Here is a 576716-nt window from a genome sequence, read left to right on the forward strand (position 1 = left end):
CAGCCTGTCCCCAAGCAGCTATCAGTCCCTTCTGGGTGACTTCCCCCAGTTGATATACTGGGCATGACATGCCATGGTATGGAATACCCCTTTGGCTAGTTTGGGACAGGTATTCTGTCTCTGCTCCACCCCAGCTTCTTGTGCCCCTCCTCACTGGTAGAGCATGAGAGGCTGAAAAGTCCTTGAATAGGGTAAGCACTACTTAGTAACAACTAAAATTTTGGTGTGTTATCAACATTATTCTCACCCTAAATCCAAAACATAGCACTGTACCATCCGCTAAGAAGAAAATTATCTCAGCTGAAACCAGGACACCTTGATGTTCTTTTCATGGCTATTTTGGGGTTGAAATTTGACATTTTGTTTATGTAATTTGGTAGCACAGAAGAATTCAGCAGATGTGGACTTGTCTAATTCCTTCCACCACACTCATATACTGCCACTCTGATTGTGAGCAAAGTCTTACCCATCTGGCCTGGGTCACCTTTAAAGGTCTCTTCCAATCCAAACTATTCTATGATTATATGTTTATCCTGGATAGTTGTAAACAATTAGATAAGGTGAAGTAAAGAGTTAAGTAATTTAACTTCTTTCTTCCTAGCTTGTTTCAGATATAAAAAGCATATAATCTTTATGCTGTGGGGAAAACATACTGGTTTAGAAGACTGGGAAGGAAATAAAGTACTTTTCGCTGTTTGGGCTTGTGTGTGAATCTGCTGCATTTTGTAATTTGCAGCTAAAAAGTACTACTATTCAGTGGCTCCTAATGAAGAAAGAGCTGCCAATTTCATTCTTGCACATAGTAAACAAGCATCCACTTCAAAACCTGAAGTTTCCATCTGAAGGAGAATATCGAAATGATTGTTTTTAAAGCTGATGCTACTCTCTAATTACAGAGCAAGCTGCTGATACCAAAACAGATTCTCATCCTGGGATCCCATGGACCACTCTCAGCAGGCTGCATCTACCAGAGCTCTTTCTCACGACACCTCTTTTCTGGTCAGCAAGTTCTGCACGTATACCAGATACTCTGAACTCTTTTGTCACAGACATTTAACAATATTTTTTTCCACTGGAACTCTGTACACATTTAAAGCTTTTATTCCCAATCCTTCTCAAAGTCCCTTCACCCCTTTTTTCTTTTCTTGTTTGAACTTGATTAATTGTCGTAGAAAAGGAGGGAATTGTTGCCATTTGTTTTGGGTATCTGGCTTTGCCTCTCTCTGTGAGAAGTATACGCATTGTTTAGTAAGATCTCTCCAGTTCACAGATAGAGTGTTTTCTTAGCCAGTCTTTAGCCCTCTCTTTGTATTTTGTATATATAGACAATCTAGTCCTTCATTTGAGAGGTACAACTTTGTATTTGTCAAAGCCATCCACTACTCCAAAATTGAAAATAATGTTTGGCTCTCAAATTCTGTGCTTTGAAGTAGCGTGCAGGCAGAACCACTGTTTTGGGGAATGATAGGGTTAAAATGCCATCCTAGGAGAGGAATGCTACAACAGAAATTAACAGGTATGCTGAGGAGCCTGAAACCGGGTAAAGCAGCTCACTAGAGCTGCTACTAACAGATCTACAAGGAAAGATAATCAAGTGGCAGAAAAGAGAAGGGACTGATAGATTAATCTTTGGTTAGATGTGGCAAAATCTTCACATTCATCTAAGAAGACCATGAAAAGACGAGCGCTACTTTTGGGGGGAGCTTTTGTCACATAAATGCTGTTATATGATGAGAGTTCAAACTTTGAAGTGGTAAGTAAACACTGACCTTTTTCCAACCAGTGACTTCTATTTTTCAGCTGTGCAGCTGGTCTCACATTTTGACAGTATGCTTTTAGTACTCTCTGTGACCAAGGCATTTTTCTTGATACAGCTAGAAGCTGTTCTGCAGACAGAACGAGATAGCCTTTATACCAAATAATCTCATAGTGTTTTAGTCACAGTAGATACACATCTTCCTTCTTTGCTAACAATGCAAAATGTATGATTTAATATAAAATGGCATGTATGTAACTTTTGTTTGACTTCTGGCTTCTGAATCTTCAGAGGAGTCATGTTTTGTAAGTTTTCTCCAAAATCCACATGACTAGAAACCACCTGTTTAAGTGGTGTTTGTTTAAGAAAACAAACCCTGGGTTTCCAACATGATCACCTCTCTGTAGGAATTGATGCTTTCAATAGATAATCCAGATTCTGAAGAACTGCAAGTTTCTGATCTTCATTTTTCCAAAAGGTTTATTTAAATCTGAAATAAAGCTATGGGCTATATTCCCTACTCCCACCCTTCAGCAAAAAGAGATAAGCTGGAAACAGAATTTTATTTTGAACTGTCCACACCTATAATGTCTGGCTGAATTCTGGCCATCCTGTATTTTATGGTTACTACTTCCTTTTTAAACTCAAGTCTGCTTCATGAGCCCAGTAATGTTAGAATTTTTTATGGATTCAACAATTAACATTGAATTATTATTATTGGATTCAACAATTAATGTTTACAGTAAAATCAGAGCAGACAGGTGAACACTAGCACTTCTATGTGTTCTGCAAACATTTCTAGACGACAGACAGCTTTTAACGGAAAAGTTTGTAAAAATAAGACATTTTTAAGATGCATGTTTTACATTGTAGAGAACCTAGAAGTCCCACAGAGATAATCTTTTGCCATTTTCAATCTTCTTTCTATGCTCCATGGAAGTTTGCTTAAATATAAATGTTAGTTTGATTCACAGTTCAACACATTTCAAAAATCACATAATAGTGAAGAAGAACAAGCAGTAAGTAGCTGTAGCAACTGGAGTAGTTTGTTTAATAAACCATGTGCCTGAGCCAAGAGACCATTTCACCCTGCTACAGCACTGAATCATCTCTCATCTGCAAGATGAAATCACTTTGGTTTTGGTTATAAAACATTTGTTTTATAAAACAGGTCATCCTGTGATCATGACATAGAAGTAAAAGTCAGGGGCCAAAAGTTTTATTTCTGGCTTAGAAGCAGACTTGCTGCCTTTATTAATACAGTTATGCTTCAAGACCAGGACCAAGTTACGAACTGCTCTGCTTATTTGGGAGAAAAAAAAACCAAAACAAAAAAACCCCATAAGAGTAGATAAAATGATGGATGAAAAAAGAGAATAATCAAAAGTATGGGGCCTGTACCTACTGGACAAAGCAGTCTTGATCTTTATCAATCTTTATTCTCTGCGCTATAGCCTAAGCACTCTTTAGCACAAACACATTTATAAGCAACATGTCCTTACAAAATCTTTAGGCTCCTTAACTTTAAGCTTTGTAGTTCCCCTCATACTAATGAGGAATGAAAGCAGAGAAGGACTAAAAGACTTGCTGAAAGTCACATAGGAAATCTGTAGCAGAAATAGTGAGGAACACAGACCTAAATTTCACCTCACTTAAGATAACTTTTCTCCTTTCTCTGTACCTTGCAATTCTTTGGCTCTAAAAGGGGATTATGCATTTCTTTCTGCCTTAAATGTTTGTAGGGAGGGAAATACCAGCAAAATAAGAACACTTGTTATTTTATGTAGAGATAGCCTTGAAAGGAAAAATATTCTATATTTCAGTAACACTTTTCCATTGGAAAGTTTCGTAAGTTTTCCTAGTCTCTTTGAAAATGTTTTATAGCTTAGTTTCCACCAACAACTAAACTTTTCCTTATTATTTGCAAGATGTTTTGTTGTCATTCTCTTGACTAAGATCCCATACTCACAATCACTTTGGGTTTTTAATTGCAGTCCAAGTGTTGCCAATTTTAGAAATATCTACACCGTGTCTGAACAGCTACTAAGGAATATACTTCTTTTTAATCTCTATCAGATTAAAGATTATCAGATTAAACCCCTATCATTTCAAAATATTAAGTGACTAATGAGAAAGCTAATGTATTTCCTTATGAAAACAATGGGAGTAGTATCATACAATGAAAGCGAAAAAAGAACCATATCTTAAAGGTCATTTTTCAAGATAAACTCCATGAAGATCAATAAATCTTATACTTGAATTTTTTTATTTCTTCAACAAGAAATACATGCTAATCATTCATAATTATGAACTATTTGTACCCAGTCATGTTGTCACCTTACTTGTGGTTGTATATTAAATATGGTGCATGAGGCAGCGTGGGCTTCATCACACCTAAAATGTAAATATCTCCACATACAGCCTAAGCACTGTAAACTCCTTTTCCAGTCCATAGAGATCAGGTCAATATAATGAATGGCAGCTAGACCTTAATTTATTGTTAATAAGGAGTCAGAGGTGACCAGTTCAGATAGAGACACTTACGCAGCAGGCAACTACATCTAGCCTATGGGTGATGAATGCCACCCATACAGTAACAGTTCTATGCCACTGTGTGTGTCCATCCTGTTTTACTTAGAGATCTCTTCACTTCTGAGTTTTAATCTAAACTTTTGATACAGGATTTTATGAAGGATTTCAGTATTGTTGCCTGAAGGTCCTTTTTAAAATAACTTTTCCAAGACTTTTCCAAGTTAGGTTTCCAGAAAGTGGTAGTAGATTGTTTCATAGCAACAAGAAGAGAAAACAGAGACTAGCACAAGAGAGGTATGTAACATAATACAGTAGAGATCTCCTGTATCAATGAGATGAATCACCAAGTCACCCATTTGATTTCTCCAAGAAATGCCCATGTATGTACACTAAACTGCATTCATGAACTTTTCATCAAATTACATTTATAGAGAACTAGATGTTTAGATGTAACAAAATAGATAAGTTAATGTTACAACACATTACTCCTTTCTCCATTTGCAAAACTCCTGCAGCACTGTTCTAACGTATTCTTAAAATTTTGCCTTTGGCAATGACTTCATTCTCAAGAATATCAACATATTCTATTGGTCAAATAAGGATTTCTAATACAGTTTACAAACAATTAGGTATCCTTGCTGCATTACGAAAATAACCCTCAAGTTTAGGTTGAGCTTCAAGAACACTATCTCCCTCTACTGGTAAATTAGAATGAAATGTTTTGACAAGAGGTTAGAAAAAGTGTGCATTTTTACTCTTACTAAGGGTAGGGGATATAACACCAAATTATTTTTCACAGTTAGGGCTGACAACAATCGTCAAATATCAGCAGAATGTAACAGAAACACACACACACATACACCATCCTTATATCCAAATGTCTTGTACATAACATTTACACAAATCTCTTCTACAGGGAAGTTTTTCTGGAACGTAAGTTTAGTTGCACAGAGAGAGTCTAGTAACATGGGAATTCAAAAAGCAATTGTACTGGTTATATTTTGAAAAAAAAAAAGATATTTAGAGCATATTTTTACAAAGCTGGCCCAATGATACATTGGTTTAATTAATTGACCAGAGAAAAATCTAGCATTTGTTAGTATATTTGTATAATCTTATTAATATTTTTTAATTATTTACAACAGAATCTTGAACATCTACAGAACTTCCATCACATTACAGCCTATAACATGCAAACAGCAACTTTCAGTGTGAAGAACTATTCTCAATTATACTATAAGCAAGTCATACACGCTGAAGAAGAACCTTAGATTAGATATTTGATGCCGTTCTAACAGAATTAGTCTAGCAGTATAGCTCTTCAATCTCTTATCTTGCAGCCAAGCAGCAATATTTCCTGGCTGACAATCAGAATAAATTCCCCAAAGAAGAGGAAATTACTTCAGGTATCACAATCCTCTGTTACAAAAGTCAGCTGCATTGCTACTTTGGTCCACAGGCTTAAGCTTATTTTGGAGTCAATGATAGATACTCAAATAATAGATAACATCAGAAAGCATCCCATTCCTTTCATACCAGGAGCTATCCTCTGGAATGCAGTTGGCGGATTAAAGCCCATGAGCTTAATTACTGCACCTCATGCCTTGGAATGAACTCTTTCATTTTTAATTTCTCGGGAGGAGTTAGTTAGGGTACAGTATTGTATTAATACTTCATGACAGAAAGGCCTAGATCTTTCTGGCAGAAGTGCCCTAGAGCTGTATTCTAACAAAGCAGTAGTAAGAGAGATCTAGACTTCCTTGATCATAAATCATGAAATAAAACTACTCCCTTAAACAACAAATGCATTCAGGTGTTTGTGCCATTCACATAACAAAGAAGAAAATAGGAAAACAAATGTTTACTTCTCCAGAATATATGCTTTGCTTCTTTTAAGCCTGACAGATATTCATTTTGTTTTAAAAAAAAGCAAGTCCGAATTCCTGGCATCTGTCTATACAAGCTAAGGCTATGATGAAAACTACATGGCACTTCTCCCACTACCTATCCTCATTACCCCATGAAAGTGTTACAAGAATTAACTCACAGTTCCAATCTCAATTTTTTTTTTTTTTTTTTTTTTTTGGTAGACTTGGCTGATTTAAATATTTCTCATGTTATTAAATATCCTCCTATAAATTTCTTCAGCAAGACAGCATTAAATATCTTCAGGCACATGAAGTGTGTTTTCCTGGCATTTGAAGAAACCAGGGTCACCCAATTTAGATGATGATCATTTCTGAGTGATTTTTTTATAGTCTGCAATTTCAGTTTTTACATGTAAGGCCAGAAAGACAAAAGCATCCTTTTAAATCCTGCCAGGCTGTAAGTTAGCACCTCACTGGTAGCTACCAAGTATAACTTCCCAAGAACTCTAGGTAGTGGAGAGCTAGTTTTACTACCAAAATGGATTATATTCTCCACAGTCACACTCTTTTTGGCATAATGGAGGTGTTCTTAAAACTTCAAAGTTTTCACTTGGTTTTTTTCATTATTGTCTGATGCTCCTTTTACGGGGAAACAGGAGACTTCTGCCAGGCATACAATTTTCTAGGATTAAAGGTATGAGTTAAATAAGAATGGACTTGAGCTTTTTTTCATAATAAGGATAAAAAGATTTTCATAGGGAAGGAGGATAAAAAAGGCTTCCCCTTACAACATGCAGTTGTTATATGCATGCACACATTACATACAAACATGGCCAGGCTAATTCATTGTTTGTCATCAAGTTACCTGGCAGTTTCCATTACAACCCTGTTTTCAGGCCTCCGCTTTTTTTTGTTAGAGTCATGATCTGGTCTGAAATTTTCCAGGTAAAATGCTTGCTTTGAGGTAATTTTGTTGTTGTTCAACCAGAACAACGAAGGTGTTTCCAAGAGCGCTCACTGCCCCAGATAGGACCATCTGTACCCTTTCCTGAATGGATTTTAAAAGTAGACTTCTGCAGAGCACAATGTGGGGAGCCAAATGGTGCCTGAAGTCTGAATTACCAGTACCAGGACCTCTGCATCCAAGATGGAAAGAATACAGACTTCTGAGTCAGCACAAGTGGATTGATACCACTCTGATCATGTCTGCTGTTTGGTTGCAGGGTAGCCCCAGACAAGAACCCAACCCATGCTCCAGAATAGGACTCAGATCAGTGCTGGGTGAGGTGCTCAGCCTGGAGCTAACACCATCATCCAGAATATAGCAGTACATCTGGGCACACAGCCCTTGATCCTGACCTTCTTGAATCAGCTGAGAAGTCTTAGCAAGTCTTAGTCAGGTCCCTGTTATTAGGAACTGGGATTTCACTTTGTTGAAAATTGAATTGCTTTAGTCAGACTAAAAACTTTAAATTTTATATGTCCTACAATGCTCTGTATTCGCTATCAGTCAAGCACTTCAGTCCCTCCCCCTGGACAGACACAAAAACATGTCTTACCACTCAGAATTGTGGCTCAGATTTTCTTTTATTTGGGCTCTATGAGAAGCAGGAGAAATGTCTGCTTCAACAAAAAAAGCCAGAGTGACATCCAGTCCTCCAGCTATAAAAGCTGGAGACCATGAGCCACAGGTCTTCCTGCATACAACACTTTCTGGCATGCATCATTTCATACTCTTGATACCTCCTGTGCAACAAATACCACACAGCATCTTTACTGCGGTGCTATGATGCATATGAACAACTATCCTTATCAGATCAATGCTATTTCAGCATTCAAGTATCCTTTAAAGCATATATTTTGATGAATTAAGGATCAGATTGTATTATTTAGTAGTCACCTACTAGTCTACCACTCTGGAGAGAAACTTTTTCCTCCATACACAACTGTAGAAGAATTTAGTGTTCATGACACATAGCTGTTTAAACAGGGAAGGATAGAAAAAAAAAGGAATGATATCATGTACTGTGTTTAGTGACTAAATTTGTAATTGTAAAAGCTGTTAATACGAGAAAGGCTTTTTTGTTGTTGTTGTTGGTTTGGTTTTTCTTATGATTCCAGAGATAAGGATGCTCAGACTGTGAGTCTATTAGTTGATTAGAGTGACTATAGAAAGTACTCAGGGAGGAAGGATGTGATATTTCCTGAGTAAAAGCTAAACCAATGGACCTGGTTTGCCATACGAAGCTCTAGATGAATGAAAAAGAGTTACTTGTCAAATTCCACATTTGGTTTATACCCATACCTACTCATTAAGATGCTGTGACATGTAGAAGCCAGACTTCTCTGTGCAGCTCAGAGCTGTCAGGCAGCTCTTCCTTCCATTCCTCCTGCTCTCTGCATGCTTCTCAGCTCCTGCATCTCATCAGAACTGAACTCCAGTCCTGGTACCCTTAAAAAGCTCTGTTCATATAAAATTTCCAGACTAACTAAAAACAGGAGTTATCTGAGAAGTTATAAATCAATTTATGTTGGCAATATTTCAAGTTCATTTTCTAAGACTCAAGAAAACCGAATTGTTTGCATAAATGCCCACAGCTGCAGCTGGTCTACACAGCCCTTGCAGGCTTTTCAGCTTTACCTTACAAAATACATACTGAAGCCAACAAACTTGTCTGCAACTTTAGTGAGTGTAAAATGAGGTCCGATATGGCCCTCATGAGGTTGATGCAGCATGGCAAAAACCTCCATGTACGAGCAATGTAGTGGTTAAAGCCAGATATAAGCAGCAACAGTAATTTTCCTGTGGTCACTGAATCCCTGGGCCGCTGTCAAAACACAGCAGTGGTTGCTGTCACTAGTTCAAGATCTCAGTTTAAAATGAGATTTGCCAGTGCCGTGTCACAGGCCAAACATCTCTTAGAAAATCTAACTTGCAAGAAAGAAACTTGGTTTAAAGCCAAACCACAGTGGCATGTGAGACAAGCAAGCTCAGTAGAGCATCAAGTGACGCTTTGGTCATTGCCTGTGGTTTGTCTCTGGTCCAAAAGAGTTAGCTACATATTTTCCTTTCCTTACTTTGCATAACTTGATGACAAGCCCCTTGTGAAGAACCCCAGCAGATCTTTATAAGTTTACATCTTGAATAACTAACATTAGCTGGGCCAGGAGAACTAATTGTTCCTGCAATTACATCTGCTGGCCTATACACAAAAAAAGAGTTTCTGAGTTTCTGCAAGAAAACTATCGTGGCTATGCTTAAGACGACAAATTCCTATTTAAATGTTCCAGTCTTGCCGTGTGGTTATCTGCTCCAGTTAGATTTACCTCCTGTGTTCAAGTTCTTGCATCTAAGAGTCTAAAAGCAAAAGGCTGTTATGTAGAAAGGCATCAGAAATAATGTTGATTACAGTTAAATATGAACTGTAACTCATACTGGCTCGAACTGAAGCTCACTAAGATTGATGGGCTTTTTCATTTTCAGCCAACTTTGGATCAGACCATTGTTTTTCATACAGGCAATGTGATCTTACCCAGAACAAGCTGCTACTTCAGTATGAGAGACTGCATGAGAGGCTACACAACAGACTTGAAGTAGTCTCATAAACTTCCTCATTTCTCATCTTTATGCATTTAATATTCATTATGAGATTTTATGAATCCACTGATTAGGATGCTACGTATGTTTTCATGTATAATTCAGAAGATGTGGGGACTAGATTAGTAGGACTGCTGCTTAAGTCTGTAGGTACACTGTCAAAGCTCTGTCTGACTTTCAGCCTCTGTTCGCGCCCACTAATAAACATGATCATTTTCATGAGTTTTAGAATCCAGTCAGTAAAATATATAGATACCTCCCTTTTCCAAAACTGGAAAACTAGTAAAAGTTGAGGGAAAGTCCTGCTGAGGGAAGATACGCTGGGAAAATATGCTAAGATACATGGAAAATAAGGGAGTGATTGGTGACAGCCAACATGGCTTCTCTAAGGGCAAATTGTGCCTGACAAATTTGGTGGCTGTCTATGATGGGGCTATGGTGTTGGTGAGTAACGGAAGAGTGATTGACATCATCTACCTGGACTTGTGCAAGGCATTTGGCACTGTCCTGCATGACATCCTTGTCTCTAAATTGGAGACGCATGGATTTGACAAATGGATCACTTGGTGGATAAGGAATTGGCAGGATGGTAGCACTCCAAGAGTTGTGGTCAGCAACATGATGTCTAAGTGGAGACCAGTGACAAGTGACATTCCTCAGGGATGCGATATTAGGAGCGATGCTGTTCGACATCTTTGTCAGTGACATGGACAGTGAGATTAAGCGTGCCCTCAGCAAGTTTTCTGGCAACACGAAGCTATGTGGTGTGTTCAACATGCTGGAGGGAAAGGATGCCACACAGAGAGACCTTGACAAGCTTGAGAGCTGGACCCATGCAAATCTCATGAAAATCAACAAGGCCAAGTGCAAGAGTCCTGCACCTGGGTTGGGGCAATCCCAAGCACAAATACAGGCTGGGCAGAGAATGGATTGAGAGCAGCCATCAGGAGCAGGATTTGGGGGTGTCGGCCGATGAGAAACTCAACATGAGCTGGCAGTGTGAGCTTGCAGCCCAGAAAGCCAACTGGGTGCTGGGCTGCATTGAAAGGAGCATGTCCAGCAGGTCAAGGGAGGTGATTCTCCCTCTCTACTCTCTCTACATGAGACCTCACCTGGAGTACTGCATTCAGCTCTGTAGACCCAACACAGGAGGGACGTGGACCCATTGTAGTGAGTCCAGAGGAGGGCCACGAAGATGCTCTAAGGGCTGGATCACCTCTCCTACAAATACAGGCTGAGAGAGTTGGGCTTGTTCAACCTGGAGAAGAGAAGGCTCCAGGGAGACCTTAGAGCAGCCTTCCAGTATGTAAAGGGTGCCTATAAGAAAGCTGGAGAGGAACTTATATGATCAAGCAGTGATAGGACAAGGGGTAATAGCTTTGAACTGAAAGAGGATAGATTTAGATTAGATACTAGGAAGAAGTTCTTCACTGTGAGGGTGATGAGGCACTGGAAGATGTCCAGCGAAGTTGTGGCTGCCCCATCTCTGGAAGCGTTCAAGGCCAGTTAGATGGGGCTTTGAGCAACCTGGTCTAGTGGAATATGTCCCTGTCTGTGGCAGGCGGGTTGGAACTACATGATCTTTAAGGTCTTTTCCAACCCAAACCAGTCTATAATTTTATGACTCTATGAAAATGTCCTTTAAACATCTGTCAGCTACATTTTGTTTAAATGAAAGTGAATTTTAACAGTTACAAAAAGGATTTTACTTCAGAAGAAAAGTCACTACTGCTACTAAAATTTCTCTTTTATTTTCCGTCTTTTTGTGTTCTTCTTTTTCAATCTAGGGAACAAAACTTAATTGCTGACCACATTTCAAGTGTCTGTAAAACACACACATTCTATTTGCCCAGCCCTCCTGAGCTGTTGCGAAGACTTGTAAGATCTTCACACTTTAATAACTTCAAAAATAAACTTAAGTGTGTGTACAATAAATTTATTAATGGGAGTGTAATGCAGCAGATTTTTTCTGCTATGCTTATCGAATGCCAAGATAAAATTTCTTCCTACTTAATAACACTGGTAGTAGTGCAGGGATTGTGAATTTCCTTGTGATCAGAGCTTCTCTGCAGCCTTTTTGGGATGCCTACTTCAGTCATTTAAATTACTATTTCTTGCAGTTACAGAGTTTTCATTACTGCATCTTTCGTTCTTGCTAAAGTGTTCATAAATCTACTCATCAGACCCACAATAAAAGCATGATTGCAGAGAAATATTACCTTTGGGAGTGTCTTCTGATTGCATGTGTGCCCTTCAAGAAAGACCTCTGTTCAGAGAAGGATCTGGACACAAAAGAGGGGCAAAAATACACCCCGTCACCTTGTGTTTCTTAATCTTTCTTTCAGTATAACTGCACTAATTCTATTTGATTTTCAGCTTGAAAGACACCTCACTTTTTCATTGCTGTTGTCCTGGGTTCAGCTATAGCAGTCATTTTTCTCCTGCTTAGTAGCTGGTGCAGTGCCGTGTATTTTAACTTTCAGCCTGGGAACAACGGTCATAACACCGATGTTTTTACTTGTTGCTAAGTGATGTTTACTCCGACCAAGGACTTTCTCAGTCTCATGCTTTGCCAGGGAGGAGGGGAAGCCGGGAGGAAGCAGAGACAGGACACCTGACCCAAACTAGCCAAAGGGGTATTCCATACCACAGCACGTCATGGCCAGTATATAAACTGGGGGGAGTTACTCAGAAGGCGAGATCAGTGCTCGGGTCGGGCTGGGTATCAGTCGGCGCATGGTGAGCAATTGTATCCTCTCCCCTTGTTATTTCCCTTATCGTTATTATCATTGGTGGTAGCAGTAGTGGTTTTGTATTATACCTTAGTTACTGGACTGTTCTTATCTCAACCCGGGGGAGTTACATTCTTCCGATTCTCCTCCCCACCCCTCCAGGAGCAGGGGGAGGAAGAAGGGGGGGAGTGAGCGAGCGGCTGCATGGTTCTGAGTTAGCAGCTGGGCTCAAACCACAACAGCTCTTTGTGGCACCCAACGTGGGGCACAAAGGGTTGAGATAACGACAGATCTGACCAGAGTGTGTCTAATCATATTTGTGATAAGCACTCATTGTTACTACTCGTCACAATGGTGATTATTTGGCTCTCAGACTTGTTGCGCTTGATCTCAGAGTTTCAGCATGTTGTACCTTACTTACAGCCAGTATTTGCTGTTTTAGCGTTTATCGGCTGGGGGGCCTGGGCTAAGGTTCTTGTTTCACTGTACTTCATGGTAATGACTTGTAATACAATAGACTCATTGATCATGAAACTGGTCCGGTTTGTGCTTCCAGTGTGGCCATCACCTCTATACATTGGGAGCTATATAATGAAATATTTTAGCAATTGCATATCTTTTTTTTTCTCCTCAGGGGGTCAACTTACGAAGGAGGCATTCCCTTTCACCCCCCATTCCCCCACCAGCCTATTTGCAACAGCAGTTGAGAGTTCTGAAGGTTTTGGATGGCCTTTGAATACCCTTGAGACCTGCCTGCTGATTGTTCTGGGGATCAGCATGTTGGCAAACATATGGAGTGTGTTTTACCCACGGCCATCCCACCCTGGGAACACCCTATTTCGTCTGATCTCAAAAGTTAAGCAGTATTGGGTTCAAATCTGGTCTAGGGTTAGACGACGATATAGGAGGACCACCAAGAGATTTTCCCTGAGGCTGGACAGTCATGAATGGCAGGGTGTGGAGGATAGTATGGGCAAGTATCTAGTCCAGTGGCCCTCTCCAGTGCTTTGGAACTTCACCATTGAACAAGTGCAACATCCGGAAAAACTAGTAAAACACTTAAATGATGTGTGCTGTCGTTCTGTTTACACCAGAGAGGGACAAATCATGGCAACGTGCTGGGGCTTGGCCTACGCCTACAGTGCCCTGCTCAACACTATCCAGCACCTTCAAAGGGAAAAAAAAGTCTCTGGATCTGATGGCAAAGCAGCAGACGATGCAGCTATGCCAACTACAAGCATAGCAGCTACTCAAATCCTGACCCCAACAGACAACGCAGCTACTCCACATACAGCGGCTACATCAACCCCAGTGACAAGCACAACAGCTACCCAAATCCTGACCACAACAGACAACGCAACTACTCCAACTTCAAATACAGCAGCTACACCAACCCCAGTGACAGGCACAGTAGCTACTCAAACCCCGACAGCAACAGACAATGCAGCTGTTGGTGTTACTCAACTCCCAAGCACAACAGCTGCACCAACCCCGGCAACAGACGCCGCAGCCACTCCAACCCTAGTGGCAGACGCTGCAGCCACTCCAACCACAGTGACAAACACTGCAGCTAAACCAAATGACCAATTTGTGACAATGTCTGTTGCCCCTGTAAGCAAAAGCAAACGAGAGGCACAAAGAGCAACCCGTGAAGTGAAGAAAGATGAAGACCCAATGCCATTACTACACAGAACAGGATCTGAACAAGAGTTACTACTACGTGGATCAGAGGAAGAGGAAGAAGAAGAAGAGGTGACTTCTCAACCCCCGACCATTTTTAACTATTTAACTAACAAAACAGCTTTCAGAAATAGCCAGGCAGAAATCGTCAGAGCAAGACATCAGATATAAACTGTGCATCGGCACCGCTAAAAATTTTTATTTGGTGATTAGAGCTGTTTTCTCTATATATCGAATGGAATTTGGGTGTACTGAGCTCTCAAGTAAGACAATTAACCTCCTAACAAAGTCATGTTATTTCTCCAACATGGCTTTGCTTTCACGTTTGGGCTTTAAAGTTCCTTGTTACCTTACATCTAGATTTTGAATTCATACAGCTGTAATGACTAATAGCTGTCTAAATTATCAAGTTACACTTTTATGAAACAATCAGAAGCTGCTGCACCAAATATTGCTTACATAGCACCTTTACAACTCTGCTTTCTATGAAAAGAGTGTCTCCTGGGCCAGGATATAACAACAAAGGTATAGATTAGATGTGCTACCTAATGCGAAGACATTTCCTGCATCTTGTGGTCTAGAACAAGGTAACATTTGCATAAACCAAAAGGCACAACAACTCAATTATTAAGATACTGGAACTTATATGCCTCAGAGAATCGAAACAGGAACAGTGGGTAAAGAATGTGGTGTGGCCATTTTCAATCCAGTGCAATTTTAACAGACAGTTGACGTCTGGGAAGATAAAGGGGGTTATCTGTACAAAAATGAAAATTAGATAGATTTCTATGTTGTTATATTCTCACTGGATTTATGCAGAAATGTAATACTGGAACAAATATTATGACCTGCTGAAGGTTTAGATGAATGAAATCAAGAAGTGACATACTGATTATTTTTAAGTAGTATCAATAATTATAGAATTTAGATTTGTCACATTCTTTTAAAATTAACTTGGCAAAGAAAGAGGATCTATTTGCTTTTTATGTAGCTAAATCTAGTTAGAGTCTTGATGAACTTGTGGGTTTTTTTCTTTTAGAGAGCAAGAAAATACATACGAGTTGAGAATATTCAGTGATCAGGATACCTTGGGACTTCCAAAGATCAATTTTATTTTATTTTTTAAACAAAGCTCTCTTTTCAGAATATATCCAAAGACCTTATTAAGTAGGAAGCTAGAATTAATACAAATCTCAGCAGAATACCAACTTTCACAATCAAATACAACTGTTTAAAACACAGCTGTATAAAGCCCTATACTGAGAATCAGCTCATATTTCTTTGGGGACGGGGGCCAGAGATGGAGGAGGTGAGAATGAAAGAACAAGTTCTGCTTAAAAGGGGTGGCCTAATGCGCCACAGTCGTGTTTGTCTCTCTCTGAAACAGCACATTTGGGACACAGCATAGCTGCTTCAGCCAGCCAGGCTGATAAGGATTGGGAGAGGAAGAGATTCAATCATCCTCTGGCTCAGGCTGCTCTCACTGTCACATGAGATGGCCCTAATCTTGCTTAAAATACTGGAGAGAAGACTGCTTTGAAGTCGAAGAGTAGTACATGTTTTCTGAAAGCATTTAGAACTTTATTTACAGTTACGACTTTTCTTGATCTTATATATTGCCCTAATAATTACATGGTATGACAACTGGAATAATGAATAGTTATCTAATACTACCACAGTTTCTACTGTCCTTTCATGAGGTATTATAACCAGACACAAGTATAAACTGGGAGAGGAGTGACTGGAGAACAGAAAGGGATCTGGGGCTGCTGGTCAGGAGCAGGCTCAATAGGAGTCAGCAGAGTGCCCTGTTAGCCCAGAGGACAAACTGCATGCTGGGGTGCATTAGACCCAGCATGACAAGCCAGGCTGGAAGGCATGTCCTGTGAGGAGCAGCTGAAGACTTTGGGTTTGTTTAGTTTGGAGAAAAGGAGGCTGAGGGATGACCTAATTGTTCTCTACAGCTTCCTGAGGAGGGGAAGTGGAAGCTGAGGTGCTGATCTCTTCTCCCTGGGATCCAGTGATAGGGCACAAGGGAATGGCTCAAAGCTGTGCCAGGGGAAGTTCACACTGGACATTAGGGAGCAATTCTTTACCGAGAGGGTAGTCAAACACTGGAACAGGCTTCCTAGAGAGATGGTCAATGCTCCATGCCTCTCAGTGTTTAAGAGGCATTTGGACAATGCCCTTAACATGCTTAAACTTTTGCTCAGCCCTGAACTGTAGGTCCCTTCTGACAGAAATATTCTAGTCTAGTCTAATCTAGTCTAGATTAGTCTAACTTCTAAACTTGGTCAACCATATCTAGTCAAAAGGTTTCTACAAGCAGTTCCCAACGTCATCTCTTAGCCAACAACCGTATAAAAAATCCATCCTATTATCTTAGCTCTTTTCTGCCATCTGAAGTATTTTCCTCCAGTACTCCTCAGCGGCTTTTCCCTTTGCCCCACCATAACATCTTCTTTTCTGCAGTTGGTGATTTACAGTCCTAATCTGCATTTATGAGATGCCTAATTAGGTACAGATTGAGGATCATGCAGCACATCAGCATGTCCAGTCCAGACCGATGTCTCCACAGGTCTGCTAAAGGTTAAGTAAAGTGTGCAAAACAATGCAAAGGAATGCAGACATCCTCCTCTTCTTTTAAATCTCCTTCAGAAGCATGACAGGGAACCGACAGGTGTGCCCATTGTGACTGGAGACTCCAAATGTCGAAATATCTCAGTGACATTATTTTTGGCAAAAAGTTCAGTGGAGCTTCCAGTCTGTGGCATTTCACCATGTGCTTTGACAACCCACTGCTTGTAAACAGCACTGTGTTGTTCATTAAGCAGAAGCAACACAGTAGCTTCTTTCTATTCTTAAGTGGGCAACCAACATTGTGGTGCATCATTTAGCTCTCAGCAGGAATACCACAGAAAAGATTGATGTGAAATGATGCTGTACTTTTGAAGACAGTTGCTCTCTCTTAAAGCCACTGTCTTTTTTTCCCTTTACCCTGTGGAAGACTGGCAAAATTTTTTACAAGGTCATCTCTAGCAAAACCCTATCAACACGAATGAAGTATTCCATATGACACACACTAATTCATGACAAAATCTTAGGTCTATTTAAAACTATAGTCTTTTATAGCATTCACCATCAGCATTTAGTGGCAAAATAGAACCAAAGTGTTATAATAATGGCTTCTAAAACCTGCTAGTGGTGAAGCCAGGACAGTAACCTACATGGACGATTAGAAAGCCAAAAGGAGATTGCCTCATGTTATGTGGTGGATGTTTCTATTTTCTTATTCATGAGGGTGGATGACTTGCCTGCCTGGTTTGTATAGCCACCTGGCTTGTCATTAAGTAGATAAGTATCGTTCTAACTGAATTCGTTCTTATCCCGATCTCTAAAGAAAAAAGCACATGATGACAGATTTAATCATGAATACAAGACTGTTTGGATACACCATACTCTAAGAGCAGCTCTACACACAACATCCTGGAAATAACTCTTCTGTTTCAGTATTCTCGTGGCATGAGCCTAGATCTCAGTATTCACCAGCAGGAACCAAACATGGGCTTGCTCTAAACCCACAAAGTACTAATTTGAATTAGACTTAGCTATTTCAGTGACAATTTCTGTGCAGATGGTTTCTCCTTTTCTGCAAATTTTTTCGTTCAGGATCCACTCAAAAAAGTGACTGTATCAATAGCATTATTCACAGCTTGTGTATTGACCCTTACTAGATTCCAAATATGCTCACAGACAACTTTTCCACTTGTCAGCTTTATAACTTGATCTCAGGATCTTTTCTTTTGGCAAATCATCCTAGAAATAACAGCTTGCAGTTCTCATTACATTTCCATTACTCTCTACTGTTTTAGGGTAATCAGCAGGTGTGAAACTAATTGGTTGTGCAAATGGAGCACAGTCTGAAAATTTGGTTTTGCTGCACAGCGTGGTGCAAATCTGTAGCATGTCTCATCTCCCTTATGCTGGACACCATCATTTTGTCACTCAGATGAATCTTAGGGCTGAGTCATAGAAAGCGCGGGAGACCACCGCTTTAAAGCCATCTTTCACATTACTGTATGCTTTTAAGGATTCGCAGAAGGCTGTTTAGGAAAGAAAACAATTGCGAAGTGTAGAGGTTGATTTTAAGTTTTGAATTAAATTATTTCAATGGTGCTTACAGTTCAAAGACCTGCACCTTTTACAGCAGCAGCCACAAGGTGGAGACCTTTACAACAGATTAGTCCAAACAGTAATGGCTGCTGTGAATATGCACACCTGCTAATCAAAGGTTGGGATTGCTAGCACCTGTGCATACAAACTATTTCTCCTGAAATACTGGTGTTAGAGATTAGCATAGGGAAATGCTGTATCAGGTGCTGTTTTCTCCAGTTGAAAGTCACACACAGCACACAAAGCATGCAAGAACGGTACTTCACTGCCAAGTAATTGCCAGCTTGAAAGGGACATTCAGTGCCATGAAGAGTAATCTGAGTTGTAAAGGAGAAGAATTTCATTTGTGTCTGTGTTTCTGGAATCTTTTTTCTGTTTTTCACAGAGGTGTCTTGGGGCTTAAAGATACGCTCTTGAAAATATCCATTTATATTATCTTATAGGTTCTTATTCCTGTTCTTTTGCCTTACCTAACAAAAAAGGTGGGGGCAGGAAAATATGAATATAAAAGAGAATTGTTAGCTAGAAACTACTGCTTCCAAATTAGACTAATTCTTTGGCTTTGAAAAAATAACTTAAACCTGTATTTCTCCAGCAGTAAATTAGCTATGATACTATACTTTGTTATGTTACAGATTATTTTGAACAATTTTTCCTTCAAGGGTTAGAAATGTTGATGATTAATATTGCTATTTCCTTTACCTACTCTTAAATAGAAACAATAGGACATACTGCAAGATGTCACCTCTGTCCAAACCTCTTTCTTCTGCCTCCCTTGAACTCTCTAAGGGAGATAGGTGGTGATAAACCAAGGAATACCTGACTATGGGCAGAACAAGTTTTGTGTAAGGTTGTTATTGTTCATAACCCAAAATTGGCAAAAATAGCTGGTACAGCAACAAGGTTATTCAAATTCTTTTTTGTCTTGTATAGAGAAACCTAAAAGGAACACCAACATGACCAAATGTGAAAACAGTATTAGTAACATTGTATGGAAAAAAATAAATAAGATGCTTATGGAAGATGACAGACTGGCATGTCCCTGTTCGTTCCACAATAGGCATTAACAGAGATCCTTCAGGTCTGAACAAGTACCAGCAGTTCATGTCAGCGATACCTGACCACTTGGGTTTGGAAGAAGAGCTGTGACTGATGAAGCACCAGATTTTCATTTTGAGTTGTTGTCATCATTGAGGGCCTCACTAGAATTTGAGGAAACCCTACCTGGGTCTTTGCTCAAGATAGGAACTGTAGAGATACTTTCAGACTTTGAGAATGTCAGAAGGAGACTGCAGAATGCAGAAAAGAAATGTGATCCCAAGGGACATTGCCTTTCTCACTGTCTTGGTAGTAATTGAACACTCGCAGTAAGGCAGGTTTTAGTTCATCTAATATTCAGCCTCTTTATCCTGCTCAGTGCAGTTTTTCCCTTTCACAATGCCATATGACATTAAGCAAACCAATCCCACCATTCTGCCAAAAAAGGGCATTATGTTTCTTATATCAAGACCTACCTTCCATGAAACTGATTGGCTGGCATTAACTATATTTTTAGCCTCAAATTCTTCACTGATACAGTCTTGAATTAGCTGTCCTATGACTTTTATCAGAACTGACACCAAGCAAACAGCCCAGTAGTTTTCTGGGTCACCTTTTTACCATTTTTAAATACTTTAAGTATACAGTAAACCTCCAAACCATTAATATTTTCCCCATTTTCTTCAGGCTTTGTCAACAGTTAACACTAGCATTTCTGAGGAATTTCAGAAGGTAATTGGTTAAATTGAAAACATCTGAGCTAGACTGACTTGTTTCAACTTCCCCCACTTTTTTAACAGCATTTTGAATTACATTGTATTTTTGTCTTAGCAGAAGAACTTTACATGAAGAGCAGAAAATTAAATTTAATACATTTGTGTTTGATTTTTTGCTTTGACATTGAATCAGCTGTAATTTCATTAGCTGGGATTATAAATAGGCTATACATAGGAAGTAGGAGGACGTGAACATAATTGCAGACTCTAGAATTAAGTATGTTAATGTAGTGGGAAACAATATTTTTTCACAGCATTTGGGAAAAAATACAGGGCTAAAGATCTTTGTGCCATAATCTGATTAAACACAGAAAGTGTCCCCTTCAGGAGGAATAATGTCCTTCAATGTAAGTGGTCTACAAATTGGCAAGCAAAAGAGGCAACTACTATGAGCTGACTGTAAAGTGCTATGAAATATATAGTACTTTATATACATAGCAATATATACAAAATACAGGCACAAGGTGTATTATTTATGCTAAAAACACCTCAAAAGAACAAAAAACCCAACAAACTAGAAATCATACTGTGAATTCTTCAGTATCATCACATTCATAAAGGCAATACCCCCTCCATGTCCCATTCTTTCAAGAGCAACCTATTGTTCTTTATGGATAAACCTCACCACCATCTGGTGCTATTTAAAACACCTGGCAATAGCTGATCAAACACTCACAGAGTTACCAAGTCTCATTACATTTTGTAACCAGCCCCAGATCTCAGATCTAGCTGATCACATAAGAAACAAAACTTTCATAAACAAAAAAGGAGTCAAAACTGTGAAGACGACCCACCTTGGGAGCATCTATATGGTTACACAAAAAGCCAGTCCTACAAAAAATGCCCTTCCCCACCCAGCTAAGAAAAAAATTCAAAAAAAACCATCACAAGATTTACAACAATTTAAATATTTGTGTCTCTTATTTGTTTCTTACGTACTTACAATTGATAAATCATAAGATGCAAACGCAGCCACTCCCTCGCTGAGATACTGTCCTTCCAGATCACCTTGAAGGCACCTACAACACAAAGCAATAGAGAATGTTCATTTCCATTCATTCAGTTGTCTTATATTTCCCTAACAGATAAATCAAAGGCTGTAATGTCAATTTTTTTAATCAAGCCAAATGTGCTCATTTAAAGATAATCTTAAAACTACTGTTTAAGATTAAAATCTTGCACTACAGCTATAGTAATACACATGTAATTAACAGAAAATCTCTTGTGTCCTTCAAAGGCACAAACCTTTCTCTAATGCTGAATATTATGATAAGAAGAACTGCAAGAAACAGATACTCATCTCCTTACGGAAGCTATTTTGGATTTATGTCTTCTGTTTACCTAGGTTAATTGTTTTTCAATACAAAATGTTAATTCTTATAGATTAGCTTTGCATTCATTTACCTTCAATAAAATGCATCTGCAGACCTAGAGAGAGATAGGAAAGCAATATTTCCACTTCAAAGATACTACAAAAATATGTCATCTATAGGAAAAGCAAGTCCTAGCCAGCTTTTTTACATTAACTTCTCTAATTAACTTTTCTACATTGCTACATGATCATAATAACTGCAAAGTATCAGACTCTTAACAGAAGTTGTATTAGATCTATATTCATAAATGCTCAAGTCCTCACCTAGTTGCTATAGAAAGCAAAGACTATCATCTCACGACTGTTTCCCTAGCAAGCAGAAAAGGAATCCATAAACTCAGCTACAGAGGAGCATGTTTTGCATCAAAACCTAAATGTTGTATAAAGCTTATGCTGCGGCGTGGCCTTCATAAAGTATTCAATTACTGGTTGGTCTGGAATATCTCAACTTTGTGGATGTCTCTACAGAATCATCTTGAAAGACATTAAACCTAAGACAGAGTGAGCCAATGTGCAATCCGTTTGTGTATATGTTGTCAAGACTCAAAACACCCCATACAGAAAGACATTCAATTTCTAGTGCTGCCTTTTGACATTATACAAAACAAGATGACATGTTGATGCTGTGTAATTTTTGGATTCTTGAGCTTTCCCCATGTACAAAGTCTTCTTATGTAAATGCAAACAAAAATTAACAGGAAAACAGTTAGTAAGGAAATAATGGGTGGCCATATACAAAGCTGCTTGTGTAGTTAGGCAGGTGGTCTTCTGTCTAGGTAAAGTACTATTTTCTTGAATGATGAGTGTATAGATTTAATAAACCAAAGGCAAACCTTATTCCACAAAGCCTGCCTTGCAAGAGCAGGAAGTCACATATTTCTACACAACTAATTCACCTCTCTTTACAATAGTTTTATGTACAACATACTTCTGTATTCTAAACATACAGTTTATCTTTTTCAATGTCTGTTTTCATACATGCACCACATATTGAAGCTCCTGATAAGGTCAGGAGCTTTAATATCTGCAAGTCTTAGGGTTTATTTTAATCAAAGAAGCAAAGGATTGCGTAATATTAGATGGGAGCATAAAAGAAAGGAACGGGGACAATAAACACGTCTTGGAGGCCTGATGTATGGTATATTGCAAGTTGCTTATGTGAGGCTGAGTTAGACCTTGCAAATGAAATGAGAATGAAAGATGTAAAATAAAAGTTTTAAAATTAAAAGCTATAAAAATAAATACATGAAAACATTGGTTAAAGCAAATACAGACCTATTACTGCTTCGCAACCTGTGGTCCGTTAGCGTTCCCCAGCATATTAGCAAGTAGTCTCAAAATGGCAACACAGGAAAACAAACTCATATACACATTCCCACACTTGTAAGCAAGCAAACAAGTAAAGCAGAGGAAAACAGAGGAACAAATGAAACTGTTTAGATTAATTTTTAGCTGGTTGTAAATGCAAAAATACAGCATGAACTGCATTCATATATTTTGTTTTTTCCCCAGAAAGGCTAATTCCTTTTAAAAGATTGAGAATCTCTTTTTACTCTTCAACAAGGATGGAATTGGAGTTAAATGTGACATAGATATAACCCCTAAAAGTAAATGAAAATATTGCCTCAGTTAGCAATAGAGTGATGACATAGACGGGGCTAAAATGCAGTAAATTTCTAGGTCTGGGGAGAATCACAATATTTTTTAGCAAGAACTGGATGGCTTAGGATATTATAATAGAAAGGAAACTACATTTCACAATACAAAAAGTCATGCACACACACTTGAGAAACAGTTACAAAGCTTCTAGCTGTAATTTTCCAGCTGGTAATAATAAACATATAAATAAATGTATTGGAATGTATTCATCTGAAAGCAATATGTCTATAAACTACTAATGCAGTGCAATTAAAAAAAAGAAAAAAGCAAATCCAAATGCTGGCATGTTAGAAGCAGCTTTCCATTAAAACCAAAGAAGTACTAATACCATTGTACTGACACTGTGAGACTTCGTTTTGGTCATATAAACTTACAAAAAATGTTCCAAACGAAAGCAAGTACAGAGGAAGTCTTCAAGCAAGCTCACAAAAGAAGGCAGCTTATTTATATAGGAAAAATTAGTAAAAAAAAGAAAAAACAAACCCAAGCCAAGTACGCAGGAAGCCAACCAGCTGGTCCCAGTTAAGTTCAGTTGGTACTAAACTAAATTCTGAGCTGGTCATTCAGTGGACAAATGGACATTTTAGGTCTTCAGGTAGTTTCTGGAATATTTTTTTTTATAGTTTATGTCCAAACTTGTAAGCAACAGATGAAACTGAATGGCAAAAAAATCCAGATTGCTCTTGCATACTGCTGGATGCAGAACTACTGGACTGAAGGAAAGAAATCCTTCTTTAAGGTAGAGGCTACTAAGAATACTGACAGGTCATGAAGGGAGTCACAAAAGATCCATTTAAAAGAGAGATTTGGTATGAAGGTAGATATGTTTATGCCTAAAACAGAAAGGGACATTTGATTTCTTTCTGACACACCAACTATGAATATTAGCACAATATCCAAGCTTCAGATTCATCCCTTGTGAAGTTCCTTTCAAAACAAATCTAGACAGCTTGACAAGACAAGTGTCACGTATCATGGACATCTGGACTAGTAGGCAAGGCATGAACACACAACTCAAGCCTGTAGACTTCAACCATTTCAGCAAAAGGAGAATTTCTATAGCATAGTTTTTACGCAGTATCCATACGAGAGACCAGGAGGAGCTACGTCTGACTCAGAAACAATGTCAGGAGACTACGTTCAGGTGAGAGAGTTACAGACACTGTAACACTGAGCAACAAAAAAAAAAAAAAAACAGCAAAAAGAAGTTGAAATGTTTTGTTCTCAGTTCTCCATTTCTAGGTTTTGCCCATAAGCATATTTCAGACATTTTCAACTTTAATGCAAGAACCATGAATTCTTGTATGTCTCACTATGAATTTATCAATTTATCAGGTTAAACACAATGGGCACTGAGTAAAACAGCATTCTGTTTTCTGAAGAAAGGCTATCTTTTATTCTCAAAGACATTTCAGGAGATTTTTTTTTTTTCCAGGAACTACTTCAAAGAATTCCACTGAAAGAGTTAAACAACCTGGCAAGAGCAGCAGCCTGACATATGACTTAATCATCACTGGGATTAGATATTAAGTACGAATAATTACAACCATACAACTTTTCTCTTAATTACTCAGATATCTCCCTTATGCAACACAAATCTAAATAAATCCGAAAACAGTGACTCATACCCATCTACTGTGCACTAAACCCAGTGGTATGTAAGCCCATTGTTCAAATTTTCATAATTCCATTCAGAGCTATCTTTTGTCCCTCTGCTTTGTCAGTCAACCCACTTTAATACCCTGTTAAATCTACAAAGCCTCTGATTTTCATGTGGCTTATCTTGTTACAAAAGCTTATTACACAACATAGCAGTTCTTTTCATGGTACACACTGATCAAGAACGGATACATTGCTGCTTTGTCAAAGTCAGAGCACCTAGCTGCTCCTACCAAAAGATAGTTAACAAAGTATGTGTTCGCTGGCCACAGCTGGTACCCAGGCATTTCACTAAAGTCAGCCTCTGTGTTTCATGTACTTTTGCAGCTTTGATTGCTTAAGTAAGATTATTTTCTTTGCAAAGCCTTAGCACGTGTTTTACTGATAATGTTATCAATCTACATAGCCATCTTTTTGGTAAAGACAGACCTAAAAACTGATCCAGCAATGTAAAAACAAGTGACCACTTCTACTGAAAACTTCTTTTGTGAAGCATTTCCTAGGACAGACTACAGGACAAGCTACTGAAATTCAAGATTTCTGTATACCGGTTTCAGCCTTGGACCTTTGGCAATAAACACAGACTTTCGCTGGAAGTGCAGAGTGTTATGGCAAAAGGCAACAAACACAAGCTGGAATATGGGAAATTCCAGTCACATACAAGCAAAGCCTTTTTCACAATAGTGGTCAAAAAAGTCTAAAGTATGCAAAATCCCTGTTACTGGAGATAATCAGACCTAGACTGGAGAAGGCCTGGAGTAAGCAGACCGAACTGGACCTTCTTTGAGCAGAAGGTGACAACTAAATGGCCTCTAGAGGTCCCTTCCAGTGGAAATTATTCTGTGATTCAATGACAATTATTCCTTTATTCTTGGATGAATATTCCAGGAACCAAAAGAGCAGGAAAAGGTAGTTTGTGCCAACATACCACCTTTCTCCTGTCCCTAGGCCTTTTTCCTGTACTTTTGCCAAATGCCAAACTCAATCTTCTCCAGGAACACCTCCAAGGTAAATTCAACTTCTGTACTTTAACAGTGATTAATTCATTACCTGTTGAATAGCATAGTTCATTTTCCTACTTCACATCATCAAGTAGTATTCTGAATATAAAATTAAGTGGAAATCCAGACATTTTGCAAGCAGCCAGAGGCCCAAGGATGCTCATACTCTGATGATTTCCAAATACAGTACTAAATTTTGTGATCTGGGACATTTTGTGTTCTTATACTGGTATTATCTAGTTTCTGTCAAGAAGTGCCAACTCACCCAATTTTACTGTATGTGTTTCAGGTGTTATTTACCTGTAGAGTTGTTTCAATTACCTTTCAAAGCTAGTTAAACAATAATGAAAATAATAATAAAAAAGATCCACTTCATTAAACAGTAAACAGACTTGCTCATTTGCTTGAATTAAGGTGCAGTGTTCATTTTATTTCCTAACAGTTTCACTGCTCTGAGATGATACATTTACATTAAAATAGTCTCCATTGTCTCTTTCTTTCCAGAACTTTTATCTGTTATGTAACTTGTTTCATTTAGAGATCTCAAAGGACATTTTATTCATGAAGATACTGAACAAAAAAACCCCCCAACAGTCAAAGAGCTCACCAGAGTCACAATTTGCAGTTCATTGTTAAAACAGAACTCAATACATCCAATTCCCTGCTACTCAGCCCACTCCTCCTCTTATACAAGTACCTGCCGTAACTTTTGGATGGCTATTGATTTGGAATGCTAGTGGAATAGAGCGAATATGGTCAGTTAGCAAGTGGTCATGCAGCTTTCCAGACTACAGTCTCAGAAAATGTTGCTCCATTAGTGGAGTAGCTTTGTTCCTGCTTTGAAGAACACAAGAAGTGTTCTTGTCATCTCTTTTCACCTGTAGAAAGAATGTTTCCCAAAACTATCCCTGTGGACATAACCTTTCACAGCCTGCCTACGCTACTCTAACTGCTAATGTCAAAAATTAGTTTTTATCTCTTTATGATGTAAAGTGTGCTATACACTGAAAAATGCTGCACATCTAGAAATGTCATAATGTAGCAAATAGTTCTTGCTGAAAGAAATGGAAGAGAAACTCAGTGAATTCAAATTATTGTGGAGACAAAGAGCCCATCACCAGCAGCTGATAAAGACAGATGATCTGCACTTCTACATTCAAAGCAGAGTCACACTTTTATATCCAAAGAGCATTATTAGTATTAAGGAAGAGAAAGAACTGGGGATATTCCCAAAAGTTCACTAAATCCTTTTCATTCCAAAATGAGATAAATGTCTCATGAATATCTGCATCATAAGCTCTGTACACAGAAAGGACACAACTCTGCTTTCCATGATCATCAACATGCCTAGCATATTTTTCTTCCCATTTGCACCAAGTCATTAAAATGTGAGACAACAGTCACTGAGGGCAAACATGGGGGTGGCTTAGCAGAGACATTTCCTCTCACCAGTTTCTGTTTGTGCTTCCCCATCCTTTCAAACTCATTCTACTGTTAGAGTTATTTTGCCTGAGGTTAGGTGATATTTGAATCATTTAGCTTAGTTTATAGGAAGATTGGCTCACAATTCAGTGACATAGTTTTATTTTTCCCCCCTCTCCTTTAATTACTTCAGACCTCCCATTAAAAGCTACTAGCTTGATAGTTCCAGATGAAAAAGTTGTCCCATTGACACAGCAGGGCAAAGCGAAATGCAGACTTTTTCCACACTAATGCTACTTTACATCCTCTCTGAGATGAATGGACCAACCACGCATGGGTTTAACAAAGGAGAATGAGAAATGGAGGGACAAAGGAGGTGGAAAAGGGACCTTTCAGTAAAACTGTCCTTCTCATCACAAAGAGGTTCTGCTGTCTTTCTCTATCCAGGGATTTTTATCGGACGTCCATGATGAACGTCATGGTGAACACCCACAGCACTGTCCTGAGCAAATGCGTTACCTCCAGTGCATGCAGGAGGCACCCACACTTCTAATCAGGAATCTCACTGGAAGGAAAACATGATCCATACCACAGCATAGATGGAATTCCTTGGTCACATATAATCCCTAGCTCTCCCCATTTGAAGTGGGATTGTGTCCTTCTCTAGAGCCATACTCCCCCTTTCACCAAAGTGAAAAGATTAATGCTGAAATGGCTCATCATATACCCCACATGCTGTGAATACTAACAAGGATTCCAGACGTTGGTAACTGCTGAGGTAGAGTCACCATGAGAAATCTTTCTACAGGGTTGCTGATCCTTAGGCACTGCTGACTCCAGCAAGACCAATGTAATGATGAAAAGTCTCTTTCCAATAACCTCTTACCTACCTCTTGGGAGGGGCCTCTTCCCACAACCTTCACAGATTTAACTAACCATGTTGTTCTTTCAAAGCCCTCAAAATTTCTTTTTCTGTTTAATTTTTCAAACTCAATAGCCTCAATAGCTATGTAGCCACATACAGCAGGCAGCAGAATTGCTCTTATACACGAAGCACCAGCTTGCTTAAAAACCTGGCTGACCACTGTTTTGTTAGCAGATACATTGAGGTTCAACATATTATAGAATCATAGAATCATAGAATAGTTAGAATTGGAAAGGACCTTAAGATCATCTAGTTCCAACCCCCCTGCCATGGGCAGGGACACCTCGCACTAAACGTCGTTGCCCAAGGCTCTGTCCAACCTGGCCTTGAACACTGCCAGGGATGGAGCATTCACAACTTTCTTGGGCAACCCATTCCAGTGCCTCACCATCCTCACTGTAAAGAACTTCTTCCTGATATCTAATCTAAACTTCCCCTGTTTAAGTTTCAAGCCATTACCCCTTGTCCTATCACTATAGTCCCTAATGAAGAGTCCCTCTCCAGCATCCTTGTAGGCCCCCTTCAGATACTGGAAGGCTGCCTATGAGGTCTCCAAGCAGCCTTCTCTTCTCCAGACTGAACAGCCCCTACTTTCTCAGACTGTCTTCGTATGGGAAGTGCTCCAGCCCCCTTATTGATCTCAAGGCCCTCCTCGGGACTTGCTCCAACAGCTCCATGTCCTTATGTTGAGGACACCAGAACTATAGACAATACTCCCAGTGAGGTCTCACGAGAGCAGAGTAGAGGGGCAGGGTCACCTCCTTCGACCTGCTGGTCATGCTTCTTTTGATGCAGCCCAGCACATGGTTGGCTTTCTGGGCTGCAAGCACACGCTGCTGGCTCATGTTAAGCTTCTCATCAACCAACACCCTCAAGTCCTTCTCCACAGGGCTGCTCTGAATCTCTTCTCTGCCCAACCTGTAGCTGTGCCTGGCATTGCCCTGACCTGGGTGTAGGACCTTGCGCTTGGCTTGATTAAACTTCATCAGGTTGGCATTGGCCCACCTCACAAGCGTGCCAAGGTCCCTCTGGATGGCATCCCTTCCCTCCAGTGCATCAACCGAACCACACAGCTTGGTGTCATCAGCAAACTTGCTGAGATCGCATTCAATCCCACTGTCCATGTCACCGCCAGAGATGTCGAACAGGATTGGTCCCAACACCGACCCCTGAGGGACACCACTCGTTACTGTTTTCAAACTGGACATTGGGCTGTTGACCACAAGTCTTTGTGTGCGGCCGTCAAGCCAGTTCTTTATCCACCGGGTGGTCCATCTATCAAATTGATGTCTCTCCAGTTTAGAGACAAGGATGTTGTGCGGGACAGTGTTGAACGCTTTGCACAAGTCCAGGTAGATGACGTCAACTGCTCTGCCCCTGTCCATCAGTTCTGTAGCCCCATCATAGAAGGCCACCAAATTGATCAGGCAGGATTTCCCCTTAGTGAAACCATGTTGGCTGTCACCAACCACCTCATTGTTTTTCATGTGCCTTAGCATGCTTTCCAGGAGAATCTGCTCCAAGATTTTGCCAGGCACAGAGGTGAGACTGACTGGTCTTACCTGAGTCTGACTGGTTCTTTTTTTCCTCCTCTATCCACACTTCTAGAAAAGTTATATGAGATTTTTAAAATCTTCTTGAACAGTGATCAAATAGACATAGAAAGAATCAAGGACTAAACTCTATTATGAAGGATAGAAAGACAAAGCCTTTCTCCTGCTGGTTGGAAGGTAACATCAACACTGAGCTGAACCCAAGATCCAGCTCCTAGGAACTTCGGAAGAGCAAGACAACTGGAGACAATGAAAAGGTTTCATTCTTCACTATTCCCAAGACGCGCAAGAAACTTTAGGGGATTATCTAGTCTTGTATTTTACTTTATTATTTTTCTCATTTAGCAGTAGGTATTTGTCCTCTAAGCAGAAGGTCTGTGGCATGGGAAGCTCTCAAAGAAGTGGGTATGTTCACATTCCACAAGCTCTTTAGCATAGACACATTAGTGGAAATGCAACAGAGACACCAGGATTCTACAAGAGCTGATCTACATCCCAAAGTTTCTGAAGAAACTTGTGCTATTGACAGAGGGAAAACAAGTACATCAAACCTAACAAAAGTTGACCAGACCACGTTATCTGTGAAAATTCAACTTTTAATGGCTCAAAGAGAGAATGACAATTAGTTGTCACAATTCTGAATTTAACTTTAAACTTTTGTATTGAACAAAGAGAACACTGTTCTATGAAAAGCTACACGTACATTACTGGGAGGAAACCAGAGCGGTATCTGGCTGTTGTGGCTCCAGTTCTTCCTCAGGTGAGAAGGTGTTAACAAAAGGGAACACAGTCTGTCAAAACATGGAAATAAGTCAGCCCTCAATCCGATTAGAAAGTCTATACGTTTTAGTAGCCAATACTAGTAGCAAAGTCCTACCGTTCCCCCCATAATCCCCATGCCCAGTGATGAATTTGTCCAGTTAAATGAGTAAGAAATATCTTCCTGACTCCACCTAGGGATAAGGTTTGAAGCAGCAGAATTTAGATCTCTTCATTTCTTCCCAGCTAACTGCAAAGTAAGCTTAGCAATCATTTCCTGCCATGTAGAAAACAATATTCTGGCAGCATGTATGCCTATGTGTGTTAGTGTACTGTACAAAGATCTATTGTTTTGCCTGTCAGTATGGTTGTGTACATAAATATTAATGAAACAGAGGCCAAACAGGAACTGAACTCTCTCTGGGAACTGCTCCATCATGGCATACTCAGGGAAGCAGGGAATGAAACATTCAGCAATTGTGCAAAAATTGCTGAAAACCAAGCACCACTATCTTCTATTGTGTCTACCTTTTGTATAAAAAAATCCAAGTGTGTTTATGATGCTCTCAAGTGGGATTTCTTGCAGTTGTTTTGGGGTTTTTTTTGTTTTGTTTTAAACTCTAACTTGATTTAAATAACAAGAACAATCCAAAAGTTATTCTCCTTAAGAAACTTACAAAGGAAATTTGCCTTTCAATACCCAGGAAATTGACTGGTACAATTAAGGCTCTATCAGCAAGTATTTAGGAAATATTTTACAAAGTAACTCTATAAGCTTTTTATATTGCAGAAGAAACCTAGTCTTCTCACAATTTTCTTAAGGAGAAGCAACTATATATCAACAGGCAATATTTAGAAGGGAAAACTGTTTTTCTTCTGCTGTGCAATGAAACTGTATTTGTTTTGCTGTGTAATGGCCTTTTTAAGGTCACATTAAATTTTTTGTAATTTGCGTTGAATAATTGTTGGAGCTCCAAAGTGACCGGGTTTCACATGCTGCACAGACCAATTTTGCCAAACTCCTCTACTTTGATGTTACATCTTTTACTTCTGTTTCTCATCCCTGGCCTATATGTGTGCTGCAAAGTGTTGTGCACTGTTGCATGTGTAGACATATCTGATCTGTATTTAGGCATCCATTGGTAATAATGGCTGAGAAACCACAGGAGCACATATTTAGCCCTGGATGTCTAGGGCTGACCTAGGCACCAGGTCCTTTCTCAAAAATAGAGCTGTTGCCTTTACATCAAAATATTAAATACACAGATGATGTTATTATTTAGAAGGGACTCTATTTCCCATACCTCAGACAGGAAAAATGTGCTATCTAGGGATTAAAAGAAGTCATTTATAAAAAACCTTTCTAAAGGGGAAGTGGGTTTTGTGGTTATTGTTTTTTTCCTAGAAGGATTATCAAAATTATTACATACCAGGGCACTGATTTTGAGAGAATGGCCAACTTGATGAATGTGAGGCGCTTTCTGTGTTTTCTGGAAGAGGCCACCTTTAAAAATACTTCTTTAATTCTTGCTGTGACTAGAAATTTCATAACTATGACAGCACTGTGCCATCTGTATAAGAGAATCCTGTTATAGTATCCATCTGGTAAATAAAGAATTACTTCATCAAATTTTACAGTTTAAAATCCATGCAAGTGGGAAATGTGTTTACCCTGAGAGGTTTGAATGGAAGACAGAAGAAGAGTTGGAAACTTCCTCACCCAAATGGACAGACTATCAACATACACTAAGGTTTTGAGATGGTTAAATGGTTAAAAATGAACCATTACTTCATCTTTTGTTACGTTACACCTCCCTCCTGTTTGAACCTCCTGCTGGAGAGACCCATGTCTGCCTACAGCTTAATACAAAGCTGTGGTTTCAAAGAGCCAATAGGCAATACCTAAAGTAACAATAAAGCAGATGCAGGAAAATGTTGTGCTTTAAATATTGTGTTACTAACTGTTTTGTATGAAATACAGAAACCTGAATCCTGGCTTTGTCATTTTTTCTATTGCCATTTATTGCTTGAAAGATTAGGCTAATACTTACACAGATGATTCATTAGTGAATTTCACAAGTGGATGAAAACACCCAGAACAAATAAACCATTTATTTGAAAAGAAAGTCATAGGGGAAGGAAGAGAAGCAGAGAGAGAGGAAGAGCAAGACAGTCTTAAAGAGAAGCAATCCATCCAGTGACTTTTTGTATTACTTCTGTGGAATTAAATTTAATTTTCAATGTTTTGCAAAGAAAAATGACATGGGCTCTATCCAAACAGCAGGAAGGCTTAAATCTGCCTCATACTTGACTATTAGTTCATCTCTAGCAGGAGAGAAAAAGAGTGAACATCCATGAGAGAACAATAGACAAGTAAGTCAAGAGAAAGTGTTCAAAACCCCTCAAAAACCTTTCAGAAAACATAGTCTAGTCACTGCACTAAACCAACACCAGCATTTCGAGAGGCTTATATACAAACCAGGATCAGCAAACAGTACTCTTTGGGGGCACACAGAATCGAGAAAGGTTAAAAGAGTCCGATGACAAAGTGGAGTTGATTTGGTAGATTTGGAGGGTTTCCAAGCTAATTGCGTTAACACCTTCATTTCTAATTAATCTGAAAAGTCAAGTCTAAGTGAACTTCAGAATTCAACAGGTTGATTCTACTTCAAATGCATAGGTTGAAAAAACCCCCAAACATTTCTACTAGCCAACCTACTTCGAGTCATAATCCTATCAGGTGGTACACACCACACTGTATTCCCATTTTTCACTGAAATTATTAAAAATGTTTTTCATCAAGACGCAATATCATAAATCTCTATTTTAACAAGAAGAAAAGAAGTTTAGTTTCATCCTTAATTAAACACATATTTGGTATAGCCTGCCTCAAAAATATTTTTGTTTCCCAAAATTTTATAAAGAGGACATCTTCCATGTAGGAGTACTTCCCCCATCTGCTATTCTTTATAAAGTGAAGGAGAGGAATTAAAAAATTGCTTGACCTGTGACTACCTTTGGGTAAAGCTTTCTGGCACAAAAATCCTGGTGCCTAAAGGCATGTTTTTCGCTGTTCTCTTGTTTAGGAGCTGACGAGTTAGTGACGAGCAGACATGATGTAGCATTACTTCTAAGGCAGACCTAGTACTCTATTCATAAACCAATTCTGCAATCAAGATACATTCTTTTCACAGTTTTCATGCAAAAAATGTTAAATGGAATGGCATACCTATTCTTCAGTCTTAAAAAGAAAATAAATACACACTTCTCAAAGTTTGCTGGTAGTTGCTTTCAGTTTTGTGGGATACAGCAGTTGCAGTGATAACTAGAAATAATGTATCTATCATCTGTGCCATTATGTTGGCTTCCCCGTTTTTTATTCTGAAAAGAAATATTGCTCTCCATTTGGGACAACGGGTTGAGTACACTTCCTCTCTTGGCTACCTCTTCTTGTTTTCTCCAGCTGCGTATCATGAAACTTTACATAATTGGTCATACTCCTGCCATTCAGTGAAGAGAATATATAGGTCTACTTCCTCTCAACTCAAATCCTGATTAAAAAAGGCATCAAGAAGGTGGCTTACTTAGCATTAATTAGCAGTCTTTTATATGCAGTCTTTTATATGTATTAAGATGTTTAATCTATCACACATGCACCCACAAGGAACTTCGATCTCTGAGTTGCTTGCACCTTGCCTTCTCCCCTAACATCCCTTCCTTGTTCATCCTGCTGGCCATGCCAAACCTGAAGAGATGTATTTGTACATGATTTTAGAAGGAAGGCAGTGATAAGAGAAGGAGATCAATTATCAGACAAGGAGATAAACTTTGTTTACGTTCTTGTTCCCTGGAAAGATCATGAGTTTATTTAGGTTATGTCTGGATAGTGCTTTGAACGTTTAGAAGAGCCATATAATGCTAAGCATTATTATGAATAGTCTCCCCTTTCTTTTTAATACTCCAATTTTCAAATACGTACAAGCAGCCAAAATACAGAGTTGAGTATGTCAGCAATGCTGGTGTAAATCCCTGGCATTACACATCAGTATGCTCTTTCATGTGAAATTAAACCTCCTCTTTGAGCATTAGTAGAAACAAAAGATGGGCACTGGGACAGTCAAAGAAAAAAGAGAAAATGAGAAGAGAGGTGATTGGAAAAGATTAGTCTGAGTTAACCTGTCTGCTCAACTCTAACCAAAGGGCAGATGAAGAAAAACATTTTCTGCTCGGCTGCTATCATGTTAGCCACAAAATATCCCATGAAGCTTACCAGCAAGCCCTGACCAATTGCATATTAAGTTTGATGCTCATCATTCATTGCATGCAGTTTCTATAGGATGTCTTCCACGTAAAAATCCAGTGTTAGAAGATTCTGTGGCTTGCCCTTGTATAGCTCTCCTAGAGCAACCTCAGAGAAATAACCCTTTTTCTGAATTCCCCATACACAAAACCAGATAAAATACATTTTATATACTGAGTTTTGCAATATTTAAGTCAGTATTGATGGTAAAGCAGCTTGAAATTTCGAACTAAGAAGTCTTAGAGAAACATTGCCAATATTGAAGTGAAATACTCAATTTGTTATTGGTTTTAATGAAATGTTGTTCTGAATTCTACATCCATTAACATGTAAACTGCTTCGACTAGAATGAAGAGCTGTTTCCAATTACAACTAGCTGATTTATCCAGTACGTAGGCTAGGGTCATGGCAACACTTTCACTTGGCTTAACAACCCACCCATTTTGCAAAGTCAATAAAGTGCTGATAGTCCTCAATTGTAGTCTAGTTCTAGGATTGAAATGGACCTCCCTGTTCATCCAATTTTGCCACAAACAGTATTTCTAAATAATTATCATATAGTCCCTTTCTTAATCCCTCACTCCTACTAGGAAATCTTCTAAGAACTTCATTACTCTCTAGAAGCTGCCATCCAACTTCCAGCTTATGCTTGGATAACTCGTATCCTTTTGTTCTTATATCAACATCTGCCTTCAGCTTTATAGCTTTTCCCCTGCTGGTACGTACCCCACCCCAGCTCTATCTGTAGAGGGGAATGATCCCATGTACTCCCTGTAAGTCCCTGGGAAAGCACCAAAGGGTTGCTCAGCTTGTTCGAACAGAAAGAACCACAAAATAAACCTAGCAACTCTAGGGATTACAACAGACTAAAGCAGGAAAAACACAGTAACTACGTTTTGCTGCATGGGCACCTGGGGTCTGCTGGTGCCACAGGCCGCGAAAGACAGTTCACTGAGCAGGGTTTCTCTGACCCTGGTCTGCCTCATTTATATTGAATCCCTAAAGTACTTTTCTCCCTTTTATGCCAGGCATAAAGAAACCCCTTCCTGCTGCTGCTGTCTGTGCTTGGGAAGTGGAATCTGCAAGGCAGACAATGCTGCTGGCACTCCAGCAGACCTTCACCAGAACCGTGATGGATTGCTGTCTGCAACATTAATTATGTCCTCAGAATAGTATGCCATGTCCTAGCTGCATCTTGATAACCTTCTGGCAGCCTCTTGTGCCCAAACGTGGAAAAAAGATGAACATAGTCAGGACAAATAGCAATGTAATTTTGTGCTGAGGGGGTAGGGGGAAGGTAATTTCCCACATGTTTGAAGAAAATAATCCCAGGGGAATTAAAAAAAATTCACAACTTTTTTTTTGCCTTCATAAAATCCACAATAAAAACAGACCTTATTAAGCAGAAATGAGCCTACCAGAACTTATGAATAACTTGCATTCTTCCACTGGAGCCCAGCCAGTTACCCTTGGAAAAAATTCCTGTTTACTTTGTAGTGAATGTGAGAGACACACAGTCTGCCAGAAGCTGTTACGACAGTAAAAACACAGCCAGAGGCTGTCACAGATAGAGAAATCACAGAGAAAGTTAATTTGTTAACTTGAAGGACAAAGTTTAAAATAATACCTATTTGGTAAAAAGTTATTTGCTTTATCACATAGAAGACTTGAGTTTACATGAAAGCTATCCTAGCAAATTTCAAATACTTCTTCAATAGTTAGCTTGTTTTAGAAATTTTATTAGATTTACAAAGAGAACTTCTTTCCTTGTTGTTCTCAGTTTGGCTGAGATTAGCATTTTGCCCTACAACTGCATCTTTCTTCCACAAAGCCTCAGCCAGGATGGTTGCATTAGGAGTTCACATGCCAATGTCCTTGCTCAAGGCACTTCCTAAAATCTTGGGGGATGATTAGACATGCTTGCTCTTCTGGCTCTTTAGCAATTTGATTCTAGGTAAGTCCTACATAAATTATGTCCTAAACTGTAATTTTCGAAATCCCAGAAAACATATTATCAGTAACCACAAGCCTGAATTCTGAGGCCCGATTAAGATTACAAACTCATTTGAGAGAAGAGGGTAATATGTAGCCTTACAGCTCATGCACTTCTGTACTGTAAGTTTAGATTTAATTCTTTCTGAAATCCAACAAAGGTGAATGCAGTTTTTAACAATTTTCTATACTTTTGTTTACAGTATTTGTATTCCTCCTTTCTTGGTAAAGTTTAATGAAAACCATAAGTTGAACATAAATGCACTTTCTCATGTTCATTTATATTCTTAATTAATCTTTCCATTTAACTGATCTTTTATAAGCAACTTTCACCTTCTCCCACAAACTAATCAAAGGCTCACGATCTGCAGATGTCTGCTGTCTCAAATCAGTCACATGCACCCCAGCTGTCATAACTTCTTTCTGTCTCTGATATATTTTTCTATTGTCTTATTCCTTCACTCCTTTAAATCGCATTTTCTAGTCTTTGTTGTTTTGCTTTATACTTAAGACCAAGAATGTGTTCAAGTCTTTTCCTGAACCTGAATCCAAGAATGGTGACCTGATAACCTTGTAAGGATAGTAAAAACAGGAGACTATCACCTCAAAGAGACACTTAAGCAAATCTGGCCTTGTCAGAAACAGGAAATACCAGGACCCTTATGTAAAAGATTTCTAACCTAAATTTGCAGACCCAAGGGATTGGAATTGCTTAAGTATTGTTCAGATAAACATCCAAACTTTGTGATGATTATCCAAACTCTTTGAGAATCTGGAAGTTTAGAGGTTCACTCATCAGCACTACCTTGAATGCATCCCAAAAACAGCTTGCACTTTGAAGGAGTTCTAGATCTCACCAATATTAATTGACCAAAAGAAAGGAGGCCTTGCATTTAAGTGGTCTTTCTCCATCTGTTTCATAACATTTTAACTTTGAAATCTGTTCACCATAGTGCATCAAAGAAACCTTTCAGGCTGCAATGGGCAAACCCCTTTTGGTTTTGGTAAAATTACTCAAAATTATCAAAAGGGAAGGTATTTTCAGATCTGGTTAGTAAACATACCTTATTGAAGGTCCTCTGCAGCCAGCCTGAGGATTCAGGGGAGAATGGAAGTTGGGAGTACATATAAATGCACGAACTGTGTTCTGTAATAAGAGGGTGAAGGAAAATGCACTGTCTCCAGCTTCTTACTAAAAAAAACCAAAGTAGCCTGAATTTCCATTTTGTCTCAACAACCCATTCACATAGATTGTTTTTTTATCTTTAGAGGACTAAAATCTAGACACATACCAACTCATGTCTACCTCAGGTTAACTCTATTAGCAAGGGATTCACACATTTTCTCTGAGAACCTGCTCTTTCAGCTTGCCAGTAATAGTACTCATAAACCTCATGAGCTACCACCAAACCATAGATATACCAACTGATCTATTTATTCCCACATATTTCTTGGGCCTCAGATAAGGCTTTTTTCATTTTCTAAGCACTGTTTACAGGCCCAAACTGTCAAACCCGAATCAAAATTGCTTAACTCTGGAGCACCTCTTGCCTGCTAATGCTTCTAATGAGCTAAAAGCAATCAGCAGCTCTGCCTCATCAAAACCTCAAGAACTGCATGTCTGACCAAACCTTTGTCTGTTTTTCTCCAATCACAGTAATTGGTCTCCTAGAGAATATTGACTCTACCTTCACACCTTACTTGCCTTTTCTTGAAGTCATGACAGCACTGCTACTAAATCACGAACACAGTGGTTGCAAAATGGTACTCTCCTCCTGCTGTGATTTCTTTCCCACAATGGACTTTCATAATGTCATTCAAAACATGCAAACTGGACATCATGACACATTACTTCTCACATCTCACAGATCAGTGGCAACCCCTAAATTACCCTAATTAGTTATGCCACTTTCTAATATCTCTTTAGAAAGAAACAGCATTTATAATTTTCAGAAGTCAGGATTTTGTACACCAGCCCTAATGGATTTAATATTTTCTCAAAAATGCTTGAGGAAAACAACACACACTACTTATAGAAAAACTCTTACAGGCTTTTAGCAGGCTTTCATGCAAAGCCATTATTTTGCTTTCTTATTTGTTGTCCCTATGGAACTATAACACCCTACTGTAAATTGTTTATTCATATCTATTCATATGGAGCAATGAATTTCAAGACACCACAGGCTGGCTGCTAGTGCCAAAATGCTGTAAGGACATTTACTGCCATTAGAAATATTTTTACTTCAAAGGAAAGAATTAATGAAGATTATGGAAATGATCTTTAATCTGCATTTCCACTGACCTGTTTTTCCCCCACGTACCACACAGTGATTTATTAAACTATGTGTTAGATGTATAATAGAAAAAAATTTGTAATGCAATGCAGAGTGGGACATAAAATCTTCCAGATGTATGTACTGCTTACGACACAAAAACTCTTTAAAGTGCCAAACACCTTTGGCACTCAGACCTACTGCATTGGTGTAGCACCATTTGAGGTAATTGTGTAGCACTGCATTGGTGCAGTGCTGCATTGGTGTAGCACCATTTGAGGTAATATAAGCTCCCCCAGTCTTTCCCCATTCCCAATAAGGGTATACCAACTCCAACACAAAGCAAACTGCTACCACTACATCTGTACTAATTGAGCAAAACATTGCTTGCATGGACTTTAATCACTTCTGACCCCTCTCTGAGCTGCAGATTCACCATGAATCCACTATGTTAGTGGCTTTATATAAACATGGAGATTGTAGGAAATTAATACAGAAAACAAGAAGTGCTCTATGATAGTGCATCTAAACACATGAAAGACAAATTAGTCTATCAGATCAGCAATTATAATATCAGCAATATTCAAACTTATAATATTATCTCACTTCTTAAGAGTACCTTGAAGTTTTGTGCCACATTATTCATACCGATGCTACCTATTCTACCTATCCATATTGACCCCACCTTGACCTATATTACCGAACCTTTTATTTAAAGACATGAAATATGTGTCAAATCCCAATTGCTTGCAGAGTTTTGTCATGCTTGAGAGCAGGCAAAAAAGTCAACTGGTGAGGCTGAGGGAGTCTCCATGTTTGGAAATACTAAGAACCCAACTGAGCCTTACCTAAGCTCACTTTGCTTTGACCAAATGACCTCCAGAGATCCTTCCAATTTGAAATTTTCATAGGATCATTCAGGTTAGAAGGGACCTTGCAATGTCTCTGGTCCAAGCTCCTATTCAAAGCAGGGTCAGCTCTGAGGTCAGACCAGAGTGTTCACGGCTTTGAAAATGTTGAAGAATGGAGATTGCACAACCTCCAAGGTTTGACTATTCTCATGGTGGAAAAGTTACTCCTTATATCCAGTCTGAACCTCTCATATTTAAGTTATGCTCCGCTCACCCTGTGCTTTAGTGAAGAACTCCAGCTTCTCACTAACCTTGTCATAGGTACTGAAGACTGCTGTGACATCTCCTCCAAAACTGTCTCTTCTCCAGGCTGAGCAACCTCTATTTCCTCAGCTCCTCCTCACACGGCAAGTGCTCTAGCCCTGAGCATCTTGGTGGTCTTCCACTGAACTCACTTCAGCTTACAGTCTTTCCTGTACTAGAAACCCTAAACTGGACACAGTATCTGGATGTGATACACTGAGTGCTGAGAAGAGAGGGGATAATCCCCACCTTTATCTGCTGACCATGCCTCTGTTCATGATGCTGCCCTCAGTGCTGCCAGGGCACTATGGGCTCCCTCTGCTTGATGCCCCCAGGCTCCAGCACCTTTCCTGTAGAGCTGCCCAGCCAGACAGGCTCAGACTGGATCGCTGCCAAAGACTGCTTTCCCAGGGGCAGGGCTTTGTGCTGAACTGAATTCCATAAGGTTCTTTTCAGCCCATCCCTCCATGCTGTCTATCTTGCTCTGACTGGCAGCCCTGCTCTCAGGCTGTCACCTGGTACCTCCAGTTTGATGCCATTTGCAAACTTGGTAAGACCTGCTTTCCATAGCTTTCTGCAGGACATTGATCAAGCTCTGTCCAGGACAGATCCAATGACACATATCTGTGGTACTCCACTTTTTATCAGCCTTTGGGTAAAGAACCATCTATTCACTATATCCCTGTGAATCTGATTATCTAGCTAGTCTTTCAGATGGATGGACAACCAGTTGGATAGATTGTAACTCCTGTGTTTCAATGAACAATTTACTTTTTCATGTAGCATAAAAAAGTTTAACTTTCTTTTTCAGTGTATTCTGAAAGATGCCAGACAAAGGATGTTGGAATCCTTCAGATGTGCAAATGCCCTCAGTATGCCCATTCAGTGAAGTAAAAATTCTCAGTACTGATTTCAACAGAAAAATCTTAGTACTGGTTTTGGCAGTATTTAATACAGTTAATGCAGCTGATTTTATCGCTGTGGTGATACGGAAGAGTTCAAGATATTATGATGAAAAATCATTTGCTTGAGAAAACGATACATACCTAGGTTTTTTTTGCGGAGTGTCTGGGGGCGTTTGTTTGTTTAATCAGTTGGGGTTTTTTTTGAGATCAGCTGTAAACAGAGCAAGCAGTGCTAGAACAATTGATGGAAACCTAAAGAAAAAGGTTGTGGAAAAGTCTGTGTCACGACTGCCATATACCCACATAATTTGGTTTATAACCAGTCCCTCAGATATGTAAAGCTGTGAAGGAAAAAAGTAGAAAATGTTTCATCGGTCCCCATTTCCCCGAAGACCTGTTTATTTTCATCAGAATATCAAACTTGAAAAAAGAGATTGTTTGGCTTACCCAGTCAGGTAGCAGACTGTGGTGATGTACCATGGAAAGGGAAATCCCCCTTTCCCTTGCTTTCTTACTAATACATTTGATTAGACAAACACCATAGGACTTATTCCAATCTATTTGATAAACATAACACATTGTACAGAAACACCTCTCTTTCAAGTGAGCAGAATGAGGGTGTTGTGCATGTTCATGGCACACTATTTGAAAAGCTACTTACCTTCCTTAAATAAATAAATGTTTCTTAGATATCTACATTTTGGTACAAGTCACCTCATCTTTAAAGCAGAAGTTTTCTTAGTGAACGAGGTTAGAGACTTTGCTGGGGTAATGCTTTGGCTCTATTTTGTTTAAAGGTAGATGTATTTGCACTTCAAAACAACTCATTAAGTCTTATATCATTTTGCCACAACTGCAAATACAGCAGATAATTTTAAAAAGAATTTTATGTGTTGACATCTATTTTAGAGGGATTTGCAATGGCACATGAGTTTCATCTCAATGGAAGATGAGCGTCAAATGCCAGACAGAGTGTCCGTATTTGGTGTTTCTCCGTTCATCTACCTGGTTTCAAATCATACTTTTACCAGGATATGTATGCAGCACCTTACTGTTTCCTATCCTTGTTGATAGGAACATTTACAAATACACTCTTGCTGCCAGAGGAAAAAGAAATCTGGTGGAGTATCTTAATAGCCTCCTGTATAGCTAGGGGACACAACTGGGTATGTGCATAACTATCACAAGGTAAAGATTTCATCTGTTGCAGAGGCAGCTACATTATATAGAACTTTGTAAAAGTGCTCTACACCAGCCAGGGGGACTCAGAGCTTGACAATGACCCATAGATGTGTGATCGCAAACTTGGTACACAAAGGCAAGTTGGCTTTTAATTTCTGGTACACAAGAAATTGAATGAGCAACTTTTTTTGCCCCTGCCAATTGAAACTTGTGGGCCCTGCAACTGTGATTGACAACAGATAGAAAATTGCTGTGACCAAAACCCAGAAGCTGCTGTTTTTCTACTTTTGAATTAGTAGTTTAGTGGATTAAGGTAAAACACTTGCCTAATGCTGGATCACTGGGTTAGGGAACAACACAGTGAGTAGCTAAGCAAACATAAAATCTGGAACTAAACCTTGTTTCTCAGGTATAAAGAGATTAAAGAGACTCAAACTAAACTCCTACACCCACAAATGAGCTTCTCTGTGTTTTGCTAGAAGTACCATGTAAGAGTATGCAAAAAAAATGTGCTTGTGAACCTTTTGCACTTGCAAATCCAGCCCAGCTGAAGAGCTGACTTTTGATCTTAAGTAGCAGAGCTCTTATGCAGTGCACATGTCTACATCCCTCCAGGTCTTGGAGCCACACTACCAGATTTGCCTTTGTTCCTGTTGGGAGTTCTTTGTGCTTTGGGCCCTTTGTCCAGCCTTTGCTAAAAGCCTTCTTTCCACTCCAGAACAATAGTAAGAATTGGTTTTTTGTATTCAAATGCTGAACGTTTCTACCATAAGATGTGGAGAGGGAGATGGTATGGAAAACCATAAAGAAATACTTAAGAGTTGGACTACTGGTCCTGCTGCTAGGAATAGATACAAAAGTGGAGGAAGATCCTGCCCTACACACCCCACTCCCTTCCTTCCAGTGCAGCAGCCTTCCTGCAAATAAACCAGCAAGGCCAGAGCAGTCGTGCTGCTTATAGTCAGCTGCTGCCCCAAACGATGAAATACTTTTCCAGTGATACAGCTTTCTGTGGGGAAACAAAAGCCACATACTTCTTAGGAACGTGTTATGTTTCTTGCTCTTTGGTTTGACATCTCCTTCAGCCTACAGTAAGAAGGTATCCAATTGAAAGCCCAATTCAGAGTCCTTCCTCAACATGGTGGCAGTCATTACATGTCATAGACAACAGATATCCTGAATTCCCTTGCACCAGTATTAGGAGAAAGCACAGTTCAGAAGACACTTCTCTGTTTGCACTTTAACTCTATTTCCTTCCAATAAGCTAAAGCTGTCAATACTCCAATTAACATTTTCTCTGCCCACTGTTTACTGCAGTCTGTTCGGGCAGAACGGAGATTCATGGCCATTTGTTACTTACGACAAGTAGACTTACAAGAAAAGTTGCAATGAGCTACAGCATTTGAGAGCAGGACTGATTAGCAGAAGTGTATCTCCTGCCCGGCAGCCTCCAGAACAGAGGGAAAGAGGAAACATTTTAGGTCAGGTCAGAGAGAGAACAACAGAGGCAACAGGAGCAAGAGGAAAAGGCAACAAAGTAATATAGGCAATAGAAGTCTAGAAATACAAGTTCAGGGGCTTTCTAAATTCATATCATCATGACTTCTTTTGTCTTACATGACTCTTAGCTAGATTTACTTCCAAGAGTGAAGTGTTGGGGAAAAAAAAACCCTAGATACAAATAACTGAAAAGAAAAGCAACAGGACTTTTCAAAGCTTTGATGATTCAGCAAGAAGGTATGAAATTCCTTTCTTTTGTTTTTTAAACACTTACTAAAAGTAGAACTAATAAGAGCTAAAAGTAAGAATATTAGGGCAACTAGGATATGCTGACAGCCGTCGTTGATCTAATAATACTCTCATTTAGTCTTTAGAAAGTGTAGGAACAGGAATGTGCAAACTATAAATTGCAAAGCCAGCATCTGCAAACCTTCATTCAAAGTTCCTAATTGTTCTGTGATTCAGCCAGACATAAGGCTCTTTTTATTTACCATTTGTGCGTATTCAGGCAAACTGACTAGTATTAGCACATGTTTGGAGGATGGCCGTTTTTCAGTGAGATGTTGGCATATTTCTGTTTTGCGAGAGATCAGTGGTTTGGGACCAGACTGAAACATATCAAAGCCAGCACAAACATTTCTTCCTTTTTTTTTCTTTTTTTTTTCTTTTTTCTTTTTTTTTTTTTTTTCCTTTCTTTTTTTTTCAAATTATCCTCAGGGAAAAATAACAGTCTTGGCCATGGTACAATTTTAAGAGTTATAGCCTTACTTCTGCCAGCACTTTCATCCATGACTTACACTAACAACGGTAAAATTCCACAACCCTCAAGGTGCAGTTCACCACTTCAAAATGATCAGAGGTTTCTTTATAGCTTCAACACCAAAAGCAGGCAGTGTTTCAGAGCATGTACGTGTAATACAAAGAGGACAATTAGTGCTAGAGAAATAGTCTTCAGAGCCTGTAGATTCATTTTAAAGAGTACAGCAAGGCTCCATAATGCTCTAGGTCATTAATTTTATTGACAAATATGTGCTGCGTTTTAACTGCACAATCCATGACAAGTACCTAACCAACACCCCCTAGGAGGACACTGCAAACACAAAGACAAAAGCAGATGAACCATGTTTTAGCTCTCTCCTAAAACAAAGTGATATGCATTATTATTAGAAGATGCACTAAATAGCCTAGATCTGCTGAAAATACATATTCAGGTATGTCTCTATTTCATCTCAAGAAAATGATACCCTAAAACCATGAAAAATTGAACTGCATTGTGACTGCACCTGAAAGAAGGTATTTTCCTATGGTCATTGTTCTCTTTAAAAAAGGGAACGTTAGGAGGTGTGACATTAATAAGTGAGGTGATAACAGGTGTGCTATTTACCCATGGCTTAAGCCAATTTAATTTCTGCACTGCAAACAAGTCATGTACCCATCTTTCCCGAGTCATGCCCTCAGAGCTGGTCTATGTGTGCTAATTAACAGAGAAAAAACTACATATAAATTGCTTTCCAGTCAGAACTCCCTCATCTGGCTGGCAATGAAGTCACATGATAGTGCTACTGGCTCAACGAGAGGCATGAGTAGCAATTTCAGACAGAGCAAGCTTTTATTAAGGTAAGTGTAAGAATGTGTGTTCAGTGCATCGCAGAGACGGTGACTTATTTTGCTTGAACTTTGCTTGAAGAGTCCAGAAAGAATCCCTTGGTCTCCTTCTCCTGAAGAGGAACCCAGAAAAAGAGGATATACATTGCTGAAGACCAGCATTAATGCTTGAAGTATTCTACATGCCATTTGGAGACACAGAGCCAAGGAGTTTCTGGAAATAAGAAACATGAGTGACATGAACTAGACAGCGAAGTGGGAGGAGAGGCCTTTGACCATAGGCATGAAAGAGCTATAAACAGAGTATGCCAGGAGAGAAAAATGTCTGAAGCTGGGCCCAGCAAAGATAGAGCATGCTGGATAGAAAAGTACTGTCCATGTTAAGGGTGTACCCCATTCCTCCCACACAGCCTAATTGATTTACTCACTGCTTGAGAACAGCTAATTCAATTTGAAACTGGCTTTTACCTGTCATGGACTGAAATTATCCACTCAAGCAACCAAAACATATTTTATATTCTGTACAATTCTATTCCTTTTGTATTCTATAACAGGTCTTAGGACCTCTTATAGAAGCCCAGATTTGAGAACAATACAATCACAGCCCAGTATCCCTTGAAAATAAGTTTACAACATTTCCCAGCATATTCAGTGAATATTATTGCCAGCACTGTGAAGTCTGATTTCTGAAATTTGGGGGGGGGGGAGGAAATCAGGCATGATGCAAAATAGGAAGAAACAAAGGAAACCATTACCACACATAAACAGCCTGAACTTCCTCCTCCTTCCTTAGCACAAGGCTTTGTTTTTCCTCTCACAACTGCTTAGATGTTATGAGAGGTCAGGAAGTGAGCTATTAATCACCTGAGTTCTCAGGCTGCTGAAGGTGAAGTAACTCACTGCTCTTCTCTGCATTAGGAAGCAGTAAACACACTTTTTTTCAAGCTGAGTTTCGTGAACTGCAAGAAATCAGATGCTGAGATCCTGAAGAGGTATAGATACAGTCCTACTGGTGTCAGTAGCTAAACCTTCAACTGGTATCACTGGAGAAGGACTGTATTCAAAATACAGTTTTTTATTTGCCCCAGCCTTTCCTCACATAAGTAATGGTTAGACTCAGCCAAAGCATCCTTTCACAACAGATACCTGTCACACCCCAACCTCTGTCTATTCATGCCATTAGCTTAACGAGTCCTCAGCTGTATTGGTTATATCTGTAGGACATGAAGCATTTCAAACACCAATATAGTTTCACTTGAAATGGGTAGAAAGAGTTGGTTGATTCTTTGGAGCCTTCTGTTTTAACTGCTTGTAGAGCAATAATGCTGAAAATATTGAGCAATTCACCTATTTGTATAGAAAAACTTATTAGAGGTAAATAAATGCAGCAGGCAGATAAATAAAAGTTTGATTTCATCAACATAACCCTCACCAGATTACTGAGCTCTTTAGCTTAGAAATCATACAGGTTTAGCTGGGCCTGATACCCAACTGCAGCTGGGTAGATATATACCTTGATAAAAGCAAGTCCATGTGTTAGGTCACTCAGTCATTTTTTTAGGATGCATAGAAATCTTTCATAGAATCATAGAATAGCTAGGGTTGGAAAGGACCTTAAGATCATATAGTTCCAATCCCCCTGCCATGGGCAGGGTACCGTCACACTAGATCATGTCACCCAAAGCTCTGTCCAACCTGGCCTTGAACACTGCCAGGGATGGAGCATTCACAACTTTCTTGGGCAACCCATTCCAGTGCCTCACCATCCTCACTGTAAAGAACTTCTTCCTGATATCTAACTTGAACTTCCCCTGTTTTAGTTTAAACCCATTGCCCCTTGTCCTATCACTCCAGTCCCTGATGAAGAGTCCCTCTCCAGCATCCTTGTAGGCCCCCTTCAGATACTGGAAGGCTGCTATGAGGTCTCCAAGCAGCCTTCTCTTCTCCAGACTGAACAGCCCCTACTTTCTCAGACTGTCTTCGTATGGGAAGTGCTCCAGCCCCCTTATTGATCTCGACGCCCTCCTCGGGACTTGCTCCAACAGCTCCATGTCCTTATGTTGAGGACACCAGAACTATAGACAATACTCCCAGTGAGGTCTCACGAGAGCAGAGTAGAGGGGCAGGGTCACCTCCTTCGACCTGCTGGTCATGCTTCTTTTGATGCAGCCCAGCACATGGTTGGCTTTCTGGGCTGCAAGTGCACACTGAAGCTGGCTCATGTTAAGCTTCTCATCAACCAACACCCTCAAGTCCTTCTCCACAGGGCTGCTCTGAATCTCTTCTCTGCCCAGCCTGTAGCTGTGCCTGGCATTGCCCTGACCTGGGTGTAGGACCTTGCGCTTGGCTTGATTAAACTTCATCAGGTTGGCATTGGCCCACCTCACAAGCGTGCCAAGGTCCCTCTGGATGGCATCCCTTCCCTCCAGTGCATCAACCGAACCACACAGCTTGGTGTCGTCAGCAAACTTGCTGAGGGCGCACTCAATCCCACTGTCCATGTCACCGCCAGAGATGTCGAACAGGATTGGTCCCAACACTGACTCCTGAAGGACACCACTTACCGGTCTCCAGTTGGACACTGAGCCGTTGACTACTACTCTTTGAGTGCAGCCATCCAGCCAATGCTTTATTCACTGAGTGGTCCATCCATCAAATTTATGTCTCTTCAGTTTAGAGACAAGGATGTCATGCAGGACAGTGTCGAATGCTTTACACAAGTCTAAGTAGACATCATCAACTGCTTTGCCCCTATCCATCAGTTCTGTTGCCCCATTATAGAAGGCCACCAAATTGATCAGGCAGGATTCACCCTTTAGTGAAACCATGTTGGTTGTCACCAACCACCTTGTTATTTTTCATGCGTTACAGGAGAAATGCTCCAAGATTTTTCCAGGCAGAGAGATGAGACTGACTGGTCTGTAGTTTCCTAGATCTTTCATTTTCCTCTTCTTGAAAATGGGAGTTATCTTTCTCTTTTCCAGCTGTCAAATAACATATTTCAACATATTATGAACCAATATTTCTAATTTTGCATCAGAACAATGGGAGACCAAATTTGCCTACAGCAACTGATTATCCACAGAGATTCTTCTTTATGCAGTGCATGTTCTTGCGCTGTCTAAACACAGTGAGAAAACAGTCTAATGTGATTTCAGACTCCTTCCCCTTTCATCGCTAACCTAGAGCTGTTTGTGTATCAAAAGGAAGAACACACAACGTGCACTCAACCAGACAGAGCTGAACTGCCTGCAGCCAAAATACAAAAGATTGGATACGTAATTTTTTTTTAGTATAATCATTCTGTCATGTATAATGGATGCACAGGCATAGTTTGGGCTTTTGAAAACCTAAAGCAAAGCTTTACTTTATTCCTGTAAATCTCATGGGCTTCAAATTGAAGCATTCCCTTCTGCCAGCAGCATAATGCTTAACAATGAAATTCCGTGGCCCAAATAATAGGACTTTGAGGCCTTAATTACACTTTGAAAATAGATTGTTAGTAGTGATTTTGTTATTCTGGGGGCATATGAGATACAAGAGCTTTAACAGATCTGTAATCCCATAAGGGGTGTGGGAAGGAAGAAACCGAACAACAGATTACCCCAAAATTCTATTTTCTTCAGATGCAGACTAAAAATTTCTGGAGATCTGAGAGTGAAGGAGGCAAAAAGTGTTGGGGGGTGTGTCGAAGGGTACAAAATATCTGGATGTGGAAGAAATAGGTTGGTATATACTGCAGCCCTAAGGAATTAATCAGGCAATCCTTATCAGTGTACTTCAAGTGGAGAAGCGGTGAAAGTGATGGAGAGTTGGTCTTCTTGCTTAGTTGTGAAGCTTGTGAGGGGGGAGGGGGAGATGACACACAGAGCTTACAAGAAGAGATACTGTGAAGTTCCTCCCTAACCATAGTGAACAGTCAGCTCAAAACAAATGGAAGTAGTGGATTAAAATATTTCACATGAAAATTTTTGTTTCTCTGCCTGACAAGACAGTTTACAGCTCATATATCAAATTACCTCAAGTATGTGACTTCATTTTCCTCACAGGATAACCAGAAATGTGGTCAGCCTTGTTTTACAGAAAGGGAATTATGGCAAAAAGAGACCAGGCAACATGCCCAGAGTCAAACAGTTAGTCTGGGGCAGAGATGGGAGAGGTTCAGAGTGCTATCTTTTTAATGACACAACTGAAAGATCACAGTTGTTTTCCTGAATGAAAATCATGTTTCACAGTGATGAATCTGAGTTGCAGCGCGCAAATTGTGATCAAAGGATTGGATGCCTGGTATTTAGGGCATTAAAAATATAATTTCAGTGTGATTCATTACAAAAGAAGAGGCCAGTCACCACACTCTGGTCAAGATTTTAATTTTTTTTACTGTATCTGCCCAAAATTGACCAGGACCCCTTTGTGGTACCATTACCTTCAAGAGATACAAACCCTCCAAAAAAATGATAACAACCCATAGGTACGCTTGTGACCTGGTTATAAGACCTCCTAGAGGTCATAAGGCCTAGGAGCTCATTGACCACCTATTGCTTGCTGTGCTTGCTTGCTCCTCTTGTGCTTGCTCCTGCTTGTTATTGCTCCTGTAACAGCATGTATGCAGCCATAATTTCAGCCCTAACGAGTTTTTAGGCTCAGCAGAGTAAGAAGGAAATTCTATCAGCACAGCCGCTACAGGATTATCCAGAAGAGGGAGTGCATAGCATACATACACATAAATCACTATTTTGCTACACGATGTCCTCACTGCAGAGCAAGGAGGCTCTACAAAAGTCCAGACTGATTTTAGACTCTGCTACATGCCAAGCGTTGCATACTGTTCAGTGAAATACCTACTATACAGCTCATCCAACAATATATCACTCCTCTTTGCTGTGTGGTTGTGATTTTTCTTTGATGTTTCTTAAAAAATAAAAAAAAAAAAAAAAGCTTTTTGGTAAGCTTGTTTTAGATATCGGCTTGCTAGTCAAAATTAATTTCTCAAGCTACAATTTAGGTAAGTTTGGCTCCAAGTCCCCTACAATTGTTCTTGCTCCCTGATTTGATAAGTAACTAGTAAAAAATGTTGCAGAATGCAAATTCATTGCTCAGACTTATTCAAGAGTGAAGTTTATAAACTCACTTTCTGTGAACAGTGGAGTTCTTCCAAGTAGAACTTCCACTTATGTTTATCTGGTTTTGTAACAACAGACCAAAACAGTACCTAGACAGTGTTGTAGGTGCCCTTGACAATTAAAAATGCGGTCAACCACAAGAACAAAGCCACAGGCAATCACCATGTACAATAATAAACCAGTTAGACCTCGATTATGAAAAGGAAACAAGAAATGGGCAGGCATATTAGAAGAAATTTATAAGGAAAACAATTCTGATAATGTTTTCATGTTTTTCTAATTTCTACATTGACACATGTCCTCTTCCTTCCCCTCAACACACGCTGCTCAATTTCCTATGGAATTACATTCTTTTTATCCTGGACTAGATCTCTGACCTTGGTTTGACTTTTTTTGATGTTGCTTGTGTCCTTCTCCCTAGTTAAGAAAATATACCACAAGACTTCATTTTGAAAGAAGGATTGAAAGGCCATGTAAAATTTTCTGGTTTTTTTTAATCTCCCAATAATCATACGCATAGTCATAACAAGATTCTTTAAATGATTATTACCTGGTTTTATGTGCCTTCCTTACCTAACCTTTCTCTCTTTTTTTTTTATGTCTTTTACAGTTTATCAAGAGATAGTATTCTGTTGACTTTCGTTATTCATTAAAAATTAAGTTCAAGGTCAATGTAGCCACAACTGATAAATACATGTTGTTGTTATGGTTTTGAAAATAAATAACAACCATTGTAGCATAGTCAGTAAGATTTTGAAAAGAAAAAAAAATGAAAAAGACTTCCTCCCCGTGCTGCATTATTAAGCAATTCTATATAAGTGGGTTAAAAAGAAACTGCTGCAGTTTAAATTATCAGTACAATATACTGCTTTATCTTGCTCAACTTGCACATTCTTTCTACAGAGGAACCAAAATAGCAAGTTCAAGTAACAACCTCTGTTTATCTTCAGCAAGGTAAATAACTGAGAAAGTAATCACTATTAAAATTCAATTTATTAACATTGTTCCAGTTCTGTTATCAAGCCCTGAAAAGTTTAAGGCCCAGGTCCAGACCTGATCTCTGACTTCATGAGGAGCAGAAGAAGCCTGAGGAAAGCACAGACTGACGTGCTGCGCAGCAGCAAAGCAGAGGTGTCTCTTGTAATGGTTCTCACTGCAGAAAGTATTTTTTCTTTAGGAGACTGGGAGAAGAGGCAGCAATGGCTTCTCCTTTCACTTACTTCTAACGCACTGGGCAGTTTGTTAGCTGTACACGTAAGCGGACCTGAACTGCAATTCCTGGTCAAGTGTCAGAGGGCAGGGAGGTGCCTGGTGGCTTGGAACCTCAAGGTCTTCTGACTCCCAGGGGCTGCACAGGGCAATGATAGCATCCAGGCTGGTGCTGAGCACACAAGTGAGTTCTAAGTGATAAGGGACAAAACACCATGCAAGTGTTATTTAACAGCTCAGGCTCTCCTGTCTGACGCAAGAACTAGCAGAGTATCTATAGACATCTGGAGAGCAGGAGATAAATGACACTCTGTCTGTATGTCTTTTCCCTTTTAAGAGGCCTAAGTCAGTAGCATTGAAAGAAGAGACCTTCCAAGATGCTTTTAGGGGAGAGGCAGTAGATTTTGCTTGCTGATGCAAAGTAATTCTGAGTTGTTTCCATGAAACTCCAAAGGATAAGGATGACTGGGCACACACAACTGGCACCACAATGCTTGGCAAAAATACTAGCTTTTGTTTAGTAGTGTCCAAAGGACTAAAAAACCACCTAATTATTTGCATTCAAACATACAGTAAAGTCATCTACAATAGCATTCAGCATATCAGCTTTGGCAATTGACTCAACCTTTCACTGCAGTTGCTATGAATGGGAAGGAAATTCAAAGGCTTTCCGCTAGCAAAGGCTGGAAAAAAGTAATCCTCCTTTGTTTATATGTATCAGTAATTCAAGCAAAAGAAGGGGATAGCAGTACATGACGCCAGTTAAATAACTAGTATCAAAAAGAACAATTATGGAAAGTGGAAAATGATGACAAAACTAGAACCCAGTGTCACAGAGCACTGGAAGCCTCGTATAGAGCAACGAATTACCCTCACCTGACTTTGATTTCCTCAGATGCTAAGGGTATGTTGTTCCTTTAACTACCTGCTCCAAGGATTAGTTTGTTAATGTTCTAGAAGCTGAACCTGTTTCCAAAAGGAAACAGTAGTTATTTTCATTTTACTTAGTGCCTCAGCTAAGGTTCAGATAAAAGAAAAAAAAACCAAGCAAACCAAACAAAAAAAAAACCCAAAACAAAATGAAAAAAAAAACTCCACAAAAAAACCAAACCAAACCACACAAAAAAACTCCCAAAAAACAACAACAACAAAAACCAAAGCAAAACAAAACAATAAACAAACCCAAACATAAAATCTAAACCATGGTGGAATCCAATTCAATTTATTCTGGTCGGAGTCTGTTTCCCACAAGTCATAAGAAAGTATGAGGTCTTGTTCTGCGCTTTCTCCCACCCATGAGTACTGTTATCACCTAGAGAAATATTCAAACCAGCTCCCATTCTTGCTACTGAAAGCATGCATCTGAATGATTACTAGCACAGCATTAGACAGCTGCTCACAGGGATAACAAATTGCTGGAAACAAGTCCATTCAACAGTTGTATTGCAAACATCAAAGTAGTTAGATGGAACCCAAATCTGATGTAGGCTTTTATAAATCAGACTCTTGCGCAACAGGGATTGATTACACTTTATCAAGTCTTTCCCTGTTGCCTGGTTTAATATTCATACAAAATTTGGTCCATGAAGATAGATCCATTTATAATTTTCTTCTCCTTATTAATAGATCTTAGATATCAATATGAGAACACTCTCATTTATTATATCTAGTTATATGTGAGTTCTCTCGATTTTATATGGATGAACCGCAATTAGTTCAGCAAAAGATCAGTGTTGCTACATCAGGATGTTGAGAGAACCTGGGTCCCTTTACAGTCATCCCTGCAACTGTGTGTAAATGTTTTTAATAGCTGTTATAATTACACAGAAATAAAACACACCATAAATTTGTGTGTGACTATGTATTTCATCTGCTATTTTGAACAAAATGGGTGTGAAAAGAAATATACTGGAGAAGTTACTCCTGACATTTGGAAGGGGGAGGAAGCTAATTAAAGTAAAGGTACAAACCCTTAGTCATGTGAGTAATCCTTTCCCCTGCAAATTATTTTATTGACGTCAGGTGACACTCCTTGTGTGAGGCAGGATTATTTATGTGACCAAGGCCTTGCAAGATTAGGTCCAAACATTATTCCAGAAAGAGTCCTAATAGTTCTCCAAGATTATCTTAATTATACTGCCCTTTGTAAAGCATTCTCTCAACTGAAATTCCCTCTGATATATTCAATTTCTTCTCTAGATTTCCTATTACCTTTCTACTGTTTTTTAGTTATTTTCTTGCAGTCATAGTGATTGGAACAGTGATCTAATGTTTAATTCAGCAGTATAAGGTAATGTTGTTGCAACAGTATCTTACACTAAACTCCTGATATAAGTCTGGGTTTAGTTCATCATTATGAAGGATCAGAATTTATAAACTGTCTCTCACTGAATTCAAGCAATGCCAATATATTGCTATTTCCTTTTAACTGCTTGATATAAGATCCCAGTGCCAAATTATTACATCATAAATGCAGAAATCCGGCTTGTACAAAGCTTTAAAGCTTTTAATATATAAATGATAAAAACTGAAAGGCTTCTTTTCTAGTATAATTTCAATCATATTATGCCTCTATAGTAAAAAAAATGGTCTGTATTGTAACAGCAGTTAATACGTCTCAGTAATGTATCATCATAATAAAGTCACATATCATATTCACCTTTTTTCCTAACTTTTTAGCTTTGCTCCAATCTTGCATTATTTTATTATGAATATCACTACCACAATCTTAACTCAATAGTATGTATGATTTTTATTTTGCAGAATGGAAAAGAAACAACAGGTTTTTTAGTTTAGAAACTATTTTCTTTGACACTTGTAATAGTGTTGGCCCTTAAAATTGAGTGTATTAAATTATTCATCTATCAGAACACCGTAACAGAGTGAACAATATCGAATTGTTTGCACTGTGGCACCTTGAACCCTTTCTCTTAAGCAATAAAAGGGAGATAGACATGTTTTTGTGTTCTCATCTGGACCTGGACATGGGACCCATGGATGTGCACATGTTCATGTGCCTCTGCACTGCATACTCAAGTGCGCAAGTTTCCCCAGAAATGGGGCAGTTTTTAGGTTTTTTATCTCCTGCTGTAGCCCCAGAACTCAACTCAGTTCCCTGCTGCCAGGTTTGAGATGATGGAGGGAAATTGAGAGCTCATGCTACTGTGAAAGAGTGGAAGTGTTCCCAGATCCAGTTTTAAAGCAGGGAAACAAGAACTTCTGCTCTGATGGATCTTGCAGAATACACCTTACATGGCCTCAAAATGGATAAAGCAGCAGAAGATGACCTCTTAAGGGCCATTTTATTTTCATCTTAATACAAAAAAAAAAGTATGCACTGGCATCTCTTACCAATTAAGTCATTATCTGACATCCGTTATTCCCCATGGCTACACAAAGTCCAAGATCTAGCTCAGGATAGACACAACTTCTACTGCTTTCCAGAATAGCACTGACTATAGGACAGATAAAATTTAGGCTTGCAACAGAGAAAGTTACATCAATCTATGGAATAGATTTGAACCCCAGTTTGCAGTAAGAAGTAACTTCAGTTATTATTCCTTACCTAACACTGTTTCTAGATTTAACCTGTATGCACACACTGAGTTTCAGGAAAATTCTACTGTTGTGTATTAAACTGAAGAGGACTCAGATTCCAGATTTTTGGAGCATCCATTTTGAAGGGATTGCATTTGTTCTCCAGTTTTGGCTAATCAATCATTTCCACCACTATCCAAAAAGCAGTAGATACTACACAATCATAACAAAGCCAGGAAGGGATGAGCAACAAGGCATTTAACCGCATTTATTGAGAAATTTGTACCTAGAAGGAACTCAGCTGGCACAAACCCTCATCAGTACTAAAATGAGCTTCTAAATCATAGATTTTCACTGTTGCAATACTGGACCAAGCCTCAGCACAAGCAGGAGGAAAACCATTCTCGGCTTAGAGCCCATTTTCATATCAGCTGGATTACCTGTGCAGTTTCAGGTTTACTTGTCCTTAAACTAGATGCATATAGGGTAATTTTTTGACCTGCGGGAGTGACTTCTGATATACCATTGGTATGTAGAAGTAAATAACATATATGTTGGCTAACATCATAGGAATAAAATGCAGCAACACTTCATCCTTGCACCTGCAACCAAACACACCAACTTCTCCGTTAAATATACAGATGAGCAGAATGGAGTATTCAGCACATAGGCTTCTGTGCCAGGTGACTTAACATATTTCACATGATAACAAAGCTTCTTAAAACTAACCCTAACCAGTTACAGGGAGGTTGCACTGTAACAGCTCAAGAAAATAAAAGGCGTCTAATTGTGAAATTAGGATCCACAGCTAGATGCAAAAGCTAGTTGCCATTGTGTTCAGTGATGATCAGATCCTGACTTTTTGGGTTTTGTTTTTTTTGTAAAAAAAGTCACTTGCTAAACACAGGTTAAACCCTAACTCAGTGTTTCATGTACCTACAACCTATCCATTAAAGACTGGTGAACAGTGAAACATTGAGTTTAGTAGTAAAACTAAGACTTAGGTATACACCTGTCAGAGTGAGGAAGATGTGCCTGAAAATGCAGGGCTGTTAGATGGGTTTAGAGCAGGAAAAGAAAGTCCATCTTGCACAGAATAGATCATCAAGGATCTTAAAACACTTTATGGACAGATGATGGGCAGTAGATGCAGAACTCCTGCAAAACAAGCACCTCTGCTGCGACTCAGAGTCTTCATTCTTTACGATGTAGTTCTCCTAAGAATACTACAGCACTAATACTGCCATCTTCCTCCAGCGCTTTTCATTACAGAAACAGGTTGAAAGTGAAAGCTGAAGTCCTTCTAACGAAGCATGCCAGATATGCCTACTTCCCAGGAAATTATATTTTCTCTTGAATTCCTGTCACTTCCATCTTCTCCAAAGATGGATTTTAGTGATAAGAAATCACTTACATGTCATTGCTTATATTGCTTAGAAGTCATGGCTTATATTTACACAAACCAGTGTGAACCCTAAAATGAACACAGTTTTTTAGGCATATTGATAGGTGTCACAGAATAAACTTGCAAAAAAGTCAAGAACAAGTATTCAGGAGTCTCACTTCCAATCTACTCAGCATTTGATTTAATTTTTTTTAATACTGGGTTTTGGGTGTTCAGGCGTGTTCTGGGGTTTTCTTAAGCATTGAAAGCTGTAATTCTGCCCCAGATGGCAATACTCTACATGTAAATGAGAGGGTGGGCTGGGGAGAAACACTGAAGATGATAAATGTGGAAAAAATTTCATAACACAAGTGGCAAAGTCAAGGTTAATGAGCAATACTGAGTTGTTATGGTTTAAAACAATACTATTGCTGGTATCTTTGAAACTCTAGAAGCACCTCAGCAAGTACACCACAGGTTTAGAGATACTCACATACATACAGTAATACTGCTTGAGCAGTTGGCCAAATGTTTGCAGTGAGCTATTGCATTTTTACATGAGTCATGTGTTTATTGTCAGCTTTACCAGATGAATCAATGACCTTGTGTATCAAAGTCTCTAGTGCTGATTTGGTTTGTTTTCTTTCTAGAATGCTAAACTGAATCATTTATTCCATTCATCAGGTAATCTTGTAAATTATTAACACTGCTATCCATAATAAAATAAATCATCAACAGCAAAACAGAAAGGTCTTACCAGGACAAAACTGAACATTTAATAAAAACCCAAGCATTAGACACTAAATTCTTTCTTTCTAATTTGATTTGTTTGCATTTCTAGTTAGGAAAATGTGATCTCCCAAATGAAAAGCTTTCCCACAAAAGATCATCAGTATCTCACTGTTTAGCCTGTGCCTTTACAAGCTTGAGTTTCTCTAAAAATTTCAAACAGTCTTACTGCAGGAAGAGGGGAGAAGAGCAGGACAACAAATCTCCCAAAAACTGTGATGTTTATAGCTTTTCAGCTCAATGTAGTTGATGGAAAACTGATCACAATGTTCTTTCCCTTCCTCCTTCAATAACATGTTTAAATTCAGCTAACATCAGTTCAAAGAAACTATTCATAGACTATTTTTTTGGACTTGTGTTTCAACTCAACTAATAATTTCTTCCTAAAGACAGCATTGCTTATCGGCAGAGTAACCCCATGAGATATTTCAATGCACTATTCTAATAGAAAGCATCGGACTCTGAAAATATTTTCCTTCTGGGACAAACACAGTCATTTATATCAATATTATATAAGAAAACATTTGCTGTGAGAAAAGCCTTCACTGTATTATGAACATAATAAATTATGGCTGGTTGTTTGGCATTCTAATTTCATTTAGTCCACTAAAATAAATCTGCAAACATTTAATTCATCTAAACAATAACTATTTGTTCTTTCTCTGCATAAAGACCTGAAGTCTGTTTCTTTCTGTTTACCTTTTAAAACAGAAAAGGGTCTGATTGGGAATACCCATGCAGGGTTTTTGGTGCTGGCCTTGCTCACTATACTAAGCTCTTTAGGGACAGTCAGAATTTCTAAAAAGATAAGGCTCCAAACAGGATTTAAGTCAGTGGTGGTTTTGATATTGAGATCTACATCCAAGTCTCTTTCTCCCTTTTAACATAAGCACAGGCTTTTTGGTGAGGCTTTCAACTGCCTCTACTCAAAGCAGATGTACAAATGCCACAAAGTAGTACCATTCAGGAGTACTACTTCCAGGTTTAGACTTCATTTTCAGGCTCAGGGAATGCACATCAGTCACTTCCGTTTTGCAAGAAATACTCTTCCAGTGTGGCCACTTCCCCACCAGTCAGCAGCCTACTATCCATTATCAGCATCTCTGTAGGCTTAGAGCCAGCAAATGTGAAATGGTAGGTACAGAGAATGAATAGGAGTTTTGGCAGCCAGACACAAGCCTTTCAGGACATCCTACCTTACAAACAGTGAGGAAAGGGACACCAAGGCTGGCTGTTTGTGTTTTTTTCTGGAGCCATTGGCTATAAGGAAGCACCCACTGCCATGTTTTTGAACTCTGATGCCAAACTTTGTCAAAGAAGGGAAAACAGTGAAAAATACTTTTCAAAATGTGATGTTAACATTGATTTACTTCCTGATGTATTTGCATAACTGCTAAAAGAAGCAGCATGTTAGAGGTTTCATCTGCAAATTAAGGTATTTCCTCTGTAATCCTCAATTTGCTTCAGATTTTTACTTGTGTAATAAAAGGAATATCTTTATATAACTAATTAAATTTACATTCTTGCAACAGTTCACTTCCCCTCATAAAAAAGAAGAAAAATCAGAGTTATTTTTCTTTAACACAACAAATATAGATATATTTCCTAAGACTGAAAGCCTCATATATTTTGTCTTTCTGCCTTATCTGACTTGAACACGTGGCCTGTATAATGTGTCATGCCTTTTACAAAAGTAAATTTTTAATCAACTGCAGTCTTAGTGACCTTCTTTGGAGCATTCAAAGTACAATCCAGGTGTGGTTTACATATTGATAGGTCACTCCAGAAAAAGACCAGTGAGCCATGGAAGTGTTTCCATATGAAACTGAGCCAATAGCATATGCTGCCAACAGTTGATGATATTGAAAAACATCCTAAGCATGCATAGTAACTACCTTTTCTTGCTGAGCCTGGTCCAGACCCCCTTCAGACAGTCATCACTCTGTTTCAGGTAAAGCTAGCTGTGCCTCACACAATTTTCTCTGGATCCAGGCTGAATCCAGTCACTGTTTCTCCTCAGAGATCTTTCAGGCATGTCTGAACACAGCCCTGTTACCCAAGGGCTTTCTATAGACATATGTGCCTACAGTCAACTTTGGTTCCCAAAAAACAGGGATTCAAACACTATAGAGCTATACACACAAAAATACTACTTAGCTCTTCAGGTACCTGGCAGCACACTGTATCTTTGATACCAGTGGGAACTACTTTGTCTATCATAGTAGATGATTAACAGATGTACGTATGATACATGTAAAACTTGGTGAAGAGTCAGCCTCACTTCCTACCATCCTGAGATGTAGGAAATACTAAGGGAAGGCAGTTAGGTGGTAGCACTGAAGGAAAGGAAGCAAGGCAGAAGACATATGAGGCAGCAGTGATACACAGCACTTCCTCCCAGGCCAGGAGCAGCAGGTGGTTTCCACGATATTTGGAAATTGCTTCTTTTTGGCAGCCTGGAAGCCAGAACTGGGCAGCCCTAATGACACCCCACACACCTCGGGGAGGAATGGCTGCTTGGTTTATTCTTAGGTGGTTGTACTCCAGGGAGAAATGGAGAAGCTGCCAGGCATACAAAAAGAAATATAATAAAAGCCATTAAAACACATACATATTATAGCTAGAACTGTTATTAAAACAAGTGACACAAGCATAAATAGATGGATGTACACAAAAGCGAGGGAAGATACAAGCACAGACTCCTCACAAGAAATCAGAAGTTTGCTCTTTCTGCAGCTATCATAGATTATCCCATAGCTGTTTCTGGACACCGGTGTAATATTTCTGCCTTGAATGTAGACTAAGCAGAAATACTGTTTCTTCTTTTTATTGGAAGAATTTCCCCAAAAAACTAACAGGTTCAGTGTCCTGACCACCTGATGAATGGCAAAAATCCGGAGTACTAGATAAAATTGGATCTACTTCAATGCTAACTGAACTGTGCTACCTACCACAACTTGTTTTGTATACAATAGATAAATAGTACAAATAGATTTGTGGAGTTACTATGGGAATAGTCTATTTCTGTTACCCTTCTCAAGGCTGCACAGAGTGTTCCCTCAGCTTCACACTTAACCTACTCCTTGTGCTAACATTGTGTTGATGTTTTTAATCACCTGAAAGATATTTGTTTTAATGACCCATATCCTGATGTCAACCTGGCCACAAATTAAGCAAGTTCATAAAAACCTGCTGGGAAATAGAACGTAGGAGTTCAAAGACAGGAATTTCTTTTTTTGCCTGGTTTAAGGCTGTGCAGGCAGGCTTCCAGGGAGCAATGGTCGCATCTTGTTGACACAAAGCTGAGCAGACAACCCCCTCCTGCCATACACATTTGAAAGCCTGCTATCAAGTGGGCTAGCTGCCTGGGGAAGCAAGGCAGGCAGAGGCTTGTCCTCTGGAAAGGTCATTTTTCCTATAATCAGGAGGACAGATAAAAACTGCCCCTCCTCCACTTGTTTTGTTTTCAGTTTGAATCAAGGTGCCAGATCTACTCCCGGAATTGTAAACGCTCATATTTCCTTTTAAATATTTACAGCAGAACAGAACACAGCACAGGTTTTGGTCACTTTGCCCCAAAAGTGTGTACAACCAGTGTACTGTTACAACATTCATGCAATTTTGGATGCACCTCACACCCATCTGGGACATAGCACCATGAAGTGCTTTTTAAGAGCTGAGCTAAACTGTTCCCTTATTTTACACGGATCACTAAATGAGGCCTGTCCAATAAAGTACAATATGTGTTGTGTACTTTCAGAGATGTGGACTGTTTACCTAAGCTTGCTAAAACAGGATTTGATCCACAGCCCGTTGAGCAAATACACCACTGTCTTTAAAAAAAGGGTAAAGGGGAATCTGAGGTAATGTATCTCTCAGCCAACCTTTAATCCCTTAAAACTCATGCACAAAAAAATATGAAACAAGAAGAGAGGTTAATTTTAAAAAGGCAACAAATCATGTCAAGGTAATGTACTCATTTTCTTGGATGGGGCAAGTGGTCCAGTGGCAGAAGGGGAAGCCATGGAGGTTTCTTCCTCTCACTTGGTAAAGCACATTCTCACAACATTCTCGTGAGGAACTATTGTTGATTAGTACTTGGTTTGTGAGTCTCTCTATCAGCCACAATTTCTGTGTTGCGGAACAGCTTCCTTGGTTCATGTGGTCAAACTAAACCTCTTGTAATCAAAATAAATGTTGAGGCTCTAAATTCAGAAGTCCACATGTTTTTTTCTTCCAGGGGAAAATGACACAGATAGATAGTTGTAAGTTTGTTTGGTGGTATAATTGTAACGTTTTACAGCATTGGCAAATATTGTTGCTTTTTGAGTACCAAAGAAAGTTTGCTGTTTTACACAAGTGGATTCATCCCTGCACATGGAGTTAATTTGACAAAATGAAGACAATGCAAAAACAGCATGATGCATACTCCTAGAACCTTCCTTGTGTGTGATATCTCCTTCAATCACCTGCATAAACCTGACTAATCCTGATCTTTTTTGAATCAAAGTGACACCCTGCTTACCAAGGAACTTGATTCAATCAGCACATGCCATCTCACTTCAGTCAACAACCTCTCCCCTCCGGTCTTTCAGGAAGACCTTTGTACAGCTAGTGGCTCCTTTGATCCCTAAGCTATCAGCTTTGGCAAAACAGCTACATAACCCAGGTCAAGTAAGGTAATCTGAATCTTTAGATCTTTTACCTTGCTGTTGTTTTGAAGAGCATTGTTTGGGAGGCTCCTTATTAAACATTACACTGCGTTGGCTAAGACATTTCCTCTCTTTGCCCAGGCCTTGAGCATGCAAGGGAATGCACAAGATTTCCGCCCCTTATCCCCTTGGTCTTCCTGTCCTGTATTTCCACTCTTTTTTCTTTTTTTTCTCTCTATTCTTCTCTTTCACTCTCTCTTCCTCTTCCTCTCTTCCTTCCTCTCTTTCCTTCCTCTCTCTCTCTCTTCCATCCTATAAATGCACACACCCAGCCCATACCCACCATATATCCTACCAGCTACAGCTAATAAAAATAAGCCCAGTACATTAAAGGCTCAACTGTTCAGACTTACCTTCCATGAGCCACAGCAAGCAAACATCCTATTTCCCATTTTCAGTGACGTCAGAAATTCAATGTTTTAAAAGCCCACAGGCATTCTTGGCAAATACTATAATCCTATTACAGATGGGATTTCTATTCAATTAGAAATATGCAAAATAGCTCAAGACTCCCATTCCTACCCCCATAGTCACAATGTCACCCATCACTATTCCTGCTTAAAATCTATATACATTACTAAAGATGTTTTGCAAATGTGTGCACACAAGACTCCAGTCCTATGCGTATCTATCTTATTTATAGAAGGGTGGTGTATATAAAAGTAAGAATTTCTACAACTGTTGTTATTGACCAACCTTCTACAGGTAAAAGAGTCATTCAACTGCTGTCAGCTTGAGATGACTAATTTGTCTGTGAGAGCAGTAAAGGGAGTGCTAACACTGAAGCAGAGGGAAGGCTGGAATAAGGTCAGCCTTCCAGTAATCCATCATTGAGCTCCACTGGACTGACATCTGTAAGTCACACTAAGTCACTGATGACTTAGAAGATGGAAAATCATGCGAAAGTATCCACGTGAATTTGTAGTCTATCCAGTTGCCAAAGTGAAGAAAAAATACACAATGTAAACCACAAAAAGAGCTTCTGAAGGTTCCTCAGCTGAACGCTTTCAAACAGAAAAGCAGAGTTTCAGACATTTCAAATAAGGTTAATCAAATAAGATTTTAGCAAAAACTGAAAGATATTCAAATTTCTATTTTAATCTTTTCTTGCCCTCAAATATAATGAAAATGTCAGTTTGCCACTTCTTCACCTCCCTCTCTTTTCCCAAAAAACCTTTTTCCAAATATGTTTTCAAATCTGTAAAAGTAATGATGTTAAAAGGAAAACATGCACAGGAAAACATGTAAAAGACCTAAACATCATCTTGTGTGCCTCATCCCAGATTTTTTTATATTGTTTATTTCAGTCAGATCCTAAGATACTGTGAACCTGTCAAAAGACAAATACTTTTGGTAGGCATTTTAATTGTTAACTATTATATTCAAACAGCAAAACTAGTATAAGTTTTATACAGTGTAAGTTTTATATAGCATATATAAAGTATATATAAGTACATGTAAGTTTTATATAGTATATATAAGTTTTATATAGTATAAGATATAAGTGCATCTAAATTCCCATGAGGACACAGTCCTCATTTATTGTAAATACAAGACATCTTCCTCTGTGCTAGAAGTAAACTACTTAAGACACGATTAAGAGTGTCCACATGGTAAACTATTTGGCTTACTTCAGAGTAATTTTCCTGCCTGGGCAAGTCCTAGGTTTCACTATGTTTTCTTCTTCATGTGGGTAATTGCAGTGGAGTTTAAAAAAATAACTGATATCTCTTTTGCTAGACATTTTTTTTTTTTCACTAGAGAATCTTTTTGATTTTGCTAGAGCAATTTTAATTATGATGAACTCATGTTCTAAGCATGGCAGTTCTATGGTTCTGTGATTATTCCAAGTAAAGATTTGTCTACATTGACCATTTGTGATGTAACAACTGATAATTCAGTAGGAAATTACAGTGATGTAGATAGCTATGTGTTGGCTTCTTGCACTTCAGTCTTACATCTTAAGAGCATTTAAGCAGAGACTCTGAGTGAAGCAAGGCAACTTGGAGGTCGCTTAACCTGTCACTAGGAAATACTGTAGTCTATATTTATAAATAAATAAAAAGTTGAAAACAAATGTGAGTTTATTAAATGGAATCAAATGATTGGGTGATTTTGAAAACATATATAAAATCCCATAGTGTGATATCCATTTAATTGTAACTGGTACTTAACTGTAATGGCACACAGGCTAAAAGTGCCACATTTCAGGTAAATAGGACTTTAATCATCCAAACAAGTTTTTTATGAATGTTATTAGGTACTTTGTGAAACAATCTTACTACAGGATGATGTTCATACAGTAAACACAGCACGTTAGTGTACATGCCTTGCTCATTGTACCACCTCCCAGTATAGTTACTGACATGACAATATCTCCAAGTCCTATAATGTCCCAGGAAATAGAGAAAAAGAAAATACCAGTGTGTTTTATTGAGTTAGAGACAACAGCGGCAAACCAGCACTGACAGTTGAAGATGAATGTAACCTACATCTGGCAAAGGACACATTGGAAAAAATGAGAGAAGTAGGGCAACAAAACCCCATCTCAATTAGCTTGTGTTGACTCTGTTGCATAAACAGACCAAATAGTAACATTAGCGTAGAGCTCTAGATGCATTTTTGTCTTTGTCTTCCAGATTGTCCAATGAAGCAGAGGTACCAAGACTATTACATCCTAGCTACATGTGCAACACACCACAGAGCCAACCTTAACATGCTTAGAATACAGAACGAGCCTAGAGAGTAGCTGAATAATAGTCTGGACACAGGATTGAGCAACTTCTGGGGAACAAATAACAAATACATATTAAAAAATTAATCTCAGAAGAAAAGCTTTCATCAGCTTCCACAGAATTTTCAAATGCAGACTCTATTTTTACCATGTGCTCCCTTATTACCCTTACCAAAGCTAGAGTCCATCACCAATTTTTCTTGTCAACAAAAATGGCATTTCTAAGCAGTTCTGTGTGGTATAAGAGCTATTTCTAGCTCTTTTAGTAGAAAAAAAAAAAAAAAGCTTTAAAGAAGTGCTGAGTTTTCAAATGGGTAATTGGATAAGAAGGAGCTACCAATCCTGATAAAAAATGGCACAACAGGAGATGCAAACACAGACAAGCAGTCTGATCTAGTTCAAGATGTCCCTGCTCATTGCAGCATGGTCTGACTAGATGACTTTTGAAGGTTAGACTAATCATTATCTGCAGAGCAAGCGTTGTGACCAGTGCAGAGAGACTACACATTTGTCTACCAAGGGAATGCTCACTGATCAAAAATTGCGCCAAACTGCCATTAAAACACCAATATGGCCAGAAAATAGTGAAAAGCCAAGAGCAGAAGTGGTGATAATATTTACTGTTCTAGATACAACAGACAACTCCAGCAAGCAGCGTTTGGAAGAGTCACTGCCACTACTTAAGGGGAACAAATCCTGACAAGCTGTAGCCAGTGTGTTGCTGAAAGATGTTTGAAAATGGGCACTGAAGGTGTGACATACAACAGTGCTGAGTATTATCCCCTGTTGGTAACGAAACTAGCAAGAACACAGGAGTTGCCATACAATTTATTTGGCCAACCAGGCAAACCAGTTTACACTTGATGTAAACACAGAAGAGGTGCTCACCACGCAGCTGCAGCGGGAAGGGGACGCACAGAGGCTGGGTTTTGCTCATGCAAACAGCAACGAAGTTTTTAATCTAAGCAAAAATTTGAACTGCAACAAACTTTCTGAAGCTGATACAGAAATTACCTTGTTTTCTGTGCACTTGGGTATATGCTGTCTCAATTTGTTAGAGACACAAAGGTCTCAGGCAAGAGAAGTGCTTTTCAGTTCTATGTCTGGGTACAGGTGTGCTTTTCACCTTGTCCAGAAGTTCTTTGAGGAAGCTGAATATTACCTTTTTTAAGGCATTCTTTTAATGACTTTCATAATTTCCCAATGTTTTCACCCTCCTGGTGGGAGGTGCATTTCAACTGACATCCATTCTCATTCATCCATCCACGAATCTTGCAGCACTGGCCACGTTTCACCTCAAACATGTCAAGTGTCTGTGATACATCAAGTGTGCCACAGCCTTTTGTCATGAAGAAACTGCATGGGATGAAGCATTTCTAACACAGGAAGGAAGGAAGAACTGTTAATTTCTTCCACTGTTTTGAGGTGTGTTAAACACGCCAACTTGCCTTTCTTTGAAGCTACTGCAGCTGCAGCCACTGTCAGAACTTTGTCTCAAACAAAAGCTGGCAAATTCTATTTCCTTAATCCTCTTACTGAGATACTTTAAGCATAAAGCACTGATTTATTGGCACTATGAGCATTTTCAAGAAATTACAGTAATCGTCATTTGGAAATCCAGTATAGAATCACACTCTGTAGAAAGCAATCCTAGAGCCCAGTTCTGATATTGTACTAATAAAAATTACTCTGGTAATAGCTCTTTAATGATACTGACTGCTGGATAAGTGTAAATGACACACAAAGCACAAGATCAGAATCAGGAATTTAAATCAATGTTATGACCACCCAGCAGAGTATCATTTGTATGTAACAGGTAGGCAATGTTTCGGCTCTTCTTCTAGGAATTATTATTGCAATAATCCTGTAAATGGTAAGGACCATTACTCATCGTATATTACAAATGTGGAAAACAAATGCAGCAGTAAGAACTAAAGTTTATCCTCACAGAAGCACTATAGACAAGTCACAGTTCAGTCCCATCCATTTTAACTATGCCTTCAGTGGACAATTTCATCAAGCTTAGGCCAGCAGGAGGATGGAAACTCACCAAATTTGTGGGTTTGTTCCTATTTTATATCCTATTATGAGGACACAAAACCATACAATTGTTTCCCCTGAATGTCTGGTGCTGGTTCTTGTACAGAAAGAAAGGTAAAATCTCAAAAAGCAACAATGGGAAGGGAAAAGGGAATCCAGTATTTGATATTTGTGATCATTTAATACTGGAGGACACAGCTCATTCAAATAAGGGCAATTAAAGAAACTGAAAAGATTCAGAAACAGAATGGTGAAATTAGGAAGCCTTCCTGCCCACAGTGCTAATGAACTTGCTAGACAACTTTTCAACAGACCTAAATCAGCCAATTTTCTCATCCATGCTAACAGAAGGAAGCTCTTTGCATGCAAGCCCAAGCAGCCAACACAATGAGAAGCATGAGATTATTTGCTTGCTATACCTCCTTTTTTTCTTACAGCAGGCATCTGTACAGTAAAAAGGCCATCAGCATTCATGTTGTAGGATCATGCCTGGCCCACCAGCATGGCTCATCTTACTGTGTTGCTGCACCTTTTGGGACTTGAGACAAATTCTGCCAACTTCCGTCCCTGCTGAAACACCCAAGTAAAGGACCATTCCTCCACCTGCAAGTCCTGCATCAGCTGCCATTCCTGCTCACAGGTTCTGCCACTGCAAGACTTCCCTTCAGACTAGGTTTGTTTTATGTCACCATCTCACTGGCCCAGTATGTTCTTGCACACACGCTTTAAATAATTGTGAACTGACCCCTTCTTAGGGACTTCCCAAAATTTTTTAAGGCTTCCTTACATGTGTAGCACACATGGCTATCTACTGCTGCTTTAATGTCTTACAAAGTGACCAATAGTCCTTGCTTGTCCTTGCTGTGAGTCATAAGAGCAGCAAGGACATATTATAACCTCCCATCAAGCTGTGGCATTTTCCACTTTTAATAATTCATTCTACCATTTCCTCAGCTGCACCAAAATTTTTGCCTGTCAAACTCCAGAGTTTTTTGTATTTTCTTTAATTCTTCTTTCTGGAATGAAAAAAGGCTGCTCAAGAAAGGGTCTCAAATCCTATGTTCTGTGGCATTCCTCTGCCAGCATTCAACATATAACTCAGGCAGGTACACTGGCCAACAGATAAAATCAAAAGAGAAGCTGTTGCATATTTTTCTTTTAATATTCTTGTGTTCTTTAGTCCCAAAGAATTCTACGGGGTGCCTGTGGCTATAAATGCTGGAAGTAATTAGAACCCAACTCTAAAACTCCAAAAAGTTGTTACCCCTCTGGTCTTGAGCAACGATGTGAAAGTGAACATGCTAAAAATGCAAAACCCATAGCCCTAAAAGTAAGCAACAAAAAAAAAAAAAAAAAAAAAATCAGGTTCCTTACAAGTACTTGTTTGTAAGCAGGCAGTATGTTGTCATTGTGCATCCACTTACACTTCTAGAAAAGTCTCCCTGGCTACACCACCTGCACAAATTTCAGAAGCATCTCATCTGAACAATTAATATGAGAGCTGGATCAAGGAAGAACTTTGTGGAACTTACATGGACTTCTACAGGATTTTCCTTTTTTTTTTTAGTATGCATGTCAGAGCAGGTTAAAATTTGTGCATATATTTTTACATTCATCACAGCACGACATCAAATTAGCGTGTGCAGAAGTCTTTGCATTATTACAGCCTAACAGAAAGTGATACTGACCGCCATACATTTTCTGGCATGTCTATCTGCTGTAGAGTTAGATGGGTTCATTAAAGAGGTCATTTGAAAGCACATCACATTCCATCTGATCATCACAAAAGTTGCAATTGTTTCATTCTTTTTACATTCTTGAGAACTTGTTTATGAGAGTATTTTAATGAAGGCTGACAAACTGTGCAGATTTCATAGATATTCTAAGAATCATATTACTTACATCCATAAGAACGCTGTGCTCGAGGCAGTGAAATTAATCTGAGCTGGCTGGCCTAACTTTTTTCCAACTTCCCAAGAGACTTTGCTATTCAGTTTAACAACATCAAGCTGGTAAAGAACCAAGTACTACAAGATTTGTAGAGCAATCTGCAAATTGCATAAAGAGTAAAAGTTCAGGGAATTAGATCCATTTGAAATAAAGGAATTAGAATGCAAAGACTAAAGTGAAAAAAAAATCAAACCAAAACCCTGTCAAAAATAGTGATGTTCTTATCAGACAGCAAGTCCAGATATGTAACTGGGGTTTTTTTTCTCTAAAATGTCTGTATAAAACTATTATTTGACTACTTTTGCAAGCTATAAGTAGGGTTGGGAAGAATATAAGAAGGTACACTCTTATACTCAAAATCAGATCAACTTCTTTTAGCACTGATATTGAAAGTCTACAGAAGCATGCCATAATATCAGGTACATTTTAAAACTGTCCCTTCCTCACAAAGAAGAGCATATCAAAGCTCTTTTCCAGTGACTTGCTCCACCTGCTCCACCTGGAGCAGCAGCAGCCTTGGAGCCATCGTATTCCTTCAGGCACTATGAACGGGCACCCAGGTCTTCAAACTGCAAGAAACTCCTCACAATCAGCTTATTCCTTGCCTTTCACATAAGCAAGACACAACAGTTCAATAGTAGCAAAGGACTCCCCTAAGCGGCAAGGACTGAGGGACTGCACACATTCCTGTTGAGTGAAAGGGTGAACAGGGTCTTATTGGTCTTATTTCTGGGAGAGGCAAGAATTCTTCACTCCTAGGCGCTGCTGAGATTGTAACTATATTCCTCGCACTTCAGGTGCTCACTGGCCTCGTAACGGGAATAACAGACCTTTGTTTCAAGACCTTTGTAGCGGAGACATGGCAGTTTCCCAGAAAATCTGCTGCAAACTCATTTTTTTCTTGATATTATGTATCACAGATATCATGGACATGGAAAACAGAGTAGAACCTTTGCCTTTACGGCAGCTGTTTAGCCTTTGAAAGCTTATGTTCTTCTACAGTCTCCTTTCCTTTATGTAAAACAATCCTCATGCTTTCAGACTGCCTCATACACTTTATTTTCCAAATCCCTGACAACTCGCGCCACTTGCATCTGGACTGTTTGCTTTGGTCCACTTCATTCTTAAAATGCATACTTTAAACACTGAAAACTGAACATCTCTTTTGACTTAAGGCCTTGCCAAAGATAAAAGCTTTTCCCCTGAGACCACTAAGCAAGTTTTTGCTACATGAAAAAGAGACCCAGATCTTGGGTGCATTAGACCGAAGGAAAAGTTATGATCAATCCTGTAGTAATGAAATGACAAAAATAGAGAAATGCTGAATTGCTTTTCAGTTTCAGATTTTCTTGATTAATCCTAAGAGTATAAACATATTTTCAATTACTTGAAGGTATCTCATTAATTATCCATTAAAAAGAATGTGTAATTGCAGATGTCATTACTCTGTTTCACATATTCTGTGTTACACAGCTATGACTATAGTGATCCCAAACTGCCACAGCAAGATATTTAGCTCATTTGAGGCCAAATGTAAAAAAAGACATTAAGATGCCTAAAGATACAGATTGAAATCACTCATATTCTTAAAGCTAATTAAATTCAGCATGCATATACAAGTATAAACTTGTAAATAGCAGTAATGAAATATATTATTTATTAGTTCTGGGATTATTAAATCAATATTTTGAATACATGAAAACAGGCACAGCAGTAACTAGGGTTTAGATGAAGAGTTTCATAAAATCAATTCAATGGTTGGCAGTTGTCAAAAAAGATAGCAAAGTCTCAGGAGTTATTACGAAAGCAATACAGCATGAAACAGAAAATAATGCTATGCCATTATATACATCCATGGTTCTTCCACACAGAGTACTTTGCAAAGCTCTGGTGAAACATAAAACATTGAAAGTGGAAAACATTCCTGAGAGAGCAATGAGGATGATCAAATGTATGAAACAACTTCCATATGAGGAATAATGGAGTGCAAACTATACAGCACAGAAAATTTTTTATTTAAAAGGGATATTTCAGGTGCTTATGTATTAATAGCCTGGAAGAGGTGAATAAAAACCAACTGTTCATCTCATGCATTGGTTCTTGCACTGGAAGAGGAAGTGAAGCTAGCAGAAATCAGGTTCAGAGCAAACCAAGGTTGTCGGTTCTTTCCAAAGCACTTATTCATCTCTCTTTCAAAGTAATGTAAATTCTGTGCATCTACAGTATGCTTTGGTGAAGAGTTGTATAGGCCTACCACAAGCTGTGTAACAAATTGTCTCCTTTTGTGTTTTGGTGGTGGAGTTCTACTCAATCAAATCTCACACATATGTTGTTCTGTACCTTTTTGCCCTCTCCATTTGTTGCCCTTTCCATTTCTAATAAGCAAAAAGCTTACATGAGATCATAGAGCAAGTGGACAAATGCTTACTAAAGAGCTGCAGTTGGGATTACAAAATTGACAAATCCCATCAACCTTGCCTGGAAGTGGCTGGGGTGTGGGAAAGCAGACGGGAGCAGGCAGACGAAAAGAGGGAGAGGTAAAGGTATGATATGCACTCACTCCATTTTTACTTTTTTCTTGGCATCCATACGCTTCTGGCCAATATAGGAGTCAAAGTAGTGAGCCACACAATAACTTCGTCCAAATTCACATGTCCATTCTTCTGATGGCTAAGAGTGAAATTAAAAAAAAAAAATATATAGACTTTTATCCAAAAAATTGAATAGCATTTATTGTTCTGTCTTGAGTTAAGATGCTTTGAGCACCATGCTTAGTGGTAGCTAGTAGTTAATAATTAGTAATCGGTAAACAATATTGATAGTATTGGGAATCTTGCTGAACAGTTTATGATTTAGAAAGATGTTTTGTGAAGATGCATTCTCATGACTCAGTTTTCCAGGACAATTTTTTCCTTCAGGACTCCTTAAGTTTGTTGTGATGACTCATTCCTGTTTACTTATTCTTCATGCTAAGGGCAAAACTGTTTTTGTGAGAACAATTGACCAGACTGACAGATTGTCATCAAGATCAAAACAAAAGGGGATGGATGGCTTCAACCTTTCGCACAGTTTTAATGTTATTAGACAAACTGCCCATAAAATTATCTAAAAGACACAAACCAAGTCACTCCAGATTTCGGGGTATGTCCAATATTCTGACAAACAGATGTTAAGAGACATCTTACTCCCTACCTTTGATAAGGCATAGGGCAGAAATGTGTGACTTTGTGTTGTAAAAAAGCTGATAAGCACACACAGATGCTTCCTGCTTGATATTGCCAGGGTTTGAAAGAGCCCTCAGTATCAGCAGTAAGACCTGACACTGGCAAACAAACTTTTAGCTTTGATGATATTTCGACTCCTTTGATGCTTTTATTTCAAATCTGGATCCAAAAATTCCCAATTTATCTTTATTTTAGGCTCCACTGAGAGAAAACAATCTTTTAAAACCCATGAAACTTCTGAGCAGCGATGAAATATTATATTCTGAAAATAGTTTTTCAAATCCAGAGTATTCAGAGGGCAAGGTTGGACTCAATAACAGGACTACTGCCCATGCCAGCATTTTTAAAGAAAATGAGGTTCCCACTGCAGCAATATAAGCTCAAAGCATGTTGACCTTTTTGCCTCTAGCTCTGCACAGAACATGTTCATTTCAAGTACCAGACAAACCTTACAGATCTTAGGACTCTCCTGGTCAGATTTACTCTGCCAGTTCACACCAAGAATTTCCACATTCAGAAGGGTAGTGTGAACCAGTGCTTCAGTGTTTTTCTATCAGTTAATCCAACACTTTTGCTCACTTCTTGTATTTGCAAAACCATTTGTTACATTAGATTACATGCCAGTCTGATGCATTCATAAATTCTTTCACATAGCAATATTTGGGAAGTAGAAGAATGAAAACTTCCCATAGACAAACAAGCTCTCTATAATCAGGAAGTTAGTAAAACCTTGCCATGGAACAATAACATAAGCCGCATTAAACACTTTTTCATTTGAAGACTGTGATAAACAAATGAGAATTTCTTCATTTAAAAAGGGAACAACTAACAGATCAAAGTGAATGAAAAATATATTTACTGAATGCCCTTTGGAAACTTCCTTCCTGTAAACCTGCACATGGACTCACAAACAGTCATTCACAGTGAGCCAATTGCCATTATGTACAAGTCAATGGTAGCAGCATGCACCTCATAAAACAGAGGTTGTAAGTTAAATTCTTGCAAGGTCTCATCAGATTCCATAAATATATAAGGAGACTAAAACAAGTGAACCAAGCTTAAACCCATTAGAAGCAAGACCTTATTTCAAGTATAAACATCGGTGAGTGACATCGCAGAGGAGAGACTTCATCACAAATCCAATTAACATTGTCTGATCTTCTCCAGAGACAAACACCCTTAATTCCTGGAGAGGTAACCTCAAAGCAGTTTCCAAGGAAGATCACCTTGTCTTTGCAGGCCAGCCTATCTTTACTAGCCTCAAGAGTTGTGATACTAACCTTATCTGTAAATTTGGGTCACTTGTAATTTGCCTTTGTGGTTACACACACTTCATTTATTCCACTTCATGGGTAAGCGAAGTGTGAGAGACCAACAGCACCTCTCTCAAAGGAGGGAAGTAGGAAAGGGCTGCTGAAAACAGTGAGGGAAAAGAGAGATTTACTTATAAAGATCATTCAGTAATGACACTATAATGTAGATCGGCAACAGAACAGATGTTAGCAGGGAAATAGATTGTATGGTATATTTTTTCACAGAATGCGTGATTTTTACATAGTCTTTTTATGCAAGTAGAGTGCACTACATTTAAGCAAATTTAAAAGCTTAAAATCTAATATTTTTATGAGCTGCAAACACAGTATTTTGCCACACTGTTTATTGAAACTACTGTAATCAAAACTGTTGCTTTCTGTGGCCAGACACTTTGGAAATACAGCAGTTCCCAAAAGTCTGTGGAAAGGTTTATTTTTCCTTTGACTACTCAGACAGTATTTCCTTTTAGCCCTGTCATACTGCTATTTCCACCAGATGGTTTGCTAGTTCCTATTCTAGCTAAGAAGGATTTAACCAGCTTGAATTAATCCTTACAGTTGTCATCAACTAAGTGTTAATGCTCTGACACTGATCTAATCCTTTGGGATTTCTTTCCTCTCTGCCCCAGCCATGCCTTTTGGAAAGGGAGATAGGAGAACACTTGTGGTCTTGAGCTGACCAAGAACAACACAACACTGTGCTCCATTTCAGCAACAAGGTTACTGGGTACCCACCAGGCACTGCCTGTCGAGGTACATTCATATGGTAGATACGAATGACTGGGAAAGAGCTTTTTTTATCATAGGAAAACTCACTAATTCAACTGATCATATGTAAGCCAATACATATGTAAAATTTGGTTTGTCACTTTTTAGATTACTCAGGCTATTTTGTCTTTCAAACTACCCAAGTTTTAAAATTTTCATCTTCTAATACATTCCCTTCTCATTTTTCAAAACTACTATCTCTTTTAAATAATTTTAACTCTGTTTTCCTTCCTTCTAGAGTCCGTATTTCCTACTGTACTCCTGAGATTATGAATCCAATACACCTGCATGCCCTCTATCTGCATTAAGAACAACTCGTGGAATTTGGGTCATTAGCATATCACTAATCTCTGGAAACTAATTATAAAGCACATGCCCAATTTACACTGACCTTTTCACCATGAGACTTAGAATCCAACTGAACAACTGACAGGCTCTTACTTTTCACTTCCCACTGTCTCTTGGGGAACGAAGGATAACTGAGTGTTTCCAGTAGCTGCAGGTATCATCTGGTGGGCATTTAGCATTCTGTAAGAGATGGTAAGGTTTGTCACTTGTTCATCAAGAGAAACTAATATTCAGGAAAAAAAAAAAATAGAATCAGCCTCTTTGCTGCTGATGGAGCCACTCTATGGTAAACCTTGCCTCCAGAAAACGTTTTAGCTCTTTCTGCAGACTGCATCATTTCTTCTACAGATTGCAATCTGGGAAGCATCTATATATAACCAGGATGATAATTCAGGGGCAACATTCCTGCTGTCCTTGCAGGAAAGCTACACATAACAGAGAAATTATTTTGACAATTATGTTTATATCAGAAGCCATTTTCTGAAGCAGTGATTTAAAACCATGCAGCACTAGACCTGTTTAATCGTGGCAATAGCTTTTCAGCAGAAATGGACAGTCTGCCATCCCCAGATTTGAAAGCAGTTATATTTGAAATTTTTTGCAAATGCTTTGATTGATAGTCTTATAATCTTCCCTAGGTAAATTGTCTCAACAAAATCAGACAACCCTAGACATGTTCACTTTAGTAAACTAAATATGACGTAATTTAGCAGAATTTAGACTGTGATCTCATATCCGCTGAATTTAATAACCATTCACCAGTGTGAAAGTAATAGCTTTACGTGTTTGCAGGATGAAGTTTTTAAATAAACATTTCCAGGTACTGAATGAGCAATTTCGAAAGAAAATATAAGCCTTCTCTGGTTATGGCTGGGATCCTGAAAGAGTCATTCATATTTCCAATTTTATCTTCTCTGTAAGTTGTTTTTTCACTTCTTGCATTAGCATTTTAAGGAGCACAACCAAATATTTTTACAATAGGTGAAGTGTATATTTATTCTACTTTCCTGTAATGCTTTCAAGAACCGTCAATGGAATTTTTGCTCAAATTTTCTAATACTAGCCTTCAAGCACCAACAGGTCATGCAGGACTTCCACCCAAAAATGAAGCAGACGAAAACATGTTGGTATAATGGAAACTTCAGCAAGACTGCAGCTTTTATGATGAGTTTCCAGTATTAGGGTTCAGGGTATATTTATACTTCTATATGTATGTGATTTCCAAGTCCTCTCCTATCCCTCCACATGTTTATACACATTCTATATTCCCTTTTTGTTTTATGCCATACTTCAACTGGACCACTTTTCTTCCTCACTGCAATGCCTGGGCTCTGCCCTTTCATTCCTTCCACAAAGAAGACAACCAACCACAACTTTTCAATCCACTGCTGTGAATTATGGTTCTCAAATTTACATAGCACAGTTGATTTTAAGCATGCTCTTGAACAGGGATATTAGAAGATAAAAAGGTAATGCAATTACAAATGGGGTGAAGGTTTAGTGTGCTAGGACAGCTTTTATCCATTTTCTCATTACACAGAATTTTCACGTGTACTTTTAGCTCAGCATGACTTTTTTCTTTTTTCCCTCCTGCTACTCTATTCCAAATAATACTTAAAGATGTAAAGATCCTTGTTGAACTGGGGGTAGGAGGAGACCAATTTTGGTGGGCTTTTGTCCTGAGTTCAGCTCAAACCACGACAGCTTTAGATCAGGCTGGAACTGTTAAGACTGAACATTTTTATGTCTGAGATCCAGTTTTCCTCCCTCACATAATAGAAAGTTTGCTTAAAGTCAGGAATTGGCTCTCCCATCTCAGTTTTTGTGTTCAAGGGGCTTTTGTTATTGAGCAGAAGCTCAGGCAGTGTTTGCAAGGGTTCCAGCTCTGTTATGGGTATGTCTGTGGTGTCTGCATTAGATGTACATATGCTTGAGTTGCAAACACCACCCTTCCTCTCATGTTACTGATCTGTTTTTCCTAGTTGAAAGTATAAATTGAAAGAGTAAAAGGAAAATCGGGGTTTTGCTCTGCCTTCCGATTATCATACCACTGTATTGGAGACATCAATGGCCATTGCATTCTCTCTCACACCTGCAGCGAGAAACGTGGTTTGACTTGAGGTTTTTTATGAGCTCTCATAAAAAAGCCCAGTGACAATGATTAATTTACCCAAAATTTAATGACAGGCAGTTCTTGCTTGGGACGCTGCCAGAAATCCCAGCTCCAGTGTGCTCCCGGGCACCACAGTCCCCATACAGCAGTTAAAGCCACCTCCAGCCCCCTGCCCACTGTGCTTTTGCATTTCTATCATCATTGCCCACTGAACTGCTGATTTGTCCACATTTGTCTTGCCTTGGCCACCTGGGCGTATGGCTGTCCCTCCATTACCTACCTTCTTCCCTCAGGCATCTGTTTCTGCCACAGCTGGCCTCCAGCCAGCCAAAGTGGCTCTGGCCAGGCTGTCCCCTGAGGTGGGGACAAGCTGGGGCTGAGGACAACATGGACACCACAGGGGCTTTGGGGAAATAGTCCTGAGCAAAGAAGAGGGATGGCGCCGTGATGCAGGCAGTGCTGTGGGAGGAAGACGCTCTGCCATTGTCCAGACTCTGAAGAGGGCTAAAATGGATGAGAAAAAAAGTATTCTAGGCCAGAAAGGATGGGAGTGACTGTTGATGAAAGGCCATTCAGTACTGTGTGGGAAGCAGCCAGAGACTGAGGTCTGAAGGAAGGTGGAAAGACTTTATGTTTTAAAATGGCACCTTTCAGGTGGCTTTTCCAACCCAAATCTCCTCCCAGTCTGAGGAGGAAAAATTCCTTTGGGGGGCACTCCCTTGCCAGTGCCATGAGGGTGCCCAGCATTGCCCCCTCCCCTCAGTAGGGCTTGCTGCCTGGGGCAGGGGCAACGGGTGGCCATGGTGCCACAGGAGCTCTACCTTGGCATCACACCTTGGAGAGCAAGCTCCTCCAGATAAGGGAAAAATGTACGTAGCATCAAGGCAGCTAGGCAAAGAATACACACTCCAGATAAGTTTAAAAACACTGGCAGTTTGCTCAGATGCAGATTCCTTGTGGGAAGGTGAGTTTCACAGAAAAGCAGACGAGTTTCATGCTGTCCTGTCTGCTGAGTTTTTATTAATGATGCCTTTGTTCTACATTTCCATGCAAGTGATGTGCTGATCAAGTGCTGTCATGGCAGTTCCTGGGAGGCACAGCTTCCATACATACACAGCAGAGCAATTTATGGAAAAGGCTGCTTTGCTCCTCTAGGTGTCTGTGCTGTGCCCCTAAACTCTACCACCACGAATGCCTATATGCAGACAGTGTGCCTGCTGCTGACTGATGGGTGCTGATACCAACCTGTCCTAAAACAAGTGCTTTTCCCCCTTTATTCCAGTGAGTAATAGAGTAGATGCTGTCAATGTCGATGTCAACAGTAGGGACAGTTCTACCTAATCTATAATTAAAAACATTTCTAGTTCTTAACAGTTGTTCAACAGATATAACTTGACTACTACTTCTAGTTCAATAATCCATACTATCAATTGCTGTCAACCTATTTTATTCATGTGAATATGCTTATGTAGATATTCACTATACCTCCTGCCACTGAATTCCCCCTGTGTTCGTTAAGTACTCTAAGCCTATAAATAAAAACTGAACAGTAGTAAATAATCGCATTGCAAATAATTGTTAGAATTGGAGCTCCACCATTTATTTTGTCCAGTGCTGCAGCAAGCCTGGGCCAAAGAGCTCAAGTCTGCATGGTAAGAGCTTTGTCTGATGAAATGGTGTTGACCTCCTGATTGATGTATGGTGATCTAATATTTATGGTTTCTCCAATGCAGTAATGGAAATAGCATTTCCCTTAGGAGGAATACTTTTTTATGGTAATGCCCCATCTCCTTAGATTGAGTTCCTAACACTTGTTTTTCTCTGCTTTGCTCCACAGGTGGAGCAGATTTACTTTGGTTATGTACAGTGCATTTACTTGAAAATGCTTTCAAAGTCACATTCATGATCCAAAGTCACATCCTTGAAGACTGTTAATTAAAAAAATTTACTCATTAACATCGCAGTATTACTTTACATGATGTCAGTGATTACCTCTGCTATTACTCAGGACAACATCTTGTGTGAACCTGTTTCCCACAATTAATAAGATAGTAACTCCTGGTCAAGAAAGAGAGCCAACAATTATTTTACTCACATTCTTCACTGAATTTAAGCCCTGACATGTATACCTGCTCATGTTAAATACCTCTATAGTTATGGTCTTTTATTCAAAGTAAGTATAAACACACATTATTTTAACCAAACACAGCAGTCTGGCTAGAACATGTAGTAACTAAGATTCTTGGTTTTGTTGTAACCTGTAACAAACACCAACAGTCTGGCTTATTGTTTGCTTTTATGAATATTTTCCCTTCTGCTCACTAGTTAAAATAGAGAGAGAGTTCACCCATACTAGTGGGTGCATGTTGATCTACACAAAAGGAGCACACATGCAGGATTGTACAGAAAAGAAAAAAGCACACATACATGGAAAAAGATATATCCTCATGCTGCAACCTCCCACCTCAAGCATCCTCTGACAGAAAGCAGAAGAAAAAACTTTATGGAGCAGTTCACTGCGGGGGGATAAAGATACAGCAAAAAGCAGCAGTGGAGCTATTTCTGCATTGATCAGAGTTAAAGCCTGTTCCTCTCAAGTGTCCCTCATGGGAGGAAGTTCTGGAGAAAATAACAACAGATATCTTCTCCACTAAAACTGCCAACCTGATCTTTACATATTGATTAATGTACTCCAGCATAAAGGAAACAGAAATTCTGCACTCTATATCATAATCCCTCTGTCTGAAAAGTCCCTGTGCCTGGAATAGCTGGCAGAGCTCCAGCCCAGCACAGCCCAACATACTCTTCTGCTTAAAAAAATCCAGTGGACTCAACAAATATTGTTTGATTTAAACACTTTCCCAGACCTCTGTCCTTTCTCATCCCATTAAGGCTTGAAATAGTCTCACAACCTCAGAGTCAGTTTGGGCTGGTAAGTCCTATGTGGCTCTGAACTAATTAGCTACCCACACGACCAGAGCTACCTAAAGCCTTTTTTAGAGGTCCTCTGCCAAAAAAAAGCACAAGTAAATTAAAATATATCGTTATTCTATATCCCACTGCAGGTACTAATAGGAAATATTAAGTTTATTCTGGTGAAATGTGCTGTAACTTAATCATGCCAGATGTCTTCTTTTGTCAAGTTAACAACAGGCTTTTACATCCATGGCTTTATTACAGGAATCTAGAGCTCTGCTTTCAAAGGAAATAGCTTTAGGCTGCACCACATGCTATACCTCCATATGGCAAACAGTTATAAAACCCTTTTCTCACACATATCCAGGAAAACTCAGCATTGCTGTCAAGGCTAACATAACAGTCTGCTTTATCTCCTTAGTGGATGAACAGACTAAAATAGCCTTTTTCTCACAGAATGCTAACACAGTTCTGTTTCTGTATATAAGCCCATGGATTTATTGCAAATCTACTGATAAAACTGGCACTACAATAAATTCTGCAGACTAGTGATTTTTTTTTTCCCTTCAGAACATTTGAGCATTCTCCTAGAACTCCTCGTTTTAAATATTTTAAAAAGTTACTTTCGGAAAACAACTGTTTTTCAGTGCACGCCAACATTTTCCAATTTGACAAACGTCAGAAAACAGACATGAACTGAACAATGCTAATTCGTGTATTTGGGCTGAATCTGTAAAGTAGAGAAGTGAAATTAAAGTTATATGTATGCCTTAACCTCTCAAATGTCCATCTAATAATATCATGCCCAAACCAATTGCCAGCTTTTTTAGCAGTGGTAATGTCTAACCCTGCCTGGCCAGAATTTAACCTGGCAACCAGCTTGCAGAAGACTGCATACCACTGCCAGTCACATGAGCTATGCCGGCTCCCAAACACTTTCCTATCCTTATGACTTTGCCTGAGGCATTAGTAAATCTTCCTTTCAGACACATACTCTGCATACTGTTAATAGCTGATGCTATGCCAGCACCCTTCTCCTCATCTATTTCCAGTTCTCCAAACAAACCGTTTTTAGAAACCTGAAAATTATCTTAAGGGTCTTTTCCAACCTAAATGATTCCATGAAAAAAAGAAAAAGGGGGGTTATTTATGGTAAGTTTTCAGCAGGTTTTCTTCTAATTTCTTCTTCAAAATTTCCTCTTTCTCTCTGCTGTAGTTACTGGCAGGTTCTAACTGCTTCCTCACTGTGGATGCAAGTTCGAGATCTGATGTAATTCTGACAACAATAGACCACACCTTTCTGTGGAAAGTTTCTAAGGTGTGGTAACAATTACTGTGTCTTGCTCTTGGAGGGATGGGTAAATACGTAAAATGCAGCTGGGTAGGTAAGTGCTAGTATATAATGAACCCAGCTTGAGCTCCAATTATCTAGCAATGCTTTTTGGGTTTTGTTGTTTTCTTGAGGTTCTTCTGAGTAAGTTTGGTTTGGTTTGTGGTTGGTTTTTTTTTTTTTTGGTTTTTTGTTTTTTGGGGGGTTTTTTTGTTTGTTTGTGGGTTTTTGTTTTTGTTTTTGTTTTTTCCCTGAAGCACATTGTAACAACATAGGTTTTAAACATGAGAATCTTCCTTTAACGCTATTCAGCAACTGTTTTCCATTTTCTGGTCATTAGTAAATCCTGGCCTAGATTTGCCAGAGCTAGAGCAGAACAAAAGCAGAAGAAGCCTTTGATAAAGCTAGAAGGAAGGGGTATTTTGTCTTGTTTTCCATCTCAATAGCTTACTTATGGTACTGTTTTCTTTTTTTATTTGCACATGTGTTCTAGGGGTTGTGGGTTTTTTTAAAAATTACTTAATTTTCCCTGAATACAGAAGCTCACACAATGATATCACATTCACAGGCAGTTGTGCTGACCACCACCTCTACATGCTTACACCAGATGAAAGTCTGCACAGAAAAACCTTGGCTAGCTAGACATCTGAAGCAGATTGAAATTTAGGAGGAGGTGGGGTGGATGTTGCGTGTCAGATCTGGTACAGTGACATTTGCGTTCTCCTTTATTACTCATGTACTGACTACCTAGAAATCACTTTTAATTCAGATAATTATAACACTGTTCAGCTCTGATATTCTGCTTTTAAATCCTCCTGTATCTTACCTCCATTTACTGAGGTGATATTGTTTTTTAGGCAGGGCAGTTTGAAAACTGTCACAGAAACCGAAGCCAAGCCATCCAGGAAAGTCAAGATGTTCCATTCCCTAAAAACAGCAAGCAGAATAAATATGAAGAATAGATCTGGCAGGCACAGTTTGCATTTCCCAGTATTATTTGCTCTGTCAGCATGTTGGAGATAGCAAGAGAAAATAAGCTGCTCAGGAATCTCTTTTCATTGCTCCAGAATAGTCTAGTTTTTCCATATATCCAAACCTCTCATTATTCAGACAGACACTCCTACTATTTCACCTCCTTTCTTTGTTTATCCATGATAGCATGATTGAGTATATTTCTCCTTTACCATTCAAGTAGGTGTTTTGATTTATGCTTTGCTTTCTTAAATAACTTCCTTTGATAGACTCCTTCTTCTTCAAAACAGAATCTCCACTGCACTTTTATTTTCTCACAGGCATCAGGTTAGGTACAATTCACATAGTCATTTCTTTAACCCCAGAAGAGAGGCAGCCTGGGTAGAACTGAGCAGTACTTACTCCACACTTACTGAGAGCTGTCTGTCAGCCACAACCATGATGTAAGAAGCTGATTGAGGAGCCATGGAGAGAAAGGAAGAGTTCAGTCTTCAAATCTCTTCAATCCTTGTCCTTTTTACTGAAATACTTGGGAACAGAAATACTTGTCCTTCTGGAACAGAACAGAAATCACATTTCTACCTGGTCAGCACAAATTGTACATTTTTTACCTCACACCAACTTGAGTGTGAACTGACACTTTTATAGATTAAAGTAATAAAATCTCATCCTTCGAACCAATGATTCTTTACCACTAAGCATTAGATTTGCAACTACCGAGTAAAATTAAATAATTGTGCTTTGCATATGTCTGCCCATGGCAATTTCAGGTTGTAAGTAATATTGCTGATCTGTGACTTTGCTGTTTTACAAGTCAAAACAACTGAAATCTTCCATGATACGGTACAAGAATTTCCAAACCAGCTAAAAAATATCTACCTTTGTAGATTAAAAGATGTATTACATCAGACAAAAAAAACTTACTTCACAGCTGCTGCTGAAATAAAGCAGAGTAAATACAGGGGGACTAGAACACTGTACTTACTATTGGATACACACTTCTTGATTAGATCTGCTATTTTCCAAGTACATGGATAGTATTTACATTACAGATTAATTATACTTGGAGTGAAAACTTTCTGAAAACTTTATCACTAGGTAAATATCTTAAGCTAAATGTTTAAGTTACATTTCAAACTCTTCTGTCTGGTTATTTCATCACATCCCACTGGGCAATGTTTTTCTATTAAACATCTTTCTGAATTGGTTTTACTCTGCTTCATTATTTTTAAGCAATCTCTAGAGGAAGTTCACAGGAAATGGATTTATCGTGTCTTTCCAAATAAAAATGCCTCTCCTAAACTCTGCTGTCATAACAGTCACAAGGACTCCCAGCCCAGTTAGTGTGCATGTTGTAAAAACAAGAAAAATACTGTACTTAAAAGCTTATGAACTTATAAACACAAAGAGACAAAGCAAATCGTAGGCTTTCTTAATTCAAATACCCCACATAGCTTGCCTAAAAAAAGATATGCACTGCCATAAGTAAGTGCAGAGACCTATGTGGGAAGCAGATATTGAGATAAAGTACTTTTATTTCCCTGCTCTTCATCTTCAGGTGAAGCCACCTGACCGTCTTTGTAGGAGACCACTTTTTATTCTTGTGTATAAAATATGGAAGACTCAAATTTACTCTGAGTTTGTCATATACAGAGCCTGTTTTGCAACACAACCTCATCAAAACTCTGTATCTGAGGAATGAAAAAGTTGTAGTAGTAAGGCAGATTTTTTTTTTTTTTCCTGGTAGAAAAACCTAGCAAGTTCATATTGCTTCATCAGTATGAGACAGCTTCTACTTAACTAAAACTTTTGTAACCCAAGCTACACTCATGTTTTTGTTTTCCCTGAAATCTGGAGCCTTTAGCCTATCACAGATCTGTTATTTTCAACATATAATGCCATTAATAGTTAGACATCTCAGTTCTCTGACCAAGACAACTAAATTATATATACTACATAACATCCTGTTTGCTTCAAAAATCTAAGAGCTCTTCATCTCTTTTGCAGTTGTATTTTCATCACTGTCATTATAAAAATGGATATGTATTTCAAAATGGGTCATGTAAAAAAAAAGAAGACATACCAGAAATTATGCCCCAAGGTATAATCAGAACCTTAAATATCTGTATTTCAATGGGTTCAGTGGAGCTATAATGACTTAAGTAATTCTTTTTATGGTAGTCAACGATTAGAAAATACTTCTGCATATTCAGTAATGCTTCATCGCTCACTCCTTACACACTGTAATATTTTATTTTTCAATTTATACTTATGAGTTTGGTCTCAGGGGGCTAGTGGCATTTTCACATATTCATATAAGCTCTTAGTTTCATAAATATAATGTCGTGAATTCATGAATAATTGTCGCCACCCAAGAGGGATGTGAAGCCTACCAAGTTCTTTTTTAAAAAATTGAATCAACTTTATCTCACGCCAGGGATTTCTTGGTTTTAAGTGTCTCCAATTAATTACTGTTACCTAGAAGATTCATAAGCTATCCAATATTTCCTGAGACGCAGAGGCAGAATTCTTTCAGACAAGCACAACCAGAAAATAACATTTGCTAGCTACAGTTAATGTTTCTCACTGATTGTGTTAACAGCTAATGCTTCTTACATCTTGAACAATTAGAGTCTTGAAAATACTTACAACGTTTTTTTTTTTATCTATCTTCCCTTTTTTACCTCCTCTTCCATGGTGTCGTATGAGATCTGACTATGTATCACTGACTTTTCCAAATGTCCTGGATATAATTTGGAGCCAGGCTGTTTTCACATGAAATCATTTTAATGGATTTCGAGTAAGAGGCTCTTACTCCATCTACTAAATATGGTTTATGTTAGCTTCACCTTTCAAACTGCCTGAATGCATGAAGTCTCCTGCAAATTTACAGTGTATATACTATGAGGTGATACCTAATTTAGTTCATGCTATGAAAGTCTGATCCAGTTCCCATAGAAATAAATTAAAAATATTGTGCTGCCTTAATGAAAATTAATCCCTAAAAGGGTAGGACTCTGCTTTTATAAACAGAATGGAGAATACAGTATTTCTTTCAGTGTTTAAGGTGAGAATGAAAATTCAGGAATCTCCTGTTAGAAGGAGAAAAATAAAGACATAATACCAATAAGGTCAGCAGAGATAAACTGATATAAATGCTTTCAGATTAATTGTATCATTCTGACAAATGATGCAAAACCATAGTAGCTGTTACAGCCCCAGGTTAAAATCAAGACACAAAATAAAGATGTTTTGCATGATAGAGACTCTACTGCATTTATGAGCATAATATATATTCAGCTCAGCATTTTCATCTTTTTCATTTTATACCTGCATTTATGATCTCGGTTTCCCACCCTTGCTTTCTTAGCAGTCATAAACCTGCTATACTATGTGCTTAGGGACTTTGTGAGCTATTACAGATTCTGCTTGGAGAGTATATGTTTCAATATCTATGGCAAACTGCATCAGTGCTATAAAATGGCTTTTTTTTTTTTTCTAACTCATATGCTACAGATTTCATATAGTACTTCATGTAGGGATAAAGAGTTTCCGGAAAAAAAAACAACCTTGGCCACCTCAGTAGGGGTCCAGAGGTCTTCCCGTGCTCTGCATACAGTGTATTGGAGAAAATAGTCTTCTTGAAGTTTCTGTCATGCTTTTGCTCCCTTGGATCTTCCAGAGGGAAGTATAGCACCTGGAAAAGTTGCATTATTCTCTGCCGTTGAGACTGTGACTGGGCATTTTGTGCTACCTGTGTTTAGCTATGGAACCCTTTCTGATGGCTTCCACATAGCATGGACCGTACTGAAGCTGTTACCACTCAGTGGGTGTGAAATGAAGTGGCACTCATTTGTTTCCTCCTCATCTAAAACTCTTCGCAGCATTAATTAATAGGATAACCAGTGTGTATCCAGATCAACCCTGTAACAAAGCTGGTCCTTAGAATGTGAATAATCATCACTGATGAAATGCTGAAGGAGAATCTATTAAAGCTTCAAATACTTTTATATTCACAAAAGACAGTGCAGAAAACTTATCCAGAATCTGGATTTTTGGAAGATCATGCTTAAAGACTAATAGCCACCATTAGAGAAAATAAAGTTGCTGAGCCTACAGGAATATAAATATTAATTTTAGAAGAAAGGCAAATGAGGCACTATTAATAAAGACAGTGAATAAGGAAACATAGCTGAGATGGATTTGATTAATACATTAGTGAATAACAAAACAACCCAAGTAATGTTGAGTTTCCCAGTATTAAGTAGTCTTAATTATATTCTACTTCTCTAATACAAATATACATGCTTACCACACGGCAGCTGTGGTGAACTGTGGATAGTGAATAAACATATCCACTATGTTGAACAGTGAATTTATTTATATAATTCTTGGTATTAGCAGTCTATTTTAAAAAGAAAAGTTAAGGTAATGTAATGTTTTGTATTTAGGGTCTGTCCTATAGTCCACTGGAGTCAGATGTAGCCTCCCACTGAATCCACAGCACTAAACTGAGCCTTATTAATGTTGTGAGATGTTTCGTAATGGGGAGTGTAATGGCTCTCAGGGCTGCCTACCATCCACTGAAATAGTGCATTTACCATTTTCCTGCAGATGAGAAAGCGAGTACCAAAATTTTGACTCAAGCTCTCTAAACAGGTTTTACAGCTCTATGTTGCCGGAAGGTTGTGGAGAGCAGCAGTGACCAGGAAAGATTTGCTGCTGCCCAATCCTCAGCAGCCCAATCTCAGCAAAATCAGAGGAAGGGCAAATTGCTTTGAATTCTCCCACTTGCACAAGGCAGGTAATGAATTTTATGCCCATGCATATTGCGTGTGATGGAGCCAGGGACCTCATTGGTGCTTCCCAGCTGTGCTGTGTCTTTTCATCCTCCAAAGGGAGAAGGGTAGCCAGCCTGATATTGCCAGTTGTGCAGCTCCAAGCATCTGCTATCTATCTTTAGCAATGGCATGCTGCCAGTTACTGAAGACCCAAAACCCAAATGAACTGTTAAAGGATAAAGAGGGACAAGGTAAGAGCTGACATGAAACATTTGAAACCATATTCTATTTGCAAATTCTCCATATATTTTGCTCAACAAAAATGATTTTTGAAGGGAAAGAGTTAAAAGTTGTTTATAAAAGTGCAGTATTTGTTATCTCTGTGAAATAAGAGCAAATCCTGGAAAAAGTAAAATTACTTAAGTTATGAGAGAGGAAGTTGAACCCCACAGTGGTGACATTTAAAACTGTAAATATGGGAATGAAGCAAACAAGTGAATAATGCCTTTCCACAAAACACTGCTCATGATAACTGACATTTTCAGTCCCAATTTTAATGCCTTATTATATGTTTAATACTATTGCCACATTAAAATACAAATTTCAAATTCGAAATGTTACAGAAATAATTCCTCACTATCTGGAGGAAAGATGTCAATTTCAAACAAAATTAACTCACCAGCAAAAACCAGCTTGTCTTCTGTTATGGATGGACTGCAAAGAAGTAAAGAAGACATTTTTACAGAGGTAAACAGATTTGGAGTAGGGGGTTATAGCACCTTTCTGGAGGAATCTGCATGTATTATCATTATACATTATATTTTTTCTGAGTTGCATTGAGCCTATCAACTGTGCATCCAGTTTTGGGCTGCAAACATCTGAGTTTTATTAATAAGAAGTACTTTGAATATTTGCTCTGCTACAACCAAAGCCAGTTTTGCATTTCAAAGGGAATCATTGTATTTATTCCCTCATTAAACAACCTATTTTTCAGCTGGAGACATGTTTCATATTTTAAAGTGTTAATATTTAAAACTTGTGTTGAAGATATTACCTACTGATTAAAACACGGACCCACCTCAACTGCTCAACTTACTTCACGTCTCTTTGAGATGTCAGCAATCGTAAGACGAGATTGATAATACCTGCCTCCTTCATGCAAGGATGGGGCCAGGTTTATTAGATCTTTGTAAAGTGTAAATGAAGAATATTAATGGTGCAATGTGAGGAAGACCTTGCTCTTCCTCCTAACCTAGCACAAAGTTCACATTTTGCAGTCTAAATCTGGGGTGCTTGAGCTTTAGCCTATTGACCCACTAACTCACTCAGACATTCAGGTAAAATAAGCAGCACATAGCTGAGTATTTGAACATCAAAACCTCTACTGTAAAGAGTATATTGATGCCGGATTAAGTAGCCCCCATGAAGTTCACTTTCACACTGAATAATGCACCTCACATGTGAGGCAGACGAGCTCTTTCTGAGTTTTGCTGTTCAGGATGACTTTCCTCAGTCTGTCAGCATCCTGAAGGGGAAGGTCCTGCTGCTGTGACGTTCTTAGAGCTTAACAGATTTTTTTAATTATTATTATTTTTATATTCATTCTCAGGAAAGACTTTCACAAGACTTTACAAGCATGTTGTTTTCAGCAAAGGAGGTGTGTTTGTTTATTCTCATATTGCTTTTGGACTTACAGACCTTTTCCAGCTCAACAGTTACATCTGAATTACATTCCTGATTCCAAGCTTAAGCAGAACAAGCTAATTGCTAAGAGACTTCATGAACACAGAGCTATTAATTGCAATTAGAGTATAATACACAAGAAGGCTGACACATTAAATTTTGTAATCTGGCCTCAATCAACTCACATGGACTGGGGTTGTAAACTTTATGTCCCATCACATGACTTCTCTGGATATTCCTTGGTGGTCAGTCTTGAAAGACACCAGTTATAATCTACAAGCCCAATTAAATTTTCATAACTATTAAACTTTGGTGATTTGCTGAGTGCCCTGTGCTTGATGTTCTCTTTCACCCTGGAGTAATTTCCCTTGATAAACATTGATGAAAATGCAAACAATGTTAATTGACACAATTTCCCTTTTTCATTCTGGGTGTACTTGCTCTCAGTTTCACTCTGCACATGCAGAAGGGTCAGTTGTCTTAGAGATGGACTTATTTTGCTTGAAAGAGAAGGCTCCCTGTTAACCACAACATCTTTCAGCGTGCATTTCCATGACAATCTCCTCCAGTCATCCAGAAGTCTTTTGTCAGCCATTTCATACTCAAGGACAGCATTAATCTTGTGGTGGAAAACCTTATAAAAATGAAAGCTCTTATCACTGTTAGCAGTCAAGAAGCTCTCCTTCCCTTTCATGCAACCTGTAACTTCCCCCTGAAAAGAGGCTTCCCGGAAAACATATATTTCTAACTCTGTTTTAACCAGAAATATTTAAGAGTAATTTTGAAAGGTACTTTTTAGAGGTTTAGTTTATCTCTAAGAGATGTGGTATCAGGAGCACCATAATGAAATCTGGCAGTGTTTCCTTCCTAAACAGAATTGATAGCACTGATCTGTCTCTAATCAAAGCCCACCCAATGTTTAGTAATGATACCAGCTTCATTTGCTTTAAAATAACAACACCAATTGCTACATTCCTGAAGAGTTTTACAACATTTCGTGTTGAGACTTCAAAATAGGAAGATAACTGGAAAATAGAAATGTATTTTTGTAATGTTTAACTTTGTTTATGATAGCATTATGTACACAGAATGTGTTCTGCTGACATGCCTCCAGCTTATGTATTATTTCCTTGCTCAAAGCCCTCCAAAGATTAGTGAGTATGTCAACATTGATTTATATGAAAGCAGCCTCCAGGGCCAAAACATGATGCTTGTAAGGTTGGAAATTCTACAGTAAAAACATCTTGAGTGTATTACTTTATTCTTAGTGTAAGTTAAAAAGCTTCATCGTCAGTTAAGAATTTCTAATGTTTCCCTTCTGTTTTTCAGGAAACTTATTACCATGCTCCTAAAGATTCCTGGGTTTCAGCAATTTTTAAAAGCTTCTATGCAAAAAATTCCAATTTTGTTCCCTTTCAATTGCCAGGCACTTATTCCTGTTTTCCTTTTTTGCTGTAGCTGAAGGAGTCAGCCTGGTTGTCTTTATTTTGCATGAGCAAAATCACACAGGTAATCAGACACATTAACTTGCTAGGGAATGGACAGAGCCAAAGAGCATCAAGAAAATTTAAGCATTCAGTTCTCTCTGATCCTATCTGTCAGTTCACTGACCACTGCAAGACCAACTCCACTGAGTTCCTTCTGCTATGGGAATTAAGATGTCTGGGCACCTTGCAACGTTGGGCTCATTGTTTGTAAGCTAAGGGAAATTAGCACTGAGGAATTTTTGAGGGAAAAGAAGTACAATTTCTAAATTGTAAAAATACAGTAAATTGTATAGCAAAGTACTCCATTCCCTATTGATTTGATCTTCAAAGTAAGGCCACAATTTTAGCATCCGTAGTTGTTTTTCTTTAACATTTAATCCTTAATACCCAGTGTTTGGAAGTATTTAAGCCTTGAAGAAAAGGAAAAGCTTTACATACTTTTGAAAATATAAGCAGGCCTCTGTATTTTTCCTGTGTTAACCAACAGCCTTTTTTGTTGGAAAAGGCACAGGGGTCAGGCTCTCTGCCTCAAAGTTTCTAGATCAGGACATAAAGAAAACAGTGGGGCTTGCCTATCTTGTTCCTCATTTGGAGGAATTCTCCCTCATTTTGGGAAAATTTATGCTTCTTGAGACAGGTATTGGGCCATGACTAGATGTATTGCAGTTTAAAAATAGAGATGCATACAGAGATGCACACAGAGTTCAGTCCATAGGGATTTGCTCTACAGCTAAGACAGGGAAGTGAAATGCCAAAGGAGCATTTGTATGTTTTCTGCAGACTGTAGTAAAACTTCCACATTACAAAGCACAGAGAAAGAAGTAGGAACCATGTCTTGGGTAGCACATATTCAGAGGTGAGCAGATCAGTGCCAGGGATTCTCTACATCCATGGGATGACACAGCAGTGGGCAAATGAATGGAAATGGCAAAATAGTTGTGTAACTGGGAGATGATCTGTTCCAGACCAGGGTGTGCAGGCATCACCCTCAGGAAAGATCTGTTCCCTTCAGCCTCTCCATACCATTGTTTCCAGATCACAAACCAAGAGGACCAGCCACTTGTAACCACTTGCATTCAAGGACTGCTATTTCTATATCATATAAACTAATTTAGAGTAAGAAATTACCTGATCAGGTACCCTGCTGCTCTCTCCAGTCTGAGCTGGTACTTGAGGGTGGGTGTCCTTCCATGCAGCAACTACAGGATTTTCTGTTCAGAAATAGAAACTTGGCACAGTATAACAATGTAACTGGTAAAGTATAATAGCCTGATTCAAAACCTCCTGAAGTTAGTAGAGCAACTCCCATAGATTTCAAGGGGATTTTGCTCAACCTCAGATTTTTCAAACATATTTAGATGCTGAATGGGATTTTCAAAAGTACCTTAAAACATTAAGCATCTAGTTGTGTTGAGAGTTAGGCATCTAATTTTCTTTTCATTAGATTTTCTTTGGAAAACATGATGTCTGGGTGCCAGCTGCATTTCTAGCAATACAAAGATCTCCGAAAATTGGACTCAGCAATTTTCCAGAGAGCATGTGGCATGTCAGGAAGCAAACTGAAGAGCACCAGCACTGTAGTCTGCTGGCTGTGGCTCTCTGTTTGAAGCTCATCCAATCAGCCTTAGGTTTTAATGAAATTTCAGTGCATGAGTACATCTTCCTGACATGATTAAAAATAACTGCAAATAAATATATCAAAAGTAACTCATTGTCCTCTCCATTCCACGTTACTTTTTATGGAAGAAATAACACATATTTTTAATTATTATTTGTGGAGAGAAAAATATGAAAAATTTAAATCCACTTTAAATTTTGGCTTCACAAGACCAAATTAATTTATTTTTATCTCCTCTGGAGGTCTTTTTTCAGTTTCCATAGTAGCTGAAGATGTCCTGTGCACCATATTTATTTCCTATTTATTTATTTTTTAATAAATGCATATGCCAGATCACTTCATCTTGGGATCACAGCAGGACTACACATGGACACACACTTAGATAACTGTTTTCAGATCATTGTGCTCTCTCTTTCCTCCACCACCACCTGCATCTTTGTGGCAAATCACATAGTCACTAGTATTAAATGACAGGGAGGTGAGCATTTTCAAGTGTAACTACAATGTCTGACAAGGAACAGATAACTTCTAAAACAAGCTTCTGCTGCACCGTCTTTCCCTGTTATTTTTACAATAAGATACTAAGTGAATGGCCGAGAGGACTGCAGCTTCTTTATACCACTGGAGAAGTTTTGGGCATCTGTATTGGGTCTGGCTGAGACGGAGTTAGTTTTCCATATATATTACTTCGTCAGTATCCTGTATCATTGAGTCAATATTAGAATTTAAAACAACTTTGCAACACAACCTTCCTAGCATATGAAAACTTCATGTTTTGCCCAAACCTCTGGTTCTTGGGAAAACTTTATGCTGTTTCTCTTTGGTGGTGAAAAGTAAAATTGATTTAAAGTGTATTTTTAAAAAGCCAGTGGGAAGTTAAAAAGAGAAGTCATACACATGACTCACGGTCCTGGAAACAGCTGTACTGCTTTTGGTGACAAAGGGCTGGGTTTATGCCTTATGTAACTTCAGGAAAATCAATATGCAGCAAATGTACTGAGTCAGAAAGGAATCTGACCCAAAAATTTAAAAATAATGCAAGCTGCCTCATCTTCTATCTAAATGGGGGTTCTTTGTCTCTCCAAGTATCTTACTTTCTGTCATGTCCTCAGAAAAGGATGAGTGATGCACTTGCAGCAGATTGGGTTGCTTGGGAACAATGTGTATCAGAACAGGTTCAAAGTTAATCACTGCTATATCGTGATGGTTTAACAACATAAAGACACTGTTGGTCAATAAAAAAATGCCAAAACTCCAAGTTGCACCCAGCCTAACTGCAGGCATAAAGGCATAAATAAAAAACATCTGTACAGCAACTATCTTCCTCTGGAATTCAATCTCCAGAGGTCTCTAAGTACTCTCAAAACTGCTCATTTCTACACCTCCAAAGTACTAAGGAAACTGGAGCAGGAATGCTGGTTGTCCCTCTTAGGCACAAATTCTATTTGATACCAAAAATGTTGGACCATGGAGTAACCTCTTCTTCAGTACATATTTGAAATAGTTCATTTTGTGCCTGGCCGTAGTTTTTTTCCCAATACCCCTAAACAGTGTTTTATCTTGTGTTTATTGTTACAGTGTTCTGTTCACATACTATATTCGGTACTGTACTGCTCAAAACTAAAGCAAATCCACGTATCTGAGATATATATTTAGCAACCCCAGACCTATTTATATAGCAGGTATAAGAAATGTCCTTAGGCCAATGGTTCATCTTGCCCAGTTTTCTTCCTCCAACAGAAAATGCTGTTTTGGGAAAGCCCATGAGCCTGACCACTTTCTGTGGTTTCTCCTACTACCCAACACCTACAGCTGTGTTCAGGATGTTAGAAGATACAACTCTGCCTATTACCTGTAGTAGTTATTTATGTACCTGGCATCCATGAATTTGTCTAAGTCCATTTTAAATTGGCCTCTATCACCTCTTGTGGATACAAAACCTAGAATTTTATTACATACCATTTAAAGACTTTCTTCAATTAAAGTTTTCAACCTACTTCTTAGTTGTTTGAACATATGCTCCCTATTACTGAAGAATTTAGTGAATAACAATTCATCACGTACCCAGTGCCTTCATTACTTTGTATGATTTTTTGCCTTACTGATAATGAAAGAACTACAAGTAGGGACTTCATATGGCACTGCTTGTGCCTTCTCCTGGTGTTCTTAAATAACAAGCCAGTCTTATCGAGGGATACAGTGTACATAGTACTGCTATCCTGACACTGCAGCCCATTGTACAGTGGCTGTAGTGGCAAAAGTAGGTGTAAGTCTTGCCAGCCAGTTAATTGCCCATTCCCAAGCCAACTCAATCTGTTGAAACATTCAGGTTGAAACACAGAAGAAAGTCCTCAGAAAAAGAAAAAAAAAAAAAGAAAAATAATTGTTCTTATCTCAGGCAATTTTATTCTCCTGCATTACAGCATGTCCCAGCAAGTAATTGCATTGGTGTGATGGGAGGAGGGATGAAAAACAATGGTGAGGCCATAAAGGTTGCTCTTCCCAATCACTTGTTTCTTCAGCTGGATTTGCAGAACTGCAGCAACAGTAGTAATGTATAATGAAGGGAAACATGCTTGCCATATTTCTTTCTTGCTATCCAGATCATAATGAAAAAAACTCTCTCCATTCTTCATTATGAATGGAAGTACAGATGATTGTAGAACATGTCTCCTTAGCTCCTTTTTTTAACCCTAATTTGCAGAACCCCACAACTCTGTGCCTAACAGAAGTATGTGCTGAAGAGCTTGTCCTATCAAACCTCCCACAGTTACTGCAGTTTTTGGATTTGCTCCTGTAAAAATAAAAGATATTCCAAGTGATCCAACAAGCTGTGCAAGAAACTATTGTAGATTATCTCTGTTGTAGTGCAGTAGAATCCTGCATAGCAGCAAGAAAGTAATCCCTTCTTGTGACAGCTGATATTGTCATCCTTTCCTGTTCTCCTGAAGGGAAAGGTAGGACAGCTGCAGCTTGTATCTCTTCCTCTTTAGCTCATTCTCTGTATTTCACCCATTTGAATCATGCATCCACCACTGAAATTATAATGCCCAGAGAGGGAAGCACACCACCTATCCAAAATCACGCAGCAATGCCATGCTAGACCCTGAAACCTGCAGTGTATCTGATTCTCACCCAGTACTCCCAGTACTACAGCATAAAGAGGAGGCAGAAGGTGAAGGATGCAGGATTATTCTGCAGAGCTGACTTTCTTCAAACACACAGATTCAGGACACCTGTTGTCCGTGTCTAGGAATAGTTTTCTTGCACACTATGTCCAGTTCCTCTAGATATGGCAGCAGTTGCATGCACAGCACAGGTGGTCTGAGATAGGAGAGCAAGTGTTTCTGCACCTGTCAGTGAGTTTGTGGAGGAATAACATCCAACTTTAGCGGCTGCTTCTCTAACCTAAACTCTAAGTAAGGGAGGGAGGCAGCAAGGAGCTTGGGAGCATGCAGAATATTCAGAAGGGAGTGATGTTGAGAGGTTTGGTAATAAATGAAGGGTTTTCAGGCAGTGGAGCTAGAGATGTGCCTGGGCATATGCATGGAGGCTGGAAAAAATGACTGCATAACAGTGAGCTAAGCAAGTCCTAAGTTAAGGAGGAGTCAGAACCAGCAAAGTTGAATTCATCATGAGAGTTTGTGGGTGAAGGTGAATTGAGTCTGTAGGTGGAGAAGGGCAAAGGAAAATTGTGAGAGGGTTACAGCTGAAAGGGAAGATGCCACAGTGTCAAACAACAGCTCCTTCACTCTCCTGTTTTGGTTTGGTTTGGTTTTTTAATTCTGAAATTTAGAAATCCTGGAAAGCTTAAAAGTGCTCCCTTCTTTTATTTCCTTCACCAGACTGTTCATTATGGCCGTGCCATGACCCATTCTTTCACCAAATATACAGTTTCCCAGTTCTGACATTGAATTTTTCAAAGAGGTACCTATGAATTATAAGAAGATACTACAGGAATACCTACAGCTGGCCAGTTATTTGGCCATCGGCTTTCACTGTTGACTTAAAAATTCTCAAGTTTTTAATCTTCTACAAATGATAATACATCTGTCTGGATATTTTCTGCTTAAAACCATGCTGAGTTATAAATATTCATAAAGTGGTCCTCTTCTAAATGGCTATATAAAAAAGAAATAGACATGGATGAGTCATATTATTCTTTGCATCACAATAGAACAATAGCCTTAGGCCGAAAGTGTTGATATAGGACTTGGGTGGTCCAAATTTAACCCACAATTTTGCTACATTCTTCCTTTGTAACTTGAACCAATGACTTCTTAGCCTTTTTGAGCCTCAGTTTCTTAAGCTGTAAAATGAGGTCTATAAATCATTATCAAATTTGGTGATGGGATCAGATATTACAGAGGGGAAAACTTCAAGAAAAGTAACTATAGTAGAATTCCAAATAGCAACAGGGCTCAATCCTGATTCACTCGTGAAAAGGGAATGACTACAAAACCAAAAGGAATCTGGCTTCACTTGGAGATTTTAAACTTGTTTTCCTTCTCAACATTGTGGCTGCAACTTTATAAATGGTTATGCCACTTCCTCTTTCCCACAAATACATTTCAGATATCATTCCTTTATAAGTGAAAGGAAAAGATAAGGCATCCCATAAAATTACCACAAGAGTAAAGCCACTGGTAATTGTTCTCTCTAATGAACAGTCTGTAATTGATCACCTTGGGTTTTGCCGAGTGACATAAAAGCAGACAATGAATATTACTGAAGAAAGGACATACAAAAGTCAGACCATAAATGAACACAAGAAAACAAGAGAGATGAACAAAAGGCAAAAACTAAGAGATGAAGACAGATTATCAGTCAACTTCTTTTGGGGAAAAGCAAGACAACATTTTCAATTTCTTTTCAGAACTTCAGGCCTCAGCAATGCAAAGTGAAGATGTTTCTTTGGACAGATATAAAATGAACATTTGCTTTCTTTGCTCCAGTAACAACTAGAATTCACAGAAGTTGAATATACACTATATATTTTGGAGTGGCTGTGTGGGTTTTTTTTTGGTCTGTGTGTATTATTTAAACATTGCTTGTAGAAAATCACTAATATATTTTTCTTTTTTTCCTAAACATATATAATTTTTAATGTTAGATACTTGCATGATAATTAAAAATGAAAAACTGTAAGTAAACCATGCTACAATTACCTGAGTAATTTGGTTCAAATCAACTCACAGGGCTGATCAGATAACTGAAGTAAATGTTACTAAAACATATTATTTCATACAGCTACCCAAGGGGCCAGTTCTTGTTCCCACAGAGTTCAAAGATAAACATGCTTTTAACTATAATAGGAGTAGGAACTTGATGTTGACTTGTAGGGATGACTGAAGAGCTTTGAAGCTGGAACAAAATACACATGGCTATCACACATCAGTAATTATCTTGGCACCATAAACATTTATATATCAGCATGTTACAAAATCTTCATCTTATGTATGATAACAAAGTAACTGAGATCTTCACGTGAGGGCCAAAATACAGTATTTCATCTTAATAAAAATTGAGTTTATTGAAATAACTTCCTCTCCTGAGTGTCCTAGCATGTTAATATATAAGAAAGGCACATAAGAAAGGCACTACGAAATGCACATATACATATATATGCTTAAAGAAATAAGCTGTTTATTTTACTACAGTGTTTGGCCAGATAACAACACTATTAATACTCCAGTGTAACACAAGGCAGGCTGTAACAGTTATCATTCTCTGTACTAAAAGGATGGAGCCAAAAAGTGAGATGTATGACCTTATAATGGAATTTGCAGTCCTCGGGAGAGCAGATATATTTGACACTGAGTGTACGTTACATACTCTTGTTGCATGTAGTTCATTCCCATCAGCACCAATCATGCTGGAATTTGAAATCTCTGCAGTCTTTTTGTCTCCTCTCAAGATTGTTGAAGGGACACTGGTGCTGCAGGAAAAGTATTTCTTGCTTTAAACATGCTCTTTTACAATTTCCCCCATGCCGCTCTATCTTCCACAAACCTTTCAGTGCTCGTCCTATTTACACTTGTGTGCATGTCTTCAAAGTGCATGGTTATTTTGACTATGCAGATTTTCTGTGACCGCATTACAAGGTGTTTGCAACCTAAGGTTGCTTCTGTGCATGAACTGGCTCCTGATTAAATCAATATGTGGGCTGACTAGCTCTAAAATAAGACCACTTTGTTCCTGTTTACTTGTATTTAAATTGAATATTCTCATTAAGGAAAAACTTGCAGTTACTTGTGTCCTTTTATTTTAATGGTGACGATTTCCCTAAGTATAAACAGGTCACACTACAGATATTAAATATGAACATCTCCTATTTAAATTGTCAGAGATTTGCTTGTATTAGCGTTGCAATCAGAAGCTACCAGTCAAATATGAAAAAAGAAAAAAAAAAAAAGCTGGAAATAATGACCTGCTCAGTTTTCAAAGGAACCATGCAAGCAGAGGGGCCTCAGCTGCCTCAGTCATAATTTTGGCCCAACCATTAAAGTGAATCCCACTGCAGTAAGGAGTGTTATATAGACCTTCTAGCCCCAGGCTACTGTAGCATTCCTTACGCAGCCCCTATCCATTATATCCTTTCCAGCGAGCCCTAGCCACCTCAAGGCTGCAAGGAGCCAAGAGAGCCACTCAAGACAAAGATAGTTACCGTCCCTGCAGAACGGAGGAGCTCTAGGCAGCAAAGATCCAGCCCCCATGCAGATCTCAGGAGGGAGCGTTTGGGTTGATACACTAGAATTGCCAATGCTACAGTTGGGGCTGCACTGGAAGCAGCTCAGCATGGCTCAGCACAACCAGCTGTTAAAATCATGGGCAGTTCTCCAACCTGCTCTTAAATATCATTCCTATCATTTGCTTTCTGCTACAGCTCCCTCTCGTTATACCCTCCCAGGTATTTCATCCCTAGAACAGTGTGCAGTGTGCCATGCATTGGACACACACCATACACACTTGCAGAAAACCAACAAAAATTCTGATGAGTGCAGATTGCCCTGATTTTCATTTTAATGTATCCTCTCTAGATTCAAGAGTTGGGAAACTTAGTTTCTGTCAGTGTCGCCAGTTTTCGCACTTTTGTGATCTCAGACAAATCAGACAGTTGTCTTCATGCAGTCCACTCATCTGTGAAAACAAACAAGTACAAAAAAGCAAAGCACAAATATAAAATAGTTATCTCCTCCTACACATTTCTATGCTGCTGAATTAATTTACATACATCTAAACCTACAGTCTATGGAAAGCTGTTGTAGGACTTTTCAATGTTTTTGGAAAGAAATCCTACCAATAAAAGAGACATGTCCCAGATGTTAAACAAAAAAGCCCCATGTTGAATGAACTTACTGACACTGACGAAATCAAAGAGGATCTGTGTATAAGAGGGTTATTTTTTCAGACACGGTAAAGCTGCAGCATAATAGAGGGTGAGGACAGTTATCAATTTCTGTGGGTTTTTTAAATAAATGATTAGTTTTTAAGATTAATTTGTTGCTCTTGATTAAGAGCCAATATAGCTCATCTTTGTCTTGTTCCTGTGCACATCTGAAAAACAACCCTAGAAGAGGCTTTCTCATTAACCTTCTGCCTTCCTGCTAGCAGGGATATACAATGGGAATAGCTTTCCTTTCACAGGATATAAAGGCTTTTCTACATTTTTCTTCGTCTTTTTTTAAATTAAGTTAGTCATTACATTATTGTGCCTAAAACATAGGAGCAGAGTTAAAGTGCCTTTAGAAATAATGCTACTCTTCTGCTTGTGCAGAGATCACGAATGCATAGTCCAACTCTTAAATCAATTTTCTCATTAGTTTTAGATGTTAGCATTAACTAAAAAAAAAATATAAAAAAAAATTGAAGGGCACTGGGTTCTTCTGCAAACGTTGAAAAAAGAGCTTTGCTTGAAAAAAGAAAAGCACTGAAACAGGAGCTTTGGAACTACTAGTGTAAAACCTTGGCCATTGCCTGGACCATTTTCTGAGCTCATGCTAGAACGGAGCGTTTCTCTTTCATTTTCCCAGAAAAGCAGATAAGTCACTACCTGGTCATTTCCGCACTCACAGACCTCATGTTATTTTAAAAGCCGACCTGTCTTTGAGATGGAGATGACAGATAGTATTCCTCACAGCCCCAGGAATGAAAGCCGTCTGTCCTGGAGAGCAGACGTGATCTCCCAATCTGTTAGGATGGCGCTGCGCCTGCAACCAGTGTTGTATTCTAGTGTTTCTAACTACAGTCATCACTTAATGACCAAATTAGGGATACAAAAGTCTGCAGAACCGTAAGTGACAAACCACTATCAAGAAGCAGCCTTTCCCAGTTGCAGTGGCATAACAGGAGTCACTGACTCTTTGGCACAAGGGATTTACATATCTCCCTTTCTTTCACCTGCATGACCCCACACTAACAAAGATTTTTTTTTTTTATTAGAAGCAATTCGGTGTTTGTTTGTTTGTTTTCCAGAGATTTCCCAGCAATATCATTCTTAATATTTGAAAAAATATTATTATAACTGAAAATGTCTAAATTTTTTTTTTTTTTTACATTCTAATTTTTCATTAGGACCAGCGTGAAAGCAATGATGTAGTTTCAGGGGGATGGAAAAAAAAAGGAAGGAAAAGCAAATTGAGAGCTACTGGACTGTGGAACAGTCAAGAAACATATTTTGTGAATGCAACATCAAGGACAAATAGTACAAAGCTCTTACTTGCATGTGCAGTCAGAATCTGGCAGAAAGCTTAAGAGTCACAAAGGCAAACAATTTAAGAGCAAATTGTTTTACAGCCTTTTATCGTAACACTCTGAACAGGATGTTTCAGCCAAAGAAACTATTGTCCTTACGGAAGCAAGAAAGACATACAGGTGTATGGAACAAGTCAATGTTTTTACAAGGAACAAGCAGAATATATTTGCAAATATCACCAGCCAGCAACCATAAATTAATACAGCTGGAAAGCATGGGAGCATTTATTTAATCTTAACTAGGCTCCAGTCCTAAAGAACCAATAACAAAATTTCAAGCTCTACAGGAAAGCCATGAACTTGAGACTTTTTTAAAGATTGATTCCTGATCAGAAGCCCTTGAGCACACATAGTCCAAAGGATCAGACTTTAAGGAAGTCTCCTTATAGTGTCTTACCTTTTGATTTGTTTGCTCAGAGAATGATGACAGGACAGATACTGCTTTGTGAACACGATTATGCAGTTTACAGACACACATCCATACTTTCAAATTGGTGTTACATCTGGGCTAAATGCTGTTACAACAGTCCCAGCCCAAGTAAAAAAAACTTGTAACATAAATAAACATAGTATGTCCATGCACAAAATAGATCTGCTGGCAGCTGCCCGATGAGAATTGTCTTGAAAGCATTATAAAAGCTATAATTTTTCAAAAATTGTAGCTATTTTCTCTATGCAAGTTGCATTTGCAGCTGGGAGCTCCCATGAGGCTTTATCCTAAAAGCTGTATCTTTGAGATCGCAGGATTGATCCTTCAAGGACAGGTAGTCAGGAAAAGGGGCTTTTTTCAAGATGTTAACTAGCGGCTCTGTCAGAATCCTCTGTACGTTTCCTATGGACTTAATCCAATTGAATTAATTAAAAAGACTTCTGTTTGCTTAATGGAAATGAAACAAGACATAATTTAAAACCTTGGTGTGGAAGACAGCCTCTGGCTTTCTGTCCAACACAAAACTATTTGAAATCAAGAAAAGTCACTGCAGTGGAAGAGTGGTGTCTCCTGAAATGAAGAAGGAAAGTTGTTTACATTGTTTAAGATGTTCAAGATGAACAGAGACTTGAGAGAGAACCTGCCTTTGAAATTCAAGACCACAGCTATTAAATTGCGTCTTTTAATACTCTTTCATACTACATCTGAATTTCCTACAATCTTTGCTCCCAAGCAAAGAATTCATCCAGATTATCATTGCTTTGCCCAAGAATAGGGGAAGGGAAGGAGATGAACTTCCCTCCTCAGAGCAGCTCTTACCAGACAGCCAGATGGCAAGCGATGTGCCAGAATTTACAGGAAAGAGTCCAACAAAGATCATTAATTTCAACACAGCCTCTAACCCCCAAACACCATTAAAATATCACTCTAAGGGCTCTGAGAACCGAGGCACCAAGAAAAGATATTCTACAGAAAGATTTCTGTAATCTTAATGAATTATTGAAAACCCTTCCAAAATGCAGTGAGGAAAGATTATGGAATGAGCAGATCTGTATATGTGATAATTATAGAGAACACAAGCAACTTTCAACTGCAATATATAGTTATATATCTATATATGCAATACCTATATATATCATAAATAATAAATGATATTTCTCTAAATTGTATTTGGTTTCACAAAACATTTTATTCATTCAGAAAAAATAATTTTCTTTTTAGAAGAAAACCATGGACTAAATCCTTGACTGGTAATGTCCCTCGCTCATTCACTGAGTGTGTACTTAACTGAGCTATACTAATCTGTGTCCAAAGAGAAATGTTATATGATGCTAGATTTAAAGAAATTGTGGAGTGGCTTAGGTGAAAAAAGGTCTTGTTCTCACTTCTAGCGCTAACATATTTCTTCTACATTTTCTCCATTTTTAGTGCAGCAATCCAAGCCACATATTTTGCTCTCACCAAATATAATATTTTCCCCTCTCAGGTAGTCTTCATGCCTAAGCTTTGGTGGAGGCAGTGTTTGATGTTATGACCTTAAGCCCTTGCAATATGCAGAGTTAACAAATTCAGCCTTTTCTTTAGACCTTAGAGCTTTAGATGAGACATGGGAAGTCCATTATAACGAGACAGGGACCAGCAGAAAAGCCACATCAGAGTCAGGGTCACCTACAAAATGCCTGACATAGGAGTAACACGCTATTTGGAAGACAAGCAAGAGGGCTTTCCAGGAGAGGGCTTTCCATTCACTAATTAGGGAGACTGTATCTTCTGTAGTGGGAGAAAAAAGGTCTGCAGAACATCCTGAGCCTTCACAAGCATAACTCTTTTTTGTTTTTTCTTTTTTCTTTTTTTTAAATACAGTGTTGCTAGAGAAGTGGTTTTGTTAAAGAAAGAAGCATTCTTGACATTTTACAAACACTTTTACAAGGAAGAACAGTTGTCAAACCAGGAGATCTAAAACCCTAATGAGCATCATTGCTCTGGTGGCTGCACATGTTCTAACTAGTTTTTCTGGTTCAGCTCCCAGTAATTTAATTGTGTAGTATCAACCCAATCCCACTGTTTCCTTTCAATAAAGTGTTCTTCAGAAATAAATTAAGATTTACAATTAAGTTTCATTGGGAAGTATTGTGAAATATCTAGCAAATTGAAATTCAGGTATTTGCATGTTACGGAAGTCTTTTCCATCATCACAGGAAATACAGTCACATCTCAGCTGGAACAATGGTGTTTGAATGACGTAAACTAATTTCATGTTGATTGCAAAGCAAGAAGCAGAGAAAAAAAACCCCTTCTTTTTAAAGTGGGAAGTGAGTTTGGGTGATGAGAATGCAACCGGCTCTAATGAGACTCTGCCTGAGCTCCCAGCCTTGCCATGGTTCACAAAATCCAAAATGTGTTCCCTGTCACAGGGATCTATGTGAAAGAACTGGAAACACCCATCTGTTAACTATGTGCTGTCAGGAAGATGCTACGCTTGCTCTCTGATATTCCTTGGAGTGGCTGATAATGAAAATTGATGGTGATTCATGCAGACATCTCCTTTCCTAAGAATACTGGAACAGCAGCTTGTGTAATCCTGAGATTTACTTAATTAAGGAACATCCCCAGCACTGTTTTATTTGGTCATAGTTCCTGTCTCTTGCCTTCACCTCCCTCTCAGCTTTACCACAATGCCTTCCATTTAATGCTTTTCATTAGCACGGCCCTAGTAAGAAGCTTAGTTCAAAAAGAAAGCAGAGAGTGGGAAGGCACTGAGGTGTGGCTGGTGATTTAAAAACTGAAAGGAGAAGGGAGTGGAAATGTATCAAAGAGAGGTGGGACGTTGAGGCAGTCCTATTTACTGCTGGCAAAAAGAGAAGCTGAAGCCAGGGCCCAGCTGCAGCATGGGCACTGTGCTAACATACATGTCTCCAGAGACAGGTGAGGAATATACCTAAAGCTTAATGCCTCTGCTCGCTTCTGGTGAGACAAGACCGTTATTTTAAGCATTTTGAAGCACTTTCTGCTTGAAACCTCAGTATCATCCAACTTCAGTGTTTTGAAATATACTTCTTCACTGAGATTCTTGAAGAATGTTAGAGAAATGGTGTATGACACATAGGATAATATTTACCATTAGACAGCTGAGATGATGAAGCCATATTTAACATAATCTCCTACAGGTCTCTCTGTTCCTGACCAAGGCAGCCTCTGAATCAGGACAAAGCACACAGGGAAACTTACCACTACCTTCCAGGTGACCTTGGCATTTTAAATCAGGAAGCAAGCAAGAAACCCCGGACTTCATCCAGCTCTAGCTTGTTTTATTTATTACGATATCGCAGCAGCACTCAGGGCCCCAGCCATGAATCAGAAACCCACTACACTATCTAGCATGCAAGCATATAACACGTAGACTTGAAACACCCCGTATTTATCAGCAGTGATGTTTTAAAACTACTTTGCCTGGCAAGATAGGATTTATTGCGAAGAAGGGGGAGGTGGAATTTTTCATCCAGAAATGCCTTCTCCAGAAGGCTTCAGGAGTGCTGTAGCCAGAGGCAGGATGGAGCACAGTCTAGCTGCCCGTGCACACAGGACAGGCTGTGCATTAAATATGGTAATTTTTGATTAGGCATATATGACGCCTTGAACCACAGTTCCGAGCAATGAGGAAACCACCGCTGAGGAGAAAAGGCAACACCAGTTTTGAAAAATAATTTTATTGAAATGGAGGGGCTTGTAGCCGAGAAGCAGGGGTAACGAGCGCGGTGGCGGTTACTCGCAGCAACGTGGCCCCGCGCGGCACGGGCGGGTCAGCCCCAGCGCCTCCCGAGCCAGCGCATTCCTCGCGTCGGCCGCCCCGAGCCCTTCCAGGCCCGGCCCGTTCTCCCGCCCCGCGGCCGCCACTAACGGCGCCGCCAACGGCCGCTCCCTCAGGCGGGCGGGCAGCGCGCGCAGCGCCCCCTCTCGCCCCGCCGCCGTCCCCCGACCCACTTCGGCAGCGGAGGGAGGGGCGCGGCCGGACTTGTTTCTCGGCGGAGCGATGCCGTCCGCCTGAGCCTGCCGCCCGCCCCGCCGGAGGCGGAGGGTTACGGGGCGCAGTGCCGCGTCAGCGCAGGCGGTGTGGCTTCTGCAGCTGTCGCGGCGGGTCCGTCGGCGTCGTGCCTGTGCTTGCCACCTCCGCCGCGGTCCGCTCCCGCCGGCCCCCGCCCCGGCAGCGCCGCGGTTCGCACCCGCCGCTGTCCCTGCGCCCTCCGCTACCGCTTCCCGGCGGGCTGGGGCTGCGTCTTCGCGTCGGCTTCCCCCTTAGCCTGGAGGCTCCCAATATGTACAGCATCGTCTGCGCTGAGAGGCACCAGGTACGGCGGGGCGGAGACGGCGGGACGTCCCGGGCGGTCGGCCCAGACGCGGCCCGCAGCGGCTATGAGGGGACGGGCGGCAGCATGGGGGGACAGCGGACACTGTGGGGCCGGGGGCAGCCGGGCGCTGCGCCGCCCCGGCCCCACTGCTCTTTGTTCCCCGCTCGGCGCTGGCGCAGGGGTGGCGGCGGCCCGAGGCTGCCGGCGGGTGGGGCGGGCCCCACGGTGGCGGCCGCAGCCCCACGGCGGTGGGCCTGGCTCGCCGCACCGTGCCCTCCCCGCGCCCTCGGCTGGAGGAACGCGAGTCGTGCTGGTTCCGCAGCTTTTTGTTGCTTATTTGGGCCCGTTTCTCAAGGGCTGGCCAAATCTCGAAGTTGCCATGCTCATCAAGGCGAAGTTGTGTGAATGGCTTGAATGGCGTGAGATGGATTCCCTCACAGCTTCCGGCCTTCGTCCCACGGGGGGTGCTGCGGGGAGGCGGGGGAAGTCGGCGTTGCTGCCGGGGCCCGGCATGGGCACCAGCAGCTGGTGGGAATGCCATGTAGCTCCCAGGACAGAAATTCAGATGTTCCCCATACGGGTGGGTATTGTTCCAAGGTCAGGCGTTGCCTGCGTGCCTTTACAAGCGCCACGCTGCAAGTCGCGTAGTGACACCTTCCTTAAATCCTGTATAGTAAGGGTAGGAGAGCGTGATGGGAGAAAATAGCAGAAATCCTGGACTTTGAAGAAAATAGTTGGTTTGGGCTGAAGAGCATGTGCTGACAGCTGTTTGCCAGTATCATGGCCCTCCCTGTCATCTATACCAGTTCTAGGAAATAGACGATAACACAGCAAAACCAGTGGGTGTCAGTCCACATTAGTGCTTCTGGAGAAAGGTGATGAGCATGAATGACCAGAAGAGGGTTTTGGGGGTGCAGAAGGAGGGGGCAGGAAGAGGTACAGTAATTTTTGCCTGCATACGCAAAGTTCAGCCATGTTTTTAGAATTTTTCAGAGGGGTTTCAAGGTAGAAAATATCTTTTCATTGGCAACTTTGCCGCTCCTTCAGCTGGGATTCCCATAGACATAAAAACCGAATCGGTTACAATTTTATTCAGGGTGGAAAAATGTTGATGAAGTGAGAGGTGGGGCATCTGAGTTACTTATAAAGGAGAAGGATAGCAAGACTGAGTGGTGATAGATTAGTGGAAATTCAGTATCATGTCACTTTCCTTATTTGTGGTGGTTTCTGAAGGGGAGGATTGATTGATTTATTTATTTATTTACAGTGATGGGTGTGTAGACACCACATTTATTCTCTTCTGTCAAGGATCTACAAAATAAGAAACCAGGCAGGATGTGGTGCTTTGATGGTGAGATTGGTTTAATTTTAGAAAGCAGATTTTGTAGCCACAAGCCTAACTCTTGGAGCAGAGGATGCAACAGTCAGGAAATACTTTCCAGTTAGGAAATGGTATTTCAGATCTATAAATAATTTTGTCTAACTTTGTTTTCTTCAGCTTAAGTTCTTAAGTAGCAGGAGATGGTAAGAAAGGCAAAACCTGCCCAGAATGGGCAGTGGGAGACAACAATGACACACAAACAAAAATCCACCAGTTTGCTGGTTTTGTGACAGAGGTTTGAAGAACTGCGGGAATACGTGTTAGTAGAAAAACAAAAAAAAACCCAAAAAGCAAAAGAAAACAAAAGCCCCGCCAAAAAAAGGGGGTGGGGAGAGAGAAAGACCTCGGATTTTAAGAGAGTGCATATGAAGCAGAAGGTAGAAAAAGAGGTGGAAATAAAGACTATGATAACAACAACAAAAAACAAGTACTATGTGGAAAAGGAGAAGAGGAAACAGAACCAGTATGGAAAGGTGGTGTAATGAGCGGTGGTAAGACTCGGTGAAACAGTGTATCGAAAGCGGGGCAGGTGGAGGGGGATAGTATTGGAAGCTGTACTAAATGGGCAGCTGGTGTGCTACACCTCAGAGTTGTAGTTGTAACAGCGGTAACATTCAAGCATGAAACCTGCTTCTCAATTTTTTTAAGTCTACATACACAAATGTGTGTTTGATAGAGCTTTCTAGACTTGCTTTCTATAGAGGACAGTCCAAGAATTACATCTTCTTGGACTGCATCTGGAAGATTTTGGAAAATGTGCATAAGTTCTTTTTCCTTTCCCTTCAATTCTTAACCAGTGATAGCAAATATTCTTTCCCTCTCCCCTCATGGTTGGGGTGGGAGAACAACTAAGCTTTGCAGTGAAATAGAACAGTTTTGTTTACAAGTCATAGTTATTAATGAGGCTAAATCTTTAGTGGAAAACAACTGAAAAGTGAATATGCAAAACAAAAGCTACATAAATTCTGTGAGTTGTTAAATCACTGGTGTAAAGAAGTTGAGCCTGTTCAGTGGTGTAAAGTATGTTGATATATGTCTTGGTCCATGGTCCATTTCATTTATCTGGAATGCAAACTCAGACATGAAAAGATCATGTGTTTTTACCCTAAATAAATGCTAATATATAAAAGAAAAATTTTGAGGATGTCTGCTTTTATCTTCTGATAGAAGTAATGGATTATGAGTAGTTGTAATCGTGACCTACATTTCTTCTGAATCAGGCCACAAAAAGCCAGAAAGTCCACAGTAACAAAAAGCACCAACTGTGGTAAAAGTATCTCCCCAAGTTGATCTATTACTTGTGAGTTGAAGAGCTACCAACCTTTATCTGACAAAAAAGTTTGGGCAGAATTGGTACAAAGCAAGGCTTTTGTTTACTTTTGTAATGAAATACTGCACATGGAAAGTACCAATGGACTATACTAAAGATGAGAGTTGTCAGATGGGATGAAAACCAAATACTACCTGTGGTGTTAGGTCATGGCCAAGGTGACTTTTGCCTTAGTATGTGGCTCTGGGACCTGTTGTCTTGGCACCTCACCTGAAACCACAACTCATGTCCCCTGAAAGTGGCTCTGCAGTGGAGAGTCCTAGGGCAGGTTTTAGGTCTCGGAAAAATTCACCAGTAATCATCTTGTGGCAGGTTTCTTAAATGTTGGAATGTTTTCTGCAGTGAACAAGTGTTCCAAAAAAATTGCAATGAACACATCCTAAATTTTAAACACATTAATTAATAATTAATATGTTTAAACACAAAAATTAACAGTTTAAAGTGTATTATGACATTTATTTGCTCTTGTAACAGAGCTAATCATATTTCAATAGTATTTGCATTTGCAAGATATGTATAAGAGGATAGCATAGTGAACAATGAGAAGACTTAGTATCATTGTTATTTAGGTGAGTCTTCTTAAATGCACCTCTAAATGTATATACAGTGAAATGTAAAGATGAGCTTAAAGGGAGAAAAATGATCTTCTGGCAGTCAGTTATGTGTAGTGCGTTATGAGCCATGACTCTTTCGTGGTCCAGAGGTACATACATATAGCAAGTAAAAATATCAGTCTGTGCAGAACAGTAAGTGTTTAGGAAAGGTATGTTTAAATCAAGCAACTGGCCAGACATTTGAGTACTGCATTTCTTTAGTTGAGTACAGCTGTATCAGTGAAACGCACCACATGAATGCTTCATGGCTTCTGGCCTGTCTCAGTCCTCTGCATTGTTAACACCTAGCATTATTTTACACCTTGCATTCTTTACAATGAGGGTGGTAAAATACTGGCACAGGTTGTCCAGAGAGGTGGTCGATGCACCATTCTTGGAGACATTCAAGGCTAGGCTGGATGTGGTGCTGGGCAACCTGATCTAGTTGAAGATGTCCATGCTCATGGCAGGGGGGTTGGAGTAGATGACCTTTGAAGGTCTCTTCCGACCCAAACTATTCTATGATTCTATGATCCTATGATCAACTCTTGATTGAAGGTGGTGTCTCCAGGCTCAACAGGAGTATCAATCTTAAATATTAAAACTACAGTGTAAATCCAAAGTTTATATAACACGCTTATTTTTTGCTTCATTTTAAAAATAAGTACAGGAAATAGACCTGCTCTTAAGAATTTTCTGAAATGGAATGTGGTGTTCCCATTCTGGAATGCTAATTCTCTACCTTTAACATGTTTAAGTGCTTTTTGGTTGAGCTTGAAAAGTAATAATTTCAGAGGCATCAGACTTCATACTTTGCCTGTCTGGCAGTGATCTGTTAACATCACACTTGGCTTAAAAATGTAAAATCCAGGAAAATTATTAAAAAAGCGGCTGACCGTTCTTGATGTGGTGAGCTAGAAGGGATTATCAGCAAGGGGGGGGAAGGTAATGGCAAAATGAGTTAGACTTTTGAAATAATTTTAAGAAAGGACTTTGTTTGCCGTACCTGTTTATAACCTTTAATGCAGAAAAAATGCATCATTCTTAGGTTTTCATTGAATTTTGACTTATTGTCTGGCTCTCGTTTTGGCAGTATATACCAAACTAGAAGGAATGCAGAAAGTAATGAATATGCTTGTGCTATTTAAAGCCATTTTGAGTGGTAATATTAGCTGTGGGTCATGCACAGCAATATTGAAACTTTGTGACAATAATTAAGACGCTCAAACTCCTAGATATTCAGATTGGACAATATGATTAGGTGCATGAATGCAAAATGTGTGGGTTTAACCTCATGCACAAAGGAGGACTTTAAAAGACAAATCTTCCATTTCAATCCAGAATTATTTTGGATGTCCTTTTTAGGTCTTGAAGGTTGTAAGGAAGTACATCAGGCAAAGTTAAAACACTGCACTTGAAATAAAGTTCTTCTGTTACAGCAGAATGTTACAAAACATGCCCAGAAATGTAAACTGAGCAAGAATGATTCTGGAATTTAGTTGAAGTTGTTGGAATAATTGTCGTGTAACTCAGTGTTTCAGTTGAGGTGAATCTTTGGGGAAAGTGTGGACATGAGACTGTTTCTGGTTTTGAGAAGTGAATCTTTGCTTTAGAAACTGGAATGGTTATACCAGTTGTACCAACAAGAGAAATATTGACTTCCAAATGCTTAGTTAAATGTTTGGTAAACAGAGCTTGGTTTCAGTTTCATAACTTGCCTATGCATAAGAATATATATAAAAAGAATATACATTATAAAAAAGAATATACATTTAATCTATGAGATTATTTTTTTTTCCTAGCAAAGTATGCTGACATTAGAATAGATTTTAGAAAGTTGTAGTCCCCAGGGTACTGTTCCTATAGTCCTTCCTGCATTTCAGGGGTACTATAATGCAGACAGACACCACTGTTGCTCTGGAGCATTGTTTCCTTCTTTATACGTGTTGTGTCTGTTCTAGTAGCCAAACTTAATATTAGTTCTTTGTACAAGGTTATCTGTCTTCAGCATTGCAAGAAGCTGTTAAGGATGGAAGCAGTTTTCTGATGGAGCTGGTATATGGCGGGGTAATGCCCCCTGCCGCTGTTGACAGTCAGCCTCCTGCTTGAGCTGCTGATGTACTTACAGACCAAGAGTGGTGCAATTCCTGCCAAAATGCTCCCCTGTGTGATCGCTGGCCAGGCAGTAGGGTCCCGAGGCTCTCTTGCTACAACATGAGTGACTTTTAATTTTCAACTAGGAGAAAAGAGCTGCACCTATTCTTAGGAAACCTGATTCCCAGTGTGGCATTCATTCTTTAGATACAAATATAGGTTTGGAACTGCAGTGGGAAACTCAAGTGGATGAAGTGATTGATGTTTTCCTGAGGTGGCATCAGGGTCATGGAAAGTTCCAGAGTGAGTGTTTGTTGCCTGTTCCCTCCCCACTGCTGCTGCTCCTCCTCTTCTCTCCTCCCTCCCAAAAAACCAGCATATACAGCCCACCCACATGCAGAATCCCAACAAAGCTATTCCAGATGCAGAACTTGACCAGAACGTAACAGGTTCTGTTTGCAGGGTAGCAAAAAGACTTCTTTTATCAAAGAAAGTTATCATTGAAATAGTGATTTCTGACTTTATAAGTTGGGGTTTGGTTTTTTTTTTTTTTTTGGAAGTACTGGAGACTGGAGATATGCTTAGTCATTTCAGACATGTCCTTAGTCCATCTCCAGTCCATTTTAGGCATTCAGTAGGAGAAGGATATAAGTAGATGAGTACAGGAAAAGCAAAAGGTAGGAGGCATGTGGATTGGTTTCTTTTTTAAAATGTAGTAATTTTTGTTGTTACTTAAGAGTTATCTACTTCTGTAAGTAGCAATAATGATCTGGATATAGGAAGTGCTGAATTACCTAATTCCCAGTGTGGTAATGAATTACCTAAAAATGGAATTCAGCTGTTATAACCTTTTCTCTAAGCACAAATTTAGCCACTTTCCTGCCTCTGTGGGTACAAAATTGATGTGGTTGACCTCTCGTTAGGCAAGAGAATGTATTGGTGTCAATAGGGAATATTTCAGGCTTTTTTTTTTTTTTTTTGGGAGTGTGTGAGGAAAACCATGTTTGTTTGGACCAGGAACTTCTACTTAAAACACTATTAAAGTTTTGTCTGAAATACATGGTAGTACTGTCTACTGTCCTTTTTACTTTCTACCTTCTCCTTTATTGCAGGTTATGATGCATGATTATCACAGAAGAAATTCATGTCTATAGCTTTTAAGGACTTTATTACATCATCTTCAAGCCTGATAGTTTTGGAATCCATATTGCATCTGCAAAGACGCATCTGCTTTCACATTTCGACAAACATCTTCCCTGTTAAAAGATACCGAAATTCAACTGCTCTGTTTTAACACAGGGATTCCATTATATTAAGATCTCCCAGTTAAAAATTTACGGTCATACATTTGCTAGGTAAGTTGATACTGTTAGCTGTGTATACTATAGTTAATACTTTCTCTGAAATTCTGGACTTTAAAACCTTTCTAAACTAAAACACATCAAATGAAAGTGTATAGAAGTGGATAATGATCTTTGTAAGTAGGATTATTGTTGCCAGTTTAGGGTCAAATGCTTTCAGTAGTAAGTGAATTTAAAATAAATGGATTAACATTAGAATGGGGGGGGGGGTGTTGCCATTTTTACTACTGATTTTTGCTGTCCTCTTTTTCTGTTTTGGGGGTTTTCTTGTTTAGTCTGAATCTTCAGAATTTTCTTAAACTTCAGATGGAAATTGTTGCTGGTAACATTAGTAGTATCCTACATGTACTTTCCTTTAAAAATGTTGATGAAAGTATACTTTTGCGTATATTAACAGCTCAAACCTACAATTTATTAGGTGTTTTTAATTATTTCAAATTAATTAACTCATCTCAGGGTCAAAATTTAGTATTATTAATTAGCTTCCTATTGGGAAAGTGGACTTTTCCTACAAACGTTTAAGTAGAAAAAAAAAAAAGAATCAATATAAACAAGCTATAAACCAGGTTCCAAATTCAAAAGTTAGTTTCCTAAAGTTATTTTTCCAATCTTAGTCCAATTTACCTGAGGTGTTATGTTTGTATATGGCTAAGATTTTCAGGGGAAGTTGTTTTGGCTTTGTGATGACTTAAAATACATGGTCATCATTCAGAATGTATTTAATTCTGTTTCATCAGTGTTAATGTTCTTTCATGACTTCCAGCTACTCTAAAATATTGAAGACATTACTCATAAAATTAAAGAGAAACTTACAGCTATTCTACTTCACTAGCTATTTTGAATTCTCAGTTCTTACTTTTCAGTGTAGCTGGGTTTTGGGCCTGTGTGAAAAATGAAGCTGAGCAGTATGACAGGTGTCATGCACTGAGCAGAAAATAAAAACCTAAAATCTACCGAATCTGATCTTTATAGAGGGGAATGAAGCTTCTTGTGTAATCCAGTGATTTCCAGCTTGGTCCTATGGAGCTAGCACAGATTCAGCATGTAGTTTTGAAGTTAGAACCTACTGAAGTGATGTGGATACGCTGAAAGTTGTGGTTTCAATCTCTGAAAGCCATTAATCCAGCCCATCCAAAGGTGGTCAGCACGTGGTGATCAGCAGTAGGGCTTCTCTAGGCTTTTTTTGAGAGGATTTTTTTTTTTTTAATTCCCATGAATGTTTGTTTGCAAACAATGTGTTAATAGTACTTCGATGCTGAAGCAAATGTTGTATCTGTAAACTTTGTACGTCGTGTTTTCAGCCATACCAACACCAAAATGATTCCCAATGGATATTTGATGTTTGAAGATGAAAACTTCATCGAGTCATCTGTTGCCAAACTAAACGCTTTGCGGAAAAGTGGTCAGTTCTGTGATGTCCGTCTCCAGGTACTTTTTTTCTCCCGGAGTATGGTGATTGAATACATTGGGGTTTTTTGTTACATTGTGTGATGCTACGTGCCTCATTGACTGTGAGATTTTAGCATCTGATTTTCCTGAAAAATGCGTACTTTAAAAATCCCAGATACACTTTGAGAGAAGCAATGCTAATATTTTTTCAGGTGATGTAAATTGTAGACTGTATTGATTTGAAAAATTGATTTGAACTGTGACATTCACATTCCTATTATATATACTATATATAATAGTATATATAATATATATACTATTATAATACAAACATAGTTGAAGAAAATTCTTACCAGCTTGTGGGTTTCTTATTTGTGTTTCAAATAAAGGTCTGTGGACACGAGATGTTGGCGCACCGAGCCGTGCTAGCTTGCTGCAGTCCCTACCTGTTTGAAATCTTCAATAGCGATAGTGATTGTCATGGAATTTCCCACGTTAAATTTGATGATCTCAATCCAGAAGCTGTTGAAGTTCTGTTGAATTATGCCTATACTGCTCAGTAAGTAGTTTGCACAGAAACTAGACAGAGCAGACTTCCATTTAAAAAATCAAAATAATAAAGATTAATTTTTTTAATAGGTTAAAAGCTGATAAAGAACTAGTGAAAGATGTATACTCTGCAGCAAAGAAGTTGAAGATGGAGAGAGTTAAGCAGGTACAGTTCTCACGTCTTCCAGAAATCTATTCTTCTTTCTCAAGCTGACTGCATCATGCTTTTTGGTGTTAAGGAGACAAAAAATTATGTTTCTGTTTAAAATGTGCTCAGTGGATAAGCTTCTTTAGATGTTCATAAGAATTACGTTGTTTTCAGTGACATCACTATGTATTACTTCCACTTGTGTTATCTTTGTGCCAAAGGGTTCTCTGAAGTTGTGTATTTGTACACCTGTATAGTCTTAGCTGGTTACTTACCTTCAGGTTCGTGGAAGCAGTGGTGTGCTTGGTTGCATTGGGGGCATAATTAAACCTGTAAATCTGTGGCAGTGGTATGTGGAAAAAGAGTAATTCACACACTCATGAAGATAGCTTCGGTGGCTCTTGACTTTAGAAATACTTTCTCTTGCTGCAAATGGGGATACCTTTGACAAGGAAATAGGGATTCTTAACTTCACTTGGCTGCAGATAAGCAGCTTTGTCAATACAGAGGCAGGGAGGTCAATGTATATGTGAGAACTTTTAAAAGTGCATATTCCTATGGAAGGCAACATTTTTTTACAGCTCTAGCTCAGGGAGAGGATGACAACAATCAGTCACTATTCTGCAGTTAAAAAAGAGCTGTTGCTAAATGTTGGGATGGATAATTTGAACATATAACAATCTTGTCTATGTGTAAACTAAGATGCGGCCTTTTTTTGTAAAAGGTTTGTGGTGACTATTTGCTCTCCAAGATGGATGTTCAGAGCTGCATCTCTTACCGCAACTTTGCAAGTTGTATGGGAGACTCGCGTTTGTTGAACAAGATTGATGGCTACATTCAGGAACATCTTTTACAGATTTCAGAACAGGAGGAATTTCTCAAACTTCCGCGGTTAAAGGTTAGCTTAAGTTTGTAGATGTTCTTCTGGTACATGATTTCCAAAAAGCAACCCCAAGGAGCAACTCTTACAGCTTCCTTTTGGGGAGTAGGAAAACTTGGTGCACTGACTTTTACCAACAATGTGAAAATTCTGGATCTGTGAACCTTAACGCTAGAGAACACATACTATCATCCTTTCTAAGCATGAAAGGTAACTGCAGATGTACTTAAATGTGCTTCCTAGTTTCAGTGGCGTGGGCTGAAAGCTCCTTGTAGGTAGTGTTTTCTAGCTCTCTGGTAAAGCAAGAGTAATGTTCACTACCTAAAGTACAGTATGCTACAAATACAAGGGTAATACCTATAGAGTAAATCATCCTTCTCTCTTCTAATTCAAGCTTGAAGTAATGCTGGAAGACAATGTTGGCCTACCTAGCAATGGCAAACTGTACACAAAGGTAATCAACTGGGTACAGCGTAGCATCTGGGAGAATGGAGACAGCCTGGAAGATCTAATGGAAGAGGTTAGTCTTTAAGAAAATGGGACTAAACATTAAAAAAAAAAAAAAATCAATATGAAGGATGATCCCATGATCCCTTTTTTTTTCTTTTTTTTTTCTTCCACTTTTTTAACTATGACCCTAAAGAATTTAAATTTTACTGTAGGTACCCCTAAGCTGAGAAACTGGGGGGGTGTTCAGGTGAGCTGAATGAACTGTTCAGTCTGGTCTTCCGCTTTCCTTTTTTTGCTCACTATGTGCTGTATAGTAACCTCGAAGTGGTGTGTATCTTGCTTTAGAACTGGGGAGGTGGTACTGAAAGTTGCTGTAGATTCTTGATGTTTTCCTTTGCAGGTTTTGCTTGTAAAGGCAAAGTAGGTAAAAGCTTCTAATGGTTGTTCCTCCCCGTTGATTTATCTCCCCATAGGTTTATTAACAAAACTAGGATACCAAGGCTGAAGAACCAAGAAGAAACCTCAAGTGTATTGACACGTACAGAAGCAGCAGTCCTGCCCCAGTTCTCCTAAGAAAATCCGCTGTGGGCAGAGAACGATGATGATGATTTAATGGTGTTTACTTACTCCTTTACAGGATACATTATTTTGAAAATTGTGTGTTTATTAAATGGCTTTGCTCATGAATACTTATACTTGATATAGCCTGGGCAGTGTTTAATGGAAAACTTAGTGGGGAATCTAAATTTTTAATTGGCTAGAGGAAATGGACCTTACAAAAACCCCTGAAACATCGGTATTTTCCAAGTCTGTTACTACAGGCACAAATGATCTTCGGAAACCCTTGTATAGGCAAAAGTACATGTTGATACTGTTGTATATTATCAAGTGTATATTTCCTCTTGGAAAAACTAATTTTAAAAGCTTCGATCATGTTGAAATTCAGATGCGTTTCATTTGAAACAGTTGCATCTGATGTTTATTTGTAGCAACAGTTTCCTCAAGAACTTAAATTTGTGTTGTCTTCCCTCATTCCCATACCTTTCTTTTAGAGTCCACTCTTGGCTTCTCTTAACATCTTTTAATTGAGATAAATATGTGTATTTTTCAAAGCAGAAAACTTGTTTGCGGGGATAACGAAAATGCTTGCATGAGATTGTAAATTTGTATAATTCTGCAAATTAATGTGCCTTTTGCTTGTCTAATGTTTCTGTGCTGGAAAAACAGTAGAAGTCCTTGGAAAATGAAGATTTCTCTCAAGCTGAGAAAGTAAGGAACCTCATCCCATGTTTGAAGATTGCCACCATGACATCTGCTTCCTTTTAGTTTTGTCATTCTGCTAGATTGAGATGAGATGACGAGAAGTATGCTGGCGACTGCCTTTTGTAATCTGCCTGTAGCTAATAGCAGTGGAGACAGTAGCCACATGGGTATTCTGTTGTTGTTTTTGCAGGTTCAAACGCTGTACTACTCAGCTGATCACAAGCTGCTTGATGGAAATCTGCTAGATGGACAGGCTGAGGTGTATGGCAGTGATGATGACCACATTCAGTTTGTGCAGGTACAAATTGCAGACAGTCTCAGGTAACCCCAGATAGACTGGAGCAGGTTTACAGCACACCTGAAGTCTTGTGTACTGTTAGCAGAGAAAGCAGCAGTAGCTTTAATGAAGAAATAGGTGATGAGAACGTATCTTTTCTCGAAACTGCTGGAGGCAATTATTTAGTTTGTGCTTCCGTTTTTTCAGCAGACTGACTGCAAGTCTTTGCAAAACAGAGTGCTTGAGGTTTGACTTCAAAATAAATCTTGGGCTGTTAGAAGAAAGAAGAGGTAGAAGAGCAGTCGGCTGTAGCAAGTCAGCTGTGGCGTTGTAGACATATTCAAGAGGCTGTAAAGAATCACAGACTGCTTGGCTTGCAGTGGAGAATGCATCTCTTAAATTTTGGCACAGAAAAAGATCCCAGACACAAGTTCTAATCCTTCAGCTGCCAGCGTCCATTTCTTTTGTTCAGATGCACTTTCATGTGCAAGAGAGATTTTTAAAAGCAGCAGTTGGGTAACTTCTGATCTGGAGATAGCCAGTACTTTGACTGTGTACAAATCAGTCTTGTGCTGAGAGGTTTTTTGGTCTGTTTGTTGATTATATATATATATATATATTTTTTTTTTTATTGCTAGCCAGATATAAGCATTTTCAACTCTTGAAAAACACATGGCTTAGCACTACAGAGGCTGTTTAAGAAACAAAGAATAATAATGGGCTGATAGATGCAAATTGCCAGTTGCTTTATACAAATTAAGGTTGTTTAAATTCACTGAATTAGAAGCAAATATGTTGTAATATTTTAATGCATAAGAGTGGAATATGATGATGCAAAAGTAATTTCTGAAATTTTTAGCTAATGTTTATGTAAAACACTATACTGGAACATGGATTTTAGAAGTGAAAAGGGAGGAGAATGAAAAGGTAGTTAATTTTCCAGTTTCTTAATTGTCTTTAGTAAGCCTTCACAGCCTTCACCGCCTTTGGATACTACTCCTTGCAATACTTAGAAGCTGAGAGGTGAACACTCAAAAAGTTCATTTTCAGAAATAAGGCCAAGAGTTGTCAACATTTTTATAATCCTTAATGATAGTAAGAATTGCCAACTTCAGCCATTCTAAACAGTTGAGAAAACTAACGCCAGAAAACCCATAGATGACAGTCCTGGAAAAATTGTAACTTAAATCTTTTATTTACAAAAGTTTGTAATTTCTGTAACTGTCAAGGCAATTTAGGGGTAAGAATAAGATGTTAATTGGATGAAGATTCAATTACAAAATGTCATCCACAAAGAAATTGATTTTCATGGTGAGCTGAGTATAGCAATCAAACTTTTATGTGTAAGCTTACCTATGAATTAGATGATGTATTGCAAAAGTCATATGACAGTTTCCACACAGATCAGGCTCTAGGGAACTGCGCAAATATTGCAGACTTGGTACTGTGGTCATAAACTTTGCTGCTAAACAGAATAGACAGAACATTGACATTTTGAGTTTGGTTCTTTATGATTCAGAAAAAAATTAACAACCCAACCAACTGTGCAGTGTGCTCTGAAATGTGAAATTGGGGTGGGGGGTGAGAGGGTGGGATGTCTTGAGCAAAATAATGTAAGCTACAGTATAAATTTAACTGAAGAAGAAAAGAAAGCAGAAATCTTTTGTTAGGTATCAAGAGAGTAAAATCCAAGAAACAGCTAATCTGAGCACAGAGAGCAACTGAGGTGAAATAAATTTGTCTTCAGGGAATGAAGAGAATAGTTAATTCACTGCCAAATAGCATTATATAATGAACTCAAGTTCCAGAAGCAGAGCTTTTGAGTGAGGCTTCTAGTTTGTAGCTCAGTTCTCTCCAAATGGATGTAGGTTTTTCCTTGCATTTGAAAACCTCGCTAGCAACTCATACTCTCTTCTAAGAATTTGAAATTATTTCTAGTCAGACGCCAGCAGTATAAAGCTACTGTCACAGGATGAAAGGATTACCGGGATAAGATGTAGGGTGGTTTTTGGCCACTGTTGCTGAGTAGGCAAGATGTTGTGTGGAAAATGTAGGTGTGCTATAAATGCTCTTCGGAGGTGGTAGCCAAAGTGTTCTCTTGAATAGTTATGTGTTAGCTCAGAGAAGCAAAGGAGGAAGGAGGTGTAGTCTCTGGCTAGGTTTCTGTAGCTGCCTTTTGATTTTGCAGAAGAAGCCACCACGTGAGAATGATCACAAGCAGATCAGTAGCAGCTCCTCTGGAAGTCTTTCTCCAAATGCTACTGTTCAGAGTCCTAAACATGAGTGGAAAATCATTGCTTCAGAGAAAACTTCAAGTGAGTAACTAGGGCAGGGTTTGTCTAAAAGATGCGTCTGGTATTGTATACCTACCACTTCCCACTCCCTGGGGATTTTCTTCAACATCTGTAAGGAATGCAGAAGTGCCTTTTCTTATTGATGATGGAAGTCAAGTAATTTGCCTAGTTATCTCTGGGATGTTTCTAACGTAACTGGGGCTGAACCGGGATCACTTATATCTTGATTGCATGTGGGCAGGCTGTCCCAAATCCCACGGTGTGTGTAATTTACCCAGAAGGTCCTAAGGAGATAGGCAGTCTCTAATGAATTTACAGAGCTATTTGCTCTTTGTGTGCAAGGCAACTTTCTCCTAGCATGTCTTTCGATTGCTGTCTTATGTCCTTTGAACACTATATTAATAAGCTAAACCCCATATTTTTCAGTAGCTACACCAACACTTGGAACCAGTAGCAAGAAGAAATAAAGTTTTCACACTTACAAGGGGAGAAGCATAATCTGAAGACCTTAGTTGGTATCCACTTAAATTTGCCTAAAATTTTATTATATTGGTGGTCTCTCTTTTTCTCCTGACAACAGGTAACACCTACCTGTGTCTTGCTGTTCTGGATGGTGTGCTGTGCGTGATATTCCTGCATGGCCGTAACAGCCCTCAGAGCTCTCCCACGAGCACACCACGACTGCTGAAGAGTCTGAGTTTTGAGCTTCAACCAAATGATGTCATTGAGAAGCCGATGTCTCCAATGCAGTATGCTCGGTCTGGGCTGGGCACAGCTGAACTTAATGGCAAACTGATTGCTGCAGGTAAAAGAAGTAGTAACAATTCTTTAAACAACTTGGATAGGGGGTGGGAGGGCAGTGGCTTCCTGTGTATGCTATATTGGAGTCAGTGTTCTTCCGTGTGAAAGCAATTGGTCTTTGGAAGTGCGGTATCATGTAACCTTTTGCTTTTAGGTGGATATAACAGAGAAGAGTGTTTGCGCACAGTGGAATGCTACGATCCGCAAAAGGATACTTGGACTTTCATTGCACCGATGAGAACGCCCAGAGCTCGGTTCCAGATGGCAGTTTTAATGGTGTGTGTTGGGTGGAGATCAGATGAAATGTGACTTTATGTAAACGCAGGTGGGACAAACAGGGCAAACTTTACAAAACGGTAACAGATGTTGCTTAACTGTAGTTACACGGTTACTAAAGTGCTAATGATTTGAGTTGTTGTGTCCTTAGATGTGAAGCATCTGATTTTTTCCATTTAGGGGCAGCTGTATGTTGTGGGTGGGTCAAATGGTCACTCAGATGACTTGAGCTGTGGAGAAATGTATGAACCAGAAATAGACGACTGGACTCCTGTTCCAGAATTGAGAACCAATCGCTGCAATGCAGGTAACACATCTACAGTTGATTGAATGGGTTTTTTAATATATGTCCCTTTATTAGCTTACTTATTATCCTTTCCTATATGAATAGGAGTATGTGCCCTGAATGGAAAACTGTACATTGTTGGTGGTTCCGATCCTTATGGCCAAAAGGGACTTAAGAACTGTGATGTGTTTGATCCAGTAACAAAATCTTGGACAAGCTGTGCTCTCCTCAATATCCGTAAGTTTGTTGTGTAGTGAGGAGGAGGGGAGTGATTGCAAACCTGCAGGTTTAAAACCAAGCAAAACAAAAAACTGTTTAAATGTCAGCTGCTGTGGCATGGTGTTAGTGCATGACTTCCGGGCTGGGCTGTAACTCCTGGCGTTTGATCGTAGGGAGACATCAGTCTGCAGTGTGTGAGCTGGGTGGATATTTGTACATAATTGGAGGAGCAGAATCCTGGAACTGCCTGAACAGCGTGGAGCGTTACAATCCAGAGAACAATACCTGGACACTGATTGCACCCATGAATGTGGCTCGGCGAGGAGCTGGAGTGGCTGTCCATGATGGTAGGCTTCCACGGGCTTAAGCGTCACTCTCTTGCTTGATGCTTAACGAATCTTTCAGGTTAAGCTACAATGCAAGTAAAATACAAAGCTTCCTTCCTTCTCAGCAAGGAAACAATACAGTAAGAACGTGGCTATGTTTGCCTTCAATTTTAATTAAAAATTGTAACCAGAAAAACAAAAAACCTCATGTTTTTGTTTTGGGGCATTCACCCCTACCTGTCTTTTCAAAACATCACCATGCAGTTTCTACAACTGCATCTGTCTGACTTTGGACTTTGCACTTAGCCTGAAATAACTTCCAGTCAGCTCAAATGATCCAAAGCAGGTCCATACTGTAACTTCAGACTTTGAGTAATGCAAAGGTTTCTAACAGAAAACCTCAAGTTCCTTCATTTTGGCTTAGTTTGTCTGCCCTGAAAGGAGGGGCTGTGTTTGGTTACACAGGTAGTGCTTAGCAGTGAAACATTCTTTTCCTTTTCCTAGGCAAACTCTTTGTTGGTGGAGGCTTTGATGGCTCTCATGCAGTGAGCTGCGTGGAGATGTACGACCCTGCTAAGAATGAGTGGAAGATGATGGGAAGTATGACTACTCCGAGGAGCAATGCCGGGATTATGACAGTGGCAAACACTATTTATGCAGTTGGGGGATTTGATGGCAATGAATTCTTGAACACACTTGAAGTCTACAATCCAGAGTCAAATGAATGGAGCCCCTACACAAAAATTTACAAGTTCTAAGTGAATTAAATTCTCTCTTCAAACTAACAGGCTTAGTGATGTAATTGTGTTTTAGTTGAGGTACACATGTGAATAGGGTTGGGGAGGGCATAGATGTTGCCAACAGCAACACAGAGCTTTTGCATATTGCATATTAATGTGCTGTACATATTTGTTTTGGAAAGAATATCAAGATGAAGGGGGTTTGTGTATTTTTCAGCTTTGTTTTAGGGTTGGGTTTTTTTTAAGATTTTGAAGATAACACAGGAGAAACTGGACTGGGCATATCATTTCAGGAGCTTCCCCCAGCATTTGTTTTGTCGCTTTGCACATTAGATTACTTTTCCTGTAGGATGTGTTCTTGGGGCAGGAAGTGTGAGGTTTATGGGGGATAGTTTTTTTTCCATCAGGCCTTGTTTTCCTTCAGTAACTGGAACAATCTGTAACAAGAAGCCTTATTTAAATAGATATAATGGCTATTTTTTTTATTAAAAAAAAAAAAGCTGACATGCCTGCCGATACCTTATCTTTTATGATTGCCTTTTTATAACAGTTTTTATACACTCAGCAGAGTATTTTATCTGTTGAAATGAAAATGGCAGATAAATGGTTATTGAAGCAAAGGACAACCTTGGAGTTCATAGAGACTGAGTGGGACAACTGATTTACCACTGTACATGAGCTTCTGAGCTTTTGCCTCTGCTACAATATTGTAACTTAGTATGCAACACCTTTGTTAGAGCTGAATGGAGTTTCTGAACATAACATAGCTGTGACTTTCTAGGGTGGGGAAATTATTTTGGCTCCAAATATTTTGACAAAAAGGCAGAGGGTGCTTTCTGTACAGCAGTTTTGTTACTCTGGGTGAGCTAACCTTTGTAAAACAAAAACTTAAGTGTGGGGGTTTTCTCATGGTTATTAAACTCTTGCCAGTTGGCAATGAAAATGTGTTCATCTGGTTAGTATCTGTCTTATTTTTCTAATATTACAAGATGAAAGGGTGATAGAACACAAATAACTTGATTCTGTATGTGCTCATAGTACTATGTTTTAGTTCACTTTCTCTATTCCTATGGATAAAATGTTGGTTAGGATGACTTGGTGTCTAATGTGTAGTGCTGCACATCTAACTCCTGGTGCCAAAACTAGCACTGACTGCTTGCTGCTGATGCAAAACACATTAAAGGTACCTTTTGGGAAATCCTTGCACCACACGACTGCGGTGATGTGTCTGTGTCCTCTTCTTTAACAAGGTATAATTTCCAGTAAATTTGCAATGCTGTAACAGACCCTGGATGTAGCTACAGCACAAACAAAGTGGAGGATGTTTAACTGAATCCTCTTCGTCAAGTAGAAACAGAGGGTTAAAGTGTGAGGTACACCTCCTAACCTGCAACTTGAGCGTTACCCTTACTTCTGGAGGGCAGAGGGCTCAGAGCCAGCACTGGCTCCTAGAGAACAGCTGTTATCTGAGGGATATACCCCCTCTCAGTCTCAGTTTACTAAAAGCTCTGTGCAAATGAAAGCGTGGTGCTCCACAGGTGAGATGAGAAAGGGGTCAAAGTGAACTTGAAGAAAGTGCCTAAGAGTATGGTGAAAAGAAGCACCCAATACTGTTGTGAGGAACTTGATCCGCTGTGGTCCTCAGCATTAAGTAGCTTTAGGAAATTAAGCCATACCAGTGACACTAATTTCAGCAACCATCCCATTCTTAGTTTCCTACAGCTTTCTGATCCCAACTCTAGTTATTCCACATAATGCCAGGCAGTCCTGCTGAAGGGGAGCATGAGCAGACCACACCATCTCTACTGGATGTAGGAAACCATCAGACCAAAGAAAAGTACTGATTATTCCAAGGTGTAAAGGTGGGTGCATTTGAACAGGAACAACCAGCATGGGAGTAAATAAAGTACTTGTCTTCATCTGTCAGCTGTCCTCCCCTACAGTGTATCGAAAGTAGATGTGACAGACATCCATCACATGGTTAAGCTGATCTAGCTCCTTAGATTTGGGATACAAATTGCCAATGTAAGCTTATTTGTGCATAACTAACTACAACTCTGGGATAAGAACGTGGATGGAAATAGCCCTTAAAATGTTTTTTGCTCCAACAACAACTCCACTAAGCCCCTTCTCTCTGACTTTTAAGTGCCTCGAGGCAAGAACTGCATTAAACTGCATCCACAGTAATTAGGCAAAGTGAAAACAGCTACTCAAACAGTGTAGAATTAACAGCCATTTACTGTAACAATAAATAATATTTTTTACAATTAAGATTTTACAAATACATCCAAAAGTTAATACCAAAATAAACACTTATAGAACTCTGCTGGTCATCTCATCTCTGTACAAATACATGTATAGAAGAGGTAGCTTCAAAGGCCACAGCAGCACTGAAAATGGCTTTTAGAAAGTTTCATGGGCTTAAAGCAGTTTTGGAAAGCAACAAAATAGGTTTAAAAGAGGTGGCACCTGGAGAGCAGGTTTCTGCTGTATGAAGATTAAGTAGATATTTTAACAAAGGAAAAACATCCCTTTCCTCCAAAAGAGGACCAGGACAAACATACCTGCACGGGGGTGGTGGTGGTGTGTTTCGGGTTAAAAAAAAAATAAAATATATATAAATACATATTAGCATAAATCCATTTCTTTCTTTCCCCATCTGCTATCCTCTCTTAAGCCTTATGTATCCTGTAGTTCACTACATAGGCTACATACTGCATCTGCATGTTAGCCCTTCATGCCCTCAGGGTTAGCAAGCATAATGGGTATCTGGCTTGGTACTCAGCTGCTTTCCTTTCTGTCCTTTCAGGCCCCCAGGTGCCACAGTATTCTTTTTTCTCACTTGTCACTTCAGCAAACAAATGCCGTACATGGATTTTCCTATACAACCATTAACAGATCTAGCTCCAAACATTTGTAATTTAGAACACCAGCCCAGCACATCTGTGTACCAAACCAGCTGTATCAATCCAGAGACCCTCGCTTGAGACAGAAAACTATTAGCTGGTGATTCTTAGCAGAAATTCTGACATTTCATGTATAACTGCAACTAGTTGTTTGGTTTTTTTCCTTCAACTCAAATACAAAACAGCACCATCGAGAAAACAGAAGGCAGATTTTTTGAGTCCTCGAATATTTCCCTCATACACCCCACAGGAGTTAAGACTTTATTTGGACAAGGCAAGCGCAGGGGGTGAGCAGCACAGCTCCAAACCTTGACCCAGGCGTCACAGCCAGCCCCTGTTCTTGGCTTCCGTCTGAACTGATGCATGGCACTGCTTAATGGTGTGTTCCAGCTGAGCCAGCTGGCAACATCCAACTTCTAACCTTTTCCTAAGGAAGAGAAGATACAAAGGTTATCGAGAAGCAGTGGACCCACTTTATAGACAGGAATCTGGCCCTATATTCCTTTAAAACAAAGTTCAAAGGGATTCTAATACCATGCTTTAATTCTGTCAGAAACAGAGAATACTTGGTATCTCTGGAAATCCAGATATGTTTTTATCTTTATAACAAAAGACCAAGTTTATTACAGAGCTGGCTAAACATTACATGCTCCCAGCTGTATCCTGCCATGAAATCTTTAGAACGGAACAATTGAAGAGCCACATTGCAGTCATCACTTCGGTCTTCTCAACCCAAACCCGAGCCTTTAATTATAAAAGGTTACTGGTTTTAACCCAATGTGTTTGAAGTGAAAGTCAACTACACATTTCCTACAGGTTTGTGTGTTGCAGATAGAAACAAGTTCTCTCCACAGTTGCAACATTGTCAGAGACCCATTTTAGGCTTCTCAAATAGCGTGACTTCAGTCTCCACTGCGCACAGCTAGTCCTGTTGCTCTTGCACTAGCCCAACATCTCTCATGTTCCTGATAATCTGTGGAGTGTCACCGATCAGCGACAACATTTTACAAGCTTATGCTTGCACAAGTTAAATAGTGTTTAAATTAGCTGGTCATAAAGGGACTTATGGTCACATATTCAACACGGAACACTGAGAAAAAAAGTATTGTAACATTTTTTTGGAAACTGAGACCCCCCCCCAGTGTGCATTTACAGTAACCACAGCGATTCCTGCCTTGGAACATATGTCAGGCTGGCAAATGGTGCCAAATGTTTAAACAGCAGCCACTCTAGTTGAACACATGGTAAACCTCTCTAATTTCAATGTTCTTCCGAAAGAAAGTAAAACAAAGCTTTCATCCCTCAGAGTGCTTTAATAGTTGTTGAGAAAATGACCAAATCCAGGATGATGTTTCCCCGTGTCCAATTGCATAAAAATCAATGGGCAGATACCGAACTGCTGCAGGCTCTGGTGCATTTTTATTTACTCACACAGTCTGACCAGTCTTCCCTGTGCAGTTTTGCCCTTTTAACAGCTGTGAAACAGCCAAAATACCTGCTCTTGTTTTTCTATTTGAACTTGGAATTAGATGGTAAAGTTAAATGGTTAATGGCAAACAGCAAGAAAAAAAATCCCAAATCCTCGTTATCTATACTTAAGCTTGAGTATTTTGCAAACATATTTGTTATTGCACTTGGTGAGGAGAAAAGAAAAACAAATCAAAGCTTGCCACGCAACCCCAATATTATATTTTTATATATACATATATACACATATTTATTTTTTTTTTTTTAATACAATTCCAATTAAGGGATGCTTTTAAAAAAGAAATGCACTTTACCCTCCCAGTATGTTTTTGCTCTCACAGGTAACGGAAGCTTGGCAGATCAGCCCAACAGAGCAGTAGATGAATTCTATCACAAGAAGCAGTCTAAATGTGTATCATTTCTCCGGCAATAATCTATAGCACTGGCACAGCTATGCTGACAAAAGAACATCCATCCTCCTGATGAACGAGTGTCATTCATCAGCTAAAAACTGTGCCTTGACTCAGTTTTGACATGGGAGAGTTAAGCATTACTGGGCAGCCAGTAGTAAGCACACAGTGTACTTATTTGGGCTATCAGTCAAGTCTGCATACAGACTGAGAGAGAACATCGAGACGCCTCAGCAATACAAGTTACAAACCCTCTGCAGCAGTGAGTACCTTGAAAAGCTTTCACTAAGAGCTCTTAAAAACTAGCACAGAAAAATACCTCATGGGTTTCATTACCCTTACTTCAATAAAAATTAAAATTTACATCATTCTAGTAGCCACTGAGTAACAGTTAAAATGATAAATAGTATGATACTACATGCACACTTTTATACCCAAGAGCAGTACAAGAGGTGAATCAAACGTAGTTACTGCATTAACTAAAGTTAATCGGGCCAAGAGAGGTTGTTTCTGCGCCCTCAGTAACACACTGGCACATGCTGGATTATGAATAACTTCCATTGAAGCATGTGACGCCACTGTGGGATACCCAGCTGTGCCAGGCTGGCAGAAAGGGACGTACACAGGCACTGAAAAGGACTCTCAAGAATCAGGAAAAGGTATGAGGTTTGCAACTGATGCAGTTGGTACTCCCAGAGGGTAACCACTGGGCAGTCCTGTGATTCACTGCCACAACCTGTGTATCAGGACAATACACCAAACCGTTGCTACGACCACACCACACTCTGGCCCCATGGTTGGTAGGACAGGGAGAGGCACAGGTGTAGCATGTTCCCACTATTCAGAAGGCAAAAAACTCCACCCCAATTAAGAAAGATTCACCAGGCCAGGATTTTCATAAACTTGCTTTATCAGGCCTGAAGAATCTGGACTGAGGAAGAAATCAGCGGCCAGGCCTGCCCTTTGCCACCCTCGTATAATCCTGTCTCTTACCTCACAGGCTACTGCCTTGCCCCATAACAGGGATGTTAACTGTGACAGATCTAACTCAGTAAAGTGGATATTTTTCTCATTAAAGCACTTTGCTCTCACCAGATCTCAGTCTCTACCAATGTAAAAGACAGGGGACATGTGGAAGCAGGGGGGTAGGGAGGGGAAAGGAAAGGGAGACATGGGACATGACACCCCACCAAAAAAGGAGAGGTGAGTCAACACTACTCAGATCTATTAAGGAAGACTGGAATCTACCAGGCAACTAGCAGGCAAGTTCAGAAAAAAAATTAAAGTGTATTAAGAGTTTCTGATGGAAAAACTTATTTTGTGAATTTGCTGAAGATGCAAAGAATTGTTACAGAGGATCTCTGGGACAGGATCACTCTTTTTGTTCCATTTATATCCTAATGATCTGGACTCTAGTCCTTGGCTGGCATCCTCTAAATGCTGCTGTGATACCAAAGCCCATAGTAACCCTTAGGGATACAAAAGCAGTGAGAACTCTGCATGTAGCTTTGGCTATTTAGCTCCAAGTAGTCCTCTTCCTTTTCTAGACAAGGAGAAACCCTTTGGATCAAAATCTCAAGATGAGAGCATTTTGGCGTATCCTGAAATAGGGACAGCGAGAGTACAAATATTCTAGACAGGAATTTATCTCCCAGAGAATTCAGAGGCCAGGTTAAAGTAAAAATGTTGCTGGTAATTGAAGCAAGGAGAAACACTTTGTTCAGCATGTTTCTGCCAAAGCATAAGTAATTCATCCTGCCTTACAGCAGTCTCCTTTCCTGTGCTTTTGCTCTTGGAACACCTCTTTTTAATTGAGTGCTTTTAAAATTTCATTTAGCATCTCTGCTTTATTGGGTGGAGTCATATTTTGTTTCACTTCTGTAATACCAAATAGGTTCATTGCTATAATAACTGAGAACAACAATTAGACGTAAGTAGTACTCTGAAAATCTGTGGAATTTATAGCAACAGATCTTAATCTTTGCTTAATTTCCTTTACATGTTTTCAAAGGACATAACTTTCATGTAACAGGATGTCATTGTCACCCTGTACCACTCTTCCAGAAAATCATAGCTCTGATGAGAACGTTTGTTTTGGCCATGAAATGTACTGTGGCACACAGAATTCACAATGGCCCAAGTATTCAGGTTTTCTGATAAAATGCAGACCTAGGGACATCTTTCTTTTCAAACATCAAGAAACTGCAGTTCCCTGGCTACCCTTAGCATGATACCAAAGGCTGTATGTACTCCGTAGATTTTATACAGACATGATGGGAGTTGTCCACAAATGCTTGAAAATGTGAGAACTACAGAAGTGCTGCTCATCAACTCAACACAGATAAGCTTCTAAACTATTTTTCTCTACTGACACATAGTCAAATCACTCCCACCTGCGTAACTTTTCTCTCCTGACCTTGCAATTTGCACTTTCAAATTCACAGAAGATTTACCAAATCGGTATCAATTCAGGGAAAGGAAGTCTTTTTAGAGTAATTTGCCTACTCAGATTAAAATAATCTGCAAGCCTTTCACAAAGCTGATGGAACCACATTTCAAATCCTGGCAAATTACAACTTGTTCATATCCATATAACAGCAACGTCAAAGAAAATACCTGTGTCTTTTATTATCCACTTAAGATTTATTAAAAAAATCTTATGGCATTTTAAAAACCTCACAGGACCTGGATTTACAAGTCCTCAATTACACGAATTCAGAAAAAAACCTTGTATGAGACAGCAGCTTTACTGTAAAGAACAGCAATGCTTGCATGACACATTTTTAGATTGCTTTCAAAGCCTTTAACTCAGCTGTACAACAGAACGTTTATTTTCCTGTGACTGAACTGCAAAAAAGACTCATAAAATGGAAACAAGTGCTTGGAATCTTACCTTTGCTTCTCCTTTTTTCTAACTGTACTTACAAATGGCTTAGTAACACACAATGGCTTAACTTATGACTTTAATAACGATGGCCACAATGTAACACAGCAACTGCAGAGCAGATATGCCTAGTTTGCCTTGAGAATCATTTGTTTTTTTCCTCTGCTGATTTAAGCAAAGTTCTCATAATAACAAGTTCTGTAAAGAGAAAGACGGGACGGGGGGAAGACGCATCCCCACTCATCTTCCCTATGACCCTCCTACAAATGACAGTTTTTTATTTATCCAAATGATTTCTTTTATGGTAGCCTGGTTAATCCAGTACATCCTAACCTGCTGCCTCAAACCCCATCTGATGTGGTCAGTAATTGGCTTACCAATAAACCTCTTGTGAAACACACTCATAAAGCTCCTCAGCAGTGAATTTCACACTGTTATTTATCTAAAACAAAGAACAAATAATTAACATAGTAATTTACCAAGTATCACATATAGATTAAAATTATACAGCTGGTGTAACAGATGTGGTTAACATATTACCTGACAGGCTCTCAAGTTGAGACACTACATAAAAAAGTTCTGTTATGTATTATAAAATCAAATATTATGAATTACAACATAATTGCATATAATGGGTGTGATAGATATTACTCCAGCTCCATTTTCTAACAATTTCTGCACGAATCTAAAAGACTTTAAGTAATTCTTCTTCCCCTCCTAATTCACCCTATAGCACATTAAGCGAATTCTGACCTGTGTTAATTCCATGAATGCAAGTACAGGCCCAAACCCCAAATACATTTTCCTGTATAGGAGAGGACCACAAATACGAAATACGTTAATATACTGAATAGAAAAATACTGCAAACATTCATTTCAATTTCTCTTAAAATTTTTCAGCACAAATTAGTTAAAACTTAATGAATAACTGGTAATTTCAGTGTATTTTTTTCTCTCTGAACTGCAACCAATATTCTCCACACAACTACTTAATGCAGTGTGGTCTCTCTCTTCTTGAAACGACTAGATTAGGGATGTTTTGGTGATGTCAGCTACAAGGCTTTTTACTCTCAATAGTGAGTCATTTAGAACAAATGAGTGGTCAGAAAGCCACACAAGCAACTCAAATAGCAGTAGAGATTCAAATAACTTTTGGTAGGTGCCAACCAAAAAATGTATTTTTATGTCCAATGCCTAATAAATAAGAGCAAATCTTCAAAATTCTAGCTTAGTGGAAGCACAATGATGAGACAGTCCAGATCAGAACTACTTTAAATCAAAAACTATAACTTAAGTGTATCTGACAAAACTTTTAAGGAAACTTCATACCTCGTTGCTTATAAGGAAGTTATAGAGGATCCAAATATCTTGGAAACTACTGGTTGGGGTCAAAATTCTGAAAAATAAAAGGTTTGGGATTTTTAAAGCAAGTATAAAAAGATTCTATGGCAGAGGTAAAAATAGTCAGAAATGCTTCATGGGGAAAAAAAAAAAAATCTAATTACTTTCTTTAAACAAAAAGGAAACTATGATCACTGAAGGATTTTCCTTTCCACCTATATCCCTTTCTACTCCTCTAAAAGAATTAAATGAGCTTATTATATCTGTGAGGACTTTCTATGAGGGCTTTTCCTAATTAAAAAGTCAACTGATGTTTTTCTGAGCAATTGCTCTATATAGACAGGAAGAAAACCAGCAATAATTAAAAGCCTTTTGTTTCACATAAGCAAAGCCTGCTGTATTAATGTGGAGCAACAGAAAAGTGGCACGCAAAACAAAACTTTCCCACACCAGCTAAAGCTTTAACTCCTTCCCTCCAGTATTCTGATGTACAGCTCGAACGCTACAATTTACATACCATTTTTGCTATTTCTAATAATAACCAATTCCTGCCCACTGAGAGGTGAAAATGGGATTTGGCAGTTGAAGACAGGTGTCTTTATGAAGAACCCAGTATCATGTGAACTATTGCTATTTTACTTAGCCATGAATGCACACAGCAGTCAGCGACATCTCAGCCTTCCCCAAAATCTAGCCTTCGTTCACCATGTTAAAGCCGAGATACCACCCAAAGAAGAAAGCATCAGCTTTGGTGTCTGTGTAGTGTGTTGTGAAGTTCTGAGAGATGTACACCCTTTTCTACAAGGCTCCAAATCCAAAGGAACCCAATAAGGAAATGATTCTCTCAAGAATTAATTATCCCAATCTATTTAAGCAGATGTGATTCAGTTATACCTCAGCATAACTTCATCTGCATTCACTAGGAAAAAACAGAACCCTCCTAAACATTGCAAAATGTACATTAGAATTTATATTAAAAACATGTAACACTTTACATATATTAAGAAATACTGACAAAATTCTGCCTTATGTTAAGTTTTAAGTAAGCAATTAACAATTAAGAAAATTACTGGATTTGGATTGGGGTGTGTGTGAGAGGGGAATAATCTAATAATCTTTTGGGGAAGCTCTATTTACTTTCCCATGGGAAAGTGCCCACATTCTCCCTACCCTCCCTTTACAAACTGTAAGCCTTTATAAATGAATTAATTAGGAATTGGAAAACAAAGCAAAACAAAGCACAAACAAACCCCCCAAAAAAATCCCCCAAAACCCCAACACAACCCCCCAGAAAACTAACAAAGTTAAAAATTCCAGTTAAAAAAGAAAAAGACACTGTCTTTTAAGCAGGCTGGAAGACTGAGACACACCACAGCATTTATCATAACTAGTAAGTCCACTGCTTATTTTCATTATGATTTTACATAGGAATCATCACTGTTACAAAAATTAGTCACACACTCTTTCCCCCTTCATAAGAATATGCACCCAGAACATTTTTTCTTAAACTAAAACACTTAACCTGCCAACTAAAAATCATCAAGGGAACCAATTGGCCACTTTTCCTACAAATACCTTGAAGCCTTCAACTGCTACCTCAGTGAGAAAGCCATCAGCTTTGACAGCATAAAACCCCAGTAGAGACAATCTGGCAAACATCCTTGGAAACGCTGGGAATCTTGGCAGCTTGAACTGCATCACAGCTAAGATTCCCACTGACCAGCTCCATGTAGCCATTAGCCAGCAACCCTGTCTGCGTGGGACAATACATCAGCTTTAGCTATCACACCAGTCATCTGCAACATAAATAAATGAGTATACCTAAGCCTGGGAAAGTGGGATTGCTATTGCTGATGATTTTTGTACCACTATTTCATGCCTTCCGTTTCATGCAAAAAGGAGGAAAACTTGCATGCTTGTTTTCATAAAACTGAATGCAGAACCACACAGAACTTTAAAGGTAAGATATCATTAGTAACTTTACTGAAGGCCATTACATGTTGCTACATAATATGACAGGACAGTGATATGTCCATCACTGTAGTTTTCCTGCTGTGCCAAGGACACATATGCAAGAGTGCTAGATAAGTGAGGGTGCTGCCACAGTTGATCTGCTGCTGGGAAACCCAGCCAGGTTAAGTTTTCTATAGGAAGGATGGAGGGTGAGGGGAATGGGCAACTGGTGAAAGAAAGATCTATGTTAATTATAGGCTTCTGGATTTTGTTGATGAAAAATGTACATACGAGCTACAAAAAGGTGAAGAGACTGAGCAGAGTAAAGGCAGGATTAAATGGTGCTGCCTTCCTCTTTGATTTTATGGCATCTCCACATGGCTACTTGTGTCCACCTGAGTTCTGACCTCCCAGGAGAGAGAAGTGGCTAGAAACTTTAAGTTTCCCTCCTTTGTTCTTAGCAAGGCTACATTTAAAGAAAATTAGTTTGAAAGTAATTTTCAAAGCAATATTAGACTATAAATCCAAGGTCATATTTAGACCCCTGTTTTTGCACAGATCTTCAGATGCACTGTATGAAAGCAGCCAACACGCTATCTACACGTTCTTTCCCTTTACACCAGGAAAGCACCAACATCACACATGCTCTATTTGATCTTTTCTCACTGAAGGGAGCACTTTTCAACGATTACTAGAGAACTGGAATTTTGACATCAGTTAGGACGCTGCAGACATAAAAATTATTCCATTGAATTTTCCTAGACAACGCACCTCAGATACTCAATAAGGTAACCTTCACCACTCTTCTTATTCATTTCTTGTCAGGAAATTGGAAATTTCTTGTCATCAAATAGGAAATCATACTTATTTTTGTACTGATGACCAAACCATACTAGCAAACAGCTAATATTACTGGTTTAGCTCACTGTAAGTTACCAGACCTCAGGTGGATGTACAAACCAGCTATGCTTCTGGTTCTTTGGGAAACAAATAAACAAAAACTGAAGTCAAATAAGCGCACAAGTAACAATGTTAAATCCTCTCATTTATTTTATGGTGTTTGCCTGGATTATGACAACAATTGCTTCTGCACTTATAACATGAAATGAGAAGTTGACGTTTGACTCAAAGCTTTACAACATCTTCAAATAAAAGACGTTGTTTTCAGGGAAGAACCATTGCTACACATGGAGTACTGAAAAGAAGCTGGCTGAAAGAAAAGCTTGCACCGTAACTTCCCCCACAAACTCTTAACAGGTCAGCATTCATAAAACATGCTTATTGCTGTTTTCAACTAAATAGGAACTGGAAGACAAGCTCCAGTCTTCGAATATGTTTTTCTGTATAAATCTGCAGCACATCTCTGTCTGCAAAGCAATGATTTCATACCACCGCTGCTGTCTACTGGTTTTAATCATTTTATGTTCCTTTCTTCTCCTGTAGCCACCATTCTGTGCTATGGAAAATAGAAATTTTAAGAGATGATGTACATTGGGAAATCCGGACATGCTTGTATGCACATAAACTCTGCATTCACCACTTCATTAAATCGAGTTGATCTCATTTTCATCACTTTCTTAGTGAAATCAAGTCTGCCTCAGCTATAGAACTACATCTAAACAACATGCTCTAAATAAATAAATAATACATTAAGCAAATGGGCTCTTATGTAAAAACTTCTAATGAGGAATGTAAATCTCAGTATTGTGACCACTGCAGTATTAGCCATTGCTTTTTCTTCTCTCAAAACATCACATCAAAAGGATTTCAAAAGCAGAGAGTGGAAATCCACTGAATCGTTTTGCCTATCCTATCAGCACAGCCATGCAAAACCAAACTACAAATGACCCCATGTTATGTACTTCAACTTTTAATTAATCCACACATCATGCTCTGAGCAGGTGCTGGCAAGGATGCTGGGTGACATGAAAGCTGGATTGCCACTAAAACGCAATTTGTTAATCAAGCTAAAAACTATAGCATGGTTTTGTTTTCTTAAAATCTTTAGTACAAAGTGTTGAAAAGTGACACAAAAAGTGACTATGGGTATCAATGGCTACAAAACAGAACTGAGGTATTGCTCTTGAGGCAGAAGGGACAATGTACAGAGTCAGACTCAATCATTTCTATCTCATAAGCAGTAGAGCTTTCCAAACTACTCAGAATGTTTCTTTACCTACTGTCCTGTTACTAACCGGATGCTAAACACATGCATAGAGTGTAACATACAATAAAAAAATTTGAAATGAATAGGAAATAGCTCACGATGTCGTTGCTCACTTGTGCACTAAGAAGATCTGGGAAACAAACAAAGCTTATTTGGAAAGGATCAAAAAAACCCCCAACATCATAAAATAGGGGGGGGCGGAAAACCCAAAACAACTCTCAAGACAATCTGGCAGTGAAAGCAGGTCAGCCTGCCAACTGCTCACAAACACTAAAATCCTGGGCAATGACAAGTAAAGCATATGGATAAAAGTCCTATGAGACTATGTGTTAATCACAAATCTGGCCAAATCCCTGTACCTCAGCATTTGCCACACTGAGCCATTCCTCTTCAACAGTTCTATGTTAACTGCCTGTGGCGTAAGACTGGTAAGACTGTCATAAAGCATTAACCAATTCAACAAATCCGTGTAGATAATCACAAAGGCATATAGCTTAATTGTATAAAAGTAAACTCAATCCATTAAAAGCCCCATTTAACCTCACTGTCAGAATATCAGGGAAGCAAAAAAGATGAGAAATGGAAAACCAAACTTCTATGTAGCTTACTAACAAATTCTCATTACACTGCACTGCAATAAGGAACTCAAACTGTTGTTACAATGATCAATACATACTAGAGTTTTGTTCAACATCAACCTATTGGGAAATTAAGGGACTTTTTTCAAAATGAAGTCAAGCTCATGCTTTCTTCTATTGTGGAAGTACTTCAGATATCAGATCCTAGTGCTGCTTTGTCTAGGTGCCTGTTCTCTAGCTTTACAAGGTCAGAAAGGACCGTAACTTTTATAATACTAATTCATTTATTCAAACTTTTCTGCTTTTTGGAATGTTTTAAAGGCAACAAGGCTTAAGCAACTGCCACAGCATCACCTCTGCCCTGCACCTTGCTAAGTGCTGGCCAATTTCAGCTGTATTTGACAGAGGCAGAGGACTTGAAACTTTCACACTTCTTACAGCTTTCATTAAAATAGGTGGAAGGGTGAAGGACATATTTGGACCCTGGCAGCAGAGGAGGCTGTAGGCAAGTTCAAATGTAAACAGAGATGCCAAAGAATCCATGTAGGAAAGGAAAAACTAGAACTAGGAGAAAACCTTTTGTCAGATACTACACACGTTCAACTTTATCAGACATGATAATTAAACTAAAGGATACACTGCTACATAAAGATAAGCTTTGAAAATGCTGTTACTGGTGTAAAGTGGTTGTTTTCTTAGTAACTAAGAGGATGTTTCTGTGTCAGTGCTGACACCTGGGCAGGGACATTTCTACACACACACTTCTCCACAGATTCTTTATGGCTCATCCAACCATAATCCTGCTCTCAGCGGTGCCAATCTGTGTGCTTAAAAAGCTCCATGGACATTGTAAAACCTCTTCTTGCTCACAATTTGTGAGTTACACAAATTACGTTACACATCTTGTTCAGGGATCAGAAGATAGCTGATGGGTAGATAGCACTGTTAGCCATATCTACCCCTAAGAAAAGGAAGAGGGAACCATGCTCCATGTTGTATAATGTTTCAATGTCGTATTTCCAAGAGTCAATTTCTCATTCACAGCAAATTGTTTACTATGGAACACTGCATAAAGCCCAGCACTTTGAGGTTGAAATTTACATGTGAAGTAATTTAACTGTTCTCTTTCAGTGGGTCAAGAACATTTCAGGTTTCACATAAGTAAATAAAAAATAAAAATCAAACAACTAGTGATAGGAAAGTCTGATACTTTTTGAACTAGGAGTTAATCTCCACTTTATTTCCAGAAGGAGACTGCATGTAGAGGAAGATTAAAAGTAGAGCTCTTAATCTAGAGACTTTATTATAGAAATTACTAAATATCATAGCAGTCTGAGGAAAGGAAGACAGTTTTCTAACTAAACATCAAGAAAATAGAATATCAGTTCCTTCACTGACCAGCTGAATAAAAAATGAGGGAACAGTTTCTCTACATCTCCAGAATTCTGGTTTTAGATTAGAAAAACTGTAGAACTGGTTTTAAATTATTTAATCCCAAAATATTCAATTCAGTGATCGGTTCTGGTACAGTAATGCTTTCCCACACTACTGAGATCTTAAAGGATAGTTTTAATTTCCAAACGTTTATAAAGTCTTCATCTAAATCACTGCTTCCCAAACAAAATTACTGAGAATTTGAGAGAAATTCCATTTAGATAAAATATTAGAAAAGCAGAATACATGTTCCTTAGTATAGTATGTAACAGACAAATATTTTTACAGCTGACATTGTATTAGTAAAAATATTTATAAGCATTGTATTTAAGAGTACATGCTGTAAATTGTGACTGATTTTGAAGTTGGCTTGTGAACAAAGCAATTATTTCTGTCAGCAGATGAAAAAATCAACCTACAAATAACTGTATCAATTCACCAAAGACTAAACTTTCTTTTTCTTTTCTGTTAACAAGGATGTCTTATCTAAAAGTAACTTAAGCAGGAAACATGAGGACACATAAAACTCCCTAGAGGTGCACCCCGACCTTTGAATCAGAAGTTATATTCACCCAAGGGAAGGAGGAGGTTGGTTATACACAGTTCATAACCACACTAGTTACTGTCTTCATTTTAGAGCTGAAATAATGTAAAACATTTATGGCATGCAGTATTCTGCTACCAATGTTGTTAGAGGAGGAAGCAAAGATAATGGTATGACAAAAGCACAAAAATAGGGCAAGATGCAAAAAACTGTTAATAAGACCTCTTCCACAAAACAGCTTTTTTAAATTATTATTTTTTTTACTATCTATATTTGTCACAAACATGGTCTCTGACAGAGGCTTGATGACCAGATTTGTCATAAACTTGTCTCTGGCCATGAAGAATTGCTGTAGTAGTTCCACTAGCACTGCCACTAAAGTAGCATTTTTTTTAATGAGGAAAGGTATCATTACACACATATATCTCAAGAAGTGTGATTGTGCTTTTCTAATTGTTTTTAACAATCTGAAAATCTGAACTTTTAATGGAGTTGCACTTTCAATGTAACTTATTTGTAAAACTTCCAAACTTTTACAAGACAGCTGCTCTCTCCTTTGTTCTGGACAGCAAGGAATAGAAGGTAAAACAGAAAACAGTTTTATCACCAAAAGCTATATTACCTCCAAATATTCAAGCTAGAACTCTTTCACTACTTTTTCTCTAGATGCCTCCTTTTCTGCAATCATACCATTAGATTGACTATAAGCCACCTGAAGACATTTTTTGAAAAATCAAGAAAAATAAATATACTGTAAGTTCAGTTTTAGAAAGGCTGAATAAATTAAGCAAAACGAGCCTTCCGCTTGCTTTTGAAAACTCCAGACTTCTTGTTTAAATATTCTGTAACATACATAAACCTACAATGATTCATAAATATGACTTCTGACTCTCCAGAAAACCTATCCAGAAGTCTCTAAGCTAAACATCTACACTCAAGACTAAACCAGAAGAGTCCATGTCACAGTCCCTCTGTATTCCTTGCTCCACGATGCCCCCTACTGCAAATCTGCGGAACAAACTCAGGGCAGGCATTTCCAAATGCAACGGTGCAGGAAAATCACTCCACTCTGAGAATCACCCTGGATGCCTAAATAACGTATTTCAGTTTACTGATAGAAAAGAAAATTTTAAAGAGTATTAAAGGAATTTTTAAAGTTATTTCATCAATGTTACTGAGTGTCATGGGAATCACGTGGAACAGAAAACAGCCTCTCCATTTCAAATAAAGTCAAATGACAGAATCCTGTTTAGCTTTGATCCAAATATTCTAATGGCTCTCTCTTATCAATAAAGCATATCTTTTGTACAATAAATTTCTCTGATATTTTTACTTTTACAGAACTCTTGCATAAGAGGAAATGCAGGAGGTAAGTAGCTTTCACCAAAAGAAATACAAAATGTCATCTGGTATCACCACCATTTCTCTTTGAAAGGATTTATCCCACTATTAGTGCACTGTACAGAAAATAATCAGACCTAGAATGCAGGCTATAATACTGCTGATGCAGGGATGGTCTTTTAAGCTTTTTTTTTTTTCTCTTATTACTGAAAGTCATGTAACTAACCACATATAATAAATTATAGTTTGGCATCAAAAGATTTCAGTGACTTTTATGACTTTACGAGACTGTTACTATCACCAGCTGCTATGACTAGCTCAAATGCTTACCTACTAATTCCTTCCCGGATATCATTCACAGCTGACATCAGTTTCTGCAGACCTAAAAAAGCTTCTTCAAATGAAGATTTCGCAGTCACAGTTACTGTGCCAGGGCCCAACTTTTGGAAAATTTCAATACTAATATTAAAAAGAAACAAAGAAGAGACATCGAAAAGCAGTTAATAAAAATTGCCAAAATTCAGAGAAACCCAGTATCTACTGTATGCATTGTATTTTGACTATTAAAAAACCCCCAAGGTCAAATGTAAATCTATAATAAAACCACATTATTTAAAATACTCTTAGAATAAATGGTAGAAAGACCACACCCTACAACTGTACTTCTCTGTTTAAAATTTTCCTTGGCAACCATATTCTGTAACAGTATTTTACCTTTGACTTATCATTAAACTTCACTTTTTCATTTGAAGAATGAAAACCTTCAGGCACAACCTGCATACAACTTACTTTGCCTCTCTTAGAAGTGTTAGGCTAAAGCAGCAAAAAGTTTCCATCAGTTTTTAAAGCAGCTTCATTTTCCAGATTTACTGGAATGGGCTTGACACCTTCCCTGCAATAGTTGCACTGGGAGGATGAGCTGCAGTGCACTCATGAAGAATTATCCCACAGGTGTGAGGTAAGTAGTATTTTCTTGACATGAGCAAGAAGAGTGTGAAGTGACCTTTGATTCTAAAATTTTATCCTCTTTTCACAGTATGGTCCATAACAGGTAGTAAGAGCCAACAGTTCAGTTGCCTTTTCATTATAAAGTGGTACACTTGAAAGAGCTTTTCCTCGATGCCTATATGAAACCTTCAAGTTCACAGTTACTATTCCAGTAATAGAATACACTGAGACTGTTCTCTGCCACATAGCTGACCTGAACACCACATCAAACTAACTTCAATTTAGATTTATCCGCGCTACTGTAAGCCAAGATGCTGGTGCAATTGTATAGTACATTCAAATGCCAGTGTAGAAATGGCATTGGTAGAGTCATTATTACTCTTTATTAGGCAAGTCCATAACAGATCACCAAAAATGGAGTTCCTCTGTGCTGGACATAACCCAGCCCCTCCTTCAAAAAGATTTCAGATTAAGGCTACACAGTATCTATTCAGATTTTCTGACAGTATCCAGAAGTATGGCATCTCAGTGATTTTCAAGCAGATTTTTCAAAAATAACCAAAATAAAAAGAATAGTAAATCATCTAGAGTTTAATTTCCTGCAATTTCAAGTTTATATGAGAAAGGAAATTCATCACTAGATTATGCATGTGGATTTTACAGAGTGAAGGATTTTGTTTAACAAAAAAATACATTATATTTCAAATTTATTTGGTTTTTTTAAAAAAGTAAACTATTTTGCATAAGCTACTATACCTCTACTACACTTTACAGAACTTGGAAAGAAAATAACCACAAGAAAACTTAGAGCTTGAATGCCTTCTTATGGATAAAGATGAGATTTCCATGGATGTCTCCCATTTGTGGCTCTTACAGGGTTTTCAACACCATTCTCTAAGGCAACTTATTTCAGCCACTGCCCAGAAAAAGAGCAGTACACTAGACAGGTTATCGGCTACATCCACATTACAATTTGCATGCTCCTAACTCCTTTGTGTGACAAGTTGTGTGATTATTTTTTGTACAATTTTGATTAATTACATTACTAACAGCATGTTCTCTAAAATAGGGGAGGAAAAAAAAAGGCAATTTCTAAAGTGTGCTTGTTTGAAAATTATGTAAGGTTACGTAGAAGTTTTAACTTCTTTAGCATACCATACCTGTACAAGTTTATTGTATTCCATACACCTTCAAGGACGGACCAGATTTCCTGGTGCCTGCTTTCTTGAGTCATGTGAAAGCTTGGATGTAACTTTTTTTCTTCAGAGCTTTGTAGATTTGGCGTCATTGCTTCCATTTTTTCACATACAGCATTTTTTGAAAGAACCATGATGTCTCCTGATAAATCCTGCTCACTGTCTGACCTCACCTTATAAAACAGTTTAGCAAACAAACAATGAATGCATTTGGCTCCCAATTTAAGAGGACTTGAACACTTCTACATTTTTTTTAAAGCAGTGCTCAAAAAAGCAAGGCTGAACTCTTCTTGCCATAACCATCTTTATTAAAAGATGGTTATGCAAGAAGATATGGTCTCTGCATCTAAAGCATCTTTCGGTCTTTCACCAAGTCCTTCTTCTATATGTATATATTGGTATTTATACAGATAGGAAACTGAAGCAAAGGGAAACCCTATGCCAAAGGTTCCCAGGCATGACAAGCAGGCATAAACAAGAACTGCTTCTTACTCTACTCCCTATCACACAAAATTTTCCTCTGCAACAGCACAAAGTATTTATAGTATGTTATCATTTGGTAAACTGGTTCAGAAAATTTGTCCAGCTTAAAGAGATCTGGCACAACCTAGTCTGTATAAGAGCAGTTCTTTGCGAAGTCAAACACTTGCCAGGACAAGGACAGGAGGAAACAAGTTTTCAGACAGAAAGCCTACTTCTTATAGCAGCAGAGTTCACAGAACTGCAGATTAAGTGGCTAACTGCAATGCACACTGAAGTTACAGCAAGTAGGCAATCAGGACTCCCCAGATCATCCTTCTTTTCTTTGATCACTTTCTTCCTTTCCCTTGCAGCTTTCTCCAAAACTGAAAAGAACTTTTTACAGATATTCTGACCTGTATTCTTCCCCATATACAGAAATATTTCAAGTCATCCATGCTCATTATTCCATTTTTATGTCACTACATACGGAACTAACAGTAACCACAAACTAAGACACCAAAATTTCTTTCACAGCAACTCAGAGATCAGCTGGAAGTAAAGACATACTTCTCAGAACATAAAAGGTGTCAGAACACCCCCTGCTGACTATCACAAGGCACATGATAGAACAAGTCTTTTCTTCATGTGTAGCACCAGAGCTACCAAGACAACAAAAGCTGAAATAGCACACCTAGGAATAGTAGTATTGGACAAATGTCAGAACTAGAAACAACAATTTTAATCCTTTTCCATTAGCTACAAATGCAATAGAAAACTAAGATATTTTTCCTGAAAGCAGCTAAATAATGTTTTCATTCACCCTCCCAACACTAACACCTTTATATTAGGGAAAAAAAACAAACCAGAAAGTCTACTAAACATATACGTAAAGACAGATATTTGCTACATTAAAATAAAAGTTAAATTTGGGGTCTAGAGTGAAAACACTCTAGAAACAATATTTCCTGCAATATTTTTTTGAAGTTATGGAAATAATTTACAAATCTAAGCCAGGTCTATAATACAAACATAGAGCAATTTCAAGATGTTAGGTGAACAAATACTACAGCTCCCCTTACCTCTGTAAGTGTTTGGTATAGCTTATTCACTTCAGCATAAGCTTGGGGAAGTACACCATTATAGTCTGACCTTGAACTGAAAGCATGGAATAATTTTTTGGATTCCTGGAGCAAGATACACATTGTTGAGGGGTCAACTGGTTTACCTGGTATTTAGACATTATTATGGGGAGTGGGAAGAAAAATTAAAAAAAAAAAGGAAAACAAAAGTTTTAGATGTTAGGAATTATCCATCTCAGGAGGCATACTTAATAATCAAATATCTGAACTGAAGCACATAAAAAGTCTTGAAAATGGCTTACAAGTATTACATAAAACATTCTCAAGAGAAATGTGTGAAACATATCACTTTTTAATCAAGTCTTCCAAATTTATCCCAGGATCTGGCAACAGGATCAACTGCCATATCTGAAATAATTCTGCAGAACATATCCCAAAAGTAATGTCTCAAAAGAGGTATATCTGTTCGAAGCGAATTCTTAAAGATATCTTTAAATAAATGAAAGGGTTTGTTTGGGGATTTTTTTGTTGGCTATTTTTGAAAACAAACCTCCCTACCCCCATCTACCATATTTAAGTAGTCGTTACTTCTCCATAATTTATTTGGCAAATGGACATCAATTTGCCACACGTAACATTGTGGCAAAGGAAAGAGGAAGATTATCTGCTCTTTAAAAATAGTTCAGACACTTTGGTTACCATTCATATATACATTTATTAAAATGTTTTTCCCCTGATTTTTGCATGTACATAAGAGACATTTGAAATAAATTCTCACATGCCTGATAGTGTCCATACAAACCAAAGGCAACAAAAAACTCACAAACATTTCAGAAATTTTTTTTATTATCATTGCAGGTCACATTTGGACCATCTGGGACCAGAGGCTGGACACACCTGAACTTGGCATAAGCTCTCTCTTTTTCTTTCTTTTTAGCTTTTTTAAAACAATTCATAGCTCATAAATTTCAATTAAATTTTGGCTTTAAGGCTACAAAAACAGTGTTGGGATTTTGCCACTCATCCAAGGAATAAAGAATAAATTGTGGATCAATAGAAAAGTAGGTAAAACTGTCCAAGGTATGGCTCCATTTGGACATTCTTAAATTGAAAAAAAAAAAAAGCCTAAGAGGACGGAACATATAACTACTTTAACATAGAGTTAGATATTTTGAAAAGACACATACTTCTGCACTTACTAAAACCAGAACAGTGTGATTTTTTTGTAAGTTTACAATTAACATTCTCAGAGATTCTTACCTGTACAAAGGTGTCTATAGAGACATTCAACAGTTGAAAGTAAACTCCTTGGCACAATATAACCAAAAACAGCCATCCAGTGTTTTCTGTAACACTTCAGCAAGTTTGCTAATGTCCATGGCGGCTTCAGATACAGTATCTGAAAGATAATATGTTATAAATTCAAAGGCTGATTTTCATATAGACATAATCCTATATATTTCGCAGCTGCCCTATTCTTCAATAATATTATGATTTGTGCTTGCTGAACTAGAATTTCAATGATTCCTCAGAAATAAGCGATATTCAAATTTAACAAGTTTATTATTAGAAAAGATTTGATTCAGCAGCAGCATGGATTAAACAGTGACGTTCATGTAGAAGCATTTAGTGTACAATCATTTTCATGATTTTTGGTTCCCCTTTCCTCAAAAGCTCCAAACATTCAAGTTATCTCTTGAAGTGATTTAATGTGTTATTTGTGTATAAAAGCCAGAACAGTAAATATGCCTTTCATTTTCTAGTATTATTAAAAAGCAAAATTAAACACACTTTTCCTAGCTGTGACTATATATAGATGAAGTAATATACACATATTGCAACAAAATTGAAATTTATCAACACCAAGTGAAAACAGAGCTTGAAAAGATCCTAACAGAGTTCTACTAAGATAATCAGAAGTGCCTAAAAGTTTAACAGCTAATCAAAGTTCTATCTTGTGGAACAACAGTCAGTCCATGTAAATGATTTTTTTTTTTTTTTTTTTTTTTAAATGAAAGCCACAGAGGCTTATCTACAACAATTTTAAACTTTTAGCTAACTCCTACCAGCCATAAGATGGAATCTAAACCAAAGCATGGATAATTTCAAAGTGCCTTTTACATGAGTATTTTTGAATACAACACTTTCGAAAGCGTTTGAAGGTTCTCATTAACACACTTGTAATTCTGTATCTGCATTGTAACCAATTTTGCTGTGAACGGTTTTATCTACGTGGTATCTAAAAATACACGTTCCAATGAGGAAGCAGTGCCTGAAACAACAGTGCCTGCATATTGTATAAAATGTGATGGAATAACTTCTTGAAGGATATATTTACAATGCAGTGATTTAACCATACTAAAAAAACCAAAATAGAAATTAATACAACTAATAAAAAGATTTCTGAAAATTCACACTGAACAGCCAGCATCTTTATTACGAGATTATTATTAAAAGACTATTATACTCTGCAGTCATTACTGGTCAAATAGAATAATCTTGTTATAGAAAGAAATAATAAAACTGAGCACTGAGCTGTTCACTATCACTGAACTGGTATGTTAGTGAACCAGATGATTTAACTGTTTGGCTTAGCATGGGTATCAATATCATTAAAATACCAAGGACACTCAAACCTCTTAATACTTAAAATAGTAATATGACATAAGAAACCACCTCCATCCATAGGTTTCCAAATGCAATTTTCATTTCAGTCTCCAGAATACAAGATAAAGCTTCTCCTAAGTTCTTTTCAAGGTCTGGAAGTATATCTGGGCATCGTGCAGTAAGACTAGCATCACCTCTTGCTGTTTTCTTGAATTCTGTATCTGTCAAGCCAATGATAATAGAAGGTACTTATTGCAACTGTTTCTATATCTAATCTATGTTGATAGTACACAAATAACTTATACCCATAAAGGTAGACAGCACTTTATGTTATAAAGCAGATGGTCTACATCTAATTAGGTTTCAAGTATTTCTAGTTATACCCACCTGTACTGTGGGTATGTTTAATTATGAGCTACTAACCAAGAAGATTAATTTCCCCAGAGCTTTATTAATTTGTGACCTTACTCTACATTTCTTTTTTCCTTAAATAACTTTGCCTACATACACTCACTGGGGTTATCAGTGAGTGTAAGATCACTTCTTAATACCGTAAGCTGAATTTTTATCTTTCAAAAAATGAACAGGCAACCCAAGAATCAAGTTCTACTGTTGGAGGTAAAGATATTACCATAAAATGCAAGGAGGGATCTTAGCATACTGAATTTTATAACTACTAAGAAGAGGACCCAAATTGGCTCAGCTGGAAGAAACTCTTTTCAGACCTAAAAAGTTCAGGACACCTTTTAAATTACTATGAACATAGGAAATTCATGCTGTTTTTTCTGTAAAACAGAAGTACATCCCATTTGAATTTCCCAGAACTCTAAGAGACAGATGTGTTAATAAAGGCCTTCAACTTTCAGAAAACAATTTATCTTTGAAAATCAAAAATTTGCCCCAAACAAAAAGCATTGCAAAGATTCAAAGTATAAAAACTCAAGTTACAGTAGAGACTATTCTTCTTCTACACTGATTATTATGTCTCAAAAAACAGCATATGCATACATGTACATTAAACAAACTTACCACATTTTGACTGCTGCAACTCAAAACAGTTCTGCCGCATGTTTACATTCAGATTCTGTAGAGCAGTAACCAAATCAGCTTTGCAGAATGCCTTGACCTCACTCACAATGGCTTTATTACATAAATTTTTATCATCCCTAGGAAAAGAGAATTAACTGTTGACGTAACACTGACATTACATTAAAAGAAGCACACTGAAAAGATTGTCTTTGGTAAGCTTATTTTGTGAGCTTCATTACATACAAAGTTTTCTTTCTCAAGCAACTAGAAGCAGTTCAAAAAATTAAACCAGAAAATTAACTGAAGCATCTATTCTGAGGAAAAAAAAATTAAAAAATAGAATAATACTGAAAAATGTTTCCGGCTCTACATTGCTTTAAGAAAAAAAACAGCTATAAATACTACAGCAATGATGCCGAGTTGCTATAATCTTCGAATGCAAACAAGGCAATAATTCTGAGACAGAAATATCTTATACAATTGCTATATTAAATTCTTATTTTTGACACCATTTTTTACTGTTCTACTGGCCGAATCATTGTCCCAGATGCCACTCTGAAGTATACGCTGCTCCAGCAGTAGTACTACAAAGATGCAGTACAAAGTTGGCTCCTAGTACTTTCTCAAAAATTCCCACTGCTTACATTGATAAAAGGTATTTTCAGATGAAAAGCAAGTCTGAAGTCACCTCTCGGTCTTCACTCAGAGAAACCTAAATCATTATCAACAGCCCTACCAATGCTGTGACTGAGATAGTACTTTCACCAGCAAACTGATCCACACGTCAACTTACGCTGATGCGTAGTGTCTTAACCCTATTTACTGAATCTATGCAGGAAACGGTTCTAGCAAAGACCAAAGCTCTTTACAGTACCTGTCAAGAGAATATTAGCCCTTTAAAAGCTAGCTTCATGTGACTTGCATAAAATTGAGAATCAATACTCAGAAGTCAGCTGTTATCCTCATAAAATAAGAACAGAGGCCATCTTCCCTCTTTCTAAGATTAACCCCTGACAATGGTTATCACTGTTCCTAAACAGGTAAGCAGGAACAAAGTATCTAACTGGATCTCAATCACTAACAGAAATACTTCTTTTCCATTTTGTAACTCCAGTAATATTTTTATGAGAAACTGGAATAAAATCTGAGAAAGCTATGCTTTATGAAGATTTAAAATTGAATATCGAATAAACTTAATTCTACTTCAGGCATCAAGCACATGAAGATCACTAAGCCTAAATCTTTTTTTTATTATATCCTTCTACTCCAGCTTTTAAGAGGGTGATTGCTCTTCAAAAAGCTTACTTCAGAAACAGCTCTTCATTTTAAGATATGATTTGAAAATAGCATCTTTGGCATGAGACTAGCTTCCATGTCATAAGCGACCTAAAACCACACAGGAACTCACGTGCAGAGTATGACAAAAGCTTGAGGAAAGAGGTTCTGATACTGCAGACAACATTGTAAAACACGATCGTCATTGTTCTCATCACTCAGGCCATCTGCAAATTTAGTTAAAAATGTGCTGAATGTTCAGAAGAAACTCAACATAAGCAACTCTTCAATGTAGTCATGGTACTGTTTATAAATTTAATAGTCCCCAAACAAGGACAGAGAAGTGTAATATAAACACAAATCTAAGTTTTGAATTCTTACTGACTACTCCACTTAAAAATGCTATGGTTTTGCCAGAAAAGGTCACGTGAGCCACGTGTAAATTTAGGTATGTTAGATTTTGTGATGACCGAGTCAAGCAAAAGCACACAACATATCCTTAGCTCATAAGTAACAGTAATTAGGTGAATTTTCATTAAGTTACTACCTACCCTAGTAACCAACAGATGTAGCTAGAAGTGAGAAACAACTGATAAAACAATAATGAACAAACCACTAACGTGAATAAGGTATTTGCATACTATAGCCCTGAATATGCTCTGAAGGCTACTGTAAACTATTACCTAATTTTAGCTAGCAAACTGCAGAGTGAAGACTTTCTTAAACTCAAAATTTAGTGCTAAGGTTCACCCCAGGTGAACCACAAGGATTAAGTACCCAAAACAAATTGATTGCACATATATTACATATTTTTTGAGAAGCAAGCTGCATGGATTGCCCCCACAATTTTGAATCTTGGTTTTTGAGACACATGTAGATGAACTGGACTGCAGGGATAGCTTTGTCCCGAACATGCTGCAACATTTTCCCCTTCTTCAGGTTGTCCAGCTCTTGTAGAACAACCCAGGGAATTATTAATGTGAGTCTGCCAACACCTGGAAGGAAAAAAAAAACAATAAGAGAACACAACCAAAAAACAAATACATTTTAAAGAGCCACTCAAATTACTACAGATAATCAGCTAATTTCTAATTCAAACATTGTATTTACATTAAGTTCACACTTTTTTTGCCAGTAGTTTTCGTATTCCATGCTCAGGAGTATTTAGCATTAAAAAAATTAACAACTGAGAAAGGCCAAGTTCCCTCTTCTAGTCTAACCTCAAACTGGCACTACATTGGTTACATGTAAAAATTACAGTATTAGGCAAACAAAAGGCAGACACGATTTTAATCAACAGAGTGCTTTGACAGAAGTGTGTAGCAATATTATACAACATATTTGCAGCAATTATCATCTTGTCACAAACTAGCTGTAAAATGGTAAAACAAGGTGACAGCAGCTGAAGTAACAGACTGAAAATACCTGAATGACCATGACAGTCACTGTGCCAAAACAATCATCAAATAAAAGGAGCAATGGCCTTTGCTAATTTGCCAACCAGCATTCCTAAGACAGGAACAGTCAGTATGGACCATGGTTTTATTTGTATGGAAGGATGGTTTGAACTTTAAAACTATTACATATGAAATACATGGTGTATTTCAGAAATGTAATGACTGTTCTATTGGTCCATTCACGAGAAATACTTAAACTGTTTTCCTTCTCATTCACAATAAGAACACCATTTTGAAAAAATACATTAGTATCCATCTGCTTTGTAATAGAAAGTTCAGGAATCAGCAACCTTCTAAATATAATGGGTCTGGTGCAGGACCAGAAATTGGGAGCTGCAATAGTCTAAAAAAGGCATTCCGGTGTACACAATGCAACACTACTCCTAATATGGGAAAGAGAAATACAGTATGATACAGTCTTGAAAATTACTTAGGCCTTGATTAACGTTATTTTCCAGGTGGCCAGAATAAGTGTACTCATTAACTGAAAGCATCAAAGAACCTTACGTATTCCGATAGATTCCAAATCTGTCTACCAGCAACTGACACGCAGGATCCTAATCCTGCTAACATTAAATCACTAAAAGCTTCACAACATATTAAAGCCAAACATTTCAGCCAGGGTCTGCAATCTGAATTCCTGAGAAACTGCTCACACATTTTGTGAATTCTGTGACCTTTACAAAACAAAAATAAAAAAATAAAGCACTGACTGCTTATCAGACTTTTAGATTAATTAAAAGAGTAGGAAACATGACTACCTCTAGTGGACTAACTGCTTAAAAAGTATGTTTTTACAATAGGCAAGACTTACCTCCAAGAACTCATACATGTTCCCGGGAACACTGACCATGATTCTCTATAGGTATGTAGCTATACACATAGTAGGTTTTACTTTCATAGCTGAACTTTCCTTAAGAGGCAGCTTACTTGGGTTCACAGAACCCACCTCTTACACGTGAACTTTCTGCCTCTATATGAAACCTGCTGCCTTTTTAAGGAGTCCAGCTTAGTTTTTCTTCACAAAGCTTGAAGTTCTTAAAACATCTCTATTTTCTTAAAATAACTTATTGTTCGCCACGTACTCACATACCTGGTATATCCTCACATTTCAGGGATCTGACAAACTCCAGGTGGCTAATCATTATATTTGTGTCAATCACCACTAGTATGTTCAGACCAGAAGTAAAAGCCTCTGGGGAAAAAAGAAAAAAAAGTTGAGGGGGGGGTGGTGGAAATCAGTTGTGCACTCTCTATTCAGAACATTAACTAATTGCAACTAGATACCAAAGAACACTGACCCATGACATACCAGCAGAAATGTTTAAATCCTGCTCTGGAAGATCTATTTCCATACTTGTAAGTTCTCCACAAGTCTGTACTATAGGCAGCACCATCCTCTTCTGAACACGGGCAACATGCAAATCTTCAACTATCTGCATCTACAGTGAAAACAATCTGCATCAATTTTAAGTAATCCCTTATGAATTGTTGTCAAAAAAGATACTTTCACATGAATGCTGTCAACACTGACTAAAAATGAAGCATGAAAAATTTGAAATTGGTACAGCAAATGCAAAGTCATGAGAACCTTCTGCATACCCTCTGCTATAAGAAGCCCACAAAAGAAATACAGCCTAAAAGGAAGATTTCTTTATGACATTTGTACTTAGTACCCAAAAACTTTTTTCCATTTTTGCTTCATAGACTGCAAGTTTCCTGACTGGCATTTCTTAGATAACGTTTCTTTTCCAACTTGAAAATTGTAAGATGGAAAACGACAGAGATGCAAGTAACTATGATGGCACTCTACATTGCAGAGAATAACAGAAATCCAATCTTCTATCTCAGAAAGTTCCTGATGAGCAATACTTTAGCAAGTTCATTTAGTATTTGAAAAAAATGCTCCACATTTTTTGAAGTATAGATCGTAACACAACAATGCAAAATACTAGGAAAGGTCATGGAATTGTCCAGCTACGCAACCTCAGTGCCATGAGTTTTTAACACAACATAGAAGTGTTAAAGTATTGCTAACCTCTTGGTCTGTTTCAGGGATCTGACTGTCTTGAAGAGGTGGAAAGACTTCAAAACTCTGCAGGAATTAAAAAAAAAAAAAAAAATACCAACAACCCAAAATATCAAGGAAGACTGAAGAACGAATAATGCCTACGTCAACGAGTTTCGAAATACAGCTCCTCAGAGTTAAGCAAGTACAGCACTAACCTTTTGGACTGACTTTGTGTCCTCACCTTCTTGGTAGGAGTCAGATGTGCATGGGACTTCAAAATTTGAGAAACAAGAAGGAATGGAAGCAGAACATCTATCAGTCTTCTAGAGAACAATGAATATTCCCAAGTGAATTGAAGAGGTAATGTAAAACATATTTTTAATATCCATGATGAAGCATCTACAGCATCCTTTCAAAAGGGCTTAGAATCTACAACATCCTTTCAAAATGGCTTTTATTTTCAAATAAATATAGTGGATTACACTGTAAGCCTATTTTTCCAATCTCTTGTGGGTTTGTGACTATGCTATTCTTGCTCTGGGCTTCCCAGTACAAGACAGACATGGATTTAATGGAGTGATTTAAGCAAAGGGTCACTAAGATGATTAAAGGATGGGGCACATCATACAAGATTCTGAAAGAGCTGGTACTGTTTTGCCTAGAGAAGGGAGAGTCTTATCAATGTTTATAAATATCTGATGTGAGGGTGCAGACTCTTAGCAGCACCCAGTGCCAGGAGAAGAGGCAATGGGCACAAACTGAAACACAGCAAATTCCATCTAAACATTAAAACCTCCACTTTTTACAGTAAAGGTGCTTAAACAAGCTTCCCAGGGAGGTTGTGGAATTTCCATCCTTAGAGAGATTCAAAACCTGACTCGACAGTCCTGGGCAACCTGCTCTAGCAGACCCTGCTTGAGCAAGGGGGCTGGACTAGATGATCTCCAGAGGTGCCTTCCAACCTCAATGATTCCATTATTCTGTATGTCATTATTATTTTTGTGTACGCACAAATGATAATGCTACGTTAACGTGAACTGAAATCAAGAACAAAAAGTAACCATGCTCAAGATAAAATTAAGGTCCAGAGCCAAACACAAGCTAGAACTCAGAAAAAAACCCAATCACAGCCAAACATGAAGTTCTGCAGGAAACATACAAATTTAATCCTAGACCTACAAGAAGTTCTCCTGGCATCACTTTGTCAGCAATGAGCACCTGTTTAGCAGGCAGCTTTTCGTTGGTTCAGTTTATTTACTCAAAAAGTGATACAACCATGTCAGCCCCCCCCCAAAATTATGTTGAGTTAAACCTAAATGGAAGTATTCCACATCCTCCAGCAGCAACACTATGAAAGCATATGTGCAGATACAATCCTAATATGCAAGACCTTTATTCTAGTTTGTTTAACCACTTAGCAGAGAAACATTTTAAGATGCTTTAAATTGGGATCAGAAAGATCCATCTAGTTAGCTATGAAATCCTGTTCAAAATCTCTAGGACGACAGTCTGCTTAGATAAAAACTGCCTGTCCTTCAGAAACTAGCCTGAAACAAGAATTGGGTTCTCATTACCTGCTTAAAATATAATCCTGTGGCTTTGAAGTCCCTTTTTTCATTCCCTGTATTACCAGTAGCCTTATCAGAATCAGCATCCTGTTTCTTCTGTTTACAAGAGTCCCATCGTTGTAGTATTTCAGTCGAATAGCATGAGGGTGTATGTTTATTCACATGCTGTTTTTTCTTAGGAAACTCTTTATATTCATCTTCATACTCTTCTTCCCAAGTCCTACATAATATATTTGGCTTCTCAGTGAAAGACCTATTATCATGCACACTCCCTGCAGAGGTGCCAGAGCGCTTTTTTGGACTTCTGACACCTTCACTCAATTTTTTTCCATCTGCCTTTTTATGTGGTACATGTGAATCATACACAGATGACTTAAATTTTTCCAACATAGTTTGTTCTCCTTTTAACTTTAGTTTACAAAGTTCAGCTTTCTCTGTCTTTTTCTTCAGTGCCTTGTTCCTCTGAACTGCAAAGCTATGCCAGAGTCTTCTTCCTTCTGTCCCATCAAAATGACTTTTGTTGTAACTTTCTTTGCTAGTAGTCACTACATCAGGAGTGCATGTACTTTTTCCATGTTTAATTTCTCTGGGTTTAAATTTAATAACTACTTTCTTTTGCTTTTCAGTTTGGCTTAAAGAATTGTCTGTGGTTTTGCTTCTATTTGAAGATTTTCCTCTGGATTTTCCATCAGTGCCATGAGAACTATTAGAACTTCGGTCTTGCTTCTCCTCTTGCCCATCTTTCCCTGTTTTGAATCTATAGAAACATTATGAGAAAACAAACATAATCTAACTCAGTTAATGCAAAAATAAACAAACAAACAAAGCAAAAAAAAAAAGGAAAAAAAAAGTCAGCACTTGATTTAGGCAGTTACAGCTAACTATTTATGAGTACTGGTTCGGCAGGTTCTTAATATGAACTTGCAGCAACACCTGTGCTGTTTGACACAGCATTTTTACTATTTACTTTTTTTCCTAGCTGGACAGCTTTTTTAACTTACAAAATTCAGAAAAAGCTTTTTCTGCATTCACTATCTATTAGTTTGAGAGATGCCCTTCAAAGACTATTTTTATCTTATCATACAGATAACTTTTAACAGCAGTTTAATGATATGAGGTGTGTCACCCTAAAATTCAAGTGTGTAGCAGTTCAGCTTGGTTGCACAGCACCAAACACCACACAGCTTTCAAACAGTGCAGTAGACAGACTGGAGAACCAGGAAAAGGAATAATGGATGGGAATAATTTTACAGAAGTAGTGAATATGAAAACTGAATTGGAAACTTTCTTATAAGAGCAGAAAAAATAATCAATAAATTTAAACACTAGGTTTAAAATAATCCAAAGAAAGTTTCTACCCTACTCTATAATAGTGTTGTCAAAACTGTCGGGGAGGTAAAGGCCATTTGACAAACTCATGTAGGACAGTTAACTTAAATGCACAGATTGCCATCCAATTTCAGGCTTAGGAGATCCCTACCTGGTTCTTAGAAGCTGGAAGGGTATGAAACAGGAAAAATAATTTTCCACTTGTCTTGTTTCACATACTCCTCCCTGTGCAAGCCCTACTGGCCATTATCAGGAGAGAATACTGGACAGAGTTCTAGCATGAACATAGCTACTGTTTTATGGTTATATTACACCATACTAACAAACCTGTTTAACAGCATGTGTACATGCAGCTACATATCCTACGACTTACAACTCCAGTTAAACACAGAAGCTGCAACAAGATTTTACCATGATAAAGAAACAAACCAAAGCCAGTGTTCAAGGCCAGACTGGATAGAGCCTTGGGCGACCTGGTCTAGAGTGAGGCATCCCTGCCCATGGCAGTGGGGTTGGAACTAGATGATCTTAAGGTCCTTTCCAATCCTAACTATTCTATGATTCTGATTATCTGGCTACAAGCCAGGCAGAATCTTGCCTGGATAATATGCTAATATGCTATTTGCCATCTGAGGATTCATGAGAAGATTCTCGCTTTATACAAAGTAGTTTTCAAACACTGTTTATATTTGCTATATGCAAGGTGAAACATCACTTTCTTTGCCTTCGAATCAATTGCTCCAAGCATCAGGAGAAATCAATGATTTCAGAACTACAAAGGTACTAAGTTCACTGCAGAATTACCCGCCAGACTTCACCAGAGCCTTTTTTTGCTAACAAAACACATGTAATATGCAATAGACCAACAAGGTAGTATTCAAGACAAAGGAAAAAAAATATTTTTATGACATCAGTATTGGAAGGATAAAATTTCTACCTCATCTGAAGTGTAGCAGCATACTACACCTACAAGTTAAAAAAACTAATTTTTTTTCAAGTATGAGTTAAAAAAAGGTAATTCTAAACCCTCCCAAAATGCCCAGCTTAGACAGGATGCCCTCATTAATGCAACATCAACACTTTATCAGTTAAAATACCATATTTTATTTGGTGAACAAGTCAAAATTCTTAAATTCAGTATTAAAAAAGTAAAACAGTAACAGACTTTTTTAAGCAGTTCCACTTAATGACAGCAATACATTACCTCTGAAATTCTGTCTCTTCTTTCATAGTACAATTATAAGATCTTATGTCTTCAATGCTCTGAAAGAAGGAAAAATCCAAGGGCTTATGGAGGAAACTACAGTTGAAAAAACCTTCATAAGATGGAACAAGCTATTATTTCATATTAGATTCACTTTGATTTTGAATAAGTTAACCTTGAAAAAAGCAACCACATACCTTATAATTTAGTATTTAGATTTTGTTCTATTTAAGAACAACACAAGGGGAAAAACTGAATGTGTCACACAGTCCTGGGTTATAAACAGAGACAGCTTGAGTAAAACACATTTAGGATTCATGTGTTTCATATACTCTACAAGCATATTAGTATGTAAATATACATTCTTGTATATTTACAAAAATCTTTAGTGAAAAAGAAAGTGACCTGAAGACTGCTTCCAGCTACCCACTAGGTAAGGCCAAAGAGGATCTTTCTACAGGAGGTTTTCATGCAGAAGAAATGCATTATTAATTTTCATCAGATTTACTAATAAGGTGGAACAGTGTGAAACTGCAGTAACATAGGCCTGGTTAAGAGTGAAGATAGTCCCCAAACAAAAATTTGAACAATCCTTGTTTAGAAAGCAGTAGTATCACTGCTTGGCATATCCATATTGCAAGCTATCACATGCATGTTATGGAATAACTGGAAGGTAACTTTTATCAGGTCAGAATAGAAAGCAGTTTATTATTGCAGCTATGGGAGAGAACAGAAAGCAGCAAAATGACAGACCCTGCTGATATGAACTCTGCCAAACAGGGCAGTAAATTTTTACACACCTTTGGGTTTGTGAAAGCCTGGAAACTGAGCTTGTCTCAAACACTGCTTAAACCGAGTTTGCCTCAGATACCATTTGCATTCAACCATGGCAGGCCTTGCAAGAATTATCATAAATGAAGCAAACAACAAGGATGTTAGCTTTCACTACTGTGTCGGCAGGATCATTCTGAACCCCTTGTTCGAAGCTGGTGAGCCTCCACAAGATGGTAAAAAATGCTGACTCAAAGGATCGGGTCAAATAGTGGACACTACAATATATGCATTGATCTCTCCAGGAATAAACACTTGAGTTTGTTGAAGAGTTTCAGCATCTGGCCTCGTTTGTGCCTTAATTCCAACCAGGTGACAAATATATTGACTCTGACCAGGTCTGAGTCACATGTGTCTTCCAATCAGGTTGAGACAGGGTTATATGACTTCGTTTTCCCAAAACTACAGCCAGGGGTATGAGATTACAACAAAGAACAGTACTGGATTACTTCAGATAAGAAAGCTCCAGACAGCACATCCTTTCGCAAATAATTTACCCCTTCAATAATTGGGTCATGCTGACTCAGTAAGGCCATCAGGTCACTGCTGTAGAGATTTTCCTGCTTAGGGAGGTCCATAAAAGACCTAGGAGACCTTAGCTATTTTACTTCCACATTACAAAGCACATCATGAAAAGAAATAAACGGGTTGCAGAAATCACTGGAATCCTGATGAATTAATGAAATTTTGAGAACTTCCACCTGTGGTTGGTTCTGGAGTTGTGACAGCAGCAAAAGCAATGAAATCATAACTTATGACGCTGTTATAGGCTACTGCCACTGAGAATCATATCCATGCAACTTGCTGCAGGAAGACTCGATTATCATCAAAAGGACTCTAAGGGGTTTATCGGTTTATTAACAACTTGGTTAACTGTCAATCAGTGAATTACACATTCACAACCAATACCAGCAATACAACAGAAAAACTGTAATAACAGACAATTAAAAAGTGATACCAGATCAGATGACTTGGTACATTTGTGTGTACTTCTGCACACACACTCATGCTGTCGAACATGTGGGTGTTCCGGTTGTATGCACAGCCGAACCACTTCCTACAATCTGCTAATGCAGTTGCTGGTGAGAAAGGTCCCCTATGAGGTCACATACACACACCCAAGGTGTGGGACCCTACATGATGCCCACCCTGTACTTTCACTCCACCAGCTAAAGGCAAACAGGCCTAAAGTTTTCTGTAATCTGTTGTCATGCTTATTCCACACACACATACAAACCAAAACAAACACACAATCCACTTAAATGGTTACTCTCACCTGTAAGAGGTGAAGATACCTCTTATCCATACTGTGATCACACTGAAGAAACACTTGCTACTGTTCAGAGCTTTCCTTATCTTTTTAACATTATTAGTTTGCGTTCTCACTGTTGCTTATGCTGGTCAATATCTGCATACAGCAGTATTTAACATACTCTCAAACAGACCAAAGTGTCATGCAACAGTTAAAACTGTATTCTTCAAACTGGTATAGGCATTAGTAATGGCAACACAGCTAGAGTATGACATTTTAAGCCAAGCTTTTACCCTCTGTATTACAGAAGTTAAAAAACAAAACAAAACAAACAAACAAAAAAAAAAAAACCCCACCCCAAATGAAACCCAAGCCAACCCAAAAAAAAAAACAAACCAACAACCCCCCAAAAAAACCCCAAACAAAACCCAACAAAAACCACACACCTTACGATAAGTTAATGTTAAGAGATAAATTGAATAACAAGGAATTACAGAGAAAAAAACAGTTACAAATATTTGGCTTTGAACAACATTTTCTAAGAGAGCAAAAGGCTTCTAGCACGTATAACTCAGTTTATAAGGCTATAATATCACACTCATTTATAAACACTTCCAAACGGGTTTTTTTGAGACATTTATGGTAAGACAATTAAAAGCTCTCTTCTCTCACACATACCTTGCAAAATCCAAGGGAAAAAAAATCTAGCAAATGTTAAATGTGGATTTATTTGATATATATTAGACTTCTATCAGGAAATAACTTCCCGGAAGGCAATACAAATAATAAAAAAGAATAGGAAGCTACATACAAGCATGACCAGAAAGATTATCCCCCCTGTAGCACCTCCATTTTACAAGTGATTCACTGAAAGCTTACTCACTAGATACAAATATGTACCAGCGTATACTAAGAATTCTGGTCATTGATTTATGCCTCAGTGGTTAAAATGAAATATTTGAGAGTTACTTGCTAAAATGCTGTTAAGTACAATTTGTGATTAATGATAAAATTAAGACATATGATTCAAGATAAAGAACAATCCAGGAAAACTGCAGCGTTTTTGGCAGTTGTTTTAAACTCAACTTAGCTCAATCAGGAAGATATACTAAAATTAAAAAACTCTCCTGTTTTCTGATACCAACACTACTCATAACCTCTGGAGAAAAAGATCTGTCTAGAACTTGTAGTTAACCAACAGATTCAATCCTTCTGCTGTTCTTTACAACCCCGCCTCTAAATTTGATTCAGCCTTCTACCACAAGACTGCTAAACAATTCATGCTCTTCTCTTGAATGTGCGGTTTTGAATTAAAATAATAATAATAATAATGTAGCTGTCCTACTTTGTCATCCCGGCCATCCAAACTTTCTTCCTTTCCAGTTAATGTCTTCAGTTTCTTCTTAGACATCTTCAAATCCTAAGAAAAACAGTGTTGCCATTATTATTTATAAGCTTTTATTTCCAGTTGGTATAAAAATTAAATTTTAACTGTATATAGAAAAAAGAATACTCGAATACTCTTCTTCTGTTTTGTCATTACAGAGCCACAGCACCTTCCAACAGATTTTAACAATAATTATTCACATCTAACTACTAAGAGAACTTTACAGGGGTTGGGGGGGAAATAATTAAATAGAACGGCAATTACTTTACCACCTGCTCTAGACATACATACTTTGTGCCGGCGAACATACCAGACCAATAGAAACAAACATCCTTTAACAGTTAGTCATACAAACATCAAGTTTTAAAGCAGTTCCAACTATACAACTCCTGCTTTAGGCGCCCCCCCACCCTTCCCCTGGGTCAGGGATAATATCGTGACATCTCACAACAGCTACACCACATTCTACATAAACTAGTCCTGCGAGCCTGCCGCGAACCAGGACAGGTTTAAGAAGGCTGTAAGAAAGCTCCACCTGAAGCTCCCAAAGCTTTAAAGGTGAATTTCCAGAGTACAGGTCAACTATCTAAACAGATAAGCCACACAAGGAGCTGAGCCATAAAGCAAGGAAGACTAACTAAGCAGAGAGCTCTTTAAGGCAGTCGTCAACACGGGCGGGTTGAAGTGACTGACGGAAGAGCTGCTGCTCCGCCACGACCCAAGCAGATGGTGCCTCCTGTCCCCAACCCCACACGTGAAGAAAGGACCCCCGGTGCCGTTCCGAGCGCCAGCCAGCCGGCCGGCCGGCTCGCCCACCCCCGGCAGCTGCCCGCACACCCCATACCCTCCCTCTTTCGCCCCCCCAGCAGAAGGGCACAGGGGCGGCCCCGCCTCACAACGAGCCAGCTCGGACGCACCCTCCCGCTGAAGTCGAAACCTGCGCCCCCACCCCACCGGACCGGCGGCCCTCAAGAGGGCTGTCCTGGCCGAGGGCTCTCAGGGGTACCCCGAGCGCAGTCCCGCTCCCCGGACGGGGACTTCCTTGGCAGGAGCAGCACACCGCGCCAATCACCTGCGGCAAGGGCCGCGGCCCGGCCCCCCCTAGCCCCTCCCCGCCGCGGGGCGCGCTGGGCCAGGCCCAGGCTCCGCGGGAGCTGGAGCCGCAAGTCGCTCTGGGAAATGTAGGCGGTGCGGACCCGCCTCCTCTCCTGCTGTACGTGCCGGGCCGCCCGCCTCCCGGGCAAGCGGTGTGTGGGTACGGCGGTTCCTCGAGTCGCTGCCTCGGCTTGTTTCCCTTCGCCCGCCACCGGGCTGTCTCCGGAGAAGATGGCAGCAGAGGAGGCTGCGGAGGCCTCGCTGGCGGGGCTGTCGCCTGAGCGGAGGCAGCCAGGGCTGGAGGACGACGACGAGGAGGATGAGGAGAATCCTGAAGGCGGCGGCGAGACCGCAGCGCTCAGTGAGGGCCGAGGGGGAGCCGAGAGCGGACGGGCGGGCAAGGCGGGGTGGTGGGAGCCGGGCCTTCCGTCCGCAGCTCTGCGGGGAGCGCCGCTGCCCCTCTTCCCGGGTTTGCGCGGCCCCTCCGCGGCGGGAGGCGCTGAGGGGGGCGGGCGGGCGCCATGCGGCGGCGCAGGAGGGAGCCCCGTAAGGGTTTGAATTTACGGCCGGGCGCCTGCAGCCGTCTTCGTGCCGTCTCCATTCTCCCTCCACCTGCACCGTGAAAGCGCTGCGGGGTGAACGGAGCTCGGTTTCCCCGGCTTTGTGCAGAATGGGGCCGGTGCAGCGCAGGCGGCGCGGCCGCACGTGGTCCTTGCGGCGGCCCGGCCCGGTGCTGAGCCCCGGCGGTGGTCTCGGTGCCTCCCTCGGTGCTCGGGGAGCTTTGAAACGGCAAACCAGGGCTTCTGTCGCCCTTTTCTCAATTCGGTGGAATTTTGTTGATCGTGATCTTTTATTATTTCAAAGCGCGGTCCACGAGGTCCCATTACAGTCCTGGCCTTTTGGAGGCGGGATGGGGATGCGAGATGTGCCGTGCCGGCTCCTCGTGTGCCCCGTGCCTTTCCTCCTCAGTATTTTCAGCCAAATGTGTTTAAACTGGTTGTGCCAGTTTTCCAGCCGCGCTAAATGTGGCATCGATGCCAGGCGTTTGCTCCCGCTGTCTTAAGAGTTGATGTGACCAGACTCTTCCAATTTAAAAAAAAAAAAAAAGGTATAATTTAGGCTTTTTGGAGCATTATTATGTTTGTGCACAGTCAGTGGTTCTTGGTGGGCATTTTAAAAATCCTGCAATCTTGCTTCAGTAGCAGCCCAATTTTCTTATTCATTTAATGTGAAAGATTACCTCTTTTTATGTAGGTGTATATATAAACTATATGTATGTATATGCATATTCTTTCAACCATTTAAACCTAGGCACTTGCTCTGAAGATGCAGACTATCCAACTGTGGTGGGCTTGGGTCACTGCTACACTCTTGCTGTGCATTAATAGCGTTACCACATTTTCTCAGAGCACATGTAGTCATAATCAATCATTGTTCTTATTACGGATTTATTGCCAATCCTTTTGCTTTATTTTCTTTCTGTCTTTGTATTAATGAAGTGTGTAGAAACTATAACCAGGCATCATGCAACTTTTAAATTGATAAGTAGGCAGGAGATATAAGTCTCAGGTGAGTTGTCAACTTTAAAATAGATCTATGAGAAATACAGCAATGCTCTCTGAGTAGTAGTGCTGGTATTGATGTATTTTAAGGTACATAAAATAATTTTACTCCGTGCTTTTGTCTTTCAAAACAGTTTCTTGCAGCATCCCTTGTCTTGAGGTATTCCTTCAATTTACTCTGTGTTTTGTTGTTGTTTGTTTGTTTGTTTTTATATAAAAGCCAAGATTTGTATCTAACTGCAATGCTTAAACAATCGAGAAACCCCATGGGAATTTTAAGAACTGCTGTAAGATCGTTCCAGCCCTTATTATGTCTTCAGTAGTGGCCAGGAGTAGATGGCTAGGGAAGACTAGCAGAACAGAGCAACAATGCATCCTCCAGAAATATCTTCAAACACAAAACATTTTGTTACTCCCAATTTTCTTGAACCGAAGTTCATATTTTCGTGAAGTCTCACAGTGGATTTCTCATCCACAAAATTCTCACTTTGGCACAGGTAAGCTTGCAGCATCCACAGCAGCTTGTGGCAGGGAGGTCCGCAGCATTAACAGTAGGTCTCATAGAGAACATTTTTCTGCTCCGGATTTCCAGCTGATGCCTCCATGGGGTGCATCCCAGTTGTGTCAGAATAGACAGTGAGTGGTTGCGTTCTCTGCTTTCTCATCATCTCATGATCTTGTAGACATCTGTTTTATCCAGGCTGAAAAGTCGTAGCCTGCTCTGTTGCTTCTCAATAGCTAAGAAGCAGAGACATAGCTTTGTTATTTCTTGTCATCCTTTTTTTGAAACTTTCCTAGTTTTACCTGTCCCTTTGAAGCTTTGGGGGATCAGGGCAATATCGTTCAGAGTGCCGGTTGAACGGGGCTTTCAGCATCCTTTCCTAGTACTTCCCAACGCCTGTCTGTGAGGAGAGGAACCCACCTTTATATCTTATATCTCTTCCTTTTGTCAAAACTGTATTTTAAAATCCCAAAGTGGTCGTCCTGACTGGTGGTCCTCAGCCTAGAGTCCATGCATTGGCATGGGAAATCAATATTGGGCTTTTTCCCCAAGTCCACTGCATGAGTTGTTTTCTCAATTTATTGTCCAATCACTCAGCCTCTGAAGTCCTCTTGAAATTCTTGAGTAGGCACATCTCTGCAACCCTAGAGAAGTCATTCGTTTGCAGATGATAATGGCACCAGCACTTAACGCTCATCATGGCACCTGATGGCAGCAAATTCCTTCTTTACTCCTCTCCTTTCACATTGTTCAACTAGTTACAAACGGTTCTAAACTTCTGTTTTCAAATTTTCTTAGCCACTAGTATATTGTTATGAGTATTTGGACCTCCTGCTTGCCTGCTTTGTCCTCCTAGCACTGCATTTTGCCAGAAAATAACATGTAAATATTACTTTGTTAACTTCAAATATCTGATGATACAGATGGGTGAATGGTTTTGCCTGTCCAGGATGACATTATTTCACAGAACAAGCAATAATTAATCTTGTATTATTCTCCAACATACTGTTCATGTGTTCCTGTTCTCCTTCACACTTGTAGTCGTTTTTGCCTGTTGGAAGCACCAAATTGTTGGAAACAAATATATTAGTGTAATTCAGTTCTGTCAGCAACACTCTCACTGGTTTTTTTGTCTGTTTGATTTTTTTTAAGATGGCCTGGTTGTCTCTGGAAATGTGAAAAGCAACGACGTGGATGTGAAAGTTACCAAGTCAGGACTGGAAACTGATGAAAAAGGAATGGAGGAAGAATCCACAAGGGAATCCGACAGCAACATTTTGGATGTATCATCTGATTATCCAAGAGGTTTGCTAATAAACTCTTAATATTTGTGTTGTGTGCTTGAGGAAATGGGGAGAAAGGTAGAATTAGTGGGGAAGAAAGGTTAAGGGAATGTGAAATCTCATTTTCCATACATCCAGTAGGTATGGATGCTTTTTCCCACACATATAAATGAATTATTTTCTTAAGGTGTTGGAAAAATCTTTGAAATGAGATGCCATTTTCCCCTTACTAACGTTTCTAGACATCACTGAAATTGGCGCATACATAGTGACAGAAGAGAAATCAGGGTTAGATGAGGTATGATTTATATTAGGCTCTGATGCTAAAAGCACCATAGAAGTCAGGGAAAAGTCATTGGAACCTAAACGCAGAAATGAAAAGCTAGGAATTGCTTTTAACCCTGGCTTTAAATTTCACCTCTGTATCTTAAGCACATTAATCAACTGCTATCTTCGTTTCACTTAACCTGAAAACTAATCTTGTAAAAACATTGTAAAAGGTTTAAAATCTCTAGAGAATCAGTATTACTGTAAACTCTGATATCCTGTGTGCTGAAGCCAATAAAGCTGATTTGTTGGATAAGCCAATTCTCTTGGTTTTAGCAAATTCTTCACTGTTTCCCTTGATTAATAAGTTAAAAATCGAGAGGTAAATGTGAAGGTTGAACACGCCTAAGGAAATTAAAAAAAAAAAGTGGTAGAATTGAGTGTATCCTGGCTATGCAGTGAATAATTGTTATTTACAATTGGTCCACTTCTAGCTGTTATTTCAGTTTTGCCAGACAGTTCATAGGATGTTTTTATAGTGCTTTGTGCATGATTTGCATTCACTAACAATGCCGAGCATTAAAATCTGAAATAAATGGAATGTGACTTCATTTTTTCAGCTTGCTTTTTCTTTGAAGCAAGCAAAACGAAGGTCTTTACAATTAGAGAAATTTGATGTGTGTCAGCATTAAAAAGAGTGTAGAAATATATGACTCTTGTTAAAGAACCATTCTGGGGGCTAATTTTGCAGTCATTTTTTCTACCATGGAAGTTAAAGGACACAAATATTCCAGTTGATACTGCAGGCATTCTCTAATAGTGTTAGATTTTAAATGATGCATAGAAAAATAGCAATAAACTAAATAACTTTTTAACTAACAGTGTTTAACTTCTAAATATCTCTGCTTTTTAGAGAAACACATTTCAATTCAAAGACATCTTGCTGATCTAGAGAAACTAGCTGATGTGAAAGAAGGTGAGTTTACCATGTCAGTATCCCAGAACTTCATGTTACAGGTATTTACATTTTTTCTTAGTTTTTATTTTTAACATACTACATATATTTCTAATGCTTGAAGATGAAGGGTTTCATACAAAATAGCTTTATGATTTGTTCCCTTGCTTATCAAATACTGTATTCTTTCAGTAAATTTAATGCTTTGGTGATACCTTTCCATCTTTTTCCTCTGCGCTGTAACATTCCTAGTGTTAGCAGTGTGCATGGATCAGCACAATGTTAATTCTAGCTATACATCAGCAGCTTAGTCTGATTTTTATTTTACTTCCAGTACCAGAATAACAGGGAAGCTAATTCTTGTCTTTGCAGTGTTTAAATATGAGTTTAAATAAATATGTATTCTGTTTGAATGATTGGGGGTTTTTGGTTTACTTTTGTTGGGGTTTTTTTTCCCCACTTTGTATTAATTTCTGAGCCAAATCTATATCGGAGGATTGCTTTAAGACTGCAAAGTGTTTTTATTACAACTTTTAGTTTTCCTCTGATTACGTCTATATATTAAGTGCTGGTAGTGGCAGCCCTTGCAAGTGAAACTAGTTTTTATTCATAGATCACGAAAAACATTAGTGTCCACATGGGCTCTGTATCATACAGCTTTTGTGCCTGAATCATCTTTACTGTGGCCATTGATGGAAGTAATATCCTACTTCCACGTCTGTTTAATTTTACTAACAAATACACCAGAACTTCTATAGAGAATTAGTTCCATATGTAATGAGGAGATAGATTATAGGTATCTCACAAGTCTGGTACTTGTATCTGTTCCTGAGCTGAGTTATATGTAAATCCGCAGTAGTGGGAAGAAACGTGTTATTCCCTTGTCTATTCTCAATAGTATTTTTTTTCCTTCTGCCACGAACGTAGCATTCTTCTGCCATGTGTGTTAGTGGACTGACTTGTATTTATTACCATTGCCTTGTGTATTTGATACTCAGTAAATCATAAGTCAATAAAAGAGGCTGAGCAATGTTAGAGAACACTGGTGATTTATTTGATGAGCTTCAGGCTGCCTTTGTTGGCATCAGTGGCATGGGACTCTGCATGAGTGTAGTAATCCACTCATTAAAAAGTCATAAAGGAATTTTACTGTTTTGCAAGTCTAAGACAAGTAATTGTTGTTATAGATGCCCATTTGGCGTGGCGTGTTTCAGTGCTGTTCTAACACTTAGAAGCTTTTCTGCTAGGTTCAGCAAGAGGTTGGTTGACATTCAGCAGTCTTAAGCCTCAGCAGCAGATGTATACGTGTTCTGATACGTAATCCCTGTGTACAGCTCTACAGCATTGGTCTCCCAATAGCTAGTTTTTACTTAGGTTAGTACTTTTAACACCTTCGATATCAGATAATCTTGTCTTTGCTTTTTTGTCCCTTACACACGATTACAAAGAAGAAAAAATACTTTAACATGGAGTACGTTCTCTTTTTTGCAGCTTGAAAAGATAGCAGCTGCTTTTGGTGTCTAAAAGATTCAGGAGAAGGAAAGACACATTCTTGTTTTAACCTCTTCAGTTGGGTTGGGGTTTTTTTTGAAACACTGCAAGTGTCTAGACTTCGTCTATAAAATCCTGTTATTCTGCAGTAATCTACAGGTATTGCATTAGGCTCATGTTGCTGGAGAAAATAAAAGCTAAAGATTGTAGGTGTTGATGATCTTCGAAGTAATAGTGGTTCTTGTCTATATTCAATTGAGTAGAAAGAGGCAATGCATAAATTTGAAGTTTGTATGTACCCGAAATTGAATATACCCTGGGGAATTAATCTTTTAACTTCCATTGATAGTATCTTCATTCTTTTTCCTCTCAGCATGCATTTCTATTAACATGAGTGGTAACAGCATTTCGTATGTTTCTCATACTACTTGTTTATTTGTATTTTCAGATGAAAAGAAGCCTTGTCCATTGTGTCCTGAGGAGAAATTCAGAGCTTGCTACAGTCATAAACTTCATCGTCACCTTCAGAATTTACACTGGAAAGTTTCTGTTCAATTTGAAGGTAATGGAAATAATATTTAAACAGTAAATGCTAGAAGAAATTGTGGACATGCAGGACATTGTTCTGTGTTTCGTCTTTCTAAATTCCTTTTGACTTCCATCTTGTTAACCAGCTTGGAATCAGAACCATATTTTGACACAATGAACTTTGACGTGGGATGCAAAATGTAAATGTAAAAGAACTCTGTATTCTACATGCAAACAAAACAATTGCTTGGCATGTCATGAAAATTACTATAACCTTTAAAATACATGTGTAATGAGAATTACCTTAATAAAAGTTTTGGTTATGTTATTAATGATTGGACAATGCACACATGGTCATTTTTGGCTCATTATAAAGATTTAATAATTTCAGGTAAGTACTTAATAAAAGTATTCATTTGGTGTTAGTGTTTAGCGGTCTTACCTATTTTTTTAACAGGTCTGCTTGTAGGTTGCATTAAAATCCCTACAAGAACTTTAAGAAGGAGAAGAAAGTGAGGAGTATGTGTTTTTTAAAGAACTAGGTGTATGGGTTTGCAGGGAATAAAATGACTAATTGGAAGATGGACAAGATTAAAGTTAAACTAAAAGTGATGGGACTGGAGTTCTGGTTTTGCATGCAGGTCTTTGTTGTTGTGCTGGGTGTTCTTTGGTGTGTTTTTTTAACTGTGGAACATATGTTTTACAGGAGTCTTCACACAAGTCTTTCAGCCAGGTTACAATATTTTTGTAAAATGCTCATAAGTAGTTTTGAAAGTTATATACCGTATAGCCTGAAGACTCAATGTAGCTTTGTAGGATGCTAACTTACTAAAATTAATAGCTCCTATGTAATTTTTGTGCATTTTAAATTTTGAAATGTATAATTAGCTGATAAACTTCCCTGTGCAAAAGGCAAATGTACCAAATAATTGACAATGTTCTCTTATTGCCGTCTCATGGCAGTATTTGGGAATCTAAAATGAGACCATGCAGTATAGGACATATTACATTGTGTTTCCTTACTGTACTGTGATGTGACAAGAACTTGTTTTCCAGGGTACAGAATGTGCATCTGTCACTTACCTTGTCATCCAGTGAAACCAAACCTTGTTGGAGACCAGGTAAAAAACGCTGAATCACAGATATGCTTGTTACCCTACAGAGTGGGGGAAATGGGTAAGGGAACTTCTGCGATCTGCTTAGTTGCAAAATATGTCTCGCTGTCTGGTGTGGGATACCAAAACTTTATCAGTCCAGAATACAAGTATTTGATATAATCCTTGGGTAGTTGAATGTAGTTGGATCTCTTATTTTGGTGTGTAGCTGCCTAGATCATGTAAAACAGTCACAGTGTTTGGAGTAAACAGCAGCTTTCTGTGGAAGAGATGAAAGGTTCATTAGGCCAGGCAATGGATGCTTCTCAGTTTCTTCCCTGTGTGCTGGGTGTATGGTGTATTGGCAGAGTTCAGTTGGATGTGGTGCTGTGACAGGATAGCTGTGCTGTGTTGTGCTGGCTCTGCAGGTATGATTATTTACAGTCTCTGTAGCTGTAAATTCAAAATATTTTGTATGTGCTGGAGGTAACAGAAAGATGACTTCATATGCCTGTGTTCAGGTATAGCTCTGCTTTAACCATGTTTATATATTCTGAAAATACACGTATTTTACAGACATTTTCAAAGATGGGAGCCCATTACCATTGTATCATCTGTTCAGCAACTATCACACGAAGAACTGACATGATAGGTCATATCAATCGTCATGTGAATAAAGGAGAAACTGAATCAAGGTTTATTACAGGTAGATTCTTTCTTACGTAAAACATTCAATCCTTTTATATGTAGAACATGTTGAGAATTAGTCTGATTTCTTTTTTGTCTCTCTGTAGGCATATGGATTTTATCTTGATACACTATAGTAAAGATGATCCTGGGAGCCATGAGGTTCACACTTCTTTCTGTTACCAATACACATTTAGGAGTAGTAGTTTAGTGTCTGGACATCAGTTCGCACGTCTGAGAAGCAATAGTAGTGCCATCCATACCATATTCCATACCTTTAAGTAAAACCTGTTTAGATTTTATGTTGTGAAATATTACTCATGTATGGTTTCCTTCAGAGCTCTTTGTAAAGAATGGCCCATTTGTGATTTCTTAACAAAATGCATGTGGCTACTTTTCCTCGCAGGGAGGGGAGAAACTCAGAGGTCAGATATTTCATGCTTTGTACTCGCTTCAGCACTGCCTGCAGACTATCAACGTGGAGCATGTGGTAGAGCAGGTCATAGATAGGCAATCTATGTTTGAAAGCACTGAGTGAGAGGCAGGCTGAGCGCTGGAAGGTATCTAGTTGGTAGCTGACAAGTTTATCCTGGGTAAATTTTGCTTACCATTAGACTGGGGACAAATTGCTCAGAGGAATGACAGCATGTGTTTACAGCTGTCAAATCAGTTTTGCCATAGACTATTTTATACAAAGCTTAAGTGCTGAAATTGTCCCTATGCTTGTGCTGTCTATACACATTTCATGAAGCTGTTTGGTAATTTACAGAGATTAGATCAAGGTATTTTGAGAGATTTTTTGCAGTTCATTGATCTATATTCAGGATTGTGTTAATAGGGTTTTAACTAATTGGCAATGTTTCATGTTTGAACGTGCAAAACAAATGTGCTAAGCCTCAGGTTCAGGGGATTGCTTTCTTAAATTTGAGTGGATACAGAGGAGTCTGACTGAGAAACAAAGCTGATGTTTTATGGGAAGAAAATTGTGGTAGAGTTTGATCCATATCTGCTGCTCTTAGGACTAGAGGCTAAATTGTTGCTTGCTTTTTTTCCCCCACATACTTGTTAACTGATCTATGTGCTTGCTGGATTACAGCATAACCCATATTTCTTGCTATATGGGAGCAAATTCCTAATTTAATTTATCAAATGTGTTAATGTCAATTCTCACTAATTCTTTCCTTCCCTCATGATTACTTTCTTCCAGTTCCTGCTCCCAAGTCTTCTCTAGAAGTGCTGAAAGAGTCAGCCACAGATGTGCAGGTTCTTCCCAACTACTCCACACCTCATAAAACAGATTCTTATTTTAATCCTAAAATGAAACTCAACAGGTAAGAGATCAGAGAATGGGAGGATGTACCAGAGGGGTGCCGAGTTTGTAGTGAAAAATACTCGTGCATTTTGAAAAGCAAACCCTGCAAAACTTTTGTTCAGAGGGCAGGAGAAATAGTTTTCTGTCAGAAAACTCCTCTTGACAAATAATACTTAAACCCAAGAACACTATATGGGAAATATTATAATTTCTGAAGCAATTGAAGTATTCTTCTGCAATGAGTAGTTTATGGAGAGTGACAGGATTTGAAAGGAGCGCACTTGAAAACTAATTTCATTGTGTACCCTTAGCAGTGTTTTTCTGTTCGTCTCCACAAGGTACTATGGATAGTCACTGTTCTCTTTCCTCTAACTGAAGAGCAGCATACCTATAATTTACATTTTTCATATTCTAGGCCTTTTTCTCTTGGGATTCAAATTCTCCCAAGTGTCTTCTCATTATTTGCATTAAAAAAGCTGAAGAAAGAAACATTGTCTTTTTTTGAGGAGAGTCATAAATGGTGTCTGTACCACAGAGGAAGGCTGTGAGAATTGTGGGACTGCACTTCAGCCCAGGGCCTGGGACTGCACTTCAGCCCAGGCCAACCCCTCACGTTCTCAGTGCTGTTTATATGTGAGCTTCCAGGTTTAGCTCAGATTCGTCTGAAAGCTAAGACACGCCTCTCATGAGAGCCATTGCAACTCATGGTATGGCCGTGTCTAAAAGAACCAGGCCTGTTCCTCAACACAGTGGAATTTCATTGCTCTACAGGACATATTTTTAAACACAGAGCTTTAATAGGGTAGTATCAGATTGTGCTAGGAAAGTAGGAAAAACAATATTTGCTTTTGAATGCTAGCCACTTTTTCCAGTGTTAAGAGTAACTAGTAAGTTGATTCAGGATCTTACCATGTGAATATCTGCTGTAGAATTGAATTTGTTAAGGGTAGTTGAGGTTTTCGATTTACAATTCTTCTGTGTAAAAGGTAGAGTTTAGGTTAAATGTTCTAGTTTTATATTGGAGGGAAATAAATAAGGAAAAATACTTCTCAACTTACTATGACCATTCTTTTTTCTTTTCAAGGCAATTGATATTCTGCGCACTGGCCGTTCTGGCTGAGGAACGTAACCCTATAGAGTGTTTGGATGCTTTTGGTGCCACTGGTAAAGTTAATTTCTTTAATCTTTTGGCTAATATCCAGTAGTACGAAGCTGCAGAAATCAGTAGTAACTGAGGTTTAAAAGTATTTAAAAACACTCTGAGGTAAATAATAATTTTCTTCCTTAGGCAGTCATCAGCTTCCATACCAAAAAACCCAGCTGTCAAGAGCCTGGTATTAGGCCTTTTTAAAAGACTGTACATAACATTAAATCAAAGTTTATTGGTCTCCTTAAAATCATCGTCTTAATGGCCATGAAGTGGCATCTTCCTAAACTTGCGCCCAAGGTCACACCTATCTTCTGACTCCATGGCTGTGGAATTTGGCTGTAAAATCAACCTGTGGTTTAAAAATGGTGATGAATCCAAGCTTCTATATTGGAATTATCTCTTAATTGATTACAGAAATTCTGAACATGAACTATAAATATAAAGTAGTTATATCAGTGCCTGTTAACCATCTGGAACTAAAATCTGAAGAGATCTGGATCGCTGCCTTATTACCAGCCACCTACTGTAAACTTAAGGTCGTAGTTGAGAACAGCAGAAACTGCTTAGCATTTTGTATAAAAATTCTTGATAATGAATTTATCGCCATTCTGAGCTAGGCCAGACCTCACAGTACATCCTGTCCCGCACTCTACAATGTAATCACAGGCTTTACTACAAAAGTCAGCGGTAAACACTTGGAGGCAGCCTGAAAATCTTCCCAGCACTTATTCTTGTATTCGTGTTTTATGGTGGTCTGTCACAGGAGTCTTGTCTGCTGCTCTGGAGTGTTAAACAAGCCAAGGGGCTTTCCTGCAGATTGTGGGTCCAGCTTGGCACAAAAATCACAGGTCTTCTGGTCTATTGATTATCATATAAGAATGTGACAGACAGATTGTCCCTTTACGTACCCCATTGTCACTGTGCTGAGGCAGAAGGTCGCCAACACTTTTTTGCAGGAATATGCTGAGATTCACATCGCACACACTTCTGTATTATAAGTATTTAAGAGGACGAATTTTTTTTTTTGATGAGTTCAGCAATCCAGAAATCCTTATTCCGTCATGGAGTTCCAGTTCTGTCTTTCCTTAGGTATAATGGGATTGCAATGGGCAAAGCACCTCGGAAGTTCGGTGAAAGTTACAATTAATGATCGTAATGAAAATTCTGTGACAATGATTCAGGAAAACTGCCACTTAAACAAAATGAAAGTGAAACTAAACATTAAAGAAGAAGACCATGATGAAGCTGTGGGAGATGAAGAAGGAAATGCTGACACCATTGAGGTGACAAAAATGGATGCCAATGTTATAATGCATTTGAGATCATTTGATTTTATGTAAGTGTTGAATGTTTCTGTTAATAATTGTCTGGTCTGATAATGACACGCCCTACCCCATCTCCCAGTATATGATAATTTGGGAAAGTTGGACTGTTGGAACAACCAACAGTCACTTGGTATTTTAAATGTAATTCTGTTGTCCCAGAAATGGTGTAGGAATAGAACTTTAATCTTAAATGTTTTTGAAATCACTGGAAAAAGTACTAAGCACTTCCGACATCCAGAATGGACTGTAAACGTACGTGAAAATTTTAAGCCAAACTTTTTTTTATATAGAATTTCATTATGTTTGATAAAGAGAAGTGTCAAATTAGTCTTATTTTTTTCCTTAAAACTTTTAATTAGTTTAAAGTTCATGACTTTGTGTGCTGTTGTGTAGGACTTCGTTGCATCTCTTGTTTTCATCCATTTTGCAGCATATTCATTTTCAGTTAAAGTAGGCTAATTCTTCCAAGTTGGTTTTATAGATACATACATTTAAAACGTATACAGACATCAAAATGAATGATTGGGTGGTTTTTTGTATTGATTAACATCCAGATCTAAGCAGCAGGTATTCAGAATGAAAAATACCCTAATTATTTAGTGCATACCTTCTAATGCATGCATTCCAGTTTATTTTTGTTTTTAGAAGCTTCCCTTTAAGGATGAAGGTAAGCATCAGGGCAATATTCTTGTAACTTGAATTAGTCAGTGGGTCAGGATGCAACAAGAAGTACTTGCTCGCTTTGTGGTGATGTGTATTTTTCAGCACAGGGTTTCCCTGGGTCCTACGATTTGACACTTCAGTATTTGAGAGTAATTCATGAAAGGTGTGCTGAAAGTTTTAGTTTCTTACTTTGTTTTAAATATGACCATGGGTGAAGTTTATAAAAAGTGTTTTCCTCAGTTTAAAGCTAAGCTCTTGAGCATTTATAGATACTCAGTGGCACTTTCTTTTCAGCCATTTGGACCCCTTTGGAACTTCTGTGAATTATCTAGATTCTGCCTTTAGAAATGTCAGAAATCTTGGAATTGTATCATTGACATCCACAGACATCAGTTCTCTGTATGCAAAGGCTCAACATGTTGCCCTGCGTCATTACGGATGTAATATTGTCAGAACAGAGTACTACAAGGAGCTGGCAGCCAGAATCGTAATTGCTGCTGTGACAAGGTACTGCTAAATCAGCTCAAATTATGGTAAAAAAGTTATTAGAAAATTATTAGCCATAAAAGACCTAAGACTGCTGCTGTAGGTTGTACATGTTCAGTTTTCAGAACTCCCTAATTCTTGTTCTGAAATTAGTATTTCATATTCTTTATGTGCTGGTATGGGATAATCTAAATTTTAAACTAAAGGACTGGGAAAGGTATAAATGCATAAGTAGGGTAGGGGGTTGGGATGGTGGGGAGGTTTTTTGGTGGCGGTAATAAAAAAGTAATACCCAGATTTGCCTTTCTGCAAACTCATTTATTCCTCTGTCAATGTTGTCATTTTAGTGCTGCAGAGGACTTTGTAAATATTAATGAAGTTGCTTGAATGGCTTCTAGCTAAGCATTAGAGCTAGACTTGTTTCAGTGGAAACTGATGTTCACTTCAGATCCTCATGCTTGAGGTTAAAAAGATAGATGTAATTAATAACTTGTGAAATCAGTCATTTGCATATAGATATTCTCAGTAAATTCAGTCTGTTAACTAAAGGAAGACATAAACCCTGGTTCTTAATTGGGGGAAAGGAAAAAAATACAGGCAAGAGGATGGGACAACTGATGGGACAAGATGGGGAGGAAATTAAGCATACAGAGGTCTTCAGAATGCCAGAGTGCAAATACTGTCCTGAGTAGGTTTAGATTTGTGTACATGAGGTTGTTCCCTGCAGAATATTCTTAGATTACAGACATGCTGCTCAAGCAAAGTTTTAATTGTGTTCTGGGTTACGTGCTTCAACTTCCTAAAGAGTTCTTCTTTTTTCTCAATGCTTACCTACCTACTCAGGAACTGTTGGCTTGCCTTCCCCCAGTCTTTATTCAATTAACATACAATGATTTACCATCATGTGTGTCCCTCTACATTTGCATGTTCTTGGATTTTCATTTTTGAAACAGCGTATTTTTGCTACAATATTCTGGCAATAGATAGGTATTTGGAAAGAAAGATGATGCAGGTGGCAGATGAGTATTTCTAGACATGATAAAAAGATGTAAAGCAAGATGTGCTTAGCTTTCCAGCAATGAGACAAAACTAGGCACTTAAGAAACACGCTTTCTCCTGATCACTTTCTCAGCTCTTTAGTATCTCCTTCTAGAAAGTGGATGACCTCAAGAATCTTGCAGCAGGTTCAGGTGTCCGTGGCAATGTTAGTCTGCTAAATTCAATATAATTTGGTTTTGTGGTTTTTTTTTTCTTTATAGAGCTGCAGCTCGCTGTAACAAAGGCATTGAAGTTTTACTTTCAGTAGCTCTAGAACATTTTGTTCTAGTAGTGGTCAGAGTTTTAAGGGGACCATCCCCTGCAGATGATTCAGCCAAGAAAATAAGATACCTCATCCATTGCCAGTGGTGCGAAGAGAGAATTTTTCAGAAAGAGGGTAACATGGTAGAAGGTAAATGGCTTTGCTTTTGCACTTTCTAGAAGGCCTGATTCCTGTATATGTTTCATGCTTTAGGTCTTGTTTATATTTACATCCCTTTAGTAAAGTAATTATGCCCTTTATTGTAACAGTGAGTGTATTATATGAGGCAAAGAAGGTACCTCTACCTCATTGTATGATGTGGAGAAGGTATCACGCTTTATGGTACTGGGTTAGATTAGTTGTCTGCATCGATTTTGCTGTAAATATACTGGATTTGTTTCTAGACAGGACACACTCCTAACTAGCTGTAGCTGCTGAAGCTGCCAGGATGCCTGATACATCCATGGATCTGTCTTCTCAGGAAAGGGCATGAAAAGTGGCAGTCTTTGCTGCCATTTGGTTCCTACATACAGTGGCAGCTTGATAGATTTCAGTGTCAGATTGCTTTTCTGCTGTTCATTTCAGTTACCATAATACGTAGTGGATTAAACAGTATCTCTTCCCCCTGTGTCTGTACATGCATGATGGAAGTATCTTGGCAGGTGTGGTAGGAAAGGTGTGCACCATTCCTGTAATTCATATAACACTTAGTGGTAGATGAAGGCAGCCTCTAGGTTAAAAGTTGACTGTTCATGGGCCCTATACACAAGTTAGCAGAGGCAGGAGACGAAAATTAAGCTAGGAGGTAGCTGCTACCAGCCAGATGGTAGTTTGAATGAATATAAAAGGAAAAAACTTGTTTCAAAGCTTTGGTTTCTTGGATATCTTAACTACTAACTGTGGTGTCTGACTGCCCCACATGAAATAAGGTGCATGAGCATGCAATGAGCTTGTTACTAATAATTGTTATTAAATCAATTAGATACTAAGGATGGGAATGAGTAACCAATAAGTACAGTGTTGTGATAGAGATCTTAATTAGCAAGTGAATTGTTTACTTAAAGACTTAATTGCGAGCAAACTGACTTTGGCTTAGAAAACTTGTAGGTGGGCTCCATTTTGTAGATGTAATTGGCTGTTAATTTTTTTCTGTCGATATTTACTGTTAATTTGGACAGCTCCTTCTGTGAGGTGGAGGAAGGCTCATGATCTCCTTGTTACTCAAAGTCTGCCAAGAATCAGAGGAAGTTATATGACTTTTTTCCTCTATGTTTTAACGATTACGTATCAAATCATCAATCACTACATTCTCATAAGCACTGCTTGGCAGAAGTGAGAATGTGTCACACTTCTGCTGTGTCTCGCCCTTCCAAACACCTCCACTGAAGGAAGCTGCTACTTCATATCTATGTCATCTCTCTAGTAACGCAGGCATTGCTGACTATTTTCCTGGTTTTCTGTTGTAGAAAACCCTTACCAGCAGCTGCCTTGTGATTGTCATGGCAGTATGCCCGGGAAGACGGCAGTAGCTCTTGGTCCTCTCTGGTAAGTTCAGAACACGATACAGAATTGGAGGTTGGAAGGACCTCTGGAGGTCAGCTGTTCAGTCATATAATAAAAATGCAAGTCTGCTGGGTAAGGAGGTACAACTGGGAGGAATTCAGGAAACATTTAATTGATCTGAATTTAGTAGGGTATTCAGTTCTTGCTTTTGTTAATAGAGTTGAAACCGGTTAATAAACAATAACAACCTTGCTGTAAGTTTCAGATTCAGTACAACTGATGTAATACCTCCCGCACAGGAGAACCTGCCTCTGTTCCTCTAGTTGCCAAATGTTAAGCAGCTCTTTTTTTACTCTGTACTTGTAAGGATTTACTAAATAAATTCTCCACATGTGCTGACAGTAGTAAATAATACACTGCTTGGTAATTAATAGTTAGAATTTTCTCTTCTGAGAAACAAGAATAAATCTCTTTTAAGTCTTTCAACCATTTCAAAGCAGTATTAAAAATGGCTTACAATTGATAGTACCTTTCTTTTGGGGGTTGAGTTACTTTCTCAACATAGTAGGGCAGAAATAAAATTGCCATTCCTGAGATCCTGATTTTTTTTAAATAAGAGAATGCTGCAGTCATGACAAACAAAGCAGTTCAGTATTGTTAACACAGTCAGTCTGATAACATAACTGCTGATCAATCTGGGCAAGAGGTTTTTAGAGCAACTTTTCCACTTTCATTAAGAAGTCTCAACTTTTCACCGGTCTTGCATTTCCTAGGTCAGGACCCCTCTTTAACACTGGATTCCTCAGGAGGATGCTGTTTGAGGCTGTCCAGTATGGTTTGGATGAAGCTCAGCCACTTCTGAAGACATTAGTTTGTGAAGCAGAGTGCACAACTTCAAAACATTTTTCTACCCATAGTCCTTATGATGAGAACAAACAAGGTAAGAAAAATGGCAGACTGTTCACGAAAAGAACTGGCTTTGCGGTGGTTTAGAAAGATGTTGCTCTTTTGATAACTTACTACTAACAGCATTGGATCCATAAAATTGAATGCAGTGTGGGCCTTGTCAGCTCTTCTTAGGTGGTCTTTGGCAGAGCACTGGATTTGGACATCTGTAATCAGTGTGACAGATCCTGAACCAAATAAACATCATGCAGGCAGGTTGATTGCCGTGAGATCCAGTGTGTTTCATGAAGGAGATGGAAATACTGTGTCTGCTAGTTCTTCTGTGTATCCTGGTCCTGACCTGAGGGCATGTGCTGTTGGGATGAGAAGACTCCAGCTGGCATGCTTGGCATTCTCTGCAGGGATTGCAAATCAGTGTGCCAAAAGAAATGTCTTTCTGTATGGGAATGCTGTTCTACTCATAAAAGGAAATCACATTTTGAATATCCCCTCTAAATTCAAGTTACTAAGAGTTAGTATGTAAAAGTTGCCTATGTGTATGCTTCTTACTACGCTTCCTTCTTTAGGCTAGAATGTGGTATGTTTTCTTTATGTTTAACCAAGGCATTTTGCCGTTTTACTGTCTTACAGTAGAATTAATTTTGACTTCTAATTGTATTCTAGAAGAGTGTGGCGTATATATTAAAACACCGAATACTGCTGCAGAATCCTACTTGCTACAAGGTAAGTAAGTAGATCATTTTGGTTTAGCTGTAGCAGTTTCAAATGAAACTATAGTTTAAGTGATGGCTAAGCCAACCCAGTGCTCACTTATTGATTTTTTTATTTTTATATTTAACAGTACTGCTACTCAGGAGTATGGGGTTTTTTCCCCACTGAATACTGGTTTTACTTTATATTCATGCAGAATCATATTTACTGATAAATGCAGAATGCTAAATACTTCCACGAAGCCTACTTGACTCACTTGTTATTACTGAAAATGGCATGTTAATTAAATTCAGGCTGGATTTCAACTCTGCAGAATGCTGGCTTACTTGACAGAGGTGTAGTTGCTATGTGGCTTTTTTTTTTTCTATGTACAGTCTTCGGCTTCACTGGCATTTTTTTGTGGTCGCGCTGAATATTCACTGGTTACACTATTACTTTTTGTGGTCCAGGAAAAAGAAGAAGTGATGAAGTGATTCGAAGTGCAGCCAAGCGACAAAAATCTGAGAACAGTGCTGAGCACCCTGCATTTTACTACAATATCCACAGACACAGTATTAAAGGAATGAACATGCCCAAGTAAGGGTTTTGTTTAACTTCTGGTCTCATATTAGTATAACAACTGATAGGTAACTTGTATTTAATCACCCTTACAAGCATCAACTCCTTTTTAAATTGCCAGTTTTGTTTCTTTTTTACTTTTTGTTTGTTTCTTTCTTTCTTTCAGGTTAAATAAGTTCTTAAACTATCTCTCTGAAGCTGGATACCGAGTAAGTAGAACCCATTTTGATCCTATGGGAGTTCGCACGAACGCACCCTTGGCACAATTTAAGACTATCCTTATGAAGTACAGCACTCCCACGTACACAGCGGGACAGGCAGAAGGCCCTGTCCATCTGGCCGAAGGTGTCCTGGCAGAACAGGTTCAAGCTGCGGCAGATGTCAAGGCAGAAGATGTTGAGTTTGTGGAAGACAATAAATCTGGAGTCACTGCTGCCATGTTCACAAATGACTACCCTACTCACTGTGCAGCTGCTGATTAATGCAAATAATTTTGTTCATAGATGAGGATATTGCAGACCTGAAATCACACCCTGTTGAAGTAAGCCAGCACTTCTTACCAAACTGGATTTTGAAAATTTGAGTTATCCGCTCTTTTAAGTTGACAGATGTGTTAGAATTATGTAGCAGAATCTACCCCTGATCACAGCGTGTGTGGTCAAGGTACTGTTACTGTGAAAATACTGTTACTGTGAAAAGGTCTCAGAGACGGTTACTTGCTTTTATGCTCACATCCACATTCACACTGAGGCATTGTGGCTGCTACTGAGTGTTTGTTGAAGCCTTACTGCTAGCACAGAGTGGATGGGGCCAAAAGTCTCTAAACATTTTTGAACATGAGGTTAATGTGAAATGGAATATTCCTAAAATTAATCATTCCTAAAACCTCACTGGTTACAACTCAGAGGGGGCTCATTTTAAGATGGTAAAATATGACAGAATAAAATGCAATCTGAGTTTAAGCAAGCCAGAAAGTCCTGGCTCGGGACTTCTAACTCCAGATTGCACATGTAATTTGGCATTCAGTTCTGTTTTCATTGTTCTGCCTACAAGCAAGGACCTAGCACAGGTGAGAATGGAATACAATGGTTACATGACTGTTACTGAAACTTCCATTTATAACCAAACCTTAGTGAATTGTGGTAGTCACTCCAGGTAGTTGTTTGGTTAGAGATTACATTTGGTTGGGTACTGCAAAAAGGTACAGTGACAAGGCACCACAGGTTGGAAGTTCTGCTATAAATTTGTCAATAATACAGTCTTGGTGGTTAAAAAGATCTCTTCTGTGAATGAGCAAAGATGCTGTGTGTTTGTTGGTAGTCAGTTCTGGTTTCCTTAAATACATGGCAGCATTCCAGGCAAATAAGCTTGACTTTGTCCTTTCTTTTTTTGTTTCCCCCAAACTTTGTTCAGATACGTCCATATATTCAGTTTGGAAAAACTATCACACTTGAACCAGTCATTCCAGTTTTTCACAGGTTTGGTCTTAAACCTAAGAGCAGAATATGAGGGGTTATTATTTATCCATCTCTGAAGCTTCACAATAAGTATTTTTTCTCACACATTGAATGCAAATCAAGAGTAACATGACTGATAGGCCTCTGATTATGCAAAACTGCCTAAGCTCCTACCAGGCCACAATCAAGTTGCTGCCTCTTAGACCATCTTTAACTCAGGACTGGGGTGGTAGTGAGTTATTTTCATTCTCTCCTAATATACATAATAAAAATAAAAAAAAAGAGGAGATTGCTAAAGGGATCATAGATTGCACTTCAGCAGTGATACAGCAGCAAAGTTTCCTTCAAAAATGTAGTGCTTATAGTTCTTTTCCAAAGATAACTTGGGATCAAATTGGAAAGATAAATGCAAGAAGAAAGAAAAGTTGGTGTTCCCTAGTTCGGAACAACTAAGTATTTTATTTTTTTAAAGCAGAGACACTGGTGGAAGACTTCGTTTGCAGACAACACACTGCTCATTTCAGCGTTAATATTTAAGTGGGATAGAATCAGTCATAAAGTCAGTTAACTGGAGCAAAAGAGAGTGCTCCAATTACACTAAAGTAGGCTAAAAAGAGTTTAAATGAAGCCTGTTGTGGGAAATTTTATTACTTTTACTGTTCCTCCCAAGTAGCAGACAGTATTATGCCCCTTTTCCAAGTGAGAGCAACTAGTCCTTGGTGTTTGCAGATATGCACAAGAAGGGGCACAGAAAGTGAAGTTTAAGCTTGTCCATAATCTGGGACAAGGAGATATGCCTGTTGTAAGTGACCAGCAGAAGGGGTGTTTGTAACTCAGGCCTATGAGGATTCTCTTTCTCTTCAACAGATGACTCGGTTGTTCATCAGGTCGGGTCAGTCCTGCAATAATTAGTTAACAGAACACTAGTGTTGGTTCAGGGCTGTTGTTCAGGGGCTTCTCTGTTATTTTTCAGTTCTATTAGAAGGTATGACTAGTACCTTAACCCAAGTGAGACGTGCCAATTATACTACACTGTTTCTGTTGAAGCTGCTTAATACACACTTAAATGCAACCAAAGCTGCTGGGTTTAACCTGAGTGCTGTGAAAATCCTTCATCCTATTTCTCATGGTATGGGACATGATTAGAACAGCAGCACCTATGACAGGTCCGTGGAAAAGCTGCTATCTTTTATAGGGACCTGCATTTCTCATTCAAGGCATGCAACACACACAGGAGCTCAGCTGGTTTCAATGGACTAACTGTGCTGGAGGCCAGACTCGACTCAGAGCAACACTAGTAGAAGTCAGCTGGTCCCTTTCTTCCGGACAACCGCAAACACAGCAGCACTAACAAACAAGCAAGAACTGTCCAAAGGGTTTCTTTCATGAATTATAAGAGGAAGCAGCACTGGAATTTCCAACAGGTTATTGTTAACATCTTTTCTTTTATTGTCAGTTTGACAATTTCAGTGTGACTAGTTGAATACTAGAGCTATTAGGCTTACATGTACCTAGCACACATTATGTTCTTAACATGGCTTTAAAAGGTGGAAGGGCAAAGTTGTCTAGAAAACAAAAGTTTTTAGGAGTAAAGAGCCACAGTGCAATCAATGGTTTAATCAAACAACTACATTATATATATACAATATTTAAAGAACATAAATATTCAGTAAATTCACTACAACATGAAAATAAAAGTTTCACATTCTCCCACACTTTTTAAAGAACTGGGGACAAAGTGACAGACAGCTCCTAGACAGACTGCTCAGCTTCACAAACATCTCTCTTGCTTAAGGGACTGGACATTACCTTAGCTATCACAATGGGAAGGTATGCTGCAACTAATCTAGAAGATTCCCCATAAATTTTGAAGCATTTATAATCACTGCTCCCTTCTCCCCCACCCCCGATTATATTTAGTGGACATGCACTACTAGTCTATACAATGCAATATTTCACCAGAAATTCATGAATAACATAGTTCCTTAAAAACTGCCCCCTCTGTGTTCTGGAGCCTGAAAACTTCCATTTCCTGACACAAAAAAAGAAAGTCTTTCCAGTAAGAGAAAAAAGTTACTCAAAGAAGTATGTGCAGTTTTCACATTGGGATACAGCTGATCTGAAACAGCAGTCAGAATGGATGTGTATTTACAAGTGCTAGGCTTGAAAGACACAAGCCATAGGAGGGTACTTCCTTCTTTACGTACCACATGCCAAAACCAGTCTAACTACAGGCAAGACGAAGAAGGAGCAATACCATATGGTTTAAAATACATCTCACCTATCATAGCAACTTTTCTTGCTTCTAGCTTCAGGTGCAAACGGGTGCAAGATTCATCAGCAAGTCTTAGAGCAAAGGAAATCTCACAGTAACATATTTTCCCTTAAAATGGAATGCTAATAGGTAAAGCAACCCCCATTAAGTGGCAGCAAGGTCCAGAATGAGGGAAGAGGAATTTAACATGCAAATCAACAGTAGGTACTGGACTTAACACAACAGCCTACTGCCAAGTTTTAAAACTTGAACCTAAATTTAAGACACTAAATGGTAAACTTTGTCAAGTACTAAAATTGTCTTCCAAAGTGCTAAACCATATTTGTTAAAACTATGGTGAAAAAAAGAAAAAAGGAAAAGAAAACAAACTTCAAGCAGCTTATGGTTGAAGTCCTCCCTGCTCAAACTGAAGCCCGGATAAGCTCACAACTGGGGTGGTGGAGTGGCACAAATTCCATAAAACAAAGCATTTTGATATTGCATTATGCCCATGTGCTGGAATTTTGGGCATTTGCTGTAAAAAAACCCCAAATTTTTCAGAACAGTTCTTTACAGAACATTCTAATACATTCACAATAAAAATCTGTTATTATAGGGAACATAGTAGGGCTGTAAAACTGCCAGATTTTCTTCAATTAGGCTTGTGAGGACACTACAACACGGAACAGATGGGAAGCTGCAGTGTGCATCAAGATTGGCAATGTTCTACATGGGAAAGTTATGGGTTTGGCTTGTTTGGGGTTTTTGTTTTGTTTTTTGACTGGAATATCCATTAAAAAGCAAACAATCTCATGAATCCCCTTACACTGAAGTATTAGGCCCAGTAAACAGCAAGGTTTTAAAGTGTCAGTTTTCTCACTACATCTCTGTTTGTTCCCAAGAAAATGACTAATCAGATTACCTCTAGCTGCAAGACTATCAGAAATCAATTCTCTACTGATCTTTTATATGGATAACCATTAGCAAAGTACAACATTTAACACATTCCTTGGCATATGTTACTATTGAATAGACTTACTTAGCCATCCAATGCTCAATACTTCACAGAGGCTACTATAACTGTGTCAAATGTATTAGAAATCCAGATTTACCTGGACAAAATAAGACATTCCAAACTGGAACACTTGTTCAGTTATCATGCATTAGGAACAAAAAAGCATGTCAAACACTGGAATGCACTGGAGAAGGTCATTTAGTCTCCTAGGGAAAAACCAAAAACCCAAAACAAAGACTAAATTAAATACAACCCAGAATACTGTCTAATCATATTAATAAGTATACTGAGAGCCTGAAGGCATCACGTGTATTGTCCATGAAGGTAATGGTGGTGCCTCCTTTTAATATTAAAGAAGTCATAGCTATAAAAAGAGTTAGTCCCATCTCAGTTTTCCAGCACAGCTTATTTATGTTCCTTTGTTGGTGCATAGTACAGTTCCATGGGTTTGTTCACTTTCCAGTACTTCTCACTGACCAGTTCCAAGGAAAAGGACCCATTTAATACCTAGAAGAGAACACCAAAACAGAAATGAAATGTCTGATGGCTTGCAAGGGTAGTGCTGTAGAAACAGACTATTTAAATGAGAGGAATGTGCCAGCTTAAGGGAGTCAACAGTAATGTGGCACAAGTTCTTAGGTAACCACTGGGCGTCAAAAAGCAACAATGCAAGCTGTTCTGAACCCCTGCTGGTCTCACTAAAACAGCACCGAAGAACATTTTTGCAAAGTGAATATAGTTGTAAATAAAGTGAACTTCAGTTTTTCTCTTTCCTCTCTCTGCAAACAGAGGGAGTAGTAGATCGTATTTACACCAGAACCATCTCTGCTTTTGTCTAAGGTACAACCTGTAGTCATGTTTGAAATAGACTCTTAATGCAAAGCATCTGCTTATCTCTTGACTGGTTACCTGCGACATGGAGAAGGCCAACGTATTTAATCGCTTTTTTGCTTTGGTTGTCACCAGCAAGAGCTCCAGCCACACCACCCAAGTCACAGAAGGCAAAGGCAGGGACTGGGAGAATGAAGAACTGCCTGCTATAGGAGAAGATCAGGTCTGAGATTGTCTAAGGAACCTAAAGGTACACAAGCCCATGGCACCTTATGAGATGCATCTGTGAGTCCTGAGGGAACTGGTGGATAAAGTTGCCAAGCCATTTTCCATCATATTTGAGGAGTCATGGCAGTCTGGTGAAGATCCCACTGACTGGAAAAGGGGAAACATAACCCCCATTTTTAAAAAGAGAGAAAAGCAAGACCCAGGGAGCTACAAACCGGTCAGTCTCATCTCAGGGCCTGGCAAAATCATGGAGCAGGTCTTCCTGGAAATTATGCTAAGGCACATGGGAAATAAGGAGGCAATTGGTGACAGCCAACATGGCTTTACCAAGGGCAAATCATGTCTGACAAATTTGGTGGCCTTCTATGACAGGGTGACAGCATTGGTGGATAAAGGAAGAGCAACTGACATCATCTGCCTGGACTTGTGCAAAGTGTCTTGACACTGTCCCACACAACGTCCTTGTGTCTAAACTGTAGAGGCATGGATTTGATGGATGGACCACTCAGTGGTTAAGGAACTGGCAGGATGGTCACACTCAAAAGAGTTGCAGTTGCCCTCAAAGGTTGCTCAATGGCTGGGTGGAGATGAGTGACAAGTGGCATTCCTCAGGGGTTGGGACTGGCACAACATCTTTGTTGGCAACATGGACAGTGGGGTTGAGTGTACCCTCAGCAAGTTTGCTGATGACACCAGACTCTGGTGCGGTCAACATGCTGGAGGGAAGGGATGCCATCCAGAAAGCCAACCACGTACTTGGCTGTATCAAAAGGAGTGTGACCAGCAGGTCGAGGGAAGTGACGGTCCCCTTCTACTCTACTCTCATGAGACCCCACCTGCAGTAGTGCATTCAGCTCTGGGGCTCCCAACATAAGAAGGATGTGGACCTGCTTGAATGAGTCCAGAGGAGAGCCACAAAGATGATCAGAGGACTGGAGCACCTATCCTATGGAGACAGACTGAGAAAGTTGGAGTTGCTCAGCCTGGAGAAGGCTCCAAGGAGACCTTATAGCAGCCTTCCAGTATCTATAGGGGGCTTACAAGTCTGAAGAAGGACTTTTTATAAGAGCAAATAGTTACAAGACAAGGGGTAATAGCTTAAAACTGAAAGAGTAGGTTTAGATCAGATATTAGGAAGAAGCTCTTTTCTGTGAGAGTGGTGGGGCACTGGAACAGGTTGCCCAGAGAAACTGTGGCTGCCCCATCCCTGGAAATGCTCAACACTAGGTTGGACGGGGCCTTGAGCAACCAGGAGAATTGGAACTAGATGATCTTTAAGGCCTCTTCCAACCCAAACCCTTCTATGGTACAATTTTATGATTAATCATATGACTTACTTTATTCAGATAAATGCCCAAGTGTAAGACCAGGCTCAGATATCAAACTAATTGAGATATTGCCTTGTATCTATATTCTGAAGTCAGCAACCGAGAGGAGTGGTTCTTCCCTAAGCATACTCAGCTGTTTCATAGTGGAACTGTGGAAGCCTACATGGAAGTGGAGAAATGCCACCTTAAAATAGATGCTTCCTAGTGCTAGAGCTCTCTGCTGTTGAAACAAGATTCTCAGATGAAGTAATATTTTTCCTCTTCCATTTTAACTGTAAAATAATGGCATAAGTCGGCTCGTAGTTGCTGCCATCACTGCATTTTCCCAAAGTAATCTATATACCTCCTTTTCTACTAACCAAGCTTTTGCTGTACACATTTTCTTAAAAAGCAATTGATCTGTGTCTCTAATAAACAACCTGGTGCTATGAATTTTACCCCTGAGCAATTGCAGAAAAGACCACCCGAGTGGATGTTAATGAGATCTGTATCAAAGATGTACTGATGCTCAGTGTTACTCTTAGGCACAAGTTCTACTCACAGTGAACTGCCCATTGGCAGTAGCAATGTAAATGGTATACTGCTTCTCACTGGCTGTGTCAAGGTTCATCTGGTTTGACTCTCCTTTGCTACGAAGCTCCTCCAAAGCCAATCTTACTGCTAGGTACTTGGACAAGTGATCAACAGTGGCATTGCCTGAGGTCTTGATGTATCTGTCACAACAACCACAAAGATAATCAGACATTTGAGTTGCAGGTATGGGAACAAGACAGCTGGCAGAACCCCAAATATTAAGCATCAAGTGTGAAAGGCCTTTAAAGACAGTTCACAACCAAGAACTATAATTGCTTTCACCCCTGACATGCAAGCAGCTTACCAAATTAAATTGCTCCTAAGTGCCCTTACATCTCTTTGACACTTCTCTCACAGGCCCTCCTGCTCTTTTGTAGAGAGAAGACAGTACTGCCCTGTCATCTGCTCAAAATGAAAAACCTTAGAACAGGTTCTCAAGGGTTTTTGAGAACTACTCACAACTGCTGAAACCTGATCATAGGTACAGTCTGAGTGTCTGGACAGAAAGCCATGAAGGTGCGAGAGCTATACACAAGACACTCTCTGCACCCCTGCTCTTTCTTAAAGTCACTTATTGTCTCATAGTCTCTTCTCACTTCAGTTCTTCACTCAAGAATTAAAGGCTGACACAAATGCTGCAGAGGCCTCTCCTAGAAGCTTGGCTTTCTTTTTGCCTTTCAGAACAACCCCAAGAATTCTCTTGCAATTCCAAACCAAAAAGAAAAGCTGGCTGAGACTTCTAATACATTTAAAGACACTACAGAGATATGTTTCATCTTGAGAGGAAGCCAGGAAGAGACCTGAGGAAACTCCATGAGACTGCTCATTGCTGTGATCCAAAATTTGCAGTCTGTGCTTGGACTGGATCATGAAAAAAAAAAAAAAAAGCCAGGAAAAGCTTCCAGCCTACAAAACCACAAATCCTGCTGACACAAAGCTGCTCTGAAAACTGCTGACATGCATGGTTTGTTTATTCCCAAAGAATCTTAGAATAAGTAGAAAGAGGCTGATACTCTACCATCATCCTAGTACCTACTGTGAACTGCAACACTAGAAACCCTTAAAAACATCTTTATCTGCAATCAAAGGCTTAAACCAGATTGTTACTGTATTTTTGATAATCGTTGAGCAGTACCATCTACCTGACTTGAAACAGAAAGAGGGAAAGAGTGTACATAGTTAAGCAGCATGTGGCATCACCAAAAGTAAATAGATTTTTAAAAGCCTCAAGAAGCGACAGAAAACAAAACCACCAGAAAATAACAGCAGTATTCATGCAGAGGAATAGAAGACATTTACCTTGTCTGCGCACTGTCATCATTCTCCATGAGGGTCGGATGAGGCCTGAAGACTAATTCAATTTCACTAGCACCATCCATTACGGGGTCTATTGCCACAGTTGTGTTGTTATTGTCCAGTTCTAGCCCAGAGTCATCGGATGTTTTGGTTCTCTTATTACTAGGTCCCGCTTCCTGATTGCTGTGTGTTGAGGCATTGCTACAGTGTGAACTGTCACCGTTATCTTCTGCTCCGCTACCATTCTCAATCTGTTGTTTCTTGCCCCTCTGTAACCTTATCAGAAATAGGTAGAAATAAACACTAATCCAATGTGCTGTATGCACAAGCTTCAGAGATATATAAAGTTTAATCAAAAAAATAAATCAATTCTTTCTTACTAAAAAAACCCCACCAAACTCATAGACAAGACTATGGATTTCTTCCTATCCCTCAAACACCTTTTAGACATGTTATAGACATGGTTTTAGACATGTTTTAAGATAATTTTTAACTTCATATGGTTCTTTTTATTTTTCAGGCAATTTCAGACCTTTATTTCATCTAAATATGAATCCATATGTGATTAAAAATATAAATGACACCATGCTTCACCACAACAAAACATCTGGGGCCTCCATCCCAGCTGGCTCTCTTAGATTTAAATACAGAATTTTACTACTGTGTGAACAACACATATTCCAGCCTTGTGAATTAAGTCACAACTAAACCATAAGTTCTGGTGTTATGTGCACTTATTTGTATGTAATGGTAATATGTTGGAACACAATTAATTGTATTACAGTTTATTATCTAAGACACGATAGCCATAATTTGGTAAAGCTAAAATGAAATGTGTCTACCTTAGGCTGCCACAGAAGTTGCAGGGAGTGATACAAAGGTTTCTATTAGTAGATAAAAGGTTACAAGCTATTTTGGCAGACTTCAGAGGAAAGAAATCTCAAGCTATACAGGGAGTAAGGACAGACCATTTTTAGTGTAAAGACAAACAAGGTTACACATGGACAAATTACATGGATTACATACCTGTTCATAGCTTGAATCTTTAATCCTTCCTCAATGCTGTGACTTAAAGCTTGCTGGTTATTGTGCTTGCTGATTCTTGCTAGCACTCTCTCCTGATGAGCTTCATATTCATCGCGACTTGGATAGATTTTACTGATGAGAGCATCAAAATTGGGATCTGGTCTCAGTGATCTTTTTGAAACTAGCTTTTTACGACACGTGGGACATTCTTTGTTGCTGGACATGAACAAGAAGGAAGAAAACAATACTAACTTTCCAGCAAGGACAAGTCTGTCCTGATGCTGCAATTCTTAGTCAAAGTGCTCACTAACACTGCATGTTTATAGTAAATCTGGAATAGGGCTTCTATCTTTTGACAGATCAGGAAATTACAGATATTTAAACAAAAACCCCAAACATATGTCCCTGCTTCTTGGGGTTTTTGTTTGTTTGTTTTGTTTTTAAAGTATGTTTAAGCAAACTGTATTTAAGAGTTCAATAGTTCCACTCTGCAAACCAGTTCTTCCCTTAACCCTGTGGCTGAATTTTCACCTAGAAAAAATGCATGTCTAGTGGAAATTATATTTAAGCATATTCTTTCTGGCACTTATAGGACAAAACAAAGATTAAGGAACCTATTCTATAGTTCAAGCACTAATTACTGCAAAAATTAAGAGGTCTTCTCCTTCCTAACATTTTGTTCCCATTTAACTAAAATGCCAGGTTCACACAATGTTTTTCCTCTTAAAGGGAGAGGCCTGAACAGCTGAAACACTGGTATCTTTACATTCTTTCTTGTTTCTCTCTAATGTATTTTTGCACATTACTCATCAGAATTTACACAGGCACAGAAAATTAAGTGTGACCTCTGAACACAGGTAATTGCCATTATCAAGAATAGATGCATCATTGACTTAGTTGCTGTTGGTTACCTCAGAATTCCATTGCTTTTGGGAAAATGTGAACTTGTAACTGAAGAATACAAGAAAAATTATTTGTACTTTATCATAAGTTGTTTCAGTACTGAAGCTTGGAAGCAGGAATACAGTTGAAAGGACACAATTTGCAATTTATTATTAGGAAAAGGAAGAATAAGGGCAATGAGACTCATTTTTGTAAGTAATGTATATTTTTGTTTTGCTGTTACTGGATCATAAAAGAAAAAGAAAAAAGACAAAAGAGGTTTTTAACTCCTTGCAAGAAAGTTATAGGATGATTTTTCATATGAAGAAACAAAGAGATCTGGTCTGCCACAGATAGCTGAACACACAAGAATGAAATATGGAAGGTGTGCTACACATTCACATGCAGTCCACAGGCACGTAACTGTTCCACATCAACACCCAGGACTTGACAGATTTCTTTGATCATGTTTTCATATAAAATGAAACCCCTTTTCCCTGTAATAGTATTTACATACCCACTCCTGAGGGCTGTAATGATACAGTCAGCACAGAAGCGATGCAAACATTCTTTTGTTGTCATGGTGTTTTTTAACATATCCAAGCAGATGGGACACATCAGTTCACTGTGCAGGCTCCTGGGTGACACAACTATTTCCAAGCCATCAGTGATTGCTTCCTAACGTAAAATAAAGTACAAGTTCTTTAACAGAATTTAGTAGCTTTCTCAGAAAGATTGCATGTTTTTCCTATTCCTTTAAAGAGAAATACAGTAAAAAGACAAAAACAAGACACATGCGCAACCACATTAAGCACACACACATGCTGCTAAAGAAAGGGGAAAAAAAAAAACCTAACAACTTTTTTTTGGTTGGTTGGTTTTAATATTACGAGAGAGGTTTTGGTTTGGAAAAATTTTGGTTTTAAATATTCTATAATTTAGAATAGGCAGTTAACACCCCTAAAGGACAATCTCAAACATCAAGCTTCACGTTCTAAAAAGTATTTTAAAAAGCCCTGCCATAAAGGCCAACTCTTCAGCACATATTACCTGAGGCGTTCTTTGCAATTCATACAAACTGAGCTCCCATGTTTTGCTTAAAGGCTGTGTCCCATTCGTCTGCACGGCTTGAGACATGGCTGAAAAGAAAAAGAGAAGCAAGTTGCACACTCCTGCACATTTGGCTACAGGAGCCAGCTCGCTCTCTTGATCAGGCTTCTCTGGTGAGTGTGGAGTCACAGCAGTCTCTGTGCCAACAAAGCAGAAACACAGGAAGAACCCTTGTTCATCCAAGTACCAGTCTCCGCTGTGTTACACATGGCTAACCTCGTGCTCTGTAGCACTCCAGAAAAATTAGAGGGAGTCAGTCAGCCATGAACACTTTGCAAAAATCAGTTAAGGCTGTTAAACAAAAGTGACACAGAACTGAAGGCCGTAAAATTCGGCTGTGCGATGTGAAAGCTGCAAATGCCACCTGATGTGGAAAACATTCATAAAACATCCACTTACAAATGTGCGTATGGGTCAAACAGGGTGTACTTCCTAACCAAGTGGAAGGTCAAAATTATACACGGTGAACTAGCTAAACATGTTCACTGGAAGCATGCTATAATGCCTTTCTTTTTCCTCCTGAAAATACATCATCAGGGGTTTCCAGTCAGAATTTTAGAGAATTCTAAAGGTCAAGTAAAACCTAGTCACTGGGTAATTTCAATCAAGAGCTCCAGTTTTACTGCACAGTCCTGGGCTTCAGTTGGTGTGCACCTGATCTGCAATGACCTGGGGAGGTGGGGGAGGATGGGGGTGGTCAGAAGTTTTTAAGTTTCAGAAACCCAAATCATACACACATTATCAGGGTTTCACTCATTTTTTTGTATCAGTAGTGATAGACAGGTACTCCTGGAAAGAGACAGGGCCAGAAATAACAGCACTCAACAGACCACTGATACACTCCACAACCACTGCTGCAGAATTTGCTTACAGTGGGAGAGGGGGCAGTCCTCCCCATCTCTCCCTTGAGGCAGGAAAACTTATCCCAGACTGTGTGGTATGTTTAAAAAATAAATGTAACCATGTAAGAGACAGATTGTAGTTGCAGACATTTCTACCAGGTGGAAAAAGCAGAGTGCTTTCTTCCTTTTTTATCACTTTTTTCTTTTTTTTAACCTAGGTTTGTATTTCCAGACCATTCAAATCAGCAGCCAATGCAGAATGTATTGGCATCTGCCAGATACATTATAATCCACTTTCCAATTCATGAAGTTCTACAGCAAAAGGGTCAAACTCTCTGGAGAACAAGGTTGCTTTATAAGCTTTAATTAATTGTTGAGGGAAAAGCAAGAGAAAGAGTGCAGCAAAGATTATTATATCTACTTTTACCCAGGCACAGAAACTACAGTTTTCTCACCTGATGAAAAAAGGAGAGGGTAAAAAAAAAACAACACCTGACAAAGTAGCCAAGTCCACTGTTATGTCTAATAGGCAATAAGGGTCTGAAGACGTGTCAAAAGAAATAATTAGGAGATGACAGACTGTCAACTCCAATTTTTGCTATATAAATATTGTGCCCTAAAAATAGTTTACTTGCCACAAGAAACATGTTTCTCTGTGTGGATCAGAAAAGTAAGATCTCACATCGCCATTAAAAGTGACAAGCCACCACAACCCAGCTGCAGACTGTCAGCTCCCAGTCTGGCCAAGCATTGGGCTGTCCTGTCAGGATTCAGGACATTTTATTTAAATTATTCAGAGGTATGGATTTAATTATGGTATTAAGTGACACATCTCAGTAAAGAAACAGCATTGAAAAGCATACTCGTTGCAAAAAAAGGAAATAGTTCTAATTTCCACTATTATTCTATTATTTCCACTATTATTATTTCCACTATTATTTAAGGTAATTCCAGGCATACAGGAAGTGAAGTCCTTTGGGATAAGGATTTTTGTTATGTGTTATTGACAGTCAATTGTTGTAACAGAGACCCAATATTATTATTCTGTGTCTGCACTGGATACTGCTCTTGAGTGTTTTTAAAGCTAACATATTCAATTAACTATCATTCCAACTACCAAAAGAAATTTGTGAAGCTGCTAATCATTCACACCCTTCCCAAAATCTGCTGAAGCATACAGTCAAGACTGCAGCAGACTAAGACAACTAAGTCCCACTAAATCCAACCTGCCCTAACAGAAAATCCTGCTCCAAACATTACGGAGCTCTATCACAGTAAAGAGCTCATCTAAGCAGCCCCATAGTAAAGACATTGTCCCATGCACAAGTAACTCTCTTGCCTAAACTTGCAGGCCTACGCTTGCTAACATAGAAAAGCAGCTCTCCAGTGCCAGACTGTCAGCAAACCTATAAATCTCGAGAACAAGTATATTAACACTATCATTTATATTGCAACTTTGCCTACAAGCTTGAGGCTACGCTGCAGAAGACATGGTACAAGTGTCATGATAAATAATTGATCAACTTAATTCTACAGGCTTCTAATCTCAGATGCCAAGTGCTTCATTCTCACCCTAAGGACTGCAGTGATACCACTTTCAATTTTTAAGGGGGAAAACCCCGGCCCTAAAGCTGGACAGATTCACATAATCCACTTCATCACCAGCAAACACTTCCTCTGCCTCTGGTACATCCAAAGTCAAAATCTGAGCATCAGTGGAAACATGGTCAATTCAAACATGTTGATCAGATCTTTTCCACTTTCTAAATAAAGACAACCAGATCTCTTCTTCACAGGTCACACATGCTAGCATTAGGAACAATGTGAAGCCAGGTACCCCCTGTGAGCCTTTTCTCATCACTAGGTTTTTGAAAAATCTTCTAACACACACCACAACTTCATCATTCTTATCAATTTTTACCTTTATGACTTGTCTATACCCTCTGGATATAAGAGGAGGGCAACCAGCCACACAACAGGGTGATAAAAGGGGGAAAAGCCACATTCCTGTAGGCAGACCAAACATCTTTCTCTCAGAGCTAATAACAAGTACTATTGTTGTGATTTATGATATAGCCAGAGGACAGTATTCTAAGGACACCTGCAATCCTTCAGACTGACTCAGTCTTCAAGGCACAGTAAAACTCGTAAGGACAAAATTCATAATTACATTGTACGCACATCTGTCGCTATCAAAGCAAGAGCTGACTGATATAACCAAAAGAATATATCACAGATCTGAGAACCAGAAACACTATGAATGTCATCAGGTTTGACTCCTTGCCACTCCCCAGTTCCAAACAGCATCTGAAAAAAGGGAAACAAGCTAACATTCAGTATTATTTTCCAGTTGGAAAGCTGTAACGAGTGGTGTCCCTCAGGGATCGGTGTTGGGACCGGTCCTGTTCAACATCTTTGTCGGTGACATGGACAGTGGGATTGAGTGCACCCTCAGCAAGTTTGCCGACGACACCAAGCTGTGTGGTTCGGTTGATACGCTGGAGGGAAGGGATGCCATCCAGAGGGGCCTTGACACGCTTGTGAGGTGGGCCGATGCCAACCTTATGAAGTTTAACCAAGCCAAGTGCAAGGTCCTACATCTGGGTCGGGGCAACCCCAGGCACTGCTACAGGCTGGGCAGAGAAGAGATTCAGAGCAGCCCTGCAGAAAAGGACTTGGGGGTGTTGGTTGATGAAAAGCTTAACATGAGCCGGCTTCAGTGTGCGCTTGCAGCCCAGAAAGCCAACCGCATCCTGGGCTGCACCAAAAGAAGCGTGACCAGCAGGTCGAAGGAGGTGATCCTGCCCCTCTACTCTGCTCTTGTGAGACCCCACTTGGAGTACTGCGTACAGTTCTGGTGTCCTCAACATAAAAAGGACATGGAGCTGTTGGAGCGAGTCCAGAGGAGGGCCACGAGGATGATAAGAGGGCTGGAGCACCTCCCATATGAAGACAGGCTGAGAGAGTTGGGGCTGTTCAGCCTGGAGAAGAGAAGGCTGCGTGGTGACCTCATAGCAGCCTTCCAGTATCTGAAGGGGGTCTACAAGGATGCTGGGGAGGGACTCTTCCTTAGGGACTGTAGTGGTAGGACAAGGGGTAATGGTTTCAAACTTAAACAGAGGAAGTTTAGATTAGATATAAGGAAGAAGTGCTTTACAGTGAGGGTGGTGAAGCACTGGAATGGGTTGCCCAGGGAGGTTGTGGATGCTCCATCCCTGGCGGCGTTCAAGGCCAGGTTGGACAGAGCCTTGAGCCACGTGGTTTAGGGCAAGGTGTCCCTGCCCATGGCAGGGGGGTTGGAACTAGATGATCTTAAGGTCCTTTCCAACCCTTACGATTCTATGATTCTATGATTCTATTAGGTTATAAAACTACTTGCCTAGTTGTTTAGTGTTTTTTATAGATGAAAACTGGAAGATAAGACAGGGAGATCACTAAGAATTATCAGAACATGTAAATTTTGATTTCTTTGTACCCAGAATGTTTCTGACTTCTCCACATTGCCAGAATATTAAAACCAAAGTAAAATAAAACCCACCTGTAGTGCTTTTAAGGAGCTTCAGAAACTTTTGATCAACTTTATATAACCAAACTTTATCCACAAGTGGAACAGCTCCCTAACTAGAGCTGGGAGATGAGCCTGCCAGCTTCAATAAAAAGCACCACATAACTTCATTTGAAAAGCTTGCTATTTAATTTGTATTTCCTTGGAAAACAGGGCTTATGCAATCTCGCTCCTTGTGCTCATCCATCTGCAGACTATTTTGTAAAACAAATGTGAAGACAAGTGGCTGAGGTTTAAAAATGTAACAAAATAGACCTTGTTCCTGAAGCACTGGAAAACAAACAGTCAGTTACAGAAAAGAATAACAGTATGAAAGACCCCATCAGAAAAGCCCCTCTGATCTGCCTACTCGCTGACTGGGGAATTTATGTCAGCAAGTCCTTCCAATGCGCTTATAAAAAAACTCCAGCAGAGCAACATCTGCACTTGTCACACCACATCCACTTTACAAGCTCTTATACCGAAATACCCTTAATTAATTGCTCAAATGTAGTCATGAGTCGCAGCAGGCTGGGCATTTGGGTATCCCATTCCTGAAACTGGCCAGTAAATATAAATTCCAGCTGGCAAGAAGTACACTTCAGTCCACTCAGAGCTGCAGGCAGGCTGGCTGGCTTCTCTGGCTACAAGGCAGCCAAAGGAGGATCTCAGCAGCAGCATGTCACTGCTCCTGCTCTTCCCTACTTTACCATTTCAGACGTTTACCACTGTCAAATTCACCAATGTATAACCACTCAGACTTATTTGCCATTTGTGAAAATTTGTGATTTCCTGAGCTCTAGCTTAGAACTAACCTTGATGGTGGTCCTGCTTTAACCAGGGAGCAGGGACTTTCTACTGGATGCCATCAGAGATCACTCACAACCTGAATTATCCTCCGAAACACTCTGCAGTGCCTATTTTAGCCCAGGCAAAGGCTAAAGAGCAACTGCATTCATGGTTGTGTCAGCACACCTTGAGATCAGAGAAATGGTGGAACGGCACCAAGCAGCTGGAAGAGATAACTGTAAGTGTACCATGCAGCCACAATCTCACCCCCCCCCAGTAAGATGGGGAGGAGAATTGGAAAAAAGGTAAAACCTGTGGGTTGAGATAAGAACAGTTTAAAAATTAAGGTATAATACTATACTAATACTACTAATAATGATAATAATGAAAAGGGAAATAACAAAGAGAGATAAAACAAAAAAACCCCTACAACGAATAATATGATGCACACCACCGTTGCTCACCACCTGCTAAACGAGGCCCATCTCATCCCCAAGGAGAAATCAGCCCGTTCCGGGTAACTCCCCCCAGTTTATATCCTGGGCATGACATGCCATGGTATGGAATACCCCTTTGGCTAGTTCGGGTCAGGCGTCCTGTCTCTGCTCCCTCCAGGCTTCTTGTGGCCCTCCTTTCTGACAGAGCATGAGAGGCTGAAAAGTCCTTGACCGCAGTAAGTGCTACCGAACAACAACTAAAACGTCAGTGTGTTATCAGCATTGTTCTCTGACAACCCAAAACGCAGCCCTGCACCAGCTACTAGGAAGAAAATTAACTCTATCCCAGCTGGAACCAGGACACTGCTATTTAGCTCAAAACAGTGTAACTGATTTCTGACACTTCCATGGAAACCCCCCCCACCCCCCCCCAAAAAAAAAAAAAAAAACCCTACCAAAAAAAAAAACCAAACCCCAAACCAAAAAAAAAAAAAACCACCAGCACACCACACAAAAAAACCCAAACCACAACCACACACACAAATAAAACCACTTTTGAGGAAAAAAATTACATCATGTTCTTTCAAAAAAATTTTTTTACACACTATTAAATCCTTAGAAATCAAATGATCTTTGTTCCAAGTTTTAAAAGATAAATATTTAGACTTAAACCAGGAAGAGTTAGACCCCTATTTGATATGCCAAGTTCAACAGCACCTTCAACCATTCCTTTTCTTTTTTTTTTTTTTGCCCCCCCAAGGGATTAGTTCTTTTAAAAATAGGTATCATAGTGCAGTTACTTGGAAACGTAACAGGATTAGTTTTACGTTTTACTCTCTCTGATACTTTAACTAGTATTAAGGACAAATTGCATGTTTTGACAAAGTATTCAACTCCATCATTCATTTCAATTTATTCAATTAAAGCATTGTGAAATACAAGGGTTTTCTGCTTTTACTTTCTTGCTAAGAGCGTGATTTGAAAATAACCCAAACATTTCTGGATAGACACTATTTGAAAGAATTTATCTTCACTGCAGTTCACTGGCAGCTCAGGTTGCTTTACCTCCAGTTGTAATCTAGGACAACCAGTACTAGATTACAATCTAGTGCTTTTAGTATTAGCTTTTTTCTGAAGCTTTTTTAATCTCTGGATCTCAAAATCCCTGGGAGACAGCTGAATCAGGTTCTGGCCTGGAGCTCATTTTGTTCCCAGCTCTGAAATTAACTGCTTGATGATCCTGAACAAGTATGTCACTGCATTTGTCTGTGCCTCTTCTGCTTGTTCACTCATATTGTCACCTCTCCACAAATTGTCTCTCACCAAGTTTATATCGCACTCATGATAATTATATACTGATCTCAAATGGGGATAAACATGAGAGAGGAACGTCTTACTAAAGTGGTTTTAGCTCATTCAGCTATCAGTCCTTGTCCTCCCAATATCAAGTTCAATGTCACAACATCACTTACTGGTAAGGTTTTAACTTCTTTATATTTGTAAATTGAATTCAATATTCTACTAGCCATGTGTAAAGTCATCTTCTCTCGACACAATCAGTTGTGATCTATGCTAACAACAAACTCAAGCTCATTAATTCACGTTCAGAGTTGCAATCAAAACACAGCACCTCTGTCGTGCAGCTCACCTTCAACATGCACGGTTCAAGCTGTCAGCCTTACGGCCATCAAGACATACAATGTGATCTGGTATCCATCATAATCTCTTACAGTCATTAAAACCCCATTTAAAATCTTCAGGAGATTGTGCTGTGGACTCATACCATGAGCCACACATAAAGCAAAATAACATAATATAAACTACCAAAAACAAAATAAGAAAGTATTTGCCATGACAAAAGCCATATGGACAGATAGAGTAAACTCCTAAGTGTCAAGCAGCAAAATTCATAGGGGAAACTAATTCTATACTGAAGGCATAAAGCCACAGCAAACAGATCGCTAAGAAGAGGTTGCTTCAGAGAAGCTGTGGGATGTCTACTCTTGCAGACAGTCACACCCAACTGGATGTGGTCACAACCAACCTGATACGACTGACCCTGCTTTTATCAGGAAATTGTGCTAGATGATCTCTGGAGATCTCTTCCAACCTAAATTATTCTAACTATAGGGTTAGAATCTCACTACCAGGGACATTTATAGTTAGTTTTGCCATATAGAAAGTGACACAGCCAAGAAAAATCAATGGCAACCAATACTAATCAGCCAATAAAGCACTGCCATAATAAAAAGCTGAAGAAACCTGAACAGGACCCTCTCACACTCCACACATCCTTTACAATCTATGTGGCTGAATATTACATGGGTATTCTTCTTACACACAAAATAAACACCAGAAGGTATCTGGTGTACTATAGTGACCCACTAGCTTTATACAAAGCAGAATGCATTTGTTTGAACTGTGTGAAAACAGCAACAAGGGAATTCAGATCCCTAGTATGTTTTAAAAAATATCCAGCAAGTCTGCTTAAGACGGAGATTTCCTCCATAAACACATGACATAACCATAGGATCACAGAATCATAGAATAGTTAGGGTTGGAAAGGACCTTAAGATCATCTAGTTCCAACCCATAAAGCCATTTAAGAAAAAGAACACTTTCTTTAAGTATCTTCTGAGAACTTATGGAATCAGCAGTGAAAGTCTCAACTAGGTATTTTTGTTTAAATTGGAAAACTAACAAATAAGCTCCAAAACACCACACAATTATGTTTTCCTGATGTTTTCTGAGAATACAGTTTCTCCTGTATGTACACTTAAGCTGACCAAGAGCAAGCAAAACTGCCTTGGGTTTTGACCAGCTACTGAAAAGCAGGCCCCTTGAGAACTGAAGGTATCTGCCCAAATGTAACACTCGTAGCTGTTAGAATAGAGCTGTGAGTGGCAACAGATTAGTAGTCAGTCTGCAAATTCGTGAAGATCTGGTATAGATTACAAAATGAATGTTACCAAGAGAATAGTTACCAAGATAGAATACTATCACAGAACACCTAAAAGTACATTCACAGGCTAATTTCAAAATTATTACCAAACACTTTATCAGTTAATACTCTGTAGTAACGTGAGCTCCTTTGTAAACAATCTACTATGTTCAAAAGTGAGTGGTTAGCGATGCTTACCCAAAGCCAGTGTTTAAAATACTTCTGTACACGTTAAATAGAAACACAATCAAAGCCAATTAAAAGACTATTAAAGATGCCAAATTAATGCAAACAATAAAGCTGAAACTTCAAGTAGCAATTATATGCTTCAGAAGTCAAATCTGACAACAAATAACAAGTATTTACACTGTGCTTTCCATCTTATAATACATGTAACAGACACATCCTTGGACTGTATTTGTGGCATAGAAACACTGAATTAGAAAAAAAAAAAACAAACCAAAAACAAAAACAAATAAAACCAAACAACACATCACGAGGGAGAAGAGACATAGCTACAGCTTGTTGTTACATGCTCTATGAAAGAGACGAAACCAGCACACCAGCAACACCAGGGCAAGAGTGTTGCTGGGAAATAAGAAAGGAATCAGATTTTTGTCAGGGCACCATCCTGAGCTCGGCTTTGCTACTGTATGTTTAAAACCATCTGCACCGTTACAACGCTAACTAGCACCTTCACTCCCCCCCAAAATCCTCACAAGTGCCAAACAGTCCTTCCCAAATACCACAAGGTAAGACAGTGTTACCCCTATGTTCCCCTGCAACCACCCAAAGCTTCCAGGAAGCCTCTGCTCTTCCACCTCTCTCCAAACCTACTGCAAGAGTGAAGATTATGTCAACCTAGAGAAAAATCCCCATCTACCTTCACTGCAGATTCAACTGCTGCCCTTACTTCGCTGGACAACTGAAAGATGGTACAAAAACCACATTAATGATTGCTTGAAGGCTGACATTATAACCTGTACCTTAGGAAAGCTATTAGCCATGAGACATGCAGCTAAGTATCCTCTCTCCTTTTTCCTCAGGTCCATTTTAAGGAGTTCTGTATTTCATTCTCAAAGAGGAAACTTGGAAACCCGCTTGTGAGCTAAACAAAATAAACAGAAACTAAGTCTGAATAAAAATGTATGAAAATAAAGAACAGCTGGGACCATCCTGAGGCTATACATTACTGTAAATAATAATGTACATTAATGCAAGCAATCTGACTGCAGTGCACATCATGGTCAATGTTTAAATGTGATGAAGCAATTTAAAGCAGGTCTACCCTTTCACTACTTTAAGTCATTCCAATTTCAGTTACTCTTGAAGGATATGATAATGCACACTGAGAAATAGGCATGATGTGACAACCATTCTGACAATCTCATTTTAACAATGTTTGCATTGGTTCCTTGTTATACTATTTTCCTACTTTATTTACAGAATTAAATGAAGAGATTAACAGTCAAATGTTTTGATCAATTATATCAACATAGCCCCACTATGGCTGAGAAAACAATTTTGCTATAATAAAAGCAGAAAACTAACATTAAAATGAAGCACAAACTTTACTTTCAGGTGGGTACATCCAACTCCCACGGAATGTTAGATAACTGATCGACTGGCACAGTGAAGAAGTTACTAATACAATAAAGCTATTTGTACATACATGAGTGTCAGATGTCCCCCACACTACAGGTTGTGCCAAGTTCTACATTTAAAATACAAATCCACCCTCTTCTGTATGAAAAAATGACGTTCTCCTTTTCTTTGTAATATTGTGTCACCGGAATGCATACTAGGAGAATTTACAAGTATGCATTCCTACAGACTGCTTGAAAGCACATAATCTTTAAGACAGTTTGCCAGATTCTCTCATTTGCTACTTAAAATTGAGCCTATATTTCTCAACATGTAAAGCTCATTTAAATCCATTATACAGGTCATCCTAGAAAGAGTCATACTTTTTCCTCTTATCCCATTCCTTTCAACAACAAAGCTTTTCATCTAGAAGAGACTTGATTACATGAGAAGGTACTTTATGGCACTTGGCACTGGAAGTACATAAAAATTAGGGAAGCTACGCTTATTCCCAAAGCAAGCATTATAAAGCTCTGCATTTTCAGATGGTCAAACTGAGGAATACAGTTTTGTTAGTGTGTAAAGAGCAGTTAGCAAAGACAGACAACCTCAATTCTGCCCTAGAGCACGAGCAGCCGGGAAGAGGTGAAGGGAAAAAAAAAAAAAAAAAAAAAAAAAAAGGGTAAAAAAAGGTTTATAATTAATTCAAGACCACAGACTCAAAAATGCCCCAAAGCAGCCAATAAAACTGAGGAATGCAGAGAAATCTGAGGCACCGGTGCAGCTTAACAGCCTCAACAGTCAGCAACACTACAGATGTTTTTGCAACATGATTGTCCCTCTCAATCACACTAGTTCAGAGTTTTTAGTTTTCCTTATAACTACTCCCAAACTCACATTTTCACACAGTCTGCCCCATAAACTTAATAGGCATTTTTCTTCAACATAAAAAAAAAAAAAAAATCCTTCCTTGAAAACCAAGTAACAAAACCTAATGCTGTTATTATGGAACATCCATCAAGCTACTGGACAGATGACACCTGACAGAGGAGAAAAAAAAACTAACATTGACATTTCTGAAACACACTATCTTGCTAGCACATGGTCTTTTACAGTTTCTTCACTGTATTTATCCTCCTAAGGAAGAAAGCGTTTTGCCTGGTGTCTTAAGATGTGAGATCTTGCAGTTAATTGCCATTCACAGTTTACTGGACTTGAAATGAATTGATCCATGGAGTATGGCAGCATTTCCAATCTGGCTGTCAAGCTGCTCACCCTGGCCTTTAGAAACGTTTGTGCTATGACCTCATACAAACCATCTGCTGTACATATGTCCACCTATGGAAGAATTCAATTAATCTAATGCTAACAGAAGTGACCAAAGAGAGAGATTTCTCCCATTTTGGATGGCAAGAGCACTAAGAAAAAAAAAGTACCAAATTAAACTTCTCATTACTCAAGGTAGTTTCATCCCAGTGTTAAGAACAGTCACATACTTTTGGACATGACAGAAATATGTGATTTTAAGTTGGTGCTTCTCTGTGTATTTATAGCAGTATAATTGTGTATAAGCACTATATATGTCCATATACATTGCTCCTATGTACCTGATGCTCAAATTCAAGTTTATTCTAATGATGTCTATATTCCCTGCTAAGGGCATCAGGGGCCTTTTCACACTGCCTCCTGGATCACTCCATTACTATCAATAATCTCAGTCCTTAATGCTCAACTTCTTGTTTGCAGTTCTGTATCATACCCTCCCAGACATCTCCTCAGCTACAAAAACTGAATACACAAAGTTACCACCATTTCCAGAGAACTCTCTCTGTATCATGTTAGTAGCTTCCAGATAGTCCAGAATTTACCCATTTTCCTCTAGCTGTCATACCTGCAAATGCTCAAACTCTTCACATTCCAAAACCAGCCTATTCCTAAATTAAAATGCTTAGATTTCTTAGAAGGATTAAGTAGAAAACTTTTCAGGTTTTGGTACAAGAAAAAAAAAACAAAAGCAAAGAAAGAAAAAAAGAGGTAAACAAAAAACATTGCCCACTGTTCTAATGCAACAGGTAGTAAGATTATTTTAATCCTTAAATCTAAAAAATGCTGGTACTTAGCCTGACACACTCCCTGTATCTTGTCCAAAGCAAGTACTAAAATATGACAAAACATTAATGCCTCCTGCCAGGAGCGAAAACAAAACTGTTACAAGAACAGTAGTTTTTCACTCTTGATGTGGGTCAATAGATCAGGCAAGCACTTGACCTCAACTGTGCCAAAGACCTTCGCCAACAACCCATATAAAAAGGAAAACAGCCATTTCCAAGACATAATCCAGTCCTCATTACCAAGCCATAATTCAGCCCTGTGAAGTAACAACATTAAGCAGGACTCTGGGGGAGTGAGCAGAATTGCAATTTTCTCAGTTATTAAATTTTATGCAAAGTTTCTCATATTATGAAGCATGCTACTGTATATTGTGTGTCTGACTACTCAGATGAGTTTCAAAAATGAAGTTCTTAAGCTCTTAAGAGTTAAATCAACTCTAAACTTCAGAATTAATAACCAACTGTGAAGGAGAAAAGCAAAAATGCTTGCCTAAAATTCATTTCAATACTGTATCAGACTAGAGTAGGAAGGATAAAACACTTTTGGGAGCAAACAAAAGCAAACCTTCAAATTCCAGAAAAGTTGAATCTGTCACAGTAACTAAATACATACAAACAGGCCAGGAATGATACATGTTACCTTAGGATATTTTTAATCAGACTTACTTTTTTTCCCCCCCTCTTTTAAAATTAATTCTCTAGTAGCATGTTTATAGGGCACTGGAACTCACAGTCTGCAGTAAAAGACCACATTCACCTGGTTGTGACCGTATCAAAATACTCTGTGCCCTGCTATTGTGCAGTGTACCCCCATGCCACAGAATTATCCTTCAGAACTAGTCCTTTTGTTTTTACAGTACTTTCTTACCCTCACAGCACTGCTGGCACATTTTCTAAGGCTAACCAAAGTCTCCCTGAAATAACAGCTACCAAAAGCAAGAACTGACCACTACAATCAATAAGGTTAAGTCTGACCTTTTAAATACCCCTGTTCTTCACCTTTTAGTTTGCTGTACATTTTATTAGAAATCTTACGAACATACTTGTACTACTATTCAAGTGATCTTTCCCATTTCCACTAATGCTGTTACTAGTTCAGCAGCAAAGGTTAGGTCTCTAGAAAACTAGTCTACTTCCAGGTTTTACATTGGGAATGAGAAGAAATTCAGTCCTCGACTGGTGACTGCTGGTAGGAATCACTTCTACAGCTACGATTACAGCAGGAAAACAAAACAAACCAATCAATCAAGAAAAACCAACCAAGGGAAACAAAAATAAATCATGCAGCTGTTTTTTTACCCAAAGCACAACCCACTGTTGGTGGTCATAATGAAATGCACTGATTCAATTTCACCTTGAGGACTTTGCAGTTTTAATACAACTCACTCCAATAAAAAACAAACCTCCTGTCACAGGTATGTGTAGTCCCAAATATACCGTAACTTGTATGTACTGCCACTTTCTTATCCTTTTCTTCAGCATACAACATACCTTCTATCCCTCACATTTATTAATACAAATAGTAGTATTCTAATGAGTTTACATTGTGGGAGAAATTCTGAATTCAAGAAATATGCTCAGTTTTTAGTTTTTCCAGAGCTATGTTAGCCACAAAAATTTCTCACCCGCTTAGCAGTTATCATAGTGAAGCTAGCCACAACCAATAGTGATATAATTTTCTTAATGAGAACAAAAGATGGCTTGGTTATTAATCAACAGAAAATAAATCCCCCCCCCAACCCTTGAGAGAGAAGAAGAAAGACTTGAGTCATCTCGTATATGACTGACTTAATAGCTACAATAAATATATAGAAACAAAACTGTTAATTTGGCAGCCAGACAGCTTTCATCTGGAGCTGGGTAATAGCTAAATACAATTTGTATTTTAAGGACTCTCAAATAAAACTGTACATTTTGTAAACAGTGCTACAGGAGCAATACTTTCATAGTTTAAACCCAGTACTCATCCAAAATAGTTTAATGTTAACCCTGAGTGATGAAGAGTAAAGAATGGATTAGGTTTTTAATTAGTTAGCAGAATACTACTGCTCCCAGCTGATCACAAGAGAGCTTCATGATCCAGAAGCAGGGGGTAGGCAGACTGGAGTAATTCCTAAAATATTTCTCCACTGCAACAAGCCTAAACAGCTCCATGACACCAAACGCTGCTCATTCCTCAGAAAATTAAGAATTTAAGGTCAGCTTCAAAGGCCAGTTATTTTCATCAATAAGCAGAACCAAGTTGAGGGTCAACAACATCCCTCCCTCCAATCTCTTTCCTTTCTGTTTGCATCACTATTAAATTGCTGATCTATTCAGGAAAAAATAGGTGAAGGGAATAAAAAAAAAAAAAAGAAAAGAAAAAAAGAAAGCGGAAGTAATCCCTTTACTCTGATACTTCTTTCATGAATGTTCTTTGAACTGGTGCTTCATTAAGAGTAGATCCAGTGCTCCTTTTAAGAAAAATACAACTGAGCTCTTGCAGACTTACGTCTCATTTCTTGAAGTCCCTATTTCCCCTTGCTTCCCTCCCCACCTTGCATTCATTTTGTTAGGCAAGGGAAAGATAAGCATTTTAAAGAAGCTGAAGAAATTCACACACCCCAACATCTACTTCACATGTAAGACTGACGGCTTTCCTAAAGGTGCCAACCATATTTCTATTTCATGATAACACAACCCTGAAAATGCCAGAAAACTGCTCTTATCACCTAAGATGCCCAACCAAGTCTTTATACTCAACATATTACCATGCGTCACTCTTAAAACACAAAGTGTCACTGATAAAGGGAGACCCATGCAATTTATTTCACTGGCACATGCATATTATTTCAACCTAAGATACTGCAGGCAGTGTTTTTCTTGGCAGCTGCAGTAGGGCTGGTGTTTCAAAGCTTTGAAGCCAAAGCTAAAATTTTAGCTACTGAAGAAGTTAAAAAACTCCTCCAATGAAAAAATCTGTGTCCCACTATTATTATGAAGCCAAATGCAGAAAATATTTATTAAACACTGTAAATGACAATTCACAGGGTCAATAAGGTCTAAAAATATTCTAAACTTACATCACCACTGAAGGGTACGGTAACAGAGTCAGAACCAGCTGCAAAGCTTGCCACCCAACACTACAGCTCACACTAACATCTGTCCAGTGAAAAGTCCTCCCATCTCCAAACAATTGACAAAGCTAATCCTTCAAGCAAGCAGATCTCTTCATGCAAAATATACTGCTTATCGATATCTACTACTTTCAAAGTGAGTGCCTCTGTCTTAGCTGACAAGTTGAATGCCAGCCCTGAGCTTGATGTGATGTATTAAAAAGTCAAATTATCTCATTATAAAAGTTTTTAATGAAAACATAGATGAATACAAATGAGAGTACCTCTGGAGGGAACTCCAATGACAAATCAAGCCTTTGTCACCAAATGAATGACATATTTGATTAAAGAATTTTCCCCAAGCACAAATAATTTCACCCGCACACCAGTCACGTTTTCTCAAATGCAAGCAATTTCCTTTAATCCTTAAAAGCCTGCATGCAATGCATAGTTATTACACAGAGCTATAAGGAGCTACACTTCCAAACAAGACTGGATTAAGATTTATCATACTGAAAATCATCTTTCTCCACTGGCTGTCCTATGGATTTTTAGGGAATTAGACACTTGATCCAATTATTCTACATGGAAGAGCATATGAAAAACGAATAGCTTAACAAAAGCCCCAAGAAGAATATTGCTCAGAGTGTTCATTTCATATATATGCTATGCCATGGGATGAGTCCAAGGAAGGCAAATGATTTTGACGAGCCAGCTACCACTGACTATAAAAGTTGGCAAGAAACAGGTGTTAAATTCATATCGGAATCAGTGACAGTGAGTGTGAAGGGAGAAGACACAGCCACAGCTCCTGACACAGTGCCTTTCTCCACCTGATACCCTGCTGGAAACGATGACATTTTCACAAGAGCAGTCAGGTCATTCGCAGTACATTTATCAGCATCACGCCTTGCAAATACTGTTCAGCATGGTGATGTGCATGGGCTCTAAGAGAAACAAAAGACTAGGAATACAGAGCAATAAATCCTATATAATGTATTTCAACATAACGTATTTTAAGCAGGGGCAATTTGTAAAAACAACAATGGCTTGTGGCTCTGTTAATCAGCTCTCCCTTCCTAAGTAAGGCATTTGGCAGTGCCTCACTCTTTGGGCTAGTGTTACGGTATGCGGCTGTGATACGAAGCTGTATACGGTACCTCTCCCTGCAGCTTCCAGAGTGTATGTGTGCACACACATACACACATTTATCTATATTCCCGCCGCACGCCGGACCCCAGGGACAGCTCTGGGCTTGCGGAGCTCCCCGTGGCTCTACAGCAACGCCAAAGGCACGAGGCTGAAGGAAGGCAGAAGAGGTCCGGGTCTTCCCCGCGGCCCCACCGCCGGCCCCGGCAGCCCCGCATCGTGCGGGGCCGGCAGGCGGGGGGCGAGCAGCCGCGGGCGGCGGAGCTGGGGGGCAGCCTGACAGGGACACCGAGCAAGCAGAGCCGCCTGACGCCGCGGCGAGCAGCGCACCCACCTGCGCGGCGACTGCCCCGCCGGGGTCGGGAGAGCCTGACCACGGCTTCCCTTCAGACAGCCCCGCAGCCTGGAGGAGAGCCCACTGCGGAACACCCCCACCCCGCCATAGCAGCCACCTCAGATAGGCACAGCCCCTCCTCCGCCTCACCCGCACCAGGCTCGGGCAGCGCTCCCGGCACCAGACACCCGTCCGGAGCACCATGCCGCAGCCAGCGGCTCCGCACCCTTCTCTGCCCCACTAGGGGGAGAGACCCGGCAGTGGCGACCGCAGCCGGCCCGGCCCAGCCCTCACCCGTCGCCCTGAGCTCACCGCCCGCGGGGCTCCCGCCTCAGGCCGCCGCGTCTCACTGTGCCGCTCGCTCCCGCCGCCCTCTCTCGCCGGCGGTGGACCGCAGCCCCAGCAGCACAATATGGCGAGCGGCAACCTCCGCAATGGAGCTCGGGAAATAGAGGGGAGTTACATATTCATGGCCGGGGCTGGGCAGGGGGAGCGCGGATGGGGCTGCCGTGACCGGGCCGCACAGCGCCCTCCCTCCTTCTCTCTCTGCCGGGGCACGGCGGTGGCGGGGGGCTGCTCGCTTCTTTCCCCGCCTTCACCGCACCTCTGCTGCGGCCGCCCGGCCCCCGGCTCCCCACCGCCTGTGAGCGCTGGTGCCGCGCTCCTACTCCTCTCAGTGCACCGCTGGTCCCGAGCGCTGGGCGATGCGGCACCGAGCCCGGCGGGGCTCCCCACGGCCGCTCTCCCTTCCCTCTGCCCACGGCCCTCGCTCTCCCGCGCCACGGCTCCTCTCCATTAACAGCCTACAGCGGGGCTAAGCTCTCAAGCCAGCCGCGGCCCCCTGCTCCGAGCCGGCGCCACGGCCCTGGAGCGGCGCCAGCTGCTGACGGTGTCGCTTGGCGAGAGAAGGTCAGGGCGCCGCGTTCCCTGAGGGCGACCTGCGCGATGTCGTATTTTGCACTCAGCGCCGCGGGGCTGAGCCTCCTGCAGCCCCGCTGCCTGCCCCGGAGCTGGCGGGTTAGCGTGAGGTGGTGCGGGTTACTCCGTGATGAGAAAGGCAGGCGGGATGGCGGCGGTGATGTTCAGAGTGAAGGCTGGATTCACCCAGAGCAGCCGCTCGCATCTCATCGCCAGGTGAAGGGGTGGAGTGAGGTTATTAAATCGATTTTGGGCAAGAGCAGGTCCACCAGCCTCAGGACCCAGTGGGCCAAATGCATGGCCTGTCTGGCCTTTGCTGGGCTTTTCTCCCTGAACGTACCTTCTAGACACCACCGATTGCGACTGGTCTTGCTCTCAGACACAGTTCCAAAGAGGGACATACCTGCCATTCGTAGGCCACGAGATGAAGCTGGACCCCCAGGCAGGACTGAACTGTGAAGTCGGGGCAGTGTGGCACCGTCATGCAATGTAAAGGCATGTTGCCACCTTCATGCTTTTCAAACAAGGGTCGGAAACTGAAGCAAGACTATGTGCTTGTATTTAAGACACAAAAATGCACATTAGATGTTTTCAAGTGTCTCAAGTGCGCTCTGCAGTTGTAACATGAAATAAACATTTGTCTTCTGGTGTCTGCATTTTAATGTTTATTAAATTAAGGTAGTTTTTATGAGCTTTGGGTCTTCAGTGGTGCCTTTATTGGTCTTGTCATTAACTGGTTTATAGCAAAAGCAAGGCAGTATGCTTAGTGTAATTAAATCCGGTGTGAGGTAAAAAGTGAACAGAGATCACCTTGTGAGACGTGAATTTGAATTAATAGTTCAGTTTTTAATGGTGCAGCAACATCAGCTAATATTATTCAATATGGGGTAGTTAAAGCAATTGAATATAGAATATTTTACATTTTTCTAGAGTTTTACAATTAATGTTTTTGTAATTGGAATATTAACAAACACTTGCTTTGGACTATTTCCCTCTTTGCAAAATTTCACATATTTGTAAGAAATTCTAGCCTATGACAGGTTATTCCTGGTAGTTCTAAGTAACTTTTTATGTAGTTGCTTTCACTCCCCTGCACTCCTTGTGACTACACAGCAGCCTATATAATTAAATACCCACAAGAGCTTGATAAAGTAGTCAGCAATGACATCTCTCTTTTCTAAATGTGATCAAATGTCTCAGGTAAATCTCAGAGGGGGTCAACTGGGGACAGGATTTCACAGTCCCTTTTTGTTTTTGATTAGCTTTTTTTTAAGACTTATTTTTCTTAAGTGGGTTATAGTGACCTCTTTAAATGGTAAAGTTCAAAGATGGTACAGAACAGAAAAAGAGATTATGATAAATTACTTTCTTTAGAAGGACACTAGTCAGAATTAATGACTGAAATTTTCCTGATATTTCAGCTGTCCATCAGTGCTGAGAAAAGGAAGACGTCACCTGTCGAGCTATTGCTGTACCAGAAAGTGTCCTTTGGTGAAAATTACTTCACTTGTTAATTGTTTGCAGGACTGTGGTGAGTGAAGAAGTTCCTATGTTAATATACCACTGTTAGTAAAATTTTGTTGAGATTAGGTCATTGTATGTTGCAAAAATAAGATTTGTAAAATGAAAGCATGCAGTTTTAAGGAAAGCACATCTCCAAAGGCAGAGGGAGTGCAAGTCGAGTTGGAAGCATCTGGTAAAATGCAAAACTATACAGTGGCGTGTAAATTAACAAAGTATAAACATTTTAAGAACATTTGCTGAAAGGGAGACATAAATTCAACGTGATTAAGTTGTGGTAGTGGTGTCCAACTCATCATGTTTATAAGAACATTTATTTTGGTTTATATTTCCTACATTTACCATTTAGTAGTAGCACCATGGATCTTCTCTGCAATGTGGTGTTCATGCTACTTTTAAGGATGTAACTAAAGGCCACCAAATACTTCTGAGGTGGAGGCTGTCAGTCTGCCAAGATATCAACATGAAGAAAGCTTCCTGTTCAGGGGAAAAATGCAGTGCAGATGCACATTCCTGTTCCTTGCTTGGTGCAGGAGCCAGGACACTACTGCCTCTGTGGTGAAGGCCCTGGGGCCAGCATCCTGGGTGGCACAAACAGGGGAATGGCCAGGAGATCACGGGAGAGATTAGTCCCTTCTGCTCAGCACTTCTTAGATCACATCCAGATACCATGTCTACAGATACTGTGTTAGATCACATCCAGATACCCAACCACCACAGGGTAGTTGGGGCCGAAGCACTTGACCTGGGAGGAGAGGCTGGCCATGGCAGTGGGGCTTGGTCAACCTGGGGTAGGGAAGACTTCAGGGACCTTAGACCATCCAACTCCATTCTGTGAGGTTATTGAGAATATGGAGCCAGGCTTTTCTCAGTGTTGCAAGGGAGTAAAGTGAGAGGTGACAATAAACTGAAACAAGAAAGGGTTTGACTGAATGCAGGGAAAATCTATTCCCCATGAAGACACTCAGGCAGCAGCGCAGTTTGCCCAGCAGGATTGTGCCATCATAATTCTTGGAGGTTTTCAAGACCCAACTGGTTCAAGCTCTGAGCAACCAGGTCTGACGCCAGAGCTGACCTGCTTTAAGTGGGAAGATGGACAAGGACCTCCTGTGGTCACCTCCAGCCCTAGTTATTCCATCAGTATGTGGTTCTGCACTCACAGTGCAGACAAGAAAGGATATGGATAATACTGTATTTCAAACCTTTTATTTGTGAGCACTTTTGTTCTTTGCAGCTTTCCCTGCAGCAGGTAGAAAAAAGCATGCAGCATGATAGCTGAAAAAGCTTTCATCAGCTCAGGGTTTCCACTGTTCCACTGGCGTAATGGAAACATTTCTTCTGCTTTTTGCAGCAGCAAAATAATAGTAAAGAAAATTACTCCAGTCAACTGAGACATGCTGTTTCCATGTTCTCCTTCTAGGTAAAATATTTATTACCTGTTAAATTGAAGGTCACCCATTCACTGCCTTTTAGAAACCAGTATTTAGAGGGAAGAAAAAGGAAAAAAAAAAACAAAAACAAAAACCAAAAACCAACCAAAAAAACCCCAACAACAGAAAAGTACTTCGTTTTATAAATCTGGAGGGAGAGAACTGTAAATAATATACAAAAGGTGGAGAAGGAGGAAGAAAATGTCCCTATTGATGTGTTACTCTGCTGTGGTACATTACAGTAAAGAAAGATGAGCATATAAATAAATGATAGCAAGGGAAAAATAAATAGGCAGTGGATTGGAAAGATGAGGTAAGGCAATTGGTGGTGTCTCAGGTAGGCTGAGAGACTTGTCTGCCCCAGCATTAGTAAAATATTCAATTCTTTTTCCCATGCTGGCTGTCCTTGTCAAACAGAGCAAGAGAGATTTCTGAGGCATTTACTCTCTGTGCAGGTCACAAAGTGTATACAAAGCAGCCTTCGTTAGGATCAAATCAGATACAAGCAAGGCAGGAAAAAAGGGCGCTGATGTTGTTCTTCTGAACTGACACTGGCTCAGAACTGATGGGTTTGCTACAGTTTAAGATTCAGGTTCTTTAGAAATAAAGTAGAGGCAAGCAAGCTGTGTGATCTTCAGTGAAAAATATTCAATATTGTGAATGGAAAAGGAGGGAAATTAAACAAGATTGCTTAGCAAAAATCGTATTGTGACATCACATTCTAGAGGAAGCTCAGAATACAAGAACCCTCTGTGTACTTGCATGTGATGTTTGTGTTTATTCCAGCTTCAAAAATAACTATCTTAACAAGAAACATTTGCTTGACAGTGGTATCTTGAATTGAGAGGCACCATTGGCATAGGTAGATGGACTGATGTGACATGGCCACAGTGTGGCTGCAACTGTGCTGTACCTTTTTCTTTTGCTAGAGCTGTAACAATCTGGTGGAAATGTCCAGTGGCAATCCAGACAAAAAAACTTTTTCTAAATCATAAGAGAGCTGCAAAAAGGTAAAGGCCAGAATTACCTTTCCACCAAGTCACAGTTCACTCTCATGAAGGCGTTGTGTTTGAAGTAGGGTTCTCTGGCTGTAGCTGGGTTTACTAGACTCAAAGTAATCAGTGATAGAGGGTATATTTCACACCAAGGGCAGAAGTTAGGTTACATTATGCAAACTTCAAATGAGGATCTCGAAGTTAAGGGTAAGGAGTTACTTTGGATGTACTTGCTAACTGTGCAGTAGATTATGCTCAGCAGCAATAAATATCTGGAGGTATAGGCTTATCATCTATTTCACTAGTGAGTCACGCATTCTGGATGCTTGCTTGTATATGTGATGAAAATAATTCAGTCTATGTCAGAAACATCAGCTCTGCTATAATCTGTATTAATTTCCTGGACTCATAGGTAAGGTAATACCCCAGTAATATATTTGCAGAATTTTGAAAAGACTGTGGCTTTGAGACTTGTAGACAAAAATAAGTGGGAAGGAGAAAGCCGTGGCATATTAACTACTCACAGAGGTAATGTGAATAAATGAGGATTGTTGCAGAATCTATGTTACTCAAGGATCAAAGCGCGCAGATTAGGGATTCTATTAGCTCTATTCCTTTGGAAAAGAAGTTGTGCGTGAGGCACTACAGGGTCTTCAGTATTCAGGCCTCACCGTTATTAAGTTCTTGCTTTCAAAAAGGTCACTGAAGGCCAGTATTTGGACAATCAGTGTTGACCCAAGAGGGAATGATATTGCTAAAAATAGCAGTTTGTAAGTCCTGAATGAGCTAGGAGCAGCAGGGATAGGAGCAGAGAATAACATAGTGGATTTATTTAGGAAGTGTCAAAGACTTGTTTTCCCCTCCAGTGTATCCTAAAAATGTTCATGTATCTGACCTAATGTAGCCTTAATAAACTTATGACTACAATGCACTTCCTAAGCAGTGTGCAGGATGGCAACAGATTTGAAGAAAGCAGGGGCATAATATCTTTCACCAGCTTTGATGGAAACAGTATTAGGTCACATTCTCTAATGCAGATTGCTTATAAGGCGGCAAAGATGAGAGACAGTGTAGGAAAAAAGTTATCTCAACTCTTAACTGGCAATACAGTCTGATAGCTTTGGTAGCTGTATGGGCACGAAGTATTTCAGGGTAGGTACAAGACAAAGAATCACACAGCCACAACTGGTGAATAACAGTAGTATAGTGGTATCAGTAACTGGTAGTAATTTAGAATTATTTAGTATTTTCCAGGCAGTGTTTTCATAAAACCATTAAACTGCATGGTCCTGAAAGTAATCGTATCAGCAAAATAAAAACAGAGGTCAAAACTAGCCAAGAACATCAGGAGTAGCTGCAAGATAATTTTATCTGCTTCATAAAATGAAGTTTCAGGCAGTGATCAAAGGATTTTGCCCATTTAAAAAATGGAAGACAGATCAAAATATCACATCCCCCAAATTAAAGAAATGGCCATACAAATAAAAAAGTATATGAAATACGGATTCTTAAGCATTCAAAAGACAAAACCTCAAACTCACTTAGACTGAAAAAAAAATGTATTTACAAAATCTATAGCCTTAGGGCTTGTGCTCAAAAATACACAATGTTTTCAGAATATTCATACTCTGAGTAGAGGTAATTTAAACAGAAATAAGGACATGATAAAATAATTTTTGCAACTTTTTAATTTGTGATTCAGCAAACATGTTTGCAACGTCCTATCCTCTACAGTAAGGAAACAAGTGTGTTTAACACCTATCGAATGTGGTTTCCCATAGGGAAAATTTTGTATACAATGTTTTGAAATAGCTTTGGTTGTTTGTTGTTTGTTTTTTGGTTTTTTTTTAATAACTATATATACACATTGCAAAGACAAGGTCAAAGGCATGGAAGGTGGTAATGTTTGGAGGAATAGCTCTACACGCTGAGACTAACCCGTAATAAAACTATGTCTTGCACCAATGAACTTCTAGTTTGTGGTGAAAAGGTTACACTGTGCCCTGGAAAACAAATCTAACAATCACTGTTCTCCTCCTAGAGCTCTAGGCAGTATTTTAGGTATGTGCAATATTTTAGGTATGTGACACAAGACAGCATTGGAAATAAGATTAGAAATGGGGCAATATCTGTAGGTAGAAGCAATACCCACCAGCAATGCAAGCTGTCCTTGGGATCCAAAACAGAAGCAGAAATCTTCAAGCTGAGTGTAGATGGAAACTCTGAACTTGCCACTGAATGTTTCTATATTGAAGGCCTGACTTATGGTTGGTTAATACAGCTATTGATCTCTATGAGAAATAACTTTTTTACATCCAGCTGCCTGCATGATATTTAACATAACTATCTGGTGCCCTCTTGTGGAATTTTTCACATCAGACTATAGTAGAAGGAAGTATCTTACTCTGTTTTCATAGCATCCACAAAGATCTCTTTTAGAGGGCACAAGTAAGTTTAGTCACATTTGTAATTGTAGGTATATGAAACAGATGCAATCAAATACAGATTTTTTTCCTGCAATTATTAGTTTTGCAAACATAGATTTTTTTTTTTCTGCTGGTGAATGGTCCAGCCAAGAGCACTTTTGATGAAATTGTTGAAGTTTCATGATTGCATTGAAAAGCACAAAAGAGGTAAATAAGTATGAGGATATCTTGGCCTGTTGTGTTTATTTCTACAAGGCCATTTATAAAGTGATGAACAAAATTATATTTTTAGATAGACAGTCAAGGATAAGGACAGAAGCAGGCAAAAAAGACGAGTAGGAGGGAAAAATCCTAAAAAATGCCCAAACCAAAACAAACCCAGGATACAGTTTTAGTCATCCCTGGTTTAAACATCAGTTATAGCAAATGAATGACTACTTCTTCCCCCTTTTTGTACCTTATTTTAAACGATTTCTCATAGCACAGACTTATCTTGTTTTGTAGCTGGTCAAAGCATGTGATCCCCATATGACTTTATCATTGATTGGGGCCTAGTCTCCATAAGTGGAGAAGCTCAACACATGATTGTGCCATACTTTTCAGAGGCTGGTTAAATTTTGCAAGGCTATCCTTGAGCTATGTGTTTCAAATATAATTCAAAGAGATTTTCTTTTAACTCATCTGGGGTTTTTTGACATTTGAACTTAAGCAGTGATCTCAAGAAATTGTGAAAAATAGATGTATTCCAGCTGTGTTCTTGTTCCAAGTCCGCAAATGACTCATCAAAGCAATTCTGCCCACTTTGTTATAACATGGCTCTTTTATCAAAAATGTCAAGAGGTGCTTAACTCAAAGATAGTTCTGCTGCTATAGTCTGGAGAGCCCTTAAATTTGGGGCACATAGATTTGAGCTCCAGTTTATCTGGGATGGTAGTGCATATTGCACACACATTTCAGCCCCAGGTGTTAAGTAGAATTTTGCAGTTAGAGAGTTTCGTTCCAAGGAGGCCCAGCCCAATTTCCACTTGTACTACAGACTGCCTGTGTGAACCTAAGCATGTCACTTTAGGCTTGCAAATCAGCTCCAGCACCTGAAAGCAAAGATAACAACTGTCAGATGAACAGGTGTCAGAACTGTTTCTTCTAAACAACCTTATGAATTAAGGCTTTGCAGTGGACTGTGCCAGGTGCTGGGGCAGGCATTACATTAGGGTAGAGGTCTAAAGAAGAAATAATTTTTCTTTTTGGTTTTCACCTTCACTCTTCTTTCATTATTTTCAGGCTAAGAGATGGAGAAGTGAAATCTTGGCTATATGTAATTAATTCTTTTTAAGTCTGTAGTTCTGCTCTTTGGAAAATTTTTGCCTTCCAAATGATCAACAAGAACACGGATCAGAGAAAAATAGCCTACACCTATTCTCTATAGTCTCACACATCTGGTTCAGATTTGCAGTAAGAGAAGAAATGAGATGTATAATACAGGTTTATGAACACAGCAGATATACATGTCCATACATGCACACACACAAAAATACATGCACACGCGCTGGATACAGAAGACTTAAACCTTCTGGATTCAGTTAAATGAGGCATAAGGCTAGTGAGAAGTACATAACTATTTGTTATAATGGCTTCCACTTGTAAGAACCTGCATTTATGAAGTCTACCCTGCTTCTCAATGCGGTCTGATAATGAGGATTGCCTTGTTGCTGGATGTCTTCATACAATAAGATGAGAAAGGCAGTTCAACAGTTACTCTTACGTTGCCTAGAGGAGACCTAGGCAAATCTGCTGCACATAATAAATTTCAGGACACCAACAATGCCTTAAACGATTTGCCACAAGACAGACAGCTCATCAGTGTCTTGAAGCAGACCTTGAAGACAGTCAGAATATGGATTTAGAAGTTAACTGCCTAGAAGTGATATCCCACAGAACTGAGGGTCTATGTTAAAAGTTGTCAGAATTTATTGTTATCTTTAGTACAAGCAGTGGAAAGGCTACAACCTATTTAAAGCAAGGAGGGAAAAATAGAACAAGCCAATCTTTCCAGACAAAGAAGGTGATGAGTATTAATGTACAGGAATTTTAAACTTCTGACAGGGCATAATTCCCCACAGTATTTGCATTGTATAGTTTAAAAAAAAAGTCAGTATTAATACATGTTTAAAGTTATTCTGTTTCCATTACCTTTTTCATTTTTTAGTTGATTGGAAAGATTGATAATGTGCCTCAGGTTCCCAGTCATTATGAATTTATTTTTCTATATTGATTATTGCAACATATGTGAGCACGTGTGATCAAAACAGATTATTTACGTTACACATCAGTGTGGTCTGTTGGGGCAGCACATTTACAAAGCCATTGAAAGTGGTTTCAGAGAGAGCTGACAGATTACTACAATGTTTGCCATTGTTACAGCCTCAGTGGGAGTCTGTTTTAATCTAATTAACATAACAGTGGGAACACAATGACAATAACAATTAGAAGTGCTAAAGAACTCTTCCGTTATGTAGCAAATGTGCCTAACTGGAAAAGAGACATTGCAATGAATGCAGAACAGGAGAATGCTCAAAGGCGACTAATAGAATCATAGAATGGTTAACGTTGGAAAGGATCTTAAGATCATCTAGTTCCAACCCCCATTTAATAGATTAAAGAAGCTTTTTTTTTTTTTTTTTGTACTCATAACATTAAGCTGGGATTTTTTTCCACACAGTGTGCTCTAAGCACCTATTTTAGGTATTCTCAATTTCCTTCTCTGTGCTTACATGCCTCTGAATTGACTAAGCTAGCAAGATAGGTTCGGTCCTCTGAATCATACCTAAGTGAGATGGATAGAGGAAGTTAATGCTGAAGTTCAAGATTTCTACCCAGATCCAAACTTGTAAAAGTAAGCTACAATTTGAAGTTGAGCTTACAAAGCTAAGGAAGAGAAATTGCAGAAGGTATGATTTGACAGGTTTAATCAGAAAGACAGAACCTGATTGTAAGTTCTTAAAAAAAGACCTTCATTAGTTTTGGGTTTGTTGTTGTGTTTTGTTTTGGGGTTGGTTGGTTTGTTTGTTTCTTTTTCTCTCTGTGTGTAGGTTTTTTGTGTGCCTATGGGTTTTGTTTTTGTTTTTGTTTGGTTTTGTTTTTTTTTTTTAATCTGTTTCAATTACAACTTTGGAATTAAAAACATGAGAGGAAAGGAGGGAAGGCAGGAAGAAAGGAAATAGAACATAGTGATTCTCTTCAGGTAGTGATTCCATAGTATGTACATGATTAAGATGCATAAATTATACCTACTTTCAAAAAGAACATAAGTTGCTTTGAAAACTACAGTTTTTCAAAGGTCAAAGTTAAAAGATTTTGAAACACTTTTAAGTTAGTGGAAGCAGGTGGGAGGAAGTAGATGTATTTATTTTTTGTCACAAGCCACAAAACCTGGGGTTTTTTTTAGTAATAATTTAGTAACAATAGAGAACACTTCCTTAAGAAAAGTTAAAACAAGCCTACTTCAAACCATGGAAACAATTTAAAGAGTACAACAATTTAAGGAGTTCAGGCATCACTAGTAATAAGCTAAGTGGAAGTGGGGGGCAGCTGTCAATGGATACCAAAACCTTTACTACCATAAATGAGTAGGCATTGTTGGAAGCTTTGTTATGTTCTTTTGTATCCTTTACAGAAGTGCCTACTGTGTTTCAGGAACGGGTATGCTGAAGTAAATCATACAGTAGATGGTTTCAATTCATGAAATGTTGTGGGTTCCTTTTCCTACTACTTTCAGTGGTTTATTTTGCAGAAGTACAGTGGCTTAGTGCACATCAGGAAGAGGGGTTGGGGGACAACCTAAATCCACTGCACAACTATAGAAATGCCTTTCACAAATTTACAGTCTTAGTACATGTCTTGGTCCTAAACACTTACCTCCAGCAGGAACAGCTGGAGCAACACTGCCTTATTCACTTAGGAGATATAACATAATATTGCATCATAGGTTAATCATGCAAACAAAAGTTACAAATGCATTTTTAGGAGGCTTCATCCTGTCACTACTGGACCAGGAAGCCTATAAGATAAAAAAGGTTATCTGTGGTCTGAAGTAGTCAGTGATACAGAATTCTTGGACAATGAAACTACAGAGTACATGCCTGTTTTCACAAAGCAACTGAATTTAAGTTTCCACAAACAGCTGGAAACAAGTTTTTAATGTACCTTCTTGTGAAATAATTTACAGTAGTATTGCGTAGCCACTGATCAGAGAATAATCAAACAGGCCACCCTGCAGAAAGATTTTCAAAGGCATCTACAGAAAGTGAATGCCCAGTATCTATGAACTTTTACTGAAAACAGGCATCTATTTCTCATCCCCAAACTACAAAGAAAAAGCCTTCTAAAACATATAGATCAAGTACCATAAACATTGCTGAAAAGCATTAGCCAAAAGTCAAAGCATTCTGTGTGTTCTCTAAGACAAAATTTCTGTTCCTAGTTCTTTGCAGCTTTTTGATGATAAACTAAGAAAATATGGTAAAGAGAGGTCTTGGAACACTGCATGGGGATGAGGAAGCAGTGTGAACAATTTGACAGAGTGTAAAAAAGACAACAGGGAGGAAGGAAACAGAAGAGAAAGTGGTTTGGTAATCAGCCGCTGAGGACAGGATGTAGAAATGTGGTGATTAAGTGCTAACCCCACATTGTTTCCTCTTGTATGAATTCTTAAACTCCTCAGGGTTTGTGCCCCATTCCTTGCCTTTTGTGGAAGTTGGGACCATAGATTTTCATCTCCAGATAAAGAGGTGAGTCCATTCTTTCTCACACCAAGGGAAGAGGACCCATACCTGGAGCAAATTTTCTATTACAGAGCTGTTGTTTCAGTTGTTATACTCTCAGCTGGATGAACTGAGAACCTGCCGTCAGGAGGCAGAGGTCAAGTCACACGTCCCTGAACTTCCTCTGCTGCAGGTTCAATGGGCCTTCTGGGCAAAACCACTCAGATCTTATATTTGAGAGACACAAAGTCTGTCTGCTTTTTCTTGCCTCTACTGAGTGCAGGGACAATCATTGCTACACAGTTACTCCTATCTTACTACAAGGAGTAACAAGAAGACTGAAGGTGTTATGATGGTAGTGAGGAGGCAGTGAGATGCAAAGCAATTTGCTTCAACTTCATCTGAAGTCTATGAAGGGAAAGGTAGAAGAGGCTAGAGATATTACCTTGAGGAGGTAAAGACACTAATACCTGCTCAATGCATTTTGTGGCAAGGATAACTTGTCAATAAACTGGAGACCACCAGTGGGGAGCTGGACCATGCTAAACTGAGGATGCTAGGTATAATTTTGTAAAGAAAAAATTTGTTTTCTTGATAACTCTCTGTTAACAAAGCTATAGTTGCCTGGGAGCCTTTTGGAATGTAATGAGTGGCCACAACCGAGGTATCTGAAAAACAGGGAGGTAAGGTTTTGTGAGTCAGGAAGGACTTCTGTGCAGAAAGACCTTACCAGAGGAGGAGGATGTTGTAGCAGATTCTCTCTCTAAGCAGAACACCATGCAAAAGTGCGGGAGAGGGCGCCAGATAGCAAGGAGTAACTTCTGGCGTGCTAACATCTGAATGAAATAGGAAGAGAACAACTAGTTTAAAGGTTTGATTGAGGTTATATTTTGCATAGCCTCAGAGAGTTAAAGCAGACAACTGAGCATCCATGATTTTGGTAGTTAGTGAATTCAATATTCATTGCAACAGTCAGGCATATATAAATATCAACTATATGAACAGGAAAATCTGATTCCTGTCATTCATGTCAGCAACTCTACCCTTTGGTCAGTCAGAAGAATAATCTTTATCACTCCTCTATAATTATGTGTGTGAAAACAAACTTAGTAAGAACTGCACAGATTCCTTTATTTTTACTGTGTCACACTAGTACTTCAATTGCAGCCATGTGATACCAGTCTCTACATTGAACTACTTCCTTGATAAACTATAAAATTCACTTAGAAGGACTTTAAATTGATACAGTTAGCATTGGCTGGCTATTCTCCCAGACTGTGGAATTCGGCAACATGCAACTAGGTTACAACTTTGGCTCTGTTTAGTTTCAGGGCTGTAGCAGTACAAGGTGCCTGCTCTTTGCAGACAGCAGAAACATTCAGGAAACAGGACACTGGAGCACTATCAGACAGGGTTTACTGACTCGTTCTGCAGTGGCGAATCCATTTACGTGAACTGCATTGAGTGTCAGCTGCTTATACCCATCCTATCCTCAAACACAGAAACATCTTCAAGTTTGGTGGGCTTTCAGAGCCTTCAGCTATTTGTACAGGTTGATGCAAAACTTTCACTGGTCTATCTTCAAATGCACATATTCAAACTTTAATCCTATTTCATTGCTGTGACAGCCTATTGGCAAGGAGACCTCAGTGCCTAGTGAAGATCTAGTGAAAATCATCTTTGTATCTTTCCTCCATTACTGCCTCCCTAATAGCTGCAATTACAGTCTTCACAGGCTGGTACCGTGCTTTTCCTTGCTATCCTTTTCAGATACATCTAAACACAGCAGACATAGCTGTTATTTGTGCAGCTGATTCTAGTGATAGCTATCACCCACGGTGACCAGAGTTAAAGCTGGTACTTTATGTACTTCATGTACATGAATTTCAGATTATTTTTCCTTGTTTTCAGAGGATTTTCATTTTGCACACAGCAAACCTCTGGAACAGCTCAAGATTTCAGTGGGCATCCACAAAATCTTTGTTGTCGTTTATTGTTTTTGCCCATGGACTAACAATGCAACCAGTCCTTTCAGCTGAGAGCCAGCAGCCAAGTGGCTAGCAGCGATAAAGAGAAGGAAGGAGGAGCAAGTGAGAGTTTGACCTCACAATCTTTGTTTAGATTGCTGGTTCTTTTTAGTATTTCCTTTTGTTATTCTTTCAAGTATTTGGGGAAAGAAAAGGGAACCTTAGCCAAACCATTACGCATGCTTATTCCACAGTCTAAACATTTTTATCGTGTCTCTTTTTTCCTTTTTCTCCTTCCCTCCTCTCCCCCCCAGTTGTTTAAATAGCTATAGAAATATACCAGAGAAATGGAGACCAGAGTCTAAAATTTTGCATGATTTTATTCTGGGCAGTGGGCCAAGTAACAGGTAATTGTTGGCAGGACTACAAGGTTAGTTTTGCATACTGCTTTCAGTCTATAGCAGTGATGTATGTGCACAAAATGAGGGTCGAATACAGGCCTTCAGGCAGTGTCTAAGACTTTTATAGCTCAATTATACTATATAGGCAAAATCGTTGAAAAACTTTGCTTTAAAATGGGGTGGCTGGCTGTCATAGAACATTAATACCCTCAATTTCAACCTCCGGCCTTCTTCTGTGTTTCTTGGTTCTCTGGTACTTGACAAACTACTTAAAGACCACCCTTTTCTGTCTGGTACTTGTGCAGGCTGTGCAAAGGGGAATGAAAGACTTGGGCAAAAGCTAGTGTTCAGGTAGTTCAATTACTAAATATCTAGCATGACATCAGAAATAAAACAAGGTCACCGCTGTTTCTTCTGTTGGTTATTTAGACAGGCAAGCACTAATTTGCATATCCGAACACATCACGGGAAAACACATCAAGGCTAATATAAACAAGTTGCTTCAAGGAGAAATTCTGTCTGGATATAAGTCAAAAAAAAAAAAAAAACAATATCACTGTGAGAACAGTTAAACATTGGGATAGGTTGCCAGGGAAGTGGTAGAATTTGCTTCACTGGAAATATTCAAGACTTGGCTTTACAGAGCCCTGGACAACCTAACTCGATGGCCCTGCTTCCAGCAGAAGTTTGGACCAGATGGTCTCCAGCAGTTTCTTCCAACCTAGATTTTTCTGTGAGCTATGATAATACTTCTAATCATCATGTTTCAAAGTTGGGGTAATAGAAGAATGTTGTTATTTTTTCTCATGTCAGGCAAATGAGGATTCCAGTGCCTAAGGAAATACTAACTTTATTATGAAATAGAAAAGGAAGGAAAAGCAATAGTTGCATTTCATTTACAAACATTATTGCAACCAACTGTAGTCAAAACCAATCTGGTAAAGCTAAATCACATAGATAACCAGGAGAACACAGGTTTCTGCTAAAAATCATCAAAAGAAGTAATTTATTTATTTTTTTATTCAGTAGAGGGTGGTTTTAATATAATAAATATGCCAGTATGTTCAATAGAGTATAGCAAACAGCTGGAATTGCAATGATGGATGTGTATATGAAAGCAAGCAATTTTTTTAATGAGTATTATGCTTTTCTATAAAAGCCAAACTAACATTGACATTTAAATCGCTTCGAAAAACCACAGTCTTATGAGTGATTTGAAAGAATTTATCTATTCTAAGTAGATCATTATTATATAAAAATGCTCAATTTAGAGCAAAAGGGAAAATTGGCTACCTTCTAATTTCTAGAGCTTAAGACTGTATTTTGCACTGCTTCTACAGCAAATCAGGGTGTTTGGCATTCTACAAATTAGTGTTGACCATTTTAAGAGATATAACAGACACTGCTAGCTTGGCCAGGCACTTGACATGTGTGTATGAGTTGCATGACAATAATGCAGGAGTTACTTTCCTCTTTTTTCTTTTTTCCAATTATTCTTTTTAGCACTAGTTACCATAGAAGAATGTATAATAAAGCAAAGCTATTGCAATCCATTTTGTTGTAAACAAACATACAGCAGAAATAGTGGGGCCAGCAAGCTAAGGAAGTAATAGTCCCCCAGTACTCGGCACTTGTGAGGCCGCACCTCGAATACTATGTTCAGTTTTGAGCCCGTCACTACAAGACAGGTACTGAGGTGCTGGTGCAGGTCCAGAGAATGGCAACGAAGCTGGTGAAGGGTCTGAGGAACAAGTCTTATGAGGAATGGCTGAGGGAACTGGGGTTGTTTAGTCTGGAGAAGGGAAGGCTCAGAGGGGACCTTTTTGGTCTCTTCAAGTACCTGAAAGGAGGATGGAGCCAGGAGGTGGCTGGTCTCTTTTGCCAAGGAACAAGTGATAGGACAAGAGGAAATGGCCTCAAGCTGCGCCAGGGGAGGTTTAGATTGGATATTAGGAAAAATATCTTCACTGAGAGGGTGCTCAGGCATTGGAACAGGCTTCCCAGGGAAGTGGTGGAATCGCTGTCCCTAGAAGTGTTCAAAAACTGTGTAGATGAGGCCCTTAGTGACATGGTTTAGTGGTGGACTTGGCAGTCTTGGGTAACAGCTGGACTTGATGATCTTAAAGGTCTTTTCCAACCTAGTTGATTCTGTAATTCTGTATAAGTTTCACAAGATACAGCAACTGCTATAAAGATGCTAGCTAGAGAGAACCCAAGCCAGGTAACAAGCTAAAAAAGCAGGTTACTTGTTACCCACAGTAACAACCAGAAGAGCAACACAGTAGGCATAAGAAAATCAGTGCAAAGGTAAGAAATATGCCAATTAATTACATTTGCTCTCCTAAAGGACAATGAAAAACTCTATGTCCAGATATTAATACCCATATAAGTCTTGGTAATTATTAATTGCTAACACTCTTGCTTCCTGCTTCACCATAAAATGCTTGTTGCAATTTATATACTAGTCAGCATTACTGTGTCAGATCCTGCACTAATAACAAACATATCATGACACAGCATGTACTGGAATGGGGGAACTGTCCCCTGGATGTGCTGGTGCCATTGAGTAGGTGAAATCCTTCTCTTGTGTGATGTAAATGGGCTGGAGAAGAGCATGAGTCTTAACAGGATTACAAGGATCAGTGGGTACCTCACCCACTAACACGATTAGTACATTGTGTCCTTTATTGTGAAAGCTTATCAGTTGTGGCTTTCCCATGTCAGAAGCTAGGCTTGGATGGATGCACTTATGCTCTGAGCATCTAAGCTTTATGAACAGAAAAACATGTAAACATTTTGGGATCCATTTACTGTAAGTTAAAAACCCTGAAGTGCTAAGGTTTTTATAAAATTCTGTAGAAAGGAAGCGAAGCAGATGAGACAATTACTTCTGGGGAGAGGGAGGGGAAGAGGGTAGGGAATATAAAAAATCCAATCTATTCAGCTTTCCTTTGTGTATCTCCTTTTGAACTCTTGCAGCCCATTCAGTGTGCAAAACGGTTTAGCAAATCCCATTTCAATCACTACATATGCCTTCTTGGATAGGCTCCTGATGAGGAGATTCTCCATGGAAAATGGAGACTTAGAATAGGAAAACTGTGTTTAAACCCCGTGCTTAGTCTTAATGAATATACTTGGAATGAAAAGCAACCAAAACCATCTGTGCCCAGAAGAAGCAAATCCAGATGTCGTGGGGATTTATTCCTCTCCTTCGTTAATCATGTCTGCAGGATCATTCAGCTTCTGCAGCATAGGCCTGCTGTACTTTTGAAGGGTAGTTAATAATATATGAACATCGGCTCACTTGGGAACAAAGTTTCGGTCACATCTTTGTTAATCAAATAGAAACAGAACTTCTTACTCCTCTAAGTAGAGTCACGCTACAATTTACTTAATCAAAAAGAAAAAATGACAGGTCTAATTTCTAGCTTTTGATGTCTTGCCTCACTAAAGTCTGTTCAAAGACAGTGGGATGCCTTGAGACTTCCTCTGGTACTTCAGCTGAAAGCCTTTAATGCTGCCTCCTGAAAATTCTACCCTATAAACTCATTTCCACCACTTATGAAGGTTTTTCTTTTTGCCTTCCCAAGCAGGTGTGGCTGCCCAATTGAGGCAGTAAAGAATCCATTGGATCTCTGACGACATATTTTTATCCTGGATTTTCTGCTGAGATCATCAGACTGAGCTGTGCCGTCTTGTTTGTTCTTCTGTAGCTGTGTGAGCATTAGGCAGTGAAAAGTGCAGTCAACTGTAGTTTTATTTACTGGTTTCTATATGCCACCTCTATTTCAAGGTGACAGGACAAATCAATGCATCTTGTTTGACAATGAGGAAGCTTGCTTCAACAATTAATTTACAAAGGCCTGTATCTTATAGCTGCTTTGACATGAAAGTGCTAACTAATTAAAATATAGCCCTTTATGGCAACTGAGCAGGAATGATCACCTCTAGCTGTGTCATTTAACAGATATCATAACCTAGTCACTAAGCAGAGAAGGAAATCGTGTTTGAATTTACCAAAAAGGATTTGTGTATTTAGTAAACAAGAAAAGTTCAACACATATAATTTATTTGAATTTACATACATACAAAACCCTGTAATTACTTGGCCACTGGGACAGGCAAATGAAGTATGCAACAGCTAGAGGCAATTCTCAGCTCTAGGTTTCCTTAATATATACGAAACAAAATCAAGAGTCACATCTTAACGATTCTGAATTTCACATTCCTACTGAGAGTCTTCATTCCTTTCCCAAATGCCCTTAGTCCTGTGCCATGTCCTAACAATCAGAGTTTCCTCCATAGTGATTCCCGTTTGTTTTGGGTTTGCTGTACTTCCTTACTTTCCTGCTCTTCTAGATTCAGCTTTGCTCATCCAACCTTCCAAGAGCAGACTCCAGCTTCAAAGAGTCACAAAGCTGACATCAAAAACCCAAGCTTAAACCAGTGTTCTTTTTAGGTTCTTGACATGGTATGTGATAGGCCAACACCACTCCTCCAGTAAAAGCAGAGCGGGAAGGAGAGAAGACCAGGGGCACTTTTCACCGCAGGGCTTGAAGATAAATTCAAAGTTAAGATAAAGCAAAGTCTCTTAGTCTCTTTCTTGTGAGGTTACTGTTTTCAGAAGATTTTTCTACTTAAATACTCATGGTTTGCAGAGAGCTTTTCCTTCTTCACAGCCACTGTCTAGAGCTGTACTTGAGAGAATCTGTTTATTTGTCATAAATCAATTTTGGAATCTGTTTTTAAAAAGCAACTTTGACATGCAAGTTGGTAACATGCCCTAAGTACTAACAGCTTGTGTGTTTTGTAATAAAGAGTATAACTTGCTCAGAATATATTTACAAGTTCTTGTTTGTACTCCACATGACCTGGGAACCCAAGACACACTGAAGGGCCCTTATGGATAGGAAAGAAAAGAACATACCTACTCTCGAGTGTATACTGTGAGCAGTGTACTATTCTCCTAATTTTTAAGAAGCAATTCTACGTAAGCAGCATTCTTATGTTTTGCTTACCTGGTGTCTTTAAGACCCAGCTGCTTTAAATCCTCCCACTTGAGAATCTCAGGTGTCAGAAAAAAGCTTCTAGCACTCATTTACAGTGTAGCTTTCATAATCCCACCTCACTCTTTGACAACTAAGAAAAAAGAGGTTTTACCCGGAATTTTCTACCTTTCTACTAAAAAGTGTTTATTTTTGAGGAACGAGATATGTACAGTTTGGATACCAAGGATGGAAATTCTAGATCTGTAGGAATGCTAATGTCTAGTTGAGCCTTGCCATGGCTAGGTTTATACATATATATTTATTAAATGTGAGTGGAGAACTGCTACTGAACTCTGATATGTCACCATTAATGCATTATAAGAATATTTCATTGCTTAAAAGTTTCAAAAATCTTTCTGATTATAGATAAGATTCAATTCTGTGGATGAAATTGACATTTATGAACAATTCGCAACCAAGCAGAGTAAAATGAGGAATGTTATTTATAATTTGGTATTTTGTGAGTACTGGTATTCAATGAGTATTCAAAGAAAAAGATGTGTTGAATGTCAAGAAAATATAATTGGGAAGAAATTAAGGAGTGAGGAAGGCAGCCAGCAAAGACTCCTCCTGCATTAGGTTGTGCACTTAGTGGCTTGATTACATTTTGACCTGCACCACCTTTTGCACCCTGTTCTTTCACAGAACTAGTGAAAGATAGAGATACAAATTATGTAATTTTACCACCAAGATACCATCTGCCATTGAAATATACCTTGCTTTGCTTTTTCTCCTTTGGGAGTAGTTCAGACTGTCATGCTTTCTGAAATTACAAAAATAAGGGGTTTTGTCTGAATTTTTTCTTTGAATAATGACCATAAACGCCATTTTTATCTCTTCCCTAGCACATAGTAGCACTTTATATACTGTCTCCACATCATGCTTTTTCTCTTCATCTTGATATAAGAAAAAAATTTTTTATAGAAAGAACAATCATTCACTGGAACAACATCCCCAGGGATGTGGTAGTCTCCATCGCTGGAGGTTCTCAAGATGCAATTGCACAGGGTGCTAGATAATCTCATCCAGGCTCCCTTTCCCATAAGAGACCAGATGATCTTTTGTGAACCCTTTCAACCTGGGCTGTTCCATGATTCTGTAATGAAGAATCTATTAAAATCCACTCTTGTCTTTGTAGATTTTCAGGGCTTCTTGCTAGTGTCTCAGAATTAGGATAGTAGCTAAAGCACAACCAACTCTAACTTTCTTCAAGGCTGTTTTATCAAAATACTATTTTGGCCTCTCCAGCCAAAACAGTTGGGATTCCCTTAGGCTATCTTCTGCAGCTACATTTTAAGACCTCCTTCTAACCTTTTGAAAATACCTCATAAGAATAACATTTTCCTGTGTTAGATGGAAGAGATTCAGAATATATTTCAACCAACAACCTGTCCTGCGAAAAGGGCTGCTTTTACCTTCTGACATGTATACTCGGTACTACTTTCTGCAACCCGGTTTCGGCTTTCAGACAAGAATGCTTAACTGTTTCCTCTAGCAATAGGTAATTATTATTTATCTGTGATGGTTTTATTATATTTGCAGCTGTCTGTCAAGAGTGCCTTGTTATCGTGCTTACAGAAGTCAGCAGTCTTAAAATCACTACTTGTCCTTGGAGAAATCTTCTAAAGTATCTATCTTCTAAAGTAATTATCTTCTGGATAATTACTTTTCTCTCCCAATGGATTTCATACACACTTCAATGCTTCTGGTTGATAACAAACTGTGCTTCTGAGGCAACCAAGAAGGTTGTGGGAGAGTACACACAGGATGAACCCTGCGGTTCCCTCTAAAGCAAAGGGCGCAGTTGAGTGCTATTATGCAGCATGTCAAAGTAACTCATTTCTTGGCATGTCTTATTTACAATTAGACAAGTGTTAGTACACAGGAGAAGTAGAACAATATGGCAAAGATTTTATCACTCCCTCTGATGACACATCTGCAGTTTGTCAGCCCTGTGGTCGCATTTAGGACTGTGTGTTTGACTAACAACCACTGGAAATTTATTTCTATATATTATTTACTATGATGGTATGCCCATTTGCATTGAGAATGGATCTCATCATGTCTATGTCTGTGGCACGTCAGGGCTACATTACAGTTCCCTCTGCAGGGAGGTAATAAAGCGGTTGTGGAGACAACCTCCTTCTCCCTCCCTCCCAAAAGAGAGTTGGAGTCTGATACAAAATAAGGCAGTGTAGTGACTGTGTACTGATTGCACTTTTTGGGTATGAGAGCTCCCAGTAGTTTCATTGGCTGCCTCGTAGGTTCAGACCATAAGTGAAGCTTGGACTCTGATGATGTAAGAAACCACCTCTTTCCTGATGTCAGGCTGCCACAAGTGAAGTTGCAGAGGCAGTGGAGACAGATCTTCCTTTGTTGGAGAGGAGGTGCCTGTCCTGGTCCTGTTCACCTATGAATTCACTTTCTCTATGGGATGGAAGTGCTCCATCATGTTGTCCTATAGGATATAATACAAAACAGGTGTTTAGAGAAGGAACTTTTGGGGAGGGTAAAGGGAAAAACCCCTAAAAGATCAGGATTTCATAGGAGAAAAAGTTGAAAAATATTTTACCTCTGGTGGTATTTTTGTTTTGATTGTATTACTTTATCATTGATAGCTGCAAAGTGGATATGTTACAGATCAGTTATATCTGTTCCTGACTTTGCTCACATTTCTCATGGTATCTTTTTAAGACACTTCAGATAAAAACTTTGCCATTAAAGGACGGCATTTCCCTATCTTAAAAGGAAAATTATGGTCTTTAATTAGCTAGCATTTGTGAAATGCTTGGGGATCTTGGGGATCAGGTATTGCCAAAGTAGAAAATGTTATAATTAAAAACACTATTCAGTTCTCAGTTTGTTTTTACCCTAGCTGTAATTAGGCAGGGAAGTTTCCCATTCCGTATGCACACTGACATCTGTTCCTGGGTATATAGCTTCTGGGATCTGGCATATTTTCATCTGCTAAATGATGAGACAAAATAGCAATCCAGTTCATGGCTCATGAATTTTCCATAGTTTATCTCTCCAGACTCCTGGAGCTGGCTTGCATATTACATATGACTGTACGTTATGAAAGGCTTCTCAAAGACATTTGATAAAAGATATACTACACTGAGTGGATCCCAAATTCTTCTGTGAGTTAACGCCTTTAAGATGCACAATAGTAAACAGTATTTCCTCATCACTGTCTACTCACACAGCTCAAAGATGTGCCGTGAGCAAACTATAGCATCCACCTTTCTGTGAGCAAGTGCAAAGCTCTCAAGCAGAGCTTACTAACCAAATAGATTGATAATAGAGTCTGATCCACATTTGACCTCTAGAAGTGCTGTTGATTTAGTGTTATATTCTCAGCTATCTATAGACTTGTGAAATGCTGTTTTAGTGGTGCTTTGGATGAACGTGGTCTCCTCAAGGTAGTTAAATAATTGCTCCGTTACAGTTCGGCACAACCAGCATGTGCCCAGAGAGCATGAATTTATGTTGAAGTTGCCTTCAATCAGCTTTCTTGAAGGAAGAGGCTGCTTAGCAGAATACTGAACTTGATGTTACATATGAGCTTCAATATTTCAAATCTGATCAAGTTTAGTGTTGGCTTAAAAGGTTTTACAATTCAACCCAAAGATTTTTTAACCATCCTTGATCAACTGAGTGCCAAAGTACTAAATTTACCTACCTACTGCACAATCCTTATAAGAAAAACTTTACTACATTAGAGCAATTTCACAGCAAGTGACAGATGTGTACAAGCTGAGTGAAAAGTATTTAAGTCTAAAATGCATAACTTCCAGTCACTGTGACAGCACAATCCATATTCACTGCAGCTCATCAACTCCATACTAAACATATGAGGCACAATAATGTATGGCAAGCTGCCCATTCCTAGTCAGCTGAATTAGCATTATAAAAACAGCAAGACAGAAGAAAATACTTTCGAAAGTTGCAGAGGGTATAAAGCCTTGCTGAAATTACTATTCAGAGGCAAGGAGATTCAGATAACTGTTCCATACCATCTTATACTGCTGTGCTGAGGATTCGCAGGCTGGTGCTCTCGCATGTTTTAGGAAGTTGGTTTGATCATTGGATAATGTTTACTGAAGAGACGTGCATTTTAGTGCCTGCTTGTGTAGGTTTATCATTCATCCTGGAATCGTATATTCGATAGCATCCTATATAGGCCACCAGGATTCCTAATAAGACTGGAGCAGGAAGATATCGCCCTGAATACTGAGCCATAGGAATCCCATGGTGTCTCAACATGCCTTGTAGGAGGCATCCTATTTGAAGGATGTTTCAGGTGGTTCTTCCATCTTGAAAAATGTTGGAGAATATTTCTAATGGACTCCAATCCCATGATACCTACAAGATGTATAATCTTTAAAGTAGCCTCCATGGCTACTTCAAAGCATCTTAGTGCATCTGCAAAGGGAGGCAGATTTTGAGATAGGGTAGCAAATGACACGTGGCCAAAAGGAGACAGTGCTGTGCATTTTGATGAGCCAAAGAAAAAACCTAGGGACACACACATCTAGAGGTACACTCTGCTTGTCTTGCAAGGTGGATGTGTTCTTCATTGCCTCTGCCACTCCTGCTGGGGCCTCCTGCCACCTTCTGCTCCTCAATTTACGAGACGGACAACGGGCAACCTCGAGGTCGCCTCCTGTGCAGGGCAGGATGGCTGCTGGAGGGTGGGGGAGACAGCGAGGAGGGGAGGAGGGCCGGAGGGAGGCGGGAGCAGGGGCCAGAGAAGCCCTCCCGCCCCCGGGGCCCGACCTCTTTGTGGCGGCGGCGGGAGAGAGGCGGCGCCTGCGGGAGGAAGCGGGCAGGGAGCGCGGGGCCGGGCCGAGCCGGGCCGGGTTGGGCAGGGCTGGGCGGTAGCGCTCCCTGGCAGCGCTCGTGCAGCAGTCCCGCGCCGCCGGCAGCATGGGCGGCTCTACCTCCAGCCTGCTGGACGAGAGCAAGTGCACTTACATCCGAGGTAGGGCTCTGCAAGGGGGAGGCGAAGCGGCCGGCCGCCTCCCGAGACTTTTTCTGAAAGCACTGCATCTGCAGTCCTGCTTTGTGGTGGGAAAGCTCGCAGAAACGCACCCGCGGCGCGGCGGGGGTTCCGAGCGGGGCAGGGACTGGGACCGGGGCCGGGCGCGGTGCAGCGGCCAGCCGGGTGTCCCAGGCACCGAGCGGGGCTCGGGAGCCGGCGGCGTCAGCGGGGTTTGGGCACACCGCTGAGCTGGTTCGGAGTGGGACAGTGTCCCGTGGGGTTTCGAGCAGGCGGTTTCCTACACGGCAATGCTTTAAAAGTTCCCCATGAGGGAGTTAAAACATGCCGGAGAGTAGGCGGTAAAGACTGTGAAGAATGTGGAGAGATGCGACCTGTAACTGTCTGCATGACGGTCCCAATTCCCCAGCCCCGCCAGTTGAAACCTTTAAGGCACCAGATTTTATCAAGGCAGATCGGTTCAAGACCATATGGCCTGATGTTTTGCAAAGCCCATTGAAGGCAGTGGGAAAACTACTAGGTAGATATTTAGTTAAAACTATTCAGACTTGTGTGAGAACAATGTTTCATCCCATTGAAATGTTAGGAGAGAGAAAATGGAAAAAAACAAACCCAAAACCCGCTTTAAATTTATGCATATTACATTTAAACTATGAAATAAAAGCACATAATTCTGTATTTTGGGGGGTGTTTTTGTTATTTGAGTAGTTAAAAGATGAAATACATCTTGCTCTTGTCTAGCTACACTCCTTACCAGTAAGGTAGCAGGTAAAGTATTTACAAAGCAAATTTTAAGGCTGGAGATTCACAAGTGAATAAAAGTTTGCATGTGAAAAGGAAGCCCTGTTCTGGTATATTATGTATTATGCATCTGGAGCCTATGAGAGCCCTCTGGACTGGAAGATCAAACTCAGAGCTGATGATTAAGGCTATAGGGTGACTCCTGGGTGGTGCCTGCAGCCAAGCTTGTCCTTTTATTCTGTGGCTTTGGGATCTTTTTGTGGTGCAGAGGGAGTGCAAATGTTGCACTGCTCCTTTGTTAGGCTTTTGAAATCACAGTGGATCTTTCAGGAGATTCCCATAGTGGAATCATCCAAATATTACATGGCTTTCACCCAAAAAGCGATCAGCCAAGCATCCAACCTCACATGCAGAGATTTTTGTATCATGTCCCCTCAGCATTGTCATTTTCACCTGCCCCACTGTTGGTGGTTTCAGGTCCCATCAGAGCCATGAGGGTGCAATCCCCCAATCCCCCTGTATTTCTTCTTTTCTTTACACTCATTCCTATGCTGCAGCCAAAATTGCACTTCTGCAATTCAGCATTTCAAGTTTTTTGGTCCCTGACTGAGTGAGGGCAGTTAAGAGCTTCTGAACAGGCTGATATCCAGTTATTGGAGAAAAGGGAAAAAACAAAAAAAAAAGGAGATACAGGGAACTTACCAGCTTCTTCGTACAGCTGTATGAGAGGAAATTGTCATTGCCCTGGACATCATCTAGAATTAGAACAGGGAACTCATGCCAGAGGGTTGGGAAATCCATATCTGGACAAGTGTGAAACTAGACTGCATGTACATATCTGAAACTTCCCTGTAGCTCAAAGGGAGAGTGCCTTTGCCTTGCTAAGAGCCATGCAGCTCTTCAGACACATCTCTAGTTTGCCTATCACATCCTTGCAGATGCAAGTGCTAAAGCAAACTAATTGTGAAAAAAGGAATTAAAACATGGGGCTTATTCCCTGGCTCAAGTCTGCCATTCTTGCTGAGAGCATCCCCCACTCTAAACTCTTGCTTTGAAAAATAATTAATGAGGCACTTTGTACAGGGGCTGCCCATAAATTAGTACTTCTGAGAAGGTGAAGGAATTGGGAAGAGCATCTTAAATTGAAATAGAGTGTGATCCAGCCAGCTCACCAAATGTACTGCTCATGTTGAAGCTGGAGTCTGCAAGATTCAGAGCTTGCTTATCTGTCTTTCATGTTTTGACCTGATGTATTTCCAGTGCAAGTGCCATGGTAAGCTCTTCTTGTTCAAAGAGGAAGCGGGCTGAATCGCTGATTCTGTAGATTGAATAAGCAGCACATTTTTTAGCTGGCTTTATAAAGATTAGGTGGGTTTTACTGGGGGGCTGGGAGCTTTGTGGGGTTTTTTTCCTCCAAAGATGATGCAGGAGGGTCCCCAGTAAAAAGGGAAAGGGAATACCTGCTTTTTGTCAGTAGAACTATCAAATCATAGTGCTTGAATGGGATTGCACTGGTGCTGGAGTTTGTGACACAACAAGCTCAAGGGCGCTGCCTTGTACATCACACATTCCGAGACTGCAGCCAGCGACACCCTCCAAACTTTGCACATTCTGGGGTGCTCACTCATATTGGCCCAAATACCAGTGGACTCAGGACAGGAAATCCGGAGTATTACTTCAAGTGAGAGTTTGGCCTAGATCATCTCTAATGCTCCCTCCCAACCAGTGTTTCAGTAAGCAAATTTATACTTGCAATGTGTGTGTCCTGATTTCAGCACTAGATTTTTCCATCTCCCTTAGCATAGCTTGGCAGGTGGCTCGTGCCCCCATCTCCTTGCCTTTGCAACAGAAGCTTGCTGTGATTGAACGCTGGCATCCTTCCAGATAGCTCCTACCACACTAACCTCAACCTGCAGCAGATAAAATTATTTGGGTGGCATGTCAGCTCTGCAGCATGGCAGGCTGCTCCCTGCAAGGGGAGGGAGTTAGCCCATATTGCGTGGGGCAGGGTTAAACATGACTGTTTGAATGTGTAGCAGGATTGCTGCATGGTTGTTGTCATGATGGTTTAATTTGATTTCTTGTTGACGTAATGATAATTTAATTTGTCTGAAGCTTTATCCCTGTATTGTAAAGCCTTGTAGTTAGTACTTAGAAAACATTTGAGCTAAAACACAGTGTGACAAATGAAGATGAGGGACCGAGGACTTAAAGGGGTAGATGGAGTTTTCAGCAATAAACTGATACAGTTTCTTCATCAACATATGTACAAATCTACAGGTTTTCTAATTTCTGAAAGTCTGCTTACATTGTTTGAGAGATGAGAGTAGAGCAAAACAGGACAAAAAGTATGTGATGTGTAAAATTATGTAAAAAAATATGTAAAACCATATATGTAAGTGTCTATATAACCAGCGAGAACATGGCCCTCAGGTAGAGCCTGGGAGACGCTTTGCTGTATGCCGTTCCCCACAGGTGAATAAGTGTGAGTCTTGTCAGACCAGTTGGAGAAGTGAACCCCAGAGAAAATCATGAAGGCATCCTGCATGGAGTCTTGGTTACTGAATGCAAAGGCTGTGATTTCCACCTAAACCTACTTCAACTTTTGTGCTCTGAAGTAAGAAGTGGTAGTATTGAACCAACCAAATTGCAAATTGTTGAGACCTCTGTATGCTTGTACATGGGGCAATATCTTGAGCTATACCTGAAAATGAGCTAATATAGCTAACTATTGACCTGGTAATGCGTGTTTCCTGCAGCAAATAATGCCTAAGAGCAAAATCTACAATGCCAATGTGTAATTTTTCAAGTGGTCTTCACTTTACAATACAAGTGAGGCTGTGTTTGAGATTGCAAGGGCAGGGATCATCCTCGTGAAGTTTGAGTCAGGGACAGGTACTTCACAAGCTGCCAAAAGACTTACTTGGGGATGGTAATGTTTTGCAAAACATTTTTTATACTCAGAAAATCTCTGCATTAAGAAACTCTCTCTCTCTCATGAAGTTATATTTTGCAAGCTATCACAAAATCTTTTTGTCTTTTTCAAGTAGAAATTAATGAAAATTGGTCATTATTGCAGGATGAAATTGTGAATAAGATGTTAAGACTCAATATTCCTTACTCCTACCTGAAGGAAATGAATGTCATAGTAAAATAAGGGAAAAACAAGTCAGCAGGGACTCCTGTGAGTGTGGAGGACTGCTTGGGTCCACTGGGAGGAGGTGGGTGGGGAGTATCTAGGGGAGAGTAGAAAGCCGTGTAGTGCCAGCAAGGAGGAACGGGCAGAAAGCCGGGCCACACGCACTGCAGCATTACTAGTCTTGAAACTGTAGCAGTTTCAAAGGTGTCTTCTCTTCTGTGTAGCACAAACCTGTTTTTCTAACCATACCTATGGAAAAATATTTTTTTCCATTTATTTAAGATCCTTAAGATATTTTAAATACACACACAGTGTAAGCAATAAAATGATTTAAAGCCTCCTGAAATTAAAAGAAATTTTAATGGTAATTCCTCTAGGTTTTGGACTGAGTCGTTAAAAAAAAGGAAAGACTTGTGGCAGAGATAATCCTTTGTAGGGTTTTTGTGGGACTACATGGAAATTATTCAGGATGTGAGTGAAATAGATGGAGTTTAAAAAATGGCACTAATAATTAGGAGACTGGGACTTGGTCATGTGAAAAGAGTTTATTAAAAAAATTCATGCTTTCAGCTTGATGAAGCATGGGCTAAACTTGTGATGGGACATGTTTGTTGCATGATTTGTCTGATGAGTCTAATTTAATGAGTGTTACACCCAACGGGGAGCAGTATAGGGCAGTAGTGGGGAGTTATGGACTCAGGGTGCAATCACAGAATTAGGGAAAAAGATGAAAGTGCCTATTAAAACCACTTAGTAGTATGCCCTGGGAGATTGTGCCAGAGGCTCCAAGATTGCTGATAGAAAATTCTTGCTTTGGGTCTCCAATATTAGGCAAGAAACAATCAAGGAAGCAGATCTCACAGTGGCATGAACGTGGAAATGACCCTGATAGTGTTAATGATTTTCCATTTCTGCAATCTCAGCAGCAGTAGTAGGGGATCAAGCTCTGCTCTGTCAAATGTGGTCTGTTGGGACCAAATTTTTTTAAATTTGGAGAGGTGGGGAGATTTCAAGTACCCAATGCCAGTAATTCCAACAGGTACCTCTTCAAAAAAGTTTAGCATAAAGAAGTTGAACTTCTCTAAAGGTTGTTTTTTTATTAAGGGTGTTCAGCATACTTGACCATATCCGATCTACCCAGTTCTGTAAAACGTAAAGCTGTCCAGAGGACGAGGCTTTGTAGTCATTTGCTTGTGATTTGTTTGTTTAAATGCAGTTTTTCCTTCTTCCTTCTTTCCCTTCTTTTCCTTCTCTTTCCTCACCCAGGCATATGGGACAGCCCAACTGAGGGACACAGCAATGGTGCTGTGACCCTGTGGTGCCCAGGGATGCAGCCTTTGGGTTTTCTCATTGTTCAGGACTTTTTTGAGCAGACCTTCCAGCTGTTCTTCTTTTCAGTTGTCAGTGAAAGCTATTACTTAACGTCTGTAAGAAATTTCTTTCTAGTTATTTGTTTTGCCTATGAATTTCAGTATGGTAATAATTAAGATGGGGTGTTTTTGCACAACAATAAAACACTTTAGATGTGCTCCTACATATGCAGCATACTTAGAAAAAGCAGATACACTTTTCCTATTCTGTCAAGTTTTAGAGACTTGAAGAGGAGCCTGGTTTACACTTAACTTAAAAGACAAGATAAGGAAATCGGTTGCTAACTTTACAGGAAACTGGAAAAAATACCATTGGTTGCATGGAGGTAAGTCCCACTGACTTGGGGGAAGATAACCCAAGTGCCTACTACAGCTCTGGAGTGATATTCTTTCCAGCAGCCAGCCGGCGTGCATGTAGCCATGAGCAGGGATGCTGGAGGATTGAAGAATAGCTTGGAATTAATTGTGGAAAAGTTGGCCTTTTTTGGACAGTCACTCAGACTGGATATTGGATTTTCTGCTTTAAACTGTCACATAGTCCTCTGGTTTTAATTTGGTGTACAACTGCAAGTATAAGAGTTTTGTAAAAATCTGGCTGCACTTACTGCCTTTGCTCTCAGCCTGTTACAAGCTATGTCTTGCTGTGTTTTGGAAATGCTCTCTTTCATTTTCTGCAGGTGAGTGTGGCTGTAGCATCATGCAGAGCAGGAGCATGGTGTCTCTCTGGACTTAATAGCATCTGCTTCATAGCTCTTAGAGGGTGATTTTCATTTTCATGTTCTGAGGTTTATGGTAAAAGCTGATAGGATTTTTCTGCCATTCCCAAAATCTAAGGAAAAGGCATAGTAGTATTTTCTTTTGCAAACATGTACTGAATCCAGAATTCATGATTGTGGGTTAACACCAAGCAAGTACATCTAGTCCTTTCCAAATAGTCATAAATACCCACAGAATGAAAAATAAAATGCATAGGAAATTCAGATTTCAATATGGAGCTGAAATTCTGCTCCGTATATGCACCTTGCTGAGTTTCCAAGTTCTTGAAGATCTTAAGAAATGAGATTTTGAAAAAATACTGTTTTGGCTTTACTTGCTTTCTCGGAAGTTTTAGTCCTCAAAGAGGTTGTTGCTGTTGGAGCCAGTGGCAGATTTTCATCCCATCATCTTAATAAGTGGTGCCTGTCTGTGTTGGAAAGGAGAGGCTCTATATTTCTTCTTATATTCTTTAATTCAGGAGGCCAAGCACTTTATCTTAGCTCTCAACTGAATGCAAGCAAAAGGCATTCAGGGACGTGATTGATGGAAAAGGTATTTGCCACCCAACTTGAACAGAGTACTTGGTAACTTCCAGATTTCAGCTTTGGGAGATTAAGGCAGGAGATAGCTTCTCTATTCAATTTCCATTGCTCATCTAGGCCCGTTTATTAGCTTCTTTCAAAAGCATCACAATCAATTTTGGAAGTTTGCAGTCATGTTGTCTTGCATCAGGCATGGTCAGGAATTTCCCTATCAAAGCAGGAGGTAAGATTTTGTTCTTCACTTTGTCAATAAAAGGATTGTCTGTGATTACATCCAATTTACCTTCTGTAAATGGCTTGAGGTTTTCGTAAACCCAGAAATCTGTTACCCATTTTGTGACACAGCTCCTTCTTCTGCCAAAGCATCTGGAAAGCTGGGTCAGGCTCCTTGCCCATTCAGCAGGATTATCTCAAGCTTCCTTACACCAAAGACTAGTTTGGTTTGCACAAAAACTGACCTCAGAGATGATGTGCTACAGAGCCCAAGTTTGAAAACTGAAAGGTGGTTTCTTTCTGGGAAAGAAGGTCTTTTTCGGGTGGTATGAGTGAAGGGAAACCACCAGGTGGTAGGAGAAGGCATGTGGCATTTTTCATGCTTTTCTGCTGTCTGTGTAGATGAAACTATGTATAGTGTTGAATTAGGCATGAGTATCAATGGAAAGAGCTTCTTCTCAATAGGAAAAGTGAGAAACATGCTCGCCTTTGCCCTAAAATTCTGTAATTGAGAGGCGCACTGTCAGTGTGGAGTCTGCTGCACTGTTGTACTTAGTGTTTTCCAAAATCTTGAAGATTGGAAGTTCTTTAATTAGTGCAGCTTGGCCACAAATTATAAGACAGTCTTTGCATCTGATAGAAATTTTATTGATATTAAAGGGAGAAAAAGCAAGCTCTGAGATGATTAAAGCAGCTTTGTTGTTGATGCCTTTGGGCAGTAGCAACTGAAAAGCCAGTGTCTAGATTGGGAAGGATGATATTCATAAGTAATGTGGTCATGGATGCTTTTAAAGTACAGCAGCATTTCTTTCTACAGCTTTTTTCTTTGCATATAATAAACACGCTGTTCTCTTTGCACTTAAAGGACAAGTAAAAGTGGCTTCAAGCTTTTGAACATGCATACAAGCATTTTAGTTGCTTCTGCAGTTAAAGGACAGTGATGAAATGAGGCCAGCTCTTACACACAAGTAAGATTAAAGCTTGTGGAAATTGCACAAACTTGTGTGAAGAAAAGGTTCATCTGTTTGGTTTTTCTAAAAGCTTTATCCTGTTTTTTATTATTATTAAAAAGTTTGGTGTGGATTCTATACTAATACTTAACTTGATATGCATAACCTAAGATTTTGGTGGATTAGTTTCTGTAGATATTTAATTATTAAATTTTGAAATCATAAGCCTTTACTATTCATGCTCCTGTGGTAAGATTGGTTAACACCTCAGACACAAACTTACACAAATTATAAGTGCTCTTACACTTTGAATAGTACTAAAGCTATTAGGCCATTGTAGTGCTACTAAAGTTGTTATTTAGTTATTGCATTTTTCTTTTAAAAACTATGTAGTTGTCTTAGCTAGCAGTTATCAGGAGGTAGAAAACAAAAGGAAGACTGACTCTTGGTTTCTTCTGGTTAGGTGATTAAAAAGTTAAAAGCGATATAGTTTTCAAAAATATGTAGATTATTTTTTATAATCTAGGAAATAAATAAGGAATAGAGTAGTTAGTTAATTTATTTTCTAAATTAATTTTCTAATACAGAAATAGTTATAAAAAATAACATTTTGATGTTGTTTGTGATGATCTTGATTCTAAGACTGTTCTGCCTTGCCCTGAGCAGCCTAGTTCCTAAGAGTGTGCAGATGCTACAGAGGCTTTTATTGTGCATGACGTGTTCAGTGTTCTCATGCAATCCCTGTTCGGTGCCAGACCAGCCAAGTGTCTCTCAGGTAGCTTTCTGCTGAACGTGTGGTGGGTCCCATGTGAATAGGGGAAGGCGCCACGTCAACTGTCAACGTGAGACCATGGTGGTTAATAGATATTTGCTGCTGGCAGGTGTGTGGTCATGCTCTGAGATCTCAGAGGGTGCTATGGCAACCCTTTAGGTCAGAGCAGCGTGCACTCCTTCAGTACTGCCTCAAACCATGCGTGGCACCATGCTGCTCAATGAGCTGGGATAGCTACAGCAACGGGGTGCCGCAATCCAGGATGGAAACAGCAGCAGAGGTTTCTGGCTTGCTACCCACTTTACATATCTTCCCAGGAGTGAGCCATGATCAGTCCTTCAGAATAAATTCTGCTTTTGAGATTTATGCAAAGTGAGCATGTCAGCTGATCTTCAGGTTGTTTTTTCTACCTGAAGAATGGTAGAATGGTACCTGTTTAAGCAATGAATGCTTAAACAGTGAACGTAATGCAGCCTCCTCGTTATGGTTTCTGGCCAGTTAGCATGCTGAGAAAAGCCACATCAGTGCCTGGCCCATTTTTTTGACTCTTCACTAACACCACCAGCAGTGGTGATGCCTTTTCAAATGGTAGTGGGCTTGTAAGGAGATCATTGGTAATGGCGTAACACAGTCAGTTCACAGCTCCCCAAAAATGCTGTTTTTTCCAGGTTCATTCTGTATTGTGCTTCTAAGGTCAGTGCATGTTTTGACTGTGGCTCTCATTCATTGCAGCAACTTGAAGAAAAGGTCGTCTACCTGAACAGCACATTAGTTTTTGTATGTGGGACATGTTGGTCCTCTCAAAGAGCGCTCGTGGTACAAACAGCGTAAAACAATCCTTGTTCCTGGTTGTTTACTGTTTAAGCAGGCAGAACACACAAAGCAAAAGAAAGGACCAGAAAACAAAGGCATGGGGCCAGGGAGTGCCAGGACTAGGAGAAGCAGCCTGCAGCAATCCCCAGTGCAGGGTGAGGTCTCTGCAACAGTTCCAGTTGAACCATGTTGATGTGTCCCAGCCAAGGCAGAGTTAATGGCTATGATATGTACTAGGGACCAGCTGGACCTTTAAGCACTCATGATCACTAAATACTTTCACAGACAACCTCGAAAGAATGTCTACAGCTTCTTTGCATTATAAAAACATCTGGTATTTCCCATGAAGGTTTATGTTCTCCAGGTTAAGGCAGTTGCAGGTTTTGTGGAGCTTGAAAGCTGGCTCTGTGCATGCATACTGTTTCTAAAGATCCACTGCTCATTGCCTGGGATGGCTCATTCACTGGAGTGATGCCTTTCTGGATTTACTACTGGTTTTTAGTTCTTTGTGCTTGGGATCCCAGATAAAAAAAATTTGCCTTGTCTGCTGTATCTGGAAATTTGCTGCCAAGAAGCTTTTCCTTAGTCTTTTCAGAGATATACAGGCATTGCTTCATATTTGCAGAAGGTGCCACCACCATCCTGCCAGTCAGCATCCAGCTCACTCATCCCTGACCTTTTAGCCAGCACTCTTCTTCAGTCCCTCTCACCTGCTACCTTAGGAAGCAATTTTTAAAGCTTTACAGGATATTATCCTTTCCTCTGCATGAAACCACAGTTACTATTTGTGCTGTGATTCTCTGCAGAGCTTTGTCACGATGTTGATAGTAGAAGACCTGCTTCTTGAAGCAGAATTGGGGACATTAAATGTCTAGGTGAACATTGTCTAAAGACCAACTTGCTTTTATTGGATGTGATACAGAGGATCCTCGTATATTTTCACTTGATATTGCACATAGTGTAGTGGTCACACTAGAGGAAAAGCAAGCCTACATTATCCGCCGGCAAAGATTTAATGGCAGAGCCTGTGCAAACGGAAAAAAAAAACCCAAACCAAACCAAAACAACTCTCTTTGTACTAAGAGAGTACAAATACTCCCTTAGTAAAAGTAAAAGCATTGTAAAGTGATTTAGTCTACCAGATACTTTCCACTGTTTTTGAGTTGCAAGTGAGGGTTGCCAGTCTTCAGCTGTTCAGCCTGAAGTTTCCGTGCTGAGTGTCTGCCTTATTGCATTTTTCAGAAAACTGCAGCTAAAATGGATGAGGTTTTTTCTGTTCTTTTTTTTTTCTTTTTTTTTTTTTTTGGAATTAAGTTAAAGTGTGTTTTTCTTCCCTTGGACGTTCTGTTGAGCAGCTCAGGCATATTCTGCAGGAGGAGGAAAGGGGTTGGGGGCTGTAAAGCTAGAATAAAGGAAACCAGAGGTGAGTGGGAAGGGTTTCTAATCACTGCCAGTGTTTACCTCTGAACTAAACCCCATTGTTTCCACATTTGCCCCCTGTGCAGTACAACAAATAGCTGGGAAACCCACAGCTACCAGCAGCTGTTCACTGCTGTAGACAAAGGTGATGCCACAAACCAAACACAACTTTCTACCACATAAGCTTACAGTGTTAGCTGAAAAGGTTCATGGATCTAAAGCCCTGAACTCACCACTGATGCTTGAGGGAGACCAGCATGCAAAGGCAGCATTTTGGTATATTTTTCTATTGGCTTCAGTCAGTAGGAAGCCCGAGATTTGTTGTTTGGGTTTGGGTTTTTTGTCCCTTCTGAGATTTCATTTCATTTCAAAATTCACCTGTCAAGCTACAAAGTGCCATGCAGGCGTCAACCAGCGATGATTTTCCCAGTGAGATACTGTGATAACTGCTGGTATTTTATTTCATGCATGAGGAGTTACGGATATTACTTTGGGGCTTGACACACCTAGTGCTTAATTTTTTCAGGGACCTGGCCATTTTAATGCTCCCCCCAGATTTCCAGCCAGGCTCTGACTGTGCTTAGTTGTGACTGCAGGCACTCAGTAGTTCTGGAAATCAGAAAAAGGCAGCAGCAGGAGCTATCTGGGAGCTTCTCCCATAAGTGACATACATTTTGTCCAGCTTTACATTTTGCAGCAGACATGGAAGACAGGATCTGGTTCTTTGGGGTGGTATTTACCTGCTATTTCCAGCTGACCATGCCACAAACGTTCAGAGTTCCTCAATGCATGAGGCAGGTACCATATGAAATTGATTAGAAGATGGTAATTTTAGACGTGACTGTAAAGAAAAGTAGCTTTAGCCACTGCTGCTTGTGCTCTATCAGTCTTTGCTCTAAGCCCTGGAAGCAGCAGCTGACATGAGTGTTTGAGGTTACTGACAGTTTGTGAGTGTGGCTGGAGGTAGGTATCCAGCTGTCAGGGTTGCATTTGGTGTGTCTGCAAGGGGGAGCCTAAAAATTATCCAGATTGTCGGCTGATCTAAGTTGATGGTGATTTTTGTGGTTATTTGGAGGAGAAAAGATCATACATTCATTCATGGAATGGTTTGGGTTGGAAGGGACCCTTAAAAATCATCTAGTTCCAACCCCCCTGCCATGAGCAGGGATACCTTCCACTAGACCAGATTGCTCAAAGCTCCGTCCAACCTGGCCTTGAACACTTCCAGTGATGGGGCATCCACAGCTTCTCTGGGCAACCTGCGCCAGTGTCCCACCATCCTTTAAAAGTGTTTCAACTGTACATATTAAAGAGGACTGCCTGAACTAAAGATGCAGAGGAGACATGAGCTCTTGACTTTTGTATGCTTTTAAAACGTAATCACGGTTGTTTACTTACTTATTACTGTTTCTACCAGGCCTGGTATTTTGCAGTGAGCTTTCCAGCTATGGCCAGGAAACAGAGAATCAGCTGGAGTATCTCTTACCCTTCTTGTGACCCTCACTGAAGACCCTCATTTGCAGAAGGCAAAATGATCATGTAATGAAATTGTGCGAAGACTGCAGGGCTTTTATGCTGCCATATTTTTAATGAGGAAGGAAGGGTTTAGACAGAGACTATGCCATTTTCTACAAAGGGGATGCTGAACAAAATACTCCAAAGCCAAACATTGCATAAAAAACCCAAAAGGAAAATAGCAAATGTCAGCCAGCATTGTGAAGGCATGTCCTCCTCCTGTGCAGGTCGAAATTAGCAGATCAGTTGTGCGTGGAGGGAAAATGAAGCTGTAAACTCTTGGAAAAACTATATGTAAAAGTGACACAGCTGCTGGATTGCTCATGGGGAGTCATGTTTTGTACAAACCAAACCAGACTCTAGTATTTCAAGGATTAGACCTTGGCGGCATTGCTCAGTGTTATACCAAAATGCATGCATACCTACCTGGTGTAGCTTCCTATACCTTGCATGGGAGGCTTGATAGACTGGAGCCAATGGTTGTTCCAGCGTCTTTTGGTTTAAAAAAAAATAAACAATCAGAAATCCTGTGAAACAGACCTGCGTGTGCTGCACAGGAGGATTTAATCCAGGGAAATCAAGCCGATTAATCCAAGTGTGCACTCTGTGAAGGAGGGACATATATCCATTTGAAAATGAAGCATAATAAATCATCTGTTTACCTCAAAAATCTGAAATTTTCTGTCCAAACAGGATGGCAAGCTATGTTAGCCTCCTCGTGCATTTATTCAGCTTGTGGTACAAATGAAGCACTACTATTTGAAGGGACATCTCAAGCAGACTGGTAAATGGCCACAGGACAGGCATCACTCCCAGTTTCCTTGAGCTTTATTTGAGCCCAGCCTACATGTAAAAGGTGTTTGTAGCCCACACAGAAGTCTTGATTAAGCCATCACAATGTATTTAATAGAATAAATTGATCTCTAGGAAGTTCAAAAAACTTTCTGAACTACAGAAGCAAATCATGTGCTGAGCAAAAAACTATGTTAATAGCTGCTTGCATCAGCCTGTTGATCAAAAACAGACTGAAGGAATGGGGAAGGATGTTGGTGTCCATGTAGACTGATGTAGGATTTGAGTGCTCCTCTCTCTGAATGCCAAAATAAAGGCATCTTGAAAACGGGAATTCTAACTTAATCTTACTTCTAGATGTGTGATACTTCACCAGTCTGGTACATTGGTCACACTGCATTTTTAGGTCCAGTATTAGGATTTGGCTCCCATTTCTCTCATTCCTTTAGAGGTATTTTAATTATGTGGTGAATGCCTTCCTTACGGAATGGCTGCAGCATGCATGCTTGGTTTCATGGTACATAACTGCTGTGCCACTGGAGGGACCACGGGTATTTCATTAGCACAGCAGTTCCTTTGCCAGTCCAATTGTCCTCATTGTGGGTTTTCCTCAGAAGCTGTAGAAGAAAGGTCCTCATGTTGTATGTATTTCACCATTCTCTACCACAGCAATTCCTTCCTCCTGTTCTTGAGTTTCAGCTGCTTTTCACCTGAGAGCAGGAGGGCTCAGCAGCAAGCTGCTTTCAAACAATGTCCTACCAAACCCAAGGGAAACAGTGGGGGAGAAGAGTGCGAAGAAGAATATTGAGGCCATATTTGCTGTGAAACACATGTGAGATCTGCAACAAAATAAGTTTCTGTACATTTCGGAGATTGGCTTGATGTGTTCGTGATAATCCCTTGGGAGCTGTGGCCAAGTAGTGGTGACAAATCATAAACTGAAGCAGCCCAGTGAGAAGCAGCACTGGGGTTTGTTGGAAGAAGAAGTTGGGTTCAAAGTGAATGAAAAAGGAAAGCCCTCATCTGAATTTATCACCAACTTCCCTTATGCACGGAAAAAACATGAAGCTGCTCAGCACATCTTGTACCAGAATGGGGATATCTAAAGCTGATACCACACAGAGATACAAGGGAGTTACCAATGTAAACAAACATACAAAACCAAAGTGTTGATAAGAGTATAAAATACTACATGGTAATTCTGAGCAAGAGCTTGTGGTTTGGTAGCTATTAATCTTGCTACATGGTTCTTCTTTAGTGTGCCTTAAATATTTAGGCAGCAGGAAGTGTGGTCAACTGAAAAGTTGCTGTGCTGTTTCCATAAAAGTTGGCATTGGCAGGTGTTACTTTCATGAATATAAAATGAAAGCAGTCTTGTCTTGGAGGGTGCTCTTACAGCCAGGTCTCACAGGGTGCTGGGACTGAACAGTGTAGGTGAACACTGGCTGGGTTTTTACTGTTACTGTCTGCAAAAGAGCAATTAAAAAAATAAAATCCAGCTTCTCTGATAGCTGAGGTGTTTGGAGTTCTGCTGTTGGAAGGGGCATGCGATTTTCTGAGAGACTGAACAAAAAATAAATTTAAAGCTGAATTTGAGGATGCTATACAAAATGTCAGGTTGAGTTTCTGTCACCGTTACGTATAGTAGCATAGGCTGAATTGGTGCCAGAGATGTGAGTGTGCGCAGCCTTGGGAGGATGTGAAAGCCGTATTTCAGATGGGGCCCATCTCTATTCATTTTTAACTTCTTTTGGATGATGGGAATGAAGACATCTGTAAAAAGTAATAAGTCTCCTTTCCTTCCAGAATAAGACTATGAGTTTTCCAGCTGTTGGCTAAGACAGGTTTTCCTGTTGAAATAGCTTTTGTCTGATGTAAGTCTAAAACAATATGGTTATGGTAACAGAAAATATTTCTTCGTCAATTCTGTCCCTTGTTAGTTTTAGTTGTAAATGCAAGTATTTCTATTCATTGTTGCATCTTGTAGCAGCTGTGGGATTTTTAAAACCTTATGGATTCTTCCCAGTTAAGTGCACATTGTTGATAAAATGCACTATTGCTTATATTCTGTATTTTCTTTCTATTATGTATTTATATTGTGTGGCTAATTTTCTTTCATCTTCATAGGGGATTCTCACGATTATAGAATACACTCTTGCTTTTCTTCAAAAGTCCTGTCATCTTGAATAATACAAAAACAAGCTCATAACATTGATTCATGTGGTTCTTGGTAGCAACCACAATAATATGGACTATGCCATATATTTGTCAACTGATGCCATTCTATATTCATAAAACAATCCTTGGGATCTTTTTTTAGACATATAGAGTTTTAAGATCAGCTTATTAGGCATCTCTCTGATGTATAATTATTCCAGACTGAATGATGTGTTAACCAGAAGATATATAATTTATATACAGTAGACAAGGAAAGAAGAGTGTATGTTTAAAAAATGAGTTTTCTGGAGCAGTTTGGCAAAAAAGGTAGTTCTAATTACTACCTTCTAATGAGACTTTTATTTTTATTTAAATAACTTAAAAAAAAACCAAAAAAAGAAGTGTGCTGGCCGGTGAAGCATTTTGACATTTGTATCTTACAAGTTTCTTTGCTATAATTCTGTTTTCTTTCAGTTTCAAGATACAGTATTTTACAAATTAGAGGAACCCTAGGAAATTGAATTTAAAAAACATGTTAGGGTATCTGCTCAATCTTGAAGCCAGGGCTGCATTATCCCCTCCAACTTTCTTTGCATTGCTCTGTACTACTCATTCTTGAATGAGATAAAATCTGGCGCTTTCATTTTTTTTCTCACAGAAGGTTCTTCTGAAGCACACCAAGCAGATATTTTTAATACATCCCAAACCAAAAGTGTAATTTTTAGAACTTCAGTTGGCTTCAGAGGTGCTGAGCACCCACCTACCTGATCCTGGTGGTTGGTATCCAGCAGTTCTGGAAACTGCCTCAGTGGCAGCAAAAGTAATTTTCAAAAATGCCTTTGGATCTTCAACCGTGTATACCATCCTCTTAGTGACTTAGGTACTTCTGAAAGTGAAATAATTACTACAGAAAGATCTGACCTCATTACTGGTTCAAAAGAGGTTATAAGAAGACTATCTTCTCTTAGACTATGGTTTTTGTGGCTGTTAGCTAAGGCACATGTCCCTCAGAGGGACATGTGTGCAAGCAAAATTGGAAACTTGTATGTTCAATGAGGCCTGTGTTTTGATGTCCTGACCTCTGAATTTCTGAGACATGTAAAGAAAAAGTCATGACTCCATTTAAACCACAACTTTTGAAGTCAGAAGGTTCAACCTGACTGGCTGATTTTGAAAGGTTTGATGCATCTTCACTAGTGAAGCTCAGTGTAAAGCGGAGAGCATAAGATGCACTTTTTTAGCAGTCTCTCCTAGTGGCCGTGGTTTTGCATTGGAAATCATAAAGAATCCATGAATCATATTGGTGGTTTTTGTGAATACAGTATTCCAAACTTCCTGGCCTGTTCTTACTCTATCATCCGTTTTGCTGATTTGCTTTTTAGCTAACCAAGAGCCTGCCAGTTTGTATGAAGTTGCTGGGTTTATGCAAAAACCTATGGTGAAACTGTTGGTGAAATGATTGCTCAGTGATGCTTGAAAGGGTAAATAGCAAAGAAGAAGTGTCCCAGGGTACAAAGAAGTTTTGCTACTGCATGAGCAGCATGCAGCCTAAGTAGCATGTCATTGGAAGAGATGGTTGCACTGTATAGTAGAGGTCTTTGGGAGCAACAGTAGGGGATAGAAAAGTCTCTGAAAGGTTGTTCTGGCTTCAAGAACTGTTGGGGGTGTTTTGAAGCCACACTGGATACCATTAGGTGGGAAAATGTTTTGTAGAAATTTAGTGCTCATCCTGCACTTCCATCAAGCTGGTGAATCCCATCAGCCCAAATGAAGACAGAAAATGGATTTATGCGGCTTTCCCTGCATTTGTTTCTCAGACAGCCACACGCTGACTTTAAGTCACCATTGAAGAATGCAAATATGGCTTGAAATTTAGTTGTAGTCAATAAATGCAGGCAGCCTATGGAGGAATTCATATTTGGATTATATTCAAGATGAGAGTTACTCTGTTGGATTAGAGGTAGTTTGTGGATATTGGACTCTTACGTGGGCTCATGGCAAAATTTTGCAGAGCAGCCGTGCAGGGACTGGAGCAGAAACTAGACCATCTCATAGGCTCTCCTTTGTCTTTTACAATTGTTTAACTGAGGAGTCTGGGGAAAGACACAAAGAACACTATGTTGTATAATTTTAAAATTTCAAAATTGTACAACAAAATTATACGCCACATAATCACAGTTATTTATTATTATCCAAAATCTGTTCTTCCTTGTGAAGACCTGCACTAACATAAACATTTTGTGACCCCTTTTGCCACAGAGGGGTGCATTTAGCATCCTTCTTCTCAGTTGTGAGTCTGTAAATCAGACTGCCGCCTGCCTGCCTTCCCAGTGAAATGAACTGGTAGTATGCTTAAAGGGCTGTTGAGCAGGTAGGAGCTAAATATGTTTAAAGTAGCATTACTTATGATTACCTCTGCAGTCAGAAAATTAAAATGTAATCTGATATACATAAATTTGCCAGATATCTTGCCGTGTCTTATCACGTGAAAGCTGTTTTCTTTTTTTCTTACCAGCTCTTGCATGTTGCATTCTTAGGGCTGTTTTTTCCTTAGTCCCCTAAATAAAACATTTTACAAAGCACAGAAAGATGAAGAATTTAATTTTTGGTATGGACAAACAAAACAGAGGACCATATTCTTCTCCAAAAAGAGAGGAGTATCAGCATCCACATTGATGGGAGCTCAGAGTAGATTGATGGGGGAACTTTATGGAGACCCAAGATGGAAGGACTGAGACATACAAAACGAACTCCATAATTGATCGTACAGAGGCAAAAGCAATGAAAGCAAACTGTTACATGCACTAATTGAGGTATTGCCACCATAGATATAAAACCAAACCTTGAGTATGTTGTGATTATGTGTTACCACAAGTTGCAGCCTACCAGCAAGTACTTTTGGTGTGCCTATGCATGGAGGTCCTGCTGTAGACTTCGAAAGGCACAGGGTTTCTGCAAACCACCAAGAGAGCTCTCACCAAACCATTTCCAAATAAATTCTCAGGAACTTCCTCTTCTCAATAATAACCTGTCTGGCTGTTTTTCCAAGCCCCAGAAGCTCATGTGATCCTACTGTACAAACACAGCACTGGAAGAAGGTGGTTTTGATTTGTTTTATTCCTTTCAAGTTGTGTCGTGTTGTCACAAACCCTTCTGAACATGAAAGATATATGGAGAGGAAATGAGGCAACTTATCTTTTTCTTTTTTTCAAAAAGGAAGGAGTATTGAAACATTGAGGCGGAAGAGCTGAGCAACCAAGGAGACTCAAACACACGTTTAGTGAGAGAGACAATAGCTGACTGGCGCTTCTTCCCGGGAAGTCTTCTTAGAAATGGAAAAAACAAACATCAGTGCTAACCCTATTGTCTTCTCGGTGGTGCTTTCATGAGCATTTGGGGAACTGAAACTTGTCCAGGCAGAAGAAGAATAACGTACAACACTTGGCGGACTGTCAAGTGGCTGGACTGTAACCTCTCTGAGCTTGATTCCACCGCATATAAGCGGGCTTTAGTGAAAGCAGCTCCACGAAGGAAGCAAGATGACTTTGAGATTACACCTGCAGAGTTCTGTGCCACCACCTTCCTGTCACAGCAAGTGACGCCATAGCTACGCCTTTCTGAGAGTCGCAGACAAACACTCAGTGGGGCTCTGGCGTTTCTCTGAACTATGGCTAAAATAGAAGTCTGAAAAAGAAAATAAATACTTTTCAACAAAAAGTTGAAAAGGTAAAAAGAGGTAAAAAGGACAAAAGGTAATTAGACCTTAAACCCTGGCATTTGCACAAGAGTGACTTTAAGATAAATGTCTTGCTTTGTATGTGATCTCTGTTATATTTACATCGAATTCTTTCTGAACACAGTTCTTTTACCTTTTTTCTTAAATTCCCCTAACGTATGACCTTGTGACCTGGGAGTATTTCTTTTACCTCTGGTGATCTCGATTGCTGGCACTGGTTGGTTGTAGCGGGGGAGACCTGGTGAATGTGAAGGCAATCCTTTGATAGTGCTGCAGTTGCAGAAAGTTAGAGATTGTTACAATTTTTACTTGACCTCTTTGCAGGAGAAAATTTCCAGAATTAGTTATGGATTTGCTAGCAGAAGTTATCCTTTTATTAGTCAGGTCCTAACTTTAATCCAGAAGAATCAAAGGCATAAACTCTGCCAAGTAAGACATGATTATTTAAGTTTAATGGGTTCTTTTAGCTTTGCGAAAGAAAAACTCAAAAAACATTGAGATCACTTTGTTTCCTTCTTTTACAGTGCTTTGGAAATACTGAGATCTTGATTATGGCCTTGCTCAGTTTTGAATGAGAGAAAAGAGGGAAAAGGAGGCAAAAGACAGGTCTCCCATGTTGAGAAGCTCCAGGCAGCCAGAGGGCCATCTCCCATCTTCTGTTTGCTTGTTCCCCTTTATTTTCTTTTCACAGCCTTTTGCATCATTTCTCTGCTTCCGCGCCTGGATTGTCCCTGGACAAGCAGGGGCTTTTTGAGTAGTCACATCGGTTTCCCTAGGGAGGGCAAGACCTTCACTGTATTATAGCCAGTTCTATTTCCTTTGTACCCATTTCACAACTGGAAGAGAACAAAAGACTGCTCCTAACCCACACTAGGACTTTTGGGCAGTAGCAGCAGTTATAGTAGATCCTGAGTAAGTACTCTTTAAGTCCAGCATTGTTTTGAAGGGTGAGAGGAGATGTCGTTAAGGTCGCCACTTACAGGTAAGCATCAGTGTGTCTTACTCCCTTCATGTCAAATCAGACATTTTCAGAGCTTTAAAGAACCCCAGGTCTGGGCAGCTAATGCTCTGGTACCACTTCTTGGTGTTTCTCAACTAACTTGAATTATAAAACTTGATCTGTTGCATCACAGGGCTGTAGTTTCCCTTCCCTATCTGTAATATTCACAGAAAAAGGAATGTTTTACATGGAGTTTGGTGGGCAGATTCATGTTATATACACTTGTTTTCTAAACTCTTAACCTTAATTGATGCTTTTTTGTAACCGTGGGAAGAAACCTCCTTCCCTGCAGGATGAGGCGCCAGTGCTTCCTCCTGTCTCTTCTGGAGAATTAAAAATTCAGTGAAGAGTGTGGTTTTGCTGGGAGATATGGTTGTCCACAGAGAAGTACAGAAGGGTTTGTTTATAAAAGGGGAGACTTTTAGTTGCATGAATGTACACCCTTTAATGCTTGGAAGTATTTCTTGCAGAGTGTGAACACAATAATTTTCCCATTTTTCTTGTCCAAGCTTAATGTAAAGTGGGAGATGGGGTAAAAAAAAATTCCTTGGGATGTGAACTGCATTTACATATTCCTCTCCCGTTTTTTGGGTTTTTTTTTTTGGCACTAGCTGAAATATTGTCCGTTGGAAATTGTGACATTTACTATTTTTCATTGTATATGGGACCCAAAAGAGAATCAAACACCTCACAATCTGGGGAGGAAAACTGCAAGGAAAAGGGACCTGATGGTACCCTTATTCTCATTTCGTTACACACATGTAGCCCTTTTCCATTTTCTGGGGTTTGTTGAGAAACAGAATAAAATATTGCCATGGGAAAGTGGCCTTCTGCTACAGTGCTTAAAAAGAGATGTCTTCATGGGAAACCTGGTACTCTGAACCTGGTACTCTGAGAAATCCATCTGGGTTGATTTACACTAGGCTGGTGGTGAAAGCAGTTACAATGTAAAAGGAATAAAGGGAAATTTAAGACTAAGGTACCTTCAGCATAAATGAGGCCCCACATGGAAAGACGTGTGTGTGTACTCATAACTATGCCCAATGTCATATATGCCTTTGAGTAATTTTGTAATAGACCTGTCTAGTATGGCATAATTTTGGCAAAATAATTAAGGAAAAAAAAAAAAGAAGGTTCTGTATGAGCACAGTCCAGGCATTGCACAGAATTAATCTTATGCAGGTGTGTGTGCCTATATAAATACATATATATGGAAAAACCTTTAATTAGTACCGTGAAGATGGTTATATCTGTTTTCTGTATCTCTGACGTGAGGATGGGTTTTGTTATATTGTCTTGCAGATGGTCATGCAGTGAAGTAACTGGCTGCAACATCACCCGAAAGGGGGGGAAGAGGGAACGCATCATCCTGATTTAAAGGGTGATGCGGCATTGACTTACATTTTTTGAAACCTGTTTAAGTGTTCCCAAGAAACATTCTTGTTTGACCTACCATGACATGTAACGTGATGCCGAGATCTGGTTTGGAGAAAGCTGCTCAAGAGATGCTTGGTGTCTGTTTCCCCAGTAGTGGCTCAGCTTGTGGCTCTGAGAGTTGAAAAAGAAACAACCTCAAAGCTTGAAAACCACTGACCTTCTTCAAATTAACTTAATACAGAGCATAGTTTAGCTTCTTGTGGTCCCAAGGAACTAGATTGGGTTCATTTGTTTTATTACATCCCTAGTTCTTCTGGTGCTGTGAAATAAGCTTATATATAATTATCAGCCCTTATTCTTGTTGAATTTGACTGTAATTGTTGCCAGACAGTGTTGCTGCTTCTAGCCCCATTGCCAGTAAAGGATAAATTTCAGCAGCCTTAAGGATAAGCTTATCTGACACAGTGTTAATCAAACCCTTGGCTTGTGTTGGGCTTGTTTCTGCTTGATTAACCACAGGCTTTGGCCTTTATGTAATTCATGATCATTAGGATATTTTTGAATCTAACAGAAATGCAAAGGCAACTCATGAAATCTTTTTTCTCCCCTAAAAAATGATTCGGCAATGGGAACGTTGCAGAGCTGGTGGCTGGTGGCCCCCACTGTTTGACAGAGGAGTGCCTGATCTCACTGGTTGCAATTCAGGTGTTTTAAGGTTAAGATTCAAATCCTTCCAGTTGTTTTCCCTATCCCTGCTTCAGGCCTACATGTTTAGGAGGGCGATAGCACTGCCAGTGGGTTTCTGGTTTTTACTGCTTCTCCGCTCTGCAATGCTGGCAGAGCTGCTTGTGCAGGACCCATCTCTGGCTGGAGAGGTTGTCCATTCATTTCCCCCAGCATGGGAGATGGCGCATGTGTGGAAGAAGGTACGAAGAAACTGGAGGGAGTGGTGTCCCAGGGCTGGCACGTGTCTGTGAAGTGCACATGCCGAAGGAGTAGGTGGACCCAATAAAGGCTACTTCTCTGTTTTAAGTGGGCACCCCAGCCTGTTGCTTTGCAATTGTGGGTTGATGCTAAAATATGTTTCCCTGGGCATTTCCATCTTAACAGCAGCAGGTCTCAAATATAATACCTGGCAACGTGTAGTGCAGTCAGAGGGAATTGTATGCTTCTTACAAGGGACACATGCATGAAAATAAGGTGATTGCAATTCACCTTATTATGCACTAAGATGATATTCTCCAGAGAGTTTCAGGTTATAGCAGATGCTTGTGAAGGCATGGAAGACGTGCTGTTAGGATCATGATGGTTAACCATAGGTCAAAGATGTGATAGTCCTGCCTCTGCATTTCCTGAGAAGAATTTTCTAGATCTCAGTCTGGGAGGGAAGGGGAAAGAGGAGAGGAAACCTGGCTGTAGGAATGAGTCTCTGACCCAAGAGATGGGCTGTGTTTAAGCAGGATTAATGCTCTGTATTTTGCTCTGCATTTTTTAATAATGGGACAGTATTCAGAATTAATTTAAAATAGCAGGATCCATAGTTAAATCACAAGCTACTCTTAAGAAAACAAGCCCTCTTTTTTTAGAGAGTACGAGGTCTGTATCACTCAGGTCTTTCTACTCCCTCTGAAATAGGAGACGCTCATGAAGTTGCCCAAGATGAACATCATAGGTGTATAAACCTATTGAAATCTATGGGATAATTGTGCAGCTCAGTATAAAATTTAGCCTCATTTAGCAGAGCACTTGAGGAAGAGCTAAGTACTTGAGTAAAATTGTAGAAAAGGAGATCTGCAAGGTTGGAACGGAGCCTGTTATTTTTGGCTCCTCCTTTACCATGGATCAAATTTACACGAACTTACAAACGTGTTTGTTTAGCTTGCCCTGAGAGAGAAGCTTCACTTCTGGCGGAGCACAGATTTCACACCCATGGTCTCAGCTGGCAAACTTGCTAAGAAATCTGATTTTTTTCACAAGACAGCATCAACTTTCCCATTCATCCTATAGAGAAGATGGGCTAAGCATCCAAGGAGTGCTTATATGCTGAGATTTAGGAAGAATATGATCTGAGGTGTGATGGGTATCATCCTCACATATGTGTTGAGTTTTGGGTGACTAACTGGAATTTTACCAGTCTAATTCAGTGTCTGCATTACAGATGGATAATTTGGGCGTGTGTGCACACCAGAGTAGTTACAGCATTATAAATTTTTAATAAGAGTAGGCTCCATTAACATAAACAAGGCTGAGAGTAAATAATTGGTTTCAGTATTTTAGCAGGTGCAAACTATGCTTTTCAGTGTGTCTACATAGGGAAGAGGGGTGGCTCCACCAGAGAGCTTCTTTGTTTGGCTGAGTGAGTGCAAACAAACCTGTGGAGAGGTGATTCAGCCAAATCAGAACATGGGATTTGTGTCTGTCATCCCTTTTTTCATAACAGGTATTAAGTCATGACTCACAGATAATCGAAATACTATTTCTGTAAATAAAGATCAAACTGAGCTGTGCTTTCAACAGTGTTTTATATTGCCTCCCTGTACATGTAGTATAAAGCCTGGGAGCACTTGGATTTAAACAGTTTCTGGGTGGTACCATAAGTACTGCACAAGAAAGAAGACTGGAGGAAAGAGGAAATCACTGGTATTTCCTGCTGCACTATTACATGTCCCAGAGTGCTGGAAGGTGCTGGGCATTGTTTGAGAGGGCCAAAGAGAATTGTGTTTACAGGTTTTCTATTTACCAGATGCATTTAATAATTGATAATGATGTTTCAAATGAATGGGTGAATTCAGGAAGAACAGCTTTTATGCTCAGTATTGCAGCAGAAGCAGCAGAGGCTGCTTCTCTCCATGGCAAGCATCCAACCTGTTTCAGAGCGGCCAATACTGACATTCAGCTTTGCCAACTCACAGGGCTCAAGTAGAGCATCTACAGATTTAGACGTTTATCCTAATCAAAGATTGCGTTTAGCTTGGACTTGGGATGAAGTCGACCCATGAACTGAACACTGAAATTATTTTGTTTACTCATTTGCTGCTACCCTGATGAGCTGTGGGAATAAGATTATATATATGGATGGATGGATGATAGTAATTTTAAGCTCGGTACTGAATTTGCTGAATAACACTAAGGCATGCAGTGTAGTTTATACTTTGTCATTTAAAAGCATGTCCCCAGTTGTGGATTGTACTCCTGGCTGGTGAAGCACCATGCGGATATGATCAACTGATCTTTTTATATTTACTTCTGATGGCTTTGCTCGTGGCCTTGTGGAAGAAACGCAAGGACAAAGTCAATCATTCCTGTTCTGTTTCAATACTTCACACTTGTTTGAAGTGCTGGGTGTACTGGTGCTCAGCATGCACAATTCTTATTGTTTCTTTTAGGTTTTATTTTGTCTAGGGTTTGCTTTGATACAGCAAATCATCTACTTTTCGTACAGTTCATGTCCTATGGGGGCAAAGTATATTTTCCAACAGGTTTAAATGGTTTAAGAAGATAAACCCTCCAGACCTCCAAAGAGATTCATGTCACTGATTGTGGTATTTTTTGAAAACCACATTCAAAAGGTGCTGAGTGCAAGCAATTGTGCTATGGAGAGGAAGTGTCATGGTCATCTTGCTACCCTTGGAAGGGTCATCTTGCTACTGAACACCACTATTTAAGTGGAATAACACTTAATTCCACTTAATAATAAAGGTATTTATTATTATAATAAATAATATTATTTATTATAATATTATTATAATTTATTAATTAATATATATTATTAATTAATATATAATATATAATATATAATTATATATAATAATTAATATAAATAATATTATTTATTATTATCCACTTAATAATAAAGAATAAAGGTAAGGTTATTTCAAGTCCTTACCTCTTTCTCTAACTTCCAAATGGCTGAAGTCCAGTGAGTGTGAGCAATCCGTCTCTTGTATGCCAGCCAAGAAGTTATTGTTTTCTGCCCTTTTCTTCTGAATTGTCCTGACCTGCATCTGTACCAGTCTCTTGGCAACACATTGTTAAAGAGACAGAAGCATGGCAGGGTGAGCTAGCTGGGTTGGATGCAGCTGAGCCACCAGGCTGAAAGCCAGCCGCTAGACCAGCAGAAATTCGTAGGACAACTTGCCCATGAGTGTCCTTATCAGTTTATTTCAATAAAAGCAATGAAAAACAAAATTGAAAGTCAGCTATTTGAGGACATGCTGTAGGTGTATGTAACTTGGAGTTACATACAAGTGTCCAGCACGAGTAACACACGGTTAAGAAGGTCAAAGGCAGTGGAGTAGCAAGAACAAGTTTGGGGAAGGGATCCTGATTTCCAATGGGGCAACTGGCAGATGTTTCTAGTTTCTCAGTGCAATGACATTCTTATTTAGTTTTAAAAGACGTATCGTAACTTATGCCAAATTTTTGTGATTGAGTGCAAGAATGGTTCTGTGGAACAGGAGATGCATCTTGAAGCATTAACAAAGTTTATTCTGGAGCAGGATCATTCCCCTCAGCAGAGGGGAAATGGACCCTCTCCTCATTAATTTGACAGAAATCTTTCCATCTCCATCTTTGTCATCCTTTCCTGTTGGTAATTTCAGTTGCATGGAGGCTTCTACTGGAGATGATCAAGCTACATGTTCTCCTAGAATAAACATCCTAGCTGTTGGGTTTCAGATCACATTCATATGAGCCAAAGCTGCACCATTGCCAGACCAGCCAAGTGGGAAGGTTGGCCTTGCTCCATATAAACAGCTCAGACTAAGCAAGCCACACTAAATTTGGAAAAGAATTAAGGGAACTCATTTTTCAACTGCCGTGGAGTATTTTATCTCCAGTTGCCCCCTATTATGATTACATGGGAGGAGTTCCTATTACTCATGACTGTTTCCATGATGTTCATTTTCTGATAGCGTATTTTTATCTTTTGTAAACCATAAGAGTTTAAAGATCCATCAACAAACAATGGATCAAGGGTTCATCCGCTTCTCTTCCCACCAGTAGGTAGTGTTGCAATGCCTGCAGTTGAGCCAAGCAGTACAAGACCAGGTCTTCATGTGTTGCCACTCACAATCTTTTAATAAAACCTTTTATTGTAATTTTAGAAGGTAGAATTTTTAGCGCAGAGATCCTTTGCAACAAGTAATGCAAAGACTAGAATAAACAGCCTGAAACATTTGCTCCTCGATTCATATTTTGGTTGATTGTAAATATAGTCTGCACATAAAAATTGCGTTGATATAATATTTTTCATTTATATATATTACAGATTGCGTAGTTCCTTTCTCTTTGGTCATTGTACTTTAAGCTGATCTAAGAAATGTTGATAGTGAAGAATCACACTTCTGAGCCGATATAGCCATAATTGAAAGACCTCACCAAAATTACAGGTATTTCCTGTGATTGTTGGGGTTTTTTTCCCAACACCAGAATTTTGTTCTTTGTTCCACTTCCTCTGCAAATTTTTACTGCAGGATGCAGGCAGTAGTCAAGTGAGGTCCAGTGTCCCGGAGCCCTCTGTAACAGATTAAGAGGCCACTGCAAGCTGCAAAAGAAAAAGCTGTGGTGGAAAATAGAGGCTAACCCTGAGCAGGAAACTCCACCGCAGCTGGGGCCAACAACATCCTACTGCTGGCTGGGACCAGAAGGAAAAAAAAATTGCTATAAAGAATGTTTTGGGAACCTTTATCCTTATTTGGAGAATAAGCTTATGCCTCTGCCCAAGCAGGCTGGTTTTTAAAAGGATGTTGTACAGGCAGGGATTTTCTGCTTCAGCAGCATTGGTATCCTGCTATTATATGCAAGCATATCCTATCATCAGTGGGCCTCAAAAAATCTGGTGTCTTAAAACTGAAAGAGTGCAGATTGTCACCTGGTGCTGTCCCACAGATAAATTTGTGAAAAACTTACATAAGTGAAAACTTAATGTGGCCTCCTGACATCCCTCCAGCTTTGTGTAATGACTCTGCAAACGCGGCAGTTGGCTGAGCTGTCTCCTCCGTGCACCCAGACAGGGCTTGAAGCGGTGGCAGTTTTGTAACCTGGTGGTGATATGTGGTTGGAACAGTGCAGGAGTGGGGCAAAAGGGACCTTCAGTTCAGTTGAAGGCAGTGATCCTGTTGATGCTTAAGCAGGAGAAGGCTCCAGCTCACCTTTCTGAGCTGGTTACACAGGAGTAGCTGGAATGAAAGTTCATGTCAGTCTTGTCCCTAAACTTGAGAGATGTGTCAAATTCTGTGCATCAAACTGAAAATAAAATTGCAGAAGCAGAGGAGCTGATGGGTAGCTTTTTCCTTAGTGTGCACATCCACATAGCTACAGTGATGTAAATGTAATGATCAGGAAGTTAGAGAGTCATTAAATACTGTGGCTATCTGAATTGATGAAATTACCTCTAACAACCCAATAATGTCCCACATTAGGAGCAAATCTGAGCTGGATCTAAAATAAGTACATTAAAAACCTTTTGCCATTGCACATCTCTGTGAACTCCTTAGCAAACTAGTTATTTTTCCATGGCAGTTTCAGCCACATACATTTAGATTTTTTAAATGGAAATAAGATAGCCAGACATGGTAAATCTTGGACCATAGCATCTTGTACACCAAAGCACCCCACACACTTTCTCCTGCAAAATCCCAATGCACTTATTTTGGTAATGATCCACAGCTTTTCTCTTTACTTCATGATATGTAAAATTATTTAAGATGGAAAAAAGCATGAACAGTCTGGGAACCGTACTGACATTTAAACCAGATTTTTTTGGTGAGTAATGGCAACAGAATCGGTAGTAATCCAGGAAGTTTTGCATAGTTGCTTTAGAAGGACTATGATTATATGTTTGAAGCGGCAAACCCATCTAGACCTCTCCCTGATTTCATCATAGCTGCTGCAGGCTCACGGCAGCTGTTGTGAGCCATTGTATAAAATACAGAAACATCATGAAAACTCCCAGTGGGTCTCTTTTGGTGGTAGTGCTGGTGGGTGGCTGGAAGGAGTTTGTCAGTCCAGGAGTATCATTATATGATGCAAGTGGTTCAGCTTTTTCAGGACTCTGGAGGTCACGGTGCTTCTTGCTGGTTCCTCTGTTTGGCCCTTCTGGAGTGCTGAATGCCAGTCCTGGTTTAGGAGTCCATGCCTTTAAAGGCTTCGAGAAATCTCAATTTGGGCACTACCATTTTTTTGTCTCACAGATAAAATTTGATGTTTTTTCCCAAAGCGGAACAAAGTAAAATTTTGAAAGTATCAAAATTTTTATACTTTGACTTGTGAAATTCCATTTCTCTTTTACACGCTCAAAAAACCACAACCCTTTGTCATGGGACTCCTTAATACAAAGAAGAGATCTCTCCAGTATCCAGGATGGTCGGGATGCTATGTATATCATAGTCCAAGTTTTGGTTTTCGCATTGCCAGAGACTCTTTGAGTCGTGTATGTGCACATGGCTGTAGCTTTCAGCTTCACTTCCCTGTCTGTAAAGCATTATTATTTCTTTGATAAGGTTAATGAGTCAATTACTTGTAAATTGCTTTAAGATTCTCAGAAATGACACTGTCAGTGTGTTTATTGCTCTTACTACTACCGATGAAATCTTGGTCATAGCAAGACAATACAAGATTAGTGTTTATTGCAGCATGACCGAGTATCCGTTTACATTAAAACAAAGAGACTTTAGTGCCCAAGCCTAGAAACATCCTTCGTAGGAGCTTTGAGTCAGCTTTAAAATCTCACTATGTGAACAAATTGGTTAATACAGCTAAACGCTCGCCAGTATCACTTGTCTGTATGTTTCTTTGAAAACCTTACCAGCTCTTGAGCACCTACGGCTCTGTGGCAGTATGTCCCAGGAAGAGGCAGGTAGCATCTTTTCATAGAGAAATGGATTTGGGATATATTTTGACCACTCTTAGAAGGAAAAACAACGTCCAAATCCCAATGTTTTCTTGGACAAATTCCCTCCCTGCTTGGTTATCACAACAGCTGAAAGTATCTTTGAGGGTTTCCTGATCTGCTGTACAGGAAGTGACCATTGCTATGCTTAGGCAGTATTTTGGGTTGCTGGTGATAACTGCCTTGGTTCTGCATTGCACTTTCTGAACCCGTGTACATTAAATACAATTAAATCTCTGTTTCTGCTTCAGGAAAAACAGAGGCTGTCATCAAAAACTTCAGCCCTCACTACAGACGCCAGTACACAGTGGCTTTCTGCAAGCACGTGCAGGATGAGCTGGAGCAGCACCGGGATTCCCAGTCCCGGTTTCTGAAAAGCAAGGTAGGAGGGCATGTAAGCCCTTCCCCATCCTCAAGCTGCCATTCAGCTCTGCTCTCCTGGCTGATTTAATTAACACATTAACTATTTAAATGACACATTTAGTAGTTGCAGTGTATGAAAACCTAAGCTGCAAGTGTATCAGACGCTGACTGGGCTTGGTTTTCTTTTTCCCAGAGTTTAATGCTATCAAGTAAAGTTTATAAGCAGTTCAGATACTCAGAGCTTCTAAAAATCAAATCCAAAGTATTTTTCAAGTTATTTAAATGTGTTTATATGTATATAATATACATATATATTTTATATATATACAAGCACTTCCAATATAAGAAGTGTTCTTTCAGCTTCTTATATTGGATAGTTGCATAAATAATAAATGTGCATCTGGGACATTTTATATGTGTACTTATATATAACCCAAGTGTACACAACAGATTTGCAAGTGCAGATGTTGGATTTGGTTCAGCTAGGTTTTAGGTGGAAAAGTTGCATTTGGGTGCAGGTTTAAAATTTATTTTGGAGAATTCATCTTTGTTTTGGTCTTGTTTGAATGTAGCATGAGAAGAACTGTGACACAAATTTTTGGTACAAAGCATGAGTATTATCAAGGTAGAGTTGGACACTTGGACAAAACTAGTTGCTTCCTGCTAATTGCAAGAATTGCAAGGCTTTGCAAGAATCTTGGGACAGAGATCATTCATACGTTCAGGACTTACTTAATTATCCTTTCAGCCATGGCTAAAGGGTTCCATAAAGGAGATAGCAATAATCCCCTCTGTGAACTGTGGAAAGATGTTTTTTATTAGAGGAAGAGGGACAAAAAGAGAAACGAAACTCTCTTATTAGAGGAAAATGCAGAGAAACAGCATTCAACCTTAAGAAGATACAAATCTAAATTTTTTTGCTGTATTGGAAATCCAATGCTCTTGAATAGGGTAAATCAATGAGGTGGGATGTAAAAGGGTAATAGAAGAGCCCTGTCTTTCAGAAAGATGCAGATCAGTTACAAGAGCACAGGCACAAAAGAAATGGGAAATAATTTACTATTTTATAATAAAACTCTTTGCTGCATCAATGAAACAGTTTTGGTACATTTGGAAAATGGGAAGTGATGAACTACAGTCATCTTGCTTTAAGCATGCCAACTGAAAGGTAAATAAGAATGTCTGTGTCTCAGAAAGCTGGAATTATTTCTGGAAGGCAGAGCTCTTCTGCTGCCTCCTCACCTCAGGCTACAAGAATTTGATTGTATATGTAGTATCTGTCCAAATCAGAGAGATGTTTATGACTCTAAGTTGCATTTGAAGACTCAAAAGCCCTCATAGCAGCGTTATGGAAATGTAGAAATAAAAGCTTCAAAATGAAATCCAGAGTAATCCAGAGTAATTTCAAATCTCGAAAATCATCTTTGTAGCCCCCGATGGAAGCTGGGGTGGTCTTATATGAAGCAGAACTGCTGCATTTTGCTGAGGATCTGAAGAAGTGGAAGGACAGATATCTTGTTATCAGAAATGATTACACGGTGGATTGCTTTGAGAATAAAGAGGTAAATGCTTCTTCCTTTTATGCTCCCAAATAAACTGATACCAAGTGAATTTGCAGCTGCCTTTCTGTTAGAAATATTAGGTGAAATGTTGTCCTCAGTGAGGCGGCTCCAGACTTGTCGTCCAGAGGGATGGCTGGGTACAACCACGTGTCTTCCATTGGCCATATAGGTTTGCAAGAACTAGCAAATAATTTTAATGCTTTGAGCCTTCCTTTGCCTATCACAGAACACTTCTTATCTGTATGTCAGAGTAATATGTTCCCATGCTTCTGCAGTTGGATTTTCAGTAGCAGTTTTTGGGTGGCTTCAAGTTGACTGCAGTGAAACTTTTCATTTGGCAGCTGCTGTAGTCAAACTAGTCCTGGCTGGCAAATCAATCAAATAGGGCTTAGAAGCAAATCCCATGCTTTCCCCTCCCTTCTGTCCCTGACTCTTCATCACAGCTGATAAGCACTAAGAGGGTATTTTCAAAAATGTTTTTTACATTTAACCATGGTTTAGATTTGATGGGCCTAGGGAATATATCCAAAATTGAATCTGACAGAAATTTCCCTTTGGGGAATATCCCCATGCATTAGCGTTGTCAATGAGTTTTGGTTTTTATGTTTTCCCTCTCTTTAAATCTCTCATTTAACTCTCTCTTTCTTGATTTTCCAGGCCTACCAGAAAGGAGCCAGCCCTAAATATCATGTTATTCCTGCAGGAGGCAAAGTACTGACTTCAGAAGAAGATTACAATTTGCTATCTGATAAACATTTTCCAGATCCTGTTGGTAAGCCCCGCTCAAAGCTGAGCTGCCAAACCCCAGGCTCTGTTCCTTATGCAGACCTCTTCTCGTCAGGCTTTCAGGATAGACCTTAAAATGGGGCAATAGGAGATGGACACATTTAAGTCCATCTAAGTCAAAGCACAGCTCCAGAGTGGATGTACACAGAAGATGCTATAAGCTAACGTTCAGAGAAATGCTGGCTCCCTTTTTTTAACAACATCCCAGCCCAAAGCTGCTGGAAGCTGTGCTGAAGCAGGGCAGGAACCACACCACCATTGTTCCCAGGCTTTGTTAATATTCCTGGTTTATTTGTTTCCATTTTTAGATGCCAGCTGCCCGTGTTGACTCACAGTTGATAATAAGTCCCACAGAGAGGGCAGGAAGGTTGCTGCTGCTGAATTTGTTGTTTCTGGGACTGCAACTACTGTGATCCTGCCTGTCCCCACTCCACAAAGATGGAGAAAATTCAGGCTTTAAGGGAGCAGATCTCATGTCGCAGAGTCAGATTTGGAAAATGGGATGGGAGGCCACATAAGGAAAGGAATAAGGGCAACATGTAGAGAAAGATTTTTTTTTTAAGTCCTGTTTCATACCACTTAAAGTTATGACTGTCGGAAGGTGACTTTTTATACGCCTTTCCCAAGGGTGGTCAGAGGCTAGCATGGGGCAGCGGTGGCTAGAGGGGTCCTCTGTGTGTACCACAGCTCTGCAGGAGTTGGGGTTGAGCAATGAGGAACAGCCCAAGGTTGCTTGTGGGCTTCCCATGGTCTCCCTTCACAAAGAGTGACTGAGTCCTTTATGGCTTTTCTCCCCTTCTGTGTGGTTTGAAGATCTCCCGAGATGAACTGCTTGTGGTTGGGCTCTCAGTGCATGGCACTGACACAAGACTGGGTTTGGTTATACATAAACTGCGTTGTATAGCATCCCCTGTGCACAGTGACTCAGGGCAGGTGGAAACAAGATACTTAATACTTTCTTTGCTTTACCTTCAAGGGCTTGAGGTGACAGTTCATAAGGCCACCTTGCAGTTGTATGTGGAGGCCCTGGAGACAGAGAAACTGCTGCTGTTCCTACATGGTTTAATGCAGTTTTCTATATGGAAGATCGTGTGCTCCTGTATGGTCTCTCTGTGTATGTCTGCTCACAAACTTACATATTTGCCTTGAAAACCTTTTCCCTAGCAGCTACAAGCCAATGAAATAGTTTCTTTGAAATTTTACCAAAAATGTGTAGTTGTGGCCACCTTGAATACAAACCAAAAGGACATGAAGTTGTTATGGTATAACCTAGAGAGATGGTTGGTGCCTGCTGAGTTTGCCTATCCCAGCTGTGTCCCCCTGCCCTCTGTGCCAAATCACTTGAATCAAGAAGGAGATGATTTTTTCATGTCTCATGCATCCCTGTTCTCTCTGTTGTAGCAGAGGAAAAGAGCCAAACCCCCCAAGAAATGTGCAGATTTCAAATGGAGATTTCTTTTTTCTGTGTAGGGTCAAGTGAGAAGGAGGTCGCTCAAGCCTTTGTTCAGCTGCCAAGGGAGTTCCCGGTTTACCTGTGGCAGCCCTTTGCCCGGCACAGCTACTATTGCTTCTCGGAGCCAGAAGCTCAGAGGCAGTTCAGTGCCGTGCTAGGGGACTGCGTGAGACATTCAAACCACGGTGAGTGTAGAAAGGGCCTCTTCCTGTACGTCATTCACCCCGGTGAAGGTTTAAAAAGCTGTAAAAAAATGCAAGTTACTTACAAAAGATGCATGGCTTTCAGTACCTTGAGTAATGCATGAGCATACACCTTCTTGCTTTGCTGGGAGCGAAGTTAGGTGGGATTTGAGCTGCAGTGTAGTAAGCTTGGGTAGAAAACAGGGGAATTGCTTTGAAAGTGGCATTCCCCTCTCTGTCAGCTCATCTAAATCCAGTATCATGATACAAAATCATAAGAGGTGTTTACTAAATATGGCATGGCAGACTCTCACCTGTGTTTGGAAGCTTGACAAATGCATCATAGATATAGTAGACCAGGTTTGTAAAACGTGGAGGGAATGTAGTCTCCTGTACATGTCTGTAATGTTATATCATAAATGGTCAAACATTTGATATTTTCTGTTGGTGTTTAGATGGCACCTGAAGTCCCAGCCATGGTTAAGCCCTGTAGCTGGGTCATGAATGGTGTGTAGGACATGGTATTGATTGTATACATAAGGATAAATTTTAAATCTCACTTTCTGAGTATGTTAGACTAGAAAACATAAAAAAACCCCAACAAGTTGTGACTTGCTAGGATTATAAAAATGACCTTGATCCCGTGAAATTGGAAGACCATTTATGAGTTGGATCCTTCAGAAAAATAAATGCTTTCCTGTTTTTCAGATTACTTTTCTCATTTTCCATCAAGCTGACCTGGTTCCTCTGCTGGTGTCCAGGCTCTTCCATGCCTTTAGTGTCACTTTCAAGTCCCATCTGCTCCTGCTGCGCTTGGTGGGTGATGGGAACACTCAGGAATTTCGCCAGCAATCTCAGTCACTCGGGCCTGAAGCCCGTGCTCGCAGATATATGAGTGCAGTGTGTGAACAGTCCCTGTTACTTACAGAAGTGGCTCCCAGTGTACTTTTTTAGCTGTCACTTTTGTCTTCTGGCCGTCAGCTTCACCCCACTGCCCTCAGACAGTTGACTCACACTGTCCTCTGTGGATCCTTCTCAGCTTCCTTCGCTATTCACTTGCCTCCACTGCCAAAGGCATTCCTGGTCTCCTTTAGGACTCCATTCCCATAGTGAAAACAGACATTATGATATATTACCGTGTAGGTGTGGAGAGGCTGAGGGCTAGAACACCCAGTAGATGTTCACGGGGACTACAAAGACTGTTTCGTGGCTAGATTAACACGGGTTGGAGGCAGAACACACCTTCGCTTGGCATTTCCAAGTATCTTGAGTTTCAATAAATATTCTCTACATAGCTGCCAGAGTAACTCGAATTCCCATAGCATGCCTGAGAGCAAGGCTGGCCTCTGATTTTCAGTTCTGATTAGCTTGGTTTCAGCTGAGGTGGTCATACAGTGTTAAAGTGTTCTGGAGCCACACCTTTGCTCCTCACTGAGGTTTGGTAAGGAGATGGGCATACAATCAAGTTTTCCTGGCACTGTTAGTCCTCCATGACTTGACGCCTGTTCATTAGGTTTGGGTTTTTCATTTCTCTCTTCTGGAGCAAGTGTAACAGGCTTGACAAAGCTTTTGGCAGCCTTATTTTTTCTTAAAGTTCAGCACATCACTCTAGGGGCCAATTCTGCATTGGCAGAAGCTGGGACTAGATGACTTAATAGGTCTTTTCCATCTCCAATGCCTGCGAGTCTGTGTTTTATTATATTTCATATGGCTCAGCTATTGCTCATTTATGCATCTGTTCCAGGATTTATTCCTCTCAACCTTTTCTGTGGTCAAGTTTTTATCTGACCAAAGATGCTTAGTGACACTGGAGTGCTTAATGACACTGGAGTGCTTTCATCAAGGCTTATCCTTTCTGTCCCATTATTTCTGCTCAACAGACTGACTGGTAGGTAAACACAGTCTGGATTAAGACCTAGGAAATGCAGCTAGAAAAATGGGAGCCGATATTTTCTGGATTTCTTGGAGTTACACTATCTTCTAGAAACTTAGGTGCTGCAAGCAGAAAAATGATCACTGATAAGCACCCCAGTAACCTTAACTCTGTCCTTGGAGTGAATTTCAAGGGTTTTTTTTCAAGGACTTCATATTGATTTATATTCATTCTCATACATGATGTTACTTTATTAATACTTTTAAAAGCCTCATTTGCAAACAATTCTGCCTATAAAAACAGATACCCGAACAGTCTGACAAAGTTATAGGCATGTGCAGAAATACAATGGATAATAAGGCTCATGATACAAAATTTGGCTGAGCTCTTTTATTAAGTAAAATTGAAAAGAGAAAAGAAATGTGAAAAATCTTTTGAGTTTGACCATGGAATATAATTTAGAGGGATAAGGAGCACCAGCCAAGGCAGCACTTGCCCCACCTCTTCTAAAAAGCACTGAGTTAACTTTTGCCAGGGTAGATTTGGCAAGGGCAGGAGAAATACAGCTGTAATGTCTGATCAGAAGTTGCCTTTCTGTCTTTTCTATAATCTACCACTTCTAGAAAGGAATGTATCACACTGGCCTTTAGCCAAAAACTTAGAGGAGTTTTTAGTTAAAGTCTGTTTTCTCCCAGGAAGCAGAATTAAATAGGGTCTCTTGCTGAACAGAAAACTGGAATGAATTGGCATGTGGTCATACAATGCAAGCTGCCCTGGCATTCAGCTGTTTCCTCTCTTTAGAGTCACCCTGTTTTAACTGGTCCAGCCTGTGTTTCTGGGTTTTCTGGTCAGAACTCATGGTCAGGAGAATAATTACAAAAGCGTTTGGATTTAGTGTCACCACTTCTGAATATGATTCAGATGTATGGATTGCAGGTTGTTCTTTCCTCTCTGCTCCCCCACCACCACTACCTTCCCCGCCAATTTTCCTGCTGTGTTTATCCTTTATACTACTTGATAAAGGTTTGCAGTTTGAAGGGACAGTGATTTCCTTCATGATCAATGGAACATGTAGATTTTTTGCACCCTTCTTTAATACAGTTTAAATAAAGCATATTTAAAACTTTTAAAATGAGCTAAGCCAATCAGGACCTAATTGGTCATGGCTTTTAAAATATTCCAGCACAACCAGATGTGTCCGCTGAGATTCTCTGAATTACCTTCACTCTGAAAGTTGCTTGATGGATTAATCTGTGTACAGAAATCATCCCAGTTCAATGATTCATCTGGGCAACTCCTGCTTTGTGCTTTGCAAGTCGGCTTTTGTGATGCCTCAGGATTTGGGGAAGGGATCAAATGCTTTTAGGGTTTTAAGCTTTGAGGTCGTGTGATTCAGGGAGGGATAATTAATGAAAACACAAGTTCCCAGGGAGCAGCAGAGGAACTAAGACAAACTAATAGATGCAGAGGAGACCCCGACCTGGCTGCCCCAGTCCCCAGAGGAGGGGGCTCAGCTCATGAAACCCACCCAGGTGGGCCACCAGTGGCAATCCCCAACTGCCAGGCAGTCTGCAGGGCAGTTGTGTAAGCAGGTATTCGACACATGGGGTGGAGGGGAAGAGCATTTGGAGATTGTGTAAAGCGTATTATTGGATATTTTCCAGAAGGCTGGAATATGTGAGATTTATTACGGAGTGTTTAGGGGAAGGACCAAAGGCAGGAAAAGGGAAGGATCAAAGTGCAGTGGAGAGGAACAAATGTCAGATAACAGAGGGAAAAAGGGCATAAATGGGGGCAGTTGGGTGTAAAGAGGAGGCTGGTCAGTATGCTTGACCCACGCTTCATCACCATGGTTTGTTTTGTCTTCTTACTAAACTCCACTTCTAACTATTTTCTAGGGTGAGGGTGCTCTTCGGTGTGTATGTTGGGTTCCTAAGTGCCAGCAAGTAGAGAAGGAGCCATGGGCTCGTAGAAATGCCACAGGTTTGAGGTGCTAGCACCTGGAGGTATGTGCGTGAGAGATCCCAGTCCCAGCAATGGGAGAAGGGACCACAGAGCACAGGGGCCCATAGGTACAGGGCCATCATCTGATGAGACCAGAGTGCTTCCCTAACGAGCTTCCACTAGCTGTGTGTGTACATAGGCTTCACTCACTAGCAAACTTCAATCTGGACTATCTGGCAAGTAGGGGAGGAGTTGTCGGTGCTAGTGACCAGAGACACCATAGGACTGGGACCAGTACTGGAAGGGCCATAGGTCTGAGCCAGCTACCAAAGAGACATGGGGGGTTCAGAGTTACTGCTGGGGGGAATGTAGGTCTGGACCTCCTATCAGTGGGGGCAGGTGCAGAAGGATGTAATGAGATTTGGCAACTCTAACATAAGCCATGCTTGCATTTGAGTCCCTTTTCTGTCTGAGTTCAAGTTAAATATATTTCAAAATTGCTTTTCACCATTCAGTGTATGACACTTCTCCTGTGAAAATTAACAGCTGTGTTAACTTTTCTCCCAGGAAAAAAAAAGATGACTGTAAATTTGCATACTCAGTACAGAGGTGCTACTGTGTAATCTTGGCCAAGATTGTCTCAAAAGCTCCATCAAAAAGCTTCCTTCCCTCCAAACTGCCCATTCTTTACCAACAGCTTTGTAATGAAGGACTTTAGTGGGCTGTATTAAAGAACGTTGTGTGCAGCTTGAAATGCCACTATTCATTTCTCATTGAATTTATTCCTAAGCATAGGATATAAAATATTATAACAGGCATATATGCTGATTTCAAAGCTTTGTGGCTTTAATCAATGAATATGATAAATGAAAGGGTGAGTTGAATTACTTAAATGACACGAACATGCATATAGAAAGATAACATTGAGGGGAAGTCTCTAGATATATAACATGGGTCAAAAAATGTTCTTTGCAGAAAAACAAGCCAACAGATACAGAGGAGTCAATAGTAAAATAAGGTGGTGTAGAGTAATACAACCTAGTCATAGCTCTTGATAAGCATAGAATCATAGAATGGTTTGGGTGGGAGAGACCTTAAAGATCATCTAGTTCCAACCCCCCTGCCACGGGCAGGGACACCTTCCACTAGACCAGGTTGCTCAAAGCCCTGTCCAACCTGGCCTTGAACACTGCCAGGGATGGGGCTTCCACAGCTTCCCTGGGCAACCTGTTCCAATGTCTCAATACCTCTATAGTGATGAATTTCTTCCTAATATCTAATCTAAATCTATTCTCTTTTAGCTTAAAGCCATTCCCCCTTGTCCTATCAGTACATGCCCTTGTAAAAAGTCCCTCTCCAGATTTCTTGTCGGCCCCTTCACATATTGGAAGGCTGCTCTGAGGTCTCCCTGGAGCCTTCTCTTCTTCAGGCTGAACAACCCCAACTCTTCCAGCCTGTCTTCGTAGGAGAGGTGCTCCAGCCCACTTATCATCTTCGTGGTCCCCCTCTGGACTTGCTCAAGCAGGTCCACATCCCTCCTATGTTGAGGCCTAAGAGCTGAACGCAGCACTGCAGGCGAGGTCTCACGAGAGCAGAGCAGAGGGGGAGGATGCCCTCCCCCGCCCTGCTCGTCACGTTCCTTCTGATGCAGCCCAGCACACGGCTGGCTTTCTGGCTGCAGGCTGCAAGCACACACTGAAGCCGGCTCGTGTGGAACTTCTCGTCAACCAACCCCCCTAAGTCCTGCTCCTCAGAGCTGCTCTCAATCCAGCCTCTGCCCAGCCTGTAGTCGTGCTTGGGGTTTCCCCGGCCCAGGTGCAGGACCTTGCACTTGGCCTTGTTTATAATCCTTTATGTTTTTATGCCTTGAAAATCTCTGTGAATATTCTTCCGAATGCTTATTTAATTTTCCAGTATTTTAGGAGGTCTTCTCATTCCCTGTACGAGGTTACCAGCTACTGTGTTTTCACTTAGTATTTGCTGTTAAAAGTGAAGAAGCCTGGCCACTTGGTGCTCAGATAGAGGGAAGTCTGTGTGGCAAGAAGGAAAATACAACTAGCTAATTCTGAGAGATGTGGAGTTTCACTTCATGATTTTGTTTTCTTTCATCTGGTTAGATTTCACATCCTTATCTTGATGATCAACCTCATGACACAGGAAGCTAACGTACTTTAAAAACCATATCCTGTCATCTCCAGTTTCACCATAAATAACACAAAAACTGTAGAAATAAATACATTAAAGAAGTACAATAAAGAAATACGTTAGGTAAGAGAGAAATACAAAATGTACTTTTAAGGTCATGCAGGGCATTCTGTCACAGCTTGGCTGTTTCAGGACAGCTTCAGATTCTTTTTTCTCCATCTCTGTCTTTTAGTGTTGCTATTAGCTGCGTCCACATTTCCTTTTTCAACTGTAAGTTTAGCTGGCAATTGTTTTTCTCATAATTATTTCTAGCTTACCTATGTTACATGCATATAGTACAAGTAGGGCTTACCAACGCTTGGACTATAATTCAAAATAGTTACTGAGGTGTTGATAAAGGTTGAGAAGATGACATTAAATACTTAAGCTCAAGGATACATATCTCCATAGCGCAAAGCAGCTGTCACAAGTCCAAATAGGACTTTGGAAAGATTTCTGAGACTTCATGTTACAAACAGGGTGGCTTTTTTTCTCTGGAGAGAGCAGCTGAAGAGAAGGATATTTTGTTGCCTTTTTCAGATGACGTTCGGAAGAACCAAATAAAATAGAACTGAGGAGGAGATTGCTTTTTTTGACATTAAAGAAAAATGCACTTCTGCACTGGGATGAAAGCAACACCTTTCTGAAGGTTCGCATGATTATTTGGGGTGGGAAAAGGTACGAATGAAGACAGAGTATTCAGCCCTTTGACTGCCTGACTCAAATTTGGGATTTGTGTGTTGCCTCCTCTCACTGCAGCTGCTGCACTTTGACTAATTGAATCACTTTATGGTTAATAAGATCAGATCTCCTGTGATCCACACGAGTGGCTGGGACCAGTGGTCTTTCACCAGATATCTGAGATCCAAATGGACTTTTCAAAACTGATGTGTAAACTTGCATAGAAACATTAATGCAGTCATAACATTCAAAACCATTTTGCTATAAATATCTTTGATGAGGCTTGTGGGGTGATATGAAACTTACGAAATATTTTAGGACACAACTTAGAAAGTTTTTGTATAATTTAGAACATTTTGCTTAGAATAAGGCTATTTTTCCTCTTTCTGGGATGTTTTTGCTCTACAGCATCAGTTCTTTCAATCAGTGCGGCTTTTGCTTTTCCAGTGTATGCTTGCCTATACCATAGTGAGGATTTTCAGTCTGTAGGAGCTACATTCATTCTGAAACACCATGATTAACATGTTAAAACCCTAATTGTGATTTCAGTCTGTGTATCTCTTATCACCTCCGTGCCTTGAGCTGATTCTCCTTTTCTTATATATTACCAAGCATGGGGTAGTGCAGAAGAGCCACTGTGTTGTGCCCACCACCCAAGCCTATTTTAGGAGCCGTGAAGATACTAATTTCTGGGGGTTTAAGGTTGTATTCAGGCTCCAACTTCAAAGTTCAGCAGCAGAAAAATTCTCACCCGCACCAGGAATATGGTAACTGGTTTAGCAAGCGCTTGGAAATTGACACAGATAAATGATATTGTGATTCTTTGTGTTTATACGGTACGCTCATGTTTTAGATTGTGAAACATAAAGCTGCTGGTCACAGCAGAGGGAGGTTCCTTGTCATCTGTCTTGTGCTGCTTTGAATAGCTTTAATACAGGCATTATGAGCTGCAAAGCAAATAGTTAAACCTGCAGAATGTTGGTTTGATGGTCTTGGAGGGAACTTGCACTAAAAAACTGTATTTGCTATAAATACAGTGTATTATTGCAGGGTTGTATCCTGTTTGGAAATGACCTCATCTAGCTTCTGTTAGTGGTTAGCAGCTTCGTACCACATGATCTATGCATAATAGGATAGTACATTGCTCTCCGGAAAACATCTGAGCTATAAGGTTGATGCTTCTCAGACCCAGTGCATTATACTTTACTCCATTCTCGATTTGGATAATAATACGACAGGACTCCATTCTGCATAAGTAAACTCTGTGTCCTTGTATTCAGAGGATCATTCCAGAGATGCTATAGTTGTGCTACAACCACTGGGCAAACTATCTTTTCCTGAGGTCCAGTTCCCAAGCTCTCCTCATCTCCCCAGGTTCACTCTCATTTTCTGAACTGCCACCCCCTTTGGGTTGGGACTATTTGCTTATTTTTTGCAGATAGTAATTTTCAGAACCTTACTTTTTGGAGTTGATGGCCATGGCTTTTCTTACCAACCTTCTGAAATACCTTACAAACAACAGCTCTTAAAATGTGCTGGGAACTCAGGTGGTAGCTTTTTGTCATATCATGATAACATGATCAGATGGTCTTGCCCTCTCTTAGGCATTCTGTGTGTCCTGTCTGTAATGCTCTGTGTGATGATATTACTCATACACCCTATAATAGAAAGCTGCTCATCGTTAACCAGAAACTATGTGAGCAATGGACAATAATCACCGCAGTCCCTACCCACAGCAAATAATTCCCAGGCAGGTATTGCCAGAAATGCTAGAAAAAAACGCTATTGCAGGAAACCTGTGCTACAAAGATCACGTAGAAAGGGAAATTGTTCTTCATCATGCTCATTTATTTTATTTGATAGACATCCCCTAACTGTGGTGTTGAGGGGTTGGCAGAATGGTTCCTTAACTGCAGGAACATCTAGCTGCGGAACATGTTCCGCAGCTGCATTCACCCCAAATCCTTTGGTGGCTGGCAGTGTGCAGTAGCTTTCTTTGAAGTACCAGTACAAGAGATGGAAATGTCCTATGTATTTAAATGGTTAAGACACCACAGATTTTTAAAATAGCAGCCTTTTCTTTCAGCAGCCTTTTCTTTCTTTTCTGTTTTGGGGTTGTGCATTTTCTTTTTTACCTGCTTTTGTTTTAAAAGAACTAAATTTGGGGTTTTTTTTAAATCAAAGAGCATGTATAAAGGAAAGCAGAGGAAAAACAACAGTCTAGATACGTTTGAAAGAAACAGATGCCAAGGTGAGAATAGGATGACTTGGAAGGATAAGAAAATTGGGAAAAATGTAATTTGCATTTCCTAGCATGAAATCTGTTCCGCTGAGAGTAGCAGTGCCCAGTGGAAATAGTAAGTGGTGCAAGCACCATCTTTTGAGACTGCTAAAATCAGATATAAGACACTTAAAAATAATTTTCAGCTTTATCCACCTCCTACTACTGTTTGTAGGAAGACCCTTCACTGATATCTGTACAGAGATTTTTGTCCCAGGAAAATGCTATATAAGGTGATCAACAAGAAAGCTACAAAACAGATGTCTTGGTGCTGCCTTCATCTGAGCCAGTTTTCCACCAAATGGATGAAGAAGCAAGGAAATATTACTGTGAGATCACATAAAATTAAATGTAGTTTCTATTAATTTACCATATTAATTTCCTTCCAGTGTCTGTCTTCCTGCCTTCTCCACTCTTTAATCAAAGTCAGGCTGTGGTTTTTGAAGATTTGAGGAGGTATTCATGGTCCCTGCTGTCTTGCAGGAGGGAACTACAAAGTATAGCAAGTTGTTAGCAACTTACGTTGGGAAGAGATATTTGACCAAAGCTGCGATTATTGAAGATGGTAGGCAAGAGCTAGGCAAGGCAACCTTCCTATCTATGGGCCTTTACATGATCATTTCTTATAAATATAGCCATAGTTGGATGCCAGATTGCTTTAATATCAATTATAGTTACCTGCAGAAAGAATTCAGGGACTGTATGGAAAATAATGTTCACTGAATGTAGAATCTTTAACAAAACTGTAGGCAGCTCTCCAGCTCAGTAACATATACATAGATGTGAGAGCTGCAGAAACAGATGAACCCAGGGCGGATTACTTCTGAGTTTTGGTAGTCAGCTGATGTGTGTTATGTCAGAATCAGCATTTCTTTAATTAAAACCCGTGCTCTGTGAGCTCAGACTTCTGGATTCTGTTTTAACACTTGTTCATCTAAGTCTTTCGGCCTCAGCCTTTTGTGAAATGTCAGCCAAAGAGCTTACATTGCTCTCAGTGTTTTAGCTTGCTTTGGTAAAGCACTTCGTCCACAGTCAATCCCTTCACTACTATTAAAAATCAAAGTAATAAATTTAATGTAAGAAAAGCCCATATGGGAGAAGGACATTTAGTGGATTGCAATAGGGGCACTCAGTTTGTTTTGAAGAATGACATACTTGGTTTTTACACATCATAAAACATACTGACTGCAGTTCCTTGGCTCTCCAAACAGTTTAATGCAGTAATGCGGTTGCTGTGTGCAAAAATCAGTGAGTCCCAATTTGCAGCATTAGCCAAGACACAGAAGGGAACCACTGGTGTCTCAGTAGAGCAAACCACCCCATCAGTTCTGGGAGGTGGAAAATTCTCGCTGTCTGAAGTCCCACCAGAGCTGGAGAAACATTTCCCTGCTCTTCCCAAACACAGACTTTTCCATGCAGTTGCACGAGCAGTACAGAAAAGAGCTGTGCTGACACTTATACGAAGACTTAACTGTCACCGTTGCATTTGTTAAGGGGGTAAACGTTATGCCATCTGTCTTCAAACACCAATTGGCATTCCTGTTGTTTGACTATTTTAGCCTCTTTTGTGCTGCAATAGTGAGTTTGAATAGCTTCATTCATGACAGTTACTGTTCAGAGGGGCACACAAATATTGATACGGATATTGATATAGCCATTCAATATGGATATTGAAATAGCACTTTTTAACAGCTAGCATGGCAGGTTGGTATATGTAATGTTAAAGAGGCACGTGTTGCAATTAAGAAAAATAATCAACTAAGCGGTTAAACATCAGCTGCTTTTGAGCTTTCTGTTACAAAGCACAGCAAGAGACCCAATTCAGCAGTCTGCAGTATATACAGATAAAGAATCTGAACTGAAATGTTCGACTACAGATTTCATATTATTTGGATTTGCTGGAAATCCATCATTTTAGCTAGAGGCAGTGATTTCTGTGGCACTCATCCTCTCTGGTAATGAGGCCTATTTATAGAAGTTTTTGCACAGAGGTCTTCAGTGTTTTGATTGATCTAAGACCAGCCAGTCTACGGCTGTAGACAAGACCAAATTCACCAGGGCAATTAGTTTCCACTGCTGCCTTTAGATACACAGAGGAAATGTTCGTGAGTCAGAAAAATTGTTCAGATAGCCTTTCCCAAGGGGCTTTTAAACAATGTGCCAGCAACATGTCCATCTTCAAACAAAGGTGCAGCTGTCCTGCCATGGGTGGGAGAACACACAGGAACTTGGGACTGAAGATTTCCTTGTCCCTCGCCTGTAAGACCAAACATTCACCTGCCAAGTGACAGAGGAGGAGCAGCAGCTCATTGCCTGGAGCACCTCATTAGGAGAGTGCAAGTCCCACAACAGCCAAAAAATCGGATACAGCTGGAATTAGGAATGAGGCACTCTAAGTTAACACTTCTGTAGCAGGTGCAAGTGCACTCAGTGGGTGTCGAGTAGCCTGTCTTCTGTGTATCGTTTTGTTGAGTTAAGGTTTGAGATTTTTTTATTTTTTTAGGAGAGATTTAAACTGTTTATCCACTGCATGATGTAGCTTTCTGCAGTCCTGAACAAACTCAGCCATGCCTTTGAGAGACTTGCAAATTTGGTGAAATTTGTAAAGTCATGGTGCTTCCAGATGTCCTTCCATCTTTTAAAACAGAGCTTTATAGTATTCTGTTATGTTTATAAAAGGAATCTATGGGTAGCAATATCTTACCTGTTATTAAAATTAGGCTCCACACTTGGATATGTAAAGATAGAGTCTCTAGGTGGATTTTCTTATGTTAAAAATAAATGAGAATTTTGTTTTACTCTCCACAAATAAGCTGATGTTATGTTCATTAGCAGCTGGAGAAGATGCTTGGGTAATTTTCCAAGTGCAGACCAGCCTGGATTAAGCAGGTAACATCAGTCTCGGTAAAGCCTCACTGGCCTTTTGCTGAAGGACATTCAGTAAATTTTATGGCTTTGTATGGGAGTTGGTTAAGGATGACCTACAACCACGACTGCACCAAGCTCCCCTAACATGTTCCATTTTCTATAAGTAGAGGTGATGCGTCACTTATGATACGTGCCAGCTAGATTTGTTGAAGGGGAAGCCTTTGCAGGGGCGTTAAGGAGAGTGAAGCACACGTCGTCCTTTCTTCTGATGAACAATTATTCCTGATACCACTGGGGTTTGCCACCTGCCCTGTTTGCAGCTGCAGCATTTGCTTCCATCTCCCACGCACCATCCTCACTCTTGCACGCAAGTGGTGCTATCCCAACAGCTTATTCATTGTTGTCCTTGCTTTGCTGTGGCATAACAGAGCTGGCTGCCAAGCCAGTCGTGGTCCTCTAGCCTTTTCACAAACTGCTAGATCTGATTGACAGAAGCTCTGTCTCTTCTCTGCTGAAATCTTGGAGGATGTGTACCACAGCTCCTTTCAGCTTGGGTACAATTCTTTCTTCTTGAGCCATATCCATGAATGTGCCTCTGTCTTGTGTGCCTCACTAACAGCTTCTGCACAGCCCAATGCTGGATGGATCTAGTTGTTCAGTGCCTTATCGCTGATGCAATCTTTTCCTCCTATGGAAAGTGGGAATGAAATTGCCTAAATTAAGCAATTGTAGAAGCCTTGAAGGATAAAGCTTCCTTTCTACTTTGAGATGTTTTTATAGTAAGACTGCCATAATTGTGTTTTTTTCCTCCTTGTTTACTGGCATAGGAAAAAATGCATTATTGGAATTTTATGGTACTTGCAGCTTGATATTTTTCCTATGAACTATTCAAATGAATTGCTTTTGGATTTTTAGCACCTTCTTCCCTCTTCTCTATGGAATGAGGACAGTCAGAACAGAGACAAACTATTCCCTTGACCATGGAGTTAAATGAGTTTGATGATATTAGAGGGCAGACTCTTGTCAGCACTGGTGCATCATCATCTCAGCAGGTCCAAGATCCAGCCCTTTGGATGGTCTGTTGTCCCTGTTGGTTAGGAGCACAGCTGTGAAGAAGGAAAACATGTGAGTCATGATCGGAGAGCTGCAAGAGCTGCAGTTTTCCCTTTCTCCAGCCAAGCCTGGCCCTCTTCTTGTCAAAATATTCAGAGTTCAATTCTGGGAGGACAAAAGCTTTCATATGCAGTGCTCCACCAGTTTCTCAGATGGAATACTCTATTCTTTCACTAAAGCTGCCATCTCTTGGCAGTGAACAACCTGACTTAAACTCTTTTACTGCTATTTTAGCATCCTGTTTTTTGACTTGCTCTTAAAAGTGCTATAAATCATGGAGGTAGCAGTGAAGGTATGGTTAGGATTTTACCTGGCTGTTTTTCTCGTTTGATCATCGTGTGAGCTTGAAGAAATTGTATGATCTCTCTGGACCTCCAAATATCTGCAAATCAGGGATGGTATCTAGAGAGTGACACTGAGAGAATGTTTACTGCACTACAGTATGTATAACATACCTTCCTGAGGTAATTATTACGCTCAGGGGAAACTCTGAAAGGGCAAATTCTGACATTTGGGCTCTTAGCAGATCTGAAACCTCATTGCCTACCATTTAGATAAAATCTATTCAGTGCTGTTTTCAAGCAGCAGCCAGGGTGAAGCACTGATGAAATTAATTGTATGTTTCAGTAGCTTTTGTTTTTGTATAAAGTGTGTGGTAGTTGACATTTCAGGCATTACTGCAGTTTTAATCCTTTGTGTTTCCCATAATTTGTATAATGCCTGTATTGTCCTTGGCATGTATGCAAGCCTCCTATAAAGCTTCTCCAGTAGTTTCATGAACAAGTCAGAAATGTCTTGTTTGACAGGCAAGACCTGAGAATTTACTCTCTGACTTTTCACATAACAATAGTTTTTACATATCAGTGTCTTTTAAAGTAGCATACTTACCTTTCAGAGAATTAACATTCTTTCCTCCTTTCTTCCTAATGTGTAGACAACAGGATTTCAGTTGATCAAGGCTGCAAGTATATAACCTTGAAGAGTGGACAGTAAATCATTGTGGCTTTGTTTTTCCCTTCAGATAATCCTCACAATAATCCTGAAGCTCAGTTTCACAGCAGAGACACAGCACTTGAATTCCTGAAGTGTTTCAGTGGTGGTTTTTCTTACTCAGGTTTGTCAAGCAGCCTGATTGCTCTAGGGAGCTTTTCCACATTTTGAGGCAAAGGGACTGTTTCTCCCCAGATCATGACAAACTGGTTCTGCTGTATAACTGCTGTCGCAGTCTTAATTAGCTGTGGGTTTGTGCACTCTCATGTGAAGGAGAATGTTGGCTGCAACTCTCTTGAAAGCCATTAGCAGTTTGGAAAGAACAAATTATCTGTGATGTGATTTCTGTTGCACGACTGGTTAACTGGAGTTTGCAAGAGCAAACTAGTTCAGCCACTTCTGAGGTTTTTCCGTGCTGTGATCTCATTTGTACAACAGTGTCCCCAGGCTACCATGCTGTTCTTGGGAAAAGCTACCATGTAGCAGCAGTAGCTGTGGACAATAACCAGATAACTCTGGAGCTGCGGTTAAAAATTCTTGAAATATTTAGGGAAAGCAGCACAATTTTGTCAGAAGTTTTTGTGCTTAATTGGTATGAGCACAGTACTTACTTTGTCCATGAAATATCATCTTTATCGTCAGTTCCTGAATAAAACAAAGAAAATAAAAGATTATTGGGGAGTGTTAACTCAGGGTTTAGCAATTTATCAAGGGCTTACAACATGCCACAATCAGCTGACTATGATTACCTTAAATTCTTAATTCTTATCTTAAAGAAGCAGAAGCTCTCAACTCTTCGTCCTGATATAGACTGTCAAAGTCTTCCCATGTACCATCTTACATTGCTCATAGGTATAAAGGCAAGGGATGAGCTTTCATATGTGAAGGTCTGCCTTATCGAAGTCTACCACAGACAAGGCTTCTTACCTTATCATGTGCTCCATATTAACATTTGCATATTAACATTTGCCGGTGCTAGTTTAACTTATCAATTTAGATGGGGTGGTAGTTCACATACGTGCAGTGTGATAGTTAACATTGAGCTTCTAAATCTTAATGAAAGCCCAAGGTCTTCAGACATTCAGGTTTAATAAATGATTTTAAAATATTACTGTTAGATGCACATGGAACAGGAAAATGGATCAAAAAAAGATGGTGACTTTGTAAAGATTATTTATGGGTAAACCCTTTATGTTACTTTGTGTTTTCTCTAGATTTTCTCAATCAGACAACATATGAAGTTGAGGCGTTCTTAGAAGCCATTCAGTTCTTCCGGCAGGAGAAGGGCCACTATGGGATGTGGGAAATGATAACTGGCAATGAAAAAGAGGTAAAAGAATATCTTCCTGATATCTTATTGGCTTTGGATATGTCAGCTCTGAGGATAGCGAAGGTTGTAAAGCCTCTTGGGAAAAAAATGGCATTTTAAAAAAGAAAATCTGGTAGGTACAAATGTGCCAGATTTCAAGATACTTCTTACTGATATGTAAAGTGATAGTTCTTTTTTAATAAACTCCATTTTGAGTTTTTTGCTAGAAAGTGAAAGAAAGTGTGCTATGAACTAAAGCTGTTGTGTTGTACTAGATGTAGGGATGACCACATTTCCACAAAAAGCTCATGCATCTACTTTAATTTTATGCCATGGGGTCAATTGGTGACTAAATGCTGTGCTAAAACAAAGCAATTGCTATTATCTCTCTATCACATTTGCTGCTGTTTACAGTCTTAATAAATTAGTGACACCAAAAGCAATACACACAAAACTCGGAACCCATGGTCTGCATGCAGCAGATACTTGCTGTCAGCTGCATTGGGCTGTGCTCTGGTTTTTATCTTTCATGAGAGCTATTTTGCAGCTAAGAGATTTTTTTTCTTCTGTGGCTATATTACCTTTGTTACTTAATGCAATACTTTCCTGCTCCTTGTCCTATAATGCCTTCAGATGCCATCATAGGAGATCAGGTTTCATGAAGAACAGAATAGCAGCTAAACAAAAATTTTGAAGAACCTCTTCATTTTGCTTTTCCCTGTACTTTGCGAATGAAGCTTTCAGTCCTGAATGGATAAACTGGTATACCTACTTATTATGCCAGACTTCTGAAACAGTCTTGCATAGTGACAGTCACACTTCAACACCAGAAATTTGTCTACTCCAGTTCTTCAGAAATGAGGTGCTAAGCAAAATGTCTGGGTCCATATTTGGGCACCTGAGCGAATAGCTTTGGAGCACTGATGGTAGCTGAAGTAACTCCACTGATCCCTCTGGCATCACTCCAGATGTCTTTTAGTGCAATTGAGCCATTATTTGGTCCCTGATTTACAATTTTTTTCCTAAGCACTCATCAGCAAATACTTACTTTAGTACCAGCTGCTGGGTGTTTTCCTTGATGAAATCTGGCTTCCCTTTGGGAAAATGGAAAAAAGCTTGATGGAGAGTTCATGATCCAGGGTTTTGTTTTAAGAAATCAGATTATTCTTTTAGGAGAAGCCTACCTTTGAAATGCTGAAGAATGTGGAAACTGGGGAAGAAACTATAAACAGTGTCTTTCCCAGTGCCATCATGTCAGGGATTGAGGTTTCCTGCTAACATCTAATAATTCCTTAGTATAAGGAGTTCTACCCTTCCAGTGGAGGGAGTGAGGGTTTTCCTCTTCTCCCTTCCTCCCTCAAGTTATGTAGCTGTTATAGCGCTAGTTTCATTTTACATTTTTTTTTCTCTATTGCTTGCCAACTACTTACTCATATACCTCAAGAGAACTGTAATCAGAAGACATCCAGACTAGTTATGCTATTATCTTCTTAGTAATAATTCATTCTGTAAGTATAGTTTGTTCTCATGCCTGCTTTGACCAAATATAATAATTATTTTAGGCAAATATCCAGGCTAAGTGAGTGGTTTGGAACAAGCAAGCTCCAATTTGTTGCTGTAAAAATCTCTGCAGAATGCCAGTAAATATATTCCCTGACATTAATTTATAATGACAGTCTCTACAGCATTAGCTCACGCAGTTCTGCCTGGGTACTGCAACATGGATGTAATATTACCAAGTACCCAGTCACTTGGCTGAAGACCTGCTGATTTTTTTTTTTTGTGTCGTAAAAGTTCCTTTTCCTGGCTTTATTTTTGTTATTTTTCATTTTTAAGGTTTCATTATTAACAAAGGATAAATTCAGTAGTAGATGGTATTTCTGTAGGTTAAGTGCTGAAATACTGTAGGTTAAGTGCTGAAATACTGGGTTAAACCCAGGAAATTATCAACAACATTTGTTATAAGCAGCAGCAGAGCCACATAGTGAGAGCACTAAAACACCCCCATTTTGTACTAGTATAACTTCATCAATCAGTACTACATGAATGTAGAAGTAACATACGGGTAAATCAAGGATAGCTGAATAAGGGATTAAAAAAACCCAAAACTCTACAGTGCACCTTTCAGTACAGAAATATAAAGCAAATCCAGCATTCCTAAAAATGTGCTCACATTCTTCAGAATATGTTTGACCCATTGTCATGTTTATTATTTGGTCTGTCGTGCTCCAGTTTGGGTTATTCTTGAGATTATTTTTAAGTGACCCATTAGTTTAGGATCTGAAATAGTCCGTTGGTTTTGGCAGGTATTTGAGTCAGCACAGTTGAATCCAAAGTGGTGGTGTGGCATAATCTATAACTAGTTAAGTTACATGAAACAACAATAATAGGGTATTGCATGTTATAGGTATATTAGATGTATATTAATGTCCAGAAATAAAAGATGTGCCTTTCTCCTCTGAATTATGAGGATGAGTAATGACTGAACCAAAAACGGGACTGATGTCTTTAGTTCAAAATTGCTTTAAGCAGAGAAATTCAAGAATCCCGCATATATCCCCAGCACTGATAGATGCCTCCATAGGAAACATGTTCAGAGACCTGAGATCACAAAGAAATAGCAATAAGGCAGGTCCTAAGATAAACTCCTTACCTCTGTTTGCATAGTTTGCTTTATTGGCCAACTTTTGCTGCTGAAAGGAAAGCGTAGGAGAAAGAGAGGTCTCACAGGTTTCTCAGGCCAGAGTACCTACAGTGTCCATAAATAAAAAATGAAGAGGAAAGCCTAGACTCCCAAAACCAGATCTCTGCCTGTAACTCTGTATATTTATTGCCAGTTTGGTGCATCTGAGTGGGATGGGCAAGGAAGAACTTGTAGTTCAAATCTATGCAGACGAGGTTCAAACACTAGATTACACTCTGATACAGTGTGTAATTCTAAAGAAAACTTCTGAAATGGGTACCAGTGAATGAAACCAGGCATCCATTTCACACCGTTTAATTCTTTCTGTATTGAAGAAATAATTTGATCCTTCTTCTGTACAAAGTTGGGTGACACTATCAAGAGAACCACAGAACCAGGGAACAGTTTAGTTAAAAGAGGATCTCTGGAGGTTATCTGGACCAATCCCCCACTTTAAAGCAGAGCCAACTTTAGGGGCTTTGTGCAGTTGAGTTCTGAAGATATCCAAAGTTGGAGACGGCATGACTTGTTCCCATGATTGCCCTCATGGTGAAAAATATTTCTTAATACCTGATTACTATTTCCCGTGTTACTACTTGTAACCATTACCTTCTTCTTTTCCCTGGCCATTTCCAAGAAAAGTCTGGTTGTGCCTGCCCAACATCCTCCATATTGAAGTTGTGGACAGCAATAAGGTCTCTCCTGAGCCTGCTCTTCTTAAGGCTGAGCAAACCCAGTTCTCTCCACCTCTCCTTACATGTCATGTGCTCCATCCCCTGATCATCGTGGTGGGCTCTGCTGAATTCACTCCAGCGTGGCAAGATCTGTTTTTCGCTGGGGAGCCCCAAACAGGACACCACTCCAGACGTGGTCTGACAAGTGCTGAATAGAGGGGAATGTTCTCCCTCAACCTGCTGTTGCCCTTTGCTGCAAGGGCACCCTGCAGGCCAATGTTGAATTTCTTTTCCACCAGGATGCCCAAGTAATTTTCTGCAAAATTGCTTTCCAGCCAGTTGTCACCAGCCTAAACTGATGTTCAGGGTTGTTCCATCCCGGATATTGGACTATGCATTTGCTTTTGCTAAACTTCATGAGGTTTTTGTCCACTCATTTCTTCAGCCCATCTAGGTCCCTTTGAATAGCAGCCTTGCTTGCCAGCGTATTGACCACTCCCCCAAATTGGTATCATCTGTATTCCCAGCCTGATGTATTTTCTTTCTAATTGGAACCATCTGCAAGACTGAATTGCCAGTTAGATGCTGGGATCAGAAAAGGTGATGCATCTCTTCTACAACCACTGAACCCTGTTTCAAAGTGAAAATGTTCTTGAGGGAGAAAAGTACCAAGTGTCAAGTTAGAAAAATACAGCAATGATAGACCAACCATAGACATATACAAATAATTAAAAAACGGGGCAATGACACTTCTTCCTCAGTTTCTTTACATTCCACCATGAACACTTGATGCGTAGTAGTCCCTCTGACACTTTTCTTCCCTCTGCCTTTCTGCTGTGGTGCACCTTTGTCACAGAGTGTCTTCTTAGGTTTTCATTCAAGAATCTGGAGGTGTCGAGAGGAAACTTTAATGTATATGAATCCTACAATGCGAAAGTTTTGTTGGTTTTAGACTAGTAGAGTTGTCTTTTAGTGACAAAAGAAAGTGCTTGGAAATTTTTTTCATTAACTCCAACAGCTAGCTATTTATTTTATCCCTTTTGCCTCAGGATTAGGCTGGAGCTAATGAATCTTTCGGATCATGTTACACATTTAAAAAATCAGATAGAGTAGAATTATTTGATTCACAGGTTACCCACATTTCTGGGTTACATTTCTGTCCTATATCCTGTTTTTCTTAGAATCATAGAATAGTTAGGGTAGGAAAGGACCTTAAGATCATCTAGTTCCAACCCCCCTGCCATGGGCAGGGACACGTCACACTAGACCATGTCACCCAAGGCTCTGCCCAACCTGGCCTTTAACTGCCAAATGCCAGGGCCTGGAGGGCCTATCATCCTCGTGGCCCTCCTCTGGACTTGCTCCAACAGCTCCATGTCCTTTTTACGTTGAGGGCACCAGAACTGTACACAATACTCCAAGTGAGGTCTCATGAGAGCAGAGTAGAGGGGCAGGATCACCTCCTTCAACCTGCTGGTCATGCTTCTTTTGATGCAGCCCAGGATACGTTAGGATCTCATTCTTTTCTTGTTTGAATTGTGAAGTTGGTGCTTACCTAAAAAAGTGCTGGAGATTCACACTGGTACCATAATACCTTTCTTTTATTGCACAATTATCTTCCTATCAGAGCATCCTTTGGTTTATGACTTGTTAGGACAATCTCTCTTTGATGGTACCTCCTCTGGGAGGGTGTGAGTGTCCCAGAACAAGGTCAGTGTGGGGAAGCAGCAAACCAACTTTTTTGATCCAATTGCTCAGCTGATATCAATCATTTCATCTCCACTGATTTGCACACGGCAATTTCATAACAGCATGCAGTAAATTTTAACAGGAATCTTATTTCATCTGTTGTCAATTGTTGCATAGTCTCTCAAAGTCTTTGAGTGAGAAATGCTTCTGATGAAATTCATGGATTTTCCCTCAGGTGTACCTAATATTTTAAATTCAGTGTTCCTGGCAACCTGGGATAGTCATTGTATTTATTTGAGGTTGCCTGTGTTTGCACATCACAATGTGATGTGAGTGCTCAGTTTTCAGATGAAGAACAGTATGTGAATGTGTAATTTTAATCATCTGACCATATAGATCCTGAGCAACCTTGTGATGGAGGAACTCCTGCCTAATCTTCAAACAATGATCCTGCCTAAAATGAAAGGAAAGCGGAATGATAGGAAGCGGGCCTGGTTTGGTGTAAGTACTGGTATTTACAGAGTAGTTTTTTCTCATAAAACCTTGTTGTCTGTGTGTGCTGATTCTAACCTATGCTTCTTAATTTAATTTGTGTTTAGATCGTAGAAGAAACTTACAGCTTAGTTCAGCAGCAGGTGTCAGAAGGATTAAGTACCTTGAAAGAAGAATGCAGAAATTTTGCAAAAACTCTTGAAGGAACGATTCGTTCAGACATGGATCAGATTCTGAACTCCAAGAACTTCTTAGCTGGAAAAATCAAAGGTTAGTGGAGGAACAGCTGTGTTTTGCAGCAATTTTTTAATGTTTCCCATTGCGTTGTTCAAATTACCAGATGTCATTGTTTTGAAATTCTCATGTGTGTTGAAAAATCCAACTGGAGACACTAATTTTCAGAAAACAAATGCTTCGAACCTCTGCTGCCTTTGATGGGAATTGATACCTGTGGCCACTGTGTCTGTGAAAATGCCAGGTCTTCTCAAGCTGGAGGTAGAGCTGACAGGTTTTGAATATCCTGATTAGAGCTGCTTGTTCTGCTTTCATTTTTATTTGGACAGCCTTATGTAATGAAGATACGAGGTCACATGAGCATAATTAAAAGTGTAGTGGTTTTGACCTGATGTCTTGGAATGCACCACAAAACCAGGTTCTGGTTATGTGACAAACTGATAAGCTACAAAAGAATACTTAAGCCAAAGGGCTTCTTAGGTACTTTTAAACTAATGTGAAGTAATTATAATTTTGCTATGAATACAAAAATGAGTGTAAAAAGCAGGCAAAACATTAATTGATGTTGCTTAAGCTAGCAAATAAATAAATAACTGATAATTTAGGAGCTGTTTTGATAAAACTCAGGATGTTCTATTGACATTCTCACATACCAGACTAGGGTGCTTTTGGTGAACTATAGAGTACCAAGTTTGGATGCTTCCTCATAGAGTCTCCGTGGCCATGCTCTGTGTGAATCTCCCAGTATGTATCAATACTTAGAGCTGCCCTTTCCTCTGCTCTCACAGTGCTCCTAAGCTGCTAGCGTTTGATTAGGTGGGGCATGGGAAAGGTGTTTTATTGTCACTCATAAAACTATAAACTCTCCTTTCATCACCTTCATCATCTTTCTGGAGGTGTGACTCCAGGGAAAAGCAGGGAGTCATTTAATTCATTGTAAAGTAAATCAATTCAGATTACTTTTTCACTATATCTCTTAGTAGCCTAAATGTAACCATTGTATTGTCTGACACTCTAGCCACTGTTTCTGAGCCTGCCCAGAAGTGCTGCATAGAAAATATCCAGCCATTTCTCACATCCATATTAGAGGAGCTTATGGGTCCGGTGAGTTCTGGATTCACTGAAGTCCGCTCACTTTTTGATAAAGAAGTTAATGAAATCATCCAGGACTTCCAGAAGACAAATGATATCACGAAGCTAAAAGAGGTAAGACAAAAATATATTTGGAGCCTTTTATATTAGCACAAGGGCCTTCTAGCTAGAATTTGATTGACAGCAGTGTTTGCTTTCCCAGGTGGTAGTATGTTAGCTCTTGTTTTTTGTGTTTAGGAAGTCTTGTGGTATTTGTGCAACTAGAGTACAGATATCAGAATTTGGTTTAGGGCCGCTGTTAAATTCTCTTTTAAAAATTCACCTCTGGTGGCTTTCTCTGGAAACCTGTTCTTCCTCCACTGGAATGCAGAACATGGATCAGCTTATGAACCTGCCATTCAACTCTGTGAAAATGGAGCCCTGCTATCTGAAAGTTAATCTCCTTCAGGAGCTGCTTCAAGACCTCAAGAGTCGCTTCAAGGTCTATCACATTGATTTTGTGATTCAAAGGACACAGAACTTCATGCAAGAGGTACTGTAACATCCAGTTTTTCCTCCTGGGAGAACAGGTTAGTTGTGCCCTTCTAACGTGCTTCAAAGTAATCTTGATAAAAAGCTGTGCAAGAGTCCCAGAATATCTCTTGATCAAAGTACAGATAACAAAACCTAAGAAAATCACAGCTAGAAGCTGTTTGACATTTACATTTGTGAGGATGCATGTGTGTCTTTCAGCAAGGCACAAAAGTTTTTGGATTGTCTCTTCTCCTGCTCTTTCACGTTCTGAATTCTCAGTACCCAAGAAAGTTGTGCTTGTAACCAGTGGAGTGTTAAAATCTACCTGATTTCCATTCTCAAGGATTCAGGAAGGGACTTAAATATATTTTGCCAAAATGGAATGTCTCTTCCTTGGTAGTTTATTTTCTCATTAATATAAAGTAAGGCAATTAATATTAGAAACTGGCAATTACTTGGACACAGATGACATCTCAGGATGTAGCTGCATGTAGGTGCTTTAAACAAACTTCACTTCTCATTGGAATAGTTGAAGTGTCTACATCATTTCAGATAGAAAATGAACTCCTCTTTTCCCCCTCTAGTGTGTATTGGTACAGGCTACATCTTTGCTTTGGATTTATTTCTTCTGGATGCCTGGCCAGAAATCTATTAAGAGCTGGCTAGTAGACTTCTTTTGATTGCCAGATCACAAGACAGATTTGGCCTTCTAGCTCTAAGTTGAATCCTGTGATTTTAATATGCAGTTGAGAACTAAATAATCTAGTTGGTGATCTTATGAGATGGAGCTGGTCCAGTTCTATGGAATGGGAGTTCTGAATATGGAAAGGAAATCTCTAGCACAGTGCTGGGACAGGGTTTTCCTAAAAGCAGATCTTCTAAGTACAGCCATGATCAGCAGCCAAAGAATTACTTAGAAATAAAATTCTGATTTCACGTCTGGGTCTTTCAGGGGGACCATTCCGAAATGCTGCCAAATAAAATGTCTTTCAGTAAGTGAAGGCTATGAGTCAAGATAAAGAAGTAGACAAAAAATAGATCCCATACAAACCATGTGGTGTTTTTTTCTGAACAGAACATGAATCAAAATTCACAATAAAGAAGTTAAATTAAAGAACAAGTTGTTCTAAAAATACTGTTAATGCTTCTCTCTTTAAAAGACTTCTATCTAAAAATGCTGTTATTGCTTCTCTTTTTAGAAGGCTGGTATTTTTCTCAGAAAAATAGCAAGTAGTTTCACTTTGTATTCACGGTCATTTATTTTATTAACGAGTAAGGTCAGATATGTCTATGCTCGCGTAGTCTTAACGTAAAAGAAACATTTGGCTTGGGTGGAGGCTGGAGCAGAATTCCTTGGCTTGGAAGCTTGGCATCCTCTAGTGGCCAATTTTAAGAAATTTGGGAGCACAGTGCTCAACTGGCATAAATAAAGCAGCTTCAGTGACTTCACCAGAATTACACCAATTTATCATTTGCTTCAAATAAAAATTGAGATAAGAAATGAGTAGTTAATCTTTTAATTAGCCTCAGACTTAACTCTACACTGATCCTGTCTTTTTCTTGTATCCAAGGTTTTGCAGTGCATGAGCACTTACAGTACAGCCTTCTGATGCACATTAAATAAATCTCCACCTTCTGCATTATACAGCCTGTATAGTCCAATCCTACATTATCTACAAAGTCAGTTATAAAAACTGGTCTTCAACATTTGTCACTGTGTATTTTCATTCACAAAGATTTACTAGCCAAGGAGGAATTAAAAGCATGTCTTATCCCTAAGTGTGTACATATTAATTTACAAACTACAAGAAGTCCTATATTATATATGGCTGACTATGTATGTTGACTGAGGTGGCCCCATGTGATGCAAAGGAATACCCAGCTGTACGGACAGCCTCCCTGTGGATATCCCTGTACTACTTCAATCAGAATATATTAAAATTTGAATGAAAACACTCAGCTAAAAAAGGCAAAACCTTATTAAGTAGAAGTAATTAACACTTGCAGAAGTGTTTTTCTGAAATACATTTTCAGAATAGTGGGTTTAATATTTTTAATGAATCTGTGAATAACCTGAAAATATGACAAATGCCAGCCTACCTAACATAATTCCGTGAGAAATTACTTCACTCTCTGCAATTTTTGCTGATAATTATTTGTATCATAAGGAAAGCTACTGAATAGTTACCTTTAAAAAAAAATTTCTGCAGTATTTATGATTAAGACCATTAGAATCTGATAGGAGTCAGTGGGAATCATCTTATTAGGGATAATGAGTTTTGTCTATGGCCTTTATATATATATAGATGATTGATTCTACTTTTTGTCTTTGTGACTGTCAGTTTGGATAGTGACATGAGATTAAATCTACAGGAAAGCTATGGTAGTTTAATAATGATACCAAAGCTAAATTTTCTTTATGGCAAGATTTCTGTGTATGTTTTTTCTTCCCCTTCTACAATCATTTAAAATAATTGAAATATTTATTTATTTTAGGCCTGTTATTCTTTTTCTGTTTCACCCTCTCAAGAGTACAATTTTATGTTACTCGTCTTTAACAGTTGGTTTGGGTTTTTTCCTTATTATTGTTTTTAGCTGATGGAAAATGCAGTTTATACTTTTGAGCAGTTGTTCTCTCCAAGTCGTCAGGCAGACTCAGCGAAAGTTGCAACCACCATTGAAAAAGTCAAGCTGAGAGTACTGAAGGTAAACGTAATATAGCAGCATTTGCACAGGAAAACCTTGGGATCTGCCTTTTCAGAAATGGAAAATATATTTTATATTAATTTATCTCAGTATTTGAAAGAGGACACCTCTTACCATCCAGCTGGAAATACTGATTTGGTGGCAATTAGCATTTGGGGGTAAAACCTAGTTCTGGACAGACACTTGTGAAAGTATTTACATGTGCAGTGCCTTTCATTGCAATTAAATCAGATGGACATGATGCTGTGGATCTGGGTAAATAATTTTTATTAGCTTTATAATTAGCCCCTAGAACTCGTTACTCTCGGAAGAGGCAGTGCTGAAATACCTGGAGAGAAGAATCAGGGGGCTGTTTCTGGAAGGGAAAGAGATCCAAGAAAACTAGATTTTAGAGTATTTTTTTAAAACCTGGAATATCCTGCATAGAAATTCAAACCCCAGAGTGCACCCATGATATGGTATCCTTTGGAATTCACACATCACCAGTTACAGGATAACAAGAACCAGTTCCTCTTATGAATGATTAATAACCCCAAACATGTTTGGGCTTGTTTCTCTTTTTGACTGTTTTGACAGCAATATGATTATGACAGCAGCACTATCCGGAAGAAGATATTTCAAGAAGCACTGGTACAGATTACTTTGCCCACAATGCAGAAGACACTGGCTTCAGTGTGCAAACCAGTAGGTTTCTATGATTATAAAAAAACATAATAAAAGGCAGGGAAGGATTAACACGTTGGCAGTAAATCCTCAACCCTATAAGGCTGTTTTCTCTTGGACAGTTGCGCAGATTGGCTGCCTGCTGGAACAAGTGATACTTAGATTTGCCAGTTCATGGATTGGGTAGAAGATTTCAGGAAGCATAAGGAAGATTTCAGGAAACAGGGAAGCTGTAGATACAGCTTGCTTTCTCAGAGATAGTTGCAGACCTTTGCCCATCCCTATTTCATTTCTTCCCTAGAGGTTTGAAGTCCTCTCAAACTGGACTCCTCTTGACAGTTCCAATTGTGGGTTATGACCTTGTCTTTGTGTTCAGCAGCCCTGCTGCAGGCAAAAATTCGGCCTGAGAGGGCACTTCCGTCTTCAGCAGCACTCTCTGAGGCACGGCTGTGACCATACAGAGCCTCTGCTGACCACCTCCTTCAAAGCCAAATGCCTGCTTGGGCAGCAGGAGCAGCACTCAGGCAGGCCTTGCGCTTGCTGTCGGTGATTTTAAATGGAAGTAATTGCATCAACAATCAGGAAACAAACATACAGAGATTATCTCTGTTGTCCTTAATGATATGGGTAGGTTAGTACTCAGCAAATGCGGCTTCCAGAGTTTCGTGGAGATGTTATCAGTATGGCTGCATCAGAAGCGTGTTGGAATGCTGTTCACCTTGATTCAAAATAAATAGTCTGTGCCTTTCGTGAAGCCCATGCCTATTCTCTTGCTTTTTCACTGTACCTGCTAAAGATGACTGCCCTAAGCCATCCTAGCCTCTCTGCCCTTTTGTTTCCCTTGATGTTCATCAGTTCCCACAGGCTATGCTGCTCTTGCTGATGTTCTCCAGCTTGTTTCAGTTTCAAAATCAAGTATTTTCCCAAGTTATGCTTGTGAGTCTTTAAGTATAGATTACTAAAACTTGCAACTTTCAAAAATGTGTTTAAAATCACTCTCTTCTCTATGTCACTCTACTTTCTTTACTATCCCCAAAATAATAGTCTCTTGTAGAGTGTCAGCACTGTCTTCACACAAGGGCAAGCATTTCATCACCTTGAATATATGTAGAGAGGGTGGAGTCCCACATCATGTCTCTGACATACAGGATGAAGGAAGCAGTCGTGGTGCAAACTTCCCACAAGCCCTTTCTGTTTAATTTCTGACAGTTGTGTTTATGCCTCTGCAAAAATGAGCAGCCAGCTCTAGAAACAAATGTGTGGGACAGTTGACATGCCCAGTCAGGTCTTGACCTCTTACTTGGAAACCTCCAGATGTTTTCATGTAAGCACCTTTTCTAGAAGCAGGCAGAGGTCACTTTATTTACTTTTTATAGACAACCAGCAGCTGCTTAGTGATAATGACTCAGTTATTGTCTAGACAGGCTATTGCATATAAATCAGTAAGCTAAAATGTTACACACCTATTAGAAAAACAAAATCAAACCCTGTATCTCCCATGCTCACTGTGGATTTGCCTCCTTGGGCAAACAGTGAGGCATTTCCTCACTAGCTATTTATTTCAGAATTGTTTATTATAGTGCAGATGGTGGTGATCTATACTGCTTTTAAATGTAATTATTGTGCAAGAATACTGCTTGATAAATGCATAATAAATTGTGAACATACATAATTCATTTAGTTATAGTTCGAATAGTTCATCTCAAGAGCCATCAAGGAGCATTGCAAGACCTGCTAGAAAGCATCTCCAAGGTGCTATGTTGAACCAGGACTTTCAGAATCTCTCATTTTTATATATCTGTTCCTTCTCTGTCTGCACAGGAGCTGCAGAAATATGAGCAGTTCATTTTTGCTGATTACACTAGCATGATCCAAGTAGAAAATGTGTATGAAGAGATTTTATATCAGACACTGCTTGAAGAAACCCTGAAAGGTGAGAACTTTATTGAGGTGACAGTAACAACATTTCAACCGCTGGCCCATGAGCTCTTGCCTCGGAGCTTCCCTGAGCCCTAACCTGGCTGTTTCAGTCCCAGGTCCCACTTTCCTGAAGACTGTTGGTTACGATGCTACAGTGTTTTCATTTAGCTTGCTCAAAATGTGTGGCAAGCCCTAAAATCTGAATTATGGGGCAACTTTACTAAACCTGGGAAATTCAAAGTGATAGCTTGGCACAAGCCTATTTCTAACAAAATGTAATTATACCAACTTCATTTCATCTTGATTTCCTGGGCCAAGGAGTGAAATTATGATCTCATTTGCAAAGACTTGGTGATATCTAATGGCAGCAAAACTTGATTTCCTCAAATGAAATGTACTGCAGGATGCAGTTTCCAGCACATCAGTGATGCCAGTGCAGTGTTCCCTGCAGATCTCTCTGCTTTTGTGTCAGAAAACTAAATTATTCTTGATGGCATGTATAGATACATAAAATACTTGGATCTCTCTGGATCTGCCTGTCTATACCCTAGACAAAAGACAAGCATATGTATCGCATGGTAAATTTTAATAGACCCTCTTTGGCACTCCTGTTTAAAAATATGAGTGTAATAATAAAATGTAAAGAACACACTTTTATTCATATATTCTTGTAATATGCATTGAAACATTATCTTTGTGCATTGTGGGTTCCTCTGGTAGTTTTCTATTACAGCAATGCTTACGTCAATACTGAAGTTCTATTATTCAAAACAGACAAAATCCCTGCCCACACCCCAAAAGAAATGTAAACTAAAAGCAAGTTGAAAATGAAAACTAGTGTTGTCTGTAATATCAAAATGTACAACATTAGAAACTTTGGAAAACACTGTACCTTCTTCAATGTACCTCTGTCAGTCTTTTGAAAACAGTTTGATCTGTTTTGCCTAGTGATAAAAGAAGCTGCCATTATGAAGAAGCACAACCTCTTTGAAGATAACTTGAATTTGCCCTGTGAAAGCGTGTCCAGCTTAACAGACCTGAAGACCCCTTCAGGATCAGCACAAACCACTCCTGCGAAGAAGCCTTCCACCACCCGAGCTGAGATGTCAGACACTGAAACTCAAAGTGATGAAACGCTCATTGTGACAGGAAAAATTTCTTGGGAGAAGGATGGTGATGATAGAAAGTCATCAGACAAAGAGGCAGTCGCTTCTGTTAAAACAGCTAGTGATCAGGCAAGCAAAAGTGAAGAAGTGTTCCATACAGACATTGGCCAAAACCAGGAGTCCCTTTCAGCTACCCTTACAAAACAAGAAGTTGTAAAGGAAAAACGCACTTTGGAGAACGAAGACACAGTGAAAGCAAAGTGTGTAGTGGACAGTGAGAAAGAGCTTAAGACACAACAAGAAGCTGTGGAGGAAAAAGTAGCTTCTGGGACTGAAACTGAAGTAAAAGGTCTTGGAGCCAGCCCTAAAAAAGAACTTAAGGTACATGAAGGAGCAGTGAAAGAAAAGGTAACTTCTGAGGGTCAAGCGGCAATGGATGCTGTGTTTGTCGGTAGCACAGAAAAAGAAAGCAAAGCACAGGAAGAAGTTTCTGAGATAGAGCTGACTTCCCCACGTGATAATGTAGCAGAAGCAGAGATTTTAGGGGATGCTGAAAAGAAAATGAAGGTAGAAAAAGAAATTATAGAAAAATCACCTCAGAGTGAAAATGCTATAGGAACAGGATTTGAAGAGGATAGTAAAAAAGAAAGCAATGGCCAAGGAGTGAGTACTGAGACAAGGGTTATTTCCCAGGATGAAAACGCAGGGAAAGGAGGGTCTGAAAAAGAAAGCAAGTCAGAAGAAAAGAGTTTTAAATCCCCTGATGACGTGAACGAGATAAGGAGTTTGCTGATGGTTACAGTTGAGATACCAGCAGACACTCCAGCTGAGAACATAAAGGAGAGTTGTGAAGGTGAGATATTAAAGTTGCAAGAGCACAATGAAGGGAATAACGAGTTGAGCAAAATGGCTGCAGCAGAAATTCAAGTGAGCCAGATGATGATGAATAAAGATGCAGCAGAATGTGCAGAGTTCAAGGAGGACCGACCATCTTCATCTAGTCTGGGGACAGATGGTATGAATTTAAAGAATGTGTCCAAGGGGGCCTGCAATACGGCACAAGCAGAATGGCTGGTGGAAAGCTCAGACACGCCTCAGGAGACAAAGGCAGAGGTGGAGATCAAACAAAGTGTTTGGTACACAGGCGTGGGAAGCTGCGAAAGTGATAGATTGGAGCCAGAGGAACACACTGAAAGTGTGTCTAAAGACAAAAGACTAGATGGGGAGGAGGGAAGAGTAGGGAATAGCCATGCCATCCCGGTGGAGACTGAAACTTTTTTTCATAATCCTTCTGAAAATGCAGACACAACACAAGAGCCCATTTTGGATACAGAAAACCCAAGAACAGGACTGCTAGATACACCAGTTTCTTTGGTGCTGGAGCAGGGTGAGGTTAGTGCCATAGAGGTCACAGGAAATACAGAGGCTGGTGAGAGCGAAGGGAAGCCAGGAGATGAATCATCACACACGGAAATAAAAAGCACAGAAGTAAAAGCTACTTTCACAGAAGAAAACAGAGGAGATGATAGTTATGCACAGCAAAACTCTGAAGAATAAGAAGTGTTTTTCAGCCCATCCCTGCAGGATTTATTTACTCCAGGATTTATTTACTGTTTAATTGTGACTACTTACTTTGGGTCAGGGCTAGAGGAAATGGGCTTTGTTGTGGTTCTATCAGCTCTTGCAGTTTTAGCACAGAACCCTTCCTGTGTGATGGGTGATAGGTTTCTTTTCGGTAAAAGCCCTCAGTGTTTAAAACGAGGTTGCTGTTGGGAACCTCATCATTCATTCAAAATTTGCTACCTTTTATGGTTATAGAAAAAGTCTGAAAATATGACCGCTGAATGCTACAAAAGCAACTCACCCCCAACTATAAAGTTATTTTAACAACTTAACTGTTCTTAGTTTTTTAGCAGGGGAGTGGCTCCTGGTTTTTAAATGCATGGGTTTGACAAATACTGCTATGATTCTTAGGTGGTTGGTACATACATTGCTATTCAAGGATGCTTTTAGTATTTGCATGCAGTATATGGGAAATAAATAAAACCTTTAGTAGTTAAACAGAACCAAATAGTTAATTTAGGAAGTTGCTCAAACACCACACGCTATGCAATCTGCAAAATGATTCCTTTAATATCCACCAAAACTTTAAAATAATTAAGATAAGCAAGTGTTCTGATTTTAATCCCCCCCCCCCCCCCTTATTGCTATATTTAAAATGGGGAAAATATGGGAGCAGGTTTCTCAGTCCCACTGTGCACTTCTGGGTTATTTAGCCTTCCAGAGCACTTTACGGCTACTTTATTTTGTCTAATTTTATGGAAGGGAAGATGAGAATGTTTACAGTAACTATAACTATTAGACAGCATCTTTCTGTTTTACTTCCCACCACAAAATATATTCACTTATGGCTATCTAATACAGAATATTAATAGTTCTGCCATTCCCATTCTTACTGAGTTACCCAGTTCTGTAGGCCTTTCGAGGTGCAGAAATTATGTAATAAATTGCAATAATTGTGAAATACCATAATCATTGCATAGAATTTCTAATACAGATGTTAAGCAAAGAGCAGCCAAGAGTTATTCACATGTGCTTAGACTTTGGAGGGCAGAATCACATTTCAAAAGCAGTTATTAAAATGAGACCTATTGCTTTCATACGTGGCGTATTATCATCCATATCAAATCTATCCACAGAGTTGCTTATATGCATTATCTGCATATTTACAGCATATAAAAGCTTGGAAATGAAAACCAGTATTTTAGTAAACTGGGCTTTAGATTTCAAGGCCTCACGTTAGAGATCAGTTTAAAGCACCTTAAAATATTTGTCTGGTGTTTCAGACTGTTTCTGAATAAATATAATACAGTACAGGACAGCAAAGATTAATGATAAATGATTAATGATAAATACAGTATGGGGTGCAGGATTTATGCCCATAAAGACATGGGAAGAAAGAATAAATTACTGAGAGCATAATACTTGTTGGCATTTAACTTCAACAAACTCTGCAGAGTCTATTATTTAATACTATCAAAATATGCTATAATACTAACAGAGAATTGACACTATAGGAACAGGCAAATATTACTGCATAAGCAAGGAACATCATTGTTGAGTAACCGGATCAACTACAATATCACTATTGTAAAATGAATGCAACTATTTGTTCTAGAAGCCATACTGAGGTATAGAAACATTAAGGTCACAGAAGTTTTCCTTGCAAAAGTACTTTGGCTCATTTCCTCCTTATATTTCATGCAAAAATACTAATTTGTAAACACACAAACCACTGTCAGCCATTTTTTAACAAATCATTAATTTCACTGTAAGCCACTTTGTTTTTACAAATCATTAGCTATTTCTAATTGGTACTGAATGTTAAGTGACTTCAAATTTATAACGTGTTTTATAGTTAAGCAGCAGCAGTGTCTCTTAGCCATGATAAATTAGGGGACATGACTGGTTTTCATATGGTGTTGTATGAAGGAGGACTAGCAAGACAGCAACTCTGCGAAAAAGGCTGCTGTCTGCTGCAAGAGCTGTTTAAAGCTAATATGAATTAAGATACATCTGCACAGAAAGTATTTAGCATAAGCATTTCCTCCTAGTAATTTTTCAGTTATTTCTATGGCAGACTTAGATCTGGATAATATTTTCCTGTAATACTAAAGAATTGAGCTGTTGAATACAGGTGCTCAGCATTATTTGTTTTTCTCAAGGAGGGTGGAAAAGAGCAGGGAAGATTCAGCCTGTACATCACCTTGTTCTGCAATTTAAATTGAAGTTCCTCATGGCTAGGGGACTGAATCTCTGACTTTGTGGACATTTTCTGTACATTTGGATGTTTGCAAATGGGTGGAGTAGCATTTCTCCTGTCTTTAAACAGACTTGGGTGGAGGTGACAGCGATTTAGGGGTTAGCAATACACAAGATAATGTTGGACCACTGATCAAAAATTACAATAATCCATCCATTCAGTAATTTTTGTCACGTTCTTGGAATTTCCTACACTTACTCATAATGAATTATTTCACTTGTAAACTAGGAACAATAATAAATCACCTTTCCCCGCGTGGAAGGTTGAGGGTTAGGAACACCAGGGTGCCTTGAAGGGAGTGGCCGGGGGGAGTGTTAGCGCTGTTTTATTTCATGGGATTGCCCGTTCTAAATGACAGGATGTGAAACACATTTTATCTTGCTTATAAAAGTGTAAAAACGCTTGTCATGAAAATAAAAGCTCTTCCCTTCCACCGCTGGGAGGTTAGTTTTGTGTGTGATAATTTAACGGGGGGACGGGTGTACTAAAACCACGCACCCGGGCGGCTTGCCGGGGCCGAGCGACGGAGGCCGGTTGTATCGCGCTCCCCGTGGCCCGGCTGAGCCGCTCGGCCCCCCCGCGCGCAGGGCCCGCTGCGGCCGCGGCGGTGCATGCCGGGAGTTGCAGTCCGGCGCTGCCCCCGCCCTGCCCGCCCCTCCTTTTGTCCACGTCGCCCGCTCCCCCGGCGTGCCTCTGCCGTCACGTGGCCCGCGCGCCCTCCCGCTTCGCGGCGTTCCTGATCCCGTTTCTATTGGTGCGTGCGGGGCGACCAGGAAGTGGCAGAGTGAGGCGGTTTCCTTGGCTACGCCACAGGAAAGCGGAGGGCCGGTCCCTTCCGCCTGCGCGTCGGCGCTGGGAGCCGCGGCTGCCGTGCCGCGAGGGGCGGGCAGCGGGCGAGATGGGCCGGAGCCGGGCCTAGCGGCAGCGGGCAGGCGGCCGCGGCCATGAGCCGAGCTGCGGGCTGCCAGGGGGGCGGCGGCGGAGGAGACGACGACCGGGGGCCCCGCTGGAGGAGGCCGTGGAAGCTCCTGGCCCTTGGCCTGCTCTCCGCCTCATCCGTGCTGGCGGCCGCCCCGGGCGCCGGGGCCATGAGCAAGGAGGAGAAGCGCCAGTTGGGGTGAGCGCCGCCGCGGGGGGCCGGGCCGGGAGCAGGGGTTGGGGAAGGACGGCGGCGCCGGGTCTCCCTCGGGGTTGCCAGATAGGCGGGGGCAGAGGCCGGCGGGGCCAGGAGCTATGCTGGGGTAGGGGGATCTGCGCTACCTCCGGGGGTTGGGCTCGGCGAGTGCGGCTGTACCCCTCGCTAGATAATGCTTCTGCTGTTCCTTTTTCACTCGCACTGAGGACTCTACGAGACGAGGGGTTTCTGTCTCCCGTCAGTGTTTGAGGTGTGTATCCCAGAGCCGGGCTAGTGTTTAGAGTCAGGTCACCACGGCTCTTTGGGGCAGGCAGCCCCCTCATCGTCTCTGCTGTGTGTCGGTCAGACCCTTCTGCCATAGGCTTGAGAGCTGCTGTCTTGAAGATTGTAGCCAGTGGTTGCGTGTAATTATAGGTAAAAGTGATCAAAGGTAAATCTAAATCCATAGTCAGTTGGTCTAATTATGGCTTTGCCTCTGTAGCAAGTGAGTGTTTGGGAGTCATAAAAAAGGTAAATGTTTACATGTGTTCTTGCTTAGTTGCTATATATAAGGTAGACTATTTTGGTCCCCTGTGCATGTACAGATTCTCTTTTAGTATAGTTTTTAGTTGAAGGACAAAGACTACAATATAGGTTGCAATGTATTGCACTGCATGGAGTAGGGTTTTTTAGACAAATATGTAATCAAGCATACGACAATCTTAGAATATTAGGGCAGTTTCATCATCCTCCTCCTCCCATCTACTGATCAGTTGCATGGAATAATTGTGCAAAAAGTCTGCTGGAGAAACACTCCGGATACTTTCATGGTTGTTAATCGCTAGATATAAGTTGGTATTTAACTTTGATAATGTTTACAGTTACTGAGGTTTTCCATCTTGGGTTCTCAGAGTACTTTGTGTGTATAGTGTTTTGTATGTTTAAATTTCATTCACCAGTTGGTTTTAAAGTTTTTGTGTTCATAACTTGCAGTCACTGCATCATCTGATGCCCAGGCATAGGCAAGTAATGTCTTGCCACAGTTTGTATTTGAGGGACTGAGCTGGATCATTTCTGAATAACGGCAGGTTATTTGTGTATTTATTTAATGACAGTCGCAGAAATTATTTCAGAAAATGCCCTGTAGATGTAAGTTGTGTGTACAGAAATAAAAGTTTTAAGAAGCTTTTTGCATGCGGCATCACTGAACAGCATTGTATGCTTAGTTCATCTGGATGTGGCACCTGTGTGCCAGACGCTGGGGTTTTGTCTGCTGAAATGCACCCTAGAACTGCAGACTGGATATAGTCTGTGAAGTACCTGAAAAAAGCATTATACTCTGCTCTTTTGATGACTTAAAGCATTTGATGAGTTAAAACAACTTCAATTTCCAAGTCACTGAACTAAATCAGATATTTAGAGTATAATTGTAGTGTTCTTGTCTCTTTTATGTTCAGTCTTGTCAGCAGAGATTGTGAATTATGTTATTGGTAGCTTAGAAATTAGCATGCTCTTTTGCCTTGCAGGGCTCCTCAGTAAAACAGTTAGGAACAATTGGAAGTGGTACTGTCTCAAAAAAAACCCAGTGCTTTTTTATATAGTAGTGTTTCTCACACTGACAGCTTTTCAAACATGTAAAATAAATGTATCTTCAAGGGTTTTCTTTAGTATTTGCTTGCCAAGACTTCTAATGCAAGGAAGAGGTGTACCTCATAACTTATGGTCCTTTTCTGAATCATGGACAGGAATTTATGCTGTGTCAGTAGGTTTTAGTATTGGTGATTATAAGCAGAATATAATTCTGTTTGCTAGTTTTTGCTGAGCATGGAATGGGTCCCATCTCTAGCTTTAATGTGTGGGTGACATCTACAGATATTTAAGGGGAAGCACAAGACGTTGAAAGAGATCCTCAAATGCTTAATTTCATGTTAGGTGAAGAAATAGTCTTTCTGCAGTGAAGGAAAGTAGACAAATTAGGAAAAATTACTCTGCTATATTTCATTTACTTGAGTAGAGTACATTAGTAGAGGACCTGTTACTGATACTCAGATATTAAAGTGTAATACATCTTGCTATTCTAAGATGGTGAGTTAAAGGCCATTGTGAGGCAGACCACTAATGCTTTTCCCTGTTTCTTTTTTTAGAAACCAAGTGCTTGAAATGTTTGATCATGCATATAGCAATTATATGGTAAGTAAAATACTTGTTGGTTTAATTTTTTCAGAGTTGTTATTGCTGACGTGGGAGAGGAAGCAACCTACAATATCATAGAATCATAGAATGGTTCAGGTTAGAAAGGACTTTAAGATCATCGAGTTCCAACTCCCCTGCCATGGGCAGGGATGCCTCACACTAGAACGTGTCACCCAAGGCTCTGTCCAACCTGGCCTTGAACACTGCCAGGGATGGAGCATTCACAACTTCCTTGGGCAACCTGTTCCAGCGCCTCACCTCCCCCACAGTAAAGAACTTCCTTATATCTAACCTGAACTTCCCCTGTTTAAGTTTAAACCCATTACCCTTTATCCTGTTGCTACAGTCCCTGATGAAGAGCCCCTCTCCAGCATCCTTGTAGGCTCCCTTCAGATACTGGAAGGCTGCTATGAGGTCTCCACGCAGCCTTCTCTTCTCCAGGCTGAACAGCCCCAACTCTCTCAGACCGTCTTCACACGGGAGGTGCTCCAGCCCTCTTATCATCCTCGTGGCCCTCCTCTGAACTTGCTCCAACAGCTCCATGTCCTTTTTATGTTGAGGACACCAGAACTGTACACAATACTCCAAGTGGGGTCTCATGAGAGCAGAATAGAGGAGCCTGTGACCTGCTGGTCACACTCCTTTTGATACAGCCCAGATGTTCTAGAGAAATATCAGGGAGGTAGGGACAGAAACAAAGCTAAATTAGTAAGAGCACCTGTATTGCCTTTAAAAGTAAATGAAGAAATGTTACTTTCAGAAAGAGCAGTGTCAGGAAGGTTATGAAGGCTTTCAGAATGGTAGCTAGGAATTATTAATCTGTGCCTGATGTTTCTCAAACCAGTATATCTCACATCAAGCTATGAACAGTTTTAATTTTAGTAAAGTATTTGTACTGAAATTCCAGACTCCTAAAAATACTAGGAAAAGGAAGCTCAAGAAGAGCTGTCTGTAGTCGTCAGATTCTGGAGAGCAGAAATTGATCTTACTTTGTAGGTAAAAAAATACGTACAATATTCCTTTTGCGGTAAGGTATGGTAGATGCAGTTTGGTAGCTCTTTTACAAACAAATACTGTTTGTAGAACAAAGAGGGGATCTAGCTTCATATCTACACATTCTAGCCTCTTCTGAGTATGTGACCATCATATGACTGAACCATGCTTACTATGGTTTCTTTTAATATGACTTGTGATTTTCTGTGCAGGTATCTTTGTGTTCTGGATACGTGAGCCATTCTGCACTCTAATCAGCCTTGAAATACATTAGCTTAGTTTAGATATGTTTAAGAATAAAGAGTTTGTTAGAGTGGACTGACTTTCCTCAAGTAATAATTACTTTCAAATATACTGTAAGTACGACACTTCTGAGGATAAACTGTGAATGTGATTAAGATAAATATAAAAGATGCATTCTTACTGAGTTTCCATTAACAAACTTTCTGTACATTCTTTGTGGCTCTTTTTTTTTTAAATGGCACCAGTTCCTGCAGGACAAACCGCTGTCTCTGACCGTATCTTGCTACAAATCCCAGTTTCTGTATTATGGTTTAATACTTTAAAAAGCTTGTGAGTTACAAGCTTATACATTATGGGAGAGTTATAGAACTCTAGAATGGATAGAAAGCCAACCAAGGGTATTTTTGAAGAATGTGTAGTTATTCTTTTTAATATTAGTTCTTGCTTTTGACACCTTAGCAGTTTAACAAACATGAGCCTTTTTGGTGATAATTTGTAACTTGTTACTTAGGACCTGGTTCCATGAAAAACACTTGGCTTGTGTTTCCCATGGCATTCTGAAGGAAAAACTGTTACATCTTTGGCAAAATTGGGTAAAATCTTATATCCTGGTAGAAAGGACCTGTGCTCACTGTGTGATGAATTGGAAACTAGCAGGTGTCTTGCTACACCTGAAGCAAGAAAATTCTGGATGAAAGAGAAGAATGACCTCAGCTATCCTGGAAACTTCGAAGCCAAAAGGATATTTGCTTGCCACGTATGCTAGAGCACTAAACAAACAGAGAAATATGATTTGTTTGTTTAAAGTTGAAAAAAAGGTTAGAGTATCAGACTTGATTCTGACAGGAGGAAAATGAAGTATTTTTGCAGCTGCTTTTGAAACAACCACCTGAAGGGTTTTGATTTTCTGTTTCTATTAATATGTGGTTTAGACTTTTGTATTAAGAAGTCTGAAAATTCATGTTTGTGTGCAAGGGGGAAACTCCCTTGTCTTATTTTCAGTTGTTAACAGGAGCTTTGAGTAAAAAGCTCCTTTTTTTTTGGTGGTGGGTTGGTTTTTATTTTTTCCATTCCTTCAGCAACATGTGTAATAATCAGAATTCTTTTCTTCTTGACTGTCAGAAAGAATATGTGAAAATGTCAGTCACTTGGCACCAGTAGGTATTTTTTGGTTTACAGCACTGTTAGCCTTGTGTCTTTTTTCATTAATCAAGTACTGTTCTGCCCTGACTTTACAGCTCCAACGTCAGGCAATAGGATCATCTGTTGGTCAGAATGTGTAGAAATTCCAGAGTATGTGTTTAGCTGCATTTTATAATATTTTCCAGAAGTATGTTTATTGAAACATTTGTATCATGTTCTATGTCTTGTTACCTTCCTTTGAGCTTACTTGGAAGGGGAAAAGTTGCAATTTGGGAAGTCACTTGACCCAGTAGCTTTCGTATTCTAGACAGAGAATAAGTGAACTTCTATTTTTCAAAATGCTTCTAGTTCCTTATGATTTTGTAAGACTAGAAGGCGGTTTTTTCCAGAATTTTTATCACTTTTTTTCTCCATTATTTAAGCCAGAGATACTGATTTTGACATTGCTTTTCTTGTGTACTGTTTAAGTCTGTTTTTCTGAATACACTGCACAGATGCTCAGAAACATCTGAGCCATATTAAAATGATCTTGATTCATAGAATCATAGAATCATAGAATCATAGAATCGTAAGGGTTGGAAAGGACCTTAAGATCATCTAGTTCCAACCCCCCTGCCATGGGCAGGGACACCTTGCCCTAAACCACGTGGCTCAAGGCTCTGTCCAACCTGGCCTTGAACACCGCCAGGGATGGAGCATCCACAACCTCCCTGGGCAACCCATTCCAGTGCTTCACCACCCTCACTGTAAAGAACTTCTTCCTTATATCTAATCTAAACTTCCCCTGTTTAAGTTTGAACCCATTACCCCTTGTCCTACCACTACAGTCCCTAAGGAAGAGTCCCTCCCCAGCATCCTTGTAGACCCCCTTCAGATACTGGAAGGCTGCTATGAGGTCACCACGCAGCCTTCTCTTCTCCAGGCTGAACAGCCCCAACTTTCTCAGCCTGTCTTCATATGGGAGGTGCTCCAGCCCTCTTATCATCCTCGTGGCCCTCCTCTGGACTCGCTCCAACAGCTCCATGTCCTTTTTATGTTGAGGACACCAGAACTGTACGCAGTACTCCAAGTGGGGTCTCACAAGAGCAGAGTAGAGGGGCAGGATCACCTCCTTCGACCTGCTGGCCACGCTTCTTTTGATGCAGCCCAGGATGCGGTTGGCTTTCTGGGCTGCAAGCGCACACTGCCGGCTCATGTTAAGCTTCTCGTCAACCAACACCCCCAAGTCCTTTTCTGCAGGGCTGCTCTGAATCTCTTCTCTGCCCAGCCTGTAGCAGTGCCTGGGGTTGCCCCGACCCAGATGTAGGACCTTGCACTTGGCTTGGTTAAACTTCATAAGGTTGGCATCGGCCCACCTCACAAGCGTGTCAAGGTCCCTCTGGATGGCATCCCTTCCCTCCAGCGTATCAAGCGAACCACACAGCTTGGTGTCATCGGCAAACTTGCTGAGGGCGCACTCAATCCCACTGTCCATGTCACTGACAAAGATGTTGAACAGGACCGGTCCCAACACCGATCCCTGAGGGACACCACTCGTTACAGTTTTCCAACTGGACATCGAGCCATTTACCACAACTCTTTGCGTGCGGCCATCGAGCCAGTTTTTTATCCACTGAGTGGTCCATCTATCAAATTGATGTCTCTCCAATTTAGAGACAAGGATGTCATGTGGGACAGTGTTGAATGCTTTGCACAAGTCCAGGTAGATGACATCAACTGCTCTGCCGCTGTCCATCAGTTCCGTGGCTCCATCATAGAAGGCCACCAAATTGGTCAGGCAGGATTTCCCCTTAGTGAAACCATGTTGGCTGTCACCAACCACCTCGTTGTTTTTCATGTGCCTTAGCATGTTTTCCAGGAGAAACTGTTCCAAGATTTTGCCAGGCACAGAGGTGAGGCTGACTGGTCTGTAGTTCCCCGGGTCTTCCACCTTCCCCTTCTTGAAAATGGGGGTTATATTACCCTTCTTCCAGTCATCGGGAACTTCACCTGACTGCCAGGATTTTTCGAATATGATGGACAGTGGCTTAGCAACTTCATTCGCCAGCTCCTTCAGGACCCGTGGATGGATTTCATCAGGTCCCATGGACTTGTGCATGTTCAGGTTCTTAAGATGGTCTCGAACCTGATCCTCTCCTACAGTGGGCCTAAGGTCTTCATTCTCACAGTCCCTGCATTTGCTTTCCAAGACTTGGGTTGTGTGGTCAGAGCATTTGCTGGTGAAGACTGAAGCATTTGCTGGTGAAGACTGAATTCTGGCTTTCGTAGTTAAACTTGAGGAGAACGGAGTCATGCAAAGACTAAAACTCTTGAGAGGGTGGTAGACAGGGAAACAAAACTTCATTTTCAAAAGAAGTTGCTGTAAGAGCTGTTTATTTATAGATGATTGTTCCTTCTTTTCCTCTGTTTCATGTTTGAATGTAGATCTTTTTTTTTTTTTTTTTCTTCCATATATTTGGGAAGACTTTGCACTGAAACTGTAAGTAAACACATTCAGTAGTTGAACTTTTTTATCTTGCCACATGTTAGTTCTCCACTAAAAGTAAAATAGGATGGTACAGTACAATGGCCAGTTTCCTGATGAAATCAAAAGAGAGAAGCTCCATCCCCATCCCAAATCACTTGAATTTGGCTTCTAGTGGTGTGGCAATTTTGTGGATGTTTGTTGAAAGTAGATATATTTAAGATTCATCTTTACTAATGTCAGTGGCCTCTCTGAAAATTTTTCAGTAAACCTCTCCTATTACACGATGATGAATTTCAAATCTGTTTCTATTTCATTGGATATCCTATTTTGGTGTTAGCTTAAACCAGCAAAACTTGCATTTACTTGAGAGGGAATAGGAACAGGCGTTCTATTCAGTCTGCTTGACTTGGGCAGTGATGCAACTCCTGTTATTTCTGACTGACTGATGAGAAATAATATTACAATACAGGATGCTTTGCAGAGTGCTTTTTCTAGAAATATGGAAAGTAACCATTGCTTAAAAAAAATACAGCAGTCTCTCCCTTGAAAAAAAGCTATATTTGTAAAAGTCTCAATCTTGATAAGCTTTTTTTTTTCTGAATGTTATCTTTTGCTATGCCTTGTGTAGTGATTTGCCAAATTTTTATTTTACCTTCTAAGTGAGTTCTCTTATCTGTCACCGATTGTGACCCTGAGTCACTTATGTTCATTTGGAAATATTTCCAAAGTCACTTTAAAGTCTTAATTCCCACTGTTGTCTCCATGAAATACCAACCACTTTATAATGTTTGCATTAGTTTTAGGTTTTGAATTCATCTTTGAGATGATTACTTCTGCCTCAAAAATATTATAGAAAGTGTCATATGCACCTTGTTGCAGAAAGCACACGATTAACTATTTAAGTTAATTGGTGTGTTGGGTTTTTTTGTTGGATGTGCATTACTTGTTCCAGACTTCTCTGGGAGGTTAGAGAGAAAGAGGTCCTGTTGTTCTGTTCACATTTAATCATTTCCAGCCACCCATCTGGAAAGCATCTCAGCAGAAAAAGACCTGGCTGTCCTGGTGGACTCCAAGTTGACTATGAGCCAGCAACATGCCCTGTGGCAAAGGCAGCTAAAGGTATTCTGGGCTGCATTAGGCGAAACATTGCCAGCAGGTCGAGGGAGGTGATCCTTCCCCTCTACTCAGCACTGGTGATGCCACACCTGGAGTACTGTGTTCAGTTCTGGCCTCCCCACTACAAGAGAGATATACTGCACAGAGTCCAATAAAGGGTCATAAAGATAATGCAGCATCTTTCCTGTGGGGAAAGGCTGAAAGAGATGGGACTGGTCAGCCTGGCACAGAGAAAGCTCAGGAGGATCTCATGAATGTAGATGAATACCTGAGGGGAGGACGTAAAGAAGATGGAGCCAGGCTTTTCTCAGAGGTGCCCAATAACAGGACCAGAGGCAATGGGCACAAACTGAAACATGGGGGGTTTCTCTGAACATCGGGAAACACTTTTTTACTGTGAAGGTGACAGAATACTGGCACAGGTTGCCTAGAGAGGTTGTGGAGTTTCCTTCATTAGAGATACTCAAAAGTTGTCTGGACATGGTTCTGGGCAGCTGGGTCTAGGTGGCCTTGCTTGAGTAGAGGGGTTGGACAAGATAACCTTTAGAGGTCCCTTCCCACCTTAAAGGTTCTGTGATTGTCATGGAGTTTTTCTGAAGTATGGCACAATTTGGCTTCCTTTTAACGGGCTCTGAAGAGTTGCTGAAATGGCTGTAACAGTTTTAACTTATTGCCTTGTTTTGTTTCTCTTACAGGAGCATGCGTATCCAGCTGATGAACTCATGCCTTTAACTTGTCGTGGACGAGTACGGGGTCAGGAACCAAGCCGAGGGGATGTGGATGATGCCTTGGGAAAGTTAGTGTTTGAAATGGTTACTGTCTGTCTCATGTAAACATTTAGAAATCTAAGTACAATTTACAGCCCATAAAATTTATTTGTTCAGTTGACATATCCAGAAATTTACATTTGTAAGAAATACTTACTTTCGTTATTTTCTCCCATGATATTAACGGATGTGAAATTGTACCTTAGTCAGAAAAAGAGAATTGACAGTGAATGAGATCAAAAGATACTTGGAAAATTATTAAAAACATTTTTTTTGGTAGGAAAGCCTTCCATATGTGAGCTGACATTTATGGTATTAGTAAATGTGACTGCTCAATAGAGGTTATAAAGGTTAATTATGAGCTGCACAGAACAGAAAACTGTTACCCATTATGTTGGCCTTATAAGTGATATTTAAAATGCCTTTTATTTTTAGTAGAAAGCTCTCTGAAAACATAATTAGTCAAATGATTGTCATGTGTGTGGTAGCCTGAGGCCTTCACCAAAGTATAAAACATTATTTCAGACATGGAAATTCTTCATATTTTTTCTTTTAAGATAGCTTATAATACAAAGTACTGACTCTTTGGACAGCAAAATGTAGGTTTAAGGACTGTTTTTCTCTGTGTTCAATTGAACAATCAGACAAAATTGACTTACTCTGAAAGTGTTTGTGATTGATTCCTTTTTTGTCTGTATGTGTGCAGTTTTATGTTTATAGAGCAATACTTTAATAACAAATAGCTAATGCTCTTTTTTTATTGGTATCACTACATAGTGTCCCTAAGCAGAATAGCATTAATCAAGGGTGAAGTGCTTGTCTTAAATACTACTTCAAATTCTCTGTATGATATTGAGCATGTCATTTTGTTCTTTTTTTTATTATATACAAAAGTACCTTAGTCTAGAAATTCCTATATAAGCCTGCTGCCTTGGAGGTATTGCGAGATATGACTGATGAGGAAGAAATGTCAAGAAAATGTATTTTTAATCCTGGTTGTGCATTCTTTTTAATGCTCTTTTTTTACATAATTACATGCTATCATTTGAGTAAAAGTACATTTCATCTGCTTAGATGCATCGAATAGTATGTCTTATTTTTCTGTATACACGATTTTTTTCAGTTTTGATAATTAGCTACATTCTTATTTATCAGATTTCTTATATAATCCCTTTTCTAGCCAGCTGGCTCATCAGTCCTGTGCTCTACAAGCCTTTGCAATATAAAATGACAGGGCAAGATAGGTCAGTTCTGTTTCCCAGGAGGGCTAGGGAATTATACTTAAACCAGCTTTCTCTCTAGCTGTGCAATGCATGGTCTCCCCTACTGTGCACAGCCACTAGTTGATCTCTCTCTCTTGTAGAACGACACTCACGGAATGCCATTATATCTTCACAAATTTAAAAAAAAAAAAAAATTATAATCTATGACCACTTAATTACAATTTTAATTACATTCTGTGCGTAGACATATGTTGCCTACAGGGTCTCAAACATTAGGCACTTGCTTAAATTCTTGACGCTTGTTCTTCAGTAGGCAGTTGTAACTGTTTCCAAAGTTTTCAATTTTAGGACTATCATATTCTGTAAATTCTATTCCATGCATTGTGTGTGTTTCTTAACATAGGAGCAATTTTATCAAGTTCAGCTAAAGGTCTACTCAGCTTGTATGCACTAGAACAGCCCTAGAGAAGAATTTATGAACAGGACAAGCCTTGTTGTGCTATTACTGTTTCAAATAGTGTGGATCTGACTTGATGGTCTCTTTTTATGGAACAAGTAGTTATTTATTTTAAGCCTGCCACTTGCTAGTGCAGGCAAGGTGGCACTAGCCAGGTGAAACTTACGGTGAGAAACAGTGAATACAGATTCTCGTTCACTTTCTTCATGCCATGTGCAGTTTTAAAATCTTCATATAATGACACTTAAGCTTTTATTTTTGCAGGCTGAAGAGCACTTGTCTGTTCACTTGTTCCAAGTGCAGCTGTTGCATACCTTCAGTCCCCTCTTACTGCACTTTATTGTACCTTTTCCTGTTCTGTTCTATCCCACAGAGGAAGTTTCATAACAAAAGAACAGCATTTTCTTTAGTCTTCCACCACTAAATTTAACACTGAGTTTGATTGTACCAAACTGCAGCTTTTTCTGAAGTAGGTAACTGGAACAGTTTCTAGAGAAATTTAGTTTGGAATGATTTTTGATCTTTCTAAATATTTTTATTATTACACTTAATAAGTCAACACTCTTAATTTTTTGAAAAAGAAAAAAGAAGTTTGAAAAAGACTTTGGACTATTCTACTGGGTTTCTTGGATTCCATTGGAGACTAGAAATAAAAAAATTAATTTGCTTACAAGAAGTTTGAAAGCTTTGCAGTAAATTAAGATATCTCTGTAAATTGTAGCTTGTTTCAGTCAGCTCCTATTCTGGTCACTAACAAAGAGAAAAAACTTAGTAGGGTGTTTTGATATTAAATATATTGTGTACAACTAATTTTTTTGCAGCTAGTGGTCTGTCAGAATTTAGTTTCTCCTATGGTATTGGTTACTATGAAAAACAATTTAATTTATACACATACAGGTCAATAGTAAATCTGTTTTAAATTTTGTTTCATAGATTTTCACTGACCTTGATTGATACCTTGGACACTCTTGTGGTAAGTTTAATCTACTAATAAAACAAAAAGATTGTCTTCTGATGCTCAGACTTACTTTTAGATTTCTATTTTGTTAAATTATACATTAAAAATACAAATTTTTCTTCACTTTTGACCTCTGACTATCTGTTTGGAGTGGCTATTGCTTGTAAGAACTTCCAAGTTCTGTGATGGTGGTGTTTGGAGTTTGTTGCAAAAAAGAAAACTACAACAGTTACTTCACATTACATTGTTGCTTTCTTATCTTTCTTTTCTTGGGCTTTAACTTAAAGTATGTGGGTTTGCTTTCCGTTATAGTCTTAAGCAACATTATAACTTATAGGTGAACACCTCTTAATACCTACTGAATTATTTGTGGTTTTGAATTCTGTGTACACCTCACATGGATGAATTTGTGTGTGCTTAAATATACGTTTAAAAAATGCAACCCTGGACATGTTTGATAGGAAATGTTGCCAAACTTCTTGTGTTCCATCTCTTATTAAAAGATTCCAATCATTAATAAACTACTTTTTGTTAGATTTCAATCCCTTTGACATATTTTGTCATCATAAGATAGAGTTTGGAAATCAGGAATTTCTGGCCGTTCACGTCTATGAGTAAATCTGTTTTGAAAATCCTTATTTCACTGATTTGGTGCTTGAATCATATAGTGGTCTTTTCTCTGATGGCTGTTCCCTTTTTATGATGTGCTATGAGGTGACCATTGGCTCTTTTGAATCAGCACCACAAATGTTGAAAATGTGGAGTCTGGACCTCCCTGTCTCTAACAGACACCACTCAAATGGATTATTGTGATTCATTTATTGTTTTCTTGTCTTAAAGCAGGATTAACAGTTGTAGAATTTAAAGGTACTTATGATAAAAACTTGGCTAACAAAGATTCTTAAAGATTGATTGAATTAAAAGAAAGTGTGAAAGAAAATCTGTAGGAAATAACGGAGCTGTTCTTCAGGCACAAGAAGAAAACTGTTGCGAGGAGGAAGACTGCTAGGACAATTCACTGAACTTAGGATGTGGCTCCTTAGTCGGTGGGTAGGAGGCTTCTGTGAAATTGGAGGCGTCAGAGCAGGCCAGCCTTTGCCCACTCTGCTAGCATAGCTACAGGCCAGTGAGTCCTGTTGCACTACAGTCATGGTGAGGGAGTAGGGAAGGAACAAACAAATAAATGTCTGGGTAGGTACATTCTCAGTGACTTCATTCTTTGTGTACAGCTTTTATTCTCTTCCGTGTATGTCATGAGAAAAACAATGCTACCAATGTCTGTCGCACTGTATGTCGCCCCTGCAGGACCACGATATCGATCTAAGGCATGTTAAATGCTTTCTTTTTTAATTCATTGCTCTAGTTCTTCTATACCTGATTGTGATTGTATTAGCTATGTTGGAACCTAAACACCTGCTTATATTTGTATTCCAGGTATTAAATAAAACCAAAGAGTTTGAAGAGGCTGTAAAAAAAGTAATAAAGGATGTTAATTTAGATAACGACATAGTAGTATCTGTCTTTGAAACCAACATAAGAGTCCTTGGGTGAGTAACTTCTACGTTTTCAAAACTCTTAAAAATGTCTTTTTCAGCTACATGTCCTTAAGGCATACCTTTCTGTATGTATTTAGATTAGATATAAGGAAGAAATTATTTACTGTGAGGGTGGTGAGAGACTGGCACAGGTTGCCCAGAGAAGTTGTGAATGCCCTATCCCTTGAAGTGTTCAAGGCCAGGCTGGACAGAACTGTGGGCAGCCTGGTCTTGTGGAAGGTGTCCCTGCTCATGGCAGAGGGTTGGAACTAAATGATCTTTAAGGCCCCTTCCAACCCAAACCATTCTATGATTCTATGGTTCTATGGTTCTGTGCTGTTTCCCCTCATTTAAAACAGTTGTGCCTTTGTCAGTTAGAATAGCTTGACACCTGCCCTAAAAAAGGTTTTAAAATGCTGGGCAGGAATTAATGCAGTGAAGTTGATCCCCATCTAGCTGCTGCAGGCAGAGGGGTTTTGATTAAAAAAAAAAAATAAATAAAAATTGTGTGCTTAGGTAGCATTGGTTTTTATTTAATGGAAACAGTCTTACAAATTACGCTGTTCAGTACTTGATTTAACAGATAGAACATTTCCATACTCGGTATAATAGATTATTTCAGGTTGAAAGTGACCTCCGGAGGTCTCTAGTCCAACTTGCAGCTCAATGCAGGATCAGAGCAGGTTAGTTTTAATCTATTATGTGCAGTTTTAGAGGTGCTGGTTATTCTTGACTAACTGTCAGTGGAGTCAGTGATTCCTCTACAGTTTAGGACTCAGTCCTAAACAATACAGAATTGCTTCCGAAATACTGACAGCTAACCTCACTTGTAATTGGGAGTTGCATCTGCTCAGCATTTCTGAAAACTAGGGCTATGTGAATATAGCACAGTTATGTACATGGACATCTAATTGTGGAAAGTTTTGCATTGCTGTTCAGATGAATGTACCTTTTGAGATTGTGGATAATTTGTCTTGTGTTTAGGGGTCTCCTAGGTGGGCATTCAGTGGCAATTATGCTGAAAGAAAAAGGTGAATATATGCAGTGGTACAACGGTGAACTTCTGCACATGGCAAAGGAACTAGGCTACAAGCTTTTACCTGCTTTTAATACCACTAGTGGTCTCCCTTATCCAAGAGTAAGTTCTTTGGTTTCTGCAATTCAGGATTACTTCTCTATGCAAAATTTTTGTTGTTTTGTTTTTATCTCTGTTTATAAAATCACTTGTATATTTAATCAGTGTACAGAAAATAAGAGCTGATAAAGTGCTCATTTGTAATACATGCTACCTAGTATTTTCAAATACAGATTTAGGCTCTGAATACCTACATTTCCAGCTCTGAAAATTCTAATATACATTGTTTTGTGTAAATAGTAACAGCAGAAATCTCATCTAATCACTGTCTACTGATTTCTTGCTCCCTGCTACTGTAGGCATCACCAAGAAGCTGAGGAGAGGAATTTTTGTTTTAGTACATATCATTCACTAAGACATTGAAAGAGAACTTGCAAGCGTTTGCTTCTGAATTTAGCACAAAACTGATTAATCTACATCCACATTTTTAAGAGGGCAAAGTTAGCTGTAATCAAAAAATACTCAATGTAAAAACTTTCATATTCAAACAAAGCATGGTGCATCCTGTTTGAATGACAGAAAACTACTTCCCATGCGCATTATCCATTGATTTTGTGAGATGTAGCTTTGACTGGAAAATTTTTCCCAGAAATTAAAAATTTAGGCTCAGTAAATCAGCACTTTTCTAGTAAAAATGGCTAATTCAAAATGTTCAGGCTTTGACAGGCTTCTGCTGAGAGGGCCCTCTTCAGAATGCAAAAATGTTGTGCCTGCCACAAAAGCGGGCCCATCTTGCAGGTATTCTCTGGAGCCAGGAGTAGCAAGATATTTACAAAGCTTAATGTTGAGCACTTGTGATGTTCTGAGTTCCTAGTTTGCTGGTAAATAAATAGCTAGAATTAGATTTTCAGGGTGGTATGCTTTTATTCAAATTGTGAGTGAACCAGGCAACAGGTATTTAGGCCAGTCCTTGTTTTGGAGGGTTGAGTGTTTTGAGTAGTTCTGCATAACCTTATGTGCATGTTTGAGTTGATAGTGTGTGGTAAGGCAGAGCAAAACCGAAGGGGGCTGTGTGATCTTTTTTTCTTGCCTTTTAGAAAAAGTTATATAGTTGCTCTACAGACCTATCATAGAAGTGTAAATTCTTTCGGCAAGTAAGAATAAAGATGATGATATCTACTTTTCTCTAGGTTAACTTAAAATTCGGTGTAAGACATCCAGAAGCGCGAACAGGAACAGAAACTGATACCTGTACAGCTTGTGCAGGTACCTTGATCCTTGAGTTTGCAGCTTTAAGCCGATTCACAGGAACATCTATATTTGAGGTTTGCTTTCCATGCTAACTTATTTTTTGGATTAGGTATTCATTAGTGTTCTGTTACATTTCTTTAATTTTGGAAAAACAATTTTGAGTTCATGAAATGAGTGCATATCTTAGGTGTTCTGCACAAAAGGTTTGCATGTGTTCATATTTGTCATGTTTTGGGGCTTTTTCCCCTAATCTGATTTTACAAAGAAAAAAACCCACAGGAAATAGTTTTGTTTGAAAGTAGTTAAAGTAATATAGAAGTAAACAAGATAAATATACTGAAGAGTAGATAAAGGATAACGCTTGCATAGCTTTGGGATAAAGAGATCAGGACTAGTAAGAAGAAAAGTGCAATATTTGGTCCTTGAAATGCAGCTTAAAAAAAATAATAAACCCACACTTGTATAGTCCCACTGAACATGTGCAAGACCTACCCAAGGGTGTATTGTCAGTGGAAAGATAAATAAAAATGCTTGCAGGTGTGATTTCATTGATACAATACCAAAAAAAAAAAAAGCCAACAAACCCTTTCATTATGTGCCTGGTATTTCACTTCATGTCACGGAACCCAGTGGAAGCATAGCTGGGCCTGTGTTGTGTGTTTGGGTAGAACTCGTCCGCTAAAATCCCATGAATCTGTTTCGTGATTTAAAGCCATTTTTGTTGCATAGGTTGTTACCTTAAAGTTAATTTTGTACACATAAAGAATGTATGCAACTTGTGTACTAACCCATGCAGAAGGATGTTTAACTTGGTAATACACTGTATGGTCTTAGGCAAATAGTTGAGTAGTCAAGCACTATTCTTTCTAATCAGCAGTTGAGTAACTATATAAAATGTGGACTGAACATTGTAGGATCTAAGTGTAATACTGAGTTATAGAATTGTTAGATATGAAACATCTTATTACTCCCTAGGATCTTAATTTCAACAGACAAAAGAATAACAGTCTTTAGGATCTGTGTTTCTCTAATTTCCTTTAATTAGCATTTTTTGCTGTTGCAGGAATATGCCCGGAAAGCGCTTGATTTTATTTGGGAAAAGAGACAGCGCAGCAGCAATTTAGTGGGCGTTACAATTAATATTCATACTGGAGACTGGGTCCGCAAAGGTGTGTGATATTCTGACTTGAAATCAGTAACCGCAAATGGTTTTGGGCAAGAAAAAAATCTGGACACCCCCCTGCCCCAAACATGCTTATCTAGACTACTTAAAAATATTAATGGGATAGGCAACTGGACTTAAATAATTTAAGTGCTGGAGAAACAAGCTACAAAAGCCTGGCTTTGCTCTGGGAGGGTGTTTTGGCAACAAAACTAGTTTTATTCATTGCAAAGGAAGTGTTCTCTGATTCACTTTAATACTGAGAGGGAAATGCCTTGGGATAAATTTTCAGAGATTCTACTATGAATACATAGGAAAAGTATAAATAGGACCGTGGTTATTTTTGGCAGCCAGTGGAAATATTTTCATATGAGGAAAGTGAAACAACTGGCTTCAGTGGATGTCTGTTCGTATTATGTGCACTGATATTGCAAAGCCTTTACTATAGATATACAGTATTGTGTCTCCGCATCCATCTGTGCCTTAATTCTAGTGATAGGAGGCTTTTCCTTTTGCTGAAAGAGCCTTTAAAGTAAACATGAAACCAAGGGGATATATCCATATAGCTATTTAAAGCAAAACCACCTTTTCATTTTATGCTGTTTCTAGATAGTGGAGTTGGAGCAGGAATAGATTCATATTATGAATATTTATTAAAAGCCTATGTCTTGCTGGGAGATGACAGTTTCCTGGAAAGATTTAACACGGTAAGTTAACACCTTGCTCAGGTTTGTGCCTTCCGTAAGACAAATTTAAGACTAATTGTATTGTCAGTCAGTTGTTAGTCTCGAGAAGCTTATAAAGAGATCTTTAGCAGAATTTCTGTGACTTCTGATGTGTCTAGTGCCAGTTCTTATTACTATGAGTTCTTGCTAATCTTGGGTGAATTGTCACCTGAGCTGATATTTTAACCCCATCCAATGAAAATTGGAATCTTCTGGATCTTTTTCCATGTTTCCAGTACAGGAGAAGCTGTATTTCAGGATCACCTTGGAGAGTGTAATACTGCAAATGTTTCTGTAAAACAACATAAAGGCCACTTGTTACAAGCCACAGTACAAGTTCTTTCTGTCCTGGAGCAAGAAAAAAGAGCTGAAAATCAAAGCCTGGATCTTGCATTGAACTGCGGATCCTAAGGCCCAGTATACAACCTGAAAAGCACACCTAGATTACTAGATTTGTAAGATTACTAAACAGCTTTGTTAGCATCGTTATTCTTTCATGAAAGTATTCTTTCTTTTGAAAATAGTAATATCCAATAAAAACATGTTATATAATAAAATTATTTTATATAGCATAATTTTCTATCATAAGCAATGTTAAAATTTGAATAATTCAGCAGCTAAAGGCCTGCTGCAATGCTCTAAGTGTAATGATTATTTCATATTCCTAACCTGCAGCCACTTCTTTATTTTTTCACCCCTGTTGTGTCCATTAACTGTTTCCTATTGATTTGGCTCATGTGTTCATGATTGTACCTTCTTGTGCTTCAGAAAAAAGGAAAGACAGTTGTTTTGGGGAGTAGTAGGATTGGAAGTCAGTAAGTTGACAAGTGAGCTCGTGGGGTTTAAAGTTCTGAGCCATCAAGTCCAGTTGCTTTGGTTTTCTGTACCTCCTTTTCCCCTTCTTCTGAGACACATTTGCTTTAGAATTCTCTTGTTCAGAGAAAGCAATTTGAGCTTTGTTTAGTGTGTGCTTAAAAATTCAGCCAAAACAAACGTACCTTAACTGTGATAGTTACTTGTTTATTGTGTGGCTGCTGAATATACTTTTGTGTATGTGTATTACTTGGAAAATGTCATGTGTATTCCATGTGTAATACTGTGGAGCTTTTCAGTATTTACTACGCATATTTTTATTTTGCAAAACTAGAAATTAGTGTGCATTGCCAAATGCAGTAATGATGCCAGTGTAGTATTGGTTCTTCCTTTGAAATAAAATTCCATAGTCTGGTAATCTGTATCTGTTTTGTAAAATGTACTGATTGTATAAACTCATGATTTTTCTGATGTTTGTCAGCACTACAATGCCATAATGAGATACATTAGCCAACCACCTCTTCTTCTTGATGTTCATATTCATAAACCAATGCTAAATGCTAGGACCTGGATGGATTCTTTGCTAGCTTTCTTCCCTGGATTGCAGGTAAGGTTAAACCCATGCACAGATGATCCTAATAACAAGTAAATAATTAAATAGATTGGATATATAATTGACAAGTCAAGCTTAGTAGTCTGACTTTCAGAAATACTGAAAGAGGATTCCTGTACTGATTCTTCCTGTAACTTCAATGCTATGATGCAAGTAAACTTGTATTCTGGCCATGTTGAGAATGAGGAAAAGTATGTCCGTATGATTTCCTTCCTTCACCACCAGTCATTAAAAACACTGAAATTAAGCTGCCTTTTTAATAGTCTAGTGACAAATTTTCTAGTTTGTGTGCCATTTAAGACAAAGTCCCATTTCCACCAGTTCTCTGTAAATGATAGAGGTCCTTTTTCTACATAGGCAGTAGTCCTAATAAGGTCACTGATTGTGCTTAAAAAGCTTTAATGGAATATCTATGGCTTACATACTGTAAATATTACCCCCTTTCAGTGTATCTGCTGGAAATGTAGAAATTGGTCTGTAGCTTTACATGAACACAGTGGCTGTGCCTAACTCTGAATATTACTCTTATGCATGGTGAATTAGTGTTAATTTTATTTTTTAATTTTAGGTGTTGAAGGGCGATATTAGACCTGCTATTGAAACTCATGAGATGCTGTATCAGGTTATAAAAAAGCATAACTTTCTCCCGGAGGTAAGGTAGCAATTTTTTGATTGTGTAAACTGATTCTTACCTCAATTTGAGCAGTCTCAGATATCCGTTTGAAAAGAATAGTAGGTATACCTGTTATTAAAACCAAAGGCTCATTTCTACAACATTCTCCTGTGATCTACAGTTCTGCACATATGACAACTGTGTTTTGGATATGAAATATTTTTCCTTCAGTTTTGCTGTAATTAACAGAATCATAGGAAGCTGCTGCTGTTAATAATTGCTTAGACTTTATATTTCAGCCTTTCAAAATTGACCTTGACTCATTTCAGTATGCAAAACCTGTACAAGCACATGTAGTAGTAGCTGCTTAGTAATATAATAGCATTAATGCTGAAGATCACAGCCATCTTTAACCCAAGGACTGAATTGTTCTGGGAGAACGTTCTGAAATTTTGCATATTGTAAGTAGGTACACAAACTTACCTGCAGATACTGCAAGTGAGTGCAGTGTTTGAGCAAGTTAATTCTGCACGGAAAAGCTTGTTTACCTGCTGAAGTGTGTGTCCTTATTCTGTGATGATCCAGAATATACAAGAGCGCTTCTGACTCCAGTTTTAATTTTGACTTTCCCTAGTGTAGGCTTATTTCTGTTAAGAGAACATTTAATTAACATCACATTCACCTAATGTGGATATTGAGACCAAAGAATGCACTCTAAGCGCTGGAATAATTTTTTTGAGTGCTTTTAAAATGGTATGATTTGGCTCCTCAGAACTCTTTTGGGTTGGTTTTTCAGTGCTTTGTACTTAGGAAGGAAACTTTGAAAGATCAGTTATGCCTTTAGCAAAGGCTTAGTTTAAACCCTAGAGTGAACTAACTGGTAGTGGATGTAAGCCATCACAGAAGTGGCTTTTGCCAGTGAACAGATTAAGAGTGAACACATAGACTAGGAAATTTTTAGGTAACTGACTTTTAGTCTGTGGTATTTCTTATGTTAGAAACAGCTGCTCACCATCTGTCAGTCTGAAATGACAGTTTAATGCAGTGGAAGTGTCAGGTGGTAGGTATGTTTGCAAAAATGGTATTTGTCAAAGCTTGAGTGGTCTCTTTGTAGTGGCCCTTCAACAGACTGCTCTAGTTGGAGTGCAGCAGTTGTGCATTTGTGCTGACAGGAGTGGTTGGAGGCTGCGTGCTGCCTTCTGGGTCTGGACCACAAGTTTTCATCTGTTACGTCTTGCCAGAACTCCACTTGCTGGACACTTATTAAGAAGCTGGGTGGTGTCCAGACTGCTGCACTAACACGAGCTTAAATCTCACTCGTACTAAGTGGGCTAGAGCACTGGTTTAGGTTTTGGACTCAAATGTACTAACTGGGCAAATGTTCTTGTAGCCTCCTGAGACTGATGTTGGGCCTTCAGTCCTCCACTGTTGTGTACTTTAACTACTGTAATAAGTAGGATTCAAAATAAACCTGTGTTTGGTTTTTATTCTTGAATTTATTTTTGTCTGTTCTTTTTCTTCCTCAGGCATTCACAACAGACTTTAGAGTTCACTGGGCTCAGCATCCTTTAAGGCCTGAATTTGCTGAAAGCACTTATTTCCTGTATAAGGTAAGATAATTTTCATTCCTCTGACTTTTTGTCACTTTATCTAGCAGCTAGAATTCTGTTGATATTTTATTTCAATGTAGAAGGAGTAGCATACCTCCAGCTTATTTTATCTACTGCAGCCAGTTTGTATATAAAGAAGATGAAAGTATTGGTTATCAAAAATTGTTCTAGGAATTTTGTTTTATATGCCTAGAATTAGAAGAAAACTGTTTAGTAACAAAGGCCCATATTTTTGAAGATATTTAGGTGTTGCGTGTCTCTCCTAAAGAGATCTTGGAGAGTAAGAGCTAAAGCCATTTGTACCTTGCAGAGAAGAGCAGTGCCTAAATGTCTTGTGTTTCTGTGAGTATTTCCATGTGCGTATCTGCATATCCATAGAAGGTAATGCAGGAGTCTCTCAGAAGTCTCTCTTGTGACTCTAGCAATATTAATAAATTAGTCTTTACTGGTGTCTGAGATGGTACAGAAACAATAAATTAGCATTAGGAAAATCATTGCTGCTGATTGTAAAGTAAGTCTAAGTGCACCTATATGTTTGGGTTTGATTTTTATTGGGTTTTCTTTTCTAGGCTACTGGGGACCCTTACTATCTAGAAGTAGGAAAAACACTCATTGAAAACTTGAACAAGTATGCAAGAGTACCTTGTGGGTTTGCTGCAATGAAGGATGTTCGTACAGGAAGTCATGAAGACAGGTAAAAGTTTTCACAATTTTTTCATAAAAAGATTACAGAAAAAAATCTAATTACTCTGTTTATATAATAGAATTAATTGACTTTCGAATAGCTGTCTGTCTTCAGTTTGATAACCAAGTCTTAAAATATGCATTTGTCATAGTCTGTAAACTATTTCAGTAGTTTTAGTTTGTTACATAAGAATATTTTTAGTTTAATCATGTTTCATTTGTCTCGGAGCAATTGATTAATTACTTTCAAACAATATACTACAAATCTGGAGGTTTTTCTTTTTCAGTAATGCTGCTTTGTAATGATTATGCTGAATCATTTCCCTACAAACAAAGTTTCTTCCAAGTGAAAGGAATGCTAATGGAATTAAGTTCAACAATAATAGTCATGAAGTCTTCAGAGATGGAGCAATAGGAGTATTTGTTTTAGTGATGTTGTAGAAAAAAGGGCATCTTCCTGAAGGACATCCACTTTTTTCCATAGAATGGACTCTTTCTTTCTGGCGGAGATGTTTAAATATCTTTACCTGCTGTTTGCTGACAAGGAAGACATGATTTTCGACATTGAAGATTATATTTTCACTACAGAAGCTCATCTATTACCACTTTGGCTTTCCACTACAAACCAAACCGTTGCTAAAAAAAATACAGTAAGTAAGAGTTTAATCAGTTTTAGTAGTGCTTTGAAGCAGTTCCTTTTTTTTATGAGAGGAAATGGAAGAAAAATCAGAAAAAATCATAGTTTGAAGAAATACACTAGTTGTAACACTTCATTTAATATGAAGCATTTAATCCTACTAACAGTGCCAGTTACATGACTATGAATAATGTTTGTATGACCGGATTCCGCACAACTGAATCTTGAGAAAAAAGCTGTGGAATATTAGCAATATTTAAAAAGAAAATCATTCCCTATCTCTGTAGATTTGAAAAGAACACACTAGGATGTTTTTATCTCCATCTTTTTTTTTCTCTAAATCATTTGTAACACTGTGCCTAAACTTTTGTTGTTTATTTTACTACATGAGTCCTTGGTAAATTTTGAAAGGTTTTTTGAGCCCGCTACAAAGTTGGTTTGACAAGATACAGCTACAGCTTTGAGACTATTTAATTAGTTTAATCCATGCAGTAGGCATCTGTTGTGTAAATCTGAGGACATTTATGGGTTTATAAATTACTTAACCTTCCAAAATAACCTGTAGTAATACAACTGTGCTGTGAAGCATCATAAATACTTGCAGGTTTTGTTTGTGCTCAATAAGGTGACACAATTTATTTTTAAGGCAGTAGTACTTCTGGCAAGCAAAAGAAATAATGAGAAAGCAAAGAGAGAGGTGTCTAGGGTATCAGGGACATGAATTTTCTTGTTTGTGTACCTTTATTTTTACCCTTTACTAAGAGTTTTACAATAATACCTGGATCAGGGGAAAATGCTCATGCTGTATGTCAAGCCATGTGTCCCAGAGAAATATTGAGTAGAAAGCACTCTGTTTTATGGACTCTAGCATTAGATAGTGAACAATTTTTAATTACTTGCACTTAGTGTCTAACATTGGTAATACATTTAATGGGTCATGGGGTTGGTTTTTTCATGTTCCTTGATGATGGAGATCCTGCACCCTCTCTGAAATGTTCTTTGTTTGAGCATGTATCATCTTTTGTCTTTTAGTTTTGGAAATGGAGACTTTTTTAAATATGCAGGAAATTCTCTGAAGGGTGTGAAGGAGCATTTTATATAACTTCTGTTGCTAACATGAAAAGTTGATACTTTTGAGGCAAACAGGATTTCCACAGCTGATGCAAATGCTAATAGAAGGCCAATAAAGAGGATAGAGTAAATTCATAGAATCATAGAATGGCTTGAGTTGGAAGGGGCATTAAAGATCATCTAGTTCCAACCTTCCACTAGACCAGGTTGCTCAAAGCCTCATCCAACCTGGCCTTACACACTTCCAGGGATGGGGCAGCCACAACTTTTTGGGCCAACTTTTTTCTAGTGTCTCACCACCCTCATAGTAAAGAATTTCTTCTTAATACCTCATCTAAATCCATTTCCAATATAATCTAAAGCCATTTCCCCTTGTCTTATCAGTACATGCCTTTTTAAAAAGTCCCTCTTCAGCTTTCTTGTCAGCCCCTTTAGGTACTGGAAGGCTGCTATAAAGTCTCCCTGGAGTATTCTCTTCTCCAGGCTGAACAACCCCAACTCTCTCAGCCTGTCTCCACAGGAGAGGTGCGCCAGCCCTCTGATCATCTTCGTGGCCTCCTCTGAACTTGCTCCAAAAGGTCCATGTAAATTGTTCAGATGCAGTTTTCTTAAGCTCTTTTAGGTCAAAGCTGCTAATGTTCAGAATATAAGTAAGATCCATTGAAAAGGGTGTCAAAAAGATGCATTAAATGGCTAAAAGGCTGCAAAGATGAGCGTGTTACTCATGGAATTTATCTGATGGGGAAAAAATGGTAAGAAAGAACGGAATGTGTAAATTATTTTTCATATAAACACAGTGCTAGTAAACCAAACTGTCTGTGACAGTTGTAGTATCAACCCAACATCCTGTTTGTATTTATACTCATAAACAGGAAATGTTATGTCTTACTATGCTGATGTTTGCAATTGTGCTTGCAAGACCTTCCTTCTTAAGTAATGTGACTACTCTTTGTCACATGCTTTAAAGTGTTTGTTCCAGTAAACTAATAGCCTTTTAGGCCTTGTTTTCAAGGGAGCCTTTAAATACTTGATTTTTAATTAGCTAGTACATTGCGAACAGTGGGGTGTGTTTTTATTCAGTAGGTAAATACTACATTAACTTTTATAGGTGAGAAATTTAACTTGCCTGTTACCCAATCAGTTATTTGCAAAACTAAGAACAGGCTAAATATGGCTCCAAATCGCTGTACGTGTTCCACATGGTTTTACATGTTACAAACCAGTGATTTGTGCAGATGTTAGCTCTGTCATCTTTTCTGAAAATAGAGATTGATTGAGTTATATATAGATTCATCCTTGCCCATTCAGACTTCCACGTCAGCATGGCTCCTGAGGAGGAGAATCTTTTGTTCATATGAAAAGATGTGACATTCTTAGTAATATGAAGCAAGAATGACCTAAGGCCTGCAGCTGATCCACTCTGATAAAGGTGGCATCAAACGTAATTGTAACTACTTCCTTTCGTGGTTTCCTTCCTTTCATGTCATGAGTGGTCTTGAGAAGTACTGTTTGCTAGCTGTTTCTGCAGGAAAATTCTAGAAACTGGATACAAGTTTGGTAAGTTACAAATTAGAATGGGTGTTATATTTGTCTGTCCCTAGAAAGGGATTATCGTGCACTGGTTACCCTTTATTACTGCAATGTGTGGCGTAGAAGAATGATGTATTCTTCATTCCTGGAATCTGTGTGATTGTAGAAAATTTATTGCATTCAGCTGCTGTATGTCCTGAGTACAAAGATTACGTAAGGATAGGTCTGTCTGTTGGTTTTTCTTTGTATAAAAGTGTAACCAGCATTTTTAATAGGTCATCTGTATCTTTCATTTTAGACTACAGAATACACAGAGCTGGATGACAGCAATTTTGACTGGACCTGTCCAAACACCCAGATTCTTTTCCCAAATGATCCTATGTTTGCTCAAAGTATTCGTGAACCTTTGAAAAATGTGGTGGATAAAAGCTGTCCTAGGGGTATTTCCAGAGCGTAAGATGAATATTTTCTGTCTTTTGTTAGCATAGGAGTGAGTGGGATAGGGTCTGTTATGCATGGAAGGAGAAATTTGAGCTGTATTGGAGCTTGCTCTGCTCAAGTTTGTAGTCCTTTTAGAATGGATAGCCTAGCTATAGGAAAAATCAGTTATGTTTTCTCTGGCATCATCAGCAAGACTTAGTTAATTTCCAGCAGGAATTAGCAAGTCTTTCAAGTAAAAGGAGCTTAATGAGCCACGTCTTCCAAGTGGTAATTGTAGACCAGGTATTACAGAAAGTATGTCTCTCTGATTTGTAAAATTAATCTCTATGGACTCTTAAACAGTTCTGCAACTCTTCTTTGTAGTAAGCAAATCATACTACCATACATAACTTCATTTATTTCAAAGAATTTAGGGCAGTCTGTTCAAGCTGAGGAAGTTTATCTGTCTAACCAGCTCTTTTGATATTTATACTTCTTAAGTAAAACTGACTAGCAACTCCATAAGGAAAACTAGGTTTAGTCAGTCTTATAGTAATGCAGGCTATTTATAAATGTGGTAGTTTTGTTATAAACACTGCAAGTGCTTTTTTTCACTACAAAATTATTGATAGTATCAACTTTTAAAAAAGATAGTTTGACTGAGAAGTTGCATTCTAGTGAAGCTTGTACTCAGTGTTATTCCAAAGAATTCTAATCTCGTGGTAGGAATAATGTGAAAGTTAGGTTTCAAGAATAATCTGGTTTTCTAAAGATTTGACCTCTAGTATCTTCTGGCAGGGAAGAGAGTTTGGGAAGTGGACCAAAACCGCCATTGAGAGCCCGAGATTTTATGGCCAGTAATCCTGAACACTTGGAGATACTGAAGAAGATGGGAGTCAGTTTGATTCATCTTAAAGATGGAAGAGTACAACTAGTACAGCATGCAGTGCAAGTGAGGCCTGACAGTACTTTTTTTGAACACTTTCAGTAAAATCCTACTAGCAATGATTTCTGACACTTAGAGGTTCGGGAGGGATATCCAGACTGTGGAAGAAGGCACATGAGCTGGATATGCAACTATATTTGGCAGGCTGATGCTTGTTAATATTTTGCCTCAGCAGCACTTTTAACTAATCTTCCATTAAATTAGACAGGGGCTGTTCATGTCAAAGTGACGTACCTAACAGCATCTTACGTGAAAGCACTAGCTTTCAGTGTGGGATGCTTCCATTTGTTTAGAAGGTCTATGTTTGTATGGTTTTAGTCTGGATGGTGGAGGTGGTAAAAGGTATTTGAAATGATGAGCAAGTGACAGTGAGCATCCACTCTGTATTTTAAAATCTTTGTAGCACTTGTCCAAGCAAACATAATTCCAATTCCCCCTCCAAGTTTCTTGAATATTTAAGAAGAAACTGGTGGTTTTTTGTTGGGTTTTCTTTTTTTTTTTTTTTACTACTACTCAGGCAGCAAGTTCACTTGATGCTGAAGACGGCTTACGGTTCATGCAGGAAATGATTGAACTCTCCAGTCAGCAACAGAAAGAGCAACAGCTACCTCCTCGTGCTGTTCAAATTGTTTCCCATCCATTCTTTGGTCGGGTGGTCTTGACTGCTGGACCAGCACAATTTGGGATGGATTTATCCAAACACAAAGCAGGGGTATGTAAAATGCATATGTGATCTGTTTCTAGCTTTCTCTTACTTTCTTTATTGCATAAGGCTAAATTTTACAGTACTGTTGCTATTTCAGGATGACCAGCTGGAGGGTAACCAATTAATTAGTGCTTAAAATGACAGGGCATGGGAATGACAGCAGTGACAGTCTTAGATGAGTGGCTTGTCAGTCTGTGGCCGGTGCTCTGTTCCTGAGTCATGGTTTAGGATTTAATACACATACATAGTATGATTTTTTTGAAACAAATTTATATAATCTGCAGTGCATATCTTAAGAGATGTTAATTTAAGGGGAGGTTTTCCTACCATGTCAGCCATGAATTTGCGGAAGCCTTTTTAGAGTAGACTGTTTTTATGCAAGCTTTTATAAAAGGCTGTATCTAGATGGAAGAAGAAAATATCACAGGGACAATGGTCCCTACTGGAAGCTGTAGGAGAACCTGGTGACTTTGGTTGGGCAAGATGCAGCGCCAAAGAGGAGCTCCAGACTAGCAGTTCACAGAAGAAAATTTTCCAGAGACAGCAGTTCCCAGGTGTAGACAAAATACACTGAATATGAGAGTTAAATTTTCACTCGGTCATTCTTTGCTTCTTAGAACTCCAGCTTCACGGGAAAGATTGCCTGCACTGACAGAAGACAACACAAAATGCATAAGATTAATTGAAGAAAAGAAAATGTTTAGGAATCTTTTGCAAGCCTGAACTTAGTGTTCTTATCCTCTCTTTGTTTTTGTTTTTCCAAACAGACAAGAGGATTTGTTGCAACCATTAAGCCATATAATGGATGCTCAGAGATCACTAATCCTGAGGCAGTGAAAGAGAAAATTGCTCTGATGCAAAGAGGCCAGTGTATGTTTGCTGAAAAGGCACGAAACATTCAAAAAGCTGGAGCAATAGGAGGCATTGTTATTGGTAAATAAAACTTTGAGTTCTTAATTTGTGTAGATGTAACCTGTATTTTACAGGTTTGAAGATACTGGAAAGCTGACAAGAAGCTGTTAAACTCTTTGAGATGCCAGTACTCCAGAACAGAAATTGTGCTTTCAGAAGATGAAGAAATGTTTTTGGTTTTGTCTGGTTTTGCACAAAAAGCCTAGTGAAACAAATTGGGATGGGTAATTGTCACTGTGTTTGCAGATTTAAAGTTGTTACTTTAAGGATCACTGTGTGTTGAAATACTGCTATCTACTAACTGCTGAGGAAGACTTGAGACACAAATGAAAAGATGTTAAGGAAAACAAATACACAAGTTGACTTTTTGCATTTTACAACCAATGTACTATTTTATGCTTGGGATCCTCTTAACTGACTGGACAGTAGAAAGCTGCTCAAAAAGTGCTGAAGTTCAGAGTTGTAGTCTGTTTATCTAACAGGAGGTTTGCTTGCTTTTCCTTTTGTGTGCATCTGGCTAGATGACAATGAGGGAAGCAGTAGTGATACAGCTCCTCTCTTTCAAATGGCTGGTGATGGAAAGAATACAGATGATATCACAATTCCCATGCTCTTCCTTTTCAACAAGGAAGGAAACATTATACTGGATGCTATCCGAGAGTATGAGGCTGTGGAGGTGCTCCTTTCTGATAAAGCAAAAGACAGAGGTAAGATCAGAGGTTATTTGTACAAATTTAGCTTCCATCTCTATCATGGCACAATGTGAAATGTACAGTAGTGATATCTACTGCTACTCAAAGGTGCAGACACGTTATTTGATAGTTGTAGTTTGATGACATTGGTATCAGTTTTTTCATAAGAAAGCCATTATTTGAGATTTGTGATTATCCACTGCCCCATCAAGTTAATGTTAACATCCAGAAATGCTGTTCATAAGTTAAATGTCAGTTTGACTAATGAGAAAATACAGCCTTTTGGATTTCTTTTGAACCCTTTTTGTCATAATCTGCTTTGAAGTAGTATCAGGAATAGCATAAGTACTCATAGTGCCCTACATTGTAAATGCCTCTCTCTTATCAAGCTCCCCAGTGACATTCTTAGTACTCACAAGGAAAGAGGCAACTGTTACAACTATTTTGGCTAACTAAGGAGAAGTGGTTATCATGAGAACTAAGGCTGCTGACCTCAGATGTTTTGCAGTTTTTCTTGTATAATACAAGAAAATGACAAGCTAATATATTCCCTATTAAAATGTTTGCATGTGGCAGAAAATTCTAGGTTTTCCTTCTGTAAGCCTTTCGTGTAGTGCTGCTTTGTCCAAGCAGAGTGTGTAAGAACAAGTATCTCTAGTAAACCAATGGCAGCGTTTATTTTCTGCACATTTGCAGAGGTGATATGCTGAAAGCTAGTGATGTTTCTTCGTAGCTGCTTACAGATTCCTCCTGTTGATAACTATGGTTAAGCTGCTCTAACAAAATACTAAATACAAAAGATAGCTCTGCATTTGGAATTTGTAATTTGTATCTGCTTCTTCCTCTCCCTCCTCGTGCTTCCGTTTGGTATCCCAGCAACAATCTTTAAAGGTAAAATGATTCCAAACTACATTATTGATAGCAGTAAGTATCCCATGTTAAAAGTGGTGTATGCAGTTAAACTCCCTAGAAGTCTTGAAATATTAGTGTCCTGTACACTAGCTATAAACTTCAAACTCCAGAGAAATCTGCATGGTTAAATTGGACAGCTGTTGTAAAGCTAAATAGGTACTTGAGATATGTATGTTACTTCATTTTAGTGGGGATGTGATGAGGGAGGCTTCGGCTTTGGGGCTCTCTAGTTCACAGTTCAGTAAACTTATGAAACACTGTCTGACTCCTGCTTGCTTAGATGTGAGAGAACCTGTTGGATCTAGGAGTGGTTTAAAATTGGTATTCAGTGCAAGTTCAGTGCATGGAGTGGGTATTTACTTAAGACTAAAGGATGGTAACTAGTACTTACCCAGAAGTCACTATTAAAGTTTGAGGAACCAAAACTGGTCTCACTGTACTGTTTGCCCTCATTTAAAATGTGTTTAAATGTCTTCCCTCCCCTCCCTCTGTAAAATATGTTCCTTAATAACGTTAAATTTTCATATCAATGGTAAGTCTGCGCTTCCTTGAAATAAGGCCAAGGGAAATGACCTTGCTTTTAAAATACATAATAAAATCTGCCTTCCTATCTTTTTTTCCCCCCAACATTTCTCTTTTTCTCTCCCCCTCTCAAAGACTTGGAAATGGAGAATATGGACCAGAAATTATCTGAAAACGATTCACATAAACAGAATTCAGAAGAAGCTACTTCAGCATTTCAGGATGTTGGTGAAGTCAGTGAGGAGCCTGAAGAAGAAGAAAGCTCTGATGTTACTGACCCTGATTCTTTATCTCCTGCTAATGCAGACAGTGACAGTGTTTCCATTTCAAATCAGGATTCCTATGTCCCTGGAACTGATGAGGCTAGCGCTCCAGAGCCAGCATGTACGCAAGGAGATAACCAGCCTCAGGAACAGAAGACTGAAACAGAGTCAAATTCCAAAGTTAACTGGGATAATAAAGTCCAACCTATGGAATCCATATTAGCAGACTGGAATGAAGATATAGAAGCATTTGAAATGATGGAAAAGGATGAGCTATGACTTGTAATAATAACTTATTTGTTAGTAAACAAATGGAGAACTCTTTGGGTAGAAGTGAGGCCCTGATATCTGAGAACTAGAAAACATATTCAGTATTGTGACGAGCAACCAGGTTTCACCTGGAAAATACCATAGAAATCCAGCACACGCTCTTTGTTTTAGCTTTTCCTGTTTAAAAATGGGAATGTGCAATTGAAGCATTTGTCTGGCTCCACTGCATGGTGCTGTAACCCAGGAGGCTCATTCAGGGAATGAGCCTGACTTCTGCATTCCGGGCTCCGAGAGGTCACACTCCCTTGGTCTCCGGAAAGCAGAAGTTGAACACAGTGGGGTTAACACACCACGTAACGGTTATTGGTGAGAGCGCTTGAAAGCAGTAGGTCAGCCACTGTTCTGGTTGGAGCGAAGGTGCAGTTTCACTGATCTCCACTGAGCTGAAAGCCTTCATTGATAGCAGCAGGTGAAATTATTTCCAATTGTTGTGTTTTTAGGACACAGCTAGAAGCAGTTTGATTTTTGTCCTGACATATCGTACTGAGACATGGTAGTGTTGCTCATCACGCTTTCCATTACCTTAAACGACCATCACAACATCTCAGTTTTCCCTTCTGCTCTGCTTTCAACTAGAGAAACTGTATAACCCAAAGGAAGGGTATACTTTGTAAGCAGGTTCCATCAGGGAGACTAAGACAGCCTTGGTGTCTACCAGATAAAGGTTCCCAGTGTGTTGTTAAAGTTTGATGTTAAGGTAAAGTGGACAAGACAGCTGTTGAGTTACAGGTATTTCCTTTGGCCTCCCAGGTTGAAAAACTCAATCTACCCTGAGATACGGAATTTAAACTGGCAATATCCTCTGAAAGGACACTAAACAGAACTAGATCTACTATAACATAATCTTCCTTTTTCTACAAGTTTGACTTCTTACAGCTTGACTTTGTTGTCATTCTTTTTATATGCAACTTCTATACTTGTGATACTTAAGGCAATGAGGCCAGTACCGGTAGTGAAAGGCAACAATTTTGGCTGTTGGGTCCATAGTTCAAAGTATACTGGCATGAACTGCAAGGATGACTGGTGTGTTACTCTGGGCTTTGGGAGTTTATTACAGGTAAGTGTGAGTCCTAGTTTGTTATCCCTATTATGAAAAACATTATTTAATTAAAAAGGGGGATGTTTAAACAACTGAGAGATGTTTTGACTGTGTCCAAAGAAACTGCCAAAACCTAATTAACTTGATTTATATAAACTGCTTTTAGTGACTTGTGATTCAAAGAATTGTTTTATATTAAAGAATGAATTAACACTGCCTATATGCTGCACCAGGCTAAAAACAAAGGTTTATATTCATCGTTACATGGAATAAAAAAAAAAATCCCCATTCTGAATTGCACCTTTCATTTAGCTGGTGAAATTCTGTGTGCTGAATATGCAACTGTTAATTAGTACAGCCATACTGTATGTATTTATGTATACTCCTGTACAGTGTGAATGGAGAGATCCCAGGCAAATGTTGTATACATGTATACTTAATGTCAGTTGCTTTCAAGAGTATCAAAATGCACAGGCACCTTTTGAGAGCATGACAGTCGGAATATTATCCATAAACTGAATGATAACTTTAAATCACTAGAGTAGGAGGTAATTTTAAGGAGGAAATGAAGCAGTAGCAGAATAGTGAATAAGTGTCCTTTTAAATAAATTAGCTTTTAAATGTAGTTATAATTCCTTTGCACAAATAACTGTATGGAGGTTTGGACTGAATGAGTAGGGCTTGAAGCAGCTGCAGTTTTTCAGTTGAGAATTTTTTTGTGTAAGTTTTTTGTTATGTGAGTTTCTTCATGTCAGGCACTTGATCATGGGAGCCTTTTTAAGTGTCCTTTGTTACTTTGAGCCCCGGAGGTGCTGTGCTCCCCAGTAGCGCCCGGGCTCGAAACGACGTGGCCAAGTGCAGTCAGCTGCAGGCTCAAAACCATCAGGTGCAGATCAGAAGTTTTCACTCTGGTAATTCCTTTGATCTGTCAGTGTGCAGTGCCACAAAAGGAGCATTTTTGTTCCCGTGCTCTTCAACATGGACTACATCTTCATACTTGTTAGCTCTTTTAGTGGAAACAGAATTATTTTTATAGCTATAGAGGCCCTCTGGTCATTCTGTTAGGACTGTCAATATAGCAACTAAAGGTTTTCTTTTCTTTTTGACTTGCAGGAAATTTAGGTGTAGATGTAAAATTTTATTAAAAGATTAACTTTCCTTGCCATCACCAGCTTATTTTGATGTAACTGCTTTTTCTACATCTATTGCTAAAGCAGCAGATATTAGCTCTCTTTTTAAGGGATTCTGAGTGATCCCAGAGCTCTGTTTGGATTTGAAGCATCATTTTGGTGGTGGCCTACCTCAGATAACTGTTGCCTCCTTCCTTTTGGGTTGTTTTTTTTTTCTGTTTCAGTTTTCCTACTTTACTTTTGAAACCATCATGAGAGCCATAGCTTTGTTTACAGAACTGAATTGGGTAAGGTTGACCGTTGGAGAAAGAGGAGTAAATTGGGGGGTGGGGGTTGGGCAGTTTTATTCAGGTTATTTTCAGTTCGTAGTTTGTGATGAGCTATGAAATGGACTTTAGTTCAACCTTTTCATATCGTTCTGGAAATAATTCAATTTTCTGTCACTGTCATCTTAAAAAGTGAAAAGAATGTATTCATCCAAAAAATAAAAACCTTTTAGAGAGGGGAGTAAGTATTCTTCCCAAACTTTTAGAAGTCTGCTCCCTCCTTGTGGAATATCGGTTGTACATTGTTAATCAGTAATCACCTCTTTCTTTGGATAGTGTTGTACATGTACTTATATGGCATTGAATGCTGAAGAATTCAGGAATCACAGCTGGAACTAGCACTTATTCCATGCCATGTAACTCAGATCAGCCAATTAATTTCATCTTAGAGGAATCTTCTTAATTGTTTACATTTATTGTTTGTTAATGAAGTTTCAAAATGAGCCCAGCTTTGGTTCTTCTCCTCCTGCCAGCGTAGCTGAAGGCGCAGTCATAGGCATGACTAAGTGTATGTTGAGAGGTTAAAAACAGGACATCTTATGCAAAAGGCATCAGTCAGAACATAGAAAAAAACAAAAACATTCTGTGAATGAAATATTGTATGTTCAGATTTTATAAGGTGTTTGTTTTTTTTTCTTTTTTTTTAGCCAGCCCAATTTACAGCCCTCTATTTTCTTATGAAAGATGTCTAATAACAGGCGCTGTAACACTATTGTTGGGTTTCACTGTCTGGTGATAAGTGTATACAATATTTCTAAGGGCAACTATGTACTGTGATGTAAAAGTCTGGGCTAAAATGTATATAATCCGTGTACATAATTGTGTACTTGATTATAATTGCTGATTGTAAAGATTTAATAAAATGTAAATATTCTGGTCAGGCTGTGCTAAACTGATGCTAACTTCTGAATTGCCCAACCAGCGGTGTTTGCCTTCATTTTTAGCAAGACCTTTTGTAGTCACACCGGTACTTCATGTCTGTCTGTATTAGCAACCTTAATGAAGTCCTCTGGGGCAGGCACCACAGGAAACCAGAGCCTGGTTTAACCTGTTAACCTCCTGGCTGCTGGCTCCTTGTGGATGGTGGACAGGGATTTGCGAGGCTGAAGCAGAGCCATGAAGAGCAGCAGCGTTGTCTCTCTCTTGTCTCTGCTGGGGTAACTGGAGAGATTTTGGAGCAAACCCTCAGCAAACTGCATTAATTTATATATATATATTTATATATATATAAAAAATATATAATTATATAATACCTATTTTTATATATGTAAAAAAAAAAATCTATAAAAAGAGAAAAAACTCTTAGAGGAATCGGTGTTCTCTCTTAGAAATACCCTTCCGCAGTCCTTGAAGGATCTGGCTTTATCGTTCCATGTTCTTCTCCACCACTTTGCCGGCCCTGATGCCCAGATGCTGTTTGAAAAAAACAGGAGTTACCATCCTCTTGCAGATGGCCTCTGAAAGGGCAAAAGTATTTTGCAAAATCAGTAGCTGGGGTGTGCCCCCATCCCTGCTCCTCTTTATATTTCTTTTACAGCAAGAAATCAGGAATATTTAGTATTTATTTTCCAGTCTGGACACGTTCCAAACACTCCCACTCCTCAGGGACGCTTGCACAGATGCGTGAAGGGTAAGTAAGGCATCGGTACATCATGCCTCTTATTAAAACTGTCTTAGTAATTACCTTATACCAATAGTTGTATTGATGGGCTGTGACTCAATTTTCACATTTCCACTTTCTAGTTAGGTCACCCAAAGCTGGATCTTCAGCAGCTCTGGCAAAAATCCAGCCTCAGCTGATACTCATCCCATCATTCGTGTCAGCCCAAAGCTGCCGGTGGCAGTGATCCCATTTTCTTCGGAAGTGCTACATAAAAAGGTAATGTTAATATATGTTTCTAGCTGGAATGGTCCCTATAAACCACTGTTTGCCTGGGAAGATTCACCCGAGTTACTAAGCCCCAGCACGAGTGAGTTCATCTTTATTAATCCTTTGGTGGAGGGCGCAGCAGGTTGGCCTGGCACCAGGGTTGGTCCCTTTGCAGAGGCATTTAAGCCAAAATAGTGCAAAACAACGTGCGCAGTACTTGGTGGTACCTGCGCAGCTTTTGTGGAGCACCAGTGGGATGGCTCAGGCACCCTGCTGGCTGTGACACCAGGACAGACCTGATGGCAGCAGTGCAGGGCAGAGAATGAGAAGAAATACAGAAACCCACTTTCCTCCTTAACAAAACCCACCCCAAACCCTACCCGAACGTTTCTCTGCCTTCTCACCCTTTGCGGTGTGCTGCCATTGCCTTCACGGTGCTGTAGGTTGCGATCACTGTGCTGGGTAGGAGTCCCTGAGTTTGGGGCATAAGCCCCAGCTGAGGCGGTGCTCAGAGGGTTGCTTAGGGACATTGCGGAGCCAGTGAAGTGGCAACATAGGTGAGAAGAAATGAGCAATTCAGAGCTGGCTGTACTGAATTTGATGCATTTGAGGATCTCTCTACATACCTCTTCTCCTTGTGGGCAGCAGGTTGGTAATAGAGTAAATGTGATCATTAGAGATGTGCGTGATACTCCCCTTCACAGCAAAAGCTGCTTCCCCATCCCTCCTCTGGCCCAATGCTCCTCACACTCTGGTTCAAGATCATTAGCAAAGGCGGCTTAGAAAGGTGTAAGGAAAAAGAAAAGGCGCAAGATGTGCAGGAAAGGGCAAAAAGGCATTTCCGACATGGGCTGGCTCTCACGGCTCTTTTATGTAACTGAGCACATGGCTTTCCACGTTTATCTTCAGGCTTGACACGGGTTATCTGATTGCCAGGCAGAGAGCATCTCTGTTAAATGATGTCAATCTTCGCCACACTGGCATTACAGCATCATAAAAAATTACATAGCTGCTATTTTGGGCAGCAGCTCTCTCCGACTCAGTGAATAAATGCATCTCCATATGACTCACTCTGGGGGATTATTAATAGACACAAAAGCAGAATGCCAGAACCCCAAGAATATTGCTCAGTTCCCACACGTAGCTTTCTAGTTTCTCGCAGCAATTGCACTTGAGAACTTTTTGTCTCAGAATGTAGTTTTTATATATGTATTTTTATATGTATACGTGTGTATACAGGGAGAACAAATTTTCTATTCAACTCACACCTTGAAGGCTTGGTGGGGGGAGGGAGAAAGTCTGCAGCAATGGAGGATGCTCGCTGCTCCAGCTCCAGGCATGCAGGGTACCACACTCCAGCCCTGCATTGCATGCTGGGCAAACACCCATCCAGGTCAATGCCTCCTGCTACCAGACCCATTCAGGTGAGGCTGCCATTATTAACAAAGCTTGAAATAGAAGCTCAGGTTTTGTGACTTAAACAGAAACCATTGAGGATGGCAGAGCGGCAGGGAGGAAGCGAGTCATTTTGAGTGTGAAGAAATCACACACTTCTCCTTTTGCTGTGTGACAGCTGGAGGATGATAGATCAGCAACAGGCAACAAGTGTCAGATAAAGATACAGCTCAAGCCTGGAGCTCACCCCGCCCTGGGGCTGCCTTCTTCATTCAACCAGCTTTTCAGTAATTAGGGTGAAAGCCATTGGTGGGGTCCTCCACCACCGTCCTGGACCCAGTGCCACACAGAACTGCTGCACTCAAATAGTGTCAGTTTCCATAACGCAGGCAAACCTTTATAAAAAAGGTCACTTTTCCCATAAAATGTTCTGTTGGTGTTCACAACACTGCCACGATGGGATAAGTGTCTCTCAATCCCACTGTGTCGTTGATGAAGATACTGACTAGTACTGGTCCCAGTATGGACTCTTGAGGGACACCTGTGGTACAGCCATGATCCCACAGGCAGGCACTCTGGCTGTATCGTGGCCTCTGCTGGCCCCACCCCATGCTGTCATCTTTTCAGCTCAGTGTCTTCTCCCTGCAGACAGAGATCACCTCTGTAACTCATTTGCCGTTTCTGGCTGAAAGGCAGCAATTCTGCATCCTGCTTGGCACGGGGTGAGGGTGAGGGGAGGGGTGCGTGTTTCTTTGTGGAATGCATGCTGGCAGAGAAGGTGTTGGCTTTGGAAGATGCTGTTTAACCTTTGCTGTGTTAGAAAATTTAAGCTTACAAGTGTGATTACACAGGATATGTGGTTTTGTGGAGCCTGGTGCTCTTCATTGGTGACAGTGGGTGGCCATGGAATGGGGGATGAGCTGCGCCGCTGCTCCCTGCAGGCTGATGTGACATGGAGGTGCGGTGGGCTTCCCCCCATGCTGGGGAGGTGAAGGCACCCGATGGACCATCAGAGCTCAAGCTTGCCAGCGCTCGGTTTAGGAAATAAAGGGGGAATGGCCAATGGGGAAAGACGTGTTGTAAAATGCGAGTATAAAACATGTATGTTGGTCACGTAGTATACGTGGCATCATGGACTGTCACCTGCAAAGCAGCAACATTAACCAAAGCTGTTGGTGGTACAGGAGTGGCAACAGCAACTGGAAATCACCCAGTTTAAACAATCACTTGTTTAAAGCTTATGTTAAATTCATTCCTCGGTGGATGCATACATTACCCAGCTGGAAGCCTCTCCTATCCTGAAGGTCTGGCATGTCAGCCAAGCCGATGTGGTGGTGAGTCATTGCTAACTCCAAAATCAAAGTGACAGGTAATTATTGTTTTATAGACTTGATAAAACTGAAATAGCTGAGAGACAAATATTTATCTTCAGTCTAATTTTTGTATAATGATGGCAATGTCTTCAGAGTTTAAACATGTCTCTCTGGTGCTTCATTCACTCTTGTCTCATAATTCAGATTTTAAAATACCTGTTGTGCTTCATGGGCAGTCATCAGCCTCGGCTCTTACAGCAATGAAAAGGCAGGCTGCAAAAAAATCTTGCTGATCACTGCCACCTTTCTCTTACAGCAGTGGCCCCTGTGTCTTGTGGCAGCACTATGCACAACTGCACTGCGCGTGTGCGGAATGATGGGATGAAGGTGCTCGTGGGCTGAAGACTTCACCGTGCAGCCAGGATTTGGAAAGCACTGCTGCTCCTGCTGTGCAGAAAGGGATGGAGAGGCGCAGTAAGTCAACCTGGGTTCTGCGTGGCCCATCCGCGGCTGCAAAGGGCTTGAGGCAGGGCAGGACACAGAGCTGGGTCCTCTGGGTCCCAGCAGAGACTTGATTAAAAAAAAAAAAAAAGAACTCTGACTGAAAGCAAAGGAAGAAATGAAGGTGAAGCTTTTCATGGTATAGTTTTGAGGTTGAAATCCAGTATCAGAGGAAGGTTCATGGGAATCAGGAAACGGCAGTACTAGTAGTCACATAATTAATGGGCTGCTTTGATAAAACTTTTCAAGGGTATTTGGCCAAGGTCTGCAGACTGGTTTCTCAGTTACATCAGTTTACGCATCCATATGGTTTCCAGGCTGCTCTTCACTCTTGATACTGTAATATCTATGTGCTGTAAGTTATTTGCACTAGGCAAATAAAACACCTGCAGGCAGAAGTCTCTGATGGGCAGTTAAAGTGGATCCTCTTCCCATCAGCCCAGGTGTATTTTTAAAAGGTAAGTCCAAACAGAGATTAGGAGGAATAATTAGAGGAACATCTTAAAAACCAACATGTTGATGGTAGCAAGATGTGCCGTGGGCATGGGTTTGCTGACTTGGTATAAATAGGAACATCCCCCCATTCACCCCCACCCAATTCTGTTCACATGTCTTGCATCAACTCCAAAGACAGCTATGGACACCCTCCATACCTCCTGCCCATCCTCATACCTCCACAACCAGCAGCAAGACAGACTACCCAGGCACTCGCAAATACTGTCGTCTAAAGGTCCATCAGTGAGGTTATAACTTATGCAGAAGACTAAAGCACTTGCTGCTGGTCACATTAAGTGCACAGGTCAAGAAGATGGGAATTGCTTTTCCTCTCTCACAAAGCTTCCACTATAGCCCATGTCTTTGAAGCCATCATCATCGATAACAAATATATTAAAACTAGTAGGAAGCTGAAAGAAACTCCATGCAAAAGGAGGCTGGTGTGTTGAAAGATGTACCTGTAACACAGGGTTTGTATAGGGAAATGTATATACAACATGTTCAGCAGGTAGAAAATGAACCACGTTTCAAAAGGACAGACCCAATTCCTCTTGTATTGCTTGTGAAAGCTTTATAAAGCACTTTTGAGAGCAGGATTTGTGGGCTCAAGCCCCAGGGCTCTTTATTAATTAAAGTGTTTAAATAATTGAAAAGCACGGTCTCCTGCCTCCCCTTAGCACGGCTACCTGCTTGAGAGCTGCCATAAATTATGGAAAAAGTCATATGCAAGAGGATAGAGCTACCACCTTGAAGAATTCATAACAGATCAAATGGATCTGTAGCACTGAGAGATGCCAACAGCCCTAAGAAGGATGATGTGATGGGAGTAAGTCAGTGAAACCTCATCTCCATGGATTCTCGGGAATTTCTGCATGGCCAAAGCAGCTGCCAAAATGCAGTGCGGATTTAGGAACATCAGAACTGGCTGGCAATATTTGACAAATGGCAGGATAAAGATGCACATACTGAAACATGCCAGAGTGGACCCCGTCACTGAGCTTTTGGAATGGAAAGCTACTGAAGCCAGGTAGTGCTTGAGTTGTCCCAAATCTGTGCTACACCAGCCACTTGACTCAACCCGAGGTTGACAGGAGAGCAGGGGACTGAGCAGTTTGCAGCGCTCAGAAATAGCTTCTACCTTAAGAAGAGGGCTTGATGCTGCAGCCTCACAAATGCTGCTTGGGAAGCTGCTCTTGCTGGAGGTGTTCACATCCAGTCCTGCATGAGTAAGAGTAACTCCCCTCTGGTGGGTCCTCCTTACCCCACTATCCCACCCACTCCCTGAAAGCCAAAGGAAAATCCAGTGCAGCGAAAGAAGCACAAGGACTTTTTTTTCCAACATATTCTAGGTGTGGCACAGCAGTGACAGGGAACTAAATCTGCTGGTGCAGACTGTCCAACCCTACTTGGAGTGAACATTAGAGAAAATCTTCTTAGTCAAGAAATTCCCTAATATTTTAGAGATTTTCAGAAGTCACAGGTGATTTTCAAGGGACTTGAAACCCTTTAAAGGGATCTGATTTTGGAAAGGTCCAGTGAAAAATGGCCAGTGTTAAAGGGCTTTGGGGTGAGTGCCCCACTCAAGGGTCAGCCACTTCAGCAAAGCATGCTATTAATGCAATCTTAGGTCTATCCCACATACATCACACACATTAGAACAATGAAATCAATACAATATAGAAACCCATGTCCTGACAAAGCTTCTCTGTAGGATGCTGTGCAAACTTGGCCCTTATATGGTGTCAAATCAAGAAGAAGTATCAGCACAGGTAACAATCTCCTTTCAAATAATAAATGCAAAAGCTATATTTTTTCCCCTTCTTTTTTTTCCTTTTACTCATGACAGCATTTGTTAAAAATATTACATCTGCTTTTGAGAAGGTATTATCTTCTCCATATGGAAATAATATGGAAAAATAAACTCTACAGGATATAGAACAGATAACCCCGGTTGGCAGAGCTGCTTTAAGAGATCAGACCCACAGACTCACCAATGCAGAGGGCTGGTTTTGCTTTCCTTGTCCCCAGACTCTTAAATTGTATTGTAGGAATGGTAAAAGACAAGAATACATAAAAACAGTAAAATGTTTATTTTCTTAGAAAAAAAGAGATTCAAAATGATTGTGATCACACTCCCATTCGTGCTCAGCAAAGCCAATACTGCAAGCTTAGTCCTTGATTAAGATGCCTATTAAACAAAACTCTTTTTCCTCTTAAAATACAAATTCCTGCTCCTGCATCACTTCCAGTATTTCAGTGATAACATGCTTTTAATGGATAATAGTTTCTCACTTCTTCTCAGTAGAGAAACAAGGCCTGCCATGGCAAAAAACATCCCATCTCCAAAGCTTGCCATCACCAGCATTAATAAGCACTCCGGCCTGAACGCGGACTGACAGACAGCTTAAGAGTGTTTCTTAGATGCTTGAATGTTCACTTATGGAAGCTTTGTATAACACTACCTCATCTGATAGAAAACAGGCCAGAAGCCTCAATAAAATCAACAACGTCTTTTGGATTAACTTTAAGGATTTGCTGCGTATCTGGACACAGAAAAAAGTGAGAAGTTGCAACAAGTTTTAACTAGCAGCAACAAAAACAGTTCCTTACGAGTTCTTAGCAATATTCCTCATCTGTTCAATAAGAAACACTGTAACTGAATGGAGCATATAATGTGGAAATTATCTTCTTCTGTTATGTAGTGGTGTTCGCTCTAGAAGACTTCCAAAACGTCTCGACTGGGTTGTAATCTATTTACACAGTAGTATTCCTGGTGTGAGTGGCAGAATTGGCACTATGTGACATCCTCCTCTTCTGAACAATAATCACGACCCTGTAAGAAGAAAAGCCAGACAGTTTGTAAATGACTACCTGAAGACGGAATAATGTAAATCAAGGGAGCACTTACTAATAATGCATATAAGTTCTCTAAACTTAGGAGATTTAAGTTCAGAGCTGGGTAGAAATCCTAAAAATAGGGAACGGAGTTTGTACAACTTCTCCAACCATCTCTGGAAGGTTTGCATGAAACCAGGATAGAAGACCCTTCCCCTTCTGTCACTATTAATCTCATAAATTTCACCCCCTCTACTGAATTCCAGGGTGAGTCCAACAAACTGATTTACAAAACTATTTTATGTAAAGATACATCTTGATGGACACAACCCTACAGATCCATTGCGAAAACAATCTGCGAGGCAAAAGCAATGAAGCACGCAATCCTATGCGCAACACAGGTCAGCTGCTGTGAACAAGAATACCTCATCCAATAACCTCAGCAAGGGTTTAAGGTAAGAGCAAAACGGCTAAGCTTCACTAAACACAGACTTCTAACAGACCGGTCATGTTGTGCCTTCTGTCCCATCCCAAACACAAGACTTGCAGCAGCACCTATCTAGGTATTACCCTCAGAAAGGTCTAGAGAAGGTCTGTCCCATCCCTCACTAGCTGTTTCTTGCAAAATGGCAAGAATAGGACCTGAGAGGACCCACTGTCCTTGTTTCTCTACACAGAAGCAGCTGGAGCTGAGCTTTTCAATACACAAGCCACGCAAGATACCCTGAGTAAAACAAGTGACTCAAATGCAGTACCAAAAATCTCAACCTCTGGACTATTTCCCATTGTTCCCATGTGCCAAGTGTATCCCAAGTGCTTGCACAGAAAATCCCAGCAGCTGAGCAAAGGGCTTGGCAAAGAAGAAGAAAAGGAGAAACACAGGTCTCAGCCCTGCAGTAACATTTAAAAGCTTGATAACACCCTGTAAGCAGAAAAGACCAACTAAGCAGTAGTAAAATGGGTGAAGCTCCACTCAGCCAAGGTGGGGTACCCAGCTGCCCCACAATCAAACCAGTCACTGACCTGTCTGGAAAGGGGTGTGGGGAGAAAAAAAGTAAAAAAAGACAAGGGAGAGCTATGTCTTGATGGAGCGATCGGTTTCTTTAGGATGCAGTACAGCTGGGGTACACATCAGGAACAGAGGCTCCAAAATGTCTCTGCATTTAAAATCCCATTGACAACAGTGGGATTGCAGAGCCCACTTTGCTGAAGGGTTCACACCCCGGAACGTGCAGTGCTTTAACAGCTCTCTGTGGCCCAGTGCTATTAGCAAAAGGGCTTGCTTAGCATGTTAAAAACCAACAACCAACCAAACAAACAAAAAACCAGACTGATCAGCCCTAATTTCAAGTCAGCACCCACTGACCCAGAACGAAAAACATATACATTTTTTTCAAGTAAAGTATTTGACTTAGAAGGAATGCCAAAATACTTTGCAGAGAAGCCCAAATCCATCATTTTTTATTATGCCAGGGACCACAATGCATTCAGACAAAACCATGAGCCTAAGCTGGTGGTGATGAAGGCTTTGTCCAACACATTCCAAGAGCTGTGAAAGCCACCTGTAGCAAATGATGACTGAGGAGATTCATTTACCTGGTTCCTCAGCCTCCTTGCTCAAGAGAGAGATCCATGGTCCATCATTCCCCACAGTGCTCCACACCAGTGGCCATCAGTGCCATTAAAGGCTCAAACAGACCCAAAACATGGAAGAAAGCTGCGCTGCACTTTTTCTTGCCCATTCCTCCTGCCATTCTGCTTCTGGGTTTGCTCTCTGGCAATCGAGTGCATTGCTCCTCAACAGGTTGCCAAGAAACTGCTTAAAAAGCAACATGCTGAAGAAGTCCTTGCCAGAGTGTGGAAATACCACCTCTCACCGACTGCCTGAAGGCTGCCGAGAGCCCGGCTGCTGCTGCTGCCAGACACTTTATTTCCACCTTCACACCAGTGGGGATGGAGACGTGTTGGCATCTTAATGATGGCCTCGGAGCCATAGACCTTGGTCACTGGTGGGCAGGGAGCTGCCACCACACCAAGCTTCCCGCCAGCCTGCTCCTTCCCGTGTGGGCAGCAGCAGCACAGCCCAGATAGGGAGGAGGGCGAGAGCTGCCACTAACACCAGGAACACCTCCCACCCGTTCCTGCAGTGTGACACTCAGGCTCTCCCACCCGCCGTGCCTGGCATGGACCTGCAACCCTGACCCGACCGGCTCATCTGATGCCCAAGCTGCGGTGACACCTGATGGCGAGGCGAGGAGCCCCACTGCAGCCCCAGCCTGCCGTGCTGTCCTGCGGGGAAGGTTTGCACCAGCACTTGCTTCAGAAGGGGCGGCCCTGCCAACGCACCAGCTGGTGGGGAGGGGAGGATGTGGTGAGGGAGTAGGGGACCAAAACAGGCTCCTGCAGCCACTGAGCAGCTGGCTGAAGGCTTCACATCCCCTTCCCCTCTCCGCCACAGCACCACGTGGAGGAGCACGCTGCGAGGCAGGGGAAGGGGATCCATTTGTTACACACCAAGAATCATGTCGCAGCAAAGGCACGGCAGGCTGGCAGCTTGCATGTAAAATTGGGGGTTTTGCTTTCACTTGGGATTTATGGCAAGTTAAGAAGATGTTGTTTTTCTTTACCTGGAGAAAGAAGGGCCACATCCATCCTTAGTAGTGGGATGCAACACAACCTGTGGGACCACCCTGGTCTGGCAAGTTTAGCTTGTTAGGGATGAGGATCAGCTGTGACAGCAAACACCCAGTTTGCACATAGTCCTGCACCCATCCCAGCTGTCCTACACCCACTGCCCTGGCTACACTGCAAAGACCTACACCAGCATGTGCCCAGCATTTAATCCCAACACAAACAACAAACGTGGGGGCTCAGTCCGACAAGGCCTAAAGTGTCCTGGCCCAGTTCAGCAGGGTTAAGCACATACTTGTCTTTAAACACAAGGGAAACAGCACTTAAGCCCTGGAGCAGCTCATGAGCAGAAAGCTGACACGTACTTTAGCATCTTCTTAAAGGAGGGCTTGTGATAAGCGAGATCTCCTTGAGTAAATACACAGCAATGGGTATTTACAGCAGTGGGTATTTATCCTCCTGAAGAGAGCAGGAATGAGAGAAACCATAATACAAGGAAGCCCCAAAAGTTAAAATCCCCCCCCCCCTTTTTTTAGACAAAACCTTTTGTCTAAAGCTTATTCCCTAATTAATTTTTTATCAGTAATAACAAGGTGAGTATTCCTCAGAAAGATCAGAGAAGGAATAAAGTGCCCCGTGGGATTTTTTGGGGAGCAGATGTGTGTCAGGAAGAAAAAGAAGAAGCCAAAGAACGTGACAACGCCCCCCAAATAGAGCAGAATTGTGGATTTAAAATGAGGGTGCTGGCCAAACTCTGTCCCCTGCTGCCCAGGGGAGCAGGCTCCTGAATGCAGAGGAGCCACAGGCACAGAGCAGGCAGCAAACAACAGAAATGCATGGGCCACCCTTTAATAACCCTTAATAGCATGGCCTCTTAAATAAGTTTTAATGATTGGGAGTGTAAATGAACTGCACCAAGGAAGATGAGAGTGGGAACACATGCATCCAAGTCCAGGTAATTCCCCAAAAATCCTGTCTTCCTCCCCTGCAGTTTCAAAATCCAACTTTCAACTTTTGTAGATGTTCACAGAAACGCCTTAACACAAGTGTGTGAATTTAAAGTAATTTAAAAAAAGCCTTATGCTCCTTTCCTGCTGCTTGTACCCAAACGAGAAAGGCTCATTCCCCTGCTCTCTCCTCTTGCTGCATCTACCATCCTGATGCCCCTACCAGGGAATGCTTCATGGCTGGTGATATCCTTTTAGAGAAAAAACAGAAAAGAAAAAAAAAAAACTCACAGTAAAAGCCCTTTCCCCCATTGTTGCGGGTGACAGGCCGATAAACAAAACTCCATGCCGCAGGAATGCAGAAGCCTTCCCACTTCAAAAGCCTTTTGTGTGGCTGGCGGACTTGCTGAGGGAGAGAAGGCAGCTAAGGAGATGCTTCTTCCGCCACAGCTCTGCAGCTTGGCACCAGCATCCTCACACCGTGGCCCTGGCTTGGAGAGGAGGAAGAGGAGGCCGGCTGGCCCAGGAGTGGAAAATGAGCTGCACCAAGCAGCCCTTTCTTCTGCAATGGCTGAAAGAGCTTGTGGGACACAGTGGCCCCTTTCACAGGAGATGGCCGACGCTGGGAAACGTTAGCCTGGCTCTGTGGTGGGAACCCTTTTCATCAATCTGGTTTTGTTTACAGTGCTCACAGAAAGGATGGGAAGAAAATGCTGAGAGGCGGCACTAAATAATTGTATACTGTGCTAATTTTTGTCCGTTTCTGATTTCGTTAGAGAAAAATCAATAGAGTCATTAAGAGCAATCCACTTTGCTAATGAGTTTTAGGCTAGTAATTCCACCCTTGCATACGTTTCAGTTAGCAACCCCCTTTTTTCTAACAGCACTCTTTAAATACGATACAAAGGAGCTGCATTGTGTCTTCCTCCTGCACTTCATGCCCAGTTTTACTAACGAGGAGATGGAGCGAGTTGCCGCCAGGCATCCCTTCCATGGCCTCCAACAACAAAGTGGTAGTCTCCAACTCGGCTCCCAGTGGCCAGGTGTGTGGATTGGCAGAGAAACTCTTTCAAAGCCATTCTGACACCAGCAGAAGCTGGTGATTAAGACCAAGTTATCTCTTGACCCAAAGCGACATTCCCTGAGGCAGTGGAAACACAATGCCCCAGGCTCAGGATATCCAGCGGTCACATGAGTTTGTAGCAAGACATCTTCACATGCTATGACATTTCTTAATCTCATTTTTTTTCACAAGCACGTTTGCATTGTGATTATTGCTTACAAACCACTGTAGCTATGTAGGTAACAGCTTATGATGATGGGACCAGTGAGGATTTCCTCTGGCGCAGTTTTACCTGGATTGTTTTGGGTTTGGTTTTTTTAAATGACAAAGCCAGAGATGCTTCTCTTCTGGGGGTACAATCCCCAGATACAATCCTAGAAATTGCTAGTCAACTGTTCAATTATACCTCAGCCTTGGTATTTTTTCCTATAGTAAGACAGCTGCCTACACACTGTGCCATGGCTTACAGTAATAATATATACTTAAAGGAGATAATTTCTGATGATTGTTTTACTGCTCTGTATGTAGGATTCAGAGAAAGCAGCCATTTTTCAGACTGTTCTCCATGATAGCTATCATCAATATGTTTTCACTAGCAAATGCTAAATGGGGTAAGTTTCTGCATTCAGCACTTCATAGCTTTTAATTTTGCTTTTATTTCATATTTTCATGAAAGCCCTGGTGGTACAGGGCTCCCTCAAGTCTATGGACTTGAGCGTGCAAAGACTGTGTCCAGGATTAACTCTGCTCTGAGCCATCCTGTTCAATTAATGGGTATGTTCAAATTTTGGTGCCCCTGGGTTGACTCTAGCAGAATCAATATCTAACCCTATTGTGAGTCTGACTTTTACATTCTCAGTCAGCCCTACCTCAGCATTCGTTTTCGAGACTTTGTTCCAGGATTTTTTCCTTCCAACAAACCCTATGAATCGAAGTACTATAATCACACACAGTTCCATACGTGCAAGTTCAGCTCTAGCTCTCTTAGCAGGAACAGACACTCACACAGAGACAGGAACAGATGTCTCCCTCTGAATATCTCCCGGTGTTTTGACACCAAATTTTGGTAGACAGCAGCTCCATGCATTGGGGTTGACATTCTGGCTTTTACCTTTGCATGGCATTTGCAGAAGGCAGTTCAGCTTTGCACAGGCAGCCAGGAACACAGGCGCGTGCTGGGTACCAACAGGCATTAGACTTTCAGAGAAATTCTCCAGAACATTTCATTAAGTCTTTTTTTGATCTCCAGGATTCATAAATACTTCAGTTGCTAAAACATCAGCCTGTGTTCTTTCCATTTCACACTTTGATTGCAAAAATTCTATTTTAGCTGACTTTCCTGTTCATTTGTTTTGATGAGTCTGAAATGCCCGTTTAATTTTCCTCTCTAATTTACAGCATGCATGTTAGAGTTGTTGTCACTTATTTGTATTATGTGACCTAACACCCCTTGGGATTTCAGCACAAGTTGCATTTTCTCTGTTCTATAGAGTTTCTGTAGACACAGCCCATGGAGTCAGTGGTGGACAACGCATCTCCACTACAAATCCAACAGTACTTATGTCCACAGTTACCATGTGAACATTACAACATGTTTTGGGACCTCAATGACCATAGGCAATGACCCCCACTCTTGCAGACTATTTCAGCTGTAACTGGCAAGCTCCTCAGTAATATAGTTCTTTTAATTGTTTGACTGCTGTCCTCCATTTCCCTGAAGAAGGGATTCAAAATGCTACTTAGGGATCAAATAAAACCACTCATATTTTCCAATTTTTTTGGCACTTGTGGCAGATACCCAGAAAAATAATGTATTGTGGGCAAAGATTAATTAAAAAATGCCAAAACTCTCTTAGGAACACTATTTCCTTAGGCACAGGAGGTTCCCAGAGAAAGGAAATCGCATGTTCAGCTGTGCATTAACTCCTGCCAATCTCATCAACTGTCAGTAGCTTGAAATGCATGACAGCCATCTCCCTGTCTTTGATAGATAAACCCATGTATTTGCTCTAAATAGGCAATCTCCTGATCTAGAAGATAAATCAGTATAAGAGCCCTGTAGAACACCTGTAAGCATCTGACAGTATGATCCAAACAGCGAGAAGACAGCCAACTGCATCTCAATGTGGCAGCTGGTGAGTGAATAGTATTACTTTCCTGAAACAAATCTCAAAACCAAAACTTGACCTCAATTCATAATTAGATACAGCCATCAGATGGTCTGGTCTGTAGATAACATAAATCTTTGGAAAATCCATTTCACTGGAGATTTTGTGTTTGACATTATGGAAAGTGGTGATGTCCAGGAAAAGCAGCAGCAAAATACATTCACCCAGCAAAATACAGGGTGAATGAATTTATTCAAAGGAGACATAGCTGTATTATGGATATGTAGAAATTCTACTTTTAAATGCATATAGGTCAAGTAAAATCCTACTCCTGTGAAATACTGGACGACTCCTCACTTCTACTCAGGCATCGACCACCTCTGTAGGAAGCCTGTTTCAGTGTTTGACCACCCTGTCAGTAAAGAAATGCTTCCTAATGTCCAGTCTAAACTTGGGAGTACAAATTACTTCATTGTAATTGGGGAAGCAAGTATTTAATATCTAGTATTAAATAAGATACACCATTCCAAAATATTAAGTGTAAAGAGTATATTGGTGAGTGAACATCAACTCAAGTATAAGCAAAAGCTGAGCTGTAGACTCGATCCAAGTAGCCCATTTAGTTCACTAAGTCTCAATTTCCCATCTATGTTGAGGTACAATTATTTACTACTATCTCACAAAAAAGCTGAGATTCTCATTTTAAAGACCTGTGAAACACATGAAAGCTGCTATCAGACAATGAGATATGCAACGAACTATTCAACCTCTTCTTCAAAACATCTCCAGCATCTTTATTTTACTTTTATTTTATATGTCTTGAGGCAGGGTTATCTGCACATACAGCTACACTATCCCTTGGAGCTGGGAGCTATTCTGAAGAGATTCTGCAAGAAATTAGAAGGGTATCCCAGATACTACTGGCATTAAGATTCCAGTTGTCTCCCACAGTGGTTAAATGAAACAGCAAATCACTAAGGGCATAAGCCCCCACTTTGTTCTTCTCCTTTATCCAGTAGGTTAATTTGCCCTTCATCCTAGACTGTTGATGCTTCCACAAAACAAAGGATTCTCCCCAGTACTTCCTGCAACCTCTTTACTTTTTTTGTCTTTTTGCACTTGAACTACCTAACCAACAAGCTTTATCTAACCAAGGGGGATCTCAGACCAGAGCCCCTCCAAGTAGTGAACATGGAGCAGTGCACATGGAGCAGTGTCAGGTTGTCCTCCTCATGGAGCCAGAAAACCTGTGTGCCCACCCCTGAGTGAAAATCTACATTTACTTTATTGTGTCTTACCTTTTCAATTTTTTCATCAAGCATTCTGAAGAATTCTTGTTGGCTTTCAGAGATGTGCATGCTGAAATGCAAAGGAACAGTATGAGTACCAACAGGACTTACTCAATTTTAAAATACTGATGCTGCAGTCCAGGGTTGTTGAGGGGCCACCTGTAAGCTTTCACCACTGTGCAAAATAGTTTTCACTTTCATCTACAATTACATTTTTTTAATTTTTCCCCCTTTTTTTGGTTTGCCCATAGAAAAATTATTGCATTTAGTTCGGTGTATGCATGCTACACTTGGGATGGTAACTAGGACCCACATGCATCCAGAGGAGACTATTCCCTTTTCCAGACAGACTGCAGAAAGTTTATAGCCCACTACCTTTTCTTGGGCCAATGAGAGCCCTTTCTGTATCAAGAGAGAAGGTTTTCCAAGACTGCCAACCTCACCACCACAAAATGAGATGCCTACAATGAGATGCGAGGTTAAAGCCTTGCACTGGAAGATGTGTGTGCCCTGCTACAGCTGGGCTCTGCACTCAACACCCAGAAATGTCTACAAGCCTAGGCTGGTTCTTCCCTCCCAGACAGGTAGTTCTTACTGCTCCCAAAGCAGACCCAGCAGATGATTCACTTCAATTAATTCTGCGGCACCAAGAGGCTCAGGGTTAGTGATACGATTTTGCAAAAAAGGAAGAACAGGAGGTTGGTGCCAGTGGTAACACTAACGCCAAATGGTTAGAAGGACATAATCTTGGAGATCTTCTCTGACACTAAAAGCTGATTTGGATTGCTGAATTCCCACCCCAGTTCTCTCTCTCTCTGCATGATCCTTTCAGCTGTAATGAGCTAATACTTTTTCTAAGTGCCCAACAACATGATGCACTTCCCTACAAAGCTCAGCATTCATACTTCACTTGCTATCGGAATGAATGTATACAATGATGTGCTTATGCTGGACATAAATGAAGGCTCAGTTTCAGAAGAGAAGGTCTCAAAAGTGGCATTAAAACCTAAAGCTGGTAATTCAAGAAAGGGAACAATTCAGCTTTCAGTGGCTGGGAGATTTTTTGCCCCCATCTCTCTGCCTGTCCCTCAGGTTCCCACTGATACCTGAGATGGGAAAAGATGTTTGTTTGGGGTAGCCGACCCCATCACTTGCATATTCAGGTGTCTTGGAGATGGACCTTAGGACTGTACAGCCCTTTCTGGGTAGGTAAGTGCTAGAAAGATATTCTTGCTTTTGCAACATCATAGATAAGTTTCTAATAAAATGAGATAATACACCCTAACCATAATTTATAAGGAAACTAAATGAAGGAGGGGAAAAATGGAGTATTATGTTGCCATATACATGAAAAGCCCCACAGGAGGTCTTCAAGCCCTTGCAGGCCATGATCTTCAGAAAAGCATTGGGGTTGTTCAATGTGGAGAAGGCTCCAGGAAAACCTTATTGTGGCCTTTCAATATATTAAAGGGCCTAAAAGAAACATGGAGAGAGACTTTTTATAGGGCCTGTAGTGACAGGACACAGGGCAACCATTTTAAACTGAAAGAGGGTAGGTTTAGACTGTACACAAGGAAGAAATTTCTTATGATGAGCGTGGTGAGACACCGGAACAGGTCTCTGCTGAAAGAATTAGTAAATGCTCCATCCCTGGCAGTGTTCAAGGCCAGCTGGACAGAGCCCTTGGGTGACATGATCTAGTGTGAGGAGCCCCTGCCCATGGCAGGGGGTTGGAACTACATGATCTTTCCAACCCAAACCATTCTATGATTCTATGATTACCTAAACCATTCTGTGAGTTTGTGATTTAGGAGGGTAAAAATGGTATCAAATACTACTTTCATTTTATGCTTCAGGCTGCAGTTACTTCATGAGTTATGAACATGCCTCTGTGTACTTGATGTGGCATACTTGATCACACAGCAGTTTTGAGGATGAGCAAACACAGTAAGTGTCTGAGAGGTCAGGGCGGGGTGCAGGAATGAAGCCCCATGAAGGTATGGCAGGTATCAGGATGCAGTATAAAGGTGAAGGACCAGCCTCTTGGCGTCTTTCAAAGACACATGTAAAACTCGCTCCCTACATACACTGTTTAATTTAGAGTCCAGGTTCTAGACGTAAAAATCTAAATCCTTATACAAATAGGAAGAGCCCCCACAATCTTACTTTTACAGCCAGCATATTAAAACTCCCTCCATTGTAAACTAACTTATCATTTGGTACATAGTCCATGTTTTGTTTTGAAATACCACCTGTTCTACAAGAATAGTCCTACAAGATGCATCTAATGATTTATCTATTAAATTTCTGCTCTTTTAGCTGCCATCCAATGCCACTCCTCCTTGCAGTCAGAACTGTTATGTTTTTAGATGACAAACCTAAAAAAAAAATTGCACATGATAACAGCTATTTGCTGACTTGGTGATTAGCAACTCAAACACATGTAGACACTTTATAAACAGAAACCAATGGCAGGTTGGGTAAAGAGCAGAGGCTTGGGCAAACAGTGGAGGCTTTACCCAACAACCTGATGTTACATTCTGTAACTCTGAGAAGTTTCCTTATTTTTGCAGGACTGTGATAGAAACATTTACCTTTGCCAATGCAATGTCTTTAGGTTTTTTGGTGAAAGAAGGTCAGTTCTGATTTCTGTGGAGACTTCTAAAAAAATCAGATTTTGATGAAAGAAAGGACCCCTTGACCCCATGCAGTTCCTCTGCCTTGGATGCACTAGAAGAGATGACCCATCAAAAGAAACAGCCCTTTTTTAAGTCCAGGTTCATTAGCCTCCTGTTAGAGCATCTTAAATACATCTCTGACCCTGCTGGGAAGGACCAAGCCACAATTATGAAGTACAGCTTTGCTGAAGGGTGATTGTACCTCCACCTCCTTACTGTGAATTTCTTTGCAATTACATCTGAAGCACTCCATTTTTCCTTTTGAAAGGAAACTGAATTATGCTGTCAGTTGATTAGAAAATTACTAAAGTTTCCAGACTTGAAACTGTGTACAATGCACTTGGTATGCAGCAAGTTTAAGTTAGTAAGTGCCCCAAAGGCACGGCATAAAGAACAGCATTTCTGCTATTGTTCAAAATCCAGCAGCGAAGCTTTATCACTTCTTTGTTATGAACCTGATACATGTCTCCATGTAATCTGTTATTTGCAATCCAATTATTGATTAAAATGTAATGGTGATTTAGATAAGAAATGAGTTAGTAATATCAATGACCAGCTCTGTCACAGGAGTTGAATATTTCATGGCATATGTAATGCTGATTGATCTCAGCCAGGGTACAGGCACAGAACAGCAAGCAAAGGATGGAAAAAAAAATCAGCTACAAAACAATCCTCATTTTAAGAAACAAATTGACAATTTTCAATAGAAGACATTTACCATTCCTACTCCTAGGCAGTATAGCTGCTAACCTAAGCCAAGAGCTAGCAAAAACTTTCCTGGTAACTTAACTGATAGTATTACTACTGCATATAGAATTTTTTGTTATGTGTAAGTTGTATAGAAAGCTGAGAAATAACACAGTATGGTACTCATATAAGCCATGGCAAGATGCATCTCATGCAATTTTAAGTCCTGCCTCTTAGCTGTACAAATGAGAGGATGCTGCAGGGATGCTGGAACAAGTACTGTCCAGCTGTGGTGTTGGTCTCAGAACACAGGCGACCATACCTATTTTATTTAAATTGAGCATGGTTTTAGGGCTGCTGGAACCACCAGTTGGTTTTCACTAGGCAATAATCAGGAATCTTACAAATACTGCTTAATCCTGTGTTTATTTGTATTACAATTAAAACAAAAAAAAACCCCAATGAACTTACTTTGCTCTGGGTTGATGTACTAATCCTGGGATCTCTTTATTAGATTTAAGTCTTGCATTTGAACTGGCACTTTTTTCCTGAAACACACAAAACACAACAAAGATACCATCAGTATTTATTAAGCACACAAAGTGCGACAGGCATTTGTCATCAGTGTCACACTCTGCTGGGTTCAGGCTCTTCCACCTGTACAATTGAGTAAGAAAAGATAATTGAAAACAAAATTAAAGGCAACACAATGCAATGACCCCAGGCAGGCAATTTTTAAATGGCACCAGCTCGATGGCCTGGGGGATTGCCTCTGGGTCACCAGGCAAAATCCGCCTGGGACATGCAGCCAGCAAACACCGCGCAGGCTACTAACTCTCCTGTGGTCTGTGGAAAACGAGGCATGCAGCTGCAGCTTGGCTCCTTGTAGAATCATATCAGTAACAACATCAACTGGCACCCTTAACAGAGCATGGCAAAGCATTGAAAAGACAGAATCTCAGATCACCCCAGACCTGTAGGTTTGCTCAGAAGAGAGGTGAGAAACCTCAGCACCATGTGGAATACCATATGTGGGAGAAAGCATACACTGAACATGCCAGCAAGAAGAGCAGCAATGGCAGACTTGACCTGCTCAGCCAGAAAACTGGACACAAGGGGGCCAAGAAAACAAACCAGAGTATCTTTATAGGCAGGAACACAATCATGTCCTCCGCAGAAGACCGGAACCATTAAAAACATCTTAAAAAAGTCATGGGGAGGGAAAACAGTTTAGTTGAGAACGAGCACTTCAAGGCAACATCTTGTCCTCATGTCAAAAATGTCTGTAAACCAAACCTTAGTGCACACACGTATCTATTGTCTGCAAAACCTGAAGAAGGATATGGCCCCTTCCGGAACTTCCCAGCACTGTGTTACAGCTCACCCACTCCACAAATCCATCTGAATTTCTTAGACACACCATACACATCACAATTTAAGAGATGCAAACCTAAGAATTAGTGCTTTTGTAGGTAATTTTGGTGGTTTTGTTTTGTCTTATTTAGTCTTTGAATGTCTGAATCACACAACACGATTTTTAAGAGGGCTACTAAAGCACTGAATCTAAAAAAATAAGAGGCTGTCTAGCAGTTAATTTTTTATTGAATAATTCTACAAGGCCTGTAAACATCAACTGCCTCAGCATATTTAACACTGTTTAATACATATCTTCTAGTCCTCCTAAACAGAAAACAGTGTCTTGCATGAAAATAATAGTGAAAGAGAAACAAGCCTTTCTTCTAAGCCTTAGCAAATATCTCTATGTATCTCTATGTTTGCTACATCCTACCAGCCACTGCCTGCCCATGATCCCATGATGTCGAGTCAAAGCAACAGAAGACAAAACCACTTGCTTTCAAAGAATCTTCTAATTTTAACAGTGTTAAGTGGAGATTACTATGTACATGCATGTTGTATGTGTGGTAAACATGCATCTACATAGCCATATGATGACTATGTACTCATACAACTGTCAAGCAAACTCGTACAATTGTCAAGCAAACTAAAGAGACGGGGATATGTCTCATGGAGAAGACACCACACCCAGAAATCAGCCAAATCCCAACCTTATGCACCAGATGAGACTTTATCCTGAAATCTGCTCTGCCAGTTTGTTTGCCACAACTCAGGCAGAAACTGGGAATGGTCTGCACTACATATGTGAAATGGTACATCTCGATGGTCCAGCCATAGGCACGTTCTGCAGCTGTAGCACTTCCTGCCCACCTACCACAACACAAGTTTGGGCTGCCTTCTATCTCTGCATACTGTCACCCTGCAGGCACAAACGTCTCACTAGCAAGAAACTCACGTGAATCCACTGCCTTATTAAAAGGGAAGGGAAGTTCTGATTTACAGCTCCTGCATTGGGAGCTGTGATAAATCAAGACAGTGCAAAGGTGGCTTCCCACACCTCAGCTTGCGGCTTGGTGTCAGTGCAGCTCTATCAGTAGCTGGAATCGGCACAAATCCCAGCCTAAAGAAACTTCTGTCACTTAGGAACAAACAGAAAGACACAAGAAAAATATATGTTGCCTTCTCTCTGTGGGTCCCAGGGCAATATTCAGAATATTACTTGACTCACGTAGGAAGAGGGAAATAAAATTCCAGTTTACTTGACTTCAAGATCCCAAAATTTGCTCTTTTCCTCCTATTGCTTCTGATAATTAACATACCTCAATTACCTATTACTTACAATTCTTCTACTTGAGCAGAAAGTATGTTGCCTTCTCCATCTGTTGCCCAGCAGGAACAAACAGAAAAAGAGGAGTTAAGAGAAAAATAAAACTCAACCAGGTCTGGAATTGGCTTGTTGTTTTGTTTATAGCTATTATTTACAGCAGTGAAATTGCATTGCACTGACTGAAATATTGGCTTCAATAAAAATAGATATTAAAAAAAGAATTCTTCCAAATACAAACAAAAAGAATATTTTTTTCCACATCACTTTGAAGACAAACTGACTCATCAGAAATTAATGGTTTGGATTCTATTATTGAGCATACAAAAAAACAAAACCAAAAACAAATGCTTTAACACAGTCATACTGCTCTTCCAGGGTGACTTGACTTTGATTGAAAGGTCACTTCTTTCAGTCTAACCTCATTTTCTCCCTTATTTAACATTAAATAAGTTACCATCCATCAACAGAACTGTAACTGGTTTAAGAGACCTAATCTACTGCAAATTGAAATTAATATGCAAAAGTTTGGTTTTAATCTAGTCCTGCTTATAAGCATTTTTTAAAGTAAATGCAGTAAATGGTACAACACAACAGAAGCTTAAAAGTAAACCCTGCAGGATGCTGTACTTGGATAGCAGCATTAGCTAGTCTATAGTAAAAAGGCAAATAGTGGACATTTTACTTCCAATTATTTTGCAATTAATCATTATCAAGATAAAGCTGTGATCAAATCAAGGTGATTTCATTTGATAGATTCGTTAATTATTGTTAATTCCTCCATAAAGGATGCACCGTATTCAGAATTTCAGAGCATTAACAGATGGCAGTGACTCTGCTGCCAGATGCTATTAACACTGCAACAGCCACTACTGCCATTATAATTAAATATCTGTCAACATTTCCCTTGATGCTTCCCCTCTTATGAACCCACTTCTAGAGACATGTGAACTTCATTTGAAGTATTCTGCTTTTATTCATAAGACTGCCACAGATGGACTCAGGTAAGCTGCTAATGGTCCTTCCTCTCAACTCAACACTCGTGGCTTACTAAAGAAGGGCTGATTTTTAAGAGATGCTTCCATAAGTGCTAACATATTTTATGAAACGACTATACATTATTTTATGCATTTTTAATTGATTGAATTGGCCAGGAAGAAATCAACTAAAGATGACAGCAGCAATTCCACTACCTAATCTAATGGCTAATTTTCACTAACTTACAGTCACATTTTGGTCTTTGTTTTTCCTCTAAAGAATAACAAATATAGATTCGGGGGGGGGGCTAAACCAACCAACCAACCCCACATAAACTGGTAAAACGTAGGTGTAAGTAAAATGAGGTTCTTAGTTTCAAGGCTGTTTTTAGTTTAATTTGGAAAAGGCTGAAGTATCCAGCTTCTATCTTGGAGCCACCACTGTTTGAAGGTGGCATGCTCCCTCAGGTCCATACCATTTTTAAGATTAATTTGTCTCTAGATTTACTACTAAAATATATTGAAGCTGATAGAATCACCAAAGGTCTCTCCAGATAGTGATCATGTTTTACTCAATATAGGTAGTGTACAGCTATTCAAATATTTACAAAATAATATAATTGATTTATATCAAGATGACACTTTTCTTCAAAGGAGCTCTCAGTGCCCTTCAAACTGCTTTCTGGAGCCATGTAATTCAGTATTAAAATAATGTTATTTGAAAAGAACAAAACCAAATGCATTGGTCAGAAATGGTATGAAAGATGAGATGTAAAATTTCAATATGACAGCCCAGCACTTTTTACATTCCTCAGTTATGAGGACCAGCCTCAGGTAATAATATTTTACATGGACTGTCTTCATGCATCAGGGTGAACAGGGGAGAAGTACTGACCTATGAGATTTTACTCAAGTTTCCTTGCTTTATACATTCATGAGCATTTATTTTTTGTATTATAATTTGACAGGAAGAGACCCTTTCTGCTTTCTCTAGCTTCCCGGAAGCAAAACCACCCAAAAATGTTATTTAGGGTAGCTTTATAATGAAGGGGCAAATCAAGCACTGAAAAAGCTCAGATGCTGGTCAAAGACGATTATTCTTCGATGCAATTTCAGAGGAATCACATTATCCCTGCCACAATGCATATATGCATCTACATCTGCATTGTGCTGTCCAGAAGGGAGTCTAGGGCATGCTTGGTGATGAGGCAGGGCACTGTATCGATCGTGTATGTTGGCTGGCACTAACATAGGGAGTCCATTCCCCTTCTCCTCTTGTGATCCTGTGCATGGCATGAGATGATTAAAATCATGAAACCATCAGACAGTGGAGGTGAGTGCCTGCATGGGCTGAGCTTTGGAAACCAGGATGGAGAGGGCCTTGTTTTGCACATACTCCACATGCTCCAGATGCACACTGATTCCAAAATATACACTGGACCCTAAAGCTAAGGTCCATGAATTTAACCTTCATGGCACATACATAAAGAGACACAGAGAAATAGCTGGAAAAGAGAGCTCATAGTGAGAAGACACCTAAGAAAGACGTTACCATCACAGCCATCAGAAGGACCTTCTATCCTTCCAAAATAAGTCTTTCTTAAAAGCAACCTTCTACCAGCAGTGGTCATGAAAAGAGCCAATACTGGAAACAATATCCCCTGATCTCTCCAATACACCTCCCAGTTGGCTGCAACTGTGGATGCAGTCACACAGACTCCTGAACACACAACTGTGACACAAGTCACCGGGTGCTGGCATCACTCCACTATTGCCCTTGGGCTCTTAGAAAACGTTTGCAATCCACCACAGGAGCTCAGTTTTAAGGAGCACCTTATAACTGAGGCAACTGAGGCAACAGTGACCAAGTGCTGCCATCCTACTGCCTGAAGCACCCTGGTCTTCACAATGAGGACTTGATAACACAGCTGTTATTTGTGGATCTGAATGAAGCTTGAAGTCGTGTTTCATAATAACATCTTAGTCTTAAATGGAATATTTTAATAAATATTATTGCTGTATCAGGCCAAAATTTCCTCAACTAAGCATGAAGGATTTGCCCATGATGCCTCACCCCTATAGATATCTCCATCCTTGGAGGTGTCTAAAAGCTGTCTGGACTCAGTCCTGGGCAGCCAGCTCTATATGGCCCTGCTTGAGTAGGGAGGTTGGACCAGACGACCTCTAGAGGTCCCTTCCAACCTCAACCATCCTGTGATTCTGTGATAAAGTATCTTTCTTAATAAATTGGACAATGGGGGTGGGAGGAAAGTAGTTTGTTGAGTTTTATTCCCAGGTAACAGTGGGAGAAGCTGAAGACTGAAGACTTCAGGCCCAAATTGTGGCCCCTGAGGCACGCAAAGGGAAGGAAGATGTGGACACTGCCTGGTATTTATTTCGGAAAAAGATCAGATTCTGCAGACCCAAGCCAACATCATGCAGTGAGTCTGCACTAACATCGGGAGTATAACCCAGGTTTGATAGAGAAAAGTCCTGTGCTTTCATCAGAGGTCAATGGTTTTCTCTAATTTGTCCCAGAGGCACGCCTCATCCTGAAATGAGCTGTTTAATGGAGCTCGTTCTTCCCAGCTATTAGTGGGAAATTTTACTTCAGCAACTCTAGCTCCTGAAATCCAATATGGATTTGGAAAGCACAAAAAAAATTAAAAAATTGCTCAAAAATGGGATAAAAAACCAGCTAAACGACAAAAAAAAAAAAAAAAGAGAAAGGTACAAATCCTGAGCAGCCTTCTACATCCCACCAGAAAGGCATCCATACGCTGCAATCTGAGAAATTAGATAATGCTGCTTATAGTGTTTATTTACCAGTCATACATACATGCATGCACACACCTACGCATCTTGCTCAGCAAGACCTGGCTTAAAATCAGCAACAGTCTTCCACTTGAGTGGAAGGTGGCTTTCAGCCAGGCCTTCAAAACACAAAAGAGAAATGCTTGTTGTGCCTGTACAAAATAAGTACAACCTACATGGAGATCCTTCACCAGACTTGGATAATCCACTAAAGAAGCCAACATAGAAATTCAGGGCCACTGTGAGTAAGAACAAAATAATGCCACAGAAGAGTATGGAGTACAAGGAAACTGGGTGAATTTGGAGACCAAGAAAATTAGTACTAGTTGAGAACATGCTACAAAGTCTGAGAGCAGTTCAAACGGTGCCTAATTTACCCCTCGAAGCGAGGAAGCAAATAACCTCCTTGCAGAATGCAGCACTGGCTAGAGGCAGGGCAACGAACTTGCTCTGTCTGCAGTTTTGGTCCCATTTCAGTTCTTGCCATGCTGTCTCTCTCACATTGAGCTCCCTCCTCAAGGACATCTAATCTGAGGTTACTTGCTTTCTGCTCAGGTTGTCAACTGGCCTGCTTATTTTATTTTCTTGGTTCAGCTGTTTGTATATTTGGCTGAAACTGGTGCAGTAACTAATTTGTAGTTGCTTTTTAAAAATGCCTTTGAGATTTTAAAAAGTGAGGGGGAAGGAGAGGATTATTAGAAGAACTTCTAACATGACCATTACACTCAACTCAAGCTGCTGGATGTCAAAAAATCTGAAAAATCCAACCAGAAGTGTGAAGTTGGGGGGGGGGGGGGAAGAAAAAATTTAAAAGAGAAGGGGAGAAAAAAAAAGGGTGAAAGAGGAAACAAAAGGCTCCCTCTGGAGAGAGTTGCAGGACTTCTCCTGCAGTATCTAAATATAGTTCACCCTTAGCCAAAGTTACTGGTCTTTGAGCTTTGACAGAGAACATCATTAAAGAGCAGGGGAAAAAATGAAGGGCAATTCCCAGCACTAAAGGGTTTTCAAAGGGCTTTAATATTTACTAAATCTAATAACTACAGCTTTTTAAATGTCCCCATCAGCTTTTCAACTCCTTCTCCCTCCCAGACAATATTAGAAATACTAGAAAGTCTGGATTAATTGATTATGATGATTCCAATTAATTCTGTCAAGTAACCAAATACCAGGAAGCCTGTAGATGAACTGAAATGTAGACACTGGAGCAACTGGCATGAAGACAGGAAATTAAGGCAGGTGGACAAATGAAATTATGAATAAGGAGCATAAATGACAAATAAGTATGACCAGGGATACTCTTACCTGTACCCTGCCATCCTAGTCACTTTCACAGCTCTGCAGTATTATCACCCCACAGATTTGAATCCTCTCCTTTTTACACAGAGTGACACACCAAGGTCCAGGAAAAAAAAAAAAAAAAAAAAAAATGAAGAAGTATACTTCTATCTCAAAGTTCTTTTCGGCAGATAGATTGCTAAAGTTCAAAGTGTTCCCTACAGAAAATGAGATTGTGATCATTAGAAAAATGCCTCTGTTACACTGCTCTAAACATCAGGGTTTTCTGGTTCCTTCAGCCTCTGTGGTACTCTGAAAGGTCAGCCAGAATAAGAAAATGAACATCACAGACATAAACAAAGCCAAAACACCTGTATCTATATCACTGCATGAAGTTTCATTTCAAACGGGAAATTATCTTGCTCCTTCAGCAGGAGTCTTATCCACACAATAAAACTCTGTGTTTCCCGACGAATGGAAACACAAACAGGAAGCAGAGGAAGGGACACATCTGCAAGATTTCCATTGAGAAGCAACTTGCAAAATGAAGTTGAAGAGTATCCCCTCTATGAACAACTTTGCAAGAGGCTGAAAACTGTCCCTCACAGTTATATACACCAGAAATTAAGGTGCCAAGGGATTGACTTAGAGCATGAAGAATTTTACATCAAAAGATACCCAGAAATACTACAAACAAAACGCTATGGGCAGAAAGGAGACCTGCTCTCCAACTCTCATTAGTATACCAGATCTTTAATGGATTTGGTACATCAGAGTGGTTGAAAGTTTTATCTAGCAAATAAAAAATAGATGGATAAAACTTAAAAACTGCTTTACTGATAACTTGCAAGACTAGACTGACTCTTGAGGAAACTTCAGGGGCACATGGCAACAAAAAAGCACAACTGACCTTGCTCTTTTGCAGGTATGTCGCTCTTCTGGATTGTACAGCCACCCTGGATAACAAAACCTAGCTCAAAAATTAAGTTTCTGCTTATTAAGCCTGTATCATCAATTATTCCCTCTTGCTCAACAAGCTTTTACAAAAATATAGTTATTTATAGTAAATGTACATATTACTCATGCTCTTAATTTTTCATGCGTGTCTCCTGAAGGCAGTTTTCCACCAAGTGTAGTAACATGGAAAGAGCTGGCATTAAGCATGAAACAACAGTATTGCGTGAAGTCTGTAAAACATTTATAGCCAGGAATAAATGGTATAGACAGTCTTGAGAGTAACGTGGTGTATTATGCACCTGGTCTGCAGCAAGGCATGTATCCATTAGTTTTTCCTTCAAGAAGGCACTTTGCTGGGATGTCAAGCAGGTTATCGCTACTACTATTTTTACAAAGCTTTTTTATTGGGATGGTTTTGAAAAGCTTTATGCCCATCAAACGCATACAAGAGAATATATCTGGAGAATGAGATGTGCCCAGTTTTGTGGCGTTTTTAAACAGCTGGGCCTAAAATTTCAGCAGCTGTAGTAATTTCTAAAGCTGGTTTTCTAAAGGCAAACCTGAACTTTTTCAGCCTGTTTTTGGAACATGCTCTACACCCACCCTTTGTAAAACCAGTTCCTTGAGAGATGCCTCCACATAAGGCACATGCAAGCAAAGCCTCCAGAGGTCTTCCTGCACTTTCAAAACCAACCAAGACTGATGACTCCCCGCGTGCACATATGCTATCTCGCTGCCCTAATACTAAGTTTTAGGCTACATTTTAGGCTGGGCTTATTGAAAAGAGTGTGACCATCAAACGGCCACTTCGAGGAGACATTAAAGGTAACAGTTGGTTCTCTCCATCTGCAAAACAGCAGCATGTTGATGGTGTCTCCTCTTGTAGAGTCTGCAGTTATACTGGTCCTTGGCTTTTGTCTGCAAATTGAAAGTTTGACTACATTCACTACACATTTATTACATGCAAGCAGTCCCATGAAGTGCACCAAGATCCTCCTAGATGTTAGGACAATAAGAGTGTCCCATTAACACAGTGTTAATGGAGAATTTTGCAGGACAAACGGAAGATAATTTCCCCCTCTTGTTCAAACCTTAAGTTTACAAAGGATGGAACAACAAGAGAAAGCAGGGAAAGAAAAAGTATGGGTTTGTTGTTTACAGTTAAGAGAAGAGGAAAACTGGAACAAATTAGAAGAAATGGTGGAAATAAAAAGACACTGTTAAGCCAAACATAAATAGAATAAAATGGTAGCAAAAAATTTTGATTGAAGTAAACCTGAGAAGTGAGATGACAGAAAACTGAGAGTAGCGCTACTTATCAATACAAATATATTTGCATCAGGAAGATTCTGGGCACTAACAGCCTACAGGGGTAAGTCTCGGGCATAAAACAACTGCATAAATACAACTATCTCCATGTGTCCCACTAGCATGCAAGCATTCTCACACCCATTATTCCCACAATGTGTTTCCAGTTCCCACAGGCTGACATCATGGGAAACACCTCTGAACATGTGGAACATCATATGCCACGCGCGGTACACTCATGCAGATGAATACTGCTGGCTAACTGTATTTCTCACTTGTGGAACTGTGTGGTTAACAAATGGAAAAAGATATGTTATTGCCTGTTCCAACCAGCAAGAAATCCCTACAATAAGCTCTCATTCTCTCAGCACTGTCCAAGGCTCAAATTTTTAGAATTTTGGTAGACTGCAATTATGTAAATGCCATTGCTGGAACATATTTTCAATGTCTGCATTTTGCTCCTCTTAAAGTCTGTTTTATTTGCATTAATTCTCAAATTTGCACAAATGTAAGATTTAAGACCTAAGAGAATGAAGTTATAGTTCTTGCTACATGGCAAATTTCAGCAAGCAGGGGTAAAATATACATTTTAAAGAACATAATAGTTTGAGTATTACTAAATACGATCCTTTAGAACCCTAACTATTCTATGATTCTATATGTACCATGACACATATGAAAAGTATTACGGCTGCAGGAGAAGCCTTAAATTTGATTTATGTATTTTGTAACATCTTTTCATTGTTTGGTTGTCTGTTACTTTTGAGTAGTAGAAAGAATTATTATTATGTCACAAAGAATATAGTAGCCTGCTCACCTACTGAGTTTCTGGTCTGCAGATGTGTAAGCATGGATTTTGCTTGGATTCTCCAAGCAAATTTATCTGAGAGTAATACTGAGAATAGATATCATATACATCAGAAAGAAAGACATCATTAACAGTTTAAAAATTTTATAAGCCATTTAAATCAGTAATGCAGGCTGGGCTTTAAGTGTTTCTCTCCTTTAAGTTTCCTTGGAAAAAGAGCAGATAAATAAGCATGTCTCTTCAGTGTCAGCAAAAAGAAGCACCAATAAGAAAATATATTCCATCAAAGATGTATGAAAATAGCTTTGATGCTCAAGAGGCTGAAGATTAGAGGAAAATATCCAAGCCAATAATGGGTGAAGAACTACCTTATAATCCAATAACAGGCCTAGCAATACTCATGTCCAACATTTAAGATGTCCAGTATCTAAGAGTCCCAAAATGACTGTATGTATGTTATGGCCTTTACTGTCCACTCTGATTTTAATGTGTCCATCATCTCACCTTCTGCAAAACCACCCCATAGGTGGGAGAGGACATGAAAAAGACTCAAAATAAGCTTCCCCCTCCTTTTGCAGAAAGGAGCAGATCTTTTCTCGAGGGAAGTATCAGTACCAGCTGAGAACGGCAGCTGCTGCGCATCAGTCCCAGCAGTGGCATAGCCATGAGACAGGACAGTGCTGGGATACGGTGTCTGCTCCCTTGGGAGAGACTGGCCATGGAGAAGGAAATCTTGTGCAATATCAGGTTGGCCAGGGATGGATCGTTCACTCACCCACAAAATTTCAATGGCTCCTTGATTAGACTGTGAAATAGCATTGTGAAACTCTACAAGATTAGACTCCTGAAAGCTTTACATGGTATAAACCACCACGACTGGAAGATATTTCAAAATATCTTCTTAATTGCACCACCTAATTGCAGCACTGGAGGGCATGTATCCAAACCACTTGAAGAGATTTCTGTCTTACCTGTTCTCCAAACTCCTATCCTGCAGGTTTTCTCAAAAATCTTTCATTTTGACACTTCCCTAAAAGTTCAAATGTTTATCCTACTACCAAGCTTAAATCCTTGCCTGATGTCTTCTTGCACCCCTCAGCGGTCACAGAAAAAAAAATTATTGTCATGCTTTTTAAAGCAAGCTTTTACATATTGGGTGACTTGCGTTTCTTTCTGTATTTTTAGGCCAAACAAATCAATTCCTTCCACCTTCCATCACAGCTTACGTTTGCTAAACCTCCTATTCTTGTCACTCCCCTTTGGGCTCCTTCCCATCTGCCTACATCTTTCCTACAGAGCACATTCCCAATTTCAGTCACAGTATTTAAAGCCTTGCTGAAGTCAGGATGTATCACATGCACTGCCATATTTAAGAGCAAGAGAAGTTCCTGGTTTTAATGCGGTTATCTCAAACCTGCAAGGTTAACCTACTCTATTCAGAGATGGCATTTCTCTGTCTGCAGCAGCCCTATCTGAGACTCATAAGCAAATGGACATGGTTCTACCAACTATTTTTACTGTTGAGGTTTCCCTAAAAAAGGAAAGCACGTTTGTTTTGAAAAGCAGGTCAGACCATGTATGTGGGGATAAAAGAGCGCAACTCCTTCAAAAACAGAAGCAGCTCCCCTTCAACTCTGACTTCTATAAGCTCTCTCTGAATGTACTCATGTTGTTACTGTAAATCATTGTTTGCCACTGAAATATCATCAAGTTTTATAACCACACATACAGGGGACATCTGTAAACTGTGCATTCATACTTCAAAAAAATGAGGTAAATAAATGCTGAAGACGAAATAAAGCTGAGCTTCTCTAATGGGTACATGAAATTTGTGGTACAGTACTCAAGATCTCTCTGAAGCCAAAAAACTGGTAGGGATGAGCTATCTTGCAGCCTCAACCCTTGGATTATTTAACAAAAAAAAAAAATATTCTGTGCTAACAGAATTATCAGAAAGTAAAATATCTTCATGTTCCATGACTCACAGTCCAACAGGTCTTCCTAAAATTAACAAAGTTCACATGGACAAGCAAAACAGGCATTCTTAAATAATTTCAATTTGGCTGTTTCTAATCAAAACTAGCTTTCAAGTCTACAAGTTGATTTCCAGCCATTTGCAGATGCCAAGTTTTAACGCACACTCTATTTTCGTTTCAAGTCAGGTAAGTGCAAAGATAAGCACCTCTAAAATTTAATAGGATTGTCCCATCACCGGAATGTTCAGAAAATGATGGACTGACATGTTACTACCAAGAGATTCAGCTCTGCCAAACACAAAATCTTTCTGCCTAAGTCTGAAGTATAGTCCAACGCATGTTCATAGGCATGGTACTCAGAACAAAGAGAAAACTAAAATTTAGTATAGAAATACCACCTAATTTTTCACTGCAGTGTTGTAGTATTAGCATTCAATTACTTCCCTACACTTACTTAACTCCTTGTTGAATCTTATGTGAGAATGACAACTTTAATTCAAACGATATACCACATCAATGGTATGATCCTAACAGCAAAAATAGATTTTATTAAAGTCACCAAAAGCCCTGCTGCTTTTTTATAAGATTGTGAGCCATATAAAAGCACACCAGCTGCAACAGGCCAAGAATCTTCCTTGATTGCTACTAAGAACATTAGCAAATAAAATTTATTTTGAAATAAAAATCAGTAAGCTGTAATTAATATTTCTCACTTGCTCACCTCTCTAGCAAAATTAAAAGCAGAAGAGACACTGTGATCAGGGCTCTCTGCAGATCCTGTACCTGTGTTCGATATTAAGTAATTTGTTCTGTCAAAACTTTCAACTTTTGAACAACCCATAGCAGAGACCCATGACAGGTACTCCTTCTTTGGCCTTTCTCTGGCCCACGTTTTGTAAACTGTTAAAAAAAGACTAGAGACCTAGCAAGTTCTAGAAGATCAAGACCTAGCAAGGAGCATACTTGATCTTCAAGCAGGCTTATGGACTCTACAAGGAACACCAACAAATGGATCATATAACTTTTACGAAGACAACTGAAAATACCATGCTTAGTGCTTAGGAGCCAATCTGACAATGTTTACCCAAAACTTCTCAACCTGAAGGATTGCAAAATCAGTTTTAAAACAAACTGAGGCATGAACTGAGTGTCAGGATCACTTTTTCCCCTATCAGTGAAATGCAGAATTGCTCTCATTCCCTGACTCTTCATGAAAAGCACAGCCTCCCACATCACTTAAGCTATGGGATGTGATGGAGCACATCTCTAAAAAATCATGTTCTTAAACTCATTGTTAATAGTTTTCCCAATGCAAACTTTAACCTAGGCACATTTTGCTCCTGGATCTGCAAAGCACTTAAGGGCCAATTTCATCTCATGAAGGTGCCTAAATTCCCCTTAAGTCAATGGTGCACATGCCCATAACGCTGCTGTCCTAATCATGGTCTGCATGATTCTTCCAGCATAAGACCAGATGTGCTGAAGACTCATTTTGCAGCTTTTAAACATCATGACAACAACAAACGACTTGATGCTGGAAGGACTCTTTGCAACACTGCTATGTATATGTTTAAAACAGCTGGGTAACGCTTGCAGGGAAGGCAAGCTGAAGGGGAAGACAGACAACCAACAGTTACAGCACGGAGGCCAGCTCAAGAAGCCTATGCTATGTATAGGCAGAATTGATAAAATAACCTTCACCAGAGAAAAAGAGGGAAAACAGCAGATGGGGCACCACAAGGTGGAGGTATACTTAATTATACTTAAACTTCACTTAAGCCAATGGGGATCAACTGAGTGTAATGAGCAGAAGGAAATAAGCTCCTTTCAGCTAAGATTCCTCTACTCATTTCTTCCAAAGGAAAGACAGGCAGTCACACATCGCCCTAAACTTGCAGCTATAAATAGTGGGTAGTAACACTGCACCATCCTGTTAGAGTTTAGGACCATTAAAACCTTTCTGCTACTATGTATAGGGCTTGCTCCTTTGCCTCAGCAAACATAATGGCCTTGAGGGCGCTGCTTACAGGTATACTTGCCTCAAACGTGAGCTTTTGTGCCCGTGGTCTCTTCTCCAACCCATCCACCAAGTGAGCTATCTGTGACTATACCAATCTCAGACTGAGACTGTGCCCAGCTATTTCCCCGGTTCGCTCACTTCTGAAAGGGCACATTAAGCAATTTGCTAACCTGCCAGCAGGTCAGAGACCACTCAGGATGTTGTCAAGCCTTAGCTGGGAAGACAAACACTTAGAGGATTAGGTGGTCTCCTCCTAATCCTCAAATTCAGAGTTTAGTTTAAGCCCCAAATTCCTGGAGCTTAAAATCACTTTCAACTAATATTAGTCGAGCTTGCTGGGAGGGTGGCTTTTGGCCAGGCACAGCTGCCTACACGGACATTCAGCACGTTCTCCCCTGGACTGATCAGAAACTCTGGCTAACATTAATAACACAATACAGGCTCAGAGAATATTTATCGATATTGAAAGGTATTTATTGACCTCTTGGTAAGTCTTTTGTTCATTAAGAGTGCAGTTACACAGATAGTTTACTGCTATTTGACTGAGGTCTGCCACTAAAAGGGTTCCAGCCATGCACTTCTCGTATGTTTCTTCTGCCAGGACTCAGACTTGTCTGGCCCTAAGGAGTCCTATTAACCCACTGATCTGTTTGAAAAAAACAAAACATTTTTAAGTCTTTTTCCCATGGCTCATTCACCAACTGACTCAAATGGCTGTGCAGCCCGCCACATGCCGAAGCCAAAGCACCCGGGAGGTAGCATGGCCAAGGGAAACTTTTCCCCTCTCTTGGCTTCCACCACAAAGCTCACCTCCTCGGAAAGCTGCACATTGTTAGTTATTCTCCCCTGTTCCCACTCTTACCTTGTCACCCTTTAATTACTTATGTATGAATGCTACTGTGAGCAGGAACAAAGATGTCTCTTATTGTGGTTGATTCCTGGATTTGCATTCACATTAGCCTTCTCCTTCCCTTTTCTCCTACCCATGAGGTACTTTTGCAAAGACTTTATGCCACTTGTGTCTTTGTGTGATTATAAGTAGTGCCCATTGACATGGCTACAAAGAAGGTTTTAGAGGAGAAACCATAGACATATCAGGAGTAAGTTCTACATCACAGAGGTTCAATAAACTGGACTTCTCGAATGAATTACGAACATAAACTTCACAGTGTAATTCTCTTGCTGAAAGACAAAAGGATCTTCCAGACATCTTGTTTAAAATTATTTAACATCTAAGTATTGATTAAAACATTTTAGAATGACTATTTATCACAAAACTCAGAATTACAGTGAATAATTTCAAGATAAAAAAACCAATCTAATAATGAGCAACATGGTTTAATTCTACATGCTGTACTCTGTCTCTTGTTATATTTGGTCTAAGCTATCAGCCTACTGTAAAAGCCAGCCAAGAATTCTTCAAGCCCTGCCAGAGCTAGAAATACTGGCCAGAAATATTTGTCATATCACAGCTCAGTTTCCAAAAAGTAAGATGGTGGACTTCCATAGCCAGGAAAATACAAGGTGCAAAGGACAATAAAAAATGGACTTATTTAACATTGTTGGAATGCAGTGGATCAAATGAATCCATGTGCTCTTAATCCTGTAGGACAGCAGCATGACAAATACACTTCATTTAGATACTCAGTCCCTGTGAGTCAAATCAGTCTAGAAGATTCAGCCACACAACTGCTGGATGCTATTCAATTAGCATGAGGCAATGATTTCCAGTCCTCAGCAACCGAGGCAGCCTTCTCCTTTAGAGAGCCAGGAAGTTTTACCTTGGATTAAATTTATTGATTTTTCCACTATGTATAAATAACAGTGTCGTCAGGCTATTTCAGATGAGTTCACCAACCACAGTATTAATGGATTTTGCTGATTTTTATAAAGCACTCATAAAATCAAAACAATGGTGTCTTGTAATAAGGTGTAACTGCAGATGCAGCTTTTACAATGCATCTATCTCCAAGAAAAATGTGTTGGCACAGACAAGCCCTTAAGAAGTTGGGGCTTTATATTTACTTACTGTAGGGCGCAACATCTTCAGCCACAGCTAGTCCTGTTAATTTCAGCAAGCTTACCTGTTGCACTAAGCCCTGTTCCCAGGAGAAGAGTACCAGGAAGAATGAATATCTCTCTAAGAAACCATACGTCTTTAGTGGTATATTCAGGACTCAGACCTTCACTAATTCTAGTCAAGATAAGATCCAGTGTATAAACCTAACAAATTAGGAAATTGCACAAAATTAGAAACAAACTCTAATTCATCTTGGATCAGGAAAAAATTAGGAGCAAAACCTAATTTTTCATCTTGAATCAGTCACAGGTGTGCAGCTGCCTAGTCTAAAAGCCAGGAGAGCTGCTGTAAGATCATGTTTTTCACCCACCTTACTTTCAAGTAGCAGCAATGCTCACTCATCCAGATAGCATATTCACCTACTTACAGAGAAAACATGCCCTGAAAACTCTCTGATTGGAATAGGGAAGGTTCTTTAGATGAGTTCAAGTGTAAATATATTGGAGGTACTGATTCTGAAAGAAATGTATAGCAGGATTTTTATATTATTTGAAAGATAAGGTGACCCTTTTTCAAGCTCATTTTGACATCATTTAATGATAAAGTTCACTACTTACACACCTGTGCTTATTGATCAGACTGACTGAATTTGAGCTTTGACTAATACTGAAGCGTTGTATAATGAAGGCATTCAATGCTCTTCATTCTGCCACAATAAAACCTGCTCCCAAAATTCACCCTTTTCCTTTTAATTATGCTTTGCAACCTAAGCTTGTATTTTACAGAAAATATCCATTCTGTGGTATTAGTATTTTTAAGGAAAACCTTTACATGGAAAGTATGTTGTAAACTACCAGTACTTGAAACTTTGGTTTAAAAAAAAAAAACAAAAACCAAAACTCATATTAACGTAAATACTGTATTTCAGTTATACTGGTTACAGTGAACATGTCATACACCTTGATTTTTGCAAGCTTTGTCACCATCTCTCTGGGCATTTTCATAAACAAGTTAGGAAAATCATGTCTGTCTAGACCTGCTAGCTGAAAGCACTCTAAGATAAGTGCAAAGCTGGCTGGGAAGCCATGCAGAAGGTAGTTTACAATGGCACATTGTTAAAATGAAAGAATATATCAAGTAGGATTTTGTTGGTATCTGTCCTGCAGCTGGATTTTCATTAGGTACTGAGATCACAGAATCATAGAATAGTTAGGGTTGGAAAGAAGCTTAAGATCATCTAGTTCCAATCCCCCCGCCATGGGCAGAGATGATGAATAATAATGAAGTGGAGACTACGACTGCTTTCCAAAACCACAGAGAGCACGAAGTCAAGAAAGACTCTGCTTTGCAGGATTCAAAGTTATCCCGACAACTTGGAAAGATGTATTGAAAAAGACAGGACATGATTCAAACAGGGCCCAAGTGCTAGGTATAAGACTTCGGCAGGAATAACCAACTGGATATATACAACATGGAAACACCAGCTTATGTAGTAATTCTGCTGAACAGGATCTAGAAGCTTGCTGGACACAAGCCATCAATATCACGCTCTTCCAAAGAAAGACAAGCATCATACTGATGCATGTAAAACGCATCATGCACCAAGAAGGTCTCAAAGAACCACAAGAACAACTAGATCTACACAAAGCATGACTATCAAGAAAACACTTCATGAACTACAGCTGCTCAACCTAAAAGATGGCAGAAGTGAGACAATAAACTTCTGTTCTCTATATCTACATTGACCCCAACAACCATGATGACATACAACCTGACCATTAACTTGGAAGTTTGAATGGCAATGCTGTTAACTATTTCACTACCCAACATTTTGATGGTGGTATTCAACTGAAGTGGTGGTATTCAACTTCACAATCCCAGTATGCCTTCCATTTCCTGACAGCTATTGATCCTATTCCTAGTCCACTTCTATGACTTTGTTCCTGACAACTTCTTTATTCACATAAGGCAATGAGCTTGAAGCAAGAGCAAAATAATTATTTGGTGTCTCCCACTCCAGTGTTAAGTTCCTCTAAACTCAATTAATCACGAAGAACCTCTGGCAGCTCGCAATTTGCCAGAAAGATACACCAAAGTAATAAGCAATTTCACATTCTACTTTTGAAGACAAGCTATTAAATTCACATGCTGTACTACTTTAATCAAAGATAGTTAATTAACCTGTTCCCTTGATAAAAAATTTTATCATTCTGCACCAGCCATACATCACTTTCTTAGGACTCAGACTGTAGCCATGATGCATATTTGTAATCTGTCTTTCCAAATTAATCTGGTCACCATCTGTAAACTCAAAGTGGATCCAACACATTTTGTTTCACTGGTAACTGGGCCAAGTCTGGGGACACTGAGGACTGGAGGGTGGGCAATGCTAGACCATCATTCCACAAAAAGGTTTCAAGGGAAAGCTGAATTACAAATCCCTCTGCGGCTTGTCACCCAACATGACACAATATACTTTTTTAATATTTTAGTGCATTGTGTTATTTCCTTAAGTGAACTTGGCTTTATGCTCTATGCCACCATTATAAAATCAATTTAATAACTTACATTTGCATAGTAATCATCAGCATACATAATGCAGGAGTCGTAAGTATAGGCTATAAAACTAGGGAGATCTGTAGTGTCACACTATTAAAAACATTAACATGTGATAAGAATCTATGTCTGAATTTATTACAAGCCAAAATTCCCAATGATTTTCTATTACATCACCTGAGCTCAAGGACAGGCTAATGCAATGTTTTTCTAGGAAAAAAAAAAAACAAAACACCACCAAAGAGAAAAAAAAAAAAAAAAAAAATCCGCTTCCCCCCCCCAACAAACCAACACCAAAACACACACTCCCACACACCTAAAACACAACAGCCATAGGATCTAGATTTGAATCTCTTCTGTTTTAAAGCACTCGTAGAAGTGCTTTAAAAAATGACACATACCAAAAAAATGACATCACTACTTGGCTATGTGACTTAACTGTAAGAAAAGAGCTTTATGAAGTAAAAAAGTGAACAAAATGAAAACTTGGCCAAGTTTTCCAAATCGGTGCAGGAATCCTTAACTGGGAATGCTCTGATATTATGCTGTAAGAATCTGCTAAAATTTACCCCCCGGAAAATGAGCATAGTAGACAAAGAAGATGCAGAGAAGACATGCCATCTCATCTAGCCTTTAATGAATGTGTACCACCAAGTCAAACCAAGTCTTCCATATACCCATTTGACAACTTTCATTTAGGTTTTCTAAAAGGCAAACTGATGAGGTGATGTCAACTGGGTCTTTTCACACCCTCACAATTCCCCAGATAATTTTAAGGAAATATAACCAAAGGAGGCAGTTTAACATGGGACTACTGGATCCCCAACTCCATTAAGACTCCACTGAGCTGGCCCTGGAAAAGTCCCTGTCTATGGAGACAAAAGGAGAAGCATGTAAGGGCACTTACTCAGGTCACCTATTTTTTTTATTTTTTTTTTAAATGAAGATAGGAAAATAATCTATGGTGTGTTTTATGTAAGTGAGAAATCAAGAAGAGCCAGAAGAACAGCTTCCAAAACACAACCAAGCCCACAAGGAATAGGCAAGTCCACTCAATAAGCCTTTGAATTGCCTGGTAGCTCTTGGGCCTTTTATGTGTTTTTCCCATTTAACAGTTAGATTTGTTTAGATAAACTCATAAATACAGTTATTTACATAGCAAGACAGAATGGTATATTTAGGGATTTTAAGCAGAAGAAAATTCTTTCATGCTAATCGTAAAACAAAAGCATGCCAAACTTTAACTAAAGAAACATGTTCTAACACCAAGAAACTTATAATTAATCCTTGCCTTAGATCATCTCAGAAAGAGTTATGAGTCTAATTAACATCAGTTGAGAAATTGCTCATGTTTCTGAAATCGCTGAAACTAGACACTGAGTAACAATCTGTATGCTTTCTATCCCATGACCAATTTATGGCTAAGCCCTGACTCACCACATTAAGTCCGAAAATATTTCTCCACATTAGCAATAGCTCATTGCATAGGCACAGGCGAAACAACGGACACCATCCGTTGTGGTGGGGAAACAATCCCTTCCAAACTCCCCCTCTCTGAATCAGGGATGAAAACAATGCATTGCTAAAATCTTTTGGCGGGGGGAACAGGACCTTTCTTAAAGAGCACCGGCACTATTCTTAGAGGAGTTACATGGTGTGCAGGTTGTGGCTAGCAAAGGCTTGGCTGGCAGCCAGTCGTGGCTGGGTTTGCTGCGAGGCTGAGCAATGCCTTTAGCTCAGTAGAAGAGTAGAAGGCTTCTGCAGAAAACTCAATACACAACCCCCTAAGAACACGCTGTACTTTGGAAAGACATGCCACGTTGTCCTCGCATCTGCCATCACCGCTTCCACAGTGCTGCACAAGTCCTGTTTCATTGCTGAATGTTTTCCCTAGGAAGGAAATGAGTGTAAACATTGCTTCGGAAACAGTGTTCCCATACGGATGTTAATCTTTGGAAAAACTGTGCAGGACGGTGTAATTTAGAGAGCCGGGAGATCTCCAGAAGAAACAAATCCCACAAATATACATGCTGCTGAACTTGTGCATCTAGCCAAGCCCTTATAAAAAATAAAGCATGATTTGACCTTGACTCACTCTCAGAGACTATGAAGCAACTTGAAGCCAGTTATTTCAGAGCCCCACCAGTCACATGAGAAAGGGCTGAGGATTTCCTATGCTTAGCTCAGGTATGCTTGCGAAGGCAGTCTGCTCTCCAAACCTTTAAAGAGAGGTCGATCTGGTAAACCCACAGTGCTTCACCAGCATAATGTTACCAGCAACTCTCCAACCCTGAAATCATCCCCTACTTTCCACTACACCTCACAGTCAAATCTGTCCCTCTTCTCTCTCTCATGGCAGCTTCATTTCTCTGAATGGCTAAAGAAAAAAGGAAAAGGGCAGCTTGATGGCGTGCTCCCGCTCTCTCCCATCCAAACTGTCCTCTCTCACCATGGGGTCTGCCATTCAAATATTGGGGGTGTAGGATGGCAGCATACCACGCTCAGCTGCATAGTATGCCTTTACCCTCTCCAGTGTTTGGCTTTTAACACTTTGGAGCTTGGAAACTTACCCCCAAGTCACTCCCCTGGAAGTACACAGATTTTGGAATAAAAGTTCTGGTTTGGATGAAATTTTTGGGAAGAATTGGTAATATATGAGCCCCTTTTTGCTGTGTTTGCAGGCAGAGGCAGCTGCTTCTGATTCCCACCTACTGCCTTCAGGTGCTGCTGCAATACAAGCTACATTTAAATATATATATGTGCACACACACAATTATAATACTATTACATTATTAAAACACATTGGTTTTGTGTTCCCATGCATAGACTATCCAGCAGCTTGCTTATTTTATTTGAAGCTGCCTGTCTTTGATGCTATCCCACGGAAAGATTACATATGAGATAGAGCAGCATGCAGAAGTCCGCAGCCAATGCGGTTCGTGCAGATCAATCGTAGGAGATGAAAGTGGAGTACCGGAGAGCTGTGTTTGAACTCTAATACTGCTTCTTGCGGGAGCAAGGAGCAATTTAAAGCCAAAAAACGTTTTCTTCCCAGTGAGAACAAACACAAGACTGTTTGGTAAGCTGCATATTACCTTAGCTAAGCATTACTTTGCTACCTGTGAAAACTAGTGCTTCACATTTAAAATTATTCACGTATACAGGAGATTTATTTTATAACATACCTACATGTAACTCCAAACTGCACCATCCTGTATATGCAAAAGAGCCTGAATTATCTGCACAGCATCTTCATAATATCAAATTGCTTGCTTTTACAGGCATAAATTTATTTTCATAGGGTTTTTTTACTCCCGACTGAAGTAATAAAAAACCCAAAAAAACAACCAACCAAACGAAAAGCTGAACTGTGAAGGTTATAATCCTATACTCATTCCCCTTCTCCCAATCCAATTTTCTCTTCCTCTTTCCACCAGCTGAAATATGGAAATCCCTTCCAACATATGTACTTGAATCTCTCAGCTGCCTGCAGAGCAGCTGGTCTTAGCTATCTGCAAAAGCAAAGGGGAACGACCGAAGCTGAAAAGCAAGATTATAGTTAAAAAATAAAAAATAATCAGACTAAGCCCCTTCCAGCCCTGGTTTCAGCATACGTAGTACAGATGGACAGATATGCTCATTGTTCATCCTTAGAGGCGGCTGAAGCATTTCTAGTCCAAGCGGAGGCAGATATCCAGCATAAGGAATTTCACAATGACTAGCCAGAACTGGTGGCAATATCAAAAGCATCAGCAGTGCCTCATCACTTGCTGGAGAGGGAGTTTACAGATGCAGAGGAAATGGGAACCCCTGAAGTTCACACAGTCCCAAGTCCAGCCTCTACCACTATTTAAAACAGAAGCATAAGCTGTTACCTTCAGCTTCAGAAGATAAAGAATTTTTTATGCTGACTCTATTTGGCAAGTGCCTAACCAATGTGCCAGGCATCACAGAAATAACAACACCACAGCTGAAAAGGTTTCTCATTTACAAAAAGAAAAACAAAAATCCTTCAACTTCAGTTAATACATTAAAAAAAAAAAAAAAAAAAAAAAAAATCCCCAAAACATTACCTTTATTTCTGCCCCTTCCCTTTCACAGGTCTATCATGTTTCTAGTGTTTGGGTTTTTTTTGTGAGGGGATGGGGTAGGGCTTGGGCTGTACAGGGCATCAGTAACATCTCAAGCACACTAGGAATGTCGTTGGACTCCCGTACATGTGTGATGTGTGCATACCTTACATGACCCTGCTTTCATCCATCACCAGGAATAAATCCCCTCATCTTGGTTCACTCACCTCCCCACTGTGGATTATCCCATGGCTTCACACTGCCCTGGAGATTTCTGCGGTGGCTGCCCCAGCACCAGTAAACCCCATTGGCAAGGTGGGCCAATGTAGGCTGAAGAGTGATGTCCACTTCTCAACAGCCCCAAAATGCATGGCAGCCAAAGTGCAAACGGGCAAGTGCCTTCTGAGTTCTCTCTCTTGAGAAGACCTGGATTTGCCAAGCCTGTCACCCTGAGCATGCAGTAATTAGAATCACAGAATAGTTAGGGTTGGAAAGGACCTTAAGATCATCTAGTTCCAACCCCCTGCCATGGGCAGGGACACCTCGCACTAAACCATGTCGCCCAAGGCTCTGTCCAGCCTGGCCTTGAACACTGCCAGGGATGGAGCATTCACAACTTCCTTGGGCAACCCATTCCAGTGCCTCACCACCCTCACTGTAAAGAACTTCTTCCTTATACCTAACCTAAACTTCCCCTGTTTAAGTTTGAAGCCATTACCCCTTGTCCTACCACTACAGTCCCTAATGAAGAGTCCCTCCCCAGCATCCTTATAGGCCCCCTTCAGATACTGGAAGGCTGCTAATTATGGCTAAAGACCTAAAGAAGCCAGTTAATACAGCTAATGAGCTTCCCCAGCAGCCACCTCTAGTTCTCTTCCACTTTCTCTAGAGAAGACATCATTAAATCACAATGTTTTCTGCCCACATGTGGCCTTTACTGCAGCACTGTCCCAGCAAGCCTAAGCTGATAAAATGCCTGGGTAGTCCAGCCCCTGCAGAGATCCCTCGTTTCCCTGGAAGAATTTAAAAAAAAAAAGAAAAAAAACAACCAAAAAAACCCCATTCACTTAAAAATGTCCACAGTGGTTTCAAATAATTTTGTGCTAAATACCACCATTTCCTCCATGGCAGATTTTAAACATTTACCAACTTAGTTCACATATTGTGATGAAGCACAATCAAAATATCAAGCAAGCAAATACAAAACGACTGTTGCAGCAGTGGAAAATGTTCCGGCTCAGTAACAATGTGAGCATACGATTGTCTAACAGGTGGAAAACTTTACAAAAGCAGCGATTATTGAAACAGGAAAATAACATTTCATTCTCATTCAGTACAATAGGCATTGTCTTTTTGAAGATTAGTTAAATAATTAGTGCTCTCCTGCTACAACTTTTATTCTTGTGAGTACTCCTCATTCTTGATCTTCTACTGTATGTGCTTCTAAAAGTATTTTTCTACATTTCTTACTAAATAACCAAGATGGGGGTGGGGGGTAAAAGCATGCTAAAATAATTTAGGTGATAAAGAAACTCTCACATGGATTGGATAGTGAAAGAAAATCGACATTGCTTATGTAAAAAAGGAGACAAAATGCAAGCGTCTCAAAACAATAATGTTGCAAAGTGGACTGGGAGCTCCTGGTTTTTTAATCCCGGAACAGAGAAGAAATAGGGCTTTTATGAGAAAAGCAGCAAATTCAAAATTGATAATGTTAATTTGAAAAGATTAGTTGGAAAACTCTGGTTTTCAAATAATGACAAATCTAGATTATGCAACATGCTGCCATCACATGCTGCCAATGGCAAAAGCTCAGACCTGCTTGTTGAAAAGCTCTGCATTGATTCTACCAGTAAGACCATCAGAATGAAGCACAGACACACGGGACCTGACCCATCTCATACAGGACAACACTGGGTCTGATCACAGCGATCCCTCTTGGATTAAACTGGGAGAGATCACATAAAGTCACCAGATTGTTCACAAAACACCTGGAAAGAAATGTCATGAATAAGCTCCCACCTACATCAGAAAGGCCACATCAAAATTGTTTTGAGAGCTGATGAGTGCCCTCAGCTACTGCTGTGTGGATTTAACACCAAGTAAAACATTGGCTGGTGGTATGCTACCTTTGCTGAATAAAACCTGTGTGTTCTCCTACACATCCATAATGAGGTGTGTGTCTCATTAAGGCAGCCCTATGGGCTACTTAGGATGCCTCATTTCTTACGGAAAGCATGGCTCTCCTCACCTATTGCAAGCTGGGAAGTTCGGCTCTGTAACAGCCCTCTGAATCTCTTCTCACCGCTCCCTGTAGTGTTTCTGCTCCTTTTCCCCTTTTCTGCCCACCTTTCATGTTTTTCCTTTTCTCCTTTACCCCTCCAACCTCTTCCTAGGATGGTCATTTAACTCCCACTTGCTTTCAGCAGCTGCTAACACAGATTCCTTTATGGGGCTTTGGATTGTACTCCCTCTAGCAGCACTGCTGGCCACACAAGATGACACCTTTCTTGCCTGTCACTCAAAAAGATGCATTAAATTCCACCCAGGAGAGACATCCAACACAGATGTTGAGGCCTACTTTGTACAAGAGCTGTCAAGCATCATCTGTTTCACTGCATTTGAGATCAAAGCATCACCAAGAAGAAGCAATCTCTTCCCCAAAAACATAACACTCAGTCCTTAAATTTGATCTGTGAATGTATATAAAGCCATCATAATTCAGCATGAGCAAGCTGAGTTCCCAGCTACTATAAACCACTTTAAAGATTCATTTTTTTATAAAACAGGCCAGGGGATCAAAGTGCTGGCATTGGTCAAAGAAACACAGGATAAAGGTAGGAGAGAAAGAAGCATCTGCCACAGGACCCCAGCCACTGCAGAGCATTAAATCCTGAGAACTGGGTGCTGGAGATATTTTACGCACAGGAGACAGTAGTGCATTTGACTGGTTTCAAGTTTACCTCTCAACCGGTTTTAAATACATTAGTTAGCAAAGTTCACAAAAGAAAATACTTTCCACTGAAAAAGATGGCCACAGTGTAAAGCGCCTACAGCAAAAACGCACCGAAACCAATACTAAATGTCCACCCCTCCAAGGGCACCACCTCAGCTTCAACAAATCAAAATTAATAAATTCAGTATTGGTTTGGGGTCTAAAATTGCACATCCCATCTCTCAGCACCTTGAAACCTCTTTTCCAGATGCAATAGTGTATTCAAACTGAGAGATCGAGCTGCATGGTTAAATATATAATGAAATATTTACGGATAAATTTGCTTGTTATCTCTGTACCCAAGTAGTCTGAAACTAGCATCTCATCAGATGTATACATCCTGGGCATTATGTTTTCTCTGCAACCGCCTTAACTGAAGGAGTCATATGCCTGAAAAGAAAGCTTGAGCAAACCCAAATACTATCATCTATAACTAAATTTGAACAGATAAAAGGGTGAACTTCTAACCTTGCTGTTATCAAAAGGAGGCAGGAGGACAAGAGACTGCAGCTCACCAGTGGTCAGTGGTACTCTCAGCCAGGACTCTTGGGCTAGCAGTCTGCACAACTGCCTGGATTTGCCACCTTTATTCTCTGACAGTGAGCTTTGATGATTTTAGGCATTTCTGTGTCTTCATTTCTGCCTGTGTATTGTCTTATCTTCTGTTCCAAAACAGCAGAATTAATAATCAACACCTAGCAGGCAAGGTGTTGAAAAGCGAGTACCAGAGGACACAGAGGGTTTCTATTGTTGACAGCTTTCAAAATCTTATTGCTCATCCTTCTTAAAGTTTCAGTTCAAGTTTTGAGACACTCAAGCTCTTAAAGAAAAAAAAAAAAAACCCAACAAAAAAAAAAGGGAAAATTATGTGCTTTCACAAGTGATGGGAACATCTCTGCAAGCTTTGTAAGAATCCTTTACACCAATGATGCAAGCTGGTTCTGCAAACTAGCTCTGGACAGCTGCCCAAGGCTCCTGGGCATTAGACCTTCACTAGGTTTTTTTTTGTCCCAGCGAACGATAGCAAGACTCTGATTACATGATACTTCTGGGCACTGTTATTTTAATATGCTTCGAAAGAAATACCATTACATTTTTTAAGCTTTCTACTTTAAAATCACATTCATCAAGAGCCTTATAAATCATATCATTCTGCCTCTCAATAGGGCAAGATGTGGGTGAAGACAGAAACAAGGTCTAGTCTGAAGAAACGCACCTGGAACAATTATTTTTTATGTTATTTTCTGACTTGCTAAGAATATTTATTAATAATATCCACTTATTTTCTAGATTCTCAAAAATTAAATACTAGAGGAAAAAATTCTTCTTCCACCAATACAAATTTTAATGGAATCCAGAATAAAAAAATTAATACTCAGTGCAATCATTTACTTTGATGTCTATATAATATGCAGTGACCCATAAGTGGAATGAGCTAAAACTGTCATAAATTCATTATGAGAAACCATTCTTTGAAGATTATCACTGCAAATTTGAAATTAAACGGGCAATATGGAAATAAGCTAATTGCATGGTGTTTCAAATAACTGGTTCTAGTAACAATATCCTGTCCATGCACTTCTATTCCAGCTGCAAACTCATCTCTTTCAAAAAACATTGTAGAGGCTGGTTTATGAAAATTGAAATGTTGTAATTACTTGGCACTGAGTGATAGGGCAGCATTCATTTAGGATCTCATTCTTGAAGGGAAAAAAAAAAATACAAAGGATGATTTTATAATTTTAATTTCCATGGGAATGGGAACCTGGGAGTACATGCAGCATTAAATGCACCAATCCAGATTCTACCAATGAAGACTAGAGGAAAACACATCCAATAAACAACTGTATTTTCCCAGGGGAATTTCTTAGGTATCATCTTATAATAGCAAAAAGCAGAATTCTTCTTTACTTGCTTTGCCTGGTCTGTCCTGGCGCTGCTCAAAGTGGATCTGCCTGGAGGAAACGACACCTTTGCCCTTGCATTTGCCTGGGGCAGGGAGGTTCACGTGTGCCCCGGCCTGCCCGCCTCTCTGCGGGGTGCGGGATGCTGCCTCCTTTATCCTAGCGTGAACCTTGCCATGTCTGGCAGATAGGCGCTTGATATCAGGCTCGTCACTCCTTCATTTAGTTACTTTTAAATTTTACTCCCTGGCTTTCATTTGCTTACTTATTCTGTAGCTGCCTTTCGTAGTGGTGGCTTTTGTCTTATGGTTTATTTCTTGAACTTGAGAGAGGAACAGTCCAGATGGGGAGCACCACTGCAGTGGTCTGTGAAGAGCCTTTGGGTCCTGTTTCCACAGACTTCCCTCAGGGCCCCAGGATTTGGCTGATTCAGCATCTAGGCAAAGTGCCTCTCCTTGTGGGAAAATGTGTGGGGGAGTAGCCTTGCTTCGTAGCCCTCAACTTCACTGCTCTATTTTCCAGCTCTCAGGATTACAAGAGATGCAATAGCTGGGTGGCACAGGAACCCCTGCACATTATCAAGTCTCCGTGCACATCTGGCAATGCTCGCTTTGTCCTTTTATTATTCTTATGCCCCAGGAACCAAAGAGAAAAGATGCCTCAATTTCTTCTTTCCCTCTCAGAATGACCCAACCTGTATTTTTCAGTGTGTTTGTGTGTTTTCTCCCTGCCTGGATTCCAACACAAGAGCCAACACCACCTTCAAGCTGTTGAGCTGAGGCTAAAAACAGAAGAAGGGAAAATAATGTGGCAAGAGGCAGAGAAGTAAATAGCCTCTCCCTTTGACATAGAAAATATCTAGATATCCATCCTTGACAGTCGATAATGAACCAACATGATGCAATATTCCCAGTGCTCGTACCTGGAGCTGACACCATGCCAGCAGTGGGACACGGGCTCCTTCGTGCTGGATGATGCTGCCTACAGCATTGAAAGCAAACGAGGGGTCAACACAGGATTTAACATGGCAAAACTCTTCAGGATAGACAAAACCCAAGAAAACCTCTTTCTAAGGGCTTCAGGGCTGTTGGTCTTGGACATTTTTGGTTTCTTTCCCCTTATAAGCAGAGCATGAGCAAGGTCTATCCTGAAATCATGTGTTTCAAAACATGATATCATTGCAAAATGATTTAAAATAAATATTTAGGTAACTACAGCCTGAAATCTTACTACTCTAGTATACATTATTATGATACTAATTTTAATTTTTACAAAGCTCTTTACCAATGTATTACAACAGTGCTGTGATAAATATATAATTATGCGTTTAAAACACAGCAGTTCAAAGCTTATCTAGTAATAGTAAGCAGCAGTGGCTTTAAAGACTTTAAAGTACTAAATTAATCGTGTTCCCATGCTTAAATTTGCACTTTCAGTATTTTGCATACGTAGAAAGGAAAGCACCACGAATACACAAATAAACTTAACCCCAGAGAGTGGTGGCTAGCTGATTTCTTTTAGCTAGCTTATTTCTTCATATACTTTTACCTCCTAGATTGGGCAGCTTGGCAATAGAATTAAAAAGATATTTTCCTAAATTGATCTGGAATTGAGGCATATGCCAATATTTGCATTGCACATCGCAAAATGTTTATGATGTATCTAATGTATCTATACATGTTTTGTATAATATAAATATTTAATAGGCATCTTTCCTTTCACGTATTACATTTTATATAGCTATTGCAGTTGTTTCATTCCTCATTTTCTGCTATGCTTTTAATTTCATACACTTCATCTATCAGATACTACTGTCTACTTTTAACATATTGCAGAAAATAACTGGTGTTAAATACAGAGCTATGGAGACTGAAGTTTTGCAATACTAAGTATTACAGAGCGGGATGATAAATGGCAAACAGCGGTTGGGCTGAGAAGCTCAGGACATAGGAAATAACAGCACATGCAAGACTGACAAAAATTACATTTGCAGGTAAGTGGAGTGGAAATTTATACTTATTCGGAAAAAAAAAAAAAGACAAAACATTGTTATTAAAGGCAGAGTGAGAGATAGCGAGAGCAACAGAGAGAAACAATTTTCTTTCAACTCCATCACGAATTCATCTTGAGCTACCATGCAATTTCACTATGGAGCTTCAGGACAAAACAGAGGATTATGCCCAATTGTTTTGAGGGTTTGGATAACAAAGCATAAAAATCCCAGTAAGTAGCCTTTTGTGCCAATGCAGACCAGAAAAAGTTTTCTATACAAAAACATCTAAAAACTGAACTGCAATAAATATCAAGCTAACCACCTAATGCACACACAGAAAACTAGCTTTAAGTATTTGATATTTTCAGAGGTATCCATACTATTACAGACTGTTTCAGAGGAAAACTAATAAAGCTCATCAAGTCTGCCAAAGCACCGCTAAGCTGCACGAATATAACATACCTTCTTGGTTTACCTTTTCTGGCAGTAAAATTTTACAATGGAAAGCCATTAGTGCTGCAAGAGTACGAAAATGAGAACAATTAAATTTGTCCTATTATGAATGTAAAAAAGGTTGTTATGATCGTAGTCTGTATATTTAACATGATGGTGTAGAGCTAAACAGTGAGTCCTTTCCAAACTAAAAAAAAAAAAATAAAAATAGTTCTTTAGAAATAGTAAAATGTGTTATTTATTTCAATCATACCAGCTTGTAGCAGGTACATTTTAAAATAGATTCAGATTCATTTTAAAATATTAATACTTCCTAATTTTAGCATTTTAGCTTTCCAAAGTAACAAAACCAGGTAAGTTACGTATGTGATTAGCTTTTGATGATATTTAGGGTCAAAAAAACCCATCCAGATTTCCTGAATGGTAAACTCAAAGTTGGTAAAACTCTCTTTGCTTTGGAGAAGGCTTATAATAAATTCTTAAACAGCTCATAGTCCCCCCAAGAAGATGCAGAAATGCAGAACTCATCTTTGTGGAGCCACTGTGGATCTACAGGGAGTTGAGGTTTAGTTTTAACACATATGGGTTCATTACTTCACTTGGCATGCTGGCACCAAGCTGTGCATGGAGACACCACTGTCTTGGCTTTGCCTAAGCCAACAACCATCGGAGCCTGGCCCACTGTGGGCAAAGGCAGCTCACCTGCCTTCCCAGCCATGCCAGCCCGGGACCCTGATAAAACATCACAGCCACCCATTCTGCTTCTCAATACACAAATAACGATCACAGTTGCTCTCTAGGAATTTACCTCTAGGAATAATAACACAGTTGAGACCTTCTATGCACAATCACAACTCATATGAAAATTAGCAAAATTTCAATTTTTTCTTAAATATATATAGCCCAACACATGTGATTAAAAAATGTACACTGTACAAACAACTTCTTCCTTTCACCTATTTACTAGTTCTTTACAGATTTGAGTCCAAATATCCCTGATTTAGCTGAGCAGCTATTAAAGCACACAGTGTATAGTGCCAGCATGCAGCATAACCCCAGCTCTCCAGTACCTAATCCTGCTACATCCCATTTATGTCTGCAGGCAGAAGGATACATGTGACTGTCAGCACAAGACTTTTCCCACCCAGTGCAACATGCCTTGCTTTGTTTTGATGGAGATCCCAGGCAGGATGCTCAGGAAGGTGCCAGGAGCCGGAGGTACTAGGAATGAAACCCCTTGTCAAGAGCCTGTATTTTAATTCAAAGAGGCATTTGATTACGCCAGAAAATGTCTTTGCATGCAGCATTTTCTGTTTCACCTGGCATACACAGTTGTAGCGTAGTCATTCTTGTCGTTAATGCATCTTAGGAGTATTTCTGCTTTACAATTTCAGACTCACTCAAATTTTGAGCCTTGCTTAAGGCTCAGGTTGAAGTGCAGAAGATGGTGATTCACTGACGGAGCCTCATTTCTCCCACAGACACCCATGCTTGTACCAGCCCTTCTCCAGCTCTCTCCTTCAACAGAATAAAAGCCTGGAACCCTGACCACAGTACCCGGTACAAAATGGAAATTTGCCTAGTGACTGCCACGTTGTCTCATTCTCTTTATCTACTTGTGTGACCTTTTTTCTTCCTGACTCAGAAATATTGTAACACCAAAGGCAGAGATGGCACCACATCAAAGAGCCTAAGTTGTAAGGGAAGCAGCTTTATTTTCACTTGAGCACAGATTTTTTTTTTTAAGCAAGACTTCAAAATACCTTAAAAAAGTAACAGTGTTGATAATGAGACCGAAAAATTTGATGGCATCTGTGTAAGCTAATTCAAACACAAGAATCAGAGGATAAGATACCCCACACCAGAGCAGTTCCCAGGGAACAGACTATAATGAAATTCAGGTTACTCATCTCATCTGAGCCGCACTTCTGAAGATGTGAATTAGCAGCCCTCTGACAATAAAGAAACGTGGGATTAAGAAACAAGAGAGCAGGGAAAAGAGCTGGTCGATTCTCCCACTGCCTTTTCTTGTTCCTAAAATTTCTGTTGCCTGGAAATGGCTGATGAGAAGATGGGATTATATGAGTGCTTGCCAACTTTTCACACGTTAAGAAAATTAAAGCCTGAGTGATGGGTAGCTTAACCCATCTTCTAAGCAGTGAACTAAAACATGTTTACTAAGGAGAACTTGAACTGTGAAACCCCTTTAAAAATCCTGGAGTGATGAGGATTTGACAATTCTCAGGATTAAAAAGCTGCATACATTACAGACAATGTAATCTCCTTATAGTAAGATGAGGAGAAGGAAAATAAAGCTTTTTTGGTGTGCAAGATGGTTTCTGTTTTAAAGTATATACATCGTGCCCGATTGAAGACTTTCTTGTGTTGTCTTTTTTTTCTTTTCTCCCAATAGACATGACAGAGAGCTATACCAGAGAGCCCTCCAACTCCATATTATGTTTTCCAACAAACCAACTGCTCCCATCAAACATGACCTGTCAATAATAAAATAAGAAGTACTGTGCTGTAGAAATGTCTCTTCCTAAATTTAATCAGGATAACATTTAAGTGCTAGAAGCAAGCAGGCACTAATGAAAGTGCAAAATATCTCTATCTAGTTTTGAATACATCTTCAGCAACTGTGGCACCTCAGCAGACCTAAGATGTCCTGAACTATTTGTTGTTATCATTCAAGTGGCATGTCACCTTCTGCAAATATTCTGATTTAATTACAGCTGAGGGACAGTTTAAAATCTAACCTGCTAGAATTTTTCCAATTCTTATTAAAAAAAAAAAAGAAAAAAAAAAGATATTGTGCTCATTTTTCCTTTTTTGCTACCAACAAAGCATTGGGGTCTCTAAAATGAGGAAAAATTCTTGTCGTCACACTTCTTTCAGTTCAAAAACAAATGTGCTTACATTGGCTATAAAGCTGAATGCACTACAGATGCTGCTAAAAAAGGTGATATTCTCAGCAATGTTTCTGAGACACTGGGAAAAAAAACGCAAGATCCTGCTTCAAGGTGAAGTTGCGCCGTCCACCGGAGCATCGGCAGTGCAAAATTGCAGGTGGCAAATACCTAATCTGGAGACTGAAGTTGAAATTGTTTCCTGCTGTTCAACCACTACTTGAGCAACAAGGTTAGAACAGCAAAATAAACTCACTCTATTACAGGAATACATGTGTAGTTATGCAATGCAAGTATGTGTGTCTAGAATATGGAATATGAAGTACCCAAGTTGCCTGGAGCTCACTTGTATCTTCAGGAAAAGATAAAACCCCAAACAGTGGATTTTTGTACAGCTGCCCAATGACAGCAAAAGGCAAATCCTCAGCTGGTGGTAACACACACGGTTCCACTGAAATCTGATGATGATGTTTCCCCTTTGGTCTTACTGACAGAGGGGACTAAAAAAACCAATCCTACATGAAGAAACGCTGCAATCAATGAGTGCAACAAGAAGTAAAATTTTGCACCCAAGTATTGTAATTGTGGGATAATCAGCAAAAATTTAAACCCGGGAACCCCCCAGTCAGCCAGTTGCAAAAATCTACATTCCTTCAGCTTTAGAAGAGAAGAAATGACTTCTCAGAAATGCCAGATGTGACTCAACCATGATTTTTAAGTCGCTTCAACAGCATCCTAGTCATTTCAAGGAGTACTAAGTTTACCTGTGACTTCCTTCCAGAAAGTGGAACTACAAGCTGGCAAGGTGCTCAAATCAGGGAAATAGAAACTCACACAAAATGATTCTTTCAACTACTGTGTCACAAGTATATTGCTTTTTCTATTCCGAACTGCCTTCTCTGTGAATTTTAATATATATAAAACCAGGAAGTAGAGAGCAAATAATACCTACGTAAGTAGGTCATTTCTTAATGGCAGTGCACTGCTGGTTTACAAAGAGCTTGTTTGTAATACAGACACATGCATTTCAAAGTGCGTATATTTGGGTCTGCAAAGGGGTGAGTGAGCATAATCGTGGAAGCACTCACTCCAAGATCAAGTAGAGCCTAATTCAGAAAGACAAGCAGGAAAAGTCGTATTTTGCACCTTCTATGTGAACTTCGCAGAGAGTTATGACATTTTGAAGAAAATCCTCTTGCCGTGTATAAGCTGTAGTTTGAATGTGCTGCACGTTGCATATTTCATTACAAAAGCAGAGCCATGTTATTTCATTAGATAAGTGATAAGTTCGATCCTTACCAAGTTTTCTTGGTTCCTGGCTGCTATTTTCTGATCATCTTCTCCCCCATTTTTCATGTATTTGACCTCTTCCACTGGTTTGATCCTATACTCATCTGAGCACCATGGAAAAAAACAAAAAAAAAAAAAAAGAAAAAAAAATTTGAACCAGTGTAGTTCAGCAGCTGGGATAAAAACCAAACTAAAACCAAAACAGCTGACTAGAAAGGCCCTAGTTAAGCACAGCAACTAAGAATTACATGTATATGGTTTCAAAGCCTTAAACGTGACTGATAACAAGGAAGTTTTTCCTGACTGAAGCTTCAGTAAGAATTTCTAGCTCTGGCTTCCAGAAATTGTTGTGTAGGTCTCTGGTCTGGTATAGCCACAGCACCACGAACAGGGGATGTTCAGTATGTACTCTCCCCCACATTCCCAGTTTTCTGTATAATATGTTCAATACAAACAAGTTCTTGCTCGTGCATCGTCCCTGGATTTTTATTATCAGTGGACAAACAAGCGATGTACAGTAGTTACTACAGAGAGAAGTCTGCTCATTGATGTTCCTTGCATTGGAAAAACCTCCTTTGAAAAGCAATGCTGATGGATGCTATTAAGTTTAAAGTTGGAAAAGGGGGAACCCACACCCAAACCCACTGTACTTATTTGTTTTTCCTGCACTGCTTGAACTGAGCTAAAGCAAAAGGAACACAATGCAAAGTCTTATAACAATTTCTGGAGAAAAGGCCTTATACTGACCATCTTCCTCTCCCCACTCCTCCCTTCTCTGACCGTTTTTCTTGCACATGGTACCCAGAGAGAAATCCAGCATGAAAATAACTTGTAAGAAAATAATGATTCCTGGTTTGTCCTTAAATATTTAACAGCTAGGTGCTTCAGCTCTTCAAATGCGAAATTCCCAGCTCCAGTGCCAGTATGGAAATATTATCTAACATACATGTGCTATCCCATGGTAAACAGCCTCACTAAAGCTTGAATAAAGGAATTTTTTCTTTGGTAGGACGAGATGGGATTTCAGGAAAAGTGATTCTTTTCTCCAGCCTAAGAATCCAGTGCTAACAGCACCAACGCTCCCTTTCCTCAGCTGCTTTTTGTTCTGGTTATCTTTACAGCACGTAAACCTATCGGATAAGCACCCAGAGTTTTGCACCCACAAAATGCAGCCTCTAGCCAGAATACATAATGCAGAAAAGAAACTTCACCCCACAAAAGCGGAAAATATTAATACAAAATGAAATGAGACACAGTACATTGAGAATAAAAGACAAAACCTCAGCAAATTAAAAGAAACTGCACAAAGTTTATTCTTTTTCTTTGGGTTTTCATGCAGTTTATCTCACTCGCTAAGGAAAAATCAGAACACAAATGGATTTTTCTGGGTTACTGTATTGTTAAAAAAAACGAAAAAAAACCCCAAACAAAACACACAACAACAAACATCACAACTATTTAGAAAGAAGCTCGTTTTCAGGAAACTGTTAACCACAGAGTACATAAGTTAAATAAGCCTATCTTTGAAAAACAAGCTTTTTTTAAAAAAATACAATATGGGTTTGCATTTGGCCTAGTCTGTTTCTATATGCTTTTTTTTATTATAGAATCTAAATAAAACTGTGACTATGAAATAGCAGCATCTCAGATGCAGAGTCTCAAAATAGATGGAAGAATTTAAGACAATATTATTAGATCAGTAAATGTGAGCACCACCTCTGATTTTTTTCTTTTTTAAATGTAATTTAGCTAGTCTACAGGTGACAATTCATAAAACCAAAAAGGCTGAACACAATAAAGCCTGGGAATTAGAAGTACTTGATTGACTGCAATTATCTAACTTACATTTTTCTCACTGCTCCAGTGATCTCTGTTGTGATTAGCAATAAAACCCACATGCAGAAAAAGCATAAAACTCCCACGGTGGCATGCAGGGATTTGAATAGGAAAACAGATGAGAAAGAGAAAATAGCATAAAGGAAGTTTGCACAACTCGCAGCTAGTCCACATTAACTAAAAGAGAGAGGCATGTTCAACCCAGGCTTGTGAAAAACAAGTAAGGTATGGATGTCCTGACGTTCACTGGCAAAAATAACCTCTGAAACGTGACTCCTGCTTAATCCAAGAGATCAATTGTGATTGAACACTGACTGCACACCCAGGCAGCAGGCTATCCTATGTGGACTGTATGTAAGGGATGCTTCCTTGGAAGACATAGTCTCTTGTAGCAAGTGGAACATGATGAGCCTGTGACTGATAATCAGTATAATCAGATTCATAGATGAAAGTTTGAGACAGTTTGATAGGATAGAGGCAAGATGGGAAGGAGGGTTTATGTTGGGAACTTAATTCTGTATTTCTTCTGGAACTGATTGTATGAGAGTGCTGTCAGGTGTTGCTGTTTGGGTGTCTGAGCTAAGGACTTGCTGGTACCTGGCTTCCCAATATTTGTCATCACCATTGTGACAACACCCTTGTAATTCATGCACCATTACTACTTACGAATTTATGCTGCTTTTACCAGGTGAGTAGAATAGAACAGAATAGGTCAGTTGAAAGGGACCTACAATAAGCACCTAGTCCAACTGCCTGACCAGCTCAAGGCTGACCAAGTTAAAGCATGTTATTAAGGGCATAGTCCAAATGCTTCTTAAACACTAACAGTTTTGAGGCATCGACCACCTCTCTAGGAATCCTGTTCCAGAGTTTGACCACCCTCTCAACAAAGAACTGCCTCCAGTCTAAACTGTCCAGTCTAAACCTCCCCTGGCACATCTTTGAAACATTCCCATGTGTCCTATCACTGGATCCCAGGGAGAAGAGATCAGCACCTCAGTCTCCACTTCCCTCCACAGGAAGCTATAGGGAGCGATTAGGTCACTCTTTTCAGCCCCCTTTTCTCCAAACTAAACAAACCCTAAGTCTTTAGCTGCTCCCCACAGGACACGCCTTCCAGCCTGGCTTGTCATGCTGGGTCTAATGCACCCCAGGATGCAGTTTGTCCTCTCGGCTGCCAGGGCACACTGCTGACTCCTATTGAGCCTGTTCCTGACCAGCAGCCCCAGATCCCTTTCTGCACGACTACTCTCCCAGTTTTATACTTGTGTCAGCATTACTCCGTCCTAGGTGCAGAATTCAGCATTTGGACTGGTTAAATTTCATCCCATTAATCATAGCCAAATGCTACAATCTACCTTAGACACGTCTGCAAGGCCTCCTGTCCCTCAACAAAAGCAACAGCTCCTCCCCGTTTGATATCATCAGCAAACATGCTAATGGTGCTTTCAACTCCTGCATCCAGACAGCTGATAAATATACTGAATAGCACTGGCCCTAAGATTGAGCCCTGAAGAACACCGCAGGATGACCAGTCACTAGCCAGATGTAGCCACATACACTACAACCCTTTGAGCTCTGCGCTTCAGCCAGTTCTTCACCCAGCACGCTGTGAACCCACTCACAGTTGTACAACTTGCACAGAAGGATGCTGTGAAGGACAGAGTATCTGTGTACCCATGCTGACTGTGCCTGACGATTGCGTTATTCTTTAAATGCCTTTCAACGGTACCCAGTAGAATCTTCTCCCTAATTTCTCCAGGTGCTGAGGTTAGACTAAGAGGTCTGTAGTTCCCTGGATCTTCTCTCATGCTCTTTTTGTGAATTGGAGTAACACTGGCTAATTTCCAGTCAGCACGGACCTTCCCAGACTCCCAAGACCTTTGGTAGATGGTTGTGAGGGATCTTGCTGTAATATCTGCTAGCTGCTTCAGAACTCTGGGAGGAACCCCGTCAGGCCCCATGGACCCCGTGAACATTCAGCTGATAAAACCGTTCCCTTAGGAGAATATAAATTAAGAAAATAAAAAAAAAAAAAAAAAAAATCAGGACAAAGTAGAAGACATCTGCTTCTGTAGATGTTAGCAGAGTTAGTCTTGTCTCACGAAGTTAATATTAATGGCATGGCTCTAGTATATGGTAGGTGTTTGAGCATTAGAAATACCTACCTGTATCTCAAAGAGCAATGTAAATTTGACAATCTTAAGCTCTGACCTTAAAGGCTAAGAGACTGCCTCTTGGGGATGAGGCACATTAAGGAAGAAGCACACTGAGTAGCCAACTCAGGCTTCAGTGCCTAAATAAATGATTAGTAGACAGGAGTGCCAAGCAGCTAGCAACAACATCAAACTCATGTTTTGAGCAAGAGATGCATATACCAATATCAGACAAAAAGGCAAACACAGCACTGGCCTGTGGAAAGCAAGTGATCCAGATAATGTGGTTACTGGGAAAAGAGAGGACTGAGCCGTGAACAACTGTTTTATCAGATACATGAAGAGATGAAGGGAATGGACCAGTGATGTTGAGTTTGAAGCAATATTATTACTCCTAAGCTCTCGTAATTTCCTATCATAAGCAAAATATTTTCCTTGAAACCAGGAGCACAAATATAATATACTCGCAACATTTGTTCATATTGAGTAGTCACTTGATGGAGGCAGGTATAAACAAATACAATTCCACTTTCAAAGAGGAAAAAAATCAGTCAAGTAATTATACAGCCACAGAAAGAAAAAGGAGGAGTCTTCAGGTGACTACAAGCCCTGTCGCTTGCCAGGTATGACAAGGCATACCTGGAAACATCCACTTTCTGAACCAGCCAACACACTGAGGAAAAAACGCACCTCCAACTAATTTCACTAGCTATTGAAGTAAGCTGCTTAAATATGAGTAACTACCTGAATCACAGTTAAAATGCTGACATATTTATACCTGCAACCTTGCTGCTATATGAAGAGAAACACTGAATTTTGCTACCAGGTCTCCCTCTAGCAGTTATAGTACTCAGTAACACAAATTTTACCCTTGATGTTCACGTTGAACTCTCCCTTTTTCTTCCCCCTCTATTCCCTCTCCCCAGATCAAGCTAACTTGTAAAATTGCTTTATTTTTATGGGCCATTCACATGTCTGTTGAGACCTGACATGAGAAATGCATAACAATTCCTGAAAGCAGTGGGACCAGTCAGTATGTAGCATGTTCCCAGCCAAGACAGTTGAGTGCAATGAGCAGACAACCAAAAGGACAAAGGGTGCAAAGGAGAAGGGGGTAGCAAGCAGCTTAGCTAGGGAGGGCATGGCTAGTTGGTGTAACAGAGAAGAAGCGAGTCTGATGCGTAACACATTATTCACTGAGAAGATAACATTAATTATTTCAAATATACTAAATACAGCAATTAAATTCAAATAATTATTTGCAGAAGACAGGTCTTGCACTATTATTATTGCACTCCCATATTATTGGGAGGACAACTATATATGAACTTTTTTGACTAGGGATGATAACATTTATCTTCTATAGATATGATATATATAAGGTATTCAGAAACCACAGATTCTGAGCTATTTATGCGATTGTTCTCGTTCTAAAGTTACTGTCAGAGTGAAAGTGCTGCAAATGCAAAAGAATGGATGTTTAAGAAACAGACAGACCCTGAAGTATGTCATGGAAGGATGGGCATTAACAGCTTTAAGTGAATATGAAAATTAAAGACAGGTTGGAGGAATGGGCCTTTGATGCCTTCCCTAAAAGTAACACCTTTACATATTTGCAAAAACCTGTTAACCAAGTTTTGCTTGATAAGGTAAGAATGCACCTGGAATTGAAGAATCACCTTTTGATTTTTACCTTCTTACTTCTACTGAAGTAAATACAGCATTTTGAGATATTCTGGTCTGAGTGATCAGAAACAAACTCAAGAGAAATCCTGAAATGTTGACTGAGATCAAGTAGGACCTAATTAAGTCTGACAGTCAACAAGGCCTTTAAAATTTTAAGAAGTTCAAGATAAAGGAAGTTATACAAAGTTCTATGGATATTTACCTTGCTCTATCTTGCTAAAGAGTAATACTGTTTTTCCTAAATACAGTTTTACATCAAAACCAGAAGTGAAATATCTTTATGCCTCTTTCCTCTGCAAAACTAAAAACTGAGTAGTGAATATGCTAAAAATTTTAGGACACCATCACTATGCTACTTCCACGCGTAAAAGTAAAAATCAAGTACTGTCTTCCATTATGTGGTATATTATATAAAAATACAAGGTTTCCAACACCTTAAATGGGGGAGGAATGGGTTTACACGACTGCTACAGCAAATACCAAGTTGAAGAAAAGCAGCCGAACTGAATTGAAAGAAAACCAACATAAATAAACCACAAATAAAAGACAGAGATATTATTGAGCATAACACCCACCACAGGATATAAACCAGAAAGCAGTAATGCCTCTAGAATGAAACTCTTTGGAAGAGCAAGGGAGGAAGAATTTTTAAGTTGAATATGGTACAAAAATTCTCAGTAGGCAAATCTTATGAATGAAGATCTCCATCTGGAAACAGATAATTCTATTCAAACATGTCAACCAGTTGCCATGGCAATGTGACAAAGAAAACCAGTGCCCATTAATAATGACTTCAGTGATAAATTAGTGTATCAACTTACAATATTGAAACAATTACTGGGGGGGGGGAACTGTGGTTGTTCCTATGAGAAAAATTTCTTCAGTTCTTCCAGACATCTCTATAAGTGCCATTACCACAGCAACATCGGTAATGACTCTATTTCTGGCCCAGTTAATAAAAAACCAAAAACCAACCAAACAAACAAACAAAACAAAAAACCCCACACCACCCCACCCCCACCAAAAAAAAAAAAAAATCCACCCAAAAAAAACCAACCAAACCAAACCAAAAAAAATCCAAATCAAAAACCTCAACACAACAGCAAAAGAAAAGCATAAATCCATCAAATATATATCTGAACTCACTGTGACTTTTGAAAAAAGGTTTTGTTAACGTCTTAAAAAAAAATGCTGATTTATGTTGCATTCCCATTTCAGACATCTAAGGACAAACCAATTTGGCTCTGCTGTCATCAACAGGGATGATGGGTGAGTCTCTCTTCTCTATTTTTAGTGATGTATCAAGTATCAGGCAGGAGATAAGTGGTACTTTAGACACACTGCGAAGAAGCAAGTTTCTAACCACACCTTCATTTTCCTGTCCTTCATGTTTTAATTTAGTATCTCTTGCCTTTCTATCAAAGGACATGTGAAGATTTATCCTTCATCTGTAATAAAACACATATATATCCTATAAAATATGAACTTTTGCCTAACAAATTTCTCTGTACCATACTTATTTCTGCCAGGTGCAGAAAGCACTTCTACTGCTGTGAACATGAGGAATGCCACAGATCAAAGATTCATGTGCTCTCGTCTCTCAAACACTTGAAAGCTAAAAACTATATTTAGATAAAGGGCTGAATCACTCTTTCTAAAAATATTTGTTAAAAATCATAAGATATTTTTATGCAATTTAATTGAAACATGTAACAGCAGGTGAGCACTTTGATGCTAAACACAAAACATGCCAAACATCATCTGCAGTGCCACTGAGCTTCACAGCTACACTGGTAGGACATGAGCAGTGACGGGCTTAACTCTGGAAAAAGCCAGGCTAGGCATCAGGAAAAAAAAAAACACTAACCACAGGGACAGTCAAGAAGTAGAATTAAATTGCTTGGGTGATTTCAGTTCCATCATCGCAGTGGTCAGCCCTGAGTGCCATAGGTTCAAGTCCATCCTGTTTCAGAGCACAAGAGGGATGAGAAGAGCCACTCAGATTATTCCAGCTCTGTTACTGTATGCAGATATCAATTGCCTGGATGACAGCAGAAGCTATGTCAAAGATTTTTTTTAAAACAGTCAACAGTTAAAGAAGTTACAAAAATCCTGTAAGCGAATGTTTCCCAAACTAAATACTAGGTAATGGAGGATATCTAAGTTATCTTCTTAGCTCCAGCTTCAAGTACTCAAAGAAAACAGCATCTACATAGCTCTTTTCATTCTACATCCTTGTTTCGATTCAGACTTAATTGCTGAGATCCGCAGTTGCGGGGGTGGATTTCCATCCACCTGGATGTGGGTTGAAAGTGAAATTTCGTCAGAGATCAACCAGCACTGGGTGAGAAGCCCACTGTCTTCCTCTGTCATCAACCCTCAAAGCTATCAACTCACAGGCAATTCTAGATCCCAGTGATCATGTTGTTTTTACTAACATGAACTAAATGAAAAGAACAGCTTAGGAAATAAGCCAACCCATTTTTTTCTCAAAAGACTATCTGAAAATGCTCACTCAGATTTCCCAAATTAAGTTCTTTTACCTTAATCCAATCTAAAATAGAGCCACTGGAGGAAGCTCAGACAGTGGACACTACCAGATACTAAACAGAGAACAGGTGCACAAACACCACACCAATTCTGCCAACAAAATACAAATCATCTGAAAGAAAAGCTGTTTAAGAAACTGAATGCACCACACAGATCACAGCACATCTGGAAAGACCACCCTCAAGTATTTTTTCTTCTTCCTACACAATCTCAACATGTGCCCAAGGAATGCTAACTACTGCTTCTGCACAAGACAGCTGTTACTGCTACGTTTGTTTTTCTGGAGGAGAGAAGGAGGCAGAGGCATTCAGTATAACAAAAACCAGACCCTACATGGAAGACTTCTGCAGTATTGGAAGGACACTTGCCCTGAAGCTAGGCAAGATAAAGGTAGCTCTGTTCTAAGCCACCAAGCAGTTCCTACTACAGCCCATGTAACAGCTAGAGGTTTATAAAACATGAACTCCAAGGGTGATGCCTACTTCAAAAAATTTAGCAAATTCCCTTCTACTTTATCAGACTACCCCTTCCCAGGCCCAAATGATGACAGCTTTCAACGGTGTTCCCCTGAGGCAAACAGGTTTGACAGGAGTGCAGCTCCATTAATGTTAATGGACACCATCTTGATCTTTGCTACTGTAGAAGCACAAAAACTCATATTGCCATACTAACCTATTCTTGATTAATGCTGTCAGAAGCTTGCAGTGCTGCAAACTGCTTGCAGCTCTCAATCCTTTGGCTGTCTCTGTCCTCTCCCACGAAAGGCCCAGCCTGACTTCTGCCTGTGGGAGAAGGTGCTGTTCCCTTGTTTTTATAGGTTTAATTTTTGGATTTTGAACATGACTTGCAGAGACACCACCACTATATGCAGATGTGCAGCTGAATCAAGGTCATCATTACTTGTTTCCTTCTACGATTTGGTTTCTTTTTGGCCAAAAAGCTCCCAAGGCTACTCTGCATTTAGACTGTCACATAGTCTACAGACTGTGACAAATACAGCTGTACATATAATTTTCTATCATATTATGCATAAAGGAGCAAAGGCCCACTACAGTGTATCTGCTAGGTCTACCTGCCTCAGTGGTAGGTAGGTCAGAGGAGTACTTTGGCAGGGGAAAAAAATATAAGTATACACACAAGTTGGTGCACAGCCAATACCATTGTTTTGTGGGAACTAATTTTTCCATAAAGATTTCTGCTTCATACACAATGTGTCTAATAACACCAGGTGGAAAAAAAAGTGACAACTAACCATGGTTTGCACAACTGGCTTCCTTGCATGCAGGTCATCCCTCCATGGTACACAGATCGATGCGGGAGGTCAGGGTACAACCTAAAGCTTTTCCTGTTCTAGCTCAGACTTCCTCTACGTTCCTCAGGGTTAAATCTCTTTATGTGAAGAGAAGTATGGGAAGATGCATGAACAAGTGGAAGCCACTGAGTACCCAAAACCACTTGAAAAACAATTCCTGAAGACAAGGAGGCTCATGGGTTTGCGTGTGTGTAGCAGGGGGAGGAGCAGAAATTTTTAAAAAACCTGGACCCCATGGAGGAAGACGACACTCTGCTGCTCTGCTCCATCACAGCCCCCTGACAAGATCAGGACGCTCCAGCCAGTTCCACCAATGAATGCTTTTGGCCAGGTACATGCCACGAATGGCTGGTTCAAGCATGGGAAAGTGTACTACAGTCTCAGAGGCCATTCCATTACCTCAGAAAAAGACTTAAAAATACAACCTCAACATCCTAAACTAAACATGCAATTTCTGCAATGCTTGTACCATCTTTAATGATGCAACCTCCAGATCTTTTAGACACCCATTCATATTTAAGATATGAGGAAACTCCTTACATAAGTTGGTATTGAAAAAAGCCACAAGATTGTATAATTAAAGACTTATGTACTTGTCTGTAATTAAGAAGCCAAAAAAATAGTGCCTCATAACTATTGTGTGCATTCATAACTATCTTTCCGCTACACAGATTTTTGATTGCTATAACTATGTAACTCACATATATACACATACATGCACTTTTTTTTACCTTTTTTTTTTTTTTTTTGCATTTAATTGAAACATAACTTTGAGCCAGATACAGGTTGTTCAAAGAAAACCATTTGTCAGGTGGAGGAGATTACAGCCATGGTGCTTGGCAGGAAGGATACTCAGTAAATACAATTATCAAGCCCACTAAAAAGATCAAGTTGAGACATGAACGCAGGAGAGGAAACAAGCAGCAGAGAGATTAATTAAAGGAACAGACAGGAGGAAAACAAAGGGTCTGTGTCTTAAAAATGTTGCTGTTCATATGCTGCCACGAGGTAGGTTTTTGGATTAAGGTTGCACCACCCTGCCTCAGCATCCCCATACCATGACAGGGGAGCAGCACAGGGCTGGCCCCACACAGCCCTCCCTGTATCTTGAAGGAGCTGGAAGGTCAGCATTTCCAATCACTTCCTACATTTAAATACCACAAACTTATTTTTAAACAAAGTTGCATGACCCTGCCCTGAAGAAAACTCTTTTTGATGCTCAGAAACTGTAAAAGCAAAGTTTGAAGAATTGGCTTCACTGCCATAAACCTCTTTGTTGTGGAAGGGAGAGACAAGAGAGAAGAGGAATAGCTGGGGAGCAAACCTGCTAATATAACAGACTACAACACAAGAATAATTTAAACTTCTCCTGCAATCCAATTAGGTGACTAAAACCTATCAAGCATGTAAGCAGTGATGGTAAGACTTTCTCAGCTGTGTAGGAGAGGTGGGTGACATCCTCTTGCCTCTCCATGTCACATTCTGGAAACTCTCTTGATACAAATCCAAAAGTTGTCACCTCAGCCAGTCTAGACAGCACAGAGCAGCCAGGTCAAAAAGGCTACTTCAATTCCATTTTACTGCTCTGTTTTTAAATTCTCACTTAGAAAGAAAAAAACCCCACCAAGCACTAAATGTATCATTCTTTTCAGTTTTTCAACATCATTAATGAAACTCCTGGTCTCTGCTGACTCCCCCTGAGCCGGCAACCATCTATGTTCTCCACTGCAAAATATTTATCATTTTAGCACAGAACCCGTCAGCATCTAGTCAGATTCCAGAAAAAATACTTAATTGACAATTACTATGAGCATCTTTTGTACAGCAATGGAGGTCCTGCTCCTTACAGACCCATTAATATATCAACTAATTGCTCTAGACACCGAAAACCTATTGGGGGTTGTGTGTGTGGGGAGTCATTGCCACTCCACAACCCCAAAATTACATACATCCTACTGCAAATACATGACAAGGTGTCTTCAGTTTCCTTGTTGACAAAACAGCTGATTCCTATTTACTTAACAAATTATGTCATTCTCGGTCAGCCAACTACTAAATGAGATTGTTGCCCTGAAACATATGACTTGAAAAGGATTTTAACATCCTTTCTGGCATAGTAGTTTCCTTCTATTAACATCAGTCTATCAAATTTTCATTGCTCATGTACCTCAAAGAGTATTTGTAAATCAACAGCTCTTTCATTTTTACTAATTGCATTAGGAAAGGGACAGAATAATAATCCAGGACCAGTAATGTATTGAAGATTCGCAATGAGCACAAATATCTCCTCATTGCTAGTATTCTGTAAATCAGGATGGAAGTGGGGGACTAATGAAAACTTCATTTATAAAATACAGCACAAATTTCCAGTGCAAAAGATATAAAAGTTAATTACCTTACCTACAGGCCATCCACAGAGCTACAAGATTAACCTATCGGGAAGATTTATATTTTACTGGTTACAATATTCAGAGTTAATTTGTTATCTCTGAAAGCTGCCTACTTTCCTCAGAAGCATCCATGTTGCAAAAGCTTTATCTAAAGCAACACCTACCACCCACGTGGTGCTGACACAGGGAGGCATATCCTTCAGGCAATCAATGGTAACAATGGGAACATCCTACGAAATTCCCCAAACCTGAGCAAAATCGGGCAGCCTGGCTCACAGCCCTGTCCAGTCCAGGTTTAACAGCTCCATCTCCTCATATACGCCAAGCTACAAATTAACTCCCAATTCTCTGCAGCATATAGTCACTGCTCTTCCACACTATCTTGTACTGTTAACAATCTCCTCCCTTGTCCCTACTGTCATCATAAACATAACCTGCTTATGAGACTAGAAGTACTCATCCACGTTCATTGCCTGCTGTCTTGCAACCACATTAAAGCCACTCCGTGCAAGTAACACACAAACACGCACATTTAAGATATGCCAGAAGTGTAAAGATGACTGAGCGGAAAAGAAAAAGAAATTTTAAAAAGCTAGTGATTTTCCATGCCTCCTCCCCTTCCCTTTGGGCAACACTGTTTAAAAGAAAGCAATATATCAGTGTGCAAGAAAAGGCAGTTTTTAGCATTAGCTAAAAAAAAAATTAAAAAAAAAAATCAAAATAAGAAACGTGTGCTCAGACGACTTATATCAGACACGTACTTTCAACCTAAAAATATCTCAAGATGCACCCAGTTACTACTTAAAAATTCAATATACCACTTCATGACTTGATGGGATAAAATGGATATAATTTTAATAAATACAACCGTTAATTCAATTTAGGAGACTTCCATTAAAAAAAAAAACACCAAACAAAAAAAAACACCCCCTTTTTTCCTCTTTGAATAGGCCAAAGAGAAAGTTCCTGAAACCATAAATCCTGAAACAAAGGCAACTTCACGCTATTTCCCAGTAAGGCAGAACATTAAGCGCTCTGTACCTCTGTTGCCTGAACAGCCTCTTGCAGTGCTCCCATTACAAGAGAAATACATAATTTAAGAGCACCCTAAACCTGATCCTTTTTGCCAGAGCCCCTCCTCATTGAGATAAGAAGGCACATGGCAAGGCATGATTACACCCACTCAGCAGAAGCCAGGCTTTGTTTTTTATAAGCCCATGAGGCAGCAATATTAAGATAGAGAGAGCACAGTCAGTCCTGGGCCTCAGACCAGGGACAACATAAGACCACTTAGTTATAGGATTTATTTAAAATACCCATGATGGCACAGTGTTCTGTAGAAGTACCTAATGGAAAAATGCCTTATATGTTACCAAATAAATGTTTGGCTGTAGTACAAGCACATAGGACAACAAAGCATTTCGTCATTTTTTTAGAAATCAAAGTTTCACAGCAACTAACCTGTAAAGGTATATTTGGCTGTGTATGGGAGGGTACACAAATACTAACTGGTAAGGTTATCTCTTCTTGTATTTAATAGATATTTCTACCTGTAGATATTCCTACTATAAAATTACAGCCTTGTGTTGCTGAAATGAATATGCACCCACGCAGCTTCACAAGGCTTACCTGGGGAATCAGAGAATTATCCCCCAGACTGAGGTTTTCCTGGCCAAACTTCAGTCTCTGGGTTTTATTTTTTAACTTTGTGGCCAAGTAATACAACGCTTGGAAAACAACAAAAGGAACATTGCAGTAATTGAAAGTATGTGGCATTTTTACCGTGATTCTTCCATGCCTGCACCTACAGGTAGGCAATGAATGCAAAGGATTCCGTCTTCAAAAGATTAATTAAAAAAAAAAAAAAAGTTTGTCTTAAAAATAAATGGATTTCCTTCAGCACCAAGGCTGCCAGAAAACACATCCTGACTTCTTTCTAGCAAATACCAAAGGTGCATGTATGCCCCTATTTATAGTACACTAATGCAATTGTGAATGCATAACCTATGCACCTTATTTGTATTCCACTTTTGACTATATTCTTCATCGAGCTAAACAGATTGTGGGAAGGGTCATTCCCAAGAATAAAACTATGTTAACCCTGTCCACATATCAACTGCTTGCAGGGTCTCAGGGTGCCCTCAGAGCCCTGCATCCTCTGGTACATCCCCGACACAAACAGGCAGTTTGCAAAAGGCGAAAGAAGCAGGGAAGTTACAACCTGCCTGTGATTAATTTCTCCGCCCCCCAAGTGGGGATAACAACAGTTTCTCCACCTTGGTTCACTTTCTATCTTTATAGCATAAATCCCCACTAAAGGTGCTGAGTCTGATTGCATCCATATCATGACAAATCCAGCAGACACCAGTCTGGAAATCCAGGCATCACTGCAAAGCGGATAACAAATAGTGGCTATACTAGAGAAGGTCTGTATAAATACAGTGCACTCACACTAAGTAGAATGACTTTGCAGAATAATTCCTTCATCTGATACCATGACAAGGGGTTGTAAACGTTGCAAGAAGATTAACCACCAGGAGAAGATAACTATAGTGCCTGAAGGCTATCTAGCTAATTTATAGACACCTGCTCTGCTTTAAGTCCAAAGTAGGAAAACCTCAGCAACATTGATATGGCAAAGATCTACTATTTGGGAAAGTAATCCCATTTAGGGTCTGATTTTTTTCGAAGAAAAGAACTGAAATAATAGGAGGCAGAACTCCAAATAAACATTGAGGACCATGTTCAACCACTGTTGCTCTACTGCCCTGAAATAATTTACAACTAAGTGATTTTCCAACACCCAGGTATATAAAGAGTTACTCTACCATCAGTTCTGAACTAGTTTTCTTCACTGCTGAGTCCGTGAAACTAGATGCTGAAAAATAATCTTGTTGAAAGTGGCAAGGTATCTTCTTGGAGTCTAGAGGAACCTTTCAGTTCATTTCGATGTCATTCCTAAGGACCACCAGGCCAGCATTTTGCCACTTTCAAGTAAAAATAAGAGGGGGAGGAGCAGGAGAAGAGAGAGCTAGCTCAATCACAATAATTACGTAAAACTCTCAATTAACAAATAGATGCTGTCAGGGCTCTGAGTGCACTAACAGGTTATGGCCAACCTCATGAAACCCCCGCTTGCATTTTCTGCCCATGAATTCAGGAGCTGTGTCTCAGCTGAAGATTGGGCCTTCAGTCCTTGCCAGACCAGATCTGCCTGTGGTCCCATCTCCTGGAAGGACCACAACCCCATGTTGTAGGTATCTTCTCTCCTAATAAAGCCCTCAGGAAAACTCTACCTTGCCCCTAGCCCTGTCTTCAGTCTCCTGCTGCTCCTCACTGCCCATCACGGGCGGACCCTGGACCTGGTTCACTGCTGTGCCTGGTACTGCTGACAGACCCTGCCACCAGCACCCAACTCTGGCACACTACCCTCGGCTTCAAGCTTTTCCCCCCTCACAGGGCAACCCTGCTACTGCTCCAGGAGAGATGTTACACCTGTTACACCTTCTACAGATGACTCTTTTTATTCTTTATATATATCTATAAATATTTACTTGCTGGAGGGGGATGAAGAGCTTGTTTTGCTCTTACTCTCTGAGTAAACCCATAGTCCAAACCAGCTTCTTCCTTATACCGCAAAAGCAGTACCTTTTCCAAGAGAGCTATAACGATGAGCCGCTTCTATTCACAAAAAAGTGAAAATACAGAGTTTTATTTCATGTGGAAAACACTTTCTTTGCCTACACTGATCACGAATACATGACTAGACAAAACCTGAAGGTGGGGGTTTGTTTTTCGTTTTTTTTAAACCCCGTTGCTTCCTTATGGGAATAAGATAGTAAATTATTGACTTACCAAGGGTGTTCTCAGAGTTACACAAATACATCATAAACCTAGATAACACATACAATTTTATTACCTTTCCCACATGAACATAACACCAAAGTGGTTTTGGTGCTATTGTCTCTCACTTCCTGAAACACAGGTTTAGGAGTGATCCATGTTTACCTAGATATGAAACAGGCTATCACCAAATCGTGTTGTAAAAGAGTAGATAAAAACAAAGATGTTGTTAAACTAAAAAAGAAAAAAAAAAGTAAAAAAGAAAAGTGAGGAAAACCAGAGTCCAGCATAATCGTGGAAGATGCTTATGCACTTCAGCCCTATACTGCAATGCACTCATCTGCTTTTCTTTATCTTCCAATCATCAAAGCAAGATCTACTTTATAACATGAGTTGCTGAAATCATGAACAACATGAAAGCTACCCTATCAGGAGCTCAGCCAGAAGCTGAATTTAAGCAATGAAAATCTCCTCTGAAGGTTTTCAGAGGGTAGGTGCCTACATACCACTCACTTCCATGGATTAAGCACTGCATGGAACGAGTGCCTGTGGTTGTACGAAAAATATTTGTTCATGTTTGAAAATGTCTTTAAAAAAGGTTATGGTCTCAAAATAGCCAGTATGGTATTACAACACTGCATGGTGCTGGTCCCCTTAATGCATAATCACTACTGTCCCTAAAATGAATAAGCTCTGACATTGCAGAAGCATGTCAGGACAGCCAAATGAACTGAAGCAATTACCATTTGAGTGCTAACCAGCTGACCAACACAGTCAATAAAGTAAATGCTGCCAGGCAAAGTGAGCTGTATGTTTGTGTGACGTCTAGTGCAGCAAGACCTTCAGATCACAGCATGCATTCATGGTCAGTATAACAGAAGTTACATTCCTTAAGCTACGGCTTTCCAGATAGTTTCAGTTCAGTGAGGATGGCCATGCTGTTTTTCAGAAGAAAGAATTTCTCCTTCTCAATTTTATCATTTTTTTCTGACAGCTGAGGGAAAGGGAGAGATAACAGGAAGGTGTTATTCACTGAAAACACTTCTAATATATTTTTCTCACTTCAAATTTTATCTAAAAACTTCCCAACTTCAGAACTTCAAATGGCCAGAAGATGATTCGCAGAATTTTGTGCAAGGGAACAAGGCAGACTTTGGAAGTTCTCTCATATTAATTACAGACATCTGAACAGTCTTGCCAGGCCCACAGATATTTTGAAGTGTCCTGAGCAACAACCTGAGACTGAAGTTTTGAATAAGATTATATTTCTAGGCCTGCCTGTTAAGGAGAGTCTCCAAAACAAACTAATCTCTACAAAGATTTGGGCGCGATATTTTTGGAGATCACAATGCAAATTTAGGAATGGTAAGTCATAGTCTGAAATTCCCCTTGCTCTTCTCTTCCTGTGTATAGTAAGCATGTTTTAAAAGTTTCAGTTTCTTTAGCATCTTTTGGCACTTACTTCAAATGCACATGGCATATATACGACAGAGCTCTGCTGTCTTGGGCAGCGGACTGAGATACCCACATGGATGAGACACGGCAGACACAAGGAAGGAAATAACTGACTGTCACAAGGCAGGGATTAGCAGAAGTGAGACAAAACCATAAAACATTTAGGAAGAAAGAAAACACCAATATGAGGAAAATCCTGACAAGCTGAAAAAAGATTTTGGGTTTTAAATGGTGGTATTGGTGAACAAGAAGCCAGGCAAAGCTACTTCCTTCCAGTTCAGTTATGGGTGCTATATAGCAGTGTATTTGTTTTGGGTGGCTAAGCTGAACCCTTCAATCTGGTGAGAGAAAGGAGTCCTCCCAGTAAGACTGGTTGCTGCTTTCCCAACGCATCAGACTGACTGCCATCATACACGACAGGTAAAAACTTGCCGTAGTTAAATACTCCCAATTCTCCTGCTTGGGTTTTGAACTATGGCATTTTCAAACGATCTGGGGAAAAAGAATCAACACAGGAGAAAACTGTTCAAAAAAACGAGTGAGGAAGAGCAGAGCAGAGCAAAGAGCATGCACATCTGCAAGTGATCTGACATCAGGCCCCTCATACATCATCTCCATGTTGTCCATCTCTAGAACAAGGGTGGGTCTGTAATACAAACCAGGGAAGTTGTGAAAATGACTACACCACAGCTTCTGAAGCAGTCAGATATTATGCGCATCAACCAGTTTTTCAATCTCATTATGATACCTCAACGCTAAAGATTTCATTTTCTAGCATTCTCCCAGCTGCTCTGAGATAAACTGGTTTATAAACTATTGTGCTTTGCACTCAGCTTTATTTAGACTGGTTTAGAAACTGGAGCTGCTGTTATTAACAGAAATCCTATTTGGCAATTGCAGCACAGATACTCACAGTTTGCCAGAAGATTCTTACCTGCCATGTTTACTCTTACTTTTGCAAAGCACCCAAGAGCTCCAAATAAACATCTGGATTAGCCTCTCAGATTAATAAATTTTAAAATAGGTTTCCCCCCCCCCACAAAAAATCACATTACCAGTTATTTTCTTACACAAAAAATTATGCCAGTAACATCCTTCCCAAATGAATATCCTATGATTTTTTAAAAAGGCACAAATAAAATTAATCTACAAGAGATGTTACATTATTAAAACATATGCTGAAATCAACAACGCTCAAGGGTCTATCATGGCATTTTGTTCTTCGTTGGTATTTACATTATTATAGGTCTTATGTATTGTCCTGGAAATCAGCTTTGAAGTGGAATGATGAATAAATGAAGATGTATTATTACAATCCTTATTAGAGGGATTTTAAAGTCATTAGAGGCCAACAAGACATAATAATCATATTATATTCAATCTTCTGTAGAACATCTCCTTTGATAGGCCTGCTAACTCAATTATTTAAATATATATTACAGCAAAATGCAACCTACCTTCTACAGTTTCCATCTTATGGAAATTTTTATGTTTTCAGTTAGCCAGAATTTGTTCTTACAGAATTCATGAGTTTCATGGTGGGTTTCTTGGTTTTAAACACCAGAGTTTCAAATTTACAGTGAACCCTGGGTCAATACATCTGCTCAATGGAAAAAAAAAAACCAACCCAAAACAAAACAAAAAAACCAAACAAAACTGCAGTGACTTTTAAAAGTAAAAAAGAAAAAAAAAAAAAAAAAGTTCTCACAGAAGCAATGATCTCTCAAACACTCTCAAACAGTCAGTAGACTCTGATTCAACCAACCCTACCAAGGAGAGAAGGAAAAGGCATCTAAAGGCTCTGAGGAAGAGCAGAAGCAGAACTGCACCGCTCCGAGCAGTTCAGAAAACAGAATCTCTGGATTCAAAGTGGTATCTATAGTCAAGCCAAAACTACTGATCAGAAAAAATATCCAAACACTGCATACCTGGAAATTATTTCCTTCTCTTCTAAAGCAGGGTAGATAAACCCTAAGACAAACACCATGATCCCTGAGGAAAGCTTTGGAAATGTTAAGTGGTCTTCTAGACAGACCACCTTCTGAGTGCTTGGAGCGAGGACTGCAAAACATGTTTAAGGCTTGTGGCATGCAAGCTGAATGACGACAAAAAGGCAGAGGGCAAAGCTGCAGCCCTGCTGGTGCTTATAATTCCTGCATGGCTTCTTTGCCTGCTTTTCCCCTGAAAGGAATAGGAAAAAGTGCTAAAGGACTATGTTCACCGTAGAGGAAGTCAAAGTTGGCAATGCAATACTGATGCTGTTCTGACAACTTCTGCAACATGAACACAAAATTGCTATCCAAGGCACAGAGAGCAAGGAGCTGCACAGGATTTACTTAGGTTCTTTCTGCCCTTCCTTTGCTTATGAAGTCCAGTACCATGAGCTTACCCTAAATGAGAAGCTTAGAGATACAACCATATTTACTCAATTCTGAGGCCACCTTCATGTCTTCTTCAGTTCAGACAACTAATGATTGTTGTGTACATACAGTAGACCTCTTTCATAGGAAGAATCCATGTTTAACTACAACCAGACAGGTCTTCTCTCTTCCCCCCAGCACTCTCATAGTTACAGCTCTTTTCCATCAGTTACAAGAGGGAAATTTATAACCCCAGGCTATAACTAACCCCTTTCTCTGCCTCTGAAACTGCTACCATTATTCAACCTTGATGGCAGATGTGGCATAGAGTGACCCCTATGACTAAAGGGTTTCTATCACTGTAGGCTGGCAGTGGCAGTTTTTAATGTCCAGATGGAAAACAAGTGCAATGGCATCAATGACCATTCCTCAGTAGTTCATTCTTCAGTGGCTCCACTTGCTACCTGTAGAGCTACATTAGAGCAGTAGAGCAAAGTGGGAAAGCTCTTGAGCACCGAAGACAGAGCTTACAGAAAAATCATGTGAATGACTGTCTTGTTGCCAGTGCACTTATTTGTGGAAAAAGAGTGGTATGTGGGAAAGTGAAAGTTATTCAGCTACGTGGCTAATGCTTACAACTACCCACTACAAAAAAATCCGTAAGTGACAAAAAATCCCAGCAGCCTAAGGCATAGGTAAGAGCAAATATGGCTAGAATCAAATGAAAGTATTTTCATACCTCTCCTCACTTAAAATAACATATTTAATGCTAAAGCAAGATGGCAAGTACAAGTCCTTACTGTTGACTCTTTCTGCCTGCAACTTGTCTGGGAATGATGAATGGGAAGAAAAATGAATACTGTTTTCATCTCAGATTTTAGGCAAACAGCAAGGGAGAATATACGGTAAATGCCATCTTTCAGATCACACCTGCTGCCCAGGGAAGGTAGCACCAGCACTGAAGTATTTTCCTTTAATTCTGTCATTGCTGCTCCAGGTCCTTCAGGATTTTCTCCACTCAGCTCATACTTGCTACTTCTGCATAGGCACCTTACATCAGATAACTCCCCAGATAAAAACACTCCAAGTCACCACTACCTATGAACATCATGATATACACATACCAATATTCTCAGGATGTTATGGACGTTATCACTAACATCAGCCACCATCCAACCTCACTTGTTGTATCTGTTTCTCTCATTTTGCTGCCTCCTTCCCCAAAACTAATCTTACTAACTACCTCTAATTGCCTTTCCATTACCTTCTTGCTCCTCTTAAACCCTCCAGTTTTCCTGCTGCTCACCTCAGTCTTGCTCCGCCTAGTCATTCTACAGTTAATTTTCAATCTCTATAGGCTACAGAGATACTTTGCTCTTGGTTACTGGCTGGATGAGACACTTCTGTCCCTTCCCAGAAATAAACAAGGAAACATCCAGCAGTTCTTGGCACCTGGAACTGGACAGGCAAACAAATGATGGAAGTGCTGCAGTGCTTTTCACTTTGTTGACTCTGTGGATCCTCATGTATGTCTGGGAACTTATTCTGCTACAATCTGCCATCCTAGTTGAGATCATCTGTTCAAACCCAGCACAACTATGCTCTCTCCTTGCAGGGAGTTGATGATAACAGCCCTCCAATACTGCCACTGACTTCCTCCTTGATGACTTCAGGAAAAACTGCAGAATGTGTTACATGGAACTAATTTGGCACTAACAACATGAAAGTTTAAAGGGAAATTAAATGGGCAGAATACATTGAGCTTTCAGGCCTAAACTCATCTCAAACAAGGCAATTGACACTACAATTTCCAATATGGAAGAAGGGGGAGCAGTAACAGTATTCAGCCTCCTATGAAAGAGCTCTAGGTATTTGGCAAGTCCAAAAGATTGTTAAAGAAGAATGATAAATATGACGTTAATGTGTCATTTTCTTGCCTTGGTTTGTTTGGGGTTTTTGTTGTTGTTGTTTTGGTTTGGTTTCTTTTTTTTATTATTATTTGTTATTAAAAAGTTGTTTCAGGAACTATGCAAGACACTGCATACGTGAAGCATGCAGCTTCCTGCTTCTGGGCATCTAAGCATCCTGTTGATCATTTCTAGATCCCGAAAGGACAGCAATAAAACCAGGTACACTCCAGTTCACCTTTCTCATACACCCAACTCCTAATCTAGAGGCTATCCCTCAGCAGCAAGGGAGAAAACGTGGCTTCTGTGCTCATTCTGGTTACCATTCAACAAGTTCTTTAAGTTAGACTCCAACTCTTTGCTAAAAAGGGATCGGTCATGGCACTGAACCTTTAGCAATAACAAACTGCTTATCTAAATATGTGCCAGAAAATCGTTAACAGCAGGGAGTATTCCTGATATTGACAGTTTTCTCTAAAATAGAGAATGAGTAACAGCCCTCAGATGGATCCCAGAATAGCTAAATGATACTGCTGACACCAGTCCAGCTCTATAACGTGGGAGCCTTTTAAAATCCCTTCAGTCTTCTTGAATCTCTGCCTCCAGAAGTTACTTTAGGTTTTTTGTCACTAAAGTTACGATCTTTGGCCCGCAGCATGCAGTTGAACAAAACAAAAACCAAATAAAAAAGCCCTGAGACACACATATTGCCAAAATTTGCTCCTTTGCTAAATATCAGCTAAAATATAAACTCAAATTCCTTTGAGAAACTAATAGAGCTTTTTGTTCATGACAGCACTTAAAGCTTGTTTTAATAGAAGTAACATACTGAACTCACAATTCCAAAACCAGCATCTCTCAGGTTAGCGTAGCAGCACACACAAGAAAATAACCCATCACTTTGTCCTGAAGTTTGCTGAACAACTACTTCCTCTTCAGATTAGATCTGTAGGTATTCTTGCTTTGGGAACTAATGTGAGAGCAAATTAGCCCTCAAATAGGTTGAAAAAGTGAAATATCATTGCTTTTGAAATTAAAGGGAGATTTTTTTTGTTGTTGTTGTTGCTCGATGTGTCATTCCCACTACTACACAAACAATTGCTATAAGAAAACCCAGAAGTTTGGCATACTCAGTAGCAACGCACCTATTTTAAGAATAACAGTACCAAGTTAGTTTATTCACAGCTGACTTAACTTTCAGATAAATATCTGGGCAGATCTAGAAATTCCATTTCTGAACAATCTTCCAGAAAATTCCAAACATTTTAAAAACTGAATTATTATTTATATCATTATCTAGAGAACATTTAGCATATACTAACAGAATCAGGGGTGGGCGGGAATGAAGCTGACTATGCATTTTATCTCATAACACTTTATCTTGCCTGATGCACAAGCGTCTGTGACAAGACCTGGATCACAGATCAGTCTTCCCACACAGTGAACAGATGTTTTCCTCCCACATTCAGAGCTTCCCAAGACCAATCAATCCCTCACAGGTTACTTCTAGTGTCATTGTACCTTCAAACCCTGTTTGCTATAGGATTTCAGAACTAATGTTTTATTGCTTTACAGAACAACAGTATTGAGGAGTTTTTATTACTGAACAGATCTTTATTTTTAGGAAATGAGTCAACTAATTTGGTATCTAATTAAAAATATAGACAGACACATATATAAATATGAGGGGTTGTGCAACTTGTTGTCTTTGAACTATTACAGGATTCATGTAGTCAAAGACTGCGCAGTACTGTACATCACTTAAAATGTTAATTTTCTGCAAAGGATTTCACCTGGACCTCTGTTTCAGGTGTCATGGTATTGTCCCTTGGAGAGTCCAACTGCACTACAATTGAGATTTATTTTAACATGATTTTCCATTATATTTTGTGAAAGGTTAAGGCTCCCAAATATACCTTCCTGAACATTCTTGGTGTTGGGAAAAAGATGAAATCCTGCAACACTTACCACCAAACACATCTCCATTCTGATAGTTTTTCCCCTTCTGAGTTTCCTCTTCGTTTTGAACAGTAGAAACATGCTTGGCAGAGGCACAGCCCATAGCTTCATTCAGACAGCTCCAGCTGGACCGAAACACAAATCATGTCTAGAGACGCATGCTCATTGTTTTAAAAATAATCCACCTTCCTGCTTGGTTGTCAAGTCACTTTTACCTAAAGAAGGCCAAAAAAAAAAAAAAAAAAAAAGAAGAGAGAAAAATGTTGACAAAAGGTGGCTTCTAAATGTGAATCTTCAAGAAGACATATATCATGGGGTTTGTGAAGAGGAGTAGGATATCACAGGCTCTCTCCATCATCTTAGGCTGCTAAACCATGCTATGTCAGACATTCAATAAATGTCTGACATAGGTAGATCATGATACAGGTATATCAATCCTGCCTTGGGACAGGAGTGCAGGAGTTGAACTCTAAGTCTCTTCCAGCCCTATTAGTTTAATCCATAGCTTGAAGAAAGGAACATGCACACAAATATGTTTCCCACACACCCAGCTATTCCCACAGAACAGGGGATATTTTTGGAAAGAAGATAAGAAACTATCAATATCTGCTCCTCCTGTTCCTTTTACCAATCTACCCATCAAGCCAGATTTTTTACAAAGTGTTTTAGTGATTAAGAGCTGCTAATTGCAAGTGTTCAGACAAAATAACTTCCCTAAATCAATTAAAGAGCTTATGTTAATAGATGTGAAAGGCGATAGCCAGCTGTATTATATGTTTTCTGTGTGCTCATTACTCTACTGAATCCATAGAACCTCCACTGCTCAAAAAGGCAACTATCCTCATTATAAGATGGAATAACACTCTCTGAACCATCCAGATGTCACATAAAACAAGAGGGGGAAGAAAAAGCTAATTCATAGCTGCAATATTTTATGTAAAAACAAAACCAAAATAACTGTTTAATTGCTGAGTGGTTCTGCACTTGAATAAAAACAACTTCAAAGTTTGGTGAGATGACCTGGCTCTCTTTTGCACCAGCCAAACCTTTAGGAATAGGAGAAAAGCTAGAGAAAAATGAGAACCACCCCTTTCTGCTGAGTTGTTTAGTTCAGCTATAGCACAAGATTATACATACGATTTCTTAACTCATTACTTCTGGGCATTTACTTTAAAAGGATGTGGCTCATTTTACTCTATGCCAACCACAATAATTTTAGCTATAACAGCAGATGGGCCCTTTTACCAGGGATATATCAGTATCCATCCCACCAGAAATGCATAACTCCAAGGAAAATCTTCCGAGATTTATTTCCCTGTGTGCTCAGCACGAACAGCACACCTGCTTGTGCCAAGGCACCACAGTGGCACACCAGGACACGGTCTAGGATTGCTCCACAGCTGCCCTTGAAGTGATTTCCCTGTCCATTCCCAAAGATGTGGCCACCAGGTCGAGAGCAATTCTGCTTTTGCTATTGCAGCCGCAAGTTCCCTGACAAGGAGTTTTTACCATGCAAGGCGAAGGACTCTGGATAGAACCACCTCTCACGTCTATTCACAGACCAGCTTCTATCTTCCATGTTGCTCTGCGCATCTTTCTCTACTTAAGTAGGGCATTCCACTCAAAGTGTACAACATATATATGCTCAAGCCCTGTTCTAAGCAGCTAACCCTCCCAGCCACCCCTGTACCTGCATTTTTCTATGTGTTCAGTATATTCTCTAACATGCTTTCTCCTTTTTTCCTTCCTCCTATATATGCACACTTGAGCATAAATTTCTAATTACTGCATCCTTCTCCTCTCCCTTAGCCAGAGCTAGCTACTTGCCTGAAAGTTCAGGATTTTAAACCAGGCATTCATGCTGTCAGCGGCAGATCCCCCCGAGCTATTTTTTTAACCTTATATGGTTACTTTTTTTAAACCAAAAAAAAAAAAAAAAAAAAAAGAAAGAAAGAAAGAAAGAAAAGAAAACCTAGGTGTTGTAGCAAAAGTCAGTATTAAGCTAGGGAAGCTTTCTGCTTCCTAAAGCAATTGCCAAGGATATTTTTCAAATTGTTGTAATGCTTCTACTTGTCAATTGTACAGACAAAGCTATAGCCCTCCTAAGACACAAAATGCTCTCAAGATTCCTCTATGCACATCCAAGCAGTCAATAATCCTGCTTAGGCCATCCTAATTACACTGCCATGCATTGTAAATACCAATACACCCATTTTATGTAAACTATATTGGTTGTTCTTAAGTTTTTGCAACACAGTGAAGGTTGCAGCAGACAATTCTTCTTCACATGTGTCCAAATAGCATGACAGCTAGCATTAAGGTAATAGGTTTTGTCTCACTACTGGAGTTGGAAATGAGGATCTTTAAGCATTTAGAGCATCAGCCACACTGTGCTTGCTCAGGAGGCAGGTCAAAACACACAGAGGTATGTGAAATGGAGGAGAAATAGCAGACTGGGAAGGATAATTTCTAACTGGACTGGAAATTAAATGAGGACTGATTTTTTTAGAGGATGCAAATCTGCCTAAAGACAATAGCTTTTAATACACCAGCTGAAACAAATGAGGAGGTAAAATGACCAAGTTTTTACCTCAGAGTCTGTTTCAGATTTAAGATGAAAGAGCCTCAAGGTAAGCAGAGCCTGAAAACAGCAACTTTGATTGCCAGTTTAAAATATAACCAGTTATATTATCCCACGGAAAAGGATATGTCCAGCTATGTGGCAAAGAGCAAGGGGAAACCAAATGTAACCCCAGAAAAGACAAGAATGTGTGTAGCTGGGACTGCTAACAGACTGTACATGGGGGAAATCACTGCACACTGTAAAACCAGCATCTCTCATAGAACAGCTGAGCTGCTCTCACAGAAGTACCTGTTGAACGAATTATCCTGTTGCCTTGTTCAACTATTTTTCCTCTTTCTTTTTCTGTCTTTCAGCAGGGACCATTTAGAAAAGGGAAACAGCTGCTTAGTAATAAAAACCAAATGTATTTCATAACATAGCAGTGGCTTGGTTTTTAGGAGGGGATTTTTTGTGAAGCCTTATACACAGCCAACAAGCAGCAATACAAATCGCAAAATACTTAATCGTTGATGAGTACCCATGAGCATGATGGTCCCATCACCCAGGACCAGTGAGCTGTAGAAGCAATTGGGAGCAAAGAGATACAAAACATGAATGTAGAAGAATAAAGGTCTTTGCGGGGAGGGAAAGTAAAATAGCCACTGACAAATCTCTCTTGCAGCATCTTTGGTAGCACACAACAACCTAACTAAAAATACAGTCACATTCAAAGGCATACTGTGATTAAAGGAAACAAATAGGAATACAATAACTGGAAGTTTCACCTTTTACATTAAAGAACAATAATCCTAGCAGTGTCTGAAAAAACTACACTACTAATACTTGGATTATGGAGGCAATTTCTTCTGGTGCCAATAAAATTGGGCTGAGAAAGCTACTCCAAAATGACCTCCAAGATAAGTCTAACGCACATCTCTGGGCACAATTCTTGGACTACTGTTAACATAGTGCAGAGAAACAGACAAGACTGTGACATGGATATCTAACACAACCCAGAATTAGAAGAGGATTTAAAACAAACAAAGAGAGTGAGAGAAAAGCAGCATTAATTTTACAAGAGATGAAATCTGAGATACATGACACTGTGATGATCTCCAGCCTTACACTGCCCCCAGCCTCAGGGAAACAACTCTTGCCCAAGTACTGAAGCCCTCAGTGATAAGGTTTGGGTATCGCTCAGAAATTAGGTAGGTGCTGGTCCTCGTTCAGTGGGATTCCTGCGGAGGGTTTGGAGGATGTGAAACACAGTACTTCAAGTGGCAGCAGAGTAACACATCCGTTCTGCCTCCTCCCCCACTTTTGCACAAATCCAATTTTCCCTTTTGTTTTCCTGAGCATTTGGGGGTATACAGATTTTCAGAAGCCAAAAATAAAAGGTATAAGAAAACCTCAAACCATTTGCAGTTCACGTTCACCACCCACCATCATTAATTATCAAGATTTGAGAGACAATTTACAAGCTCCAATCTGCAAAAAGCTAGTGAGAAAAATCTCTTAGGCAGATCAAAAGTATCTACACCACTCCCAAATTAAATGCGACAGGTTTAAGATTAACATCTTATGTGCAGGTCGAGAGAAGGCTACAGATGCTTTCAGATGCTATATGCCGTACCTCAAGTTTCTTCTGAGCTAAAAAACAGGGGAGCTCAATTCTTAGAATAGAAACTGCCTTTGGAAACTTAAGCAATTCCCTTTTTATTTTTTTTTGGGGTTTTTTTTTTTTTTTTTTAGGCATGCCTATGTTGTGCTTTTTCTTTCACCAGCTCTTTCAACACTTCATTAATCCACTCATCATCCCTTCACCTCTTATTTCTGGCAGTCACATCCGAGGCTGCATCCTTGACAAAACATATTTTGCTTCCACAGCTGAAAAACATATTCTTAATAGCAAGTGGAGGATCTCCAGTGTTTTACAACAAATGTACGTTAATGCTTCTATGACCACATGTGTATTTCTTTTCATCTTTATTGCGTTGAGATAACCAAATCCTTCATCTTCTTCAGGCTGCAGATACATCTAAAAGTTTCCTTCCATGTTGACCACACACGAAATCAGGTTAAAATTTCACAAAGCTCAAGAGATCAAAGCAATGATCTTTGTGCAGCCATGAAAAAAACCCTAAGCTACAAAGAAACACCACACTGGCTTTTCATATAATACAACCTAGTCCAGGCAGATCCCAAGGATTTAACTTACTGCTATTAATCACACTTACTTCCTATAACAAATAGGCCAGTTTGATTTCCATAGGCCAGTCTGATTTCCATTTGATTTTCCCCCCCCCTCCGAAAGAAGAAAGCAGCAATATCTTCTGAACTTGTCCTCCATGACTTCACTGGAAGTTAGCACCTGGGAATCCCCTGCTGTGACATTCCTCTTCCTCAGCCACCTTCCACCACATCTGCCAGAAAAGATGGGGTTTGGGGAGTTTTTTTTCAACTGCCAAACAGCATTTTTGAGCCAAAAAGACAGAACTTTTGCCTCTGAAGTGCACCAATGGCCTAAGGAGGGTATAAAAATAAAAATACTTAGGAAAAAAAAAATAAATAATCATATAAGCTCTCTTTCTCCTTCTTCAAATTATTTGAACCTGCACTGCTGGTGAATAGCACAGTTATATTGAAAATGAACTCACTGACTTGCTAAATGAACAGGGCAAGGTTACAGAAGGGGAAAAAGTCAAAGTGAGCGGTGATGATCTGTTCCTTTGAACCCATAGCACATACTCCCTTCCGCCTGTTGACACCAATAGCCATGAAAGCATTTTCTCCCCTTTTATGAATTGTTTATCTTTGCAATGCAAAATTTCAGTGTTTATTACCACGTTTCACCATCCTATTGGAAACACGCTGTTCCGGCCAGCTGGGCAAATGCAGCAGTAATCTCACTGAAAAGGGAAAAAATTAGCGTTGTGCTATAAAATCAGTAATGCACAAGGAAACAGAGAAAGCACACCACAGTTTCATAGCATTTTACTCAAGCTGCACTAAAAATACCACTGACAAACTAAACCAGCCCAGTTAGTCAGATGGTGGAACTGCCATTTGCATCTATCCTCTCTTGGGAAGCCATGCTCAACAGAAATCATATTTGAAGCATTCGCTTTTCAAAGAGCAACCAAGAATACTGCGATTTGACAGCTAGAGACCTGACAGAAAAAGCATAAAAGTTCGTCTAGCTAGATTTTCCCAGCAGGGAGGGCCTGGTTTGAATTAATGCTACTGATTCATATAATCAGGTTATTCTTTCTATTACAGGACAGACTTTGCCCTGCTGAGGCTTATCTTACCTTTTTTATCAGAAAGGTTAGTGTCTTATTTTCTTTGGTTCACAATCAGCATTTCTGCTAATCCAATACATGGGTTTGATGTACTAAAGCAACAAGTAATTTCCAAAAAGACCAGCTCTCAACAGCAACGCAATATTTCTAGGGAACATTTTCTCCTTACTCAGTCTCATAAGGAGAAATACCATTAGTGAGTCCCTGGGAAGAGATTTCACACATCACACAGTAAAATAAAAATGAGTAAGGGAAGGGTAAATCACATTGCAATCTTCCCCTTCATTCACGCAGGGTGGAGTTAAAGTAACACCAGTGTGAAAAGTCCAGCAACCCAGGAGCAAGATATGTCAGTCACAGGGCCTACCATTTTTGCATTTTGTGTCCAAAGAAAATTATACTTTGTTCTGGGGTTTGGGTTTGGGTTTTTTTTGGGGGTTGGTTGTTTGCTTATTTCTTTTGGGGTTTTTGTTTGCTTGGTTTTTGTTTTGTTTTTTAAATTCAAATACTTTAGAAGTAGCAACAGGAAGACCACCGCTGCCATTACAGAATGCAGTTCTAGCATCTATTTCTTTCCTCCATCTTTCTAGGAGAATTAATATATAAAATATTGAAAACAGAGGAGAGTTGTCCTGGGTTAAACCACAACAAGAGTTCACAATACTACGGCCCTGCAATACTGCACGGTCGTTTTCCTTGCACTCAGAGGAAAAACACAGTAGGGATGCTATGTTTCTTATGAGAAAGCAAGATTTTCATACACATTTCACCTGCACAGCCTCCTTTAAACCAGTAGCGGTGCCACAGCTTGTCTTCACCACAGCAGGCAGTGGCACTCAACCAGAATTTCCAAGGAAGCAGGACATTTACCCTACATACTTTCCCTTTGCAGAAAAAACAAGCACTTTTCAATAAGTGCTAACATAATAAACTGAGAACACCTTTAATATTTCCTGCTTCTATATGAGCCATTGCTATAGCTTGTTACAAGGATATTACGGAATCACAGTAGAGATTTCTACAACACACATACAAAAGGTTCAGACCTGTGTTTGCTACCAAAGATGTTTCAGCGGTGGTGTGCCAGTACAGTATCTCAGTCCATTGCCCAGAGATCGTAACTCTTTTGAGTTACAATCAGTGCTATATGATTGAAAACCCAACAGAAACCACCATGGGGGACCCAATAAGACCCTTTCCACTGACTTTAGGTGGCTTGAGGTCACTTCCTAAACCTCAAATTTCATGGAAGGAAGACTGTTTTGTGATTTACTTCCAAAGGGATTTCGGAAATGTAGTGCTGGTGATCACAACCCAGCCAGGCACAGTGGTGTGTTGGAGATACTAGACAGGACTACAGAAAAGCCAGGTTCAATTCTCTTTAGTATGACTTTGCTATATATCTGAGCATAATCTCCAGCACTTAACTATAATAGGAAGAGTGCCCAAGTACTTATAAAGTATAAAGAAAAATAACAATAAGCTCTCATATTTAATTTTATTTCTGTCTTCATGGTTTAAGAGCAAGATGTGGTTTACTGAGCAAGATACAGTAAAAGGCCCTGAGGTAAGGAACAATGATTTATATAATGTTTTGTACGTGACTAAATACAGGTCTGAGTATCATCTCCCTTTTGAGAACTCACTCCCCTTGCTTTGCCTTACTAAAATTAATTTAAATACACAACCATTACACTTAGCCAATCAACCCCACCGTTTAGAATTAGACTAAAATTAAATGATGTATTAGCTGTAGCTGCTCCATCAACAAAACTATCTGATTTGGAGGAAAACCTTGAGAGATTAATTACCACAATGTGAAAATTCATCCTCCTAAATTCCTCCCGCCCTCTTCCCACCAATGATGGGGGATACACCTCCAGATGTAAATATTGACTTTGGCCTGAAGCTGAACTCTTTTTAACATTGCCCCTCTCCCAAAAAAGCAGTGGCTCAATAAGTCTCTCCTAAAAATGTGAATCACATGCTTATTTAAACAGTAAAAGCATCAAGTATCTAATACCACATTGGTGGTATTACACTTGGACTTTTTAGACTTAGAGGTCTGATCTTTATTCTTTGTTCTTCCGCACTTTTATTTCCTTTCCAAACTACTTCTCAATTTGTCTCGTGTGCTACCATAACGGTGGATATAACATACAGAGATGGATCTGGTAGATGGCACCAGCTATGCGAGATGCAACCTCTTCACTTCATGTGGTGATGATTAGCATCTTTCAAAACTCAGTAAGGGCATCTTTAGCACCATCATATCAAAAATCCAGCAGAGCTCTGCTCTTTAGGAAAGGGACTTGTAGACTCCCTGAGAGGTGGGGTGCATACAGGAGTCTCTATCCCATGCATCCAAGGTGATGGTGGCAGTTGAAAGTGATGGTGAAAGAACAAAGATTAATTCTTCCCCTCCAACACCGGGGTACAGCATTTGCTATTACAGCAAATCCCCTTTGATACCCAAGACTGAAAGTGCAGCGAAAGCACTAGTACCACAGACCCCATCATCTCTCCATCTCCAGCTATATCAATGAATGATGACCACAAATACAGCAACAATTAATCTATCTCCCCAAACAATTACCTCCAAACATACAGCATGCGATTATCCCACCTTACCTTGAGAAACTACTTTCAGTCCCTCTACCCTGCCCTGAACATATGGTCTCCAGTTACACTGTGCACTTACAGCTTTTACCTGGAGACCTTTCCTTGCTCCCCAGTAAGTCTGGCAAAGCAGCAAGTTAGGCCAAATTCATTGCTGCAGAGAAGAAGCGAACAGCTGCAAGCTGGAGGAGGACTACTGAATGTCCCTGCAGCAATACAGAGCACACAATCTGCACCCCGGGTCACCTCCAAGGCATTTTTCGTCTGAAGAGCTGCGGCAGGAGCTCATGTGCCACTTACACTGAACTTAAAACAACTCAGCTATACGGAAGCCAAGGGGACGAGATGCCAGGGACCTGCTAATGTGTCAGCAAGGAAATATTTGCCATATGTGCCTCTGCTGTTTCTGTGCAATTAAAGCATAAAACGATTTAAAGAGGCCTTCTTTTTTTTATAGATGAGCTAGAGAGAAGAAATCTTTCTTCACTAACCCAGTAACACTTAGACGACAGAATAAGTGCAGAGATGCTGCTCAAAATCACGGGATGTGGCTCGTCCAGGTCGGTGAAGAATAATTCCAGCACAGGCACCCATTGCCATGCACAGCTGCTTTCTCTATAGCTGAAACAACAGCTACAATCTAGCTTAAAATAGTCAGTTAAAATTGATGATAAAATCTAAAACTGGCTCATGTCACTCAGCTTTTTTGAACATTTGTAAATGGCACAAGTAGGAATGAAAGGGATGCACACTGCAACCTGCATTCCCAAAATTATACTACTGACTGCTCCCTCCTGCTTAGCAGGGTTACTCCGCAGGATCAAAGAGAAGAAAACAGGATTTTTGGTGCTGAAGGCCACAGTACCCAAATGTTTGCATTGGTATGGCTTGATCTGAGAGCCTTATGCAATACCCTATCTGATATCATACACTATCACACACCCAAGTTGGGTGAGCAGCTGAGAAAGCAGGCTGTGCTGAGGAGCAGGAGAGCTTCAAAAACCTCTGGCCAAGAACAGGCAGCTGAAAAAGGACAGGCAAGAGAGGGGCTGGGCTACAAGGAGGAAAAGCAACATGTTTCCGCTCCTGTAAAACCTGTTGTGATCTATCCCCTTCTTTGATTGCATCTCCCCACCCACGGCTCAGACACTTCCTGAGCAGGACATGCTGCTGGACCTTCAGTACTTGCAAAAAACATCTCCTTACTTCATTCCCTCAACACAGATTTAGGAGCTTACCCAAGCCACAGCTTTGGGTAGGGGCATTTTCCCTCAGGAAAAAAAAAAAAAAAAAAAGTCGTAGAACATCATGAGTTTTATTTCCATACTCTCCATTAATGTTAAGGGAGCAAGTAATGGAGAGTTTTCCTATCAGTGATGAGATGGTAAATGGATATGTGCATAATCAAGCCTGGATACTGAAAAAATAAGATCTAAATCACCTTCTAGCCTACAATATAAGTAAATGAGCAATAGACTAACTAAAACCAATTGAAATATTTTTAGTTCACATTAACACAGTTATAACTCAAACACAAGCAGCAAGCCCAGAGCTGAATCAGTGGCACAGCAGCAGTGAATGCTGCAGATCTCCCACTGATGATGCTGACGGAGTGCCCGACCTCCCTGGGTTACAAGAAGGAGCAGTCAAGGCAGCAACTGACTTCATTCAGTCTGTTAGCATCCTGCCCCTGTACTTTGGTCTAATGTTGCATACACCCAAAAGTGATCATGTTAATTTTCTGTGTACAGGCAGCTGGCTCTTACTCAGCATCTCATATACCATACAGTGCTCTTGTGCTTTGACCCACAGTTTAGCGATCTATTTGGTTAAAAAAAAAAAAAAAGGCCAACTATGTATAAAACAAATCTTTCAAATTAGAAATGTTATGGGACAACACATCAAGCCCAACTTTCTATTTCATTGTGTAAACTTTTTCTGGATACCACTTGAATTTATTTAAACCAAACACCATGCAGAATAATAATTACGAAGCAATTTGGGGTACAGGAAGAGGTTTAAGAACACTTGTAGAACATTTACACCTCGCCTACGAATGCCAGCTCAGCAGAACCCCTGCAGATGTGAAGGACTGTTAAGGTCAAGGGCACAGTATCCTTTTGGAAAGGTCTGTTACAGTTCGGGTGCTGATACCCACCAGCTGCTCACTGCTGAACATCAGCTGGATATTATCATCTCTAGCCCTGACCTGCACTGATCCACCATCAGAGCATTTGGTATCTGCTTCGACGCAAAGGTCAGCCAGCTGAGCAAGAGCTCTGACTCATGGTCCATGTCTGCAGAGGTTACTGCTTCCATCTGCCTGTGTTGTCCCCTCTTTAAGGGATACTTGCTTGCTCCCACTAGAGTGAACAGAACTTCTGCCACTCTACCCCGGACATCAAGGTCACATCCATCTGTGCCCTGACTCCTCTTGCAAGTTGCTGAATACAAAAATATTTGCTGTTGATACAATCAAGACTTGAGAGTGACTGATCCAGCTGCTGTCCCAAAATGCACCCACACAGGATGGGTACATTTGAATTCACCCAGTTCCTGCAGAGCTGGTTTGAACCCACTTCTGCAGGTCAAGTATTGCAACTCCCCAGGTCAGCAGATCTTTAGTGCAACACCAATGCATGCAAAACACCATGCCAGTGACTCTTTGCATGCACAGCATGGACTCAGTGATTGCAGAAGGCATTAAATAATATTGTTTTTGCAAAGTGTGCATGTGCCTTCGCATCTCTGCAGGAACAGTGAAGATTATAGGCTAATGAGTGCTGTTCACCATCAAAAACTGAAAGTGGAACTGACTCAAGGACTGGGAACCATCCAAAAACATTTCAAGTACTGCGGAACAGGGGGTCATACATCAGTCTAGCTGCAGGGCTGTAAAGTTTCTAAAGTCAGTGAGATGAATTGCTGGCTTGAGGTCCTGCAGTTGTGAAAGATGTATAACTGAGCACGAACACGCTGGAGGAAACAGTCCTGAAAGAAAACGGCAAATGAAGTGTTCTCCCACGCCCCCTCACAGTCGCCTGGCCGCACAGTTGAGCTCTCACCGTGATTTTTCTGCCAAACTGACATGAATAGAAGCAGGGGGAAAGGGGATGGACAGGAGGTGGAGAGGGGGAAAACAGCTGAAAATATCACAGCCTCACAGGAGGCAAAGCAAGGAGAGAAACCCATGAGCAGGATAAAATATATTCTGCTCAACTGTAGGAGCGGAGAAGAAATGTGTAAAAAAATAACTGGAAAAGGTTCCAAATACCATTGAATAATATCAGTATGAATTGAAGCATAATCAATCTTGGGTTTTCAGGCGGTTTTTTGATTTTGTGGGTTGGTTGGTTTTTTGTTTGGTTTTGGGGTTTTTTTGTGTTATTTTTTGGGGGGTTGTGTTTTAGTTTTTTTGTTTGGTTGCTTCTTGGGTTTTTTTTTGTTCGGTTGGTTGGTTTTTGTTTTGTTGGTTTGGTTTTTTGGTTTTTTTTTTTTTTTTTTGTTTTGGGGTGGCTTTTTTTGGTTTGGTTTTTTTTTTTTTTGTTTTTTTGTTTTTTTTTTTGGTTTTTTTTTTTTTTTTTTTTTTTTTTAAGAATTGCACTGCCAGAACAATACAACTGGCTACAGGATTATAACTCTTGTGGATAACCCACACCAAACCATGACGGCACCGAAATCTAACACGACTACAGCTCTGCAGATGCACACCCAGGAACAGAAATCTGATGGAAAGAAAAGTTATGCAACACTGTTCAATTTGCAGCCAAATAGCATGCACACTCATGTCCTTGTTGCTTTTTTAAGTCTTCTCAGTCTTTTGTAATCCATATTTCTGTTTTCTTTAGGAGACCTATATTATTTTGTTCTAATCCTGTACACATTTTCATCCTCAGAGACATCACCTGCTCAGCTCCTCCTATGAGGATGCAAATGCATCACCCAGGCTAGCTCTCCACTGGTCCACATTGGGCCTCTTATTCACATCCAAGGGCAGAAGACACATCCATAGACATGTGGAAATTTCACCCACTGTACTGTTTTCATCATCTCAAAACCAAAAGGACAATCCTGATTCTAAAGTATTTTCCAATTTTTTCTGCTATGCTCCAAGCAGGTCTCCTTTCTCATGGGGATGAACCGAGCTGGCCATCCACGAGCTACCTTGACTCCTTTTCCTTTTGCCAATAATGAACTCTCCTTACAATTACTTTATTACTCAAATGCTCAAATATGGCTCCCTTTCAATTCAATGTCCACTAAACTAATACCTTCAGAGCCTTAGTTAGTTACAGACTGTCACTAGCAATAAGGAGCCAAGGAACAATATGTACCTCTGTATACTATCCACATAAACACAAGGAATTGCTAAAGCCATCTCAGGAGCCTTCAAACTTCAAACATTTTTACCTACTGCTGATATTTGTGCAGAAACTACATGAAAACCATCACAATTCTATAGTACTTAACAGCATAGCATCATTTTTGTTTTTTTCTAAAGTCTCTACAAAGATGTCATATGGCTGTATCATCTTCCTCAAAGCCTTTAGCCCTGTCATGTTTATTACTTTGAGAAGTAATGTGGTGTTGGTTAAATTTCATTTATACCTTTGTTCCTTCTTTATTTTGTTTTCACTTCCCTCCTCACATCCAGTAAGGACTAACTGAAATAAGCTGCTGAATTAAATTGTTTCCAGCTCTACAGGTTCACCATCCCCAGCCAGATCAGGTCCATCAGGACCATTTCACCAACCAGGATCCATGATTCCCTGTGACAGTGAAACTTTAACACAGCTGCATCCAAAGTTAAAAGTCAGCCAACCAACAGCTGTACAACGTTAAGCTCATTGGCCCCTTTACTCCCACATTTAACTTACTGCACATGAAAATAGCAGCTGCTTTCCTGACAGTAAATTCTGCAATACCTTTATAGCTTTCCTCTCCCCATTTTAGGTTCAGGGATTTCATTTTAAAAGTAGAAAAATAAATAAGTTTATGAACTCTAACAGCAGGCAGGCTGTCTTGGATATGCTTTTATTATGTTATGAAAACAATACTGAGACTAAATTAAAAATAAAGAATAATTTTATATTAATTAAGAAGAAAAAAAAAAAAAAAAGGCAGAATCAAATTATTCCAAGTTGCAGTACTTCTCCAAAAGCTAACACTCACAATTAGAGTTTACCAAAAACTTAAAAGACACAAACCCATTCACATCAGAGCAAATCAAGGCAGAGCAAAGCTCAGCCCTTTGCAGGAGACCTGCTCACCAACATACAGCCCACCCGGCTGTGGTGTGCCACAGTCCTCCCTCAGGCAAAAATCACTGCATGTCTTTTTAATGCTTGGGGCTTTTTCTTAAAGTAAGGTAGCACCAAGAAAAATTCGAACTAACACGCACAAGTTCCATCCAGCTCTCTAATCTTCATTTTCTCTTTTGCAACACTAAAAACATACACAATAAAAACACTCCTCTTTCCCCCCTGCCAAGAATGTGATTGCACCACACAAACCCAGCTTTTAAACAGTGCAGCTATATGGTCCCAAGAATAAACCAGTGATGTACAAGGTCCTGCATGGATTGTGCACCTCTCTCCCAAGCCCATGAATGTGAATGGTCACAGCTGAGCAAGGAGCCTGTAACTGAAAGCTGGTTTAATGTCATTTCTAAGAAAAAACATATAACCAAGTCCAGTTCCCTAGAATAGCATTTAATTCAAAACAACATAACTGTAAATGCTGGAGTCATTTATAGCACCTGTAAATCACATATTGCCAGAAAACTGACAAACACAGTCTCATGAAAATCAGCTTCCAGAGCGGTATGTACCAAAACACCATAAATCCTTCAGTTAGTATTACTGTATTTTTCCATCCCCATGTTATATGCAAATTCTGCGCAACTGAATTATGATACTGTAGCTGAGCACTTACCAATTATATTTTAAACAGACTATTTAAAGGTGCCTACATCCCACTGCAAAAAACGTCATTAGAATAGAGACAGCGGAAAAGCACCAACCCCAGAAGCTAATAACAGGATTCTTCTTTCTTCTCGTTTCTCTTCAATCGCATCTTTATAATTAAAAAATTACATGACAAATAGCCACTGTTTTGTCATCTACAGTGAATCATTTAATACATATGTCAGTGCTCATAAATAAACCATACAGCATCAAGGTGAAGTCGAGATCTTCAAAACTCCAAAGACTAATCCAGAACATCAATGCAAGCGCTTGAAGCAAAAAAAAAAAAAAAAAAAAAAAAGCAAGCAAGGGCAGAGTATTTTTGGTTCCGCAAGGCTTTTTGCAGAACAACACGGGAAGAAGAGCTGCTGTGCATGCAGAGGCCTTCACAGCTGCACCTTCTCCAACAGCGGCATGCTAATGTACCAGCACCAACATGGGAAATTCTCTTAGTGACCCTCCTCTGTTTGGAAGAGTGACAAGTTTTAAAATATACTGAATTAAAAACCAAATATTTTTTTCTTCCCTTTCCTAACAGAGAAGTCTAAATGCTCAGATTTACCAAAAATGCTGTAAACAAAAATAAAAAAACAAGGACATTCTGCCTAGAAATCATCTTTCTATTCTGATAAACAGCTTGCCATAACATAACACTCCCTCATCATGTTATTTTGCTGTTCGATAAAACCTGTGGCTTTCCTATTTATGACACTGCCACTGCCACCCCTGGAAGAGGTTTTTCAATATACCAAGTCCCCACAGCACTGCAGCCTGCAGCTAGAGCAAGGAAAGCTTGCTTTGAACACTGCTATACAAACTCAAGAGGAAAACAAGCAATGCGAGAAGCAATTTTGATAAGGAATTGGGTGAAATCAGCTTTGTGTTACCAACGCCATCCTGCCTCCTCACAGCAAGATTATGGGAATTATCAACTGCTTGCTGGGATGGAAGAGACCCTCCCAAGTCCTCCCAAAACACCAGGGAACAGAGAAATGTCAGGGCAATACGGGAAGAAGTTGCTTAGCAACTCTCTTATTCTGACATCCCAGTTGGCTGAAAGAAATTAAAAGTATAATAGTGAGGGAATTAAACATAGAAACTTTGTTTTCTACAAGGTCCTCAGCTGATGTGAATCACATCGCTCGGGTGACTTTTGTAGGGCTAAGTCAGCCTGTGCCAGCTGTGGATGCAGGGCAAAAATAACAAGTACCAACAGCTACCCAGTAAAGAAATAAAAAGAAATAGGGGTAGGAAGCATTAATTACCTGCAGGCTCTATACTGAAGGCACACAAAAATAGCCAGTTGGATTTCATTACCCAAATGCCAATAACTGCCCCCAACCATCCCAAAAAGTCAGTTTCCAAGCAAGCACCAGAGATCAAACTCCGAATACAGCCAAGATGCAAAACCAGGAACAGCAATTCCTTACGCATTTGCCAGCCGGCACGCACAGACGGCACCAGCTCTAACGGAAGCTGTAACCCTGTCAGCTTGGTTTCTCCTCTCTTCTTAGGCAATAAAAAGATGTTACACAGGCAATAAAAAGATGTCCTCTGAAGTCAAAGGACAAATGACAGTGTTTAAGCTAAAATATGACAGGAAGAATGATGGGAATGACACGGATGCTCACATAGCCCAGCGTTTAAAGCTGGGCTTACCAATGGCTTCACGTCTTCAGTCTGGGCAACCTACTTCCCCAGCACGCATGGATCACCAAAGAGAGATTCAATAAAACAAGGGAGTTACTTGATGCAAACAAGCCTTTCTAGTAAGTATAGCGTTTCTGGAAGAAAAAAAAAAAAAAAAAGAAAAGAAGTATTGATTTTTGCTATTATTTGACACAGAAGATGAATCTGCATGTGACCGGCATGTTTCAGTCTATAACGTAACTGATCAAAGTTTAATGGAACATTAATCTTCGTTTAAGGCTGCTTAAGTGCCTTATTAGGGAAAAGAAAGGGGAGGAGGGGAACCCGATTTTATGTAAGCCAAAGTACAGACACAGAGAAGGACCTTAACAGGTCTTTTATTTGTGTATAAAACCCAAGCCTGGCATTTCGGAGCACAGCAGACTTTCTCAGAAGGAGGGGAGCAAGTAATCCAATTTTTACATGATAAAATCCACTATTTTTATATTTTCACTGCAGCACTCAGATTTCCTTGGTGGTTTGCAAGTGAAAAGCCAGCCCAGGCTGGCGACCTCCCCCTAACTCCCCTCCTTGAGCCCCAAGGATTTCACTCCCTGCGAGCGGCCACGCACCCTCACGGAATACCAATGACATGGGATGGCACATCTGGGAATCAAAACAAGGGGCTCCAAAACAGGCTAGCAGATTGCAGGCAAGAACCTTAGTTTCAGCAGGAACAAATTGTGATTATTTTAGCAAATCAAACCAAAGACATAAAATAAATACATTGCCCTGCTCACTTCTCACCCGCTGCACAGCTGGTAGCTAATGGGTATATTACAGGCAGTGTCCAAGGTGTGGAGCACGCCCATGACATTTTTCTACTTTCCAGTTTGCAGGGACACCAAATGTTTTATTCAGTCAAAATTTACCAGGGAAAAACAGTCCATTTTCCATATAAGCTAGCTAGAGGGAGGAGTGGGAAACTCTCTGGAACAACCTTGAAAATTACAGATTGATCAGCCTTCCAAGTTGTTTAAAATCAGAATTCATGATAGTGTTTGAAAACAACTACAGAAACATGTTAAATCAAAAACTTTTAACCTAGCTTCAGCCATGGAAGTCAAATGTCACATATTTGAACATTCAAAAGCCAGTGATAGCATCTTGGAGGGACTTTATTGTAGAACCCTGGCAAGTCATTTGGAAGCAACCTTAGAAAGTCACCTGGTCTGGCAGAGAGAAAAGAAGAAGAGGGAGATCTTCATAAGGGCAAGTTTACCCTTAAAGGGCTTCACTGAGTGTCAGCACAAGGAAACAACTCCTCCATAAATGCTCCAGAGCAAAAGCCTAACTCAGGAGAGCCGAGTGGTCCTGCAGCCTGCCTGCCTTTGTTTAGTTCTCATTAATTCGTGTCCAATCATGTAACAATAAACTTCAGTACAGAAAAAAAAACCCAAACCAAACAAAAGAGACCCAAAATCAGCATTCTTCACTAAATACAGAGGTAAACCACATCTCCAGAAAAGAGTGGCCACGGAAGAGCCATACGTGATGGGTGGCATTAAACTATGCAAATTAATCAAGACTAGCGAAAACTGGAAAATCCCAAAGGGCCAGAGAAGAGCCAGACAATTAAGCTGCCCAACAGAGGAATAAACTTATCTTGACAAGCACAAGGTAACACAGATTACAAAGAATAAAGTACAACTGTGACCCAGGCTTTACCGTAGACAGCTCAATGACAACATATCTTTGGGATTCGGAAAACACTGTGAAAACACGACAAAAAATAACAAAGATATGTTAGCACTATAATATTTTATTTCTTGCCTTTATTTCATTATTTACCATAGGACATTCTGCATACTGAATTAAAATATAAAACAAAACCTAAATCGAAACAGCAAAATGATTCATTTGTACTGATTTGCATAGCAAGATGAAATATAACACATATTCAATCTTTTTTTTGGTGATCAGGATTATCTCTCACAATCATCCTCACACACACTTTGTTTATACACATGAACAGTCAACTGGTCTTACTACCAGGCTTCACCCTGATACGCTGTAATTTGGTAGATCTCTCAACTTCTAAAAAACCCTCTTGAAGGTATAGCACCATTTCATAGCAAGTTTTAATCAGTGGAAAACATTTGGAAGAGCTGTCATGATGTGGCACAATAATATGCAAGACAGTTCTTGCATATTATGCCTGTCTCATACAATCTCTGATAAAAAACCCGCAAGCACCTTGTTGCTGTGCACTCTTAGTAGATCCGAGCTGCAATTCTGTTCCCCAATTTCTACAGACCAGTGTATCTCACAAAGATTAATTTTTCATGCTTAGCATGAAAGACTCCATACACACATTCAGATGCATGCCTTAAGAAGGAAGAATTTGTCATCTTCAACAACAGCACAGTCACCTTATGCTACCAGACAGCTCCTTGCTAACATCCCTTCATTAAATCTTCACCTCAATGATAAACTTCCAATTCCACAAGTTGCCCTATCAGTAGATGTTCTTCCCTGTAAATAGGCCTCATATTTTTGCACAACGGAGGCTCAATCAAAATAAAAGAGCAAGAAGGACTGAAAAACAATCCTGACTTCTACATATTTCCCTAGACTGAAGGCGATGTATTCTTCCCCCTTGAATTGCCTTCTGTTATCCCCACACACCTAGTCCATATGTTTCCACTTATTTCACAGGAAGAGTTAACTGAATTTCCTTTTTTCAAGGAGTATTCTGGACTGGCTTTTTAGCATAGAAAAACTCTGGGGCAAAACTCTAGATCAGATTTTGGTTTTTTCCTTATACATTTTATGAAAGTTCATGAGATGTTTTATAAGTAGTACTGCTTGCTAGAGGTAAAAACCTAGCCACCTTCAGCTTCCCTAGACACCTCTATTTTTGGTTCAGAGAGGAAAATTTGTATCTTCCAACTCCCCAAGATAAACCAGGCAAATCTAGTAAAAGCTAAGATTGAATGACCGAGCAGAAGCTGTGCTACAGACTTCCACACTCCACGGCACAGGCTGCAACAGCACAGCTTGTGCAGTGTATTTTCAGGTACCTCTGAATATGTATTCATGTTGTCCTCTATGCTCTTCCTTTAGACATGAAAATGTTACAAAGGTGCATGTGCATGTATATATATATACATATATATGTGTGTATACACATACATAAATACTTATCTCCTATAAAGCGAAACAAAATATTTAGAAGGCACAATACACACATCTTTGTATTTCAAAAATGAGATACCTAAAAATGCCCATCCTTACCACCTCCTCCTCCCATGGTGCCAGGCTCTCCCAGCTCAAACAGATTTAACAATGCTCTGCGCTAGGGCTCCTGCCAGCTGGTTTTGAGGACAGAAAACATCTCTTGTCCTCTTAAAGATCAAAACTGCTTTCCAGAGTTGTTGTATGGCAAGCTTTAAAACCATTTTTCTGTGACTTATCCTAAAACTGCCTTTTTTTAAAAAATAATTTTCAGTATTGTTGTAAATACTTTCTCTGATTAGCAAAGCTACATTTATTTATTGCCTTTCACTTAAACCTCAAGTGACCTTGATTGATACTAATCCAAATGAGACCTCCTCCCCCAAAATAATAATATTGCATGGCATTTCTAAATTAAAGTAGGATGGTTTTTTATTCTGCAGCTTTCTTCCAAGGAGACAAGAAAAAATGGCTGCAGGATAGGAAAGATGGGGTGGGAGAGGAAGAGCCCGTAACACTTGCAACATGTGCACATCAAGTTCCCTATGCGACGGGACTTTCAACAACTAGAGATGAATTTTCAGTAAACCTGGGAAGCTTCATTTTTTACAGAAAAAACTCAATCCTTCAAATTTATGTAATTTCTTCTTGATGCCAAGCAACAGCCAGCCACCTCTACTGAGCTGTGTTCTGATGGCTCAGGTTAAGAAAGACATGAAATCACTGCAAAATTCCAGATGCGCTATGCCAGGCAAAGAAATAGCTGCACCCTATTAAGGCTATGCTTGCCATGCTGTTTTCAAACATAGAATTAAAAATATCAAGTATTGTTAATCTATTTAACAGGCTGGCTGAGCATCAGATTCAAGTGTCAAGATACATCTTGCACAGAGTAAACATCTTTGGTTGCAACTAATAGTAATATGGGTTTTAATTAAAACACAGTTGTCCAAGAGCAACAGTTTGGTATCTGCTACAAAGAATGCTACTTTTAGCACTGTACTGCTTTCAAGTTTGGGGTTGGTTTGGTTTTGGGGGTTTTTTTTACTATTAAAAACAAAGCATTTGTTATGAACTGACAATATCCTTATTATGCAAATCGAAACTTTTAACTCTGAATGCTACCAAAGACTTTAAAGCACGAACAAGCACTAAGTATATTCTGAGAAACCTACAGAAGTAAAGAGCTATTTTACAGAAAGTTTCAGATATTACTAATATCCTTACCTAATTGTAGGCTTCTAAAGAGATCTACTGTTAGAGCTTCACATTACAGTGGATAGAAAAAAAACTACACAACAAATAAAATTACGAAAAATTTGCTCATGCCATTCATAAATATTATCTATCCTATCCCTTGCAGAAAATAAACTGTTACTTCTAGCAAAACAGGGGGAGGGTAGTTCAGCTTGAAATCATAAAAAAGGTATTAAAGGTTTTTGCTTGTTTGTTTTTACCCCTGCTTTAAATTTTGCTCTCATCTGTTGAGCAGAATCCTGTTTCCTTGCCTTAGGTAACACAAAGAACACGCAGAGTTTGACAGTTCTCACACGACTTCTCTCTGTACCTTAAACTATTTGTCTCTGAGCACATGTATTTCACCATCTTTAATTTCTCTGCTTTAGTCCCTAACAACAACAGTCCTTCCAGAAGATGAATAAATATTCACAAAGAACACTTTGATTCTTACTTGCAGACAAAGAGCTGCAGCTGCTCAGGCTGTAAGGCCCTATTGGAAGTAGGTTATTTACAAAAATGAGGTTTAACAACCACAAGTGTCAAATAACTTGTCTGGTTTCACTGGGTACAGTACCACTGTATGTCTAACAAAGGATGCTGATTTGGGGTCATATAATAGAAGATGAACAGCAACTGTACCACTGAACAAGATCAAATTAAAACATTGACCTCCTGTGCTAAGCAAACCCACCCCAGCTTATCTCCCATGCAGCTGCCCAAGGAGAAGAGAGGTCAGACTGGGATCCAGCTGACTGCATCCATACCACTGCTGAAGCTCGAGTGATACAAGAAGACAGCAGATGATGTTTTTCATAATCCTTTGAGACAGTTCCTATTCTTTATTTAAACATTTCTTTAGCCTGATGCTATTTTATCATTTGGTTTTAAATTTAAAATAGCTCTGGCCTAAGAGAAAATTCCTCCAAAACCACAGCTCACTGGACAGCCAAACCCTAACTCTGTTCAACATGATTCTTCTATTGCTTATGAACATCACCAGAAGAGATGCTACAAGCAAATTACGAGTATTTATACTGTAAATACCAATTTGAATTGTGTAAACAGATGATACAAATCAGTCCTCCTCTTACAAACAGATGTTGTTGGCTTACATAACATATAGCTGCTTCTAAATACCACTAATGTCTTACCTCTAATTTCACATTCAGTTTTACTCCTTGGACCTGAAAATCCCTTTCTTGGTGTCTCTGCAGCCTTTCTCACCGTAGTTTTCATCATGATCAAACTGTTCTCCTAGAAGTGTCCTCACAGGTGTGTAACAAGAGATGAACCCCACTTATCATAGCATGGGTTATTACATGGTGGACTTTTCCTGTAAGACTGTATACCCTGTAAAAATCACTCTCTTCTAACACAACATGGGCAAGAGAGTAATTCCACCAGGACTTAATGATTCCCCTTGTAGAGAATTGTATTATATTAGCCAAAAATACTTTAAATGTTTCACCAAAGGTGAAGAAAAACTTTGCTTTCATCAGAGAGCCTCCAATCCAATCTTGAGACATGAGACATGTTTCCTTGCTATGCCACCCAAATGCATTTGACTAGTACTAACCCCTATAACTGGCTTGCACCATAAATCCTTAGCGTTAATACAGCTGCTTCAACACATAGCTCGGTTTGCAGGTGACAGTCTGGGTCATCAAATAGATAAGCTTTTATCTTCTTGAGCCACTAAACAGTGAAAGAGCTCTTCTGCAAGTTCAAGACGAAATGTTCAAACTTATTTGAAACAGCTCGTGCAAACCAGTGTGGAGGACCGCACACATGTAGCAGGATTGGGAGCAATATTACTCCTACACAACTCGTCTCCCATGAAAACATGGTTCCTCTGTGCATCCTTAACAGCTCAAAAATTTGCCATGCAAAAATGGAAATCTCCACTAATCCTCTGGATCAAAAAGAAGCTTAAAGCTTTAGGGATTTGGCTATCCTAGGAACGATGTTCTTACAGAATTGTATACATGTTAGACTCCTTTGCTTATGACTTCTTTAATGTGGCATTTAAAAAAAACCCCAGTACGTTAGATTTATCCCTTAAAATGGCAATATACTGCATTTGAAGTCTGATGGTTTTATATAAATTATATAATTAGGACTTGGGCAAAAAGATAAAGAAAAAATTGTAGCTTTTTTCATTGTATAAGTGCAGATATAATTTTTAAGAAAAAGCTGGGTTTCTGCCAAGAAAAAAGCTTGTAGTAGAAATTCTTCAGGGTGAAAAGTATCACATCCTGTTCATCTTGCAAAATTCCAACTATTCTTGAAGGTGAGCAAATACTTGGGGAGCATCAGTTAAAGGTGTCAACGCTATTGCAATTGAAACAGTAAACCATAATAAAAATAAATTTTAGCAGACTAGGTAAAATGCATTTTAACATAGCATCTTAAAATATGATACCTACCAGGCATCACAGCAGCACAGTTTATTCATTGTGCTTTATAAATAATCTCTCATGAGCCAAGAAGTATGAGATTACATAGTCAACAATTACCATGAAAATAATGACCAAATTGGTTATCATTGCTGACATGTATGAGGCATAACCTTTTAATGCAATAAGAAAGCACTTTTACTGGAAATAACAATAATTTCAGTGATGATATAGTAAGCTGTGACTCGGCAAAGATTACTGGTCTGCCCTATATAGAGATATATCTGCATATAAGGTACACAAGACTTTTTCAGCGCATTATCCATTTTTCAAAATAATTTGTATTTTAGGAAAAAAAAAAGAAACCAAAACAAAACAAAACAGAAAAAACTACCCCCTCCTTTGCAAAACAGCCGTAATTTCAACTGCAGAGCCAGAGGCACTCAAGTTGTGAAAAGTAAACATGTAACAGGAAGGCAGACTAGAGAATATAAGCTCTAGAATATAACAATAATAAATTGAAACTGCAAATTAAACATCCTCTCAAATTCCCAAAGCTACCTCAAAAGCTGAGGTATGAGCCCATTCAGGATCTGCAATGGCAGCATTTGGATTTTAAATACAAGCAAGAAGTGTTTGTTGCGAGCAGTAACAGGGTTTGGTGAACAAAAGGAGAGGGAGGCTAATACTACTAACTTTCTAACTTAAAAACAAAACAAAACAAAAAAACAAAAAAAACCCAAAACCAACATTTGGAGGTTCAATATTCCTGATCCCAAATGCTCAGAGAAACACAACCCTCAGGTTCACTTGAAAAGGCATTCCTTGAAGCACCAGAGGTTATAAAATTCAGAGAACAGGATAGTAATACAGCATATTAACATATTTAATAACTTCTTAAATATTTATTTGGCAAAGGAAAAGTAAGAAATACACAGAATCACGTTCAATTTCCTCAAACTTCTGAAATAAGAGAAAAAAGTAGAAGTATTGGCTAGACTACATCAATACCCATTACTGTACTTTTATTCATCCGATCAAGGATTACTTGTTTTCTGCCTTTTCCAAAACTTTACTATGACAGTGAATCCATATTAAAAAAAAAAAAAATTAAAAAAAATCGAATACTTACAAACACTTTTCAACATCCCTGCTCAACATGACATCCTATAGAGCTTCCTTTCCAACAGAAGTGTTTTAACTCTTACAAGTCAACCAACACACTCACTGAAGTGGCACTCCCTCAGGAAAACATTCAAATGAGCTCATCTATTAAATTAAAAAAAATATATATCTGCCTGCAGTTGTTTAACAAGCACTTGAGTTTCAATGGGGCATCCTTCAGTACTTAGAGGGAGCATGTTCCCATACTGTTCTTACTAAAGAAATACCACTCCTCTGGAATTAAGGTTAACCATTTTTGATGTACAAAAACAGTGTATGAATATATTTACGACACTACTCTTCATTAATGACAATATTGCATTTATACGTAGTCTACAAGCATAGAATTCACTGAAGGAAAATGACTGCAGGCTGCAAAAACATGTTTAAAATTGGATGCTATTATAATTCAGCAACATTAAAACCCAAGCAAGGAGAAAACCCCACCAATCTTAACTCTATGATCTGCCTGTTACGAACCTAAAAACCACACAAGTCTCCTACTGCAGGGTACTCCTGTTAAAAAGGATGGTCTGGAACAGAAGAAGGTTTATGCATCCTTGTCAAGATTCACAAGGGCATCCTGGCTCTTCTCTGTTTTACTCCAGATACACAAGACAGTTTTGGCCAAGACCTTTTTCAAGACTGTGAGGATGCCTTCCCTGGAGAGAGGTGGGGAGACCTCTTGTTAGATGCCTAACCTCTTCCTCATCCCCTTGCACATGTATTTTAAACCAATGAGTTCAGTTTCATGAGCTGTGACTCCAGATGTAGACTCACAGAGATGTGCATCCAGGTTGTGATGACACATATATCAGCCTGCACTGGGAAATTCTACTACCAGGCTAGTCAGGAACATGGATTTATGCTCCGAGCATCCTGTCCCTTCTATAACTTCTATGAACAAGAATAGTTGACTTGAACTACCTGTACTGTACAGCTGGAACCGGGATTATCAAACACACATTGTAGCAGTGTCAAGGAGTAATGGATCAGGAAAACTGTGCCCGAGGCTGTGACAGAGCAAGGCAGCAAAGGACAGGGAAAACACATCCAGCAATAGAGAGATCTGCTCTTCCATGGGTCAGGAAGAGAAAGGCAGTGCAATTTTCACAGAGCACCATCTGAACACAACTGGAGGGGGAAAAAAAAAAAAAAAAGTGTTGTTTTCAATCAGAGGCGTAAAAAGTCAATAAAGCCAATTATCATTGCTTTTGTAGGCTTCCAGTCCCAAAAAGCAAATAAAATCTTCACCTTTCATGTGCATGCGTTTTTTTTATAAGTGAGGAAAGGAAGATGTTTCCTTTATTAAAAAAAAAAAAAAAAAAAAAACAGAAACAACCCACACAAACAGGAAAAAAAAACTCAAACCAAAAAATACCATTGTTCTTACCATCAGCCTTTACTTTCAGTTGGTCATGAAAACCAGCATCCTGCATAATTCAAATGCACTGGCAATATTTCATTTCAATACTAGAGACAGCGCTGTCAGGCAGGTCAAAGTAATCTGAAATTAAGCAAGCTCCTTCACAAGCCTCTATGCAGATGTGCAGGACAACATGCTACATTTCACAGTACTCAGTCCCAGAAGGGCCGGCATTCATAGAAGTATTAAGAAAGCGATTGAGAACTGTGCACAGCTGTTCAGCCTTTTAATGCTGTGAAGGCTGCATTCACAAATGTCTGCAGAAACAAGATCTCTAGTGTTTGTTTAATTCTTGTACTTGAAGAGTTTCAAATGACAGCCAAAAAAAAAAAAAAAAAAAAAAGACTCATAATGTGAACCAAGAATTTGTTGGGGAATAATTCAAATGTGAAACTGTTAATTAAATATGCAAACTACTTCCAGAAGCAGCAACAGACAGACAAAAACCCAAATGCTGTGTCTATTGTAAACAAGTGAAAACGCAAAGAATAAATATATCTACCTTTCAAACTGGGATTTGACTTTCTAATCCCTTGTCTACAGATTTCAGATTCGCCTCTTCCTTAAACACATGTTCTGCGAAGGATGTCCCTGCAAGATTAAGACAAGAAGTAAATATTTCAGCATTTAGAAAAGAGGAAAGCTGTTTGTTGTTCAAGTTTTCTTGAAGTCCTCAGAACACAGAAAACAGCTTCTGCTCCTGTTTAGTATAAAGGATTTACCAGTATGTAAGTGAACAGTGCTTCTTGTTACCAAACAGGCAGCAGGGAGCTGTGACAAGCTCAAAACAATTCTAAGCAGAGTGCACAGGGTTTCGGATAAGACAGGTGAAAGGAGGAGTTGATCAGTTTAAAGCAGTTTGTGTAGGAGAGGAGAGAGAGAGCTGCATGAAATTTCATTATTACTTAAATATCTGTAGGATGTAGGAGTAGCAGTGAAAGAATCCTACTGTGCTGGACACTTGGTAAACATGGAGCAAGAGCAGTCTCCTCCAAAATGCCTACCACTAAAGTATTAAAACAAGATAAATAGTAGCACAAAGTCAAACAGAAGACAACTTGCAATTCTTATTCAAGCTAATTTGACTTCTGTTGAACCCACCAGAAAATTCAAAAAAGGTTTAATGTTAAATACTATGACTACTATTGTCCAGTCCTTGTAAAATGCTGCTCGTTTCAGGCTGGTTTTCAGAAGATGGAGGACACCACAATTCCCATTTTACATATGGGCAGACAACATAATTGCAGCAGGTTCCAGATTAAAATAGAACAGCCTTCAGCCCCTCAAAAAATGAATCATCCTCAGCTTGAAAGATGGTTTTATAAAAGCAGATCCAGTCAGTTGAGGTCTACGCAGCAAGTCTGTACCATCAGCAAAATGCACCATGCTCACAGAGAAGATGGGTGCATGGGACACTGTCAGGCTCCTGACAAGTAGTTCTATGAGGAAAAGGGGATAAACCTTTTGTGGCAAGTTTTATGGGGAAAAGGGAGATGCAGAAAGATCTGGATGAATCTTATATATACAAACTGACAAGGAGAGACACGCTGTGATTGACGCTGTATGTAATAAACACAACTGGTAAAGAGTCTAGACAGGCTTTCAGTGCATAAATTATATGAAAAATGCTGGAGGGGACTCCCAGCAACCTATAATTTTAAGATTCTACCTGAAATTTAAAAGAAAGACAGTGATACCCTCCCTGGCTGCTTCCCCAAACAGATTCTGCTGATTTGCCTAACCAGACAAATCAGATAAACCCTGTGGCTTATTAATGCCTTGCAAGTTTATTCTCAATAGGTAAATTGAGAAAAACTATGCGTTTGAGGGGGTTTTGCCCCTTAAGAAAAAATGGGCAAGGGAGGAGAGCGTCTCTTTCCCCACGTAATGTGTTCATCCTTCTTCATTCTCACAGCGACCTATAAAGCTGAGTTGTGCCCAGCACCGTCACTGTCCTGGCCAGCGCACACTGGATGTCTGGTTTTTTCCCCTGAGAACAACATGAAAATAGTTTCCCACTGCGTTGTTCCCAAGCATTTTTGCCTATACTATTAAAACACAAAGTTAACTGCTCCTGCCACAACCCTTCTCCTCTGTAAACACTTCACACAAAGCACATCTGAATCCATCAATTCGAGTCTGTCCAATTTCAGAAACATTTCAGAAGCACACCACAGTATGAATGCAGCTCACCCTGAACACAGGGAGGAGAACTGCAGAGGGATGACTAGAATCATATCAAGAAAATTCAAACTGTAAGAACAAGAGATGCTTCCTCTCAAATCATTCCTCTTGGGTGTGAAGATAAATCATGAGGTTTTTCACTTGACACAAAGCCATCCGATGTAACTCGCCCATCTCACAAGCTACCTCTTTGTGCCTGCACGTCTGTGACGCTCCAGCCATGGAAAGAAGTGGGAATTAAATACTTCCCTGCACAGGCTGGTCTTTGGGTGATTCACACCAAAAATTTGCCTTTTTGCCCCCCTTCTTTCCTTTCTCCCCTTCATAAGAAAAAACTTGGACAACAAAGGGGTTAGCAGACCCATCTAGAAATGTCAGAATTGCATCAGGAGGTTCCCTGATGGAGAAATACTGGCATGACAGTGAGTTTTCAACAATGGGAAACAGCAAACCTGAATCCCACTAAGAAAAGTTAGTATTTAAAGTAACATAATACTTTACATCTCCCCATCAGTACTGATTTTCTTCTCAGTCAAAGCAGTTAAAACACACACACTTCAACCACAACCAGCTTGCAGGCTCAGAGTTACATGCTTGTCAACAGGTTCTGGTGAAAGATGACCAAAACCACCAGCAAAGGCTTCTGGACCAGCAGCAAAATGGCCAGTTTGCTATGATTACTTTCACGGAGTCCATTCACCATGGTGGGCCAAAAGCAGCATTGTGTGTTTATTTTATTAACAAGTTTGTTTGTCTTAGTATATCTGACATCGCCATCATTCAACATCAGATGCTATTCTCCAGCTCTGGTCTCCTCCCCTCCTTCAGGCTTCCAGTAAAATTAGACCTTGAATTAAGCTTCCAGTAAAATAATTACAGTTGGCAGGTATTTTTCAACAGTGATTTGGAAGCCAAGAAACCAAAGCAAAGCAAAACAAAACAAAATCGAATCAAGCATTACTCAACTTTCCTCAGAAACATATTGTTCTGTAGATCATGTACTTTCACTGGTGGATAGTTTTGCTCTACCACTATTTCACACGCTTCATGAACTTCAAAAAAGCACTGACTGGACAACTTACTAAATTTTCCTAAGATAAAACAGGGAAAAAAGTATCTTACAGAATCACAGAATCATAAAATGGTTTGACCTGGAAGAGACCTTAAAGATCATCCAGTTCCAGCCTCCCTGCCATAGGCAGGGACACCTTCCACTACACCAAGTTGCTCAAAGCCCCATCCAACCTGGCCCTTAACACTTTCAGGGATAGGGCATCTTAAGTCCTTCAAAACAACAACAAAATGACAATAAAGAGAAAAAAACCTGCTCAAAAACAGTGGATGCCTTTTGTGGGGAAAACAATGCAAACAAAAAGGAAAGCAAAAAATTAACAACCTAATCGTTTCCCAAAGCACATCTTCCACTGGCCACCGTGGGAAGAGGTCTGGCTTGGAAGGCATTCTTCATATGCACAATTTGAGGAGAAAAGACACCCTATCTCAGGACTCCTGACCAAGACACAGGCACCTGGGGCTGGACAGGAAAGTGTGGAATTTACCTCCAACCTACTCAATCTTCTCCACAGCTGACAATAAGGATATGGCACAAGTCATTACTCACAGTTTCTGCACAAAGTAGAATATACTTACTTAATTTCAAGTAATGTAAATTCTCAGTGAGGCAACCCAAATGATCTTCTCCATTTTTACTGGCAGGTATTTTGTTCAAGAAAGAGCTCCCTTGTAATCATTTGGTAACCATTAAATCATGTTGATCTTCATGTAAAAATAGCTTTCTCTTGCTAAAAACAGAACTTTTTTTCAAACCCAGAGGATACACTGTTCCTAACAAATAATTTCATAGCTTCCCATACATTTACCATAATTCCCAATGGTTCATTTCTTTTTGTTAGAAAGTGTTTCTTTTTTAGGACATACTGTATTATTTTGATATATGTCAAATTGCAGTGGAGTACCACACTTCATCCTAATTTCTACCATGCTGCTTCTTAAAAAAAAAAAAAAAAAAAGCCCTGCCCATTCACTGAGCAGATCTTTAGGAAATCTGCATGGGGCCAGATCAACATCAAAAGACAGAAGGGACATATGTTGAGTGGTTTACTTCCAAGTCTTTTATCTAAATACCGTTCTTTCTTGCATATTATCCTTGGGTTTTACTCCATCAGAGCTCTGAAAGCTTAGAGACACAAGTGCCCACACCCCATACTTTGGCTCCTCCTTGTTTGGGTACCAGCTCACAAAACTACCATGCTCACAGTGAACATGCCTAGAAGCAGGACCCCTGGATGACATTTCTCTTAGGAAAGAATTGCCATAACAGGTTCTTCTCACCAGACACGGGTGAGACGGTTTGGGTTTTTTTCCAGTTGAAATGTGAATTCAGAAAACAGCAAAAAAATTATGTGGTAGCCCTGTCTCAGTTTCCTCAAATCTCTGACAAACAGACATTGTCCTCAGCATTCACAAGATGCCCCCCTCCTCCTCTCCAAACCTTCACGTTGGACTCATTAACTATGGTGCTTTTGATTTTTCGGTAGACTCATTTGAAGACAAAGAGCCAAGGGACACAGCTCATTCGCACCAGGTGGAAGAGTCAGAAGTGTATTTGTGTGGATCTCTCAGCACCTACAAGAAAGGAGCACACGCAACATCTGATGTGGCAAGAGAGTCCCCCCCAGACCCTTGGGACAGGCTTTGCAGCTCTGGAAAGGCAGTAAAGCAGTAAAAGGCTTTCACATCCCATGTTACATTTTGCCATGTAATACAGCTGTATTTTTCTAGCAATTCCATGGGGGACTATTACAGGGGGAAAAAAAATACATTAAAAAAATCACTCCAATTTGCACAATATCTGGGGAATGATAAAAGGAAAAAAATAGGGTTGAAGGAAAAAAGCAGCAGCTTCCACATGCAGAAGCACAACACACAGGAGCCAGAGTCCTTCACTCAATTTCTAAGAAGCCTCCATCACCATCGTCACTTTATTTTGCATGCGGATGATATAGGCTAACAAGCCCTATAGATAACTTAGTCCATATATATAGGCATTTGCTAAAACACTACTGCCAGTATCCAGTCAATACAATGGGCACTGTTTCTACTTTATTGCATTAAAAAATTGTAGAAAGAGGTCACAGAAAAAATTGGCATGAGAGAGAACTCCATTATCAGAAGTATTTTAAGTCGGTTCACCTCCAGTTTATTTTTCACCAGAAGCAAACGTCAGAAAGCCGTTTCCTTCTGGCATTGCTAATTCAGCACTCACTTTATTCCCACACTTTATCGTTCCCCTTTCCTGTTTTTGTATTCATTGCTGCCTTCGAAAGAGGATGAGTAGGGGCAGGAGGAAGATTGAGACAGGAGCCCTTGGCTTTCTGAACGGGTGCCTCAGGAAGCGAAGCATTTAACAAACACACTGAAATGCTGACCTTTAATTTTCAGGTCAGTTAGCCAAAGATGTGGTGTACATAAAGGAAAAAGTGACATCCTAACAACCCCCAAGGTTTTAAAAACAACAATCCTGTCTGTCCAGAAAATCATTCCTATTGCTTCTTCCTTTGTCCATAGCTACTACTTCTTTCTCATCCCACACTCTTAAAAATATAGTATGTTTAACAAAAAGTGAGCAATATTTGACTGCAAACATCTTTTGCCAGCATAACCCTCAAATTGCCTAAGGGCTTAAGATACTCAGATGCTTTAACTAATAATTGAACAGGACACTGTATTTCGTAGGTGGCTTCAAGACCTTTGTCAAAGGTTTTTTTTCCCCATATATACATAGTGAAATGGATGGATCATTCTGGAGATGAGTCACTACTGAAACAACAGAATAAACTCCCATGAAACGCTGTGGGGTTTGTGTTTAACATTCTCCATCTCCTTTTTTGGAGTATTTGGCAAGTCTCTGACAAACGCTCCTCCCACAGAAATCAACTGGCGATTTTATTTGTCAGTGAAACAAATCTAGTATTGCTTATTCATTTCAATCTCCACTTATCTTATTCTGCTTCAAGTTTGCTCCCTCCCAAAGCTGACAAAGGAGAAAGAAAAGCCACCAAGAGCAGGGCAACTGCTGATACCAAAAACACAACCAAGATGGGTTTCCAAAGCTCCAGACCACAGGAGATGTCCAAGCAGATTTGCTGCTGTAGCTGCTTCTGAGCATCACCCCAAAGTGCTTGAATGCATACAACACTTCAATGTTTAGATTGGCTTTCACTTCTAAAGGGTTAGGCAGCAACATCTTTCAACTAAAGGCCAATTAACACATTTAAAAGGGGGCAACGTTTAGAGTAAGCAAGTCTTTGGTGCACAAGGCAAGGCAAAGCAAAAGGAGCCAGCAGAAACCAAACGTAAGTCCAGCACTTAGTGTTGTCATGCTCTATCTGCTTTATACCCGCCTGCTTCTCCAAAAGTCTTTACATACTCATATACACTTCCTTAAGAACAGACACCACAATAATCACTGTGATCCAATTCAATCTGCACATATATCACTAATTAAGTCAGAATACGCAAAAGGTACCAAACCTGAAATCACAGGTAGTGTCTCTGTCACCAACCTTAATTTCAGGGACATCAGTGGACTCCGGGTACTTATCTGGGCTGCTGGCCTGTGCTGCAGTCTGCCCTGCTGTATCTTCCATATGCACTGCTACTTATTTAAAAGCTATGATAAACATTATTATTAATGTTACAAATACACCTTCAGTTATCACATCTATATTATGCTATAGACACTTGCTTTTGATAGAGTTACTTTACATAAGCACGTGCAGTTACATTATTACTGATCTCACATCTGTACAGAGTATATAATTTCTTTTGCGTCAGCCGATACCATGACTAAGTAGCATTAAGAGTGAAATGGGTATCGCAGCAATCAATGTTTTGTGCAATTCAGCTTACCCACAGGATTCTGCACAGTCCCGTGGTAATGGGTGAGCGGCAGAAATGGGTGGGAGCTGTAGATGGGCATCTACAGCCACAGACTCACATCTAAGTGGTGCACAGCAGATGGCCATCCACTGCTGACTTTGATATCCAGTCAAACACCATTTCATATCACTACCAAGTGATACGTAGTTGTTTCTGTAATGAAAAAGTGTGTGTATACACACACACAGAAATAATCAGTGCTTCCCATTCACTTAAAACAGCATTCACATAAGGAGAACTTTTATTACAGATATTTTCTTAAGACACTTGCATTTGTCTTTTGTATTTTCACTTGCATTCACATCAAATGAATAAAAATACATTCTACTTGGCTTACAAAACATTCACTTATAAAAAAGCTCATGTGAACTTGTTTGAAAGACAAAAACACAGAAAAGAAACAGCAGAGCTCTAATCATGCACTAGACTCACACTTGCTCAACCACATACCCAGCACAAAGGCATGACTGAATCCACAAATCCTACGTATATTTTTGTCATATAAACTGAAAGCAAACCTCTGTCAGGTCTAGTGGCAATTAAAACTGAGGAGGGGACTTTGAAGGATAGCATGCAGCCACAGGCTGCAGTACTCACACTCATCTTAAAGAACAGAGGCATTTCAGGTGGCTGGACATTAACAAACCCTTTATGCTTAATGAGCTGCTGGCTAATCACTTCTGTAATTATATGCTGTCTTCAGCTAAGGGAATCTGATGGAGAACAGAATACATTGTTAAATTACTATAAAAGTTAAATCTGGATTAAAACAAGTATCCTGATTGGCTATGCATAAGGTGAGGAGGCAGGAAACATGAAAAATATGCTTGCAGACTTCGGGGGAGAAAAGTGCAATCTTAAAAAAAGCGACCAACTTTAAAAGTAAGTTCATTTTTCTACTGGCTTAAAAGAGACTAAAAATAAAGGGGTTTTAGTAAAACAAATCATTAAGTGTATAAACATGAAAATGAGTTTTCCTATTAAACAGCATTCATACATCAATCACCCAGTAACAACATGCAAGGAGCAAGTGCACTGACATAATGCTCGAAATTCACTATTTCAATTACACAGTCCCTTAACAGATGATAATCATCTCTTGGAGACTGCAAAAATATCAGACTTCTTTTAGCACCCATCTGAGAGGAAGACAAGAAAACACAGTAAAAGAAAGACAGGCAACTCCCCCTTGCAACCCAACAGAACAGGTGCTCCTGTTTATGAACAAGGGAAACACTTTGCAATCATGCTGAACTCTTACTCATTTGTCCCTATGTACTGTGTAGAGGTGGTTTGCATTTTTATAACATTTCGCACAGAGGAAACCAAAGGACAAGTAGCACAGCACATACAAAAGAAGGTCCACCTTTATCGCCCTCTGCTTTTATATGCGTGGCAGAAGAAGGTCTTTTTCTAATTTTGACATCAAGCTTTCATTTTACTCCTCTGCTTTCCAGAATTGTTGTTATCCAGTAAGCTCAACGGGGAAAGTACAGAAACAAAGAGGCAATTCCGTCTTCAGAAAGCCTGCAGTGGAACCTCCCAGCCCCCCAAGCCCAAACAGACTTTAAAGATGAGCTGACAATGCAGAATTATTCTCAACAACTACACTGGGCTGGACTACAGGTCCATTTCATCCCGCACCCAACAGAAACCAGAAGTGGAAACCTGGGAAAGGGTGTAGGAATACAGATCAAATAAACAGTGAAACCGCAATATAATGCTCTCTCCTACCCCAACCGAAGTAAGGGACAACTTTTTCCTCTTTGATTCAAGGTATAACTGAAGCTGTACTTAAATGCAATGCATCAAGTCAACATGGATCAATCGTCATGGCACAGGGTTGCCAATCTGGCTCTCCTGTACATTTCCCTGTCCCCACTCAGCCTTGGTTGCTCGCCTCTACCTTGCGAGCTTTGGGAAGCCAAGATCCTTGCCAAAACTCACAACTGTGCTTCCCAGAATGACACCTGATCTCATCAGGAGTTTCCTCGTGCCAACATCACACAGTTAGTAGTGTGGCGAGGGCGATTTTAAGAAAAGTAAACCAAAATGGGAAATGGTGTTAATGCTGGTGAAAGAAAGCTCCATAATAAAATCATTTTGACTTACAAGTAAAGTTAACCAGGGAACTTCTTTAAAGGTGGAGTTTTTCTAAGTTTAAGCTTTTAGCATTATATATTTAGAGACTCTTTAAAATGTTAAACCGATAACTAAGACGCCCATGACGCAACTTTATGCGGCCTAGGACTTTGTGGATACTACATACATAAACTTCCTTACCCAAAACCAGCACTAAAGCACTTGTTCTTGGATACAAGGCCCTGCTGCAGCAGGCACAGTGCCTTACCTCCATTACATCTGCTGGCCTGCAAGACAGCTCCTGTTCTTTGGTGTCCTGCCAGTACTTCTCCTGTCAAACATACTGTGTGCCAACACAAGTGGCAACAGGAAACTCCACAGAAATTCATGCTGTTTTGGGTTTTGCAAGTCTGCTGCGCAACACAAGACAGAAAGGGTGGTGGACATAAATCAGAAATGCAAGCAAGGCTCAATCCTCAATCAATCCTACAAAGCAGGTGCATTAGCAGGACCATTAACCTGTGAAAAGCTACTGAAATCATGAAAGTCGATGCATTCCCACAGCCAGTGTTTGCAGGGTCAGCCGCTGCTCCCTCTTTCCCAACAGTATGTTATGCCACGATGAGCCTATGATTTCTTCCATCAAGCCCCATCCCAGATTCAACAAGTGAAGGCTGATCCATAAAACTTCGTCCTTACCCTTGGTTCTCCCCAAAAGACATACTCCTGGATTAGCTATAGTTAAGGTACCATGGTGAAATGGATTCTAATCAAATACAATTTTTTTTCTTGTTGCTTTGCCTTTTGAGCACTTGTCTATTTGTCTGTCTTACATTTCTTGCATTGCCACCTCTAAAAGGAAAACACCACAAATCTCAGCATCCTGCATCACAACCTATAGAAAATGGCTCCGGCTCTGAGCATTTACTCAGAAATGTTTTTATTCATAATACACACCATAAGAACAGAAGGAAGCATTTGATCATTTCTGCCCCCTAAACCACACACCTTGAGATAATAATGCAAAGCACACGTGTGCTCTTACACAATTTCCTTTTCAACAGCAAGCGCCTTTTGGTTTTGTTAGTCTGTCTCATTTTCTCCTGCTACGTTTCCAGCCTTGTGCCATCAGCTGTTTAGCTCTTCACATTTCATCTCCAGCTCTCTACCTTGCCACCTCCTTGGTTAACACATTTATGAACAGACATACTATTCCCACTCTCCATACCATTTCTCTGCTTATTGGTAACAGCTCTTGATGGTAATGACCCAGAAACAACATGTTCAGGCTCTGCTCCTACCCCAAATGAAAAGAATTAGCCAACCCCACCTACACAGCAGTGCTAAGAGAGAGCCCATGCAATACATCCTTTGGTGGGCATCATGGTTGCCAGCATTACTCGGAACTTCTTTTTCAATATTATTTTTCAGTCCAAGCTAAACCAAATTTGTCTGCAGGCTCCAGTCTCTACAAGGTAGGTTGGGATTACAGGAAAGCATGGAGGTGATGGGGAGTTGAAGTTGGGTGACAACTAGAAGTCAGATGTGCAGGGGAGCTGTAGACCTCCTAAAGAGGGCAATCAGAAAGCCAGACAGATGTTTTTAGCTTTGTCCTTTCACACATCTACGATTATGGCTTTTGAAGCCACAACAACGCTTCTACAGCATTTAACGGTATTAAAAACTATCGTACCTCTAAACATTCAGAAGCTAAGTCCTAGACTTACTAAGCTCAACAACAAAATTCTCCATGACTTCAGCAGTACCCAGTCCTGGCCGCAGGGTATAGAATGCAAATGCACACAGGGGCTAAACATAATCTGTGCTGACATTTACATAATTTCCCTATATGTAAACAAATCAGTGTAGCCACAATATTTGATTGTACTTCTGTCTTCCATGACCAATGAGTCAGAATTGCTTGTTTATAGTTATAAGCAATATAAACCTGCAATCAATCAGCGCTGTCTTCACCCTACAGAAGCAGGAAGAAAACAGCTACAAAAGCCATCAGGAAATAGCAATGGACACCCCAGCCCCAGGATTGAACTGGGAGCGTTAGTACTTGCCATAGACAGCAATAGGATACTCTTCATAACTGTGAACTTTAATGTTTGAAAGGCAAATCTGTTATGAGAGCAGAATTAAGCTCCTAAGCTTCAAGTTGATCAAGGGATTTAAAAATAAAAAAATCTAGATTTCACTCTATTTAAAAATAAATAAATAAATTTCAAAGCTGAGAAAAGGGACTTGTTTTTATTTTTCTGACAAGGCACAAAACAAGATCAGAGTCCTATCATGCTGCATGCCACAGAGATACCATCACAGCTGCAAGAAGTCTGAATGGGCAGCTCGAGTCACAGCAGCCTCACAGCCTCTCAGGAAAAAGAGCTGTGGTCTCCCAGCTCCCTCACTGGTATACCATTCACTGCACCATTTTTCTCCTATTCCAGCAATATCTGGAATCACATACATTTTTTCCTCCTTTCCAAATGCTTTGAAGCTGATTTGCTGGTGCATGCTTGTTCTCCTTTATATTGCTTCCCAATATTCCCCAAAAACCTTCCTTGCGGGCACTCACTTCATCTCAGGCTTTCTGGTACAGATCTATAAGAAAGCAGCAAACAGGATAAAAACCAGGGGAATTACTAAAGACAGCTGTACACAGCACCAAGGGTATACTCTTAAATGTCCAGGTAAGTACAACAAACACAGCACCTTAGACCACAGTAATTTCCATTAGTTTTAAACTTTGTCCTAGAGTACCTCCGGTGACTAACCAAATGCTTGAACTTACTAGACGTGTTGGCTAATGACCAGGTAGGAATGATGAACTAGAAACTGGTAAACCAACTTGTAACCCCTAACACCAAGAGGCGTAATTCCTCAAGGGCGAAAGTTACTCCTCTCTTCTGTTTTCCATCTCCTCTTTGGCATTCAAATAGAGATACAAAACCCCTCTTCTGTTTTCCATCTCTTCTTTGGCATTCAAATAGAGATACAAAACCAGTTGTGCAGTCTGATGATACAGAAAGGTCCCTGCATCTCCTCCAACACTGTTTTATTCCCCTCAGCACTGAGACCAGATCAGGATTCCCAAAGACTGCACCTCAGCTCAGCTCAAGAGCTCAGTTTGCACTTGGAAGAGACCTTATGGATACTGACTGTGAAGCTCACACGCTACTTTTTTCTTTTAACACCCAACCAATATACTCAGTATTTTCAAAGCAACAAAACTGTTTCAATACAAAACACAATTCAGGCACATTCAAGAGGTGTCACAGGAGCTGGCAGCAGGTAAAGAGAAAGAATGGAAAATTGTAGGTAAGGAAGAAAGGAATGGGAAATTGAACACCTGAAAAAGCACAGAGGTCACAAACTTAATAAGAGAATCAGTCCGCAAACAGGGCAGTGCAATTCGCCAGGCAGCAACCAGAGCGAAGCCATGAAGTCTTCAGGGCCACCTCCATTCTTACTTGTGGCTTTCATTCTTGAGGATATTCAGTCATCACCAAAATCAAAGCTGATCTCCCATGCTTAGAAAACCCACAGCAGATGTTTTTGGGATAGTTTCCTTGGCATGGTTAATTCACCTTTTATCCCACCTCTGCCTCTCACAAGCACTGCATTAAAACTCACCTCCTGCTTCTGAGAGACTATGTCTCAGGAAGCGCCTAAGTGATTATAGCCAACAGCAGCCTGCTATGTGCCTTTTCAAAGCATACCCTGATGCAAAAAGTGCCCCAGAAAAGAGAGTTGTTTCTTCTGCATTTGGCTTAAGGCAAAAAACATACAGGGACACAACAATTATCCTGCTGTTTACCCTCCGCTAAAAAGATAAAGGATGTGATAACAAGAAATAGCAAGTGGTTCTTCATGTGCTTTCTCAGGATAGCAGTAGCTCTTGCGAAAGCAGAATGGAAAAGAAGGGAGGAGATATTGCTATTAGGATGCTATTCTCCATCATAATCCTATGACATTGGTAGGATCGTTTCTATATCTGATGTACAATGCTTTATTTCAATATCAGGTATTTAGACTGGCGGGTTTTGGCACCTCCGGGTTCATTTTGGAGGGCAGAGAGTAGGGGAAAGCCAGCAACAGAACAACTACTTGTCTTACTCTCAATAATCATAACAGGAGCAAAGAAACTCCTCCTATGCAAGCCAACATAAACCCCAGAAAAACACGAGTCCTCAACCTGTCATGCTTAATGAACGTTCTCGATGAACTTCACTTTTTTCTCTGTAGTCTCCTCTGGACCCGTGCTGCTGCCTAACCTGTTCTGCCTACAAAGCAACGCCAGGGCAGGGCCTGGAAGGGTTTGGACCTATTTTTCACCCAGCAGCAACAGCACTATGTGCTGATTCTGCCATATTTGCTATTGCTTCAACCTCAGTGCCCTCAGAAGACCAAACCCCACAGGCTTTGCACAGCCAATCTTCCCTGACTCAACAGGAACGCCTTCCAAATCTCAACGCTGGCGTGCGCTGTGCATCTATCTGCAAGAACAAGATCTCTGCTTGCTGCCTCACACAGGCCGCCTGGATGGCAGTCAAAGCATGGGGGAGGAAAGGCTACGCATTTGTTTACACCCTCCGCAGCCGAAGGGTGGGAAGGGAGCTGGGAGGGACAAGCAGGCAAAGACAGGGCGCACATCCTTAACTACCACTTTCAAAGTGGCTGAATCAGCGCCGGGTGGATGGCTATTTACTGCTGACACAGAACTGCAATAAATCACTACCTTTCTGAAGCAACAAGGAAGTTGCAGGGGTGACTGAGTCATCCTCCACCCTGACGCCATTCCAGCAGCGGAGCCATGTATATCCCCCAGCTTTGGGCTGTGCCCATGGCCCAGAAATAGCTTTTAAGCCAAATCCTGCAATCATCATTCGAAGCTGAAATGCTTTATATGCACTCAGCAAGAATTCATGTATTTGACACTGCTAAGAGTAACCAGTGCTTAAATTATTTGCTTAACAAAGGAGTGTAACTAAGAGTTACACCAAGTATGCAATGTTTTCTGACCCACATAGAAGCTAATAATTTGCATTTTATGGAACCACTTTGCATAGACAACCCATCTTAATGGCCAACAACATGCTGTACAAAAATTCATAATTGAAAAGCAGTTGTCAGCACTGTTGTTTGTGTTACAGGTAACTCGCAAACCTCATTAAATTGTAGTATTTAATTTCTAATGACCTTCTGGAAAGCTGTTCACTTCAAGAGTCTTTTTTTTAAGGCATAAGCTTGCAGAATGCCAAGCAATTGCAGAGGAAGTATGTGATAGCTACCCTGTGGGAGAGGCGAGGCAAAAAACGCTGTCACAAAGATGTCATCCTAATCTCCCTTTGGTTGAAGAAGTGACTTTGACTTCATGAACCCCCGCCTCCTTCCAGCTAGTCACTTGACGAGGCTTCTCTCACAAATTTCAGCCCTAATGCCAAATTAATCCTACTTCATCCAGTCCCCAGACACCTAAGAAGTTCCAGCCTTTTTTTCTTTCAAATCACTAGCTTTTAAACTATTTCTGTTGCAGCATCCAAGCATTTGCTGTGGACGAGACAAGGCTCAGAGACTAGCACAGAAGTGTAAAGGCAAACAAAAATTACACCACAAAGCCTGGGATTTTCATAGTCTTAGGGAAATTGGGTCCCTTGAATCCCAGTGCAACTCAGTGAAGAGTCAAGTGCATAATTTTCCATTATGCTTATAAAAATCCCCAAATAAATGTACAACTAAACATAGCTTCACAAGGCTGAGCGTTCATTATTCTCCTAAATGGTGTTACTAAGCCTGAAGCCTCTTACTCTTTTTTTTTTTTTAATAAGGAAATAGTCTCACTCTTGCCAAAATGTCAAAGATGCATAATGCTACTTAGAGGAAAATCCACCTCAGAGTCAGCTCCTGTCATAGGGGAAGAACAACAAACAAACCGCATATTCTGAGCTGACAATCATCATGATCTGCCCATTAGCGTTGCGTCACTCTTCCCTGGTCTGTCACGCTGATGGAGTCTGTCTGTTTGTGTTGGGGATGACAGTCACTCCTCGCTGCTGACGTCTTTGCTCAGGGCTGTGCCGCGGTCTCCAGTACACAATCTGCTCCAGAACATGCAGACTGGCTGTTGCCATTTCAAAAGCTTGTCTGGCATATTTCTCTAGACTGAAACAGGAAGATTTGGGGCAGCCAGGGGCTGATTTATCATCCTGCGGGTGTAATTTGCACAGCTCTTCCAAACAAAACATTTTCACTGTGATAGCAAAGGCAAACTCCCCCAAATTGAATTTGTTTGGTGGTTAATTAGTATCCTCTGCTGCAATGTCTGAGACAAAGGAAAGAAGTGCTGCCCTCCTCCCACAAGCATCAAGACTCTTTAATCTCAAAGATACACCTTATCTGACATGACCACAGCAGAACGGATACAGCTTCCTCTTTTTAAAAAAAAAAACAGAGGAAAACCAACATAAATTGTTGTTCACTGGGAGGTTTTGATTTTCATTTCAGTAGCACTGGCAGACATTTTTAAATGATAGGCTCCTACACCTGAAAACTAGCTAGTAATTTAAAAACATAAATCGTAAGAAAAAACAACTACGTCCATAAGAACTTTGAGTGATAAAAATACCAGAGACGGTACCAGAAAACCCTGGTTGGCTGTCTTTCACCTGCTAATAAAACAAGTCCCTGAAGTACTCAGAGTTTCTCCTCTACGCATTTCTGTGGTGGATAAAGGGGAGAGCTGACAGATCTGCTCCTCTGGATTCAGCCTGGCTTATTCAGCATCTTTGGTTCTGCTATTTTAGATTCCTGCAAAAATAAAGGCTCAGATGAGAAAGTTGAGCCTCTGGGCATCCACCAGACCACAGCTACTGTGTGTATATAACAAGCACAACTGCACTGGAAGAAAAGGAACAATATCCTCTCCTTCAGCATCACATGGCTGACCACGATCAGCAGCCCCAAACCACATCTTTAAACATCCTACTTCAGAGAACACCCTGCTGCTGAAGGTGGCTTCCTGGTGACAGAGTGCTGTGTAAATCCATCTGCAACAAAAGACCAAACTCCTGCACATTCTGTCAGTACATTTATTACACATCAGCTGCATTCCCTTTAAGAGGCAGCTCAGATGAGCAGGCCTGTAGACAAAATTAAGCAGCAGGACCCAATCTGGGTATTGCCAGAGCTGAGAAACATCTTAGTCATCCCTAACAGTTGAAACTGAAATGGGTTTATAGCACGTTAACAGCCCTTTAAAAGACAGCATTTGTTTCGTTTTACCAGCTGATTCTTCATTCAGACTGTTTTCTAGTGGAGATGTGCAAATATCCAATATTCATAACTTCACTGAATAGCAATTAAAAAGGAATTCTCCAAACAGAAAGGCAAACTTCAACAAGCCCAATTCCCCAGGAATGGCACCCCAACATCAGCACATCATCCTGAAACCTGCAAAGTTCACAGAAAATGCTGCTGCCAGAGTAAGAAAGAGAAGGAGAGCAATTTGTTCCTTCCTCTGTGCCTTCCTGCTAAAACAATCTCCCTGTCCAATATCCTAAATTGCGCAGGCTCCGCAAATCTAATTAGCCACTCTAAAACACAAAGGTCTGTCTGCCAAACATGCATAATCACATTAAAGTTGTTTTCCTTTTATTAATAAAAACTTGGGATGGGATGAGATGAAAATCCTAAGGAGAAAAGTCTAAAAGGTAAGTCCCTCCCCGTCACCGAATGAAGACTGTCTTTGTGTGGATAAACTCCTCTATCGGACAACTTGGGTAAACTTTTCCTTGTTTATTATAAAAGCACAAGTTCACCAAGGTCCTTTTATGTCCTGATGTATGAAATTATTCCAGCTACATATCGTTTTACAGAGTCGAAGAGGTGAGGCTATGGTATTTATAGATACGTTCAGGGCTAGAATTTTGGTTAGCAACAACATAGTTATGGTCTCAATGCCTAACACATTTTTGGGAAAATGCCTACCTGTATATACAGATGCTGGAAATTTTTTCTTCATGGAGAAAAAAAACTTCATGGAGAAAGTCTATTACTTTCTGCTAGAAGTACAGAGACAGAAGAAAACCAAACTGAGGCCACTTCCATAGTAAGAGGAAAGACTCTGATGCAATCCTGATGCTTTCAGACACATTCAGTGGTTTGGGGTTGGGGTTTTTTTATTAGCAACAGCACTCCACTCTCAAAAATGGGGCCTCAGTTTTACTAAGCATATGCCACACATTAAGAGATTAATCTCTGCAAACAATTCAGATAGACAGTGCTCTACAAGAAGAATCAATGGCTTTCCCTGATGCAGGTAACAAATTAAGAGCTCGTAATGGTTTAAAAACCTGTTTCTCCAAACCTCCAATATTGGTCCCTGCCTTAAAGCTATTCAGGACTGGACTGATACTCCAGTTAAATCACTTGGCATTGGCATCTCTTCACTCAAGAATTACCTTCCTTGGAAGCAAGTGACAGCAGACACGCTGTTGGATTAATACTCTGTGGGAGATCTAATCCATATGCATATACTGTTGTTCTATATAGCATCATTATGTAAGTGTCTCTATTTTTAAAACAAACAGAAACTGTTTGTCTGGTCAATCTCTACTATTATCCCACCCATAAACCAGTAAGCTGAAATTCCACCCACTTTAATCATCGTTTACAGGCTGAAGAGTGGAATAACAGTAGAAATTACAAGATGCAGATTTTCTGTTTGCTTTAAAAACATAGACATCTTACCCATTTTTATAAGAAGCTGCCATAATAAGAAATAAATTACCAACCTTTGGAGGGATTCTTTTAATACCCCAAACATAACCACCATTACCACCAGTCCCAAAGCCTAGTTTAACAAACTGTAACCCAGATGGTTCCTGTAAGCCAGACAGACTCCTGCACCGCCAGTACAAAAGCAAATACTGTAGGTCAATTCACAGTCAAAAGATCCTGCTTCCCTACCACACAAAGGAAAAGTGGAATTTAAAACACAATTTTTTAACACCCGCCTATTTCTGAAACAGTCCAGGATGACGTGTTGAAAGCTAAGCTAAAGAACAATTCAGGGACCGAGTCATTGTTTTTACTGCATTATGCTGCACATACTGGAGTCTGTATTTCTTAACTTCAAGCTCTTTAATACAATTTTTAAATTCTGTTACCTACATCCTTCCACATCCCCTAAAATGCTGCGCAACATACCTTGCAAAGGATTACATTGGTAAGAACTTCAGGCAACACTGCTGAAGTCACTCCATGGCACACAGCAACTCTTGTCTGACTCGTTCTAAATCAAGACTTACTGCAATCTGCGTGCAGGATGTACATTTGCAGAAATCACATCGCTTCTTGTATTTGAACATTTTTTTGCATGCAATCACATAAATGCAACAGCAGCAACAGTACGTTTCTATGAAATGAGACTGTAAGTGGGGCGAGCATACCTTACTGCAAACATATAGCAGTTATCTTTATATACGTTCTAAGACCCATTAACACCCCCATACATAATAATTTTTTATGTGAAAATCTAAAAAGGAAAATACTCTTCCAGAACTCAGATAAAATCACAGGGTAGGCACTTCAAATGGCAAGCCATAAAACAAAATCATTTTCAGGGGACACAATTATACCAGAAGTTCACCAACACAGGATGTTGTGAACACTAATGCCATAAAGTTTCTCAAAACCAAGTAGACATTTTTCAGAGAAGACAAGCCATCGGCAGCTATTAAACACAACACCCTATGCTGGTTTTGGTTGGAGTTGAGTTGATTTTCTTCATAATAGCTACTATGGGGCCATGTTCTGGATGTGTGCTGGAAACAGTGTTGATAACACAGGGATGCTTTAGTATTGTTGAGCAGTGCTTACACAGAGTCAAGGTCTTTGCTGCTGCTCACACCACCCCATCAGCAAGTAGGCTGGGGGTGCACCAGGACTTGGGAGAGGACACAGCTACAAGAGCTGACCAAAGGGATATCCCAGACCATATGATACCATGCTCAACATATGAAAGCGGGGAAGAAGAAGGAAGATAGGGATGACATTCAGAGTGATGGTGTTCTGTCTTCCCAAGTAACCGCTACATGTGATGTAGCCCTGCTCTCCTGGAGATGGCTGAACACCTGCCTGCTGATGGGAAGTAGTGAATGCATTCCTTGTTTTGCCTGTAAGTGCAGCTTTTACTTTACTTATTAAACTTTATCTCAACCCACAAGTTTTCTCACTTTCACTCTTCTAATTCTCTCCTCCACCCCACCAGGGGGGACTAAGCAGGCGGCTGCCTGCCTAGTTGCCAGCCAGGGCTAAACCATGACAGTCTCAACAGAACTGCCAGACCAAAGAGCAAGGACTGCTGGAAGGGTTTACCAGGATGAGAATAACTCTGTAGCTCCAGTTTTCCTATGCATCTGTAAACAGCCCCATCAGAATAGATACAGAGCTAGACAGATCTCTAGCCTGCGCAAGAATAACTGCTCTTAGTCAGTACATAAAATTGAAGACAAGAAGATACCAACCTGTTAATAAATCAGAGCTGAAGTAGACTATCACCAGTAAAAGAAATAGCCTTAAAATTACTGATTGCATATCACATTCCACACCATCTCCTCTCTGAACATCCTACTATAATACAGCCTTAACAATATTACCTATTCCCAGAAGTACCTCCTTAGATTCCAGTCTACCCCAGGTGTGCTTGTGTAGTCCCAAATACGTTACACAGCACGAAGATCAGCCAGTAGCATTGTGATAAATATTTGCAAGTGTCTGTGAAATCCTTTTGCAATTAGATGCCTGCTTATGTAGTATTAAACACAGTAAGGAAATAATAATTTTTAAAACCCCAACCTTTCCGATGTATTTTTAAATGTGTATCCAAAACTTAGTCCTGTTCCACCATCTTCCTGAAGGATGAAAGAGCAGCATCCTCAAGGGTATCCTACCTTTCCCTGAACAGAACAAGAGGAACATTGGAAGGGCTCAGGCTCCACGCCAATACAAAGGCCTCCAGAAAACTGACTGCCACGAGTCAATTATTCCTCCTTTCCCCCAAACACTTGACACCATTACATACTAAAATAACAGTGGGCATATTTCATGCTACAGTATTTTTAGAGCATGGTCCACTTAGAGCACCAGAGCCCACACGAGATCAATGGACGGCACCCGCAGACCAGGGTCCGAGTAAGGCACTGCAGACTCAGTGCCTCACTGTGAGTCAGTGAGGCACGCACAGACTCAGAGAAGTCCCTGCCACAACGCTGATAAACATCTCCCTCTCCTCCGTGTGCTCCAGCTACTTCTCCCACATCCCAGGCTTCCACCATCCCCTTTGTATATTGCCCCCTTGACTCTCCTGGCAGGGTCTCACCTCTGATACACCAGCACTGCCTGTACTGTCTACTCCTGCACCGACCTTTGCCTTGCAGAATGCACCTCATCGCCTCCCCTCTGACCAGATTCAGGGAGACAAGCCTTAAAAATCTCTCCTGCAGCAATGCTGCTTCCACAACAAGAAGAAATAGCCAACTAATAATAGACTGGCTGAGGGGCTGCCAGCGTCAGCAAACGTGTCTGGAATTATTTTTTTTTTTAATTTAAAAAGCTTCCAGTTGAGCACTGGTCATCTTCCTAGAGCCAACACCTGCACTGCAATTAGCAGAGAGCCTGCACAGCACCCCAGGCACGATCGGGTTGTGCACAAAGACGTTTGTTGAGGCCTTTGCTTGTCAACTAAATGAAGCTGAAAGTAAGTCTGCCCACGCACGTAAGGCAGCACCTAACGCACTGCAGAAGCTCCTGGAGTACAGACAATCAATAGTAAGTATATTGTAATCCCAGCTAATTTACCAAAAACTTATTTATTACATTGCTGTATCCTCTCATTGTGGTTTTTGTCCAATATTTGCAATATGCTAACTGCAGCGCATGTCTCCGATGCAAACAGTTGCCCTAACCTACGATGTTATATATATCATTTGTTTACCCAAAGTTGAATGATCATTTCAACCTTTGTTAATCTGATTGCATAACAAACTACAGCAGCCTTAAATAACCAAGCTGCTCTCTTCAGCGCAGATTAGTTGAAGTCACTCATTTCAGCACCTCGGTTCTTTTCAAAAAGAAAATGAAACAGATAGTGGAGAAAGAAGAAAATAAAAGCACCTGGCCACTGCCTTCACAGCTGTCTACCATACATATCAGAGAATATCGCAGCGTGCAGATGCAGTGTAGTAACTTCACACCTGGTACAGGCTGCGAGCACAAGGTGAAGCAAAATGTTTTCAACTGCTGAACAATATTGCGCAATTAAAGCACATTCTGCTAGATCTTATTCACGGCTCCAGCGCAGGCTCTTATGCAAACTATACAGCATGGATTTTCAAAACAAGTAATTGCACGTATATAAACAAAGGCTGTAATTTACATGGCAGATCCCATAAAAGCTTATCTACCACATGACGTCACACTCACAAATTACAACTTAAAGTACCAGAGCCAAACTACTGCTGTCCTCCCACCCCAAAATGAACATAATATCAAACACTGCTCATCCATGCCTCCACTTCTTGGAAATAAACACACATGAAGTACCTCCCAAGACAGAGTAGTATTTAAAGATTCTTCAGACAATAAGAGGATTTATAATTATTATTGTATTGCATCATCACAAAGTATTAAACAAATCAAGCTGCCTCATCATACAACGCTTATGATAATAAAAGGTTAAACAACATCAAGCAGTATTGGTGCACTCCACTCGTATCAAAGGGCAAACACCTCCAGCCCCCATACATGGTAGATCTTCAGAAACATGTAGCCTTACGGCTATCACCAAACAGCAAGTTAGAAAAGCAAAATAAAACACACATACTTCTTTGAACAGACTCAGGACCAGAATTTTTCCAACTGAAATCCAACCAACCCGGCCACGAGGAATGTGAAGGGCAGGCAAATGGTAAACTGAGTAAGGGGAGGAATATGTTTTGGCGCATCTCAGTTTTAGTTCACCAATCCATTATCAGCTCATGAGAAATCAAGAGGCAGTATTGGGAGCTAATACGAAACTGCCTATTGATCACAGCCGGCTTTCTACAGCACGCAACAAAATTCATTCTCTTGACTGATACCCAAAATTCATTCTCTTGACTGATACCAATTCATGGTGACAGCCTCACCACAGAAGTTATAGACAAGACAGGAATCAGCAAATTACCCTCTAACCAACACGTATCTGAATAGCTTTGTAAGGGAAAGCAAGCTAAATATCTCTGCTCCAGGCACAAATATCTGCTCCTCCAAGACCACAGTCATCCACAAATCTAACAATCATCCCAGTGCCCCCACAATCTGCCTGTGCCGGGGTACTACCTACACAGCAGGCCCTGCACCAAGGAAGAAAGAGGCTTCACTGAGTCTGTACACCCCAGTTCGGTCTGCGCCGCCTCCATCATGCTCAACCCGCACCAAATTCACCATTTCTGCATGTTATTACGAATCTGACATCACATCAGTGCAAGCACAGTCTGACATCTACAGTTAACTCGGTGATGGTGTAAGTGCCGCCTGGCTTACAGACATTTGGTGTTGCATTAAGCTTGCTACTGAACCCTTGCAAGCGAACATATATATACACATAAAATCTGCTACAGAAAGCCTCGCAGTGACTTGTTCCTTCTCCATGAGGCCGGCAGAACTGCAGGGAGCTACGTCCCTCCTGCGAGAAGAGGGAAATGCAGCAAGAGAACCCCCTGACTCACTCCACTTCTGATCCGTGGCCACGCCAGCACCCCCAAAGCAAACAGATGCCGTTCAAACCTCAGGCTGCCTGCCCGGATGGGAAAACCTTGTCCATCCCGCAGCCATTTCGCCTCCAAGCTGCGAGCCCCCCGTCGCCCCTCCAGCCCCGGGGTCTGGCAGCACTTGGCGAACTGCGGAGGAAGGCACCCGCCCCCCGTACAAAGCCCGGCGGGGTCATGAATAAAACATCGCCAGGAGGAGGGGGGTGGGGGGGGGTGTCGGGATACAGAGAAATAAGGGAATAAAAAGGCTGCGCGGCGGCCAGGGGACGCGGTGGGGGGCACGGCCCCACAGAAGGGACCCCCAGACACACACACCCCGACCTCGACCCCGGCCCAGAGCGGGAGCGTCGCCAGACCCCGGCCCGCCCGCCGCCGGCCCAGGCCCGGGCCTCCGCGGGGGAAGCGGCGCCCCCCGGCCCCACGCCCGCGGCTGCCGGCCCCCCTCCGCGCCGCCCGCCCCCGCCGGCACCCGGGGGACGCTCACCTCAGGGGCCGCCGCTCGGAGCGGCTCACTCCGCCGCGGAAAGCCGCCGGCAGGCGCCGGGCGCGGCTGGGGGCCCGGGCTGAAGAGGACGAGGAGGCGCGGGAGACCGGGCGGCTCCAAGTAAGTGTGCAAGCGCGGCGGCGGCGGCGGCAGCCGGGCGCGAAGCGGCCTCTCTGGGGAGCCGGGGCGGGGCGAGGCGGGGAAGGGGCGGTGCGGAGCGGGGGGCGCGCCCGGCCGTCATCGGCGGGGAAAGGCCGCGGAGGAGGAGCCCCCGCTCACCGCCCGCCCTTCTCGGCACCGGGCCGGGGCCGAGTATCCGGGGCTGTGAGCGGCAGGGGCGGCATTACCTCAGGCGGAGGCCGGTTCTGGGTTCCCCTTCCCGCCCCGCCGCCTCACGCCAGCCCGCCTTCCCTCGCCGGCTGAAGGGGCTCAGCGACCCTCTGTCAATCTCGGTCTCGGGGCCGGTGGGAGGCAGAGGGGCTGTCGCGGAGGACGGGGACCCAGGCCTGTTTTGTCAGGGCAGGTGCGGAATTGGTTGGGATGCTGAAGAAGATGCTGAAGAAGACGTTTAAAAATAAGAGTATGACGTTAATTAAAATGGTCTCATAACTGTCCGTGAAGCGGTTGTAAATTAGTATTAAATGTGTGCCTTTTCAAATGCTTTGTTTTGACATAACTAACAGGCAAGGATAACATGTCATTTTTATAGTCATTTTGGAAACCCTTTAAAAAAATTTCCCACTATCCAATTTGTCCTTTCCCACTGACTACTGGGAATGAAGTCCAGTGATTTTGAGCCCTGTTCTTTTTAATTACTTGACAGAAATCTTGTTTACATGCAGATGTGGAAAAAGTGCAGGGATAGGACTTTTTCAGGTCAAGCTGCCATTAATACACTGTCTGATTTTATGTGCAGTGTTTGCGTGAGCAGTTCAGTGCCCTGAAAGGGCGACAGTGAGCACAAGGACATTCCCACTCCCTCTCCTAGAAGTCTGTACCCACCCCAGCGGGTGGTCTGGCCTCTCCTGAGGAAGAAGGAAGGCTCGGCAGCTATCAGGCAGCATTTAAAGCATCCACAGTATCTCAGAGCGGGAGTCTGAGTATGTTGAACTGGGAAATCACCAGGCATCTAGGTAAAGTCAGACATGCAAAAATACAGACCTCTGTGCTTTCAGTGTCCTCCCACTCAGCAATAGGACAGCAGAGCAGTTCACCTACCATGGAAGGGGTTTTTTCCCCCAAGAATGCAATGTATATCAGCTTTATTGCAGCATGCACCCAAATTTTTGCAGGTAAATCCGTGGCATAGTTTCTCAGGAAAATGACTGTGGACTGAAAAAAAATGGAGGCTGAGGTGAAGCATCTTTGAAGATCCGGTTATAAAAGCTTTCTCAGATTGCTTCTGCCAGGAAGTGCTACCATGTGAACTAGAAAGATTCCAGCAAGCCTACATTCTTTTCATCACTTACACTTTTAGTATCTTTCAGTAATCCAGGCAGATATGTTTTCATCTAAGGACATTTTTCCTTCACCATTAGGAAAATGTTAAAATAAATTACAGTTTGTTTGCCAAATCTGTGGCAAAATCCTATTTGCAATCATTTCTACCTTCGTCCTTCTAGCAATCTAATTATTTTTCTCTGCATTGGAAATCACTACCAGAAAGGTAGATGTAAACAACATCGAGAGATTCCAAAAGAGGAAATATTTTCAACTAGAGGTTGTCAACTTTGAAGTCAGCCAACTTTGGTTTTCACCCTTTTCACTGCAGAGAGCCTGATATTGCTTCCAGACACATGGAGCTTTTATAGTGAAAAAAATATGGTTGCTATGCCACTATAAGCTGTGCTTCCAATGAAAATGACCATAAAAGAGCAGCATAAAGCAAACATATTTTGTTTAGCCTCCCCAAACAAACCTCTCTGAAGTTTTTCTTGTGATGTGCGCAGCTAGTTAGCATTCATAATATAATTACTTACATGTAAATCCACTTCCTTTGCACAAATTTGTTGATCAAGTCTTCATATACCACTCTCACATAGTCAAAGATATGCCTAAAAGCAGAAAATAGTTACTTCCTTGATTTCTTACGTATGTTTTACTCATTTTTGAGATGAGATGTTGCATACTGGAGAGTTAGTTTTAGAAGCTGGAAAATGATAAATAGTGGAAACAATTTCTGATATCCATAAGATCTTTGGTATCAAGTGTAGCCCATGTCAACTAAGCCCAGTGCTCTGTCCCTGCCTAATGGTGACTGGATGGGGTATTAATTCATTACCCGAAGAATAAATTACGATTTTGATATCAAAACCAAGGGCTGGTGGTTGTTTCTGCAGAAAGATGACAACTTTCACCCTGACTTTTTTGTACAGTACAAAAGAAATTAGCTTTCCCAATTCAGTTCTTCTGCTACTGTGGGAACTAATTGACTTGGATCTGGGGGAGCCATGGACTAAAGAGTTGCCAAATATTTGCAAAGACAACATTCTTATTATAAGAAAAAGAAAAAACACAAAAGCTGCTCAAAACTCTTGGAAGGGAGAAGGATGAGGATAGAAATTAGTATTGAGAGAGTCAGTGGCTCCAGAGATTGAACCTGGTTGTCTTTTGAAAGAAGCTCTACGTTTGGGCCAGATTCTGTCACACTAGATTTTGGGACCCTTTCTTCTCCAAGGCTATAGCTTGCGTGCCACCGAAACTTATCAGAGAGCCCTCTCTGGCACCAGTGGGAGGTTCCATGTTGACCCCAACACAGCAATGCACTAGACAGAGCAGAGTGAGTGATGTGCACAATGAATTAATTTCCAACAATGCCAGCAGGCTTTAAAGCTGGTGAGTTAGTGTCTGAAAGTCAGAAATTTTGTACTAAGAGAGGTTATTTGTTGGCTTGATCTATGCATTGTTTCTGTCCTGATAAATCCATTTAATTAGAGCATGATTTTTACCCAGGCTGATGTGTATTATTTCCAATATGGATGCAGTTGTAGTGGGAATATGGGCTTGTTTTCTCATGCTTGTACTCACATTATACTGTGATAGAGCACTTACATTCACAAAAGAGCATTTTCAGTACAATAACTACATAGGGATTGTTAAAAGTGTTACAGCTGGTGTATGTGTAGAACAAGCCTTGAAGATGTGAAATGTAAAAGGGAATGCTGGAAATGGGAAGCCTCTTAAGAGAGCAGTTAAAACAGTGGTGTAGAAATATCAGTTTGTCCTGTTTATAAAAAAAAAAAAAAAAAAGTTATTTGGTTTTTATCAGACTCCTGCAGTGAAATTGGGGGGGGAGGGGGTGGTGCGGTGTGTGCGCCATGCACGTTGTCTAAGTTATATCAATACGGTGATGCTGTAGGGATCTGTTTTCTTTTCTCCTAAAAATGGGAACACAGTTCACTCATCTATGCCAAAGGTGTACATGGCATACCTGTGTCCTACTTGTTACTGGTTAAAATTAAACCTTCATTTTAATCATGTTACAACAACTTTCTGCTTCTAAACCTGAAAATTGTTGCAAATATCTAAGTTATCCTATTTTATTTTCTGAAAGGTGATGGTGATTAAAAAAGTTCTGCATTTCTGCAGTGGGAGAAATTAGAGAAGTCAGGCTCAGTTTATACGTATATCGTGAAATTGCTGCACATTTTTCCAAAGTAACATGAGTTCAGGAGAAAAACTAAAATGCTGCACAAACTACTGCCAGGAACTGATTAAAGATTCTGATTAATTTGTATCCTCTAAACTCTGCCTGTGAGATGCTAATGTAAACTCCACAATGACAAATTAATTCTCCCTTTAAGAATATTATTTCCAAAACATTGAACTATTCAAAGATCTCTGTAAACATAATCTCTCAGGTTGGAAAATGCTTTCACTGTGAAAGGACTCTGTCAGCCAGGGTGATGAAGCCATTCCTCCATCTCCAAGGATTGGAGGAGAATCACAGTGAGGCTCGTGTGGACCAGGTAGCTGGTGCTGCTGGATAATGAAGAGAGGGCACAGAAAGGCACAAGCTCTGTAGATTCAGTTTCCTCCCACTGATTCTCCATGTCCTGAAAAATGTGAAGACGTCACATATAAAAAATTTTTACAAGATAGCAAACTTGCTGAGGTGGGTTTGATGCTGTAAATCAATGAGCTGCTCTTCTAGCTGTTCTGCTGCATGACAAATGATACAGGAACAGACACTTCCCAGCTCCTTTTTAATGGTGCATAAACATCAAAGTCTAGCTTTACATATTTAAATGATTACAAGTTAGTGGATGTTTGTTTTGTACACTCTGGCCCTGCTCATTACATTCACTGTTGTTATTAAAATGGAAATGGTGTTAAAGAAAAAAATTCTCGGCTATTAGGGAATGCATTTTAACTAATAAATACTTATCTTAAAATAAATAATGCCCTTAGAAACATGAACTGCTCTCATTCACCTCACTGAGCAGTACACCCATTTGGAGGGCAAAAAAGATTCTGAAATATTTAAAAAGAGTCAGAGATTAATCTGCACTACTTACAGTTGCATAATTCTCCTCAATTTTATTTTTCACATTTTCGGCATCACAGAATAGGGCCTACGTTAAAAACCTGGGACGGAAAGTAAATCCAGCTGTAGGAGAAACCTATAGATACACCTGGAAAATTTCAGACAGTCTTTACTGATCCAAGTTTATTTATTTACTCTTCAGATTCAGTTATTCTCTTTATACCTGAGCTTGCAATTAGACAAGATAAGACAAAATAGGTAGATAAGCTCTCAGATAATCAAGACAAATTTTGGATGCTGTATAAACAAGAATAAAATATCTCTGTCAGAACATCCAATTCTGAGGGCCTAATTCCAGATTAATGACTTAGCAAAGCTGTCTAATAATTTCAGGCAAAGGCACAAAGAGTAAAGAATAAGTGGGAACTTTAGTTTTTAGTTGTTCAAAATTTGCATGCAGCACAGATACTGCTAAAGTTAATACATTGAGTTTCTTAGCCTAAAATATGTTTTGTGCTGGGACTGGAGTTGTAGGACATGTGTCCATAATAGAAGATAAACCAAGCAAGAACAACTTGATTTGTGTGCCCGGAGGCACAGTTTGTCAGAAACCCCCACTGTTTGCTACACTAATTCTCTAACAAGGCAATGTATGACCTGAAAACAGGAAATTAGTAACAAGCGATGACTGGGTACTATGGTCCTCTTTGGGTCACCAGCAAAAGATCCCTTTGACTTTCATGGTGCAGAATTGGATCCAAAGTAATGAAGAATTAGGGGATTTTTCATGTATTTTAATGCAACAGAAAGGGGGAAAAAAAAAAAAAGCCCAACAAAACCAAACAACCAAAAAAACCAAAACCAAATCACATCCAAGTTCATAACTAGTTGAAGGATCACTTCGAACAGTAAAAGCTGTCATGGGTGAAATTATCATTTGTGTTCATTCAAGCCATTTATCAGCACTGAAGCTGGGATTTTGCACCATGTGCAAAGTTAAATTTGAACACAGCTTTTATTCAATCAAGGTCTCATGTCTCAGCATCTCAGGTGAGCAAACAATGATTCAGTAATTAGCTTAAAGCAGAGAGTGGGCATGAGAAGCAAAGCTACAAGCCTTGGCTAAGAGGCCATGTTTTAACTGCTAGCACAACTCCGTCCTTTTCACCCACTGCAAGTGGGCATTAAAAGGAAATATATAAATGGATTTGTCAGCATCACTTTTCACATTAGAAAAGAGAATACTGCTTTCACACTACTGATTTGAGAATACTTCTGTCCATATGGGATTGGAGGTCTATTTCACTGTTATTCATTGTATGTTATTGCCTTTTAATTTCCAAGTTGAGGAGATAAAGAAAATACATTCTTTGTCATTATGCTGCTATTATTGTGGAGAATTTAATTACATTCAAATCAAGGCAAAGTTATGATTCCGTTAGAAATTGTAACTTGGTCCAAAACACTTTAGGAGCAATTGTTGCTACACACCTGTACAGAAAGCGTTAAACTGACAGAAAGTGTGCATTATAGTTGATAAGGGAACTATTATGTTGAATTTCACAACTTGGATGGGTATGTAATTAATCACAAATGTATTTTTATTATAATTTTCATATATAGGTTATGATACAGAGCTGTAGGCTAGGATTTTTCTGCCTTATCCTGGGCATCTCAGAGTTAGATATCCATGCTACAGCTAGTCATCCATGGCTCCTGTTAAAGTCAGTGGAGAGAAATGAGGACCTCCAAAGGCTGATTTGTCTTAAGATGAAATGAATGACCTCCTAGAGGCTTGTGTTTTGCTGGGATAACTAACACAAGCACAGGCACCTAGGTTATGATGTCTAAACTATGCTAGGTGTATTCATCCTGAAGGGGCAATTCAGTGGTCTTTAGGAAGGCAATCATTCCACCATCATTTTGGGGAGTTTTCCCTCAATAAACATGTAAGTTTTGCTTTTCTTGCTTGCTTACTTTGTTAGTGTCTATTTGCCCACCCTCCTCCGGAACAGTCATTGTTCAACTTGGAGATAAGTGGAAATGCTACCACTTCAGCAGTAATTACTGAAAAGCATTTTCAGTTTTTTATCAAAACAAACTCACTTGCTCCCTAGGCTGTTTGAAAGTTTCTTTCTTGGAGGAAGAAGAAAAAAAAGTTAGTAAAAAGAATGATGTTCCTTCCAAAAAGGAGGGGGGGGATATAGCCAGCAGTCTTGTCTTAATCATCTCTGTAGCTTAGAGGCAGAGAAAGGAATTGGGATAGCAATAGGAAGAATTAAAAGGCAGGTACCTGAAATTACGCTTTGAAAAAATTGACAAGAAAGTTGTAATAGAAACTTACAATGATTAAAAAATTGAAAAATCACTTAGGAGTTCAGTCTATTTAAGTTTAGTTTGGTTTGAGGCCAAATCAGAATTAGTGTTTCTGTTGAACTGTGTAAAAATATGACACATAGTTTGGGTGTTATTTATGCATGTTTAAGCAGAATGAAAAAATGGACTTCCCATCATTTGGAGCTAATGTCCAAATAATGGGGACTATTTTGGATCTAGAAATTCAGTTTCAATGTCCAGCTCAAAAATTTATACATCCCAGTGAAAGGCCATGGTGGGGCTCATCTTACGTTGAAAATGGCATGAAAGCATTCTGGCCACCCTCAAACCAGTGAAGGACAGTACCCAAAAGCAGTTCTTTGTTACTTGTTTTCACAAAATTCAATTATATTCCTCTTTTTTTAAGTCTAAAGACTTCACCCCTCTGTGAAGGGGCGTGATTGTCCAGTCTTCTCACCAGCTTCTTGCTGAACAACAAGGACAGGTGAGGGGAAAGCCAAGTTAGGTCCACAGGCTAATGTGGGGAAGGATGAACATCTTGCCCAGTCTTCCCTGACCTTTTTTGTATAACCTGTCTCTGAAGGACTACGCAGAAGATCTGTTGGTGTCCCTCATTCTCAGGCAGGATGCCAAAAGGAGTTAGTAGGGTGCCCCATCTCCTGCCCTCCACCATCATAAAACAAGTTCAAATTTGGATCTCTGCAAGGAGGAGAGATGCAAGTCTGCCTATGGGTGAACTTGTGCTTTCTGTAGCAAAAAGACAGTGTATATGCAGAAGAGTGTCTGTCACCAGTGGCCATGTGGAATGCAAGGGAATCTGACCATAGGCCTCGGATAGTCGATGTTACTGTAGTCTTGCAAAACCATCCGAGAGTCACTGGCAGCTTCCTTAAACTGCTGAGCCATAGCAGAGGCAGGAGTCAAGCACATGACTCTGTGAAGTATGTGGTATTAATATTGTCCTAATTATTAATATTAATAATTAGGTGATCAAGCTAAATACAGAGATAATGCAGCCTTTTCCAGGTGGGGAGTAAAGATGAAAGTCTTACTAATAGAGATACAAGAGAAGAAAGGAAACCTGCAACCTTTATGCATCAGCTCCAACAACATCTGCAACCTGCTGCTGGTGGGTTGGGGTGCTCCAGGCTTCAAAAAATACAGAGGCATCTCCCCTAAAATGAGTACCTGCCCGGGAGTCTGAAGAAACTATAAGCCAAACTAAATATTAACCTACCTCCAAGCATTGTAGCAGTGTAATTTTTTATGACATGCTACGCCTGAAATGGTGCAAACATCTGTTAGTGGGTTTGTTGTTTGTTTTGTGTCTGTGTATATATGTGCTCTTCAGAGAGGGGAGAGGGAAAGAACTGCCAGTCTCCGAAGTTCACCGTAACTCAGAGGTCCAGATGTGATGCTAAAGAAAAGTTGGATTGCACCAGAGTGAAAGAAAAGGCTTTAAAGATATTTAAACAAGCTTCTATTAATGTTCAAAGGTGGAGCACTTCATGTGAAGTTTAACAAAACTTGCTTTTTATCATCTGTGCAATGATAAAGGGAGATTTCCCAACTTTGCACAGCTACAATAAAGAAATACAAAGTGTTATTTTCTCCATCAGTTGCTGTGGAGCTGTATTCTCCCCCACGAGCTGCTGTCAGCAGTTCAAAGGCGTGGAGCAAACCTGAACCTCCAGGTTGCGCTATTAGTGACTTCTACTGTTGACCAAAAAGGGGAAGGCAGCTCTCAGTACCCAGTGTCCATCCAGCAAAGCTTTTCAAATGTAAAAGAACATTGTGCCATCAGCTTTTTTTTGAAACCTTTCTCATGATCCCTGCACATCTCCGTAACTCCTTTTCCAAAATAGGTTTGAGTGGTCTGAAAAATCTGATTAAATTTGAAATTTAAGGATTGGCTGAAAATAGCATGTCTGAAGGTATCTGTCAGCAGTGGGCCTTGGTGGTCACTTGGCCATAGTGTTGTGTGGTCTGAATGGATATTGCTGTGTCTTCAGATGTCTTCTTTATGCTGATCTAATCTGCAGCAGGCTTTGAGGTGTTTGGATGAGCAGGACCAGATATTTTATTAGCTCGTTTAATGTGATGAGGGTGGAGGAAAAGGGCTGACCTACTTGTACTTTTTAGCAGACATCAACACTTGTGACTTTAGCTGCAGGTGGAGCAGTTAAATGAACAAAAACCCAGAGTAACTAAGAGACTGAGCAGATCTCAGTTATCAAGAAGCAGAGGATGAGTGTTTTTCTCTTCCTGTTTCAATGAGGACCAAATCAGGCTCCTAAATGTCATAACACACATCCCAATGACTGGGGAATGAGACCGCTTGACTCATCTCTGCAGTCACCTGTGCTCCTGTACTTCCTTTCAGAAAATAGTAACCTCCATTAATCTTATTCCATTTAACTGCATTAAGTGTTATCTAAGTGTTAACTATATTTTCTATACTGTGACCAGAAGGGAGACTGAACACCATACCTAACCCCGTTATATATTTGTGTGTACAACTAAAGAATTACAGGAGGAGGTCTACACTTGCCCAGCTCCATGGCACTGGACAGGGAGAAATTTAGCCCAATAACTTCTGAGACTGGGTAGGAACATCCTCTTCCCTGCCCTGTACCAGAAGTTGTGTTTCATGTTCAAAATAGGAGTAGGGCTTTATTGAATGTGACTGACCATCTCAAAAAATAAGGAGCCTGCTCTTGGCTGGGTATGGTGGTGACTCGGAGGTGCAGATCAGCTTTGGGGTCCCACTGGGACTGTGTGCTGGGCTCATTTGGGCATGGCATCAACTTCAGACAGTTGGTTTCTCAGTCCTCAGTGAAACAGGAATAAATACTTCTTGGTTCCTCACCCAAATGGTGCAAAGTTTTATTGTGCAGTATTTGAACTGCGCTTTGAAGATACAAATCCCTAGCATTACAATTTGTTTCAACATGCATGTTCTGCTAGTAAGGTGCTGTGTAAAATCTGAGCCACAGTGGTATTAAGAATAATGCAAATGATTCAGAAATGTGGCTGGTTCAAAGACCATAAAAGATAGCAGATGTAAGCGAAACCAACAAAAAATGTCTGTATACTACAAAGCTGTATTACGAAAGACTCATAACAGTATATGCATAATATAATTTGTATTGTATGGGAAGCACTTCAGTACCCTCTCCAACAGAAAATCATATGTAAATCACAAAATCTTTTCCAAGGTATTCTATAACCTGTTATGAGTTAGGAGATGAGTTAGAGACTGTTACCCAATCTGCCCTGGAGCAGGCCAGGAAAGTAGATCTGCTGCTGAAAGAGAAACAATTTTCCAGAATTTATAGACTGTAAATATTTTATTTACCCTCCAAAGGAGGAGTCCATATTTGTAGCAAAGAATGTGTGCAAAGTGTGTGCAGGGTTGTGTCCTCTTTGGTTTGGTGTGACTGTGAAAATAAATTAAAGCATCCCTGAAAGCCAAGAGACTTGAGGTGCCTTTTGGTTCTGTCTCATTCATCACAGAGAGGTACGGTGAGGTTTCTCAGGTATGTCTGTCCTGGGAGCACTGCAGTGTTCTCACACGCCTGTAACTGCATGGATAATTTTTCACACTATAACTCTGAACTGAGAAAATACAGATGAACTATGAATACAGAGCATTTTGATATCTTTTTCAATTCACAAGGTAGTGTCTAGCATAAACTGCAAGCTTTTTTCTGCTTTGATCTTTCTTATAATTGGGCCTAATCTAGCTGAGATATAGCACATAATTTCCAAACACTGTACTCTCTAAGCAATGTGTAAGGGTAAAGAACAGGGGGATTTTGGTATGTGCGTTCTCCAAGTCTCATTAGAGGTAGCACTAATATTGACTTGTTTGCATTTCAAATGAAAGGGAGTCTATTTAATAACATCAGTGATTTGGTCAATATTGGCACAGTCCAAGCGCCAAGTGGAGAGCTGGATGATGTTTTCATTAACCTCAGCACTCTCTCTATTGCAGCAGTTTTTCTCAGGAGACGGTGTTTTCTGTCACTGTAGTGTGACCAGGGCTGTGGAGGAAGAGCATTTAGTAAGACTGTCTGCTAAAATCTCAGATTGGTTCCTGAATGAGGTGCTATAAGTGCCTCCAAGCTTTACTCATCACTGTTGCCTCTATCCCAGAAACCAGCTTACCTGAGCTTGGTCCATTAAGCTACTTCTCTTCCTCTTCCTGCTCTACCTGCTCAGGTTGAGCCTCACAAATCCTCAGCTCCATGTGGGAGACCTTTTTTCTGCTCCCCCACCTCCCCCCCACCACAGCAGCCTTGTCTGTGGAGCAGCTGATACTTGTTTGTCGGCATCTGCTTGATGTGACTATAACCTTCCATTCCTAAGATGCCCTTCATAAATACCCTTGTGAAAGCACACTGTGGGTTATGTTGCTTACATAGTTTTGTGTGGCAGTCATCACAGTGTTTTGCAGATAGAAGTGGATTTGTTCTCAAAATTCGTCTGAGGAAAGGAAGTGTAACAATTCCGATGTTAGAGATGGAAAAGCTAAGGCAGGGAAGTAAGATGACTTGCTCGAGGAGTCTGTGGAGGAAGGGTGGGACGGGGAAATTCCATCTGCCAAAGAAGGAATTAATCCAGACTACAGGAAGCATGGGAGATGACTCAGCTGCAGATGATAAGAAGGTTGGAAGGCAAGTGGAAGCTGGCCTGAAATCTGGATGGATGCAAGAGAGACAGAAACTATATTTTCTGAAATTACTTGCAAGAAAGTACCTATACATATGCAGCTGAAAGGAAAACCAGTACCTAGGCTAGGATTTATCTGTCAGAAAATAAGGAGACTTGGAATTACAAGGTCATCTCTACTTGGCTCAAGTACACTGCTGGGCAGCATACTTAGAGTAGGGCTGCCTGCTTACAGGGAGTCTGAATTCAAACCTTTGAGCAAAACATCTTTTCTTGGATCAATAGTTCTGTTCACAGCAGAGGTTGCAAGGCAGGGCCACAAGAAAAGTAATTTCTTCACTACTGAAAATTCTCAGTTTCTAACTAGTAACCGTTGCTGTTTTCTGCTGGTTGTATGTTACTGTGCTGAAGCTCGTGTTACTTTACATATTTTAATATTTTTTATCTTTAAAAGTGATGGTAAGATAGTCTTCCGACATGCTGTTAAGAGCTTTTATCATTCAGGTTTTTTGCATAGTGATGTGATGGCAGAGATTTAGGTGCTTAGAACTGCAGAAGCAATTAGACTATTCATATGAATTTAGTAAAGTTAATCTATACTGGATCAAGTCTGTAGTTCATCTAAGTCAATTTCATTTGTCAAGTAATACCCAAAGAAATAATTCCTAAGAGAATTATTTCAACTTTCAACTCCAAACTTTGTATTCAACCGCTAAAACATACTTCTAGCTGTGCATCATGCGATGGTCCCACTCAGTTCTTTAGTTAATATGCATATTGGTATCAATAGTGAAGAAACTATGTCTAAAACCAAGAATAAAGTGTGTCTTAGTGAAAGGACAAAAAGTCTCTGTCAGCAATGACTTAACTCAGTGACTGTTGTCTCACTGGAATCAGGATTTCATGGTGCTCTTAATAAAGAAATATTGCACTGTATGAGTAAAACCCTAGGCTTGTGTCTTCCAACATCGGAGGAAGTTACCCATGTCTTCCTTTTAGCTGCTGATGGAGTGAGTACATCAGTGCAGAGAAGTACCCAAAGGTACAGTGTCTCTACAGGAATGAGTAAAGCCCGGTGAAATGTGAGCCTGTATGTTTTCCCCAGGGACATTTCAGATAGCTCCTACTTCTATGTGGGCTACAGATTGTGAGCAGAGATAGCTTCACAGTAGCTTTTCTGAATCACAGAGGGCAAAGCAGAAGGCAAGTGTAAATCACCAGGGCAAGAGAACTCAGTCATCTGAGTTTGGAAAGTACCTATTTTTAGGATGAGGTTTCAGGGAAGGTTGTTTGATCAGCTCAAAGAACTTCCTTGTCAACTTTGCAATAGATCTAAACTAGGTTATTTTTGTGCCATAAGGTGGCACAAAATGTGTTTCTAGAACTCGTATTTGTACACATCATGGTGCTGCAATGTGCTGCTGTTACTTTGTCTTCAGCTAAAAGTGAAAAGGAGGAACACTAGCCCATTGTCTCCATGATGCTGTACCCCTTCTGGGCCAGCCCAAATGTTTCCTGAGCACTCTCAGTTATTGTCCCCTGTGTTAGTAGCATCTCTCGTGGCCACTGCCCAGAATGTGTGTTGAAAAGTGCTGTCTAAATAAACACAGTATTTCTACTTGATGTGAAGCACCTGTCCTTCCTGGTATTCACAGCTTCCTGACAGAGGCATTTACTGATTTTATTAACAAAAATAACCCTCCCCTTTTGGAGTCAGTTTTAATTTACCTCAGCCCTGCATAAAATTTCCTTTGGATGCCAGTGGGAGGTGAAAGAAACTTCTAGAAATAAAGACCCAATAAAGATAGGTAAAATATAGCTCTAAAGGATATGATATTTTACATGAAAGGCATCCTTCAAAGCAGTCCAGTGTATAGTGAGCATGATGCCTTAGAAACTGGTGAGTGCCCAAACCAGCTTCAGTATTTAGATAACTGAACATCCCTCTTTGAAACCTGATGGTGGGAGAAATTGTTAAAAAAATAAAAAAATAATTTGCAAAGGAAAGATAGACTGGCAGACATACACATTTTGAGACCTGAAGAAAGAATCTCTTCATAAAATTACATATTGAATTAGCTTTATTGCTAATTCAGTGTACAAAACAATTCTCGAATGATGCTATAAATGTGCTGGTATATTTGCAGTCCCTCACTAAACTACCTGTCAGTTTCATTGCAAGTCTGTCACCAAAATTAAATGTTTTAATACAGTTTAGTTCCTTTAGCCCACAATGCCACTTTTATTCCAAGGCATTGTTAGCAGCTGTCTGATCTTCATTTACAAGCAGTTAAAATAAATTTTGACCTGACCATGACAAAATCCTGCACTTTCTTACGTACAGGTGGTGTGTAATTTCCACCTCTTTGAAGTGACTGTCAAAGCCAAGGAGCAAACTTGGGATGAGCGCGGGACAGAAGACGGGCATTTGTTAGAGTGATGGTGCAGGCAGTAATCTTATTGCCTAATTTAAATGTCCTCATTAGAAAGCTGGTTTGCTTTGGCTCTACTTAGAGTCAGTGAAGCCTAATTCACGTGTTTTAGTACAGCCAAGCTGTGCTCTCTGGTAAAGACTTTTTTTTCTTTTTTTTTTTTTAGCATCTCCTGAGGCACCAAAGTTGAATGCACGAAACCAGGCAGCGTGAATAACCTCCCTGAGGGAGATAGACACCATGCTTAAGCAAAAAAGCTTATGACACCAGCCTTCCATGAAGGGACATGGAACAGGAGCCCTGGTCTTCAGATGGGTACAGTCCCACAGGAGTGAGACATGAGAAGGTGGAGAAATCAGTGCAAATAGAGGATGTGGTTTCAGAAGGTGACACATGGCCAGGAACTGGGTAAGGGAGCTGAGAACTAGCTTAATAACTGGGAATTTATTAGTTTTCAAAATAAAAACTCCTGTGGATTCACTCCTCAGCCCTCACTGAGTGTTCTACTGTGCTTCCACACAGGACCAAGAGTTTCTCTTGTGACAGGCTGGAGGAGCCCGTGCGGTACTGCACAAGTGCTGTGAGGTGGGCTCCAAACCTACCTTCCAGCCATCGCCTTTTAATCCAATGCTGCAGGAATTCCTTACTGGGAAGAAGAGGAAGTGAGTGAGTGAAAATTCCTTTTTGCTGGTAATTTGATGTCCTGAAGCTCAGCTTATGGATAGAAAGATCATCTGGGGGCAGAAGAGAAAATGCAATTGGCAGTTTGACCTTTTATTGAATATAGTGGAGAGGTGATATGGGGTGTGGTATTTTAGAAGAGCAAAACAACACATTAGGCATCAAAGAAGATAGCACTGGAAGTGCTTATGATACACCTAGGTGAAACTCTGGGTGAGTTTAATGCACAAATGGGCAAGAAGGGGTTGCAGTCTGCTTTGGAGAGAGGCAGCAAATACACAACAGGGACAGTATGCTTGTAGATAGCCACAAACTGTAAGCATAAAGTGAACAGTACCATGACTAAGGTTCTCTCCATTTCAAAGGTGATGACCCTGCTATGAGCTCTTCCTATGCCCAGAGGAGGCAAGGCTGGTTGGCTGTGAAGTCCGCAATGGCAACTGCACCTCCCCTGAAGCCCCAGGTGGGATTTTTGCTTTCTGAGACCAAAACCACACTGGAGTTATGACCTTGTAGGAAGACAAGTGAAAATAGACCCAGTCATCAACAAGAAAATCAGATCTGGGAAGGAAGTGTGGTGAAGGTCAAAGCAGAAGGACGCTAGATAAATTCAAAATACACGTAGCCTAACTATAAAGGTGTAAAGAAGTAAAATCCTCTGGGGCAAATGATAGGAGATTTATAAATATTCTCTTGACACACTCAAAAGAACTGGTATATTAGGAGGAATATATTTCAAGTAGCTTACTGTTACCTAAAGATGTGCCAGCTTAATCATACTCATTAACAACTCTTCGTAACAGGCAAAGTCACATACATAGAGAACCAGGGAAGAGGCCAGATTTATGATCAACCCTGAAAAAAAAACCTGCCAAAGAATAATAAAAGCACTGTGGAAAGAGGAGGAACAAGTTGCCACTTTGGACATAAGCAGACCCTTGTACCAGGTATGCAGGTTGTTCATCTTTGATCTGGTTTGTGTGTTTTTAGTTTCATTTTCAAACTTGCTATCTCATAACGTGTAAAGGAATACACATTCTAGACAACTGCCTCATTAGAGTACAGATTTGTTGCGTAGAAAGCTGGATGTTTTCAACGACATGTAAGAATGATGTAACTAAAAAGCATTAAAATAGCTACAGCTTGTTAGCACAGAGGGAGCCTACATGAGTACACTGTGCAAATAGCTGCACTTCCTCCCAGTGGGCTGGAAATTATTGCTTGATTTTCTTCTAAATGAAAAAATGTGCTATGTTAAAGATATGATCTTGCATCTTACACAATTTTATTTTCCCCACGGAAAAACTGGAGAAAAACTCTTTCATTTTCAATAACATTTTCACATGTTCTCTGAAATCTGAATCCTCCTCATTGCCCTGCCTCCATATCACTTTGGAAGGTGGCCATTGGGGTTTGGGGCAGGGAAGGTATGGCTCAAAGCTCTTCCACAATGTCATGAATAATTTTTGAAATGTCTTTTTAAAATCTCATGGATACAATAGGTATTTCTGATTTAATTCTCGAATTTGAAGTAACTGTTCATTTGCAAACTTCTGAGTGTCTCCCACTGCAGTGTGGGAGCAGCAGCTCTTTAACACTATGGAGCACCATTTCAGAAATGTTTAACTGTGTTAGAGGAGGAATCTTTCAAATTATAGGTGCCAAAAATAGTCACTTTCTAATTTATACTGTATAAATAGATATGTATCATTCAAGTATGAGAACAGGGAAGAGCTGAAGCATTCCCTGTGTATGGCGAAGATACAACTAGCTTGCAATTATTTTCTGTTCTCTGAGGATATCAAAGAAGACAATATTGTGGCAAAGAGCAGCTCGTTGAGTACATATGACAATCAGGAGCTTGCCAAAAGCCTCTCAGAGACATGTTTAGTATAGTTAGTTCTTGTGATCACATCAGGTTATTCATCTTTTATAAATTCAGATGGCTATCCTTCTGGGGATAGCCTGTCTCTCAGCTGACATTTGATGAGTACTGTTGTTACCATTGCCACATCTCTGACAATGAAGGAAGGGTACAGTAGATTAGATGAAGCATCAGAAAGATGTTGATGCAGTGCCATTTGTCAGCAGTGAGGGCCAGTCTAGTGATCACAACTGAAGAAAAATCAAAGATTTGGGAGAGAAAGAGAGCTGCAAGCCAAGAGCATCAGTCTAAGCCATAGTTCCCTTTCATTCTGCAGTACAGTGCTGGCATGTTGCACCAGCAAGACTCCCAGTCCCTTTAAAAAAGGAGATCTGTGTCTTCGGATTAAAGATACATAGATGATGAAATATGCCGTGACGTGAGGAGTGTGCTATGTTGTTCCTAGCTAGCAGGGACATTAACTGAACTCATTTCCTCCTCCCTTTTGCAGGAGATCAGCAAAAGGGAAACAGCAGCAACTTGCTGGGGCCAAGGGGAGGATGCATCCCTGAGAGGACAGTGTTCTTTGGGGTGTGGTGTAGGGCTGGCATAGGATCCTGCTGGGAATGTTTACATCTCTTGCATCAGCTTATGTTACTTTCTTGCTATATGCATTGACCCTGGAAAAGACAACTCTGCTGCTCTTGCTGCAGTCATTTAACTCTTTCGTATTGAATCTGAAGAGGCAGTCTGGAAGTCTTCTGTATCATTTTCTGTAACTGATTTTTTAAATATACTGGACTTCCATATGGTGACAGCAGGCCTTTGAGCAAGGCCATCAAGAAATTGAAATGAGACACTACTTTGGCAGCTTGTAGGACACAAATGGGGTATCTAGAAAATTTAGGAGATTAGAGAGAAATACAATTTTGTTTGCAGTGGAAAAATACTAAGGAGGGAGCAGAAATTTTGAGGGCTGAGCAAACCACTCCAGAAATGACTGTGGCTTCTAGATCCAACTAGGGCTGATTTTTTCTCCTTTTATTGTATGTGTCTTAAATAAAAATTCCACCTCTATAGAGGAAAACAATTTCCTATCATGAGGGTGGAGAAATACTGGCTCAGGTTGCCCAAACAGGTTGTAAAACCTCTGTCTTTGGAGATGTGCAAAACTTGACTGGACGTGGTCTCAAGAAACCTGCTGTAACAGGACCTACCTTGAAAAGGAGATTGGAGTAGAGGTCCTGCTTTTCCTACCTATGTGATTCTATGCCAACAGTAATGTGGTCTTTTTCATCTGCATATCAAATACTAGTAGAGGTGGAGCTGTACGCTGTTTAGTGATATATTACCTTTTAATAGAACACTTATTTTAATGTATAATTTAATAACAGGTCTCAGCAACATCCCTTTCCATATTATCTTTCACAGTTAAAAGAAACTACCGCTATTCTGGTTCAATATCAGCTAGGTGATTAGATACACAGACAGGTATATGCCCTAGCTGGAAGCCTTCATCAGCAGTTGCATGTACAACCACAGCCCTAGGAACAGTAACTAGAGAGGTAACAGCAAACGTGATTCCAGCCCCCAGTTAAATTCTGAAACTCAGACCTGCCAGGAAATTACATTAATTTTTTTAGGTAGGTGTCATTATATCACATAGAGCAAACACATGGATGCTTAGTGTCAGAAGGACCCTGTAGGGCATCATGGATGACGTGTACCAGCATGTGGATGGCTTCATGCTGGAGGAGGGGAAGATGATGAGTGTTTAACCCTGCTCAGCATTGCCATGTAGAACAGGATGTGAAGGATATGTTCCTCACTCAAAACAAGGTGAATCTTTTTCTTTCTTTTTTTTTTTTTTTCAATCTAGTCAGATTATAATTATAGAGATCGGAATTTGGCTTCAAAACCTGGGCTAGCCTGTCTACAACGATGAAGTGAACCAAGTTATTGAACCGTGGTCCTTGGAAGTGTCTTTGGGTTTTTATAGCATGAGATTCCGAGGCTGCCCAGTCTCTTTTTGAAGGGTGTCTTTATGATTAAGCTGAAAAGTTACGTGAATTTTTTAAAACTTTATCTTCTTATGCTTACATTTCTGCTAAGCCTAAAGTCAAACTGCTTCTACTGGAGTGACAGCTCAGATGTGAGTGAAGGGCCAAATGAAAACTATGTAGAGATCTCATTTGACAAGGCCACTTTCAGACAAAAGAAATGTTAAACAAATAGCCTTACACAATGGGAAATGGTGAACTTCTGCTGAACCTTGCTGATGGCTGGGTGCCAAAGGAAAGTTTGAAGCTACCCGCATGTTCTCTTTTGGAAATCTCTCTGGTATTAATGTCCGGCATTCGTATATCATTTTAAATGGAAAATGAAGAGTGTTTAATTATCTTTCCAGGTTATGACAGCTGATAGAAATTAAAATGCTGTGCTTCACAGAGTGAAATCCTGCATACTGATAATTAGGCAGTATAAACCTGGCCATATGAAGCCATAAACAATAAATAAGGGAGAGTAGATGATTTTTGCAGCACAATGAAAGTATCAAAGAAAATTAAAGCATTCAGATGTATCACCTTGAATGAGTGTTGCGTTTGGGCTGCAATCTGCTGCCACAAGTAGTAAAAGTGGTCATGGTCTGGGTAACTTTTCAGAAATGTCTACTTGACTAGGCAATGCAAGGCAGGGGTTGTGGGTAGAAGCAATGTCTTTTCTTAGGCTAGATGGAGTTAGAAGCAGCTTTACAGCTTTCAGGACCACAGATCCTTCAAATTCTAAAATAAAACAGCAATTTCTCTGCCTAATATAAACCAAATCCTGGCCAGGAATATGAACTCTTGCAGTCAGGAAAAGGCTCTAACGTCTAACTACCTTGTCATTACCTTCTGATATTCCACTTTTTTTTTTTCCTTTAGAAAAAAGCTGCAGTCTAATATTTTAAATATTCCGATCATTGCTGTCTGCAGTAACTGCAAAGAACAAATTACTAAAGAGATTGATCTCATAAAGTGAAATTAACTATTTGAAATGGAAAGCTGCCATCACAATCTGATGACACCAATTAAAATTGCAGAAAATACAGCTCACTGTTTGAGGCAAAATAAAAACAGAGCTTGGGCCAAGTTGTTTTAAGGTGTGTCCTGGTCCTTATCCTTTTAACTCAAGATGAGCCTGAGCTTTAAATTAAGATTCAAAGGCAAGTATCCTGAGAGGCTGGAAGGTGTTTAAATGCAGGTTTTCACCTTTCATTCTCCTGGTAGAAGAGTGAGGGATGCTATTTCCCCCCATCCGTCTTCTACAATGCCTACAAAATGCTTGGCCATAACTAGAGCTTAGGAGCCATCAAACCATAGCTTAGTATGCTGATGAAGACACACTAACTCTACCTGAAGGCTTCTCAGCTTTTAGATGATCAGGTCTTCAGAGTGAGGTTTATGCTTGGGATCCTGAGGAGCTTCCACAAACCCAGCTATGGGTAAAAATTACAGTGGTAAACTTGCTGGGTTTGATCTGTTATGCTTAAAGAAATGTTTCTGCTTTCCTCACCTGGTACAAGTTCCTGAAGTGAATAAGGGTAGCTGATGACTTGGTTCCATTGGTGGCTTTAGGGGATGCCATTACACTATGGGACAGGGCTTGCTACTCAGGGTATGGAAGTGCCAGTGCAAATCCTTCTATATGAAATGCCTTTGAAATCCCCAGGGGATGTAGTGGAAATCTAATGGAAATATCAATTATACAAAATTGGCCTGGCAAGTAGTTTGACTTCTGAGGAGATGCTGGTTGAAATTTCACTGTCAAATAGCAAGAACAGCAGGATATACCAGTCCTTCTCATGAAATTCTTGTTTGCAGAGCTGTTTTGATCCCAAGGAGTTGTAAAAATAAATCGCAAAGCAGCTCAGCCTTTCACATGGCCAGACTGAGGCAAATGTTGGGTATTTTAATACAAGATATACCTGAATCTGTAGGCTCCTTGCAAGATGATTTCCCACCTCCCATACTTCAGCTGGCACCAGCTGAACACTGTCCAGTGCAATGACATACTCAGGGCTGTTTTCAGGAACAGATTCTAAACATTTCTAGCTACAGGCTAAATACAATTTAGTTTGCTGAGTGCAGCCTCTTCCATTGGTTTGCCAAGTGCAGTTGAATGTAAGATGTATTTGTACTGAAGCAGGAAGACCTATGTCCTTTTCCTCTGCAAAAACACTAATCTATGGCACAAAAATTACTGCAGGAGCTAAGCTAAGCATTGTTTTTCTGTGTGAGAGCCTGTTACTTAGGTGCTGTCCTACTGTGATTAATGAGGATGGGCTCTTCCACTCCCTGACTTCTCTGCCATTTATGGTGCTAAACATGCTCAGCTGAAAGTAAAAAGCTTTGAGGTCATTTTCTAGCTGCTAGCTTTAAATTTAATCAAATTAATGTACTACTTCTCAGGCACCTTCTCTGTTGTAAAGATTGTATCTGCTTCGTCAGTTCTACCTGCTCCAGCCTATTAGCTTCAGCTCTGTTGAGAGGGTTCAGGGTAGGAGAAAATCCAGCTTGAGGTCTCCTGACTGCCAACTGTTGCTGCTGAGTGTGCTGGGACAAGAAAGGAAGTCTCTGTTCTCTTCAGGCAGGAAACTGTAAATTCACACGGATCTCGCTTGCCAACGATAAGGTGTCCTTCACCAGTGAAACCATGCTTGCAGCCAGGGCCAGGTTATGGCCCTTCCCCACACCATGGTCATGACAAAGTCATAAATCAACCAGATCATTACTGAGCCCAATGCACTGGGACCATCAGTTGCAACTGAGGTTGTGACGGGGTACGAGAAGAATGGTACTGACTCTAAAACTTTGGTAAAGTCATATTTGCTATCACTGTCCAAAAGTTTCCACTCCACCTCTGAATGAGCAGGTGAGCAACATTTGCTATGCAGAAGGCAAAGATGACCCTTAACACATCCCTCCTGAGAAAAAAGTGCTTCTTGAAGTATAGAGTATACTAGGAAGATTTTTGGTTTGGAATATCTTGGATAGGCAGAAAAAAAAAAACCCCCTGTTATCATGCCTGAAATGGATTTTCTCCCTGGATTTCTGTAGCTGGGTTTTGATGGCTTTGTACAGTATGGTTTCAGGCATCAGGAACTACAGCAGTGCGGGGATCCAGTTTGGCTTAGTGTCAGCAGATTCATTCTCTGGTGAGCTGGGCACTCCTCGCCATCACTCTGCATGAGGTGGGCAAGAAATCTCTGAGCATATTTTTTTCTTCTGGTTAAGAATCTGAGAGCCCAAAATTGTAACAGAGATTTAAGCCAGCCAATTTTCTAATCCTCTCCAAAAAAGGGAGGAAAACCAAAACCAAACCAAAAGTTTAAAATTAACGAAAGGACTATTATGATTTCTTACCAAAATAATAAAATAAATAAATAAATAAATAAATATAATCCATAAACTTTTTTCATGGAGCCTGGTTTCCTGCAGGCTGTCTTACATTACTACACCTCTTGCACTGCGATAGCCCATAGTCCAACAAATTTCTTACGATGCATAATCACAGGGCATCCAGAGGCTAAGCTTTCTGCAAAACAGCTTCAGCTCTCCTCTCCTCATCTCCTGGACTTTTCCGTTCAACAGTTCCTCTCTCATGTCACCTGTCGCCACCACGGCAACCATGTCTCTCTTCTCCTTTAGTGTCACCCAGCCAGAAGGCAGCACAAGCTGTTCCCTAGAGCTTTGCTCCTGTGGATTAGTTGGTGAGTTCATCCATGGCCAGCAGCATCTGCTGAAGGCAATATCTAGGATGCAAGTTCTCCCTGTCTTTTCCTGTGTGGCAGCATCAATAACATCACTTTTCTCTACATGCTTCTCTATTTTTATGAATTTTAGAGAACTTCAATTTTTTAAGAAACTCACTTACTAGCTACTTTGGGTTAATGCTGATCTTGGTCTGATGGTAACAGCCTCATTTCCACAGGAAACCAGGCTAAAAGACTTCTTGCCTGCACTTGGAAGCTGCCAGTTTGACAAACTGCCAGAGCCTGCCTAAAAAAAGCAGACCTTTCCATGTTTCCTCCTGCAATTACTTTCCCATGGAGCATAAATGTGAACTGCTAGGCCACTGATCTCACTGCAAACAAGGTATTGGCAACAGTGGCAGGAGATGTCTATGGGGATGAAGTGTCCGGGAATGACACACGCTGGCTGCTCGTCACATTGATCTGGTACTAACTGGTCCCTAAATGAAGAGGAGTCACTGAAAGTGAGCCACAGGTCATTTGACCTTTTTTCATTAGGAACTCTGAAAAAGTCACCCACTCAAAAGTTAGACAAGGCATGGCATATTACTTTATTTCAGTTTCAGTTCCCTTGCAAGTTCCTCCAGCTTTTGAACAGAGCCTTTGCTTTAATGTTTCGGGGAGCACTTAATACCAAGTCAACACAACAGTCTGCTTCTTCCATGTTATTGGGTGACGGATCCCATTTCTCTGTTTTGGGTACAGGATTGAAAGGCTGATGGGAGAGGGAGCTATACAATCCTGAATGTGCTGGTGAGTGGCATGGCTCCTTCTGCTGCCTGTGCTGATTCAGCACTAACCCTCACCACCGCTGCCAAGCTGGGGACTGGCAGTGTGACTGTCCTGCGGACAGGGAACTAAAGTCCCTAAACTTAAAGCCATGGCTCTCTTGGGTTTGAGTATCCATCTACCTAGGCTTTGGCTTTGCAGAGAGACCCTGCACTCCTTGCAACCACAGTGGCAGAGCTCTTAGTGACTCAAGTTGCAGCTATGAATAGTGAGCATTTCGGTAAACCAGGCAAACAGGATCTCAAGCCAGTCAGCAGAAATCTGGGGAACCATTAGCCAGCAGCTGTTGCTGAGAAACGTATTGTATGAAACCCAAGTAATAGTGGAAGTGGTGGCATTTGTGGACTTCCCATTGCCTGGATCATACAGTCACTCCTTGCCTTCCTGCAAGCTCTGTCTCACTCTACAGCAAAGAGGAAGGAGTCCCACAGGACAGAGTTTCCATCCTTACCCAGACCCTTTTACCCCAAGGCTGACACAGACCACATCCATCCCATACACTGCACAAAATGCCACATGTAGGGGCAAAGCATTAATTTTTAAACCAGGTAATAGCCACAATTGAGCTGACAGCCTCACCCCACAAAGAGTTGTGCTGGCAACACGTGGGGACAAGAAACTGTGGCACAGAGGAAGTCCTTGACTAGCCGGTGATAGCTAGGATTTGGGACCATTACCCACTTCTGCAGCTGAACCCAGTGTCAAACCACACATTAACCACATCTTCCTGAGGTCTGTGAGCGCAGGGGAAAAATGTGTGTGAGCCAGTGATCAATAGCTGAGAGAACTGATTTAAGTTGTACATGAAACTTTAATGGTGGCACTTCTGAGGTGCTTGAATTTTTAAATCTAACAGCACCAGTTTAACACTGATGTTTGTGTAAGTGTTCAGGTTTAATATAAGGAACCTGAGCTCCCCACCATACCCTGAAATCCCATCCTGCGCTCATCAGAACCTACCCAGACCACCAACAAGGCTGAAATCCTTCAATGTGCTGCCCAGACTTCTGCCACATGCATTCGTAGAGTAATTGGTCGTGATTGTTGTCTCCTGGAGGGGATGGCTGGGCCGCTTTGATAGAAGCATGGTGGGATAGCTCAGTCAACTGGAGGGTGTTCGTGAAGGATAGCCCCGGATGGGGAATTGCTCTGTGTGAGAGGGCAGAGGGAATGGACGGAGAAATGCCTCAGGATGGGTGATGAGGCAGCTAAGAGCTTGTGAGTCAGGATTTCTGAGCAGCCTAGCATGGGTGATTTTGTCATGGGTGTCAAAGGGTGCAGGATCAGCAGCACAAAGTCTAGCTTGATGCAGTCAGTAGTGGTGTACCCCAGGGGTCAATACTGGGGCAAATCCTGTTTAACACCTGCAGATGACACAAAGCTGGGAGGAGTGGCTGATGGACTGGATGGCTATGCTGCCATCCAGAGGGACCTCAACAGGCTGGAGTAACAGGCCAGGAATCACATAAAGCTCAACCAGAAGTGCAGAGTCCTGCCCCTGGGGAGGAACAAGGCACCAGGATGTGCTGGGGGCCAATCGTCTGGAAAGTATCTTGGCAGAAATCCTTCCATGGCTTCCATGTCCTGGCTGGGGTGTCCTTGTTGAGTCCCAGTGAGGCTGATAGCAGTTCTAACTGTGTGGATATGTGCAGATAACCATGTAGATAGCTTAGATGTTACGACAATCATTTCAAGAGCTTGGCATGAAAATTGTTGTGCTGGGGAAGGAACTCAGGCATCTGTTCAAAGGGTGAAAATGAAAACCAGCAGGAGCTTGTGCATGACCCAGTTCACAGACTTCTGCTCTTACCTTGTACCTTCAAGTCATTTGCCTGTTTTAACCCATCAAGAGATGGGATAACGGCTGCGCACCATTTTTTCCATTATGCCTGTCTTGGCCAGTGAAGTCACAACAATGTTTTTGAACATTAGAAACAGAACAAGTTAATAACTGTTCCCAGAATCCTGGGGAGATCGATTTCTCAATCAAAAGTCTGCAAAATGCCAAGGTTTCAATATTTTCTTATCGTAAGCTGGGACAGTATGTGAGAGCATGTTGGAAAAGACTGGAGAACCTTACTGTTGTCACAACCCAGTACAAAATGTGACTAAAGATATTTCGGTACATCCCAGCGTGCTTTGAGACTGTCTTTGCAGGAAACTTCTACATCAGAAGAGGTGCTCAAGGAGTAGGATGGAGCAGAAGAGTGTCCCAGTATTAATTTGCATCTGTCCGATGTGCTGGTTTTGGTTGGGATAGACTTATTTTCTTCCTAGTAGCTGGTGCAGTGCTGTGTTTTAGCTTTAGTCTGAGAACAACGCTGGTAACACACCGATGTTTCGGTTGTTGCTCAGTAGCACTTACCCTGACCAAGGATTTTTCAGTCTCTCATGCTCTGCCAGTAAGGAGGGGCACAAGAATTTGGGAGGGACAGCTGACCCCAACTGACCAAAGTGATATCCCATATCATATGATATCATGCTCAGCATGTAAAGCTGTGGGAAGAAGACGGAAGAGGGGAATGACATTTGAAGTGATGGTGTTTTGTCTTCCCAAGTAACCACTACATGTGATGTAGCCCTGCTGTCCTGGAGATGGCTGAACACCTGCCTGCTGATGGGAAGTAGTGAATGCATTCCTTGTTTTGTATGTGTGGCTTTTGCTTTACATATTAATCTGTCTTTATCTCAACCCACAAGTTTTCTCACTTTCACTCTTCTGATTCTCCTCTCCATCTCACTGAGGGAGGGAGTGAGCAAGTGGCTGTGTGATGCTTAGCTGCTGGCTATGGCTATGTCACAGCACTGAATGCACAAATTCCTATAACAGTTCTTGTTAATCAAAACCTCACTCAGTAGGAGAGATTTTTAACTGCAGCAACTACACATTGCATTAACCAACAGGGTTTATTCCTAACATGCTGAAGAAGGATGCGTGTGCAGAGCTGGTTTTTACCTTTTGCCTTTATCACATGGAAGTGCCTAACCAACGCAGGAGACAGAAGTGTCATTTTTACATGACAGTCCTCCTATACCTGTGCAGTGCTGCTCTTCCCCCAGCCCTGGCTGGGCAATGTCTGCCAGAGGAGCAAGGAGCCGGAGTAGAGCATATTGAAGGGGCTGGTGGTGCTGAAAACTGTTTTCAACAGTGATTCACAGGAGAGAGGCTTTCTCCTGAATTACTCAGAGCTGTCAACTAAGAGCCAGTTTAGGATGAGATGAGACCACCGCATTAATTTTTACTGAGGTGAAATTAGTGATAAATTAATTTTCACTGTCCATACACAAACACAGCTCCTCTGGTAGGTCAAGACTTTCAACTTTATCATCCACTGATATCCTCTGGTCAAAAAAGAACTTGACAAGTTAGTAGCCAAAGGTCTTATCATACCATAATACGGATACTACTCATTGCCAAAGTCTGCATGCACAAAGATGCTTTGCAATTCACATCCTATTCTTTCCTGCTTCACTGGTTTTTGAGTCTGTTTGGAGAAGGCTAATTACATGGTCAAAAATCAGACTTGGTGAGTTTCATGGCTTAACCAGAAAAGTCTGCATTCAAAACATGGCACTAACTTAGACCATGCAGTTGTCCCAGTAAACAATAATCATAAAAAAGCTCAGGGGGAAGCAGTTGTTTGATTTTTATCTTGGTTTTCTAAATTATGCATGTAAGTCATGTTTCTAAGTTTACCCTCCATAGGGAAAGGCAAAAGTTTAACTGGCTTTTCCCTCTCTAACTGCTTTGGCCACAAAAGTTTCCACTGGTGGAAAAAATTCCTTCCAAATGACAGTGAGCAGCCTCAAACTCAAGAGCCTCATCTGCAGCCCCATAGGGGAACCTTGCCCCACAGTGCGACCTTCAGCTGCTCCATTTTAGACCGGTGGTGGTCAGGAAAAGGAGTATTTATTTGCCCTGTTCCCCTGGGAGCCTCAGAGCCATCGCTGCTACTTACAGGCTGATGAAGCTTGGCATGACATGGGTATGTACTTCTTGGTTTTTTCCACTTGCTTCTGGGTGCCTGAGGCACTGCAGTTCTGTTGTACATCTGCCCAGCACAGCAAGAGTTTCTTCATGAGAGAAAAAAAAAAAGGGAAAAAAAGTGTAGTCAAGTTTCGTAGTCCTTGGGACAGATCTGAGCTGTGTGACTGTAATTTAGCAATTAAAATTGTGCCATGGGTGTTAGTCTGGAGATGATCAAAGAATATAGCTGATGTTTCTTCTTCATTAGATCCCTTTTCCTAGGTAAAAACTGGAAGCAAAGCTCGCCTGTTCCTAGTGATGATGGCCAGCGGCTAGGCTGCAGGAGGTGTTGCTGGTTAGCAGAAGTGCATGCTGGACTCAGCTAGAGGAGAAGGTGGATGGGGCATCCTCAATCTTCTCAGCTTCCCCCTTGCAGTGATGATGCTGAGCCCAGCCAGACAAGAAGACCTAACCACTTACCTGACCTGGCTTACCGCAGGTTTTCCAGGCCACTCAAGCACAGACACAGGCAGCAACAGGATGCCCATGGGCTCCTGCGGGCAGGAGGACAGACTTACCAGCGGTGCTTCTGAAAACCCCATCATGCTGCTTGCCAGGAAGGTGTGTGAGGCTTATGTTCAGGGTCCCTACTGCTCCCTGGCTTTTCTCAGGGATGAGATTCTCATGCTCACTGCTTTCCATTTTTTTGCTTTTGTTTGCTTTTGTAGCTGGTTTCAAAGAGAGTCCATGTCATGGTTCTCATTCCCTTGACTGTTTTCCCAGTGACTCTCATGAACTGTTGCTTTGGGTTTGCAACAGAGGTCATGCTCAGTCAAGATTTACAGGTGAAGAAGGATTATAACACCAAAAACAGGTTTACCAAAACAGGATCCACTTCCTAACAACTTCATTGTCAGTTGCTCTAGTATTTGGGACACTTCAGTGTCCAAACATGTCCGATTAGAGAGACAAAAATAGCCTTTTGTAGAGCGTTGGCGTGGAGTGGTATTTGAGCCACCCAGCTTATGGTAACCTCAGTTCAGCTTTGTTTCAGTAGGCTTCATGCTCATTTCCCTACAGAGGTGGTACAGCTTCAGCCTAGCTAGAGCCAAGCAGGGCCGAAAGAGCAGAGGAGACCAGGAACATCAAAACAGCATGAGGGTCTATTTTCCTTTCAGCACAAAGACAGATCCCATCATGGCTAATCATAGCAGTCATGCCTGCAAAGGGAGGTCACAATGCAGGTAAAGGGCTGAAGTATTGGCTCAACCCTTTACGAATAGGAGCTCCTTGTATCAGTGGAATATCTGGATGTGTGACAAGTGCCATTTTCTAGGAGAACCTCTGAGTCACTCCCAGATTTCGTGTCTCCATTCCCCAGGGCTTCTGGAAACAAATGGTGAGTATTTTTCTTCTGATGTTTTTATCATTCACATGCCAGGAACTGACAGGAAAGACTGAGCACACTATTTTTAGGGGTTTTTTTGTTTTAGGTTTCTTTTTTACATCTCATGGAGACTATGAGATGACTCAGGATATGACAGGAATGTTGTTTTCCAGCTTCATGGTCACAGCATATCAGAGCCCAGGGCAGTGCCAGCATATTGATGGTGATGACCTGAACTGTGAGGGGCCTTGGACGCAGCCATAGCCCCCCAGCCCTGCCAGCACCACTTGTCATCCTGACCTTATGTTCCAGTTCGAGGGCAAAAGGGCCTATTTTTTCCTTTCTGTTAATTTTAAAGAGATAAATATAGTCAGTTAAATGACCTCTTACTCCCATGGAAATCTTTAAGTTTAAAGCTGAACATGTGAAATTTAGCAGTAGCTCTTTTTTATTTATAGGCTGCTCATTGTTTTACTTAACATGAGGTTATGTCGTGTGCCTTCAAACGCAGTTAATTAACACAAGGTCAGCTAGCTTTGCAAAACAATGACACAAGTCTTTATTTTGCTAAGAAACTATTTTGTAAGGAAAAAACAATGTTACCAGCAGCAAATAAAGAGTGTCCAATGTTGAAACATGGGTGAATATAATCCTGAATAAGGTTCCTCAAATACTCCTTTTTGTTTGAACAGACATCTCAGTAATTCTGGCCCCACTGAACTCTCTGGGGCTGAGGTCCAAATTTCACCCTGACTCTGACAGGACTCCCAGGCCTGCACTTTTATCACCCAGAACATGAGCTGCAGGCAACAAGAAATGGTCATCTATAAGAAAGAAATTGTATTTCCCATAACAGCAGTTCTGAGGAGAACCTGAAAAAGAAGTGCTGACCAAAAATAGGCTGTGATATAAAATTGGCTTGAAATTGAGACCCTTCCTAGAACTGGCCAAAGCTTTTTATTTTCCACATCGTGAGTGCAGGACTAACAGGACACGTGTTCATTAGTCTGCAGAAGGTTATTGTAATGAATAATAATGGATGTGACAGCAACCCCGAGGTAACTCAGTAACTCTGAAGCTGCTTCCTGGTTCTCCCATCTTTGGCTTTCATCCTCTCTGATTTCTGCCTTCTGCCACACACACAAGAATAAAAATGAAAAATGATTGGGACTTTATGAAAAAAAAAAGAAGAAAATTAAACTATAAACTAGGCAGCTTTAGGAAAATTTAGGGAAGACTTTGCTTAAGGGTCAGGGAAGGGAGCCTGGTTATGCTGCCTCCTTGAATAGACAAGCTTTTTCCCAAACTTCAGCTAAAAAGGCTGTGAAAGGGTGACCACGCTTTCCCTGCTATGGAAGCGTGTTGGCAACTCCTTTTAAGAAAGTTACAATGATGTTTTTGGATGAGGTGACCAGATCACAGAACAGTTGGGGTTGGATATCTCCAGGTGATTCTGAAGGTGTCTAATCCAACCTTTCTGCTCAAAGGACCAGCTGGAACAGGTTGCCCAGGACTACATCCAGACAGTGCTTGAATTTCTCCAGGAATGGAGACTCCACGACCTCTCCTGACAGCTTATTGCCTTGTTCATCCACCTTCACCGCAAAGTTTTTCTTACGTTTAGGTGGAATTTCATATATTTAGTTTGTGCCTGCTGCCTTTTGTCCTGGCACCACTGAGAAAAGCCTGGCTCCATCTTTACCCCTTTCCATCTATTTTTACATAGGATGGAGGTGGAAGTATCCTCACTGAAGATGAACCTGAAGGTTGGACCTGAGAAGGGTTTATTTGGAGAACCAAAGTTTAGTTTGCTAAAATGGAAACTATAACTGTCCTTCGGTTGCACTGAAGCACATGGCTTTTGCTGCACAATTGCTGCTAGTTTATATAAGCGAAAAGGCAGCTTTGCTACCAGAGCACTGCTTGCTGCCCCTCTGGGTCACTCTGGCGAATCACATGGGAGGCTTTTCAGGCTGCACCTCAAAGCTCCTGCTGCAGCCAGAGAGCACAGTGATGCCCTGAGGCTTTAGATATCATCTGTGACTCCACGAGAGCCCTGATCATCATCTTCTGTGTCAGAGGGAAGCACAAAAGCCTGTTTGCCAGATTATATGAAATAATTGTACTGGCAAGCCAAAATCTGTGCCCCGTTCCCCTGGAAAAAGCAAGAGCAGCTTTACCTGAGTTTGGATTCACACCAAAGCTGCTGCAGGCAGAGGTGTTGCTGGGCTGCAACCAGAGATGGGAGGTCCCTGGCCCCTGTGCAAGGGCCGGTGCATTCTCTTTCTCTCTTCAGGCAGAAAAAGGTGATCTGAGCAAGCAGGTGCTCTCAGTGCCATGTGGAACTGTCAGGAGAGCCTCTGCACTCACAGGGAGGCACAGAGACATGCGAGGAGAGATGAGCAGAAACCAGAGCTATGCAGGGAGGGACTACTGCCAGGGATTGGATGAAAGCAGTAGGGGCTGCTGGCTTTTCCCAGGCTGAGCCCACAGAGGGACTGCACAGCTTGGTAAATGCCTGCAGAGACACCACCAAGCATAGGCAATGGTGTGGGAGGGGAACGAGAGTCTTTTTGAAGGTATCAGGTAGAGAGCTGATGCTAGGTTGCAAATATCTGGTCAGGCAAAGCTCAGAGCAAATGCCCACAATTTACATACAGAGCTGTGCTACCTCCAGAGAGGGACAATTTCTGCATTCATCACCTTCTGAGATGTGGCTCTGCAGGATGAAGGGATGTTCCTGGTGAAGGAGGTTGGACCAGCTGGGTGCTGCTTACTTTCCTTTGGTGCTTTCACACAGAGCACCTGGGTGAGAAAGAAGAAGGGGACCCATGAAGCTCAATTTTTATGAATTTTGCATGGAGCCCTGTGTTCAGGCTAGCAGTCTTATTTAGTTTGGATTTTCATTTCTCTGGGAAGAAAAATATTTGGTTCTGAGATAGCTTTGAATGCTACTTTATCTCCTAGTGGCTGTTTTTAATTTGACATGGGGCACAGTTCTGTACTTTTAAGTGACATGCCTTGGTAGAGACATAGATTGAAGTTCCATGTGTTATGGAAAATGTTCCCTCAGCTATGATACAGAAAGCATGCTATGCAATTCCTGCTAGACCACTAACAGAAATGCTCATGTGAGTCATCACAACATCAAGTTTTGAAAAAAGGCTGGAGGGTTTGATTCCCAAGCTGAAACACTGGGACCCTGTCTTCCAGCTGAGTCTAATGAGGTACACATTCCCAGAGCTAATAAGAAGTCTTGAGTCTTGTAGATCCACCTTCTTAGAAGGCTTATCTTTGAAACAAGCTCCACAATTAACCATCTGTACTAAACAGACAAGACATGAACGGATGGATGCTCATGGTGAAACAGGTTGTAAGACAGTCTCTTTGGTAAGAAGTTCAAAGCCATAATCTCCTTGGAGGTCATTCTCCTTGTGAAATTAAGGATTGAGCTGAGTGGTTGCAGACTGAATTCCTTTCTGTAGATAAATGTGCTCTGCTTGCCCTGATGGGGTAGGCCCCAGGTGGATGCTGGCTAAAGCAGAACTCAAGCTCAGGTACTCAGTTTCAAGTGCCCAGCTTTGAATCCTGATTTTGTGGGATCGCCAAGTGCCATAAGTACAAGTTAACTGGTTACAGAGCCTGGGAATTAAACCATAGAATCACAGAATGGTTTGGGTTTGAAGGGACTTTAAAAATCATCTAGTTCCAACCCCCCTGCCATGGGCAGGGACACCTTCCACTAGAGCAGGTTGCTCAAAGCCCATCCAACCTGGCTGAATCTGAATCCTGAATCCAGCCTGTCTTTGGACCTGAATCCAAGTGGATTCAGACCATCACTTTGATTTCCACAAGAGGAAAATATTTCAGAGCTGCACTCAGTTTTATGTAGGCTTTGGTCCTTTACATGAAAAAAATGAAGTCCAAGCATGGAATTGGGCTTATTTTGAGTCATTTGAGTCAAATTCCAGGTCAATTGTAGTAGTGAAAAGTATTTGCCTCCTATCGACATTAAAGGCTGAATGTACAAATTCTTTCTAAAAATACTTGATATTTTCAAATATATTAATTGTTTTACTTCTGTATTAACAGTCAAAACCCACTGAGCAGCATCATTGTCTGGTACAACCACCCACTCCCTGCAATTTGAATCTGTTGACTCTGTTTTGATACCACAAATCCTTTTAAAATGCACAGCATGCTACTATATCCTTAAAGTTCAGATAGGTTTGAGATTGCTGTTCTTGTCCTCTGGAGGCAGAAACTAAGCACAAAATGTACCAGCTTGGGATGTACCAAAGTAGATCTGTATCAGAAAAATATGTTACTTGCTTCTATGACAACATTGGAGACATACAAGAAATAAGACACTACACATCCCACACATGAAAAAGATTAAACTGCCTGCTATCCTGAAGTGACCATAAAGCTCAGTCATCAGCTCCAGGACTTAAAAGGTTAATATTCTTTATTCACATGTTTGCATGACTAAGGTGTCTTGTTACCAAGCATTATCAGTCTGCCCTAACTTCTGCAGAATGACATCTTCCACCATGACCCTCAACAGAGAGTCTTTAGTTGACTGTAGCTGTGGTGCCTCCTATGTAAATTTTAGGAGCCCTGGAGCACAGGGAGGCTGGGAGAAATGAGCTGACGGCTGAGGAAGGCTGTCAGCAGCCCTGTCTTCTGCTCTCCTACGGGGAAGAAGACAACCTCCCACTCTGTAAACAAGAATATTATCTATCAATGGTTTGGTGCTACAAAATACAAGGTTTAAATACTCTCTTTGCCAAAGGTGATCCTAAAAGCAAGGTCCGACTGTTTGACTTCTCCACCTGGAATACAGGGTCAAGAGTTTGGAGGTTTTTTTTCATTTTTCTCCTCCATCAGGATGCTTTGAAGATAAAATGGTTTGCTTGTGACCTTGCATACTGTAAAAATAGCATAAGGGTGAGAAGAATATGAGGTAGGACTTCTGTGCCCATGGAAAACTTGTTCGAGCCTGTCTTTGTGCGTGAACTGTCTGCTATTTTTCTGACCTCCACAAGTGATCTCAGTATTGGTCAGGAAGGCAAAACACCACTTTTGCCTCAACAGCATGGACTCCAGGCCCCCCCACATCCACCAGCCAGCTTGGGATTTTCCACCTTGGGGCTCATAGCAGGTGTGACTAGCTTAGATGGCAGGAGGTGAGGTTCCCAGGAGGCCTGGACCAGTAAACATAGCAGGGGTGCCAGAGGTAAACATGACTTGAGGTGCCTGTGGGGTGGCCCTAGGACGGCTCCACCTGACACCCCACGCTCCCCCTTCCCACAGGCCTGAGGCACCCTCTGAAACCCCTGGAGCTTCATGGGGGCCACAGGCTTCACAGTGCTCAGGTCACGGCTTGAGATGGCCTCAGCTGATGTCAGGGAGCAGCAGGAGGCTGCCCCAGGAGAGGAAATGTGCCAGCAGTTAAGGGTACCCACACTGACCACTTGCACCCAAGTGAGGTGACAGGGCCAGGTGTCCACAGCAACAGGTTTCCAACAGCCCCATGATCATGCAGAGCTGCAAGTCCCGGCTAAGGTCAATGCAGGAAGGACAGACAGCAAGTCAGGAGGACAACCCACGGCACAGCTCGGCCATGGCCTGGGGGCTCTTGGGCAGACAGGTGAGTGTGGTCAGGGCAATCAAGGCCCATTAATGTCCTCAGTCCCACCTGTGGAGGAGTGACTCCAGGTGTAACTGCACTCCTAACCTACACATACCCACACAGGAAGTGTCGGTAGGAATTGAGGATGGAGTCCCACAGGTGAGAAACACTGTGCTTTCCTGGTTGGGGCCTGTCTCTATTAGTTCAAAAGACTAAAGCTGTCTGCTGCCTGAAGGTGACTGCAAATGAGTGGCTTGCTCAGGCTCCCTCCAGGAGCTCCTTGAGATGGGGAGGTTTGAAGGTAATGTGCTTAATCAGTTTTCTGCTTAGTCGGTGTAGTGGAGTGGAGGGTTAGTTTATATCCATAGCTGTATATCTTCTCCTTAGCTCTCTTCCAATGCTGCTTGAGCCAGTGGGAGCGGTGGGAGAAGCTTCCTTATTAATGAGAGCTTGTAATTGTGAGCTTGGCATCTTGTCGATCAGAGAAGATGAAATAATTTGTGTTTCTGTCCACACAAGGCTAGAAGCGATGCAGAGGAGGCAGCTTTAATTAAAACCAGCTGCCATGGATCATAAAGCAGCCTTATCAACTTGCAGGCACAGCACACCATGCTCCAGAGAGTGCCAAGCTGTGGGGAATGGAGATGGCCCACAGCATGGATTGTAATAACAAAGTATAGGCAAGGAGCAGTGATATTTACTGCAAAGCAAACCTATTGACCCTGCTTCTTACTTTTTCTGCTGAGAAAGAGACCCTTAAACCCAGCCTACTCCATGATGGGGTGTGGATGTCAGCACTGTGCAGCACAGATGAGTCTGTGCCTCTGGGACCACGCTATGAGGCTTGTCTGTTTGTCCTGTGATCACTGTCTGGTTAAGGCTTTGGGTATCAGAAGTCCTGGAGGCTCATCCACTCTCAGTGTGTATTTAGGTCTGAAACGCCTCTAGACTCCTGTTGCTTAAGCACTGAATGACCTCAGGTATTTGAAGTGTTACAACAGCGGTGTTACATACAAAACATACTTACTATGATTGTGCTGAAAGATAGTATCCAATAGTGTAAGCCCATATATATAAATCACTTTTAAAAAGTGAAGTAGCACTTCACTTGGCTTTTTGTGTGCTGCAGGCTAAGCCAGGCTGAAGGTCTATATTTTGCTCCTGACCATGGATTTGCATTGCTGGAATCTGACATGATGCTTAGCAGAGCTCAAACTGGGAATATGCCTTTGTTTTTCATTAGACGTGAATTTGTTAAAAACAACTAGACGTATTACTCATTGGTATCTCTTATAGAAGTCGTAGACCAGCTTTTCCTGGACTGCATTCAGTGAAATAGATTTCCATGTAGTACGGCTATGGGGTTGAAAAGTTTGTGTGAAACTTCTGTTAGCTATGTGCAAAGAAACTCATGGAAGTCCCAATGCACAAGAGACTACAGAATTACTAAATTCACTGTCTCTAAGAACTTGAAAATCATGAGTCAGGCCTTAGTCATAACTTTTTTTCTTTTTTCTTTTTTCTTTTTTCTCTTTTTTTTTTTTTTTTTTTTAATACAAAGAAACCTCAGGGTCTTTATTTGCTTACTAGCTTGAGAACATTGAGTTCTTGTTCTCAAATACTCAGGCTCTTATAGTTGCTGAATTAAATCTATTTCTAAATGAAAAGCCAGATTCTCTTGCAATAGCAGCCCTAGAGAAGCTGGTCTTTAACTGCAATTTTCATAATTGTTTGGGGGTGAACTGAACGCTCCTACAGTCTGACGCTACCGCCTAAAATGGACCTTCTCCATATGGACTTGTTTGTAGCACAGGTTATCACCACTGATGTTAGGAACTGGTAGCTGGTTTTAAAAACCTCCCAAACTAAGCTTTTCAAACCAAGCAAAGGACTTGAAAAGTCTGAGGGAACTGCTGCATGAATGTCTCCAAATAATGGCTGTGAAAAAGGATGTTTCTTGCCTCCTGGTTGTTCAGGAGGAGCCAGACCTCATGCAGTCCGTGCTGGCAGCAGGGGCAGAGCAGCTGGCAAAGCATAGACGTGCCCTCTGCTCTTGCCTTGAGATGACACAAAGTGGTTATTTTAATCCTGGGTCTGAACTGCTGCCAAGCTTTATTTTAAAAAAATAAATATATATATATAAAGGAAGACAAGCATGCAAGTCATGGGAAACTTCCGGGTACATTTTAGCCATGTGAATAATGATGCATGTGTTTCCATTTACCCTTCACTCCTCTGGCCCCCAAACCTGATACTTTGGATTGACTTCTTCACTCTGGCAGAGGCATGGTGGCAAGCATATCGATTGCAAATGCCCAGGCACTGTATTTTGCTGGAGTGGTGAGGTGTTGGATCAGCTGTAGCAGGGAATAGTCTGCACACACAGAAGACTTCAAACGTAGTAAAGTTTCTTATCAGAAAACAACAGCTACCTGGCTCATCTGCTTCCCTTCACCTTGGAAGACAACATAAGCAGAAGAAGTTTTTCAAAATTCATCTGTTTCTGGTAAATGCTGCCCTTAAATATCCTTAATTGTGGAAAATTTAGGGTTGCAAAGTACCTTCTGAAGAAGGTACATTGCACTGGTCTAGAAGTTGTGTTGGATAAGGTTCATTAACTGTCACAGTTGCATTTAACCACCCAACACTTCACCTGTTTTAATGCTAGTAAGCATTTTGTTTCAAAGCTGAGCTTTTGAAACCAGGTCCGTATTTGTGAGGAAATGGTGCATTTCCAAACCAACATGAGTTGTGCTTCCTCCTTTGCTCACATGGGTTTGGAGGTCAGTATCTGAGTCTCAGGTTTCACTGAAATCATTCAGCACAGCTTTGTGGACAACCTTTTCACCTTAACAGTTAATCTCTCCTGCTGGCAACTGTTACTGTTTATCAATCCAAATTGAATGTCCCTTCCTGGAGCCTGTCCCTGCTAGGAGAACCTGGTGGGCTGGGGACAACTGATTCTGAAAAACTGAACTAGAGCTAAATCTCTGCACCAAAAGCTCATTGGGCTACACCATCCAATGCAGCAGTCATGTTGTCAAAGACTCTGCAGACATTCGGCTTGAGTGTTCCTCAGTGGTGAAATAACTTTAGGAAGAGGATCAGGGTGTGAGGATCAGGGATGCTACCTCTTTCAGAGCTGGCCTGGATATTGCAACTTAGGGCTTGTAAAAACTCACCATGGTGGCGGGTTGTCTGCTCTCATACGTTCTTCCAGCTTTTGGCAAGGATTAAATAAAGGTGATGTATGAGAACCACAGCATCACTTGGCTATGGGGTTGTGAGCAGCTGGGACAAGAAGAGCAGGATTAGTGCCTACGGGAAGCTTTCATCTGGAAAACCAAGCACTGACTCAAGCAGCCGTAATGACTTTGAGCACTGACCTCCTGTTATTGCTGACTGTAGGCATTCCATGTGCCTGGAGACACTCCCTCAAACGGGAGATGTTCCTGTCCTGCTCAGGGAGAGCACGAAGAAAGATGGAGAAAGGACAAGGAGGGGAGGAAAAAAAGTGGATGCTCTGTTACCCTGTCCTAAAAGTACTAAAAATTTTAAAATAAAATTTTATGAGCTTCTTGAGGACTCAGGAGATTCAAGTAGGGCACACCTGGGCACATCATCTGAGATGAAAGCTCTTCCAGCTCTCATTTGCTACTGAGGTAGCAAACCAGCTCCTATCTCATCCAACTGGTGAGGAAAATAGCTGGTATTTTTACCTAACACAAAGCACAAGCCTCATAAAGCTCTAAAGCTTCTAACATTCAAGCTGCAAGGCAGATACTAGAGGTGCTACTCCAGTGGAAATCACAGAGGAGGGTATGTTTGAGGGGACTGGAAATCTGTTGGAGTCATGGTCCATTCCTCTCCCCATCAGGCTTAGTCCATCAGCATGGGATTTGAGACAAGGTGGTCTGGCACTACTTCCCTCTGTGGAGTCACAGATCAGTTTCTGATGGTCAAAAAGTGATACTGCTTTTATTCAGGCCTTTAAAATGTCTACATACCTTTAGGTTTGGTGTGTGAAGTGTTCAGTGTACATATATTTTTATTTTCTCTTCACAAACTCTTTGTGGCTTTGACCTTTGAAGGACTGTAAAATGAATCAGTGTTTTTAAGAGTGCTGAGCCGATGTGGAGGCACCTGGGTTTTTGTTACCTTTTTTTTTTTCCAGGGATCTTCAGCAAGCTGCTTAGTTTCTTTTGACCTTCCTTTCTTCCTTGGATTAAACACATGTTGAACTTTAAAAAAAAATGCCATAAGAGACTCAACAGTAATGTAAATTGTGAGTGAAAAATGGGGATTACTTAGAGTGTTAGCATAGTGGGAATGTCTCCAGGAAACTTAATGCAGGATATCAAACATACAATATCTTTAAAATATACATAAAATTGGGGGTTTATATTCCCGCAGAACTTTTAAATGCCTCCTAAAATTAATAAGTGCTAGCTAGCTGCACAGGGGGTGCTATGGAGACTTTCCTGGAATTTCTTTAAATTTGCTTGGAGATTGTGTGATGTTCATGAGGCATAAAGTCCTGAATCAAATTTCTAGTGATAAACAACACATTTATCTCAATGCATTTGTGACCAATGCAGTCATGCTATTCTTCTGCTAAAGATAAATCTAGAGTGGGGCAAAGCAATGATATCATACTCTGATTAAGGACCTGGATAACAGGCTGAGAAGGGCAGAGGACAGCCTGTTCTGCCGAGCCGGACTTGCTGCATCCCCACTCTTGGACAGGGCTTGCATAGCCTGGTGACACGGATTATAAATGTCTGCAACAGGTCTGCCTAGGCTGCTGAGTTTACTAGTTGTAAACAAGTCTCCAAATGCACATGACGCAAGCTTGGATATCTCTTAAGCAGTCCTATGAACTGTGGTACCTCAACTCTTCTTGCAGGAGGACACTGAGCCATCCTGGGGACAAGGACTGCCAGTCCTGATGTGGTCTGTCTGAAGCTAGCTTTTAAGAAAATACAGCAAGGGCTTTCAGATCCAGTTGCAAAAATAGATGTTTCCCATGTTTGCTCTGAGCATAGTTAGGAGAATGCCATCAGATGCTGAGTATTCATTATTGGAGCTTTGCTTTGCTTGGCACAGAAATTAGAGATTCCTGAGAACAATCTCAGCTTTATTTCTACCTGCTGGGCACAAATTATTTCAAAAAGAGCTTAGACCTGTGTTTGTGTAATGAAATGCTGTGCTGACCTCGTTTGGTGTGAAAACAGCCTGCACAACTGTGCTGTCCTGGAGGAACTGCAAAACACAAGCCACTTGTTACCTCAGCCTCTGAAATTCTGGCTGAAGACATGGTTGCAAGTACTAAGATGCCAGATAGGCTTACAAGTAAGTTGTCTTATGGAGACAGTGAACAGCACAACTAGTTACTAATACAGGGAAGGTTATACAGGTGTCAATATAGACTTCCAAGAGACGTTTGAGGTAGTAAGCAAATAAATGAAAGGACCGTTAACAGCAAATCATCCTATGGGTATTCAGTTAAAAACTACTTGCAGTATTAAAATAAAAAAGTGAATGAATTGGAAAATCATCTGAAAACTGGATGACTTTGTCTTTACTGGTATCAGTTAGCTCTTGAGTTAATAAATCAAACTTTTGCCAGCTAAAGTATCTCATCAGGAATGTCAGTAGCTAAGGTATAAGGTTGTTCTTTGTCAGAGGCTTGATGTATGTGCATAGTGGGAATAAACTGATTATTTTGGACTTGTTAGGCATGAAAAGTCCCCTCTGGAGAGCCAGATCCATCTGTTTTTCCAACCTCTGCCTCATTTCTTTACTTGGTTACGTGACTTCCTCTCAAGAACATTTCCTCTGAATATTGTTCATAAATATTTCCAAGAAAACAACAAACTATTGTTTGTCTTCTGTCTTTATTTTGTTTTTTGTTTTGTTTTCCCTGGATAGTTTTTCAGCAGGGAACATTACTGCTGTTGGTCTTTTCAGCAGGTTGGGAGGGAGGGGTTTATTGTTTCTGGATTTGGGCTGTTTGTTTGGATGGCGGTTAACTTTGTTGTTGTTGTCTTTCCCCTCCATTTTTGGCAATCTGGGGAAGTGGGTGGTTCCCAGCTTTGTTTTGTTTTGGTTTTTTTTGACCATTTGTAAATTATTTATCCAGGCAGGCTTTTCTAGGGGGTGAGGGTTTTTTTGGGTTTTGATGTTTGTTTGTGGGGTTTGTTACATCTTGGGGCATTTTTTTTTTTTTGGGTCAGCTTTTATTATTCTGAAGTTCAACTTGGTAGCTTCCAAGTGGCTTCTATGGCTTCTGTAACTGTTACTTGACAATCTGATTTACAGCCTAAAAGTTCTTTGCTCTTTGGTGCCAGGCTACCCACTGCTCAGGGAGAATGGGGCTCAGACTTACTTTGCTCCTTGAGAAAATCATGGAGCGTGTCCGTATTTCTGGGCAACAGAAGAAGAAGGTGATGACTGGCAGTAGCCAGCATGCGCTTGCAAAGGGTTAATTATGCATTAATGAACCTGATTGCCTTCTGAGAATAGATGACTGAATCTGTGAATGAGGGAAAGCAGTGGACGTCACTTACCTTGACTTTAGCCAGGCTTTCAATGCAGTCTCACCTGGCTTTCTTGTATCCAAGTTAGGATGTTGTGGTCTAGATAGGTGAACTACTAGATGTGTGGAAAGACTGGCAGGATCATTGGGTCAGAGTGTAGTGGTTGGTGGTTTGTACTCTACCTGAAGGCTGGTTACAAGTAGGGTTACTCAAAAATACCTCCTGGGACCTGTCCTGCTCCTGGTTTGGGAAGGTTTCCAAGAGACCTCCTGAGGTCCCTTTTGACCTGAGTAATTATGTTATTCAAGCAAGCTGGTGTCAGCTAGATGTTGATGTCAAGAGTACACAGTGCAAACTGCCTATTAAAATTAGTTTCGTGTAGAGGTCTAGTTGTTTTTTGGCCAAAGGGATGGAGATAGACTTTGATCCTAAGCCAACTCTGTTGTTGCAAGGGTGATTGCAATGATGGAAGATGCACTGATAGACCATTTGTGTACTGGAATCCTTGTTCATTCCTGAAATAAATTTAGTGCACACAAACTACATAACATAACTACATATATTGCATACAAACTACACAAAGCACTTCACAGCACTTTTTTACTAAGCTGTTAAGAACAGCACTTTGCAGCCATGTCTAGAGCCTGAGCAGGAGCAGCAACCTTCTCAACAGATTTCCCCCCCTTACTGACAGTTAACAACAGAGGAACTTCTGCTTCAATACGCACAGGAGGGATGAAGGGAAAGCAGCCTTCAGCTGGTTTCTAAGCACTCATGGCCCATTCAGAAAAGCTTGCAGATAGTTTGGATCAGCTCTGAAACAGAATTGCAGCTTTGAAGCAAGCAGTTTGGAAGGGATGAGCAGTGAGCCCACAGCCAGCTCATCTGAGACTTGCATTAGCACTGTTCCTTGATTTTTAGGCTCTGCATAATTCTCCATGGTACCCAAGTAATGCCTCTGAGGTATATTTCCTGAAGTGGTGGTCCTATAGGACATTAAATAACAGCAATAAAAAAAGTCCCAGACACATTTCTCCATTTGCTCTAGAACCCTGCAGGTACCTGGTGGTCACACGGGATGTTTCGTCCATCTAACTTAGCCAATTCCCAAAAAACACCACCCTCAGAAAGTGTTTTACCCCTAAAACATCCCTTCAAACAAGTTTCTTCCTTTCTTCTCCCCCTGCCCTCCCAAATGTAATGGGGGTCTCCAGTGTAATAAGCCAACTTAAAAAGATAGAACAAAATTTACAATTGGTTGAAAACACGGTGAAAACTTGAGTTTTCTGGATTTTTATTTGAACAACGTTTAAATTTTAAAGCTAAAATATTAGGGTGGCTTTGTTTTCCTCATTCCTTTTCATTACTCATTCATTCACTAAGGGTTATGAGATGGAGGGCACTCCCTCCTGCCATGCTTCCTTCCCCTTCATCTTCCCAAATCCACCGTGAAGATATGGACTAAAAGAGTATGGCTCCTGCAAGTCTGAAACAGTATCACCTCTCTTGCCACACCATCATCCAAGTACAGAAAAACTGGTCCTAGCCTTCTCCACAAAAACCCTGACCTCGAAGCACCAGGCTTATTTAAACCTGAGCTTCTCTGAAGCTGGTTTATCAACTCTGTCAAAGGCCAAAATTCCCCACCGAACTCTTCTAGGTGGAGCCTGTTTTGAATTTTCTGACAGCTCTGTAAGTGTAGACTTCTAAAGTCAATATTACAGCCAGTCACAGGCTCTAAAAGGAACCTTCTGGGTCCATAAAAGATTTTTTTTACTTTTGTTTTTCCACAGTAGTGATACCTTAGTTGATAAAAGCACTTTTATACATATTTATCAACCAGGAAGTGGATAAATGTGACCCGGTGTGGTCTGCTGGCCTTAGGTAAATCAAGGTCTATCGGTGTTTCAGTTTTGATTCTTTACAGCTTTTAACTCATTTAGGCTTTCCTTCAACGGTTTATCTTCTGATTGCTTAATTTGTCTGAAGGCTGGTGTGGAGGTGTCTGATCCCCCTGTTTTGGGTTCTCTGCACTGGCAGCAGGGAGAATTTAAACCTTAATGTCTGCCTCAGTTGTTCATCTGAATGAAGCCTTCCTCACTTCCAGCCCTCAAGGAGCTGGTGAAGCCTTATTTAACTGCAGTTTACTGAAATCTGCCAGTGAAAGATAACTGAGTGAAAGAAAGTGCTTGTGCTCAGGGTTTGTTTTTTCACTATTGAAATAGCTTTTTTAGTTATAAATGGTAAAAATTAACTAATGCTCCTTCACTTATGTCTTTTTGGACTGATTGCCAAAGCAAACTGAGAGTTTCTTCCCATCACAAGCAGCAGTTCTTACTGAACGGAAGATTAATTACATTTTCATTTGATCATGTTTGTATCTGCACCTGCAATATCATATGGTACAAGTGGATTTCTAACCTAATGCTTTCTTAAGGGACTTGAATGAAAGCCAAAAAAGAGGTCTGATTCACCATTATTTCAGACAAGGAGAGGTGGTCTGTGTCTCCATGGATCAGAAGGGGGCATCTGCTTCTAGTATCACTAAGGGATGAGCCTCTGTGTCCTCAGTCCAGGAGAACTGACCTTGTAGCATGAAAGATTGCAATGAGCACCTCACCTCTGCCACGTGGTGCAAGAAAGAACCAATGCAGCAAACCTTCCTTGCTAGGGTAGCTTTGCCTGCCCCGACTGGCTGTGCTGGACCTCAGGGATTTTGTTAATTGAAGAAGCTGCTCAGAACCATGGCACTAAAACTTGCCTAAATTTAAAATTTAGCACTAGCAAGAACCCCTTCATTTCTGAAGGGGGCAGGGGGAAGCCTGGGGTGATGTTGGAGAGCAGAGGAGGTGGCACAGTTACATTAAAGCTTGCATTCTTGCATTATGTAGATTATGTTGAAGGCTTTACATTAAACCCAGTGTATTGTAACACTTTGTAGATATGTGTGCTTGTATATAACCTTAATAAATCCAAGTATGAGGCCAGCACAACTTGGAAGAATCCTCAGAACTTGGACCAAAGCAGGGTTTGAAAACAGGGTTATCAGGGATTGAAAAGAAGAGGCTGTGGGTTCATGTGGGTCAGGACCTCAAGCCCTGTTCCTGACTTGCAACCCGGGCTCCTTCCCTCACTGTGGGCTCCCTCACCCACAGTGAGATCTCCCACCTGGGAAGAGATGCTGACTTTTCATTTCACTGGTATTTATTGAGTCCATTTTTTTGCTGCCCTAAAATACATTTTAGAAAAGTAAAAATGAGCAGGCAGATACTTCAACACCCTCATGAGAAGATGTAGAAATATTATAAGCTGATGTCACTCCTGTCTCCTTAAAGGGAAAGAAATATCTGTGATACAAATATGCAATTAAAAATAGTAGCAATTAGAGAGTTTCAAGGAATGATATAGGAGTTTGCTGTGAGGTAGAGCTGGTTTCCTTTTTGTCTGTGTTTCTAATTCAAAACTCTTTGACGTTGGCAGCTAATCTTAATAGTCGATGTTCAACTTCCGGTTTTGTCATGCAAGTTAAATGTCACGGGCCAGACTCTGATGTAAACTCAAATCTGGCTCAGACCTTTGATGCGTGTTGGTGGTGCAAGGATATCCACACCTGTAAACCTCTATATGCATGCAGCAGTGAATGCTTTTGCATGAATTGGCTTCATTTGTTCAATTAGCAAAGGATAAAGATGTCTCTTGCGCCTATAAGTGCCTGCACACCTACAAAGAGGAGATGTCAGCAGCTTAGGAAGGTGCTTTCAAGCCCTCCTGTTCCAGTTACGGGCATTTCAGTATTTCAGGACACAGTGAAGGGGCTGAGCATCCATCTATGCAAATCCATCTCTCTTGCAACTCAGTGTGAGTCAGCAGATTGATGGCAGTGCTCTTGGTGCAGCTCAGGATGGAGGGAAGAAACTGAAGTGATGGAAGATGCTCAGCACATCTCTCTAGAGATCAAATCATACACAGGGAGAACTGTGTCTTAGACACTAATTTCTGCTCTTCCTGTCTCCAGCTCAGTAACAGGCTGTCAGGCTTGTTTGAAGGCATTTAGTAGCCTTTTCCTAGCACCATAATCTGCAGCAGTATTGCTTGGGAAAGTTTATACTGAAGCATCAAAATGAGTACTGTTTTACATAGCCACAATGGCTCTTTTTGCAAGCAGAGCCAAGCGCCGGGAAGCAGGGTTTTTTCTCATTTTATAGGAAAGATTCGTACTGAGTGGAGGTGGTGCTATGTTGCGTCTTGGCCAAGCCTGCCTACACAGCTCTGCGCCTGCAGAATCCTGTTCTCCATCCTTTGGGGAATTCTGCAGTTTGTCTAGCTACACCTGCACTGCCCAGTGACACAGGCCAGAGCCTGGTGGCCAATCCTGAATGCAAGTGGTCTTGTGCAGGCTGCATCTGTAGGACTGCTCTTTCCTTCCCTGCTCTGTTTGATGTCTTTCTCGCCAAAACCAGGGACGCTTCATTTGTGCCACCTTCTAGTGTTAGCCCAGGGCTTATGCTCTCCCAGTAACCAATCCTGCAGTGTCCTTAAGGCTGTTCTGAGTTCTAAGGTACTGCAGTGAATGCAGATACTTTTGAAATTAACTCACCTATCCAGATGCTCAGCTGCACCCCAGTTGCTCAGTGTTGGCACTTATGGCTGACCCAGCGTTTGCCCACCACTACCTTTATGTCATGCTTTTCTACCTGATGTTTCAGAAAATGCCAATGCAGAGATCACCAAAAAGCGTGTATTTCCTTTAATTCTTCCTATGCCATGCCTTTGGAGCCAGCTCCTGTGTCTGCACCAGTCCGTTTCCTGAGGTACAGCCATTTGGGACAGGCAGAAGTAACAACAAATGGAGATTTCAAGCCCCTGTGTTCCTCAACTGGAGCAGCAGACATCCAATTCCTTGTGCCCACAGCCAGCTTCAGTCACAAAACTGGAGTGCTTTAAAAACAGTGCATTTTCTCTCTGCTCTCCATTATTCTTCACATGTCCTATTCATATTTCTAGTCCATTTTTGACATATTGTTAGTAAAACTAGAAGGTTAAGGGCTGGCTAGAGAGGCAGCAGCAGCAAGGCTCTGCCTTGAGGAGCACTTTCCATTCAGGGATCAAAGCTTGGTGCAAAGCATGTGAGAGATTTTTAAGCAATATCTCACACCTGCAGTAAGCAATTATATTTGGCACAAAGCAGGACCTTGTGCCCCCAATACAAGATTGTTGCTTCTCCTCCGCGGCAGAGTCTTGAGCATGACTAAAGAATTGCTGTTATCAGACTTGTGTCTAGACACTATTGGCTTTTTTGCATTAGTCGTACACTCAGAACCTTTCTAACAATGATGTTCAATGTGTGCTTCAGGTACTTGGCTGTATATGAGTGACCCAGGACATGTGTATAACTTTGCATTCAAGTGGTTGGATAGATAGGAACTGGGCAGCCTTGATCCCTCTTTACCTGGGAAAAACCTGCATGAATTTTACTTACTTCTGAGCAGTGCAAGTTAAGTTGAGTTTCAAAAGGGATTAAGAGTTGGACTTCAGTTGGCTTCTCAAACAGCTATTTCAGCATATCCATCCCCTATGCTTCAGGAAAATGAATGTTTGCTCAACCCTCTGAGCAACCCATGTGTCCATGCCTGTTATCATCATCATCATCATCATCTTTTCTTAACTTGCTTGTCCCCTGGTGAAATGGTAATCTCCTTCGGGCAGAGACCACAATTCACCCAGAAGAGTTTAATTACCCCAAACACGCTTTTCATTGCTCTCAAAGGGATTTTGGTTTCCACAGCTCATGTTCAATGATGCTATGGCTCAGGGGAATGGCCTGCCTACAGTTATCATGTGTCTGGGTTGAAAGTAGCACCTGCAGCAGTGCCTAACTCTGGTGCTGCTCCTCACCGGTGATAGGACAGCAGATACTGTCCTGCACCCTCTTGAAAGGAAGAAGGTCAGTGATGCTGTGGTGGATAGAGCAGAGCAAGCCAACAGCAAATGGGTCACTGCAATGCTCCTGGCTGCCAATGCTCTCTGGTCTGCAAGTCTTTCTGAGTATTGACAACGCAGTTTTGAAGCTCCTTTTTGCACACAGGGTCAAAATAGGAACGAAGCAACCTTACATGCTCCTGTTTTCTCTGGTTGTCCTTATTTCTACTTCTAGGGTGGCCAGTCTTTACAAACAAATGTAGGAGGCAGGCTCCCCAAGCTGGGTCATGCAGGGTGACCCCAAGTACGGGTAATGACCCTGTGAAGAGCTGGCTGTCCTCAGCTCCTGCTGGGAGCTGAGAACAAGCTTGTTCCCAGGGCTGCAGCCTGGGTGGGGGTGACAGAAGACAGCATGAACCCTCTGCCCTGAGCTAAACCCCAAGGCAGTGCACTGACTAATCTTGCTGGCATGCTGGGACAGACCCAGTTAAACCAGGACATCTGGGCATGTCAGTGATTCCTCCCTTCACATTACTTGAGTGCTTGTGTTTCTGAGGAGTTTGCTCATAGCCATGGAGAAATTATAATCCAGGCTCTTGTTTAAAAGCTTAAGAGAAGTGTATGTATCTCCTGTTGTCTTGTTCTCTGAAGGCTTGTGTTTTACTGGCCAGGTGGTGGGCTAGAAAGCTTGGGAGGTTTTTCTTACTGTAGGTCAAAAGGTAACTGAGAAGAACTGCATTTTTACTTAAAGCAGTGACCTGCCTTCTGCTTGGCATCAGACTGGCAAGTATGAAAAAGCAACACAGTCTAAAACATGAGAGATGTCTAGAAATGGGGGCCCAATCCTTGACGCTACCACCCCTCTGCTTTTTGCTAGGGACCTCCTGTGCCTCTGCTTCACAGCGTGTAAAATGCAGAGCTGCCCCGAACACTGCTTTTATGCATACTCACACACTCTGCTACTTGGTCCAACAGTGCTTACAATTTTTTCCCTCTGTAGTTCCTGTGCTCCATGTGCATTTCCTCCCAGCCTTTAGCTGAAAGCACAGCAACATCTCCTGGAACTGGGTGGCTATTGCAAGTTCAGTTGTCAAAGAATTGTCCTTAAATCTGGACCAATTCACTCAATTTGAGAGACTTCAGATTTGTTCCCGTTGTGCAGGAACTGGGGGTTGCTCAGAAGCATCATGTTTCCAGCACATCTCACCTTTGTGAGGAGGAGGAAAGGACCAGCTATTGGAAACTGCCTGTTCATTATTCAAATGTCCCTCAGGAAAGTTTGTCACACCTAATGAGACAGACCACCATGTTAGTGATGCATTTAGAGGGTAGGAGGGAGAGACAACTGGACCGCAGTTGTCTGTACCAAAGTAGACAGGAGGGATTCACCCCACCAAGTGCATGAGCTGCCAAATGTCTGGATTTAATTAACAAGGAGCTGGTCTCCTGTAAGGAAAAGCAACTGGGGATGTGGGCATGGGTATCCTTGAAATTGGAACAAGCCACCAAAAGAGGTTCTCTGCCCAGAAATAAGGCAAACTGCTGTCTTTGCTGACCTCTTTTATAACTAGAGAAAGAGGCAAATGTAGAAGGGCAACAACTGCCGCCTCTGAGGAACTGTAAGAGACGACAGCAGCAAAGTTGGGTAGGATTTGTCTCTCAGCTGCATCTTCACTGTTTCCAGTGGCTGCACGTCAAAGCACACCACCGTGGCACACACGAGCTCTTGGGGCAAAGCCAAGCTGGATGGCAGCCCAAGCCTACCTGCAGGTTCCCTCCCTTCTTCTTACAGAGAAAAGCAGAAAATACTGGAAAGAAACTGTTGCTCACATGGCTTAGAGGAAACTAGAAGTCCTGGTTGTCATATGAGACCCACATATTAAAGTGGAGGACAGTGAGTGTGGAAAGTGGGGCACTATGAAGTGGACTCTGGCTTAGGAAGAAGAGTTTTTCCACTTGTGTAGAGCATCTGTCATTTTGCAATGTCTCGTGTTGTCATGGAAAACATCTTTTTTCCCTAGCATGGCTGGTCAGTGCCTGATAGAAGCTAAAGACTTTGTTCACTTGCTTCATGGCATAGCTTCACCCATCACATATCGGTCACTGGTGATTTTATGTGCAGTAAATGGTCCAACTAACCCACTGGCAATATTCTCTTTTTCTCCACCCTGATCTCATCAGAGAAGCTGTGACGTCTGCAACGTCTTGTTGAAGATGTATGTATTTTTAAAAAATCACCAGAAAATAGACATTTCCATCACTGAATTAGACCAGCACTCCTCCTGCTCTCACATCCTTTCAGCTGCAATGACTAAGACAAGGTATCTCCAAAATAAAGATGTCCGGCAGCATCATCTGTGGGCAACGCATACAGAAGTTCCCACCAATCCCCTATTGATTGGGGGATAAGCAAATTCCTGAAGCAGGAGGTGTCAAATCATTATGTGGCCTTTTCCGTTTTGGGTTTTGTTGGACAACTTGGCCAGCCTAGGCGCAGAGGGGCAGCAGGTGGCCTTTTGTGAGACCATAGGCTGAGGTGGTTAGGGTGGCCAATCCAACAGGGGTTTTTTGTGAACTGGTGGCAAAGTTGGTGTCCAGGCTGTGATGGTCCGATGATGGGATTCATCATGCTGTGAATGAGCAAATCTTTCTTCCTATGTTGTGTCTGAAGGATGGGGAAAATCACCATTGCTTTCTACTTTTCTGGAGTCTTCTCTCCATTTTTTTTTTTTTTTTCCCCTCTCCTTTAAATAGAAAGAAAGGAAGACAACAAACCTGAAATGTTTATTTTGCCTTTCTGATGAAATTCAAAGAAATATATGTCATCATAAAGGCATCAACCTGGCCCAGATTGGGCAGCTCAAAGTTCCTAGACCAAAATTTCACAGCTTGAGTTTCTTGCTACTTCTGTGCTGACTGTGCCCTGGGCAGGGGAAAGGAAGGGCTACATCTTGTTTAAACATAGCTGTGCTTTTTTTTTTTTTGAGAGAGACAAATATCTTATCCCTTGTTCTAACAGTTAATCAATAGGATCACGTTGCAGAAAAAATGTAAGAACTGGGAAAGGGAGAACAAGGATGGACATGAATGTAGATTTCTTGTCTGATGCCATACAAAGGAGCTGCTTGTACGACAGCAAGCCCAGAAGCATTAGCAGCCAAATTATTTGTTTAATTTTAGCTGCTGTTCTCATTGCATCTTGATTTGCTAATTAGTATTTTCAGCTTGTAAAAGAGTTTGGACGTATTCCTGCAGCTTTCATACACGTCTTTATTGCTATTGCTATTCCTTCTTCCTGCCCAGTTCATCACCTAAGTAACATTGTTTCTCCTTCCAGATGGGTTGAATTCTCTAAAGCGGGAGGAAAACAATCTTCTTTGCTTATTCATGCACAGAGTGCTCTTATTTGCATGAGAAGAGATCAGTCTGTGGAGCAACACTCCCTAAAGGCTGGGGAGAAGGGAACCTATCCTCGAAGGTGGGAAAATAATGAGGCACAAACGTAGATAAGCTGAATTTTTTTGTTCTGCAGCTACCCTGGGTTTTTATACCCCATTTTCAGCATTCAGACTGCTCTGTGCAGCTGATATGTGGAAATTGTGGGCTGAGAACGCTGCTGGCAATCTCAGTTGTATTTCACCAGGCAATTGTCTTGCTGGTGCATGCACAACTGGTACGATGCAGAGGACGTCCTAAATGACTGGATTCAGAAAATAGGCATGGATTTCTGAATGAACACAGTGACCGGTGTATTGTCATGTGGCAGCCTACTAAATCTGGTACAGCAATAATGCTGGCAGGCATGGACAAAGGTACAGCGACAGGGGGGGTTGGACAGGGAGGAGCGCAGATGGACGGACCTGTTGGACATGAACATTAGCCAAAGAATCTGTTGTATTGCCCCTGCAAGCAGATGAACTTTGAAGTACACTGACAGCAAACCTTAAATGATGCTTTTTTTGCAAGTAGTATCTGGCAGTTGTACAAAGGACCAAAAAAACCCTCTTACTTCACAGATCTTTTAGGTTTTTTGAATGTAATGTTCTGTAAGTACACAGATAGTAACTATTAAAAACCATTTTCAGTGGTGGCAGTTTTCAAACCACACAGTCACCCCAGTTGCTATTTATAAATGACATTTGGGAGATTCAGCAAGTGGAAGAATAAATGTAGTTTTGTATGTGCGCAATTCTGGATATTTAGCACACAGAGGCACTTACCAAATGTTTTGTGAGAACAAAAAGCCCTTTCCCTGGCTGTTTACAGATGACTTGCAAAGAATAAGCGACAGGTTTGAACGTGGCTGAACTGAGCAGCTGCTGAGAATTCAAATAAATGGTCTCAAACCCTGCTTTTTCCACAAGATCGACTTTGGAAGATGTAAAAATGAAACATGTTGCAAGCTAATGCTGTCCATCAAAGCAGTGGTAAGAAGGAAACCTTTTCTCATTTCCATTCTCCTGACTTGCTCTTTGGAAGTTGATTCTTTAAGCATTATCATTTCTAAAAGCTTTTTAGTGTTTAGGTTCCAGCCATGATCTCATGGGCTTTGATAAGCTTTTCTGAGCTGAAAGGAGCTTGTGTGAACAATGAAATGAAGATGATAGCTTGCATCTGTATGCCGTGTGCACTGGGATGTGTCAATCCATATGATGAATAATGCACATAACAGCACCTTTGATTTTTGCAGCATTGATTTTCATCTGTTGCATATCCTCAGTGGGGCAAAGTCCGACTTTCCAAATTTCAAAGGATCTCCAAATGTATCTTCTGTACTAATAAAGTGCTGCGATGAAGAACACAGGATTTCTTACAAAGCCAGGCTGGCCTCAAATCACTACATTGCAAACATCTGCATCCAAAACAGCTGAGAACAAAGTCAGCTGCGAGGTGTCCTGTACATTCCCTGTCATCAGAGCTAATAAGATAATGCCCCCATTAGGCCATTCAAGGCCATAAAAAGAGATTTGAAATCACAGAAACATTACACTTCAATATAAGCAGTGGATTTTTTGTAAGCTTGTTTTACCTTTCCTTGTTTGCTCACAAATTTGGAATCTCTCATGTCCTATTCAGAAGCTGTTTGGGACATTTATTTCTTTGCAGCTGAGGTTACTGAGCCCGCAGGAATATTTGGCTCAGACTTTACAGTAGGTAAACTGAGTGCTCAAATGCTATTTAAAACAAAACAAAACCAAATTAAAAATCAACCCTTCTTACAGAGGCATTTCTGCACAGCTGGTGTAGCATATGCAGAAGCCCTCAGTGATGCTAAGCTTTTACAGGGCTCGTTAGACTTAACCTACCTCTCTGTTGTGTTTTCAACTTGTGGAGAGAAGCTCCTTCAAATGCATGCTAACACTGGTCTGGTAGAGATGTCATCCTGCTTCTGAAATATAATTTGCGCCTGCTGTGGGCTTCAGCTTTGCTATGGTGGCAACAGCATCCTGAAGGGAGTGTAAATCAACGGTGACCGCTTTCTCTAACACATAGTTGTGTATCAGAATTTAATGAAGATATATAATGATATATATCTTCATTGTCAGATGTAAGCCATTATTAATCTTTTTCACTGTAGCTCTGGGGTGTCAATTTCCCACGGAAATGTCCACTAGAGAAGAAAGAAAGAACAAGTGGTGGTTGTACTCTACTGCCTTGACACAAAAAGGGAATGGAATAGTGAAAATCTTAAACTTGTATCCTTACTGTAAGAGGAATTTTTGAAACCAACTTTATTCACCCTACATCAGCTCCTAGCTTCACCCATGAATTTCTTAGGATAGGGAAGTTGACTAAATGTAGTCCAACCTGATGTCGCTTTGGTGGGAACAGGTGCTATATCAATCTTTGTCCTGCACAGAACAGGGACATCTATGATGTCCCATTCTGTGACACCATTCTATGATTCTGTCTGAAGGGCAGATCCAAAGCAGTCGTCGCTCTGCCTTTTGCGAGTGGCCTTGGGGATGTGTCTTTCCTTTTAATCCCCCGGCATAGTAAATAACCAAGAAGTAGGTTGATACAAAAAACCCTTAGAAGCTTCAGACAAGATAAGCACCTTTCTAGACTGAGGTCAAGTGGTGGTGTAATAACCTTGGGGACATGCTTGTCAGCCCAACTTCAGCTTGCTCATTTGTAGAATTAACTGGGCTGCAGCGAGACAAAACCTTTGTCCTTGGCTGCATTTCGTTTGTGGATTTTTCTGTAATTCAGTTCTAGTAAAATGAGAATTTCTATCCCAAAAACCTGCTAGGGCTCCTGTCCATTTTCTTGGACAATCAGTTTCTCCTACTGCCTCCAGGGAGTCTGTGCTCCCATGCACAACAGTTTGCACCTATTGCATACATGCGGTCACAGCTGTAATCAGACTTCTTCAGGAAGGTGTGCACATACTCAGTGTGTGATTTTTGAGCTGACAGAGAATGGCTGGCCTAAACTGAACTAAAACCTGTTCACATGGTGTATGCTCATGTCATCCATTCTTTGGATTGAAAGACTGATGGCAAAAGTGCATAATAATGAATTAATAGAGACCTAGGGGGATTCAGAACTCAATTGTTTGACAGCGGTGGTCTGTTTGCCCGTTTTTCTGACAGTTTCCCTGTCAGATCTTATTACACAGTCACTTCCAAGTCTGAGGGATGACAAAATGACTTAGCATATCCAAACTAAATGATGTTGGAAACAAACATCTTTGTCTGCTAAGTATCTTGTTTTGGAGCCATTCCTATCCTGATGGCTGCAAGGGCCTGTTGGAGGCCTCACACTTTCTGCTGCTTCCTTCTGCAAAAGGACCAACCTCCAGTAATGGCATCCTGGAACTGAGACAGGTACATGCCAGTTTGAGCTCTTATCCCAGGATTGTCACTTCCACTGCATTTCTGGTCATGAACTTGCAGCCCACAAGCTGTACAGCTGGAGATAAGCAGCTCTAGGGTTCGCATATTCCCAGTCATGAAGACATGAATAACTCATAATGCACTACAGTGCATTAATCAGAAAAGGATGTAGTGGCTGTTGGAGTCAGAGGGAAGGTGGTCTATGGGCTTGAAATACTGTTGGATTGCATCCATTCTCCCTTGGAAGTCAGTAGGAGCTAGCTTGTTATACTATTAGATTTTTCTTATATTTGTCTCAGATGAACCGTAAAAAAAATGTTTTTAGATATCCATGCTGAAAGCATCGATCTTGACATGTGAAAAGTCTTGGAAAACAGTCACATTCAGTGGCAGCACTGTGGGTTTATAATAAGATCTGAGCAGATCCACTGTATGTGTTGGTGGTGTCTCCCAGACCTGCTATTTTTAGGGTTTCAGGGTAAAACCTTGCAAGGCAGCACAGAGGCAGCCAGGTTTAAGGAGGAGGATATTGAGGAGTATTGGAAACTACATATTCACTATGAGTATCAAGGAATTCCCATCTTGCTCAGCTGTGCAAGCTCACCTGACTGATCTAGACTATTTTGCTGTAACCTTGTCTCCATGCTGAACCCATCTTTCCTTCTCACCTTCCTGAGGCTTCAAGAGGATGCCATGATCTGCGAGGTCTTTCTTGCCATTGCCCTTTCCACAGTGTTGGCTGCAATGATGTCAGTGCCCAGCAGCTTCTCTTGCTGGCCAGTACTGTCTTGTTCTTCTAGTCTTTCTCATTTATACGTTTTTTTTCAGCTGGGATTGGCATTTCTTCTGTTCAAACAGCTTGGGATTAGGACATTGTTTGAACACCTAAGAGGAATATGTCAATAGAAAAAGTAACCCTTTCTAGGAGTTACTAGAAAGAACAGAAAATAGAAAGAATTCATGTTTATTCCCTGCAAAATACAGTTTGGAGATCCACATTTGGTCCATAGCATCTCAGCATGCAAACCATATAACGGCACATCTGTCAATGTGTTTCAACTTCAGTGAAATACTGTCTTTCTTAGCCCAGCCCTGGTTTGCAGACCAGTCTTTCCCAAGATTTATACTCAAATAAAAAACCAGGATCCTTGTCCTGTTCCCCCTGTGCAGGTGGTGGTTTGAAATGATCCAGACTTAAACAAGGAAGTCTGCAGGCTGCCAGAGAGCACATTTGCCTGAAGGGTTGTATCAGCACAACTGAGCAGTGAGTGAGTGAGGGAAGGACCAGCATGACCTACATCTGCTGATAGTTCATCAGGTAGAGGTTTCCCCACCCCAGGCTGGTATATTGACTAGATTAGTCATGCTGGAACTTGAATTAGTTCATTGCCAATCAACTTCCCTGAATAAACACAACTGTAAATGCAGGTGTAGACCCAAGCCCACCTACAGAGTTCAGAGCTGAGCCACCAGTTAGAAGATAGATTTGTCTAAAATGAGATCGATTGTCATTTGAAGTGCCATCTTTATGTATGCTGGCTGTTCCCTGTTGACAAGTGGACTAAATCAGATCATTCACAACAGCTTACATCCACGCTAATACCAGGGGCATGCTCTCCATCCTCCACAAAGTACCCCAAGCAAATGAAGCTTAGTGTCTCACCCAGTGGTAATTCAGTGTAGGTCAGCAAGAGGTCAGCACCCACAGATCTATGAATGGAGATTGGGAGCATGAAGCCGTAAGTGCATTCACGTTTGTTGACACAATCTCTCCATGATCGTCACCACATCTCATGTTTCTGCTGCGACCTGGCATGTATTTGCAGGCTTGTGAGCTATGACACAAGTAATTCGCTGCAGGGTGCTTGGGATGTTTCCGATACCCAATTCTGTATGTGTGGTGCCTGAGTATCCCTATGCACTGGCAGCCATCAGGGTGGAAATGCTGTCCTTGTAGAAGGGCTGGATTTGACTCTTCTGTCAAGGTCTCAGATCCTTCCCTACCTCTGGTGCAGATATGCCAATACCACGTTGTAAAGACAAAGTCATCCAGATGATGTCTAACACTTGCCCATGATAATGCTTCTTGATACTGCTATCCACGGTGCCGCAGCTGAGATTGAACATTGTGGAAGATGCATTTCATTTCCGTTGAAATGAATTGTTCAGTTGAACAATCAGGCTTGTTCCAGCACTGACAGTAATAGTCATTTTTTCTAGACAGAATTGACATTATAAATAAGTTGTTGGTTAATTTGCTGCTTTCTTAACATCATTGGTCCTACAGCTCATCCTTTAGCAGCAGTGCCTGGATATAAACTACCCAGCAGTAAAATTATAACTCCATTTGGATGCAGTGCACAGCCTTCTTAGTGCCAGACTTTCAATCCCATCAAGAGTTTCAGGGTTACTCATGCAAAAATATCTTGTCTGCCTGAGTGAGCATACGAGGGCTGTTCATCAGCATTGTATGCAGAAGTGTAAGCGCTTGCTGTCGTGAGCTGGGGAGCCGGTTAGGCAAATCTATCTTTTCAGAGCCACACAAACCCTCCTCATGGTGCTCAGAGCAATGTAGATGGGCCCAAGCATTAGCCCCATCTCCCATCAGCAGTGCTGGCTCAGCTGGGTCAGACCCTCACACTGTTCCAATGAGACAGAGACAAAAGACATCCATATTTGCTGCTTTTGATCATCATCCAGAAATTTTACAGCTAGTTTAGCATTTTGGGGAGGATATTAAAATAGCACAAGTTTTAACGCTCATAGTAGCAGGACCATACAGATCAGCCATGAATGCTGGTCTTCAGCTCAATGGGTGACAGTCTCTCTTTAAAACGCTATTCTCCAAAATTTGAGCAGCTATATTTGATTATACCTGCTGTCTTTCCCATCCCACCTTTATGGAAATGCAGCCTGTCCCTATGCAGGCATTGTAGGAAACCACTCTTTGCAAAGCTTCTGAGCAAAAAATTAAGGGAGGTGGGTAAAAAAAGCAGGCATATCCCTCACAGTTGGAGCAGCCATGCAAAAACCAGGGAGCATGAATAGTTAAACTGAACAGTGAGAAACAAGCCAAGAGCTGGTGTTATGAAGCTGCTGAAGCAGATAGCAGAGCTATAACATAGTGATTTTTTTTAACTTATAGAGTTTGCCTTGCTCTCCAAGGGAGAGCATAAAGATCTTTTCTCACCTTACTGTGACAAGTTATAAATGGAGGTTAAGAAGATTATTAAACTTGGCCACTCATGTCTACTTGAGCTATAACAAAAGCTTTAAAAATAAATTATTTAAGTAGGACAGTTCAACCTTTATTTTTTCCCAGGGGCTTGGTTAAATAAATGTTTTTCTCTGGATTTAAAAAAAAAAAAATTAACTTTTACAGTAAAATCTGTCATCCAGAAATCACTTCCAGTGGGTGAGCCATAGCAAAACATCCTCAGGTACTCAGGTATACTTCTTTTGCTTATTACAAGTCTGCTTTTGATATAAATAGCCCCTTCTCTCGTCTATACATGCATGTTTTTATGCACAACCAAACATATATACATGAACATGGGACTATTTAATCCTAAAATTTAAAGCAGCTTTTAAATCATGTGATGAGGTGTAAATACTCATCTCACAAGCTTATACCCATGGTGGAAATATCAGGTCTGCTACTACTGGTGTGAATGCAAATACTGAAATGCACCTGGCTTGGAGATGGACTGGACCTCTCAGATGGCAAGCAAGGGGTGTGTAGATCTCGGTTCTATTTCTTTCCAAGTCACTCTAGCTAAGTCATGTATCCTTGGGAGATAAGAAGTGGGAGAATAAGATTTCTACTCCAAAGAGCACCAGACCTTTAATTATGCAAAGGATAAAAGCTGGAGCCAGCTTCCTCCTGCCTTTGCAGATAAGTGGTTTCGCCAAGAGATTACAGTGAGCAGAATTTGGCACCTGGCTCTGTTGGCACAAAGGGTCTTTTTTTTTGCCCACGCAGACTCCTGCCATGGAAATCTGTGTTTATCTGAGGATCCACTTGGGTGGATCCAGTTGCCATGTCAGCAGATTAGTGCCTACAAAAGACAGCAACCCTGGGCAGAAATTTAGAATCTCCCAAAGGCTTTGAGCTGAATCATAAGGCTGCTTATTTGACCTCTTCATCCCACATGGGAAAAGTTGGCTCAAGCCCCATTTTGCTACAGTCCCTCCAGCTTCAGGAGCTGGAAAGTTAGTGAGCAAGCCCTTCTCCTCCTGAGCTGTGTGTTGCTAGAGGCTGTTTTACTGAAGAGCAAATGGTTATGTGTGTGTGAGTGATGCCTGGGCCATGGCAAATTGCGGAAACCATTAGAAATTCAGCAGGCTCTCTAATACCAACCAGGCAGCCTCAGAATAACTTTCACTGTCTGATAATTAGACAAAAATACAGCCTTGTTTTCCTGCTTTGCAAGCTTACAGTGGCTGGTTGTAGCAAGGCAAGTGGTAGTCAAGGCAAGGGGACCTTACACAGGGAGAAGCAGGACACGGCGGCCTCCAGACACAGGCATTTCTTGCTCTTGAACAGTTTTGTATCCCGAGGGCTGAAATTAGCTGAAATCAGATCTATAAGAAGCATCTTTTAAGTTCCTATGGATACAGTGAATCACTGCACTCACATTAAGTGTGCAGAATACATCTTTGGGGACTTTGGGAGAAACAAATGCTAGTAGCAGAAACTTGGGTGGAGGCATTGGAAATAGCCTCGGTGTTGGGTTAATGCTGCTAATTGAAGTAAACACTAAAGCTAATACAGGCTTCAAGGGCAGTAGTTACCCCAAGGGTAAATCTTGAAGATAACTAGAATACTTTCTCTATATTTCAATGTTTACATGGAGGAAAGACTTCATAGCTGCATATTTACTCTGACTGTACAGGAGGGAGAGTGACGTCTGAAGAAACATATGCAGGCTTTCTTCTCCAAAGACAAAATCGAGTGAAGGCAAAAATGACCTAAATAAACATTGGAAGATCATAGGAAACTATTCCTTGGAGGCAGAGAGGAGGAATATATGCATGCATATAAGTGTTGTGTGCAAAAGTTGAGTATTGTTCTTTGGGGAATTTCAGTGCATCAAAGGAGCCTAATATCAGTCCTGGAATAACATCAAAATAAATGTTCTCTGGGGAGAAGAAGTAGAGGGGGTGAAAGACATTTATCTGCGCAGAGGAAGGTACAATGGACTCTCCAGTGCTAACTACTAAGTTGGTTTCTGGCTTTTCCATGTTTTGCTTACTGGGCTTAAGAGAGCATGACTTCTCTCTGCTCAGATGCTTGTGAGTGATGGAGAGATAGAGAAGTAAACTTTGTGGTGGGGCCAGGAAATTTGACAATAATTTATTGGGTCTGTCTCAGCTCAATTTTCCATTACAAGCATAGACTAAGGTAACAACGCTTGTATCTGCTCTATCCCCATATTGGAACAGTCTGCTGCCATCAGCGCACTGTGTCGGCTTTCAGGTGCGATCACAGATACCTTTGCACAAAACCCAGCACTGGGGAGAAATAAGGGTATTGATGGGACTTCTCCAGCCATCACATAATTCTCCATAATTCCCTGGGGAAGAGGTGCAGGAGTGGGGCAGTGAATGAGTACTTGGTGCAAAGCTCTGGGTGGTAAATACACATTGCAGACTGGGATACGTTCCACCTTTGTGCACCCAGGAGTACATATGGTCTATTTTAAGTTTCAAAATTAATTGAAATATTAGACTTTGAGGACATCTTTAACCATTAAGATACCAGGTGGTATCTGTGGGCTCTCTATGGTTTGCTTGAGATCCCAGATGGGAGAGCAGCCCTGAGCCTGAGCACAGAAATCCCAAATTTGGCTACACCAGGTAAGGGAATTGGTTGTCTGCCACATGCGAACTGGTCGTGGGTATACTGGAAAACACTGGACCCACGGGTGTTCCCCTGTTGTCGGTCTATGTATGTGGCCTGGACCCTGCAAGGAATAGGAGACAACAGAAATGGTCATAAACTCAGAGGATACTTTAGTAAGGAAAAAGACGCTGATGCAAATAAGTGATGGAATTTAGGAATACTTCAAGAGTATGTACACCATGGAGCACTGATCTCAGAGTGCAATTGAAAATTATATCATAACATGTCAATTTTAGGGCAGAATTTAGGGTTTATTGCAAAGAAAGAAAAATCCAGGGCAGAATTTGCTTGCTCCTCCCCACTTCTGTTTTTTACTGCAGGTAAGCCAGCTTATAAGAGTGAGCAGCTTCTGAAATTATTGCAAACCCTCAATGAACTACTGGAAGCTGGTGATGCACTGATGGTTGAATTGTGGCAGAAAGAAGACAGTATCTTAAGCAAACTGCTGGTCCTCATATGAGCACATTCCAGTGTGAAAACAGTGCAAGAACTAAATATGGCTTATTTAGCACAAGACACTGCTGGGTTAAATGTGTCATCTTCAGACACACCAGTGTGCTTTCTATGTGAATGAATTTGCACTGCAAGTTACAAAGAGCGAATTAGCTTTTAAAAATAGACTGGTGCGCCTGAATTCAGCTTGGTTGCTTCTCCCCTTCGGCTTGGCTGGATGCTAATGGCACATCAGGCAGTGGCTTGTTCATGTGTGCTGGCCCCATCAGTCCAGGAGGGCTTGGAGAAATTGCTGATCTGTATTTTTACCTTCAGGTTCCTCCGGTTCTCCTGCCCAAGCCTGACAGCACCACTCTGCATACTGTGAGTGAGTCAGCCATACCGGCTGAATTACCCTGCTGCGGGCCAGCAGTTTGGCTCCAAAAACATGGAAGCAGTGAGAAAAATCTGCCCTGCATGGAATTATTTTTCTTTTTGGAAATAACCCCTACCCTCCCAAATTCTGTCCCAGTGCTGATATGCTGTGATATCCTTTTCAATCATAGTGTGAGGTCAGCACACTCTTGCATACATCCTCTTCAGATATTTAGGAAAAGTGTTTGGAGGGTCTTTTTTCTGTGTGACTGCAGCTCCTGCTTGACCAAGCGAAGTCACTGAGCATCTCTCTAAAAACCTACATCTCTTTTTTTAGTTCCATCACTTATGCTGGCATAGCTAATATTTAGAAAGATTTAGGAATACTTCCGACATTGGGGGAAAGCTGTTCCAGCCTGGAAAACCAGGTTCAGCCCTGGTCTGAAATGAAATCATTCACAACCATGTGAATGATTGTTGTATGGATGTTTTCATGCTGGATTTCTTTCCTGTTATTTCCCCACCACCTTATTGTGCTTTCTATATACTATCTGTGTTTATGTGCTGCCTCTGTGCAACACCATGTAGGCAGAAAGCAACTGTTGCAATGGAGTGCAACCCAGTCTCGAGCCCTGTAGTGCCTTGGCCTAAGCAGTGTTAGGCTGGGCAGCTGGAGCAGGGAGGGCATCAGGGAAAATGCCAAGGAGGAGGAAAACCTTTCTGCGAGTGATTGCCACAGATAGATGTAGGCAAGGAAGAGCAAAACCTTTCCAAGTGCTAAAGGGAAAAGGGGAATAGCTGTAGGATGCGCTGCAGTAAGAGAAGGGAATGGGTTGTGCATCAGCATCCCACTGGCAGAACTGCGGGCACTGGCCGAAGCAGCACCAGCACTGGCACTGGTGCAGTCATCTGCACACACAGCAAAAATACAGCTCCTGCCTCCTGTGCTTGCGCTGATCAGAGGCAGCTCAGCTCCTCTCCTGGCAAACAACATTTACAAAAATAGAAAGCTGGAAATGCCACCACACAGCAGCTAAATATAGCCCCACCAACACACGTGTTGCAGTGCTCACTCCAAACATAAAGGCAGCAAAAGGGGATGCCCGGCTCACCACTGGGGCGATGTGGAATAGGCAGCGGAGCCACTGGCCGTGGCAGGAGGCTTTGCTGGGAGAATGCTAGCTGCAAGCATGAGATGCACAAACAGGGGATTTGCTTAGAGGGAAACTCCTGGTTCAGTGTGAAAAAAATAACTACGAAATGACCGAGCTTTCCAGTAAAATCGTGTTTTCTTCCCTAATGCTTATACAGTGTGACTTAGAAGCAATAGATTTTTTTCCACAGACTGACATCTGTAGTAAAATATGACCCTTATGCTAAGTTTGACTTTTTGTTTGCCAGCCCTGATGCAGGGAAGCAACATTGCATCCCAGAGGAAGAGTTTCTCTGGCTTCACACAGCAAATGCTAGTTGATGCTGGTGTCTGGGAGCACACCAGGATTTGCCAGGGCTGGGATGCTGTTACAGCCAGGTTTGCTTACCAGGAAAACAAGACACATGCACGATTGGGCTGCTTTTCTATAGGGCTGATAATTTTGCCATTCTTAGAGACGCTTGGCATTTCCCACCCCAATAAAACCTTGATTATAGTTGTATATTTGCCAAATGCTGATTCTGGGGACTAATTCCCCAAAGGCACAGAAGTGGAGGAGCGTGGACATGGTGTGACCTCCCAGAGATGCTGGTGCTGGAGCTGAGGCTCCCCATGATTGCTGGCTGCCAGCTGTGGTGATTGGGATCAGTATCACAGCAAAAGAGGGAATTTGGATCTGTTATAGGAAGTTTTAGGGTTACAAAGTCTGACAGTAGGAGATCCCAGAATTCAGTCTGCCTGTGCATTCTTGATCTTCTTGTTCGGGGCTTGATCTTCTTGTGGATAAGTGTTGGAACAGTCTTTTATTATCGGTTTCAATACTATTTTTTTCCATTCAGTAAATGGGGAGTCGCTGAGTTGTCCTTCTTATCTTTCTCATTGGCATATTGCATTATATGTTATTAACCAGAAAGCATCAAGACACAGCACTGAATTCAAAAATCCTGCCTTTGGGGTGTTTCACCAACATATCAAAATGATGCACAAACATTAGTGAGCCGAAAGATTTGTAATCCTATATAATTAGATGAGAAAATTAGGCAAGGGTGATGCTGCTCCCTTTTGCAGCTAGAGATCTGAGGAACAGAGATTAAGACCATAAATGTCTATCAATTTCCAATGCTCAGTTTCAGATAACAAGAGCTTAACTTTTTAATTTAATTTAATTTAATTTAATTGCTCATGCCTAGCAATTAGAACTGCACATCACTGGCTCAACCTGCTGTGGAAGCAATAGCTAAACCAAAAACTCTCCACACCTTGAGGTAAACCTCATTTTAGGGGCTTGAACTGGGATCTAAAGAAAAGAGACCTGTTTACATCTCGTATGTGCTCCCACGTCTTTGGGATGCAATGTGGTTCTCCTGAACACTCGAGTCCTTAAGTCCGCCTTGAAATAAATTCATCACAACAATAAAGCCCCCCTCCCTTTTTTTTTTTTTCCATCTTAGACACAAAACATGTGCATTAAGCAATGTAAAGATAGCTACAAGTCAAGGTCTCCTGGTTGGGGCTTGGCACAGCTCCCCATCACTTGGTGTTTCTGGAACATGAAGTTGGGCTCTGGTTGAGCACTGCCCCTCATAGCACTTGGCACCTCAGTCCAGCAAACTGGAAAAAAAATCTTTTTTTTTTCATAGGATTATTTGGTTGGTTTTCTGCAAATATATTTAAATCTTACTGTGTTTTTAAACACCTTTCCAGCTCTGGTGGTTTTCTCTTGGATTTTCTGTACCCTTCTCAGATGCTGGCTGCTCTGGGATTTCTGTGCATGGTTTTGCTTGGGTCTGTTATTGCTTCTCCTCTAAAAGATCCCTTGTCCACACCAAATCACCTTATAAGGGCCTAGTGACTAAATGCTACTTTTTGTACCCTTTCCTTCCATCAAAGCTGCCCAATGTAGTGACTGCCCAAGGGCATGGGACACAGGCAACACAAAAGGCATGTGGGGAGAAGCTTTTTGCTGTAAGCTGAAGCAGAAGTAAAACAAAATATTCCAAACCCCAGCCTCCATCCAAATAAGCTGTAACTTCAGACGTCTCTGGATTCAACTTCTGAGCCTTGGACTCACCTCTATTGGTGATATGCATTGCTTTGATACACATCTTTATACATCTATACGTGTATATATAAATCCTGTTCTTTAATACCTCCTACAGCACCAAGCTGTTTCTCTTTTCCCAGAGTCTCCAGATGGTGCTAAAATCTTCAGAGCTTTGGGGGTTTATTTGTTTGTTTATTTTTAGATAACCTCCCACACTTGGGCCCTAATCAGGATGGCTCAGCCTTTCCATTTACCAAACAATCTCACTTTCAGCTCTTTTTTTGTCCTCGCTGCCGGCCCCCTTCCCAGGCAGGTCTGCAATGAATCGTTAAGGTTTATTATTAGTATTAGTGCTGAAGCTCATTTTCTAACTCTCTGTTGTTCTTCCCGTTCCCAAAATAATTTGCAATTTCCTCTGTGTTGCAATTTCAGTTATTTATTTACCTCCACACTGGATCAAGACCAAGTTTTCCAAGGAGCCTTGGTTATTAAAAAACAAAAGAGAGAACGACTGATCTCATGTGCTGCTGGAAGAGTACTGCATGAATACAGAGATATCTCATTCTTTTTAGGCTCCTTTCTTTTTCACTCGTTTGTTCACATATTTCCTTAAAAAAATAAGCAAACAAAAAACCCCACCACAACCCCATATTGTTGAATCTCATTTGGGGTGCCTAGAAATAAGTTGATCCCACCTCTGTGCTTGGGGTGAGCTGGTATGGGTTTGAGTTCCAACCCTGATCCCAGCTGCTTTGCAGTTCTTCCAAGTGCTGCTGAGAAAAAGTTTTCCTCAAAACTTCCTTTTAGTTCAGATGCCCTTTGGGTTTGCGATGGATCTTCCTTTTTCTTATTGAGTCATTAAAAAGAGGTAGGAAGTCACAACCCCTCATCCTTTAGTATTTGTCTTGATGAAGCTACATTCCCAATTTTTTTCACATGCCCCGATAAAGGTTTACAATGCTTTCAGTTACATCAGCTCCTTTGCGACATAGCAATGATTACATGTAACAATAAACACCTCTGTTGCATGTCACCCCCCTGATTTTCTCAAAGGTTGTCTCTGCAGAGGCAACTTAATAACCAGTTCCTCCTGTTAGCCTTGTTTTTTGCCTTGCGCAATTTTTGGCTTGCGAGCTGACCTTCAGTTTATACTGATCCAACTTCAATTTTATTCTTGCTGATGCTGCTAATTTGAGGGGAAACTAGCCTCCTACTAGCCACCTGATTTTTGCTCACCATTTGCAATGCTCAGGGTTCACAGTCCAAACCATGGCATCATGCTGATGAGAATGGTGGGATGTCTGTCGCTCTATGATGCCTCCAAGGATGAAAATCAGAATTTCGAGGCTGCTTAGATGCTCGGGCTGTGCCTCTTTGGGGCCCCAGCACCCAGAGGACCCTGTTTCTGGGCTGGGTGATGCTGGGTCACTGTGGACAGTCCAGCTGTGCCACAGACTGCCCAGCAAAGTTGTGCCATCTCATCCTTGGAAGTTTTCTAGACCCAACCGGTTCAAGCCCTAAGCAACCTGATCTGACCCCAGAGCTGACCAGCTTTGAGGAGGAGGTTGGGCAGGGACCTCCTGAGGTGCCCTGCAGCATGAATGGTTGTGTTAAGCGAGACCTAGTACCTGGGCAATCTGACAAGTGACAGACAGAATGTAAATCCCTCATTCTGAAAGAATTCAGAGGAAGTTTTATTTTCACAGCTCATGAGATGGCTCCTACCAAAGAGCTGCAAACCTCCCTGCAACCTTCCGCCATGCGCTCCTGTGCCAGCTGCAGCCCCCAGCTGTCATTAGGGTTGGCTTTCTCCCAGCTGAGACAGAAAAACTATAGTGTTAGTGAGTTTTTTCCCCACAGTTTTTGTTCTTTTATAAGCACCCGTGGAGAGAGAGAATTGGGGGCTGCAGATGAAGAGGGGCAGTAGCAGAAAAGGACTCCATCCATCGCTCTGCTGTGCTTTTCTGTTGGGTTTGTTCAAAGTTTCAGGTCTTCTCCCCAGCACTAGGTTGCCCAGGCTGCCCTGAATTAGCATCAGGGTTTTCCTCTCATATTCCTAAAAAAATGATTTTGTGGAATGGAAGGGAAATTTTTCTGTGCCATCAAAATTCATCTCCCTGAATCCAGGAATAGAAGCTGCAAAGCCTGCACAGCACAATGCAAACACCCTTCCTCCATCCCATTCTCCCACTAGAGAACAAAATGATTTAACCAAATAATAAATGTTAAAAAGGCCAGTCCCTGCAGGCTCACAACAAAGACAAGAAAAATGCTAGGCTAATTATTATCTTCCTTTCCTTGCACAGGCCTTTCTGTAAGGCTGTAGCAATTAAAGATGATGCTGGAGAACAAGCTATGTGGGAGTTAGTCTGACTTGGGAAAATGACCACTTTCTCTTTTGCTCTATAGTTTTCTGCAGAATGTAACATATTTTTAAGTGCAGCAAGTATTTCTAGTCTCTCTCAGCCACTTCTTTCATATGATATTATATTATTTATGTCATCTTATGTTCTTTTATATTAAATATGATCTTTTATCGCTGGTTTCAAGCTGGATTTTTCCCTCTGGATATTTATTCTGTGGTTTCAAAAGAGGCACGTGCAAATGTAGAAGGCAGACTGCAAGGTTCTGTGCAGGAGGCTGGCAGCTGGGATTACCATCATGCTGGGGTTAACTTCCTAACACAGTGGATACAATTTTGTACCACATAAGGGGGAATTAAATGCGAAAGAGTAAGGACTGGAGCAGGTCTTGAGAAACCCACCATGTTGGCTGTTTAGTTAGAGGCTACCACGGTATCTAGCATATGCAGACGGCAGAGGCAAAGCATGCTGGATGGCTAAAAGACTCTTTTGTGGTGTTTTGCTCAAACGCTTGGCAAGGCTGGCCTTGCTTCATACCCTGCCTCCCTTGCTGAGGCACTGGGGTGGAAAAATCAGCTGCAGAGGATCCAGACAGTAGAGAGAGATTTAAACACTCCAAAGTCTTGTTCTTGTGTTTTTCTAATAAATAGAGAAGTAGGCAATAAACAGTGTCCTGAACCCTCTACTATTCAGCCTAATTAAGTCATGTAATGCTATTAATAAGCAGGGAGGCTTAGCTGAGCCTCCAGGAAATGCCAAAATCGTCTTCTCTTTCACTCATTATTTAAAAGTCCATGGCAATGGAAAATCTTGCCCACAACCTTAGTGGTGATATCGTAAAATGGTCATATCAGACCAGCTTGTGGAAGACATGCTCACCTGTCACAAAGAAGGGGATACCAGAGTAAGCATCTCCTGAGCTGACCGTCCTTCTGAGGCTGGGTTGGGCTGGCTGGGAGCATGCTAGTGAAGGGAGGATGTGGAGGGCAGGAGAGCCTCTGGTCCACAGAAGGATTCGGTGCTCCCCGCCTGTGGAAATCTGCAGCACAGGCAGACAAACACCTTCAGATACATTTAGTTTCCATTATTGCCAATGCATCTGTGAGAATACAAAATTACTACAGCAAAGTCATTTGCAGACTTTGTACTAATGAGAATAACCAAGTTATTCGCATTCTGTGGCCTGTACAGCTCAGGGCACAGAATTTCACCTTGTGAGACAGGATCGTGCTGGGAAGGGACATAAAGCCAGTACCCAGCAAGGACACTGTGTGTGTGTCCATGTGTCCTGGCTTCCAGGCAAGAGGGTGAGGGCAGTCCCAGCCTGCACAGCCTTTTGGCCAGTTCTTTCAGGAGATCCAGGAATGAACCTGCCAGCATCCATGAGCCCAAGCCTGTTTTTCAGACTGGATCACCATCTCTTCAGCCTCAACCCAGGCTAGCAATTTTGTAGTATCATTTCAGCGTTCAAGAAGGGAGGATCACCATTACAGGGGTTGCTGTTTACAGAGCTCTTTTCCTCCTTTTGTTTGTGAGAACCAGGCAGCAGAGGGTAAGGAGAGCTTTGTAAAGCTCTGGCTTTCCCAGAGAGGAAGGCTCCTGCTTGACAGTCTGTAAGCGCCCTCTGGTGCAAACGCATCCATCTGGCTTCAGCCAGCTCTGCCCTGCAGATTTATCCAGCAAATATCCATGACGGGTGTTAATGTGTGTGCTCTGCCTGTTGCAAAGCGGGGTGACAGCCACCCTGCACTATGAAGGCAGCACTCTCCAACAGAGGGCGAGCCTCCTCTGCAGGTTGGACATCGGCACAACATTCCGGAGACCTTGCTTCAGATTGTACGAAGTTTTGGTGGTAAATGGGATTGTTCTGGTGGAATTAATCCACCTGGATTAGGACAGAGAAAGGCATAGATGGCTCTTCGGAGAGCATCTAGGCACCCCAGCAGAAGATAGGGTAGTAGCAGGAAGGTTGGAAAGAAAGGGAAGCTTCCAGATAGCATGAAAAGATAAATTTGAGGGTGATTAAGGGATGGGATGCTATGTATGAAACACTGGCCAGGAGGGCAGCAATAGTAAAATAGTAAAAACAGTAGTAAAAAAATCGCTGGCAAAATAACTAGAGCAGTGAGGAAGAGAGGAGAGGAGGGGAAAGCCATGAAAAAGATGAGCAGAGCAATTCAGGTTTGGCAAACTAATCTTGATGGCCAGACAAGAAACATGGGGAGAAGCTTGGAGCTAGGTGGGGATGCAAAGAATGATGAATGAGACAATAAACCATCAGGACAATAAATTATATCAGTTAGGTGCTGAGAACACAACACACAGCATGTAGCTAATCAGGAGTTGGAGCATTCATTAATTCACCCCAGCAAATAGCCTGTCAGTCAGGATGGCTGAAGGTAAGTGGCTGAGTCTGGGTTTTCTCGAGCTCACCATGCCATCAAAGTGGGAGTATGTGAGAAATGAGGGAAAGAAAATGGAAAAGTGATTGACTCCCTGGGATATTCTGAAATATGTGGTGCAGCTGCAGCTATTTTTGCAGAGTTAGGAAACCCTGGTTGCTCATAATTATCTTCATTTCTGCATAGAGGTTACTTACCAGTGTGGTGATTTGCTGTTGGTTGAAATAATGTGGGATCCTGTGCAATCCTGGCCACTGTTGCTTTGCCTGCTAGGTATCTGCTGTAGCTGGGGGTGCTGAAGCAGGATCCACGCCAGGGAGGTACCAAATTCCTCACAGTCCTCCAAAATCAGGGTGTGCCAAGGAATGACACAGTGATAAAAGAGGCAATAAGAAAATTGCTGAAAAAGCAAACCAGGATGGAGATGTAGAAAATCACACATCTCTTAATGGAAGGGATGAAGAGTGCTGAAGTGATCAACAATAGCTTCAGCCTTGCAAAGTGTGATTTACTGACAGGATGATTAAAATTAAAGTAGTAGGAATAAAGAAAGTAGAGGTGAACGGCTATTTGGTTTGGGAATGTTCAGTTAGTACAGCCCAAATTTATCTCAGTTTATTTGCTTTGGCTAATAACTTGAGGAAGTTTTAAACTATTGGGTTATAGTGGAGGACTGAAACATCCCTGGAGGACTAGAGGAGATTAACAGTAAGCCCATTTATATAAAGCAGGACTTACAGGCTAGTTGATAGAGTTTATATTCCTGAAAACTACTGGGCCAAACTATTAAACATCTAATTCCTATGGACCTGCAATACTAGTAGGAAGATTAATAAATTCATACAGACTCTTCATTAGAAAAAAATGGTTTAAATCAAACAAAAAAGCTTTGTTGGTTTTCTGACCCAGAAAAAAGAAAGATTACCATCACTTGACTTTAGTACTGTTATTGATATTGCAATGTTGTGTCCAAGATCCCGTGGAAAATGTTGCCCAGCTTGAGAATGGGCTACAAGAGGACACCATGTCTTTGTTCTAGTGATTTCTGAAAACCAGAACTGTTTTCTAGAGATGCTGAGGACCATTTTGTGAGGGACAGGTTCCTGCTCAGGGTGGGGCTTGCAAGCAACACACCTTCATCTGCTCACTGCTTGCTGGGCAGTACCACCTGCAACCACATCACTGTCATGCAGGCGTGCCCTGTTAGCAGGGACAGATCATGAGCCAAGGCTCCGGCATCCTTTACTTGCCCGGCTGCTGCACACTGAGCTTACACACAGCACATGCACTGCCACAGAGGTGCAGGTGACTCCAACGGGAGGAGCCCGCTGCTCAAACTCACACACGCGCTTCTGCTTATGCAGCATGGAGAAGGGGAAAGTTGTGGTAGTTGCTTGCTTTCAGCAGCTGCCTGCTGCAGTGCGTGTTTCTTGGCCACTTCTTGCAACCACAGCTCCTCTTTATGAATGTAGCAAGGCTTCCTGCTTCTTGACTGGTGTTTTTTCACATTAAATGTTCTCTCTGCGTTGCAGTCAGGCTGAATACAGGACAGTTCGGGTATCTGAGGCATTACAGTGGCAGTAATGCCTCAAGGAAACAATAGTTTGCATGAACCAAAGCAGACACTCACTTACATAAGTGGGCATCAAGTCTCACCATCAAATCCATGCAAAAACATCGCTTTGTTTTTCTATCATTCTTTACTCAGTGGGGAAGCTTTAATGCAAATATCTCTCCAAAGAGAGAAAAGACTTGAAACAATAATCTATTAGAAAATTATACTTGTAAGATTTTAAAATATACCTTCTGTTGGCCAAGGGTGATCAGTAAAACAAATTGAGCTGTGCTTGGCAAATAGATCTTGAAAAAAAGAAAACTTTAAAGATGGCAAGATGTAGCCTGTAAAATCTTCTGGCCTGAAATAAAGAGATGAATTTGCAAAGGTGTCAAGGCCAGATGTTATGGCTCATGTTTCCACAGATGTCTCACAATCATTTAAAGCAGAGTAATGTTTGAATACTTTAGGCACAGCACCAAGAAACTATGGACTTAGAAATGTTAATGTGCTACTGCTATGAATTGATACAATACTAAGGGAAGTCTCTTCCCATCTTTATTCAGTGCTTGTAACACCAGAGGCTCTGGTCTGTGTGCTGTTGACTTGACACAGAGAAATATTTCAGTGGAATGTAAAGGAACAGCACAGCTGGCTCTGAACTTATTTAACATCCCCTTGTTTACATTGCAAATACATATGGGGCAAACTGTGCAGTGATATTATTTCTTCTTCTTTTTTCCTCAGAAATGAAGAGCCACCACTAACGAGGCTGGAAGAAAGGCCTATATAATCATTTCTCAGTGGGACACATGGCAGAAATCAAAGCCTCCAGACACAGTTTCTCCAAGTCAGCTTCTGAAGACTGGGTAAGCAGTTTTCAGAAAAGGAGGCTCACATTATGGTCCTCTTTCTGTGTGTAGAAATAATAAAATGAAGGATAAAGTCAAGCATCAGTCATGCAGCGAACTACAAAATGGCAGTATTTCCCATAAATTGAAGCAAATGCAAAAGAATTTGCTTTTGGGGTTAAGCACGTGTCGTTTAAATATAAATTCTGCAATGTGTAGCATTTGTTACAGTCTTCGCACACAACTAGCTCTTTTACAGCACACACTCACACTGGGGCTGAAGTATTTAACAGCTTATAACAAGGACAATTTACCTGGTGGTATGTAGAGTAGCAAAGCGTAAGGTTTACTTTATGGAATAAGCAGTAGAGTACATGAAATATGGATGTTAAGATCAAACACAGCATGTCAGGAGTCAGCACACAGGTACCCTTTTAAGGCAGCATGGCATTGGACCAAAATAAAATTATGGTTTTCCTCCATGAGGGTAGCAAGATTGAGAAAGAGGGAATTTTTCTTTGCCTTTCTCCATGACTGAAGCCCACAGACCCACTGTCTCCTCTTGCTGTATGGGAAAAAAGCAACCTTGTTTCTGCCCGCATCAAAACACACGCAGCCTCACAAATGGCTTGTCCAGTTACTCTAACAGATCAGGGTACACATCCACACAGTTGTAACGCATCCAAGCTCAGCCTATGCAGGATCACCTCAACAGCTGAAAACAAAAACTGCCAGAAGCAAACCTCTCTGAGCTGGTATTAGCCGCCAGACCTCTCACCTCAGTGAACTACAGCTCACATGTGAGGAGCTAGTTTTAAGAAACTACTGTCATAATGTACAACAGTGAGAAATGCTACCAATAAAAAGATGAAAATAAATAGCACTGGTGCAAGGAATGATATCCGGGAGTTGCTCACATGCTCAGAGTAGCTTCCTGGATTAGTGAGGCTGAGATGGGCTTTGCAAAGCACTGGGGCATATGCAACAGCCTGTTCCTCGCAGATTAACATGTTCCCCAAGTCAGCGTGGTCCCCCCCAGGAAACAGTGCTAATGGTGAAGCTGGTAAAAATGCTTTCCTCTTTGCCCATAGGTGCCATGCAGTGGTCTGGATAACAGTGCACCCTTCTCCTCCAAGTTTGTTGGCAAAGCTGGGAGGGATGGGCGTGTGCTGCAAGCCCAGAACATCCTGAGAGAGCTGAACATGTCAGAAAAGCAGTTGCCTTCCTTGTCCAGACCTGCAAACACTCAGAGGATCAGTGTTCAAACACAATGCCTAACGTCACACAGGGCGCAAGGGCCTTCCTGCCCTGGACTTTCCCTCCTAGATCATTCTGCATCCCAGTGTGTTTGACCAAATTAGGTTCAAACTCTGCAACCATAAGAACATCCACTCTAGTCATAGGGATAGTGAAACTTAAATGGTCTTTCATTTCCAGCTTGGATTTTTGGATTCCCTCCCATTCTTATACCCATGCAAAAAAAGAGCTCTTGTGCTTCGAATTTTGAATGTGTGGTCCTTGGCAACACAAATGTCATACAGACATTTTTTTTACTCAAGAAGCTGCTTCTGCGATACTATTTGACTGCCAAGGAACTCGAAGTTTAACCTGGAGATTTCTTTGTGAAAGACATGGAAAAATCCTGTAGAAGAAACTTCAGGTCGGTTTTTTACCTCTTAGCTAACTCCTAGCTGAAGTACCTCTTGGGCAGCCAGGTCAATGTGCACAAGCTATGTCAAATAAAAAATTAAAAAAAAAAAAAAAAGAAAATCCTAGAAATTACAATGGGTACAGAAACCTGCCTGCTGCATGAAGCACGTAACTAGTGTCCCCTCGTAGTGTAGATGATGACATACTTTGGCAACAGATAAAAATAAGCCCCATTGTCATGCTCCTCTTTAGAAAGCTTTAAGCACTAACATCACAGTGAAGCACTAAAAGCATACTGAAGCTATTTCAGACAGGAAACCCAAGAGGAGGGCAGGTCACCACTTAGACAACAACTTCATCACACTGGGATGTGAACACAGTGCACTTTTGGTTCTTAGACAGTTGTCCAACACTGTATGTGAAACAAGCGCTTAGTGGTGCTTCTGGATCATGACCTTTATCATGGTGTGCATTCAGCTACATGGGTAACACTACCCTGGGTCAACACTTTGAGGTGTGGTTGATCTAGTCATAACCTACCACCATGTGACGGGCTGGCCTCTGCTCGTACGTACTTCAGGCAGATCCAGAGAGCCCTCTTTACTAGTCTATGCTTTGTTCTAGTAGCCTCTCTTATTGCTATAGTCAGTCTTCCCTCTGCAGAGAAAGACTTAAGATAAGGTACTTCTGTGTAAAAGTCTTTTCTCCAAAAGCAGCGAAAAGAAAGTAAGTGTTCAGAAGTGTAAGCTGGGAGCTGGCATAAGTGCTTCTGACAGTGTTAAGACAAAGACACTCTGTAAGCTACAAAGCTCTTAACTTGGTATCAGTACCTCCACCAGAAACCCCTTAAGATTTACCTTTAACAAATATTTACAATATAGGTAGGGATGTGTTTATTCTGCTATGTACCTGACCAGATACAAAGAAGAGACTAGCCCTGGAAACATCTCACAAGTATATTTATTAGTCTCAAAGCGCGACCCATTTCATACTTTAAATGGCATTTCATTACAGTACAGCTGCACAAGCCTCTGTTCTCCCTGAAAAGATGCTTGATATGCAGAAGGCAGACTTTAGCACACAACTTATTTACATAAGTTCCTGGATTTGTTTAGGTTTGAGGACAGCAGCTCAAGAAAAGTGTTTGTCTTAATCACTTCAAAAGCTTTCTTTTCTTTCTCCACTGTTTATTGTCTGTATCCTCAGTATCGTCAGGAGGATCTGGTATTACAAAGCCATCAGTCATTTTATAGTAGACTACTGTGGAATCTGACTCAACTATGGCCAAAGTAACTGACAGCGGGGTGTCAGGATCATCCTGTGGGATTGACGCTTTCTTCATGATCTCTCTCATCCTAGAAGAAGAAACAATCAGTTAGAAAGGAGTCCACAACCACTCAAGGAGGGCACAAAGGTCAAGTGCACCACTGCTATTTTTATTCAGCTTGGGTTTATTTTGTAAATTTGTCTTCAGGAAAGAAAGTATAGTATCTGTTCTAATAAAAATCCAAAGATGTATAATCAAGCAACAAAATCAAATTACAAAGAATCTTATAAAAATATACTCAGTTACATACCTCTCTGCTGGAAATGACTCAACACATGCTTCTAAGCTTTGCTTAGGTGTACTATTGTGCACATGCCTCAACCATTCTTCAACTACCGCAATCACAGCAGGACAATCACTAATGGCCTTGTTTTCATTAGATTTAAAAAAAAAAAAAAAGGTAAAAAAAAAATCTGACTGACTAACACATGGTGTTCAGTTAGAGGACAAAATAATTAAGACTTGTTCCACTTGCAGAGGTAAGTCTTTCAGTCTCCGTGCTACACTTCTGTGCCAGACTATGGAAGACCTAGGCACTGAAGCCAGGATTCTCTACCTCCCTGTCTAGACTAGAAGCCACAAGACTTCTTCAAAACAGTCACATAAATAATGTCATCCTTAAAAATTCAAGACAAAGTTAAGCATTTTTCCTGTTCAGCTTATTTTAAGAATAACATGCCAGTTACTTTTCGGTACAGAGCTGAGAACACCACTTATTCCCAGAGTCTTTGTATTACTGTTCTGAGCAAGTACTGCAGAAGCACAGTGCCCAGGGGCAGAACAGTAACACTGCCCACAGCAAGCATTTCCACAGGGAGCTTTCTGCTTGCACTCAAGGTCAGGTGCAAAAGGGCTCATCTGAGACTGCCAGGACAGGTTACACTCTGGGGAGAGGTCAGCTATGCAGCGGGGGGGGGGAATTAAAACAGAAATCGCCACTCACTTCATGTGCCCCTAAGATAATGTGCATACTTCATGCACACCATAAAACATGCATTTCTGAAGCTGGGCACTGTAGCTGAAAATAAGGCTTTCAAACTTTAATCATTATCTTCCTTCGAAACCTCTTTGATCCCTTAATAAAAGCCAAATGGAAAGTGGCAGAGAATAAGCAGCAGCCTGGAAAGCCTATGATATTAAGCCCATGACCCTCTTAAGTATCTGTGTTCTGAACTGTTCATAATTCAGCTCGGCTAAATTCAGAAGTGCTTTTTCTTTTGCTTTCACCACTGGCCCATATATAATGCAAGCAAGGCAATACAACATAGTTAGTCATTTCATGCAACAGATACTAAGGCTGTGAAAAGCCATACTCTGGTTCTCCAACCATCAGCACATTCATAACAAAAGAACAAATAAACAAAGAGATACTGTATTGGCCACTGACAGAAAAGAGACACCTGCAAGAGACTCGTACTGCTACTGGCAGAGACCCAGTGAGGAAAGAACTATCTGTGGCTTTTATGAAGCAGTAGATATTAATCTCTCTCCTGGGAATGCAAAATAGAAATAACAATAAAAAGCCAAATAAAAGGGCACAGCTACCCGGGAGAGATATTTTGGGACTCAAAGAAACCAAACTTATGTTGAATGGGGACAGTCCTATATCTGGAAGCAGAATCAGTCAGTGGCCTGTATTCACCTGTCAGCCAGGGCAGAAGCTCATTCATATTTTCTTTAGTAACTCTCACCATTTCTCCTCCTAGGCTATTAGTGGGATGGATGTTACAGTAAGGTCTTAGTTCTAGATTTCCCACCACTCATAATTTCTTCTTATACTGCCAAGCACCGACATCTGAACCTTTATTTCCCCCCATTAAGCATTTAGACTTAGAAGATACACCATGATCCCAAAACTGGTCACGTCCTGACAACAAATTGACATTTCTTCGCATGCTTGACTTACTTTTCAGGAGACTGAGTTTCAGGGTTTATGTAAAGAGCACAAAAACTTAGGCCATTGCCTCAGGATGATCTTCTAACACTGCTATCTACAGAGCCCAATGGTTTCCACTGCACATTGGGAATCAGCCTCTACTGCCGTAAAGAATTAGAACTGCAAATGCAAATTTCTCCTCTTGCCACTTTTCTCAAACAAGAGCTCTCATTCATGCAGACCACAACTAGCCATAATGCAGTGCAGAACATCTGCAGATTAGTGGGAGGGTAACTTTTAAAAGAATAAGCTTCAGAATTCAGGAAGTCTGTATCAGACGCCTGTGTTTCCTCTCCTCCCCTGAAGGCATCACTGTTAGTCTGTGATGTTGCATGTTCACAGTTCCTCTGCAGCAGCAGACATTGCAAAGGAGGAGTCAGAGAACATCTGGGTTTGTGCCAATTTCATTGCACTTGCTACCTGCCACAAACAGAAAGATGAAATATTACAGGAAATGTATAGTTTTTTTAATCCTTTTGACATATCTAACACTGTCTATGGAGGGGGGAAAGCAGCAAGAAGTGTTCTTGGCCTGCTGAAATTCAAAGGAATGCATATTTGACCTCCTAAACAAGGCAAGAAGCCTTTATGTCACGAGAGACAGCTCTCTAGGCTGCCCATCTCACACAACAGCTGCTAAACTGAAGTGACTAAACTGAAGTCCTAAACAAGAAGCCCATATGTTAACAACTCCTCCCTAAGTTAATGGATACAGATAAGCTCCTTGATGATCAGTATGTCTGCTACATCACAGAAGTCATGTCGGGTATAAAGGATGGCTTTTGCTCAAGTAAAAGTGAATTTAATGCTTCTGAAAGTGTCAAATGTTAGAAGCCTCCGGAACAGGGGTATTCAATAAATCCAGTACTTTGGCATACTCCACCAACAGTCTTGACAGCCTTCATTCACCAGCATCCTGACCAGCCTTCTCCTCACAAGTCACCACTGTGTTAGGTCACATTCTTCAAACATCATTCCCACTGATACCAAGGGGTCCACAATGACTCTTATTTTGGTTCCCTAGCCTTTACAGGCCATGCTCCAACAGCATGAACCTCACAGAAGCTGCAGTGTCAAGCATTCAGCATGGACTGGTTCTACCTGGTTCCTCCTCAGCAACAGGCATTCAGGTATGCCCACTCCACTGGCTAGACATCAAGGTTTAAGCAGGATATAGAGACTTCACATGAGAAAAGGTACAGCTGAGAAACAGTCAATATTGTTCTGCAGTGCCTCAATAAAAGCTTAGCATGTTTTCAATACAGTCTCAAGTACAGCTTATGTTGGAAGAATGCATCATTTCACTTCGTCATCTCCTGAAGGACACTGTACAACACAATAATCAATCACCTGCCTTCTTCATTGCCTCAGACTTGCTCACCCACAGGCTCAGCCTAGCCCAGAAGATCAGGGACAATCAACCCTATACATGCTGCCTTCTTGGGATTTATGCCAATGACTACCTGGTAAAAAAAATAAAAGGCATTCAGAGCTCCAGGAGAACACACAGAACAAGTGTGTGTGCTGCTGCATGCACAGTGAGAAGACTATGAGTTAAAATTTCTTGCAACCACTCCTTTCCCTTCTCTCCCCCTTCCTATGAAGAAAAGCTGTTGAATGTTAAAACAGGCAATGCTGAAGCTTTAAGTTTCCCACACGAAAAAGTACGTCTTGAACAAAGGCACTGTGAAAGGAAAACAGCATACATAAGCTAGGGCAATACGTGATGATCAGCAGGCTGGAGCACCTCTCCTGTGAAGACAGGCTGAGAGAGTTGGGGTTGCTCAGCCTGGAGAAGAGAAGGCTCCAGGGAGACCTTAGAGCAGCCTTCCAGTATCTAAACAGGGCCTGCAAGAAAGCTGCAGAGGGACTTTTTACGAGGGCGTGTAGCGATAAGACAAAAGGGAAATGGCTTTAAACTGAAAGAGGGTAGATTTAGATATTAGGACGATATTCTTTACTGTGAGGGTGGTGAGGCACTGGCACAGGTTGCCCAGACAAGCTGTGGCTGCCCCATCCCTGGTTAGGGAACACTTGAATCCCTGGCAGTGTTCAAGGCCAGGTTGGATGGGGCTTTGAGCAACCTGGTCTAGTGGAAGGTGTCCCTGCCTGTGGCAGAGGGGTTGGAACGGGATGAAGTTTAAGGCCACTTCCAACGCAAACCATTCTATGATTCCCTGAAATCCATACAAATCCATCGAAGAGATGAATTTTCCATCTCTCCCCCATCTTCTTTTTTTATTCATAAAAGACTTTTGTACTAGGTAGGCCTTCAACACACATCAGAAATCTACCATCTTTCCTACCGATCCGCTCCTAACAAAATAACATCTCATTCCAGAGAAAGAAACAGGTATATGACTGGTAAACTTCAACTGTAGCTTGAGGTTTTAACTTGTATCCAAAAACTAAAAAAAAAAAAAGAAAAGAACAGAATCATAAAGATTACATGGGCAAAAACTTTGTGATGAACAAGAGTATTTCAGTGATTTGTCCCATGCAAGCACCTCTGAGAAGCAGAAAACTGAAAGCTCAGAGTAGTTTTATGGAGGTTGCATAGAGCTTCATTAAGCTGGAATGGAACTACTGCCTTCCATACCAGAAAAACCAATTGCTTTCAATCTGCCCTTTATACTTGGATGAATAATTCATTGCAGGCTTGGCCAGCCAAAACAGCTCCCTCTCCTCCATGCAAGGCAGGGCTGGAGAGTCAGCACAAGTTGGTCTCTGTACCACTACACAGAGATCACTACTCTGTGCATCAGTGTGCGCCACTGGACCAGATTTGTTCGGACATGCCTCTTGACAACAGAACCGAGGCAGAAGAAACCTTCCGTAAAGCACAATACCTTGAACTTAGCCAACAATACAAAACCAGCACAGCATGGCTCGCCGTTATTCCAGACCTAGCTGCAGGGCAGGCAGCAATATTAACTTAGTGCCTTGACATATATGTGAAGAATCATGTGGTGGTGGGAAAAGGTGTAAATGGACAGCAAAGAAAAGACTATGTGCCTCACTGGTCAGGAAAAGGAACTGAAACCAGGAAAAAGGAACATAAAGTTCTTTTTTTCCATGGAAATCGAAAAACAAAAAAAATCATGCAAAAGGGAGGAATCAGAATTCAGCAAAGTTCTACAAGACACACCAGCTGTAGGACATTCAATCACAGCACTGCATAACCAACTCAGCTGTATGAGCCATAACAATCACTTTTAAACTATTAATGAAGAGTTTGCATTTAAAAGCAATTAATTGCATTTTCAATGCGTGATTTGCTGTATGAGTAAGCTCAAGTGATGCTTATAGCAGAAGAGTTACTGACAAAACTGTGAAGATGATGCATGTCACACTTCCAGTGCACTTAAAATAACAGTACTTCTTACAAGCAAAACCACTTCAGATTAGAGGAAGATCTGTTTCACAAACTACAAATTTAGAAGAGGATAAATCACTTCTGGTCCTCAGATTTGCTTCTAAGGATGTTTATCAGCTTTAAAATTAAAGCATTTATGTGTTCTTTTTCTAAAATTAAGTTACCATTTTAACAAAATAACCCTTTCCTTCTTAGCCTAAACCAAACTTTGCAGTCTCCATAACCTCATGCAACTGACTTCATCCTTAATTTCCAGCACTTCTGTACAAAAAAGAAACAGGGCAGTGACATAGCATTTAATCTGATGTGTTATTAGTAGCATTTTGCTTGGACAACGTTACTCCATTAGATCCAGCATCTAAGTCCCTGGTCCTTGGAAGGGTCAAGGCTTTCAACCCTATCTAGAAAATCCAGCTGTCAACACTGCAAGTTCTCCTACACTTGCTGAGCTTGGTTTATGCAAGTCACTGCTGCTAGCTCTGAAGCAGGGCTAAGTGCTTCCTCCAATTCGAGGAGCCACAATTGTGGAATGTACTGACAATCGGGTACTTGGTGTGTACTAAGGTGTTATCTGCAATAGTTAGCAGCAAAGATATCTCAGCCAATGGACTGACCAATTCCGCCTCAAGTATGAATCACTTCTAAATTCAAAGGCATACAAACACAAGGTTCTCCAAACCTGAGCCAGCTGTGTGTGGTTGTCAGAGTGGTCCAAGACAGATAGAAGTTGCCATCTTATTCTCTAGGTCTTTATTCACAGAAGATTCAGCAATCTTCATTCTAAGAGCACACATGCACAGCATGAAGCCACTTTTCAGACTGTATGAGACTACCACTGACATCGGTGGTCACTTTGCTCCAGACCCTGTGATTTTGTGATTCAGTGAGTTACTGTGCAGCCTTACACTGGCAGGGCAGGATGATCAGCTTCCAGCAAGCTGTTTGTAGAAGCAGACAGTGAGCTTAATAAGCAGAACAGCTTTTGCCTTAGGCAGTTAATTGTCATGCATTAAGTGGACATGATGAAATCTTATAATAGGCCAGGGCACTCATATTTATCATTTGCTTAGGTGTCTTGCTGGTGATTTCTACAGCAACTTTACTACAGCCCTTCTAAGGATGCTCTCCTCTGAGCATCTTCACAAGACACCTGGGAAGGCAGAGCTTTGCTGAAGTGGCTTTGAGAGGAAAACCACCCCTGCAGACCCAGGCCTTACTGGTTAAGCAAGGAAATGCTGTCCATAAAGGCTGCCATTTGCAATTAGCGCATTTCCAGGCCCAGCAATGAGGACAGAATGTTTTCACCTTCCCAAAGCCCCTCCAGTGGCTTACTTTCAACATTAAGTGAGCTGCATTCACTTGTACTCATACCTCTTCCTCTACACCTTTAGCAAGTAACACAAAACCCCAAAGCATTGCTTTGAACAAAACAGCAAAGCATCTAAGTACAAAAGCTTTCCTGTCTATCTATAGCTTGGGAAGTCAAATGAGAAAACATCATTTAAGACATCAGATACCTAACAAGCCTCCTGCTATCAGTAATCACAACAAAATACTCATTGCTGTCAGAACAAAGAGGCAGCAGTACTGTAATACTACTTCCAACTCTTTCGATAGGATGATTTTTTAATGGCCTCCCTCTGTGCTATGCAGCTTTGAGCTAGTTACTGTCTATAGAATCACAGAATCATAGAATAGTAAGGGTTGGAAAGGACCTTAAGATCATCTAGTTCCAACCCCCTGCCATGGGCAGGGACACCTTGCACTAAACCATGTGGTCCAAGGCTCTGTCCAACGTGGCCTTGAACACTGCCAGGGATGGAGCATCCACAACCTCCCTGGGCAACCCATTCCAGTGCTTCACCACCCTCACTGTAAAGAACTTATTCCTTATATCTAATCTAAACTTCCCCTGTTTAAGTTTGAACTTGTTACCCCTTGTCCTACCACTACAGTCCCTAAGGAAGAGTCCTTCCCCAGCATCCTTATAGACCCCCTTCTGATACCGGAAGGCTGCTATGAGGTCTCCATGCAGCCTTCTCTTCTCCAGGCTGAACAGCCCCAACTCTCTCAGCTTTTCTTCATATGGGAGGTGCTCCAGCCCTCTTATCATCCTCGTGGCCCTCCTCTGGACTCGCTCCAACAGCTCCATGTCCTTTTTATGTTGAGGACACCAGAACTGTACACAGTACTTCAAGTGAGGTCTCACGAGAGCACAGTAGAGGGGCAGGATCACCTCCTTTGACCTGCTGGTCACGCTTCTTTTGATGCAGCCCAGGATACGGTTGGCTTTCTGGGCTGCAAGCGCACACTGAAGCCGGCTCATGTTAAGCTTCTCGTCAACCAGCACCCCCAAGTCCTTTTCTGCAGGGCTGCTCTGAATCTCTTCTCCACCCAACCTGTAGCAGTGCCTGGGATTGCCCCGACCCAGGTGTAGGACCTTGCACTTGGCTTGGTTAAACTTCATAAGGCTGGCATCGGCCCACCTCACAAGCGTGTCAAGGCCCCTCTGGATGGCATCCCTTCCCTCCAGCGTATCAACCGAACCACACAGCTTGGTGTCGTCGGCAAACTTGCTGAGGGCGCACTCAATCCCACTGTCCATGTTGCCGACAAAGATGTTGAACAGGACCGGTCCCAACACCGATCCCTGAGGGACACCACTCGTTACAGGTTTCCAACTGGACATCGAGCCATTTACCACAACTCTTTGCATGCGGCCATCGAGCCAGTTTTTTATCCACCGAGTGGTCCATCTATCAAATTGGTGTCTCTCCAATTTAGAGACAAGGATGTCGTGCTTTTTGTGTACTGTTCCAGCAAAGGAGCTGAGGAGTTGATGCTGTTCTTTCTCTACGAGGACAGACCAGGCCTCTCTGCATCAGCACTAATGAAATGCCAAGCATGCATATGCACATGCATGTTTAATAACACAAATACAAGCATATACAATCTTCCTGCCTGACACCACCTATGGGTATCAAACACATACAGGCTTTAATGGATTCACCTGGCATTACAGCCCAGTATTCAGCTCATTTTAGTGACAATATGCTCTATGTAGTTGCTCTGTACCAAAACCTAGTCACAAACTGTACTTTCAGTTAATGTGATGTATTCACTTTTTGCTTCTCTAACACACATCCTTCCAGTAATGGATTCCATCCACACTGGTGCCAGAAACAGAGCAAACAGTATCACCACAGTACAAACAAGTCCAGAGGCTCCAAATGAAAAGCTCCAATGAAACAGTAAAAGATAGGACATACATGCAGTGCAATCTCTCAATGTCATTAAAAGCAAAGTAGAACATACTTGCTGGCATTGATCCAATGACAGGAATCAGAGTTTCCAACCTAGGTGAAAACCTACTACATTAAACAAGCATAGCAACTCAGCACATAGACGTAATTTCTCAAAGGTCCCATATCCTAATTTGCTGCCTTCTTTTCCCACCTAGTTTGAACTGTGAATAGCAGTGTGCCCTTTTCATACACATACTGCGATCTGCTTCTTGCAGAGAGACACTCAGCATTCCATCCTGCAAGACCTCTCAGCAGCTTTCCTCTGTTGTGGAGAACACAACATATTTCTCTTTAAGACTAAGCCCACAGGAGCGACTGACCAATATTTGCAAATGAAAGCTTTTTTCAGCACATATAGTACTCAAATCCATCAATATCTAGTAAGTTAGTTTCTCCCCCCTCACAAATACGCACTTAGGAAAACACATAACAGAATTAAGACAGACGCCTGTCTGCAAGACACTCATCTGTCACTAGCATGTCTAAAACATCATTCCTAGAGCACACACATGTCTGCTAAGGGCAATTCATTAGCTACCTACTACTGTGTCAGGCTGCTGCCCACAGAGCAAGAAGAAACAGCAAACACTAGCAAGATCTGTAAAGCCAGCCCTGAGCACATGCTCCTAGCAAGAGCAGGAACAGAGGAAACTGAAAAATGTACTACATATGATGCAGCTGAAATAGTTGAGGTCTTCAGAGACATGCTCGGAAAGAATGGCAAATACCAGCAAAAGAAGGCAGCCATTATCAGAGAGTAAATCATACTGTGTGTTTGAGGCTGCTCTCAGGGCCAGTTAAAATACACTGTAAAATTACTGAAGCAGAATTCCTCTAGGCTGCAAACATCTGCAATATCACAAAGTCATAGCTGTGTTGTCCTCTGCTTGAGAATTACTTAGTCTTGCATGTGTCAGGAAAGCAAGTAAAAATCACAGCTCAAGGGACAGTTACATGTTAAACTCTGGGTAAGTAAAATGAATTTCCAGTTGGAAGTAGCTAAATTATACTTTCAAAACAAAAAGCAGACCAAACCAAACACACCAGGCTTATCCACAGATTAAATGATTAAAAAAAAAAAAGCTTTATTTTTAGATAGGTCCAGGAGAACTTCTTTCTTCTTAAATACTTTAAAGCCCAGTGACACAAAAAAACATTGCCAGATTTTTCCAGACTACATAAAAGCAACACAAGAATGTTCAAAACATAAGCCGTGAAGGTCTTGTGTTCTAATCCTGTCTCTCAAACACATACTTTGATATCCATTGTTATCTCCTAAAGTATTTGCAACTTCTAAACAATACAAAGTGTTTATCAGCAGGATCCAGTTGCTGTGGGAAGCTGACATCAACGGCATATCACTTTCAGAGAGTGAGAAGCAGAGACTGATGCAACTTAGAAAATTAAAGAAATCTCAACTTTGCATGTATGCTTGCAGCACCCAAAATAACACTGCTCACAGGCTGAGGTATTGCTTTCCTCTGATACTCCTTTATTTTCTCCCCCACCCCCTTTTGCCTAAGTCATCAGCAGCTGTTAAATATCTTACTGGTAATGTGAACCAAACACCGACCACATCCTCACCTTTCATGGCTCAACAATGTGTGCACAGGTACCGGCACCATCACTTGGAGACTGTCCTGTTCTCTTTCACGTGCATGTAAACATACGAGCTCCAGTTCTGCTACTCCAACATACTTCACTTCATGCCAGTTTCTCCCTAGAAAGGTTCATCGTCGATGAGAAGGACCGGAACACAAAACACAAGTTTTAATCATTCAAATATCCAATTTGGTATTTAAGTTAACATCTAAGATTCCATTTTCCCTCCCTCCCCTCACAGGAGATTTCTCATGAGACACAACTACCCTGTGGAACTGTCAAGTTTGCCTTCTGAGAAACAATCCTGTTAAAGAAACCCAGGGGAACAGTAGTAGTCTGCTGACTCTAGAGCTACAATGATTGATGGTGACTAGGGATCTGTCTGATAAAGCTTTGCTTCAAAAAGGCAAAAAGAAGATAAAAACCACACAGCTTTAGTCATCTGCAGCATAAAACTGTAATACAAACTTGGACTTTATCAGTACCCTAAAACTGTGAAGAAGCAGGTGCTAAAAGCATGATTAATGATAATACACAGTTCTTCCCTTCTGATTGAAGGGATAAGTCTGAGAGTTTTTTTCTGCAGAATTACAGGAGCCTTCTCTTAGTGATTGAGGCACTTTCTTCAGAGGTGTAACAGTAACAGACAGTGCTTTCTGGCCTGTAAAATCCCTCCCTTCCTTGACCTTGAGAACCACCAGTCTCCAAAAGAAACTGAAATATTTTCATTAGGCTGGCTGCCTGCCTACACATAGTCCCTTTTCAATAAAGCCAACTTGGAAGAATTGCAGGCAGAAGTTAATATATCGTATAACTCTATCCTACAAGACAGCGGAAGACTACACTGCATTTGTCATAATTATTGGCACCAGACTTCCAAACGATCTTCTTAAAGGAATCCTTACCCTTTCCAGAAAACAGCATCATAATCAGGCCAGCATACATCGGCCAGTTGCTAAAATAATAACTTCAGTGAAACACTATGATTTAGTAACTTCGACATTAATCTACAAATGAGGACTCTATTACCAGCACAACCACTGAACTTGTAACTTCACCTTTCCATGTTCCTTTTCCTTCCCCTACTCCTCTTTTGATTATATTTTTTTTTTCCCCATGCAGAGTGTCTGCCCTGGAACAAAATGGGCCCTCATCTTCGTAAAGGCTCCAGGTAAGCACAGGATAAAAGTCTTCAGTGCCAAAATACTATCTGTTTCTTAGGTAACCATCACCATTAAGTTTCAAAAACAACACCAAAGACTTTGTAGGAAAGGTCCCGCCAGTGCTCAAACTTTAACAGCACCTAAAGGCAAAAAAAAATTATTCACTGAATTACCTTCTAAGAGGTCCAGGTATACCACAAACGCAGCATAGATTTGAGTACTGTCAGATATATCAAGAGACATCATTTCTGTGAGCTGAAACCCAAAAAGTAATGTTGGTGAAGGAAAACAGAAGTTATATTAAGAGTGCACAGTCCAAACCCAGAATCTGTAGAGCTATCTAAGCCACTGAAGTCTGAAACCAGTTTTAAGGACCAACAGGCAATTAAAAACCAGGACTTGTTTTCTGACAGTACCTTAAGAGCTGTTTTTTTCCACATTCCCCCTATTTTGGTGCTTAAGCAAGCAAGCCAAATAAAAATGAGGAATCACAACTATTTCTGGAACAGACCTAGCTTTGTGGAGAAGGGCTATGAGTTTTACCTATTTTTGCTGCAGCACACCAACATAAGATGAGAGCCAAATTAAATACTTCCATGTTCTCAATATACTAAAAATGAAGATGGAGTAAAAGTTTAAGACGCTTGCGTTGTCCAGCTGCAGTTTCAGCATTTGTAACCTCGTCCTCTGCCTCAAGTGGCATTCCCCAACACCCCCACCGGTTCTCCTCAGCGGCCGGAAGCCGAGCCCCCTCCACAGGCCCAATACAACCAAACACGCTACATTAAAATCTCCTCCTGCCACCACCTACGTGCGCCCTGCCCCGAGGTGCTCCTTAAAGCCATGGTGGGGGAATCTGCCAGAGGCCGGAGCAACGGGCCGGGGCGGGCAAACGGGACCCCCACCTCGAGTGACTGAGGGCCCCCTCTAGCCCCTCAGCGCCCGGGCAGTGGAGGGCCGCAGCGCCCCGCGCCGCCTCCCCGCCCACAGGCCTACCGTGGGGTGAGCCGCCATCCAGCTGCCGCCGGCCCCCCCCGCCCAGCCGCCCTGGTCCCCCGGCTGCTGTCTGCCTGCGGAGGCGCTCCCCGCTGGGCCACAGCCCCCCTCGGCCGGGCCAGCAGCTGGCTCCATGCTCTCCCCGGTGCAACGCAGCTGCGCTCCGGACGGCGCCACGCAGCCGAGCGCTCCCCGACAACCACGGCGCTGCTCCCGTTCCGCCTCCACTTTGTTCCGCTCCGTCCCCCGCCACCGGAGCCAAGAGTCTTCCTCCACGGCCAGAAGCGCTGCGTTAAGCCCTGTTTAAACGCTGCCAGACTGATACATACATCTTATCACAGTGCGCCCTTCTGCAGTCCCTTTTTCTAATCACAAGGTATTATTTTGCAAGGAGGCAGTATTACTCCTTCATGTAATATTAGTGAAAGTCCCCTTAGAAAGAGAGAGAGAGATACCTGGAGAGAAAGTATGAAGGGAGAAGAAGAGTAAAACAGAAACAACAGCAAAGAATGTGTTATTAATGTATGGTTTCCAGAGCTTTTATAGACTGGTTAAGAGATTTAGATTCAAGCTATTGTTGTTCACAGCATCTTGGACTGCTTTACTTAGAAGTATCTCTGACTTCCAGTGTGAATACAGTTTGCAGTATCGCAGGACTGGCTTACCAGCTCCATCTGTCTTGGCACCTCTTTTGACAAATTTCAAACGCTGGTTTACATGAAGTCAGCCTGTCTTTACAGCATTTTGAATAGCTTCAAGCTGGTGTCCATGCACAACCCAAAACACTGTGTGCTGTCTTTAACAGATATACATAACGTACCATATTGTAACATCAGATGAGAGACTCCAAAGCGCTTGCTTGTACACTGTGCTTGTTCTTGATCAGGCTACCCCAAGGAAAATCTGGCTGATGCTGGAAAACAGCTACCCTGATTAGAGGAAACACCAAGTATGATCTTGAGATGATCAGACTGATGCAGGTCCTCGTGAAAAGTTATCAATGTTGCCTTTAACTCATCTTGTTTATAGGCTTAATGATTATTATATAATAAAACATCAATGAAAACTGATCTCTGTGTATTGAGTACATAAATTGGCGAGCGGTTTGTAGCCAGCACTCAAATTCCAATTATTTGCACTCCAATTATTTCCCACAAAATAAATAAAAGTTTAAAAATAAAAAAAAATTAGAAAAAATTTAAAAAATGCAGTCTCTGAGACTTTCATGGAAGAGTGAGCAACAGTGGTTCACTTGGCTGCTGGGAAAAGAACTGTATGGATTTGAGTCCTCAGACGTGACAAAGCAAATATTTGCCTCTGTTCCTCACCACTGCCTTCTACCTGATTGTTACAGCAGCCTCCATAGTCTGTGCAGTGCTACTGGCCATCTGAGCTGTTTTTCAGACACAGTGGATGAGAATTTCCCCATTTATCATACTCATAATTGTCCCATGGAAGACTTACTTTCCTAGCTGAAAGGTCAGCCTTCTGGAAGAACCAAATTTATTGTGAAAGAACCAAAATATCCTAGACATAAGATGGGCCACTGATGGATATTTTACGAATTGCATCCCTGCTCATGGCAGGGTCTTGGAACTAGATGATCTTTAAAGTCCCTTTCAGATCGAACCATTCTATGATTCCAGCAAAGGAAATAGTCTTGTCTATAGACTCTTGTAGGTCCATATATATGATATGCTTCATCAGAAAAATGGATCCTCTGTTTGCTGCTGCATGGGAATCAAGTCTAAATTAGAAGAAAACTGCCTCTGAGAGAATTTGTTACCAGCCAAACAGAGGGAGTATGCCACTGCCAGAGACAGTTCTCACAGCTGCTCTTGTTTGCTGAGGGTATTTAGAGGAGGCTGAAACAAATGGCCTAAATTTATTTCCGTGTGACTTACATCTGCAAAAAGCTGTTTCTTCCTGAAAGCTAGAATATTTCACCACAGGGTGGTTAATTGTCCTGTCACAGCAGGACTGAGTTTTGCCTCAAAAAAATACAGGATGTAACTTCGGCCACTAATAAGTCAAAATGTATACAGATTTCTTTTTATATACACATAAAGATATATACATTTACAGATGTAAGAATGAACATGAATTGTAACGGTAACTGTTTACCTGAATTTTCCTAACTTTTATCCATGCTGTGTGGCTGGGAGTAAGAAATTAAGCTGAACTGTCTCCTTTCTCTTATGCATAGAGTCACATCTCATGTTTCAGGCATCTACTGCTTTCTTTTCTGGGTAAGGCCAGAGTTTTTTCTTTTGTGTACCAATATGAAGCAGGCAGCAAAGTGAGTTGTGTGAGTGAGAGGGACATCATTTTGAAGAGAAAATTACCGTTTGTAGGATGCTGCTGGAGGCATTGCCTTTGCCCCCAGCAAATTGTTATGGTTCTGATGCTGCTCACAAAACAAAAAGAAGGGAGTAGTCTGAAAAGACCTGAAGGTACTTTAGATTTCACTGAAGACATCAAGAGCTGCACAGGCTAAAAAGCACACTCAACCTTCTGCAAACATGCTGATTGCAATAATATGTAGTTGGACTGCACCTTTACCTTTACGCTTTGCTTTGCATGTAGGACAAAGCCGTGGCTCTGCAGTCTCTGCCTCCCAAGTCTTTCTTTGTTTCTGGGGGGAAATAATCTCTGCTTGGCCCTGACCCTGGCTTGGCCATGGTGGCTCTGGACTACAGGGGAAGGCTGAGCCTGCATTCCCCCACCTGCGAAGGGAGCACTTCATACACAGAATGTGTTGCACCTCCACCCACAGAGGAGGCATGGCAAAGAGGAGTTACAGGGGGTGCATGTTTCTCCTGAAGCTGCCACATAGCCTCCTAAAAATGGGATCGTGACCCAGCTTGAACATCCCGTGGATGGAAAAAGCCAGCTGTCAACCTTCCACATCAAGCATAATTCAGTGGAGTCCCCATCCTCCAAATGCAAGTGGTCCCATGGGAGACAGCGGCATTGTGTGCTTGTGGATTCGGCTGGCTCCTGCAAAGTCCTAATCACTTCATACAGACTGCAAAGCTGCTCCTTCTATTTGCTTAATGAATCCATGTTACATAAAAGCAACATGTGGCAAATTAACCATGAAATAAAAGCCTCATTAATGTATCATTCTAGAAGGACAAATTATAAAGGTGTTGTGAAGGGCAAACTGGAGGAACATGTTTTCATTAATTGTTGGGGAAGATGCTTACAAATTGCAGAAGCTTCTCAAATTTTAGTGCAGATGATCTGACCTCTGGAGATTTTTTTATTGAAGTTTACTGTTTTCCTGGGATGTTTCTTTTTGCCTTACTTTTGTGGAGAGTCATCTGATCAGGAAACTGAGACAATACGATTTGGTGTGGGTGATAAATCATGTTCTGTAAACAACGAACACTGCAGACACGAACTATATATATGCTGCTTGGGCTGCAAACAATTCACAATGAGATTAGGGATAATTGCTAAACAATTGCCTGTTTGCTAAATGCTTCCTCTCCTTTGAGTCTTGCAAGCACACAGACAACAGTGCTGCCTGCTTAAAGTGGATCTGTGCAAGCTGGAGGAACTACCTACTCACAGTAAAAACCAGATAGGCTGTGATGAGGCCCTTAGAGTTAATTGGAGATTTCATACTGAAAAGGGTTTAACATGCCCAAATTCTATTAACTTCTAAGAGAGCCGAGATTACTATGCCCCTTTCAAGATCATGACCCAATAATTTTAATTGCTGTAACATGTTTTATTTATTTGGTTGTTAAACTGCTGTCGCTCCATTCATGGGAACATTTCCATAGCAGGCAAGTCAGTGAAATACAGGGAATATCTTCATCTTCCAGCTATGTTCCAGCTGGGGCAACTGCACCCTCCACATCCCTCCTGCCGTGCGGGGTGCGTACGGTGTGTGAGCCTGCTTTGCACTGTCATCCTGGGGATATTTGCAAAATACTTTTTGACGTAGAAGCACAAAGTAACCTTCTATCCCTGATGCGTGGGAAGGATGAGCGTGAGATCTTCACGTAAGCAGCAAACTGAGATCTCTTCGCATTAGCATCAGCTCTTGGAGAGTAGGCTATGACGGGAACTGCCAAACGGCTCTTTCCAACCTAAAACTCGGTTGACAAATACAGGTTTTGTAACTTTTACCGGGACCAAACTTGCGCAGGTGCGTACCGGCTGTGCTGACTGGAGGGGAGGGGAGGGGAGGGGAAGAGAGGAGAGGATCCCACCCGGTCTCCCGCCTCGCGCCCCGCTTGCCGCTCAGCGCTCCGGCAGCCTGCGGAGGGAGGGCCGCGCCGGGAGCGGAGCGCTGGGCCGTGCTGCCCACGAGGGCCGGGTTCGGGGGCGCGGGGCCGGGCGGGCAGACGGCGGCGCAACTCGTCCTGCACCTCCCCGCGGCGCCGGGCGCGCTACAGCGGCCGACCCGCACTGCTGGCGCGGCTCCCCGCGGCCGCCCCGCGCCCATCATGGCTGCGTGCGTCGGGCCCCGCGACCCCCGGCCCCCCACCCTTCTCCTTCTCCTCCTCTTCCTCATGCTGCTGGCCGGCTGCGGGGCCAACCTGCGCCCGGAGCCGCCGCCACCGCCGAGCCCCGAGCCCGAGCCCCAGCCTCTGCCCGAGTCGGCTCTGCAGAAGCCCACCGTGCTCCTGGCCATCATCGCCCGCAACGCGGCGCACACGCTGCCTCACTTCCTCGGCTGTATCGAGAGGCTGCACTACCCCAAGAACAGGATCGCCCTCTGGTAAGGGGAGGGAGGCGAGGCGGCGGGACCCCGGCGCGGGGCTGTGGCCTGGACCCCGCTGCCCCAGCCCTACTTGTGCCTAGCGAGGAGCTCCCGGCGGTGAGAGGGGGCTTTGCGGGGAGCTGTCGGCATTGCTGTGCCGGGAAGGCGGGAAGGGTATGCCTCAGCTCCTCCGGCCGTCCCCTCTCGCTCTCCGGCGGGGGGGAGAGCCGTCTTGCCTCCGCGCAGCGCAGGTAGCCGTGGCTCGGGCACCTCTGGCTGGCCAAGCCGGGGCAGAGGCACGGAGGGCGCAGCCCCTACCGTTGGAGCCGAAGAGCTGGCGTTTGGCTTTGGCACGCCGGGAAAGAGCTCTTCACCTCGGCCGCGGGGCGAGGGTCGCGGGGTCTTCCCGGGGGCGGCCCCACGCCCCGCGTGTTCTGGGAACACGGTCCCACGGCAGCTGGGGGAGCGAGGGCTTTGCTGCAGCGGTGGGCGGTGTGGTAGTGAGATGAGGTTTTTCGAGCGAAGCTGGCCTGAAGCCTGGGAGTATTCACCGCTTTAGCATTTGTCCAGATCCGCAGACACGAAGAACTCGCGGCTCGGTGCGAAGAGCCGGGGTGGGAGAGCGGTGTTTCGCTCCCTGGCTGGTAAATACCAGGCTTTGTGGGGAGATGGTGAGGGTTTGCCAGGGCTGGAGGGCAGCCCTGCTGAGTAGGTGCTGATGGGCATTGAAAAGGAGCATTGTTGCAAGGCTGTAGTCTGAAAGATGGATTCAAACATGTATTCAGAAATCGCAGCATGGGGGCAGCTGTGGCAGTCAAATGTGTGTTGGGATGGAGAAATTGGGCCAATTTGGGAGCTGGTTAGTCTGCCTTTATATAAGGGTAAAAAGGAAAAAAAAAAGTATCTTTCAACCTGACATAAATGTTGGGAGGAACAGAAATTAATTGGAAGGAGCCAAGTGTGGTAATTGTGTAAAATAGGAAGTGGTGCTATAGAGCCTTATCCAGAGTTCACTTAAGTTAGTGGGAAGACTCCTGTTAACTTCAAAAGTCACTAAAGTTTAGTTTTACTTTGTATAAAGGAATGCGGGGAGGACCCTCCCATCACTGATACTGAAGTGTCATTAAGCAGACAGCATTAGATGTTTATGTGCGTGCTTGAGGAACATGGCAGTTGGTTATCTTCAAGTACTCTTCAGGTCTTTGCGGAAAACTGGTGGCTGGTATAATCAGTGCATGGCTCTTTTTTGCGGCCTCCCCCTCTCCCCCCCCTCTTTTGAATTTAGGGTGCACAAACCAGATTGTGATAGCAGCCTGAATATGACTGTGGAATTAGAAGCTGGTATATGGCAGTGGCTGAATGCTGGGCTCGCCTGTGTGTAGGTCCATGACTCTTGTTTCATTGGTATTAGTAGGAATTCTGCTGTTTTGGATTTCATCACAGCAGACATGTATAAGAGTAGATGTTACCATACATGTGGTTTGTACCATGGATTCAGCAAAGCTTGATGTTTAGAAAACAAAGTGGGAGTTGTAAGTGCAGACCTGATCACCAAAGCAGGGGTGGATCCTGAAATGCATCTCATGTAGAAGCGCAGAATAAGTTTGGGGTTTTTTGAAGTCCAGCAGAGCATTTTGAGTACATCGCTTCTTTATCCTTACCTTACTTAAGGTCTCTGCAGTATTGTGTGAAAGTATTTGTGGGGACTGTTCATGAAATAATATCAAGTGTAAGATAACTTAAAATATGCTAAAATTCTTATAAGAATATCGTTCTGTTGAAGAGGATTGCGTGCAGACACAAGGCATGGTTGAACTGGAAAATCTGCTGTTGAAAATGCCAAGCTTTATAAAATGAGAATGACTAGAATGTCGGATGCTGAAAAGCAAGTTCTATAGGTGCTGTGAGTTGCCAGAGAGATGGATCAGTGCCTGCAGGAGGCAGTGATTCCTTGGAGAGGTTTAGTCGTCCTGCTCACTTCAGCTCCCTGATATGACAGGAGCTTTTTCAGTGCCGGGGATGTTCAGGACACAAAGTACCCACCAAGAGGAAGTTCACATATGGTATCTATCAAGTCTCTTGAGAACAAACGAAACAATACAATCTATTTCTGGAAGTGCCTTGCATTGCCAAGCTTTATAAAATGAGAATGACTAGAATGTCGGATGCTGAAAAGCAAGTTCTATAGGTGCTGTGAGTTGCCAGAGAGATGGATCAGTGCCTGCAGGAGGCAGTGATTCCTTGGAGAGGTTTAGTCGTCCTGCTCACTTCAGCTCCCTGATATGACAGGAGCTTTTTCAGTGCCGGGGATGTTCAGGACACAAAGTACCCACCAAGAGGAAGTTCACATATGGTATCTATCAAGTCTCTTGAGAACAAACGAAACAATACAATCTATTTCTGGAAGTGCCTTGCATTTCAGACTTTGTGCCTAAAAAGAGTCTTTTCAACACATAAATTCCAGGGTTTACCTGTGTCCCTATGGTGTTGCATTACTGGGATAGCTTGGTGTGAAGAGCAGTGAAGTGGCAAAGAGTTGCATTCCTTCATTGCCACTTAAATTCTACTTCAAAGTTTTCTAGAGTAAGTCAGCATTTTAAAAAGCCCAAATGTAGGTCTTGCAAATGAAAATTAAAAACATATATCATCTCTTAACTCCCATATGCTCTCTGAATTGCTTAAGGGCTTAAATTCAGCAGTGGATTCCTCGGATTTCTAGAGTGGAAGTTTTATGAGTGACAGTAAAGATGGGTTAAAAGACAATGAATGAGTTTGAGGCAGACAGTAAATTTTGTAGCCTATATCAATTAATCTTCATCTTTGTTAGCCTGATACTGAGCAAAAGATGTATGCTGGACAGTCTCATGCTCCCTTCTTCCCTTTGGTCTTAATTCTGACTTCTTCAGTTGCTGAGGTTGTGACCAACCTCAGTAGGACTTGCTGGCTACTAATGAATTGAGCAGGCCATTTGGTCTGAGGCCCACTGGCATGTTGTGACTCACGTCCTTTTGGTTAAACGCTTCCTTTCTTTCTTCCTTCACCCCCCAAGAATTGGGAAGCTGTATCCAAACTGCCTCCTAGGGATGGTACCTGGCCTGTATTAACCCCGGCCATCCTTTTCTCGGAGAGTACCAGTGGGTACAGGCTCATCCAGGTACTGAATCATCCCGGGATTGTACTAATAACGTAACGGTGGGGATTTCTGTGAAACACTGCTCTGTGCTGGCCCTGCTTAGGTTGCTGGGGTAGACTTGGCCACGGGCAGCCTGTCTGTGAGCCTTTGGTGCTGGCCACTGAGGTGGAACAGCAAAGACTCCCTACTTTACCAGCAGAACCCAGCTTCCCTCTCTGTTCTTCAAGCTGGTGCATGTGTAGCTGTGGAAGAGTAATGCTGGAGATGACAGGATGACGGTTGTCCCTCTTGCAAAGGAGGAAGGGGTCACAGCCCTCCCTTCAGGTGCTTGTGGAAAGCCTAGCCAGCATTTGGCTCAAAAATATGTAACATTGAGAAACAGGCTAATGCTCAGCAACAGTAGAGAGCCTTAAGAAAACATGGCTATTGGATCTAAGTCAACCTATTTTTCAGTTAAGGAGACTTCTTCTAGTAATGCTCCTTGTGTGGCTGTGCTTGGCGTGTTTACTGGCGTGGGCTGAGCTTTTCTCAGGGCTGTGCCTGTGAGCTGTGCTGTGAACCCAGCCTAGCTGAGTTAGGAATCTTGGGCACGTAGACTTACTCTACTGTTTGTGTTGGTGTTGGAGAACTGCAAAGGGAGGGAAAAATGTTCTTTATCTTGGAAAAAAGAGACCCAGAAGTTAAGTAGTCAGCATGCCCCAAGCCTCTTTTTGGGGTTTGGGGTTGTGGGGTTTTTTTCTTTTTTTTTTTTTTTTTTTTTTTGTTTTGTTTTGAACATTAGTAATGTGGACTCAGTTTGAGGTCCATTCAATGACAGGTAAGGAGTGTTTGTCAGACAGGTTCATCTTGGCTGTAGCAGGCAAAGTGAAAGCATGTGTATTCAGCAGTTTATCACACTGGTTTACACTTTCCTTAGCCTCAGATTAAGTGACAGTATAGTAAAGAAAGTTGTCTGTAATTTCATCTTTAAATACCTGCTAGTTCATAGCTGTGGGCCATCTGCTCTCTCATCTGAAAAGACCTGGGGATGAAGTGTCTGCATGAATGAGTTGGTGCTCGGAAGCAATAATTAGGTTCTTTTGTGCTTGGAAATCTGTGCCTGCTTTGCAGCTCAGAGTATGCTTATATTTCAGAAATGATAACATGAATAGTAGGTGAGATTGGTGGAAAGCTGGAGTAAATCCCAGATGAGAAATCAGTGGGTATACTGTAACACTGGCTCCAGTGAGTGAATGGTTTCAACTTATAAGAACTAGTTGTAGATGAAAATAGATGCTGATGAGATCAGTGTAATAATTAACTTTCATAACTACATAGTATTAGTCTAGAACTAGCTGGTGATACTGTATCTGAGCATTTTCTTATTCTTCAACAGTTTACTTTTCAAGTGTGAAAAATTCTACATAGAGGACAGTTTCTGGTAAGATGCAGGGATCATTTGAAACTTTTGTGATGGGTGCTGTTACTCACTGGGAAGTGTTGGCTTTCAAATGTGCTGTGTTTTCTGTCCTTGTTTCCATTTGTGCAGCAAGGTCACTTTAATCTTCATGGCCAGTATTAATCACTTAGGAATGCTGAAGCTCTAGTCTGCTGGCTTTGTCTGTTGCTTCAGTCTACTGGTGTTTTGCATCTATTTAAAATTTGCTCGTTTGTGCTCTGAGTTCCACATGACAATATTAAAATTTTGGTTTTGGAAAATTAAATTTACTTTTCACTTGGCTTGTCATTTAAACTTGTGGGATTTAAGTTTCCCATTCATATTTGTAGATATTTGAATTTATTTACTATATAGCTTTAATAACATAGTCATAGACTAAGTGGGGCTAAGAATGAGATGGGACTTTCACAACCTTGGAGTTATGATTAAGGTGATGTTCATGCTGTGCAAGATGCATAGAGACTTTCTTCCAATGAACTTGCATTTAGACAACTACATCAGAAGAAAAAATAGGAGAAAATACTTCCATTTTCTAGCTGCAGAAATTGGGGAAGAAAGTTTAAGTAACCTACATAAGATTCTTGAATTTATTAAGACCGGAGATAGTATTCGTAACTGACGTTTCTTGATTCTTCTTACTTACTGAGGTCACTATTACACTAAAGTGTGTTAAATTCATGTAAGAAATGGAAAATCAGGGGAAGCTATAGAAATTATCCCATCCCAATATCTGCAATAACATTTTTTTGTTGTCCTTTGGGTCTGTCCCCCTCATCTAAGTCTTGGCAAACTTAAGCAAATGACATCATGAAATTGTTCAGTAGAATCCTTTGAAGGGAAGCTGAAAATTACTGCTGTGCCTCACTGAGGTCTGCATGGCAAAACATGAACTGTTCTTCCACTAAAATCTTTGCAGTTCTGTAGAGGAATGATAGAAGCAGCATAAGCTGTGTGATGGCAGTTTGCTTGGTAGCAGTAGTTTCTTTATTTTTCCTACCGTGCTCACAAGTTGACAGATTCTGATACCTTTCTGATGCTATTAAAGATCATCTTGTCCCACACATTATGTTAGGGTCTACTAGATGTGAATGTAAATATTGGTATCTTTCATAAAATAAGTAGCCCTTTAGAGGTGAGAGGATGGTATTGTAAGCATGACTTCTTGAAATGTGTAGGAATTCTGTAAGACTAGTGAATATAATACATTGTGTGTTTGTGTTTGTGGGGTTTTGATTATTTTTTTATTTTTATTTTTGAATCCTACATGCTATGTGTCTCTGAAAATGCAGCCATTATTTTGTCTGCTACTTTTTGGCAATTATGTTTTGAGACAGGTCTGCCCTTTTATTGCTTGTCTGCCCATGTCTGTCATTTGTGTAATTGTCTACCTGGTGTGCAGGTGTTGTGTTTAGAGGCTAGACGCCTAAAAGATGTCACAAAGAAACAGCAGGACAAAGTTCAGTATCAGAGACTGTTGTTTATTATAAGCCTTTGGATGCTTTGAAAGTTCAGCAAGAACTAGTTTTCAAGAATATATTTTTTTTTTTTTTTTTTTTAGTATGTACAAAGTAGGGGTGAAAAGACCCCAACGTGTCGTCCAGTTCGTTCCTGCCCAGGGCAAGATCCCACTTCATCCCTGACTTGCCTGTTGCCCCAGTTTGGGATTCCACATCCAGTTGAGGCTGCTGTCTGTCAAGTGTACTTGTGTACTGTCATGTCTTTTGAAGCCTGTTCAAGCGTGAGGGAAGTGGGAGGCAGCTGTGGGAATGTGTCAAGGGACCAGCTGCAACCAGTGTTGGTTGTAAAGTGCTGGAGTTAATTTCCTGCTTAAAAAAATACCAATTTTGCCTGTACGTTCCTGGCATATAAACTATTTCAGCTCAGCTTATGGTGAATCTGGAAGCAGGGATCAGTTAAGCTTGGTTCAAGGGAAGCCTGCCTAATTCTTGCTGTCATCCCCTTACTACAGGGACAAAAGCCTCTTCCTTTCTCAGTGCTTCTCCAGTTGGAGTGTCCCAGGTCTTATGCATGGATATTTTAGAATGGTTAAGGTTGGAGGGCACCTCTGAAGATTGTCTAGTCCCAACCCCTACTCAAAGCAGGCTCAGGTGAAGGCTCCCAAGTACCATTTGAATTCAAGTTTTTAGTATCTCCAGGGAGAGAGACTCCATAATCTCTGGGCAACCTGTTCCAGTGAAGTGGTCACTGGCAAGGAGCGTTTTGGAAATTTATGTTGGCTGAGGGTGAGTCTAATGGGGGCAGACCCTAAGATAAGACTTGCATGAAGGTTGTTGTTCCAGTAGTTTTTGTTCCAATAGTTTTCTTCTCTTTTTTATGTTCTTTCTGCTAAATTGAGTGTGTCTTCTGTTCAGAAAGCTCCCTGGTCACTGCTAATTGGACTCCTGAGGAAGAGACCCCAGGTGTCTGAGCATAGCTGGAGAGTGGTCGATTTGTGGGAGGTATGGCATGGGCCTGCCTTAATACAGGAAAAGAAGGAGCTTTTGCTTGAGGGACTGGAGGGGATAGCAGGACAGCTAGACCTGTTTCCTGTCAGGATGTACACTGAACCATAGATCAAAGGGTGTTTTTGATCTTCTGTGTAAAGTATCACAACACCTGCAATTATTTGCTTCAGTCCCTTGAAACTGAATGTCTTCACATACCGGATCAGGATTCTCTGAAAATAGATCTGTGATACACATGGTGTCCAGAACATTAGGAGCTGCCCATAGCCAGTGCTCACTATCATTGTTTGGGAACTCCCTAAAGACCATATGGGCTACAGAGTAGAGAGAGGTCTGAGTTGATGCAGGGTGTTGTCTGTCAGAACCTGGAATTTCCTTCCTGTGGGATGATATCTCAGACATAGTATTATTTCAACATATTTATGTGCATCTCATTTCCTTTATTTTAGTGAAGCATAGTGTACGTTGATGATCCTCATTGCCAAGGGTGGATTACATCTAAATGGGGCCCACATGCATAAAAACTTCAGGCTAGAGGAACAAGATTTATGTTCGCTACAGGGTGGATTTTCGCTATCTTCTGTCAGAATGTCCAGCTCCTTCAGACAGGCATGTGGCACTGCTAATAGGCTTATCAGTAAAGAAAAAGGGACTTTTAAATTTATTTATTAATTTTTAATGGAACTTCACTATTTGCTTCATTTGGAGCCTGAATCCAGGTTTTAAACATAGAAATGATTGGTTTCCATTATACGTGTGTGCGCGCGTGCGCATGCATATCTATCTGGTGTCCTTGGACACCTTGGTCTTTTGTTACTGTAGAATGACTCTGGTTTTATTCCTGGCAAGTTAATAGAGGACTCAATAAATATGTGGTGATTTTAAACTTTTTCCAGCTTACCATAGTGACTAAACTCCATTTGAAAGCATATACTGAAGTTTTCCTAGAACCACTTTGGTTGTGATAATGTTTTGTACTGTAACATGTTGATCCTCTTCTTGACACATATGGCACTGCTTAATGAATGATTTAATTTTGTACCAGAGACTGGATAGGGAGTTTCACTGCAGAGGACTGGAATTACATTAATACAGTATTTCTTATGTTTCTTTGGGAGAGGTGATCGATTATTTGAGATAGCTATAAGACATACTGGTAAATAACACCTCCTTGTTAAGGAGTGAAGGCTGGTTTATCTTCTGCTTTTATTCTGACCAATTATTTACATAGTCAATATGTTTTTTCCCTTTACTAATGTGTAAATATACTGTCAGGTAAAACAGCATGAAAGCCTATAGTGTTGTTTTGGGATGGGAATATGTTTACAACAAAATCTGTCCTTCCTCCTTTTCTAGGGACTCTTAAAACACTGTCACTGCTGGAGATGTCAGCTTCAGTGTTTCCCTGCTGCCCATGTGGTTTAATACATCGAAGTGGACAGGTTTCTATCTGTTTCCCTTTTGTTCTGTCTATATGCACTGATAGGAACAATGCACCTCTTCTAAAATTAACCAGGTTTTGATCTGAACCAGAAAATGCATTAAGTTTGAGGCTGTCCCCACCTTGGGCCCTGGGGCTCATGAACATCTAAATTGCATGCTAAAGCAGAAGGTAGTGGGAATCCACGTAAACTGCAGTGCCATGGTAGGTCTTATATAAGCTCTTTCATGTTAGTTTTGTAAGGCTTCAGCTCCAGTAAGGAATTTTTTTTAAGATTTTTTATTTCCCCCCCTTAAGAAGAAAAAATATGATTATCCCCCCCCCGCTCCCCCAGGGTACAGACTTCTTTTGCTTCTAGAAGGATTGTTTGCTTATTTTTGCTCTTTGATCCCTCTGCAGAGGAAAGGTTATGCATGGCTGCAGTCTGGTTTGAATTTTGCTCAGTGGCAAAAACTAGGTTGCAATAACTGTGAAGCGTTAGTTTATATTCTGACCCTGAAAGCAGCTGGTTTATCTCTTCAGTTAGCAGATCAGAATCTTAGTTTTGCTACTTGCTCAACAGCTGCTCTTAAAATGAATGCTGCGTGGTACCTTTGGGAGTAAAATAGGAATTTAAGGCTGTTTTTTTGACTTATTTCCATAGTATTTTCAATCATTCTTGGCCTTACTTAGGAAAATTGGAGGAAAAGGCTGTTTTCCAGCATTCATACTTTGAACTGCTAATTGTGATGTGGAAGTTAAATGTTGAACTGACAAATGCAAATGCTTGAACGCTTTTTTTTGTCCTTTTTTTTTTTTTTTCTTCCGTTTATTGGTTTGACTCCATCCCCGCCAGACTTCAGCCAAGTGAACTTAAGCAGGTTCCTGGCGTCAGACTACTATGCACACTGTGTCATTAGATAGTCAAAAGCCATCTTGTGGCAAGTCCTAGAAAAAGGGTAACTGGGAAGTGTGAGCATTAAGACAACCAGTAAAAATTATGAGAAACCTTTTCTGTTCCTATAGTTTGTGTCTAGGGGGCAAGGAGGAATGTGGCTATAAAGCTTTGCAGCAAGACTATTCCCCTTCAATCATCAGCACTTACCGGTTTATGTGAGGATGCAGGAATGTTATGTCATCTCTGCATCAAAGAAAAAATAAACCAATGTGTTTAAGTGAGATTAAAAGCTCATTGGAAAGGAGCCAGGGTGGTTTAATGTTTGCTGCAAAGAAAACAGGTGCGTATAGCATTGACCTTGGCTGCACTGCCTCAGCTTGTTGCAGCTGGTTAGCTGTTTTCCGTGATGCATGCTGGAGTGTGGTCTTTGGCTGCTTCATCTTGCTGCTTGCCAGTAGGGAAGTGACTTTTTGGGGTAGTTATATCTCCCAGCTGCAGCTCCGTGTGTGAAGATAAATAAACGCTGCAACAGTGACACAGCCCATAGAGAGGAGTGATGGAGGGTGGGTGGGGTACTGTCCCAAGGTGCTTATTTTCAGTGCTGTCTTCAGCACTGAAATCCCAGGATCCTGAGTTTTAGCTGCAGATTTGCTGCTCGGTGGAGTTTCAATGCTGGTGTGCCTATTAATGGTATTAACTCCCCTTGAGGTTTATTGAGGGTGTGTTTTTGCTCTTGAAAATTCTTCTGAAATGAAGTGTCCCTTCCTGTAGTCTAACCAGAACTTGTAATTGGCTCCGTAACCCGTAGAAAGAGTGACAAAAATATTTAAAGCTAAGTGAAAAGCACAAGTCACTACACTAGAATAGCAAGAACCCTAACAAAAAAGACATATTGAAAGATGAAAAGTCAGGATAGGAACTGTATGACTAGGGCAAAGGCTTATGTTTTTATTTTGGAAAACAACAAGCCTCATGCTTTTTCTCATTTCTGCAAACAGAGGGATTAAAAAAGAGTACCGATGTCTTCAGGATCTGATGCCTGCATTTTATGTCTCCTCGATTCTTAAGTGGAATTACTGGTAAAGATTGGGAAAAGGAGAATTGAAGTGCCTGGTTTGTTACTGGGTTCACTGAAACTGTGTTTTGTATTGCTATATTGTTGATACAGTATGATGTTGGTGTTGGCCTTGCATGGGGGAGGTGTGCTGCTCTTCAAGTGCTGGGTAGGCAGGTGCAAGAGGGATGGGAGGAGGTGAGCCAGCTCTGTGTCATTAGGAAGGATGAATGGAAGGAAATCAGGATCTTCAGAGAGACTGTCCAGATCAAAGATCCTGAACCCCTGCGTTACAATGCAGGAGGAGTGGCTAGAGACCCCCTCAAAAGAGTAGTGGATGAAGACCCACAAGAAGGGAGAGGCTGGAGACTTGGTGCTCTGATAACATTACAAAGGCTCTTTGGTGGTTCTGCAATTGCAGAACACAAATAGGGTTTGGTGAACCAATGAGGAAGAAGATGTCCCATTGGAGACTGCTGAAGCTCATTAAAGTGTCTGCATGAAGTTTTCTGTACAGATCCATCCCCTGGCTGTGATTAAGGTTAGTCCCTAAGTGTGGGTTGGGTTTAAGGTTTAGAAAAAAGGTTTGGGAAGCCTGTTTGCCTTGCTGAGGGCCTAATAGTTTAGGAATTAGTCCCTGACATCAACTATTGTAAGGTTAATGTTTGGGAAAAATGTTGCTTTGGATCAGTGTATTCTGTTTGGGAATTTCTCCTGCAGGAATAACTGAAATTGGGGTTGGTGTTGGGATTTAGAAAATAAAGCCTGAAAAGGCACAAAAACCAGGGCAGAAGTTCAGATTTTTCTCTAGAAATCTCTATGGATCGGGGGGAGTGGGGGGGTGTGTCGGGAGCTTGTGTTCTGTTGCTGTGAGAAGTGCTCCTGTGTCTGGCAATGGAGTTGGTGCTAGGGTTTGGGAATACAAAATTCAAACTTCAGAAGCAGTGTTTATTGTAATTGTGCAGGGCCCACAGATTTGAGTAGGAAACTGTTGCCATTCGGGGATGATGCCATATGCTCTGTTTTACTTTAGAGATTGCTCTACTGTGTGCAAGTAGGATTACAAGTGGGTCAGGGGATTATATCTAATTGGAGAATGTAGTGTTTCAAGGTTGTTGAATTCAGTGAAGCCTGCAAGCTTGGAAAGGAGTCTGTGGTCAGCAGGAGGGCAAGACCTTATGTTCTCCTTTATGGTACAGCTTATCCATTATTTCTGATTATGGCTAGGAAATTTAACAGTCCAGGCACTCGGGTCACTGCTGGATTCTGCTGCTACTGAGTTAAGAGGTTTGTTGTCCCATGGAGACCAAGGCGTTATGCCCTTCTTTTATCATTTGAGGAGGTTTCTGTGTCTTAGAATGCTTATAGTACAAACTCCAACCAAATCCTGGTTCAAGAGCCCCATCTTGCTGCTAGATTTTTAAGCAATAGCCTTTATACTTATTTTAGTTCTGCATTTGTCAGTGCAGTGTGTTCTTTTTTGAATGGGTGTCTACTAGTTATAATTGAGGCAGATCCTGTAGACCACAGCAACAGGAAATGGAAAGATGGTTGGTGTCAGTGAACAGCTGTATATTCTGTCCTGATATATAGGAAGGACCTCTGTGTACTACAGCTGGAATAGCTTGGAGGTTAGCTTTCAGATTTTTAAATCCAAATATTCAGGGACCTTTTTTACTGATGTATGGTTGTCTAGACTTAAAAAGTCAGGAGAAGAAGTGGTGTCAGTAGGGACCAAAGTCTGGTAATATCTTTTATTATGAAAATGATCCCTTACTACATGAGGCTTTGAATTGAAGTTACATCTTGGGAGTGGAAGGCTTTGAGAACTCCAGTTGCTTCTGACCTGTGCAGATCCTACAGATGGAGAAAAGGGGCTTAAAATGGTGGAGTGTGTGTCACACAGAATAATCCCTCTGAGATTCTTTAGGGGATTGTGGATAGGAGTAAGACTTGGAAATCTGAATTGTTGATGGATTCTGCGTTACCAGCAGAGTTGGAAAGAAGGCTGGTGTTGACTTGGCATTTTTTCTCTGTTAGTGTATGTGTGGGGTTTCTGGTAATACTACTGAAATTAATGCCTGGAACTCTATAGCTTCCATAGTTTGGCTTGGTTCTGTCTTCTTCAGTGCCATCAGATGGAAGTGAGATGTTGGTAGAAGTGAATTCCTTCTGTTCTTTTTTGCTGTACAGAACAGCGTACGTCAGGGTTAAGTTTTGGGAGTTTCAAGCTGCTTCAAACAGAGATATGAGGATATTATTAAGGTCCTGGAGGTTTAGAAAGAGGCCTGTTGCTAATAGAAGCCACGTGCTGTGTGCTTTTTTGTGCTGTTGATGTGTACCCTGTTAGTATCTGTTTTAGGGGCAAGGATGGAGAGTGCAAAGGTTCCAGACCCCATAGAGTTCTGTGGAGCTGACAAAATGAGGAAGAGGACAGGGGTTGGTAGGGTCTTAGGCCTGACGTTCTTGCAAAGTAAAAGGCTTGAAATTTCCTTGTGCCTGAAGTGAAATGTACAGTCAGTCCTGGTAACTGTTGGGAAGAGGCATCAGCATAACCAGTTCCTGTAACCAAGCAAGGAACAACAGAGTAGTAGACCAGCACTATGCTCATTTTTCCCAGTCTTACGCCGTTAGATTTACTTGACTCACTCACATAAATCAGTTTCTGGATGCTGCTGGTGTTTGCTCCAAATGATACATGCCTCTGTAGGAAGTTCTGGATGGAGTTTCTATTTAGTTGTCTCCGAGATGACTGGCTCCAGGGTTCTGGAGAAGCCAATCCAGACTCTTCTAAATAGGTTAGCAGAGAATAATAATTGCCTTTGGGTCTTTCTCCTCTTCAAATATTTTTTTTCCCTCTGGCTCTGGCTGTCATTTTAACTACACTCATTTTTCAAAACACTAATCTCAAATAAGTTCAGTCTGTGTGACTGGAATATGAAAATGTCACTGCTGCTAAATACCTTCTCAATTTATGTTTTTTTATAATGTCTTTTTTTTTTCCTTTTTCCTTTTTTTTTTCTCCCCCCCTTTTTTTTTAACTTAAAACAGGATTTAAATGCAAATTTTAATTTTTTTAAGTCATGGAGTGGGCTTGTGATACATGTTTTTATCACTCCTCACACACACACACTCTTCCATGCTCCCTCTCCCCCCCCCCCCTTTTTTCCTCACACAAACAAGTTAGTTGTTGCTTCCACAAGAAGTCTTGTCAATGAGTTGTTATTTCAGACTAGTGAGCTCATAGCTGTCTGCTGGCAGAACTGTGCTCTGACTTCACACAGACTAAGGCTGTTGCCAGGATTTTTTTGCCTAATACCTGAGCCTGAAGGAAGCTCTGGTTTACAGAACAAGAATCAAGCGGCTACCACTGGTGTTTCCAGCAGCTTTCACTACAAACATCACATCTGTATATATGTGATGCAAATTTAAGGGGGGAGGAATATGTGTTCAAAGCTAGTCTGGGGCTGAGGAAAGCAGTAGTTTCTTTTCTACACTCAACAAATTGTAAAGCCAGTGCAATGGTATTGGTTGATCCTGCTACCTCAATTACCATCAGGTTTGCTATATTGTCTGCTGCAAGGTGCATCATTTTTTGCTGCACTTGGATTACAGTCGGCATCCTTATTTGAATGCAGACTGCCCAGCCACTGCAGAGCAGAGAGATTTAAATCACAAATCACAGCAAGCATAAATTCAGTGTACCACAGAGGAGACTTGCTGAGGAGAAAAGTCTCAATTATTTTTACTTCTCCAGTAGAGCAAGATCTCTAAGGGAAAGTAATTATGTATTACATCTAACAGCAGTAATCGCCTGCCTGACAAATCTGACCAGCTCCTGTTGCAGTTGCAGAATGTGAGGCCAAGTTGGTTACTACACATACGCTTTTGGGACAGCTCACAGATAAAGAGAAACATCTGGTTGTAACAGTTCGGGCACATAGCTGGACCAAAACTCCAGACTTTTCTGTTCTGGAGATATATTTCTTCCAGGTCTCTTGAACTGACAACACAGGTGGAGCTATAAAGCTGTGCTAAGTCTGGCATAGAAGTTAAGAATATACTTGGAAGAAACCAAATATGGAGCCAAAGAATCTGAGATTTCAGCTTGCATCAGGATCTTGTATCAGGTTGAAACAGGTTAATGAAATACTTTAAAACAAAAGTTCTACCCAACTGTTACAGAGCAAAAATAGTTATGCTGAAATGGTTTGTAAGGTGGCAGCTGCCTGTCTCGGGTGGTTTGGTTTGGAGCCTGAGAAATGAGCTGCTAACTGAAAACATCCTTAGCGGCCATGAAGCTTAGAAACCCTGTTATCTGCTCTGTCAGTTCTCCCAGGCAGTGGCTGAGAAACTGGCAGATGTTTGAGAGTGCAGAATGATTTTTTTTCGAATGAGACAGAACTAGTGTGTCAATTTTTCCAAGAGGAAATTAACTGGGTACCTTTATCTCATTTAAGAAATCCCTCTAGTGGCCAGTTACTTATATGACGTATCAGCCCTTTGGTTGCAGCTGATCTTGCACATCAGTTGCTGCTGTTGTGTAGATTTTAGATGAAACTCTTGGTGGAATATTTGAAGGATTTCAGAAAAAGGGCCTGGGACAGTTTAGAGGTGAAAACCAGAAAAATAAAAAAGATTGTGGGTTTTTTTTGTTGTTGTTTGGGTTTTTTGGGGGTGTGTTGGGGTTTTTTTGAGTTTTGTTTTTTGGGGTTTTTTTCTTTTTTTGGTAGCAAACAGGTTACGCTAAAAATTTTGTTAGGGGGACAATAAGTGATGCTTTGCCTATGGTATGTAGTAGGTCAGACTAAATGATCTATTGGACACCTTTGAACATAACTTCTAAGAAACTTAGTAAGTGTCTGCAAATAAATTAAGCAGTTAGGTTTCAGTTTGTCTCCTTGTACATCACATCTCTGTGTAAAACTCAAAGTCTCCAAAACCAGCCTATGTTGTTTTATATGAAGTGGATACATATTTTGTAATACATATAACAGTTGTTGCATATCATCTGCTATTCCCTGTTGTACTACTGGGATCATGGTTAGGACAGTGTTTATCGCTGACAGAGGGAGAGCCTGGGATCATTTTCCTGCACACTTAGCTGAGGGACTGTGGGTTTATTGAAGCTGGGCGGTCACTTTCTTCTCTGCTCTTTCAGTCACAGCAATGCCTTGTGATGGGCTTATCAGGTATTCAAAAAATCCAGTTTCCAAGCCTTTGAAATTGTCTCAAAGCCCCAGGGAGCTCAAATGTCCAAGCATGGGAATGATGCTGGACAAGTGCTGTGATGCGTGCAAGAGCTGTTTGGGTCAGAGCATGTCCCTGCTGGGACAGTCAAGTCTAATGTCTGCAGACGTGCGGGGGAGTCTCTCCACTGAGACTGGAAAACACTTTAATCTTCTGCACTTCATCCCCTGCAATTGATGTATCTAAGCTGTGACTCACATTGAAAATGGCATAGTTGGGAACCACACTCTGCAGAATAAAGGCATACATGTATTTTATGGGGCTTCCAATTATCCAGTCAATTTACTAGGAAATTATTACTGAGATTAAGTAAGTGCCCATTTCCTCTCTTTTGTCTACATCCATGAAGTGAAGGAGAAGAAATTAGTTATCTTGAAACTGTGCTTGTGGTCAAGATTAAGCCTTGAGTAGTTAAAACAGATTGTTTATATGCATTCTTGTCCATGTACATTTACTACACTTGTTGATGCAGCCTTCAGTGCTTTGCTCTCCCTGAAATTTGCACCTCTCCAGTGGTGTTTCCTGAAAGCCCCACAAAGAGGTCAGACCAGCAGAGTGAGAATTGCTATGCTGTGTACTGTAATGGAAGCAATCCCATACTTTATTTAAATGTCACTTTGTTTTCATGATCCCTTTTCCTCAGTTGGGGGTGAGAAATACACAGCATTACTTACAGAAGGCTGCAGAGCTGTTAGCTTACAAGATTAGAGAAATGTTGAGAACTCACTGTTCTTTCTCTTCTCTCTAAGAGTTAAGTCAGCCATCAGCATAGCACCAGTTTTCCATCAGTCTAAGTCTAGAGTTAGTCTTTTCCAAGAGAAAATGTGTTCCAATTTTGGCATCCATAGTATTTCATATGTGTTCACCAACCAGTAGCCATGTGTACTGCACATGTGTGCCCATGCCTCCCTCTGTGGGAGAAGCTGTGTGCATTCCTCCATCGGAGAGTGAAAGAGGGGATCACAAATGGAAGATTCAGACTCAGAAATTTTAGCTAGTGCACAGTATTTGGAATTTAAAAGTAGAAATGTTTTGCTTACACACAGCTTTGTTTAGCGATGAGGTTGTTGATGGTGTAGTGTTCAGAGGATTATGTTATTCTGTGCTGAGATGATGGAAAACCTTTTTCCCTTTTTTTTTTTTTTTTCCCCCCTCTCTCTCTCTCTCTCTCTCTCTCTATTCCCCCCTCCCCCCCAACTGTGTGCTGAGTTAGGCAGCAAGAACAGAGGTTTAGCTGCCAGGTTTGACAGCTTGCTTAGAAGCATGCCATTCAAAGTACAAAACAATGAAAGGCCATTAATAAACCAACTTGGAGTCACAGCCCTCTATTATCTGCACCCCTGGTGCCTGTGAGGCTGGAGCTGGGGAGATCACCAGCTCAGCAAAGGATGCTGTTGAGCAAGGAACTCAACAGGTTTGGGCCTAAACTTGAGACACTGCAACAGTATTAAGTCATGTTTAGCACTGTAGAGGCTGGAGTCAGGGCCTCAGCTTCTGGGTTGAGTCATCTACTTGTTTTAGAAGCATGTGAAAGTATTTCTGATCCTGGAGATGTTTTATTGTGTTTTGTTTTTTCCTCTTCTGTAGTACAAGTTCTTCACTGCTTTAAAAAAAAAAAAAATAAAAAAAAAATCTAGAAACACATCCCCCAAAACCCAGGGTTTTTTCAGTGATGAAGGCAAAATACTTAGGAAGAGAGACTTTGCCTTTGAGCTTGTGAAAGTTTAAAAGCAACATGGAGGAAAAGTTCTTGAGATTGCCATGGCCACAAATCTACCACTAGTCTGACAAATACTCTGTGAATGTGTTAAGTAAACTGCTCTAGAAAAGCTGGATATCTATGATTTATTTCAGTGTATGTAGGCTTGTTTTATCATTCCCAGCCCTGGCACCCACTCCTTTTTTGTGACTTGTGAAAATCCACTAATATCTTTGTTTTTGAATTTGTTTCCCTGTCTGTAAAATGAAGCTATAATGCTGTCTCAGTGGAGTGCCTGGGGAGGTTGAGACCTTTGCTATGGATTTTGGGGGCCTCTGGGCATACCCTCTAGCCTGTCTGATTCATACTTCCTAATTGCCAGAGTACGTTGAAGATGGGTACACTTAGCTGTTCAAAAGGAGAACACTCTAAAATGTGTCTGTGGGAGAAATTCAGTACATTTTAATTTATGACTATTTCATGCTAGCAAAGTGGTGTTTTCCCCTTCCCTCCTCCTTCCCCCCGTATTTAGAACCATCTCAGCTTATGAGATGTCACCTTTTCAGCTGTTTCTTCATCTGAAATGTCATTCAAAAAAACTACAAATGGCATCCAGGAAAAGTCTCTACTTCACATGTAAAGGTTGGTTGGTTGGTTTTTTTTTTTTTGGCCCCCCCCCCCCCCCAGCCCCCCGCTTGGCTGCAGCAGTAGTTCTTCTAACCTCTTACTTAATTATGGGTAAATTTGCCAGCAAATATGACATAATCCATTTGTTTTGAAGCACTGTGCCATTCCATGCAATTCAGAGAATGTCCGTTTTCCAGCGTAACTGGCTACTCGAGAAGGGTTAGGCCAAAATTATGAAGTCTCAAGTTCCATGCTGGTTTGAGCAAAGCCTACCTTTAAAATAACTTGCTGATCACTGTAAGTTTTAGTTTAATGTTGGTGAAAGCAAAATTTGGCATAAACTCTTTTATGCCAAGTGAAACCCATGCCAGTGAGAGGGTAATGAAACTCGCTGTTTGTTTGCTGCAAATTTGTAGTAAATTGAGAAATGTACAGTTTGATATGCTTCACATGCTGCATATGATTAACTTCATCCTATAGGTTCATAAGGATTACGCATCGGTTGGGCTATTAAACTGTTAGGGGGGCGGCTTATGCTGGGAGGGAAGTGCTGGTTGCATCTCCAGCATTAACATTTTGGTTTTGCTCTTTTATTGCTGATTACTTGATCCCAGAATACAGGAAGTTTAATGACTTGCATGTTTCTGGCTGTGTTCCTTTTTAAGGGTGCTCACTGAAGCTCCGATAATCCCTGAAAAGGCAAAAATCTTTTATTCCTGACCCTGTGACTAACTAGGGTGCTTTAGCCTTCATCTATGCTACTTAGTGGAGTGTTAGAGGAACAAACTGTATGTCAGTCATAGCCCTGGCTGGCCCCTTGTACAACCTTGGCGTGGTTAGGTGGTGGTAGAGACCAAGTTTAGTATAGGTGGTGGAGAGGAGGGTCTGTTAACTGTTCAGAAAATGGACACCGAGGGAAAGTCAGGCCTCAAATGTCAAACTTAACAATGCAGGAAAGACATGATGTGGCAAAGACTGAGCTTCCTGGACTTAATGAAGTGCTTGGGAATGGGTACTGAACTAATTAAGTCATGAAGGACGTCCCTAAAGGCCTGGATGGTGAGTGCAATACAATGCAAGATGTAGGCTTATCCACATGTAGATACTGAGCAATAGATACAAAGGCAACCTGATTCCCAAATCTTCCCCTCCTATGGTTATCCTGCTGCTTGGGTAAACTTCTGTTGTAGAGATGAAAGCTCTGTAGCCATTTGCCATTTTATCATTTGGAGACAGTAACTGGCCAGTTGGAGCCATGTTGAACTTTTATTAATTTATTTACTTATTTGTACTTTTTCTGCATTATCTTTTCTGTATGGTTCTTTGTTCTTTATAATCTTAATGCAAACTGTAAAGCCAGTGCACATACCTTGCTTTGAAGACAGATTGTCCTGGCTTACACCCCTTGTGTCCTTTAATTTCCTTATCGTATGGCAAGCAGCAACATCTTGGGATATATGTGTTGTAATTGTTATTTAGCTGTGTGTTCAGTTTCCTTCGTGTGGCTCCCATGAGTAGCAGCTGTTGTAAACAACTGGATATCTTTGGAACAACCTGAAGGTAGTGTTAGGTGGGTTTCAGGCCTCAGTCTTCCCAGGAGCATCTGGTACACAGCTAATGTTTGCTATTGTGTTTTGAAATTTCTTTTCTTGTTTTTGATGCTGCAAGTGAGCTTCAGAAGTGTTTTAAAAAGGAGAAACTCTTTCCTTTGGTTGGAGAGAAGTGTTAGCCCTGTGACTTTTTGCAGGGCTGTGACATTTCCCACCAGCCATGCCCCTGAGTGGCTAAGAATGTGCTTCAGCACACAGCAATGTTAGATGGGGTCAATAATGCAAATACTATATCAGCTGTGATGTGACTTGCCCATGAGATGGCATCTGAAGCTGTTGTCCTAGCTTATTCAGCTGTGCTGTCTCCATGTGGAGCTCTGAGCTCTTGGGACAGGTTTTCTCCTGGTTTCTACCAGTGTATTCTTGTTTGCACTCTTCCCATACAGGCTGGCTTGGGGGTGCCCAGCATTTCTGGGGTGTGTGTGAGGAGGCAGGCTGGTGATCTGTTAGGTGACCTAATAAAGGGATCAGTCCTTTTCCTTGCTTCACCTTGAGCTGTGCTCTAGACAAAGCCTTTAATTGACACATCTTCTGTCTGTAAAAGCAAGGATAGCATTTCCCTTGCTTGCAGACTAACTTATCCTTCTTAAAGGTAGTGCTTCCAGAAACACTGGAGTTGGTTGCCCCTTAGGACAGCTCTAAGGCTTGGTCAGTGCTTTGTGGTCTGTGTAAGAGGAGGTGCTCCGGCAGCAGGAGGAAGGCCAGCCTGCTTACGGATTTGCTTGTGATCTAGGCCAGTGCCTGGATCTTGTGTGAAGTACAGGATGAAAACCATGGCAACTCTCCTCCTTGCGAGGAATTTTTTACAGTTCCCAGGTTGACTTCTACTTGCTGTACCTCCTGGTTGTATTTTAAAAGCAGATTCTGTGTTAACACTTTCAATCCCAAAGGATGCTGACTTGCTAGTACAGAGGCTGTAGAAGAAGCAGTAAAGAAAGTTACTTCTTTCGACACCTCTGTCTGTACTAAATGTTACAACCACCTGGGGTTTCATTGTCCTTATGCTTGCCCCATTTGCCTGTATGCTCCCAGTAATTCACAGCTCTCTCAGGAAAGCAGGCATGTTTCTTACGTGTCCATGTCAGCTTTGATCCTGTTATCTTGCACTGTAAGAATAAACTCAAGTTACAAGTCTCTAGGTACACAGATGGCTTATTGTGCTGCCTGCTGAGATTGTGCTGGGGATCACACAGTAAAGTTTTAGATGAGGGTATTGGACTGATCCTTTTAGCGTAAAAGGGGGATGTTATTCTGTTGCCTAAGCATAAATCCAACACACTTTTCCTGTGGGAATGCAGACATCTGCATAGCGTCTTACGTATGATAGTTTGGGGTTTTTTAAGTTACCTTTCACAAATAAACTAGAAATAATCCACAGATGTCTGTTGATCACAGTTTGATAACTACTGTTCTCAAGCCATCCTGAAGTTGAATTCCTTTGAAAAAGTCTTGCTAACTTTGTCTGCTTCTGTAAGTCTGATACCTGGTACAACACACCCTTGTACCTCAGATTGACCTGCGGAGGAGTAGGGAAGGAATTGCCCTTCCTCCCTGGGTTTAGATTTGTCTTTATATTCTCTATCATCCATTTCTGGTGGTAGCATTGCAGGTCATCAGGGTGGAAATTCACATGCATAAGCAGTGGGGAGAAGCTTAATTAAACTTTTATAACTGGTTTTGTCTGTGCAAGGCAAGCCTGGAGCTGCGTCTCAGGGTCTAAACCTTTAAACTTCGCAAAATTCTGTGTGAGAGCATGGCAAAGAGAGAGCTGTGTGTGACAACAATAATCTGCGCTTTGACAGCCGTGCTGGGATTTCTCCATGTGTCTCTAATGATCTATTCATCTGGTACATGCTCCTGCCACAGCCCTCTCTATGCCCAGACAGTGAGTTCTTTCATGAAGAAGTGCAGTCATATTTCTGAATGCAAATTGGCCAGGGGATTTATTTGTAGTGTAGGCTTGGCCAAGCTAATTTCTCTCAACAGCTACACTGCGAGTGGGCCACGCAGAGCTGGAACAGGGAAGGTGTAAGTGAATACCGGTGTGTACATTGCCAGCAGACAGTGGAGCTGAGGGCTGGCCCTTTTCTGTTGGAGTGCAAGTTATGCAGAGGGCCAAGAGTTCTTCAGCCAAATGCTGGGTGTCCTTCACTTTGTTTTGGTGTCTTTTGTAATTAGATATTTCCATAGGATGGTGCAACAGAAATACAATACTTTGCACTGGGCTCATTGGCCTGCATGCCTCAGGAGCACGAACTAAAAAATTCCATCCTCCTGGAAGTCGATGGGATCCTTCTCACGGTTGCTGGTATCATTGCTGGGAGACTCTTTGGTGAGGCTGCTGCACTCAAGCAGTCCTGAATTTGGGATGCTGGCTGAGTCCAGAATTTCTTCCTGCCTGTAACTGCCCCTTTCTAAGCCTCTGTGGGCAAATGCAGATTGTTGCTTCTTGTGGAATGGACATGTACCCGTTGGGCATACGTATGCCCCAGTTTTTCATAACTCTCTGCAGCTGTTGATCCAGGGACCCTTCTCAGGGGGTGGATGCTAGGACTGCAGAAAAGCGTGAGGTCCTCCAGTAAGCTGTGAGGTTTACTACGGAGCACTGTAACATGACTACTGTCCAAAAGCCTACAGAGGTGGAATTTTGCAAGCTGTTGCTCAGCAAGTATGTACCTGAATCCTCAAAGTCTTCAAGACCTGCTGAACTGGAAGATATCTCCTAGCATTTGTGCCACATTTTTTCAGAAATGGCTGCACATACATGAAATGTTTTACTGTTGAGGTTTTCTATGTGATGTCTCTGTGCACCTGAGTATGTAGGCAAATTGCAACTTGTTGGAGACTAGGTCTGGAAGGCTTGGTGCTGTTGTCCATTTGACAGTCCTATTCAGCCTGCAGCAACAGCAAAGGAATTTCTGGTCCACTGGAGAGTTGAAGGGTCTGGATGGAAGTCAGCCCTAAATGCAGATCTCGCTTCAAATAGATAACTTGGGGTGGCAGTCTATTGCCTGATCTGTGCAGGGGTTTAGTTGAAAGGCTGCTAACAAAAAGTAGTGACTTTTGGTGTAGAGCAGCCCTGGTTTGTTTAAACCAGGCTAGAAGGTGACCATGTGATGTGGTGTATGTCCTTGCAGTTCAGGGGCATCGGGTACTCTCATCATGGTTGCCTGATTGCTTTTTCATTCATTCTTGCTGGGGTCTGTTCCTTGCCCCCCAACTGACTGTTGGTTTGAAGCCTACAAGTCACTCGCAGAGAGTCTGCAGGATGCCAAGAGCACTTAGCACAGCAAGTGCAACCTGCCAGTCCTGCTTCATGTGCTGGTGGGAACTCCCAGCAGTTTGGTTCCGTTGAGTTTATACCTGTGCTTTCAATAGGAGAAAATCTGATTTGAAAATGGATGTTGCCCAGGGACTTACTGATGTGTGACAGCTCATATGTCTTTACTTATGCTGCACTTGCATAGCAGCTTGAAGGGAAAGCATACATTTGGGGAAAGATAAATGAAAACTGTAAACTACTGAGTAGATTGAATGGATTTCTTCAAACATCAGGAGTCTGTTGAACTGTAATCTGAAGGTCACTGCAGGTGAAAGAAATATCTGTATTTTCAGTGATGTTTGCATCAAGCTGTGTATAGACATTGGAAGTTCCAAGGAGACTGATGTGAAAATATGAAATACTAGTGATTTTCAGTGACTACTTAACTTTGAGCATCTCCTGCTCTTCTGAACATACCTATTTTTCAATTTCCAGAGGAAAAATCTTTCTGGATAGCCAAGCATCCTTTGCCACTTTTCTTGTGGGAAGAACAGTTTATGGTCTGTTCTTACACTTCTCTTGCAGCTCTTCCCTGCTTTGAAGCAGACCTCCAAATGCTAAATTTGGGTTTCATCTTGGAGATCACTGTTACTAGCATCCTTCCTTTGTCTTGTTCTGGTTTGACATGCAAACCACTGTGTTCCTATTTTATATTTCCTGTGGCCTAAAAGAAAAGATGGCTGAAAACCTTTGAGAAGAATGTCTTTATTGTGGTGTATCAGCAAAGCTTTCACATGAAAGGGTCAATTATTGTGTAAAATTATTGTGTATTGTTCTTTTGCTCCAGAATTAGCTTGGTGTGTTTCTTATTGCTGCTTGAACCCCTAATTAGTGACATAATTTAAAATATTCTGTTTCCATTTCCTATTTTCTTATATTATTTCTGTTAGCCTGAACTGGGCAAGTGAAGAAAAATTACTTATATTTGTAGCCATTTAATTGTACAATATTTGGATTACAATAAAAAGTGTTTCTCTGTTAGAATGACTTTGATTAAATCTTGTAGTATATGATTAGAATTAAAATCCATTCATAATGGAAGGGAAGTCATATTTCATATTTTAAGTCAAGAGTTCCTAAAAATGTCTTGACTGGAAAGGTACATTCTTAAATATTTTGGAAGAATGGAGAATACCTGTCTCAACCACATAACCCTGAAATAAGTACTCAATTTTTCTTTTCCTGCTTTAAAGGAAAAGAAGTCTCTTGATCCATACCAGTGCTACAGTGTGTCAGCAAAAAAGATCCTGGTTGGAAGTAGTAACATAGGCTTTTGACCGTTAATGTAAGGTGAGAAAAGAGGTGAAGTTCAGGGAAAGGCAGGGGAGGTAAAGGAAGGTGTAGAGAGCTATTAGGTTTTCTTTCCTGGCATGTCACAAAACCTACTTTTATATTCTGGAAATCTCAATATTGTATATGTAAAACTGTAAAAAGTGCAAGAAAGCTCTCTCTTGTGGGGGGGGGGCGGGGGTCTGGGAGACAGGCACTGTCCACTTACTTATACATGTAGAGATGGCATGGTTATAACTTTTTTGGGGAAAAACAGAAAATAGAAAGTAAGCCACTGAGTGGAAGGACTTGGGTCTGCCTTTCTCTCCAATACTGGGCATGTAGTGGTCCATGACCTAAGTCTTCTTACTGGAGGCTAGACAGGCTGTGGCAGCCTTGCACTCATTCTTCTGCAAGCTTGATACAGAGACTGAGAGCTTTTCAGCTGTTTCTATTTTGGGGGACCCTTACTAATGCGGTATGGGCCCATATTCACTGTCCCCATTTAAAAATAAGTGGTACTGAGCACCTAAATTTGAACAGATTCTGCTCTTTAAAACCTATGCATTTTTTGTCACCAGAGCGAAGAATATTTCTAAATACCAGTGTTCCTTCCCAGTGGCTTACATGCTTCGCTTAATCTTGAACAGCTGCATTAGCTGGTGTTTCAATTAGCACTGGTGGGAACAAGCTATCCCTTCAGAAGTTACAGAACTGTTGCAATTAATTTCTCCTTTGAGCAAATCTATTTCAGAGGCTAGTCACAGCCCTGACCCTGTGCGTATGAGGTTTCCTGGGCTTTCTTTAGGGGAGTTGTTCCCTTGAAGCCAAGTCTGCTTGGAAATATTCACAAGGCCAGATGCAGATGGTTTTTTTGTTTCTCTTAAAGCTTTGTCTGGAGCAGACCAACCACAGGGAAAAGCAAAACAAGATGAAGAGAGGACTTGGGATGGAAGCAGCAGGAACCTCCTTTGCGCTCCAAGAGAATTCCCCTTATATGGGTGCCACAGAAGCTGGCTGTGGCATGGATTGATTTTTTTTTGATTTTTTTTTTTTTTTATTTTTGTAATATTGGCATGGCTTTTCTGGGCGATGTTATTAACCTGTTGTGTCTGTGTGCACTAGCTTAAGCACATTCCTGTCATGGTACTATTGGAGGCAACCTGAGGATCTTGGGGAGTGAGAGGCAGGAAAGTGAGAGATTCTCAAGATAGTGTGAAGAGAGCAAAGATCTTGGTGTATGCAAATGTATACACATACATCTGTGAATCATTCTCTTACTTGGGCTTGGAAGATCACTGAAGGTTTTAAAATTGCTGCTGCCAGCAAAATCAATTATCCACGAGCTGCTGAAGGGCACTGGGAAAGAGTTAGAGAAGAGACATATTTGTTGCATTCCTGTATTGTGAGGTTCTGTTCCTGTACAGCTGCCTAGCCTGGAGAGCATTGCTTCTCTTGTTCCTGGCTCCACACTCCCATGCAGCTCTCTGCCACTGATATGGGCTCAGACCACCTCTCTGCCAGGGGCTGACATCTTAGGGAGCGAGTTAAAAGAACTGGGGGGGGGAGGGGGGAAGTACTTCCAAATTCCAGAAGCCTGTCCTTTATTAAGGAACTAAGGAAAACCCTAGAACAAATGCCAAGTCCCTATGAAGCCAAAAAGTCTTACACATACATTAAGATTTTAGCAACGTTTTAAAATGCTTAAACAGTTCTTGAACTTGTATCTGAATGTTCAGGCCTTATTAATGAAGTGTGTGAGCATAACTGCACTAAAATAAGTGGTGGTAAGGAAGGTTTAAATCTGTACACAGTCTCTGAACTGCACTGTTGTGGGCTTAGCTTGATGGTGTCTCATGATGTCTTATCCTCTGATCCCATTGATATCTGTTGAGATTTGAGGTATCAAGTCTTGGGTTAATAGATGAAAAGTAGGGCTGGCAGTCCAGAGAGTGGCACAAATATCTGCAAGGCAGCACAAGAGTGTTTCTAACTAGAAGTAAATTGTTTATTAACTGAGTCTGCTCAGTGCTGGGTGAACAAGATTTGGGAAATCAGGGTATATTGCCCAACTGGGTGCTGAACAACTCTTTAGTCATGCATCAAGCCATGCTAGAGGCAGTAAAAGTCAGCTGCTTTGGGGTGGATAGTGTGCTGTGTTTCTCAAGGGGAATATGATAGAGCTATAGCTATGGAAGCTTTGTCTCAGGCTGTTATAATGGTGCAGCTGGTTTCTGGTAGTTCTCTGCTGCCTTGGAAGTTTTTCTGTCACTGGGTTTCAGAAGTGTTTTGCCTCTGTTTTGTTTTGAATCTTTTTCCTCCCCTTTAGGATCCATAGCATTCCAGTCTCTTTCAGCTGCACTGTTTCCTAGTCAAGCTAATTCATCACTGGTTCACAGTGGAACCTGTCAGGTTGGTGTTTTTTATATTTTGAATTGGTTTTCTAAGTCTGGCAGCATTCAGACAAAAAGGCAGGGAGAAATGACTTGTCTGTTACTTTATTTACCACTTGTTTTGGGAAATCTAAGTCTAAATTTGTATTTAACTCATATTAGGACTCCATTGCTGTTTTTTTTTTTTTTTTTCCCCCCAGTTATTTTTGGCAGGGCTGAATTCACACCCAAAATAAGCACAGTCATCAATCAGGGTAGGCTGTGTGTGACAATGAGCTCAGTTCTCCACTCAGACCAGGGAGCTCTTCGATCTGCCCAAAGTGACTGAAAGCCGGAGGCTTTTGCTGCAGGATCCAAACAACTCCGAGGCCTCTAGCAAGGCTTGCAAAGCTAGAAGTACCTTGCTGTCTTCCCTAGTTTTGCTTTTCTTTAGTTCTACTTAAGCTGTTGAAATTCACATAGTTCTGTTCATCACGTGTCATTAGCGCTGTGGTAAAAACCAGTACTAGCAACTTGGACCACTGTAGCAACTTGATAATAACGGCTAGTGCTGGATGAAGTAGCATGGATTTTCTAATGCTCTGGGGTTTGAAATCCCTGGTGTTTTCTCAGAGCATTATGGCAACTTCCTGTGTGGTGTCCTGATGGTACTAGCTCAGGGCAGCAGTTTGTTGTAAACATGCTGAGTCCTGCTCTCAGGGCTGAGCTTTCCCATCTGGTGAGCCCAGCTTTGACTGTAGCCATTATAGCAGGAGTAGAGGACATAGCTCTGCTGAC

The 576716-nt window shown here is 40.5% G+C and overlaps 9 protein-coding genes across 26 annotated transcripts in view; 5 read left to right on the top strand and 4 right to left on the bottom strand.

Moving 5' to 3' along the window:
* The first annotated feature begins 104322 nt into the window (after positions 1-104322).
* Positions 104323-122846, top strand: IVNS1ABP (influenza virus NS1A binding protein). Its single transcript, XM_030495846.1, has 15 exons — positions 104323-104975; positions 111486-111728; positions 113036-113162; positions 113513-113682; positions 113763-113838; positions 114545-114718; positions 115095-115220; positions 116604-116711; positions 118879-119005; positions 119565-119789; positions 119940-120061; positions 120242-120368; positions 120453-120584; positions 120740-120913; positions 121397-122846. Exons 3-15 carry the CDS (start codon positions 113052-113054, stop codon positions 121648-121650), a joined length of 1926 nt encoding a protein of 641 aa, XP_030351706.1. The 5' UTR covers positions 104323-104975; positions 111486-111728; positions 113036-113051; the 3' UTR covers positions 121651-122846.
* A 1006-nt stretch (positions 122847-123852) lies between these two features.
* Positions 123853-159461, bottom strand: SWT1 (SWT1 RNA endoribonuclease homolog). 9 transcript variants are annotated; one of them, XM_030495835.1, is made up of 19 exons: positions 158931-159352; positions 158251-158325; positions 154823-154881; positions 152296-153046; positions 150937-151044; positions 150749-150805; positions 150023-150152; positions 149804-149905; positions 148060-148248; positions 147387-147480; positions 145979-146115; positions 145019-145170; positions 143603-143741; positions 142343-142488; positions 140766-140974; positions 138988-139116; positions 130629-130695; positions 129677-129741; positions 123853-124965 (listed from the first exon to the last, which is right to left on the bottom strand). In XM_030495835.1, exons 2-19 carry the CDS (start codon positions 158314-158316, stop codon positions 124860-124862), a joined length of 2706 nt encoding a protein of 901 aa, XP_030351695.1. In that variant the 5' UTR covers positions 158317-158325; positions 158931-159352; the 3' UTR covers positions 123853-124859. The 9 variants fall into 9 exon arrangements, with proteins under 9 accessions (XP_030351695.1, XP_030351704.1, XP_030351697.1 ...); XM_030495837.2 differs by lacking the exon at positions 158931-159352 and adding an exon at positions 159365-159461 and having other exon boundaries at positions 124700-124965; XM_030495836.2 differs by having other exon boundaries at positions 124700-124965; positions 159210-159384.
* Positions 159462-179036, top strand: TRMT1L (tRNA methyltransferase 1 like). The gene is made up of 16 exons (XM_030495845.1): positions 159462-159748; positions 162604-162756; positions 163915-163977; positions 165896-166009; positions 167032-167096; positions 167646-167775; positions 168964-169087; positions 170153-170232; positions 171308-171554; positions 172501-172713; positions 173952-174142; positions 175459-175537; positions 176269-176435; positions 177065-177124; positions 177562-177688; positions 177837-179036. The coding sequence occupies exons 1-16, from the start codon at positions 159619-159621 to the stop codon at positions 178150-178152; spliced, it is 2259 nt and encodes a 752-aa protein (XP_030351705.1). The 5' UTR covers positions 159462-159618; the 3' UTR covers positions 178153-179036.
* A 1516-nt stretch (positions 179037-180552) lies between these two features.
* RNF2 (ring finger protein 2) lies at positions 180553-207587 on the bottom strand. 2 transcript variants are annotated; one of them, XM_030495847.1, is made up of 7 exons: positions 206174-206192; positions 189611-189699; positions 189078-189238; positions 187679-187894; positions 186656-186928; positions 185325-185496; positions 180553-182903 (listed from the first exon to the last, which is right to left on the bottom strand). In XM_030495847.1, the coding sequence occupies exons 2-7, from the start codon at positions 189695-189697 to the stop codon at positions 182802-182804; spliced, it is 1011 nt and encodes a 336-aa protein (XP_030351707.1). In that variant the 5' UTR covers positions 189698-189699; positions 206174-206192; the 3' UTR covers positions 180553-182801. The 2 variants fall into 2 exon arrangements, with proteins under 2 accessions (XP_030351707.1, XP_030351708.1); XM_030495848.2 differs by lacking the exon at positions 206174-206192 and adding an exon at positions 206809-207587 and having other exon boundaries at positions 180717-182903.
* NIBAN1 (niban apoptosis regulator 1) lies at positions 206944-297771 on the top strand. 2 transcript variants are annotated; one of them, XM_030495826.1, is made up of 15 exons: positions 206944-207630; positions 208836-208945; positions 260399-260529; positions 261941-262072; positions 262730-262844; positions 264329-264496; positions 279642-279757; positions 285179-285283; positions 285382-285544; positions 286527-286714; positions 286971-287132; positions 289709-289819; positions 290396-290503; positions 292304-292415; positions 293351-297771. In XM_030495826.1, the coding sequence occupies exons 1-15, from the start codon at positions 207545-207547 to the stop codon at positions 295063-295065; spliced, it is 3522 nt and encodes a 1173-aa protein (XP_030351686.1). In that variant the 5' UTR covers positions 206944-207544; the 3' UTR covers positions 295066-297771. The 2 variants fall into 2 exon arrangements, with proteins under 2 accessions (XP_030351686.1, XP_030351687.1); XM_030495827.2 differs by lacking the exons at positions 206944-207630; positions 208836-208945 and adding an exon at positions 230830-230946.
* A 272-nt stretch (positions 297772-298043) lies between these two features.
* On the top strand, positions 298044-332402 carry EDEM3 (ER degradation enhancing alpha-mannosidase like protein 3). 6 transcript variants are annotated; one of them, XM_030495828.1, is made up of 21 exons: positions 298044-298448; positions 300590-300635; positions 307296-307396; positions 309981-310020; positions 311440-311552; positions 312525-312678; positions 313806-313940; positions 314930-315035; positions 315638-315735; positions 317048-317173; positions 317748-317831; positions 319319-319402; positions 319972-320096; positions 320571-320736; positions 323623-323777; positions 324543-324696; positions 325208-325402; positions 326164-326329; positions 326830-327015; positions 327877-327924; positions 328570-332402. In XM_030495828.1, the coding sequence occupies exons 1-21, from the start codon at positions 298276-298278 to the stop codon at positions 328974-328976; spliced, it is 2862 nt and encodes a 953-aa protein (XP_030351688.1). In that variant the 5' UTR covers positions 298044-298275; the 3' UTR covers positions 328977-332402. The 6 variants fall into 6 exon arrangements, with proteins under 6 accessions (XP_030351688.1, XP_030351693.1, XP_030351692.1 ...); XM_030495829.1 differs by having other exon boundaries at positions 298045-298448; positions 327877-327891; XM_030495833.1 differs by lacking the exon at positions 326164-326329 and having other exon boundaries at positions 327877-327891.
* A 6761-nt stretch (positions 332403-339163) lies between these two features.
* On the bottom strand, positions 339164-459162 carry C8H1orf21 (chromosome 8 C1orf21 homolog). 3 transcript variants are annotated; one of them, XM_030496435.1, is made up of 7 exons: positions 458864-459162; positions 435837-435925; positions 409803-410008; positions 386349-386443; positions 351806-351882; positions 347979-348039; positions 339164-339929 (listed from the first exon to the last, which is right to left on the bottom strand). In XM_030496435.1, exons 3-7 carry the CDS (start codon positions 409894-409896, stop codon positions 339891-339893), a joined length of 366 nt encoding a protein of 121 aa, XP_030352295.1. In that variant the 5' UTR covers positions 409897-410008; positions 435837-435925; positions 458864-459162; the 3' UTR covers positions 339164-339890. The 3 variants fall into 3 exon arrangements, with proteins under 3 accessions (XP_030352295.1, XP_030352297.1, XP_030352298.1); XM_030496437.1 differs by lacking the exon at positions 458864-459162 and adding an exon at positions 458396-458512; XM_030496438.1 differs by lacking the exon at positions 435837-435925 and having other exon boundaries at positions 458864-459056.
* A 72712-nt stretch (positions 459163-531874) lies between these two features.
* TSEN15 (tRNA splicing endonuclease subunit 15) lies at positions 531875-544833 on the bottom strand. Its single transcript, XM_030496439.1, has 4 exons — positions 544642-544833; positions 543819-543900; positions 542465-542600; positions 531875-532291 (listed from the first exon to the last, which is right to left on the bottom strand). The coding sequence occupies exons 1-4, from the start codon at positions 544774-544776 to the stop codon at positions 532090-532092; spliced, it is 555 nt and encodes a 184-aa protein (XP_030352299.1). The 5' UTR covers positions 544777-544833; the 3' UTR covers positions 531875-532089.
* Positions 544834-549054: 4221 nt separating this feature from the next.
* Positions 549055-576716, top strand: part of LOC115612307 (procollagen galactosyltransferase 2-like) — a 58009-nt gene continuing 30347 nt past the window's right edge. The window contains exon 1 of the mRNA XM_030496440.1: positions 549055-549379. Coding sequence (XP_030352300.1) covers positions 549105-549379 — 275 coding nt within the window. The 5' untranslated portion in view covers positions 549055-549104. The remainder of the gene's footprint in view (positions 549380-576716) is intronic.

Source organism: Strigops habroptila, chromosome 8 (assembly GCF_004027225.2).
Source record: "Strigops habroptila isolate Jane chromosome 8, bStrHab1.2.pri, whole genome shotgun sequence".
Lineage (NCBI taxonomy): Eukaryota > Metazoa > Chordata > Aves > Psittaciformes > Psittacidae > Strigops > Strigops habroptila.

Bases quoted from the DNA above. Each gene is read 5' to 3' on its own strand.
- C8H1orf21 (XM_030496435.1), bottom strand. From the start codon at position 409,896: ATGGGCTGTGCCTCTGCCAAGCATGTTTCTACTGTTCAAAACGAAGAG. The intron at 386,444-409,802 runs GTAAGTGTTGCA...CATGGTGCTCAG, and splicing joins GAATGGAGATGTGTTTGGTG to ATGAGTATAGGATCAAACCA. The intron at 348,040-351,805 runs GTAAGTTCATTG...TTTGCATTTCAG, and splicing joins GTACATCAACCCAGAGCAAA to CATGCACATCTCTGAAAGCC.
- IVNS1ABP (XM_030495846.1), top strand. From the start codon at position 113,052: ATGATTCCCAATGGATATTTGATGTTTGAAGATGAAAACTTCATCGAG. The intron at 113,163-113,512 runs GTACTTTTTTTC...TTTCAAATAAAG, and splicing joins TCTGTGATGTCCGTCTCCAG to GTCTGTGGACACGAGATGTT. The intron at 119,790-119,939 runs GTAAAAGAAGTA...TTTTGCTTTTAG, and splicing joins TGGCAAACTGATTGCTGCAG to GTGGATATAACAGAGAAGAG.
- TSEN15 (XM_030496439.1), bottom strand. From the start codon at position 544,776: ATGGAGCCAGCTGCTGGCCCGGCCGAGGGGGGCTGTGGCCCAGCGGGG. The intron at 543,901-544,641 runs GTAGGCCTGTGG...TTTGGGTTTCAG, and splicing joins GGATGGCGGCTCACCCCACG to CTCACAGAAATGATGTCTCT. The intron at 532,292-542,464 runs GTGAGGATGTGG...TTCTTCTTCTAG, and splicing joins ACATTGTTGAGCCATGAAAG to GATGAGAGAGATCATGAAGA.
- EDEM3 (XM_030495828.1), top strand. From the start codon at position 298,276: ATGAGCCGAGCTGCGGGCTGCCAGGGGGGCGGCGGCGGAGGAGACGAC. The intron at 300,636-307,295 runs GTAAGTAAAATA...TTTCTCTTACAG, and splicing joins ATGCATATAGCAATTATATG to GAGCATGCGTATCCAGCTGA. The intron at 319,403-319,971 runs GTAAGATAATTT...TTTCTTTTCTAG, and splicing joins GCACTTATTTCCTGTATAAG to GCTACTGGGGACCCTTACTA.
- TRMT1L (XM_030495845.1), top strand. From the start codon at position 159,619: ATGGCAGCAGAGGAGGCTGCGGAGGCCTCGCTGGCGGGGCTGTCGCCT. The intron at 167,097-167,645 runs GTAAAAAACGCT...CGTATTTTACAG, and splicing joins CAAACCTTGTTGGAGACCAG to ACATTTTCAAAGATGGGAGC. The intron at 174,143-175,458 runs GTAAATGGCTTT...TTTCTGTTGTAG, and splicing joins AGAGGGTAACATGGTAGAAG to AAAACCCTTACCAGCAGCTG.
- NIBAN1 (XM_030495826.1), top strand. From the start codon at position 207,545: ATGAGAAAGGCAGGCGGGATGGCGGCGGTGATGTTCAGAGTGAAGGCT. The intron at 207,631-208,835 runs GTGAAGGGGTGG...CTGATATTTCAG, and splicing joins CGCTCGCATCTCATCGCCAG to CTGTCCATCAGTGCTGAGAA. The intron at 285,284-285,381 runs GTAAGTACTGGT...ATTTGTGTTTAG, and splicing joins GGAAGCGGGCCTGGTTTGGT to ATCGTAGAAGAAACTTACAG.
- RNF2 (XM_030495847.1), bottom strand. From the start codon at position 189,697: ATGTCTCAAGCCGTGCAGACGAATGGGACACAGCCTTTAAGCAAAACA. The intron at 189,239-189,610 runs GTAATATGTGCT...ATTTTACGTTAG, and splicing joins AATTGCAAAGAACGCCTCAG to GAAGCAATCACTGATGGCTT. The intron at 186,929-187,678 runs GTATGTAATCCA...ATTTCTGATAAG, and splicing joins AAGATTCAAGCTATGAACAG to GTTACAGAGGGGCAAGAAAC.
- SWT1 (XM_030495835.1), bottom strand. From the start codon at position 158,316: ATGTCTAAGAAGAAACTGAAGACATTAACTGGAAAGGAAGAAAGTTTG. The intron at 151,045-152,295 runs GTAATGAGAACC...ATTGTTCTCTAG, and splicing joins CAGGATTATATTTTAAGCAG to AAGACTGATAGATGTTCTGC. The intron at 149,906-150,022 runs GTATGTCATGGG...TTTTTTCCCCAG, and splicing joins GGATTTAAACATTTCTGCTG to AGGCTTTTACTTCTGGTCTG.